Below are 504,199 nucleotides of genomic sequence, written 5' to 3' on the forward strand. Positions count from 1 at the left end.
GCCCAAAGCTTTGGGACCCTGCATCCACGTGGGAGACCCAGAAGAGCTTCCTGGATCCTGGCTTTGGATCGGCGTAGCATCGGCCATTGCGCTCACTTGGGGAGTGAATCATCGGATGGAAGATCTTCCTCTCTGTATATCTGACTTTCCAATAAATAAATAAATCTTTAAAAAAATCTGCCTTTCGAATAAACTTTAAAAAAAAAGTATTTTCAGTTGGAGAATATACATTATAGAGCTGCAGATAAATGCACTTTAAAATATTCTTAACGACTTCTTAGGAAGTGCCTACCAGCTTAACTATGGATGGGAGTTCAATTGGAGTGTTTCATTAAGTGGAAGTGTTAGTTCATTGCTAACCTGGCCAGGATCCTAATTGGTATTTACCACAAAGGAGCCTTTTCAGTAGACCTACTCTGAGCTGTTGCCTTGAGAGCATTTTCCTGGAGGTCTGCAGTAGGCAGAACTTGTCTCAGTTCAGCAGTGACGTTCATGTCTCTATGTATGTGTTTAGATGCAAGCTGTACAGTGTCTGCTGTCAGCACTTATCATTACTACGAAGAGGCAGGTACTCTAAGTGCATTGAAAGAATGTTCCCATCCTTATTGATGTTATAACTCATGAGAGTCGGAGTGCAGAGTTGGAAACACATGCCTTGGACACACCTGGATCTGGTCTCAGGGTCACGCCTGAACTCTCAGCCCCCACCCTCACCTCTGGGTCCCCAGGAGTCCAAAAACCACTTCAGCATCGTGTCTCAAAAACAAAATTATTACAGAAGCCGCCAATTCTGATTTTTATTTTGGGGTAAGATCTATTCATTGATTTTAGTGCTGGTTTATATACAATGTGTTATGATAGACAATGTATTATTTAATAGTTATTCTGTTTCCCCAGACTAAATGCAATCAAATGTTTTCATGCTACACATTTCCATGCTAGCATGCATGCAACATGTTAATTCTGAGCTGCTCTGGGAAGCTGCAGTAGGCCCCAACCATCTGAATTCTTACCAATGACATGTACTTGGTTACGATAGAAACTGAAGTTTGGGAGACGCTGGAAACTTAGGTGCCATAATCATGAGCTAACTACACTTTTAGAGCCGCCTGAGGCTCTGGGCCACCATGTTGGACAGTGGAGATAGAACATTGCAGAAAGTTCTTCTGCATGGTGCAGAACCAGGGCAGCTGAGAAGAATCAAGCTGACGTCTGAGGCTGGTCATTCGGTGCATGGAAAAATCGACGGAGTTACCCTCCGCAAATTTGCTACTGGTTGTTGTGCACAGTTGGCTAGTCCACGCAGCTCCTTCTCTCATCATAGATGCTGACGTTCTAGTTCCCTTCTGGTGTTTGCAGTCATTCACGAAAGTCAGTGGGAAAGCCAGCCTCCCGGTGCCCACATACCCCTGGGTTTCTGTTGCCTCGTGCTTTTCCCTGGTTGAGGAATCTCGATGACTTTCTGCCCCACAGACATCCTGGCTGAAGAAATGGTCAGGGAACCTCTGAGTTTTGTTCACTTTCTACACGTTTGTCTTTTAAATGGTGCATTCCCAATCATTTTTAAAGAAATCAGTTAAGTAAGGCTTTGTTGTTGGGTGGAACACCAGCCCTTGGGAGGTGCGGTGGTGCTGGGGGAGGGAGGGAGGAAGGGGGGTCACACTCCCTGGTCAAGCCGTCCTTTCCCTAGCGTGCGGCCTTCTGATTCCACTACCCTGCCTAGCCTCCCATGCCCCAAGTTCTCTGTCAAGTGTCTGTATATTATGGATCCTTTTACGCGAGTCTTGGTTTAGCTCTGCTTACCCTTCTAGTCTCATACTAAATCAGCTTTTGGGAAAACGGGGACAGTGATGGGAAGACAGAATTGGAATTTTTTTGTACTCCTGGTTTCTCTTTCTCATAAAGAGGAAGGAGTGTTATGTGTGTGTGTGGTGATGTTACTTTTTTTTTTATATAAACCAAGCTAGGAGGAAGTGGAGAAGATTTCCCCATTTCTCTGTACTCTGGGAAAGGGCTTACCATAGCAGAGTGGGGAATAACTAGGGCATTGTGGTGCAGCTGGTTAAGATGCTGCTTGAAACACCTCCCCTCACCCGCCCTACCTCCCAACCCTGTCTCAGAGCTCTGATTTGATTTTTGGTTGCTTCACTTCCCATCCAGCTCCCTGCTAATGTGGTTGGAAGTCAGTCAATGATGACCCAAATGCAGGGACCCCTGCCATCCATGTGGGAGACGCAGATGGAGTTCTAGGCTCCTGCCTGGCTTGGTTCTGTGCTTGTGGTCACCTGAGGAGTGAAGCAGCCAGTGGAAGATTTCTGTATCTGGCTCTGTCTCTCAGCCTTTCAAACAAATACATGAAATTAACAAAGGGTGGATTCAGTGAGCCCGGGGTGAGGTAGGCTGGAAGTAGCAAGGTGGTGCTTCCTCACGAAGCCATTTCTGTAAGTGGAACGTTGCTGACTGATTTCACCTGCTGTAAATGAGACGTGGCAATTCTGATTGCTTACCCAGAATTTTGATATTACTGCTCTGTTTTAATGATCAAATATGAATATGCATGGCTTTCAATTTTTTTTTTTTTTTGCTCCCAAATCAACTTACCTTTTATTTCCATCTTTCCACACACTTTTCTAGGTCTGCTCACATGTATGCAGCCTCCACAGTTTGCAAAAATGTGTGCTGAGACATTGTTTCATTTGATACTTGGGGGATGGGCCCAGAGCATTTGCCAGAAAGGAAGCCGGTTCAGAGAAGTGTCACACAGCTCGTTGATGGTTGGGCTGTCATGAATCCCAGGCTAATGGATTTCTAGAACATTGCTCTAATCTTCTCGCTGGCATTTTAGGCTTGTAAAATAAAACTCATGTAGGTTAGCTAATCGGTGACAGATGCAGCTGTTGGCTTAAAAGCCAACACCTGCTGAGTGCCTAATGTAGAGGGTCCAGCAGTATGTGGGCCACTCTCTCGGGGCTTTCTTTGACACAGCTGAAGCATATTGATCAGCAACAGATGTTCATGATTGTAAGAAAGTGAGGCCTCGGTGCTCCTTTATAAGAGTCTTGCTGATAGAAAGGGGTTTTGAATCAGATTCTGAAGGATACAATAACAAACTAAGGGAGGGGCATTCGGGCCAGGTGCAGGGGCCTGGTGGGGAGAAGGGAGAGAGTGGTAGAGCATTTGCATCACTTTGGAATATTAAGAAATAGAGTGCTTATTTGTTGAAAGGCACTGTATGAAACTGGGGTTACACTGATGTGCATGCAGGACACCCTCACTGCTTTTGTGTTTCTTAAACTTTGGGAGGGACTAAATGTTGGTAATAAAATAATTGCTCAGACATATATAGGAACAAGGACAGGTTTCTAGCAGAGTGCCCCGGAACATGATAAATCAGTGACGTCTAAGCTGGTATGTGACGGAGCAAGTGTTAACTAGGCAGATAATTTTAGTGTTGGAAGTAGGGAAAGGAATGCTCCGGACAGCGGGTGGGGCAGAAGCAGAGGTTGTGGAAGAGCTCAAGAAAGGCCTGAGTGACGGAGCTGGGAGAATGGAATTGCATGAGTTGATGCTGGCAGGAGGCACACCCCTGGTCAGACTTTGGACTTTATTCTGGAAGTCCTCTGAGATCTCAGGAGTATGACAAGCCTGGATGACACAATCAAGCTTTCTTTCTGGAAAGATCCTCTTGGTGGTGCATGTTCTGGAGGCGGGACGTTAGAGGCTTAGGAACAATCAGGAGGCTTGGTGGCGGCAGTGAAGGTGGGGCCAGGGAAAGCCTCTAGGGCTTCAGGACAGCTACAGCATGTGGTGACGTGTTAGGTAGAGGAGAGGCACATGCCAAGAGTGCTTCTTGGATTCTGGATGCTCCGATGGAAGGGATGGTGGACCCAGGCTTTGACCTAGAGATCCCGGCACAGGGACACAGCGTGGGAAGAAGGTTATGACATCAGCTTTGGATACCAGGGAGGGAATTGGGTTTGGGATTTGAAAGCTCCAGTTGGACCCCAAGCAGGAATTGAGTGTAGGTCAGCGATGTATACTTGACAAGGGAAATTCAAGCAGTGAGAATGCTTACTGGCCCAGAGCAACCAGAGAGGGTACTTGAGTGGTCAGTCATGTGGGAGCATGCAGGAGTACTTTACAAGTGCATGGAGGTGTCTTTCTTTGCCTGTTTTGTTGTCATAGGCTTCAAAACTGTCAGGTGGCAACCCGTGTGTCTTTGGGGCCCAGGTACTTGGGTTGTGCACTGCCACAAAAGTACAGTGAGTCCACTGGATCTGTGAGGTCCATTCCTGGGGACTTGATCAACCACAGATTGAAGAAAGACACAGTGCTCAGAAGAAAATAATTGTTCTGAGTATGTCCAGTCTTAGTTCCTTGTCCTTATTCCCTAGACAGTGTGGTAGGACTGTGTGCAAACATTCGCGTGGGATTAAGTGTTGTGAGTAAGCAAAAGGTGAGTAAACCTGTGTATGGGAGGAGGGGCGGATGTTGTATTCTGATACTTCCTGTTCCATGTAAGGAGCTCGAGCATTTGCAGAATTTGCCTCCCTGCCCAGCTGATGGAGAACCGTAGGCACCTGCTGAGCCCCATTGCATTGTGTGTGCTCCCTTCTGACCACAGGACCCTCTCATTTCTCCTCAAACTGCACTGATGGCCGCCAGGGTTTGTTAAAAATCTTAGGCTCATTTAATCCCATGGAGTCCTAACCAATATCTGGTCTCCAAGGCTCTAATGCCTTCTCAGGTACCAGCTGGGAGCTCTTACGCGGTGGCACCTGGTTTGGTGGTACAGCTGATGTAGCTGGCGACATGGGTGTGCAGGGCTCGAGGTGCTGCATTCCACAGCAGGCCCCTCACTGGCATTCTCTTTTCAGAATGGCTGGAGCACCTCCAAGTTACTGTTTCGTGGCCTTCCCACCGCGCACCAAGGATGGGCTGGTGGTCTTTGGGAAGAACTCGGCAAGACCCAGAGACGAAGTGCAGGAGGTGGTGTATTTCTCAGCTGCTGAACATGAACCTGGGAGCAAGGTTGAGGTAGGTGGTACATGGTGACTGCTTCTCTGGCTTTGCCACTAGCTGCTGTGGCCTCCTCCTCTTCTCTTCCCTCTCCTGCTTTTAAAGATTTGTTTATTTGGTTGTCAGACTGACAGTGCTCTTCCATATGCTGGAACATTCCTTGAATGGCTGCAATAGCTGTTGTTGAGCCAGGCTGGGACCTGAACCCTGTGCTGTGGTATGAGATGCTGATATTCCAGACAGTAGCTGAGCCTGCTGCACCACAGTGCCAACCCCGTACTGTGGCTTCTTTCCTGGGGTCTGCCCACTGGTTACAATCATCCTGTCATTTCTGTTGGTTCTTGTTTCCATTTGGATTTGATGGCAGTTTTTGTTTTAAAATATTTATTTGAAAGTCAGTTACAGAGAGAGGAAAGCGAAGGATCTTCCATCTGCTCACCAAATGGCTACAGGGAGCGGGGCTGGGAGGCCAGGAGTCTCCCACACTGGGCTGTCCTCTGCTGCTGTCTCAGGTGTGTTAGCAAGGAGCAGGCTCAGAGGCACAGCAGCCTGGATATGAATCGGCACTCTTTGGGGATGCTGGCATCACAGGCAGTGGCTTTACCCGCTGTGCCGTGGCTCTGGTCCCCTGTTCGTAAGTTTAAGAACAAGGTCACTTGGAGAATTCCATGGTCACTGTTACGGTCCTTATTTATAATTAAATAAAATATTGACATGGTTCTAAAAGTCAAGTCTACAAAATGGTACATCTTTGTAGACGTCTAGCTTCTACACCTGTCTCCTTTATCTCTTTCTTCTCTCTTATAGGTCACCATGTTTCGGAAGTTTTTGGATTATCCTTCCTTTAGTACATATATACTCAGTGTTTTCCTCTTAGATTCACACTAACTTGCTGTGTACTCTTTTCTCCGTTTTGCTTTATTTTCCGATGTTTTTATTTAGTTTATTTCCACATTACTTGGAAGACACACACACACAGCGCAGGTGAGCTGTCTGCTGGCTCACTTCTCAGCAGCAGTGGCTTGGGCAGGCCAAAGCCAGGAGCCCAGAACCCAGTGCGGGTCTCCCATGTTGGGTTGTGGCAGAAATTCGAGCACCTGAGCCATCTGCTGCCACCTCGCAGGGTACACATGAGCAGAGAGCTGAATCAGAAGCAGAGAAAGGACTCCTGGGCACTCTGCCCTGGGATGTGAACACCGTAAGTGGTGTCTTACCTGCTGAGCCAAGTGCTCATCCCCATGATGTATTTTTCAACTAAATGCACACTTTACAGATCACTGCATATAGTGCATATAGGTACTCTTCATTCCTGTTGAGGGTTGCACAGTATTTCCAGTCTCTGGATGTTCCTGCTGCTGGGCTTGTTGGGTGTTTTCCAGTCTTTTGCTATTACAAATGGTGCTGAAAGGGGAAATGTCCTTGTGTACCAATCACAGTATCTGGTCTTGGCTTATATATGTTACAATTTAAAAATATATTCATTGATTTAAATTTTAAGTGCTTTGAAATATTTCTGTCAGTATTTCTGTGGGATTGAAGCTTTGAAATGGGATTGCTGAGTCGCAAGGTTGAGCCACACATAATTTTGTCAGTGTCAGCTTCCCTTCATTGGTGGTATGTTACTATAATCTCATTCAGCAATGCATGATGGCACCTGTCGCTCCATGCCACCATGTGTGTTGACCCACTCTCACGGTAGCTATTTTACATATCCAACTTAACATTCTACTAAATTCTGCTAAATTGTTTCCTTGATGGTGTTTGCTTTTTGTTGTGGATTCTCATGAGATTTCCCTGTGCAGCATCATGTTGCCTGCGAGTACAGATGGCTGGAGTGTTTGTCCACTGCTCATTATCTCCTTGCTCTGGTTCATGTCTTGGATTCAGCATTAAATGACAGCAGAGAGAGAGAGGGGAATCTTGGCCTTTGTCCTGAGCACGGCGGCCTCTGATACTTCACCATGGAGCGAGAATGCTGTAGAAAGACTGCTTAGTCTCCGTGGGGCTAAGCTTGCCATGGTTTTATCTGGCTGGAAATTATCCTTAATTATGCACAGTGCACAAAGCCACCACCAGCATCCCATATGGGTACTGGTTTGAGTCCCAGCTGCGCCGCTTCTGATCAGCTCTCTGCTGATGCCCTGGGGGAAGCAGGAGAGGCCAGTCCAATGCTGTGGGACCTCCTGCTTCAGGCCAACAAGCTTTGACCATTGCAGCCAGCTGGGGAGTGAACCAGCAGGTGGAAGATCTCTCTCTGCCTCTGTAACCCTGCCTTTCAAATAAAAGTAAATAAATTCTTAATTAAAAAATAGAATCATATCCCCAAATTCCCATTTTGAGTATTTTAAGAAAACATCAACTCGGGAATAGATAGTAATTTTTGTTGAAGGTCTTTTGAATGACTGTGGAGAGAACTAATTTTGGCCCAGTGAACCCTCTTAGCATTCATGGCATAACTCTCTTGGCTGGTGTATTTGTCTTTACAGGGTACATGTGTGTTTAAACGGTAGTTGTTTGCTCAAGGAGGAAGAATTTGGAGGTACAGAAGTTGGGACTAGTAAATAGATCAGTTCTTCCCACTGGCATGAGTAACCTCTGCTCTTTGGTGCAGTGGGGTTTATAAAATAAACGGACTTTTCTGGTAATTATGCCTTGGGTTTGTGTGGGAATTTATCGATGTGTGTTTTATTTCCTGGTCTAATCTCAAACCACTGGTTCTCTTTGTGTCCTTTAAATGAGGAGCGTGGGACTCTGAGGACCTGCTTGTTAGAGGCGCACTTGGCCCAGGCTTTGAGCTGAACCACCCAGCTGAGCATGCCCCGGCCCTCTGTGGCTGCCAACCTGGCCCACGCCCCCGGACCACCTTCTGTGTCGCTGAGGGTGAGGGCTGCATTGGCCGATGAGCTTTGAGTGTTCAGCAGTCAGTTGGTTGGTCTGTCTCTCTCTCTCACTCTCTCACTCTCTCATTCCCCAGAACAGAGCAGACTTTGTGTGGATGAAATCGGCGGGTCTGGGTTCCTTCTTTGATTCTCACATGGGTAGAATCAAGTTCCCTGAGGTGGCCACGCTAAATGCCAACCTACACGCAGTTTTTGTAAAGTAACAAGGATAGCTGGTCCCCCGGGAGAGGGTGAAATGGGGTCTGGGCCCTTCACCCTGGCCCTGGCCGGAGCCCCATGGTTTCTCTGACCCAGTAGAGCGTGGCAGAAGTGACAGTGTGATTTGCTGGGCTGGACATAGAACAGAGCCTCCACCTGTCTGTCTGTTTCCACTCTAGCCCCAAGAGCCCAGGTGCCCATCCTTTGGGGTGAATGACACGGGAGTGTGGCCATACTCCCTGCTCCTCGCTGTCCCTGTTCCTGACCCGTGAAGTTCATGAGCATCACTTTGGGGCTTTCACCCCACTGAGAATCTGAGTAATTTGTCAAGTAGTGTATCTACAACATTTTGCTGAATTCGCGTGTACGAAGGCCTGAAATAATTATTTATAAATGTGTTCCTTTTGGGGGTAAGCTAAAGAACCCTCAATACCTTATTCTCATGGTTACAGTCATGTTGGGAAATATGCCTTAGCTTATTTTGAGTAACACTTGGGGGAATCACTGCTTAGATATACACTGTAGGTTCACCCATGTCCCCTTGTGTAAAGAAGTGCTGTTTGATATGTACCGTAATTAGCCTCGGTTAGGCCCTGGCCTCTTTCTCGAGTTAGGTACCTATGTTTTGAATTGCTTCTCTACGTGTCCCACCTGTGTGTTCTGCAGGCACAGTAAGCACAGAGGTCCGAGACAGAATTCATCTCCTCCATCTCCTTTGCCACTGTTGTGTTACTGGCAGCTGTGTAGCTGTTGGGCCAGCCCTGGGGGAAATCTGACCCCTGATTTCCCATCATTCCTGCAAATGCAGGCACAGAGGCCACCTTTGCCCTTGTCTCGTCCAGACCATTGCCATCTGCCTTCTGGGAGAGTCCTCTTTCTGGTCCCCCAGGACCCTGTCCTTACAGTGTTGCTAGGATTTTATTCCCAGAATGAAGTGCTGTCACTCCCTGGTGGGAATATGTTGGGCTTTGTTTAGAGGGTGAGTCAAGGCTGATGGAGGCACCATGCACATGACTGTCAACGGTGGGGCCGGGTTCACAGTAGAGAAGAACTCCATTTCATGTTTATTTTTCTGCAAATATAAAAGTGTTATTTTTAAGTCTGAATTTGAAAAAAAAAAAAGTAGGCATCAAGGTGCCAGCTGGGGAGAGCTCTGAGACTGGTGCCATTTCATGTTTCAGCTGCTCCACTTTCCATCCAGCTCCCTGCTTGTGGCTTCTGGGTTCGATACAGTGGTGTTTGTTTAGTTTTGCTTCTGTTGTCTGGTGTTTGGAGTTGGGGGATGGTTTTATCAAAGAACTCCCCTGAACCAATATTCTCCCTGCATTCTCTTCCAGCAACATTAGAGTCTCAGTTCTGAAATGTAGGTCTTTGATCCATCTTGTGTTGATACTAATCTTCATATATACATCCAGTGTTGCCAGCACAATCTGTTGAAGGGATTATCTTTACTCCACTGTATGGTGTGAGCTCTTTTGTCAAAAACCCAGTGGCTGTACGTAGATTATTTCCTGGCTCTCCATTCCTTTCTGTTGACCTATGCATTGGTTCTTATGCCAGTACCATGCTGTTTTAATTACTGTAGCTTAATAGTATACTTTGAAATCTAATATTGTACTGCTCATAGTTTACCTTTCTTGTTCATGATTGCTTTGGCTGTTTGAGGGCTGTTGCGATTCCATATAGATTTTAGGATTGTTTTAATTCTGTAAGAAATGTTACATTTTGATGAGGATTGCATTGAATCTGTAGATTGCTTAGATAGTACAGAAATTTTAATGATACTGATTTTTATAAATCCATGAATAAGAAATATATCTTTCATTTTTTTGGGAGGGTCTCTGGTGATTTTTTTCTTTTTAAGATTTATTTTGTTCTATTGCAAAGTCAGTTATACAGCAAGAAGGACAGTCAGAGAGGAAGATCTTCTGTCCAATGATTCACTTCCCAAGTGACCACAATGGCCAGTGCTGTGCTTATCCAAAGCCAGGAGTCAGGAACTTCCTCCAGGTCTCCCACACGGGTGCAGGGTCCCAAGGCTTTGGACCGTCCTCAACTGCTTTCCCAGGCCACAAGTGGGGAGCTGGATGGGAAGTGGAGCTGCCGGGATTAGAACCGGCACCCATATGGGATCTTGATGCGTTTAAGGTGAAGACTTCCGCTGCTAGGCTACCACACCAGGCCCTCTGGTGATTTTTTTAAATCAGTGTTTGGTCATTTTCATTATTGAGATCTCTCACTTCTTTGGTTAAATTTATTACTAAATATTTGATTTTTTTTTTTTTTTGCTATTTTTATTGTAAAGGGAGTTACTGAGAGAAGGAGAGACAGAGATCTTCAATCCACAGGTTCTCTCCCCAAATGGCTGTAACAACTGGTCTAGAGCCAGGAGCCAAGATGTTTCTCCTGAGTCTGCCATGTGGGTGCAGGGTCCCAGGGCTTTAGGTCATCCTCCACTGCCTTCCCAGGCCATTTGTGGGGAACTGTGGTTCCTTATGAAGTGGAGCTGCTGGGACCTGGATCAGTATCCATCTGGATTGCTGGCAGTGTTTTTAGAGGTTTTGCTCACTAGCCCATGGTGGCAAGCTCCCTCTCTCTCCCCCACCCCTGGTATTTCTTTTTTGATTTCTCTTTCTGTGAGTTGCTTTGTGTGTTTATATTGTAACCTGCAGCTCTACTGAACTGGGTTATTCTAACAGCTTTTGGGTAAAAGTATTTAGCTTTTTTCATGTACAGCATCTGTCATCTGCAAACATGGATGATTTTACTTTCTCTTTTCCAATTTTGATGTCCTTTGGCCTTTTCTTCTCCATAATTGTTCTTACTAAAACTTCCAGAATGATAATGAATAACAGTGGTGAAGATGGACATCTTGTCCTGTTCCAAATCTGAGAGGAGGTGGCTTTCGGCTTTCCCCCATGCAGTATGGTATTGGGCTGTTGTCTTGTTGGGTATAGCCTATATAATTTTGAGGACTGTTCCTTTTATATCCAATTTATGAAGTGTTTTTATGCTGAAGGGATCCTGCGTCTTACAGAATGCTTTCTCTGTATCTGCTGAAGTAACCAATATAGCTTTTGCTCTTTATTGATATGATTTATGATGTTTATTGATTTGCTCATGTTGCATTGCTGGGGTCAGTCCAGCTTGAGTGATTTTTCTGGTGTGGGTTTGGATTCGATCTGCTACTATCTTGCTGAGAAGCTTCACATCTGTGTTCCTATGGATATAGATATATTTTTTCATGTTATGCTATGGTTTAGTTTTGGTATCAAAACCAAATGCTGGGCTCCTGAAGAGTTTGGCAGAGTTCCATCTGGCTCAAAATTTTCGAATAAAAAGTGTTGGAGATACTTTCATTTTGAATGTTTTGTGGAATTCTCTGGTGGAGCTGTGAAGTCTGGAACTTCTCGATGAAAGATGCTTTGTTACTGCTTCGACTTCATTGCTTGCAATGGGTTTGCATTGCATTGTTGATTTAATCTTGGTAGATTATATGAATGCAGGAATTTATTCGTTGCTTGAGGCTTTCCAGCTTATTAGGATATAGTTCTTCATAGTTTCTTATGATCTTTTGTATTTCAGTATGTTATTTATAACATCTTTCTCATCTCTAATTTTATTTGTTTTTTTTTCATTGCTAATCCAGCTAGAGGTTTATGTATTTTATCTTCTAAAACCCCAACTTTTTGCTTTGTTGAGCTTTTTTTTTTAAGTTCAGTTTTATTCTTCTCTGATCCTTACTTCTTGAATCCTTCTGACATTGGATTTGCTCTTGTTTTTCTAAATCTTCAAGATGCATCCTTACAGCTTTAACTTGGGACATTTCTCTTCTTAAAATGTAAGCATTTAATGCTACAAACTCCCCTCTTAATACTGCTTTTGCTATATTCCACAGGTTTTGATATGTTGCGTCTTCATTTATTTCAAGAAAGTTTTTTTTTTTTTCTGCAGTGACCCGTCAGTCATTCAGTAGCATGTTTAGTTTCCAAGCATTTGAGTGTTCTCTTGTTGCTGCGTTATAGTTGTGTTCCTTATGGTCTGAGCAGACAGTCCTTTCACATTGGCTGGGACTTGATTTGTGCCCTGGTGTGTAGTCTGCCCTTGACATGTGAAGAACGTGTGTCCTGTAGCTGTTAAGTGAGCTGCTCTCTACATGTCTGTTGGGACCCTTTGCTCGATAGAATGATTCAGCTCCACTCTATATTGATTTTCTGTCTGGATGATATGTCTCTTAATGAGAGTTGGATATTGAAGTCATCCACTAAGATTGTGTTGGAGTCTGTCTGTCCCTTTAGGTTTTTAATTATTACTTTATTTTGATAATCTTTACATAGTCGATTAGGGCACAAAGGGTCAAGGGCTACAGGAAAGTGGGTAAGACCATTGTTTCCACATTCCCTTTTTCTGTACCTGAGGTTGGGGGGAGGTAAAGGGAGAAGCCCCACCCAGCCTCGCACCCATCCCAGGGTCTCCGACATGGGGCATGCTCCGAGGGTCCTGCTCAAGTGGTTTTGAAAGTTCAACAGTTCTCGGGCCCGGCGCGGTGGCGCAAGTGGTTAAGTCCTCGCCTTGCACGCCCAGGATCCCATATGGGCGCCGGTTCTAATCCCGGCAGCCCCGCTTCCCTTCCAGCTCCCTGCCTGTGGCCTGGGAAAGCAGTCGAGGACGGCCCAAGGCTTTGGGACCCTGCACCCATGTGGGAGACCCGGAAGAGGCTCCTGGCTTCGGATCGGCATAGCATCGACCCGTTGCGCTCACTTGGGGAGTGAATCATCGGACGGAAGATCTTCCTCTCTGTATCTCCTCTCTGTATATCCGCCTTTCCAATAAAAAAATAATAAAATAAATCTTTAAAAAAAAAAAAAATATAAAAAAAAAAAAAAAAGAAAGTTCAACAGTTCTGAGCTGCTGCCAGTCTCACCATTCCAAGCACGATGAAGTCAGTATTTGCTGTATATATCTTGTATTGGTTATGCATAATTATATGCTTAATGAATTGAACCATTATCAACATATAATGTCCTCATTTATCTTGTCACAGTTTTTGATATAAAGTCTGTTTTATCTGATATCAGGATAGCTAGGCCTGTTTGCTTTGCCTTTCCTCTTGCCTGGTGTATCTTTTTCAACCCTTCAGTTTAGTCTGTAATCTTTTTTTTTTTTTTTGCGTTTTTAAAAAGATTTATTTGAATCCTTATAATGTGAATATTGGGTCATTTCATGGTATCTCCTAGGAAAACTTCATTTTTAAATAAAATTTTGTGTTGCATGTTTGGATTATTTCAAAATCCTTGTCCTCAATGTCCTAAATTCTTTCTTCCACTTGGTGTATTCTGCTGTTAAAGTTCTCAATCCTATTTTTAAAAAATTTTTCTGATTGAAGATTTCATTTCCAAAATGTTCTGGTAGGTTCGTCTTGATGAGTTCTGTCTCCTTAGGAGTATTCTCATTGATGCTACTCATTGATCACCTCATTTCTTTAATTTCTAGCTGTATTTCCTTGCATCTTGTTGAGTTACCTTACAGTTTTTACTTTAAATTCCATTATTGCCTTCCCAGAAACATTAGTGGAACTGGATTAGAAGTGGAACAGTTGGGACTAGAGCCGCATCCCACAGTGGATGCCGGCATTTTTAGGCAGTGGTTTAACTAGCTGTGCCACAATGTTGTACTCATGTCATGACATGTTCAATATCATATCTGTGGGTTTCTCTAGAAACTTTGTTCTTGGCTGTTGAGGTTTCAGAAGCTTCTCATTTCATTTTTAAAAAATTTTTTTCCTTTTAGAATCTGGAATATGTTGCTCCATTCTCTTCTTGCTTGTAGAGTTTCCTCTGAGTTAAGCTGTGACTCTGACTGCTATTCCTCTGTAGGTGAATTGATTTTTTTTTTCACGTGTACATTTAAGGATCTTTACCTTATGTTCGGTTGAAGAGAGCTTGATTATCATGTGTCGTGGTGAAGATCGCTTTTGATCAACTGTTGGAAGTTCTGTGTCCCTCCTGGATGTTGTTTCCCAATTCTTTCTCCAGATTAGGGAAGTTTTCCTTTATTTTATTGAACATATTTTTAAACCCAGTTTCTCTATCTCATCTCTGAAACTTCCATTACTCTTATATTTAGCCTTTTAATAGTGTCTCTTAGTTCTTGAATACTTTCTTTTAGCTTGACCCAGCTCTGCTTCCAATTTTTAGATTGCTTCTTTATTGTGGCAAGAAATACTTCCAATTCTGAGATTCTTTCTTCCACCTCATTCATTCTGTTATGGAGACTTTTCACAAATCTTTAATTTGCTCTTTTGTGTCCTTCATTTTTAATAATTTGGCTTGATTTTGTTTCGGTGGTGTTGTTTCCTGTGTGACATGCTGCTTAAATTCCTTAAACTCCTGTATGTGCTTCTCGTTGTTGACAGGAAGCCTTACAATGAGTTTTCTGAATTCTGTGTCCCCCATTTCCTTGATGTATTCCTCAGTTAACTCTGAGGTTGGCGAAGACTTTTGTTCCTTTGCAGGGAAGTCTTCAGTAATATCCATTGTGCCTCCGTCTCTTCTCATTGTGCTTCTGGTTAGCAGATTCTTCTCCTTAGGGTGGATTTCTAAGCTGTGTCATCCATAGGTCTACAGTTCAATTTTACTTATCGTGGTTGTTACCGGTTCTTTGTTTGCGGTCACTTGTACCACTCCCTCCAGCGAGTTCCAGGTCTGATCTCTGTTGTTAGACTCCCTCCATAATCTTTGTAGCCCCGGCTCCTGGCTCACCAGTCTACCTCCTGTGATCCTGTGCTGTGGCTGCACTGTTGTCAGTACAGCCTTTCTCTCACTTCCAGTTTGAGCAGTTCGCAGGATTAGGGAGACATCAGGTGTCTTAAATGACTAGGTTGTTGGTGGTGCTGATCTTGCTGGAACCTTTTGGCTGTTAGATCTGAGCGCCACAAGGACCTATTTTGACCCATAGGATGCCAGTCAATATTTTTCCCTGTGGGACCGCTGCAGTGCACTGAGCTGGAAGTGAGTTTGCCCCCAGCTTAGCACAGGAGTAACTCACTGTTGTCTGTCCAATCTCAACCTTTCCCACACTGTACAAAATGGCACTTGATGTACCACTGGTGGAGTTTTGGATTTACTGGCCATTAGGTCTGGGGGCTACCCAGACCTCTTTTGTTTGGAAGCTGTTAAGATGCCACTTTGGTGCAATTCACTGGACCAGAAATGCATTCCCTTCCAGCTTAGTGGATGCAGTTGCATCCCAAAGCCTTTGCTCCCTTTGGCAACTGATCCAGCTCTGGTGGGGGTCTGGACTATGAGATCCACCCTGTTCCTGTACAGTCTGTTTTGGATCTGATGTCTGTCTCTACCACTGGTTGAATCACACAAATCAGGATGGGTAGTTCTTTGCTTTGGTTCTCCTGGTGAACTCTCCCTCCCACCTGGCTGCTGGTGGAGCTCAGATCACCGTTCACTGACTGCCTGCTGGGATGTCTGGGTCACTGCAAACCACATTGTTGTCTCCGCTGCTGTCCCATGTCTGTCAGTCTCCAGGTGCCCCTTTGCTGTTGGCCTGTTCTATTTCACCCTTGCTATTTCTCCATCTGTTTATGTGTCCTTACCCTATTCCGCCATCTTGATTCTCCTCAGAAGCTTCTTAGAATAAGGATATGCTTTGCTGACCACTCTTGCGTTCATGTAGCAGTGTTGCCAGCTAGTCTGGCTTCTGGGAAGGCTTTCCTTTCAGCTTCTCTGCTTGTCCATGCCTCACTCATCAGCTCCATCCGTCCTTCCATTGTCCACCATAGGTCAGGAATACTTCAGCTGAGCTTGGAAGAGGAGGCTGTCAGCTCCTTCCCACCCATCGTTCCCAATTCCTGAAATTGCACTGCATGTTTCGTTCGGCTGCATGGTTGGCAGACAGGAGCACCTCGGTGTTATATTCTTTGGTTTCTCATGTGCACCCTGGATTTATGTCAGGGTTGCCCATCAGCAAGCAGCATCTGTGAGGATTTTTGAAAGTCCCGATGCCCTCTGAGGATGCCTTGCCCTGTGCCTTGCAGAACTGGCACCACGATGCCTCGGGCACTGCTTCTCCCCTCGGGAGGGATATTGGAGGCAGATGAGGTACTTCGTGGAGTGCGATGTGCTGTGATTGTATGCGTGTGTCTCCCTGGCTACGTGTGCACAAATGCGCATGGATGCACTGTAGGTATGCGGGTGTCTCCGTGGCTATGTGTGCCCAAATGCGCATGGATGCACTGTAGGCTTGTTCTCACATAATTGAACCTTCCGCTTAGGAAAAAGTTGTAATATTATTTCAGAAAAACTGAATTTCATCTAAAGTTTGCACTATTTATCCTTGATGCCCAAGAAGCTAATTATATCACAGTTTACAGACACTGAATCCTTGAAACCCGGCTTAGATTTCAGAGGTGGATGTGTAACCTAATAGTGTTTTTTTTTAAAATAGAAAAATTTACATTTATTTTTCCCATCTTACTACAACTTTACACCCAAAATCCTTTTGCACCTTCTTTTATTTCCTCCTCTATTTTATTTTTACTTTTATGGTACAATTCCATAGGCTCTGGAATTTCCTCTACCCACCTCTCCACATACCCTTCCCCCAACTTATTTTCCCCGTGTTATTACAATAGTATAGTCCTTCATAAGCAGTCATAAGTCCATCACTTGGTTGTTGAAGCGTGTCCTGACATTGCTGGTGCAGACAATAGCAGATATTCCAGTGTTAACTGGATAAGAAGCCCATGCCTACAGTGGAGTAGTTGGGTTCCAGTTCCTGACTCCAGCTTCCTGCTAATGTGGACCCTGGTCAAGTACTTGACTGCCTGCCACCCATGTCGGAGACCTGCCCAGAGTGTCAGGCTTGGCTTCTGCCCTGTTCAGCTTGGGCTCTTTTGGGCATTTAGGGAGTAAACATGCAGATAGGAATTTTTTTTCCCTATCTTGTTTTCTGCCTCTCAAGAAAATAAATAGCAATTACATTTTACAAAAATTAGAAAGCTCTTCCAGCCGCTGGTTCAGTCCTCAAATGGCTGCCACAGCCAGGGCTGAGCTGATCAGAAACAGGATCCACTTCTGGGTCTTTGATGTGGGCTAAGGGTCCCAAGGCTTTGAACCATCCTCCCTTGCCCTCCCAGGCTACAAGCAAGGAGCTCTGGGAAATGAACTGGCTCCCACGTGGGATGCTGGCACATGGAGGTGGAGGACTAACTGGTTGAGCCACGGTGCCAGCACTGAAAGTGAATTTTAATTGACGGCTGTGACTGCCATGTGGGTGCTGTGTGAGTCCTCTTCATCAGTGAGGTTATGGACATTTTCCATCCAAAGGCAGGCTTTACATTTGCCCTCTCCCCACCAGTAGAAATACTTTTACTTACCTATTTTTTAAAGATTTATAGAGAGAAGAAGAGAATGAAGGATTGTCCATCCATTGATTCACTCCCAAAGTGGTCACAATAGCTGGAGCTGAGCTGATCCAAAGCCAGGAGCCAGGAGCTTCTTCTGGGTCTCCCATGTGGGTGCAGGGTCCCAAGGCTTTATGCCATCCTTGACTGCTTTCCCAGGCCACAAACAGGGAGCTGGAAGGGAAGCGAAGCAGTCGGGATATGAAACTGGTGCCCATCTGGGATCCTAGTGCATGCATCCTGCATGCAAGGTGAGGACTTTAGCCACTAGGATACTGCCCCGGGTCCTGTGGAAATACTTTTAAGTATAGAATGGCATTGGTCAGTGAGAGCTGCTGGCCTTGTGAATGACACTATGCCCAGGGAGGCTGGCTGGGTAGAGTATGACTGGGGATAGGAGGATCTCAATTGTCATTCTGACAATGACTTCTTAGAGCTAAAAAGCACAGCTGATTCTAGAATCACCGTTGCCCAGAGCTCCCTGGCTCCTGGGTAGGTTGGATATTGTTCATTCTGCTTGCTCTGCTTCTCAGCCCTGAGGCTAGGAGCTGGCATGGGAGACAAGTTCCCCAGCTTCCAGGAGCCAGTGCCTTCACACACGGCCAGTTCCTCCTCCCTAAGCCCTGGCCTTGGCAGTGCCCATCCCCACCGATCCAACAGTATCGGGGAGACCTACACTGCTCTCCTGGATGCTGGGGACAGGTGTTACCCATTGATCCACCTCTCCTGTCTGCATGAAGACACATGTGAATGTGAAGGGCATGTTTTAAAAACCGATCACATACAGGGCCAGCGTTGTGGGACACCAGGTTAAGCCACCTCCTGTGATGTGCGCACCCCATACGGGATTGACTGTCAGTGCAGCTCTCTCTCTGCTCCTGGGATAATGTCAAGTGTTCAGGACCCTGTCACCCAGTTGAAAGATATGGATAGAATTTGACGACTGAACCAGCAGATGGACGATCTCTTCCCTCCCTGCTTTTCAAATAAGTTTTAACAAAAGCTGGCAAGCAAGGCACTGATCACACAAAACACACATGCAACCTATCCCTTAGCACAAACCCAGCGCTGCAGATTTTCTGGAATCACTATTTTTGAAGCTTCTCCTTCCCCCAGCCTTCCCCTGCACCTCCCTACCAAGAGTGTGGCTGACTCATCCATGCACCCTGCAGAGGTTTTCACTGGCAGTGCCAGGGTTGTGTTCCCTATGCGAGTACAGTAGGAAGGCTCAATGGTTTTGTTTCATCCACTGAAATGTCTATTGTGTGTGCCTACCCCTCCCCCCTTTACCGGGAGCAGTCCAGACACAGCATGTGTGGAGGTGGGTGGAATAAGCAGTGGCAGGAAGCTGAGTTTGCTTTTAATTCTTGACACAGTTGCCATGAATAACACAAGCTGCCTCTGCAGAAACCCTCTTTGCTGCTCCTCTTGTCCACCTCCCAACCAGATGGGTGCACCCTGGAGCCTCGAGAGAGAGTGGCCAGGCCAGACACTGCCTTCAATAAGCTCTGGGATTGGCATTAGGCAGGACTGGTGTTGGGAAGGCAGACTCACCCTGCTCCCTACTCTGGCCTTGGTTCTGTGGCTCTGACACTGCAAATCAGGGTTATTGGCAGATTTGTCATGTGTAGGGGTGAGTGGGAGTGGCTGAGGGGCAGCCATAGTCCATTCTAATGGCTTGTAACCAAAGCTGGAGACCAGAACTGTCCCCCAGAAGAGCCACCTTTAAAACTGTAGGAATGAATTAGAATGAGTTGCCATCCACTGACTACTTCTCCAAGAGCCCATGACAGCTAGGAGCCAGGAAGGCCATCTGGGTTTCCTGTGTGAGTGGCAGGAGCCTCACTGCGGTCACCACTGCTGCATGTGCAAGAAGTTGGCTTTTGGGTTTGGAGCCAGGAATTGAAGCCAGACTCCGGACATGGAATGTCACTGCCTGAGTCCTGGGTCTCAGCACTAGGCCAGACACCCAACCCAAGTTCCAGCACTTTCTTTGTTGCTTTTGCAGGAGAAATTTGGCTTGGAGAACTAAGTTGAATTTGCCATACGATGTCAGGTGCTTTTTGGATATTTTTCGTTGGTGAAATCTCCTCCCAAATCACCAATCGCATTTCTTCTCTGCCTCATCAGTAATGTGGCCATCACCACATTCAATGAATTATTAAAAAAAAAAAGCCTGCCTGTGGAGTTTATGTTCTAGCTGGCTGATTTTATGAAGTTTAGCTAATTATGCCAGGTGTGAATGTTCCTCGTTTGAAATTTGCTCTCAAATTGGGATTTTTAAATAACTTATCTCTATAGGATAAGTGTGTTCCTTCGTCCTCATCCGCCTCACCCCTGGCAGGCTGTGATTGGCCTGATCGAAGGCACCAGTGCCAGGATGTACATGGCTGTCTCAGAAGGTACCTTGCTGCCCAGGGTTCTAGGGGCCAGGCCAAAGAGGTCCCTGGCAATGTGTCCCAGGCCCCCGAGGGCTCAGTACTGTGGGCTGTCTGGTCACCTGGGCCTTCAGTGTGGTGGTGGGAGGGACTGATCTGGATCTTCTGGCCTGTGGGGGCTCCCCTTCCACCTTCACTATTCTGGGTTTGGCTTGAAAAGTGTCAGGTTGGTTGCGAGTGTGTTGAACTCCCACACAGACCATCTGGTCTTGATGCCATGTTTAGCATCTCTGTCAGTCAGGTCCTTATGGGACCTTGCAGTTTGGAATCAGCACAGTGGCTCCCCTGAGTCCTTGGAACAGGAACATACCTTTGGCACGCTCAAAGGCTCGAAGCCCTGCCTGGATACCTTGAGCTCAAGAAGAGCCACTCCATGACTGGTCACTTGGTAAAGCTGGGCACTCGGACGTGGTCCCTTTCTCCCTTGCATCATCTGTATGCTGCCTCAGGTCTTGAGAACTCGCCCATCCAGCCATCTGTCCATATGTCTTAACCACATGAAGATTTATTGGTGCCTGCAGATAGCACACACACACAGTCTGCGCTGGGGCCAGCAGGTAGCGCAGTGGGTTCAGTGACCACCTGAGATGCCAGCTCCCTTAGGATTTCTTGTTCCAGTCCCTGCTGTTCCACTTTCATTGTAGCTCCCTGCTAATGTGCCTGAGAAAAGCAGGGGAAGATGAGTCGAGTGCTTAGGTTCCTGGCACTCATAAGGGAGACCTGGACAGAGTCCCAGGTCAGTCCCTGGCTCAGCCAGGGTCATTACAGTCGTTTGGGGAAGGAGCCAGCAGATGGCAGATCTCCTTCTCTGTCACTCTCACTCTATCTGTAACTGTTTCAAAAAATAGTTAAACCGGTGTGCAAAATAAGTCATTTCTGTCATATCCTTGAAGGGGATGAGTGGCTGGAATGGAGGAAGGAGAAACCTACCAGGACAGGATGTGTAGAAGGGAAGGCGCCTATGCAATGGGCAGACCCGGGGGCACTGAAGTCAGCATGGCTGTCACGGTCATGTGTGCTGTGCCTTTTCTCTTTTGAACAGGAGAAGCAGGGAGTGGGCAGTGTCTTTGATTTGCTGCTCGTAGCACTCAGTACAGCCTGCTGTGAGAGTGGTTGGTAGTGTCTGAATAAGCTATGTGTAAATGTATAACATAATGTAAAAATGAATTTGAGGACAAGTCAGTGGAACCATTTCCTAGTTTTATCTTTTTCTCTGCCATTAAAAAAACCCTTTTGTGTGAATTACACTTATAGAGCTGAAATTCCTTCCCTGTTTTCTCACTGTTTTTAAGGCAGAAGTCTGCCTTGGTGCTCAGTGGGGATAGGGCTTTAGAAACAGTGGGCCAATGCCTGCACTTCTGTATCCTGTGGATGTGTGCAAGACTAAGACATTTAGCAAAGCCCAAAGCAGCATCATTCATTATGGCTTTGACCAGCTTTGTGTTGTACACGAAGCATTTCTACAAATAGTCTGGCCTTTGGTTAGCAAAAAAACCTGTCAAAGACTGTTTTACTGTTTGCTTACCTTTAGCATCTCAAGGGGCTCTTGACCACCCCTGGACATCATTCTTCATCAACTGAAAGCTAATAATGAAGAGGAGTGACGTCATCCAAGGGTAGAGCCGCACCTGACAGGCTGAGTGCAGGTGCACAGGTCACCTGGCCAACAAGGGTGTATGCTGTGTGCATTCCCACACTCACCCGAGCCTTAGGGACAAGGACCAGTCAGTGCACAGGAGTGCAGCATGCTGGTCCTCGTTCAGTCCATATAACAAAGTCAACCAACCAATCCAAATCTAAGCCTGCAGTGCCTCCAGTGATTTCAGCAATTGAAAATGAAGACAGTGGTTGCAGCTGATGACAGAAATCTCCCTTGAGAGCAGGAGAGCTGTGTCATCTCAAGCCCACGGTCCCTCCTGCATCCCTGCGGTGTGCAGGGCTGCTGCAGCATCCAAGGCAGAAGGCCTCTAGGAGGCCCACTCGTGTGGGTTTCCAACCGGCCCACCCAGGATCTCACCCTGGGCCTCTAGGTGGGGAGGGTAAGGGAAGGCAAGAAAGGAGAGAAAGATGTTATGCCTCTACCTCCTCTTCCTCTGTTTGCCTGGACATACTTTGATGGGTTTTCTTGTGTGTGTCTTTGTAAGAGTTTGTATGGAGGAAGGGTTCTGAGCTTACCAATACTTTGGAAGAAATAGTCTGATTGACATTAGCTCCCTAGTTTTCCAGGTGAAGACATAAAAGCCTTTCCTTTCCCTCTCTCCCTCTCTCCCTCTCTCCCTCTCCCTCTCTCCCTCTCTCCCTCTCTCCCTCCCTCCCTTGCTTCCTTGCTTCCTGCAGAGCAGCTTCCCTTCATCTGCTTTTTATGTTCAGCTTATAGGTGAAATTTCTTCCGAATATGGGCTGGGGTATCTGTAATGACATTTACAGACCAATGTCACGGTTTGGGTATGGACACAGAATATTTAGGGTGAAGACTGGCTGGGTATCTGGTTCAAGATAAGTCTCAGAAGCCTAAGTGCTATGGAGAGATTGGTGTGGCCAGAGAGACTGACACATGGAGACCAGCAAGCCATCTTCTAAACCTGGGTGTACCCAAAGCCTCTTGCTGTTTCAACTCTGTAATTGAGGTGGTGGTTCAATGTGTGCTCCAAGGTGGACATGAAGTGCTGCCTCATAGGTGACATCTTTCCTGCCTTTGTTTTCCAGTGCACCTACATTTCAATCGACCAAGTCCCAAGGACCCATGCCATAATGATAAGCAAACCTGCTTGGCTTTGGGGGGCCGAGATGGGGGCCAATGAACATGGAGTGTGCATCGCCAATGAAGCCATCAGCACCAAAGAGGCAGCTGCTGAGACGGAAGCCTTGCTGGGGATGGACCTGGTCAGGTACTGCATGGCCATTCAGCGTGGCTACCTGGTATAGGGTGGTTAACAGGTGTGCGTCTTAAACCTAGTGCATTGTAGCATAGCCCCTCGAAAGATGCTATGTGCTTTTTGATACAAATTTTTTTGAGATAGAAAACAATAGAAGGCTTTAGAATACTATTCACAAGAAAAAAAATCAGGTGCTAACACCTGTTTCAATATGGTGACTTGAAAGTATTATACTGAGTGAAGCAGATGCGAAAGATCATACTGTTTGAAGCTACTCCTTGGAAATGTCGGAACCAGCCAAGCTCTGGAGGCAAAACATAAATTATGGTTGCCTGGGGAGGGGCTGGGGAAATGGACAATGACTCCTAACAGGTTGAGGGTTTTTGAGGGGATATTTAAAAGGTTCTATACTTAAATCGTGGGGATGGTTTCAGAACCTTGGGAATATACTAACACCACTGCTTTGGTGACGCTATGATATTTGAAGCACCCAAGAGAAAAACAAATAAAATACAACTGTTAAAGGGCAGGCCTCACTTCCCTTCTAGATCTCTCCATTGTCCCTTCCTTCTGCACTTCCCAGCCACTGCATAACAGAAGGAGTAGGGTCTGGAAGCTGCACAGGGCAAGAGTTCTATCCCCTCCTGTGTCACAGGTGCTGGGGACTGTGTCTCACACGTAAGGTGCCATCAGTAACTGAACTTGGAGCAGATGACTAAAGCAGAGGATTGAGTGGAGCAAAGCATTCCAAAATGGGTTTCTTGAAAGAATGAAATGAACCAGAACCATAGAGTAGTTGGAAGATTTGGCTGGGAGCCAGGAGTGTCTTGGCTTTTGTGTGGATACTCCAGCTCGTGGCACAAATACCTACACTGGGTGACATCTAAAGGACCGCCCAAAGTTAACTTCCCATCACAGGAATGGAAGTTCTGAACTGGCTTTGCAGAGGGATTGCCTGTGTATGCAGAGCCTTTGGGACCCGCTGCACCTGTCAGCTGATGATGGGTGCTCTGAAGGTGCCACCTTGTCAGCTGGTGTGCTGGCTGATTGCTGGCCGCCTTCCCAATTCTTATAAACTTAGAAGGAGCCACTTCCCTAAGCTGAAGAGAAGAGCCTATATTTACAGCCAGTTTGCTCTTAATTCATACAACAAAATGTGCAGAACAAGTTGTGAGCTTATTTCTTAAACAACGTTCTCTGTTTCCATTTTTTTTTTTACCTCTGTACTTGAAATTTTACACATGAGGAGTTACTGAGAAAGATGCGTTTTTAACTTCTCATATATTGCCTTGTGTTTTGGGTACTTATGTTTGCAGCATGGAGCTTACAGAGCTGCAAAAATCACCATTCAAAAGATTGATTTCTAAGAGATAATGGAAGGGATTTTCCCCCCATCAGAGTCTCTGATGTAGCTTTCCAGGAACACCTACCAATAAAATAGCAGGCTTCTTGCTCAGTACCTACCTTGTACTGGACTTTGTGGGCACGTGAAGATGCTCAAAGCTTCAAATGTTAGTGTGGTTGCAGGGAGAGAGAAGACAGAAAATGGAGCAGTTCACAGTGAAGGAACAAGTTTAGACAACAGTAGGAGAAAACCCAAAGAGATCTGGAACTTTCAGTCACGTGAAGGGCAAAGAATGCCAGAGTGAGGCCCCCCACAGACACTGATGGGTGGCAGATTGTCCCAGACTGGGTACATCTGTGAATACCTGAGGGAGCAGGTGCATTTGATGTGGAACCAGCAGGGGAGGGCTGAAGATAGAGCAGACGGGGCACAGAAGTAGTGTGGCTTGTTGGGCAAGGTCTGGGATAACGCCACTTGTCAGCAGTAGAGGGCAAGGTCAGTGTTGAGCCTTAGCCATCATGTCCACCAATGTGGATCCTCAAGCCACAGTGTGAGTGGCCATGTTCCAGAGCAGTGATTCTTAAAGTGTGATGGAGAACTTGTGTGGCCTAGGCATGTGCTGGAAGTTCATGCCCTCCCTCTCATTCTCTCCCACCCCCCCGCCCCCACCATGCCTGCTGTATCAGTAATGCTGGGGATTGAGGTGAGCAGGTGGTTTTCACAGCGCCTCCTGGGGTTGTTGATGCACGTTCCCCAGAGGGTGTTTCCGTTGCTTGGTTGTCATCTTTCAGGTTGGGACTCGGACGGAGTCTCCCTGTGTGTGTGGAGGAGCTTGATGTGCTTGGCTGAGAGCCCTTCTGGCCAGCTCTTGTGAGAGGAGGCTGTCCTGCATTTACATTCTGTTCCCTGTGCCTGCTAGAATGGGTTCATTATTTGAAAAATATGGCATTTGCTTCTATATGTACATTCTGTTCCTTCATGTTTTCCATTTGTCAAATCCACCTTCAGTTTGCAGAGACGGAATGAGTGACAGTGGCAGGGGCTGGTGTTATGGTACAGTGGGTTAAGCCACCTTTTGGAATGCCCACACCCCACCTGAGAGTGTTGGCTCCAGTTCCAGTTCTACTTTTCATCCAACTCCCCACTAATGCACCTGGGCATGCGGCTAATGATGTCCCATGGTCTCTGCTACCTGCTTGGGAGACCCCAATGGGGTTTTAGATTCCTGGCTTTGTCCCAGCACAGCCAGGACTGTTACAGGCATTTGGGAAATGAACCAGCACATGGGTGAATCTTTGGCTCTCCTTTTGTGTCATTCTGCCTTTCAAAGGAATAAATATTTTAAAAATGACCGTGTCAATTTACACTACCTTCAGGATAGATTATTTATAATTTGCATGTATTTTTAGAGGCTTGAGGGGATGCAAGAATTAGACAAAACAATTTAAAAAAATTGGGAGGTAGAGCTCTCTGTCCAGAAAGAAAGTGACAGAGTAAGAGAGAGAGAGAGAGAGAGAGAGAGAGAGGGAGAGAGAGAGAGAGAGAGAGAGAGAATGGGAATGAATTAGTTCAGAAACTGAGTTTTGGGTGTGGCAGTCTGAGCTGAATCTAGGTACTCCAATGTGGGATGGAGGTGTCCTGATCGCTATGCTACGTCCTTGTCCCCAGATGATAGTGCTTTTAAGACTTCATTTTCAGTAGTGCTTGTGCTAAATAACAAGCTTTGTTCTTTTGGATCCGTGAAGTGCTGTAAGACTGGCTAGCACCTTTCTCCCAGGGGAACAACAGACAAACACTCAGACATATTTTTGCAGGCTTTGTGAGGCTGGTTCCAAGTAGCAAGCGCCTGGCAGGAGCTAACGTAGGAATGGGAATTTGTTTTCTGAATATTGGGTGTGTCTCACTGTCCAAGTTCCCATGTGTCCTTCTGAGACATCCAGGCCCAAGGTGGAGGAGAAGGCAGAAGCTCTCAGAACTGGTTGGTCAGCAGCACGCCAACAGGTGCATAAAGACCGGCCTGGTGGGTGGAGAGATCCCTGCTGTGTGGCCTTTGCCAATCTCCACAGTGTAAATGCTCCCACTGCCACAGGTGTTGAAATACCAGTGTTCAAACACTCAGCTGGCTTGGAGTCCCTGAAATGTGGCCATCTGCTCTCCCGGCTGGCTGCTGCGGGCTGCAGCCCATCCAAGTGTTGCCTCAGGCTGTTCCCTCCATTCCTTTTGTGGTGGAGTGACTCACTGAGTTTGTTTCTGTGTCCGATGCATTCAGTCCATCCCGACATCTTGGCAATGGGGAGAGGGGCTATGCTTTGCTGTTTCTTCTAGGATCCTCCTAACAACCTGGTGCAGCAGGTTCATTTACTTCCACATGGTAGAAGAGGAACCTGGAGCTAGAAGTGAGGGCGTTAAAGGACTTGCCCAGAACCCTGGAGCTGGAATGTGGCAGAGCCTGGGCCACCAGGAATTGCTCACTGGGCTAGAGTGTCCCTTTTCTGTGGATTAGGTCACAGCTTTTTTCTCCTGCTCAGGAGATGGAGATGAGCCCACACACCTCACACACCTGCCTCCTTGTCGGGGCAGCACGAAGCATCTGCTCAGCACCTCTCTGAGTCCTGCTCTGACCACTGCCTGGCATGTGGGAGTCCACGGGGTGGAAACAAGTGCTTAGTGGCAGGTTTTTGGAGTCTGGCAAGTCCAAGATCAAGGTACTTACAGACCTGCAGCCTGGGAAGAGGTGCTTCCTCATATGTGGCAGGGGGAGGGAGGGTCTTCTCCTTGTCCCTTTGTTCCTCCACTATTGGAGTGGAGAGAACAAACAGGTTGTTGTTGTTGTTGTGTGTGTGTGTGTGTTTAATGATATACTTTTTTTTAAAGGAGGAGTGGAGAAAGAGATCAATAGCTTCCATTTGTTGGTTCAACTTCACTCCACAAATGGCTACAAAGGGTGGGGTTCGGCCAGGCCCCGGCCAGTAGCCTGAAACTCATCTGAGTCTCACATGTGAGTGTCAGGGGTTCCAGCACTTGAGCTGTCTTCCACCGGCTTCCCTGGGGGTATTCACAGGGAGCTTGTGGGGCAGTGGAGCAGCTGGGACTCCCAAACAGTGCCCGTATAGGACACCAGCCTGGCAGACATCAGCTTAACAGCTTAGCCCACAGTTCCTGCTCCCTCGAGTCTCTTCTTACAGGGCAGGGGTCGGGACAGTCTGGCCATAAGAGGCCGACAAAATCATTTGCTCTGGCCCTGACAAGGCAACCATAGATAGGACTTGAAATCCAGTGGATCTGTAGCAGGTTGATTTTTAAGTCGATGACTTTGGCCTGTGAGTGATGCAGGGGCCCGAGTCCTGGGGCCATCCTTGGCTGCCTTCCCAGGTGCATTAGCGGGGAGCTGGGTCCAAAGTAGAGCAGCAAGGACTCAAACCCATGCTCATACAGTGTGCTGGCACCACTGGAAAGGTTCCTCAGGATTCCACCTTAATTGCCTCGTCCCCAGCGAGGGTCCTGTTTCCTGATATCATTGCGCTGGGGATGAACTTGTGGCCCTTGAATTTTAGTTGGGTATAAGCATTCAGGAGCTGTGGCATGCCTGGTAGAATGAGAGACACAAGTGTTACACTGGGCAGAGATGTCTTTCTACCCAGGCTTGAGGTAGGTGAGGCACAAGCCATAGGAAGGGGGTGCTGGCTAGGGGTCAGAGCCATGCTGGTCGGCTCCAGGAGATAGTTAAAGGAGAAAGGGGGAACACATGGTTTCCCAGGCAGAGGAAGAAGCCGCAGGATTCTAGAGGCACCTGCTCGTGCAAGGAGAAGTGCAAAGACAGCAATTCTAATCTCTTCAGGGCTGAGAGGAGGGTTTGAGTGTTGGCTGTGCAGCCTGTGCATGGAACAGGTTTGTGGTCCCATGCTCCTGGCTCAGCCTTGTCCCAGTGGTCTCTGATGGCTATAGCCATCACCACGCAGCGTGAATTGCCTGACATTTGCTTCTCAACTTCAGGCTTGGTCTGGAGAGAGCCACGACAGCTAAGGGAGCCTTGGAGGTCATTGTCACCTTGTTGCAAGAGCATGGCCAAGGTGGAAATTACTACGAAGATGCCAGCTCCTGCCACAGCTTCCAGAGCGCATACCTGCTGGTGGATCGGAGCGAGGCCTGGGTGCTCGAGACCGTTGGGAAGTACTGGGCTGCTGAGAAAGTGACAGGTGAGTGTGGGTGGGGGCAGTTCTCTAGCTCAAACGGGAGCTTTGCGTTGGCTGAGAGAAGGATGCATTTCCATCCTGAGTAGGTAGCAGATCCCTTCTGTGGCCCTGACCCCATGGCGCTTTGTGCTGCAGCATTCTTCTCTCATCGATGTGGAGTTCTATATGGGGACTGCTGTGTGATGGGCTGGGATGGCTGGGCACTTCTGTGAGACTGTGTCCCTGGAGGATGGAGGATGTGGTGACTGCACAGGAAGACTGAGTTCCCATAACATGTCTGCTGCATGGCCCATGGAGGGAACTTCTGGGTCAGCCATGGTTGGGAGTGACAGTTGTGTTGTCATCTTACCACCCTCCTAGACCCGTGTGTGTGTGTGTGTGTGTGTGTGTGTAGGAAGGGTCAAAGGGTTCCTGAGAGGACTTTGTGGTTCTAAGAGAAGTGGCTCATGGGACTGTCCTGCCATTCTCATTGCCTGTGCCCATGGCAGACATGACTAGTAGATTGTGGCATCCTCTGGTTGAACCTGTGCTGGCCTGAGTATGTTTCTCAAATGACTTTACCATTATTTGACGGTAAAAGAGATGGCTGGTCTCTTCCATTTAATCACAGATGATGTTGGGGATGAAACCTGTTTGCCGTTCTTGGAGTAGGGGTGATTGGAACCAAATCTGACTGAGTTAGAAGTGGATCGCCTGCAGCCGCTGTGCATCAAATCTTTCTGTGCAGTCAGGTGATCAGGGCTCCTGTGGATGGTAGTGCCTGGCACTGCATGCAAAGTGACAAGTGGCATGGTAGTATAGCAAGTTGAGCTGCCACCATCCCATGCAAGTTGAGTGTCTCAGCTGCTCCATTTCTGACCCATCTTCCTACTTACAGCCTTGGAACACAGCGGAAGATGGCTCAAGTGCCTGGGACCTTGCCACCACATGGGAGACCTGGAAGAAGCTCCTGGCTTCAGCTCAACTCAGCTCTGGTTGTTGTGGCTATCTGGGGAGTGAACCAGCAGATGAATGAGCTGTCTGTTTTTCCCTCTTGCTGTAACTCTACCTTTCAAGTAAAAATCTTTTAAAAGAGTGTATCAGGAAACCCCACAAGATGATGGACTGTCTGACATTGTCTGTACCAGCAATGTCAGGGCACACTTAAATAGCAGAGTGGTGGAATTGTCACTCCTTATGAAGAGTTGTGACATTATGGGAAAAAATCAACTGGGAGGTGAAAAAGGCAGGTAGGGAATCTCAGACTATACAAAATTGTATGATAAGTTTCAAAAGTTAAAAATAAACTCCACAAGACGACCCTGCTAAGGCAGAAAACCCAGACTGTGGTTTTTCTAAACAAGCTGTGTGAAGGCACAGTTGTGACTGCCTGAGTGAGGCAGTAGCTGCTTCTCATCCTTAGACACTGGGCTTGCAATGCCCCTAAGCCGTCACAGAGCAAGCTGCAGTCTCTGCTCCTATGGGACGGCGTGCACCACCAGGCATGTGTGTCTGCCGACCCAGCTCTGAATAGCATCAATAGAGGGAAGGTAGCCAGTGTGCAGGTCTGGCTCCTACCCCTCTAACAAAACCCCTCTAACAAAAAAAATCTTGCTGTGGAATGTCCATCGGGAAGGCTTGGGGTCCGTGCTCAGTGGCATCATTGCATAGAAGCTAACACTATTGATCGGGGACTGCACTTCAGTAGCTGAGTTTCAGAAATAGTGTAGAAAATTGATCCCCATGAAATGATGCTCTCAATAAATATTTAAACAATCTGCCTTCTCCCAGCTCTTTGAATGCACATCCTGCGATCCCACCGCCCTCCTGCAGGAGGACTGAATGCCGTTGGTCCTCCCTGTCTGGCACACTTGAAGGCAAATGTGGGTGATAAACCAGCCTCAGCCCGGCAAACAGCATCTGTGGTGGTGTTCATAGGAGGCTATGGTTTTCTTAACTGCTGAGTACAAATGACATCAGAATCACTTGTTTAGGCAAAACTCTCTTATTTGGTAGATGTTGGTAGTTTTGTCTATGATTTATTTTTATTGGAAAGGTAGATACACAGAGAGAGGCAAAACAATCTTTTATCTGCTGATTCACTCCCCAAATGACTGGAGCAGCTGGAGCTGAACCTGTCCAAAGTCAGGAGCTTCCTCCAGGTCTTCCATGTGGATGAAAGGTCCCAGGGACTTGAGCCATGCTCTGCAACTTTCCCAGGCCATAAGTAGGGAGCTGGATGGGAAGTGGAGCAGCCCAGACACAAACCAGCACTTATAAGTGAAGGATTAACCAGTTGAGACATCATGCTGGTCCTGGTAGTTTTGCTTGTGAGGTGACGCTCTGAAAAGATGATCCCAAAGGACCGATGCCAGTTACCCAGGAATGCATGTCCTGAAAGACAGACTCCAAGAAGCAGCTCCTGGTGGGGTCCCGGGTCCAGCACCGACCCTGCCTCTAGGAGTCACTTTCCAAGCAGCAGCGCCTCAGTGCCCACTTGCGGTTTAGGTTTCCTCTTTCTCTCCATCTTTCAAGAATCTGGAAATCCCAGGTGGCAACTGAAAGGAGTGAACCTGAATGGCCTTTTTGAGCCCTGGTAACTTCCTAGTGTTTGCATCCCAGGAAAGCACCTGTCAGCCAGGTCCCTCCGTGTTATTTGCAGCACTGACTTTGCAGAAGACCCGGTGAGGCTGCCAGCTGTTAGCAAATTCCTGGATCCTTCAGCATCGAAGTGGGGCAGGCTCTGGAGGCAACATGCCTGATGCCTGGTTTATGTAGAGGAACTTGTTTGTAGGAGAAAGAAGAATCCTGGGGGTTGATCACCTCTCTTATATACACACACACCTGCACCAGATACCTCTGTATTCCCCAGAACATTGCCGTGTGTTCGATAGCTCACTGTCATTGATACCATGTTTTCCTAAGAGTTGGAAAAAGAAAAGAATGAAGTGTAGTATCCAGGTGTTGTAGTATTGTGTGAACTTGGGCAGGGAATGTTGGTGTGAAGTGATTTTCCAGCTAGTCAAGAGGTTGGGCTGCAGTGGGAGTAATCTCTACAGACCATTGGAGCCCTGCTGTAGGGGAGCTCCTGCTAACACAGGACTCCTTTCGCATTTCTTGTAATGACTGCTTGGGGCTTATTTAACCAGCAGGATGGGTATCATTATATTTTCCTGGCAGATTTAAGATTAGTAAAGTGAATACTGTTCATTTAAGATGTGATGGTTTGGTGTGGTGCTTAGGATACTTCTTGGAGTCTGTGTCCCATATATCCAGAGTGCCTGGGTTCAAGTCCCCAGCTCTAGCTCCAGCTTTTTGCTAATGAACCCTGGATGCATTAACACAGCAGGGGGATGGCTCAAGTCCTTGTCCTGATTGAGTTGGGGGCTCCTGACTTCCCTGGACCAGCCCCGGCATTTATGCAATATGCCAGCACAGCACATTCTCTCTGTCTCTCTCTCTTTCTCTGTCTCTCACTCAAATACTAATACATAAAAATTTCAAATGTGATAATTTCTAGTTGAGATAGATCATTTTTTTAGAATTACAGATTTGAAAAGTGGAGAGGTGGAGTGATAGAATCTAATCCACTGGTTGGTTCGCTGCCTAATTGTCCATGATGGCTGGAGTTGAGACAGGCTGGAGGAACCCAGAATGCTCTCTGAGTCTGTGGGGAGCAGGAACCCACATGCTTGGGACATCCTCTGCTGCCCCCAGATACACCAGCAGGAGCTGGACTGGAAGTGGAGGTAGGACTGGATCCCACATACTCACATAAGGATGCAGGCTCCCACACAGTGACTTAACCCACTGCACCACAGTGCCCACCCCAGGCCAGATACCTTAGGATATCTCCTGGCAAAAAGAACCAAAGATCATGTTGCTTCAAAAATCAAATCAATTATTCCATGTAGTTTAAGTTTGAGTTCTAGGGATGGACTCCCTGCACATTGTTGTTTTTTGGTGAAGAACAGTATATTTTCTGCTAACAGAGCTTTGTGTTGTCTACAGAGGGAGTGAAGTGCATTTCCAATCAGCTTTCGCTCACCACCAAGGTGGATGAGGAGCACCCAGAGCTCCGGAGTTATGCCCAGAGTCAAGGCTGGTGGACAGGAGAGGACGAGTTCAATTTCTCCCAAGTTTTCTCCCCAGCTGATGACCACCTGGACTGCTGTGCAGGCAGAGATAGCCTTGAGAAGCAAGAAGGTGAGTCCTGTAGGTGTCTTGGGGAACTGGTCTGCATGGAGGTGGCTTAGCAACAGAGGAGAGAGGAGGCCTGGTGTGTCGGTACCACTTTCTACCAGAGGCCTTAATGTGCAGGCAGACACTTAGGCTGATTCTTACTACCTGTGTTTGCTTATCCATGGCAATTTCCTGCCCCAGTAGATGTGACTTTTCCTTCGAACAGGGACATCGTCCTGTCATCTTGTGTTATACTTTCTACAGCCTCTGTATTCCCAAGTGTTGATGAATGGCGTGCCCGTTCTTTCCCCGTGGCCTGTGAGGCCTGGGAACAGTCCCCTTGTCTTGGGCTTATCCTTGGATTTCCTTGTGATGGCTGTGCTGAACTTTGTTCCATGGATGTTGGTTGATTTGAATAGCTGAACTCTCTTTACAAGCTCTCCACCTGTCATCCAGTTACTAGCTCAGTCAGAATGCGTATTTAGGTCAGTGTGGTGACCAGATGACTAGACACAAGGAAGGAGTGCAAACCCTTCCCAGAAGCATGCAGGGTCCCGTTTTCTAGTTTTTCAGTGTGTTATGTGAAGACAGGTTTGGGCCATTTAAAACAGAGATCAGCAAACTGTGATCCATGAACAGCTGTGTAAAACTTTGCTGCAACACAGCCACCTTCACTTCTTTATGCAGCGTATGGCTGCTCTTGTGCTGTGATGGCAGAGGTGGGCAGTTGGCACAGCAGGACTCACGATGGATGGAGAGTAGGGTCCACAAGCCTAAAGTATTGACTCTTTAGTTTAAGAAGCAATTTCCTGACCCTTTGTGTAGAATGCCTTAGGCCTTTTGCTGCAGAATTTCAGTCGTAGATTTGCCAAACTTGATGAAATTGTCAGATTCGGTTACTAGTTCATAGGAAATAGAGGATGGAGGCATGTGTTAAAAATACTGGGAGAATGCCTTATGTTAAGCCCAGGCTGTGGGAAACTACAGATGAAGATGACCTAGTCTCTGATAGCGAAGAGACAAGAAGAAGAGAGATTCAGAGACATTTAGGAGACATTTCCAGTCTGTTGGATTCTGATTTGTTAGTAACCGCTCTATGAGACGATGGGGACATAGGATAGCTGAAGAATCAAGGACTGATGGTTCACATTTGTGGGTATGATATGTTGTCCTCAGCCTCATGTGATGCTGGGATTCCGTCTTTGAACATGGGTTGACACAGTGACTTGAGGAATTATAACCAGGGCTGTGTGTGTGTGTGTAGAATGGGATCCTGGTGGAGCCAGGGCTTTGCTTTTTGTTTCTGTGGATCTAGAGCCAGTCATCCTACCAGCCCTGGGTAGTCTAACTGTCCTTCTGCAAAGAGGCTGTTCTTCAAATGTAGTGTTGAGCCTAACCAGTGACAACCTGTGAGCGAGGGAGTGACAGCCAGCCTGGGGCCCGTGCACAGACTGCATGAGCTTTCTTATTGATATCTGATGAGTTAGGACACTTGCTGAGATGGAGCTACAATACAGGTTGTATTACACGTGTATTGTATATGACTGATCTAGGTGCTTCAGCATGGAAATTTCATCTCTGGAGGACTGCCCCCAGCTAGCAAGCAGGAAGGGAGAAGGGCAGCGCAAAAGGCCAGCATTCCTCTGTAGGGCATCACCAGGACATTGCATTGCCCATGTCTGGTCACCTCCCATTGGCCAGCATTTGTCACATGACCAACTTACAACAGGAGAAGCTGGGAGGTACATTCTGTAACCTGGTAGTTAGGTTCCCCACTGTCATGCCATACACTTTGTTAGGAGTGTGTATGGATTTGCTGAGCAGCTTGCTACCATTGTATCTCACTATCTTTGTCTCTTGTCTTTCACAGAAAGCATCACTGTCCAGACAATGATCAACGTCTTACGGGACAAAGCCAGTGGGGTCTGCGTAGACTCGGAGTCCTTCCTCACCACAGCCAGCATGGTGTCTGTCCTGCCTCAAGATAGAAGCCTGCCATGCATTCACTACTTCACGGGGACCCCAGACCCCTCCAGGTTTGCCTGGCACACAGCCATGTGGGCAGAGGGCGTGCATACCCCCTGACAGCTGCTGTAGGCAGAATGTTTTCAGGGCTTGGCCAGTCCTTGCTTTGGAGAGCGAGGTCATGTTTTTCTATTGGCCTCAACTCAGGAGGTGTAGCACAGAACACTTGACAGATACCAAGCGCAGGGAACCTTCGTTCCTGCCTGGGGCCCTTGGGATAGTTAAAATATAGTTTTCAGACCACATGTAGTTGTCAGCTTAAAATGAGCCTACTAAAGATTTGTTGGAGTCCCACCTGCTGGTGCCTCGACACAGCCAGACCTGGTGGTTACACAGGCCTTGCCTGCAGCCTGAATGCTCCCCACTTCTGGATCAAGGCAAACTCTGGCTTTTGTCACAATCACTGAGTCCAGTTGTTGCTTCAGATGCATTGGATGTTTATTATGTATCATGAGTTAACTCTTGTGCTCTTAGGTGAGGGTCACAAAGAGGAAGAAAATACAGTGAAGCAGAGAGATCCAGGAGTACCAGCATTGGTCATATTTCCCCCGGATTTGAGCAGAGATGGTCCAGAGGTAGTGCAGGTTGAAGTCGCTGCAAGTGGCACTGTCTACTTGAGACTTTGTGTGTAGGGCTGTTCTCTGAGCACAGCCTTTGACAGAGGCACAGTGTAGAGTCTGGGTAAGAGCAGAGCTGCTGGAGTGAACTGCAAGGATGTGAATCCTGCCTTGGTCAGCCAGCTGCCCAGATGAGTCATTTAAGCTCTCTCCACTTGGTGTCTGTTGCTGCAGTGGGGTGATACCATCTCCTACCTTTAGATGCCTGGGAGAGGGGGAAGGATTGATTAAACGAGATAGCCCAAGGAAAGCACGTCGCAGGTGCACCTGACCTTAGGGTGCCCATCTCTGGGGTACTAGGCAGAATCACATCACGTGTTCCACACGTTACACATCAGTGGCTTAGAGTGAGCCACCCACCCGTGGTTTCCTGATTTACTGAGAACTAGGGATGCTTGGCTGCATGAGTCATGTCATACTCTTTGCAGTGGACCTTGGCATCTGTCAGCGGATTCTGATTCTCAGCCTCGAAAACTCTAGAAGATTGCCCATGCCAAGAGGTTCCCTGGTGCTGCTCCAGTGTCCCAGCAACTGAAAGCTACCATCACTGTGTGGTGATGCCTTTGGCTCGGCTGCCAGGCAGTCCATGCTGTCTCGTTCCATTTCTTCTGTGGCTAAAAACGCTCTGTCCACAGACCGCAGCCAAGAGGTGGCTCCTCTTGTTCGGGAGTGTGAGCCAGTGATCACATCTGGCTGGGCACTGTTTCTTAGATGACTCAAGAAAAGCCTGGAACTTGACCTGACCCCTGGGCTGCTCTAACAACATTTGACTGTTGAACTCAGTAGTAGTGTTTCACTCAGTCATCTAGTCACTGAACAAACATTTATTAAACACACACTGTGTACTTAAAAAAATGTATTTATTTGAAAGAGTTTTAAAGAGGGAGAAGATGATGTTGTTGGGGGACTTCCATCTGCTTGTTCACTTCCCAAATGGCTGAGTATCTGAATACAGGAGCTTGTGGGTCTCCCACACAGGTGCAGGGGCCCACGTGTTTGTACCATCCTCTATTGTTCCCAGGCACATTAGCAGAGAGCTGGGTTAGCAGTGGAGCAGCCGGGACTGGAGCTGACACCCATGTGCGACTGTGACACCCTGTGCCCACTATGCCACAGGGTGTGTGTGCCCCATGTACTGTGTGCTCACTGCATACCAGAGATGATGTATATATAAAAAAAGAGGTGGGCCAAGCATGCCGACTCAATTGGCTAATCCCACCTTTGCAAGCACCAGGATCCCATATGGGTACCAGTTTGTGTCCTGGCTGCTGCGCTTCCCATCCGGAATCGTGCTTGTGGCCTGGGAAAGCAGCAGAGGATGATCCAAAGCTTTGGAATCCTGCACCTGTGAGGGAGATCCAGAGGAACCTCCTGGCTTCGGATTGCCTCAGCTCCAGCCATTGCAGCTGTTTGGGGGTGGGGGGGGTGGGGAGGTAAACCAACAGGTAGATCTTTCTCTCTGACTCTCCTCTCTATAAATCTGACTTTCCAATAAAAAAAATTTTTTTTAAAAGAAAAGAGGCCAGCAGTGCACATGAGAAGGAAGGGGACCACTCCACAGTGGTGGGAACTGTGGAAGGACCTTGGGCATCTTGGGAATAGTTTGGTATTTACCAGATACAAAAAGCAGGCATCGTGCAAGGGCCCAGGGGCACACAACAGCCCGGCACACAGTGGTGCATTGGGAAGGTTAGTTTCTCAGATTCCAGTTCTCCTCCACCCCAAACCCTTTTACTTCCCAGCCCAGCTACCCTCACAGGGTGCATGTACTGCCTGTGTGCCTCTGCTGCTCCTGGATGCCTCTCTCCCATGTTCCAGCTGCTTCCTCTTACCGCTGGGCAGTGCCAGCCACCTCCTAGGTGCTTCCTCTTGCCGCTGGGCAGTGCCAGTCACCTCCTGGATGCTCCACTCTCAAGTCCTAGCTGTTTCCTCTTGATACTGTCTCCCAGTTCAGAGCCCTGGGTTCCACGGCCCCGCCATCCACTCACTTTTTGGGTCCAGTAGATTTTTGGGGGCTCCATCCCCTCCACAGTGTCTGGAACCTTAGTTATAGCCTCCTGTGAGAGCTCTGCTGGCCAGCAGGGGTCACTGTTGGCACCTGGAGTTCCTCTTTGAAGTGGCAGGAAGGTTTGGTCCAAGCAATTGGACAGGTTTGTTTTCTCCCCAAGAGAGGGTTCAAGGGACCCAGTCCCTCTAGTCTTTGCCATGTGTGGGAGACAGGGCTTCCAATGGATGCTGTGGGGGTAATGGAAAGGAATTCTGTGTTCTAGGCTGAAGGCTATGGCCTCATGTAGATAGAAAGAAGCTAGGAAGGAGCCTGCTGATATGCAAGAAGGGACATGTCAAGTCATTTTGAATGAAAGCCATTCCTTGTTCAACTGATTGAAAAGCCCTCGCTGAAGGCTGAGGTCCTCGCAGTGGACATCCATCTTTATCTTCCCTGGTTGAGGGAGGTTTGCCTCCTCTCCTGACAGTTCCAGTTACGGGTTACTTTTTCTTCCCTCTTCAACATTTCCTTGTGGCCCTGTAATTGGGCATGTTCAGCATTTTGTATTTTGCCAGCAGGAAACAAAGTTAGCTATTCCGAAGCTTGTTTGTAGTAGAGTTACGGAGATTTGAGCTGGCTGTTGCCAGGGTTTAAATGATTAGAAAGACATTTCCCGAATATGGTGTCAGAGCAGCAGACTTGGAAACGATGAGCAAAAGGCAGGTACGTAGGACTCGCTAACGCCTCTCTGTGACCTTAGAATTGAGGGATGCCATCTTACTGCTGTGCTGTCTGCTCGGACCCTGCTCTGGCCTTTGCCGACTGCATTCAGGGTTAGATCTTTACTGTGAACTAACCTGCTCTCCCTCCCTCCCTCCCTCCTGTGTGCCAGTTACCGTGTAAGGCTGGGAGTTGGAATGATAGTGGGGAATGCAGAATGCCTCAGTTCATCTTGCTGGGGGAATGAGTGCTAGCAGGTGACACAGACGGGCGTCCTGGCTTTAAGCTTGGGAACCACACCTGTAGGAAGCCAGGACTGGCTACAGGTTCCCGGCTGTGAAGAACAAAGAGGTCCCTTAGTAGCTGAAGGTGCTGCAGCATTCCGTGCTGGCGTGCTGCAGCCAGGCAGTGTGCTCGCCTGCGCCTCTGCCCAGCCCTGTTGTCTGGGGTTAGAAATACGCCCTGTGTAGAGCAGAGATGGGCACGCACAGCCTAAGTCTGGGTGTACTCTCAGAGGTGTGGCTGTCAGACTGGCACACCCCTGGCAGCCCCCCCACATCCAGGAATGTACGCAGACTTGTAAGACACTGCAAAGTCACAACAAAAGGGGGAGAGGGAATGAATCCAGGGAGTTGGTGGCAGGGAGCTGGGAGATGCAAGGGACATGGGCAGGGTGAGTGTGTCCATGTTTGTCTCACGCCCAGTGGGCATTGCCCTTGAGAGCCCCTCTTGGATTGGCCAGGATTTTGTCATTTCTGTATAATTCTCAAGTGAGCAGCAGGTAATATCTTATTTTTGTTTTCATTGAAGAAAACGTGATGCGTCTTGAGCATCCTTCTTTGTAGGGTGTGGGCCAGCAGACGGAGGGCAGGGCCTGGGAAGAACAGCACCCTGCTGTAGTTTCCTTCCTGGTCCTCCCAGCCACAGTGCCCTGCTCTGTCCAGCCCACACGTTTGACTCCCCCTTCCCCTCCCCACCAGAACAACTGGATCCAGCTCACCATTCCATCTCTCTGAAGTCAAAGTTGCCTTTGCAGATTGCTGCTGCTGCTGCTGCTGTTGGCCACGTGTGTCCTTGGCCTTGTGATTAAAACCAGTCGTGGGCAACTGGGAGGAACCACTCAGAGGGACACCTGCGTTTCCAGAAACACTGGTTTCCCAGACTCTCGGATCAGGCACTGTTGGATGTCGTTGGCTGAGCAAGGGTTTTCACTCCAGGGCTGGGCCAAGCCAAAGCTGGGGACTTAATCATGCCAGCCATCTTTTGCTGCTTCCCTAGGTCATTATCAGGGAGCTGAATTGGAAGTGCAGCAGCCAGCACTCAGGCTGGTGCCCCTCTGCATGCATCTCAGGCAGTGGCTTCACTTGCTACACCGCACTGCTGACCCCAGGGACAGATTTATTTTTTTACGCTGGCTTGGCACATCAGTCACAAGCAGTGCTGGAGAGGGGCATGTTTCTTGGCTGTGGCTCTGCTGTCGCCCGAGGCTGAAGCTCTGCAGAGAGCTCCAGGTCAGAGCTCGGGAGCTGGTGCTGTGCTTCCTGTCATTGGAGTGCGGCCTGGGTCCCCATGCGAATGTCAACTCCCACTTGGGTTTCAGCGAGGAGTGTGTGTGTGTGTTGGGGGGGATTGTGTGGAGGGGCAGTGTGGCCTGGGGGAAGCTCTTCTCCCAGGGAGGGTATCTCCTCTAGGGCCTGGAGGACCAAGGGGCCAGCTGTGCTGGGGAGCTGAGCTCAGAAGAGCCAAGAACGCCTCGTTGGGAGGCAGGCAGGAGGCTAGCTGACACATGAACTGAGGCTACAGGCCGCTGGTGCACATGCCACTGTCCCTCAGATCTCATTTATAAAACAAATGTGAAAATAAAATCCTCAGGAATTTTCAAGATAACCACATAGAACACAAAAACCCTACAGAGCCTTTTGAGGGTAGGACGTCACAACTCTTATGCTCATGAAATTGGTTCCACTCACATCATATGAAATGTTCACGTTTTGCAGTCTACAAAATAAGGACCAGATGGAAACATCGATCTAAACAAAAGAATTGAGAGAATCAAAAGCGGCACATGAGGATAAATACAAATGACACATTTTTCTCCTTATAAACTGTTTAAAAGATGGTTGACTCTTCCAAATAAAACATAATAATGCATTGTGGAATTTACAGTAATGAAGTAAATGTAAAACAAGAGGATAAAAGTGGAAAAGAAAAAATGAGATATGGTGTTGGAAGGAATAGCTGTTATAACAAGCCAATAAACAGAATTCTAAAAAAAAAAAAAAAAAAAAAAAAAATGGCCCTCCTCTAGGGCCTGGAGGCTGCAGCCTCCCCTTCTCTGCAGTGGAGCAGTCGTGGCTCTAAGACCTGGAGTAGAAGAGGTGTGGCCTGTGCAGGTGCGATCCTCTGTGCAGCCAAGGAGAGGGCTAAGCTCTTGGGATGCATGTGGGTGGCCCATGCACCATGTTCTGGGACCCTGCCTGTTTGCCTTCCTGCCTCAGCTCAGGGGACCCTCTCACTATAAGCAGAGTCAGTTTTGATGTCTTTGTGCTACTAGTGGAAGAATATTGCAGCTTATAAATGGCTGCTGCTTTTGCTAAAACAGCTGCTAAAACTCTCCTGGCGCGCATCCACCTGCCACCCACTGCTATTTAGTTTAGAAAATGTTTTTACAAGATTTGTTCATTATTTAAAAATCATGTATACATATATACACACATATATACATACATATATACATATATACACACACATACATATATATGAGAGAGAGAGAAAGAGAGAGAGAGAGAGATGGGTTTTCCTTCCCCAGGTTGACTCCCCTAAAGGCCCCAATGATTGCAGAAGAGCCACTTTGAAACGAGGAGCCGGAGTTTCTTGCAGGACTCCTGTCTAGTTGCAGGATCCAAGGAGCCGGAGTTTCTTGCAGGACTCCTGTGTAGTTGCAGGATCCAAGGCTTTGGGTCATCCTTTCCCCGGCCACAAGCAGGTTGCTGGATGGGAAGTGGAGCAGCCAGGACAAAACCAGCATCCATATGGGACATCAGCACTGCAGTCAGCGGATTAGCTTGCTATGCCACTGTGCTAGCCCCATAGCTTTTGGTTTTCAAAGTTAACTTCAAAAGTGAAGTGACAGAGAGGCTAGATGGCTCTTGCATACCCTGATTCATTTCAAATGACCACAACGGCCAGGGCTGTGCCAGGCCAAAGGCAGGAGCCTGTACATTCTTCCAGGCCTCCCACATGGGCACAAGGGCCCAGGCACTTGGGCTGTGTTGTGCCTTCTCGGGTGCATTGGTGCAGAGCCAGACTAGAAGCAGAGCAACTGGGACTCAAACCAGCACCGACATGGGACTCAGCGCCACAGGCAGCGGGCTCACATGCTGTGCCCAGGCAGTGTTTGCTCTCCAGGCCTGACGTGCCTCTGCTCGCCCTCCCTGCAGGTCCATATTCAAGCCTTTCATCTTCGTGGATGATGTGAAGCCTGTCCCCAAAGCGCAGTCTCCCTGTGTCGGGGATGAAGACCCTGCCCAAAAGGAGCCACGAGACCACCGGCATGAGCTGTACAAGGCCCACGAGTGGGCACGCGCTGTCCTCGAGAGTGGCCAGGTGAGCTCGGGGCCAGGCCGGGCTACACAGGTGGGCAAGGCCACATCCAGGCCCAGCTGGCTGCAGCCTGTGCGCCTTCTCCCCGGTGTGACAGGCTCCATCGAGCATGCTGCCGCTGATTTCCAGACCCACATGAGAAGGGGCCAGTGCCTGAGCTGAGCCAGGAGCTGTGGGCAGGAGACAGCCTCGCCTTCCTGGACGGTTACGCAGGAATGAGAGAGCCTGCAGTGGTAGTAGGGGTGGCTGCTGCCATGCTCAGATGCCCTGTAAACTTCAGGAGGGGCTAACTGGCACTTGATAACGCTGTGTTTTTAAAAAGATGTATTTTCTTCATTGGAAAGGCTGAGAGAGAAGGAGAGCCACAGGGAGGTAGGGAATAGATATCTTTCATCCCTGGTTCACTCTCCATGTGCCGGTAGTGGTTGGGGATGGGCCAGGTTGCAGGCTGGAGCCTGGAGCTCCATCCGGGTCTTCCACAGTGACGGGCCCAGGCTCTCGGGCCATCTTCTGCTGCTTTCCCCCAGTACATGTCTAAGGAGCTGAATTGGAAGAAGAGCAGCTGGGACTCGAATCAGACTCTGAGGCAGGATGCTGGTGTCACACGTGGTGGTTTTACCCTCTGTGCCCTGATGCCAGCTCCCACATTTAAAAATGGTATCGAGTGTTGTTCCCAAAGAGTGATTCTTCAGGAAAGTTCTGGAGATAGGAGGTGGTGAGAGCTGCCTGGCAGTAGTGAAGGTATTTAGTATCAGTGAGCCATACCCTCAAACGGCCAAAGGTACATTTTTCAAAATGCCATAATGGCCACAGTGGCTAGCAGCCCTGAGCTGCTAGGGGTGGTCCCAGTTGATATGTTGCTGCAGGAAGAAGGAAAGAATGAGTCTGTAAGCCATTTGTCACCGCTCCAAGCCTGTATGTCATGGCTTCTAACAGACCCAGTCTGTCCTGGAGAAAAGGCACATTGATTGGGGAAATTGTCTCCTACCGTTTGCAGGAATTAGGGCAAGCATATGATTTCCTGCTTGGCATGGGGCAGGGGAGTCAGAAGGCTCGGCAGGAAAAGGTTAGCAGTGCATTCAGCTAGAGCCACAAGGCATCACTGTGTAGAATGCCAGCCTTTCCCCGGGGGCGGCGGTTAGCTCCTGCCAGGGCTGATGGTCGGGGATGGGTGGGAGAAGGCAGCTGTCCCTGTGTGGACCAAACACGGGACTTGCTGCTGGTGGACATTGTGGGTGTTTGCTAGCAAGCATGCAGAGGAAGGGCTGTGTGTCCCAAAGGGGCTGAGGCACGTGGGCTTTGGAGTTCAGACATGATTGTTGGAGTAAAGGCAGCATTGGGAAGGGGCAGATGGGTACGGAGCTGCCTCTCTGGTCTGGGACCCACTGGGCAAAGGAGGGTTTTCCTGGTGGGCTCCTGTAATTGCATGATTCCTGATGGAAAGATGTGCCAGTGCTGCCTTGGAGAAAGACAGCTGTTTACTTACCCAGCAAGCATCTGTGGAGGGAGCTGCCTGTGTTCCAGTCACTCATTGGAAGACAGAGGCCCAATTCTAGCTCCCCTGGAGATGGTGGTCATTGTAGGGTACAGGCAGGTAGGAAAAAACAGCACGAGAAGGAGAGACAGACACCCAGCAGGAGGAAAAGGCAGGGTCCTGGAGGTCCAGGGAGGCCTGCAGGTATGCAATGAGGTGACCATGCATGGAGCGAGGAAGGGCAGGGCCACGCTGCAGTGGAGAACAGGTGCTGTGGCATGGAGGAAGGGAGGCCAGGCTGAAGAGGTGGCCTGGTGAGTGAGAGGGACTCCTGTGTGGATGTGACGCAAGGGTTTGGATGTACCAGGATCCGTGGGGGAGGGGTGGGCAAGAGGCAAGGCAAGATCCCCTAACCCCCTACTGCCGTGGCTTGCCACACGCCAGGCCCAGGCAGCCTTGCTTCCGTGTCAAGTGGCCATGTCCCTCTCCCGTCTCCTGCAGGAGCAGGGGCAGCAGCTGCAGAAGACCATGCTGGAGCTGGAGAAGCAAGGCCTGGAAGCCATGGAGGAGCTCCTGAACAGCTCCAGCCCCCTGGACCCTGCCGAGGTGGGAGACCTGTTCTACGACTGTGTCGACACGGAGATCAAGTTCTTCAAGTGAAGGTAGCGGGCCCCTCCCCTCCTCTCTCAACACTTCCCACCGTACTAAGTGACCAGCGCCACACGCCCCCTCTGCTGCTGGAGGAGACGGAGGAGGTCGAGCTGTGGTCTCCCATGCCGAAGCCAGATGGAACTGTTCCCTCGTGTTCGGCCACGGCCCTTCCGTTGTCCCCCTTCCTCTGCCAGGTCCCACGCGTCCTGTCTGCCTGTCGTTCGGTTGTGTGAGTCATTGGCTGCTAGCATTGTTATTTTGGTGACAGTGGACCCATTTGCTTTTCCTAAGAGCAGCGGAGTTCCGTCATGCCCGGGCAGGGCTAGGGCTGGCAGGTGCAGCAGCCATGCTGAGCCTCCCTCATGGTCATGGTTCTTGCAGGTTCCCAAGAGGTAGCTTTCTGTGCACCCAGGGTGCAGTCAAAGGAGAAGGGAGAGGCCCGATGGCTCCGCTTGCCTGGAGTATATGGCTATAACACTTGTGTCCCCAAGGCTACAGAGGGCTCCTCTCTGTCCTAGCTCTCCCTTCGTCCCCATGATCTTGAAGAGCTGGGCTTCCATTCTTTGTGCGTGGGAGCTGGTCAGCCAGCAGTTAGGTTTAAAGATGACCATGCCAGGGGCTTCCCTCAGCTGCTCCATGGCTGTCTCTGCCCAGCAGTGCACCTGGCATGTGGGTGCAGCCCGGCAGACCCAGTTCCAGGTCGGGCTCCCAGCATCTCCACTTGGACTCTTAACAGCCCCACAGTGCTGTGAGCCATTCAGAAGGGCAGGGTGAGGAGAAAGTGATGATTGCTTTGACGGGAGGTAGATTAGCTGGAATGCGAGCAGTCCCTACCTTCTCTCTGTGCTGTGGCTTGAAGAAAATGGTTTTGGTTCAATGTCATGTTCATAGTAAGGATTTGACTTATCCTGGAACACAGGATGTATACAGAGAAGACCAGATGGCTTGGCCCTGAGGGGACAGAGGGCGAGGGGGTGATAGATGGACGAAGAGGAGCTTCCCTGCAGGACAACAGGCCATCCTACTGGAAATCCTACTGACGTGTGTATGAAGTAACTGTTCCTGACTCAGTCCCCTTAGTCCTCATGTTCTGGTAGCTTCCTCCAGATGAGCAGGTGAAGTGGGTGGATGGCGGTGCTGGGGCTTGCCTCCCCCCACCGCGATGCTCCTGCACTCCAGAAGTGGCCCGGGCAGGGGTGGCTGGTAAGAGAGTGCCATGGGAGCCCAACATGCTTCATCATGCTCGGAAGATGGAAACATTGTTGAGTGCCCAGTCTCAGAAGTGACCCAGAGTGAACAAACCCCTCCCAGCAGGAGGGACATAGGCCCCTTGTCCTGAGGCTGTCACCCTGAGTGTCAGACTTTGCCGCCTCCACCCACTCACTTTTTGGGTCCAGTAGATTTTTGGGGGCTCCATATGCTCCACAGTGTCTGGAGTCTTGCTTATAGCCTCCTGTGGGAGCTCTGCTGGCCAGCAGGGGTCACTGTTGGCACCTGGAGTTCCTCCTTGAAGTGGCAGGAAGGTTTGGTCCAAGCAATTGGACAGGTTTGTTTTGATTTTTTTTCTCCCCAAGAGAGGGTTCAAGGGACCCAGTCCCTCTAGTCTTTGCCATGTGTGGGAGACAGGGCTTCCAATGGATGCTGTGGGGGTAAGGGAGTTACAGTGCTGCCAGTTCTACACATAAGGTCACCGCCGAGGGGTGGGCATTTCATCTCTCGGGTCATGGCTGTCCATCACGGCAGTATCAAGTTGCTCAGAGCTTCATGCAGATTGGATCCGGGCTTTCACTGTAGGAGCCATGAACATGTGCTGGTAGCTGTCCCCAAGTGCGCGGGGAGGCAAGGCGAGATGAGATGCGGGTCCTGTCCTCCCCGGAGTCCAGCTGACCAAGGTCATGCAGAAAGGCATGTGGTGTAGTCTCACCTGTCCTCAGGATGAAAACGTGTCCCGAGGCCTGATGTGCCTGGGTCATCACTGTCATTCAGTGTCTAGCCTGAGATTCAGTTACGGAGGCCCAAGGTGACCCTGTGGGCCATTACCTGGTCATGTGGCAGTAAATCGGTAAATGCAGTTGTTGCCTCCCTGAGGGGTGCAGGGTCTGCAGACTGGGGTTGAACATGTCTGGGTAGAACCAACCCTAAGCGATTGTTGGCTTAGGCATGTGGCGGTGATGTCCCTGTCTCACCACTGGAGGGCGCAGCAGAGCCGGGCAGACATGAATCAGGCCTGGTTGCCCCTACCAGGCCACAAGGTGGTCCACTGATGGTCAAAACCAGAGTAGTGTTGGCAGACAGATGGCTTCTTCATGCTTTGAGGTGGGCGATGGAGAGAGGCCAGCAAAGAATCTGCTGTGATGATTGTACTCTGTCAGTGTCTGCTAAGTGAACAGTTGGCAAGTTGTTGGATTTTCAGTAGTGGTATAGTGAGGTGTTTGCTTGGAAATGGAGAAAAGTGCTTAGTGCGTGGATAATTCCTGGGCCAGAGATTGTGTGTCTGAAGGCAAAGCCAGCAACAAGCATATTTGAGAAGGGGTAGGGAAATGATGGTGGAAGGGCAGGGTGTGAGTAACTTGCCACGTTGCCGTGTCTGTATCTGGTCAGGCTGTTTCATGCAGGAAGAACATGCAGCCCATGTCATGGGGGATGCTGGAGGCGTTAGGTCATTGCCCACCCTTTGTGCCCAGGGGATGAGGCCCACTCTTACCCTCACCCGTCAGGGAAGAGTCACTCAGGAGAGTAGAGCTCGGGCTCTCAGTCTGAGAGGGCCTGAAAGTCCAGTTAGAATAAAAATGCCATCAAAGTGATGGAGCACTTCCTATCCTGTCATCATGCTGAACCCCTGTGTTGTTAACATCAGGAGTCCATCCTATACGCCATCAGGGCAGGGTGTGCCCAGGGCATCTCAGCCAGGAGCCTCTCTGCCCAGGTGAATCATTGGGTATAGAAAACGAGTTACCAGGTCAGTTAGTTTGCTTCCTTCTTGGCATCATTCCACGTGGGTCCTTATGTTACAGCCTCGGGCTGGCCTGCAGAGAAGCCAGGTGGGACAGGTGTGAGTGCTGGGGAAGTGCTGCTATGCTCTGACCCTTGAGGAATGATATGGGAAGTGCAGGGGGGAGGCAGGGAGGGCATGTGACAGGCAGCCAGTGGAGTGGCCCCATTCTGGCACTTCCCAGTGCATCCCCGTGGCCATGGCTGTGCCGATTCATCCCAGACTGTGCAGAGTCCCAGCTCCCCTCTTGCAGTTGTGTCCCAGTGTCCTTCATCTGATCGAATCTGGCCATCCCAAAGTGTCACCTGCAGATCGCTGGTGGGAACCAGTATGTCCATGTTTGCAATCATGTTGTGAGAATATAAACATGTTACTTGAAAAACGCTATTAGCAGGGGATAATGATAGAAAATCTTTCTGTCTCCTACAGGGGGAGCTGACCTTGTAGTCTTAACAGTCGTTTTGTACAAATATCTACAAACCAGATAATGTCTTTAGCCAGTGCTTGCCCTGGAATTGTCTCTAAATGCCTACAATAAAAAGTACTGAAACGAAGGTCCAGTCTTCTGTCTTGTGCCTCATGGACAGGTGAGCTCACCAGTCACAGAGAAAATGCAGGGAAAGGAATGTGGTTTTCCATCAGGTATCTGCAGGAAACTCAGCTCAGGAATATCTGGTGTTGTGTTCTATCCTTTGAAAAATGTACTAAGGGAGAGAGAAATCAGGATGCTCCCTCTCTTGGTTTGCTCCTCAGGTGCCTGCAAAATCAAGGGCTGGGCTCAGCTGGAGCCAAGAGTCTGAAACTCCATCCAGGTCTCCCCTGTGTGCCAGAATGCTCCTTGTACCACCACCTCCTGCTGCCTCCCAGCGTGCGCATTAGCAGGAAATGGGATTGGAAGCAGAGCCACAATGCAGATGTGTCACTCTGATACGGGATGTGGTATCCCATGCAGTTAAGTCAACCACTGTGCTCAGTGCCTGTCCTCATTGTGTACAATTGTGCGGGTGAATCTACTCATTAGAAATAAAATATCACCCATACAATAGAGCACAACTGTGAAAACAGAAAATGGGGGCTAGCACCATGGCATGCCAGTGCCGGCATCCCATATGGGTGTTGGCTTGAGTCCTGACTGCTCCACCTCCAATCCAGCTCCCTGCTCATGGCCTGGGAAAGCAGTGCAGGATGGAACAGGTCCTTGGACCCCCTACCGTCACGGGGGTTCCTGACTACAGATTGGTTCAGCCCTGGCTGTTGGCAGCCATTTTGTAGTGAACCAGCAGGCAGAAGATCTATCTTCTCTCTCTCTCTATGACTCTGTCTTTCAAATAACAAATGTATGAAAAGAGAAAAAACTGAAATTGGGTGTTGGTAAGGATGCAGAGAAAAATGGAACATTCGTGCACTGTGGGTGGGAATGTGACACAGCGCAGCACATTCAAAGAATGAAACAAAGAATTAATGTCAGAGCCAGCAAGCGCACTTCTGGGTGTGTCCACAAGGTGTCTGCAGCACGCCCACATTCACAGCAGCGTTGTTCATGACGACAGAAACAGGGACGGCTGAGATAGTGGCCAGACAGGGATAGATAAGCGGCATGTAGTGTGTCCATGTGAAGCCAGCTTCCTCCGCCTTAAAGAGGGCCAGGGCAGCAGGTGTGAACTCCAGGACCCTGAGCCAAGGGAAACCAGTCACAGGGAGGTGGATGATGTCATTGTGTGCATCTAAGGGATTCCGACACTAGTGAGGTCCGTGGAGGAGTGCTTGCCAGGGTGCAGGGGAGGGGAAGGGGGCAATTCCTGCTTCATGGGCCAGCGTTTGCATTTCTGCAAAGTGAGGTGCGTTCCAGAGGTGGACTGTGGCACCAGTGGACCGTGCTTACCGCCACCGGACACTGGTGAGACAGCAAACTGCACATCAGGCGCATCTTACACAAGTGTAAAGAACACGCTAGAACCAGATGGCCAGAGCTTGAGAATGGCTGGGGCAGCCACAGGCTGCTTTGAAGCATCCTCAGCCCCACGGCTGGAGAGAGAATGCCTGTGTAGAAGGAGCCAGGAATTCCGGATCCTGCACTCGGACAGGCCTAGTGTGTGCAAAGCAGATCTTTCCACCTGCTGCAGGTGACCTGCAGGTCAGGACGGGACCACGAGCTGCTAATTCTCCACATCCGATTGCCGGCTCTGCAGGCGTGAGTGGCACACTGCTGCGGAGCTCCAGGATGCTGCCTAACACAACAGCACCCCACGTGGGGCAGTGTCGCCAGGAGGCATTTTCCACCTCACCATCCTTGTAAGTCCAAGACAAAGTGTTGGCCAGGAGGGTGCCTTGGGAGGGCTGTGGGAATCTGGTCCATTTCTCTCAGTTCCTGTTGCAGTCTTTAGCCCCTGGCCTATAGATACATCACCCTTGTCTCTTCTTGCCTTTGCTTTCTCCCTGTGTGCATGGCTGTGATTCTTGGTAAGGATGTCTGGCATCTTGGATGAAGGCCCCACCCTGTGCCTGCTATGACTTCATCACCCCCACAGTGACCCTGTTTCTATGCAGGGTCCCATGTGGAAGTGCTGGGAGCTGGAATTTCTACTTAGGAGTTCTGGGTTGTGGGGGTGGATAGGACAGGTCCGTGAGGGGTGTTCAAACCTCCCAGGGTGATGGTTAGAGAACCTGCACCTGCTTTCGGAGTCCACAGGCCTTGCACTGGGTTGCTCTCCTGGCTCTGCTGGAGCTCACTTCTTCACAGGGGGGAGCCTGAAGTGCCTTCCCCACCCTCCACAGTCGGTGGCTTTCACCCTCTGCTTGGCAGGTGGGCTTGGACCATGACTGAGCTAACTCTGATGTGGAACCTCTAGGAGCCGGCTGGCCTTGGCATCTCTTGATGAGATTGATTTTGGGACCGTCTGTGAATGTGAATCACTGCTTCTTTGTTCTCAAGCCGGGGAGTCCAGGAAGTTCGTGCACTGAGCAGCTCAGCCGGCACCTCTGTGGGGAGCCTGGGATGCAGCCAGCAGAGCTGGTCTGTGCCTGCGCGTGTGCCATGCAAACAGGTGGGCAGGGGGCACAGGGTAACTGTCACCTTGCTGTGCTGTGACTAAGTTAGGGGCTCGTCCATGTCAAGTCCCGGGCCCTTGACCAGCACAGGTTCTGGGACGTAGAGCTGTCTACACCTGACACAGGAAGAAACAGAGGCCAAATGGAGATAGTCCCCGGTTTGCCAGGTAAATCCTTCCAATCCTGTCCTCCCTCTCGCCTCCTGGGATTCCCCTCTTCTGTCCTTAGCCACCTGTGGGGCTAAGGTGGCACAGCAAGCTCAGCCACTGCAAGTTGGAAATTGCTCCATTTTAACACAAGTTTTTAGAACTAAACACATTCCTAAAACTGGTTAAATACAGTGATATTTACCATTTAAAACAAATCCCCCTGAGACGTTCCCCTCCCTATGTGTCCATCAGCTGCAACCCAGAGGCCAACTATGCCACAACAGCTGGGCATGTGTCCAGCTTGGTCTGTGCCTCTCAGGAACTCCTAGATCCTCATTGGGTGGCCCTCGATCGGCCTTAACAAGGAAACAACCCAAAGCATTTCCATTTACTAGAGTTTATTACGTATATAAAGAAACAGATCTGCAGAGGGAGACACCAATAAATAGAAAACACAAGCGAAACCCCTGTGGGGATGGCAGGGACGCTGCGGCTCGGAGGTCTGCTGAGCTCACAGTCAAGGGTAAACCCTGGCCACACCGGATGGCACTCCAGGGCCCTGGCCTCGGGGACGGGTCTGAGGATGGCGGATTCCTGAGATTTCTCCCTCATTGTCCTTTTTGGTTTCTGCTTATGCCTCTCCTTGGTCCTTGGACCCCAAATGTGAAAAATGCCTCATTGGGGCGAGCAGTCCAGCTTGAGGCTGCACCTGCCTGGGGATGGCTTCGTGGTGATCTTGAGCGCTCTGATTGGTTGACAAAGCTGGACGGCAGCTGGAGAGGATACGGTTAGTCTGACCTGAATCAGTGTGTCTCCTCGTGTGGCTTTCTCTGACAGCCTCTGCCTCTCCTCCAGGCCCCACAGCAAAAGCCACATTCTATTCCCTTGCTGACTCAAGGTAAGTGGGAGAGAGGGCGGGCCCAGCCCACCTGACTTGGTCACATCTGGGTAAGTTGAACTTGGACCATCCCCTCCCAGGTGCGTCTCCCGCAGGGAGATGGAGACCTTGAGGTGCGAGGGACCTAGGGTGCATGTGACCGTGTGGGCCCAGTACCAGATACATTCGCCAGCTGAGTCTGGAGACGCCTCACTCACTCCCCTCTCGGTCTGTGTTCTCGTGGTTCTGCACTTAGGCTGGGGCAGTGGAGAGTTTGTGGTTTACTAGAATAACGAGCTGCATCTGTTTGTAACTGGCAGACAGGGATGGGACCACCAAACCCTCCTCAAGCGGACCCTACCCTGGCTACCAGGATGGGGCTGGGAACTTGGACGTGACAGAGACGTGAGCTGCAGGGATTCTGTAAACAGTAAGAGCATTGGCTACTGTAGAGTTTTTCAGTGACAAAAGGGGCTCTGGGGGTCCACATGGGAGGGGCCCAGGCCCCTCTCGCCTTGACGTTGGGATATATTTACAACTAGGCAGCAAAATACTTCCCTGTTTTGTGAAACAGAAGCGAGATGCAGGGGGTGTCCCACTGCTTCCTCTGGGTGCGTCGTTTCTAAGGCATTGTTTGGTTTGGTGTTGGGGTGCAATGAGGCCATGAAAGCATGCTGACCGCAGGCTGTGGCAGACGCTGTGACTCTGGGACCACCCGCCAGTGGAGGTGGGTCAGTTCCGAAGCTAGTTGGGGCCAGTCTCAAGCACTGTAGTCACGCGTACACGCTGTCGGTGGTGGGGAGCGAACAGGGCTCCGATGGATGCCAAGATGCATTTGTTTAAAAAAAAATGGGGATATAGGTATTCTTAAAAATACGAACTAAAAGTTGACGAAAATGCTGCTTTAAAGCTCGTGCAAATCACGTATTTACAATAACTAGGGACTCCACCTGGAGCCTGGGTGGCAAGCCGGTGGGAGCTCACACACAGTGGGCCTCTTCTCCATGTGCCACCTGGAAGCCAGGGCCACGGCAGTGTCTGTCTCCTCACCGCAGTGTCTTTATCGCGAGCTGCAGAGACAACAGACTGTTACTAGGTGGGGGTGGGAGCAGCAGCACCTTGCCCTTGAAGGACGTGTCTGAGCCGGCATGCAGCTTCTGCCCTCATGCACACAGTGTCAAGGTCAGGAGCTGCTGCCATGCCAGGAAAAGGAGAATTCTGTTTGTTCATTTATTTGTTCATCTGAAGGGCAGAGTGTCTGGGAGAGAGGGCTCTTCTACAGAGGGTGATCCAAATACTTGGGTCTCTGCCACCCATGTGGGAGACCAAGATGGAGTGCCTGACCCAGCCATTGCAGCCACTTAGAGACTGGGGAGGAGGAACTCCTCCATCTGCTGGGCCACTCCCTAACTCAGCCTTTCAAATAAACAAAGTCTTTAGAGGAACAAAATAGAAAGGGGCTGGGGAATCTTGGTTTGAGACGTGGTAGTGGCCTAAGCGACATGCAGCTTTCTTCCGCCAGAGTGCGAAGTGGTCATGTTTCATTCTGGCTTAAAACGGAATGATGGGCTCCGTGTTGCAGGACCACAGCCCTCCTCCCACAGTGTTCCCCTAAGACAGCTGAGCGGGAAGTTACCTGCGAGTTCCTGCCTTTGATGTCATCAGAGCTCTGTGCAGCTGCCTCAGCCGGGAGCCAGGAACCGGGTGTGCGGCCTGCAAGAGACCAGAGCCATCCTCTCCCTGTCCGCCAGCCCAGCCTCAGGCTATGTGGCATCCCCAGGGAAATGTGTGCTACCCCAGCACCAGGGAGCCAGGTTAACATGAGCCCCTCAATAGGAGATGCCCAGCCCCCAGGGGTGGGAACCCCTGTTTCCTAGTCATATGGCATGGATGCAGGGGAGTTGCAGGTAGCATGTGGCAAGGAGGACATGTTAAGAGCACATGGGACTTGGAACATGCTGCCGGGCATGGCCAGCTGCCCAGCACTGCAAGGTTGGTTAATAAGAATGAGGAACCCAACTTGGAAGTATTACACAGACTGCACACAGATCTGCTTGCCTGCTTAACAAGTCATGGTCCCTCTCTACCTATTCCTCCCTGTTATCCCAATTTTCCTATTCCAGAGTCAGCGTGGCTAATCTCTCTTCCCCCTGACTTTCTCTAGTCTACTCCCTGAATGCTCACAATAGCCAGGGATGGGTCAGGCTGGAGCTGGGAATTGGAGCCAGACGCTCAGACAAGGGACATGGGGCTCCTAGTGGTTGGTTAGCTGCCCATGCCTCAGTTTTTCCTTTTGATTTCCATTTCCACATATCTAAGTATGTAGATTTCAAAGTGTTTATGGAAAATGGAATTTAAACTTACTTTGGTGCAAGGATTTTTATCATCTAATGCATTTGAGAGGCCTTTAAAAAATATGTGGAAAATGCCTGTTATGTTAAATAAAGCACAGAGGGATTTCGAAAAGGTTTGTACCAAAACAAACCTGAAGGCCTGTGAAAGCATTTGGTCTGGTCCTGAAAAGGCAACCACAGTTGGCACTTGAAATGTATTAGTTCTGTAGCAGGCTAACTTTTAAATCAATCCTTTTGTGTGGCTCACAAATGGTGTTTGGTTCTCGTAGTGGAAGCCTGGCACTGACCTGCATTAAACGCAGTTCCTAGGCATGCTAGGGGTCGGTACCCTGGGCTGGAATATCAGGAGTTTCCAGAGACTCTTGGAAAAAATGAAACTGTGAAAATGAATGAGCTCCACTAGTTAAAGTCACAGAAAAAAATAAATTATACACTAAAGACGCCTCCTGGGAGGAAGACTGCCCACGCCTCAGGTTTTGATATTTTGATATATTTGATATATTATATATATTTGAAATATATATAATATATATGTACATATGCATATTATATATTATATATTAAATATGTTAAATATTATATATGCATATGTACAAAATATATATGTACATATGCATATATAATACACATGTATATATCTGAATGCACACATACGAAGAATTCTCCCAGAAATACTTAAGTTTGCTACAGTGTGTTTCCTAGTTTTCTACCTGTGGACGTCATTGTAAGACATTTAGAGTGAGCTGCTGTGTAGAAGGGCCTCTGGGAGGTGTAAAACATCTAGCAAGTGGACATTAAAGAAAGCAGATATGCCCTAGAAGCAAAGAGATTTGGGAGCAAAACACAGCAGGCGTGCTGGACCCTCGGGCAGTTTAGTAGCTCAGTAAAAAACATTGTAGCTCAAGTGGTTTCTTCCTGAAGCAGAACTGCAAACTGTGGGTCTTGTTGGGGGACAGGAGGTACTACTGCCGTGAGTGCATGGTGGGGTCAGGGTCATCCAGATGGTTCCCCAAAGGGACTGTCCCTCTCAGGAGCTGCCACTAACCCTTTCTCTGGTTGTATTTCCACACAAGGGCATTTGATTCACCTACACGATGGCTTTTAAGGCCAATGGTGTGGCACAGCAAGTTAAGCTGCTACCTGTGATGCGACATCCCATATCTTGAGTTCAGTCCAGCTCCTTGAGCCTGGGACAGCAGAAAAAGATGGCCAAAGTGCTCGGACCCCTGCCACCCACATGGGAGACCTGGATGCAGGGTGAGCCTCCTGGTGTTTGCCTGGCCCAGCTCTGGCTGTTATGGCCACTTGGGGAAGTATACCTGTGGACGGAAGTTCACTCACTCACGCTCTCCCTCCATCTTTCATATCAAATAAAAACGTTTTTAAGGTTAGTGAAGGGAATGTAAAGATACACTTAGGAGCAGGTTAACTCATGGCTTGAGGGGGTCACATTCTATTGTCGGAGCACTGTGTCAAGTCCTGGATGCTCGGCTTCAGATCCAGCTCCCTGCTGACCCAAGTGCTGCCGCCCAACGAGGGAGGCCCGGCCGGAGTCCTGGGATCCTGGCATTGGCCAGCTCCAGCTATCGTGGTCATGTGGGAAGTGAAGCCACAAATGGAAGCTCTCTGCTTCCCCACTTTCTCTTTCCTCACTCTCTTTCAACTAAATCTTTGAAAAATCTGTGGCTTTCAAGCTTGTGGTGCCGTAACCCACAGGAGGAGTATTTCTGTGTATTGCAGGCACTTGGAAGCAGATGGTGTGAAGGTGGCTGCTGTCACTCCTCCCCTGCCACTAGGACAGCCCCAAGGTGTGGGCTGTGTCTATGTCATGGAGCCTAAAGAACAAAGTGGCTCCAGGAGTCTCTGATTAACTTACAAATTCACTGTGGGACTCTTGACTGGAGGGTGGCTTCCTAAAGGCCACAGCCAGCCTGGATCAGACTTAAGCTAGGAGCTAGAAATGACATCCAGGTCTCCCCGACAGGTGGCAGGGACCCAAGTACCTGGGCCATCACCTGCTGCCTTCCAGGTGTGCATTCATCAGGAAGCTGGCTCTGACATGGAGGAGCCAGGACTTAAACCGGGTTCTCTGACATGGGAACTTAGCTGCTGTACCAAGGGCCTACCTTGACGTGGAGTTGGTATATCCACCAGCAGCCTCCCACTGACTCCACACTCTGTGCTCTCTCAGCCCGGAGGTGCTCATCCTACACAGAGTGGTCTCTAGCCGTGAGCTTCCTTCTCCAGTCCCAGCTCCCTGTGAAGAGTGGCTGTGTCACAGCCACATTGTCTTACATGTCGACAGCCTGTGCTTTTTATACTCTGCACCCCTGGGCATTTCAGGGTACCTGCTGAAAGGTGAGTAGGAATGTGAGCTGATCCAGCCCTACTCACCACCACTGCCAGATCTCCTCTGCCGCTATCCCTTTCCTCATCAGTTCTGAGAAGTGGCATCTCCGTGTCATTCAGAGCTGACACAGAGGTGAGCACAGTGCTGCAGGGGGCTAAGCCGCTGCCCGAGCAGCGTGCATTCCCTGTTGCTACACCCAGGAAGGCAGCAGAGGGCTCGAGTCCTTGCACTTCCAGGGGGAACAGGGACTGGAATTTTTTGCTTGGCTGATTTGGGAAGTGCATTAGCAGACAGAAAATCTCTCCTCTTTGCCCCTCTTTCAAATGAATCTTAAAAGGCACACAGTCATTTCTCAATGTGCATTCCCATGGGTCAGCAGGGAAAGCTGTGTGTCTGAGAGGACCTCAGGCTTGGGCAGGCCCAGCCCGCTCTGCTCTGCTGAAGGGACTTGGACCTGTCCCTGCAGGGGGACCTTGCCAAAGAACGTGGTTGTGAGCTAAGCCAGGTACTATTCTTCCTGTTGAAGTGCACATCGAGCACCTGGTGTTGGAGCCTCCTGGCTGGAGGCGCCTCTGGCCAGTACTCACTTCTGGGGATCTTGCTGGGGTAGATCTTCTGGCAGGCTTTATATTCATCTGGAGGGGGAAAGTCCTCCACAGAATGGAAGGTAAACTTGGACTCAAAGTCGTCTGCACACAGGAGAAACAAGAGGCATTACTGCAGTCATCGTGTGAACCTGGCCTTGGCTGTTCCCCAGGGTGCACAAGGTCCTGATACTGCCCCCCACCCCATCCAACACAAACATTGGGATCCACAGTCACATGGCCTTGTCTCCCCTCACCACCCATCTGCATGTAAAGGCAGAATAGGGTCGGGGCCAAAGTCTCAGTAGCCCCAGCAGCTGCTGGGCTCTGGAGCAGAGAGCCAAGGCAGGAAGTAGTCTGGTTTGGCTGGTATGAAGGGACCTGGCCTGTCCAATTTGGGACTCGGGCTTCCCGGAGCAAATGGGCTGTGGTCCAGGCTCCTAATGGCAGGAGGTTAGAGCTTGTGGGGCCTATCCTGGGGCTGAACCCCTGCTTTGCATCTGAGAGGAGCCCAGTCCATAGCAGGGATGCCAGGTCCTGTGGTCGGTTATCTGACTTTCATCCTGCCAACCACCTAACTGCCTACCACCCATCCCTTCCTGTCGCACAAATCACTGTGCTCTTACAGGCTCATGGACACACAGGCAGGGGTTATAGGCAAGCCCCTCTTCCTCTCATCTGAACCAGGGGTGGGGATCGGCCGTGGAATCGGCTGTGGAATGGCCACCTGGAGAGAAAACCCTTTCTCCCTGACCACAGAAGTGGCTATGTGTGCAGGAGGGTCCCCTGTTCACGGAGGTGCATGCTCCCAAGATGGCAGCAGACATCCTCTGGGGCCTGGAGAAATCCCGCCCTCCTGGAAGTATGCTATACTCACCGATGACGGGCAGGCTTCCATTCCGCACCTGTCCTCCGGGCTGCGTGGTCGGGGACCAGGCTGGGGCCTGCTGCTGGCTCTTGCTGGAGAGCTCCGTGGTGGGAGATCTTGCAGGTGGTGCTGGAGGTGGGTTCAGCTTCGCCCCACCGGCCCCTGACATGGAAGACAGTGATGGTACATTGAGACCCGAGAGGGAAGGGGGTGCCTTTGTACTGGGGTTTAGCTGTTTACATCTGTAGCCATGACTAGATAGGGTGAGGAAGAAAACCTCCAGGGTCTTATGAGATGGGATGCATCATAGTAGTGACTCCCCTAGAGGACTGAACAGGTGCTCTGATCCGCTGGGCTGCAAAGGGTCACAGGTGCTCAGACAGTGTTAATGTTGGCGAAGGCACTGGGAGCAGCTGATATAGCCCAAAGCAGCAGCCCCTCAGCCACGGGCAGAGCTCTGTGCAGCCAGGGGCAAGTAGGCAGCCTGCAGGAGTGGTTGCCAGGGCCTCTTTTCTGCTCACAGGGGCGCTCCTGCAATTGCAAAACCTGATCTTCCCTCCACCAATCTAGACCCTTCCCAGACACCAACTCTGGGCTCAGACTTCTGGACCAGAATGGGGCTTCTGGCTGCTGGGCACTGTTCTCCATGGCAGGACTTGTACCTACTGTGAGGTGAGGTGTGTTCAAGTGCTGGGGTTTAGGGCCTAGCTGGTTCCCAGGCAGGCAGAAGGCAGCTGCTTTCTGCCCACACCTCTGTCCCACCAGGAGTGAGGAACCACTGTTCTCCTGTCTGTGTGCGTGGGACTGGCCTCCAGGCCTCCCTACTCCCTTGGGGAAACCTCCAGCTGTGATTCCCATGGAGCCCAGGCTTTGTCCCAAGGCCCAGGAGCCTCACAGCTGCTGGAGTGTTGTTCAGGCACTCATTCTGACGGGGATGTCCCAGAGCGCTGCCATCCCAACCCCCACTGCGTGGCTCACCTGGGCCCCGGCCAGGCCTCTTCTTCTGCAGGAAGGGCTGTGGGCCCTGTGGAGTGCCTGCCTTGGACAGCTGGCCCTGGCCACCTGGGGACTTGGGTGGCAGCGGGGGTGGGGCCTCACTGCTAGGATTCGGGCCCAGCAGAGGTGGGGGTGGTGGGGGTGGTGGCACAGGTACCCTAGGTGAGGATGCTGAGGATAGGTGTGGTGGGGGTGGAGGTGGTGGCACCGGAGGTTCCCGCCCATCCTGGGCAGGGCTGGGTGGCTCCGAGTGGAGCCCGGGGTACCCGCAAGGTGGAAGGAGAGGAAGTGGGGGTGGGAGGGGCGGCAGGTGTAGAGGGGCGAGCTGAGGCTTCACTGCCTTATCACCAGAGGCTGGGGGCAGTGGGGGTGGGGGCGGAGGTGTGCTGGGGGCAGCAGTCTCCACCACTGTGACACTCCCTTTGGGGGGTGGGCCAGGTGGGGACACTAGTGGGTTCTTGAAGGGAGATGGAGGGGGCAGTGGCGGGGGAGGAGGGGGCGGGGTGGGGGGTGGGGGGGCAGGGACGGAAGGACGAGGAAGAGCGGGCCTGGCAGTGGTGCCATGGGCTTCTGGTGCACTGCCAAGCCTGGGGGAGGCTGGAGGGTTGAGGGGGCCACCTATGCCTTTGACTGGGAGCCTTGGAGAAGGTGCTCGGGAGCCAGGGGCCTGCCCTGCCTTGCCACCTGCAAGGGAAACACAGGTTAGTTCAGCCATGAAGCCAGAAGGACTTTTGTATACTCCAGGCCTAGGGCTGGAGCAGCAAGGGTCTGCAGTTGTCAGGAGGGCCAACCAGCCCTAACACGTGGCAACAGCTGCCCCATGCCAAGCCCAGGGTGGCCAGCAGCCTTTCTGGCTGTGCATTCTGGGCCCTCACCTGTCACGGTCTCCTTCCTCTTCCTTACCCCCAGGGACACCCACACTCCTTGGCATGTGCCACTGGGCTACTGAGCCCTCAAATTCTGGTGGGTTCTTACATGCATCAACCGGAAGTGCTGGCGGGGGCAGGCTCCTCACCTGCGGCATTTGGTGAGCAAGGATTTGACTGTTTCTGCATTGAGTGTGGGAAATGCCTGACTCCTTGAATAGATAAATCATTCATAGGGAGACAGATCAGCAGTGAGTCAGCAGGGATGGTGGCCCTGCATTGTGGAGAAGCAGTAGAGCCACTGCCTCTGATGCCAGCATCCCCTAGAGGCATGGGATGTTCCTTTTTTAAAAAAGATTTTTATCGGAAAGTCAGATATATACAGAGAGGAGGAGAGAGGGGAAGATCTTCCATTCACTGATTTACTCCCCAAGTGGCCACAACAGCCAGAGCTGAGCTGATCCAAAGCAAGGAGCCAGAAGCTGCTTCTGGGTCTCCCACGTGGGTGCAGGGTCCTAAGGCTTTGGGTCATCTTCAGCTGATTTCCCAGGTCATAAGCAGGGAGCTGGATGGGAAGCAGGACTGCCAGGACACAAACCGGCACCCATATGGGATCCTGGCACATGCAAGGCAAGGACTTTAGCCACTAGGCTACTGCTTTTGTGCCGTGCGCAGATGCACCATTTCTGTCCAGATCCCTGCTAATGTGCCTAGGAAAACTAGAGATGGTCTAAGTGCTTGGCCCCCTGCACCCATGTGGGAGGTCCAGAAGCTCCTTGTTCTTGGTTTCAGCCTAACCCCCTACTGGCTGCTGTGGTCATCTAGGGAGTGACTCCAGGAGTGAAAGACTTCTGTCTCTCCCTCTAACTTAACAATATCAAAAGTGAGTTGGTTCAGTTGCTCCAGCCAAGTTCCCAGAGATAGCAGAAACAGGAGAAAACTGAGCAGAGCTGCCTCCCTAATCTACCGTTGTTTGCATGTACTAGAGGGAGTCTAGCCAAACAAAACCGAGTTGCTCATCCATAGGATCACAGGCAAAAAAGTGGTTGTTTAAAGCTCTTAAGTTTTAGGGTGCTTTGTTGTAGAGCAGTGGCTGGCAGATAACCGTCACAGCTCTTACCATGTTTGTCTTCAGTGACCCTACTGCCTGTTTGCCACCCGAGTCCCCCTCGCATCAGTGCTGGGCAGGTCATTTCTCAATGATTGCAGTGGGATGATGCCTTTGAAGACTCCATGAGAGCAACTCTGCGCCTGGGAGACTTCCGGTGGTTAAGTTCCCTAATGCTTGATGCCCTACTTGGTGACGGTTCACTCCTGGGCAAGTGTATGTTGCCTAGAGGGCTCTGCACACAAGTCAAGGGGAGACACATCCGGGATCCTTCCTTACCTGCTGCATCCCTCTGGCCTGCCGGTCGCAGCACAGGAAAGCCACCAGCAAACAGATCTCCCAGGGCCAGAGGTGTGCTCCCACCTCGGGAGCCGGCAGAGCCGCCTCCTTCCTTGCTAGTTCCTTTAGAGCCTGGGGGTAAGACAAAGGATGTACTGAGACTGGCACAGAGCAGGCCACTAGGCCCACTCCAGGCTAACCTGCAGCACCGCCTCTGTCCAGGGTCCCGCATCCACACAGCACCTTTCCAAGGTACCTTCTGCCCCATTGAGGGAGCTGGGGAGAGACTGTTAATGGGTATAGGGTTTCCTTTGGGGTGATAGAAATATTCTAGAACTAGACAGGGGTGATGACTGCAGTGTCAAGGCACTAAAATGTCATTGGATGCTATGTTCTAAATGATAAGTGGATTCGATGTTACATGGGTTTTACCACAATAAACAAAAGTTATAGTGGAATTCTGTTTCTTTCTACTGGCAAAGTGGGGGAGGAGGGCTGTAAACCTCTATCGCCCTCGAGGGGGCGGGGGGAGCTCCGTTCTCTTGCCCACTTGGCCTGTCCATTGAGCAGGCCAGAGGTGGCCAGAAGCATGGCCTGGGTCACATGTGCGGCCCAGGCAGGCAGATCTCGTCATGGCCCACACCCCCCTGGCCCGCCCGTGGCTCAGGGCAGGCCTGGCCGAGCTGCTCACTCACTTTCGATCTGTGGAGCGCTGCGGTCGTTGATCTGTGTGACTTTGCGCAGGCGGGTTCCTTGTTGGATGTCTGCCAGCAGCGCGCTCCGGCCTTTCAGATCTGCCTTTCTCAAACTAGGAGCGTCTGAGCCGACCTGTAAGGCAACGAGAAGATTGGAGCACAATGGCACGTGACACCGCAGCTGAGCTCAGTGTTCTATCTGCTGAGGTGGCGCTCTGCCTTCCCTGCCCCATCACTCCACAGGTCTCAGTGCAGACAGCCTTCACCTCTGCTCCTCCGCTCCTCCCCGGGCATCTAGAATGGCCTCTTTTTTCAGTGCCTAATGTGTTCCAGCTTCTGCAGGTCTCGAGGAGCCCCAAGTCACAGCCTCTGTTTCCTCCCAGCTAAGCCCTGTCATGAGCCTCGGCTTCCTTATGGGTCTGCCTGGCTGCCACTCCTCCTCTGGACCAAATCCTTGGCTGATCATCCATACCTTGGTGACGGGAGTGGCTCTGCCTGGCCTTGGCCTGTTCTCTTGACCAGTTCACATCTCGTTTGGGCTCAGGGATCTCCTGTCTTCCCCACTTTGGGGCCCAGGTGGCCTGCCAAGGGCCCATTAGGTCCCAGCTGCAGCAGATTCAGGCTCTAGCAGCGGTCATGAGGGAGGGCATTTATGTGACCAAGGATAGAGCAGAGACTTGGGGAGAAGAAAGAAGTTATAGCAAATTCTCAGTGCTTAGGTGCCCCCATTAATCATGACAAAACTTCATAAATTCAAAGTGAGCTCACCGGACTCTGAGATCACCTGTCTGGGAGTGTTTTTGCCCTAGAAGTCGAGATGTCCACAGTCCACATCAGAGCACCTGTGTTTTTTATCCAGCTCTCCTCCTGACTCTAGCTAGTCAGCTTCCCGCTAATGCAGACCCTGCAAGGCAGCAGTGGTGGCTCAAGCAATTGAATCCCACTCACAAGGCCTAGACTGAGTTCCCAGCTCCCAGCTTCCGCCCTGTCCCATCCTGGATGTTATGGGCATTTGGGATGAACCAGTGGATGGTTACTATTATCTCAGGTAATAAAGTAAAAATAGGGCCCGGCGTGGTGGCACAAGTGGTTAAGGTCCTCGCCTTGCACGCCCGGGATCCCATATGGGCACCGGTTCTATCCTGGCAACCCCGCTTCCCTTCCAGCTCCCTGCCTGTGGCCTGGGAAAGCAGTCGAGGACGGCCCAAGGCTTTGGGAACCTGCACCCACGTGGGAGACCCAGAAGAGGCTCCTGGCTTCAGATCGGCATAGTATCGGCCGTTGCGCTCACTTGGGGAGTGAATCATCGGACAGAAGATCTTCCTCTCTCTCCTCTCTGTATATCCACCTTTCCAATAAATGAATAATAAAAATAAATCTTTAAAAAAATAAAGTAAAAATAAATAAATAACCTTAAAAGAATTTGTTTGAGGTCACAGGACTGGGGTTCAAACCCAGATGGGATGAGCTCCAAAGACCATATGCATGTCACTTGGCAACCCTGTGGCTGGGACAGGCAGGTGCCATTGTCAGGACCAATGGCCTGTGAATGGCTAAAATGCCTCAAAATACATTAGCAAGACCCATTCTGTTCTAACCTGCCAAGTCACCCTGAGGCTTGGCTGCCGAGCTTCCCCACAGGGCTTCTCTGGGCTACTGAGAGCCAAGGATCATGAAGAAACCCATGGCTGGGGAAGGATCACACCACGAGACACGGCCAAGAGGACCATCTGCCATTGAGAGGCTTATACCATGCTAGCTTAGAGATGGAGAAACCAACAATTCTCAAAACACTCCCGCTCCCTTCCACTGCAAACAGGCTATCATGTGCTTTGGGTCTCATGGTAGACATTACCACCTCAGCAGCTTTTTCCAACCCCAGTTCTAAATAAGGCCACCCATTGTTCTCAGCACCTACTCTCCTCTCAATGTCATCTTTCTGTTGCGGGTCATTTTCACTTGGGATCCTATGATTAATGACTCCTCATGCACACATGATTGCGAGTCAGGGATAATTTCCCTGTTGACTGCCTTCACCATCCCATCCTCAAACTGCAGGCCAGCACCTGGTCTCAGACTCAGAACTTCTTCCTGGATGAACACACACATGAATGAGCAGTGAGGGAATGGCCAAGCGTGATCCAGCAGGTGTGAGACCCTGCTCTGCTGGCAGCAACCAGAAAGGACATGGCAGAGGGCTCCAAAGCAGTCACCTGTTTCAGGCTGAGCAGCTGCATGGGAGATGGAGACCTTGGATGATCCTGGAGGACCCTGGATGGTGAGCAAGGGACACACACACACCAGTTTTCCTGATAAGTTCTGGGCACTTCAGCATCATGGCACAAACAGAGGTGACTCATTATGACTGTGGCTAAAACGTGCCAAGCCCATACTTCCACTGGCTGACTCCACTGAACAGGTCCTGAGCATCAGACAGGCTTTGAAGGACACATGCTTTTGTTGCCTGGAAACAGGCTTGTGGATGGTCAACAAGGGGGGCTGTGACAACAAGCCTCTCCCCTACTGCATTGGAAAAATACACACACTTTTCAAAAGTTCATGGAAAAGGAACTTGAAACACAAGTTCATTTTGATGCAGAAATTCTTTAAATTCCATGCAGTTTTTTTCATAATGTGCATTTTGAGGAGTTTCCTGAAATGCTCTTGTACCACAGGAGAGATCTTTTAATTATATATTCCATGAACTTTTAAAACTCTCCTGGTGTGTGTTGTATGTGTGTTAAAACTTTACCTGAAAAGCAGAATTACAGAGAGGGAGATACACACACACACTCCACACTTCCTTCCTCCATTTGCTGCTGCTGCACTCCCCAAATGGTCACAGTGGCCGGGCTGAAGCTAGCAGCCTGGATCGCCATCCTGGGCTCCCTTATGGGAGACTACCTGAGCCATCTTCTGCTTTCCTTCATGCAAGTCAGGGGAAATTATACTGGAAGTAGAGCAGCCAGGACTTGAACCAGTGCCAGTATGGGATGCCAGTGTCCCAGGCAACAGCTCATTCCTTGGCACAGCACTACAGAGCTAGTTCGGTCTTGTTACTTTCTAAGAATATTCATCTTTGTACAGATACATCCTGTAGTATTTCTAACACAACAAGCTTTATAAAAACTCATATAAGCCATATCATAAATTTTCAATGACAACGGTTTAAGGTTTTGAAGATTCCTCTTATAAATGATTAATGAAAAGCAATAAGGGACCAACAGAACTCTGGATCTTAAGCCAAGAGTGTACGAGCACCTTCCTATAAATTACGATCTCAGGTATGGTCAGGAATTAAGAGAAGAACTGAGATGTTCTTTTAGGGTGGAAAATAAACAGCAGCAAATTGTAAGAAACCCCTGGCCTAGCTGACATGAAAGCTTGGCAGTCAGGCCATTTCATCTGATCTGGACTTACCTGTTGGTTACCAAAAGAGCTCCCTGAACTTGGCCAATCCAGTCCCAGGCTTCTCATGGAGGGCTGTAAAGACCCTCACATATCCTTGCAATGATGGCCTTCATTTTAGTATCTGCTTAGCGAGCCCTACGTATGTTCTTGGCTATCCCAACGACAGGTTTGCTGATGAACAGCCTCTGTAGCAGCAGGAGGAAGCTGCAAGCCACTTTGTGCTCACGCTGTGTAGTCAGACACAATGATGCTTACTTAAAGGATGCTTCTCCGCTGTCCACTAGAGGGCTCTCCTGCACCTGCTCCGACAGTGGCCTTTCCAGTGGTTCTGCCGGGTTAGGCAAGGAGCAACTTGGAGACCAGCATGATCATGGGTATTTCACACTGATTTTTTTATGAAAGCATATATTCATTCACAAGTTAAAGATCACATGATACAGCCCTTCAGTCCTCTCTGTTCACCTGCCATGTTCTTAATCATTCAGTCATCATTTCTTCTTTAAAAAAACTCCCACAACCCTGAGAATCCTTGTTGCTGTGGTTACAAGGTGAAGCACCAGGAGGAATGAGATTTCCAAGTTGGGGAGGAGGGGTCTTTCTCTGCTCTAACTGCGACTGCTGGTAATTTCACACACACACACACAAAATACAACCAAGGGAGCCAGAGCACCCCTGAACAATTCTCCCATGACCACCAGCATGTGGACCCCAAAATAAAGGACATAACAAAGCCAGACAACACACCTGCAAAGTGTAGCTCCAAAGTTCACTCCTGCTCTTCCCTGTTAACATTGTTATTTCAGTGAGAATATTTTGGGTTCCACAGAAAGCTTTTTATTTATTTTTTTGCCTACAGTAAGCTTTAAAATAAAGAGCCCAGGCTCCTAAAAGGATGCCAAATGGGAGAATAGTAATGCACATTTGCTTACCCTCTGGGCTGTTAAGACTGAGAAGCTGAAATGAGCCAATAAGGAGATTAAAAAAACAAAAATTGCACACATCTCAGGAGAGCTAAGTAGCATGAAAAACCTGTGAGGCGCCTCTCTTCTCATCTTGATATCTTCTAAAAGCTTTTCCTGCTGTCTTTGCAACAAATACATCAACCGTGTGACACTGCAGTGTGGGGGAAGGAAATGCCAGCCCCCATCCAGACCATGGCGTGTATAGCCTGCTGCAAGTTGACATACCCTGCCACCATGTGCCCGTCCTGCATCTGTATCACACGGGGAGTGTGAAAAATGCTCATAAAAATCTCAGTTTGAAGTCTAGCAGGGCTGTGTGTGGGCCCACGGATGGCCTCAACTCAAGTTTTGTAATGCACTTTTGATCTTGCACCTTGCTAGGGGTGGCTTTTCCCACACAATCTTCAACCTCAGAGGAGTACCCATGTCTCCGGGCAGTGTGCTCAGCACCCCAGCCCTCAGCTTCACTGAGCCTCCAAACTCAGAAGAGACAAGAGCAGCCAGGGCACCTGCAGTTCATCCCCACAGCTGAGTCCCAGAGTGAGCCCGGCTTCCTCTCACCCCTTCTGTTGCTGCCGTCTTTCTCCACAACACAGAAAGACTGGGGGAAATCATGGAATAATCTCAGAGAGAATTAACTTGGCCTTGCCGGGCCCGACACAGTGTTCCCTGTACTCCAAATGTGCAGAAATCACTGTTCCAGAAGGAAGCATGCTGGGAGCTAACGATTTTGGATCTCGTTTTTAGAAATTCACATATGCACACCAAATCCATGAGCCAACAGAACGGGTCCTCTAACCTTCTTCTGAAAGCCAGAGTCTGCAGCAAAACTGTATGCAGAGCCATGGCTGCTGCAGATTGGCCAGAAATGCTTCCAAATCTGCAATTTTCTGAGCCCTGAATGGAAAATTCCACATCCAACCTCCTGCAACAGGTGACAATCAAATAACAGGCATGTTGAAACTACCATATTAACTCTGGACCACATGCCTACGATGTATAGGGAACCTAGATGAATCTCACATCTAAACTTGGGACTTGTCCCCAAGACATCTCATTATGTATACACAGATATATCAGAACCTGAAATCTTAAACACTTCGGTTGGATAAGGGAGATTCAAGCTATAGCTAACGGACAGAGCTGAGATATGCTGAAGTGCTTCTCAGTCTGCAGGTCAGGTAGAACTAGGGGCCTAATTCGAATTAGGGAGAAAAGGTCATGGATCAACCTGATCCAGTTCTTTACACCCCTCAAGGTTACCGCACACACTGGCATGACTGGCTGCTCAGTGTGGCAGCTGTCTCCTTGCCCCAAGATTCTTATGTTCATTCCTGACAACCAGCTCACTACTCAACCACCAGCTGCTCTTTCCTGAGTGATTCCTCTCCATCCTTGTGTGGGCTACCATCACCTCTGTATTCACTCACTCCTTCCCTGCCCCATACCTCACCCTGATCCACACAGCAGCCACACTGTAGAACATGTCACCTCCTCCCTAAACAACTCCAGGCTGGCTTCCTGCTGCACTGGGGTATAGCTGGGATCCCTGTAGGATTTAGCCCAGATTCCTCATTCCTGGGACCCTGTGCACTGTAGCTCACCTCCAGACTCCTGACTGGAACCAATCTTTGTGTTTTTCTGCTAGTCTTTTGGCCATCTCCTAGGATGCTTCTGGCCCTTGAAGGCCAGATGAAGAGCCCTGTTGGTGTTCTCCAAGCAACAGCATGCTTCTCTGAGTGGTACACCTGCTGCCCAGATCATGTCACTCCACCCAAAACTGGTGATGGCTTCCCATCTCACTCAAAATTAAAAATGCATATTGCCTGCTGGGCCTGAGCACAGCCAATCTGCTACTCTGAATCTCTTCGGAAATGCCAGCATCTTCCTATCCAGATTGTGCTATAAGCATCTGCACTGGGTGACAGCCCTTCCCAGACTATCCAGTGCATGTCTGGTGACACACGTCATTACTGATTTTCAGCCATGATGAGATTTTTTGTTCAAACGTGACTTCCAAGTACCATTAGTAGGGAATCATGAGAAAACTAGGAGGATGAAAATCGGGGGTGGAAATTGTGGAAAGATAGATGAGGAAAAGAAGGGTCTGGTCTGGAAGGCCACAGGGCTTCCCGGGGCAGAGGCAGGGTGGAAGACTCGCACGTTCCAGTGCCAGAAATCCAAAACGGGATGAGCACGTGGGTGGTGGATGGGACATGGGACAGAAGCACGGCTGCAAGTGCATGCGACAGTTGTTTAAATGAACAAAATGCACTGTGGCCATTTGGGGAGTGAACCAACAGATGGAAGAGCTCCTCTCCTGTCTGTAACTCTGACTTTTCAAATAAAAATATTTTTAAAAACCACATTTATCTCTCTTCACCTTATTTAAAAGAGAAAGAGAAGAGAGAGGAGGGAGAGAAGCTGGTCTTCCATCCACTCTTCTTTCTCTGAATGCCCACAAAAGGCAAAGTTGGGGCCGACTGACTGAGGAGCCCTTTGGAATCTCATGGGGGCTGCCGGGAGCCAAGTCCCATCGCCGGCTGCCTCCCAGGATGGATGTTAGCAGGAAGCTGAAAAGCATGCAGCAGCTGGGACTTGATCCCAGGAGACACAGCACAGGTGACAACCCGCCAAGACCCAGCTTCAGCCCAGCCACCTCTAGGGAGCAATTGTTAAAGCACTAACCATCTACACCTCCCCACGCATGAGGCCTTGCCCTCAGCCTGCCGGGGACCAGCCACGCTGCCCAGGCCGTCCGACCCTCGCCTTATGTCCTTGGTGAGCCCTGGGCCTCATTTCCCTTTGTTCTGACTTCTCCCCACTCCTAGTCTACTTCTGAGTCCCTGCTGAGACTCCAGACTCCTCGGATGAGGCCACCCTTCCCCCTTCCTGCCCCAGCCCTGCCATACCTGCCAAACCTCTTACCTCCCAGCTAAGCTGTACAGCAGATACAATTCACTTTACAAAACTCCTCTATCCTGAACTTCTTCAAATCAACCTTTCCTCCTCTGGTCCTCTCCCTATCACACCCCTGGTCCTCTCTCTCCAGCAGCCACTTTATCTTACTCAACATTAATGCTTTTAGAACATGGATTTTCCCCTTGAGTGGGAAACCCAAGCTTGCCCTTCGTAACTAGTGCATTCGGGGTTTAAAAACTGTGCTTGCCATCAATCCCTGATTTGTTGAGGCACACCCCAGAAAACACCCTGGGCTCCTCATGCTCAGCTTTTCCACCCCGACCCCTCTCTGCACAGTAACACTCAGGCCGGAAGAGAGGCTTCTGCGCCCCCTTTGGCCATGTCCCACCATGACGCCTCCACGCTGGCCTCCAGCCTTTTGTCCTCTGGCGTCTCTCTCCCTAGAAATGCGAGCTGCTTGTAACATCCCTCTTTTTCAACAATGCCAATATCCCCAGATCTTCAAGGTTAGGTTTTAAATTTGGACAAAATATACTTTAAAGACATACACTGCATATGAATAAAACAAAACAGTTATGAACTCAACAAAAGAAACAATAAAAGGAGGCCAGAAACCAGGAGTTAAGGGCGATAGAGAGCTAGCATTGGAACAGGGTTTGAACAGCGCCTTTGAAACTGGTGAGGTCTCCTAGCTTCTCTTGCTCGGAGACAAAAAACTGCTACTGAAGTCAAACATGCATGCCTCCTACCAGATAAGATGCAGGCCCGCCCTATGAGAGGCCACCACGGACCTCAATCCCAGCACGCTGCTCCAGCACTGTTGTTACAATGTCTGCCCCATCCTACCCCAGTTCATCCAAGCTGGATATCTCAGACTCCTGTGTCCTTCCTGCTTCTTTGGAAATAACCAATTCTTCATGGATGCCTGGTACAAAAGGGCTGTCACAAGCAAGCAGCAGCAGCACCACCCCTATAGGAAGCTGTTGGCGGGGTGGGGGAGGGTGCTGCACAGGTGCCCACCCAGCACCATCCCAAGTCATACACTGCAGGTGTTAACCCCCCTTCCTGGGCCTCTGTTACAGTTTACAGATGAGGCACAGCAATGAAGCCGGCTCTCCAACAGGGCAGGGATGCAGCTGGACAATGGAGTGGTCAGTTGCCCTATGGCCAGGGACCAGGGAAACGTTGCTTCCCAAGGGCTTTGAGAACTGGGACAAGAAGGAGGGGCCAAGCAGGGGATGACAGAAGGAAAAGGCAGGACAGGGAGAAGAGGAGTGGGGTTGCTTCAGAAGATGGTGCCAGAGGGCCCAAGGGAGAGGTCTTGAAAGGCCAGTCGAGGCTGAGGGGACAGGCCCCAAGGATGAGTGGGTGTGCCATGAGCCAGCAGCTGCCTTGGCTCAGGGAGTGTGGGGCACACCTAAAATGGAAACGGTGCAGAGTAACCCTATGCCGTGTAGCTGATAGGCTTGACTGTAAATAATCCACACCTGAAACTCCCGCAAGCGACACAGAGCCATCTGTGGGGCAACCTTGCTGGCCCGCCTCCTTCTTGCCAGCCTTCTCCACTGTTCCCGATTCTTCCTGTTGGCTACCAGGCCAAGAATAGGGTCTTCCCTTTCGACTTTGAAATAATGGAGCTTATGAACATTAGTTATGTGAGTGTGGGTATGAAGGCCACACAAACAGCCAAGAGTGGGGCAAAATTTCAAGACTTGTAGACCTTCAAGATGTTTGCAAAGCCTTGCACCTGCTCCAGGTGAAGCTGTAAGTGGATCGAGACCTTCCCTCACAGCCACTCCCCCAGTTCCTGTGCATAGTGAGTCTGCAAGAAGTCTGTGGGTCAAAACTTGAACCTCACGAGATGTGCAGCTGAGCCCATCCCACGGCCTTCCCATCCATGCCAGGTCAGCTTCCAAACCTCACAGGACTGGGCTGTTCGGCATTGCTGCTCCCTGACTCTATCTGCAGCCTGCCTCTCCCTCCAGCGGGAGAGCATCCTCCTAACCAGAACTCACACTCTGTCTTGGTTCAAGGACCCCTGAAATGAGTGCATGTACATATGATACTTGGGGAAGTGCCTGGTACACATCCCAAGAGTGCAGGAAGCTTCCCCTTCCCATCCAGCACCTGGAATCCTTTGTTTGGTCTCAGGTGACCAGCCAGCCACATGCCACCTGGAACTGTCGTCCATGCCCTAGCGTCCTTGCCCTTCCTGGAACCAGTTTCTGTGGCACTGGGCGAGTGGACAAAGGCTATTAAGAAGGCTGCGATGGCTGAGTTGCAGGGCTGGGGTGCAGCTCTTTCACCTGCTCTCCTATTTTCATTTTGTTTGCATTTAAGGCATGTGTTCAGTCAGCCAGGGACCAAATGTTCTTGGTACACTAAGAGCCCATCAGCCTTGCACTTGTATGCAGTCCTTCCTTACATTGCAAACGAGGGCTTCGGAGTACTGCTCTCCCCATGGGGATTCCTGGTCCATTTGTGAGTGTCACAACTTAGGCCATTACCTGACATCTTCAACGTCTTCATGTCCTCACCTGAAAACCTGGTGAAGAAGATGGCAAGAGCCACCTGAGCTGTGAGGGTTAAATGAGGCGATTCACCTAAGAAGCTAAAAATGGGATTGAGCCCCGGCCATTACTCAGCCAGTGTTCATTATAATATCAGCTCCTTCTAATACTTTTCAACAGTTTCCCACCTTCTCCTGTCCTTACAGTCGCTGGAATAAAACCAGGAGCAGACCATTAAAAAAAAAATCCCTGGATGACCAGCCGAGGAGTGGCCTAGAAAACAGCCAGATCAAGGTTGAAGAGAACAGGATGGAGTTAAAGCAAGAGAATGGAGAAAAAGCCGGGAGGAGGTGATGATGGGTCCCCACTGCCCCATCCCAATGAAGATGAAGCATCTGAAACTCTAGGAGAACAGAATACCATCCAAGACCCTGTGCCTAACGAAGGCGGTGCCTATCCTTTACACAATCATACAGTCCCACTGGTTCTGCATAAACAGGATCTGTGCTCTTCTTCAAAGATTTTCAACTTGAAAGACATTTTTAGAGACACAGCGAAAAATACTTCACTACAGATAAGACAAATCATGTCATCTTTTATATAACAAATTTGATAGAATCCAGCATTATGCAAGTATAAAAAGAATAATAAACCATAACTAGGCAGAATTTATCCTGGGAAAACGATATAGGAAAATATGGTTCCATGTAGAAAAATTAAGCAGTAAAATTCACACTTTTAAAGTCATATCAATTGGTGTAGACAAAGCTGATGAAATCTGACATCCATTCATGATAAAAATGCTGAACAAACTAGGAATTTCATCAGTCGGATAAAGGGAAGAGGAGATAAAATTAAACATTATACATCATGGCAGAATATTTTCCCCGTAAAATTTGGAATAAAGCAAGGATAGTTCCTCTCACCACTCTACTTCAACATCAAAATGGAAATCCCAGCAAATGTAATTAGAAACAACGGATAGATTGGAAAGGAATAAAAAATTATTTTTATTGTTGGCAGCAATTTTTTTTTTAATGTTGAAAACTCCCAGAACAAGTGAGTTTAGCAACGCATAGGTTTTAAGGTTATGGGGATGTGTTGTGGTCCATGGGCAAAGCCATTTCCTGTAATGCCAACATCTCATGAGTGTCAATTGTTACACCAGCAGCTCCACTTCATCTCCTTGTTAATATCCTGAGGAAAGCAACAAAATACAGCCCAAGTGTTTGAGCCCTGATACCCACATGGGAGCCCCAGAGGGGGTTCCTGGCTTCTGACTTTAGCCTGCTCAGCTCTGACCATTGTGGCTGTCTGGGGAGTGAGTCCACAGATGGAAGCTCGCTCTCTCTGCCTTTCTGTCTCTCCCCATTTCTCTATAATTCTTTCAAATAATATTTTTTTAAAAAAAAATTTATTTTAAATTTTTATTGAAAAGTCAGATATACAGAAAGGAGGAGAGACAGAGGAAGATCTTCCGTCCGTTGATTCACTCTCCTAGCAGCCGCAACAGGCAGAGCTGAGTTGATCCAGAACCAGGAGCCTCCTCTGGGTCTCCCACATGGGTGCAGGGTCCCAAGGCTTTTGGCCATCCTCGACTGCTTTCCCAGGCCACAAGCAGGGAGCTGGATTGGAAGTGGGGCTGCTGGGATTAGAACTGGTGCCCATATGGGATCCCGGCATGTGCAAAGCAAGGACCCTAGCTGCTAGGCTACTGTGCTAGGCCCCAAATAAACAATATCTTTATACACATCAAAAGGATTCAAGGTCAACACACAAAAAAATATTTCTATACACTAACAACTAGTGGACATTGAAATAAACAAAGAACAATACCTTCAAGTAGCTCCAATTACAAAAGAAAAACTTAGCATGTAACTCTAATGAAACACGTCCAGGATCTAGATTTTGAAAACCACAAAGTGCTGACGCCAGGGAAGAGCCAGCTAACTGAGGAGACATACCATGCTCATGAACTGGAGGACCAAGTGCACCGAGTGTCAGTTCTCCCCAGTTGGTCTATAAACTCAAGGCAGTTCTAATCAACAGTTTCATAAACTTTGAAACATCTATCAACAATCTGATTCAAAAATTTATAAGGGAAGAGGAAGGAATGAGAATAGTCAAAACATTTGGCCAAAGAGGGAAGCTGCAGGACTCGCACAGTTGGGTCTAAGGACTTCCTGAAACGCAGTAATGCTAACGCTGCAGACCTGTCAGAAGGGCGGGCATGTTGATCAACGGAACAGGAGAAAGTTCAGAAACAGATCCACACCAACATGCCCAGTGACTTTTGGCAAAGGTGCAACAGTAATTTAATGGCTAAAATAAATTTTTTTTTCCAACAAATGCCATTCAAACATTTGGACATCCATAGACAAAAAAATGAATTAACCTTCAGTCTTATACTTTATATATAGATGGGCTCAAAATGGCCCATGTCATAAACTAAAATGTAAAACTTGAGGATTCTTAGAAGAAAACAGGAGAAATTGTTACAATCCAAAGATACACTCAAGGCACAACTCATAAAGGAAAATAATTACTGCCACCTTTTGTGCCAGGACACAAGGGGCAGTGGGCTCATGGGAGCCTGGGACTGCGGGCTTGTGGGGGGCCTGGTGCATGGCACTGGTGGGAGTGTGCAGGCACCAGGGGCTCATGTCCAGGCAGGTGAAGCAAACTGGGGATTTTCCATGAGCTAGGTTCTGGGCGGGGTTGGGGAGGAGGGTATGGGGGAGAGCCCTAGGTTAGCATGCTGGTCTAATGTGTTGCTGGACTGGGCTTGGGGAACTCTGGAAGGGCCTGGATCTTTGGTGTGTGGAGGGGTAAGGTCCCAGGCCTGCACACATGCCAGAAGCTTGGGACCCTAGTAGGCAGGCAGAGCTCTGGTCAGCACACCTCCCGGCCAGAAGACTGGGCTTAGGAAGGCTGGGTTGGGGAACCCACGGCTGGGAGAGAGCCTGGTAGGGGTCACTGGGGGTCACTGCAACTAGGCTGAAATTCCTCCTGATGTGAGGGCTGAGTGTGTGGTGGGCAGGGTTGGGCTGTGTGTGAATGAGGTTTGGGCTGGACCGCAGAATCCACTGGTTTACATAAGTGATGGGGCTAGAGATAGAACTGAACCAGCAATTCCAGCCACCAGTGTGTGTGTAGGCTGATGTAGGTGACAGACTGAGCTGGGCCTGGTACTGGCAAGCACACACAAGAGTCAGCTCTGGGATCACCTCTGAGAAGGATCTTTTGGGGATCCCCCCAAACTGAACTGCTGGACTCAGAACTCCAACCATGGGGAGAGTTGCAGAATCTGTGATCTGACGGTGGAGTGCATGTGTCAGAACTGGACCTCCTCTGTGGAAAGACAGAGCAGTGGACAGCACACCCAGATGCACATGGAGGATACGACAGTCTACTAGGCCCTGCAGAGGACATCGGGTTCCATAGCAGGGGAAGCAGGGCAGAACAAATTGGACAATTATCCCAGCCAAGTGTTGACAGCCAACATCTGGGCAAATGGAGACTCTAAGTGGACTATGTCAGCCAATGAACCTTGGAAGGATTTCCTTATCCTTGGGGTGGCCAGATTGACAGCATTTCAGAACTATCAAAACCGCTTGAGCAGAACCCTGAGTATGCTCCACATCAGGGACCCAGGGATGACACTGGGAGGCCATTGCCCATTCCTGGGTGCTGAGGCATTGGGAGGCTGGGAGTGGCTTCTCCCCTTATTTCCCCATTCCCCTAAATATAGGAGGAAGAAAAAGAAAATGTGGAAACAAGGATTTCATCCACTGTCCCCTGAAACTTGACCCTTCCCACTCGTTAAAAATAAAACATTGTCAAAAATAAAAGTTAAAAATGTAAAAAAAGAAAACAATGACTAAATCAGACTTATTAAAAATTAACATTTTCCTTTTGGGGAAAAATACTGTGAAGAGTATGAAAAGATAAGTACAGATTTGGAGTAAGTATTTTCAGATGGCATATGCAACAAAGGACTTGTATCTAGAAGATTTAAAAAAAAAAACTTAAAATTTGGGCCCAGTGGCGTGGCCTAGCGGCTAAAGTCCTCACTTTAAACGTGCCCTGATCCCATATGGGCTCTGGTTCTAATCCTGGCAGCTCCACTTCCCATCCAGCTCCCTACTTGTGGCCTGGAAAAGCAGTTGAGGACAGCCCAATGCTTTCGGATTCTGCACCCATGTGGGAATCCTGGAGGAAGTTCCTGGCTCCTGGCTCCAGATCAGCACAGCACCGGCCTTTGCGCTCACTTGGGGAGTGAATCATCGGATGGAACATCTTCCTCTCTATTTTTCCTCCTCTTTGTATATCTGACTTTGTAATAAAAATAAATAAATCTTAAAAAACCTTAAAATTCAACAAGGAGAAAAAGCCCAGTTCAAAAAGAGACTTAAACAGATGCTGCACTAAAAAAGACATGCTGTGTGAGAACACAAAGCGATGTTCAATACCATCAGTTGCCAAAGAAATGCTGATTAAAATCATGATGGGATATTATACACCTATTAGAATGGCCAGACACAAACTGCACAATACTATGTGTAGACATGCTGCTTACTGGAGGGATCAAGCGCTCGCTGATGGGACTGTAAAACCGCCCTGCCCCTCTGGCAAACAATTTGTCAGTTTCTTATCAAGACACACTTAACACGTGGCCCAGCCATCTCACTCTTAGACTTTTATTCTAGAGAAATAAAAATTCAGGTTCACAGAAAAATCTATGCACAGAAGTTCATAATCACATCAAACTGAAACTTGTCAAGTGTTGCTTTCGTGGCGAATAGATGAATAAACTATAGAACAAAGCCCAGCAACAAGGTAGCAAGACTGAGCAAATAAACAGGAAGATCAGATAAACAGGAAGATCGGAGGCTCCGGGGATGGAAGAAGAATGTGACCTCCTGGGGGGAGCACGCAGGAGTTTTGGGGGTGATGGACTCATACTGTGCGCTGATACTGGTGCTGCGTACATAAATCTCAGCATGTATTATAGTTGATACAACTGCCACCCTCCCCTGCAATAGTTGATCTTAATGTTCACTTGAAAAAAAATAAAACACATTTTCAAGCATGGCTGGGAGAACTTGGGAAGTGTGTCAGCCAGCAAAGAAAAGGAACAAGACGCGGGGGCACCGCCGATCCCATTTCACAAAAAGAGAGGAAATCAGCACATTGCCCTTAAAAACAGAAAAACACATTGCCCAACACTGATTAAATCCCTGAGGTAGAAACCCATCACTAGAGGAATAAAGATAACCACATCAGGAAGGGAAAAACAGGGCAGAAGAAGTGAAAGTAAGGAGAAGGGAGAGGAGGCAGTGGGGAGGAGTGGTGTCAGGTGGTCAACTGGTGGGGTGTCAGTGTGATCAAGACACAATAGTGTTGGCATATGATTTGGTAACAGCTTATTCTCAGTACATACTGCAAGATTATCTTGCTTGCTGTAAATAAAAGCAAAAACAAAGAAACAGGATGGACATGACCAACACCTGCACATGCGCTGCTGGTCTTTTCATAGTCATCTCTGAGCTAGTTTGTTTTTTCATGAGGGACACTGTTAGGGTTTGAAAATGGTTTGCGCCTCCAAATCCCATGTTGGAGTTTCAGCCTTTTTTTAAATTTTGCATTATTAAGGAGGTAGATGCTTCATCTAACTATGATACATAGAAGTGGGGTCCTTGGAAGGTAAGTAGCCCCCAGGGCAGACTCTCTGGTTAAGTACCAATGGTTGGCTTTGTGAAACAATGACCAGAGGAGACCTGCATCCAGGCTTATGCTTCTTGTTCCTTGCCAAGTGCTACCCATCTGTCTCTTTGAGACTCTGCCAGCATAAAGGCCATCCCCACACAGCCCCTTGACCTTGGTCCAGTCTGTGGGATGCTGGGGTCCGTGCAGTGGATTGCGTGAAGGTGTGAAGAGAACAGCTCCCCTGCTTGGCAGGGTCCGGGGGAGCTTCCAGCTGTTTGGCAGGGCCCAGCGGATTTCTCTCTGACCACCTTGACACGGTCTCACCCCCATTTGCATGGACACTCAAGCACCCCACTAAGAATTCTGTAATCTATCGAGGCATTGTTTGTCCCTGTGAGATAGTTTTTGCAACCAATGAGAGCTTGAGAGTTAATGTCACTGATAATGTGTTGGTGAGTGGGCCATTGACAATTTACATGCAGGAGCACAATTAAGCCCGTGCTGTTTCTGGACACCTTATTGGGTACTTAACAAATTGCCTCAGAATCTGGCCCAGACATGTAGCACTCCTTCTGGGAAAGGGCTTGATAAATATCCTAAATATTAATGCAAGTGATGGGAGTAAGAGCTGAAACTGCTATGGCAAAACTATAGTTACTGTGACCTTAAAGGTTAGCCTGTCCTTGCAACTCTTTAGAACATAGAAAATGTAGCTGTTTTAGCCGCTTTCATGATTTTTTAACTAGAGGAAATATAGGACGATTCTTTTAACATAGAGATATACTTTTGATTATTGTTTGATTGCTTATGAGGCTGTAGAGCCTGCAGTTGCAGGGAAATTTAATATTTGAAACTTTTTGTCTTAGATCTTTATGTTTTTTTCTCTTTTGATGTATTTCTCCCATTAAGTGATAGATAAGTTGTGAAAATAAAATGTAGTAGGAATGTTTTACTGATTAGCAGGTAACCATCTGTGCCTTGGCCTTGGAGTTCTGGCTGTCACCTAATGGCTACTTCTGAAGAATGAATAACGGCTTGCTTTAAAGGAACTGATTATAGTAACTTACAGAATTATCTTTAAGAGCACCTGGTTCACCATGAAGTAAAAATTAATTGAACATCTGTGCATGCTCTCTTAGTTCTAAAGTTAAAGATAAAAAAATCAAATGTTTGTGCAGAGGCTTGTGATGTGTCTAAGTAAATAAAAAGAACAGCTTCTGCCTGAGCAAAAAAAAAAAAAAATGCAGCAAGAAAGCACCAAGTGACAGTGTCTGTGTCTTTCTTTATTGCCAACTCCACGCACCCTTCTCGAGCTCCGAACTCAGCTAGAGCCGGACTCCGGCAGTGGGATTGTGTTATCAGCAGGTGATAGCAGACTGAGATAGGCACATGATGATTTGCTACACTCACTGGGCCACTTGCTAAATTCTCATTTTTGTTCATTTGTAGAACTCAGTAAAGACCAAGTATCCCTTAACTTAAATGTTTGGGACCAGAAATGGTCTCAGAATTGTTCACATTTTGAGATGATTGCAGAGACATTACCAGTGGAGTATCCCCCTCAGAAGATCTGACATCTAAAGTACTCCACAGTCTGAGACTTTCTGAGTATTACGCTGTCATGTCTTGGGGCATTTGGGATCTCAAATTGGGGTACCCAACCTGGCTGTCCCTATGACAAGGTCCTTTCCAGCCTAAGTGGCTACTTTGGGCTGTTCTCTTGGGTCTCTCTGACCCGTCGTTATTTCTTGATCCTGGAGTATCTTCTACATTATGAAGAGACCTAAACATCTGGAAACAACCACGTGTGACAGCTTCCATAAGCAAAGCAGGAGCACCTGCTGGGGCAGCTTCCGAACTCTAACAGTTGAGTCTACGTGTGTGAGACTTTCAAGAAACAAGGCCAGTGGGCCTGGGAGTACTGCTGGCCACGATGCTAACATGAACATGTTCTGGAAAAGGTACACCAACACCCACCCAGGGAACCCATGGGACCCATCTCCATGACTGCAGAACATCTGCATCTCAACCTTTCTTAATGCCATCAGTACAGTGACTCCTCCTGGCTCAGACCCACCTTCTCCAGCAAGTACTTTCTGAAAACTGGTGGGTTTCTGCTCACTGACCTCATCCTTCCTTAACAGCAACAGGCAACACAGTCCTGTAAGTGCAAACATTTACAGCACTGGGGTCCTTGCATGTAATCACAGCACGTGTGTCTCACAGCACCCAAGAGGAATAAATGTCAATTCCTTCATTTGTAACACACAAACCTACTGGGTGCTGTGCACCGGGAGTCTAGTGTGTATTCATTTGACTTTCTCGATCTATTGAAGCATACCTTTTTGGTCTAACGCTCTCTGCAAAGACAGTGTCAAGTTGCTGCTCTTTGCAGGAAGCAAAATGTCAACATCAGTGAGCAACTGACAGACAACAGCACAAACCATTGTGTTATTGGTTAAAATGAAGGGACAGCAAGAAGAGAGGAAGGTATGAATGACAGCACTGGGTACAACACTCCTCATTCCTTTCCCCCAGCATTTCTTTAGACCTATTTTTTTCCCCTTACAGTTATATTTATTTTCCCAGGAAAATATCCATGCATATGGACAAAAGGTCAGATATAAGCTGACAGTAAACTGGAATATTTGCAAGAAAACTGTACATCCTCCACTTGCTCCTTGTACCACCACACTGAGGCAACTGCTCTCACTCATTCTCATGACAAGCATTCCTTGGGCATTACTAGAGTTAGGGTCAAAGCAGAGGGAAGCTGCCAGCAAGTCCAAATACCTGGGGTCTATTCAGGCAACCTTTAGGATGTGTCACACACACACAAATCCTTCCAGAACGAACAGCATATATGGCCTTGGTTTTAATTTTCAACCAGCAGCTCAGCATATAAAGGTTCTTTAGCACTTTTATAATCCACACATTCCAAGCACATCCTTACCGTCTGCACATCATGCCCCGCTCAAACACGCAGACACATACCTGCACACCAGTCAGTTGCTCTTGCAGAAAAGATCTCATCAACACCCTTCCACAGACGAGCAGACACAAGACAACTCTCCACATCAGTCACTGTCAGCTTCACCTCTCATCCACTCTCCCTCTAACCTCTAATGCCACCAGCCTTTCACGCCCCCACCATCCCGTGTGTGTGTGCACACTCGCTCCACTTCCCACCCATGCTGCATTAGCCAGTCCTAGCAAGAAGAGCAGATCTTCCCTTGGACATGGAAGATGGAGGTGGGAAGTCACTTGAGTCACAATCTAAATGGTCTCTTGCTTACAAAATGCTTTCTTTTCCAGTTAGAACCTTCCTGTAGTTTCTGCAATGTTTTTGACCTACAGACCAGACATCTGTGGAACTGGGATGGGGTTTACCGTCTTCCAGAATCTGACAGTAGCCCAAGGCGCCACCTCCTACCCACTCTGTGTTACCACCCTTGCCTCATTCTCAGCCACCTGCAGAATTAATGCACAGACATGGTGTCTCACACCAATCGTGCCCCACCTCCGCCCAGGTGATGGGACCTTCTCGTCCTGCTCTGCCTGTTGAAACTACAATTAGTTTCCAAAGCTTTCTTGGCAAGCCTTACTTAATCCAAGAGGCAGAGCTTAATATCCTCTTCTTGGCGCTCCCGCTCTTACCCACTGGTGGTATAATACTGCATATGTTTTATGAATTAAGCCCAAACAAGCAGAACTCTGCTGGGAGCCTTGAACCTTGCAGACTAAGAGGGAGATGGACTCACATGTGCTTCTAGAGGGATCTGAGGGAACCCAAAGCTGCCTAGAGATTTCAACAGTTTCCAGGGAGTCGATGTTTCACAGGCACATTTGTTTCTAGAATTTTACTTTCACATGCCCTGTGTCTGTTCTACTTCTCATGATCTTGAACATGCAGCTCAAAGCCTTCAAACCGGCCCAGACATGACACAAAGCTTTCATGGCTGCATCAGACTTTGGAATGTGGGTAGAGGACAGAAGGGCTTCTATCTCAAGCATCATTCACTGTCACAGTGAGCACTGGGCATACATGATCCCAAGATCCCAAGACAGTTTCTGACCATCCTGACTTAGGAGTCCACCTGGCCCAGCATCCCTTAGGGACCTGCCTCAAGCCCCATGTCTTGCTTCCTTTCTGCAATCTCTTTACTGCCCACTCTCTGTGCCCAGCATCTCACACACCTCCTGAGATTTAGCTCTTCTTATTGCTGCCTCTTTTGCATCTTCAACTCCCAGTCCACCCCACCCCATTCTAATTTATCAAGATGTTTTCCTAGAGACAAGTTCTTCATCAGAGGAAATCTGCCATCGGCTGTAGGCATCATATGCTTACCCCATCTTGACATGCACCTGTCTAAAGTTCCTTGGGGCAGAATCTCTGTCTCAATCAAGCTTGCCAGTATTCAGTGCTACATCTTCTACATAATAAACATTCCCTCACTGAATTAAGATGGGATGTTCAGTGTAAAGAATACTGAAAAGAAAAGCAAGCATTTTTGTCATGAGGATTGCAGGGGTCGGGGGTGGGGCCCACTGGGATTCCCAAAGAACGATCCATACGATGTATCCTTATTAATGGTGCACCTTGCATATTGATAATAAAATGAGCCCCCTCAACCTCCCCCCCCCCCAGAAACTATGCTAGCATCTGTCTCACTGAATGCCAGCACTTCTGGAAGGGAAGAGAAAAAAACTTGAAGGTCATGACAGCTGCAGCGAATTAAGCTACAATGTAAGCTTTCCTTGTTCTTAAAAGCCATCACAATGTCTTCATGACAGGGAGATGATGTGGCTTAAATGGAACTGAACAATATCTTAGGAAGTGATAATGGGATAAAAGGGTGGACTAATTTTAGCTCACTGTATTTTTGTCTTGCACCTCCTCAACTTAGGCTGGCTGGAGGAGGTTTTTTGTAACCAGACAGGTGCAGCCATCACACCTGGAAATCAAGATGCAGCTGCAGCCCCAGCCTGTCCTTGTGCTGACAGGCCTGTGCCTTCTGGAAACCCTTGGGAAGCTCACCCAGACCTGAAGAAAAGGGCTTAAGTCTTACTGTGGAGTGGTTAGGAGGGAGACCCCAAGGTGTCTGGACATTCTAAGACTCTAAAATGACTAGGACATCAATAGTGAGATATCAGTGGCCTCTGCTGTGCCAATCTCTGGTATGTTTAATTCTATTGTGCACACCCAAGACATTGGTACTGGCAGGAAACTGGTCTAGCAATCTAAGGCAGTAACTATAGAATGTTAAACATTTAAGGGAAACTATATTTCAGAAATCCCAACCATCTTTGCAAGTTATTATGGAGCTTATACCATCAGAACTGTGGTTTGATTTATTTGTTTATTTGAAAGGCAGTGTCAGAGAGAATGGTTAACTGAGAGACTGTGATCTTCCATTCACTGGTTCTCTCTGCAAATGCCTGCACCAGCTAGAGCCAGAGCAGGATGGAGCCAGGAGCCATGAACTCCATCCTGTCCTCCCAAGTATTCAAGTCACCAACTGCAGCCTCCCACTATGTGAACTGACTGGCAGGACTCCAACCCCAGCACGGTGATATGACAGGTGGGTGTCCCAAGCAATGTCTTAACTCCTGTGCCAATGCCTGCCTGGAAGGGATGAATTCAGAGATGACTAATAAAACACACAATTGTTTTGATGAAAACCTAGTGCCATGTGAATTAGGCTGCAACGGGGTCATTTCTAGGAACTCTGTACTTTCTGCTCAGTTGTTCTGTGAGACTAAAACTGCTGTAAAAGTCTACGAAACTTAAGTCAAGGGTTGGTGTTGTGGCACCTGAGATGCCAGCAACCCTTGTTGGAGTGCCAGTTCAAGTCCTGGCTGTGCCACCTCTGCTCCAGCTCCTTGCTCAGGTTCCTAGGAGGTAGCTCTTGGGTTCTGCCATCCTCCTGAGAGACCTGGATACTGGACCTGGCTCTTGACTTTGGCCCCTGGCGCAGGCATTTGGGGAGTGAACCAGTGGATGGAAGATTTCTCTGTTACTATATCTTCCAAATGAATTAGAGATTAAATCATAGATAGTCCCGTATTTACATGGGGAAATTTTAATCAAAGTCATGGTATTAAAGCATGCCTACCCCTAAGTTACCACCGATGGCCAAGAGTTGTCCATAAGAACCAGAGAAACAGTGTTCCATCATACTGAGTTGGTGGACACCGCTGGGCTTTTATTTTGTTAAAAACTTAACCTAGGGCCTGGTCCATTAGCCTAGTGGCTAAAGTTCTCGCCTTGATCCCAAATGGGTGCCAGTTCGTATGCCTGCTGCTCCACCTCCCTTTCCACTCCCAGCTTGCAGCCTGGGAAAGCAGAGGATGGCCCAAGGCCTTGAGACGTTGCATCCCTGGCTGTTGTGCATAAACTTCAGAGGCTGACGGTTCCCTGCGTGTCACTGATTTGGGTCTCCCGTAGCCTGGGAGAGTCATTTGCAAAAACAAATTGTGGAGTGGCCTGTACTGACTGATGGACGGACTTGGAGATTTACGAATGAAATGTGATCAGAGTGGTTAAAACTCACTTTTTGATTTTCTGATGCTGCACCTGAGGTTCCTATCTGACATATTCTACCCCTCCTTGGCCCAAGGATAGAATCCAACTGTATAAGGAAAGTTGGTGAGGCAAAATAAACATGAAGAAATAGATTAACGCTGCCACCAAACACTGGAGGAACTCCCCCTCTTGCTGTTTATACACACACACACAGACACAAATGACATGCAGTGAGACAGGCTGGCCTGATGAATTTAGGATGATTCTCCTAGTTAAGTGTGAATTTCAAGTATGCAAGAAGTTTTGGGGGCCGGAATGGTGGCACAGTGGTTAAGGTCCTCGCCTTGCACGCGCCCTGATCCCATATGTCTGCCAGTTCTAATCCCAGCGGCCCTGCTTCCCATCCAGCTCCCTGCTTGTGGCCTGGGAAAGCAGTCAAGGACGGCCCAAGATCTTGGGACCCTGCACCTGCATGGGAGACCCGCAAGAGCTCCGAGCTCCTGTCTTCGGATTGGCTCAGCTCCAGCTGTTGGGGCCGCTTGGAGAGTGAACCACCAGACGGAAGATCTTCCTCTCTGTCTCTCCTCCTCTGTATATTTCCCTTTCCAATAAAAATAAATACATCTTAAAAAAATTTTCAGAATAATTGTGCCCATATTTACCACATACTCATGCAAAAACACGGTCACTGAAATTCAAGTTTAACCAGGCATCCTGTATTCTTATTTGTTATCTGGCTGTGGAGAAAGAGGAAGGAGAAGATGAAAAAGGGAGGAAAACTGAAGGACACAAAAACTGGAAGGAATGGGGTGAATTGTTAAGAGTGAATCAGCTTTCACTTCTTGGGGTTTCCCAGGTACATCCTGTATAAAAGTTACAAAAGCAACTCCAGTCTCGGCTAAGATCTTCTGGGCTTACACTGGGTCTTCCTGTCCATGGCAGCCAGGAGTGAGCCCCACCATCCTGGCAAGAATCAATCAGGAGCAAGAGACTCTCAGGGAGGGAATGCCAGTAGCTCAGAGCAGTGGAAATTGCCCTGCAATTAGTGAAAGATTGCCCCATCACAGATGCTCCAACTATCCCAGGCTGCTGCAACGGCGAATCAACAAAACTCTCCTTAGAAGCTTTTAGAAAGAGCAGTTCTCTGAGCATTGATTCTGAAATGCATTCCTCCTGCACACACTCAGCAATTTATGTCATTAGAAGTGAAAGCCTAAAGGAGGTCCTAGAGTCAAAAGCTCCTTCCAGCCAGAGAGTCTGAGCTTTCTGAACAGTAGGCAAAATCAGACAAAACAAGGAAGAACAGAGCAACACAGAGTCTCAGAGCTAAGGATATGCACACACAGCAGCACTGGAGTGAGGATGCAAGATGCAGATTCTGTCTGTGGCAGGCTGAGGCCAGCCCCTAGGAGTACATCTGCCCCCAGGGCCCCTGTCCTGGCTCCTGTCCTGGCTACAGGTAGCTAAGAGCACAGGAGTGGGGACTCCACTGATCTGAATCAGCCAGCCCACAGCGCTCACACTGCCTGCTAGTAAGTTTGTTGTTTCTTGGGTAGCTGTAACAGAGCACTACTTCCTGGGGGAGGTGCAACAGCAGGAATGAATTTTTAGTCTGAAGGCAGCAGGATCAAGGGTTCAGGGAGCCGATTTCTGGGGAGAGGTCCCTCAGCTTTCACAGGCCTATTCCTAAGTCATGACAGGGTCTCCCCAGGTCTCATTTCCAACTAAAGCAGAAGGCTCCGTGTGGAGGGCCTTAGGTCACCTTCATCACCTCTTCATTACCCTGTTTCCAAAGACAGCTGTGTTTCAGGGGTTGGAATTCCAACACACACATTTGGGGGAGGGAGGCACACTTTCCTAACAAGCAAGTGGTGGGCAGCCTGCAGCATGTTTGGTCTTGGGATTGGTATTGAGGCTGCACAAATCACCTGCAGCTCCTGGCTGCACGAGATCTGGCAAACAAAACTTGAGTACAAACGAGCAACATGCCCCAACCAGCTCTGAGGTGGGGTTCTCTGCCTACCTCTGGGGGTCTGGGGTCCTCAGGTACAAAATGAGACTCCTCCACTTGGCCTTGACCCATGTGTAGGATGTAGGATGTCAAGGTCAAGCAGCTATGGGGGGGACCACCTGTTACCCTTCCGTGCTATAATTTATGGTAGATGTTCATGGAGCACAGGGCAAAGCCACACGCCACAGTGCAGAGTCTAGCTTTGTCTCACTTGGGACTAAAGAATTGAACCGCAGCTGAAAATTCTTTGGAAGGCCTTAGAATAGTGTTCTATAAATACAGAGAAAATTCTGCAAAGAGTGCATCTTTGGTGTACTTTTTATGCTGATGCCGCTAGCAGCAGGTGGCTTGGGCAACTGCAAGGGACAGCGTGTCATCATTCATCAAACATGCAAGTCCCTCACAGTACCCACAGCTGGGCACCACACTGATTGATGGCTGTGGATGTCCTGAAGGGCCAGGCAAGCCCAGGAGCCTGACTGTGTGCACTGAAGGCAGGCAGAAACCGATCACCCAGGGGTCCTGGCATGTAGTCTTGGTGAGGGGCCTACTGGACACGCAAGCTGCAATGAGACATGCACTTTTGTCTTACAACATGTTTTGGTGAATTCTAAAGTTGGGAAAAATGTTAATAAAAGGGAAAGGATCCTTCACTTTCCACCGCAACATCCCCGTTTCCTCACAAGCTTTGATGGCCCTTATTCTCTGATAATCACTTGGGATGGACCAGCTTCAGGGTAACCACAAAGAGTATTTTAACCAAGCACGAAACCAAGGCACAGATGACTTAGTCATTTGCCCAACCAAGGCTGCACAACACCCAGGACAAGACACAAGAGGTCTGGCTCAGGAGTCTTAACGGCCAGGCTCAGATACAGGGCTGTGCTAGCCACATACAGGTCCCTGCAGAAGTGGCGCCAGAGAAGGCCACTCACTGGCCATGCAGGTTTTAGGAGACGCTTCAGCCAGCTCTACCCCAACCACAGCTTGGGAGGCAAGTGAGTAAGGGGGACAGAATGCAGAGGGAAGGAATCCAAGACTCCACCAGCCACAGCTCCGCCATGCCACAGTTCTCTTCCCCTGTGGATCAACTCAGTGGTCAGGAGGACCACGGCAGGGCGGCAGGTGCCCACTTGTGCCTGTTAGGCCTGTGTAGGATGACTGGAGTTGGGGGAAGTGGGTGTGTCTCAAGACACAACCTCTTGAGATAAGCTCATAGGGGTTATCACTGCCCCTGCAACCCTACTTCCATTCCCCTAGGACAGGCCTGGTTGCACCTTCTCCAACTGGGAAAAGGTTCTGCTCCTTAACTCTCTCCCATTCTCCCTCCCACTTCCATCCCCACTGATGGTCAGCAGCCACTGCACTCAGTCATCCCTTCCTTCAGGAATCTTCTATGAATAAAACCAGGACTCTAGACTTAAACATTGAATGCACTATATAAGCTAATAAAATTAGCATGACCTTCCATGAAAACAACACAGGACACACACACTCACAGCAGTGTGGAAGCTCGCTCCACCCGAGTGTGACTGTGGAACTCTCCAGTAGCCAGAGAGGCTGCTGACCACGAGAAGCACATGCCCACACTTCCTGAGAAATTGCTAATTGCCCAGTGTCGTCCTAACCTTCAGGCACACCCTCCCCCCCCGCCCCAGGGAAAGCAAAAAACACTCTCCAAAGCAAATGACTCAGAAGAAAAGATAAAATATTTCTTGGATTTCAAATAATGGTGAAACCATAGTCTCTCACTGACTTGGCTGAACAGTCACCAGACATGTCTGTTTCAGAACCCTTAGCCACCAGAGCATCCTCCACCAACGGGCACGCCTTTCGCTTTGGGGATTCTAACAGTTCCAGTGCTGCTCATTTGCAAGGCTTCCATGTTATGCACAACTGCACAGCTAGCTCCTGCAGTTAAATGCTAGCAAACCCATATAATTGCACATAGAATTACTCTATATAACTCTATATCTATGATAGTTACAAATAGTTTAATTACAGAGATCTATAACTACATATTGAGAACTTTAAAAACTTTAACACAAATGTCTGTATAATACTTAATATCAACATACATTAATATATCATATCAACATATATTGTACATAATTTAAGATGTAATATAATAACATTATACACACATGGGATTATTTCAAAGAGCATGCTGGGGGACACGTTCAGCATGTAAGATGCTGAATCAGGTCATTTGTGCCCCATATCAGACCACCTGGACTCCGTCCCTGTCCCCAGCTCCTAGCTCCAGTGTGCTGCCAATGCAGGACCCTGGCAGGCAGCACTGTCGTCTCCAGTACGCGGGTTCCTGTCACAGTCTAGGCGTGCACTGTGTTTCTGCTCCCAGCTTAGGCATCAGCCAGTGGCCACCGGGGAATTACACGGTAGACAGGAATGCCCTTTTTCTGCCTCTCAATATTTTTTATCTCACCGAGGATGGAATTAAAAGGTTTATATTTTGGTATAAAGATTTTTGAAGTCTATGCTTATGAGGAGTCTTCAAAGAGTTAATGAAAAATACATATATATTGAAAATACTGTGCATGAATTTTTCTAACATAAAACAAAGATATCTGTATGAAAGTCCAGATGACTGAGGCAAGTTGAGCTTGGGCCAGACTGAAGCCAGGAGCCTGGATGTCTCCCGCATGGGTGGTAGGGACCCAAAGATTTGGGGCATTTTCTGCTCTTTTCCCAGGCACCATAGCAGGGAGCTGCATTGGAAGAAAACAGCAAGGTCTCCCATCTATGCTCCTATATGAGATAGTGGTGCTGCAGGTGGTGGCTTAGCTCCCTGCACCACAACACCTGCTCCTATACAAAGTTTCAGTGAAGTACTCTGAAAGAGAGAGAGAGAGAGAGAGAGAAACTGACTGACCGAGACCATAGAGACAGATAGAAAAAACTAGGAAGTCTGTGAAGCTCTTCCCAGCCACCAAGCTCTGAATCCCAACGCTTGAGCCTCAGGATGCTGAAGGTGAAATTCCCCATCTGAGTGACCCTTGGCTTTGAGGAGGGTTGCGGACTGGGAGAATTTTGCTTTCATAATTGCCAAAATATCCTCTATGTTTTGTCTAAGGAAAAAAACACCAACTTGTTCGCATGACCTTGTCCCGGCGCAGAGAACAGTCAGTGCAACCGTTATGCAAAAACAAGTGCTCCTTATCTTTGCTCTTGCACTTGCTCTCCAGGTTTATTTGAATAAAAAGTAACATGACCGAGGGCCACCTGGAGCCCAGAGCCCGCAGCAAATGCCCCTTCTGTTCACTGCCACTGCTATCATTACTCAGTCTTTCAAGAAGTAACCAGAAAAGCCCCTGTATCAATTTAATTATGAGAGAGAATACTGGGGCTGCAGGGCAGAGAACTGGCCAAAAAAAAAACAAGTCTGTCCCTGGAAAGCAGGAGCCAGGGTGCACCGTGTGTGTGGGACAAATCATGGCCCAGACTGACTCTCAACCCATTAACCTGTGCCTATGTGGGCTTTATTTTGGAAAATTAAAAAAACATAGAACACTCAATCTGAAACACTCCCCTAAGTGAATAAAAGCACACTACAGAACTACCTCCCTAGTTTTATCCAATCATCTGTATTTTCCACTAAGTGCGAGTCTATTGATTCCATTAAAGTTGTTTTATTATTGTTATGGAAAATTGCTGATATCCACAAACTGAGTAGCACAATGAGTCCCCAGAAGGCAAAATCTTCAACAGTTGGAATTGGTGGCAATTTTGTCACATCTCCAGTGCAGTTCACTTTTCCCATGCGCCTCTGCTTATTAACATATGCAACACCACATAATATCATCCACAAGGATTTCAACGTGTATCTAGGCAAAGACCCTTAAAATGCAAGAATACTACTGGGTGAAATGAACCAGGGCTAGCATTGTGCTAGCCTGCTATGTGAACGGTAGGTTAAGCAGCTGCATGCGGCATTGGCATCCCACATTGGAGCATCTGTTCAAGTTCTGGCTGCTCTGCCTCCAACCCAGCACCCTACTAATGCACCTGGATTGGCAGCAGGTGACAACAGGCACTTTGACTCCTGCCAGCCCTATGGGAGACCTGGATGGAGCTGTCAGTCCCCAGCTTTAACCACGTGGGGAATGGACCAGTGGATGGAAGACCTTTCTCTCACTCTGCCTTTCAAATACTGTTGAAGGATTGCCCCCTAAAAACTAGACCACCAAATAGCCAAGGACCCCGGACCTCATACGTTCTTGGCAGACTGGGCATTTTGCAGAAAGCAGATTTTCTGTTGCAATTGCAGGCCACCTTGTTGACCAAGTGTGCCTGGAGAGATGCGAGGCGTCTTATCACCTTCCCCTTCCTTTAGTGAGTGTGGCCTGAACGTATCTGAGTATGAGCAAAGGTCTGTTAGATTCCTTTTCTAGTTAGATCTGTTTACCGGTATTGATTTCTATAACTCATGTTTTACTTATCCCGTTGTCTGAGACCTAGTGATTGTTTTCCAAATCCCTTGTGATCTATTGTCAAGAGTAGCTTGCATGTTATTGTTTAGTTAGCTAATCCCTTTTATCTGCCTGCTTGCTCTGCCAATATTATGATATAAGTTGCCCAGTGTAACTCAATGAAGTATGCATTGCTCTGTCTTGCCTTTGCATTCCCTGCGTTCAATTCAGACATCACACCTCAAGTCCTGGTCCCCATTAGAGGGACCCCCCCAAAAAAAACACATCTTCAGAAGTAAATACACAGGGCCCTGCACAATAGCCTAAATCTAGTGACTAAATCATTGCCTTGCACATGCTGGTTCATATCCCAGCTGCTCCCTGCTTTTGGCCTGGGAAAGCAGTAAAGGATGTCCCAAAGCCTTGGTGCCCTGCACCTGCATGGGTAACCTGGAAGAACGTCCTGGCTCCTGGCTTCAGATCAGCTCAGCTCCGGCCATTGTGGCCTCTTGGGGAGTGCATCAATGGCTAGATGCACTCTCTGGATCTCGTCTCTGTAAATATGCCTTTCCAATAAAAAAAGTAAATACTTAAAATTAACTAGAATTAGAGTTAATTTCTTTATATCAACCAATATAAATAACATTTCCTATCAGTGTTCCAATTTTCCTGGTCAGCAGAGTGGCAAAGGGGCAAGGTACAGTATTTGAATCCCAGCACCCCGTTAGAAGCTCCAAAGAACTGATTTCTCTCTGTTAGCCAGGAGAGCGCAAGATTCCTACATGAACATCCCCATCAATCCAACCAGAGAAACGAGTGTGTGGCCCGTCAGCAGCCTCTGAATTTGCGGGTGAAGAAGCTGTTGGTGAGAAACAAAACAGCAGCTGAGCAAACACAGTCTCCTCCAGATGCCTGAAATATCGGAACCAGCTGCATCCCACCAGAGCTGACGCATGCCAGAGGCCACCCCAGGTCTCCTCCACACATGCCATCTGTCACTCCAGGGGTGACAGCTCAGGCAGCTCCTAACCAAGACCACGTGACTCAAATCTGTCTCTGACAGCAGATCCTTTCACCAGGGACCCAGACACACTCAGTAACAGGCACCGAAGTGCCACAAAAGACTTGGAACCCCAGGAATCCCTGGAAGGGAGCTTCCTGCATATCTGTGTCTGACCCGATTCCCCACTTCAGATGAGCCAGGCAACCAAACTTGACTTTCGGTGCCTGACCTCTTGCCCTGCCCTAACTGTGAGGACCTTAGACCCGAGTTCGTCAGGCCAAAGCTTTCCTGGTTGTTTTCTGGTCTCCTAGGAGATGTCACTTTATCCCGCTTGCATTTGAGAGTCATCAGCTGCTGCTGTTATCTTCTAGTAGTCTTGAGGTAACCTCAGCATGAGTTCACTTGACACCAAGCACCCATCATGCACCAGCACTACTGGAGTGTCCAAGATGCACCCTGAGCAAAAGCAACACAAACTATTTCCCTTCTTGAAGCTTCCATTCTTGGGGCACTCTACCCCGAGAGAGTGGCTACTATCACCCCCCACTAGCAGGTGAGCAAAAAAGGCTCAAAGTTATTGAGAACTTTGCTCGATTCTAACAAATGCTGGTACAGCTGGGGCACAGTTTGCCATCTGCAGGACCCCAAAGCCCATGTTGTGCTTTTAGTATTGCAGGTTCTGTGACAGGATCCCTGCTGAACTCCACAGCCGAACAGAAGACTGGGGATGCAAACATGTTTTTATACTTTTGTGTTTTAAACATTGTGTGTTGCAGGTGGAATTCTGCTTTTACCAGCTTGAAAACACACTCGAACTCGTCTATTGTGAATAACCTTGATTAGAATGGAAATCTATTGCTGCTGTGAATAACATGAGCACACCATGTCACTTTTTGCCAATTTTGAAATGTCTTTGTGTAAAGTAAAGGTACAGGGCCCTATTCTCTTCAAAAACAGTAACAAAGCTAGCATGGGGATGATTTATGACTTTTAAAATAATATTCATGGTGGAGACATGGTATAGTGGCTAAGATGTTGCTTGGATGCCCACATCCCATATTAGAGTGGCTAGGTTCAAGTCCCAACTTCCTACTACTGTGTATCCGAGGAAGTAGCAGGTGACGGCCCGAGCACCTGGATCCCTGGCAACCCTGTGGGAGGCCCGGATGGGGTTTCAGGAGCTTAGCTTCACAGTTGCCCAGACCTGGCTGTTGTGGGCATTTGGGGAGTGAACCAACAAATGGAAGATCTCTGTGTCTCTCTCTCTACCTTTCAGATACACCACAAAAATAAACAAAAGCCCCTAAAGGAGAGACGAGCGTCTAGTGGCTAAGATGTCTGTGTCTCACATCACACTGCTAGGTTCAGCTTCTGACTCTTGACTCCAGCTCCCGGCTCGTGTAGACCACGGGAGGCAGAAGGTGCTAAGTGACTGGGTTCCTGCACCCATGTAGGATTGCATTGACTTCTGGTTCCTGGTTTCAGCTTTGGCTCAGATCCAGGTGTTGTAGTCATTTCGGGAGCTGAGTTAGTAGATGGATATTAAAATAAACAATAAATAAAAATAATACCCGAATATGACATTTTGACATCCCTACATTTGTTATGTTTGATAGAACCATGCTTGCTTTATTAAAACAGTTTTACTGGGCCTGGCGCGATAATGTAGTGGTTAAGGTCCTCGCCTTGCACGCACTGGGATCCCATATGGTCGTCGGTTCTAATCCAAGTGGCCCTGCTTCCCTATCTAGCTCCCTGCTTGTGGTCTGGGAAAGCAGTCGAGGACGGCCCAAAGTCTTGGGACCCTGCACCCACATGGGAGACCCAGAAAAGCTCTCAGCTCCTGGCTCCTGGCTTCGGATTGGCTCAGTTCCAACCATTGCGGTCACTTGGGGAGTGAACCATTAAACAAAAGATCTTCCTCTCTGTCTCTACTATCTGCATATCTGCCTTTCCAATAAAAATAAATAAATCTTTAAAAAAAAACCAGTTTTACTAACACATGAATGTGTCACCGTCTTCTGGCTTTCAAGGCATGGGTATAGGGGCAAGTGGAATATGTGGCTGGTATGCTCCCAGCAGGTCTCCAGGAGAATTCCATTATTGTTACCAAACCCCTGAGCTCAGGAAGTAAGGCCACATTCTGCATATCCTCTATGCCCCTGGTATTAGCCTAGCCATAGACCCTTAACCTCAGATTCTCCCTAGCTGCCCTGTGACCCCTTGTCTTAAGCCCTCTCCGTTTCTTTTTTTCCTTCAGGTCTCCCACACTGGTGCAGGGTCCCAAGGCTTTGGGCCATCCTCGACTGCTTTCCCAGGCCACAATCAGGGAGCTGGATGGGAAGTGGAGCTGCTGAGATTAGAACTGGCACACATATGGGATCAGGGCGTGTTCAAGGCGAGGACTTTAGCCGCTAGGCCACGCCGCTGGGTCCAAGAAAGATATTCTATTCACTGGTTCATTCCCTTAGTGGCCACAACAACCAGAGCTGAGTTGAGCTGATCTGAAGCCAGGAGCCAGGAGCTTCTTCTGGGTCTCCCATGCTGCTGTAGGGTCCCAAGGCTTTGGGCCATTCTCTGTTCCTTTCCCAGCTCACAATCAGGGTGCTGAATGGGAATCGCAGCAGCTTGGACACAAACTGGTACCCATATGGGATCCTGGTGGATATAAGGAAAGGATTTAGCCATTAGGCTATTGTACCAGGCCTCCCCTCCCGTTTGTTAGGGAAGAGCCAGGCATAGGTGGTGCCTTATGACCAGAGAAGCAGGCTTAGAAAGACAGGGTCATTCATTCAGAAGACCAGAGGACTCGCTGGGGCTTCATGAATACCCTAAGCAGGAAATACTTAACCAAGAGGCAATTGGTTAAGTATTGATAAGCAATACTTGAGAACCAGAGCCCATTCCACTCTGAACACTCCCTTGCCTAGCCACAGGTCAACTGCAAGTCCAGGCTTCCCTGGATGTTTCCGGGACAGCTTAGGTGAAGGGCATAATTGGCTGCTATTGAGTTCAAGAAGCATTCGCTGTCCTTATGCGCTGGAGCTGTCACCTATTACCTCCCACAGTGTACATGAGTTGGAATGAAGCTAGAAGTTGGATCCATGGACTTTGGTCTGGGATACGGCATCCCAAGCGGCACCTTAGCTATTGGCCAACACAGCCTTGCAGTATTCATCGAGCTTGGACACACACAGCTTTATGTAAACCAGGAACACATGACCTGCTGCCCGTATCCTGGTATCCTCACTTCTCACAACCTGTCCTGCTATCAAACATCCAAGGAGACACTGACACTCCCCCAGCCCATCACCACCTGCAGGGAGGCCCTGGTGGGTCCCAGCATCCTCCCTCCTTTACTGCAACCTACTCACACACCTAGGGCTGGGTGAGTGCCTGCAACAACCTGACAGGAGTAGGGGTTTTCTCCAAGGAAAGAGCAGTTGGGAGAAGTGGTCCATGGCCTCAGAGACCCCAGGCTTCAAACCATGGTTGCCCACCAAAGTGCAGCAGGGTGGGGACAAGGATCCATGGGCTCTGCTAGGAGGGGGTTGATGAGTGCCACTGGGATTTCCAAGGCACAGAGCCACAGCCTGGCGTCACACAAAGCCACAGTTAGGGATCCCAGCTCCAGAGACAGACCGGGGTGTCCGAGGGATGCTCTTAGCATTAGCATCACATCACCCTTTCCCTCTGTAGCCTTGGCTGCGTGGGAGCTACTCCACTGCTGGGCTCCTGGGCCCTTTGATAGAGTTTTTCCAAGTGCTGGAGGCTTTTCCTGCCTCCCACAGGCCCCTGCAGAGCGTGTCCTCTTTGTTCCTGCCACCCCTCCCTTCTCCCAGCTGCGCAAAAAAAGAACCTTGAAAAGCAGTTCCAAATGCCCTTTGGAAGTCTGAGTGGCAAGTCCTGCCACACCGCTTTGTCTCCTTTTCCATGGAGGCGGTCTTCCTGCTCCCCATTCCCCTGGCAAACCCAGAAAAAGAGAGAGAGTCTTAATTTTTCAAATTGAAGACAAAGGTGCAGTTTTCCAAACTGCTCAGCAGAGATAACCAAAGGTCAAGTGTACACCATCCCAGGGCTGAAGGCAGAAACTTCTAGACTCCAACAGGCAGCGTCATTGTCGGGGAGAAACGCCCCAATCCTTCATTAGGAACACCGATGAAATCAGATAGTGTTAGCAGAACCCGTGAGTGACAGCATTTACGAATTCTTAAGCCACTCTCCTAAATGCACTGCTAAATATGCAAATGACCTCTCCAGACTTACTGTAAAATGCAATTCTTCCAGCGCCTTCCACCTGGCACTCCAACCCCTGGCTTTTTCTTCCCCACAACAGAGCACACAAAGCACCCGGAGAGCTCTCTTGGGACTGCACTGAACACTCCATTCCCCCCCACTTCGGCTCACACATCGGCATGCGAGCCCCTGCCAGCTGGAGAAAGGGGGAAACCTCCTCCCCATCCTGGCTTTCCTTCAGCAGCATCATTAAACTTGACCCCAAGGTCAGGCAGCAAACAGGGTACCACCCTGGGGCGTCTTCCAGCCTGGAGTGCTACTTTTCTGGGTAAATAAGTGATTGACAAAACCTGGCATTTAGATGATTACATATGCCTGCCCTTGGGGAAATGTTGCCTTCTTAGGACATATTTTAGCTTGAATGGCAACATTAAAAAAAATGCAGAAACTTATTGTCCCATAAGCAAACACGTGTGCAATGGCGGTGAACCTGTTTGCCAAACTCTGCCTGGGGAATTCAGCTCTAAAATTAGTCAGCGTCCCTGGGACACCTATGACAAAGGGACAGCGGCACTCAACCCCTTCAGGCACTGGTGGGCACTGACAAGCAGAAACTGCAAAATGCTGGCTACATTTCTATCAAATTCACTGCACTTTCTTTCAGATACTTTTCAAAGAAATAGTCTCTAAGCAAAGCGATAATAAGCGCTCAGCATACCCCGTGGGCAACCTTGATACTGCTCCTGATTTTTTATTTAAGAGACAAAGGAGCAAAGTTCAAAAGGCAGGGGAAGATTGGAAATGGGGTGACCTTAGCCTAAGTCTGCCCCCTAACCTTGGCTGCCCCTTCAGCCCTGTGCCATGCCACAGCACTAGGTGAAGCAGCTGGCATAACGGGGAGGAGGACAGGATGGAGAAACCATACGTACCTGACCCAAGCTCCTCCATGCCTAAGGTGTAGACCCCATAGCCCTGAAGCCAAGCCCTTCAGGCTGCACGGCACAACAGGGGACCAGGGTAATCGCTGCAGATGCTGCCCTCCTGGTAAAGACGACATTGAACAAATCCTGACACGCTATCCAGTGCACACAGAGGTAGATTCTCTGCTCGACTAAACACGAGCTCGGCTCCCAAAACTCCTCCTAGGTCCACTTGTGCTATTCTTGTCAGGTTTTGGCAAAGACCAAGCTACACCCCCTGCCAGGGACACCTGACCGGGCTACCGCACCTCCACCACCCCCACGGGATGACTGATCACCCAGGCCTGTCTGCAGTAAGGATCCTGGTGGGTTGGTTCAGCCAGAATCCCTCTCTTTTCCTTGCCTTTTCCTCTTGGTGATTTTCCATCCAATGACTCTGCCATTCACCCCAACCCTTGGTTCTAAACTGTTTACTCAGGCATATACAGCGAGGAGCCCCTTCTCCCTACACCCATGCAGAAAGCCAGGCAGTGTCCTCCTGTACCCTCATCACTCACTGGTCCTAAAAAAGTCTTCCTTCCTATGCTTTAACAAGGGCCGTTGCTAATGACTCTGGTCCAGCACAGATGTTCAGAATTCTGCACACTGACTATGGGAGTCTTAACTCCCTCTCTTTATCTTATCATAGCTGAGTATCTAATCTGAGCCAGGCAGGACACAAAAATCACAAAATAGCAAACACAGAGCCCAGTAAGTACCTGCAATGATGGATTCTCACATGAGCACAGGTTCAAATCCCGGCTGCTTCACTTCTCTTCCAGCTCCCCTGCTCATAAACCTGGAAAAGCTGCAGACTCCACGCCCTGAGACCCACATATAGGGCAGACCTGAATGGATGGAGTCGCCAGCTCCTCATTTCAGCCTGACCCAAGTCCCTGGCTGTTACAGCCATTTTGGGGAATGATCCAGTAGATAGATCTATTTCTCTATGTTACTTTGCCTTTCAAAGAGTAAATGGAAATTAAAAAAAAAATACAAAATACAAAACCTGTATACAAGCCAGCATGAGATAGCAGGAAGTTACTGTCAATTGTGACCACAGACAAAACCTTCTGGGTAGAAAGGAGAACTATGCAAAGACACCAGGGGAGGGGCCTGCTGCAGGAGCTGAGAGGTCAGCGGGGCCAGACCATGCAGGGTGGGGTGGGCCATGGGTAAGACGGGGTTGGAAAGTCCCTGGGAGGAGAAGCAGAAGAGGGAAAAGATGCCGTGCCAGGAACCAACGTCCCAGGCTGCTGGTAATGAAAGCCGGGCAGAGCAAGGCCAGCTGGCTGGAGGACAGGTGCTGGCAGCCATCCGGCAAGGGTCCAGATGGTAAATATTTAAGGCAGTGTGGGCCAAGTGTATTTTTACAACAAAAGGGAAAAGAACGCCACAAGATATTGATCGGGTAACTTTCAAAAGACAATCATAGGAGTGTATCTTGAAAAAAAACACAGTTCTACTACTGAGAAGAATGAAGCCCTTGCTTAGAGGAAGACCATCTTGCTCAAGCAGTGTTCTGCCACTGTATGCCAAAAGCAGCCAGACGCAGGTTGGAAACGAAAGAAGATGACTGCGCTCCACTCAACTTTATTTGTGGGCCGAAACCTGCCCTCCGCGTCATCCTTGTGTGCCCTGACATGCTGTTTTCTCTTGACGATTTTTCTAGCACTTTTCAAATTAAAGGAGCACTCGGAGCACAGGGGCTGTTACCCACAAGTGGGAGGCCAGGTTGCCTGTTGCAGGTGTGTGGGTGCTTGGCCAGTTATCACTGGCTGAAGCCCTGTAGCCCTCCATGCCACGACAAGAGCCTGGCGGCATAAAGCCATTGCCATGCAAGCCGGGTTCTGCTAACAGGGCATTTCCCTCTTTATCATGACAAGGAGCCTGTCCATGTTCCTTGGGCTCCTGAGAGCAACCTGCCATTCACAACCCAGAGATTCCAGCTTTTACAGATGGAAGCTCCTTGCTTAGCTCCACCATTGTGAGGGAAGTTACAAAACAATTTCAATATGATGATTTTTAATGGTTATTGCCCTTTTGGATTATCTTATCATGTGTTTACAGAATCTATTGGCAGTAAGCGTGCTGGGGATTTCTTCCTTGTCTGGGGCATTGCTATTAAAGTAGTGTTTTCGTTAATATCCTATAGCTATGTATTCTTGTACCCATCCATAATTACGTGAGTTAAAGAAAAATAGCTTCAGAGAAAGTAGGCCATTACGGGTATCCATTTTTCTGAAGAGTTTAATCTGTTCTGACACATTGTGTCTTAGAGAATTAGACCCAGGCTTGTTCCCACTAAGAGGTACGAGGGCCTCTTTCTGTTAACACTTTTTAGAAAAGCATCATTGCCAAGTTGATAGATGAAAATGGTTTCCCACTCCTGTGCTTACTAAACTGTAATGAGCTTGAAGCAGTTGCATTTTTACCTGAGCATATCCTTTGTCTATTTCTGTACTCTTCTCACGCTGACCTGTCAGAATATACACTCTGTATATAATAAGAACATTGACTGCCTTAAAATATGTAAACATCTTTTTCTACTGTGTGGAAAAGTGTTTTTAAAAATAGTAAACTTTTGCACCCGGCACACTAGCCTATTGGCTAAAGTCCTTGCCTTGCATGTGCTAGTATCCCATATGGGTGCGGATTCCTATCTTGGCTGCTCCAGTTCCAACTGGGAGGGCAGTGGAGGGCAGCTCAAAACCTTGGACCCTGCATCCACGTGGGAGACCTGGAAGAAGCTCCTGGGTCCTTGGCTTCGAATTGGAGCTCAGCTCTGGCTGTTGAAGCCGCTTGGGGAATGAGCCAGTGGATGGAAGATCTTTGTCTCTCCTTCTCTCTGTAAATCTGACTTTCCAAGGAAAATAAACCTTTTTTTCTTTTAAGATTTTTCTTTAAGATTTTTATTGAAAGGCGGATATACAGAGAGGAGAGACAGAGAGGAAGATCTTCCATCCGATCATTCATTCCCCAAGTGACCACAACAGCCGTGGGTGCAGGGTCCCAAAGTTTTGGGCCGTTCTTGACTGCTTTCCTAGGCCACAAGCAGGGAGCTGGATGGGAAGCAGGGCTGCTGGGATTAGAACTGGTGCCCTATGGGATTCTGGCGCATTCAAGGCAAGGACTTTAGCCACTAGGCCATCGTGCTGTGCCCTAAACACCATGATCAGTCCATAGATGATTCTATCATACACAGAATACGCTGCTTTAAGCCTATGGTTTCATATCTGCTTTTCCATCATCAGCATAGATGTAACTTCTAATTAACACTATAGCATAATGGAATTTTTCATTAACACTAGGACCTCTGTATAGACTTCATTCAGTTTTCACAAATCACTTCATATCCATTTCATTAAAATAAATAGCACTGCTATGCAAAACCTTGGACAAATTCTTTTTGGCTTCTTTAAAATCTTAAATCAGTCTAAAAACAAAATTACCCAACTATTGTGAAGAAAACCTGGTTTATACAGGCTGTTTTATGACAGAGAACATTCCAGAAACACATATTCAACATTTACTGAGCCCTGGATACTTATACAGTCCCAACAATTTTTAAAAGGGGCCACTTTGTAAATTCCCAATAACACAGGTTTTGCCATGTGACTGGCTGAGTCCCTGGGTACACCCCAGTATATGAAGTTCTCAGTCATACTTCTTAAGCTCCACCTGAGACTTCTGTGTACATGACTCATAAATGGCTGTCACCTCACAGCCATGACTTTGAAGCCGACCTTGTGAGGTCAAGTTCAGCAGTGGAACTTCCACTTGTATTCTTATTCTGTCTGCGGGTTAGACACGGATGAGCATTGTGCTGTGTGTGTGTGTGTGTGTGTGTGTGTGTGTGTGTGTGTGTGTGTGTTTTCTTTCATTCTCCCGGAGGGTAGGTTTCAGGTTTCAGGTTTCAGGCAGGTCTGTGCCCTTGGCACAAAGCTAAAGTCACAGCGGTGTGGCCTCTGGCATCCTCTCACTGCCCCTTCCCCCAAGTCATCCACTGCCTTCTCTTCCCAGCCCACACTCCCTGGGGACAGGTCCTTGGGGAGGTGCTATTGCTGACAGGTGCTGACTCAGTTCCTCTGCAGGCAGCCCTGTGTCTCTGAGCCATGTCACCACATTATCCACCTTCCACAGGACCCATAAGCTGTGAGCTTGGTGCTACGTGGTTCTTCTGGAAGCCATGAACACAAGGGAGGAGGCAGAGGACAAGGTGTGCCCCAGCTTCCCTTAGAGGAAGGGCTCACTGCCAGCACAGAGCACAAGCTGACTTCTAAACCTAGGTGCTGAGGAGTGGTGACTTTGCCCCCACTCGGGACACTAGGTACTGAGTGGACACAGTTTTACTAGTTGCAACTGGACCAGTAATGATGGACTAGATGCTAACGGGGCCAGGGACATCGCCAACGGTTCCACAATGCACAGGATGGCCTGCCACCCCCAAAATGAGGTATCTCAAGTGACAGAGGTGGAGAAGTTGAAAATCCTTGTTATTAAGAGATATGAGCACCTGCAGTGGCTCCCGCATAAACTTAAACCAAACCATTAAACCAAGAGACTGCGTCCAGCAACACACCTGAAAAGACTGGATCCACCCTTGAACAAACTTCACGTAACGGTCAGCTCATGGCTGAAGGGCTGAAGCTAACCAACCACCATCACTGACAACATTACACAGCAGAGCCTGACTCCGGCATGCACACTGGACTTCACTGCCTGCCTCTGACCATCACAGAACTTCTGCTCCAGGAGAGGCAAGCAGCTCTCTCCACGATGAAGCCGACACAACCATGTAGGTCTTACCTGGGCTGCAGGCAGAGGGGGTGGGGGAGGAGCCCCCAGGGGCGGAGGAGGTGGAGGCAGAGGGGGCGGAGGTGGTGGTGGCACCGGCATATGTCACAGTGTGGGTGTCTCTTGCTTAGTGAACAGGCCCGAGGGAGTGAGTTCAGCTCTGGAAGAGAGAAAAGGAGTAGCCGTTACTCACTCACAGGTACTACGTGTCTCACAGGCATGGGACAGCTTCATTCTTGGCATATTTGTTCGTTTTTTTAGTCATTTTTTTCCACAAGTGCCCACTATGCCTAACACTGGAAACTGACAAAGTAGTCAGATTCAAGAGTGAATCCGATGACATCACTGACGAACTTTAGTGATTGCCAACTCAACATGAATTTAAAATCACAGCATCTCATTTCATAGTGATTTTTCGAAGCGATCAAATTCCACCTATTCAGCATTTGATAATTTTTGGTACATTCTGCACTGCCTTTCATTTTCCCAAACACACAGAACAAAATTTAACCTTTTCTGAATGTCACAGGATCACTGTGACACCCGCCCCGGGGCAAAGCCTGTGAGTGACGTCAGTCTCCTGTCTTCTCTCCCCTTGGTTGGCTCATACCCTCCTCACTGTTCTGGAACTGTCATCTGAGCCGGGCCCTGCCATCTCTCTTCTGTACTGATGCTGCCTGGTACTTGCAACACAAAGAGCTTTCTGCCTGAACGCGTTTCTGCTGCTTGCTATTGTAGATTGCCTGCATCCTATACCAGGCATGTCTCTGGGAGGCACGTGTGTGTTCACGCATGTATGTGTGTTTCTTAGGATCCGTAACAAGATGCTGCAGGGACTTAAAACCTGCATGAAAGGGGTGAGTGTTTGGTGCAGCAATTACCATTCAGCTTGGGATGCTCACACCCACATCCAAGTGCCTGCGTTAAGTCCCTCCTCCACTTCCAACCCCAGCTTCCTGCTAAGGTGCACCCTAGAGGCAGCAGGGAGATAGCTGAAGTTCCTGAGTTCCTGCCACCATCCTACAAAATCTGGATTGAGTGCTATTCTTCTGGCTTCAGCCTGGCCCAGTCCTGGCTGCTTTGGAGAACTTAAGGGGACAACTAGCAGATGGGGTGTTTCTGTGTTTCTGCTTTTCAAATATAAATTTAAAAACCATATTGAAGAAAATGTCTCCATTGCCCTCCCTCTCCCCTCCAGTTTTTAAGAATGTTGAGAAAAATTTAAGAAGTTGAATTAAATCTCAGGCTGGGGCATGGGTGATTTCTGTGTTCTTGCTGAACCTTCAGTCACTACAGGAAGGGACAGACCTTCCTCGGCTGCTTCATCCTTAAAATTCCGTGGCATCTAAGCATCTCCCTGACAAAGCCTCGGGCCACCACAGGGCACTATTCTTGATACAGTGTGCCCGCGTTGACTTCCAGGCTCTGTTAGCCGTGTTAAGCTGCTAATGTAATGGCTGTCACAGGGCTGATGCATCCCATTAATTTCTTCCACAGTCCTGCAAGGGCAGTAGCAGTCACCCCAGTTTGGTAGGTAACAGAAAGGACATCCAGGGACATGAAATCTCTTGCCCAAAGTCACACACATCTAGAACCAGGAGACCTGGCATCAGGCTCCAGGCTCCGCAGGATCCCAGTACAGTCTCTTTCTAGTATGATTTTTTACTTATTGTGACAAAGTTTAAACATTTACCATTTTCATGGATATCATGGTGCTTCAAAGAGTTTATGGGATTAAAAGGCAAGTTTTTTTGGTGACACACACACACACACACACACACAATCAGGGGATTCATAGTAATGCCCTATGCTTTGTATGACTGAGGGGCATCTTTTCAAAACTCATGGGAAATGTATGTTATGAAAAAAAAAACTATGGATTTTTTTCTGCACAAAAATCTACATTTTAATTTCATTTTTTCCATGAACTTTTTTGAAGGGCCTCATCTAATTCAGTGAAATCAAGTGTTTTCAGTGTTGGACAACTATTATCACTTCCACTTGCAGAGTTTTCTCATCATCTCAAGCAGAAACCCGGCACTCCTGAAACAAGAGGAGTCCCTATTGTCTTTCTCTAGGAATGTCTCCCTTCGAGGACTCATATGCAGAATGATACGTTCTCTTCCCAGTGGAGTCTGGCTTGTGTCACTGAGCACGCCTTTTCAACTTGCGCATGTGATGCAGCGTGTGTCAAAAACGCACTCTTGATGTCCCATGGTGGCTGCACAACACAGTGCTTCTATGGTACCAGTTCCTTTTCAGTAGGTTCAAGAATCACCCTAAAATCACATAAAAGTGTAAATGATATAAAATATACATGCAAGCACAATTTTGGGGGGCGGAAAGAGACCATGATGGTTTTCTACGCGATCTAACCAGGCACACTGGCTGGTTATTGAACATGACCACACTTTCTTACGAAGTATTCCCAGGAAGAACCATCCAGTCACCACTGCAGCACAAAGACAAAAGCAAACATAATGACCAGTAGAATTCATAGAAAATAAATGCATTAAAGCTGACAGGAGAACTCAGATGGTAGTTGATGCTGCTTCCAAACAGCATCAGGGTTATTTGATTACATCCTGGGATATACGTCTGCACATGAGCTCAGGCACAGGTCACATTTACAGGTCGAATGCTAAAGCAACCTGGATGGAATTTCATGGGAACAAGCAGAAGTTCTTGCAATTTGTATTTTAATGTTTTCTTTTCTAGAAGGCCCTGGGTACAGTTATCATAGAATCTTCTGTGTCAAAAAATACTCTGATCTGAAGTCTGCAGCAGGGATTAAAGGGCTGGCTGGCTTATTAATAGAAGAGGAGAATACAGACGTAAGCATCTCATCTCTCAACTAAGATGTGAAGTGACAGACCTGCTTTTCCTGAGGAAGAACTGACAAGGCTTTGGAAAAAGGGGATCTGAACAAGGGTAGATGTCAGCTAACAATCTTACCATTTGCCTGAGGAAATCTGACCTGAGGAAGTAACTTTAGAGAACTGTGGCACCTGGACTACATTTCCCAGCCTCCCTTGCTGTCAGGTGCAACAGTAAGATTGTGCTCCAGCTAATAGAATGAAAGCAGAAGTGATGTGCTCTACTCCACAACAGGCTCAGAAAGACCTTCTGCCCACAGTTTTCCTCTTTCTCCTTTTTTTTTTTTTTTTTTGGCTAGAAACAAGCATTCCGTGTTCTAGAGCCACAAGACAGAAGAGGGGTGTGGGTCCTTGGCTTACCCTTCATATGATCACCTGCCAAATTTCTGATTTGTTTTTACATATATGAAACAATTTCTACTGGATGAAGTCATGGAGATCTGGGTGTTGGTGCAGCTACTTTTTAAACTTATATAATGTAGAAATTACATAGAACGTAGTTCTTATTATTCACTGTGGCTATGTTGTATGCAGTCTTTGTGGACACTGAGTGTGGGGGTTGGTTTTAAGTGTCTACTGAGGAACACAGTACTTGCTTCTAAGCATATGTTCTCCATTGAGTCTTATCCTCAGACATCTGAGACTGACTGGGAGGCACTGGAATTCTGCCTTGCTACAATCACAGGCAAGGAGCTCTCAAATCTGGGGATGAAAGGGTATTTTTATATGTACTTCTTGCGTGCTGTGGAGGCTCCTTCTTGACAGCTCTAACAATTAAGCAATTATCTAAGAAGCATTTGTTAAAATCTGACAGTTTAGAATCCAAAGCTCCCGGAAGTCACAGGCTACACACCCAGAAAGAGCTCTTTGATGCTTTGTGTTCTCCGACCCATTTAAAACTGGATTCAAAATGCTTGGGATATTAAAAAAAAAATCAGATTCTCAAAGGCTTTTATTGCTCTCTCCTAACTCACGGAGTAGCTAAAAAAACTGCCTGGAAATGCATCTTAGCCTCCCAGGTAGCACTGCAGGTGGGCAAGGGGAGCAGAGCCAGCCTGGGTTTCCCCGGAAGGCCCCCAATCCAAGGGATTGTGTTGCATTTAGAGTCAGACAGAGCTGGCTTCTGGGACCCACTTTGTCTTTTCCCAGTTGCATGACCTTGCTCAAGTTACTTAACCCCTATGGGCTTCATCTTTATTTGCAAAGTAGAAACCATAATGTTTAACTCTTTGCTGCTAAGGTGCTTTTTAAAAATATTGTACATATTGTATATAATTCAAGCCTTTAAACACACTCAGTTGGAAGCTACCCTATCACCCTCCTGAAGAACCACCACAATAAAAGCAGGCATAGGAGGCAAAGCTGTGTGCACTGAGCAGCAAGATGCCACTCCATCTCACATCAGTTGGTGTGACCAGTTCAAGTCCCAGCCCTCCACTTCCAATGCAGCTTGCTGCTCATGCACACCCTTGCAGGCAGTACGTGATGGCTCAAGTAATTGGGCCCCTGCCACCTGTGTAGGATGCCCAGCCTGAGTTCTAGGCTCCTGGCTTTGTTTTGGTCCAGCCCTGGCTATGATATTCATTTGAGGAGTATACCACCAGATGCAAGGTCTTTAATGTTTTGTCCTTATTTTATTTCTCTCTGATTTTAAAATAAGTTTTAAAAATGTTTAAGAGAAGAAGGATCAATGCTCCAAGAGAGGTACAGACTACAAAAGAACACCACCATTAACTCAAACTCAAATTGGGGGGGAGGTGGACCACAATAAATGAGTGTCTGACAGTGTGGCCATCAGAACCTGTTCATGCCTATCCTGCTAACCAGCACAGAAACACCAACACTGGAGGACACAGTAGCCCATGAGGCTCAGCAGGAGAGGCGGACAGAGGGCCAGGATCCCAGCGGACACTGGTCCACTTGCAAACATCTGCTGCCCTGGGCAGCGGTGGATACTCGCCTTGTGGCTACTCACCATCTCCTGAACATTCTCTCTACGACTCAGGACTGGCTCCCATCATGAGGCAGCCTCCCCCAGAGAGAGGCCAGGAACACCTGTCCCCCAGCATCCATGGCAGGCAGACAGAAACCCCTGTGGCTCACTCAGTGGGGAGGAGGTGACAGGAGAACTGGTGTGGAGGAGAGAGACCTGGGTCTGAAGCGAGACCATCGTTGGCTTAGGTTAACTGGAATACCAATGGAATGTGAGTCAGTACTGACTCAAGCCTTCTCCCTCCCCCCACACACCAAGGAAAACCTCAGATCTGAATTTTCACATGAAATCCAATTCTGAAACGTGACCAAGTAGAGCCATTCCTCAGTATTTGCAAGGTAACGTCTGTAGGACCCCCCTGACAACCCCAATGTCTGCATGGATGCATAATCTCTCACTCTCACACACCCACACACACAGGTATAACGTTTGCCTGTAATCCACTTGATTCTCCTGTAACCTTTAAGTCACTCTAGATCACTTATAACACCCAACATAATGTAAATGTTACAGAAATAGCTGTATGCTCTAGGCAATGACAAGGAACATCCACAATTATATTTTCTAAGTATTTTCCATCTGTGACTGGTTGAATCCAGAGATACAGAACCCAAAGGTAGTAGAGGGCTGGCACGACTCAAAAGCATCGTCTATAAACCACCTGGGCAAATGTGAACACTTACTACCCAAGGTCAATCCCTGGCCCACCTCCAGGTCCTGATCCCAACTCCCCACCATCCCGCCTGCCTTTTTTAAAGTTGTTTTTTTTTTTTTTTTAACTGGAAAGTCACAGAGAAAGAAAGAGAGAGAAATCATTCTGTCATCCAGTTTCACTCCTGTAATGGCAACAATGGCCAGGGCTTGGAACCAAAAGCTTCTTCCAGGTGTTTCATGTGGGTGCCGGGTCCCAAGGCCTTAAGCCATCCTCCACTGCTTTCATAGGCCATAGCATGAAGCTGGAACTTATGTGGAATAACCAGGACTAGAACCGGCCACCCAAATAGATACTGGCACTTCAGGCAGAAGATTAGCTGGCTATGCCATCGAACCAGCCCCGTAACTTCCATTTGATATAGCCCCAGGAGGCAGCAAAGATGGCTCAAGTAGCAGAGTTCTGGTTACCCGCGGTGGGAGACCTGGATCGAGCCCTGGCTCAGGACTTTGGTCACTGTGGTCATTTGTGAATGATGAGTGGAAGTTCTCTTTGCCTCTTCAATGTGTTGAATGAATTAATGTGCTTTTATTAAATAAAATAACCAGGCGGTCAACAGATCAGGCCTGATGACTGCCACAGGGCAGCCTCTTTATCAGAGCTATTCTTGAGCAGGGTAATAGATGTCAAAAGAAGATGGCCTAAGTGCTTGGGTCCTGGTCACCCATGTGGAAGACCCAGATGGAGTTTCTAGCTCCTGCCTCTGGTCTGGCCAAAACTTGACCACTGGTGGCATTTAGGGAGTGAACAAGCAAATCTCTCTCTGTTTCTTCCACTTTGCCTTTCAAAATCAGTCAGTCAACCAACCAATCACAAAAGAACAAAGGAAGAAAGCTCCCTCCCCGTATCCCAGACCAACCAAACCAGGATCTTCGAGAGTCACTGAGCATCATAGGATCTTTGTTCTGGAATAGCCAAGATGACAGGCCTCCCCTATCCCCTACAGCAGGAAGGTGGGTCCACCACTAAAATGACTGCTAAGCTTATTTAACTTCAATGGGCTGGGCCCACGGCAGTGGTAGACCATGTGAAAATGGGAGGTGCCACACACAGCACAGTGCCCGGGCACTTCTCACACAGTTAACATGGCATACCAGATACCAAGCCAGACATCAGCTTCTGACTCCCCATCAGCTCAGCCATTACCAGATACTACAGCTAATTCCCACTGACATGTTTGCAGGATTAACGGGGCTTTGTCTACGGGACTTGTAAAGCAATGGCACGCTTTCACCACAATCTAAGATGAAGACTAGCATGTCACGCCTACACTGAGCGTGTAAGCTGCCTTTCTTTCGTAAGACTCTGATTGAAATGCAAATTTATCCCTCGATCATTCATCAAATTCATTATAGTACATCAACAGTATTTGGTGAAGGGGAAAATGAATATATTGACAATATTTATCATTGGCTCAGGTGTTTAAATTGTGGCCGAATAAAATAAAATGTGGCTGCCCCCGGGGGTAAAAAGGGAAAATACTAGTTTCCCGTCTTTCCCTGTCCTTGAATTCACTAAAATGAGAAATAATGTATTAAAAATACTTAACAGTAGCAGATAATGCATTGGTTAAGACACCTGCACTTGGTGAGTGAACCAGGGAATGGGAGACCTCTGTATCTACCTCTTCATCTCTCATGAAAAACTTTATGAAAACATACTATGAACCACATTTTAAAAGCTTCATTTTACTTAACAGATACACTTGTAAAAATTGACATCTTTGGTTTTGAAAAATTGAGGCATGACTTAAGTATATATTAAAAAAAAACATTATTATTCAATGGAAATTTACCATGGGTCTTACAGAAAAAGGAGAGATTTTACAAAATGAAGAAATATCACTGTATGTAAACTTGTGTTAGATTCAATACAATGGAACCTCCTTCAGTGTGAGTGCTTCTGAAAATCATCAGGAAAATAAAAGTGGAAGCTGAAAGAGGCCTTTCCATCCCAGTTCGACTGGGAGCCTTAAGATTAGCTTAAATGTGCTCCCATCATTCCTACCACTCCAACCCCAGAGGCCAGAGAAGCAGCAAATTGTTGCACCCCAGTTCCTTGCCCAGCTTGAAGTCACATTAGGATCTCAAGCAGCCAGTTGCAAGGAACCCTCTCTACCCTCACTCCCTGGGCATTTCCTTTCCTATGGCAGCCGAGCACAGCTCAAGCACACCATGCTTGGTGCACCGACTGACCCACATCACCTCTCAGACTCCAAGGTGTTACTCCTATGGCCAGCACGTGCTTGTAAGCCAATGCTGCATCTCAGTCTTCACTCTGTGCCTCCTCTACCAGATCCATTGCATCACTTGGCACTTGCTTACATGCTGCTGTGGCTTGCATACAGCTTGTCTCCCGAAGGTTCACCTGCTGGAAGCCTGGTCCACAGTGTAATTGCACTGAGAGGTGATGGGACCTTGAAGAGATCGGGCCCAAAGGGACAGCTTTCTAATGGGCTGGGAAAAGCAGTAAAACATGGCCCAACTCTTTGGGCCCCTGCATCCACATGGGAGACCCAGATGTAGCTCTCGGCTTCAGCCTGACCCAGCTGTGGCCATTACAGCCATTTGGTGGGCGAGGGGAATGAACTCGTGCATGGAGGATCTCTCTCTCTCTCTCCTCTTCTCTCTGTTAACTCTTGCTTTGTAAATATCTATTTGAAAGACAAACAAAAACAAAAAGCAAAGAAGTTCATGGCAACTTTGCATCATCTTTTAATGCAAATTTTCCATGAGCTTTTGGAAGACCCTATGTTGGTCCTAAAAACAGAGGATTCACAACCTTTAAAGTGTTCCCAGATGAAAATATCCACTTCTCTGCCTCTTAGGAGGGGATGATCCTAAAGTTAATATGAAAAACTAAAACCAGTGGAGAAGAAATAAGTTACGAAGCTGCACTCATTACAACAAGCTCGTGTTAGTACATGGAGTCAAGTCACAGAACCCAGGGCCCAGAAACGGACCTATGCAATTTTGTAAATTTTCCCATGATTAAAAAAAAAAGACACACTGAATATTGGTATGGAAAAGAAATGAAAATTACTGAAAATCTGGGTACAAACTGGAAAAAAAAAAGTTTGAGATCAATGTAAAGCTCTTGTGACTAACATTAAATTCCAAAGGATTAGTTTCCATTTTTTAATAGAAAATTTCAGCCACAGTAAGACAAAACAAATGAAAGAATTCTTGAAAAATCCAAGCTTTCTCCAGAAAAAAAATCTAAAGGCTTTCCAAAAGACAAGTAGAAAGACAAACCCAAAGACAAACCCAAAGACAAAACTACAAATGGGAGAAAAAAAATCCTACTTAGAGAGACCATGCTACAAAATGGGGTAAGGTTACAGTAAAGTAATAGTAAAATGACTATTTTATTGTTTACATCTTCTAAACATGTACACGGTGTTCCCGCAAACTCAAAGATCAGTAATGCAAGAGGAAAAATGCACCAGTAGCCTAACTGGAGGCGCCCTGAAACACAGGCCGAGGGACTCAACCTTACTCATAAAAAGCTAGTTCAGGCCAGGCCAAGGCCACACGAAGATGCCATCTTTCAACCCATCAGATTGGCAAACATAAAAAAAAGGCTGGGGAGAGTACACAGAGCCAATCACTATCGACATTAACGGCAAAAGAGAAGTCAGTACAACACTATAGATGGAAATGGGCAAGCACAGTACAATTCTAAAATGCTGTTCTCTGCATGGATTTTGAATCTGAGCACTGAAAATTTAAGCTTAAAAATGAGTCTTCTAGGACATGTTAATTTTATTTCAATAAAGCCATTTTGTTAAAAATTGCTGCAATATTGCTAATATCAAGCAAAATGGATATTAATAGCTATCCAAAGCATGTTGGAAATGCACATAAGGGGGGGGAGTATAGAAATGAAGCTTAAGGAAACAGCCCCTGAAATGGACTTCCGGACTGAAGGACCTTAGGGTTGGAGCAGCGTTCTGGCAAGGCCAAGTATCCCGGGTGAGTGTGAGCCAGGGTGTCAGGGAGCCAGGCTGGGAGCTGTACTGTGTAGGCTCTAAGGAAAGACGCTGGGTGCCTGTGTTACAACACCAGCAGCCTGGGGGCCTTTGTATGGGGACCCTTAGGACAAAGAAATAGCACACAGACCCAGCTGAGGATCCAGCAATGACAACGGAAAGCAGCCATGGAGGAGACTGGCTGTTTGGGATAGGGAAGAAGAGAGAGCCTAGGATAATCTTGGGGCTTCTAGCCCAGAGAGTTAAGAGTGAAATACCGAAAAGCAGGAGAAAGTGGGGTGGCAGTGGGGGTGGTGCATGGACAGGAAGAATTGAGTTTCATTTGCAACACAGCAAACTTGAGTTGCTTTTGGCAACTCAGTTTAGACAAAGATGCAGGGCTGGCCACAGGGCTTAAGAACTCTTTACATAGACAAGCAGCTGTGCTCCATTCTGAAAGGCTGATGCTACAAAGATCCAGGAACCCTAGCATTTAACCGAGTCACCCTCTGTGCTAATTCAGTCAGGGACAAGGCTAATAATGGAAGGCAACGAGGTGGCTCACCACTGGAGTCGCCTACTCAGCAGCCATTCCTTCTTGTTCCCCAGCAGGAAGTTGGGGGTGAGGGTGGGGATGCAATTTATCCAGCTAAAAATATCTGCCTTCTCAGACTCTTGTAGAGTGACCCTATGACCCCATTCTGTGTCGAGATGAAAGTGGACGTTCTGGGGAGATCATCCACTCCTAAAGACAAGGCAAAAAACCTTCCCCCAGGATGGGGGTCTTCCCCACTGGCTGCAGTTGCTGGCACCTGGCTTTGCTTCGATGAGACCAGAGACACAGCAGCCACCGAGTGACCAGGAGGTCACCAGAGGTGGGATGAAGACGCAGGAAGATGCACCGAGGCAGGTGAGGGCAGCACTGCCTCGGTTCCTGCACCAGCTCTAGGATGCCTGTGTTGGGAGTCATGTTCCCACAGGCACAAAAACCTTTCTCTTAGTTGATACAAGTCATATCTGGACCTATCAAAGAAGCACAGACATAGAGGGCATGGGCAGGCTAAAAGAAACAGCCATTATTATTTCAACAGCTTTTTTAAAGTTTAAAATTGGGAGCTGGCATGGTGGCACAGCAAGCTGCCTGTGCACCAGCATTCTATAGGGGTGCCATTTTGTGTACCAGCTGTTCCACTTCTGATCCAGCTCCCTACTTATAACCTGGGAAAGCAGTGAAGGGTGGTTGAAGTCCCTGGGCTGCTGCGTCTACAGAGAACAGCAAGAAGCTCCGGGCTTCCGATTGGCTCAGCCCCAGCCATTGTGGCCACCTGGGGAGTGAACAAGCAAATTAAAGACCTCTGTCTCCTGTTACTCCGTCTTCCAAACAAATATATTATGAACTTGAACTGTTGAGAAAATTCATGAGTACACAATCCTCTATTAGTGAGCAATACGCTATGAGACCCTTAGGACAATTCACAGCTGCAGTCAACAGACTGGGCCCACGTGAATGGCTTCAGGCAGAACTGGAGCTCTTAGAGATGGGGTGGTTCACCCGACTCCCATTACAGGTTCAGCAGTGGGATGAAGACTCTTCCCACCTCCCAGGCACTCAACAAGGCCAAGGCAACAGCTGGCCTTGAACCCTGGTGTCCTGGTCCTTCAGGACAAGCTTTCCAGGGCTGTGCTAGGAGATCCTATCTCCAGAACTGCAATTTTATAAGGGTCTAGGTGACACTAATGTCGTCTCCCACAGTCCTGCCGTTGTCTTCCTGGCAGCAGCAATGGGAAAGACTTTGGCAGGGATGGCCGCCGTGGCTACTCTGCAGGCCTGCCAGGAGTGAGCTATCCTGGGCTTTGGGACCAGGAAGCACTGTGTTACTGATCCGTTTTTATCTCATGGTTGCTGTGGATCGGGTAACTACCGGTGTTTTCCTTTTTGTTTTGGCTACTGGGAGGCTCTGACAAAATCATATCCCACCTCTGGGAGCTGCCTACACCTTAGGGCAAATTCTTGTTTTCTAAGTCACTTATGATTTTATCTTCTGTTTCCTGATTAAATTGTCAATTTTTGAAAGCTCCCTTTCTGCAACAGGAGGCATGTAAGGCAAACCATTTCTAGAAAGCAATAGCTCATGATATTGAAAAAGCAAGTTTTTAAGCATTGCTATGAATAAGACATTGTTCTAAGCACTAATTTATCCTAATGAGATAAATACTGTTATTTCTCCTATTGTATAGATGAGAAAATTTGGGCAAGAGAGTGATCACATAGCTAATCAATGATTGCATGGCTCAAACTCAGATGTTCTGAACTACGTAAATTATACAAAAGAAAAAAATCCTTATAATTCCTTGTCAGGTGATCTGCGTGAACAGAGGCAGGGCACAAACAACAGACTCGGAAAAAGTCATCGGCTTTTTGTCTTGGAACATGTTAAGGATATTTATTTTTTCATTCACTGGCAGGGAGTATCCATCGTGTGCCGGGCAAGCGCAGGTGCCAGCGACAGAGATGGCTGGGCACAATTTCTGTTCTTAGGTGCAGAGGGAGTCAGGCAGGTCGGGGACACCACAGGGCTACAAGAAGACTGAGAGCAAGGTGAGACAGGATCGTGTTCACAGCAGTGTAGCTCTTGGTCCCTGCATCCCACCTGATAAGAGGCAGCTCCCTGGGGCTGGTAGGATGAATTTCTGCACAGAAAGCTCCTTGCCTGACCCTGGCACAGGCTAGCCATCAGCTCTTAAGGACCAGCAAGGGACAGTCTGCATGCCTTGCTCTGACACACGTATGTGCTCACAGATGCAGGAAACCCAAGGTCTGAACTGGCTTCTTCTATCTCATAGCCAGCTCAGGAGCGAACTCTTTCAGTCCCCAGGCAGACCTGGCACCCTCACCTGAATGTCACCATTCTGGAGTCAGCACCTTGCTGAAATGCATTATCCATACAGGACAAATATTCCTTCAAGGTACATCTGAACATCTAACTCCACAGTGCCTGCCCCTCATAAGGCCCAGCCAGAAGTTTCTCTGTTTCCCTTTATGGCCCTGGTGCCCAGGTACTATGTCTCTCCACAGACCCCTGCTGTCCAAGGGGCTTCCACTGGAGGCAGGTCTAAGGCAATACCCACTTGGGTTTACAAAAAGGGATGGGGTGGGCCTTAAGCTGCATTGCCAGCTGAGGCCAGCGGTTAGTGAGGGGACGCGAAGCACCTGCTCGGCATCCACCAGGGAGCTGCATCTCCCTCCAGGTTTGGGCCTCCACTGCCTGAGAAGCAGTGAATTGTTTCCACTTATTGAATAGTTCCCTCTTGAAGTTTGTTTTGTCATGCAATTAGCAAAGTCAGTCAAATATTACGATTCTTTTCTAAATATGCCAGCAGCCGGATGGCAGGAGCACAACCACTGTGAAATTCGCCTGCAGAGAACTTCAGAGGCAAAGCCCGCTTGATGGCGCCCAGAGGGACCCCTAGAGTTACCCCAGGTTCATTACATCAAAAACACCTCATTCCAGGAACAAGACACTTGACTCCGAAGCGTGAAACCTGCTTAGAAAAGAATCACATTTCTAGCTAAGCACTGGGTTTTAGAACAACAGATACAGTGCCCTAACGTGTCACATATTCCTGCACCACAGTCAGTATTTCTGACATGCTCGCTAGTCGACAAATTGCCTTGCTTCAGCTCAGTGGTCCCTGCAGGTCTTGCTTAAACCGTAGCCCTAGTAGACAGCCATCTGTCAATGCTAGGGTTGGGGGGAAAGCCGACTGCTCTTCCCGGGTGAACATTCTACATGTTCTCTCCATTGTGAATCAAGTTTGGGTTTTTCACACCTCGTGTAGGATGCATAGCTAATTCTGTGCGTGTGTGCACGGTAGAGTGCCTGAAAAAAATATACATCACACTTTGTACTCAATGGCTGTGAACAATCACTCTCCTGCACACACAGTTCCCAGGCTGGGCCAGCTGGTTTTCGGCTGTCCCCAAAACTGTGTGTTCTTAGACACACACACCCACTCTCCATCCCTTCTGCTGCTGGCTAACTTCAGGCTGTGACACAGCGTCACAGTCCCAATTACGTGACAACAGCACTCCTGGAAGGAACAAAAAATGGGGCGGGGGGAAGCCATGGTAGAAAAACAGCCTGTCTCCCCTCCCCCCCCCCCCCCCCCCCCCCCCCGTCTGCTCCGTCCCGCACCAGGTGGCCCCAGACAGCCTGGGTCTGGTCGCACACACTGAATTTGAAGTGCATGTCCCCACATGCTATCCTCAGCTCTCCTGAGTCCCTTAACCTCAGCACCCCTTTTATTCTCTCACCTGCCAAAAAGGCACAATGACAGTGCCCCTGAAAGAACTGCATGGAGGCACCACATTTTACAAAGCACTCCCACAGTGAATGCGTCCTCTCCGGTTATTTCCTAACTTTGGCCAATGCCCTGTTCCTGCCCTCTCTCGATTTGGTTTTGTGGTTTTGAAACAAACCCCTGAAATGCATTAGCTGGGAACTGCAGCTTCCTGGGTGCTACCACAGACCGGGGATTTCACAATGCCTATTTGTTTTGTATCGAGGTACAACTTGGATAAGTCAAGGGTGCACAAGTCAAGGTCATAGCTTCCCACATGTTTATGTGCAGGCACCTGTGTGACCGCTACCAAGGTCAAGGTGGGGGGCACTCCCAGCAACGCAGGGCCCTCCACCACGCGCACCCAGGCTAACACAAGGTCCAAGGCTGACCCTGCTGCCAGCCTCTCTGGCCACAAAGTGACTTTGTCCAAAGTTTAAAAAGTTCAGGGAAGGCTGTATAATAGAAACACATTTCCCTTCCTCCCACACTAGCTGTATGGCAGCTGAAGGGAGGGTAGCAAACTCACTCAGGCTGTGCTCCCACAAGGCACTCTTTCACCGGAGGACACGAGCATACACGGGGAGAGGCGTAGTCCTGCGTCCTGCTTATCGGGTCAAGTTGATCGCCAAGGCACCAGTCACAAACAGGGGCCAGTGGTCTCTGCCAGCCTGGGACAGTTTTCCTGGGCTTTCTCCCCCACACAACTTCTCCTCAGTAAGGACACAAACAGTTCCCATGCTGCCCGTGCCACTCTCCCTGGGCGCTCTGCCCAGCACCTGCCCATCCCAGTACCACTCCAGGTGTGTGTGTGTGTGTGTGTGTCTGTGACAGGGGCTGTTGGCACCCAGCAGGCTCTGCCACCTTTTCCTGACCAATCCAGGGGACTTCAAAATCCCATCTGCAGCCAGGTGTGGACCTCGGAGCAGGAAAGTGGGCCTAGAAGCTATGCTCTGCCAGCTGGCACTATGCGACTGCTGAGCGCTGGAGCTGTATTCCTCCAGGGATAGAGCCTCCAGCTACCCCGGGCTCCACAATACCTAGTTCTACTTTACACCACCCCAGCCAGCCCTTGCCTCCCCAGCAAAACCCCAGCCTTTTGTTCCGGGGGTGAAGCCAGTTAGATAAAGAGCGTCGCAAAAGACCAAGCCCCGGTGGTCCTGGCTGCTAGCCCGAGCAAAGCCAGTCGTCGAATCCCGGGGCAACACCAGGCCATCAGGCTGTGACCTCGTTCCCTCCTGCGATTACCGCTTGGCCCAGGCGGGCCCGGACAGCACGGTGGACCGGAGTGGCGGGCGCTAGGGCAGCGCCCGAACCCGGGCTAGGACCGAGGGCCGCCACGCCCGGACCCCTAGGCTAGGACCCGGGGATGCAGGCAGAGTCCCCGGGACACAGGCACGCGCCTGCTGCCCCTTTCTGTCCGAGCCCGGGGTTATTCCGGGATTGGCCCGAGTGGCTGCAGCCACACCGCCCGTATCCCTCTCGGACACGACCCGGACGCGCGCGCGCGCGGAGCCGCTACCTGCCGTGCGGGGCCGCTGTCCGCGCCGCTGTGGCCGCCGCCGCCTCCGGGCTCCGTCCCTCGGCGCCCGTGCCGCCGCCGGCCCGCTGTGGCTGCACGGGGCTCGCTGCCGCGCTCGGTGCGCCCCGCTCGCTCCGTGGCCGCCAGCCCTGGTGCTGCCGGGACGCGGAGGCGGGGCCGCCGCCCCCACCTGCTCGCCGCCTCTCTGCGCGCGGGGACGCGGCCTGGGCGGGCCGGGTGGCCCCGGGGAGCAGGGAGGCGGGTCCCAGAGCCGGTGCAGAGTCCCAAGTCCCCAGCTTCGGGGCGAGCGGGACCCAGGGCTGAAGTACCTCCAGACAGCGGGCAACAGACACACATCCCAGCCCCTGCCAGCCACTCCTGCCATTTATTCCCCTCAAATAATCCCTGAGCCTTTTTTGAGCTCAAAGCCCCGTTTACTATGGGACAAGAGGAAACGAGAAAACCTTTTGGCCTAGGAAAGTTAGCGACTGAGAAGGGAAATTAGACTAAGAGGCATTATACAACACAGGAGTGTGGGGGTGGAGGGGGGCCGGTAGGTACTTGGAGCTGGCTCCTGACCTGGACTGGGGCGGGGGGGAGGGGAGAGGAACAGGTCGGGGAGGCTACTCACCGGGGAGCCCGAAGGACGTGGAGGCCAACTATGCATGAACAGCTACACAAGCTGGGGAGGCTGAAGATGCTGGTGTGGCCCCCCAGATCCAGGACGCCTTCCTTCGTGTGCTGCCCTGGAGGAGGCGGAGCGTGTTTGCAGCCGCGTGCACTGCACGGCTGCTGCTGGCACGCCTAGGCTTGGGCGAGGGTTCCACGCTTCCTCCAAGATCTCTTCAACCAGCCCTAAGTCCTCCTGGGCTTCAGTATCCACCGGCGCCGGCCCTTAGGGCGTGCAGGTGAGGGTCCTTAACTCAGAAAGTCTGGGCAGGAGAAGACAGCTGGTGTGCATGAAGCGCGCAGGACACAGGTGGCGGACATGAGTGCGCTGGGAGGAGTCTGCAGCAGGTGCTGTCCGCGAGTGTTCCCCGGGCAGCCCTTAGCTACTTTATTCATTACTCAGGCTTAAGACCTGACAAGCTGCAGGCCTATGTTTATAATAAGAAATAATATTCACGTTTTTTCACTTCAGCACTCTGTGTTGTCAGCAACCATGTCCCCCCACCTCTCTCTTTAAGATTTATTAATTTGTGGGTCGGCATGGCAACCTATGAGGCTAAAATCCTTACATTGCTTGTGTCAGGATCCCCTCTGGGCGCTGGGATGTACCCTAGGCTGCTCCACTTCCTTTCCAGCTCCCTGCTTTTGGCCGGAGAAAGCAGTCGAGGATGGCCCAAAGCTTTGGGACCCTGCATCCACGTGGGAGACTGGGAAGAAGCTCTGGGCTGCTGGCTTCGCATTGGCTCAGCTCCGGCCATTGTGTCCACTTGGGGAGTGAACCAGCAGAAGGAAGATCTTACTCGCTCTGTCTCTTCTGTAGAGCAGACTTTCCAATAAAAATAATAAATCTTAGAGAGAGATTAACTTGTGTAAAAGGTAGAATTACAGAGAAAGGACAAGAGACAGAGATGTTCCATCTGCTGGTTCACCCACCAAAGGACTTTACCAAAGCTGGAGTCATAAAGTTAATCTGGGTCTTGCCCATGGATGGCACTTGGCCAGCTTCCACCGCTTTCCCAGGCACATTAACAGGGTGCTGGGTTGAAAAAGAGCAACCTGAACTGGTCCCTGCCCTCATATGGATGTTTAACCCACACCCACCTGTGGTTTCTCTTGATTTAGATGAAGAGTGGTCTGTGTGTGCAGCCAGTGGAAGCCATTGAGGTCCTCACTTCCTCTCTCTTCATCCGATGGCCCTGTAGAATACAGGTTATGCCTTTAGAATGACAGTGAGCGACCATGGATGTGAAATCTCATGACCTTTACTCTGATCTCAGATTTGTAAGGCATTTTGCAAGTGTGATCAATACTAATAAATAAAACAAAATCAAACAAACAAACAAACAAAAATCTGAGACATTACCTGGAAAGGGTGAAGTCCTTCTCTGGGCTCCTTCCTAATGCTCCTTGCTGGAAATGTTCTTGTTGGAAAAGGAAGGAAAGGGCCAGGTGTGCTAGTTTAGCAGCTAAAGTCCTCACTTTGCTTACACTGGGTATTGGCACTTGTTCTACTCCCTGCAGCCCTGCCTCCCATCCAGCTCCTTGCCTGTGGCCTGGGAGAGCAGTTTGAGGACGGCCCAAAGCCTTGGGACCCTGCACCTACATGGGAGACCTGGAGGAGGCTCCTGGCTGCTGGCTTCAGTTCAGTGCAGCTCCAGCCGTTGCGGTCACTTGGGGAGTGAATCAACAAATGGAAGATCTTCCTCTCTGACTTTCCAATTAAAAAAAAAAAAGAAAGAAAGAAAGAAAGGAAAGAGTGACATGTAGAGAAGACATGCCCACAGGTTTGGAGAACTCCCTTCTGGCCTTCTCATCCATGCATGTGTTGGTTGGACGGAGGGGCCTGCAAGTGCTGATGTGGTGGAAATACTTTGCTCCGAATGCCTGGTTTGAAGGAGTGGGGCAGTGTTGAGCGAGGAACTGACTTGGAAAGTAGGAATGTTTGGGGTTGAGAGCTGTAAGAAGCTTTGTCTTCGGAACCATGTCTCCTGTCTGTGTGTAGCATTCCCACGGATGTTAGAGAAGACTTTATTCCCATCCGACCCCTTCCTCACGCTCCCCGCCTCCCATTTGTGTCACTTCTTGGGGGAATAGGCTACTCCTGGTGGGTGATGCTTGTCCAGTCACAGATCTTGTGAGAGATATCTTACCAGTAGCCAAGCCACTCCCGCCTTCTTTATGAATAGATCCAGGATCATGACTAGCCCAAGACTACCACGACAATCCCATTCCTGGTTACCAGCCCTTTTTATTTTTTTCCAGCTAAGGAAGTTATTGGCCCTGTTCTGGTCAATGAGTACAAATGAGACAGGTGGCTGGAGAGCTTTAAAAAACAACAGCAACAACAAAAAAACCCAACCTTTGCTGGCTCTGCCTTTCCATTTCCAGCCTCTTAATTTATTTGCCTTGAATGCAAATAAAATGCTTAGCACAGCTGCAGGCAGATTGCAACTGAGAGACAATGAATCTGAGACCAAAAAACTAGTATAACCCAAACAACAGAGTGAAAAATAGTCAATGTGGTGTTGCTGGGTGTGCGAACCAAAGGCAACAACTGTCCACTTTGGGGTGACTTTAAAATATATCTATCTATATATATATAAATATATATATAGACAGATATATTTGGCAGCATGAAAGAGAGAGGTCTTCTACCCACTTCCCAAATGGCTGTAATAGTTGAGGCTGGATTAGGTTCAAGCCAGGAGCAAGTACTCTGGTGATGGGCACCCAGGCACTTGGGCCGTCTTGCACAGACTTCCAGGCATGTTAGTTAGCAGGGAGCTAGACCAGAAGCAATGTCATCGGGACTCATCCTAGCATTGCAGATGACAGCTAACATGCTGTACCACACTGCCACTTCCTCTGGGTGAATAATTATGTGAGAAAAATATCTTCTGCTTATTTAAACTGCTGAGATTGGATTTGCTAATCTTACGGTTCAACGTATGCCTAACTGATACAGGGGCTGGTAAAAGGCAAACATCTCTTTTCACACTGCCCACCACTGCCTGCAAGAGCTTTCTCACCTTTCACACCTTCTCCTTGCAAACATATATTTACATCAGCTTTAACTGTCTGAGCCCTGCTAGAACTCTTAAATGTGTTGTGCACACATTGACTTCCATTCCTCAAATATTTATAGATCAGCTATTAGAGGGTGACATCACACTTGTGCCAAGGGTGCAAAGATGAATTTGCAGCCTTGTCCCCCAGAGGACAGGAGGTTAGAAAGGGAGTCTTACACTTGCATGGAATAGAGGCATTTATCCCGGTGAGAGTGTGAATGTGGGAGGAGAAAGGATGATCTGTGTCTGGTATGGGGAAGGAGGGTCTGCGATGCCTGACCAGGGCTTCTAGGGTGAGTGGGAGGTCTTGCTGTCGGAAGGAAAGCACTGCGGTAAGAGTGTCTGCCAGTGCTTGGTGGTCCAGGAGCAGCACCTGCCGTGTCTACATTGCAGCTCCCAAGCCTGACCCATTCTGTGTGTTGGATAGCTCCTCACCTGTCCAGGCATTATGAACTTGCAGCCACTTGCACCATCACTGCCCAAGATCAGAGCTATCACCTGTCTCCAGGATTTCCAAGGTCACTTCTTACCTGATCCCTCTGTAGCAGGTTGCATCTGTGTTCCAAAGCATCTCCACAATATGGCCAAAAAGGTGATCTCAACACCCACCACTCATCGTATCAAGCCTGTAGTTCAGGGTCCTTTTCCTCCGACAAGAACCAAGATTCTGAGCTTGCAGGGTTTAGCTTTGACCCTTTCCACAGCACATCTTCCTCAGGCTTTCCTGCCCATCTCTGTGCTTCAGTCACTTGGACTTGCTCTCAGATTCCTGAGTAGGTAGCCTCCCTTCTCCTAGGACTTTTGACCAGGATTTTCCGTTTGTGTAGAGAATGCTTCGAGAAAAAACTCCTCCCCACTTTTCAGATCTCAACTAAGCTCAATCATCTCTTCCTGGATCGCAGCTAAGTCATATTTTAAGCTCTTGCTATCGAATGTACTCCTCTTTGGTACCACATTGTCTTGCAGACTGGACCATGGTATCATGGCGTCAGGAACTCTGTCACTGTTATAGTCTCAGCTCTGAGTGGAAACTCAATATGTATGTGATGAGTTGTTAAAGACTTGAATAACATAGGCTTGGAAACATGATCTATGTATGTCAGAGGCCATGGCATTTTCTTGTCACATAAATTTTTTTTAACATGGCTTCACTGAGAATTTGCTTTCAAGTCATTTTAAATGCAGAATTTAACAGATACTGACAAAGGTACACTCTGATGTAACCAGCACTTGTGTCAAGGACTAGGCCCTGTCCCCATGCACACACAGCTCTTGGCACTCACCAGAAGCCAAGCAGTCGCCAACACCATACTTCTTGGCTCTCTAGAATCAGGAGTCCTCATAAGCCTCATTTCTTTACAAATTGCTCTCAGATATTTTCAGTAACAGAAAAAGGAAACAAACAAACAAACAAAAGCCACACAAAGCTTTGATCAGGGGTAGACATTTGGCATAATGGTCAAGCTCTGGTTTCACTTCCAATTCCAGCTTCCTGCTAATGCCCATCCTGGGAGGTAACAGGTGATGGATCAAGGAGTTGAGGTCCTGCTACCCACATGGGAGACCCGATCTGAGATTCTAGATCCTGGTTCTGACCTGGCACAGCACCAGTTACCATCGACAGATGGGGAGTGAGTCAAAAGTGGGAAATTCCCATCTCTCTCCCTTCTCTGTTTTAGAGAGGGAAAGAAAGTATTTGTCTATGAGGGAAAAAAATAATAAACATTGGCCAGAGTTAGGATCACATACAGAAGGAGAAGAGAGTGCCCAGAATGGAGAGAGCGGGACATACTGCAGGCTAAGAGGAAAGGATTTCAAGACTTAGGAAAGCAAGACTTGTAATTGGAGCAAAGGATTCTCCAAACTCCCTTCTTAGATCTGTTCTTCGAGAAACCAAGGAGGAATTTGCTGAGGGATATCTTATCAAACTTCCGTGCACTTTGATCATTCCAAGTAAATATCATAAAATCAATACAAGGCTTGCGTCTTAGAGGCAGGAAGGGTAGATTTAAGTCACTGTCCATCAGCAGCATGATTCTCAATGATCTCAGCAGCTTCTTAGACCCTCATCTGAAACCCAGGTGCACTGATGTCTCATGTGTCTCAAGGGCCACAGTTCTGTAAAGAACTTGACCTTTCTTACTGAACCCTATTTTAAATTAAATGAAGACTGTTACTGATAAACATTCTTCATTCACCTTGTGAGTGGAAGGGACAGTCAGAGTGGTGGGAAGCTTGGGCCCAGGGAGTTTTCTGTTTTATTTCTCTCAAGGTCTGCCCTTTCCCTAGCATGCTTGCCATGTTGAGAAGGCAAACTCTACTCCTGACTTCTCTGTTGAAGCTCTCACTTGGGTTACGGCCATGTGCAGGTTAGTGAGGGCTCTCTCTGTATGATCCCAGGCATCACCCTTGCACAGTGAGGTGTGATCACCAAATGTGAAACAGAAAGCAGAAGGTCAGAAGTTGATGGGCTTCCTGGAGTCCCAGCGCAGCTGGAGAGCAGAGCCATTGTGGGTGAATGTAAACCCCTCCCTCTGACTCCATGACACCTGTCATTTCACTGTCCAGTCAGGGGCCTGTGCCAGGGCACGTTCCTTGGATGCATGGATCATGTCACACAGCTGAGGTATGCTCACTACTCGCCCCCTCTGGTGCTAGCTCTTGAATGGTAGTGGAAGTCATTGAGGATGAGTCCGTCCTCTTTTGGGATGACTTGTTAATGGTGTCCACACCCTGACTCAATGCCCCAGGCTGCATCTTTCTAGTCTTTCCCCTAACTTCTGCCATCCCCACCTGATCATCCCCTTCCTCTCCCTGACTCCTGCATGTTGTCCCTGCAGCTGCTGTGGTAGTTCAGCCCCAGTGTATTACCAGCATCTGCAAACTGCTATTCTAATCTCTCCTTGCCCAACTGTTCTCTAAGCTGTAGCCAAAATAGTTGTCCCACAGGTAAGTTAGTCATCTGACTTGCTTGCTTAGAATCGTTAATCACTCTTAAGGCCCAAATAACTTCGTATTGTCCCATCTGGGCCTGTGTTCTCAGTGTTGCCCTGCTCCAGCTCTTCCACAGACTTGCAATGCCCTGCTTTCACTGTGTGCCCCCCGACTCTCCCTTCACTCACCCCATTTCTTTGTTCGCAGATACCTTTTCCTCGAGTGACACGGTGGATGGCATGCTGTTTAGGCCCCCTGCATATCATACTCCATGACCTCTCTGAGTTTAAGTTCAAGCTCTACTTACAGTTTCCAGCTTCTTGCTAATGTGGACCCTTGGTGGGAGGGGATGGCTCACTTGGTTGAGTCCCTGACACCCGCGTGAGGGACCTGCATTGAGTTCCCAGCTCCTACCTTCAGCCTGGCCCAATTCTGGCTGTTGGCATTTGGGAAATGAGGCAGCAGATCAAAGGTCTCTGTCAAATGTCATTTTCCCACTCATTTTCTGGATAACATTTTGTCACCCAACATCAGCCCTTGCCTACTCTGAGAAAGCTTTTTGAGCCCCCGTGACAAGGAAGGGTCCCTTCCTATACTTGGCATCTCAGCATCTGGGCTGAGGTATAATAGCTATCTGCTTCATCCTGTCTTAGGGGCAGGTGTCCTGTCATTGTCACAGGACTGTGAGCACCAAGCACATGAGGTATCACCCATCAAGTCCCCCACCAGATCAATCTAGAACTTACTAAAGGCTTGAGAAGAAAATCACTCAGGTCTCTTTCTCATCTGCCCAGGGAAACTCTATATTATGTCACAAAGACACAGCTTAGAGGTGACAAGCCAGCTAGAGTGGATGTTCTGTTCTTCTCTTGTTGAGCTAGGACCCCAGCTATAACCACTGGTCGTGAAACTATGGAAATCTTGGAAGAGGATGCGAGAATAGGAAAGCAAGCAGTGGCTCAGAAATCTGGGGTCAAATCTCAACTTGCTAGCTTTCGTTTTTCTATGGGCAAGGTTCTAAACAATAGCTGCACACATTTTTTGAGGCAAAAACTGGAAAGTAGTCCAAGGTTAAACAGGCGTGCTTTGAATTTTTCTGCCACGTGGGGCTATCTGTGCCCCTACTCCCTAGAGTAGATATGTGCTCTGTGCCAAGATGGTCCAGAATGCACTATTCTTCAAGTCTGGAATTCCGATAACAAAAGGTGACAAGTGGCCATGATATTAAATGGCCACTTATGGGCAATAAGAGAGAACGATAACGCTGGCCTGACACAGCCAGGATTTGGTCAATCAATTTTCAGAAAGAGAAACCTTGACTTCCTTTTCCTGCATCTGTTAGGCAGCAAGCTCCACTATTTGGATAGCTGTGTTTCTCTGGTCCCTTTCAAGGCTGGCATTCCTTATCAACGTGAGGTTAAAGGAAGACACCGTATCACATAGAAAAAGAATAGCATGCTTGTCTAATGGCACGGCTCTCTAGTTGTCTGTGGCTGCACAAAAAGACTGTATTGTGAAAACATTGTGACCATAAATCAAAGGACACCTTGACCAGCTTGAAATATTTATCTTTCTTCTTGGCTGTTCATACGAAATAGCCAAGAAGCCCTTTGTGGAGCTGGCTGGAGTGACCCTGGAAAATGTGTTAAAGAATGTAACAGCAGGAAAAAAAAAAGCCAGGCTTTGATACCAAAGGCCACGTGATCCAGTCCAGGAGAAAGCACATAGGATTTTCAGAATGCAACCCACAACGCACTTGCACAGACCCAAGCTCTACATTATAACATCAGGGCTATGAGTGGGTGCAAAACATACTTGGAAGTCTCCTTGGGACAATCAACAATTGCTCCTTGTCTTAGAGGGAAAAGGAACTGGAAGGTTGTGGCAGTCAAGAGCACAGCCACAACAATAGTAGCCAAAACCCACTAAGCCATCTCCACCTGCGTGCCACACCCTGCTCCGGGCATGTCTGTTGAGCCATTTCATGCTAATGATCATGTTAACTCTCACTTTTTGGCCTCTGCTCTTTCATTTTTTTATGCTTTATTTTTTTTAAAATCTATTTGAAAGGCAGTATGACAGAGAAGGAGAGGAGAGAAAGAAATCTTCCCTCTTCTAGTTCATGCCCCAAAGGACCTCAACAGCCAGGTGTGGGTCAGGTTGAATTCAGGAACCAGGAACTCTGTTGAGGCCTTCTGCATGGGTGGCAGGAACCAAGGAGTTAAGGCATCTTCTGTTAACTTGCCTAGGCACATTATCACAGAGCTGGACTTAAAGTGGAGCAGCTGAGACTCAACTTGGTATACACATGGCCTGTCAACACCAAAGGCTTTGGTCTAACACACTGTGCCGCAACTGTCCGCTGATCAGCCATCAACACCCTACACTTGCTTGAAGATGAGAATTCACTGAGCAAATGAAGACTGTTGTCATGTTTTGGATATAACTTGTCCCTTACAAGTTTATGGACCCCGATGTAATGGTCTTGAAAGATGGTGGGATCTTGGATAGGTGAAGTCTGGAGGGAGGTCATATGACCTTCCCAAGAAATTTGTGCTGGCCTTGAAGAGTGGGTTAGCTCTGGTAAAGGTGGCTCACTACCCCAGGATGGGCTGTCATGAAAGATGGGCCTGGTCGCTCCCTGCCCTCTCTGCTTGTCACCTGATCTGTCTTGCATATGTTCCTGCCAGGGAATCGATATGCAGTGTGACGCAGCCAGCGGCTCTCACAGGAGCCGGGACCGTGCTGCTGGCGCTGTGCAACTGCCAGAACCGTTGCCTAAGTAAGCCTCTTTTCTGAGCACATCAATGGGTGCTGAACTTTTTGGCTATTCTTTTTTGAGATTTATTATTGTTTTATTTTATTGGAAAGGCAGATTTACAGAGAGGAGAGACAGAGAGAATGAGCTTCCATTCGCTGGTTTACTCCCCAAGTGGCCACAATGGCTGGAGCTGAGCCGATCCAAAGCCAGGAGCCAGGAGCCAGGAGCCAGGAGCCAGGAGCCAGGAGCCAGGAGCCAGGAACCAGGAGGTTCTTCCAGGTCTCCCATGTGGGTGCAGGGTCCCATTGGGCCATTCTTCACTACCCTCCCAGGCCACAAGCAGGGAACTGGATGAGAAGTGGGACATGAACTGGCGTCCATATGGATCACAGTGTTTGCAAGGTGAGGATTTAACCACAGAGCCATCATGCTGGGCCCTGCACTTTCTCTTAAAGCAGTACAAAAGAGAGTAACACTCCATGAAACAGCCACTGCATGAACAGGCCCCTTTTCTGTTTCTTCTCTCCTGAGGCAAGAGACACACTTTCTTTTGCTTTAACTAGGAAAAAAAAAAGCTTAATGCAAGCGTTGTTTTATTTTGTCTTTGCTGGAGAATTAATATTTTTTCCCTAGCTCCCTACAAAGAAGACTTGGAAGATACAGAATATTACAAAGAAAATCAAATCACCAGTAATTATCCTTAAATTCTGATCACCATTATATTCTAATGCATTTTCATGAAAACACAGACCCATTTATGCAACACACATGTCCTGCCTTTTGCACCTAACAGCATGAGCACATCCGCTGTCATTACATAGTCCGGAATGGAGGAACTTGGGCAGCTGATGATGTGGTGCTGTGACTGGTACCTCAGTTAACGGTTCAAACGGAGAGCAGCTTTGCTTTGGAAGGCAACTGGACGTCAACCCGCAGTGGTTACTCAGAGGGAGATGGAGGGTTAGCACCCATGAGTGAAAGTCCGCACTTGTAAAACAAAGTGCTATTTCACCAGGGTCAACTCACAAAGGCGGTGGGGAGGAAATGAGCTGGCAGCTCAGTTAGGGCAATACTGACCCTCTCCAGCACATTGTCTCCACTGGGGCCTGCCTGGAACTCAAGCTTAGCTCTAGGCAGTCTAAAGAAAGGCTTGATTTAGTTTTGTTTGGCTCACCTGTGTCTTACATGCTTGTAAGCCCATTAACCCTGCTGGTTGCTGTCTAAAAGGAGCTGAGAGCTGGCCAGGCTCTTTAATCAACTCCTCTTTCATGGAGACAATGACGGCAAGTGGGCTTTGACCTGGGCACTTCTGCCCTGGCAGAACTGACGCGGTCAGTGTGTAGGCAGGCCTGTCTTTGTCAGCCTGGGAGATGCTTCTACCAGCAGTGGGATTTTTTAGTAACAAACCTGATGGCAAGTTTTCAGGTTGTACCCATCTTGGGAGAGATCTGTTACCTGTCGCCTTTCATGATTCACTTTGGCAGATTTTTTTCTCTCTACAATTTATTTCACGAATGCTTTTTCTGCTCACCAAATAACAGTTATATTGGAATTCTGGGTTGGGCTGTATCAGAGAAACTGTGTTTGAGTCCTCATTCAACCTTCCTGTTAATGTACACCTTGGGAGACAACAGATAATAATTCAAATTGTTAGCGCCCTGCCTACCCACGTGGGAAACCTGCATTGTGTTCCTGGCTCTGGCTCCAACCTAGCCCAGCCTGGGCCACTGCAAGCACTTAAGAAGTAAACCAGGCGATGGGAATCTTTCTCTGTAAATGAAATAAAAGTTGTTATACACACAAAAATAAGGCGTTTCAAATACTGCCTAATTCAGTGTTAGCCAGTCCTCATGGGACATCCACCTGTGTCCTGTGTCCCTTCATTTGTTTTGGACCCTCTGAAGACCACAGGAGCTTGTTTCCACCATCTTCTAGAAGAACACGAATCATCCGACCGCCTCCCCTCCTTCCTGGATGTTGCTCCTTCTCCTCCCACATGAGACGTTAGTTCTGATACGCATCTTTATTTTGCCACTATTTCTGCTTGGCTGCCCTCCAATGAAGGACTCGTGCTCATTTTCAGTTTGAGAAGGAAAGGGTTTCCAGGTTCCCAGGAGCTTTCCTTGAAAAAATTGTTACAGGTTCAATAACCGTGAATACAGGTTCCTGGGCAGCCAAGAAGCTGGCAGGCCCATTTTGCCCTGCTTGCTAAGAGCATTGGAGGGCATTGTCTCTCCAGTCAGGTAAAGTCAAATTTTGAAAATTCCCTAGGAAATGGAAAAGAATCAATCTGTGCTCTAAAACCAAAGGGCTTTCAGACTTAATAAACAAACAGTGAAAATCTCATTAGTGCTTGCAAAATCTCTTCCCTGTCTTCTTAAGAAGGGATTGGGTCTGTCTAGGGGAATGAGCCCAAAAGCAGCTTAGTGGACTGGCCTAAGGCATCCCCACCCTGCCAAGCCGGCCCCATGTCTGCCCTGGATTTGTACAATGACCTCACACAAAATTAAAAAGCTGTCCTCAGGGAATAGTTTGCTAGGGATAAGAACCAGGGGCCAGGGTAGGGTAGGGGAACCCAAGGATCTTGGAATCTTAAGGTTGAGCTTACATCCTGGATGCCACCCATCCACCCACTGTGGGCTCTTGGGCAAGCAGTTTGACCTTGGGGGACTTCTCCTTTTCCTTAGATTTCAGGGGCTGATGGCAGCCACAGCACCTATCTGTTTGGTTAGGTCCAAAAGATCTCCGAACCACAGACAGACAGGTTCCACATGCAACAATGCAAAAGCAGAGAAACTTTATTGCTAGCTCAAGCTAGGGTCCATGTCTCATCCATTGCAATGGAGTCTTGACAAGGACCCTGCTTGTCTCTTGCAGACTGTTTTTATTCCCTCCTAGTCACGTATAACACTTCTCCAGCAAGCAGTTCTTATCTTAGTCACATCACTCACTGACGTGCAGACGCCCATGATTGGCCCAATTCCCAAGGCTGTTCCCCAACTTACTCCGTCACTCTGAGAAAAATGAAACTTTGGAGTGAAGTGAAACTTAGGCCTACTCTCTAACCTTGGGCCTATCATGGCGTCAGCCCTGTTCTTTATGCAGCAAAGCCAAGCAATGTTTATGGAAGCCAAGTGTAGCGGTTATGTACTATTTATCCCTACTAACCTTTTGACACTACTGTTGTTGAGAGTAAATCCCCACCACCCAGCCTTGTACCCCTAACTCCACAGTTTCACTGAGTGCCAAGCATAGCAGCCTGCTTGGGGACGTAAGTGTGTAGCAGGTCAGTCCTGTGGTTTCTCTGTGCACTGACGTCTCCCTTGGAAGCTTGTTTCCGGAGTTTTTCAGTTAATATTTTCAAAACATGATCAACTGAGAGTAACTGATATTGTAGAAAGAGACACAGTTGGACTACTGTAGACCTTACAGCAAATATGTGGTACTTTGTTCAGAGAAGGAATGAGGGTTGTGGGTGGGCAGTGAGCTAACAGTAACACTAACATTAATACAGATATTAGCACAGGTATTAAGTAGTGACTGCCACAAGGGAGAGCCCATCGTGTACTTCTGGTTGGAACAAACACACAATAAACTTCTACTTCGCACTGTTGGTTCCAATTGTTGATGGAGACCAGCAGGTTTTATGACACAAAAAGCAGCTGATAAATTTTCTAGAAATGGCCTTGAATTCAAATCTATCCTTCAACAGCTTCTGGGAAACATGGAGAAATACCAAGTAGCCCCAATATCAGGCTTCCCTCAGGAAAATAATGTGCATGAATTTGAGGGGGCTATGCACTAAGGAAAACTGAGGGTTGTCTGGATTGAAAGCTTTACTTTCTGTTTTTTTAAGATTTATTCTATTTTATTGGAAAGGCGGATATACAGAGAGGAGAGACAGAGAGGAAGATCCTCCATCCGATGATTCATTCCCCAAGTGAGCACATCAGCCAATGCTATGCTGGTCCGAAGCCAGGAGCCTCTTCCGGGTCTCCCACACAGGTGCAGAGTCCCAAAGCTTTGGGCCGTCCTTAACTGCTTTCCTGGGCCACAGGCAGGGAGCTGGATGGGAAGTGGGGCCGCCGGGATTAGAACCAGCGCCCATATGGGATCCCGGGCATGCAAGGCAAGGACCTTAACCACTGCACCATCGCACCGGGCCCTAAAGCTTTACTTTCTAAAACCGAATCTCTAACTCAAAAGCATAGAACATGGTCATGGGCTGTGAAGGGAGGCTGGGGTGCAGCATCCCCAATATGCTCCTGACAAAGGATGCCGGTAGTAAAGTGAAGAATTCACAGAACGGAGAGCTCTGGGAGGCTGTGAAGGCCCTAGGGAGAGAGGGGTGGTTTCAGGAGATGGAGGAGGAATCTGGCACCGGGAGCTTAGTAGAAGAACTAAACAATGAGTATGAGAGGGGTCAAGAGTAATTTACTAAATAAGATGACAATCAGCAGCATTCATGCTTAAGGAAGAATAATTACAGTACGAGACTGCATTTGAGGCTACAGTAACACTGAGTTTCCTCTGACACTAAGAGCTGCATCAACACGAAAAGGTGAATATTCTGCAGCCAGTGGGAGTAAAGCCATTTGCCTGCTTGTCTATTTCTTTGCTGATTCTCTTTGCAATTAAAAAATAAAGTTATTAGAATCTGGAAAGGGAAGTTGAACCGGATCAATGCCCCGGAGCCAGAGATCCAAACTCAGTGGAAGAGAGACGCATGCATCAAATAGAAACAGCGTGTGCAAAGCCAGCTGGAGCCCCGACAGGTGCCATCCCATAGGTAAGAGTGGCCACCTTAGGCTCAGGTGTGAGAGAGATCAGAACACCACTTCTCCAGTTGTGACTCACTGCTGACCTCTTTAAAGTCCTCATTCTCTTAGCCAGTTTGAGTTGCTATAACACAACACCTCAGACAGGGGCCTCCTCACACAATACACATTCATTGCTTACCATCCTATAGTCTGCAAACCCCAAGCTCAATAAAAGGCCTAAAAGAGGGAGTTGATCTCTCTTTTCTTCCTCCCCAGTGAGGGCAGTGTTTCTGCTTATCACGGGGTGCAGTCCTGGGCTCCATCTTGGTAAGTGGGGTCCAGACCTCACCTGATCATGAACCTGTAGCAGTCATGGCTTCCAGAATGGTGAGCCATGCATGTCACCCAGCAGGTGGCATCTTGTTACAGCAGCACAGACAGCCCGAGACAGTCACACAGATGTTCCCTTGCACTTTTTTGAAAAGAAACCTGCATGGTTTTGCTTGTGCTTTATGTTCTATCTCATTGTGCCGTCAGGATTTCTCTTTCTAGTAAAACCTGTCAGCCGGTTTGCAACAGTCTAAAATCTTTGAATTCAACGCTTTCCTGTGTTGTTTTCCCATTGAGCTGCAAGGGCGGCTCTATGCTATTTCTTTCCTGTTGGCAGGAGCTCTAGAGCTCTCTAGGCTGGTTTCCAGGCTCACGCTAATGCACACAAGGCATCCTTCCTGCTTTTCCACCCACAGCTTGAGGTCAGATTGTGTTCAGAGAGGCAGAGGGTAATGCAGATAAACAACCCGTCATTATGCTCTTCCAAGCCTTGGCCTTCCAATTTGAGCAACATGAAAAGTCCTCTGATGCAGAAACACAAGTGTCCCTCCCCCCACCGGGGCTCATCCACAGTCCTCCTTCGCTCCCCTGGGGCTACTCTGGCGTCTTGAGGCTCCAGGGGACAGTCACGCCACACATGTTTGTCTGGGGTGTTGCTGCCCAGACCCAGGTCAGTCAGGATCTCCTGAGCAAGGTAGTGGGTCCCTCTTTCTAGCAGGCACTGTTGAATCCTTGCCAAAGAGTTACTACTACTCAGAAAGGCTAGGGAAGCTGCCCAAACCCACATCCACATCGCCCGACTTGGGATGGATAGCTAGACCTTCCAACTCAGGAGTGAGAGACATCCACTCCCATGAAATCATCTGGGCTGCTCCTGCCAAAAAACTGCAATTGGGGCTTGAAATACATCAACAGCAGGCTCATGCTGTAAGTCGATCATTTCTCGTGGCCCACAGACAATGTTATAACTACCCAAATGGCCTTTGGCAGAAAGAGGCTTGCCCACCCTTGCATTAACTCCACAGTAAGCACGTTGTGTTTGCAATCCTGTAGCTTCTCATTGCTGGACAGTTTCTGGCACCCTGCTTTCTCATGCATCTCTGAGGTGTGTTGTCTTTAACCTGGGCTCCTCAGGCCTTTTGAGAAGCTCATGGATCCTACTGATTTGAAGGAAAGGGTGCTTGCTTCTGTGGTTGGGCACTCCTCTTTCCTGCAATTCACTCGATCAAAAGGTACCACACACTAAACAAGCTTTGGAGTCTCAGTGTTGGACTGTGGGCTCAGCGACTCAGTGTTCACGGGTGGCTCAGCGTGCGAGCCCTCTGGGGCCCTCTGCAGGGCTTTCCCTCCCACCCTGCAACTACAATGATGTGTGTTCTTTCCTCTGGCAATTCCAGGAGGAAGAATGGCACTCATCATACATAAGCAGGGCCCCTTGTAAACAATACAGAAAGCACAGAATGTTCTTCTGTGCTCCTTTTTTCTGATCCTCTTCCCACGAGTTTCTCTCTTTGTGTTGCCTGCGTCCCACAGTTGTGATCAGCAGCCTTCATTGTTCTTAAAGTTCCAGAATCTCAGAATAGCAAGAAGCACAGGTTGTGTGTGTTTAGTAGGGAGCCCAAGTGTAAAGGGATGTAGTGGGGGATCACTCACCAGGAGCTGCTGGGGGGCAGAGGAAGAGGAGGGGAGACACACAGAGAGAAGACTTAGCAGTTCCCTCTTATCCACAGGGGACATGTTCCAAGATCCTCACTGGCTGCCTGAAGCCACGGGAGAACGCTGAACCTAGGCATTCTGCTCATTGCTACACACACACACCCAATATCATTTCACCTTTTCCAGTTACTGTCTGGAATATCCCAAATGGCATAAACCTTGGGCCTTGGGCCATCACTAAGAACCTGATGGGTTGAACCGAAACACTGCAGTATAATAACTGATCAGCCGACCCAGATGGCTACTCAGTGGGTGGCACGAACAGTAGGAGGTGCTGGACAAAGGCATGGTTCACACCCTGAGTGGGAAGGCGCAGATCTCCTTATGCAAGTCAGAAGGGCATGGCATCTATCACTTATGAATTGTTTGTTTCTGAAGTATTCCATTTAATATTTTTAGACTGAGGTTGACTGTGGGTAACTTAAACTGTGGAAAGTGAAACCACAGCCAAGGGAGGATTGAGATGTGAGCCAAGTGAGGGATAGAAGCTGAGATGGCAGAGTTTTTGCAATTGAGAGTTCCAGTATTTATGACAGGGTGAGGCAGGAGAGAGGGCTTGTCTAGCAGGCAGACAGGAGTGTACATTGCCTTTCTGGCACAGCAAGAAGAGGAGCTGGGGTCTGTTGTATCGATTCACATGTTTATTGAGTTTGCCCAAAGTGTGGTCCATGGGCTCACAGCACTGACATCATCTGTGAGCTGGTTAAGAACTGCAGATACCCAGATCTCCTAAATCAGTGTCCTTAAGTGACCTACGTGAGTATCTTAGGTGGAGAATCACTGGGTTAGGAGACCCCAAGCGGGTGCTAGAGGGGCTGGCAATATGACTTTAGGTTAGACATGAGTGGAAGAAGTCAAAAACCAAACTGACTGGGCCATCTCCAGCTGCCTCCCAGGGTGCACAGCAGCAGGAGGCTGGAGTTAGAAACAGAGCTGTGACTGGGACCTGGGCATTGTGATACAGGCTGCAGGTATCCTGAGCAGGGTCTTAAGTGCTCCACCCAATGCCTACCTTGCTTTTTCCAAGAAACAAGAGCAAGGCCAGGGAAGACAAGTGTGTCAGTGAGCTGGAGAGGAGGAAGAGATGGAGACACCAGGATATGAGTGTGTGTGCAAATTCAGAGGTTATTGAAAAGCTCCTGGCCAAGGTCGGCAGGTAATGTCCTGCATCATAGAAGACACCAGGTGGACGCAGTTGTGCAGGCTGAGGTCAGTGTGTGGAGGTCCTCTCCTTCCTGATTGTGAAGTGTGGGCCTTTGTGGGTGACGGGGATGGCACACGTGAGAGCAAAGTGCCATGGAGGTGGTGCACTAGCACGGACAGGAACAGCATAGCTCAGCCCCACTGCTTGGCAGCCCTGCACTTTAGGGTTCTCTTTGTGAACCAGGGGCTACTTGTATGGGGGCTGCTGCCGTCAGAGTTTTTGGGCCACTTCCATCAAAGGCTGTTTGTAAGGAAAGCTGCATTTACTGAATTTGAAGCCTTCAACCTGCTCCTTCCTGGAATGGTTTGTTTTAACACAACGATGAGGAGGAGAGGAAGGAGGGGGAGGAAGATCAGATATCAGGCTGCAGCAGATACTTGTGTGTGTGTGTGAGGACGCAGTTCCCAGACTTCAGAGGAGTCCAGTGAAGCGGGCAGAGTGGAGGCTGTCATCCTTGGGACTTGCCCCGGAGCAGAAACAGCTGACTTCATGCTTGTGCAAGCAGCGCTCGTGTTTACCAAGGGCACTAATAATAGCCAGCCCTGTGCCTGTGCTCCGTGTCAGCCTGCCCAGAGTGCTATCCATGCCAGTCTCCTCTTCCTCTGGGGCAGATCAAGCATATCCTGGACAGGTGGGCAGTGCGGGCAGCACGGAAGCATGAGACCCAACTCCAGGGCTCAGAAGGAAGTCCTGGGTCTTCCCCCAGAAGCCCCTAATATGTAATTTTGTTTGTTTGTTTGTTTTTTGTCAAATAAACCACTCACCTGCCTCTACCAGCTATACAATCAGAGGAGAGGATCATGGGTCAGCTTTGGCCTTCCCTGGCATTGACCTCGACTACAGAGTCATACATTCTACATCCTACAGTCCTCAACTTTTTAAAAAGAATAGTGGTTTTAAGAATTTTATTTCCATTTTATTTCAAAGACAGAAATAGGGATAGTTAGAGAAATCTTGCATCTTCTGGTTCACTCCCTAAATACCTGCAATATTGGGAGCAAGGCCAGACCAAAACCAGAGCAGAAATTCTTGGTCTCTCATGTGGGTAGCAGGTGTCCAGGTACAGGTGTTGTCACCTGAGACCTCTCACGATGCACACTGTCAGGAAGCTGTACTTGGGATCAGAGCTGGGACTTGAACCCAGGCACCTGCAACACACAATGCAGATGTCTCAAATGGTACCTTAAGTCCTGCACCTGTGACTGGCCCCAGCACACAGTCTTGAATTTACAAGGATGCCAAAGGATTAACAACCTCCTGGAGTTGCTGGCTCTGGGAAGCTGACCTGGGGAGTCTATTAATTTGAGGATGAATCAAGCACCCCTTTCTACTGTGGACATCTTTTAAAAATAAATGCTAAACTTGTAAATAATTTCTTCTGTTTCATGAACTCCTAGGAAATTTCCTATCTGCTATCACCAACATTAAGGAAAAAACAAGTATTCTTGAGTAGCTATGGGTGGGAGAAAGAAAGTGGGGTGGTCTTATGTGGGAAAGGGAATGCAATAGCAGGGACCCCTGAACCACAGGTCAAGGGCTTTGGTCAGAAAGGAGGAGCACTAGAGACAGAACAACAGGGCTGGAGGTGGGGCACACGTCACAGGAAGTAAAAGGGACATACCAGTGGAATCTTTGGAGCTGTGTCCATGACTGACACAGATGCCCAGCTAGGCGAAAGTGGAAATCACCTCCTAGGCTGCTTTGTCATCCAGACTAGACCAGAGCTGCTTTACAGGGCACCCGTGGCCTGCCCTAGGCTCCTGGAGCACAGATGGCTCCATGTTCCCCCCTCTGGTTGATGATCTGCATGCCCTGTGATAGGTCACTTCCCTGGCCCGGGATGCTGTGCCCCTCTCACACCCCTGCATGCTTCAAGCTCAGCAAGCGGTTTACCATGAGCCTACTCCTAACACGTGGTCCACAGGGAACATTCCTCTAGGAGTTGCGCTCACTGTGAAAAAACAGTTGTTTTGGCATTTACTGCCTTATAGCAATCCTATACTATTTACTTAAGAAAATGGTATGTTTTTTTTTTTTTTCACATTAGAAAGTAATGGGGGGGTGGGTATTTGGCCAAGCAGTTAAGACATTCTTATCCCCTATCAGATTGGCTGGGAGTGAGTTCCAGCTTCTTGCTAACAAGCATCCTAGGAGGCAACTGGTGGCACAAAACTTTGGGTCCTTCTTACCAATGTGGGAGGCCTGGATTGAGTTTCTGGTTCCCAGCCCTGGCCTGCCCCAACAGCTTCTGTGGCAAGCATCTGGAGAATGGACCAGTAGATAGAAGATCTTTCTGTCATTTTGTGCCAGATTCACAAATGAACAACAAAAAACTAACATCTACTTTGCTATTCAGAAAGGTTTGGAAAGTACAAAAAGTCAGAAAGCAGAAATTAAATCTTTACATGACCATTCGATTCTGTAATTCTTCCTTCCAATCATTTTTAAATTTATACATTTTCCTTAACTTAGTTAGTATTGTAGATATATAAAAATGGTATTTTCTGATTTCATTCAAATGATAGCTACTTTTAATAATTACAGAAAATGCTCATTTAGAAGTACAGGAAGTTGGGAAAAAAGAACCCTTAAATTTCCCAGATTTATAATTTGTAGAACTAGTCACCCCACACATGCATCTTGACAAATTTCTTCATAATATTTTCCCCATGTGATTTAAAAATTTTCATTTATCTGGAAGGCAGAAAGTGGAAAGAGGGAGTGAGTTCCCATCTGTTGGTTTACTCCCCAAGTCTGCAATAGCTGAGATTGGGCTAAGACCACGCCAGGAGCCTGGAACTCCATCTGGGCTTTTCCATGGGGCTGGCTGTGAGCACATTATCAGGAAGCTGGATGGGTGGCAGGGGTGAGACTTCAACCCCAGCACTTCAATATGGGATGTGGGTGTCCCAAACAGGGCTCACAGCCATTGGGATTCTATTGTCAAGGTCACGTTGCCTCTATTTTCAAATCCAGTTAAGGCAGGTGTATTAACGATCCTGATGCTATAAACGAAGATCTGGTGACAGGAAATATCTGTCGCTGGATAATTTATTAAATTTCCTCAATTCAACAGACTCCTCAGAACCATTTAAGACAAGTTTTGAAAGAGTAAAATACCATTATTCAAATGGCTCAGCTATGAAAATGCCCCTTACATTGTTCAATGTAGTTCTTTTAGACAAGGAAAAAGAAGACTTCTGCTGAACAATCTCTTCCGGCACTGTGCTTCGGTGGAGTAAAAACTTAGCTATTGTTGCCAAGCTCTTGAAGAACAATGGTGACTATTCTTTTAAAGAAGTCCTCAAGCACGTCAGAAGATGTCCGATCTGCTGCATGAAGATTGTGGGTTGGGAAATCTGTGTCCTTGCACTGGGAAGCAGGGGAGGAGTAAGGTGGCTTCTCTGAGACCGGAGCAGCCCTCCAGTGCACACAGTGGAGCTGGATTCCTGAAGATGGGGGGCCGAGTGAAAATGGGCGTGCTTAACCTTTTGATCTGTATTTCTCCCCTATTCTGTGCTCATTTATGTCAGTTGGTGATTTGGCTGAACTATCTTTCAATAATTTTTTTCTTTCTAAAAATTATACAAGAGAGGTATCTCTTATGAGATACCTGCCTGCTTTCATAATATTTGCTGAGATCACCCTGTCGTGGTTCCATCTTTCTTTACTTCTTTGACCTGGAACACTTAAAGAATGTGGTGTTGTTTTGTTTGTTTGCTTGTTTGGGTTTTTTTTGGACACCAAATGTCCCCATCTTAGAATGGAATGTGGAAATAGAAGATCTCAAAATGGCAGCCCAGTGTTTTATTGATTGACTGATTCCTTGAAAGGCAGAGCAACAGGGAGAGGAAGAGTGAGAAGGAGAAGAGAAGGGGAAAAAGAGAGAGAGAGAGCTTTGATCTGCGGCTTCACTCCCTAAATGACTGACAGCCAAGTCTGGGCCACAGGAGTCAAGAAGTCCATCCTGGTCATTACATGGGTAGCAGAGGCCCAAGCATCTGGGATCTTCTGCTGTCTTCCTTGTCACATTAGTAGGATGTTGGATTGAAAGAGGAGCAGCTGACCTTGAATTGGCACTCCCATATGGGGTGCTGGCAGTGCACAAGGTGACTTAGCTGCTTGTGGCACACTGGTCCCCTTTATTTTAGTGTCATTATTGCTATTATTGTCTAAAACTATGACAATGAAAACAAAGAAGGAGCTGATGTCAATCTAGGATTTCCAGACCAGCAGAACCTTTGGGACAGAGCTGGACACTGGCTTATTATGGAGGTTGGTTCCCTAGCTTGGAGGCAGAAAAATCCTGCCACCTGCTGTCTGAAAACTGGAAGCCCAGGAAGCTAGCAGTGCAGTTTTGAGTTAAAAACTGAAGGTCTGAGAGCTGAGCAGGGGGTGGGGGTGGAGTGGGGGTGGCGGTGGTGGAAGGGTTGGTTACAGTTTGCACCAGGAGCACAGATGTCCCAGCTCCAGCAGGGAACCAAAGGCACCCTTGCTTTGCCTTTTTGTTCTATTCATGCCCTTGATAGCTTGGCCAATGCCCACCATATTGGGGAGAGAGACCTTCCTATCGTTTTTACTCATTGTGAAGACTCAGATATTCTCCAGAAACTTCCTCATAGACACACCGACAGATGGTCTGCCAACTCTGTGGGCATCCCTAGCTCAAGCAAGTTGGGCATCAATGCATCAATTTAACCATCCTAGAAAGCTGTAACCCCAGCCTCCATTACTGCCTTCTAAAGCCAAGATCAAGGACCAAAGAGTCCCTTTGTATTGATTTTTGTTCTGTTCACACTTAAAGAAGGGTAGGATCAGATTTCAAGCCTTAAATCGTGACGCATGAAACCCCTTGTGGGGACTTGGGGCTGGGATGACCTGTAGTTGACAGCCCTGGGTCCTCAGGTGTTGACCTGCTTGGGCTACACTTGTGACTTCTCTGTCATAAGTGACTTCTCTGACCATAGCCCCGAAATGGGCATTCCTAAGTATCAGCACCCTGTTGGGAGGCGAGCACCCACACCCTAACCTATGCCAGAACCACTACAGTCGCTGGTCCTCCTGATATTTGCTTCAACTTCCCAGTCTAGCAGTGGTGGTGCAGGTGAAACAGATAAATATGAAGAGCACATGAAAGTGTCATTATCATCCTACAAGTGCCACTGAGGTTGAACCTGCAGTGCTCACTAGCTACCAGTTCATCATTTGGGTTGGGTTAGTCCGAAAAGCTGGAGGTGGAGCTTGGTCTTGATGCCTTGACTGAATGACACACACTCGAGAGGGGGCTCGGAATAACAATTGACTGCTGGGAGCGATTATCAGCTAGGTACAGCTACTGCTTCTTCCCATTTCTCTAGGAAGTCAACCTAGAAGGGCACGTTAGTCTCACCAACCGGGGTCGGAGGGCGTGCATCTCCAATTCTGTTGCAAGTACATTTGAGCTCTTTACCAATAAGACTCGGGGGCCAGTTGTGGTGCCCCAAGTTCACTTCCCAGCCTTCTGAAGCCTTGCTATACCCAAACAATAAAAACATTTCTTAGAGGAATCTTTTTTTTTTTCTTGGTTTCCTAGGTGAATCTTGCATTATTCTAAGTCCCATAGCAACGTCCTATTCTCCTAGGTCCTGGAAATATTCATGAAATTAATTTCCCTAACTGTGCAGCACTACAATTTAGAAAACTCTTGTTTGTATGTGTGCTCCAAAGTGAGAGAAGTTGATGACATGTCCCTGTTAGTTCACCAGGACTCCACTGATAACTGTAGAGCACTATGCTTTACTTAGGCAGCTCACTCAAAGTTTCCCAACTTTCGCCCCTCAATTAGGGGAATGAGCTCTCTGAACTTCTGTGCCCATATCAGTTGTTTCGGGGCTGTCAGAAAAATAGACGTTCTACAGTATAAAAATAAGTATAACAAGTTCCTGTGTTCAAAAAACAGCAGAACAGATTTTACGCAACCGTTCCACCCAATTTACTGCCTGACAGTGGGCCTGGAAAGTTTTAGCGCTCAGAATAAAACCATGGCAACCTGGGGATGGGGGAAACAAGGGCGGGACTGGAGGCACTTCCTGTCCGTCCATGTGTGAAGCGAGATAACGTTGGCGCCGCGTGCTAGCCAGGAGGGGAACATGTGTACACAGGGGGGTCCACACGGGACCAACAGGGAAAAACAAGACGGAACAAGACGTCCCCTATTCCCCGCTCCCCTCCACTACTCCGCCCACCTCCCCCTCCCCCACTCGAGAGCGCAGAGTCAATTAGCTGGCAGAACTTTCCTCACAGTTTCCCTAGTGCATCCCAAAGAACCTGTGTATGTCCAAAGCCAGAGTCTACTAAGTCATAAACTAGATTTCCTAAGGAACATTCCAGGAATCACTAACATTCAGGGAGAGGTATTATTTCAACAAAAGGCTCCAAGGTGAAAATAAATGTTCAAGAAACAGTGACCAAAACCAGGTTTTATCACTTGATGAAGTTCAGGGCCTCCCGAGGCCCGGTCGGGCAGTGTGACTCTCCAGGAGTGAGATCCAGCTGTGACTGGGTATTCCAGTGCCACCGTGGTCTAGACGTTGGATGCACCTGCTCTCGAAGAGCCCATACGGAGTCCGGATAAATACTAAGCTTCTATGCACAGTTGTGTTCCGTTATGGGTATACATTCTGGGGGTGGGAGACAAGAAAACTCAAAAGGAGTTGGGAAAACCTAGATCAGCTTGTTCATGATAAAATGACATTCAGGCCAAGGGCATTTCTCAGTCCTCTGAGTCTGAGTGGCTGCACCAGGGTCAGGGTTAGAACCAGGGTCTACCTCTGAATTAAGCCTGGATTCCCCAATGGCGCCAGCAAGAAACCAAAAGGCAAGACATACACTCAGTGTACTGTGATGAATCAGGGTATCTGGAACCGGCAAAAAATTCTTCCTAGGGGAATTCGTTCTCCACTAAAACCTTTCGGTACACACACATGATGCCCATGAAATAACAAGTTAACATGCAGAATTACAAGCCATTTGAGGAAATGAACTAGTGAGAATTCCCAGAAGCAATTAACATCAGACTTTTATACCCAAACACTCTTGGTATTGAAATTACTGGACATAAAATGTTTAAGTTATTTGAAGAAAGAATAAATGAAAACGTGAATAAGAAATAAGTCCTTTAAAAAACAAAAAAGAGCATGCAGGCCCGATGCGATGGCTCAGTGGCTAGAATAAAAGAACAAGTGCACTTTAGAAAGTAATGCATAGAAATTTTAGAAAGATGATCATTTAGACACAAAATCAATAACAAAAGAGTGATGAGACATCTCTAAAAAGCAAAAATTTATAGATTATAAAACAGAGCGGGAGAAATGATCCCGATGGCCGCTGGGAGAGATGGAAATATGCAGAATTTATGAGAAAAAGAACGTGCAGGAGTCATTATTACAGTGTAGGAGTTGTACGAGCAAAGATCGGACAGAAACAGATGAAAACAGGAAGGGACTTTAACAGCTCAGGAGACTGAACTTTTATTGGTAGAAAAAATTTAATTTATGCATAGTTTTTTTCCATTTATGCATTTCCATGAACTTTTTGATGTTCCATCTCAAAGGCATGGGCTTCAATTTTTTTTTTTTTCTGCACCAATGTAGACTTGAATTTCACTCTCCACAAACATCTGGAAATATCCTGCTATATAAATAGACAATAGTAGAAAATAGTCTTGAATTACGGGGAAACTCAGATTTCGGGGGAGGCACAATTTCCACACATAGCTGGCAAAAAAAAAAAAAAAAATTAACTCACGCCTAAACCTATAGTGAGAGAATTAAAAAGAATGTCATCTCGTCGGTGACCAAAGGTTGCGTACCAGGACACGTCGCTGGGCCAGACAGCGTGACTGCGGAGTTCCTAAGCACAGCACTGAACCTGGGAGAAGTGAATGCTGGGCGGGAGGGAGGCCGAGGGCAGCTGGCGATGTAGAAACATCTACTCACACTGTTTGCCAAGAGGGAGGTGCAATCAAGACATTTCAAAGTAAGCAAAAACAGAGTCAGCCGAGACACTTTCACTAAAGGGAACTTCGCTGCCTTTTCACGGAAAGGACGACATTTTGCAAGAGAAACACTGACTCCAAAAACAACGTCTTAGATGCAAGAAGGAATATGAGCAAAGAAACTGGTTTAAAAAGATGGCAAAGCCAAATAATTTTACTGCAAAAAATAACAATGTGAAATACATACACATATATATTTGTCACGTAGATATATTCTATATGTTATTGTTATACGTAAGAGGGTATTTCAAAATAAAAATAATTTTGATGCAACAATTGAAATTCATGCATAGTTTTTTTCAATCTGCAGTTTCCATGGACTCTAAAGACCCTTTGCAATGTATAAATTACTTCTATTACTTTTGATGTCATCATATAGATAATAAACCAAGACTAACTCGTACTGCTGCCCAAGAATGATCCGCACACAAGGTTGGATGTGATCAGAGGTGCAGAGCAGGTGCAGTGTTCCAAGCCGGCCTGAGTACAGACCTGTCATCTGCCATCATCCTGTAGGAGTCTGCTGCTGTGCAGTGTGTATTGCACTTGGCTGGGCAGATGGGACTCTGGCAGAGGTTGTCCTGGAGCCCCGCTGGCGCAGGAGGGAGTTACTGAGCATCCTGGATCTGAGAGGGGTCGGGAGAAAGAGAGATCTCGCATCTGCTGCCTCATTCCCCAAATGACTTCAACAGCCAAGGCTGAACCAGTCAAGAGCTTCTCCCAGGTCTCCCATGTGCGTACAGGGGTCCAGACGCTTGGGTCACCTTCCACTGCCTTTTCCCAGGCTATTGGCAGACAGTTAGATTGGAAGTGGACAGCTGGGACTCACGTTGGTGCCCATATGGGATGCCAGCTTCGCAGGTGGCAGTTTTTCCCATTATATCACAATGCTGGCTATATCACTTTACTTGCTATGCCCCAATGCCGCAGTGCTGTCTCATTCTGTATTATCCCACTTTGTAGGGATGCTGCATTGCAGCCACCTAGAGGGTAAACATCTGCCCAAGTCCCACAGCTCACAGGTAGCACAGCCAGGGCTGGGACCCAGGTGATGTGGCTCTATCTACCAACTGCACAGCTTCCTAGGCCGGGGATGCCCGACATGATGTAGATGATGGGGAGATGAACAGTCCGGCATGGGAGATGGCGCCTGCCTCCGCTTCCTCACATCTACAGACAGACGAGTGAAACAGGAGCAATCTCTCTGGCGTGAATGTCCATGTTCCTTAGGAAGAGGATTCTAGTTACGTATTCTGCATGTGCAGTGACTTCTACAATGTTCACGAATGCCAAGGGAGTGACAGTTAGGACTGCTGATGCTCGGAACACATAAACCTGGTGCATGGTGCAGTAGCAGAGTGACAACCCTTGGATTCTGCCAGCCCAGCGTCTGTCTCTGCTCCTTCCAGGGCAGCACCGTGTTTTGCTTTGGGAAGCTGTCCTCCTGGATCTATTGTGGTTGGCACTGTCAGCCATGGTGCCAGTGATTGTTGCCAGTGTATTATTAGCTGTTATTTTCTTACTGTGCCTACTTTATCAGAGGTATATACATAAAGGAGAAAGCATGCTTTATCCAAGTTTGCTGCTGACTGTAGTTTCAGGCATCTATTAGGATCTTGCAGCATATTCCCCGTGAGTAGAGGGAGGCTGGTGTAGTTACAATGCCTGTGGGGTGAGAGAGGTGTACCAGGTGACTGGGAACCTGCAGCAGGTGCATGTGGCCATCATAGCTGTGTGTGTTTGGGTGGGGGGAGTGTTGGGAGGAGGTTAGCATAGGCTCCCTCCGGGCTAACGTCTTGCAGGACAGGAAGTTAGCAGGGAGAGCTGCAGAGTTGTCACTGGAGCATGAACAAGAGCTAAGAGAAAGCAGCTCACATCTGGAGGGTGCTAGATTTAGCAGTTGAAAGTACAGGGTGCCCTGGTAGATTCAAATTTAACAGCAAGAACTTTTTAGACTCGGTCTGTGCCATGCAGTATTTTTAGCCCAAGTGTGTCCCTAATATTGCATAACCACACACATTGTTCACAGTTTATAAGGAATTCTAATTCAACCAGGCATCCTGTGCTTCATCAGACGGTTTTCTCCATCCTTGTCTAGAGCGGTGCAATGGTTTTAGAGCTGGAAAGATGGGAGGAGGAAGGGCGGGATGGGCTGAGGGGATGGGGAAATGGCTTGGAACCGAGCACAAAAGACCCATGTTATGTGTGGGGATTTGAACTTTTTAAAAAGAAGGTTTAAATTTTATTAATTTGACATCACTTTGCCATCTGCTGCCTTACTTCCCAGATGTCTGCTGTAGCTGGGGATGGGCCAGGTTGAAGCCAGGACCCCAGAACTCTACCCAGATCTCCTGGGGGGCTGCCAGGGATTCAAACCCTCGGGCTGCTTCACAGGTTGGCATTGGCAGGAAACTGGAATTGGAAATAGATCTTGGACTTGAACCCAGATAACTCAATATGGGACTCAAGGGGGCTGAAGTGACACCTTGACCACCATGCCAAGTGTCTCTCCCTATGACAGAAGTGAATTTTATCCTGAAACATGTGATGGGCCATTGATGAGCTTCAGCTACAGAAATGTGACAGCAGAGGAAGCAGTGTTAAACAGGTCATCAGGCTGGATGAAGGGAGTATTATTACCTCTATTGCCATGGTTCAAATTACTCCAAATGGAGCATTTGAAACGAGGGTCCATTGCGGCTCAGTTTCTATGGGAAGCCAGAAGCCACGTGGCTGAGTGGGGCTCAATGAGTACCTCAAGAGGTTGTAGCCAGGGTGTTGACCCAGGTCGCAGTCATCTAAGGGATTTATTGGGGCTGGAGAATTTATTTCCTTGGTGGCTCATTCACGTGATTAGGAAGGCTCAGCTGCCTGAGGGCAAGATTTGGTTCCTGGCCACTTGAATCACAGCCTACTTGAATTCTACTTGCAACATGCTACCTAACCCAGGAATTTGAAACAGAGCGTGTTGAGGTGCATGTATTTTGTGACCTGCACTCAGAAGTCACACATTCCTACAGTATTGTAGTGGTTAAAAAGGGCAGCTGTACTGAAGGCAGGTGCATATTCGATGAGATGGGGGCTAGTACCAACAGTAGGTGACTCACACGGCGCAGCCTATGGTCCTGGAGGTATCAAAGATGAGTGGAAGCCTGGAATAGGGAATAAAGACTCGGAGGAGTAAAGATGCAGGGAACAAGAGGAGAGACAATGGATGAAGAAAAGCATGGGAGTGACACTGATTGCAGCCCAGGGACAGAGAGAGCGATGCCCCAAGTGATCCCAGGCCAATTGGATGAACGCCCTTCTCTGCTAGGCATGTTCCCCAAGTGGCCGTGGCCTGCAGGGAGGACCCCAAGAGAAAGTGCATGAGCTAGAAGGGTAGTACCCCAAGGCCTGGATGCTTTGAGCTCAAGATAGAAGTTTCTATGGTGAAACAGGAAGCTGAGCTGCTTTGGGAGAAAAAAGTGGAAATTACCCAAAGAAATAGATTGGAAGGGAGAGGGACCATAAAGGTAGTTATTGTCTGTCTGTCGGTCTATTGATGTATCTATTCATCCATGCATTTATCTATCTATCTGTCATCTATCATGTATTTTTGACAAGGCACAACGTTGTTAAAACATGCCTAGGCCTTTTAACAAGCACTCTCCTTAAGTTCTGATAGACTAACCTGTGAGATGAGCGCCCTCTGCTGTCACTTAGGCAAAATAGATCTTTTGTCTGACAATATCGAGGTAAAGATCCTCAACAGGCTCTTGGACTACCTGGTTGCTACATCCAATGAAAAATAAAAGTACGCTACTATAGATAGCACCGTTTCCTTTTCAAACGTCCTTAAGATTTTTTTCAGGCTTGGGGGTGGTGTGGTGGAATATCACAGTAATTCTCTGCCTGAGATGTTGACACTCCATAGAACACCAGTTTGTGTCCTGGCTGTTCCACTTCCAATCCAGCTCCCTGCTAATGGCCTGGGAAGGCAGCAAAGGATGGCTGAAACATTTGGAGCCCCGCACCCATGTGGAAGAGCTGCAAGAAGCTCCTGGCTCCCAGCTTTGAACAGGTATAGCTCTGGTCATCACAGCCATTTGGGGAGTGAGCCATTGGATCAAAGATCGCCCTCTATTCCCTCCCCTCCCCTCTCTGTATAATTCTCACTTTGCAGTAAAATAAAAATGAATAAGGGAAAATATATTTTCAGGGCTGGTACGCTGGCTCAACAGGTTAATCCTCCGCTTGCTAGTGGTGGCATTCCAGATGTGCTCCGGTTCATGTCCTGGCTGCTCCACTTCCAATCCAGCTCTCTGCTAGTGGCCTGGCAAAGTAGCAGAGGAGGGCCCAAATCCTTGCGCCCCTGCCACATGTGGGAAACCTGGAAGAAGCTCCTTGCTGCTGGCTTCAGATCTGATTGGCTCAGCTCTGGCTGTTGTGGCCATTTGGAGAGCAAAGCAGCAGATCAAGGATTTTCTTACTGTCTAGCCTTCTCTCTGTGGATATGCTTTTCCAATAAAAATAAATAAATCTTATTTTAAAAGCAAAAGGTATTTTTGGGTTCATTGTCTCCTCTTTCAATCTGGACTTACTTTCTCAGGGGTCACAGTAATGCTGAGAAGCAAAGAGATCAGAAGGTGATGCAGTGTGCAATTAGAAGCATTTCTTCTCAACTTTGAACTAAATAATAAAAGTGCACAGATCCAAAGGTCAGAGGTCTCCCCTGGGATGAGCTCACCACGGTGGGCTCAGTGTTTACTGTGGGGGCACCCAGGAAGAGTGGCTGACCTCTGGGGCTACTCCTGGGAAGGGCAGGAGTGAGGGCTGGAGGGACAGACCAGGGGGCATCCTGGGAGAATTCCACAGTTACGGTGATTTAAGGGCTAAACCGGATGCATTTAGGTGGCATTCAGTACCGAACAATACATTGAAAGGCACAAGCCCCAGCTCCTGACTGCCCCTTGTCAGCCCAGATTGTCTGGGCGTGTTAAATCCTAACGGGAAGGGCACCACTGCGCCAGGGGTTAGCCTGGAGCCCTCCATCCGGGCCAGGCATTCGGCAGTGCTTTTCGTTCCCTGGCTTTGTTTCAAGTGCTGCCTTCTGCTCTTCCCTGGCGTATTCCCTGTTTAACTCCAGGCTCGGCAGGGCTCTCTGCTCAACTGCTTGCAGCATGAGCCAGGAGACACTGCCACCAGCAGCTTCACCCCAGCCAACAGCTAGGAAACAGGGACCGGGCGTTGCTACGTCCTAGGAAAAAGGATTTCTCTTCTCCAAGCCCCAGGCTGCTCATCTACAAAATGGTGACACAAGACTCATCCTTGAATTTTTATGAGAATCATGGCTGAGAAGGCTGTGTTTTAAAAGAGTGCTGAAATAATTATTTCTAGGTATTGTTGACTTCTTGCGAGTGGGGGAACAATATTAGCATACAAGCACCCGATTAATATAACCGACTCAAGAGGAGGAAGGTGAAGCAAAACCAAACAGACATGTTTTGCCCAGGATTGATCAAAAGATAAGTCTGGAAACAATCCTGTCGAGTGTTACTGGCCACCTCCAGCCGGGAAATAAGACAAAAGTGGGGAGCAACAATTCGCCTTTCCTGCCATCAATGGTCCTCAGCCCCCCGCCCCGCTAGCACACAGCCACCTCATCCCTGGGACTGGACACAAGACATGCCACAGGCTTGCCCTGCCTCTGCAAAAGACTGCGGGTCTTGGCCTCCATTTCCCCTTTAATCAGATCTCTCTCAAGTTTTCTTTGATCCTTCTTGGGTTGAAAATCCCTCGTTCCTCAGGAGCCAGCTTGGCCTGCTTCTTGCCATCCAGGCATGCTGGGATTTGTGCTGTGTTGGTCTTGTGTGAGCACCGTGTTTTCTGCCCAGTTTCCTATCAGCTGATTAGTGTAGGCGTCGTAGACTATGATGATGAGGCTCCTTGATATGCTGGTGCCGTACTTGGAACCCCAGGAGGGGCTCCCCTCATCTAGCTGAAGGTCACTGCACTTCCTGGGACTGCATGTGTGCAGCTCGGGGGACCAACCTCAGTCCTGGGACCATGACCCCCGTCTGCACCTCCACATTTTTTGGGTGGACTCTCACTTGTCCCTGGTCTTGTCGGTTGTCACCCGAGTTGCTTATTGCTTGGGGCTGGCCAGAAAGAGGAAGGAAGTGGACATGTTTAAGACTATACTTCTACACTTGCCTGCAGGTAATGTTCGGGATACAAATTAGGTTCTGCCCATGAAACGCATGCACTGGAGACCGGGAGGTGGGAATCAGATTGAGGCATTTTCCAGTCGTCTTTGGGGTAACATCACATGGTAACAGAATGAGTTCTTTGCCCTCCTCCCTCAAAGTGGTCACAATCCCATCTTCAGATCGTGCCATGCCAGTGACTCCCACTTGATCTCACGGTTTTCAAGGTCTGTTTTAGCTTTAAAAGTCTCTGAGCAGAGGCAAGTATTTGGCCCAGCAGCTAAGACACCTGCATCCCTATCAGAAATCCTGGATTTGCTTCCTTGTTCTCCTCGGACTCTAGCGTCCTGCCAGTGTCACCCTGGTGGCAGCAGGAGACAATTCCAGTACCTGGGACCTGCCACTCCTATGCAAGACCTGGAGTGAGCTTCCACCTCCTGGCTTTGGCCTAGCCCAGCCTTCACCATGGCAGGCATTTAGAGTGAACTAGAGGCTAAGAGTTCATTCTCTCCCTCTCATTCACTCGCTCAAAAACAAACAAACAAAAACCCCAGTAAAAACTCTTTGATCCAGTAAAATCATGTGGACCTGGTACAAACCGGTAAAATGCTAAGTAACCTTGTACACACCCGCTCCCACCTCCCCCCCCCCCATTAAGCACTAAAGTTCTTGCAAATAACTCATTTGCTGCCTTTCCTCCTTGTTCTGCCAGTCAGTCTTAGGGACCAAGATCTGCCTGTTCTGTCTGCTGCTTTTGTTTCATTTTCCATTAATAGTAAATTGACATAAAATTGCAGTTCCGGAGACATAGTGGTGTTGCTATGGAAACAGACTTGAGTCACAGACGCAAGCATGAAGCTGTTGACACACAGCCCTGAGATGAGGGCGACAAGTACAGGTGGCTGGGAAGAGGCCTCTCGGCTCCCAGGGAAAGTGCATCACACCGGAAGGCTGCTCGGAAGGCAGACATAGTCTGGCGTTAGTCCAGTGCTCCAGCTCGAAGGGTGCTTTCTGACTCAGCATGCATCAGGAGGAGCCAGGACTGACTGGTGCTAGTCTGACCACTTAGAGAATCCCAGAACTCATCGTGATTCACACAAAATGGAAGTATGTCCGCCTCAGGCTTGTTGGCAACGGCTCTAGATGGTCTCCTGTGACCCAGGGAGATATTCTTTCATTCCTTCAATTGCATTTACTTGCATGGAAATTTCTACCCTTGGCCTTTTCTTCTTCCCTCTCTCCTTTCCCTCCTCCTCATTTCCTTCTCTTACCTTAGTGTCTGTATAGTAAAATGCACAGACTCTGGGTGTCCTGTCTGATGACTGTGTGCAGTCACCTGACCTGTACCGACCCCAGTTGATGGACTGGTCCCACCCTCTTCAAAAGTGCCCTCCTCCTGCCCCTTTGCAGCAGGTCCCTTCATCCTGATTTATAGATCCATGTGAATGCTGGTTCATATCACAGCTGCTCCACTTCCAGTCCAGCTTTCTGCTGATGGTTTGGGAAGAGCAGTGGGAGATGAGGTCAAGTCCTTGGGTCCCTGCTACCCTGAATGAAATTCCAGTCTCCTGGCTTTGGTCTGATCCAGCCCTGACCGTGGAGACTATCTGAGGAATGAACTGGATGTTGGAAACTCTGTAATTCAAAACAAATATTTGAAAAAATTTTAATTTGCACATACAAGTAGATAACTCAGGTCAATTTTACTGGTGAAAGCATTACAATATTAGCTCTACTTTCGCACCAGATCTTCTGCAATAAAGACCAAAAGTAAATGGAGGAACTGTTATCTTTTAGGAAATTTATTTCGTACAATTTCCCAATGGCCTAAGATTAGCCAGAGCACTCGTGGTTATTCCTTGTAACTTGTACTTAATGGATATATATGGGCAGCTTATTACTGTTCAGTTCTTGTTCTGTGGAACCATCCTGTCTGGGAGGAGAGGCACAGTGTTGCCAAGATCAGCAGCAAGCACAAGCCCTGAGTTTAAGCAAGAAAAGTTCACCAATGTAAGTTACAAGCAGCCTCACTAAAATTGACTCATTTACAAGATTTTATGTACAGCTTATATACAATTTAAAACAAGTACAACTTAAAACGCTCCTATGTAGAAGCCACCGGAATGCTAAATTTCCAGCTTAGCCTTGCCAATTGGTCTCTTAGATGTTCAAGAGAATTACTGCATCAAGCCATTCTAAGAAATGTCCCTTTCTTGACCAATCATTTCTGTTTAGCTGAAAAGACTTTTGCCAGCATATGTTTTAGAATTTCTGACTTTCAAGAAGTAATAGACATTTTCTACTCCAACTAGACTGGATTTCAAGAAACAGAAGTTCTTAGAACTGCATGCCATATAGTATGGCTCATGAAGGAACCACCATGTAAGTATTGGCTCACTTTGGGGTTAGTGTGGTGGCACAGAATGCTAAGCGACTGATTGTAATGCTGGCATTCCATACTGGGTCACCGATTTGAATCCTAGCAGCTGTTTCTGATCCACCTCCCTGTTAATACGCTCAGCGTGGCTCAGTGTTGTCACTCCTGTCGCTCCCAACAGAGTTGGAGGCTTTGAGTTTCAGCCTGGCCCAGGCCCAGTTGTCATGGCTACTTGGAGAATGAATCAGCAGATGGGAGAATTTTTTTCTTCTGCTTCTTCCTCTATCACTCTATCCTTCAAATTACTAGAATATATTATTAAAAACAAAATTGGCTTACTTCAGAAGGGGTGCCATGTGTCCACACTGTACACACGTACAGCGAGTCTCAGTTCAATCAGCCACACCCAGAGAGAGGGTCCTTAGCCAGCGTGCCTTCCAGTCTCCAAGGAACAAACTGCTCTGCTTGTGGCCTGGCCAAGGGAGTCTTGCTTTCTTTCCCATTGTCTCCTGCGATACAGACCAGCTACGTCTCAATTGCCTCCTTCCCGATCAATGATCGGATCATGACAAAGTGCTGGAAGCAGTCAGCCTCCACCGACACCTGCGGTCCTCCGGGGACGCCTGGTGGACTTGGGGCAGGTCTGCTTCTGATCGTGGTGGACTACCTGTGGTTTTTTGTGTCTCACACCATTCAATTGCATTTCTCAGTCACTCTATTCCTCCAAATCACGAGCGCTAGGATGTTCTAGGGATTGTCCCGAGTGACCTTTGCCAGCGTCTCCTGTGTCATGTCAGAAGAAGTGAAGGTCAACATCAAGGGCGAGGATGCATTACCAGCCTTCCCTTCTCTTCTTGGAAATGTGTGAAATTGTGCTTCCTTTCCCTGCCCCCTCCCAGTCCTTTGTGGCTGGCATCTTCACAGCCTAGCATGAGCCCAGCACGAGCCCTGGAGAAGTGCTTACCGAGCCTGGGGAACATTTTTCAATGTCCTCGTCTAGGAATCTGCAGGCCAGTTAAACCAGATCCTCTTCAGGTTGGCCTGGTGTTTTTCTTTTAAATCTCCCTGGGTCATTTTATGTTCAACCAGGGCTGAGGACGGCTGGCTCAGAGCGGTTTTCCCCTGTTCGTCCCTCTGGCCAGGATCTCGCGGGTGACCCACCGGCCTCTCAGCACCCCTCCTGTCTCCTTCCTCCCCGGCGCCCACAGGGCTGGCTCGGTTCCTGCGTGCGGTTTGGCTCTGACCACAATGTACCATTCCTGTCACTTTAGATGCTGGGCTTATTCAACAGCCAATGAGGCCCTCAGGGGTGGCTGATGGGATCTGTGTCAGACCCCCTTTCATAGTTCTCAGAGGACAAATAAGGTGCCGCCGTAGTGACAGACAGCCCCATCCCAACCCTACCCCAGACACAGCGGAGACCTGGCTGAGCTGGGGGAGAAGGGTCGGAATGTCTGGGGTTTCTGTTGGGGAAATCAGGCATAACGATTGCTGTTAGTTTACAAGGAAGCCCTGCCCTCTCTATTGTCTGCTCAGCCTGGCGTGCCCTAGGAAGCTCATGTTACAGAAATACAAAGTGTGCACATTTCTAAAGATCACAAAGAAGTGCCAAGGGATGTTAGCTGACAAAGAGCTAAACACAGCCTCCCGGGGGCGGCGAGGCTTGCAAAGGACTTCAGATGAGAATTAGTATTGAGATTCTGACCTCTACCCTCCATGTAATGGCAGTTATGGCATGACTCTGTGGAAAGGCCGTCCGGGCCAGCCTGTGTCACCTTCAGGAGTCAAGAAAGGAGGAACTAGTGAGCAAGGAAAAAAAAGGCATTGATTTTAAAATGTGTGATTAACATGTTAAACCAATAACCAATAACATTAACATGTTATTGGTTTCAATGGGATCAGTTAGTAAGGGCTGCCCAATTAAATAAAAAATGTAAAGATCATAAGACAGCACTGAGGGTACCTTGAAAAACAAATTGGAATTAAACCCATGCATTTAAACTTTTTAGCAATACGTAGAAAATGTATTTTGTAAAAAAGCTGTGCATAAGTTTCAAAAAGTTTTACTCCAAATAAACTCTCTTTTAATTGCATTTTCCATGTACTTTTAAAAAAAAAGAGATTTACTTATTGTTATTGCAAATTCAGATAACACAGAGAGGAGGAGACACAGAGAGGAAGATCTCCTGTCCATTGACTCAACCCCCAAGTAACCACAATGGCCGGAGCTACGCTAATCTGAAGCCAGGAACCAGGAGCCTTTTCTGACCTCCCACGCAGGTGCAGGGTCCCAAGGCTTTGGGCCATCCTCGACTGCTCTCCCAGGCCACAAGCAGGGAGCTGGATGGGAAGCGGGGCTGCTGGGAGTAGAATAGGCACCCATATGGGATCCCAGTGAATGCAAGGTGAGGACTTTAGCTGGTAGGCTACTGTGCCAGGCCCCTCCATGTATTTTTAATTGGCTGGTTCTACGAACTTCTTGAAATACCCTTGGATGAGTATTAGTCAAGATCAGAGAGTTTGCAATGGATTCTTTTGGAAATCCGCAGTGATTACAGCAAAACTTCAAAAGTAATTAGGGGAAGAAATGCAAACACGGCTCATTTATTAAAATAAAAACACATTTGAGGTGGATGTCACAGATGACATCAGGTAGGTTGTCACGAGGAGACATCTGTTGATTTCATGGAGATTGTCACAGGTGTCTCTGACAGGAGCAACGGGATAATCAGACCCACCAGTGAGGCAGTCATCTCAAGAGCAGGACAAGACTGTCATGGGTGTAGGGTCGGGTAGGTGAGGAATTGTCTCAAAGATTCTTGTCCTGACTTTGCTCCTGGTCCCACTACCCATTGCCCCTGTATGAGAGCAGCAGGTGAAGGAAGTATTTGAACCTCTAAGAAGATCCTTACAGGCAAACAGACGACAATAACAGCTGGCAGACCAAGCCTGAACAGGAGGCTGCTGGTGGGGCTGCTTTGGGGGACAGTTCTCTGCTTTCATGATGTCATCTTATATGCCTACCACCACCATCCTGGATGTAGCCAAAGAAGGAAGTGAGAAAAACAATTTACAGGTGGCACGCATGGTGGCATCTGCTCCTTCTCCCACTTACACACTGGGAAAATAGACAACAGCATTGCTGTGGAAACAGCTGATGGGCAGCCAGCATCGCAAGGAATCTGGGCATTTAGAGGCAATGGTTGGGAGAGCTTGTGTGGCTTGCTGATAGAAAAATTTGCCATTAGAATAAGTATGGCCCCACCAGAACTTTTATTTGTAATAACAACCCAGGGGGCTCCAAGCAGAATACTTGAATTTGAAGGAACAATGAAAACAAGACAAAGGAAACACAGGTGCTTTTGCAAGCTGTCCTGTTTCGTGCACTTTTAATGATAGAGTGCTCAACAGCAAGCGGCATTTGTCTTGGGTTTTCCCAGGCATCACACAGTGCCGGGTGCAGAGCAGATATTCATTGAACGAATGTGTGATAGCCGTGGCGCTTAGAATAGGCTCCAAGTTAATGTGGGAGCTGTATTCATTCTTCATACACCAAGGACTGGGAAGTGACCTGGTTTGGGCGACACTGCAGTCAATGACAGCCCGAGGAGCTGAACGCACAGTGCCCACTCCTGTTTGGTCCCCTCAGAAGGAGCGCTTGGTCCCATGGTCCTTTGGGTGGGATGGGTGGCTCTCGGTGCTGACTTCTCCACTGGGTGCAGTGTTGAGGGGCATCACACATCAGAGGCCTGCGGAATATTTTATTTTCACACAGTCAAAATATAATCATTAACATTTTTTAAGTGGAGGTAGGGGCCCAGCAAGGAAGATGCTGCACAGCCATGAGCCCACCCTGTGATATTCATGACACATGGGACAGCCTGTGGTCCCTGCGCCAGGACATCAGACACCACCTTTGAAGGAGGACAAGGGCAAGTATTTAAAAATAAAAACCTTTCATTGCCAACTTCCTCCCTTCCCAAGCTGCCCTTCCTTTACAAGTCAGATTGAAGAATTTTATTGACAGTAAAATTCCTCCCTTTACTGAGTTTTTCAAGATTTTCAATGTATTGTCTACATAGGAAGATAGACAGACACACCCAGAGAGAAAATCCCCACACATTGGTTTACTCCCCAAGTGTCTACCATGACTGGGGCTGAGCCAGGCCAGGGGTCAGTGGTCACAGGTCAGAGACTCAATCCCCGCCTCCCATCTGGCTGGTGGGGACTCTGCTGCCCTCCAGGGTGCATTCTGATAGGAAGTTGGACTTGGGCATTGAGCCAAGCTTGAACTGTCGCATCCCCAGAGGGGGGTCTTGATTGTGGCACATGAGGGAAGAACCCAAGCATTTTGAGCATCCTCTATTGCTCCCTAAACATGTTAGAAAGAGGCCTATGCAGAGGCGTGACTCTGCCCCAGGAACCCCAGTAGGGGAAGTGGGCAGCCCAAGTGGTGGTTTAACCTACACACTGAATTCCCTGCCCTTCCCTGCCTGTTTTATAATCATTTTGTCATACATGTCAATTTCCCTGTGAATCAAACACTAAAAGAATACTGGTTACATTGGAGATTGCTCAAAATAAACAGGGTAATTTAGAGTGACCCACTCTCAAGAGTGATTTTAAACTTGAGTCATTCCCTTATTCAACAAGGATTTATTGATCACGGAAAGAAAAACAGGCCTTACAACATTGTCAGTAGCAGCAGTTGGCACTGCTGTGATAAAAATTCATTAGCTTTTAGACTAAAAAAAAAAATGTAATGTAACCATTATAATATCACATGTTGGATTAGCATCACTTTGAGAAAATACTTCCCAGGCAGGAATTCCAGAGATCTCCATTTACAGGCAGGAAAACTGAGGACTGAAATGTGCAGCAGCGTGTCCAAGGTGAGCAGCGAGAAGAGCCTGCCCCGTGTCCCCTGCCACCGAGGGATGCACAGGCCACAGAGCGGCTTTTCTTTGCTGTGGGTGCCTCCATTAGCACGTGAGTCAGGGGTGGGTAAAATAATATGGTTGAACTCGGAGAGCACAGGCCGATTCCCACGCCATCCTGCTGGCAAGTGAGAAAGCTCTTGTGAGTTGACCACGCCCCCGCTTCCACCTGCCTGCCTCGCAGGGCACAAAGTGGTTTCTGCGGGAATTCAATCCCACTTACACCACCACGTGAGCCCCTTTGTCTGCCCAGGTCTGTGCACTTCAAGGAGGGTCTGTAGGTCATGGCCAGTGCTTGGAGGAAGGAGAATTCACAAACCTTTATTATTATTATAATTAATGTAACTGCAAAATGAAAAGCTGCAAATGAGTGAGAGGATCTCAGAGATCCATTCCTTCTTGAAAATTTTAGGATTCAGATGGAGAGTAGCTGCTTGGGACTTAATGCACAAATGAATCACAACCATCTCCCCTCCCCCGCTCTATTCCTGCTTTCTTTTTGAACTTCACATATGTATATATTTTATGTGGCTAAAGCCAGGACCTGAAAGATAAACATGTTATTTTTCTGATCCTTTAAAAATAAAAAATCCATCCGTGTTTCTTCCCTAACGTCTCCCCTTTCAAATGTCTTTTCTTTGGTTCAGTCTACTTAAGCCAAATAAAGTTTTAAAAGGCTTGAGTCCTAACCTTTCTTGCAAATTGTTGGGGGGGGGGGCATGCGATGAAAGGAAGATGTGCTTATGTCCACACAATTCACCTTCTGCCCTCAATTTCAACAAAGCCAATGCAAGGGGAAAGAGTTCGTACTGATTGGGATAAAGCAGAGGTAGCGAAGCCGATCACTTCTCCCGGCTCAGCCTTCCCCTTGCCCCCTCTCCTTTACCCCAATACCCCAACTGAGCCTCTCATGGCCTTGATAGTGGGGCAGGAAATGCCAGTCAAGCTCCTGGAGGGATTTCTCGTTGCTTTCCCAGGCTGTGCCTTGTGGAGCCCAGAATGGGAATCTGACACAATGAGAACAGGGGCGGTCAGCAAGGCAGGTGTTTGCCGAGGGCTTGGTCCTCCTGGCTATGAAACTAGGGCCCAGCCCAGCAACCCTGGCTTTATTGTCGTGGGGCCACTGGGCTGGGCCTGGCTCCTGGCTGCTGCCAGCGTGCTCGCTCAGGCTGACTGCTGGAGAGATGGATGCCCTGGACTGTGTGGCGACTCTGCCTTTCAGCCTTCTCAGCAGTCTGTAATCTGCCCTCTCTCTCTTCCTCCCTTTCTTCTGTCCTTCCTCCCTCTGCTTTCCTTCCTCCCACTAACCAATGCCTCTGTCCTAACCTTGGCACACTTTTTCTTTCCACTAGGTGGTTACATGGAGGGTTTATCCTAGGGTCACTCAAGGGCTTCCCCTCCAGAGGCTGATGAGCCGGGCATTCAGGGAGAAGGCCCCATCCCAACAAACTTCCCAAATCAAGTCTTCATGGTCATCCATCCAGCAGATCAGAGGAGATACAGGACACTTTCCTTATGCTTGCTCATGCAAAAGACTTTAGGGTGTGTGTGTCATGAAACAGCCATAAACCAGGACTAAATTGCACCTGCATTACTTTCCATACTGAAGGTCTCTTGACTTCAGAGGACAAGCGGCCCTTGCCTTCTGCCTGGAGAGGACGGAGCCCTGGGGACGCCCACCTGCAAGGACAGGGCCACAGGACCAGCACCGGCTCTCCTCTCCACATCAAGCCAGAGCGCTGGGCCCTGAGATGGAAGTCACTGCAGGGTGGAGAGGGCCTGGTTGTAAACACACACTCAGGGACCCGGTGGGGCAGCTAAGCTGGCTGATGAGAGCGCGAACCATCACTGCTGGCACTCGAGACTGGCCCCCAGGGTTGTACTGCCAGCACCTGGCAGCCAAGATCCTCAAGAGATCATGAGGGCACGGTGTCCATGACTCCCCTTTCATATTCTCAGACTAGCCCCCTGGATCAATGGATCTCACAGGTGGCTCAAAGGCCCCCTGGCACATCCGTGTGAGGGTCTGCTAGCTTTGTTTGTGTGATTCTAATAGACTGTTTAAATTTAATCAACTTCAGTGATATTTTATCAAACAGCCTTTCTGATTCAGGTTGGCTATTTTATGGTAAATGTTGATATCTTTAATAGTCTAAAAAAACCCGTCATGGTTGAGATGATATATTTTTTCCCAAAATAAAAACATATCAACATTCAAAACACAATAATACTCCTCCATCTTGAAAACAGGTAAAGGGAGCAGGTATGACAGCTCAATTGGCTAATCCTCCACCTGCAAGCACCAGGATCCCATACGCACTCCTGACTCCCTGGGGCACCTCGCTCAGATAAAAGGCACTAGGCGAGGATGAATCCAAACCAGGACATAACGCGTTGCTCAGCAACGTTCCTGCTGCACCTGTTTCCTGCTGTTGTTGATGCTGGAAAGCAAGGGGGCTGCCGCTGCTACTCAGGTAAGCCACTAGGTGGCAGTAGTTTGGGGCCAAGTTCCCTAGCTGTCTAAAAGCAGCTTGGAATTTGCCACTGACCTCCTCCACTCTGATGGAGGCATTGGGAATCCAGGGTGTGGACTCCACTCCTCCCAGCTTCAGCCTAGTGGCAACGGGATGAATTGTTGGACTGCTGTTGGTCTATCACCAACACACATATCCATCCACACTTCAGGGTGTGTAACTGAAAATCTAAGAGGTACAAGAACAGAAAGGAGAGACATGAAGAGCCAATAAAAAAAGCAGGGAAAAAAAGGAGGTAGGAGTTCCTGAGAGTAGAGAGGGCTGCGTGGGGAAGGCACAAGGAGTATGCCTGGGAGGGCACTGGGCATGCGATCACATCTAATTCCAACAGCTCACTTAGGTTTCACATGCTGAGAAGCCACAAGAGCCGTCTTTTCCTTTGCAAGCCAAGCAGCCTCGAGGCACCAGACTGTGGCTATCAGAGAGAGCTGGTTCCAGACAGGCCCCGCACCCAGGGGCCTTGCCACCGGCTGAGATGCCGTCTCCTTGGGCCGTGAGAGTGCCTGGAGTGTATGGGAAGGAGCCGTCCTTGTCAGCGTGCACAGCACTCATTCTGAGAAAGCAAAGCAGGACCTGCCCAGGTCATGGTTAATTCAAGACACTGGACTGTCAGTGGGAGGGTGTGGCCCAAGGTCATGGTTACCTGCTAGGTTGATGGGGGAGAGGCTGTCTTATGATGAGCTAGGAGGTCTGCTAGATGGTCCCTGGGGTCCTTTGTAATAGTACGGCATTTCCCAAAATCATGATGCACAGGCCAGCTGTGCCAAGGTTCCTGGCTTTGCTGACCTATCCCCCTCCATTCATTCTGTGGTCTGAACTTGGGGCTGCAGGCAGGTCTAAGCAGGGGAAGGCCAGGCCACCCAGCATAAGGGATAAAGCCTGCTCATCTCTTCTGCCACCATATTCATGGATATCACCTCTCAGGGCCAGCTTGGGAGAGGAGAGGGGCTTGGCTCAGAGGATGTGGGCTTCAGAGGGCAAACGCCCAGAAGCCCCCGCCTTTGGGAACTAGCCACTCTGAGCACGTGATACCTTGGTGCCACAGGCAGTCAACTCGGCCTCTGAGCAGGACGCACCGATTTCCAGGGGTTGGCGGAAGGACAGCACCAGCGTCCTCACCAGCACATAGGCGCCATTGAAGCTTCTGTGCCTACTTGGGGACGTCTACTAGGTATCTATAACGCAGTTTTCTAGAATGTTCGGAACAAGCAGGCAGGCAGTCTGGGTTTGAACTGTGGCCTAATAGCCTTGGATCACTGAGTTTAAATATTTCCACATCTCAGCTCTTTCATCTGTCAGGCGGAGTGAAGCACAAACCCCAGAGCGCAGCCTTCAGAAGTAGGCGAGATAACCAAGGTGAAGGGCTTGGCTCAGCACCTGAAGCAGGGTTATCAGTGCTGTGGTCATGGTGACACAGTGTGTCATAGGAGCTTGAAGGATTATGGGCCATGAACGCAGGAAGCAACTGTGGATTCCCTGTACCAGTCATTTCACTATTGATTCGCAAATGAAATTTGCAAAGTAGAAATGAGGAATTGTACCATGGGATCAAAATGAACCCTCACCCCCTGCCCTCCAGGCCAGTGATGACACTCTGTGTGCTAGAATGTTCTAGAAAGGCTTCTTGCAGGGTGCTGAGCTGGGATTGAAGGTTTGGGAAGGACAAAGATGGACAAAGACAAAGAAAAGATAGGAATTTCTAGGGGTGGGGAAGCTTTGTTACTGTCAAGAGCTGTCTGGATATCTATAACATCACTTAGGCCACACAAATGATCAATTAAAAACAAAAATCACCTTCTATAGATTTATTGGATTTCAAGTCCCACCGGTAGTTGCCTACGCAGGACCAGACCAGATTATTTCTCAAACCTTATACAGTGGGCCTGATGTCCCCCATTCCTAGAAAGGGTAATGGCAGGAATGGACACTACTGCCTTGGGACACATTGAGAAGGTCAACCAATGGAATAATGGTAGACCAGCTGGCCAGTCTCAAGCCAGAGTTATTGTGATCTTAGGGGTCATTGAAGCCCTTGGACTTTGTCTGCAAGATGCAGAGAAGTACAGCTGCCTGGCAAGGCCGTGACAGTTCAGCCCTCACTTAGCAGGGAGTCCATTCCACTGCAGTGGAAACAAGCCAGGCAAGGCAAGAACTAACTCAGAATGGGGCCAGTGCAAGGGAAGGGGAGGGCAGTGCAGTGGCAAGCACAACATTCCCAGCGCTGTTCCTTTAGAGCTACTGCTCACGGCCTGTGTGTTGCAGAGAACGCCAGCCCTGCAGCAGCCGCTCCCTCTGCAGCCTTTGAGCCTGGCCATGCAGGGCGCGCTCTGCAGCGGCATTTGCTCTGTGTGGCTTGTCCGGAGATTATCAGCTGCTGCGTGTGCCACACCCTCTGACTCACCCTGTGCTGTAGGCGTGTGTTCCTCGGGATTTCATAATAAGTTTCTTCTGTAAATATCTCAGTTTAAGCAGCATATTCACTGTGCGATTGTACCTATGTTTTGTGAGACTGGGAAGTAGCTCAAGTACAAGCTTCCTCAGAGAGGAACTAAGAAATTAGTCATGAATTCGGTATGCAGCCTTTATGGAAATGTCAAAGATAGAACAGAGCGAAAGAAGATTTTTCGTAACTATTAATATGATGTTGTGGGATGAACTGTGGTGAGGGCCAGGAGACCTGAATTCTAGTCTTTATTTTTCCACTAATAATCTAGCACTAATGAACATGCCTTGCACTTGCTCCTCAGTGCTTCTGTTCTCGAGTGTTCTTACCCATCAAAGGAAATGGCTCTCTCCAAACCGCTCTGAATTTGCTCCCAGGCTCTGTCATTTTAAACTTTGGGCACAGTTCCATGCTGGAGTGAAGGTAATGGGCTAGACTCTGTGTGCAATCCTGACTCTCCTGTGTACAGTTCTCAGACCACTGATGGGCCCCTGTGTTTCCTCTGCGAGCCCTCGCAGAACTGAGTTGTGGGACAGTCTTTGGCTTTGGAAAGCATGATATTTTCTTCAGCTCCTGTTGAATGCAGCGATATAAAGGAGCCCGTGCTACAGATTTTTCCCTATGTCAGTGGGACAGTAAGGAGGTTCCCAGTGCAGAGGAGGCAGGCCAGGAGAGGCCCACGTTCCCACCCTGGCACATACCGGCTGGGTAACCTCAGAAAGATGCTTAACCGATTGGAGATGATACTAACAGGATGAATTTCTTTTGAGGATTAAGTGATATGCTTACAATGGGCCTAACACTTACATGGCAGTGTAAGAGCTCAATGAATGGGCAACTGCAAGGAGGAGTGACAATTGCTAAGTCCACAGATGAGTTTCCTCTTGCCTTATTTCCATGGGATGGACTCTAAATGCTTCTATAATCTCCATCCAGATGAACTAACCAAGAACTGAACTGCTCTGAGCGACAGAGGGAGGTGGGTTTGAGATATGTAGCTGAACATGAAGATTTTCTTCAAGGCTTACATTTACACCTGCAGAGATGTTTATGCAGGATCCAGTTTGTCTCCTGGCTCATGATTCCTTCACATTGTTTCTGCATACCTCCTATCAAAGGCCATTCTGACTATCATTGACATGTTCCCTCTCAGTTAAGGCATGCCTTTTTCATGCCTACTAGGCTACTGTGCTGGGCCTTGGCCACTCCCTCCACACTCAGCCAAGGAGACCCAGCTAAGCCTCCAATCACAACCTCTGGGCTAATGGACAAGCTCTGTGGCCTTCCTGCCTTACCCAGCAAAAGCTCCCGAGTTGATCATTATATAATACATGGAATTTGGACCCCATGGCTTCCTTCCCTCTTATTTGAACTCAGACAGAAAGTTTAACCCTCTTCAGAGCAGCAGAAGGGTTTACAGATGAGAGTAAAACCTGATTCAAAGAAATCAAAGAATGGAAGCATGGGGCCGTTCAAGTGAACGTGCGGGTGCTCAAGGCACTCCACCGGGCGTGAAGGCTGCCTAGGCGGCGTGTGCTGGTGGAGATGCTTTGCTGATGGAGAACATCAACGATGCCTTAGCCTGCCAACAACAGTCACACTTTCTTCTGTTGAGGCCTGCATGGTGCTATTGTTTTATGGAGTGTAAGGGGGCAGGGAAAGGAAATTGCCAGAGCAGACTAGGAAAAATGTAGCCACCTGTAGACAGGACGGTCACAGCCGGCAAAACCAGCCACCTCAGCTAGAGTTCACCCTTCTAGGGACTCATCAGCGCCTACGTCAAATTGTGTACATGAGATCAAAGTATCCACATTATCTTTTTAATCTTTAACTTCAACAGTCTTATCTTTTCATGTCAGCGTATAATCTATCTCATTCTTTTCGATATCCTTTCCTTAGTACTCATTTACCATAATTTGTCCAATCTCCTATTAATGGACCTCTGGGTTATTTCCAATTTTTGATGTTGCTAACACTGCACTTGAATTGCTGCTGTTTAAGGCACTTTGTTAATTTACACTACTATCTGGTGTTTAAACATTTATTGAATGATTTGATTTGTTTGACAGGCAAAGACAAACGAGATCTCCCACTCATTGCTTCACTCCCCAAGCACCTGAAACAGTCATGGCTGGGTCTGGCCAGAACCAGGAACCAGGAATTCCATCCAGGTCCTTCACAGGCGTGGGGCTTAACCACTTGCGTTATCACCTCTGCTTCCCAGAGCTTGCATTTCCAGGAAGCCCGGACTGAATTCAGAGCTGGGAGACCCAGGACGCCGCAGCCCAGGCAGCCTCTGCCCGGCCACACCAAACACCCTTACCCTGTTAAGTGTCTGAAGTGGCTTACTTTTCCATGTCCTCAGCCACATGCAGGGTCATTGAGCGTCTTAAAAATGTTACGGTTTTTCAGTAAAAACTTGATTTTCACTGTTTAATATGCAGTTCTTTAACATTAATTTATATCTGTATATCGGAAGGACATTTAAACTTCAAAATTAGGGGTCAGCCTTGTCAGATCACGCCACCGCCTGTAACGCCTGCATCTCCTGTCACTCCTGCTGCACACGGCCACTCCCTGGCCACGTCTGAGCTTCGCCAGCGACAGGAAGCTCCTCACCACACAAGCCCATTGTGTGTGATGATCCCTCCTGCTTTGTATAGCAAAGCACAATTTTGTGTAACTACAGTTTTTGGTTTTCTAACAGATGCTTTTAGACAATGCCTGTCTTGATCCTCCTTATTTACGATGCACATGTGAGCATGTAATTTGATAGATGTCTGTTGGATATCTTTCTCTTCTGACTTTGCCTTTGTTCAGGCAGCCTTCTCTGTCTATTGCAACTCTTACACCTCAAAGTTTTCTATGTTTAGCATTAGCAGAGGAGCAATCCATGGGAGGTGATGATGTGGAAACAAAAGTGGAGCAAACCCAGGAAGCGTGCATGTGAAAGACAGAGAAGGGTCTAGAAGGAGCGACACCAATGCTAAGCACTCCTTCGTGGATCAATTCTTCTGTAGAGCCCTTGACTTGACCTTGAGAGCCAGAACTCGCACTGGGTGGGTGACAGGGAGTGATTTTGGGACAGCAATGGCTCTGAGAGTCCAGCATGAACACTGTGTGCAGGTGCGGGGAGAGCCTGGGCTGCCCAGGTTCTAGGACTCAGGAAGGCTCTTCAGGCACAACAGCCATGCTGTATTTTCAGATAAACAGACTCCAATGCAGTGTGGGCACCGGAAATGTTTGCTTTGCTTTATCGCCCTTGAATCTCTTTGCAGGCCAAGTTTGAGATCTTGTTCACATGTGGCACGAGTATGACTAGCATCACTGCTATCAGGGCAAAGGAGAGTAAGATATGAAATACTACACCTGATTTTCACTTTTCACAATAGCCCTGGGAGGGAAGACACAACCAATCGCCTCATATCGGCCACAATCGCTCAGCCACACACAAAGCCGGCAGCCAGTGGATGGAAAGTCTCCGTGCCCGGCCCTCTTCCCACGAGTTCGTGCCAAGTCACACACAAAGTCACAGCGAGGTCCTGGCCAGGACAGAGTGAGCTCTTCCTAGCTTCGGGAAGATGAAGGAGGCTTGTGAGTCAGATTTCCTTCTGTTTTTGAAAACAGAAGACCCAGCAGACTAAAGAGAAGCAGGGCAATCTTTAGGGGGCTCAGAAAAGTCGCAGTTCTGAGAATCTGCAGGTGAAAGGGAGGCGGACTTCACCCCCTGGAAATGCAAGGGTACCAAACACGGTGAGCCCTCCAGCTGAAATAGCACTGTGGCTGCAAGTGGCCACACCTCCCAACACCGCTGGTCCACATGTACCTGGACGTACAAGAAAGGCCAACCGCAGCACACTTGTGCATGGAGACCCCCAGATCCCACTCAGCCTTGCTGTGCAGGCATCCCATGGTTATGAATTGGTTCATGTATTCAGACTTGTTTGTCACCCCCAAATGCATTCCACACTACCTTAGCAGTCAAAGACACACACAGAGGGGTGAGAAATTTGTGTCACCTCACCATTCATGCTTGTCCCCAAGCAGCGCTTCTTGCTTGAGCTCTCCTATTGGAAACAAATGTCCATTTCTCAGTTCTATGACGTGCATTTTTGTTGATGATTCCACTGTTTAAAATTATCCAACCCCTCCCCCCCCCCGGATAATTCTGTGAACTACTGAATTACTAACTGACTAGAGAGGATTTTATAAAACCTTATAGAACATAATAACATTATAGTATAGAATTTTATAGCTACTATGAACAATAAGAATCAACTGTATGTTTACATGCATTATGGATATATGTTTATATCTTTTATATGTATTACAAATATTATTCTCAGTAGTAGGGACTTTAAAAACTTTTTGGAAAATTCATATCATGAAAAAACTATGCAGAGTTTTCAAATTCTTTTTTCAAGAAAATAAACTGATTTTAAAGTCGACATCTCCTGGAACTTTCTGAAGTACTATAATGTGTTCATGTATACAGTTGTGTATACTAATTCACTGAGGTCTAAAAATTTAACTCTATATTATTTGGTACTAAATGACACAGAAAATAATGAACATTCAACAGATTACTTTTTCTTAAGGTTGAAAGGCCCTATACCTGATCTATGTTTTTGATCGGGAACAACCTGATTGTACCAACACAGGAGTGTTACTTAACTGCCTGTTGGAAGAGTGGGAGTGTGGGGCTCATAGCTTGTGAATGTTACAGCAAAACATTTACTTGGAATTTGACTGCATTCCAAGCATAATTTTCACTCTGGAGACCTGTCCGAGAGTTTCTTATCTAGTTAATAAATGGACTTTTGAACATTATAGTCTGCCCAAGTCTTTTAAACACCAGCTCAGACTGACTGAATCAGACCTAACACTGCCCTTCTGGGTAAGCTGGGCCAGCAGCCTCCCAGGCCCACTCCCCTCCCTGCTGCCTCGGGCAGGGCAGAACATGGCGCTTCTCAATTTTATTTATCTGGCCGCAGCATTGCCAGCCAGCAGTCTCCGCCCCATCTTCCTGTTTTCCATGTGTGCTCAGATCTGTGGTCCAATCTATCTCAAATCTAGGGAGTAAACCAGCTAAAACAAGCAAGAAAACTCTCCAACCAATTTGTCTTTTCTTGTGCTCATCCTTTTAATTAAGTATGACAAAAAGGAGTGTGTCTGATGCAAAGAGCCTTAGCGTAAAATAAAGGTTATTATTTTTGTTCATTTTACTTAACTGTGCCAAATGACTCAAGTAGGCCTGAGCTTTCTTACATACAAATTGAGGCTGGGGATGCTGGTGTTGTGCTGTGCCTGAGCTGCCACCTGTGATGCCAGCTTCCCCCTGGGTACAGATTCAAACGCAGCTGTTCCACTTTGGCTCCAGCTTCCTGCTAATGGAAAAGCGGCAAAAACGGGCTCAAGTGCTTGGGCCCCAGAACCCTTGGGGGAGACCTGTGCAGAGTTCCAGGCTCTTGGCTTTGGCCTGGCACCGCCCTTAGGTGAGTGAATCAACAGATGGATGATACCCGCCCTGCTCCCAGACCCTGTAACTCTGCCTTTCGAATCAATACATCTTTTCAACAATTGAGATTGGACAAAGTATTATTTAGAGTCTCTTTTATGTGAAAAACATCTAGACTGTGATTGGAGAAGTCAGAGGCATCCTGTGATTTCCCAGAAATCAGGAAAAAATCTAATGTGCTGTGGACCCTGAAAAATGTGTGGGGATGTGTAAGCACCTCCCACCGGATTGGATGGCGCTCCCATGTGGTCCAGTTTGGTCGAAGAACACATTAGATCCTCAGAGAGCGCCTGTCTTAGCAATTGGTGAATTCCTTCATTCTGTGACAGTCTGTAAGTTTGTTGTAGGCACCTGATACATAAGACAATGTTCCCAGTCCTCAACCAAACCATGATCTGTGGGTACCCTGAGTGTGATAATGCAGTGCTCAGAGTAATAAGCAGACAGCCTATCAAATTATATTCCTTGAAAACATGTTCAACCCCTTTTTAAAACGAGAGAAGGATCAGCACTAAAGAGAAATAATTTTCTACATGACGTAGAGGCCAAGAACTATTTTCTATTTTACCGACCATCTGAGGAAGTGTGTGTGGCGGCCTGAGTTAACTGGTGTCAAATTTCTCAGTTTAGAATTGTTTCTAGAGACTGAACCCAGCAAGCAGCGGCCCCTGGCCCACCATGGGATGTCCGTCACCATTAATTATTGAAAGCAGGAGAAATTATGAAATGAAATTGGAAAACAGTTACCAAGTAGGTTACTATGAGGTGCTGGCTTCTTTGGCTCTGCCAGATTAAGTATGTTTTGTTTTCATAATTTTATCAGCTCTGCGACATTCTTTGTGAAATAAGCTAGAAATCATGTTTAACACTGTGATATTTCTATATTTCAACTCAACTAATATCATGTATTTGTGTATACTTGGTTTTGATTAAATTTCATTTAAGGGGACAAAATTTTCCAGATATTTAATTTGCTATAAAGAATCACTTTTTTTTACATATTAGATATCGCCTCATACGTAAATCAAGGATTGAAAAGGCAAGTCCTTCTTCCCTAGATTCAGTTGTAAAATCATTTTTGTTGGCTTATTATTTAAAGCACTGTGGAGGGCCTCACTGCTCGTTTTTGTGCCTTTTCCTCTCCATCCCCCTGTACCTGCAGACACCATGCAGCCCCAAACTTAAAGACATCTGTGGTGGGACATTTGCAAACAGAGCTTTTTCTGTAATAAAAGTTTCTCTTCCTGAACCATCTTTCCTGCACATTGAGAATTATTTAAGTCTTGGTTTATTAAATTGGGTCATTCCCGTAGGTTTATGGCTTTGATAAGCAAGTCCTGGGAGTCTTGAAATACCCAAGTTGTGATTTCATAATAGAATTATTTCCACTACTAAGAATACCAGGTATAGGAGGGAAAGATCACATATTTGTGTAATCTGGCTTCCGGCAATCAAATTGCTAAGAATAGTTTCTTTAATATTCAACATTTTTTCTTCTAAAATAATGAATGTTTTCCATTTAATTCTGTTTTTTATAGCTTATTTTAATCATTTAGTTCTGTTAATTGGGAATAAAGCATTCTAGAATTCCTTGTGAATCCCAAGGGGGGAAAGTTAACATTTTTTTCAAATTTTCCCCTTCCTCAGATAGGAAAGTGATTGCATGTTGAGAATTAGTCTAGAGAATAAAAGGTTTTCTAAATAAGCTTTCTGATTCTTTCTGACTCAGGAAATCAAGATTTTTAAATCAAGAGTCATTCAATGTGATCTCATGTTATTTGACACCCAAGCATAATTATCTTTGTTTTTCCAAACTTAGAGGGAGAGGGAGCCATGCCTATACCAAGACCTTGGGCCATTTTACACTGTATTCAAACATAAGAGAATTAGATAAGATGAGGATTCCTTTTATGAGCTGGGGATCAACTTAGAACGCATCTGGTGAGGCGTGGTTGGAGTGCAAATGATTTGTTCACAAAATTTTCAAAATACATATCATAATCTTTGACCTTTACCCTACTGAGTCAACTGATTAACACGAGTAATTTCCAGCAGCTTGTTTGCTCCTGCTGAAGAGGACTGGAGGATTTCATGGGGAGAGGGGAATGTCACCAAGAAGTACATGCATACATTTAGATACTCTTATGTCTTCAGCCTGTTCCTTGTCACGTTATGATCTCGATGTGTTTAGAATGCTAAATTTTAAATGAAGTGGGAAAGACTGAATAATAAAAATGACTATCTCCTGTGTCAGTCAGACAGCACGCCTAACGCCTCTATGAGTGGTAGGGAACGAATCAGTCCTCACAGTGATGGATAAGATTTCAGTCATTTGGCAAGAAACGCTGAGAGGGGAGCCAGGGTGGAAACGAGTGGATGTGATCTGATTCCATTAACACTAAATGGAGACCTGGTAGACTTCAACTTTAACCAAACATGGGGCTGAGGGAGAGGGTTAGGTGCCTGGCTTGGGTTCCTGGGGCAATAGAGTTAACATGTAATGAAATTGGGAACAGAGGAAGAGCAGAAGTGTTTCGGGCAAGGGAGAGCAGCGCTTCTAGCTGATGTGTTGAATTCTAGGTGGTCCCTGAATGTTCAGGTTAATCCAGAATTTACACAGTGGAGGCTGAAACTTAAGGAGGCTAAACACTGGTCCACAGGCATGCAGTCAGGATTTGATGCTGTTTGGCCCTGGGTTTCCGGCTCACTAATCACAACCCTACTTTCTCCACTCTTTGACAGATTCCTCCCAAGACAAGGACAGGATGCAGATAATGGGCTTGAATCCACTAGTTACTTGACTGGGAAAATCACTAACTTCTGAGGTCTGTAGAAGGAAGGACTTGGGCAGGGCTGTGTTTCTCAAAGGGGTTTTCCAAGTAGGAGAGGAAGGCACCAGGCAAGAGAATATGAGCAGATAAGGACTTTCCTGAGAACAAGATTTGTAATCAATGTGCAGTTCATTAATAAACACATGATCATAACAGGCAGAAAAATCATTGGAAAAATACAGTAACTATTGATGATGAAAACTCCATAGAATACAACGAAACGGGTACTTTGCCAACATGAAAAACGTGTTTACTGAAACTTATAGTTAACTCCTGATAAAGACTGAATGTTGTCTTAAGTCTGGGACAAACTGCATGATGGAGACAAGATTCTCAACCCTGGGAGCTGGTGTTTAGTGGCACGGTTAAGATGCCTGTGTCCTGTATCCCAGTATCTTATTCCATTCCTCCCTCCTGCTCCTGACTGTAGCATCCTGCTGGGCATGCTGACTCCAGCAGGTGCAGTGATTGGCCAAGTAATTGTGCTCCTGTTACCCACAGGGGAGACTTGGTCCAAGTTCCTGGCTACTAGCTGTTGTAGGCATTAGAGAATGGACCAGCAGATTGAAGTTCTATCTCTTTGCCTCACAAATAAAACAGTTAAAGATGCTCATCACTTGAAGAGCATACTAGTAGCTCTAGTCAGTGTGATAGGTGAGGAAAATAAAAGATATATAGAAAAGAAAAGCATTACTACATGCAGAAAATATTTTTTCCACATATAAACTCAAGGAATGGAAAAAGAACAATCAAATCTTAGAATTGAGTTCAATGATGCCATAGGCTATAGGGTCAAACATTATAAAGAACAATCATAGTCCCATGTGCTGGTCATGAACAGTTTGATCCACTTATGAAATAACTCCAGAGATGAAACACTGAGGTATAAATAACAATATTTGTAGACTATACATACTGGGACTTGACCCATATACTGTCATACTATAGTGGTATAACATTATTTCTCCCCAAGTTGGTCCTAAACTATTTTATTACAATTATAATAAGCAGCCAAGCAAAATTATTTTAGTTATTGATAATAACGTCACAATTTGTATCAAAGTCCAAGGAACTAGAATAGACAAATTAATTTTGAAAAAGAGAAAGTTGGAAGATGTGCTATTTGATTTTAAGGGAGAAGCCCCACCCAGTCTCCCACCCACCCCAGGTCCCGGATGTGGGGCATGCTCCGAGGGTCTTGCTCAAGGGGTTTTGATAGTTCAGCACTTCTGAATTGCTGACACTCACCACTCCAAGCACGATGAGGTCTTTGAAGAATCCACTGATTGACATAGTCCATCATAATACAACTCTTCCTTTCAAGTAATTGTTTAAAATTAAACGAAGCCAGAGAAATAAAGTGTATAAAGGTAAACAAAATTGTAAAACTTTTAGAAGAAGACATTAAGAATGTCTTTGATTTTGTGATAAAAAAAACTCATTGGTGAGTTTTTGTAACTTGACAGAACTGTACACGAAAAGGAATTTTACGTTCTTCCAGTGACCACTAGAGGCAGCGCAGAGCTGCCCAACGTCAAAGCCAGCGGACAGACCACAAACATTCAAGTCTTCCTCCACTGCCTTCGGAATTTGTTTTGGAGTGCAGCATTTGCAGTTCTAGGTCACTTCCTTTGTCTGGCTCGCTCATGCTGTGGGCGGTGGAGTGGGGTGATGTGACCGCAGAAGCATTCCAAGTGGGTGCTTGAGGCAGTCTGAGTTTGGGGTGCCTTCGTGGGGGAAGGGCTTGGACTCCCGTCTCTCTAGGGTGCCCGGTGGAATGTCTCGGGGGTGGCAGGGAGTTTTCCGAGGAAGCTTTGGCACCTGCTCAGGCTCCCAAGGCCTCTCCCTGTGCCAGTTAGAAACCAGAAACAACACACATTTCATCTCACAGTGCTGAAGCCTGTGTTTGTCATTGAGGTGTCCTCTGGCTTATGCGTCTCCACCCCTTACCCCCATGCCTTCTCTAGCTCCTGGTAGCGCCGGTGCTCCTTAATGCTCTGCCTCCTGCTCCCCTCAGTCTTCTCTTTAGTGTTGATTGGTATAATGAATCCTCTAGGACCCACCTGGATAGCCCAGCACACGCTCACCTTGGGATCCTAGACTACGATGGCAAACCCGCCTTTTTCCAAATCAGGCAATATTTCTAGTTTCTGGAGAGGTTTTTTTTTTAGGGGTCACCATCCAATTCACTGTAGACAGGATTCCAACCAGCAGATGAGATCCAATTTTACTGTCTCACACATTCTGTACACCAGGTAGTTTTTGGCAATGAACCATTGGCCTTGAACAAGAATACAGCATGGAAGTCGATGCAATTCATGGGTCTTGGGGAATAGCTGTCAGGAGATTCCAATAGACCTTCAAAATCCCTCAATCCTCTCCTCCAACCACTGGTAGCTGTTCTGTGAGAAATTTAAAGCTAATCATAGCTTAATAACGTCATCATGTAACTGACAATGAGCGATCTAGTTGCAGACACCCATGATCCCCAACCAAGAAGAGTTAGTCAAGGGTTCATATTAAAACAAGGAAATTAAATGTGCCAACAGATGTCAAAACTTGTAATAAAACGCAAACCCAAAGTGCCAGGGTACTTCAAGATGTTCATGAAAAATGGAATTAAAAAGATGAGGTTACTTGGGTGTAAAGATTTTTTTTTTTAAATCCATGCTAGTATTTTTCATAAGATGCATTTCATGAAACTATTAGAAGACCCTAATATGCAAAGATTTCAAAAAGTTTATATGTCAAAATAAATCCATCCTCTCCTTCATTCTTTTTTCCAATATTGTAAAGCAGAGCAACATCAAGAGAGGGTGAACTCTGCCAAATGCTGGTTTCCTCTCCCAGATGGCTGTAATAGCCGGGGCTGGGCCAGGCCAGAGCCAAGCTAAGACATTGCCTGCGTCTTCTGCTGGAGCGCCAGGGATCCAAGTCCTTGGGCCCTTTTCTGCTGCCTTCCCAGACATATCAGCAGGGCGATGGGTTAGAGGCAGAGTGGCTGGAACTTAAAGCAGCACTCTCATGGGGCGGGGGGTACAGGATCACAAATGGCAGTGTTACCCTGTGTATCACAGCACTGCTCCCCACCCCCCCAAATCAAACACTTTTATACACTGCTCTTGGAGCATAAGTTTGCACAACTCTTGCCTGGGCCATTTGACAATCTGGAAATATATCTGTAAAAAATAGGTGTGAAGTCTAGATTTGACCCAGCTTGCCTACTTCTAGGATTTTATAGAGGAATTTACTGGGTGAAAGCTCAAAGTTTAAAAATTATTCTGCACAGCCTTGCCTTACGAGCAGGCTATCATGGATACGTGGACGATTTTGCAAGAGGAAACTGCTGGGGGTGTGACCGTTCCTGGTGGGAGACGGCTCAGGGGGTGGGAGCAGCAGTGTCCGTGACAGCCCCAGGATCCGGGTTTGCTCTAACAGTCATGCTGTCCCAACACCGGCAGCACTTCTCGGCAGCCTGGTTCTGTTCTTGACCTTGGCCTCTACAACGCTCTGCAGTGTGTGAAGGAAGGGCTGGGGCGTACTCTGCGCTCTGCAGCTGAACAGCCTGTTGAAGTACATGCTCACCCCTCACTATAGGCCATGCCCAGGCTGAACCTAAGTATAAGGCCTGTGTCCACCACCACCCAACACCAAAGCAACTCACTGCTCCTAGCAGAACGGACACACCTACTTAGCAGGATTCTGTGGTGGGCACTGACTGCTCTTGGCATCAACAGCCTGGGTCCATATCCTTCAGAGAATTACAGACACCTGCACACGCATTCACTCTGAAGTGCAGCCCATTAAGAATCAGATGCGGAAGATCTCACCCTAGGTTGCCCCCTTTCAATGTATATTTTCAGTCTTAGCTGAAAATTCTCTCATTAGCAAGACGCTGGGACCGGGAGCTGAAGCCGGGACATGAACTTGGGCACTCTGATGTGGAACATCAGCTTCTTAATTGTTAGGCTAAATGCCCAAGACTCAGTATCCTGATGGGAAGAGCTGAGAATTACCTATCAAAGAGGTGTGGGTATAGGAATAATTATTTAATATGTGTGCCACGCATACTTTTTATATGGCTCACGTAAAATCACATACCTGAGAGTGCTTCCCAACCTGTAGAGCCGTATATAAAACACCGATCATACCCAGGAGTATGCCCTTCCTTGAGGCAGCTGTGACAACTTCCTGGCCAGGGGGCAGAGGGAGGTCTGCGTAGCTACTCTGGTGTGGCACATTTTACCCAGGGACTTGGTGAAAGTTGCTGTCTGTTGAATACGGCCCTGTAATTAACCAGAAAGGTAGCCAGGTTTAGGAGAGCAACACTGCATTTTCACAGCTTGAAATTCCCACAAACTGACCTTTGAATGACTGTCTCCCACGAGGAATTTGGGAACAAGGCGGCTGGTGTTAAGGAGAATAGAAGGATGGAAGGATGCAAATCTGCTTGGTTTTCCTGTTTGCCACTTCCATGAGGGACAGAGAAAAAGTGGCCTGCCAATGTAGAGAGGATGATGGACCTGAGGCTATGACACTGGATTTCCCTCCCCCCCATCGGAAGAGCTGCCATTGGAGCTTCAGAAAGCACCTGCACCATGAGCTTTTCTCCACGAAGAGCCTGACTACCCACGAAGAATAAAGCTGTCATTTCTCTGGCTGGTGCCTGTCTTCACAGAACTTAGCAGCAGAAATGCCAGGAACAATCCTGGTAAAGAGATTGAACCAGAGAGCCTGGCCATTCAGGGCTTCTGCCCCAACGGAGACCAAGTGGCAGCACACACACCCCGTGTCTGCCTCTGGGGAGGCCAGGCACAGCACTGCGCCTTTGGGGTGGAGGGGTAATGGTCTCCAGGGAGTGGACCTGCGTGCCTCCAGGAGTCAGGGCATGGAGTCTGCTGCACAGCAAAGTCCCAGTTTGGCCGCAGTTCTGGGAGATTCTCCCTCCTGTGCAGGATTGCTTTAAACTCCAGAACTCTGACTGTGCACCCGGATTTGCAAATTTGAAGAGTTAAAAGGCCACACGGCTGGTGGGCTCTGCCACCTGTCAGCTCCAGGTCAGTCTTGTTACAGCAGCAGAAAGAGAGGACTTGCTCGGCACTTGGTTTAGTGCCCTCAGGAATGATGTAATTGCAATGGATCATTTTCTCAATGAGCCAAGACCACATCTTGTTTTTCTTGCATGGTATTTCAGAGCAAAGCTAGGGTCCCCAGGTTAGAGAGATGGCAGAGAGACAAAGTGAACCTGGCCATGTGGGGTCCTCAAAGTGCTTTTAAGTGATGCCAGACTTCCTGTTGGGGTGCTATTTTTAGTAGGAGAAAGGAGGCAGCATTGTAGTGCAGTGGGTTAAGCTACCACTTGCCTTACTGGAATCAGAATACAGGTTCCAATACTGTCTGCTTCATTTTCAATCCAGCCCCCTGTTAAAACACTGGGTTAGTAGCTAATGGCTCAGGTATTTGGGCCCTGCCGTGCATACGGGAGACCTGCCTGAAATTCTTTAGCCTGGTTCAGCCTTGACTGTAACAGCCATCATTGAAGCGCTCTCTCTCCCCTTCTCGGTCATAAAGGGGGAAGAGAAGAGAAACATAGGAAGGAGATGCTACAAAACTGATGCAGCCTTGCCTGCAGAAGGACCAGGTTCCTCCCCACGTGGCAGGAATCCAGTGAGGTTCCCTCTGGAGCAGCTGTGGCTTAGTGTCCTTTGGTACAGAGGAATCAGCTCCAGGGAGTGGATCTCCAGTGAGCGACACTTGGGACCCTGTAGTGACTTCCACCTCTTCAGTGGGTCATGGCCATGCCTTTCACCATCAGGCTAGGAGGTGAAGGAGGGAGGAACGGGTCTTCTTGATGGGCGGACTCGGCTCTAGCACTAGTGACTGGCCATTCCCATCTGCTTCTATGTTCTTTCAGGTTCCCTTTATTTACTCACCAATCCCTGCGAGGCTCAGCGCCCCAATCCCTTAGGATGAGTAACAGTCCCTCCTAGAAAACATCCCTGCTTGTAGCAACATGTGGTTTCTCTCTCCTGGTTGGACTGGCTGAGAAATGCTAGTCATTGCCTGTCTTTCCAGAGAAGAAAGGGCGCGGCTCTGCTAAGAGCTCCATGCTAGCTGCTTGTTCTGTGTTACCCATTTCTTTGTTGACCAGCCAGCAGTTTGTGGAAGTACAGAAACTCTGATCATTGCGCTTGGATTTTCCAGAATTCACGAATGAGTACAGAGGTGAGGTCACAGCCATGTGGAATGACTGGCTTCAACAAGGTACACAAAGGCGTGCTTCACGGAGCGATAGGCTCCTGGGGGAAAGGTGGTCCAGGATAGTTAAGTGGGAGATTTTAGCGGTCAGGTGGTAGGGGAACTGTATGTCAAGCTGAGCCAACAGGAATGAAGAAGTCTGCAGGCAGAGCCGAGGAACTGACAGTTCCACGCGCAGCCAGGCACCAGGGGTGGCTCTGGAAGTTTGGTCTTATCCTGCAGCATTAAACACAACAGCACGGAGAAGAAAGAGATGGTTGTCACCAGGCCCGTGCCTGCAGTGGATGATGCCCTCATCCCGCACACTAGTGGGAGTGAAACAATTCAGCTTAAATAAGACTAGACCATCAGATAGATGCACAGGATTTTGGCCCTTAGTTATGAATAAATATGAACCACAAATATGAAAACCATAAATATGAAAGCATACTGAAGATATTTTTAGCAGATATAGAAAAATCATACGTATTTGTAGAGTACCACGTGATATTTTTTTTTTAAGATTTATTTATTTTTATTACAAAGTTGGATATACAGAGAAGAGGAGAGACAGAGAGGAAGATCTTCCGTCCGATGATTCACTCCCCAACAGCCGGTGCTGCGCCGATCCAAAACCAGGAACCAGGAACCTCTTCCAGGTCTCCCATGAGGGTGCAGGGTCCCAAGGCTTTGGGCCATCCTCGACTGCTTTCCCAGGCCACAAGCAGGGAGCTGGAAGGGAAGTGGAGCTGCCGGGATTAGAACTGGTGCCCATATGGGATCCCGGGCGTGTTCAAGGCGAGGACTTTGGCTGCTAGGCTACGCTGTTGGGCCCCATGTGATGTTTATATCGACACATACTTTGGACAACTCATGACAAATACTAGCTCTTCAGTTATTTGTGGTGAAAATATTAAACTTTAAAGATTTATTTATTTCTATTGGAAAGGCAGATATACAGAGAGGAGGAGGAGAGAGAGAGGAAGATCTTCCATCAGCTGATTCACTCCCCAAGTGTCCGCAATGGCCGGTGCTGTGCTGATCCAAGGTCAGGAGCCAGGTGCTTCTTCCAGGTCTCCTACGTGGTGGCAAGGTCCCTAGGTTTGGGGCCATCCTCAACTGCTTTCCCAGGCTACAAGGAGGGAGCTGGGTGGGAAGCAGGGCAATGAGGATTACAACTGGTGCCCATATGGGATCCTGGTGCATGCAAGGGGAGGACTTTAGCCACTAGGCTACTGCTCTGGGCCCAATTAACATTTTTTCTAGCTTTTTCAAAGATAAAAATGCACTATCTGTGGTCACTTTTCCATGCGACAGAACACCACAACTTCTCCTTTCTAATTTAGCACCTGTTTAATCAACCACCCTTCCTTTGCCCGAACGCCTTAGTTTCTGGGAAAACCTATTCTACTCAACTTCCATGAACTTTACATTTCTAGACTCCCCATATAAATGAGACCAGGTGGTATTTGTCTTTCTGGGTCTGGTTTATTTCACTTCACATAATGACCTCCAGTTCTATCTGTGTTATTGCACAAGACGAGATTTTATCCCTTTTGTGGTTGAATAGTATTCCATTGTGCACATTTAGCCACATTTTAAAATCTGTTCATTGGTCGTTGGACACTTAGGTTGTTTCCATTCCTGAGTAAATAGACTGCAATGCACACAGAGCGAGTTCATCCCCCGTGTGTATACTCAGCCATGGGACTGCATCGTATGGTCCTTCCAGCGGCAGGCCTTGGGGGAACCTCCGCTGTTCTCCACAGCGCTAATTGATATTCTCACCAATAGAGAGCAACTTTTGTTCTAGATCCTTGCAACTCTTATCTTTTCGTCTTTTTGATGGCAGGCAATCTAAATGGAATGGCTAGATCACTATGGTTTTGATTTGCATTTCTGTTAACTAATGTCCACTTTTTCTCGTAGCCAGTGGCCATTTGTATGTCTGTCTTTGAAAAAGGAGCAATTTTTGGAATGCTCATATACTGTAAGAAATCTCTCCTGCATTTTGCTTCGGAATAGGAATGAAGCTTTATATGCTCTCCCAGCTGCGGGCCAGAGCGCTCTGGCAGAAACGACACCTCCTTCAGTTCGTATTTCGCAGCCCTCCGGCGCTCTTGTCTCCCCAACTTGACGGCCAGCATTGGAAAAGTGGCACCTTCTGTTTGACACGAGAACAGCACCTTTGCTTTTACATCCAGTTGTTCAAAAGAGCAGGTTACTACAAGAGGATGTTAAAGCTGGAATCTAAACTCATAGCATTTTCATTGCACTGAGCGATAAGCTTAACCTAGGTCATCGGAGACTGTCTCAGAGCAAGCAAGCGCGAGGGGATCAGGTGGTATTTTGGACAACTACAGAAGCTTTCTGCTCTCCCCTTAGGAGTAACAAACAGGGATTCTGCTTACTGACCAGCTACTAGAGAGAAACCAGTGAGCAGCTCCACCAGGGCCTGGGCGTCCCCGGCTTCATTCACCCCTAAGCTTTCTGGTGGTGGGAGCAGGCATTCCCATGTCCTGGGTAAGCAAACAGCCCTGTTGTTCATCCCAAAATGAAAATCCTGGAGCTTGTGATGGCCCAAGGTCATGCCAGCGACTCTGCTGTCACATAGTGGAGTCTCTCCCGTTTCCTCTGCAGCAGAACCTGGATGTGAAGCTGAATTCCAGGAAGGACTGTGTGCCAGGGATCATCACAATTATGGAAAACGGATAATTCAAGGGGAAGAAAAGGCTACGCATGGATTTCAAAAGATTTGTGTATTGAAATGAACTTATCTTTTATTTTGCCATAAACTTTTTGACATACTCTTGCATATTCTAACATCAGCCAGCTCTACCACCTGTTCAAGTCTTCTGCCAAGGCTGGGGGTTGGACTCAGGGGGAGTACCACTCAGTCCACATTTCACCCCTGCAGCATCACTGTTGGACAAAGTGACTGGTAACCCCCATGCCTGGAGGAGCCCAGGGCAAAGCCCTGCACATCCTGATGCCTACCCCTCTTCCGTGTGTGAGCCTGTGGTGTGTGTGGTCAGAGCAACCAAGTGAGACCAGGGCCCGGGAGCATGACGAGCAGGTGGGAACAAAGCTGTTATGGTACAGTCCCCCCATCACTCACAAGGTTTGCCTTGGGGCCTGTGCAGCCAATTGTGTTCATGTGTTACCATCTAAATACGTAGAATATCTCTGGCCCCTCTTTCTACTTGCTATCAAGAGCAACCGAAGCTTATTCCTAGAAAGAACTCATTTTTTTTTTGTTTAGTTGCAGTAAAGCAACCATAAATTTATCATGCTAGTTGTCTGCATACTTGCTTCTAGAATGGTAGACGGCCTTTTTGATTACTATTTGTGTCCACTGACATTCATTTTTGGCTTATTTTTATTTGCAATTCTTCCTGCTCATTTTAGTTTATAAAGACTCATTTTTATTTATTTGAATGGCAGACTAACAGAGGGGTTGGGAGCCAGCAAGGGACAGAGAGATCCTCCATCCAGTGGTTTATTCTTCAAATGGCCACAAGGCCAGGCTGGTCCAGGTCAAAGCCAGAAGTCACGCACTCCACCGGGGTCTCCCATGTGTGTGCTCCCCGGCACATCAGCAGGGAGCAGGACTGAACGTGCAGCTGCCAGGAAGCAGGGCTCCACCCAGGCCCAAGTACAGGGTGCCAGGACCACAGGCCTGGCAGTGGTGTGGCTTAACCTGCTGCACCATGTCAGCCCCTTGTTCACTTTTTAAAGTTTTTTTTTTAAATTTTTACACAAAGGTATTGTTAAGAAGAGAGAAGGAAAAACAGAGAGGGATCTTCCATGAGCTGGGTTTATTCCCTAAACAGCTGCAATGGCCAAAGCTGGACTGATCTGAAGCCAGGAGCTTCTTCCAGGTCTCCCACATGAGTATAGGCACCCAAGGCTTTGAACTATCCTGGCCTGCTTTCCCAGGACACAAGCGGGGAGCTGGATGGGAAGTGGCGTAGCCAGAAACAGCACCTGCACCCATATGGGATGCCAGCACCATAGGAAGAAGATTAGCTGGTTACACTACCATGCCAGCCTCAGGTCCCTCAATTTTTAAACTTAGTTTGAAGACATCTTTTTTTTTCTGGACATCTCAGAAAAAGAACTCTAGCAAAATATCAAGTAGTACTTCTCACGAGGTTTACAGCTTCCTTTTAACAGCCTGCAGGGCCAAAGTCCTTGAGTTCACATAGTGCTTCTGAGCAGACACATCTCCATGTGACACCTGGAGAAGGTGCTACCCAGATGCAAATTTCGGTGTGTTCTCCCAAAACACAGAATGGGATGGGTAACGAGGGCCAGCACAAAGCCACATTCAGGTGATGTAGTGTGAGTCCCTATTCAGCCACAGAATTTGCAAGCAGTCGGAGGCAAAACCACCCCATGTCGGTCATTATTTTGGCTATGAACGTATTTATGAAACCTGCCACTAGGTTTTTATTCCTCTTTTCATAGCATTTAGTAGCTCAGAATTAATTTTAAAAACAGTTTCCGAATAGTGAGAAATTCAACTTCAAAGGGGGGGGGGGGTCTCTAAAGAAAACAAAGGCTTCTCATCTGGTTAACTCCCAATTTAATTCAACATTTTCCATATATTTGCCATAATTTATCTCAAGGTTTAAAGCTGGTTTAGTGTGTACACATCATGAGGATTAATCACCTGTAGAACATGCAAATTGCAGCGAGACCTTTTGTCCCATTACCCACCCATTCCACTGGGTTTCCGATTTCAGAGGGTTGGGATTAAATCAGTGTATTCTTCCCACTGCATAATTTAGACCAGCTTTGAAGGGCTGTAATTACAAACCTCAGTAGCAGATTGGGAATCGCATTCACCTAAGGCCTATGGCACGGCTTCTTCCAGAAGAGCAGTCGAGATGTCATGCTCATCGGTTCCACGGCTGTAGGTCTGCTCCCAATTACCCCCAACCCCAGTAGACTGGGAGATCCCAACCCAGACACGGAAGCTGGGAACCTGCCAGCGTCTTGTGCATCTGAAGGAACTTCCGAGAGAAGGCGGCCATTAACAAAAAAATCATGAAACTGTCATTTTAATCATGTTGGACTCTACAAGTCCGGTCCTGATGTGCTGGCCTTCAGAGCACGTCCCCACTCCCATCCTGGTGACATTCTGCAGAGAGGAACGAATGAACCCCGTGAAGGGTGTCTGATGCCTTCCTGAGCACCTGGCAAACTTCCTTCCTACTCTAAGTTCCCCTTTGTTGGAATTTAGAAGGCAAGCCCATCCCAAGTTCATGGAACCCCTTCGTCCTCCTGCAGGAAAGCCCATTCTGGTGAGCCTTCACTCACATACCGAGTCTTTCCATGCTCAAGCAAGCACTCTTCCCGTAAGGGTCTGCAATACGTGAAACAATGGTTTGCTCTACCATCCTGCTGGCACCCAAGCAGAGGCACTAACTTCAGCCATCTCTATCAATTGCCTTTAAATTTGTATAAACAATCAGCATATTTTGCTATTTTCTAAACTTCTAATTCGAGAGAGACAAAGCCCATTTTCTCTTTCTCCCAGGGGTGAGGAACCTTTTTATCTGTTAGGGATTCATTTGGAGTTTTAGAACACCACTCACAGGCCACATAAAATCGTCAAGCGAGAAACTTGCCTGCCTGCGCGGTTGTCTTAGAGCCAGACGGAATGATCCCACGGGCCTTCGATGGGCTATGGATGGCCCGCTGCTCACCCGTTACAGATGGGGAGGCTCCAAACTCCAGACAACATTCACCTTGGGGCGCGTGCTTCCCTGCCCTGCGCAGCTCTATGTTTAGAAACGCATGGAGTGGTGGGGAGCAGCCCCCCTTCCTCGGACCACCATGGCTCTCTGGTCACCTGCTGAAGGCAGAGGCTGCTCCCCTCCTTGTTCTGCTTCCTCGGGCGGATGAGGCTCTAATGATTCTGAAACCAGATAACAGCATCCTCCTTAGCCTCAAGATGTGAGTGAAAATGGTGAGTTTTGCCCCAGTCACTGAGTTCACTCTGTATTTTTCAGGTTGTTAAAGGATCTCCCACAGGCATGATGGTTTACCCTCCTCTATCTAGGAAAACTGCTTAAATACAAGGAGAACTTAGGGATAACGAATTGAGACATGTGGGTGGGTTATGTGGCTGGCGAGGCTCCCTAGTGGAAGCTGTTTCCCCTTGTGGCAAATGATGGACTGTCACCCAGACCTGACATGTATGCATTAGGCTGAGTGTCCGTCTTGGAATGGAAGAAACCACACAAGTCACCTCAAGTCTTCCAGTGCACTCGTTTTTAATCGTCCCCACTCAGGTAGGTGGTATAGTTGTGCAGTTTCAGGTTCAAAGCCATCAGGCCTGTTGCCAGCCGCCCTGTGCGGGAACGAGGCTGCTCCCAGAGCCTAGGAGCTCACCTTCTTCATTTGCCAAGTTCAAGTTCCGCTGTCGTCACCTTCTCCCTCCAACCGATGGCACACTTGGGGCAAGACCCCTCCAAGTAGCTTTGAGGAAAAATGCCAACTTCTTCAACTGCAGGGGTCTCCTCTTACCGCCAATAAATACTTGATGCACCCTTGGGTCATGAAATACTGAGAACTCAATCAGCTGGTTGTGGGTAAGGGGAGGGGAAGATGCTGGCGGTCTTATGAGAATGTTCTGGACTGAATGGGGTAGGTGTGACATCCAGGACCTGGATGGGTCCGGACCTTGGTGAGGGTGAGCGTCACAGAAGGACCGCCTCACCCCCCCCAGAGCTCGGGCGGCGATTACGCGTTCTCCTGGGGGTCCCTGGCCAGGTTCACCTCCTCGGGAGACCCCATCCCGTCTGGGAGCAGCGTGGCGCGCACTTTTCTCTTCTCCTTGAAGCGGCCCGAGCGCGACACCTTCAAGTTTCGCCGGCTGCCGCCACCCGACTTTTCCCCGTCCTTGTCGGACTTGGGGGGCTCACCGGAACCCCCAAGCACGTTGGGGTGCTGGTTCTCTCGCGCGCTGTTAGTCCAGTCCGGGCTTGGCTGGGTGGGCTCACCCGGTGTGGGCTGGGTGGGTGGCTGAGCCCCCACTGCTGCCGCCTTGTTTTTCTTTTTACTGCTGTTGGTCAGCGACTTCCACCAGGAGCTCGAACTGCCCGTACCGCCACCGGTGCCATCGGCCATGGCCGGCGGGCAGAGGGGCCCGGGACGCCCCGACGGGGGAAGGGCCTCGGCAGGGGCGGCCCTGCTCTCTCCGTGGTCTCTAGCGGTTCACGCCACCCCTTCTCGCGTCTGTCCCACGCGGGATGCCGAGTAGAGGTTAGGGCAGCGCTCCAGCTAGGGCAGAAAACAGAGCTGGGTTACCGGGTTGATGGAAGTCACCTGCGCCCCATCCTGCGCTGTCCTGGGAGATTCAAGCAACCCCCCTAATCCCAAACCAAGCAGCTGGCTGCGGAGGAGTGGACTCCAGGGCGCCCTCGCCTGGCCACCAGGCAAAGCCTTGACCTCGCAGCCTCCACGGGGGAGAGTCCCAGCCCTTGGGTTCACTAACTCCTCCGGAGAAGCACTATCTATTCTCCACCGCCTGAACGCGCCCAAGACGGCCTCCCTCCGCTGGAGCCCACGAGGGGCGTGTGTCCCATCAGCGAGGCAAACCACGTGGAGGAGTGCGCACTCGAGATTGCCCACCCCAGGGTCCCCCATCCACCCAAAGAAATGGCGATCCTGGGGGAGAATTTCTATCCCAGTGTGCACATGGCCGCACTCAACGCTTCTTTGAAATTCCGCAGTTACTCACTTCTGCCTTGTGACTTTCAGAGAAGCCCGTCTAGACCCACTTCCCGTGAAAACCGCCACCCTACGCTTCCTTCTCCTCCCGACACCCGGCTGGCGTTTTTGGGAAGCCCGCCCGGCCGACAGTTGAGAAGCGGCCAAAGGACGAATGTCCTCTTTCCTTAATTCAGTCCTAAAATAGGCACCGACTCTGTGCCACCGGCGCTTCCTTTCCTTTCCTTGCGCAGTTCCCTGCAGCAAGGGAAAGCGCGCGACCAAGAACTCAGCAACAGTTTGCTTCTCCCTCAGGTTTCCAATTCTCTCTCTTGGGTGAAAAGGCTAAGGTGAAAAGGCTGCGGGGGTCCTGGGAGCTGGACCCTAAACTGGGCGCCTCCGGGCCGGGACCGCTGGCGCTGCGGCTTCTTTGGCACTCCAGCGACTTGTGAGTGGGCGGGGAAGGGACACCGAGCGGTGTTCGTTGTTGAAGTTCTCCTCCCGGAACTGCAGGCCGGCCGAGGAGCCCAGATCGCTCACCAGCTTCAGGGGCGCCAAGAAACCAGCTCCCCAGCTCCTCCTCAGGATGCCCCGAGGGCGCTGTCGGACTGGGGTTTGAAAAACAAAAAACAAAACAAAAAGCCGCAAGTTTTTCTGGTTCAAAGTCTCTGCCGCCTTCAGGCAGCAGGAGTGGCTGCAACTGCGAACATCTTATTCCCCGCTGCGTCGTTGCTGAAGGGAAAAGCAACCCCACCTCCCAAAGGTGTTTGCTGGCGGATATGCGCAGGCCAAGATCAACTGTGTATGCACCTAAGGGCTTTGGAGAATTGCACCCAGGAAAAGCTCGCCAGTTACGCATAGGGAGGCGCCTAACGAGCTCGCAGGTTCTCTTCAGGCGCCAGGAAGCATCCTAGGAGGGCACCCGGTGCCAGGCTCTCTCACCCCGGGTAGCTCACCTGCTCAAGGCTTCTCAGGATCTCGCCGCCCAGAGCACTAGGAAGGGGGTAGGCTAGGGGACAACCGGGATGCTAGAGGACAGTGTCCCCTTGGCGCTGTCCGGTTAGTTGGAGTGTCTTCAGCCCAGCTAAACTGGCGGCGGCAACTGCAGACCTCACCCGGCGCCTCCAAGTTCCAAGAGCCACAGGACGGACGACTCCGAGGACTGGGGGTCGCAGGCTGGTCAGACCGTAGCCGCAGCAGCTGAAGGGCTCGTCGCGACTCCACGCCTAGGAGCCCTTCTTCCTCAAGTGCACGCCTTTCTCCCTGCTGGCGCCTAGGGCAGCCGTGGAAAGACGGGACCTCAGTGGTTTGGTGTGTGGCGCATTTGGAACTTCCTCCGCTTCTGCAGGAATGGGGAGAGACATCTGTCCACCTGCTGGTTGGTTGTTCGCCAAGTGATTCGCGAAATGCTGGGGCGGTGCGGGAGGGTGGGGGTGGGGAGCCCTGGAGGCGGCCCGCAGCCACAGGTGCAAGGTAGAACTTGGCGTTCCCGCCCTCTGGGGCACGAGATTGGATCAGGTCGCAGACGTGGCGCCAGCCCGGAGGGGTCTGATTGGAGAGAGCTGTGACGCGCACGTAGCTCCCTCCGGGTGAGGAAATTCAGGAGACCCAAACCCAGGACCCACGCCGCCCCGCTGTCTCGCACCCTCTACCCCGCCTTTTTCTCCCCTTGCGCCCACGGGGATCCCAAGTTTTCTGACTTGTGGGCGCCGATTCCGTAGGAGGCGAGAGAAGTTTCTGAGGCTCTGGGCAGGAAGGCTGTAACTTTAACCACCTCGCTGCGTGCCAGCCCAGCGCTGCTGCAAGCCCTTTCTGTGGATTAACTCGTCCATTCCACACAGCAATGTCAGGGAGCAGGTACTTTTTGGACTTCGCAGGCCGGGCAAGAAAGCCCTGGCGCAGCAGAGCCAGGATGAACTAGGAGGTCTCGCCTCAGCTCCCGCTCCCGCCACAGCATCCCACAGTCTGTTACTCCTGGGCTCTTATTGTAACTCAGTGTGAATGTTCATCTTTCAGGAGTTGAGGTCCCTGGATCGCCGCCTCTCTCCAGCCTGAGCCACGGCAGAGAGGGACCCAGCGGGGTGCTCTGCCTTTGAGTACTTTGCAAAGTGTCACCTCTGGCACTTGGGCTAAGGAAGACAGAGGTGCAGCTTGCTTCAGCTTCCGAAATACTTTGCCTTTTAGAAAATCGGCTGTTCGGGTGCTCTTTAACTTTATAGGTATAGCTCCCACTTTCCCTTACCCCGTCCTCCACCAAGGTCAGTGGATGGAGACCTAATGTCCCACTCCTTTTGCCCTCTGGGAAAGCCAAGACATAATCCCCAACGCCACTGCAGGCTAATGTGGGTAGGACATTTTTGCAGTCTTTTCGCCCTTGGAAGATAGCAACGTGAGCATGAGTACTTGATGCCAATGGCCTAGTTCGGGGTTCTTTGAATTTGTGTCAGGTATACAGCCCTGGAGCTGTGGCAGTGGGTTGGAACCCAGGTCACGTGCTGGGAGGGGAGGGTGTGACAGTGCATCCTAAAGCCAGGGCTCTAGCAGGTGGAGGAGCTGAAGCAGGTCGGAGTTGTCCCAGAGCCCGGTTGCAGGGTTTGTGGGTCTGAGAATGAAGACACAGAAGGAAAGTGAGCTGCCCAACTTGCTCTATACCTGGGCCAGCATTTTCCTAGAGGAGAGATCATTACTAACTGCTGAGATAGAAATGTGGTTCTCTCTCACCTTCTGCCATTTATACTCAACCAAAGGAGTGATACAATGAGACTGTGGCTGTGCACAGAGTGGATGGTGGAGGGGAAGGTGTGCAACTACAAGGAAACCGATTGCCAACTGTTGGGATAGTTAAGGCAGGGTGTCCTGATGATCAGGGGACATTGGTAATAATGGGAGACAGTAGGGAGAATTGCATGATGTAAGAGAAATGGAGGCTAGCACACCATGGCATAGTGGGCTAAGCCTCTGCCTGCAGAGACAGCATCTTCTATGGACGTCTATTCATGTCCCTGCTTGCGGCCTTAGAAAGCAGTGGAGGATGACTCAAGTCTTTGGGTCGCTGCATCCATGTGGGAGACCTAGAAGAAATTCTTGGATTTGGACCTTACCATTGCAGTCATTTAGAGAGTAAACCAGCAGATGGTTCACTCTCTTACTCTGCAACTCTGCCTTTCAAATAAAAATAAGTTTTCAAAAGAGATGTAGGAGGCAGAATCAGTAGGTACTGTTTAATTCACACAAAACAGGAGATGAAGTTAGACCAAAGCTTAGAAGGGAGACACTTTTCACAGCCTTCCTTGCCCTGGGAGTGACCATGTGATCCAGTTTGGGCCTAGGGAACTGTAAGACGTCAGGAAACACTTTTTCCCCAGATAAAAGGTGATGCCTGTGAAAGAGTGTCTTCTGCTCTATGCCCTCGTGCCACGCATGTTAGCTTGGTGTGGCGTCTGCTGTCACCTTGTGTTGCTGGAGGGTTGCCTAAGAGGCATAGAACTAAAAATCAACAAGCTGAAGATGGCATGGGTGTGTGCGAAATGGGTCCTTGATACCACCAAGTCTCTGAAAGCACTTGCAATCACTTGCCTACTCCAGGCTTGGAGTTTTGCGAGATAAAACATGTGCTTAGGATAGCACTGTGAAACACGATTTTCTCTTATTCGCGCCTAAACGCAGTCTTACTTCGTACAGACTTTTGTAAAGGATAATGTTTAGCGGAAAGAAGGTAGCACTGCTACGGTTTTTGGACCAAAATGGAAAGCTCATTAAAGAAGGAAGATTAGTGCAATGTTTAAATGATGAAAAAATATTTAAACACATAAAATCCTGGTGTAAATAAGGCACTTTCACGGAAAAGACTTCTTGTTCCACAATGAGTGAAAAGGTATGTATGTTGTGTATAAATGAACAAACTGATGGGGGGACAGAAAGATTGTCAGATTATTTAAGATAATAATTTGATTTTTAAAGATAGAATTTTAAAAAACAATTAAGCCTTATTTTTCTCCATTTTTGCATCAGCTTTGTATAACCTATGAAACTTGTATAATCGTCTCATGCCATGATACACACGTACAGGTTTAGCACTACCAAGAACCTTCTGTATTGTAGCTGCTGCTCCAGGAATTCTGTGTGGTTCTACAGGGAGGAGACAACCTGATCCTGCAGTTCTGGGTTGCTAACTTGGATGTCTTATACTGTAAATGTATTTAAAATAAATTCTGTCCAGTAAATAGGTGATTCTTAATGTAATATTAGACTGAACATTTTTTCTCTTTTTTCAAAGAGAAAGAGAGCTATATTCCATCTGCTGGTTCACTCCCCAGATATCCACAACAGTTAGGACGGAACCAGTACAAAGGCCCCAGAATTCAATCTGGGGCTCCCAAGTGCACGGCAGGGACACAAGTACTCGAGCCCTCACTTGCCACCTCCCTGGATGTGCAGTGGCAGAAAGCTGGAATTGAAGGTGGAGCTGAACCTGAGTGCAAGCATTCCAGTGTGGGACGTGGTTGATCTTAGTAGCATCTTAACCACCATGCCAAATGCCCAACCATGCTTGTGTCATGATTTTTCTCTTGCCATGTCATGTTTCACAATGTGTTGACAATTTGGGTAAAGAATTTTTTGTCTTTTTGAAAATGAAGTTATTTTCGTAGGTGTACTCTTCAGGGCAGTAGGATTGTCCACAAAGATAATCATGAGTGAATTCGTAGAGGGTAAAAGTATTGCATGCTAACCTTCAAATCAGAATTTTGGAGGCCAAGCCTGGCAGTTATCCTAGAAAAACTGGCGTCACCCACGAGGCCGAGAAACCTATGACTTTCCTTTTAATCCATAATGAGGCCTCAGAAAAGGAGAGCTACGACGGAACATTAGAAGACTTTGTACAAGTCAAAATTAAGAAAATGAAAATCACCAGTGTTTTACTGTGATAACCAGGATTCAGATTTTGCTTCTTGTTCCCTAGTTTTCTAAGTTTGCTTTTTCCTTCTTCCCTTCCCTCTCACCTAACCCCCAACCCTTTCCTTGGGCGTTTCCATCCTCTGGGGACCAGGTATCACATCTTCCCTCGCGCAGTCATCCTTGTCCTTGAAGCTTGCCGTTTCCTCCCTCTTTTTTGTGAATTCACGTCAGTGTTTAGAGTAGAGGTATTCACTTTTCAAGAACTGACAGAAACTGGAAATCTGTCTTTGGTCGTGTCACACCTTGCATCTGCTCACAGGACAAGCACTTTTGAGTCATTTCTGTTTTCTAGGTTTCTGCTGAGTCCTTGACCTAATTGGGGCTGATTCGTCAAGTACAAACTTCTCTCTGCAATTCAGGCAACACCTGCTGGTTCTCCCCAGTTATAGTCCCCACATTTCAGGAATACCTGTCCCTGTAACAGAGCTTTGGAAGTCATTTGTCACCTTTGCCAACAAAGGGGCATCCAATTTGTGTGACAAGGAGCTTGCCACCTCCCAACTGAGCCATAGTCACAGCATCTCAGTGCGACTTGGTGTCCTCCTTTTCTCACTGGAAACGGTCCTTCTCCCATTGTTGGCCCAGCTTGGCAACATGCTGGTTTCACATTCTCAGAGGACATGGGATGTGTTCCAAGTTCATCTGCCCATCTCTTGCTAACGTGCTAAGGCTCTTGGATTTAGGGGACAGTCATCAGCCTACCCCATCTTTAGGTGACATCCACACCGTTGACTCTTCCTTTGACAGTCACTTTTCTGGGGGCAGCACTGTCACACATTAAGATAAGCTGCTGCTCTGGGAAGCCTGCATCGCCTGTCAGAGGGCCTGGCTCCAGTGCTGGCTGATCTGCCTCTGATTCAGCTCCCTGCTAATGTTTTTGGGAAGCAGCAGATGATGGCTCAAGCATTTGAATCCCTGCCATCGTATGTGGGGGACCCAGTCCTGGCTGTTGCTACTGTTTGGAGAGTGAACCAACACATGAAAGATGTCTTTTTCTCATGGATATTCTGCCTTTAATTTTTTTTAAGATTTTTTAAATTGAAAAGTCAGATATACAGAGAGGAGGACAGGAAGATTTTTCATCTGATAATTCTCCTCCCAAGTGACCACAATGGCCATTGCTGAGCCGATCCAAAGGCAGGAACCAGGAGCTTCTTCCAGGTCTCCCATGTAGGCACAGGGTCCCTAGGCCTTGAGCCATTCTCAACTGCTTTCCTAGGTCACAAGCAGGGAGCTGTATGGGAAGGGGGGGCGGGGCTGCTGGGATTAGAACCAGCACCCATGAGATCCCAGAGTGTGCAAGGCAAGGACTTTATCTGCTAGACTTCTGCACTGGGCCCACTTTTAAATTTTTAATCCACTATCCTTCCAATTTTCTTGTTTCTTCTGATTCCATTGCGAACATATCTGCTTAAAAAATATTCTCAATGTAAGTGGACATAAAATCATGCATATTGATGTGACACTATGTTGATGCTTCAATGCATGTACACCTTGTATGGTGTTCCAAACAGGATACTTGTATCGATCTCCTCAAACATTATATTCTCTTTTTGGGAAAAAAAATATTTTGAGCTATTGCCATGAGATTATCAGGATAAAAACTCCATGGGTTTGTCAAGTAACAGAATTCAAATGTACTTAGGGCATGCTAACAGAGTAGAGCCAAGACTCAAATCAGAATGAGCTTTGAAATGTTCAGGATATTGGATTTCTAAGGCTCAGTCCCAAGTCTGCTGCTTTAGGAAGCACTCGTGGAATCAAGTAGCACTTACACAAAGGTGACCCTTGAATTTCTAGCTTTCGCTCTGGGTATTGAACCAGTTCCTTGACATTTCTTCTCGGTCATCCTGGCCATCTTCAAAGTACACCCAGGTTGAGTTAGTATGGAATATGCTTTCCCAACACCGTCTTCTGCTCTCATCACTTGTAGTTAACTCCAGAATCCTCTAAGTAGTTGGTGCTGTATCCAGACAGTGGTGAGAGCCAGTGCACCTGCCCTCATTTGTTTAGGCTGCTAGAATAAAATACAACCAGGGAGGGGTGTCTAGAGACAACAGAAAGTTGTTTGTCACAGTTTGGGGGGCTGGGAAGCCCCAGGCCGACTCACTGATGTTTCAGTGTGTGCTGAGGGCTCATTTCCTGGACCACAGGTGGCTGCCTTCTTGGTGTGCCCTCACCTAGTGGAAGAGGCAAAGGCATCTCTGAGGAGGACACTCACCCAGTTTATGAGGCCTCAATCCACATGGCCTTTGTGTCTTGGTATTCTTGGATATTACTGCATAGTCCTCATTTTCCCTTTTTTCTTTGGTAGAAAAATTTAAGGCCTAAGACAAGGGTGACTTACTCTAGAAACAATTTTTAAGAGCTTAGGGGAGTTACCGGACAAGAGCACTTTCAGTTCATGGCTTGAGATTTTTTTTTTTCTCTTTTGGCAACAAAAGCAAAAGATCATGTGAACACCAGCCCATAATGGCACCATCCCAGGGAACAGGCCATTAATTATTTCCTTCCCTACCCCTTAGTTCTGTTCTGAGCCAGATGTCACTGCAGACCGGTGGTCAGACGTGGCCAGAGTTTACTTCTGGCTTGCCCATTCCCTCACTTGGAAGTCATTACCTGCATGAGGGCGTAGACTGAATAAGGGGAGCGTCTGCTATTCTTACCATTGACCTCTGTCCCTGTTGCTCCAGGATGCACTCAGAACTGGAGTTCCTATGCTCAGTTGCTTTTAGCACAATTCACACAAACCACCTGCTCTTCCCCTGGCAGAAATGGGTGTGCTTTAATTATATCATAAATGGCTTGCTTGGTGTATTCTCCCCTGCACTAGGCTATAATTTTGTTTATTATTTTAATCGTTTACTAGAACATAAAGTCTCATTTAATGATCATTTGATACTTCCTATGTATCAGATATACTTCCATAAACTGTATAAATACAATATAAATGTGAACACACTGAAGCCTTCCCTAAGCCCTGTGTTATTATTCCAATGAGGCAACTGAGCCCATGAAGAACTTCAATTGCTTTCCTAGGTCCTGTGGCTGGTCAGCATCAGAGCCAGCACTTTGCCCAAGGAGACTGGTTAGTCAGGAGACCAACCCCAATGCTGTGTGCCTCCTTGGGATGTAGGAAGATCTCTAATGAATTGCTGCCACCTGGTGCAGTGCCAGCTGTCACTTCTCAGTGCTGTTGAGTGCATGAACACAAATGTGTCACTGATTAGGACAAGGCTTGTAAAAAAGCAATGTGATAAGAGTAGCAATGAAATACAATTCAGAATTGTCATCACATATAAATCCAGCTAGATTTCCTCTAACTGTGCTACGTGAGTAGTGTGGGTACACCAAGGAATCTGATCAATTTTTGCTTTTGTTGTCAGCAGACTGGAATAACACTCATTTTGTAATACTGTTTGAGGAGGTAGTGTGAAGGCAGGATGCCACTGGGGCATAATGTGACCCTGGAGGGTGGCTGGTGAGATCTGATGAAATACTGTACTTGAATCAGTGAGTGATCCAGGGAACTGGAAAGCAAGTCTCCACATGATGCCTGCACTCCAGCAGGAACCAAAAAGAATTCGATTTTCTCATTAGCTAAAAAGCCACTGGTGGAAGTAAAGGCCACATGTCCCCATCCCCAGTAATGTTCTCTTGCTGGTCACCTGATTCCAGGTCAGGACTGGGGTGACCTCGTTCCTTTAAACTCAGGTGCCCTGCTCTCTGCTGCAGCTACTTTCCCTTCTCAGAGTGCTGGCTTGGTTACGCTCCATTTGTTAGCTTACAGTTTCTCTTTTGTGGTTTGCGGATGTGTCAGCACCTTACATCATATGTGCACAGGTAGGGGGTGGATAGCTGACAGAAAGGTAACATGAAGCAGGAAGTAAATCTATTGGTTTCCTCACCTGTATCAAGGCCAATGTCAAGATGTACACAGCCTGGTGACGCTTAGTGTACAGCAGCTTCCCTAAATCATTGGCTGTCGGGGTTGGCCAAGACCCAGGCTCAGTCTGCACCGGTCCCTCCGAGTGCATTCTCGCTTAGTGCACTCAGGCTTGCACGTGTTAGATACATGATGTAATCACACGTGCATGGTGAGAACTGCTTCAGTTGCATCAGTAACCACAAAGCTTGGATTCTTACTATAAGGGCTTGCCACTTTTCATGGCCAAAGCACCATCCTAAAGGATGCAGGTCCTACAGGTTTAGCTCAGAAAGTTGAAGAATTTGGGGCTGGTGTGATGTCACAGCAAACTACTCCCCCTCCCTGCAGTGCTGGCATCCCATATAGACACTAGTTTCTGTCATGGCTGCTCCACTTCCAATCCAGCTCTCTGCTCCTGGCCTAGGAAAGTAGCAGAGGATGGCTTAGGGCCTTGGGATCCTGCACCAGTGTGGCAGAACCAGAAAGAAGCTCCTCGCTCCCAGCTTGAATCATCTCAGCTCTAGCCATTTGGGGAGTGAAAAAGCAAATGGAATACCTCTGCTTCTTTATGTAAAATTTGCCATTCAAAGAAAAAATTTTTTAAAAGTTTATTAATTTCAATGCCCAATGATATGTATGAAAGCTGAAAGGGATGTGGGACAGACTGGGCTAGTCCACTGCACATACTGGCAGACAGAGGAACCAGAGCTAAGGGCCGGCCCAGTGGGAGTTATTGAGGACCAAGTGTGTTGTGGATGAGATTGGGCTGGGCTGTAACACCCATTGGTTTGTGTAAGAGACTGGGCTGGGGATAGAGCGGACCTAGCAATTGCAACTATCACTGAATGTGTAGTCTGATGTGGGTGACAGAATGAGCCCGTACAGGGGACCCCGTACTGGCAGGCGCACATGAGTCAGGTCTGGGATCACCTCAGATGAGATTTCTTCAAGGGTCCCCCCAAACTGAATCCCTGGACTCAGACCTGCAATCATGGGGAGAATGGCAGGACCTGGGATTTGACAGTGGAGTGCATGTGTCTGAATAGGGCCCCATTGGTTACTGAAGATGGAGCAGTGGACAGCATACCCAGATGCACATGGAGGATTTGGCAGTCCATTGGAGCCTGCAGAGGACATCTGGTACCATAGCAGAGGAAGGAGGCCAGAACAAACTAGTCAACTAATCCAGAGAAGCTGGGCAAATGGAGACTCTGGAAAGTGCCTTTGGATCTGCGACATCAGCAGCATCTCAGATCTATCTAAACCACTTGAACCCTCAGACCATGCTCCTCATCGGGGACCCTGGCATGACATCAGGTGGCTGTTCTCCAACCCTGGTTACTAGGGCGGTTGGAAGGCTGGGTGTGGCTTGTTCTCTTGCCTCTCCCTTTCTCCCAGATACAAGAAAAAGGTGTGGAAATAGTGGTCTCAACAGCTTTGTCCTAGTCCTCGATTCTTCCCACCCTTCTCAAATATGTAACATCAAAAATAAGAAAAAAAGTTTAAGAATTTGCCTGGGGCCTGGTGCTATAGCCTAGTGGCAAAATCTTAACCTGGCAACGGCTGGGGTCTCATATGGGTGCTGGTTCATTTCCCAGCTGCTGCACTTCCCTTCAAGCTCCCTGCTTGTAAAAAGCAGGCCAGACCCGTGGGACCCTGCACCCGTGTGGGAGACCCAGAAGACGCTCCTGGTTACTGGCTTTGGATGGGCTTGGCTCCACCATAGTAGTGACTTGGGGAACGAACCAGCAGATGGAAGATTTTTCTGTCATTTTCTTTGTAAATCTACCTTTCCAATAAAAATCAAATACATCTTAAATTTTTTGCCGGGCCCGGCGCGGTGGCGCAAGTGGTTAAGTCCTCGCCTAGCACGCCCGGGATCCCATATGGGCGCCAGTTCTAATCCTGGCAGTCCCGCTTCCCTTCCAGCTCCCTGCCTGTGGCCCGGGAAAGCAGTCGAGGACGGCCCAAGGCTTTGGGACCCTGCACCCGCGTGGGAGACCCGGAAGAGGCTCCTGGCTTCGGATTGGCATAGTATCGGCCCGTTGCGCTCACTTGGGGAGTGAATCATCGGACGAAGATCTTCCTCTCTGTCTCTCCTCTCTGTATATCCGCCTTTCCAATAAAAAAATAATAAAACTAAATCTTTAAAAAGAAAAATTTTTTTTGCCAAAGGCCACAGGACTGTAAGAGGTGGAGTTATTGTTCCCTTGATACTGTATCCTTGTAATACGACTATTTACATCTCATATTACAAGAAGTTAATCATTAGATCAGTAAACATTTGTTGATAGATTCTTTCATCAACAAAGATCATAGTCCTGTGCTTTGAATACCCTAATTAAACCATGGCTAAGTTTCCTGCTGAAAACAATGCTGAATCGTCTGTGGTTGCTTATGTATTAAACACTATGAAATCACAGAGCAGTCAAAATAAAGCTCAACTTTACTCCAGGCACTGTAATTATATAGACATTTCTCGTGAAAAGACTTGATGGCAAGGTTGAATTACTAACTGTATGGCTTCAGGAAAGTCACCCAGTAGCTGGGGCTCTGGTTTCCTGGGATGAAGTGGGGGTGGGGGGTAATTCTACTCCTCTGGTGGTTGCCAGAGTTAAAGCAGACAATCCAGTCACTCGAATCTCTAGCAGGCACCCAGGAAATGTTTGCTCCTTGTTGACTAATTCTTCTCACCAACTTTATAAGAAATCACGCGAGAACATAAATCAAGTCCCAATGTTTCAGGAAAGCAGTGGTAGATCTTGCAGGACACTGTTCACACTGCTGGTTAGGGGCAGGGATCGTGACAGAGTGAGCTAAGCTATCGTCTGCAGTGCCAGTGCATGCTGTGGGAATGCCGATTTGAGTCCTGGTTGCTCTGCTTCCAATCCAACTGCCTGCAAATTCACCTGAGAGAGTAGACCATGGTCCTAGGACTTGTGCACCTGCTAAGCATGTGAGAGACATGGTTGGAGCTCTGGACTCCTGGCTTCATCCTGGATCAGCCCTTGCCACTGTGGCTATTTGGGGAGTAAACCGATAGATGAAAGATCTCTATCACTCTATCATGCAAATAATATATGATTAAATCTTTAAGTAATGTTGACTGAGTCCAGCTCTTGACTCCCTCTCCCAAGAACATCCTGGTAACATTCACTGTAGAATACTTACTATGAAACCATTTGTTATGAATCTGTTTTGCAGGAACATGCTTAATGATTAAATCTAATCAAGCAGAAGTCCTCTGTGATTGAAGAATGATCTTTTATCCTCTCAGCACCAAGATTGCATTACCTGTAGTTTAAGAAGGAAGGGCACTCAGTTAAACTTGACAGCAATGTTACAAGAAATGGATTCATGGATTGCAAGACAGATCCTGAGGTCACTGTCAGGCTGTGGCCACGGCACAAGCCAGAACATGTTCTTAGGATGTACCACCTCATTAATTCCTGGAATCTTTTCCTTAATTTTGTTCTTGCCTGTGAGTTTTTCTCTTTGATTTTGTTGATAATCTTTGCATAGCGATTAGAGTGCAATGGGCCAAGGGCTAGAAGAAAGTGGGTGAGACCATTGCTATTACATTCTCTGTTTTCCTTCTTGTATCTGGGGAAAGGGGAGAGATAAGGGGAAAAGCCTCATCCAGCCTCCTAATCATCCCAGGGTCCCCGATGTGGGGGCTGCTCTGAGGGCCCTGCTCAAGTTTTTAGTTCAATAGTTCTGAATTGCTGCCGGTCTCACCACTCCAAGCACAATGAAATCTCTCCAGAATCCACTGATGGACATAGTCCACTTTAGAGTCTCCATTTGCCTAGATTTTTACTGCCAACCCTTGGCTGGGGTAGTTGATGGATTTGTTCTGTCTTCCATCCTCTGTTCTGGTACCAGATGTCCTCTGTAGGCTCTGATGTACTGTCATATCCTCCATGTGCAACTGGCCATGCTGTTCACGGTTTTGTCTAAGTCCTTAGTGGCTTAGTTCCTGGAATCTTAACGCATAACCTTCATGGCTGAAGTGGACCAGAGAAGAAAGGAAGGAAAGCGCTTTGTTCCAGTGTGACACCCATTGCCTTTTCCAGACATTTGTATTTGTTAAACTCCTGTACACCTACAGCATTAAGTGCGAATGTTACACAAAAGGACTTAGAGAAAACTGCAGGGCCTTCTCCACCCCTTGCCTCAGCTTCCTTGCCCCAAACAACCGGCAATCTTGACTTTGTATTTAAGGCATTGATTTAGCTCCCTACTTATGAATCTAATCTATGCATCTTGCTTTCTCCCAATTTATTAATACCTGCCATTCTGTAGACTTTCTCTTGAGGCGTTTAAGGACTTAACTGTCTTAAAGCCCTATGGCTTGGCCTCCCTCCACCATATTCCCACTGAGAATAAAATATGTATATTTGTATAGATAGCATCACAGCCTTTCTTTAGTTACCTAGTGCATGTTCATATTACTGTGCCTATGCAAATACTATTCAGGCTAAGCAATGCTCTGTACACATATTTGTCTTTTTCCAAAGTTAATGATTTTGGGGGGCTTTCCTTTGGATTTTATTTATGTTCCTCTTTCTAATTCTTTAAAAAAAACTTTTGTTTATTTTCCTTTTTAGTTGAAAGGCAGGGAGGAAGGAAGGGAGAGAGAGAGATTCCATCTGCTGGTTCACTCTCCAAATGTCTGCATCAGGCAGGGGCCAAAACCAAGAACCAGGAATTCCATCTAAACCTCCCTCGCAGGTAACAGGGAGCCAAGCACTGAAGCCATCAACTTCCTTGCTCCCAGAGTTTGCATCATGGGGAAGCTGGATCAGAGCAGTACAGTCCGGCCTTCAATCAGGTGCTCCGCGATGGGGTGTGGACATCCAAAGCAGCCACTGACATTCTGTACCAAGTACCCTCCCCTCCAATTCTTCCGATAGAAAATTAAGCAGAAATCTCAGTCACTGGAAAATAGATCAACTATAACTCAATGATAAGAAGAGAATCAGGGATTATTATCAGGAATAAAATAGGGAGTAAGAGTCTGAGGCTCTTGGATGACAATGAGAGCACACCATGTATTACTGAACCTACATGAATTCAGTTAACTTACAATGCAGCAATACCTTGAGAAGTGCAAACCTCAAATTCAGCCTATCTGAAAGATTTCTGAGTGTACCCAAAAATTCCTAGAAAAATGGATTTAACAGTGAGCTTATTCTGGTGCAAGAACATTTTGAAACCCAGGCACGGTTCTTTCATTCTCTGTACATCCATGAACTTTCTGAAGACCCATACTATAGCTATTCAACTGAGTCCATAATTAACTTACCCCTCAAATCTAACAATCAAAGAATTAGTACAGGTTCCTTGCAATTTCTTTCAGAAAAAGATGAAATGATTCTCATTTATGAGGGCGGTGCTGCACCAAAGCTAAAAATAGACACTACAAAAATAAGATGAATATTTCTTTTGGACAACAACAAAAAAACCTCAGCAAAATGCTAACAAAGCAAGCCAGCAATAAATAAAAGAATTACAAGTCATCACACCGAGGTTTCTTCCAGGAGTGCAACCATGCGGTATTTGAGCCAATTAGTACAGTTGAAACGGGCTATTCAAGAAAAATTAAACATTATTTCAACTGATACAGAAAAAAACTAAACTTCCATGCCAATTCATGGTTTAAGGAAAACCTTAAACCAATGACTAGAGGAGAACTTCAAATTGAGGAAGAACATGTATGAAAACATTCAGGAAACCTACTTAACACAGTCTAAGGAAGCAAGGAGGTCTGATCTTACTGTACTTCACAAAACACTAGAACTCCACGCCTGTGTGATAAGGCAAGAAAATGAAAGACATACTTGCTGGAGGAGAATAAAGCACTATTCTTAGATAACATCACAGTCTACATTAATGCAGGAATTCACAAAAATGCTCATAGAAATTTGAGTTCAATAAGGTTGTAAGACATAACATCACACAAAATTAAATCCCTACGTACTAGGTGTGGTGATGTGGAAACACTCTTTATAATCATCCCCTCACCACTCTCTCCCAACCCTCATCAGAAACAGCCATCTGGATGTAAACGTAACATAGAAGACCACGCTGCTGGAAATTACAAAACACCGATGAAAGGGATCTAGAAGATCTAAGTGGAGAGACATATCGCCTTCACAGATTGGTTAATTCACTATGGGAAAGAAGTCAGTGTTAAGCAGTGAAACAAGTTAATTGGAGTCCCACCACGTAAAACAAACAAACAGACATGGATAAACAAAAAGAGCTGGAGTAGCCATGATGACTTTTGAGAACAAAGAATAAAACAGGAGGAATTAATTGCCTTGGTTGATGGTAACACTTCCTAGGTAAGATACCTAGGACAGTCGAGAACAGACACAGCATTCAGTGGAACAAGTCAGAAACAGACCAAACATAGCAACAGTGACGTAAGGGCTGAGGATGTGCAGAAGCTCGGTCACTGACGTATTGCTGGCAGGAATATAAAGGGTGTCAGATAGTGGTAGAAAGCAGCCTAGTTTCATGGGAAGTAAACATGCAAATATGATCCAGCGATTGCACTGGTGGGCAGAATTCTCCTAAAAAACAGTCTTGACATCCAGACTTGGGCATGACTGCCTATAGCTGCTTTATTCCTAATAGCCCCAAGGTGGAAAAACCCCAAAGTCCTCTAGTGAGTGAGTGGTAATACAAATTGTGCTACTGTCATGCTGTGGAATATTTTGCATGAATAAAAAAAACCTCTCAACCTAACTGTTGGCTTGAATGAATCTCCAGAAAATTGTGCTGAATAAAAGAGCCAATCCAAAGAGGTTCTGTGCTGTTTGAGGAGGTTTTCTAAATCGTAAGCAAAGTGACAACATTGTGGATCTGGGGAACAGATATTAGTAGTTGCTAGGGAACCGAGATGGGGAGCGTGGTAGGAAGTGGGTGAGAATACAAAGATGTAGCAGCAAGAAGTGCTTTTGTGGTGACAGGCAATGTCTTCACTGTGCTGGAGGATGCATACACCTACCCACTTCATGAGCTTGCAAAGAGCTACATACACGTGCAGACACACAGGAGTAGGTTTAAAAGGTGTGAAAAATCAAGCAGGATATGTCTTCTAAACTGGTGCATTTCCTGGTTTTCATTACAAACTATGTGGCGTGTCACTACTGGGCAAGCAAGTGAAGTCTAGACTCAGTATTTTTGAAACTTAAAATTATTTCAAGATAAAAAGCTGAAATGTTATCTGATGATGACTTCAAGGGTATTGTCTATCCTATACCAAAGACCTTTGCCTGAACTCAACTTTCCACTGGACTAGAAATCTTCAAGAATTCCAAGCACTGGGGAAGCTGATATTTTTCTAGAACTTTCCCTCAATATCTAGTTACCAAGCTTCAAATACTTAAAGTCTGAGTCTAAAAGCTCTCTGATGCTAGGCCACTCTCTCCTTTGCCCCTTAAAAGGAGCATGTTCTGGAGTACTTCCGTGTCCTGCAGCCCATTCCAACGGGACGATTATCTGGGTCTCTGCCAGGATGCCTCTACATCAGATTTGACTAATTCTTCTCATTTAAAGTTCCAGCCTGCTGCAGGTGGTCACATTGCCAAGCCCATTGCTTAACAAAGGGGGAAATGCAGAGTCATTTGGAGAAATGGGCGCAGAGCACTCCCGGCAGAAGAGCCCACAATAGACAATCCACCTGAGGCATGAGAGGGCCCAAGTGAGTCTGCGATGCAGTAAATGAGGGCAGGGTAGAAGGAGAGAGCGGAGGATTTATAAATACCTGGGAAAGCCACATGAGTAGGCTTGTAAAGACTTTGGATTCCATGTCAACAGGGGAGAGGAAGTAAAAGTTAAATATCCTCTTCAGAGCTTCCAGAGAAGGGCGTTCAGTACAGTAGCACCCAAGGATCATTTCTGAGAAAGATGAACTCATGGAGATGGCACGGGGCTTTGTGACTATAAGTGGTCTTCATTCGGAAGAGTGGTTCCCATCTCTTGGGGGAGAGAATGGTCAGAAACAAACACGCAGAGGTTAGGGCACTTTCCTTTTTCAGTAAAGCAATGGTGTTCTTTTTAGCTCAAGTGATTCAGAGACCTACCAAATCTGAGAATCGCTCATGTAGAGGTAAGAACTATCTCAGGTAATGGTGAAATCCTACTTTCATGGACATCAGAAGTGATGTGAGCATGGTGGAACATTGAGAGCTCCAGGTCACTGAAGTAATGGGAAGATAAGGACTATGAGGGTTGGAAAGCAAAAGGCTGTCCATATTCTCATGCTCTATGTAGTACAGAAAATTCCAGGTTCTATTTAGATGAACTATCACAAAAATAAGCATGTTTAGCAAAGTTTTAGGTGGGCACTTCAAAAATCCAAGGAATAGGACTTAAAAAGTTTTATTTTGGTGCAAGTTTTAAAATCTGTATAGTTTGCAAAATACACATCTCCATGAATTTTTTGTAGATCCTTCATATTTCAACTGTTTGCATATGACTTCGAGTTTGGAATTCATAAAGAACACCGAGAAATCAACTGATATAAAGGATGAACTCAGCAGAAAAGTAGTAAAGGTTATGAATGGCAAGTCAGACACATCCATGACTTAATGCTAAATGTCCATGGAAACCAAAGAGATGCATACTAAAAAGATTTACCAGTTATGTCTCAAAGCAAATGAACAAATAGGCTGCAGAATTATGTACAGTAGGAAGACGTTTCTATGTTAATATGCTAAGCACATGCAGCAAGAATGAAGAGTGCAAAGGAATAAGGAAAGAGAAAGGGGGATGTGATCAAGATTTTTAATTTATTCTGATTTAAAAAACTATTTTAATATAGCATGCCAATTAGGCAGATGTGAAGACTTTCAAGAGCCAAATAGTGTAGTCACAGGTGTGCTCATCAGGGACCTTGCTTGTGAGCACAGACTAGCTTGTTTAAGCACACAGGATTTGTTCCAGGGCTTTAAGTAGCTTACTGAGTCTGAGGCATAATTGCAAGCTGTTGACAGCCAATTGAAGGTAGGCTGGGTGTGACTGTCTAGGGAAGCAGTACAACAAGCAGCAGCCTCGGATGGGGGCACCAATACCCTCACTCACTGTAAGGGAGTATGGGCAGAGGAGCCGGAGCAGATGGGGAAGAGGGTGGCACTGGGGACGTGAGGATGTGTGCGAGCACTGTGCACCTGCTCCTGGGCTCCACGGCCTCAGCAAGAATCTGGGAGGTGGATGGGTCACGCACGCAGGCCGGCATGCATTTTCATGTTTCAGAGCAGAGAAACCTGAAGCCCAGAAATGTTAATAGCCTTGATCTGCGACTGGGTCATGTCTCCAGGCTCTATAGCCAATGTTCTTTGAAGATATTATGCCATCGTAGCCGCTATATCCCATGGGTGTGCCCTGGCTTCTGAAGCTCAGAGTGGTAAACTGCTAAAATTGCTGTTAACTTATTTGTTAGGCAGCGATAGGTGGTGGCACCTTAGTTCTGTGAAGAAAGGATTCCACAAGTGGTTTCCCTGACCTGTTGCTTCTTTGAGAGGAGCCTTTGTTTGCTCAGACTGTACCTTAAATTCTATGCTGAGTGTGATCCACAGGTTCTCTAATGTTCACCAAAACTTCAGACTAGGAGCTGGAGTTAATTTCATGACAGGGAAGCCCAAGTGAAGAATTTGTCCCACTAGACCCTGATGGAACCAGGATGTGAACAGGGGCAAGTCTGGATCTAGCCTCTGACTGGCCCAGGTCTATACGGCACAACACCTCAGCCCGACAAAGTGACCACTGCCTCTGCCTGCAACTAAACAGTCAAGAAGATCTCCCCCAAACTGAGTCATTCTGATGCATAACCATTTCCACCAGATAAAAGGTGAACGGTTATGCTGAATAGGTAAGTAAAGAAAGTTCAGTTCCAAGGTAGAAGTCCCTGTGTACAAAAGGCACCTTCAGTAACAAGATTCAAAAACCAGACAGAGGTGCAAATGACCAAAAGTCATTAGGCATTTTTAGACTCTTGCTTCCAGAATGTTCTTTGCTGTTTGCAAGGGGGGGGGGGGCATTTCCATGCTTGTGGATGGGTTATACCATAAGAGAATCCTGGGGAACCTATGTGCAGTAGCTATGCCCCCAGAGAGCTGTGGAGTAGAATGGTGAGCAAAGCAGAGCACAGATTTCTGGCACCATGAAGCCTCTGACCTAGGTAGTATTGTATTTGAGACAGTTGCTGCAATGGAGGCGAGCCCTGGGGAAACCCTGCTCATGGAAAAAGGGGCATATCAGGATGGTTCTAGGTACATGGCCTCTGGTCATTTGAATCACCACAAGCCTACAAAATCACTGTCCCCATCTTCATTAATGAACACTTCCCTCCCCCCGCCCCCAGGTATCCAAATACCTTAGATAAGGTAGATTAACTCAGGTGTCAGTCACCATTTATCAAACTTTTGAATTATTTGGTCTTCTAAGTGAAAAACATTAGCACATGTCTGGATTCAGGCAGTCAGGTCTGAAAAGCTGCCTTGTTTCTCCCTGCAAATGCCAGTAATGCTGTTGCTGACCAAGGGACCACTGATCTGCACCCCTGCTGGCGACTGGCTTAGCCAGCAGCATGCCAGCCAAGTGTGGCCAATGCAAGGCTCTAAAGGATGGGGGACTCCCAGCAAGGTTTCCTTGCTGCTAGAGGTGACATAGAAGAGAAGGGTCTCATTTTGTTCATCTCAGCAGCCACCTTTGTGTAACTGGGAATGAAAGCTTGAGAGGGATGCCAACTAGCTGAGTTTGGTGGAGGACAGCCTTGGGGATGACTACAATCAGGATTTCTTGTTGTGGTAAGTACTTTTATTCTTTAGAAATTTTACAACTGAGGAAGAGCAGGCCTTGTAGGTAAATGACTCACATTACAAGTCATTAATTCATGCTCAAAAGTCTATATGGAGTATTGGCTGCATAGCATCCTTGCAGCAGTGGGGTTTTGAAATGAATAATCACCTTGGCCCAATCCAAAAGTTACAAACTTCTCTACCTATAAAAACTTCACAGGTTTTAGGAAAAAAAACTTCCAAGAGATTCATGAATTTCTCCCTCTCAGGATTATTACATGCATTTGTTGATGTGGTAATATTTGTGCCTGTGTGTGGCCACAATGTCCGATTTTTATTTGAAGGGGAAAGGAGAGGAAGAGATTGGAGAGCGAGCCAGTAGATAAGGAAATCTCAAACGGCCACAGACAGTAGGGCAGGGCTGGAGTCAGGAACTCAATTACTGGAGACTTCATTGCTGTCTCCTTGGTTTTACATTATCAGGAAACTGGAGTCAGATGCTGGGAATCAAAGCGAGGTGTTCACGTGGCCCCCAGGTGCCTTAACGGCTAGGCTACCTGCCCCCTTCCACACGTGCTTCTTACTGACTTGGTCCATGGCACTGCATTCCTGCCCTAATAAGATCTATTTCAGTCTTGCCACTGGCCCTGTGTCTGCTTGGCTTCGGGGACCTGGTGTGCTCCAGTTTGACCTGTACCTCTGAACTTTGCAGCCTTAAGTGGCCCCAACAGGATCCCTTGTTCTAGCCCCAAGCTTACAGGTTCACATTTTCTAAACCTGCCAATTAATGGATTAACCCTGTCTGCTCCCCTGCGGGCAGGTGGTTGGTTCTGGAAGAATGAGCCTGTAGTAATTGACATTTGTACGTTAGAGTTTGCACCGAGTTCCGTTTTTAACATTCAGGATCCCAGTTGATTCTTGGAAAAACTTGTCAGGGGAGGACAGGCATTCTATTTTCAGATTAAAGAATTAAAACTAAGATCATAATCACCAAAATCAAATTGGACCTAAGAAAAGCTAGCATGATGCTGTAACTCTGTGGCCAAAAATATGTGCCAGGAATGCTGGCTTGCTTACCCCTTTAGAATTTAAAAAATTTTATTTGAAAGGCAGAGTGGCTGTTTCATATGTTGCTTCACTCCCCAGCAGGTCACACTGCCATGAATTCCATCCTGGTCACCCAGGTGGGTGGCAGGGTCCCTAGTACTTGGGTCATCTTCTACCATCGCCTTCTAAATTGCATTAGGAGGGAGCTGGCACTCTGACACGGGATGTTGGGGTTACAAGCAGCAGCCCAATCTGCAGTGCCACAAGGCTGACCTGCAAGGTGTTGGAGTAATTTTTTGAGAGTATGCTAAAGTTACTCATCTCTGACAGTGAATCATTTTCTCCTTATTTAGGAAGACTAACTCACACCTGAGGTTAATAGGCTTTATTTGTTCTTGGTCTAACTTGACAAGTCTCTTTTTACCCCCCTCATGTCCTAAGGTCCGAGAGTCAGCTTCGTACCCACTGTGATGCTCCCGCTGTCTCCAATGACTTCCTGGCTGTGACATCCCAAGGGGGCGTTGGTGGCTCCTGCATCCTTGCAGGTCTGTCTTTCCCAGCTTTTGTCTTGGGTGTCTCATTCTCTCCACCACCAGCCACTCTGATCCTCCTGCAAAGTCCTCTAACTGCCTGATCCTTAGGTTTTGTTCTGACCCAGGGTTTTGCAAGTCAGGCTTTTTTCCCTCACTCGGATGAAATACCCAAGAAAATGAACTTAACGAAGAGCAAAGGTTAGTGATTCTGGAGGTTCGAGGCTAGTCTCTACTCCGGGGGCGGGGGTTCAGGTAAGGGAGGATGGCCTGTCCAGTAGGAAGGCAGTGTGGCCAGGCCCCTCTTGCATGAATAACTGGTTAGGCTAAGCAGAAGCAACTTCGAAAGAAGCCGAGTGCATCAAAGGACAAGGAAACTTATCACAAGCCGGGAACACCTGGTGACCTTGGTACACCAAGCAGCAGACTGAACCTGGGTGCCAGCTCACCTTCCTGCCCCTCTCTGGCCACCAACAACAGAGGAAAGCTTCACTTGCCGCAATGCTATCTTTGCTGAGGTCAGCTAGATACTCCCAACCAGAAACGCTTCCAATGCAGAGTCTGCACAAATCAACACTCGCCATGATGACACGTCACGGCCGCAAGCATGCATAAACTGAGGAGCTGCCATCTCTCCCCCACACCTAAAGTGTATAAAAGCTCAGCACTGCGTACCCTGGGCGGCCATTTCCCTCACGGGTCTCCCGCCATGTGGACGTGGTCCTGGACCGTGTCCCACGAGGGAACAGTCCGTCAGCCTCCTTCTGCTCTGTTCATCTCTGCTCTGCTCTGTTCATCTCTGCTCCGGCTTTTTCCCTGCCCCACGGCTACCTCCCCCTGCTGAAACGTCTCGTGTGGCTGGATTACGGGGTCTGGTGTCTTGGATTTGTGGTGGAAAAAGCTACCACCATCTTCCAAGGACCATCTACCAGATCCACCTACTAAACACTGTAGCTTGATTTACACTTTCTTAGTACTGTCAGCATGACTTAGGGGTTTGTCTATCTGTTGGTGTTTGGGAATCCTGTCTTGTGTGAAGTGCAGCAGGCTGTTCTTGGAGCTCCTGACTTGGGGGGCCCAGTCACCAGAGCCTGGGCAGCCCACCAGCTCAGCGCTGCTTTTAGAGCTTGAGAACCGCATTTTTAACTGCCACTGGATACTCCCTTTCAAAGGAGCAACAAGAGCCAGAACTCAACAAGCAGTCGCTGCCTCCTTGCTTGATGGAGAAGATTCAAAGTACCCCATCTTTGTTCAGGTTGCCTGCGAGGTTGAGAACACAGCCCAATCCTGGCTCCACAGCGAGTAAGCCGGCCAAGAAGTGAGCCAAGAGCTCCTGCCGTCTTCCTCAACCCTACCTCGCCGGCCCTGCTCACCTCGCCGGCCACTCTCGCCCCTCAGCTGTTTCCACTCTAAACAAGCCATGCCTGCTCTCCCCGCTGTGCTTGCTGGCAGTGAGTCCCCCCTCCCATTTGTCTCCTAACAAACCTCTTCTGACTGGAGTCGAGTCTAGCAACTGCCTTGGTTTTGTTCTCACACTGCCTAGTCTTTTCTTCCTAAACATTCGTTTTACTGCAAAAGCCAAGAATAGGCGGGTTACCTGTGGTTCTGAATTCTAGCGCCAAGTCACTCAGGCTCGACCATTCCCTAAGTACCAAATTCAAACGTTTTCTCCACCACCCCCACCACCTGTGACAACTTCCCCATTAGCTTTGCGTCCCTACATTTATGTGCCCCAGGCTCCCCCTTTCTATGCCGCTCCCCACACCCTCCTAGAAGTCAGACTCTTCTAAGCGTTGTCCTTCATGCTGGACACATGAGGTTCGTACTCCTTCTCTCACACAAATTTGCTTGCTAAATCTCATCCCCTCCTCTCAGGCTTCTCGTTCTGGTTCCAGCAACTTTTTAAAGGTCTTCTGAACCGTCCTTGTTTTGCACGCTAACAGCGGGGAACCTCCAACGAGCTCTCCTGGTGAGAGCAGCTACATAAAGCCTGCACCACGTGTTCCCAGGATGGCGTGCGCCAGGTGCTCGCCTCCACGGGCGGGGCCCTCGCCTGTGCTGGACTCCCAGGATGGGGTGGGGGCCAGGTGCTCGCCTCCCACGGGCGGGGGCTGCGCCGCGTGCTCACCTCCCGGGCTGGGGCGCACCACGTGCTCGCCACCACGGGCTGGGCCCTCGCCTGTGCTCGACTCCCTGGATGGGTGGGGGCATGGGGTGGGGGCCAGGTGCTCACCTTGGAGGGCGGGGGCTGCGCCGCGTGCTCACCTCCCAGGCAGGGGCGCACCACGTGCTCGCCACCACGGGCGGGGCGGGGCCATGTGTGACGCACGCCACAAAGCTCTGCACCTGGGACGCCGGCTCCTCTTGGAGTGTTTTCTCCGTTAGCGAGAGTCAGCTGTGTACACAAGGGCAGTCCCTTCTGACTCATGAATTAGATGTTTGTACAAACTGCTGCAGGAAGACAATGCAGAAAAGACCCTAAAGTGGAATAAAATGTTTTCAGCTCAAGTAAGAATTCAAAAAAGACACTGGCTGTCTTGGTCCAAGGACGGGCTGATGTAATGCATTTCCACAGCCTGGGTGGCTCATAAAGATATTTCCTGCTCCCAGATCTAGTAAAAGATCAAGGTGCTGGAAGATTCCGTGTCTGGTATGGTCCTCCCGTGTCATAGATGGAACCTTCTTGATGAGTCCGCACGGCAGAAGGGGTGTGCATCCTTAAGTACCAAGGCCTTTTCTTTCTTCCTTTTAAGTTTTGATAAATGTCCTGTGACTATGTAGGATGTTAAGCATTAGGGGAACTTGGGTAAGGAAACAGAAAGGCATTCAACAATGACGAATTTATTTAAAAAAAAATAGCTGCATTCCTGTTCATGCTGGAGACTAAAGTCCTTTCCACGGTCAGTGTCCTCTCTCCAGGCTGACTCAAAGTGTTCATTCTTCCTGGGGATGGGCCTTTCCCTCACCTCCAGAGTAGCCCATTTCTGGCCTCTTCATAAATCCCTGACAAACACGGATGAAAACGTACCAAATGTTACAAATTGTTTTTAGATTTATTTGAGAGATTTACAGACAAGGAGAGAGAAGCAGAGTCCAAGAGAAATCTTCCAATCGTTTATTCACCTTCATGCTGAGCAGCCAGGGCGAGGCCAGGATCTCCCAGGGGCAGCAGGGGCCCACGGACTTGGGCCTTCCTCTGCTGTTTGTCCCAGGCCACCAGCAGAGAGCTGGATTGGAAGGGGAGCAGCCAGGACACAAACCATTGCCTATATGGGAATGCCAGTGTCATACGTGGAGGCTTTACTGCCTATGTCACAATGGCCCTTAAACGTTGAACATTAAAAAAATCAGAAAGCAAATGTAAATTGAGACTGAGAATGTGGGCATTTGTAAGCTGAGCCGGGTTCCCAGCCAGGGTCAGGGCGGCCCAGCAGTCCGTCAAGTACAGTAAGTGTCCATTTCTCCTCAGCTTCATCTTCCTCATCCCTGGCTCTCCCAGGCTGCTAGCTTCAACTGCTGTATCAGCTACCCACCCCAAGCTGTCCAGATTAGGTCACTTGAAACACCCAGTGACACGGACAAGAGAAAGAAAATGGATCATCCTTCTCCCCTTGACCTGGCCCTGGCTCACCTGCTACAGCTCAAGGTGGACCCTTGTGTAACAATGTGACACGGTGCAGCCTTCTGCACTGTCCAGCGGCCAGGCTGATTCCAATGGCAGGAGTTTCAAGCCAGGTAAGGGGAGCCAGGTCAGCCTGCCAGATGGTAGCGGGTAAGCAGGCACAGTGGATCAGGTGTTAGAATCACAGCTGAGAAAGGAGTCAGGTGAACTGCATCATGCATGACCAAGTCCTGTTCTAACAGCCCTTAGTAGCAGTCTTTGGATGTGGACTTAGCAGGAATTCTCCTTGAGTTGCCATTCCCCACCCGCTAAATTCCACCCTTCCCCTGCTAAGCCGTCGCTCTTACAGCAGTCACGATCAGGAGGAGAACTAATGGTTTCTGAGGAGACTTCCACCTAAGATATCAGAGGCAGGGGAGGGGGCATGGAGAGAGGGTGCAGTGTGGAAGCAGGAACTTCTCAGCAGAGTAGCTGATTGGAAACTACTCATAGGAGATCATGAAAAAGCCAAGGAGAGGATTCTGAGTGTTCCCAACACTGCAGTGACCGACCTGAATAGTACATGCCATCCACGTACACTGAAATACTAGCAGTACCACACATTTACAAATATGTCCAATAACCAGGTGTCTGTTACAAGACAGATGTAAAAAGATACTGCAATCAGAATGATATCCTCAGGTCCACCCATGAGCGAAAGCATTCACCAGGTCATCTGCAGCCAGTAACAGACAGATGAAAGATTCAAACTCAAGGTTTTCCCAGCTCCAAAATTTCTGTTCCACTTTCTTACAAGTGACCCTGGCTTGCAGGCTTTAGACTCTCATGGCATCAGGTTGTATAGAGAGGGGAAGGTGGAGTGTCAGGATCTTAGTGGCACCCCCAACCCACACCGCCACTGCCACTCTAAAAGGAAGCTGGAGAAGGGAAGGGCAGGTGACGGGGTATCTATGGGATGGTCCTGCCTCAGCAAGGATAGAAAACAGCATTGTCCCTTCTATCAGGGAATAATGTTCCGAAGGCTTATGCTCAGCCACTGCACCCAGCCACTGGGACTCAATCCCCCCCTGTACACACGCCACAACGAGAGGCAGAACCATTTAATATATATAATGCCTTTTCCCTCCATAGACATCAGCATAAGTTACAAATATCATTCACTTCACAAAATAAAACCATTTCCAGATCATGTCTGACAGTACCAAAAGTACCTAAGCTACAACACATCAGTACAGCTGGGAGGAACGGTCACGGGGGGACGGGGACCAGGCTGGACGGCTTGAACCCTCATTGCGGGACCCTTCTGCAGGGCACCCAGAGGTTCTCTTCTGATCACTCCAGACAAGACAGGGGCGTGACTCTGCTAATCCTCGCAGACAATCAGGGGGATTGACATTGTAAGTGGATTAAGAAAAAAAATGCCAGGTGTGCTCTTCTTGACGCTTTTAAATAATTCACCTATGTTACAAAACATAGACATCTTGATGGGAACGGCTCATGCGACCAATCAGATAGCATGACAGAAATCAATGCAATCATGACCCAGACAGATCTACTTTTCACAAGGAGGAGTAGAATGTCTTCTTCAGTCCTTTAAAAATAGGCTTGTTTATAAAACGACCAGTGATGCTGCAGATTCATTTGTCAGCGGTACAGAAACATGACAAGCATACAACCTACCATTAACAGATACAACTCAGGGGGTGTGGCCGGACACAAAAGAAGAAAAGGGACATCTTATTACACAGCCCAGATGCATCCAATGTCCTGCAACCATTATGTGAAATGACCACACTAGGCACATTCCAGACACACACTACATGGAAAGGCTAGGGCTGATTCCAAACGTACTTTGGGACATCACAAGATTTTTTTTTTTTTATGGAAAACAAGATCTGTGGCTATTTCAAACCATCCCACAATGGCTATAAACATATACTATACGAGAGCAGGATGTCCGTGCTTATGAGCAAAAACTATCACAAGCAGGGATGCACGTGGCAGGTGGAATTTCACTGCAAAGCACTAATAATCAAGACAGAGGTATGTCAAGATAATACTGCATTGGTGACCAACTTTTTCAGGGCATCACAGCAAGAACGTGGGACCAGGAACACAGGGCAATAATCAATGCACTGCATTGAGTTCTATTTGCTAAAATAAAATAACATTCTTGCAGCTCAAATAAAAAATACATTTTACAATATAGGCTTCATTTAACATTTAACATATAGCATTGTCTTTTTTTTTTTGAAAGTGAAAAATGTAGAACTGTATCAAGTACCTTTATGGATTAAATTCCCTTTTATTACTAAAACTGAAGTTTAAAGGTCTATTTTTTTTAATAAGTTAAAGAAAGATTTATTAATCGCTCTTCCAGCAGAATAGATATACATACGAGGCACGGCGAAAGACCCAGGGTGACAGCCTGTTCTTGCTCTCACCCATGTTCTCACGTGGAGGACGGCGTGTCTATGAGACACAGCATCTGACTCCGTGATCCACAGCGGTCCAGGGGATTCTCTCACTTGCTTGAAAAACAAACCAAGCGCAAGCAATGTTTTTATTCCTTTAGCTGAATCAACTTAGATGGGACCGGGGGGCCCTGGAGCTCATGTCTCCGATGGCTTAGAACAAAACATCTTCATTTTCTATCAAAATCTGCACAATCAGCTTTTGGTACCGCATGTCATGCAGGGTGGTGAGGGTGCTGTCCTCCGGGGGCCTCATCAGGGTGGGCCCAAACACGATCCCCAGATTTTCGGCATTCATGAAATTGTCCTTCTCATTCATGGTAACCCTGCAAAGCACACACAGGCAAATCATGTCAACCTGTGGACGAACAAAGAAGCTGAAGATGTGCCTGAGTCCTAACAACATGTTTAGGAAACTGCAGAAGTGAATGGAGAATCAGAATGGCAGAGGGTATTTATTTTTTACAAAGGTAAATTTTCTAATTTATTGTTCCACGTTTTTGATATCAGAGGTTGTGGGTATGTAGTACGGACATAATTTTTAACTTCTTACTAATTAAAGATGAGGCTATCAACTCAGCATTATCAATTTGAAGGGACAACAGGTATTTGTTGGTCTGTGGTGCCAGCCATTCTTCCTTCTGTCACTTCCTACAGGTCTATGTGCAGGAGGGTGGGTGTTGAGAGCAGTCATCCTGTTTGCTGGCACAACTAGTGCCAGGAGAGAAAGGTTTCTGGTAGCCTGGGCTGCCAAGAATTTAGGAAGGGCCAGGCCATTATCCTGGAACAGAGCAAAGGCTGGAAGGTGGCCAAACTGGAAGGTAGTTGGACATTACTTCTAGTTCCTGCAGGATGAGGTCTGGAGCAGTAATTATGGCTGAAATGGAAGAGTCAGCATTGCAACATCCAGATAAAATCAGCAGCACTTTCAGGAATGACACTCCAAATGGTTTAATACTTTCCTACTGGAACAGTCTCCCAGATTCTTGGCTTCAGGAATTCAAGCTCTAGAATGTCCATAAAAGACCTAGAAGAGGGTAGGATCCTCAAAGAGCCCCCCCCCCCCAAAAAAAAAGGGAGGTGGTGAAAGTTCTGCACAGAACATCCTCCCTTTCTGTTTATTTAGAGTTTGTTAGGATTAGATATGCAGCACATGCAATGCTACTTTGGGAAGGTCAACCAGTTTTCATCATTTTCATGCTGCAGAGCTAAGCAGCAGCAAACTAAGCATCATTCACCACCAGTGTGTTCACTGTTCCCTGTGAACTCAAGCACTACGGGATCTGTTGAAGCAAGGCAAGCCAACCCACTACAGTAAATAAGAAATCATCAGCACTTAAGATTCAGCTGGCAAAGGTCAGCATTTTGAGAGTGGTACTTTGCCCTGCAAACTGTAACCATTCGACATTGATCTCAGTAAAGGAAATAAAAGCTAGGCCTGACACTGATAACCATTTACTTATCTCAAAAATCATTTATTCTTTTACATTCAATACAGCTTCCTGTTTCCAGACATGGCCACCTGGAATGTGAGCAGCAATATTTGTATGTCATAGAAGGCAGAAAAAAAAAAAAAAAAGACAACCCAACCTTCTCCAGCTAGTTTCTACAGTGTTCCCAATGTACTTCCTTTTACTTGACTGAGTGGATTTGTGAATTGGCTAAGGTAGACACTTTTGCATTCACTTTAATAACGGGCTCTCATCAGGGATCTTCCAAAAACACAGTGAGGCACACAGATGTGAATCCTCCAGCCTCCCACAGACCCACCTGTCAGCCTTATCATCCATGAGCAGTACAGGAAATAGGCATAATGTTTACAGAAAGGAATCTGGATCTGCAGACACAGTGTCCTGAGAACATCCAACGAGACATCTCACACCCGTCTCAACAGACGGTCCCGTGCGTGGTGGCCACCCTCTGAGATGGCGCCCAATGACCCATGCCTCCTGAATTCCACTTTCCCTTCCCCTACAGAAGGGGCTAGACCTAACCAATAAAAACGGTAAGGGCAATGGGATGTCCCTGCACGAGTAAGCTACAGAAAGGCCCCGTTTTGAAGTCCACTGCTCTTTTGTGAGCTGCCCACATGAACAAGGAGCTGAGGAAGTCAAATTTTTAGTATTCAGCCTCCAAGGCATGATAGCCTGTCAACAATCACAGGAGTGAACTTGGAAGTAGAGGCTTCCCATCAAGTCTTGAGACAACCTTGCAGGCTGGCTGATGGTTTTAACACAATCGCATTAACGGCCCTGAACCAGCAGCATCTAGTTAAGCTACATCCATATTCTGGCTCATACGGAGTATGAGATAGTGTTTTTTTAAGTCATTCAGTTATGGACAATGTTTTCCCCTGGCACGCATGCAGGGCTGCGGTGCAGAGCAGGAAGGTAAAGAGAATAGAGTGCAGGGCTCATGTTGGGGGAGAATGTAGGTAGAGAAGTAGTGTAGACAAATGGTTTAGCGCAGAGGGTGAGCCCTGTGTGAGTCTGAATTTCCAGTCTGAATTTCACCTCTTCAGATCAGCAAGGTCATCTCCCTAAGCCTCAGCAATTTCCCATGTAGTGTAAGGCCTCTCACAGAGACAATATGTGGAAAATGTCGGGGGCCACTCCTGGCATAGGGAGAGCTCTTGCAATTCAGATGGGGGCCTGGCCCAAGGAAGGCAGCAGAGCTCACTGTTGAGGAGCACCTGCCCATCCAGTGTGTTGGGGACAAGGGCTGAATAAGTTCTGGACATGGTAACTGCCCCCTAGGGCAGTGCAGAACAGGTAGATGGGGCCTGAACTTACTTTTTGAGATGGATCATCAGGTATCGCAGGGTCTCATAGTGGGCGGGAGGCAGCAGCATCAGCACTTCATGGACAGCCTCCAGCCTCTCGTCTGCATTGGAGATTTCTGCAGAGAACACACGTAAGGGATATCAGTGCAGGCTGGTAATATTCAATGTGTCAGAGAAGTAGCAAGAAGTTGGCTTTTAGCAACAAAGGAGGGGTCTGTGATGGTTAGACATAGTTTGGTTATTTCCCAAGGGTCCATTGTCAATGATTTGGGACCCAAAGTGGTGCTCCTGGATGGTGGTAGAAGCTTTAGGGAGTCCTGGGGTCATTGGGGTCATTCCCTTGGAGGACTTGCCCACCACAAGATTGTTGTAAAAGCCTGGTTGTGGCCTTAGTCTTTGTTTCTTCCTGTATTCTGGCTCACCAAGGTATCCTTCCAACATTGACATTCAACCATGACCATCCCTCACCCTCACCAGAGGTTGGATCAATGGGGCCACCCAAATCTTCAGATCTGAACTTACAACACTCTGGGCCAGATAAGACTTATCTCTATAAACTGAGTTGCCTTAGATATCTTAGATATTGAGGTAATACCAAGTTAACTAATCGAATTTTCTAATAAATCCAGTACATTCAGGTACTGTTTCACTTGATGAGTTTGTTCTTGTACTGTCTCATTCCAGAGTTTGAGACCGTGCACCACATGCGTAGTGGACGTGGGGAGCTGGAGGCTCTTTTGTTGCCTGGGGAGTTGCAGTCCAGTGAAGTGCTCAGAGGCTGGGGTACAGGTACACGCTGTGCTTTACCCTTCTTCTGAACTGGGTTTTCCAGACATCTCACTATCACAAGCTTTACTCCAAACCTGACCGCTTTGGATGGTTGGTCCCTGAAGTCGCCTAACAAGTCTGTCCCTGGCAGGCTTCCATAACCCAATTGGTTCTGCAACACCAGGGCATTGGCAGATGAGTCAACCACCGCAGCCTGCATCAACAGCACTTTTCACCCAACTGCTGGCAGGGCTGGCCGTGGTGTAATCCCTGGTTAGGAAGCAGATACTGGGCAAATTAACAATGGGAGGAAGAATGCATGCTTCTGTGTTTTCAGTCCCTGATTAATATTGGCACCCATCCAAAGAAGGTCTTCCTATCATTTTGTTAGGGTGGAGGGTCTCCAGCTTCCAGAACCTTCTCTGCTTAGGACCACCAGGTTCTTACCAGGGAATAGGGCCTCAGGTCCCCCAGAAAGAGTACCTGGTACAAATGCCAGGCTGCCTTGATATCTACCCTTTAGGCAACTCATTACTATAGTTGAACAGTACAACATTAAAGACAAAAACCTCTCCAAAACAAACAAAAAACTCATTCCAAATGGGCTTGACTTCTTTGTCATGTGCCCCAGCATCTGAATCTTTCATTTCTCCTTGTCGGTCCCTAAGCAATGTGTCAGCCCCCATCCCCTTCAACCCTGAGGTTCTCTTCCTGTCAGCTCTGGGCCTGGGTGCCACATACCAAATGAGCCAGCACAAGCTGGAGAAGGCCAAGGCTCACCTCCTTGGACCTGTGGGCTCAGCTCTCCATGCCTGGTTTTTCTTCTCCATGAAATGGGGTTATAATATTTGCTTTTGTGTGTAGATAAGAAGAATAAACCAGAAGATACTGAGAAGAAATCCCTGTGGAGTACCTGACCCAGTACATTCTTGGTCTTTATGCATTTTGAACAGCATGAATGGGTCTGTTTTCACCACTGATTAGCAATGAGATTTTGCTCAAGAGATGAAAGACATTAATCAGCATAGGCCTCACTGATGAACATCTGATTTCTTTTCTTTTCTTTTCTTTTGGCTACAGAAATACTCACACATTCAAGACAGAATAGAATAGGGTTGACTGAGCTGGTTCCCGGCACACAAGGAACAATGATAGGAGACATCAGTGCCTGACACCCCACTTCAGCCCTGCAGGGTTGGCTCAGCACGGGTGCAGCTCAGCTGGGGAGCCACGCCTGGCTCGTTGCTAATGAGGCTGTTGTGTCTTCACTTGGTAGCACAAGCATTCATGCAGTACTTGCAAAAGAACTGAGTTTAAATGTTCTCGAAACTAAAAGCAATGCACCAAGAAGCTGGGTGCCTACAGTGGGTTTCCCGCACTTACTGGCTGCCTCTATGAATTTGGAATAGGTGTCGTATGTGATGACAGGGATGGGCAGGTCTCTGAAGTACAGTTTAAGAGCTCCAGTGATGATGTTGATGTCTGGGTATATGTTGGCAGAAATATCTGCTTTTTCTCCATCTGCAAAACAATCAATGATCCAAGCTTTAATTAGGACGTTATTTCACCAAGTTAAAGCATGCCCAGGATGGGGGAGAGGGGAAGAAAGCTCTAGCAATGACTGCTTCCGGACAAGCTTCAGCTCACCTTTTTGACTTCTAATTACACTGAGGTATTATGAAAAGGGGTTTGGTAAGAGTAAGGCTAGGGTGTGAAGGGAAGCCAGGCGAAGGAGAACTGAAGCAGGCCTGAAATAGTCGTTTGGGGTCCAAGTCCCTAATAAACTTTTGAATAGGAAACGGCACAACGATTTACAGATGGACACAAAGATTTCTAACAGAACCATGTAATTTAGATAAAGCTTTTAGAAGCTCTAATGTATTCTCACCAGGATTCTTCAGACTTGAACTTAAAGGCCACAGACATAATATGATTGCTGAACTACCCTAGCCCTTAGGACTTAAATCTGTGGAACTTTGACCTTGCTTTAGATACATGGGACATTAGATTTCTTAACATTTTAAATGATCAAAATATTGTTTTACTGTTTTATCATTCGCAAATACCTGTTCTAATGAACTATCACAGACCATAAAACTCTTTCGGTAAAGCATATTTCAACCATTTAGGGAGCTATATGCATCTGTTCCACAGAGCATTAAAATCAGCAAATGTGGTTCTGGAAATCAAAAAAGAAAGCTGCTGATGTACAGGAAACAGTATTGCAAAGTGGATGACCACACTGATCCCTTGCTTTACATATTTTGCGAACATGTTTGGAAAAGCCACCAGGTGCCAAGCACTGTCAAGTCCCAGTGAATCAAGGAAGAGGTTCTGTCTTCCAGCAGTCTGGTTAGGTAGCAGTTCTTGCCAGTCAGCATGCAATTTGGCAGTTTTATAAGGAAATGGCAAGAGTGCTATGATAGAGGCACGCGGAAAACCCAGAAGATATAGGGTAAGCCAACAGAAGTTCTTGGGTCAGCAGAGAGCAGCCAGGAAGGCTTCATGAAAGAGGAAACCCAACGAAACCACCCCCGATTAAAAGGCACTAGCCAGGAAGAGACACGAACGCATTCCAGACAGACAGAACTCTACAAGGCAAGGCGTTTCTTCATGTTAATAGACAAGCTACAGTTCAGGATGGCTGCAGGGTCAAGTGTAACAGGGAGGAGGAGCTGAAGACACATCTGACAGACTGGGCATGCTGGTGGTCACAGGTGGAGGCTTCCCCCAGGAGGCCAGGGGCTCCCTCGCTTGGCTGGCTGAACCAGAATGGTTTGGAATGTTCAAGAGAAATCCAGCTCCTTGGGATCAATGGGCTCTCTGGATACACCCCGTGGTAGACACTGAGACCTTTGGGGATGTCTGTCACGCTCATAAGAAACACAAGGTTTGCCCTGCTGCAACACCATGGCTGCTCTCCCATCTCTGCACTCTCTACTTCACAGCTTTGGAGATGAGGCCTCAGTGGGTCCTAAGATGGAGGGTGTGTGCAGAAGGGTGTATGGGTGCCATGTGTTTAGAGTCTAAGCATCCTCTAGGGAGGAAGAACTTTGGGGTTCTAAAAAAATTAATTTACTAGGACTGGCATGTGGCATAGTGATTGAACTGGTGTCTGTGATGCTGGCATCTGAAATGGGTGCTGCTTTGGGTCCTAGACGCTCCCCTTCCCATCCAGCAACCTGCTGTTGAGCCTGGGGAAATAACAGAAGATGACTTAAGAGCTTAAATCCTTGAACACATGTGGAAGAGCTGGATGAAGCTCTGGGCTCCTGACTTCCCCCTGGCCCAGCCCTGGTCATTGCAGCCATTGTGGAGTTAACCAACAGCTGACAGATCTCTTTTTAAAAAGAATGTTGCTCTGTAACTGTATTTCAAATAAACAAAATGATTCTTTGAAAAAGAGATTTTTCACAAGATTGATCTAAAAATTAATTAGCTAATTAAAAATACACACACACACACACACAGAGCCAGAATAGTTTAAACCCTCACTTCTCAGCTTCCTGGAGCTCTCAGCTGTTCTGAAACCCCATTCCCACTGTGGAGGGAACCTGGTCCCACCAGAGCGGCAGCCGAGGGTGGGGTGGACAGGTACACTTAGAGCACAGCTTACCTCTGTCAAATGCCATTTTGACATCTTCGATGTGCTCAGTGAACCCGGAGACTCTGTACAGTCCTTCTGACTTTAATCCTGAGAGAGGAAAGAGAGAGATGGGTGTGGGAGTCATTCACTTTAGCTTCCCAAAGCATTTTTTAAAAGACTCTAATTTCATATCTACATTGTGCTGTTACAAGACAGGAAAATCCCATCACACATTGTTGCATCAGAACTTGGACTTGTTGGTCCCAGTTTCCATGCATGTCTGCCTTTGTTAGCCTGTGCGGCAGTGGTGACTTCAGTAGTGATCGGATCATCCTGTCTGGCTGCGCCCGCCACCCCAAGCACCCAAATATATATATATATATATAAGATTCTTACCAACTGGTCCTTTCCTTTGCCCATTATACAACTGGATGCTTCTTTCATTGATGCCAGAATTAGCCTGGCTTTCTTCCTTGTGTCTTCATATGTGCTATAAACTATGTAGCACCAGGCTAGGCGCATCTATACCAAAGTGTATGCAACACATATTATCCTGATTTTATTGAAGATACCCAAATTTTATGATGTTTATGTTTAATTATTAATATGATATTTTGACTTGTTATATTATCATGGAGCTGATCATACAAACAATTATGAGAAAATAAACTTTATTCATTGATTCTGGATATTTAGTTATGACATAGTCTACAAAGAAGTTTTGGTTTTTGTGTTAAGACATGTCCTACACCTCTGTAGTTACCAAGACTATTAGAAGGGAGAGAAGACAAGATTTTAGACCTTGTCCATCAAAAGCAGCCACTATCAAAAATCATGGCTACAGCACAACCAAGAAGACAAATAGTTTGTTGCTGTTCCAGTATACTATGTCAAACTCATGTTAAGTAACGTATGCCCTGATTCTTCATTTGGAATGCACTGATTATCTTCTTATGAGATCCTCATACAAGGGTCTGCATCAGACACAAATACATGGCATAAATAGGGCCCTTCCTCTCTCCTAATGACCATGACAGAGGTTCCTAGTGGACCTCAACTCCTTTGTTTCAGTGCCACTTGTCCAGTTTGCCACTACTGATCAACTGGCCTTGGCCCAACGGTGATACCTGCCTGTCACCCTCCTTTGGAAGGCGATGAGTATAAGCATGTCTTAGTGCAGCTGGAACACGTCCTGCCACAGAGGTAGGGACATGGTAGAGGAGGGCACCTGGGGAAGCTCATCTTGAGGAGCTGACCTTTGGAGGAGGCCATGAGCAATGGGCTAGCCTTTGTCACATGAGCTGAGGTTGTGAGCTCTCCTAATATTTTGGCTTCCATTTCCCTGTTGAGCAGATCCTTTGATTTTTTGAGCCAGGTCTAAAATCTGGGTAACGTGAACAGACACAGCTTCTGGGTTGTAGCTTTGATAGGCAGGAGTCCTCTGTTTCCCCTTCCCAGGGGTTTAAGGGCAGATGAGATGGGGCAGTAATTGGGATCAGCTAAGGGGCAGAGCTCAAATACGGCAAGGTCACAGGGGGTAGGGCCAAGGTTCTGTCATGGGAATCCACTGGACTAACCAAGGTCCTAGGTGGCTACTGTCAAGGGAAGCAGATTTCTAGCTTGTTGAAGGCATCACCATTCAGGGTCTCTGTGACAGCACTGACACGTGAAGCCTAAGTGACAGAGTCATATATGGAAGTGGAGTTAGAGAAGCTGGTCATTTCCAGAAAAGATGAAATGACGTGAGTTGACTTCTATGTGTTGGGCACTACCCTAGGCCATTTATGTGTCTCAACCTATTTTATTTCTTAAAACCACCCAAAGAGGAATAATTGATTCTGTTCATTTTATGGTCAAGGAAATAGATATTCAAAGGGAGTAAGTAGGGACCAGTGTTGTGGTGTGGCAAGTTAATCTATTGCCTGCGATGCCAGCATTTCATATGGGTGTTGGTCTGAATCCCAGCTACTCCACTTCTGATCTAGCTCCCTGCTCATGGGCCTGGGGAAGCAGTGGAAGATGGCTCAGGAGATTGGGCTCCTGCATCCAGATGGAAGAACTTGGATAAAGCTCCTGGCTCCTACCTTTGCTCTGGCCCAGTCCTGAACTTTGTCAAGACTATACAGAAGAACTCTGTCTCCCTCTGTCTCTGCAACTCTGCTTTTCACGTAAACAAATAACTCTTAAAAATAGAGTAACCAGCACCCACTGGTGCTTGTAAGAGCCAGAGTGGGTATAGGATGGATTGGGCTAGGTTTTGCCTCCCACTAGGCCATGGGAGAGCTGAGTCAGGGAATGGACTAGGTGTGGCTAGGCTGTAATACCCAACAGAATGGGCCAGTTGGGCAAGACTATCGCTCCTGCCAGGACAAGAGGTGGACTAAGTCAGTCTGAGGCCAACGACCCACCAGTGTGTGTGAGATCTGCCACTGAGAGGAGACACAATAGAGGAGCTTGGGGAACTCCTTTGTCAGGGCTCAGTTCCTGTAGGTGAATACAAGAACCAAGGCTGGGAGCAGCCCAGACCACACCAGATTACAGAATCTGCCAGCATACGTGTGGCTTATATCGGAGGCAGGCCAGGCTAAGCCAGTTCATAACACCCACTAGCAGATCTGAGAAGCAGGATGGGGTGCAGGACACACTGGTTCTGGTCGCAGAAGCAGCCAATTCACATTAGGGCTGGGATGGGACTGGGAGCTGATGATACCGGGTTGGGTGGCAGTTCCCGCCAGCAAGAGTTAGAACAGGGGCAGGCCAGCCTGGACCAGGCCAGGGTACAGCACCCAGTGGCAAATGCCAAGGTGAGATGGACCATGTCAGACTGGGCTGAAGCACCCACCAACACATGTGAAACCAGGTATGAAGGGGGTGAGCACAATAGGGGAGTAGTAGGGATTGCCCTGCTGGGCCCTTGCTCCTGCTGGTGAAAGTGAGAGCTAGGACTGGTGGCAGACCAGGCCTGGCAGAATTATAACACCTGTTGGCCTATATGTGAACTGGATTAGGGGGAGAGCCAGGCTGGGCTAACCAATTATGTCCACTGGTACAGGCATGAGCCAGAGTAAGGGCAGGCTGGTTGGGCTTTGCTGCAGCATCAGCTGGCAAGTGCTGGGACTGGGGCAATTCCTACTGAGCTAGACTGTAGAACCACCTGGAGAGTGCAAAATTCAGGACAGGGAATGGGTCCAGGAGGGGAGACTGTGGGCACTTCTCTGACAGGCTGCAACTCACACTGGTGAGCATGAGAACCAGGACTGGGTACAGGCCTGGCTGGACAAGCACTGGCACCCACTGGCATGAGTGTGGCTGGAGGGTAGAGTCAGTTGGGTTGAGTTAGGCTTCAATGCACAATTATGTATACATGAGCTGAATGGGATGTGGGAAAGACCAGACCAGACCAGTCTACTGCACAAGCTAGCATGCACATGAACCAGAGCTGGGGTCCAGTCCAATAGGGGGTTATTGGAAGGGAGGGTCACTCTGATTGGGCTGCAGCTCCCTCTGGTGTATGTGAGGGCTGAGCATGTGGTGGGCATGGTTGGGCTGGGCCATAGCATCCATTGGTTTGCAGATGAAGGAGGGTAGAACAAATTGATCAACTATCCCAGTAAAGCTTGACAACAAACTTCTGGTCCAATGGAGACTCAGAGGTGGATGATGACAGCCAATTGACCTGGGATGGATTTCTTCATCCTTGGAGAGTCAATATCAACAGTATTTCAGAACTAGCAAAACAACTTAAGCAGAACCCTCGGAACATGCTCCACAACGAGGACCCTGGGATAACATTGGGTACTAGGGTGGTTGGGAGGCTGGGCATTGTCTCTCCCATTGTATAACTCCCACCACATATAGGAAGAAGAAAAAGAAATTGTCTAAAAAAATTAGTGTCTGCAAAAAACTGATGAAGAGAGGGGATGGAGGTAATGGGATTGCAGCGGAGGAATCCAGGAAGTGATGGAAGCATGGTTGTCTCCTTGGAATTGTATGGAACGCATGAAATCTGTTCTCTGTATACTAACAAAATTTTAAAAGACTCAAAAAAAAAAAAATGGAGCAAGCAACTTGCCCAAGATCTTACAAGAGCCTGTAATAGATGGAGTTTGGACTCTAACCTCAAGTTCATGATGTTTGTATTCTATCACATTGCACAGATACAATGAGCCCATGGAGAACAGCAGGAATTTTCTATGGATGAAGCATTTGCTGAACACTCATAGCGCAGCTTATCTAGGAAGCAGACATTGATGGACTTGGTTGGAATTAGTTTGTGTGTGACCATTTTCCCAACATAAGCAGCAGAACAAGTCATTTTCCCTGCCCACAGTAAAAATGAAGTGACTATCCTACAGTAACAGGGAGCACTTTCCAAACCTCTCGCTTCAATCTCCCGGATGCACATGTCCACCACCATGGGCCTCTGGGCATTGTGAGCCTTCACGAGGGTGGTGAGGTCACAGCAGTACACCTTCTTGATCCTCTTGAGGTCAGGTTGGCAGTCGTTGGGCACATGCTTGGAGCACTGCTTGTGCACATTCAGCCCGCAGTCTGCAAACAAAGGAGCCAGTTAGTCATGTCTGCATGTCTGTTAGAGCCCAGCACCAACCGAACGCTGCCAAACGCAAGAACAACAACATGAGCGTGCACGACATGTACCCCATGCTCGGCAAGGCAAGCAGGCGAATCTTCCTGCATCTTCCTCACAGAGCCCTCCCTGGGCTGGGCCGTGTACAGAATGCCTGTTCCAGAGCTCGCTCAGGTTTTTAGCCAGCATGTCTGGATCTGTTCTTTCTTTCTGGACTGGAATGTTTTGGGGACACAGGTGTGATTTGGGAGTTTGGACTCAGTCTAGATCCAGTGTCTAGGACTTCCACCAGGTTGTTTCCTGCAAAGTCTTGATGCCCCTGTTGTGGAAGAGAGATTGTTTCTCTCTGTAGGAGTCTCTACTCCTGGGTTTGGGGAGTCCAACTCCATCCTGTGCTTTCCTAGAGAAGCAGTCCCTACTTCCCAGGCCCTTCCTCTTAGGGCCTCCCCTGTGGTAGGACATTTTTCCCCTACCTGCCTCATTCTGACACCTGGGAGTGGAAGTCATGTCTAACTGTAGCCTAGTGGGAGTAATTGAGAGTTTATAATTCATAACAAAGCCATGTAATATGATGATTGGAGTAATTATTTATAAAGCACATATCAAGATGCAAAGCTGGAAAGGTGCTTTGAAGTTCAGTGAACACATTAAAAGCCTTGTTAGCAGTTGGTATCCACTGATGCAATCTCTCAGACAATAAAAAGGCACAATCTACATTCTGGAAAATAAAACTTTAATGCTTATAGTTGTTCAAATTTGGTCTATCATTCTCTACTCAAACTATCTTCTAATATTGTCTTCTACACACAAGGAATATCATTCTCTGTGTGTATACATACACACACACACATATATATATGATTTAGGATGAGTAAGATTCCAATGTACATTTATAATACATTTTCTTTATCCATTCATCCATCAATGGACATTTGGGTCTGTTTCTGCGTTTGGCTATTGTGAATAACACTGTTGTGAACACTAGTGTTCAGACATCTGTTTGAGATCCTACGTTCAGTCCTTTTGGGTATTTTTCCAGAGGTAGAATTGCTGGATCCAACAGCAATTCTATTTTTAAGGTTCTTAGAAATTGCATTTTAAGTTCTGAAGCGCCAACATGCTTATGTAGCATAATTCTGAGATATTATGAAGATGCTTTAGACTTTGCATAAAATGTTCAGTTTTTGTGAATTACTAAATGCCATATGCTATAAGGAAAATCTAGCTTAACAGTTTAAAGATACAGAAAGCTGAGAGGCTATGATGAATCTTTCACCATATAATGCCCAGTTTTCCTGCTATGTAGAAAAAGAGTGGCCATTGCAGGATACTAACAAAATAGTCTCAGACTGTGTCTTATTTTGGTTAAGAAAGCAGAAATAGAAAAAAATTCCCAGATCTTTTCAACCCAGAGAAAGCTGCTGATCACAGCTAATGTGAATCCCAGAGCTTTGTTCTCATAATATTGACTTTGGACCAATTTCCTGCTGAAATTGGATAATACCAACAATTAGGGATATTTTCAGTAGGTATAACCCAGAGAGGTCAAATTAATGAGTAATTCAGATATTCTACCACTTTGCTCAGTGGTTGAACCTTCAGAAGCTTCCTGACTCCTGGCAAGTCAGTCTTGTGTCACTCATGGAACCAGAACATGACCAGAGAGGCTGCCTCTGAGCCCATGTTTAACCACTCATGTCTTGGCCCTGGACTGGAGAAGGTAAAGTTTTCTAGTCCAAGTAAGAACTACTTGAACCACCCAGATTTTGATACCTGTGATGACTGTGCCTGTACAGTACTTGCTAAGAAAGCCCATTCAAGGTCCCGTTGTGGTTTAAGGTTGTACAATCTTGTGGCCTCCCAGACTGCTAATACGGGAAAGAAGATCTGTCACCTTCTTATAGCGCCAATGGCTCCTTTTAAATGAATCACAAAATTATTTTTGAAGATCCTACTCCAGAAAAGAGGAAATCAGTCATGGAGCAGCAGGTGGACCCTGATCAACACACTCTCCATTCAGAACAGATGCTTGGAGACGGGTCACAAAACCACTTGCCCATGGATGTGTGTGTGTGTGTGTGCATCTAATTCTTTTTTTAAAAGATATATTTATTTTTATTGGAAATGCAGACATCTAGAGAGGAAGAGAGACAGACAGGAAGATCAGCTGTCTGATGGTTCACTCCCCAAGCAGCCGCAACAGCTGGAGCTGAGCCAATCTGAAGCCAGGGGACCAGAGCTTCTTCCGGGTCTCCCATGTGGGTCCCAAGGCTTTGGGTTATCTTTGATTACTTTCCCAGGCCACAGGCAGGGAGCTGGATGGGAAGTGGGGCTGCCAGGATTAGAACCGGTGCCCATACGGGATCCTGGTGCGTGAAAGGTGAGGACTTTAGCTACTAGGCTATCGTGCCGGGCCCGTATGTATCTAATTCTAAGTGGAAAGATGTCTGGGGTTCTGACTACTTTGAAAACATGAGATCTGAGGTGTGTGCTCTCAGTGCCCATCTGATGGTAGAGCAGGCTGAATTTGGGGCCTGGAGTCCATCTCCCCTTGTATCAGTGTCCACAAATTACTCTGTGGCCAAGGGCAATTAACAATGACCTTTCATTCTTGCTTATTCCCCTTTTTAAGAGGAGATAATCACCCTCAAAGTTCTTGATAAGGCTAAGTGTAAGCAGAAAACATGGCCTGGATCCAGCATCATGATATGGCGATTTGGGACACTGCAGGTGATGCTAGCATTCCATATAGGTGCTGGTTTGAGTCCTGGCTGTTCTACTTGTGATTCAGCTCCTTTGCTGGTGGCCTGGGAGGGTTAGTGAAGGATGGCTCAGGTGCTTGGGCCCCTGTTGCCCATGCAGGAGACACTGAGGTAGCTCCTGGCTTCCCAGTCTTGTTTGTTGTGCCTACCTGGAAGTGAACCAATAGGTGGTAGCTCTCACTCCCCCCAACCATCATATAAATCAAATAAGTAAGTAAGTATATCTATCTTAAAAAAAATCTAAACATGTTGGCCTAGTGTCTGGCAGGTGGCAAATACTCATCATCACCATTACTACTTTTGTTCTAAGCCAGGTTTGGAGAAAAGAATGGTTTTTCTTTCTACGTCATTCCAATGGAATTGACTTTTTTGGGGGAAGCAGGTTGATGCTTATGGAAAGAGTTTTGCTTGCTCCCTTTTTCTTTCCTTTTATACATATGAGATATCCCTTTTTATTCTTGGCAACATGTAGAATAGTCTCCCCATTGAGTACCAAGAGGCCCGCACATCTCCATAAAGCTTGTCTTGGAACCAGTCTACAACTATTTTCCACTCTAGATAGAGACGCCCTCCAGCTCCACACATTGGTACTTAACCCAACTGAAAAAGGAGAAAGAAAGTCACAGACTTACCTGAGCATCGGACCCCCTGGGCAATGAGTCCCCACATGAAGTTGGCACAGTATTCACACCAGTGTGGGCCTCGGAATGTGTGCACCTGCAACCCACACAGGACAAAGTTGTCAGCAACTTTAGTTACCTGGAGGCCAGTGGCCTTGGACATGAAACACACAGAGGAAGTTAAGGAGCAAAGAAAGCCCTCAGCAGAAATGACCCTCACCAGGTCTCTGCACTCCAGGGCAGCAGTAGCCAGGGGATACAGAGAAAAGAGCTGTCTGTGCTTTGATCATTGAAGTCCTGCACTGGCCAACCATGGCCCAGGCTGAAAGGAATGTGCAGAAACAATAAGGGCACAGAAGCACACTGTCAGCTACAGAAGGGGACTCTCACTAACCCCAACATAGCAATGTGCACATAAACCCAAGATAGCCTGTGTCGGTCGCCACAACCTGCATTTAGCTCAGCAAGTTCTGGAAAACAGAGCTCAATTATTGTGTCCTTTTGACTGTCGTGGCCCCATCTGAGGAATATCCAGACAGGTATAAATAAGGCATGATTACAGGATAATTAAAAGGTTCCAAAGCTTTGAGCCACTTCCAAAGAAGGCGTTTAAAAAAAGCAAGGGAGTTGGAGGAAAATGCAGGTTACCAGGAGGGCCTATGAAAGTACTTTTTGCACAAGGATAGGGTCTACATTCAGTAGGCCCTTTTGCGTGTGTGTTGTGTGTGTCTATGTGCTGGCCAGTGTGCCAGACTCACTGGGGTTCATCCCATCAGTTATATAATACTCCAAATATCACATCATAGGAACGGTTTTGCTCTGGTTGCTCTAGGCACAGGCCCTCCTGTGACAGGCCCATGTATTAAGTCATGATTTAAGACAGAAACAAGATAAAACACAAGTACTTGTTTCCTTTGCACCAAAGAACACCATTTGTAAAAAAGAATGGGGGAATCCTTGCAAGCCACTGTGGCTGTGAGCTGCCAGACCCGCCAGGAGACCTATCCAGGCACATGAACTTATGAAAGGGCTCTGAAGTTTTACAACACTGAAATAGTATAAAAGGTCTTTCAAGATCTTCAACTTCTCTTAGTAGATAAAAACGCAGATATTGCTATTTTCTTAAACAAACTGGGATACCTGTATATGAATTGTACTTCACAAGAAAATCAGGGTGATAAGCATGGTCATAATTTGAAAAGCTGCTTATCACAGCACTCCTTCAGAAGGAGAGAATCAGACTCAAGAAGGCGGAATAGGGTAAGGTCACATTTAAACAGACAGAGAAACATTAGCCAGTGTTAGGAAGAGAGGGCAAATTCCAGGAAATAGGAGAGGACAGAATGAAGCAGAGGGGCACCTGGAGACCACTGACACGGGAAAACAGCAGACAGAATGGTGTGGTGTTGCAGCAGTCAGCAAGCAGTGGTCTGAACTGCAGTAGCCAGAACTCCACCAGCAATAAGGGAAAGTAATCCGACTTTGGCATCATAAGGGGCAAAATAGGTCTGTTTGGCCCCCAAACCTAAGAGTCAACAGGTTCCAGCAAGATCAGCACCACCAACAACCTAGCTATATAGGACTATTGGTGTCTCTCTAATCCTGGGACCTGCTCCAACCGGAAGTGGGAGAAAGGTAGTACAGACAACAGTGTAGCTTCAGCATAGTATCACAGAAGGTGGAGAGTGGTGAGCCAGGAACTGGGGCTATGGAAAGCATGCTGGAAGTCTAACATAGAACCCAGACCTGGAACTCACCGGAGGGAGTGGCACAAGTGACTGCAAACAAAGAACTGTGTACCAACCACAGTAAAATCGAATTGTACATCTGTGGGTGACAGCTTAGAAACCTGCCCCAAGGAGAAGAACCTGCTAGCCAGAAGTACAATGACCAAGAGCAAAACAAGAGACAAAATCACAATGAATATTGCTGAAAACTTCCCCTGCAAAGGAGCAAAAGCCTTTGCTAACCTCAGAATTAACTGAGGAAGACACCAAGAAAATGGAGGATACAGAATTCAAAACACTTGTTATAAAACTTTTTGTCAACAACAAGAAGCATGTAAATCAGACATTCAAGGAATCCAAAGGACATGTCACACTGGAAATGAATCAAATGAAAGTTGATACATCAGAAATTAAGAGTACAGTGGAGCAAATTAAAACTACAATGGAGAGTCTCAAAAATAGAATGAAGGAGGCAGAAGAAAGAATCTCAAAATAAGAAGATATTTCCTGTCATCAGAGGAAAACAAACAAAAATCTGGAAGCAGAGCTGGATTAGGCCAAAAAAAAAGTATTCAAGAATTGAAAGACATTATTAAAAGGCCAAATATAAGAGTTATGGGAGTCCCAGAAGATGCAGAAAGAGAAGCTGGATTTACAAATGTACTTAATGAAATAATACAAGAAAATTTCCCTAACTAGAGAAAGAATTGGAAAACAACATCCAGGAGGGGCACAGAACTCCCAACAGGCTTGATCAAAGGCAATCTTCACCACGACACATGATAATCAAGCTCTTTAATCGAACATAAGGAAAAGGTTCTTAAATGTGCACATGAAAAAAAAAATCAACTGACATATAAAGGAATGCCAATTAAATTCACATGAGACCTTTTACAGGCAATTCTATAGGCCAGAAGAGAATGGAGTGACATATTCCAGATTCTAAAAGCGAAAAATTGTCAGCTTAGGATAACATACCCAGCAAAGTCTTCCTTTGTCTTTGGAAATGAAATAAAATTCTTCTACAATAAAGAAAAGTTAAAAGAATATGCCTTTTTCAAATCTGCCCGACAAACCATACTTAAAGATGTTCTCTTGACAGAGAAGAGGAATAGCACTCACCAAAATCAAAGGCAAATGTGAAGAACATCCCAGTAAAATAACAACAGAAGACTAAATTAATAAACAACTCATTACTAAAATGACAGGACCAAATTACCACCCATTGATAGTATCCCTGAATGTAAATGGATTAAACTCGTCAATCAAATATCATAAATTAGTAGGCTGGATTAAAAACAAAACCTATCTATTTGTTGCCTACAAGCGACATTTCTCACCAACAAAGATCAGCAGATACTATATCTCATAGATTTTGATTTTTTTTAGTTTCATCTCTTCAAAATATGTTCTTAAGTTCTTCACTGAGTCATAGGTCATACAGTAACATGATTTTCTTTAACAAGGTTCTTGATTTTCTTTTTCATTTCTTCAGTGACACATTAGTCATTCAGTATCATATTATTTAACTTCATGGTGTTTTTAATTTCTATTTTTCTTCCTGTTGTTGATTTTGCTTTGTGGCTTTTCATTTGACGGGATTTACAGTAACTGTGTAATGGAGACTATCATATCCAGCAGCATATTATTTAACTTCACGGTGTTGTAAATATCTATTTTTCTTCCTGTTGTTGATTTTGTATTGTGTCTTTTCATTTAAGGGGATGTATAGTAACTGTAATGGAGACTATCATATCCAGATGTGAGGATACAATGCAGTATGTATCTCTACTTCCAGATCAAATATGGACTCCTAATGAAACTGTTAACTACATCTTGACAAAAGGATGCTGGGCTCTCTGCCATTGTCCATGCCCACAATGATGGACACATGACTGTTCATGAAGAACTATATTACAGTGATAATATAGGGGAATTCAGTGAGGGTTAGGGAAGGAACTTGGGGAGGGGTTAAGGGAAATCCCAGGGCCCATGAACCTGTACCATAAAATAATAATAATAAAAATTACAAAAGAAAAAATAAGGAAAAAAGAAAAAAAACATCATTTGAGTCATGCATTCACACAGGTTGTCCATGTATGCACATAAAACGGTAAAGTAAACACACCTGGTTTCCCATAACGAAACTGACAGAGTGAAAATAGCGAGAGAAAGTAAGCAAGTCCATAAATCAAAAAGAGCAACTTAAGGCCACGATTTCTTGCAATAAAACTGAATTATAACATCTCCCAGTATTTTTGCTTATCCCACACAAAGCATCCATTGCTTTGACATGAGGGGAACAATCTTTCATAATTCTGAGATGGAGAAGTATTCTGTCAGGGCAGGACTCTAACAAGTGACTAAACACTCAACGCCTTGTAGGAATGCAGACAATCTGTCTTGGGGAGCCCTGACATCTCACGGTGCCAAGTGCCATGATTCATTAGGTCCACCAAAACCAGCCTTGGCATGGAAAGATTTTCTCAGCAGAGTGCCCTTTGAAACAACAAAACAATGGGAGCAGATGTTGCACTAACTGGTTAAGATGTCACCTCCCATATCACAAACCTGGGTTAGGTTGTTGAGGGCATTCGGGGAGTGAGCTAGCTAACAGATGGGAGTACTCTTTTCTCTGTCCCACACTTCTCAAGCTAACAACAATTATTATTATTTTAACAAAAATTAAACCTTTTCCAAATTATCAGCCATAGTTTCCTTAATGTTTTGTCTACAAATGCTGTAAAGCTGCTGGTTAAGGGCAGAAGCAAAGGTGACTTAATTTAATGTTGCAATGGCAAGATCAATGAAAAATCAGTGACACGAAATCTCTGCCCCCTAAAACAGTGTGACAAAGGCTACACAAGAAAAAGGATGGGCTGCTATCAGAGAGAATAGGAGGGTCCAAAGCCGTCTGGGTTTCAAGCTGGCCTCTCTCGGAATAAGACCACAAGAAAGAGCTGGCTTTGTGGTGGGAGGGAAAGCACAGAGACCTTACATGTAGGAGCCGAGGAGCTTGGTGCGACTAAAGAACTGGACAGCTAGGGTGACAGGGGACAGATGGACTTGTAGATATGGAGGATCCAAAAGGTGAACGAGATGGGAAAGGAAGAAGAGATGGAAGTGAAGTGAAGGAGGAAAGTTGAGACATGACAGGCTTAGGGTGTCTGGAAGCCAAAGTCAAAATCAAAACTCAAGATATTTCCACGGTTAATAAAAAACATGAAAACTTCACATTAAGAAATGCTAACTGAATCTCAGGCAAGGTAAATAAAAATGATCTATTTTTATGCAGATTAGAGTGAACCACAGAATGCCAAAAGATAAGCACAGCTTTCAAAACACAGGCCACCTGCGAAAGGATAGAAGTCAGGGTTAAAAACATGCTATTCTTCAGCAAAAAGAAAAGATTGTTAAAGAATTTTATCAGAGTTCTCAGAGGAAAAAAAATCATGTTCATCTAACTTTTATGTTCAGCTAATTATCAATCATGAATGAGGGGAAAAGATAGATATTTTCAGACAAATGCCAAGAATTTCCAGCCACAAGTCTTCACCCAAAAATACTGGAACATGTACTCCAGTGAGAAGAAAATTGGACCTGGGAGGAAGTAATAGGATTTTAAGAAGCAATAATGAGCAAGAAAATTGAAAAAAAAAATTTGGTCTAATCAAATCTTATCTGCATAAAACAGCAAAAAAAGACTTCTGAGGTCTTTAAATAGGGTGCAAATGATATGGGAAACTGAAGGGAATTAAGTAGGTTGGAGCACTGTAAGGTCCTTATAGTTTGGGGGGATATAAGAAGAGCTGTTAATTGAGGGATGCTTTAAGTCAATTATGTATGCATTAAATTTTGGAGTATACGCAAAAAGATTAGAATGGGATCCGTAAGTTAAAAAAAATGCATAAGGGAAATACATATGATCGGGCCAGTAAGAAGCAGGAAGGGAATAAAAGGAAGAAATAAGAAACAGTGAATATAGAAAGAGAAACCTGATAGGTCACTCATCACAGCAAATATACTGATCAGATTAAAGGTTTTCAGCCCATACATTAAAGAAAAAAAAAAAAAGAACTTTAAGAAAAACCTCAGAGCATGACATAAATACAAATACTGAAATTAAAAGCTATAAACCAAACATTAGTCAAGAGAAAACAAGGGTAAATCAAATGTATGTATATATACTATGGAAGATGCTATTACATAATAGTTGAAAATGATTTTTGTCAGATATAATTTTGAACTTTTATGTCTCTGATAACATAGTCCCAAAAATACATAGCAAAAATGGACAGAATCACAAGGAGAAATTGATAAATCTGTTATAATGACTTTAACATTTATGCACAGAAACTAATTCACCAAAACTCCAATCTCAATTTAGTGAATAGAAAAAGGACTTCATATCCAACAATGCAGGAAAAACAACTTCTTCCAAAAACACAAACATTTACATAAACTGACCAAAAATCAAGCCTCAACATATAAAAAAGAACTGATACTTCCCCATAGCCCATCAATAAATTGAAAATAGGTATTGTTAGATCTCAGTGTGCTTGCTGCAACATATTTGCTACCAGTGATTTATAGTGGTAAAACATGAAATAGCACACATACAGGGATCTGGCATATTTCAGTAGTGGCATTACAAATAATTGGGGGAAGAAACTCAGAGAGATAATTATTTCCCATATCGCCCACTACCTTGTCACTGACACATTATTTACTCGTTCGATACTTACACGCTGTTTGCTGTTGAAATTGGCCCTGCACTAGTTCTTGGATATACAAAGTTCAGGTAGATCAGAGGAGCCAGAACTCCCTGTACTCAAGGAGCTCATTATCTACAGGAATAAACAGGCAACATACCTAATATATGTCAGATGCCACGGAGCAGCCTGGAGGGGACCCTTTGGTAACAGAATGGAAGAAATAGTAAATTCTTCCTGGAAGGTTAGACAAACTGACCCTTGAACTGGGCTTTTGAAGTATGACTAGCAGCTTACCACACTGCTGGGAACATGAGGATACTGCTTGGGGAGCAGGTAACTTGGGGAGAGCATTGCAAGAAATGGAAACTGCATAATTAGACCAGCAAAGGTGGACATGGCTAGTAAGACAGTGTGTATTCACATGTGCTGTAAACAAACAAACAAAAAACAAATGATGTGCTTTCCGAAACATTCTTGGCGGACAAATGGGTAGTAACCAAAATACAATGTTTAGAAATTAGGCGGGGGAGGGGTCATGGCAACATGGACTAACATAGAAACTGGCCTATTGATTGCTTCAGGAAACACAGATTAGGCTAATGGCACATCTCGCATTTTGTACTAATACCTCAAAAATAACTGGGAGCATCAAAATCACACTAAAAGTTTATTAATCCTCTCCATCTCTCCCAATCACCTTTGCCAAAAAGCACTCCTATTATTCCAGCCACACAAATGCACATTTTTGAACAGCAAATAACTCTTCCCTATCCCCACACAGATCCAGGGAAACAACACAAAATGGGAACAGAGGGGAAACATAAAGTTAAACATTGTCTTAGGCCCACTGCCTAATTCCTTTCTGGGATGGGCACTGTTTATTTTCATGGCTGACCCAGAGTTCACGTTTCTCTGGGATGGACAAGGTCAGTCTCCCGACAGCAGGCTACCTGTCCCTTGGATTTGTGGGGGGAGGTCCATTTACCGTGTCTCCTCTCTCCACTAAACACCTTGTATCCTAAAAGTCCCTTCTCAGTTTTTTTCCATTCTTTGAAACTTAATAACTTTCAAGAATATCTTTTTAGAAAAAAAAAAACATTTTGAAAACTTGAGGGCAGTCACCAAAATACTGTAGACAGGAAGAAAATATCCCAGACAGGAAGAAGATTGATCCAAGACTATTATCCTAGGCATGGACTGCCTGGAACTCCAAAACCACACCAAACAAAAAGAGATGATATTATAGGAGATAAGGGATGTTTGACAAATAGCCCAAGAATGACCACAGCAAAAACAAGGGCAAGAGGAGTTGTCAAGAAAAGCCTCGGCAGCAGCCCCCGACTTGGCTCTGTCCGAACACACAGGATGTTATTTGTCTCGCACCTGCTGGCTCTGGAAGACAGTATTCCCCAGGGGTTTTGTAACAACTATGTTTTGATGGGGTCAGGGTAGATATCGTCCAAATGTATAATCAGCTCAGCCTGGGATCTGTAAGCATGAAACAGTGTTATTTAGGATGTGCAGCAGTGGAGAATTCTTGGGTTTCTCAACCTTGGCCCTATTAATATTTAAGACTGGAAAATTCTTGGTGGTGGGGGTGGGGCTGTCTTGTGCATGACGGGATGTTTAGCAGCATCCTGGCTTGTACTCATGAGATGCCAGGAACGCTCCCAGGGGGCCAAACCACAAAGATACCCAGACACTGCCCAGTGTCACCTTGAATCAGTCCTCTGTGAAGATTAAAACCAGATTGCCCCTACTTTATCATGTGTGCTTTTTACATTAAAAATGGCAATTTTTTTCTTTTGCTTTCTAAAGGACTCTGGGGGGTCAAAGGCACTCTCCCTTGGCTGCTTGGCATGCACTCAGAGAGACCTAAAGATGGCTAATGTCACTCCCAATTACCATTCTCTGGAAGGCAGGAGACTTCCTCTTGGTCTTCCAGAAAGCAGTACAGTGAAGGTTTTGCATCTCTGAAGCCTACTGAGGGCTTTTCTTATCACTTGATGTATTTCCCCATGATTGCATGACCTTGAACTCCTACGAGAAGTATGGACTCCTGGATCAGATAAAATAACTCTGAAGTGTAAGTTAGAGCAGGGGACTCCCTGGATCTGTGACAGAGACTCCTGGTCTCTGTGGGCCTTGATGATCAGGAGAGTCAGTGTTCTTAACCATGGAGCCCCGATTTGTTTGATGAACTCAGTACCTTTCAAACAGACTTTAATTTCTAAAACACTGATTGGCATAACACCTTTTGGGCATCTGTAAGTTGCATAAGCTCATGTTGTGCTATCTTAGTGTAAGTGCATAAGCAGCACCCACGTTCTCTGAACACTTCCCTGATCAAAGCCTGCCATTGGCTCCCTTTGTGAAGCTGCATAACCCTTGGCTGTGGACGCCTGCCCTGGCATTGTGGGACATATGGCAGCATCCCTGGCCTCTAGGGGACACCACTAGCATACCCCAAATGTGAGAACCAAAAAGCATCTCAGCTAATTCCAGATGTTTCCAAGGGGTTAAAACCACCCTGTTTGAGAACCACTCAGCAGAGAAAGAGTTCATATTCTAGCACAACCTCTGATGTACAATCATCCCTCAACTCTTATTCACTGAGTAAAGGGATAAACAACTAAAGAGTTTCCTTTTCTAAGAACTTGGACAAATGTCCAACTAATACATACAGTGATCACCAGAACACTAGTCCTCCAGACAAGAGCCCCAAAAGCCAATTTCACTGGGCACACAGTGAATCAGGCAAGAATCCAGCAAGTGGTCATTTACAACAGGCCCTTTGAATGATGTGTTCTTTGGACTCATACGAACTCAGTACAGGTTACTCACAGCTGAGCACTTGCTATGGGTCAGCCCGGGGAGTAGACGATTTACACTTGTGAAGGAGCTCAGCCAAGCCACTTTTCTGGTGTGTGGCCCAAGTCAGGAATCCCTGTAATGGTCTGTGTCAAAGCACATTTTCTTCCATGGAGCTCTGATGTTCTGAAAAGATCTACAATGACAAGTTCAATGCATTCAGATACATCAGGGAGGTCTGAGCAAGCCTTAAGTCAGGTGTTGTTAGGAAGAGAAGATGGCCACCCATGTGAGGACTTTCTCCAAAATTTGGCTTTCCACTCGCCTGAGACCTGTGCCATGAGTGTAACAGCACCATGCTACTATGTCTTTTTTTTTTAAGGACGTTTTATTTCCTAGTATGGATTTTCAGCAGGTGGCTAATGGCTTTTTCTTTCTTTCTTACTTTTTTTTTAAAATTAACTACATTGCATTATGTGACACAGTTTCATAGGCTCTGGGATTCCCCAACCACTTTCCATACTCTCCCCTCATGGTGGATTCCTCCACCTTGTTGCAGTATTACAGTTCAAATTCAGTCAAGATTCTTTCATTACAAGCATATAACAAGCATAGAGTCCAGCATCTTATTGTCCAGATAAATTCAATGGTTTCTTGGGGAGACCATCTCTGGTCTGAATGTAGAGCTGGTAGAATATCATCCAGATCAATTAAAAACCCCAACATAACATCAATAACAATTTGCAACATTATGGAACTAATTGACATGGTATTGAGTAACAAATATGTTAAAAAATGCAAGTTCTTCACTTCATTGACATTTCAATTTTAGATTATATACAACCAGCTTCTATACACTTTAAAATGGCTATGGGGTACTATTTTCATTTTAGTATTTAGCAGTTTATAGTGTTGAAGCATAATTTTGCTGAACTTGGAAGTTTTTACAATAGTCTAAACTGGCTTATAACTCTAACAAGGCATATGTCAACAGTTTAGGTGCAGAACAGTTTTAGGAGGGGTGTGCAGAGAAACCTTCAATACCCTAGTGAGGAGTAACTAATCTTTGTGTCCTCCTAGTAAGGTATATGTGAACCCATGCTGACCGTTTCCTGTCTGTTCTAAGCTTTCCTTGTTGTTCTCTGTCTATCTATTCTAGTTTTTGTTTGTTTATTTGTTTGTTTGTTTTGGGGGGTTCTGGAGCAACCCTGATGAGAGGGTGGGGATCCAAAGTTGGAACTAAGCAAGGACCAGAGAAAGCTCCTCTCCCTAGTCCCGAAGGAAGTTTACTATTCTTCTGTTTCTGTGGACCACTCAGGGCTGCTGGCTGTTGTTCCGATGATCTTGGATCCTGCGAGGAAGGATTTGGGCTTCTTCCATCCCATGTGGTACATCCAAACAGGGGTGGATGACCTCAGAGTTCTCGGCCTCCGAAGGCACTCCAATTCCCCGTGGTCTCCTTGGGAGTTGGGATGTAGTCCTTGGTGAGGATCTGGGAGTCTTCAGGGTTGGGATACAAGCCTCCTCCTGTCCACCTGTTCCACTCTGGGGTTCCCCCCTGCTCTGTGCATATAACCTCCTGTTAAGAGGTTGTCAGGATCGCTCCTGATTTCCCCCATATGTCTTTATAGTTTTATTATTGTCTAATGCTGCTTCGAGTCTGTTGTTTATGAGTTATCTGTTATGTTCCTGATAGGTTATACTTCACATCTTCCTCTCACATTCTAAGGAGATGGAAGACTTCTCTGCTCTCCTGCCCCATGTCTGAGTAGCATAGTGTCTTAAAAGTATATTAGGTTTTACAATTCTTTGATGTAGATCATAAGCAGATGACTCACACTGATTGTTGGTTCATTGGTCACATCACAATATTTTATGTGATATAGGCTGTTTGAGGTTGAGGTAATATTACAATTTACAGGTACTACTTTTCAGATTGACATCATTTCATCTTAAATTAAGGCAAACATGTGGTATCTAACCTTTTGGGATTGGCTCATTTCCCTTCATGCTGCTATGTCTTAAAAGGACTCACTAAATGCAGAATTATCGGGCACTGCCATTTGGCACTGTGGTTCCCAGACACTTGGGATGCCAGCATCCAACACTAGAGTGCTTGGTTCAAATCCTAGCTTTTCCACTTTTAACCCCACTTACTGCTAATGTGCACCCTGGGAGGCAGCAGGTGGCAGCTCAACTATTTGGGTCCCTGCCACCCACTTGGGAGACTAAGAATGACTTCCAGGCTCCCAACTATTGCAGACATTTGGAAAGTGAGCCAGCAGATGCAAGCTCTCTCTCTGACTTTGTCTCTTTGCCTTTCAAATAAATGAAGAGATCATAAAAAAGAAATGGAAACAGGACCATTCGATCTGTTCAGTAGTCCCTTTCATAAGGAAGCTCTTCTGACATGCAGCATATTGTCTCTGTGGAGCGACAGTGAAGCTGTGTGTATTGCAGAGTCCCAAGCACCTCCCAGGTTGGTTCACTAGGAATCGAAGCCATTTAAATGAGCCCTAACACGTAGGGTTATCAGCAGAAGGCACCACCTCCAGGAACATGGGAGAGAAGAAGCTGAGACTTTGGAGGATGGCAGGCAGAACTCATGGGGCAGGGAAATGGAAAAAGAGGACAGGACAGGAGGCAGGGGTTGACGTTTGCCAGAGATGAACCTTACTTGCTTCCCAGTTCTGCTGAGGGCTAACCCAGGCTCCCAAGTGGCACACAGCCTTGCTCTGAGTGCTGCTCCATTTTCCAGTTTTTAATTGACATGATCTAGTTACACTAGTTATGGGTGCCAGGCAAAGATTCAATACATACATACAATGTGTAACCATTGTATCAGCAGATTTGCATTTCCACTTGCGGATCACTTCTTTTCTTCTGTTTGTGACCTTTGAACTGCTTGTAGGTTATCACAACATAAAAAGCCTGCTGTACAGCTGGCCTGCTGCGCTACAGGACAGTAGAATGTATTTCTCCTCTCTGTGTTCATGGTCCCACTATCCAAACTCTCTCTCACCCCACCCCTCCTTTCCAGTCTCTACTGAACACCATTCCAGTCTCCTCTTGAGGCCAGTCTTTTTTTTATTTCTACACAGGAATGAGAACATGCAACATTTGGTATATTTTGCCTAACATAATCTCCTCTGGTCCCACCCATTTTGCTACAAGTGATAGGATCTCATTCATTTTTTTAAATGACTAATGATATTCCACAGTGTATATACATCACTTACCTACCCAACCATCAATGGACACCTAGGTTGTTTCCATATCCTTGCCCTGTGAACAGTGCTGAACTCAACAGTGAACACTGAGTACAGATATCTCTTTGATATGCTGATTCACGCCTCTGGATACAAACCCACAGGTAGGATAGTGGGAGTCCTATGGTAGATTTATTCTTGGTTTTTGGAGGACTCTCCATGATGTTTACCAATCTGTATTCTCATCAATACTGTATGAGATTCCCCTTTTGGAGTCTTTCAATTCATATTCGAGGTGATGCATCTTGCCTTTCCTCTGAGTTGTTTCTCTCAGACACATTTCTGCCCAAGTAGCCTTTTGTGATGATTAAAGAACACAAAGTCCATAAGCCAACGACCATTTCTGAGTCCCATCTCTGGGCCAAAGTGCAGGTGCAACATCCTCCATCTGCACTTCAGAGGAGCACCCAGGGGAATCAGAATGGACAAGACAGGGGAACAGGCAATGGCAAGGCTGGCAAAAATGTGAGAGGGAACCATGGGCACACATGGCATTTCTATGATGTCAGGGAGAATGAGGAAAACAGGCTTCACACAGGAAGCAGACAATCACCAGAGTGGTGAGAATGCAAAAACACCACACTCCCCCAGCCTTGCCACCCACACACAAAAACGCAACAATGACAAAAACAGACATCATAAACGAAGACAGAGAGCAGACAGGGCACAGGCATATTCTAGATGAGCTCGTTAGAAGCAGCAGTAACAGGAGGACCTTCCACAGCCTTGGGAACTTGTCCCTGGCCCTCAGGCAAGATGCATAGGCCTGTTCAAAGGAGCATGCCACAGAATGCATGTGATGGGACACGCAAGGGAAAGCAGGGCACAAAGTCACTCATGTCCAACAGGGGCACTTGTCACACATGACCCTGGAACTGTCCACACAGACACACACAGGTAAACACAAACACAGATTCCTCTCTTAGGAGGGCCTTGTTCCATTGTTTCATGTTCCACTGTGTCTATCCAGCAATCCTTAATAATTCTTTAACAAGGGAGCCCTTATTTTCATTTTTTTTCACTATCCTCCCCCCGCCAATGATGCATCCAATCTTGCCTTGCCCTATACACTAGTGTAAAGCCTATGTCATCAATCTGATGATGAAGTGTCTGCTCTATGTACAAAGCTGCCAAGCGCAGACACAACGGACTTGCTCTGAAGAGTGGAAGATTACCAGCTATCTTCAAAGAACTTTGGGGGCCTTCACTATACTCTGTTCATGTGTCAAAAACGAAGATAAGAATGACTGCATTCTATCACTTCCTATCAGAGCAATGAAACACTGACAAGGAAAAAAATCAATAAAATCTTTCTTTCCCGAGATTAAATCAGGAGCCATGGAGATTAGCAGTGGTGCCTGGATCAAGGCATTGATGCTTAGACTCAGATTCCAGCAGATTTTGTAGACATAAAAACTATGGAAATGGAAAGCTTAAACTCATGGACACGGTGATACGCTATTTGGGGATGCGGCTGGGGACTCTTCCCTTAAAAGGTTCCTGAAAACATTAAAGTCCTCTTTATGGGGTGCATGATGTCCCTCAAAGGTGTGATCAAGTTCTAACTCTTGGTATTGCGCAAGGGATCTTATTTGGAAACAAGATCCTTGAACAAGCAATTAAGATGTGATCATTTTAGATAAGGATGGGCCATAAATCCAGTGGCCAATGACTCTAGGAAAAGACAGGGACTCAGAGAAGATAGTGCCAGGGGGGAGAGTGATGAGTCCATGAGCCATAGACCCTAAGGATGGCCAGCGGCCATCAGGACCCAGAAGGACACGTGCTCCAATGCCTCTCTCACAGTGTCCAGAGGGAACCTAGACTCCTGACACCTTGAATATGGATTTCAGGCTCCCCAAAGCTAGTGTTGAGTCTGCACCTTTGTGACCATTTGTCCTGACTGTGCTAGGAAACTCACCAACTCCTCATAGAAATCCTTTCTAAAAACTTAAGGAAAAGTGTATGAAGTCTTTCTATCACATCTAGTGAATAAGAAAGGAAAAAAGAGCTAGCAGGGGGGGAAAAAGGCATGAAGAAATCAAGACACAAAATAAAAACAGCAAGAAGGTTTAATATGAAATTTAAGAAACGTGGCAAGTATAAGCAAGATGAGGAATAAAATCAATCACAGAAGTGAATACCAAATGGATGTTTCCTAGATGCTAGAGATGTGGGGAGCGACTTGTATGCACAAGACTCCTGTTATAAATACGAAGAAGCTGAGGCCAAGAGACCTAAGCTACGGCTGTGGTCAAGTATAGTGTTAAGCTGTCTCATCCCTGTGTTGTGTGAAGGAAGGAAGGAAGGAAGGAAGGAAGGAAGGAAGGAAGGAAGGAAGGAAGGAAGGAAGGAAGGAAGGAAGGAAGGAAGGAAGGAAGGAAGGAAGGAAGGAAGGGAGGAAGGAAGGAAGGAAAAAGGTTGTCCAATATCTAGAATTAAAGATACTATCAGGGCAGATCATTTCAAAGATAGCCATTCCATTCACAGGAGGCAGTTCTTCCAGGCAAGTAAATAGTCACAGGTGTCAGAGATATAATTAACAAACTGTTTTCTGTCTAGGAAAATGGTTCCCATTTTAGATAGGAGTCAGTGTCACCATTCCTTGAACACGTATCTATGAGAACCTACTAGGTAGAGGTAACCCCAAAAAACACACACAGGCTTTAAACAAGAAGATCTTGTGTCAGCCTACGATGCTGAAAAGCATATAGACACTGCATGAAATGCACTGTGATGGGTGATGTGCTTCCCAAAGCTTCAATTCCCAGAGCTGCATGCTGGCTTTCCCTGAATGGGCTCCGCTTGGGAAACAAGCAGCACAAACACACTCAGGAGCTGTGACTGGGGATTGGCAGAAGGGGGCACACATCCCTGGTGCTGCAGTGCTGGAAGCTTCCATTCCTCTGGACCAAGTTCTTGGGTAGCACAAATGTGGGTCTTTTTGTTTTTCCCCTCCAACCTGGTCAAACAGCCCTGCCTAAGGCAGAAAATCATGCTAAGAGATGAAGTATCCAGTTCCACTGTTTGATTCAAATCTCAGATTGGAGGTCCCCAGGCCACAGCACAGACAGGGCCTAGCAAAGCCTATTTTCTGATAGGCATGAAAATGTGTACATGCAAGGCATTGTGGCATACCAGGTTAAGCTGCTGTGCTTTTGAGCCAACTCCCTGTTAATGTACTTGGGAAAGCAGTGGGACATGATCCAAGTGCTAGGGTCTCCACCACCCACATGGACGACTTGGCTGGAGTTCTTTGTCTTGGTTTTAACCTGGTTGTTGCAGCCAAGTGGGAGAGGGAATCAGTGATCTGGCGCGCGCTCTCTCTCTCTCTCTCTCTCTGCCTCCTCCTTTCTTTTTCCCTATGACTCTGCCTTGCAAATAAGCCAATCTTAAAAAAGAAAATGTGATCACACGTTCTTTTTATGGGAGCATTTACTCAATGCCATGCACATAATACCCTCGAATAACAACCCTGATTACAAATCAAGAAGGATTCAGAATAAGGCCCATCATAAGAAGGCCACATGAACTTTACAAAGCCCACATCGAAATAAGGTATGAAACCAAATGCCAAGCAGCTGGCAGGGGCCCTGGGTTAGAGCTGGCTTTCCTCAGTACAGTGGCTTGTTACTAAAAACTCACTGCTCTAATTACAGTACAGACTGCTGCCTTCACGAATGTACCTCCACAGACGTGTAGTGCTCCCACTGGCAGTGAGGAGAGGATGCAAGGGGCAAGGAATGGCAGACAGAACATCTGCCCCAGCCCAGCCACTCATTCCTAGGGTCAGTGGCACCAACCGTACCATTGAAAGCCACAAGCCACTGTCACAGCCACTCCAGGGTTTGCTCTGTGTCAAAGGCATCTATTTAAAACAGGAGAGAGGAAGGGTCATGCCAGGTCTAAGCATTCTTCACAAATAGCTTATCTATTTTCAGCTTTTCCTCCTCCAAATAGCCATTAAGATTGAAGCGATCACATCAGATATTCAGTTTTCACAGAAATATTTAAAAGCTGGATAAATATTTAGAATGTCATGTTAGCAACACTTTCACAGAAGAAAAAAGGTTTTTGGAAGAAAAAAGATTTAACTAGCTTTTTGTATGTTTCTTTGAAAATGTCTGAGGTTTCATTTCCCACCCAAAGATCTATGATGAAGGAGACTGAAATTAGTTATGGAAGTGTTACTGCATAAAACCTGCTCAAGTGCTTTTAATACAAGCCCAGGAATCGTCTATACAAGCAGTCGGTAAAAAGTTTGTGGGACACGGACATCATGGAAAAGAAGTAGATGTGGGTTTCAAAACATTTTGCACCAAAATCGCCCATCTTGGAAGCTCAGTTTCCGTGATTTTTCTGATACAGGGAAAAGCTGCTTCCTGTTAACCCACGGTGGCAGAGCCTCATGCCAACTGGAACTCTCAAGGAGAAGCACAATAATTTCAAGCCCGAGAAGATGTGCTCTTTCCTGCAAGGCAGTGCCTCCACAGGACACAACAGAGAGGAAGAGACAGGGAGGGAGAGAGGGGAGAGAGAGAGAGAGATGGAGCCCTGCCACATTTTCTTAAGACTAAAACATTTCTTGATATTACAACAGATGACAGAAAAGAGAGAGGAAACATAAAGGACATTTGTGCTTCAAATTAGAACTCTCACTACCCTGTCATGGGTAAAACAGAGCGAGGCTTGCACAGAAGTGAACCTGCCATGCAACTGTTCACCCTTGTGCTGGTGCTGTAAGCTTCCACTCCCTAGGGCAATTATAGCATGCAAATGGCAGGTCTAAATGGCTTTCTAAAAACAGAAGCAAGGAGCCAGACCACAGCAGCGAGTGTGTTTAGGAGACACAAGTTTGTCCTTTGGAAGGGACCAGAAAGTAACATAAGAAAAGCACCTTGCTGGTCACCTCTAATTGCAACACTATCTTGCGCACTGGATCCAAAGGAAACCAGAGTTGGTTCCGTGTGTGTGTTTGTGTTTTAAAAGAAGACAATCTGCATTATGCTGCTCCTGTTTATTCTTTTTCTTCTGGATCCTTCAGCTCCACCCTCTCCGACTTGCAAAGAGTTAGCCCATGTTGCTAAACTTGTAACTTCCGTATCCCCACCCTACAAGAGCATTTCCAGCCCAAACACCCTTTTTCCAGTCTTTCTTGGAAAAGCCAGGAGGGTAATGGAAACAAGCCATGATTTTCTGACAGCAGACTGTCTCCACAAGCACAGGTCTGAAATGAAGATAGCAGCCTTGCCAGCATTTAAATAAGCATGGGAAACTCCTCTTCAGCTCCTAGCAGCCCCCGTATCTTTTTGTTTGGTCTGGGGAGCAGCGGGTCAAGCTTGGCAAGGCTACCCAGGGGTGCCCCCGCACCACAGCACAAGCAAAAGCTGCTGGGTGGGATCTCCTGTCATTTGCTTTCACAGCTGTCCACAAAGAAACACAAGGAGCGGGCATCCTTGACAACAAAAGACAAGATGTGACACGGGCATCTGTTGTCACTTGTGGGGGATTTTACAGTTGAGCTCTGCACAGCTCCTGTGAGTGGGACAGTACTGGTCCACTCCAAACACCACACACTGGCTATGCTCTGTTTTCTTCCACTGAAGTGGGAAGGTGAGGCGATTTCAGCAGAGAGGTGTTGGCAGGCAGAAATGTCCAGCACAAGGCTGTCCAGGCTGTCTGGTTTGCTTAGGGGCAAAGCATGCAGCCTAAGGTGGGAACTAAAGCATTCTGCTTCCTTTCGACTTACTCATCAGAGACCATCACAAACCACCCCTTACTGGCAGAAACCAAGCCCATATGTGCTTACCTTAAAGTTGTGCGTCTTCTCATAGTTGAAGTGGTTGTCACTGTGTGTGAGGGCGGCCCTTCGGACCAGGGAGGAGATCTGCGGACAGGCAAAGAGTTTCAGAGGGGGCCAGAGGAAGCTGCCCTTGACGCCCACCTTCACCCCCAAGGCCACGGCCAGCAGCTCTTGGCGCTTCCGGCCCTGCTTGGACTTCCGGACCACAGCACACTTTTTCTCGCTCTCCAGCCACACTTCCTGGGAGAGCATTGTGGATGCCTGTGGATCCCAGACTGCTCTGGTTTCCCTTGCAGGAGCCCGGGAGCTCTCAGTGCTGTCAGGTTGGGTTTTTTTGTTTTTGTTTTTTTGAACTGCAGCTAATGTCAGGCAGCAGATCTGAGGCAGCTGTGTCCTGTCTGCACAGGCCTCCGGCATGTGACCTGGAAGGCCGGCTGCAGCGATGAAGGGGGCTCTGCTTTGAATAAGGCTGGGCCTGATTTGTGCTGGCGCTGAGGGCCGGCGTGTGCTGGGAACAATAGCACACATTCATGTGCACAGCAACCCCCAGGAGCGGACCCAGTTGGCTACTGAGCACTCCAGGGAGCAGGAGTGGCAGCTTTATTTGTCCTGTTCCAGCATGAGGCATAGGAGAGCTTACTGTCTCTACTTAATCTCTCTCTCTCTCTCTCTCTCTCACACACACACACACACACACACACACACACACACACACATACAGTGACGGGCTCTCGTGTTCAAAGTCTGAGGCTGCATCCAATTATTCTGGGATTTTGAACCCCATTCCTGGGCTGAACTCCAGTAGGTTAAGCCTTTAAACCCAGATAATTGTTTCATCTTAAAGGATAAAGCCTGCATTTCTTTTTCAAAAATCTGCCCAGCACTTGAAAGCTTAATTTTTATTCTTACACATGCGTTAAATTGGAACCGTCTGAGGACTGAACGGGGTAGCAACGAAGAGCTGAGCATTTCAGCTCTGAGTTCTACAGACCATGCTGCAAAAGAAGAGGCAGGATACCTTGCTCCCCAGTGTCTCTTCCTTTTCCCTTCCACACCCCTAACCCACGTGGACAGATTTTTGCTTGGTTAAACCCCCCAAAACTCATGGTTACTTTTCCTTTAAATAACACATTTTCAGCGGACCATCTGTTAGTGCCCAAGGCTATCCATATGCCTTTTGTCCTCTGGACAGCTTAGTGGATGGCTGGTTTCTTGGGGATTATAGTTTTCTGTTCCAGGTCTCTCCATTAACGGAAATGGGGAACTCCATGTCCTGGGAGTGCAATTTCACGTGGCCAAGCCAGGAGCTACTATCAATGCTTTGGGAACAAGAAAGCAAGAACATTAATGGCTGGGCTATTATGGAGAGGAAAGGTACCCCACCTTGTCCTCTACTGGAATACAACCCACATTTCAGTAGAGCCCTTCCAAGCAGCCTTGTGGGATGTAAAAAAGAGCTACTCTTGGGATTTCCCTAGTCCTCCATGTTAGTATTATTTCAACTTGGTTCACTTCTTGGTTCATAATAATCACTTCTTACATTGAGCTGTTGGGCATATTGACTCATGTTGTTTCTGAATGTGCTCAAGGCAATTACTCATTCGATCTTCAGCACATGGGACTGAGCTGTGAGATTCTCACCCCCATCTTACAGAAGAAGAGACTGAGATGCCCCAGGACATGCAGCCAGTTTAAGCAGCAGAACCAGGACAAGACCACAAGCACCGGCATCCAGCACCATGCTCCCCATTAGCCTCATGTGCTCCCATATTCTGCCACTGTGATCGACAGATAGTTCATCAAAAATAGAAGGACACCTCACAAACCTCATGGAAATAGAATTAAAAGGAAAATCTACCTGGGTGTAAAAAACAATTTGAGATCTATATATACAAGGGATCTTCAAATCATTCATAAGAGTACAGACTGAAAAAAAAAACTGTTTTTAAATTGGTTCTGTACCATATAAGCTTATTTCATCCCATTTTTTCACGAACTTTGTGAAGTGTCCTCATATGAATTGAATTCTTTATCCCCTTATTATTCTTCCCTCATAATAATCCAGGTCCCTCAGTGTCCCTTACACAAAACAACCCACTTCCTAATCCAGCCACCAAGTTCGCTCCAAGCTTCCCTGCCACAAGCACGTTCCCAGACCTCTAGCTCATTTTCCCCAGTCCCCCTCACCATCCTGCCGTCCTCTCCTCCAATATCCTCCACATTCTACCTCAGTGGTTCGCTCTGTCTGCCCATTCCAACATCATCTCCATGTATCTACCTGTTAACTTACACTTACATCTCTAACTCAACTGTCATGTTCCAGGAAGACGTTTCCCTAACTCCCGGCTGCCAGCAAACACACCCTCTGAAGCCCCAGAGCTCAGAGCCCACACTTTCTGCCTTGTAGGGAAGTGATTTCTCATAGGTCATTCCGAGAATTCCTTGTGACACGCTCTGTGCCTGATTCACCTTTGTTTCTTCCTAGGAGGCTCTGGTAAGATTTCTTGCCACAACTAGCATGGAATAAACAGAAATTTCTAGAGAGCATCTGTACGTAGAGGGATCCAGAGTGATGGAGGAAGCTGTGCAAGATGGCTGCAGGTGTGGGGTCCCCTGCTCCACTCTAGGGTCACCCATTCCCAGGCTGTAGTTCCCAAAGATGTGGAGCTCTGGCAACCTGCTCCCACTTTGGGCTCCCCAGATGCTGCCATCTTCCTGCCTGCTGTCCAATCCTCAGGAACAATGTCACCCACAGGCGATGTTGGAGGCGTGGCAGTCCTCTGCAAGCTTCCCAGCTGGAGCCTGAAGGTGAACTGATAGAAAGGAGGCTTAGCTAAGTCTTCACTGCTAGCAAATCAAGAGAGACCTTTTTGACAACCAGTCAGTCATTTCCTGGTGGAATGTTTGGATCTGGACAAGGCAAAATACATGAACACATCATTTTAGAATCTGATATACAATTACTCCTTAAATGGAGAGTGGGTCAAAGGTTCTCCCCTGCTTTTGGGGGCACAGGTGGTTGAATACAAGGCCATTTCAGATTTTGTCTTGTGTCTGTGCCTTTACTCGTAACATGTACTTGTTATCTCCATTTGTGACACTGAGTTCTTTTTCCCATATTCACTCAGTAGAATTGACCCAGACACAAGACACATTCAGACATGGGCAGGGACCACACACTGTTGCCTAAGATGAGACTTCACACAGCACTGTCATTGCCAGTCCTGGAGTGAGCATTATTGTGAGCGATGTGGTGACCTCAGATCACCCTCTTAGTAAAAGAAAGCCCAGTCTCTTGCAGGAACTTCCCTTCTGCATCATCCAGCCCCATAGAGCCCCTCTTCATCTGGGCTCCAAGGATGAGCTCTGGTTTCCTTTGCATCCATAATATCCACTACAGTGCTCTCCATGCACAGTGGGAATTCAATACTGCGACTGGCATTCTCGTTCTAACTCGAAATCCTTCCCAACCCATACTTCTTCACTTACAAATTCATGAAATAGCGTCTATTTGCCTACTGGCTTTATTTAAACCAAGGACTCTCTACAATCTGTAGCTGCAGGATCTACCATGTGCATTTCTGGATCTTTTCTGGCCACTTTCCCCCTCTGCCCACTGGATGCCACGAGACACATTATAACAGTGATAAAAATATTTCCAGATGTTGTCAAACATCCACTGCCTCTGGTTGAGAAAACTTTGGTTAAGCTGATAACAAATTTTAACCGCATGCTTACTCCAAGGCCAGAAATTGTGGTGAGCACTTAGCATATTTTGACTCCTCTGAGATTTTTAACTCTAGGAAGTAGGTACTATTATAATTATTCTCAATTTATAGATGGCAAAATAAGAACTGGGAGTCAATACAGGCCAAGGTCAATTAGCCAGTAAGTGGTAGAACAAAGGCACAACCAACTAGATCTATACACTTTCCAGTCCCCTAGAACAAGTCCTATTTTTTTTTTTATTGTACCAAAACATAGATAACATAAAATGTAGCATATTATTTTGCATAGTTCACTGGCATTCCAAAACTACCATTATTCTCTGGTCCCAGAACATTTCCTTATCCCAAGATGAAACTCTGTACCCTTCAGCAGTAACTCCCTAATTCTATTCTTCCCCTAGCTCATGGCAACCCCCAGCCTGGTTTCTGCCTTCATGAATTTGCAAGTTCTGAATATTCATATTCAGAGGGAGTGACTATATAGCCCGTGGTGTCAAGCTTCCTTTGTTTAGCATCATGTTTTCAGGGTTCATGACTATTGTAGCTTGTGTCAATACTTTCTTTTTTTATGGGTGTATAATAATCTGTTTATAGGGACACAGCACATTCTGTTGACATTCCCATCATCTGGTGGACTTTTGGGTTGTTGCCACCTTTTGGTCACTGTACGAGATGCTTACGTAGATAACAGAACAATGTGAGTAAAAGCTGGAATCACCAAAAAAAAAAAAAACCCCACCAAAAATGAGAAAAGCACTCAACATTCAAGACCAGGAGGCAATGAAGTGAATAACTGTATAAATCAAATAGAATTTTAAGGAGATATTAAATCGGGTTAACATGTCATTGAATAATGAGAGAATTTCTGTCTGATGCACTATTAGGAGGAAGTAGGCTCCTCACTGCATACAGGATTATTTTGTAGGAAGACACACACAGGAACTATCCAAAGAAAACTCATCAATATATGTCCAACATTCTAAATAGTTGGAGACAAGCAACGGCTAACTCTGGGTGGAGAAATTCATTCTTTTCTATAGTTTTTGAGTGTCGTAAAGTGATTATATTCTAGTTCCATGGAATAAAAGTGGTTTTAAAAGTGCATTACAAAAACTTACTGGATCTGTGCTCAGGTCATAAATTCTTATCATATGATGAAAACCTTGAGCTTATCTAATTCCATATTTTAATTTTATAGGTGAAAAGAGTCCAAGAAGTACAATGATTGCCCCTCATGGCGGGCCTCTTCCTTAACAAAACCTAGGAGCAGATCTAAGGCGTCCGACATCCTGCCTTGCTGTGTGATCACCAATGGGCTCCTGCTCTTCTGATGCCACCCCCAGAACCAGCATGATGTTGTCAAGACTTCCAGCCTCCAAAACTGCAGGCTAATTACACCCCTGCCCTTGTTTTTCCTTCATATGGATTCAGCCTTTTGGTATTTGGGGTAGTAACAGAAAATGGACAGACAAACCAAGAAAACCATTTCTGGATAGAGGGTCCAACCTTTCTGGGTAGAGGATCCAGCCTTTAAAAACATCTCTAGGGAATTTTGTAACAAGCTCTTGGAATAGTACCACAAGACACTCATCTCACGTGCTTCAGCTGAAAAGATGCAAGTATGAAGGTGGCCAAGGCTACTGAACAAAAACATCCCTCCTCAAAGGAATCCATCTCTTTTCAAGCACAAAACATGATCCAGCCCACTTCCAGTTCGTGTTCACCATACACCTGCCCACCATGAAGCCACCTGAAGCCTCCTCTTAGGTAAAGACAAAAATCTACACCATGGTACGTACAGGGAGGGGTCTATGTGTCTGAGCCCTGCCACTTTTCTGGCCTCACCTTCCACTACTTTGCAGCTGTCACCTTGAGATTGTGTAAATATACACCTATTAGTATGGCGTTAAAAGTATGATCTAGGGCCCTGATAGCCAGCTAGCTTCATGTCCTTTGCGTGTGCTGTTTGTCATAATAAAAACCCCCATGTCACAGACACAAATGGACACCAAGAGGGGGCTGGCTATCCTTTGCTAAAGAAATGAATGAGTGAATGCCCACAGTTTATCCTGAGGTCAGAGGCTTCTCATTGTCACTACCTGGTCTTAGCAGACCCAGGGGCAGTGACCTTGGGAGAGTTTTTTGTGTGTGTGGGTTTTTTTGTTTTTTTTTTGTTTGTTTGTTTGTTTGTTTTTATCAAGCTCAGAGGTTTTTGAGATTATGTCTCACCACACTGCAAGCTGGGGTACCTTGCATCAGGTCACCATCAGACTCATGGGCCCTAAAAGCAATGGCCAGGTTAGGATTTAGAATAAAGTAACATCATGTATTATACAGAAAGCATTTTATGAGTGTACTGTAAAAAGCTGGTGGAAAATGGAATTAAACGTAAGTTTATTTTGGGGTAAAAATTAAAAGTCATGGGCCCGGTGTGATGGCCTAGTGGCTAAATCCTGATCTTGCATGTGCTGGGATCCCATACAGGTACCCATTCATGTCCTGGATGTTATACTTCTCATCCAGCTCCCTGCTTGTGGCCTGTGAAAGCAGTAGAGGATGGCCCAAAGCCTTGGGACCCTGAACCCATGTGGGAGACCTAGAGGAAGCTCCTGGTGCCTGGCTTCAGATCAGATCAACTCTAGCTGTTGCAGCCACTTGTGGAGTAAACTAGCGGATAGAAGATCTCTCTCTTTCCAGGTCTCCTATGAGTGTGGCAGGGGCCCAAACACCTGGGCCATCTTCTGTTGCCCTGCCAGGCACCTTAGCAGGGAGCAGGATCAGAAGCGGAACTCCCGGACTTGAGTCAGTGCCCACAACCTGCTGCCCCACAGCGCTGCCCCTTCCAGCAGAGTGTATTATCACTCTGACGGGTCAGCACACTCTCCTGGCTTCCTTAGACCACTGCATCGCTTCCCTACACACAGCTCGAGATTTCTGGGGCTGGGCAACAATGACTGCAGACTATGTGGTATTTCCCAAAGCTAAAAACCATAAAATCCCGCCCAGTCGAGGCACATGTAGCAAAATGCTACAGTTTTTTGTGTGGCCCTAGATGGAGGTGGGAAATCTGCTTTTTTTTTCTCTTTTGTTCTTTAATCTGTGAGTCATGCTGGAATACATGTAAAAGCCATAAAGTGGTACACTTAGTAGATGGTTACTGCCTGGACCTGTCATTCATATGTGTACATGTGTACACACAGGCACACACACACACACATGCATACATGGAACATTTCAAAGAAAATTCATGACAAATGGATTGAAAAGGTTAAGTTGCCTTAGTGAAAAAGTTTTGAAATTCATACATAGTTCTTCCATAATACATATTTTTTAAAAAGATTTATTTATTTTTACTGGAAAGTCAGCTATATAGAGAGGAGGAGAGGCAGAGAGGAAGATGTACCATCTACTGTTTCATTCCCTAAGTGGCTGCAAGAGCTGGAGCTGAGCCGATCCAAAGCCAGAAACCAGGAGGCTCCTCCAGGTCTCCCACGTGGGTGCAAGGTTCCAAGGCTTTGGGCCATCTTCAACTGCTTTCCCAGGCCACAAGCAGGGATCTGTTTGGGAAGCGGGGCAGGAACATGAACCAGTGCCCACGTGGGATTCCAGTGTGTGCAAAGCGAAGACATTAGCCACTAGGCTACTACGCCAGGCCCCATAATATATATTTTCTATGAACTTTTTACAGGCTCGTGTGTGTATGTGTGTACACAGACATACATGAGGGTATTTGAAAATGTTCTTGGAAAAATAGAGTTAGAAGATAAGCTTATTTCAGTAGAAAAAAAGCTTATTAAATTCAGGCAGAGTTATTTTCACTCTGTACTTCTGAAAAACATTTTGACCACCCTTCAAAGGTATGGATTTCAAAACTTCCACACAGATTTTGAGGGACCTGGTCATCAAAGGCGATGACCGGTTTTTATCTGAAGCCATTCCGACTCTGCTCCCCTCTTTCTGTCAGGGAGTGAGTCAGACATGCTATGTGCTGTCTGCCTGTGTAGCTGAATGCTAAACACAGGGCTGCTTTCCGTGTCTCCACTGCTGTGAGTGCAGCCTGTTGGACCCCACACACTCTCATGCTGCCCACTGCGCCTGCCCTGCCAAAGAGGGAAGGAGGAGGGAGACGACATGGACAGTTGAGTAAACTGCACTCATTCCTACATCTGCTACAGGAAGGAGCAAGGCCAGTGTGGGCTGCCGAGCTGGTCCCTGCTGTACAGGCCTTGTGTTCTGGGAGTTCATCTCTGTACCAGGTGTCAGTGGCTGACCTGGCTCACTCCTACAATTGCTACTCATCTCCCAACCGTCTGCTCTGATCCAAGAGGCCTTGGTTGTTCATGACGATACTTCCAGGGACAGACGGGCACTCTCAGTGTGGGACCCATGCACACTGCAAGCACTGCAAGCCTGGTCTGATCATCCTTCCCCAAAGGCATTTCCATTTCTGTATCGTGGTTAGCATCTGGTCCCCGCCCCCCGCAGGACCTGTGGGGTCTCTAAGCTGGACTGCTCCACCTTGGCGGCAGTGGAGAAAAGCCTGACGCTTGCCACCCTGGTGGACAGTACCGCATGACCACTGCTGGCTTCCCCCTGTAATTTCTCCAGCTGTTTTACTGGCTTCTACCAACAACTGTGATTAATGACTGACGCGTCTCCCAGTCGGCTCACACAGAGACGCAGGAGACAACCCACTGATGTTAGTCTGTGTTAAGTGTCTCACACACTTCAACTTGCAGCTGCCGTTTGCTTTCTGTTGCTTTGCTTTTGCATGCAGCTTTTTGGAGAGTAAACAATATTTCATCAGCCAGTCACCCATTTCCTTAGGCAAGAACTCTAAAAAATCTCTCAAATTTCTTTCAATGCTGAGCTTAAGAAACAATGGCAGAGCGATTTTTGACACAATGGACTCCCAGAAATGGCTTACAGTACCTTAGGAAAACTTAAGAAAACTACTTAGCAAGAGGTACGCTCCAAGGCAGGCATATAAAATGCAAGGGAAGCAGCTGTCGCTCGGCTCCCAGCTGCCACTGTCCTTCTTGCACTCTGTGACTCTCTTCTCATATTCCATATTCATCTATGTTTCTTTTTAGTTTCTGTGCTGTCACATGACTCCTTACCTCTAGCCACACCAGTAGCTGCTTGAGATGATTGATTTTTGAGTATTATTACAATAATGAAGGCTCTCAATTTCTTTCTGGCACCCACTAGTAAAGCAGAACCCAAAAAGTGTATGTCCCCATGTCTTAGAGGCCACACGTTCCCCAAATCACACCTGCCTGTTCCAACAGTGTTAAGCACCCTGCAGCACACCGCTACCACATGCCCCCAACGGAGGCTCCAGCCAGGCTCTGCCAGGTTCTCCCTCAGCCGCAGGAGTAGAAACGTGAACCAGTTGTCTTCTGTGTGTGGAGGGTGCTCTGCTGCCACGAATTAGGCAGATTTCCAACTCTTCACAACTAAAAATGACTCAGAGCTATCCCCCCGTGCTACTGGCCGTGAACAGTCACCCACACCAGGCAGTTGGCAATGCCTGATATAGTTCCTGGGCTATTTCAGAATGCACTGATTCTCATACATGGGTGTTGGCACATTCCAAATAGAAGCTAAGCTGATGTCTGGTCTTCTGTGTGGGTGTGGACTGGGATTTCCAAACTCTACAACTGAGCCCCAGGTTTGCATGCTGGGAGAGCAGCTGAAACTCACACACAGGACCCCACAGTCACCCATCAAGATCTAGTCTGTAGGATTAGCTGACAGGCTGAATGTGAAGTACCCAAGTAAGGGAGAAGCAGTGGCACCGTCTGGGGCCTGAGCAACTCTAACAAGCTTCCATTAAATGAGATAAAGAAGAATCTTGATGGGGCAAGAAGGAGGGAGGGAGGTCAAGGCCTCCATGAGGGATTCATATACATTGAGCAGATGGCAGCACACACAAGCTTGGCAGCCAGGGTGGAGGGGTGCAGGCGGTTGACATTTGAGAGCCATCACTGGAATTTTGAAGGATCCAGGGTACAGGAAGGCAATGCTGTGGTACAGCAGGCCAATTCCCCACCTGTGGAACCGGCATCCATTATGGACACTAGTTTGAGTCCCGGCTGCTCCACTTCCCGACCCTTGCCTGAGAGCAGCAGAGGATGGCTCACATGCTTGGGCCCCTACACCTATATGGGAAACTTGGGAAGAGCTCCTGGGTCCTGGCTTTGGACTGGTTCAGCTCTGGCAACTGTAAACATTTGGAGAATAAAGCAGCTGACAGAAGAGCTCTCTTTCCTCTATCTCTGTAACTATGTGTCACCCCTCCACCCCCTTTTTTTAAGATAAATTTATGCAGAGAAAGATCTTCCACATGCTGGTTCATTTCCTAAATGCCTGTAATGGCCAGAGTTGAGCTGATCCTAAACCAGGAGCCAGAAGCTTCTTCCAGGTCTTCCACATAGGTACAGAGTACCAGGACTTTGGGCCATCCTCTACTGCTTTCCCAGGCCACAAGCAGGGAGCTGGATGATAAGTGGAGCATCTGGGAAATGAACCAGTGACCACATGAGATCTCAGTACTTGGAGGTGGGGGATTAGCAAATGAGCCATCACACTGGCCCCCATAGCTCTGCCTTTCAAATAATTTTTTTTTTAGGAAGGATTCAGAAAAAGGGGCAAAGTTTGAATAGAGAAACATACAGACAGAAAACCACAGAAGTCTAGAACTGGAGAAGGAACTACTGAGAGTGAAGGAGAAGGTGAGCTCAACCTCCTGAAAATCATGTGCAGAGGTGGCCAGCTGTGCTTCCTCCCGGGGAACGGCCAATATGACAGACAGAAGAAGGGACCAGGGCCTCAGCGACATACAAGTGCCTGATGGTCTCACCAAGGGCTGGTTCTGAGGAGGGGTGGGTGGAGCCCAGCTACAGTGATCACAGAGAGAATGGGAGGAGAGGCATTGCAGCAGGGAGATGAGCAGAGCAGGAGCAGGGGTGTGACGGGTGGGACCCAGGGGTTGTCTGTCTTCCTCAAGATAGAAAGCTGTGGATGTCCTCTGCCCCCCGTTAGACCGCAGCTTGTGGCCTGCAGACTGGAGTTCCACTCTTTTTTTTTTTTTTAAGATTTACTTTAACTTTTATTGTAAAGTCAGATATACAGAGAGGAGGAGACACAGAGAGAAAGATCTTCTGTCTGCTGATTAGCTCCCCAGGCGGCCTCAACGGCTGGAGCTGAGTTAATCCAAAGCCAGGAGCCGCTTCTGGGTCTCCCATGCAGGTGCAGGGTCCCAAGGCTTTGGGCCATCCTCGACTGCTTTCTCAGGCCACAAGCAGAGAGCTGGATGGGAAGCGGGGCTGCCTGAACAAGAACCGGTGTCCATATGGGATCCCAGGGCATGCTAGGCGAGGACTTTAGCCGCTAGGCTACTGCGCTGGGCTCAGAGTTCCACTCTTGAGGTTTGACTGTAGACAGCTCTCAAGCCAATGAAGGCTGGGCAGGCTCCCTCCCTGAATAATCACAGCAGCTAGGGCTGCTGGGAAAACTCTCACCCCACTGCCCTCCCTGACCACCGGAGAACCCCAAACCACACGCCCCTCCAGGCTCTCCTGAGCCTTCTTTGCTCCTCCCTGGGAGACAGTCCCACTCCTTCCAGGAGGCCTCGTCTTGTGAACCATACACATCTGTTCCTTTCAGCAGGTACATGGCTTCATCAGTCTAACACCAAACCACATCTGGGTGGGACACCCAGTGTGCCTTTGTGAAGTGGCTGCAACAGCGCAGTGGAGCTCACTCCAGGCCGGTCTGTGACTGCCCGGAAAGTGCCTCCTTTGTGCCCCTCCGTCATTTTATCAGTGGGTAGAAACTCCAGGGCTATTCTTTGAGGACACGATGTTCTTTGAGGAAGCTTTGCCTTAGCACACATGGTCCTTAGTACTGACAAAATCAAACCTACTAAAATCAGATCAGCAACAACCGGACCATGACTGAGAACACACTATACCAGGCAGTCTAATCATGTTCTCTTCTCGCCTGCACAGGAGTGCCCGGCGCCGCCACTCTCACTCCCACTTGCCAAGGAGGAAACTGAGCTCAAACAGCTAACAACTAGGATTGGAACCCAGGAGCAGCTGCTTGCCAAGTGTCTCCCACCTCATGTGCTTCGGCCTCCACGGAGTCATCTCCCAGCTGAGTTCATATCCTGGAAAAATGCCCTGTGCTCCCACATCTCCTAACCTCTTGGGTACCACAAACAAGGAAGAGCATTTGACCAAGTTTTATCAACAGATGCTTGGGTCTGTTTTGGCAGGGCACTGGAGAGCTGAGCTCTTTCCACTGATGAATCAATTCACATACTGCCTAAACTGCACAAGTGAAACCACCCTCCCGACACACTCAGACACACGCGCACACACACACACACCCCCTCAGATCTTGCTTTCCAGACTGCCATAAACACAAGCAGCAAATCACCACACAATCCACACTGCTCAAATCATTTTGGAAAAGAATTTAACCATATGTGCCAGAGTTTCCATTCATGAATAACCTTTAAAAGTCAGTAATTCGGGGCCTGGTGCTGTGGCCTAGTGGCTAAAGTCCTCGCCTTGAACGCGCCTGGATCCCATACGAGCACTGGTTCTAATCCTGGCAGCCCCGCTTCCCATCCAACCCCCTGCTTGTGGCCTGGGAAAGCAGCTGAGGATGGCCCAATGCTTTGGGACCCTACACCCACATGGGAGACCTGGAAGAGGTTCCTGGTTCCCGGCTTTGGATCGGCTCAGCACCAGCCGTTGCGGCAGTCTGGGGAGCTAATCAGCAGACAGAAGATCTTCCTCTCTGTCTCTCCTCCTCTTTGTATATTTGACTTTGTAATAAAGATAAATAAATCTTAAAAAAAAAAAAGAGTCAGTAATTCAACTTTTAGGAATCTATGCTAAGGAAATGATCCTACGCATGGCAAGGCATTCATATCAGCCTTCTTTCTCATAATAAAAAAGGAAAATCTTAGCCAGGCCCTAACCTGAGGAAGCAGTGAGGGAAACGAGCCTGATGTCGGTGAAGTGTGACCCATTACACAGCTACGGATGCTTCGCGACAACGGCAGCCTATAAAGTGACGACTACAGAGGCCTACAGATACCTAATCCCACAGGACATCAAATAGACCAAAATCTTCATTTTATTCTTTCTTCAAAATTCCTTTAATTACATTACCTTCATCGTCCGGTGAGGGAAAAGTGAAATCTTGCCACAGAGAAACAAGACCTCTTTTCTTCCTCCGTTTGCATTCATTTCTCTTTGCTTTGCTAGTAGCACATCTTTGCCTGAGGAGACACTAGCCAAGGTGTAAGCAAAACCAGGAGGTGCTTTTGTAGTCTGGCCTTACATTGGAGTATAATTACAGAAGCTCTCCGGCAGGCAAAACGACGGACTGCAAGTAAAACCTCTCCACCTTCTGGGGGTGTGGGGAGTGTGGGGGGTGTCTAGGGTGGGGTTCACTCTCTCTGGTATCTAGCTCTGGTCATGAGCAGAAACGAAAATCTTGGGCCAGCGTGGTGACTCAACAGACTAATCCTCCACTTGCAAGCACCAGCCTGCTATATGGCTGACGGTTTATGTCCCAGCTGCTCCACTTCCCTGATAATGTTCTGGAAGAGCAGTGAAGGATGGCCCAAAGCCTTGGAACCCTGCAACCACGTGGGAGACCTGGAAGAAGATTGGCTAAGCATTGGCCTTTGCGGCCATTTGGGAAGTGAGCCAGCAAACAGATGGAAGATCCTCTCTATTTCTCCTTCTCTCTGTAAATCTGCCTTTCTAATAACATAAATCAATCTTGTTTTAAAAAAGTGAAAAATTTCCCCAAATGCCAGAGAGATCGTGTGAAAACATGGTTGTGGTTGTTTCTGAAGAGACACTGGCCTGGAGCTAGAAGAACCAAATATTTTTAAATGAAGAAACTTGCTGTATTGTCATGTATATGAATTAACTTTTATGCGCCCATAGGGGATATTTTCAGAGTACACCTAATCCTATAAAGATGTTTAATCACATATAATTGTCATACAACTGGCAATTAAGCACTAACAACAGTTTTTACTCCCCAGAATGCCTTGTAAAGATCATAAAACAATGAAGAATAAGTATTATGATATTCATATAAATATAACACAGATGTGTCAAAATATAAGGACCAAGACCCAGAAAATTACATCTTATGTGTGAGGATATTGTAAGCAGTTTGTGGAAAATGGAATCAACATATGTTCATTTTGGTGTAAAAAATTTGGGTCCATGCCTATTAACTCCATTTTCCATGAACATTTCGAAGTAGCTTTTATAATAGAGCTTCAAGAGTTTTAGCTTCTGAAATATTTCAGTAATGATTTGGGATTGGAGGTACTTCCATTTTAAATAACCCAAACATATATATTTAAACTTCAGTCTTACATAGTACAGCTCCATCTCCAAATTTTTATCCTTAACAGAATATTACTATCTCCTAAAGTGTGTCCAAGAAGTAACGTCATAACCAGTGATGTGTTGTTTCAGTTGAAAGTGTCACATGCTTATTAAATCCATGGCTGTGGAGATGGCAATTAAACTTCAAAAATGGTGCAAGAGTTTTGCCAAGAAATCCATGCTGGGGTAGGCATTTGGTCTAGCGGTAAAGATGCCCATATTCCACACCGGAGTATCTGAGCTCAATATCAGGCTCCAGTGCCTCTCTCCAGCTTCCTGCTAATGCAAACCCTGGGAAGCAGTGGGTCCAGTGGCTGGGTCTCTACCACGGACCTGGGAGACCACAACGGAGGCATCTGGCCCCACCTAGCACTACTGCAGGCATACAGAGACTGAGCCAGCAACTGGGAGTGCCCCATACACTGCCTCACCACCTCTCAAATCAACAGAAAATGCACCAGTGTGAAGCAGGCATTGTGCTACAGTGGTTACGATGGCTCCTGGGTTTGGGTCCCAGCTCCTGGGAGACCTCTGGGGTGTGAACCAGCTGGTTACCTATTCTCTCTTTCTCTCTCTCTTCCTCCTTTCAAATTAAATTAAAAACTTCTGCAAAATAAAAGGATTCCTTGTTAACAATGAGTGAAGCTCTGGTCATCTGGGTTCTAACAGCCTGGAGCTCAGCAGTCTGTTTTACAATTTCTGCTTCAAGCTGCTCTCCAGCTGGAAGATCTGTGCCTGGCTCTTGACCCTGTCTGTGTCTCATCTTCTCCAATGTGAAATGTGGAGATCATGAGCAGCTCCCTCACAGAGGATCCAGATGCTGTCAAGCTGCCCCTTGGACACTGTTCACATCATGTCTGGCACTGTATATACCAGTATATATATCAAATACTAAGATATATCAAATACTTAGATACTGTACATTTCCCATTTACCTTCCAAAGCCCCTGATACAAGTATGAGTGTTTAATTTAATGAGTAACTAACTTTGATGCCTCTGCAGGCTGAGGTTGTCCCTCAATGGTCTGTGCCTGTTCCAAGCCATTCCCTCTCTCCTAGCCCCTCTCAAGAACCCTTTGAGAAGCATCTTGGAAGCAGAATGCCATAGGATATAAGGCATTTCTGCTGTCATGTCCAGGAACAGCACTGACCAATAATCCCCCATCTGGTTTAAGCTGAAGAAGCCAGAGGAAGGCCCTGGCACAGGGCATGGCCCATAGCAGGTGCTCATTAAACATGTGTGGATCTGAATGTGCTCTCAGACTTCCACTATCTCAGAAGGGTTATAGACTCCCCCTGCCTCTCAATCCCTCTCCCACAAAGTGCAGCCTGTGACCAAAATCTGTTCTGAGAGGCAGGGCGTGTCCTAGGAATTACCTGGTCAACAAGGCAGTGGATCCCAAACTGTGCTGCACAAGGGAGCTTTAAAAATCCAAACATCCACTTGGCATTCTGGACCAATGGAATCAGTCTGAGTGCAGAAGCCAGGCACCAGCAATGTTTGGAGACATCCAGGAGATCCAAATGTACGTATTCTAAGGGAAATTTGCTTCCCCAAATACTGAGGGTCACAGACTATGGCTGCTGGCTTTGGAAAAGGGGGGTAGCTTTGCCTGAGTTGTCTTATTGACAAGGGGGAGGCCATAGGAGGACAGTGGTGACATGTGACAGACCGCTTGCCTTGTGTTGTACTGTTGGCTCCCACCCATCTGCACTGCACCTCTCAACATCTGCATCTTCTTGCTCCTCATGTAAAGGATCTACAAGTCTCGAGAAGTTTCTCCTGTCAGTTGTGGGTTTGCTTTTCTGTGCCTAACAGAGCGACAAGGTGTATAACATGGAGCCCTGGAGGGCTGTAGGCTGGGGTCCAACTTGACCTGCAGGGCACACACAGCTGTACCAGCAGAAGCCAGCACTACTACCATGATGAGGCTAGGCCAGCTCCTGTGGTTGCTGACCAACTCCAGAAAAAAATGGCATTCTTGAGTCCTCTCTCCCTACCTGGTTAACCAGACACTATACAGGGTCTGCAGGCAACTGGGGCCTATCCATGTGACACACAAAGGCTTTACCTCAAGAACCTGCTGGGACAGCACACTGCGGAGTCTCACCTGCACAGAGTGGGCAGCCAGCACAGCTGTGCCCTGACTCCTTCCAACAGGAAAAGAGAAAGAAAGCTGCAGTGACACAAGACACCAGAGAAGGGGGAAGGACAAGGAGAGCAAAAGAAGTAGTGGAAATGAGGAGGAAGGAGCAGTAAAAACCCAGGATGGAAGTTTTAGAAACCCCCAGGGTGAGTTTTTCAAAATTATTTGGTGGTAATAATAATAATAATAATGAATTACACTGTGTGGACCTAAGCCTTTCATAGTCTTCAGAGGCAGAGTGTGACCCCTGACCCCCTGCATTCCTGGCAGGGCCCATTGCTCCCAGACAGAGCCCCACAGGATTCCTGAGAAAACCTGAACCGACATAAAAGGGTACCAGGAACTGGTCTCTCTTAGTTCAGTGTAACTTAATTCAAGAACGGGGGGGGGGGACCTCTTTGTGAAGGAATCACTGTCAAACTCAAGGCCACAGAGCTCTGAGATGGTTGGGTTTCACCTCCTGGGCCTTGCATCTGTCGGGGTCTGAATCCTGATATTGGTCACACCCCTGCATCACTGCAAAAAACACTCTGTTAGATGAAACGGGCAAAGGAGACAGCCACAGCCAAAAACCTTATCTTCGTGTATTTGCTGGAATGAAAGTGTGCTCTTCCACACGCCACGTGACGAGGGAAGCTCAGAAGTTGCATGGGAGACGTTTGATCAATGTTTTGATTGAAAAACTTCCTGCTCATGGCACAGGCACTTGCTGTCCTCATTGCTGTGACGCCAGCCAAGTCATCGGGGGGTGTCTGGATCAGGGGCTAGCAGCTAGCACCATAGCCCATCAGCAAGCATACAGCAAGAACCAACTCCAGGCATGAGATACAGGTCCTCTTAACATGTACACAGTTGGGGTGGAAGGTGATACAGAGGGTCAGATGAGTACGTGATTGTGGAGCTGTGGGGGCAGCAAGGAAGGGCAGTTAACATTACAATACACCCCTACTTGTGATGTGTGTGGAGTGCGAGTGTGCATTACACAAAGAGCTATCAAAGGCACTCCTTTGAAAACCAGCTATCTGGTTGTGTAGTTTGCCTTACAGTTTAGAGATCAAATAGATCCCACTAATTCTAGAAACGTCTGAAAACATACAGAGATCCATACTTCAAGTTACAAGCTGCATCTCGCTGACACAGCAATGGGGTCATCGATTCTAAAAAGTTAACAAGGAGCTAGGACTAGAACACACCAAAGTTCTTTCTAAGAAAAGCATGGAAGGGGGCCGGCGCTGTGGCATATCAAGTTCAGCCTCAGCCTGTGGTGCCAGCATCCCATACGGTTGCCAATTCAGGTCCCAGCTGGCTCCACTTTTCATGCAGCTCCCCACTAATGCACCTGGGAAAAGCAGTGGAATATGGCCAAAGCACGTGGGCAACCTGCACATCCATGGGAAATCCACAAGAACTTCCTGGTTCTTAACTTCAGCATGATCCAGTCTTGGCTGTTGTGACATTTTGGGAGTGAATTGGTGGATAAAATATTTCTCCCTCCATCTCTGTAACTCTGTCTTTCAAATAAACACATAAGTCTCCAAACAAGAAAAAGAAAAGTAGGCAGTTGAAATTGTAGTACTGCCATTTACGTGTAAATTTTAGGTAGAAATATTGGGAATGAATTTCAAAGCACCTGCTACTAATTTGCAAACAGAAGCAGCAGGGTTTGTGTTGAAGTGACTTTAGCAGAGTTAGGCTTGTCCCCAGGACAGGGACAGGATCCCCCAAGGCCAGTGTGAGTGTCTCTCTGGACCCAGCCTGCCGATACTCACATAGCAGAGAGCACTCCATGGCAAGGCACCCCAGCTCCTATTGCCACTCCGAGTGAAATGACAACTAGTTTAACAGCACGTGGGGAAAATGACAGCAACTTCATGAACCGGGGACTTCCAGGCAGCAAGCCCTCTCTGCTCCGTGATTGCGCGCAGCAAGGACTGTACCACAGCAGGGCGGTTCTGCAGGGGAGTGCTGCATGTCACGGGATGGGCTTGCCCAGGCATAGAGGTACTTCCTGGGCATGAAGAGCTGCCTGGGATGGCAGCAAGGAGGCAGTGACCCTGTGATGACTCAGCGGGGGCTCCCATAGCAGGATGACAGGGCAATGACTCAGGAGGTCTGCTCCCAGTCCCATGCGGACACAATGCAGCAGCCCAGTGCCTTCTACAGCCCACACAGGGAGCATCACCAGGTTCCCTCTTGGGCCCTAACTGCACCCTCCCCAAACAGGGTGAACACGCTTCTGCAAATGGTCCTATGGCCTCTCTGAAACAGGAAGTCACTCCTGTGTACATCGAACTCTGGGCTCTATCTGAGAGATAGAAATTAAAATGACAAGAGTGGGAGAGGAAGCAGGAACTGCAACGCAAATAGATATGTCCTGGAGACGTTTACACACAGGCAACTCGGAGCTTTTACCCTTGGGTTTACACACTCATTTAGGAACACGGGGCAGGGGCCTCCACTACCCCACTACCTCCACTACTCCACTACACTTAGTGTTTTCATCCAGAATCAGGGTTCTTCCTCCATCCTTCTCTTTCTGTGAGTGAGTGAGTGAGTGAGTGTGTGTGTGTGTGTGTGTGTGTGTGTGTGTGTGTATGTGTGTGTGTGCCCACACGCAAAAGCCTGTGTGTATGCCCTATGCACCAGGCCATGCATGCACTGTACCGGGTCAAGGAAACAAGAGATGACTCAGACACGGAGCAGATGTTTGGTCTAGTGAGGAGATAGGCATCTGAACAAATAACCATAAAACATTCTGTGATATGGACTGCTATAAAGGTAGGTTCAAAGTGTTCCTGGACTTACGTAGAAGAAGCAATAAATTCAGAGAACCGACAGCAGGTATTGCAAGGTCAAGGTCCAAGAAATCTTCAAAGAAGAAGCGATATTGATGGGCCTTGATGGAAGGGCGAGGATTTGTCAGATTGAGAAAGGAGAAAGAGGCATAGAAGTTGGACACTTACTTGAGGATGAGTCTGGTTTGGCCCCCAAACGCTTATTATAATGAGAGCTGTTGTTATTATTACTAACTTTTGACTTTAGCCTCAGACCTGGAAAATGTGTTCATTCACCTTCAAACTCTTCCCATCAGTTTCCCTGGGACTGGGCAGAGTTAGGAAAGGCTGAGTGTTCATGCTCATGAGCTGCTACGAGCTGGGTCACCGCAGGGCCAGACCAGCCCATAAACATTGCCTCCCACACAGGCTGGGGGGTGAACCGCAGTCCCCAAACAGGTGTCAGGTTATCCTTAGCTCTCTCCAGGGTGAAATGCATTGTTTGACCCCAACAGCTATCAAGTAACACCTGATACCCTTCCCCAGCCCTGACTCACCACAGGTGTGGCCCCAGCACAAGGTTTTGATCTTCCACAAATACGGGGTGTGGGATGGATATCTGAAAGGGGGTTAGCAGCCATGGACCTCATTCAGAAACAGAACGCAGGGTCTCTGCAAAGTGGAAAAAAGCAGCACAGACCTTAAATAGGAACAGTGGAAGCCTGAGCTCTGGCTGAAGTTCTGCCACCTGCAGCACCAGCTGGGTGACTCCAAGTTTTGACCTTTCTGAATGTCCTCAGCTATCAAATGGCGGCAAGGTCCTGAAGACCCCCTTCTCATGGTAAGTGGGTGGTCTTCTATTTTTCAGAGCTCAGCTGACACAATTCTAATAACAGTTGTTACTATTGCTCTTACTCCTGCTGCTACTGCTACTAAGCCTGCCCTACCAGGAAATGGGAATTTGCACAAGACAATCTTGGGACATCATGAAAATGCCCCTTGTCCTGCTGCTCAAATTACAGCACGTTTTTAATAGTGTGCTGGGATGAGCTCCAACTGTGCTGCTGTCTTTCCAACTCGGCTGAGTGACATCATAGTGATAGAGTGGGAGAATCTGCTCCTTGCAATGACCAATGCTACGTCAGGATCTCCTTGAGGAAACGCATTCCTGGTAGCTAAACATTTAGTAGATCCCCACAGGTTATGTCACTAGGGGGATCCATATTTGAAAACCGGCTCTTTATAAAATGCACTGAAGTGTTGTTGAAAGTGAGGATTGTTGATGTAGAACCCAGGTACAATCACAGGAAGCACGCACTTCTATGAGTTTTGATGGACATACGTGGTCATGTGACTATTAGCATGGTGAGACTCAGCTTCTGTGTTCCATTTGGAGTGCAGTGTGGCCATGTAACTAGTCTTGGCTAATGCGATGAAGCAGTGGTGGGTGTCACGTGGGGGTCAGGTCATAGCAAGAGGCCAATGCCAGGCAAGGATACAGTCACCTTCTTATAGACCATGGGTAAGAAGTAACCAAGGATTTAAGCCCCTAACATGTGCAGGTTATTATCACTGCCTTACCTAGCTCATGCCCACGATACCAATACCTATACATGAATGCCTAAAAGGCAACGTAAACTCCAAAATCTAACTTCCTGAGCACAAGGCCTTCATGAAAGACAAGATCTTCAACCACTTCTTCACTTCCATTTCCAGACCTTTCCTCCCTGACAGACTGGGTGTTTGGAATTTCTTGAATTTTCATAACAACTACTGGCATCCGACGTTTTCTGAACTACTGTGTGCCACAGACTGCTCTGAACACTTCCAACACATGAGGTATCCTGCAGTCCTACAGCTCCGCTTCCTGTGTTTCAACACACTCGTCTCCCCCACCCTGCTTTTTTGGGGGAAGGAGGACTTGAGGGACAGGAGTACCCCCAGGCAATTTTATTCATTAATTCCTGAATCTTGATCGTCCCATCTGAAAGATGGGGCTAGCAAAGCAGCACTCATTTCATAATTGTGATCATCAACACAAAACACTTTGGTACGTGCTTGGCCTATGCTCACCCCCTCAGAAAGTCCATGAGGGAGAGGGACCCCTTAACATGGCAGGAGGAAGATCAAGCCACTCACTGTGTGGCTCCGGAGACCTGTGCCACCCCATCCTGCTCAGTGCACACCTGTTCATGTGGTCAGCCTTAACCCTCGCAGGAAGGCGTGTGGCAGGTGCCAATTGCTAAGTGGTTTTCCTTTACCAGACATACCAAGCTAATAAAGGCAACATGGGCTGGGCTGGAGAACTAGAGACCAGAGTTCAATCATCCAACTTGGCTGACTTGGATGTGTTCCTATCGATGTAAAAGATTTTGTCCTGGGCAGCGGGAAGCTGAGACCAGCTGGTTGTGCTTCTAGCTCATGGCCCAGTTGTAATCCTGCTGTAGGCCCTGGTCTCCCCTCAACCCATTTTTACCCTACATATCTTACTTGTGCTTAATAAGGCTCAAATGCCATTGCCACTTTGATATGTCCCCATCTCTCATCCCTACAAAGCTAATGGGGTAATTTTGAGCAAACTTTATATTATGAAGACATGTCGACTTCACAGTGTGGGTGTGGTTTCCTACCTCATCCCCACAACTGGACGTTTCATCCACCGAGGTCCCTATCTAAGGCAGAGGTTTCAGGTTAGGAAGGAGGTAGACTCTGCATCAACATGAAAAGGATGAGTGAAGACAGCATTTGGGGTTACATAAGGTTTCAACAGCAGACACAGCAAGGCTGATGAAAAGAATCTATTGTGATTGCATTTCAGCCCAGAGGATACAAGAGAAATCTTTTCACTTAGGCTCTGTCTGTTGCAGGTCATTAACGGATGCATTTGGATTTAACCTGGGTAGACCTTGATCCCTCTATCAAACCCAACGCAACCATCAATAAACCCTGGCATGACCTGGTTAGTCTTTAACACTGGAGTTAGCACAGCCAGTCTACATGCCCCAAATGTAATGGTGCTCCTGTGGTCTGAGGAGGAGCAAACGTCTGAAAATACCTTACCTGCTCATTCCCAGCTAGAAGGTTAGAGACACAGACAGAGGTGCCTGCTGCCACTCTCACAGCTGGAAAGGCAGTGCCCGGTTCATTGTCCCAAGGGATAAGTGGTGTCCCCTCCCAGGGTCACATTTGTTGACTTCAAGGTACTCAAGTGCTGAGACCTCACATTGCCAGATAATTCCTACAATTGGCTGGCACCCAAATCCAGGCTGTCTAGTGCCCCAAACCATGCTCTTATATGCCCACCAACAAGAATGCATTCATAGTTGTTATATAAGATGGGGAGACCAGAAGGAGGTGGATGAACCCAGGAAGGGTTCCTTACTTGGAACAAATCCATCCAGCAGGGCCCCTTCATCCTCAGCCTGCCCATCCTCACTTACCCAGTGGACCCTCACTCTGTGCCTCCTTCTCCTTAGTAAAGCTTATCTAAGCTTAAACCATTTGGGGCGACATTGTGGAATTTATTCCTAACCTTGACAGGTGACAAGTGGCAAAATGGAATCAGCAATATAGGTAACCAGGTAGCAATTTGTAATTTGCAAAGCACGTCTCTATCCATTGGTCCTTGGACCCTTCAGCAGACATATGACATAGAAATAGCTTTTTAAATCCCACTTTAGAGGTGAGAACACTGAGACTGAGCAGGCACCAAGCACTGCCTGAAGTCCCCCAGACAGTAAGCAGGGAGTGAGGATGAGAGCCAAGCTCTTGCATTCCTTGCTTTTTGCTCCTTCTTTGTCTTTGCTCTGCAGGCCACTGACTCCACTGCTCTTCCTGTAAAAGGCCTCCTGCTATTGACAGTTGGGCTTTATATCAAATTACGTTTACACAGTAGAGCAAGCACCAGCCAACCATGGCGAGTTATGCAGAGAAAGGGGATACTAATTCTCCTCAACAAAGACTGAACAAAGAGAGAACACTTTCAGAAAAAGTGAAAAAAAACTCAATAGGGGAGGCTCCTGTGTGCCACCTGGGCTGGCTAAGGAAATTCAGTGACCACAGAGGCACAGAGAAAGGAGAGCAGGAAAGGATGTGTGCACAGGTGCCTGCACAATACTGTTGGCGGGGATACAGTGAAGGAAAGTGCAATATCTAAAGGGTACTCACTCAGTCTCAGGTGTCCACCCTACACTGGCACATCATGGGAGTCAGGGCTACTATGATCTTTGCACCCGAGCTCCCTTCCTTCCTGCACCCAGAGCCCAGCCTTGGAGTGTATGCATGTTCATCCAAAAGCTGGTGACCTGTCAGATCTTGACAACCAATAATCTGCAAAATACAGAATAAAGCAAACTAGAAAGTCAATAAATTAGCAGGGCCAGTCTTATGCCACAGCGGGTAAAGCTGATAATTGCAACACCTGCATGCCACATCCGAGAGCCAGTTGGAGTCCCAGGTGCTCTGCTTCCAATCCAGCTCCTTGCTAATGTGCCTGGGAAGGCAGTGGAAGACAGTCCAAGTACTCAGGTCCCTGAGCCCAGAGGGGGACCTGGATAGACCTCCTGTATCTGTAGCCATTTAAGGAATGAACTAACAGATGGAATTCTTGCTTTCTTTCTCTGCGTGTCTGTCTTTCAAATAAAATAAGTGTAACACAACTTTTAGAAAGAAATGCAACATGTTTGTATGAGAAGACTCTCCTTCTGTCATAGCTTTTCAAAAATAAATAAGTAAATCTCAACAAAAAAATTTCCACTTAGTTGTAGATTACACTACTCACATAAGAAGAGGTATATGCTTTGCAGAACCCCAGTAAACATGGAAATACAAGCACCTTTTTCTAGAATCATTAGCAATGTCAGGGGGATGCCACAGAGCTTGAAATCAAGCATGGTCTTTCCAAGACTAGGATGCTGTGAAGCACACAGGTCACACAGCCAGGGCCCAGAGGTGTCCCCATCACCCTGTGGTTCTCCAGCAGAGGCATGGCAGTCATGGCTAAGCTTCCTTCTTTCACCAGATTCTGGTCAAACAGTGCCACTGGGTTGACTGGGAGATGACTTCTAGGAAGCACATGGCACTGTCTCCCTGGTGGCCATGGAACCACATAGGAACAGATTCCAAAAGACAGGTGTCTCGGATGCTAACAAACTGAGCAGACCTCAGGCTAATCAGATACCTTTGTACCTCGCTCCGCTGGCTGGACTCATTTATCACTCTGAACCTTTGAATGCCCAGGGTTCATGATTATACTTTGTGGTTGGAAAGTTATTTGTATTTGGAATAAATACATCTTCCTCAATTATTTGTCTCTTCTCCACAGATATGACAGTACAAGGGGTAAGGAGGCTATGATGAATACAAGCCCATGATAAAAATATGGCTGTAAAAGAAATGTCAACAGCTTTTTATCTGCAACACTAGACATCCCGTGGATAAATCAAAAGAAGCATTTTGAAAGCTTCCATGATCTCCCATCATAGGCTGGCAACAAATGGCTCTCAGACAGAACACACTTGAAGTACATGTTAATCTGGCATCCCAGTATTGCTCTACATGCCTCTGCCTAACCCAGAATAGAACCCACCATGATTGCTTTTAAAACTCAAGCAACTCTTATCCTGAGCATGTATTCTATTCCAAGGACTTTTTCTCACCCTAGGGGAAAAGGTGAATAAGACAGACAGAAGTGGCTACCTTTGTGTTTTGCCTGTCCCCACAGGGAGCACCACGTAATGCAAACGGACATGGAGGATAGATGCCATGTGCTGTGAACAAAAGCAAAGCACGCATCTCTAGGTAGGACCAGTGGGTCAGTGAGTGCCTTTTCTTTCACATCCCCAACCACCCCTTGGCCCTCCACAAGACTCACTTTTAGCTGAGTAACTTGATCTTGTACCACCTGTCCTTCCTTGTATGGCTAGAGAGAGGAAAGTTACAGGGGACCACTGCTTGTCTCTATCTCATTTATTACGGTACAAAATGCAATGAGGTATTGCATACCTGATTCATTTGATGGATATATCCATTAGCTTTCTGTGCCTGCTGTAGAAAATTGTCCATTAATACAATGCACGTGTGTTCTCTGAGAGCTCCTATAGCCAGGAGTCTGACTTCAGCCTCTCTAGGCTGGAGCTGCAGGCAGTGCTCCCTCCACAGGGAGTCATGCCTGTCACAGGTCCCCTCCAGCAGCTCCCGCCCACTGGCACAGTAGGGCTGTGGTGGCCCCACTCCACCATCTCCATGTCCCCTCCTCTCTCTGGACTACACAGGGCCTTCTCTGTGTCTATCAAATCTCTCCTTCTCAGCCATTGCCTGGTGGTATTCTGGATCCATCCAGATAACCCAGGGCAGTCTGTTCTTCCCAAGATCCTTGGTGTGATCACATCTGAAAAGCTGCTTTTCCAATTTACAGTCACATTTGCAGGCTCCTGAGATGAGGTGTCTGGGGTCCGTTTGTCTACTTACCGCAGCATCCTTACACAGCCAGCCTTCTCACCCGCTTCCTTCACTGCTAACTCCATCTCCTGCCTGCTCAAATTACTTCAAGCTTTGCAAGGAGCCTCATGAGTCAGGCTCACATGCCAACACACAGGTGCACTACAAACCCATCAGCCGAATCTCTTATTTGCCTTTGAGATAGTCTTCAACTGAAAGCAAAATACACACCCTGAATTTTTTCTGCCACATCCCCTGGGGAAAATCCTGGAGGCCATTCCACAGACCGCACAGAGAAGTACAGCCTGACCACAAATTGGGCTCTGCCCTCCCTCCTCCAAAAGTGGCTTTTTTTCACAGTGCAGTCAATGCCAAGTTGCCACCTGCCTGAGCCGTCCCTTTTGCTAAACTTGACTTTGCCTATTGCACAGGCCATGAGCACCCATGTCCCTGCCCCCAGGAGTGGGGCTGTAGCTGTACCTGCTGAACGCGTGAGCAGCATGCTGAGCCCACAACACCAGTCACAGCCAACATGTGCAGCTATTTGGGTTGGCGCTGTGCCAGGTACTGGCTTTACACACTGCAGAACTCCCGAGTGGTTCTGAATGAGAGCAAATTGTCTCATCCATGCACTAGCCCAAGAGCCAGTCACTGTCAGCACTTCAGGATTTGCAGGCCATGTAGTCTCTGTCCTGTAGGAATGTTCAATTCTATCATGGTAGCCTGAAGACATTCCTCATCCACAGTGTGTTGCTTATATGACTTGCTGGCAGCTTCTGAAGCTTGGCTGTGAAGGCCAGAGTTTGCCCCACGTCCAGCGTGGGGATGTCCTGGCACCCTACCCGATGCCTCACAATAGAGACTTCCAGCTATTCCTGACCCAGCATGGGCATCAGCACTATTTCATTTTTGGCCTGACCTGTCCCCTGCTCTTGTTAGCTTCTTCCTGTGTGGGTGCTGATACTGCAAAGCCAGCTGCTCTGTTGGCTAAGAACTCCGGGGAGGAGAGGATGGATTAGTATCTGAGAGTAGTTCTATGGATTTCTCTTTGGTGCGCCCTCTGCTCTCCCCGACTTAATCCTAGGAATTCTAGCTGCTCTGATCTCCCCAGATTTTCAGTTCCAACTTCTCAAATCAGATTCCTGTATGCTGTATGCTCAGTTTTCTTCTCTGCACCTGCTGGACACTCAAGAAGGGGCAGCTGCAGGGCTCATCCTTAAAATTCAGTCCTCTGGGGCCCGGCAGCATGGCCTAGCGGCTAAAGTCCTCACCTTGAACATGCCGGGATCCCATGTGGTCACCGGTTATAATCCCAGCGACCCCCACTTCCCATCCAGCTCCCTGCCTGTGACCTGGGAAAGCAGTCGAGGATGGTCCAAAGTCTTGGGACCCTGTACCTGCATGGGAAACCCAGAAGAGCTCCTGGCTCCTGGCTTCAGATCGGCGCAGCATCAGCCGGCCGTTGCAGTCACTTGGGGAGTGAATCATCAAACAGAAGATCTTCCTCTCTGTCTCTCCTTCTCTCTGTATATCTGACTTTGCAATAGAAATAAATAAATCTTAAAAAAAATTCAGTTCGCTGTAGGTGGGGACTGTTTGGGGGAGCGCTTTAAGTGGGAGGCTACTTCTGGCCCCTCGACGCACACTTAGCCTGAAGACGCCAAAGAATAATGATGTTTATTGAAATCACCTGGACAGAGTTTAGGCCCTTGCTTCTGTTTTCTACCCAGAGATGTTGATGGCAACTGATCTAGGGTATGGGCTTGGCACCAGTGTTTCGTTAAGAAACTCCTAGTCCACACTAATGGGCTTCCAAGATTGCAAACTATTGGGCTCCCTGGTGACCCTTCAAGGGAAGTGAAGGTGTTCCCATGGCAAGGCAAGGTTCTTGAACTCTGCAGTTGGAGGCCTAGGTTTCTTTTTCTTAGGGACCTCAATAATGACCGAACTCAAGCAATCCTGCACAGATGGTGATCAGTTGATGGACTCTGCTAGCAAAAACTGTTGCACTTCATCAAATTCTCTCTAGTTCCTTGGAGCTCAATACATATTTGCAGCTTGGATCAAAAACAAGCAAACAAAACACCAAAATCCCCCCAAATCCCCAAACAAAAAATAAGTCTGGTTGATTGTAGCAATGATTACAACACAGCATGTAATCAGTTAAATAGCTAAGCTTAAAAAATCCTTCCTAGATTGATTTTAACAAATGTTCTCCACAGAGTGCAGGATTTATTATGCTAATAATCGTTTATGGCTTAATTGCTTAACAGCTAATTAAAAGTACTGTGATGTTTGGAGGGTATCTGATGGAGCATGATTTTGCATAATTTATTTCATGATGTTAATAAGTGAACTACATACAGCAATACCTTCCTGATGGCCAGATGAGTTTAGCTCATGATCTCCAGAGCCTGGCACCAAAGACACATTAACCGAGTTCAGAACTTCCCTTCGTTAACAAGAGACTTGGGTTTGCGTTGAGATGGGCTTGGCTGAGGTCTTTGTTCCCTTAACTCTAGCCAGAAGGCACGGCTCTTGATGTTCTAACAAGAATCTAGCTGGGCCTCTTCCATAGACTGCAGTTGTTGATGCCACACAAACTACCTGTGCATGTCCTGAAGGTTTTCTGGGGAAGAAACCATGGGACCAACAGACTAGGACAGGAGAGAGAGCACGGCCTCTGATCAAATCTCTGTGTCATATCCCTTGTCTCTTCTAGGAATGCATCTTCCCTTATCTCATAACCTTTCCCAAGAATCCTCAAAGGCACCCGTACCCACACACCCCAGAAAGGAATCATGCCGGAAGGACAGGAACGGCTGTTGCTCCACAAATCTTCTCTGTCCCTGATGGAGAGTGCAAGAACAGCTCAAGAGTGGGGTGGCAGGTTGCGTGCACACACGGCTGCTAACCCCTCCTCTGCCTGTCCGTGCAAGCTCCTCCTTTCATCGAGAGGGTGGGTCTGCACCTCTCACCTTTAGATCTGGGCCACGCCTGAGACAGCCTTTGGCTCACAGACTAAGGTAGAATGGGGGCTGTCAAACTTTGGAACTTGGGCTTGCAGAACTTGAAGCAATTCCTGGAGAGTTCAATGATGCAGACATGTGGAAAGAGAGAGAGAGAGAAGGCGGCCCCAGTGGGCAAGAGACACAAAGAGACCCAGCCAACTTCAGGCATTCCAGGTCCAACAGTTCAGAGTCAAGGATATATGTATGCACATGGCTGATCTCTCACATTCAGGTGATTGCCCCAGGAAAAACCATGTGAAACAGGCAGGAGTCACTTTCTGACAAACCCTGCCCAGCAAGAAAATGCTTCTTGGAGTTTTCAGCCACTACATTCTGGATTTGTCATCTGGCAGGCTATAGCAGAGACAAGTAGAACAGCATGACATGCCAGTGTTAGCCACAGAGGCCTGCAAAAGAATTTCCACCCAAAATCATAATGCAAAAATCCATAAATGCATCAACTTCAAATATTTATGCTGTTGACCAATTTATTTGTCATAGGTATTCCAGTTGCCAGGAATATATGACTTTTCCCATCAGGATAAATAAAATGTAGAATAGTGTTGGTTTTCGGCTTGAGAAGTTGCACAGTAAGCAAAAAGCACAGGCAGGTGTGTCTTCTACGAAGCTCAACTCAGAGTAACCTGATGGATACAGGTGGAAACAGAGTGTTTGGCCGAAGGAATGGGAGTGATATCGCCTACTACTGAGTAGAGCAGTAAGAGCATCCGTGCGGTACCATTTTCCCCTTTCCTCTTTCCACAAGACAGCACAGCTCAGATAAGGACAGTACTGCTCCTTCTAGAGTAATTAAAATAATAGGTATGACGGGGTTGGCGTGGTGGTAATAAGCTAATCATCTGCCTGTGGCACCGGCATTCCATACTGGTGCTGGTTCATTCCTGGCTGTTCCACTTCCAATCCTGCTCCCTGCTTGTGGCCTGGGAAAGTAGTGGAGGATAGCCCAAAGCCCTGAAGCTCCTGTAACCATGTGGGAGACCCAGAAGAAGATACTGGCTCCTAGCTTCAAGTTGTCTCAGCTCTGGCTGTGGCAGCCATACGGAGAATGCAACAGTGGATGAAGATCTGTTTTTCCAATAAAAATAAATTGTTAAAACTACTAGGTATAGATACATACCTAACAATATAATTGCATATGACCACAGATACAATATATGCATATGGTGATCTTAACTGGAAGAAATGTGACAGTCTAACAGCAGAATCCAACACAGCCAGTGCATTTAAGCTTGGCTGCCATGTAAGGACACAGCAGGGCTTGGTTTAGTTATCAACAAATGAGTTTGTTCTCAGTTGTAGGGTCTGGACATGAAAAAGCTCTTCCCACATCCCTAAATGGAGAGCTGGGCCAGTCCGAAGCTGGGAGCCAGGAGCTTCTTCTGGGTCTCCTCTGTGAGTGCGCAGACCCAAGGACCTGGGCCATTCTCTGCTGCTTTCCCAGGTGCATCTACAGGGAACTGGTTCAAAAGAGGAACAACCAGGTATCCATAGAGGACGCAGGTGCTGCAAACTGACGGTCAGACTGCTACAACACCATGCTGGTCCCTCACGGACTTCTTGAAGATACTCCATAAACATGGGTTTAGCATGTCTTTGCACCAAAATAAACTCTTCTTTTTTAATGTATTTGATGGGGGCTGGTGCTGTGGTATAGCGGGTAAAGCCACCATCTGCAATGTAAGCATCCCGTTTGGACACTGGTTTAAGTCCCAGCTGCTCCACTTCTGAGATTCATATCACTGATAATACACCTGACAAAGCAGCAGAAAATGGTCTGTGTCCTTGGGTCCCCGCCTGTATGAGAAACCCAGATGAAGCTCCTGGCTCCTGACTTCAGACTGGCCCAGCCCTTAGTGCTGCAGCCACCTGAGGGGTGACCTAGCAGGTAGAAGATCCCTCTCTGCCTCTTCCTCTCATTCTTCCTCTCTCCTCCACCCTCTCTGGATGTGCATGTAGAGGATGATTTCAGGCACAAACAAACCTGCTGCCTCCTCCTCCGTGACTTTTCTTCCTGCCTGCTCCCGTCAGCCCAGTCTTTCCTGATCCACACATCTTTTAGATCTCATTGCAAACAACAGGAACGGGTCCCAAGGCCCCGCTCAGGTGTCCAGCCCTTCTGAAGACACAGCACAAGGCCGTGGTAAGGCTGCAGCACACAAGCAGTGAGTGCTTTGCGTTCACACCACATTCTGCCTAACACACTTTGCAAGCCATTCACTCCCCACTGCATGCTGCACAGTGCAGCTGGCTTCCCAGATGCCCAACGAACAGGTGATGACTTCAACACTGCACAAAAGAAAGTGTCCTGAAGAAAACACTCCTGCTGGCTACACTCTGTTCCTCTGGTGGGAAAACTTGATGTATACAGGAGCTGCGGGGCAGAGCAGTCAGATGTCAGAGCTACAGTCTCCCACATGTCAGCCCTTGACTGCACACAACCCTATTCCTTCTGGCTGCAACCGCCAAATTACAACTCGGGAGAAAAATGTAATTATATTCCTGCAGGCCAAGGACAGCAACAGAAAATACTCCAACTACAAATAAAGCGATAAGAGATAAACCAGGATTACCCATGATGCAGAGCTCATCCAAAATATGCCAGAACTGTTATCAAAATGATTTCACATTTGTTGTTTTCTGTTCTGCAGTTTAAAAATAGTCGGCCTCAGCCTAGTTGAGGCATACAACTTTGGGTACAGTTGTTTGTGCTTCCGTGTGCACTCACTAACAAGGTTGGCTGTTCTGGCACATGCACACGCCTGGATCCCCACCTTCACACTGACAGTTTCCACTATGTCTTCCAGGAAGGGTTTTTAGTGAAGTGACCCAAGGAAATTGCCAAAGGCTTGTTTGTGGGCTCAGGATCTTGAAAGATTCTAACTGACCCATTTGCACTTTGGGTAAGATAATGATTATGGTGGCTTCTTTGTGTCTCAGTTCTCTGGGGATTAGAGCTCAAACAAGCACACCCAACCAGAGCACACAGGGGAAGCACGAGGTGAGGGGCTCAATGAAATAGCCCTCCTTGAGACCCAGTGGGTGAGTAGATGCAGATGTCCACGTTAGGACCTCGTCAATGGCTTTGCACACTTTCATTTTGTCCTGAGGAATTTGGGGGGAGAAAGCAGTGGACCTTAGTGTTCCCAGCCAAGAATCAACAATATCAGACTGGACAATGTAATTAGCCCGTGGCCCTCCCTGGAGGAAGCCCAGGGCTCTACAGAACTCTAGCGGCCTTTAAGGACATCACTGCACTCAACAGAAGACGTCAATCATGCTTTCGTGTCAGGATGTTCTCAATGGATGCTTCTGTTTAGGGGGAGGAGAAAGACAGCACCTCCGGGCAGAGAATGACAGGAACCAGGGAACAGCAGCTCTCAGATCCCAGCCTCACACCAGCACGAGAAGGAGAGGTTGAATGCCAGGGCAAGGACTCTGGAGTGATTCCCTTGACTACTGCAGCTGTGAGTTGCAACAACCCCCCGAATCCTGTAGAAATGAAGGGGTGCTGGTGAGGCACCCAGAGCTAGCCCAGATCCATCAGCATACAGGGGGAGGGGAGAAGCTGCACCTGACAAGCAACTTGACCTAACTCAAGATGGAAGTTGGTCCCAAGAAGGGACCTGCAGGCCATCAAGGCCATTTGGAAGGTAAGAGAATTTGCAAAGAGGGCTCTTGGTGAAGGGGGCAGTTGGAAGTGCACTGGCTGTGGGTACAGTCACAGGAGGAAATGAAGGGACCCTTAGGATCCTTCCCCAAATGCCACAGAGAGTTGTCAGTTCCAGGTCATGATTGTCGGTCTGGTGAAATCATGAACACCTCTGAACCCACAGGTTCTCATGCTCATTGGCTGGTCTAGAAGGCAAGTCGTGTCCAGGTATTGCTCATGTTCCAGGAACCGCAGCCAGAAGGGGGTAGTGGATCCACCTCCTAAGGATCAACAAATGCAGAGCCCAAAGAGTAGGAAGCCTACTCAGAAGGTTATTAATCTTGTGAGATCTCTCTCTCTCTCCTGCATCCTACCTTGTGCATAATGAGCTTAGGAAACAGCGTGAAGGGAGAGGACAGAAGCTGACCACAGCCCACACAAGGTAGCCAGACCCCTTGCTAAATCAGCCATGGCTAGGAAAAGAGAGACTGAACACTCAAGTTTTGATTCTCTAGTATTCTTCAGGCCCAGCAATTCTATTTTTTTAAAAAAAGATTCATTTATTTTTATTGGAAAGGCAGATATACAGAGAGGAGGAGAGACCTCAACAGCTGCAACGGCCGGTGCTGCACCGATCTGAAGCCAGAAGCTTTTCTGGGTCTCCCATGCGGGTGTAGGGTCCCAAGGCTTTGGGCCATCCTCGACTGCTTTCCCAGGTCACAAGCAGGGAGCTGGATGGGAAGCGGGGCCACCAGGATTAGAACCAGCGACCATATGGGATCCCGGCGGTGAGTGCAGGGCAAGGACTTTAACCACTACACTATCACGTCGGGTCCAGGAATTCTATTTATTAAAACAAGATGATGGGGGCAAGTCTTTGGGGTAGAGGTTAAGACACCATTTGGCTTTCCTGCATCCCATATCAGTGTGCCTGAGTTTGAGGTCCTGCTCCAAATCAGATCTAGCTTCCTGCTGACGCACACCCTAGGAGGCAACAGGTCATGACTCAAGTGTTTGAGTCTCTGTTATCTTCGTGTAGGACCTGGATTCAATTCCAGCTCTTGGCTAGGGCCTCAGACTAGGTCCCCACTGTTGTGACTGCTTACTGGGTGAGCTAGTAGATAGAATATCTCATTCCTCTATCTCTGCTTTTCAAGTCTGTGAAAATAAATAAAAATAATTTTTAAAAAACAGGACAGTGTTTTGAGACTGAAAGTAGAACTTCTGATTAGTTCTGAGTTACTGCAAAAGTCAAAGGGTATGACAAAGTTTATACTTCAGAGGAGGGCATGGACCCAAATTGTTCCTATGTGCAGGACTCCTGGACACAGCTTGGCAAGGCAGTAGACTAGGGCAAAAGATGTGCACATCTGCACACAGTGTTGGGACAAGGTTCTAAGAAACCTTGGAGGCCGCTCCAAGTGATACCTCTCAAGTAGCCCGGATTAGGACAAGCATGGGACTGCGTTCAAATACACCCGCCAGCTGGGTGACCTCAGTTTCTTCAGCACCTTAGCTTCTGCCCCCCAGTCCCAAAGCTATTGTGAGCAGAGTGGGAAATAAACAACCCAAAGCCACCCAGTGTAACAGCAGGCATGATGTGACTGCTCCACGAGGCTCTTATGTCTTTCCTTGCCCCTTTCCTATCCAGTGGGTCTCTACACTGACCTGGCTGAAGGGAGAAAGTCCCATGGATTCACAACTCCACCTGGAGCCGCGTGCTTCCCAGTTCCAATAGGGGGGAACCGCCTAAGGCCTTGCTTCCTAATGCTCAGGAGAACACAGTCTAAACTCCTCTCCCTGCGCCCCTTCACCACTGGACGGAGTGAGATGAACGCTGGTGGATGAAGACACGTGTCTCCTACCCAGTGTCGTGGACCAAAGGCAGACAGAGCTGTACAATACACCAAACCCTTCCAAAACTCCGCAGAGCCAGGGCCCAAAGGCACAATGGGGATTTCATTCTAGAAATCACGAAGTAGACCCCTTTGTGGTAATGAAGCCTTTCCTAAATAAATGTCCTTAGCCAGATGTATTTCTTCAGTACAAATGAGTCAAGAGGGGAACACGATTAGTCAAGCCGGCCATGCTCTAGTTCCCAGGTAGCAGGCACCCAGTCACACAACCTGCAAGGATCAGTTACACACCCCTGCAAGGCTCAGCCTCCCCCATCCTCAGGTGTCCTGTTTTTAAGATTTACTTTGTTGGGGCCTGGCGCGGTGGCACAGTGGTTAAGGTCCTCGCCTTGCACGCCCGGGATTCCATATGGGCGCCGGTTCTATCCCGGCAGCCCCGCTTCCCTTCCAGCTCCCTGCCTGTGGCCCGGGAAAGCAGTCGAGGACGGCCCAAAGCTTTGGGACCCTGCACCCGCGTGGGAGACCCGGAAGAGGCTCCTGGCTTTGGGTCGGCATAGCATCGGCCGTTGCACTCACTTGGGGAGTGAATCATCGGACGGAAGATCTTCCTCTCTGTCTCTCCTCTCTGTATATCCGCCTTTCCAATAAAAATAATAAAAATAAATCTTTAAAAAAAAAGAATTATTTTGTTGGTCTGAAAGGCAGAGTCAAAGTGAAAGAGAGGGACACAGAGAGAGGTCTTTCTTGTACTAGTTCATTCGCCTCATCACCAGGGTGGGTGACAAAATAAGGATCCAGGAACTGCAGCTGCATCTCCCATGCAGGTGACAGGGGCCCAAGCACTCGGGCCATCCTCCACTGCTTCCCCAGGGCGTCAGCACAGCACAAAGGACTCTTTCCAGAACTCCTATGAGACAGTAGTGTCACAGTCAGTGGGCTAACATGAGGTGCCACAATGCTGGTCCCTGACTCCTTGTTGCTCTTTATTGCTTTTTCTAAACTGGTAAACATCTAAACTTGAAGCTTGTGAGGCCAAAGGAAATGTTGCAATTTATAATGCCTGAAAATAGCAACATGTTGGGCAAACGTAACGTCCCTTTTGGGAACTCCATTCCAAACTCTAAAATCCTTCAATCATTCAAAACAAACATGCCAGAAGTTTCTTCGATCAGGCATTGTCTCAGACGGAGTCCTTGTGCACCGTGGTTAAACACAGCTACCTCGATTCTACGGAACATGAGAAGCAACGTGCGTGGCCCGCAACGCTGCATCTGATTTCTGATTCTCAACTTGAATGCTAAAGACCTGACTGTGGCCGAGGCCATGATTTGACTTCTAAGGGATATTTTTTTCTCAACACTGAATCACATGAGGTCAATAAAAGCTGCACGTCTAATTTTAACATCCTTCCAGTGGGCGGACTTCATTAGTTTCATAAACAGAGACCAGGAACAAAGTGAAATATTAACTTTCTAGAGACTTCAAAGTGATTATGTGTAGGGAGAGACAAAACCAAAGGGAATATTTATAAATGACGATTATAAAGTTGAGCCAGACATTTCGTTGTGGAGCCGTGACTGATGCTAGCGCTACAACCTGTCCCGCAGGCAATGAAAACAGCTAACCTACCGCGCAGCCTGGACAGACTCATTTCCATGCGTGTCGAAGGAAATTATGCAGGAAACAAAATCCTCCGGTTTCCAAACCGTTGCTGTTAAGAAACCCATCGATTCTCATAGGCTGAGCTTTGAATCCACAGACTACACACAGACTAGCAACCTTCCCTTCTTCGGGGTCTGCAGGCTTCCAGCTTGGGTCATCTGTTTTACCGATGGCCTTGGCGGGGCGGAGGTTGCAGTGGTAAAGTCTCACTGCTCAGACGGCTGTGTCTGGCCACCGACAAAGCTAAGGGTGCCATGCTTCTCTCCATCTTAAAGTTTCTACTTATTTATTTGAAAAGCAAAGAGACAAAGAGACAGAAAGATCGCTCACCTGCTGGTTTACTCCCCAAAGGTCTACAATAGCCAGGACTGGAACAGTACAAGCCTGGAACTCAATCTATTCTGGCATGTGAGTGGCAGGAACCCAACTACCTGATCCAGCACTTGTTGCCTCACAGGGTCTCCACAGGTAGAAGCTGGGATGGGGAGTGGAGCCAACACTCAAACAGGAGCACTCTGAGAAGAGATGTGTGAACCCTCAGCAGTGGCTTGCCTGCCTTTCCATGTGCTTTTGGAAAGATTTCCAGGAAATGTTGCACAATGATAAGAATCTACTTCACTAGAGTTTATTAACATTCTTTCACATACTGCCTTAATTTTACTTAAGTACACTTAATTCTTAAGAAGTCTACAAACACCTAAGAAACTTAAAAAAGTTCATGGGAAGTAGAATTAAGAGATGTTTGCTTTGGTGTAAAACCCTGACAGCCATGCATGGTTTGTTTTTCATGGGCTGTCTGGGGACACTCCTGTTTCTGCAGTGCCTGGAGGCGCAGGACAAAGCAGTGCATCCCGAAGTGGTGTGGGCGTTACTTCCGCTAGGCTGCCTAGAAAGCTAGACACCACATTCCTGCTCACCGCAGTATACCCCGAGTGCCCCCACTTCTGATTCAACAGCACCACCTTGAAGAAGGATGCCTCTGCTGTCTTAATAACAGCAACAAGCAGGGGGCAGGGAATGAAGGACGGATGGTGGGGATGGTGACCAGCTGGCGGGTGAGTGCCCGGGCTCCTGGATGTCAGCAGAATTGCACCCTCGCCCAGCTCAGAGCAAAGTACAAGCTGCTGTAGGAACATGCAGGAAATGCTAGGCTGTAGACAGCTCCATCAGAGGCTCAGGCGAGGTGCCAGGCACTCAGACCCACTTCCCAGCCCAAACTCTAATTTCTGTCATATTCAGCCACGCAGAATCAGGGCAAAAAACTCCCCTCCTAACCATCACCTTGAGAGTCTATTGTGTTTCACAAGCCCTAACCGGATCCTGAGCCCCACCCCGAACCTGATGGCATGGCCAAGGAAATGAGAGCCCTCAGACCAGCCTTGGCTCACCAAACTTTCTCTGGGATCAGGGGTAGATGTGACTCCACCAGAAGCTGAGAATTTTGAAACAGGGAGGGGAGGAGCTCTGGGTGGCAAAAATGACAGTCCTGGGCCCGGCATGGTGGCCCAGTGGCTAAATCCTCACTTTGCATGTGACGGGATCCTATCTGGGTGCCGGTTCTTGTCCCAGCTGCTCCACTTCCCATCCGGCTCTCTGCTTGTGGCCTGAGAAGGCAGCGGAAAACAGTCCAGAGCTTTGGGAGGCTACATCCACGAGGCAGACCAGGAGGAAGATCCTGGCTCCTGCCTTCAGGTCAGCTCAGCACCAGCCATTGTGGCTACTTGGGGAGTGAATCAGTGGATAGAAGATCTTCCTCTCTGTTTCTCCTCCCTTCTGTATATTTGACATTCCAATAAAAGTAAATTAAAAAAACAGTTGCTGACACAGCATCTGCTGCATGTGCTAGAAGTTACCTGCAGGTGTCTTACAGAAGTATGTGCAGAGGTCCCGTGTAGATCCTGTGCCAGCCGCTTCCTACAAGGGCCTTGAGTACTAGAGAAGGGTGCGGCGGGAGAGGGCTCTGGAACTCACGCCCCAGTGGTCTTGAGGCGTACCTATATATCTCAGAATCACTGGACACCTGCTTTCAAGGTGAGTTCTGCTGTCCACCCCTGCTGACAGCCACTGGAAAGAGCTGTGAGTCTAGGATGGGGACACACTGTGTGAGCTGGATCTCACATAATATTACAGATTTCTTCCTCTCTGAGAGGTCTCCCACTTACTGGTTCATTCCTCAAATGGCCGCAACAGCCAGGGCTGGGCCAGGAGCATCCAGGAACTCTGGTCTTCCCAATGGCCACTGGGAGTCCCAGCTATCTGCTGCAGCTTCCCCAGGCACATTATCAGGGAGCTGGGTCAGAAGCAGAGCTGCCAGGATGCCAGCCAGGTGCTCTGACAATGGGATGCCAACACTGTAAGCAGAGCTCTAACCCACTGCACAGTAATTCTGGCCCTCAGAACCATCTTGGCTCCTCAACTCCCTGCCTGGGCTCTGTGGTGTGGACACAGGTCCTAGGGGACAGCGTGCAGCCCTGCCCTGCCAAAGGTGATCAGAGCAGCACAAAGATGCTTCTTGAACATCTCCCTGCCCATAGCCAGCTGTGTCCATCCCAGCAGGCTCCCTTTCCATCCTCCGATGCCTGCAGCAGCCATGGTCCCTGGAAAATGATTCACTGCTGGGAGGGTGGCGGTGTGGAGAGCTTGTCAGAGTTGATGGTACCAAAGCTAAACTCACTAACAGCCTCTTCCACAACTGACATCACAGTTAATCTGAGAGAAACGGGCATGGGCTAAGTCAGAGTCCAGTGTGTTTGGGACACCCTGCGTTCATCTGAAGAGGCTGCACAAGCACCCTCTCTCATGCCATGTACCTCTGTGCAGCTGGCACACCCCCTGCATCTCAGACCAAGCAATCCGGTGGCACAGGTTGAACACATCTGTGGAAGCCCATTAAGCCAGATGGTAAGAGACTTGCAAACATGTAGAAACAACACCAACAGTCTCAATGCCTTGTCTCAATTTGGAAAATTGGATTATTTCCACCCAAATAGATTACTGACACTGACCCATAACCGGGCTCATTATTATTATGTTTAAGGGATTTGACAAATAGATTTTTCTCATGTTTACTAATATAGTAACTATTGCTAGGGAAAATCTACACACATGAAAGCTCTTGGAGAGGAGGAGGATCCTGAGACTCAGATGTCTGAGTTTCCATGGACAAGAATCCTGGCGAGTCCGATTCCAGGGGTTCCTCTTTCACTTAAAGGTCCCAGGATGTCTCAGCAGGCCACACGCTAAGCAAAAGAGCTTAAACTGCACAAAAGACTCGCCCCGGCCACTGCATGCCAAACCATGGCATAGCCTGGTCTGTGCTATAAAGCCCACGGCCACTGGGACTACGCAACGGGTTCAATGACCAGAATTGGTTCTTGCTTCTTACTCGGACAACTGTTGGGTTGGATCCTCTGACATCACCTTCCTGCAACTCTCCTGGCAGCCACAAGATGGCACCGCTGCATAGAAAACAGCACAGGCTGCACTTGTTTGCCAGATTGCAGAGGAGGATGGTTCAGGAAGCTTTGCCCCAGTTTAACATCTGCACACACGTTACTGTTAGTCCCTGTAAAGCCACTCCTTTGGGAGACCCTTCCCACGGGAGCCTCCCATGCTACATGAGCCACCAGCTAAAATATGATCCTCCCTTATCCCCTCCCTCCTCTGGGGACCTCTCTCTCCACTGTGGGAGACCATACTCTGTAATCACCAATGAGAGACTCCACTCTAGCTCTGAGCAGACCCCAGGAGCCCTCCTGCCTCCCTGGCTGCTCTTCCTGCCAATGAACCCCGGCTGCATGCATCTTCCATTTCCTGGCTGCTGGGACACCCTCTAGACAGAGTGTGGCCCCAATTCATTTCTACCTCACCAGCCTACACAGTCACACAAGCCTGGGCCATCTGAGCTCCCAGGTAACTCCTGAGCAGTAGACCATGGTATTCTACCCAGGCCTTTAAGCTGACTCTCCAGGCTCCAGCTTCCCAGGAGGCCGCAGGAAGTCCAGCCCTGCAGAGCAAGACCCTTCCTTGGGGTTGAATTTGGAGCCATTTCTTGCAGCTTTTAAAGCCACCCAACCATGGCACAGTCCATCAGCGCTGGGACACCCTGCAGCATCAGCATCTGCCCCTAACTGGTGGGCTCCAGGGGAAGAAGGTGACAGGTTTATCCAGTTCTACAACCCCAGTGTGCCTGTGTCAGAGCCACCTGAGCTAGGGCACCGGGTGAGAGGCCCCCACTCTGCACTCTGCCCCCCCAGTTTCTGATCTCAGGGTCGAGGCCCAAGACTGCATTTCCATCCAGTCTCCCAGGTGCTTCTCCAAGGACACACAACTTGAGACGCCCAGGTTTAGACAGTGGCTTGGTGCCTATCACCAAGCTGACATGCTAAGATGCTGACATGCTAAGGGGAAAAAATGGGGGGAGGTATCAGCAAGGTTGAGGGTCCCTGAACAAGGCTGGGGAGAGACAGGCCCTGTCTGTGCAGAGGGCTGCAACTGCTGTGTGCCCTGCCAAGGCTGTGGCACATCTTACTCAGGATGTGTGTTCACACGTATCCACTCCCACGGGTGCAGTCATGACATGACTGTTCTCTCCTCACTGGGTTTCTGAATGGGATCCTACATTTAGCCCAGATCCCAACTCAAAGCCTAGAGAACAGGATGGGGAGCAACTGGCCCCCCGACACTCACCTCTCACACACCTGCTATGCCCTCCCCGCGACGCCCACAGGGTCAGCTCTTGCACCCTCCCACTGATAGTCTATAATTTCACAAGAAAAAAAAAGATGCAAAATTTACCCCCTCCTAATTTATGCAAATGATAAGTGCAAGGGAGCTTTCTGAAACATCATAGACGTGCATATAATGAAAAAGTTCTTTAAAAATGAAACTCATCTGCTAACTGCATTTTCCCACAAGACATGTGATGTACCTCGTGCTGTGTATTCTATGTCAAGTCGCTTCTCCTTGCGACTGAATGACTTGGGGACAGCTCCCCATATCAGCCCATGGGGGGATGGGGATTCTCATTCCATTCCTAGGGACGCGTGCTGCTCCTTCACATGGACGGGCCTCACCCACTAAAGCAGCTCTGAACGGACATTTTCCAACTTGTGCTGTGGTACAGATCCAGCAAGATACACAATCTGTTAAAATACACCATGGGTTCAGGTCCCCAACCGGGAAAGCCAAGAGCTGAACTGCTCCAAGTCTGACAATCCTGCAGCAGTTCAGGTGTTAGGGATGCTCCACCTGTGAGGTCTCCGATCAGATTCCAGAATATAAAAAGCATCCGACGCAGAAACACAATGGGACCCAGGCTTTTGGTCAAGGGCTACCAACCTACACCTTCATTCGCGTGCTTTTATTCTATCAGAGATACAAATGTTTTCCCCAGAAAAAAATATTTGTATACGTGCACTTTGACACAGCAACCCGTGTTGATTTGATTCAAGGGCATTTTCGGGAACTGTGTTGACCCTACATTTGACTTGCTGGGTATACTATATAAGGGAAGTTGAATCAGCCAAGCCACACATTTTCCAAAGTGGATCGTGTTCGAGTTACAAGACTTGTTAGTGCCAACTGACCTGACCTGGACCAAACCAAGGACATTTTTTGAAAATAATAAGGACAGCCAGGACATCATGAGGACCGGCATCTCAGGAGATGGATGAGGCCCTGAACTGGGCACGAGGAAGCTTGGGTAGCATTCCTTGCCCTGCCATTGTGACTTCCTCCATAAAATGGAGTGGTGATTCGTGCCCTGCAGACAGCAGAACATTGTTGTGGGAATAAAATGGAAGTGATTTCACGTGTGGGCAATCTGTAACCCATAAAAGTCTGAAACGATGTTTAAATCCTGCTGTCACCTCACACAGCACCGCTCCTGAAGGTTGGTGGAATAAATTCTAAAATATACCCCCATGAAAGAAACTGGCATGGGCCATGACCATTTTAATGAAGTGCACCAAATGGTGACTGTTATACACCATAAAGTAAAACCAATTACATAAACAATCAGGGAATAACTCGCTATTGGCTTAAACCATGATGGCTGGTGTTTTTCTTTTTACTGTTTGCATCCTACCCAGCTTCCCGCCTCATCTACAATTATTAAAAGCAAGTTCACTGCCAACTACCTTGACAGGAGATCCCGTCTGGGAACCACTTACATCTGATGGGGGCAGGGACTATCTTTTGCTAATTAACACCTCGAATATTCTTGGATCCATGGCTAACCCAGTCTCCGTGGATTTACTTGGAAATAATCAATAACATAAATGGGCCCACGATGTTTAAGTATTCTGGGGCCACCGAGGCAGGAATGTCTGGATTTGAGGAATATTAAAAAACTCACCCACTGAGCTCATTACCCCTTCAGCCCACGCTGCTTCCGAAGCAGACAGCTACGGCGGGTTCCTTCCCATCCACCCCTTCTACCCTTTCCAGTCTCTGCCACCTCTTTCTCAGTTCCTGCCGCCATGGCAACAGCCCACTGACCTGGCCTTAGGGGAAACAGCCTCTCTGGCAAGACTTAGACTTTTAATAATTCCCCGTGTCAATACTGGTCAGAGGAAAATGGATGGATTTGCACCAAGTTACTTAACAAACCTAGGAACACAACAGCAGCCGCCAGCAAGTGTCCAGACCCCATGCCCAGAGCCTCCCCTGGGAGCCCCAAACATCACACCATTAGCATGTGAGACATCCATGCCACGGGTACCTGCTCATCATGCTGCCCGCCCCCTGCAGTGTTTCCTTTATTCATTGCCCTACAAGGGTAAAAGTTTGTGCGGTTCTTCATCCCAAGGGATCAATAATCTGTTCATTTCCTCCAAAATACATTTTTCTCCCCCCTGAAAACATTGTCCATTTATTAGGAGGGAGCAGAGAGAGCTGCCAGCTACAGGGGGGTCACCCCTCAAACGCCTGCAACACATCTGACACAGGGAGGTAACATCTTTCACCAAAGAACGCTGTTCATATCCGCGGCCTCCCGGCTCATGTGGCCTTTGGATTCATTTTGGAAATGATCACTAAACAAAAGGATGAAACACCCTTGAACATTTCAAACTGCAAGGCTGTGTTTGGGTTTGAGAAATACAAATCAATGGATTGGGCTGGGAGACTGGAGCTGGGAACTCTGGCCAGCTTCCCCACGTGGGCGGCAGGCCCCCCAGGGTCAGAATGAGGAGGCTGAGGGGCGGGTCCAGGCTGTGCACAGGTGCTCTGCGTGGCATGTGGGGTCTTACCCACTAGACTTATTTTGAATGTGTGCATATGAACACATGCATACTGTTGCACAAGTTTCCTGTTGGGAGGACGTCCAGGCATCCCTGTTTCTTCTGACCGCATTTCCAGGCCCCCAGGAGCATCAGTTCCCATCCCACCACACACGGGCACTCACTCTGCCCGCCTCCTCCCCGTGCGATGTCCTGCTAGGCGGCCCTGCCCCTAGTACCAGATTCCCTTCTGGGTGGCACCACTCTTTGACTCAGAAATATAAACACTGCTGGAGAGATTTATTTTGCAATTCATCTCATGTGGTGTCAGAGCCGGGAAGGTCAGCTTCCAGATTTTTCTATTTTAAATGACTTTGGAACCAATTCTGCAAACAGACTCTTGTCTGGCCTGGCACACACTCTGTGAGCTGGGACTCAGGTCCTTGGCTCTCTTTTGTTAAAATGTCAACCATCAGAAACTCCACTATCTCCCAAATCACTTGTTTGTAAAAGAATTAAACAGGTGCCATGGAGACACTGGGGATAGGAAGAGAAAACAGCAAATTATTTTTTCATGGACCAGCTGCTCGACGCATGTGGTTCCTGAGAAGGCTCTTCTCCACAAGGCCATGAAGCTCAATGAGCCCATCAATCAGGACCCTCTCCCTTCAAGCCAACAGGACCCAGCTGCCACACTCGCCAGGTCTTTTTGGGAACCCTCCAGGTCAAGGCCAAGGCCAGATCGGCCATCCTGAGCTGCCCTGCCTTTGCTGTTCCAACAGGACAGCAGGTCAGCCCACTCCAATTCCGGTAAGAACCAACTACCGCCAGAAGGTGTCGCACTTGCCGCTCATGTCCGCTGTCCCAGTGCAACCTTAGCACCGGGCCGGGGCTGATGGAGCAGCCGGGTCCTGATTCATACAGTGGGAAGCAGACACCACAGTACCAAAGTAAATGGGACCAAACGGGGGCACATCCAAAAAGAAACCTGCTCATGGTGTCTGGGAAAGAAACAGCGACACGCTGGAGAGGGGTTTCAGAAATCCCTAGCCATTTCCAGCTTTCACTCATCTTGCTCACACATAACACGCTCGGGGAGGGGGTGTTCCAAACCCAGCAGGGCCAGTTTTCTTAAGCTTCCAGAGATGGGTACAATTACCGCTTATACCTGCCACCCAAACCTGTAAGCTAGGAGAGACAGCCAGACAGACAGGCTGGCCTGGGTTGCACTGACAAGCCGCCGGGATGCCTGGCCTGGGTAGAACCCTCCAGAGACAATCACAAACACGTTTCCCCAAAACGGTTCACCCCAAAATGCAACTCCCAATCCACTCATTCATGAGTCCTTATGGTGCTGCCCGCACACACGTGAGTAACTCAGGACACACAGGCCATGGCCAGCACACACACGGCCTCACCTTCTCCACTCCCGAGTGCCCTTCGTTGCTGACGCTCGTCTTCCTGGATTCGTTTTTAGACCTGCTCAGCCGCCTGGAGACTTTTTCTCGGAGCAGAGTGGCGTAGCCAATGTGCTCGTAGATGGGGTTCGTGGTCATCTTGGAGATGTACTCGGCAGCTTTCGTTTCTATGTACAGCGTTATCAAGCCATCCGTCACCAGGTCGTGAATGGACTCAAACCTCTTCTCCCCCACGAAGTGCTTGCCATCGTGGAAGAGCCGGTAGTTCAAGGTCTGGTTTCCAAACCTGCCACGGTGGGAGGGATGTGGGATGACGACAGTGTTAGAAACAAGCAGACCGGGGACACACATTGCAGCGGCTGACGGCCGCTGAGAACCTGGTCCAACAGCGACGTGATCTCTCTCGTTCAGTCACTGCCGACACCTTCTGAGGAAGGCACAATGAATGTACCCATTCTGCAGTGTAGGCAACTGAGGCTGGAAGACATGGAGTGCCTGCCGGGGATTGCATGTCTGGAGTGAGGCACAGGTGGGGTTTAGCCAACTCTCATCTGGGGGTCATTGGATTCTAGAAATGCCTGAGGCCACCAGGTCGTCGGCATTCTCACTTGCAAAGACCAGCAGGAACTGCCTGATTGACAAAGTTCTTCTGTGTACTCGAAGGAGCCACCCCTTTCAGATGCTGCCTCTGTGTCTGCCATTACCTCATTTAAGGTATGTTCTAGATGTTTTTCCATTGCAACCCAGACAGGTTTTTTTTTTTTTTTTTGAGGTCGCATGGGGTAGGCACACCCTTGTTGGCTGACCTGGGGAGGGGTCCTATTCCAAACACACTTCACATAGGGACCATTGGAAGACAATGGGATTCCAGCATGGGACTCCTTCCCCAATACTTGCAGAACCACAGTGAGGATCAGCCAAAACAATGAAATCTCTGACCAAGGCATGGAAAATGCACTAAATGCAATGCCTCTCCATGGCTGTGATTTTGGGATCACAGTTTCAGGACAGCCCTGCTCTACTGGCTCCGTGGTGTGTAGCGCCAGGGCCAGCTACTGGAGTTCCTGGGTGAGCTCTGGCTGTTGTGGCTATTTCAGGAGTAAAATTGGATGGAAAAACTTTCTGTCTCTTCTCTCTGCAAAGCTTCCTTTCAAATAAAAATAAGTAAATCTTAAAAATATATATATATTTTTGAAGTTAATGCCAGGAAGGTGGCTTACATCACAGTTCTTTAAAATGGGACAAACGTAAGCAACACCACAATGGCACAGCAACTCACCGTAGTGCCAGAGTGTAGCATCCTGGCTGCCGCTGGCTCTCACGCAGGATGTAGGCGCCTTCCACGCCCCCCAGGAGCTCATCAGCCTGCTCCCGGGATATAATCCCGTGAAACCTGTAGGCAAGACCAGTGATGCTCTGAGCAGACCACGTACAAAGTAGGGAGCAGCAAGAGCAGGCAAAGTGTGGTGGGGCTCCCAGAATCTATGGCCCACTCCCTCAGCTAAACATGGAGCAGGGCCGACTACTTACGTTTAAGGGTAATTTGGAAGCACCGCCTGGTACGCCCCAAGTAGGTAATAAGTACTCAAGTAGACAATAAGGATCCAAATAAATAACAAGTACTCAGGTAACAAAATACCCAAATAGGTAAAAGTACTCAATAAGCATTAAATACCAAAATATGCGATAAGAACTCAAATAGATAATAAATACCCCAGTAATCAATCTATACACAGTAACTACACAAATAGGTAATAAATACCCAGACATCAAGTACTTCAATAGATAATGTCTGAATGGATAACAAATGCTCAATTAGAAAATGAGTATCCAAATGGGTAATAAATACTCAAACACAAAACAAGTCCCTACGTAGATGATAAGTACTCAAGTAGACAATGAGTATTCACCCAGGTAATCAGTACTCAAGCAGATGAAAAGTACGAAAATAGGTAATAAGGACTCAAACAGACAGTACCCAAATAGGTAATGAGCACTAAATAGACAGTAAGTACACAAACGGTAATAAGGACTCAAATGAGCAAATACAGGGAAGAAAGTCCGGACCATCTGCTTTTCTTGCAGTGTTTTTGCTCAGTCTAAAAATGAATCAAAATGCTCCTTTTTGAATCATGGGAATGACACAAAGTACAACTGTCAACTGAGCCTTCAGCCCAGACAGAGAGAACTGTGGAATTCCTGACTGCTAACGCGTGCCACTCATTGCCACCAGCTTGGTTCAGGAGTGCTGGCTGTTCGTCCCAGTGGCTGGGTCTCTGCGAAAAGCAGCAGCTAACTGGATATTTGGAGGGCAGGAGTTTCAGGGTATGTCTGGAAAGTGTTCCTGTTGCTCTTCCTGAAGGCAGCATCTATCTCACTTTTCTACCCCTGAAGGGCAGACTGGGGAGGGCTGTGGGCACAGTGGAGCTCCTGTGGGCAGGTGTTCCAGGCCTGCACACTGGGGCTGGGTGCAGAAGGACAGGCCGGCCACCTCCAGGCTAAACAAAGACAGCTGCTCACCCCCCACGTGGGCCTGGAGATCTTGAGGCTTCAGAAGCAGGCGGCTGAAGGCTGGGTGGGGGTTAGGCCAGTGCCGGAACTCTACACACCCGCCGGAGGGCACACCTCTTTCTACGACTACCCAATCTTGGAAGACACTGGGGACTCAATCAGGGAAGAAATTTTCTCAACTGAGTTAAAACAGCTTTTCATTCTTGAAAGAAAAAAGGGGTAGGGAAAACAACCCCTCCCCTCCTCACCCTGGAATGTAAAGACCAAAGGAGAGGACGAAGGCAGCGGGCAAGGATTTGAGAATACATTCTTTCTTGCACCTGCCAACAGAGGTCAGAGAAGCCAGCAGCAGCTCGGACTTGCCCTGAAGCCCAAGGCTTAGCAGGGAGCTTTCTGCTTCCCAGGTTTGCTTTTCAAATCTCAAGAGCTGACTCCTGCATGGGGACAGGTGTGCTGTGATCAGAGTCCATCCTGCTACTCCCCCACACTGCCCAGGAGAGCAGTGTCCCCACCTCCTGAGCGAGGAGAGTCGGAGTCCAACAACACGGGGCATGGATGGGATTGGGAGTGGTCATCCAGTTTACGGGGATCCTGGAGGAACAGTGTTTGGGGCTATGGATGGTGAGTGAGGCCACTGGAGCGGGGAGAGAAGCCTCTAGTACTGTGTGAATCAGGCTGGAGGGGGCTGGACAGACACTCTGGGTAAAAAGGTCTGGGGTGGGGGCAGGCCTGGCAGGGACCCTGTAGGAAGGTGTGTATGTGTGTGTGTCTCAGGGTCACATCAGAAAGCTGCCTTGGCCCTCGCCAGACAGGGCAAGAGTTGAAATCAGAAGTTGTCAGCCTGGGACATCCATGACACAGCAGGATAACCACTGCGGGGGAGGGGGGGCGCCAAATCAGAGCACAGGAATCTGGTGCTGGCCCCAAGGCACTGCCAGGGGCAAGGGTGGGAAAAGAGGGGACTGGGATCCCAGGCAGACAGCTAACTGAAAGCAGCGTAGTCTGAACTTAATGGCTTGGCAAGTTCAAGCAATGGCCGGCCGTAGACAGAGTGCCCAGAAACCAAGTCAATTGTGTAAAAGAAGAACACAACCATTTTGTGCACTTGACGATCCGGGATGTGGTTCATTATATTTTCTGCATGATTTGAAAATGTCCAGAAATCTATGCATAAATTTCAAGCACATGATTGCAACTTGGTTTAAAAACAAAAAACAAAAACAAAAAAAAGAACAGAAAGAAAGGAAAGGAAAGAAGTTAATAAAGTTAATGAAGATTTTCTTTTTGGTGGACCTGTGAACATTTTCCCATCTTTTTTCCAAGTCAGCAGGTACTAGTTTATTCAGTATTTATAAAACAAAGCTAAAGCCTTGCCCAATGAGAAAATTCAGACAGTGGAGAGAGAGAAAAGGAAGCAAAAATTTCAACAGTACGACAATAAAAGCGATTGTTGGCAGTTTCTTATGAGTTCTTAGGGGAAAAAAACGTGCAGGAGCATCTCCTGAAAAAAGGTGTATTGTATTTTTGCATGAAAGGAATATAACCCTCTATTTTAAGAAATGGATGAGGGGCAGGAGTTTATAACCACACTCTGATGCCCCCTTCCCACACTGAAACCTAGGTTCATGACCCATCTCCAACTCCAGCTCTGGCCAATGCAGACCCTAAACGCATTGGCTCAATGGACTGGGTTGCTGCCACACGCATGAGAGGCCTGGATTAAGCTCTGAGCTCCCGACTTCTACCCTGGACTAGCCCTGGCTGTTTCATGCCCTTGGTGAGTGAACCAGTGGACTCTCTTTGTCTCTCAAATAATAAATAAAATTTTTTAAAAGAGGGGGAAATATAGAAACTGAAGTTTATAAGCTAACTTTCTTGTGATACCTGCAAAAAATATCTGCTAGGTCTCTTCTCACTATAAATTTTAATCAAATTGGGGTTGAGAGGATAGAAACACACAAAAAAAATTAAATTAAAAATTTAAGCAAAAATATATGGAAAGCAGAATTTCTTTTAGAATTCATGCATAAAAGTTTATGAAAGAACTTTATTTTGTTGGTAAAAAAATAGATTGAAAGATAAGTTTATTTTACTGCAAAAATTTGAAAACTACACTTTTTTAATAATATGCATTTTCCATTAGCTTTTTGAAAATGGCTCATATATGGAATTTTCATTTTTTTTCTTTTATAAAATCATATTATCTGTGACATACATTGAGGAAAAAAGTCATACTACAGCTCAGATTGGCTACTACAGCTGTGGGGGTGGAGGAGAGAGGAGGCAGGCTCCCCGAGTTGGCATTCTAGCGGTGCTGGTTCAATCCCCACAGCCTGGCAAGGGAGGTCCTCAAATGCAGCCATGGTAATTGGGCGTTGCTCTGGCATGGGGCACTACGAGAGTCACTGGTTGTGAAGATGAGGCCCCAGTGGATAAGAGGGAGAGGAAGGTGGTTTGGGGTTGGTTTCAAGAGCTGGGGAGGTAGAGTTAAAAGAGATTTTACCTCCAGATTGGATGTGGGAAGAAAAGGGATGCGTGTACCTGCTCTGTCTGTGCTGTTTGACTCGACCCCTGGCAGGAGTCTTAGAAAGCACGTTACTTTATGGTCATCTACTGTCTTTGCAGTAGGTTTCTGAGAAAGTGGAACAATATAGGAGTCAGAATTAAGAGGGAAATGGGGAAGGGCAACAATGATAGCAGGCAAGGCAATTGGCTAGGATCTCCAAGTCAAGTGGAATCATCCCCTTGGTTCTATGCAGGGAAGCGGGCTGCCTTGCCTGAATACTGTGCTTCCTGAGAGACACACAGCCAGCCAGGAGGATCACTGGCACCCTCAATGTCGATAATGCATTGCACTAGAGAGCGAGAAAACACTCACAGAGAGGCCTCACAGTCAAGGCCTTGCGGGCATGCAGTGGCTGCTACTGTGGAGCAAACAGTACTGTGAGACAGTCTTCCTCCCACACTCTGGGAAACTAAGCACCTGAGTGGCACCAAGCAGATGCAATACAGAGAGCTCTGATTGCATTTGTTCTTATCGTGAAACTCCTGCACAATGGATGTGGGGTGAGGACTTGATATTAGAGAATTTTTAATATTTAATATTTAAATGACACACAGAGTGACTACTTATTAAATTATTAAAACAAAGAATAGCAGAATACATACTCTCTTCCATAATATTTTGGTCTGTTTTCCACCTATATTAAAAAGAAGAAAAATATTAGTAATGCATTTTCATTCAAAGCAGCTCAACACAAATACGACTCAAACAAACAGGGCTAGGGTCCCCATTGGTAGCTTCCTTCTACAATCTATCTCCAAATCAGAGATTTGTGAACTTGCAGCACCAACCCATCCCACTATCCTGCGCAGGAATGATCTAGCCTCATCCCATTTTTCTAATCATTAAGCTCATGCCCCACCCCAACCTAGCCACTTTATAAAAGAATTCCCAAAAGAAAAAAAAAAAGATGCTGCTTAGTCATATTAAGGAATTTATGAACTTTCTCTTGATGGAGTTAAAAAAAAAACCCACATGATTTCTGGCATGAATAAAACATAAGCATGTATTTCAATCTTCACCTTGTTGTTTGTTATTTATCTATAGTAAAACTGAGACAGAACCTAGATTAGGAAAAAACAAATTAGACCTAATTAATTCTCTTGCCTGTAAAATCAACATTCTTTTTCCGCTCCCCACAAACAGCTAATAGGCAGAATGCTATTTGTCACTCGCCATACGAGACATAAAATAATGTGGGAACTGACTAAAATCACAACTTCCTGCAAAGATTTTATCATCTCAGTTTTCATCTTGAGTTCATCTCACAGGTCTGGGATCGCATGTATGGTAACACACTTACACAAGAACATAGGTTTCCTATGTTTATGCTGTTGGAGTTAGAAATTAACATGACTGCTCATGTTCAGCTCTGCTTCTTCTGGTCTAAGAACAAAAGATTAGTGAGCTCTACTCAGAATACAATAAAGCGTGACTGGGTTATGGAACGCTTTGAGTGACAGCAAGGTGAAGTTCATGCGCTGAAGTGGAGCATGAGTCTGGCAACTACGCTGTTTCCAGTCCTTTCTGTCAGCAGTCACATGGGCACAAGGGTGGAATGTCCACACATTGGCCATCTCCTGGACTAGCTGGCTCCCGCCCTGCCCAGATGAGGCAGGAATGCTTGGCAGGCAGAAGGATGCTAAGGCAAGAGGCTGCAAAAGTGGGGAGCCATATCTCTGTGGACACACTGACAACTCAGCCCAGGACAAGCTGGGATAAAACTCATCATCTAGACAACTCTAAAGATGTGCTCAGTCTTGCATGCATTTTACATCTGAGAAGCACTCAACCAAGAGGTGCACTCATAACTCTTAATCTTCCAGACTGGGAGTCTGTGCAGTGTCATTTGTGAAGATTTAAATAATATCATTAATGGGAGCATGAAGTATATAAAACGGTGCTTCATTATCAGATGTCCTTTCTATAAATGATGTGTACCATTAACTGTTCAGGCTGGTAAGATTTTTAACATGAATTGAGTATTTCATCATTTGTACTGGCTTTCCAAGTTCTTTCTTACTTTAATGATACTGTAGACACAGATTGCAATACCAAACACACCATAACAGAAAGACGAACAGAAGTATCATAAAATGGCATAATACAAAGATATTTCAAGACATTCATGGAAAAATAAATTAAGATGATCGTGACACAAAATTTCTGAAATTCATGAATAGATTTTTCATAATATGCATTTTTTTATATCCTTCCATTCTTTGAGAGGCAATATTCCAAAAAAATTGAACTGGTTCCCTAGACAAGGATGGTTTATTTCTACCTTTTTGGCTGAACCATATACATAACACAAGTTTGCAAATCTTGGTGTAGTTCCCAACCCGTTCTCCTTTATCTCACTTCCCCAAAAGAAGAATAATTAATCAAACTTTCAGGTGGGCAGCATGGCAGATAGAGCCCGCTCTTTACTCCCAGCACGAAGGAAAGCACTTAATAAATGTGGAATGTAACGGACTCTTAACAAGATGCTAATTGTTTTCAGTTTATCCATGAGTCATACAAATACACAACACACTTATTAGTTTCAGGGCTCAGTCCTGTCATTGCTCAGAAAGTAATGGTCTTGCGGGTGCTAGGAGCAGGGTTCTGTGCTCACTACAGGAGAGACATACTTCAAGGGACATACAGCAAAAGGAAAACAGGGATGTCAATATTGATGGTGCCTTGAGGGATACAGACTAGACTCCCCAGAGCAGAGTCTGGTTCAACGGACAAACCTTTTCTATACGAAAACCACCAAGAAATGAAACAAGATCATTAGCTCATGTGGGACAGAGTAGGGTCATAAAAAAGGTCCCAAATTTCACATGAGACATACATGAAAATAGTTTCTGTTCATTTGAAGTTCCAATTTAGGCATTCTGGTTGTATTTTATCTTTCTTACTTTTAACCTAACAGCTAGAGAACAGATAACCGTCTTGGTGTGTGTGTGTGAAAGAAACAGAGACAGAGAAAGAGAGAGAGAGAAATATGGTTGAGATGAAGTCAAGAACTTCTCTCTTTTAAATCTTTTGCTCACAGGAATCTAAACACAGTCTCTAAATCTACCCTTCACTAGGTTTCGAACCACGTGAGAGGCAAATTTCTAAGTAAAACAGTCCTAGAAGAACGTCCACATTTCTAGTGTGGCACGCTTGTGGTTTCTCAGATCCAGACAAGCACAGTGCCAGAATTCCTTGGGACCAGGGACTTGCCTGCAGAGACCAGCAAGCTCCTCACTGCCACCAAGCACTTAAGGGAGTCCGATTCATTCACCACGCTGGTGTGCATGGGATCAGGACCCTCCTGTGAAATGTAAATTTGATTTTCTCAAGAAGTACTGCGTTTCAGATGCTAGTCGCATAAGATTTTCATCCATGAATATGAATGAAACAGAGGACAGCTGATAAATAAGAAAGCAAAGCAACACAGAAGTTCTTGCCTTCTCATACAGAAGGCAACTTGATAAAATAAAAAATATATGGGGGACTAATTTAGGTGGTCCCAGAGACACAGGCAAAGAGGGAAATTCTAAGAATCTCAACATGCAGGGAGGTGGTTTTTGGAGCTCCCTGCCACTGTCAGCAGGAATGTTACAGGGTGGGCTCTGCCATGCCTGCCCTTGGTTTTTAGTACTTCAACTCCAAGAAAAGAATGCAGCCAAGCTATGAGAAAAGGAAAACAACGTAAGACACCACTAGATCCTACAGTGCTGGATCACTTAGCTCACAAAGGAAGACCTCTCCCCAGTGCAATATCACAATGAGCACACACACGAGTTGTCCCTGAGGTCCAGGCAGCTCCAGTGTACATGGGGTGGGCCATGTAGGGTTGTGACAGACACTATAAGCACAAGTGAGGCGCCAGCAGTGAGTTAAGACTGTTTGCTATGCTGGCATCACTTCTGGGGGCATTGGTTCAAATCCCAGCTGCTCTGCTTCTAATTCAGCTTCCTTCTATGTGTCTGGGAAAGCAGCAGGCGGTCTGCCAGCCACATCTAGATGAAATTCCAGGCTCTTGGCTTCAGTCTGTCCCAGCCATGGCTGTCGCAGCCATGTGGGAAATGAATCAGTGGACACATTTTTCTCTGTCTCTCCCTCTCTTTCCATCACTCTCTCTTTCTAATAACTAAGTAGATACATCTTTTAAAAGCCACTGAATATTTTATATTCAAGTAAGTTTCATCAGTCAGAGAGTAAGTTCCCCCCACCAAGAGGGACATGCCATGCCATGGATGGCCCTGTTGATCAGATCATTGGAATTCCTCTTTCGTCACTGCCATATGACACACACTGTCCTTTCTTTAGAAGACCCTTTCAGCTCCATTTCTCTAAGAGTAAGCTGGACATTTAAAGCAGAAACTTCTGGATGCTTGTTAAAGATGGAGGATTCTGGATTCCCCACTTCAGACCAACCAAGCCAGGATGTATAAGTGTGGAAATATGCTGAGTTTTGTGATCAAGCCCCATCAATGATTTTTTTTTTAGCACATCACAAAAGTCAGAGTTACTTCTATGTAGAACACATGGGCTTGACTGCGGATGTAATTTCAGCAAGCAGGTGTAAGTGATTCATAGTGAAGTCAGCACAAGGGATTAGTAATCAGACTAAGCGTGATAATAAAATAGCAAGATTTTTATACTGCGACTTACTCTGAGAAAATCTGAGAACAGACTTTGACACACTCTAAGTCAATGTGGACTTAGTGAAGATATAAGCACAGCTTCTCAGGATAACTGACGGGAAGGACCATGCTCATGCAAACTGGCCCTCTGTGTCCTCTGGTTCTGAATTTGCACTGGAAAAATTCAGAACATAATTCCAAGAAGTTCCAAGAAGCAAAATCTGAATGTAGCATACATAGAGTACTACCCCGAGTCTGCAAATGAAGTGATGGGCTGTAGCATGTGTGGATTTTTGTGTCTGTGGGGGTTCCTGGAACTAATTCTCTACAGAGACTAATAGATGACTGTTTGCTGAAATACAATCCATTTTGTGACTTTATATTCATTTCCTAAATACAATTAAATCATCAGTGCCATGACTACTGCCGCTGGTTTGGTCCTGACACGTCGGTCCATATTGTGCACATGGTGTAGAGAAAGCCAAAGAGGCTTCCAGACCTATGACCTCATCACCACCTCGTGACATCCCACACGCCAAACAGAATTCTCTTGCTCTCCATAAGTGCACTTCTTCCAATATGTTCATCATGCTTATGAGGTCTGTTCTTAAGATTCTGAATTCTCCTGCAGAAGGGGCAGATGGTAAGGTAAGGGGCCCAGCATGATAGCCTAGTGGCTAAAGTGCTTGCCTTGAATGCACGCCGGGATCCCATATGGGCGTTGGTTCTAATCTCGGTGGCCCAGCTTCCCATCCAGCTCTCTGCTGTGGCCTGGGAAAGCAGTCGAGGACGGCCCAAAGCCTTGGGACCCTGCACCTGCGTGGGAGACCTGGAAGAGGCTCCTGGCTTCAGATTGGCACAGCTCTGGTTGCTGTGGCCACTTGGGGAGTGATCTTGTCCCTTTGTCTCTCCTCCTCTCTGTACATCGGACTTTCCAATAAAAATAAAATAAAAAGAAGAAGGTAGGAAGGCAAGCTGCAGGGCCAAGCCCAGAGCTGTCCAGTGAACAGCAGCTCCTGCCAGCATCCCAAGAGAACCTTCTCTGTACAGGAGGAAGGGATGACTCCCCACATCGCTGCATTAGAAACATTATCATCTCACCATATCCTAAATATGTCACTTGCCAATTTCTTCTCAGACTTCTCTGTGGGTGTCTTGTAGCAATTTTGTCTGTATCATCGCTATATTCCTATGATGTCTCTCCAGATATCAAACAGAATAAACGTGGGCAATCCCTTGTTACCTGACTTTAATCTGTTCCTAACAAATGTGTCAGGCAGCAAAGTTTCAAATAGTAAGAGTCCCTATTCCATGACTCAACACAGAGGAAAGTAACAATTCATTTTTTAGAGCATCCCAGCATAGCAATTACCCAAATATTCCTAAAATATTTCTAAGTAATCATCTAACCACCTAAGGGAACTTCCTCACACAACGTAAAATATTGAAAAAGCAGCTACCTCATTCTTTGACACTAAGTGGTGTAACAAGTAGCCATGTCTGTAAGCATTCTAAAACTGAGTGGAACAGGTAATTCATTATCCTTCTGTGTTGAGTATGTATTACAGTAATATAAAAAGAAGCAATAAAATCACACTGCAATTAGTAATTATACCTAACTTCATATGATCCCCATGTTCGTGACTTAACCAAATACTGAAGGACAAAACCCTCAGGGAAACTGTACTATATGTTTAGACAGAAGCCATTCTGAGAGACAACCTCCCTCCATATCCCAGTATCTGGCAGTTCATGAGGTTTCGCTGGAGGCCAGCAGCACTGGCATCTCCTTGGACTTTGCAAGGATCTCCCAGGATTTGCTTTTCAAAGCATATTCACAAGACCTAAACATTTGAGAAGCTACTGTACACATGAGCATTCATTAGAACAGGTTTTTTATTTTTTAAAGATTTTTTTTTTAATTTGGAAGGCACAGTTACAGATCTACAGAGAGAGAAAGAGAAAGATTTTCCACCTGCTGGTCCACTGCCCAAACTGGACAGAAGCAAGCAGTTAGCAGCCTCTTTCAGGTCTCCAGCATGGATGCAGGGCTACAAACTATTGGGCCATCTTCCACTACTTTCACAGGCACATTAGCAGGGGGCTGGATTGGAAATGGAACAGCTAGGACTTCCAACCAGCACCCATAGAGGATGCCGATGTCACAGACAGAGGCTTGACATGCTACACTTTAATGCTTGCTCCTCTAGCAAGAGTGTTCCGAGAGCAAAAAGTACCTGTGCTCATCAGACATCCATAGAATGAGGTCAAGCGTACAGAGGCAGATTCTGGCTTGACAGTGTAACTCTCTCTGATCCAAGGTGGGTTATCATTTCCCTCCATTGTCATCGGAACTAGAGTCATAAGCGTGTACTGTTTTATAGTAAGGCCATTCCAAAGATGAGATGACAGACTGCATGCAAAGATCTCTACAATTGGAACACAGTGTTAACAGTTCAACATTTATTGTGTCTGTACTTTGTCAGGAACTATCCTGAGTATTATCTCACTTAGGTCTCTAAATAACACTACAAGATAGATGAGTGCTATGAACAGGAAGCCACTGAACAAGCAGCTAGAGGAACAGTTTGAACCCCTGGCTGGGGGGATGAGAGGCCTAGAGTGAGCCTGGAGTTGTACCCAGATGGGGGCCAGTGTTCACTACAAGACTTTACTGCTACTCCAGCAAATACAAATCAATGTTGGTGCCTTCACTGGTTCTCTTTCCAGGTAGGCTCAATACTGGGTTATCTGAATGGTCCACCAATCTTCTTGGCCAGGGCTGAGCATCTGAAAATCTCTTTCAAACGAACTGACTCCCATCAATGAAAAATTGAGATTCATTCTGGCATCTCAGATGTACTGATAATTTGGATCTCTTCAATATTTTCCAGTGATTTACAATGAAACGTATTTCCAGACCACCTGGTTTCTTTCTCAATTTATTCTTCTAATTTTAAGGAAGAATCCTCCGTATTTTACATCATGGGAAGCAACAGCAGGGTGACAGCTGCAGAGAGACAGGAGGCATAATCCTTAAATAAGTCTGCTTTCTAGTTCGATCATCACCGCCTAGATAAGCACACATTCTTTTTATATTCAGACCAAAGACATTAAAAGAAGATTGTGAGTCCTTTGTAAACAAGGTTTCCAATTATTGAAAAAAAAAAGCTTGGATAATCCCTCAGCAGCTGGCATTTGTTGAGTTTGTAATTAATAGAAATAATTCAACTACCTAATTTAGAACCCCTAACATGGGACACTGAGACTGCTGGGTTTTCTGAGATACAGATCACGGGGGTTGGGGGGGGGGTCAGGAAAGGCTTAGGAGGGGAATCTGCATCAGGGAAACAGGGGTCATCTCATCCACACAAAATAACACACCTGCCCTTGCTTCCTAAGTAGATGTCAAACAGCTCTAGTAAAGGAAGAAGCTAGAAAGCAGAAGCACAAACATTTCCCCTCCTGGAGACCAAGGGCCTAGTCTACAACAGTCTTCATCTGGAATCCAAAGCTTTCTGTTTGTTCACAGCATGGCAAGGGGATGCAGTCTACCCCATCTTTTTTTTAAAGATTTATTTATTTTTATTATAAAGTCAGATATACAGAGAGGAGGGGAGACAAAAAGTAAGATCTTCTGTCCAATGATTCACTCCCCAAGAGACTGCAACAGCCAGTGCTGCGCTGATCCAAAGCCAGGTGCCAGGAGCCTCTTCTGGGTCTCCCATGCAGGTGCAGGGTTCCAAGGCTTTGGGCCGTCCTCGACTGCTTTCCCAGGCCACAAGCAGGGAGCTGGGTGGGAAGTGGGGATCCTGGCATGTTCAAGGCGAGGACTTTAGCCATTAGGCCACGGCGTCAGATCCGAGTCTAGCCCATCTTAATCAGAATGACAAAACCTACTGGTCAGCCTCTCTGTAATAAGCATCCTTAAAACCTCACCCACGGTTTGGCTATGTTCTTCAGGTGCACACAGGTCAGACACTCGGATGGTTCATTCTGGCTGTTCTCTGAGTTCAGAGTTGTGCTCAGACAGGTGGTAAGAAGGACTCAGGGAGGACTTAGAACCAATCTCTGTCTTCTTTTTCACCCCCTGCCAAGATTTTCCTAGGAATTTGATACAATTAGAATGTTTTAGGTCAATACTTCTCATTGGGAGAGGAAGTAATTTTTAAACTCCAGGGGATATGTGGCAAAATATGAGATAGTTTTGATGGCCACATATAGGAAGAGGAGGCTCCGTTGGCATTCAGGGTGTTGAGGCCAGGGTTGCTGCTAACCTTCCTATGAAACACAGGATAGCTCTCTACAGCCAAGAGCTTTCTTCTCTAAAATGTGGAAAGTCCTGCTTTACACTAACAGAAATTTGAACTCTTGAGCAATTCCATTATCAGGGCTGGCACAATGCCTCAGTGGCTAAATTCTCACCTTGCATGCACCAGGATCCCATATGGGTGCTGGTTTGTGTCCTGGCTGCACCATTTCCCATCTAGTTTTTTGTTTGTAGCCTGAGAAGGCAGTCGATGATGGCCCAAAACCTTGGGACCCTGCACGCATGTGGGACACCCGGAAGAAGCTCCTGGCTCCTGGCTTAGGATAGGCTCAGCTCCGGCCGTTGTAATCACTTGGGGAGTAAACTAGCAGGTGGAAGGTCTTTCTTTCTATATCCCCTTCTCTTTGTAAATCTACCTTTCCAATAAAAATAAAACAAATCTTTTTTAAAAGTTTTAAACCAAAATATAACAAGAGTAAAAGGGAGGTATTAGCAAAGAATTTGTTTTGGATAATGCTGATGATCTCTAAAAAAATTTTAAAGAGAAGACAGCAGTGATGAAATGCCTCCAAATACCTGGGGAGTAGCCCAGATGAATACAAAACGGAACAGATGAAAATGTCAGGAAGATGAATAAGGTAATCCCTTCCCTGCTTGGGAAAAATTTCAACAATGTAAACTAAAGAAAAACACAAAAGAAAGAAATTTAACTTGCTTCTTGAGAATAACCAGCCATGCTGTGCAAACATTGGTCAAATCCCTCCCTACTCTGGGACCCAAGGCTCGCAGCAGGCTGTCTGCAGACTGTGCCCTAATCACTGGGCTGGAAACAGGATTAGGCATCACTCACAGAGCCCTGGACACTGAGCACGTGCCAGGAGCGGCTGAGGCGCAGACTGAATGGTTATCCAGTACAGACCTCAGTGGAGTCCTCAATTCCTAAATAAAGCAAATGTTCACCTTGGCAGTTAAGATGTTTGTTAGGACATCTGTGCCCCATTTCCTAATCCAGCTTCCTGCTAATACATGTCCCAGAAGGCAGCAGCTGATGGCTCAAGCAGGAGAGGCCTGGATGGAGTTTCAGGCTTCTGGCTTCAGCCTGGCTCAGCCATAGCTGCTGCAAGCATTTGGGGAGTGAACCAGTGGATGGAAAACTCTCCTTGTGTCTGTCTCTTTGTCTTTCACATAAATAAAAATGTCATTTTTTGGCCTCATTATTGCTGTTGCCATTGGACACAGATGGTAGGGAATTCACCTGTGATGACACCAAGTGAGATTAGCCATGCTTTCCATTCAGGGGCTGTTCTCATTTCCTTCTAATCTACCTTCCATCTTTCCTGACTCCACCTGTTTTGGGTACTCTGGAATTGTACATTCCCGTGCAATGCAAACTTCCACATTTGGAGCCTGGGTATTTGTAAGGGTTGCCAAGCTCTCTTGGTGATTCTGACATACACCCCGGTTAGGTCCTGTCTCTGAGTGACATTCCAAAATCTGGAGACCGTGAACACCTGTCAAGAAGCTCCAGGCATGGGTTTGAACTGACTCTCATAGTAGGCCTCCAGGAACAGCAGCACCCTGGGCTGAAGAATGCTCACCTTCCAGCAGCTCACTGGAACCCACTGTTCCCTGCCGAACTTCCCTGCACTGTGAATCTTGGGATCCCTGTGTTGGCTCCCAGAGTACATCATCAGCTCATCTTGTTTGAACAACTCAATCTTGCTCTGGCCCTGAGCTGGCAAACTCTTGGCTGGAGCTTGGGAGTCATGCTCTATTCTCCTGAAGCCCACAGTTGGATAAAATGGCAGTTGCCTTCTATCAAGCCAAATGCCACAGAGCCTGGCCTTCCATCACGCCAGGAAGACCAAAACAGGAAGACCTGACCTCTCTGCTCCTCTGAGATTTCTGCAAACAGACATCTGCTTTAAAAATAAGAGATCATGGTCAGAGATGGTATTTTTACATCTAACATCATATCCTTGCTTCACGATGCTTTTTCCCTCCTGTGGTCCCTCTGGTAGTGGAGACTCTGGGAATGATCTCTTCCCCCAGAGAATAAGGTTCCATCAGTACAAGTCACTTCTGCCTATGCTTTCTCAAACTAAATAGTCCTCGTTCTTTTAACCTTTTCTAGTAGGTTCCACTTTCCGATCCTTCATTCATCTTTATTATTCTCTCCAGAACTCTCTTTAAATTCTTCACATATCTCTCAAGCTCAAAGAGATTGAAGTACCCAATAGAATCGAATTAAATCAGGGAAAAATGGATGCTGCTGTTAAACTTGTAAAGACTGGATGAGTGCACTCATTTAATTCCTCACTCTTGTTAGTAAACTCCTTCTTTGAGAGTGGTGGTGAGGTCAAGTGGTAGGTTACATATTTTGGGCAAGGCAGAGATTTTTCTTACTCTCATTCTTCTCCCAGAAGGTTTTCTTTCTACCCCTCTTGGAAATCTGATAATATCTGATGTCCACATCAATTTATAAAATTAATATGCCTCAAGGAAAAGAAAGATAGGAGGGACTTGGAAAACAGCATGGACTAAAGACCTGTCTCGTGAATTTGGCATTACAGACCCTATGGAGTCTTTTTAGACTGCTTTCCCCCCATCACCACCTCTCCACAATACTATAGATTAACTATATACCTGTTTATGCATGAAAAGAGTAGAATTGTTTTTTTCTGTGTGTCCTCCAAGAACCAATTCCTTCCTGCTGGGGTAATATCGCTGTCCACTAAGAACACACAGTCCAATGAGATCTACATAGTCTGATGCCTCGTCTTCTACCATCTTTGCCTTCTTTTTATGGATGGAAAAGCAGCAGCTTGAAATGATTAACTCCCATGCTCCACAGCCCACCGAGGCCAGCCACAGACTCAGGGTGCGGGAGACCTACTATTCATTTTTCTACATTATGCCAATGCCATAAAAATCCAGAAGCCTGTTCTCTATTATTATTTTTTCTTAAATTAGCATTTCTGAGACAGCTACTTCCCTGACCAAGTAATTCCCAACCTGGTAATAAATAAAAGAGTAAAGCATGCATTAATGCTTGTCCTTGCTTGCAGCCATTCTTTTCCTAATGAGTTCTCTAGTTCGTGTTAAAGAGTCTTGAATACAGCTCACACTGGGATGCTCTCTGCCTGCCAGGGTTGTGTACCCAAGGGGATGTTTTCATTCCCGGGGCCAAGTCACTGCTCTTTTGACATAGCCTCGATTTCTTCTTGACATTTGACTCCTAGAATTGCCATCTATTTGGTAGAATCTCCGAAAGGTTAAAAGAGTTACCCAGCAAACACTCATTGACACACCACATACATTCCATATTCTCTTAGCACATAACTCTTTGTCCGTGCCTTCATCCATCCTTCAATCAAAACGTGTTTCAGAGAACTTTGCAAACATCAAATGTTTCAGCTTGCCAAATCATTGGTCAAAATTCTGCACCAGACTGGTTTTTAACAGGAGGGAGACCACCAGCTTTGCGATTGAAATTAAAGTGAGTGCAGTCTCTGTATGCTCAGATGTCGTTACCAAATAGAGACTCCAAATACTTCTTTCACTTCTGTTTAAGGAACACTAGGAACCCTTTCCAACAGACTACCATTTCTGACAAGTGATGGGGGAAGGACTGAGAAAGTAAAAACTTTGTTTCCTGCAACTGTCTTAGCCACTTTCATCCATTTTCATGTATTACATGTAAAGACCACGTTAAGTTGTATCTTAGAATGGCTTCAAATAAAAATCTTCCTAAAGTAAACAACTACAATTCTCTCTCTTCACTAACATTACACAAGAATACTTTATAAGGTTCATGGAAAATGGAATTAACAGACAAGTTTATTTTGACACAACACACACACACACACTATTCATAGTTTTTAACATCATGAATTTTTGAAGATTCCTTTCATGAGTGAGTTTCAGATGTTTTGCATGCAGATTTACCTTCTGGTTTTACATCTGTAACTTTTTTTGAAGTATCTCTTTATGTGGAATTTTGGAGAAGGTAGAAACTAAAGAGCAGTGTTGCCAATGCGTAAATGCCAGACCCAGTTCTGCATAAGTGACATGCAGTCACTCACTCCTCACAGTTACGCCTTTGGCAGAACCATGGGTCAGTGACCTTTGTGAAAATGGCTCAAGAGGAACTATTTTAAGCTTTGAAGACCACTTCATCTCTGCCTCAGATACCCAGCTCCAGCACAGGACACAGAAGCAGCCATGAGCAATGCATGCTGCTGTGCGCTAATAAAACTTTATCACACAAACAATCAGGGACCTGCAGTTTGCCAAGAACCACTAGACGAACAAATGCGAGTCCATTCTCAGACATCAATTTGAGAACATCTTACAGTTGGCTCAAAACTTGCATTTGCCAATGCCTCAAAGCCCTTTTGATTTAATGGTAGATCAAACCATCTCTTTATACTCAATGCCCTTTCATCTCTTACTGCCCTGAGAGTGGAGAATCATTAATTTTTAAGCTACGGTATACTGATGCCAACTTAAAAAACCACAAACAAACAGCAGAGCAGAAATGGCTGGGTTGAGCTATATTTTTAAATAACTAAGAGTCCTGAAATCCAAAGGTATTTGTATCCTTGAACTCAAGAGTGTTGGTGCCACGTCATTCAGTACAGTCTCAGGGAAGTCATGGAAACCTGAGACCCACAAGAGAGCCGAGGGAGATGCAGAGAGGTGTAATTACAGATTTGGTGGAGACCCAGGGAGTAACAGGAGCAATTCATCAAACAATCACTGCGTAATTACCTAGAAGGACAACAAGGTGCTGGATCGCAACCCATAGGCTTTGGTCAGACTGTGCCAAAGTCACTTAATTTCCTTCCGTAGTAGACAGGGAGATGACACCGCTATGTAAATAAGGAGGCGGAAGGAGATACCATCAGCTGGGTTACACTTCCCAGCAAGACTGCGAGACAGAGTGCAGGCAGAGCTAATGGGAAGCAAGATTGCCATTTGCTGAAGGACACAGCCAGAGGTGACTGATACTGAGCCTCATGGGGACGCAACACAGGGCTGAACCTGCTAGTCCGATAACACTGGGCAGTGGTAGACTGAGGCAATGAGGAGGGTGGGGAGATCTCTGGACAGGCTTCTTTTTTTCCGATATTTATTTTATTTACTATTTTTTGGAAAGTCAGATATACAGAGAAGAGGAGAGACAGAGAGGAAGATCTTCTGTCCAATGATTCACTCCCCTCAAGTGGCTGCTATGGCCAGACCTGCGCTGATCCAAAGCCAGGTGCTAGGAGCCTCTTCTGGGTCTCCCACACGGGTGCAGGGTTCCAAGGCTTTGGGCCATCCTCGACTGCTTTCCCAGGTCACAAGGGAGCTGGATGAGAAGTGGGACTGCCAGGATTAGAACCAGTGCCCATGTGGGATCCTAGCGCGTTCAAGGCGAGGATTTTAGCCACTAGGCTACCATGCTGGGCCCCTGGACATGCTTTTATTATCAAACCAACCACCTAACATCCCAAATACAGAGATATTCATCCAGCATGCATGACGGATTGATGGAGGAACCAGCATCTTGGAAAATGGAAGCATAATTGGAAATGTTCCTGACATAATGATCAACAATTTGGTTGTTTTATTATTAGTATTAATGCAAAAGCACATTAAAAGCAGAAACAAATACAGCAAGGATTTTTGTATAGTCCCAGACAAGGAAAAAAATCTCAGGCACCTCAAAACAAGTGGAGATCGCCATAGTGTATACTGAATATGAACACAGAGGGAACAATGCATAAGAACTCACTTCAAGCAGATTTTTCAATTGATCATACACACACGACTTTGACATACAATATCAGAAAGTAGAGGGTGGAAGGCAGAGGTCTGAGATGAGCCAAGTGATGAGTGCACCCAGAGCTGTGCACCTGCTCCTCCCCCCAGCTATCCCAGGCCCCACACAGGGTGTTAGTGAATCTGACCTCTGAGCCACACAGCAGATATACATGGGCTGCTGTAGGTAGCAACCCCTACAGATGTGTGCCGTTTGCTTTCTGCCTGGGTCTTGTCTTCATCTGTCTCCTGCTGCTATGCCAGAATACCTCATACTGGGCAATTTGTAAATAACAGAAGCTTATGAGGTTCCTGGTCCTAGAGGTTGGGAAGTCCAGGGACTCAATACTGGCATCTGGCAGGGGCCTCTGTGCTGCGTCACCACATGGAGGAAGGGCAAGAGAGGACACCCAGAACCAAAAGAGAAAGCGGCCCAAGTCACCTTTCTGATCGGAAGCCCATTCCCGAAGGAACTAACCCACTGCCTTGATAACAGCCTTCATCCATTCTTCCGGGTGGCATCCTCATGACCATGACTCAGTCACTTTTTAAAAGGCCCTGTCTCTCAACAAGGGTACAATCGCAAGCCAGTCTCTCTCTCTCTCTCTCTTTCTCTCTGTTTTAAGATTTATTTATTTTTATTGGAAAGGCAGGTTTACAGAAAGAAGGAGATACAGACAGAAAGATCTTCCATCCACTGGTTCACTCCCTAAATGAACACAATGATCAGAGCTGAGCTTATCCGAAGCCAGAAGCCAAGAGCTTCTTCCAGATCTCCCACATGGATGCAGGATCCCAAGGCTTTGGGCCATTCCTTACTACTTTCCCAGGTCACAAAAAGCAGGAAGCTGGATGGGAAGCTGAGCAGCCAGGACCTGAATGAACCAGCACCCACATGGGATCATGGCATGTGCAAGGCAAAGATTTGGCCACGAAGCCACTAGCAGAGCCCAGAAATAAGTTTCAAGTTATATTCTGGAGGGGACCTTCAGGCCACCAAAGATATGCAAGGTTGACCTTACAGAGCCCATATTTCCCCATCAACACCGTGGCCTTGCTTGTACCCCTGCCATCAGCGCCAAAGCAGCATCTTGGTTTATAGTTGTCACAGGCTAGGAAAGGCTAAGCAAGCACATGCGCTAATGCAGTATCCTGCTGATTATCCATATTTTTCCAAAAACAATGAGTTATACAACAGAGAACTCCATCTCAAGTAACCCCAAGTAAGAGAAGACACATTCAAGTCCGATTTTAAGCACTAAAAGGCATTCGGAGAAATCCAGGAATATTCTAAGTGGGGTGGCATTCTGGGATAGTGATGCCAGCATCCCTTCTTAGAGCATGGTTTAGAGTTCGGGCTGCTTTACTTCTTAGCTCCCTGCTAATAAGCCTGGAAAGCTGCGGAGGATGGCCCAAGCATTGCTGCCCCTGCCACCCATGCAGGAGACTCAGAGTTCTTGTTTCCTCACTTTGGTTGAAAGTAGTTGATGGAAAATCAATCTCTTTCCTTTCTCTCTCTCAAGTTTGCCTTTCAAATATATATATTTGGTGGCATTGGTGCTGCTCCCCCACGCTTCCATTTGTCCACCTTTGCCTTAGTCCACACTCTGGTGCAGGTGTTTGTTGCTTCAGAGTGGTTTCCTCCCACGGCTTCCTTGGTTCCGAGCTGATGGATCTGCAGCAGCTTCGCCTGCAGAACCTTTACGCAGATCTCTAATACTTGGGAAATGTACGTTGGTTGGGCCCGGCACGGTGGCGCAAGTGGTTAAGGTCCTCGCCTTGCACGCCCGGGATCCCATATGGGCGCGGTTCTAATCCCAGCAGCCCCGCCTTCCTTCCAGTTCCCTGCCTGTGGCCCAGGAAAGCAGTCGAGGACGGCCCAAAGCTTTGGGACCCTGCACCCGCGTGGGAGACCGGGAAGAGGCTCCTGGCTTCGGATCGGCATAGCATCGGCCGTTGCGCTCACTTGGGGAGTGAATCATCGGATGGAAGATCTTCCTCTCTGCCTCTCCTCTCTGTATATCTGCCTTTCCAATAAAAACATGATAAAAATAAATCTATAAAAAAAAAAAAAAAGAAATGTACGTTGGTCCTGGTGCACTTGCAGGCTCTGTATTGCCTTGGAAGAAATTCAAGCTTTTTAAGGGAATTCCTTCTTGGGAGCAGGGGAGTTTTGCATTTTGGTGCACTGCTGTACTCCACCAATAAGAAAACTTTATTTTTATAAAATGCACAAACTGCCCAGTTCCTTCTTTGGAGAAATATACTCATTTGTCAATTTTTTTTTAAGCATTGGTTGTTCTAAAAGATTCTCTTTTTACACTACCACCAGTCTAAAAGTAAAGCAAGTCCACCTCAGGGCAAAAATTGCTTGAAGAAAAAAAGCTGATGCATTAGTGAGTGAGATGAAAGCCTGCAGGAATAATGATGAGAAAGGCCACTTATTCTCGGTTGTGTCAATATTAAGAGGGGAAAAAAAGAGAGCAGTGGACATTTAGGATGAAAAGAATAGAAATATTTTTTCCTCTGGAAGAAATAACCTTCTGATTACTAGCCATAAAGCCAATTAAAAGGTAATGACATTGATTTTTGTTTGTGGCTCGTACAATCCATCTCATTATTTGAGAGTCAGATCTTGTCTGAATGTCTTTAATCAGTCAAGTTTTCACATTCCACCAAATGCATTTTGTTAAGACATGGCTTTCAGTGAATGAAGGCTTGAAGGAAGCAGGGAGAGAACTCTGGAACAGTGAAAAATTCCTGAGTTCACTTAAAATCTGTAATTTGAAATACACCCTAAGTTGAGAATGATACAAGCAATCAATAAGGCTTGCTAACATCATCCAGACATGCCTAAGATAACAACTTAGGCAAGGAGATTGCAAAGTCTGAACTGGATGAATAACATTTTCAAAAGCCTAGTGCAGGGCCTGGCGCGGTGGCGCAAGTGGTTAAAGGTCCTCGCCTTGCACGCCCGGGATCCCATATGGACGCCGGTTCTAATCCCGGCAGCCCCGCTTCCCTTCCAGCTCCCTGCCTGTGGCCTGGGAAAGCAGTCGAGGACGGCCCAAAAGCTTTGGTAACCTGCACCCGCGTGGGAGACCCGGAAGAGGCTCCTGGCTTCGGATCGGCATAGTATCGGCCCGTTGCGCTCACTTGGGGAGTGAATCATCGGACGGAAGATCTTCCTCTCTGTCTCTCCTCTCTGTATATCCGCCTTTCCAATGAAAAAATAATAAAAATAAATCTTTAAAAAAAAAAGCCTAGTGCAGAAGTGGTATGCTTTTGTAGAGTTCAAAGAATATGTTTTATAAATCCACATAGGTAAGAGTCAAATGGATAGCAACTCAGCAACTGTCACAATGCTAAAGATGACAAGACACACATAATGAGGGGGGAAACAAATGCCAAGATTCACTGGTAACAGGGGTGCTCCCTGCAAAGCCAGTTTAGCCACCATTATCTGCGTTTCCTCCAACCTCTGATAGTCCACCAAAAAACTGCTTCTGATTAGGAACTCAAGAAATCGCAGTTCTCAAATTCACTTCTGAATTAAAAAAAAAAAAAAGTTTCCCCCAATAGATCATTCTATGGCAAGGGAGAAGAGAACAATTTGAAATAATAGTGCGTAATTTTATTTCCCTTTTATGAAATCGTTTTTTATAATCCCGCATTCACTGCAGCAATTCCCAAAAAGATAAACAACACCACATCATTTACTGTCACAAAGGAACTTCTGCTTCTTGGGTGTGTCTTTCAGCTTTTTCTGGGGAAACTTGACCGTAAACTGGTCATGCAAGTAGATTTTGAAATTTTGGCCTCAGGAAAAAAAAAAAAAACTAAAAAGAAACATGGTCCATTCCACAAAAAAAAAAAGTTCCAGTCTGTGTTTAAGTACCTTGACCACTGCAAAAGTCCAGCCCACCACCCTGACAGCAACACTGAGAAAGTCAGATATGCGACCAGTAAGTGCCTCGTGTTCACAATCTCTGTTTATTTCCCCCCTCATTTCACCAGACAGTTACACTGATTATGCACTGTTGCTTGGTCTGGCTGAATACAAGGGAGATACTTACAGTTAAGACTGATGAAGTTTCCATAGAAACACAAACAGCAAGAATAAACAGATATATTTGGAAAGCGTATTTGTGATGCTGAAGATACTAGGAGAGGATTGGAGATGCACTCACTTTATGGGGTTGGAAAGGGCCTTCTTTATCAGGTAAGAGATGATAAGAGACCTGGAGATGCAGAGAACCTGGAAGCCACAATCCCAGGTAAAGGGCAACTGCAAGGGCCCTGTGGCAGCAACATGGTGGCTTGTTTGATGAATGGAAGTAGAGGCTCATGGAGCTGAACAGCAGACAGCTAGAGGAGAATGCTATGGACAGCATGGTAACAACCTCAGCCATGCGCACAAGATTTGCTTTTATTTTCAGAACAATGGAAAGAACATTGAAGGTTTCAATTTACACACAACAATGATGATTTGCACTTCTGCCTGATGAACGGAGTGTGTGTGTGTGAACGCAGGCCGCACGCAGGGAACCAAGCGTGGGTTCACAGAGATCAAACAGGACAGGTGGCTGCTGACCTGCATTGATCCGGGCAAGAGGCGGCGATGGCCCAAATCCCACGACAGTTAAGGAGATGTAGCAATGTGGGAAACGGGATCAATTTGGAGGGAAACCTGCTGCTTGCTAAGACCGAAAGAGGAAAGCATGAGAGTGTGAAGAGAACCCAGGGTTTCTGAGGTCGGGTGCCACTTCATACAGTGGGGCTGAGCCCTACTTCGAACAGGAGGCTTCCACAGCATGCGAGAGATCTACCCAAACAGCGCAAGCACACACCTGGACAGAGTGGTTTGAAGCCCATGCAGAGGTCTTAGCAGAAAACACACGTTGGAGTCGGTATTCCGCTAAGCTGCGGGAGGACCATTCGGGCACATATTTGGTGATAGATCAGACTGATCAGTAACTGTCAGGACAAGGCAGAAAGCTGCCTTCTGGAAGGTGCAAGAAGCATTTAGGAATGCCTGAGGAGTGCCAGGTGCCATGGCAGCTCAATAAATATTAATTTACAGAGATGAATCTCAAGAAAGCAACGAACTATTATTTCAGCGGCTGACCCCGTCCGGCTCAACTGGCGCCAGAGCCATTGCTCAGCTGCTTGTACCTTCTGTTTTTCAGCCTCAGAATCTTTTTTCTTTCCTGAGAGCTAATTCCTGACCTGAGCATCTTGCTTTGTCCTTGGTCACTGCAGTGTGGCCCTCACATATGGACTCTCACTGTGTCCCCAGCAACTGTCTCCCAGCAGGCTTCCTCTCGCGTTTCTACACCATGAACTGTGAAGGCTTCTCAAACACCCATCACATGCCACAGTTGACAACTGATGTCTTCGTTCCATTGTAGTCACCCTGCAAACACAGATGCCTCACCTCAGGTTCCGAACCAAGAAGCTGCAAAGTGGCACAGCCAGAAGTCACAAGACCTGCCCGTCTCCACAGCTGAGCTTCCGGTCTCCTCTGCCTTACTAAGCTTGTAGTATTAGGCATGCAGCATGGGTCTGCACACCTGACTCACTGAACTTTCTAGCAAGGTCCTTGCCATGGCTAGGATCTGCTGACAGCAGCAATGTAGCATGCCAGGTGAGCCTGGAGCAACAGTGGCCCCTGTGTCCACAACCACAGGCTTCATTCGGGGCTCCAATGTGAGGATTTATCCCACAGGTGCAACGTGACAGATGCTCACATCCTGAGAAGGTTATTAACCATCAGAGAAATATGAGAGAACAAGGGTAGCAGAGCAATCCAGCCTGGCACGTGGGAAGGAGTGGCTGGGAGAAGGGAGCAAGCCCAAGAAAACGTGTTGGAAAGGAAGATACGTACTGTTTAGATGTAACTCAGGTGTGAGACACAACAGAAAAAGTCCATAATTGTAGGCTTTATGTAAATGCATTAATAAAGCTTCGGTTTCTTGGGCAACACACTCTAATGGAAGGGTTATCTGTCTTCATTAGGCAGGTACTCGGAGCAGGCAGGTGTGTGACAACACAAAGAGACACTGGATGAAACTCTATGGGCAGCAGGAGCAGGGGTTTCTGCCAGCATCCAAGAGCAGGCAGCACCTTCCCTTGCAGGGAAACCAAGTCCTGGCAGATGCCACAATGTGGGCAGGAATCATTTACAATTAGCTTCGCCTTGGAGGACAAAGCAAACTGGAGCCAGCCCTGCTGGCACTCGCTGAGCGACACCTGTGCTTCCAGTGAACTTGACCCCACAGAACCTGACAACTGCTGCCTCCTGGGGAAGTCTCATCTTGTGGCAGGTTTCAAGGCAGAAAGGGAACGTGGAATTCCTAGAGGCATTGATCAGCAGGATTTACCCACAGATGAAACTGGCTTAAGGTTAAAAGTGGGAAGCTGCACTTAGAAGACAGACAAAAGGGGAAGAAAAGCCACATGCAATTGGTGCATCCTTTAGCTACGACTGACGATGAGAGCTGTGGCATATGAAACAGATAGGCAGGAGACCCCAGCCCGTTGCGTGTGGCGGACACATTTCAGTCCAGCCCCAGGAAGGCCTGTCTTCACTGCAGGCATCCGCTCAGTCTCTGTCTCTCGCACACAGAGGTAAGGTTTTATATATATTTAATCACACCCTAATTTTGTTCTCTCTTTTTTTTTATGAAATTCAAAATGCCAATAGCTGAAACAGGCTTTCCATACATATTGTTCAATAAATGGACAAATATCTGAGTATTGTACCCTTAAGTTTCAAGGGCTGGTGCCTGACCACAGCCAGTGACTCTTCAGTAGAGTCCATAGTTATTTTCTAACTTTGAACATTCTTTTCATCAAAATACTGAAGCACCTCAATTTCTCTGCATCCATACATTTTCTGGGAGGAATGCTAAATGAAACAAAACTGTGAAGCAATGATGAGCCACCTGCTTCTTAATTCTCTCTGAAAGCACTCTTACTTAGAGTTGCTCATGGAAGCAGTTGTATTTGTCCGACTTTTCGCTAGAAATCCGAAGGACCACAGAAGGCAGAAACAGTGACGGTGCAAGATCAGACGTTGGAATTCAGCCTGGAGTTTTTCACATGCATCAGAAGGTGGAAATGTCTTCTCTATTAAAACCAAGATGACTTGCTGAAATTCAATCCTCTCTCACGAGTGGCATTTTGAGTAGAAAAACTTAACAAGCCATTAAGTGGACTCCCAATAGACATGCACATACCCAAGCTTTTGAAACAGGTTCAAATGCAGAGACAGAAGGCTCTGGCATCAAGGCTGATCCTCTGGGGTATTGTCATTGGAGCCCCACTTGCTCCCCATCCCACCTCATCAAGTGCACACTTTAAAAACTTTAAAAGCTGCCTGCTACTTCACATTGCGTTGAAGTAATAATGACAAAAATAAGTAAGAACCCATGGGTCTTCGGCTGCAAAGCTATTATTTTGATTATTAAAAAACTGGCTGGTGCTCGCACAGTGGTACATCAGGCTAATCCTCCACCCTGTGGCACCTACATCCCATATAGGCCTTGGCTTTTGTCCCAGCTGCTCCACTTCCAATTCAGCTTTCTGCTTATGGCCTGGGAAAGCAACAAAGGATGGCACAAGGCCTTGGGATCCTGCACACCTGTGGGAGACCCAGAAGAAGCCGCTGGCTCCTGGCTTCAGATCAGCTCAGCTCTGACCATTGCAGCATCTGGGGAGTGAACCAGCAGATGGAAGACCTTCTTTCTATCTCTATTTCTCTCTGCTCTGTAAAAATTGCCTTTCAAAAAAAATTGGCTGAGGGGTTGTGTAGTAGCAGATAAAGCCACTACCTGTGATGTCAACATTCCAGTACAGGAGCTGGTTCAAGTCCCAGCTGCACCACTTCTGATTCAGTTCCCTGTTAATGCCCTGGGAAAGTAGTGGAGGATGGTCCAAGTACTTGGGCCCTTGCCATGTGGGAGACCTGGATGAAGTTCCTGGCTCCTGACCCAATGCTAACCGTGGCAGCTATCTAGGGGGCAAATCAGCAGATGAAAGATTCTCTTTCTTCTACTTTCTCTGTAACTCTGGCTTTCAAAATAAATATATTTTAAAAAGAAAGAAAGTGCTGAGTGAAAATAGAATGACTGAGATAAGGGCTAACCTTCCAACTCTTGCTGGTATCTTGGGAACTAGAGACGGGAGGGAAGGCAGTAACACGTCCATGTGCCTTTTAAGCTTTTTCCAAGAATAAAAGCACAGTTACTTTTCTGGTAAGGTGTGGCCATTTACAAAAAAAAATGTCAAGCCAGTGTGACAAAGCACAAATCTTGGCAAGATAGAAGTGTTGAAAGCACTGAGTTCTTTGTCATTCTTAGCTTTGTCTTTCTTAGCTAGAAACATTTCAAAATTAAACAGTGTTAAAAGAATGAACATCACACTGACCCAAAACGACAGAATGCAAATTTGTGCATGTGTGTGTTTCTGCACGTGTGTGTCTGTGTGTGTGCTGGAGGAAGAGTTTAATGCCAAGGATGTTTAATTTATCTCTGCAAGGGTTCACGGCAAGAGATTTCAGATTCCCAGTTAGTTTGTGGGTATTTTTCAACTGGTGCCTGACTTCAAAACACAGAACATGAAGATGTGAAATCTGCTGACACTCTAGCAAACATGACTAGGAATCAGCTCCCACGAAAGCTGCAATGCTTCCAATATCAACACGGTGCTGACAATTCATCATCTTTAACGAGAGGGATGGGGAAGGGCTGAGTACTGACCTCCCGAGGACAAATGATCCTCTTGGGACGCGGTGCCTCTTGCTGTAGCTGATACACTGCCAATAAAGAAAGAAAAAGATACTTCTCATTAGAAAACGCCAACCCATCCCGACACCCAGCATGCCTTCAACTCTTTCCACCTTAGCGCATCTTAAGAACTGGAAAAAAAAAAAAACCCACACATTTTTTTTTTCAGACTGGATAAAGTCAGATCATTTATATGGAAATTAGCTGCCATGAATGTAAACTGGCAAAATTGATTTCTCTTTTATTCTTATCAGGCCATTGGAGCTTTATAATTGTTACTGGCATTGTTCATTTGATGCCTTTCTTGGAAGACCAGGTGCTGCTCAAATTCTTTTGACTTTTTTTCAGGATGAAATTCTAAGTGTGAGAGTATCTGAATAGTAAGACAGGGTAAACAAAATTCCTGAATTTAGATGCTAGCATCGTCTGACAAACCAGGGAGAGGACAGGCGTTCACAGAGGAGTGTGCCTCTGAAATGTTATGTCCCAAAACACAACTGGTCTGTGAGTGAATGACACGCAAGTCGCTTCTCTCTTTTCTCCTCTCCTTTCACGGCCCTCACAGCAGGTTCTCTGTGGCCTTCATCTGACTGCCTTCCTGCACTGTCGCTTCTCTTTCCTGGACGCTCTCAGACTTAACTCTGTCTTAACTCCCTTCCACGATACACCTGCAGCCAGCAAGCCACTGTCGGCATTGAATGCAACAAACTATTGCTAGTGATTTTTTTTTAGATTGTAAAAACTGATTTTTTTTTTCTGCTGCTAATCAAGTTATTTCTCTCGAAGGGACAAGCTATCCTAAGCCGACACCTCAGAATTCTTCCTCCAGAAAACAGAGACAGTCAACAAGCAAGTTGTTTTTTTTTTTTCAGAATCATGAGAATTAATTTTAGATGAAATGAATATACAAGATCACAAAAAGTTTATGCTAGATAATCTAATCTTTCCAAGAAATGTGATAGGCAAACATGTATGACTTATTCTCAGGTCTAAAAATTGAAAAGAAAAACGAAGGGCAGTCACATGTAAAGAAGAGGAAACCAGTGTATATTGTTGCAGTTACAATTGCCCATGTGCTTGGCTCAACATGGTTGCTCTCTGTGGAAGGACAGATGACCCAGATTTAGCACACAGAAGAAAGGAACCTGCTTCTAGAGGTTTGAACGGGCCACATTTCTAAGCACAGAGGCCCATGTCGCTCAAGGACAGCAGGAACCCATGTAAGAATACAGGGCTGGGGCCCGGCGCGGTGGCGCAAGTGGTTAAAGGTCCTCGCCTTGCACGCCCGGGATCCCATATGGGCGCCGGTTCTAATCCCAGCAGCCCCGCTTCCCTTCCAGCTCCCTGCCTGTGGCCTGGGAAAGCAGTCGAGGACGGCCCAAGGCTTTGGGAACCTGCACCCGCGTGGGAGACCCGGAAGAGGCTCCTGGCTTCGGATTGGCGTAGTATCGACCCATTGCGCTCACTTGGGGAGTGAATCATCGGATGGAAGATCTTCCTCTCTGTCTCTCCTCTCTGTATATCTGCCTTTCCAATGAAAAAATAATAAAAATAAATCTTAAAAAAAAAAAAAATACAGGGCTGAATATAGCCCTTTGGGCCCAGAAGGAGCCCAGAAATGACGGACCATTTAAAAAAGAAAGGCCTTGAAGTACCTCCCCCTCTTTGAGAAACAGCCTTCAAATGCTACTGAACCAACTAACGCAAAGTGGGACTGGCAGAGGAAAGAGAAGTAGGTGGCCTTGCGCCTGAGGCCTCCAACCAAGCAGTGTTATCACTGACCTTGCGCTATTTCCCTGCCTTTCGGAGTACCACATCCCCTCATTCTCGTCCTTCTAACTCAGCTTCTGTTTGTGTGTGCCTGCGGCAGACTCTTCCTCTCCGATTTGTCCATGGCTCACAGAACATACCAAGGCTCACCCTAGACCCTCTCCAGGGCTCTTCCCTCTCCTAACACTTTTTTTTAAAAAGATATATTTATTTTTATCAGAAAGGCAGATTTGCAGACAGGAGAGACAGAAAGAGCTCCGCGGGCACACGGTCCCAAGGTTTTAAGCCGTCCTCCACTGCTTTCCCACAGGCAGGGAGCTGCATGGGAAGTGAAGCAGCCAAGATTAGAACCGGTGCCCTATGGGATCCCAGCATGTGCAAGACAAGGACTTTAGCCACTAGGCTGCCAGGCCGGGCTCTCTCCTTACAATTTTGTCAACCGCCTGCAAAAGGCTCCCTTCTGCCCAGCCTCCTGTCATCCCGTTCCCGGCTGGGCTGCAAAGCGAAAATTCACAGATTCCTCCTGAGTTTGGCCAAAGGACCATGACTCCAACATCCCAAAGTCAGGCCTCTTTTGTGAATCCTGTGAAGGATGTGCTGCATACCCCACTTATCCAACAAGTTTTCTCTCAAGCCTCCTGTGACACCTCAGATGACCAGCTCACCATCAGGCCTGTCGACCGTGCTTTGTAGAAGTCCCTCCAATTTGTCCACTCTTGTCCATCATATCACCAACAACCCACTCACAGTTCTTGACTCTGACCACTCCCCTAACCTTTTTCCCATCTAGGGTCCAGTGTGATGGCTTTAAAATGTCCATCAGCAGGCCCAGCGCGGTATTCTAGTGACTAAAGTCCTTGCCTTGCATGCACCAGGATCCCATGTGGGTGTCGGTTCGTGTCCCAGGTGCTCCACTTCCCATCCAGTTCCTTGCTTATGGCCTGGGAAAGCAGTAGAGGACAACCAAGGCCTTGGGACCCTGTGCCCACGTGGGAGATCCAGAGGAGCCACCCGGCTCCTGGCTTCAGATCAGCTTAGCTCTGGTCATTGAGGATGGAGGATCTTTGTCTTTCCTTTTTATAAATCTGAGTTTCCAATAAAAAAAAGAAAACATCTTAAAAAAAAAAAGTCCATTGACTCACATGACTTTCTTACAGCCAGCTTCCCACTGCTGGTGGATGAAGACTAAAGTCTCTAACACATGAGGCTGTTTGGGGTCGTCCTATCCCTGCTTCTACAATCTCACCATGAAGCAGGCTCTCTGCTCAGCCTACCGGCCATCACCTCCTTCCTTCGCACATTCTGTCCCTGCCATCTATGCCGTCCTCCTCTCCTTCGTCTCCACTCCCAGAAATCTGCCCCTCAATTTGTGACCTCGGTCCAAACATCAGCTTGCACAGGAGTCTTTCTTGACATCAGCCCCAGAGCCATCACCGTCCCACCCTGTACTGTTAGAAGTCCCTGTACTTCCCTCCACATAGTGTATCACAATTCCAGCTCTGTGTTTCTTGGAGGGGGAGTTCTAAAAAACAATTATTTCTCTTTTCCATGTTATAAACCCTGCCATGAAAACAGACATGGTGTTTAAGTGTGTTTAGTTTTACATTCCTAGCACTGGTTGAAGTGGTATGGAGATTATATATGTATGTGTGTGTGTGTGCGTGCGTGTGTGTGTGTGTGTGTGTGTGTGTGTGTGTATGAAGAAAGACTAAAAAACAACCTCTTGCTTTTTAGAATGATCTTTGGGGGGAGACATGAGATTAATGAGGCAAGTACAGAGGAGGGTGAAGTGTAATCTCCACAGAGCTGTGGGTCACCAAGCCCCAACGGAAGGAGCACGTCAATGATGTTCCTGTAACAAAACTTAAGAAAATTCTCTTAACATGGACATGCAACACTATTTAAGATATTCTGGGGGCCAGCACCAATAGTAAGTTAAACCTCCACCTGTGCTTCTGGCATCCCACATATAGGCACCAATTCAAGCCCTGGCTGTTCTTCTTCCAATTCAACTCCCTAGTTATGCATCTGGGAAAGAAACGAAGGATGGTCCAAGATCTTGGACCCCTGCATACATGTGGGAAATCTGGAAGAAGCTCCTGACTTCAGCCCAGCTTTGGCCATTGTGGCCACTGGGGAGTGAACCAGCAGAGAGATCTCTGTCTCTCTGTAACCCTGACTTTCAAGTAAAATACATAAATCCTTAAAAGACACAGAGAGAAAGAAGCACTCCCAGCCAAGTGCTCCTTTGTCTCAGTACACATTACACTGGAGGCTTTGAGGATGAACGGGGTCAGGGCGCACAGAAAGGGACCACATGCTAAGTCTTGCCATGTAGGAAGAACCATGCTTTTGTGAACCTTTCTAAGAACCCAAGAAAATTAACTTTGCATTGCCATCCTCTTTTCTAAGGAGGAAACGGGAAGTTGTGCCAGAAGTTGAGCCAGCTAGGCTATATTCCCACCTTCAGTATTCCATTTTGATTCAAAATTTGGAACTATATTTTCAATGTATTTCACCTAATATAGGAAATATAAGGTTTTCTCATATTTATTTTTAATTATATACATTTAAAATGTTCTTTACAAATGTTCTTTATAAAATGTTCTTTAATTTTTTTTTCCAATAAGCTTTTTCTTCAAGAATACATCAATGTGTTCACCAGCCCATTCATTTATGTACATACAGTCCTTATGAATCAGTGGTGACCGACATGGGAGACCCGGACTGCGTGTTCACCTTTGAGCCTCAGCCCCCAGTCCAGGGCCTCTGTGGGTTTTTGGAAAGTAAACCTAGTGGTTGGAAGATTCATACTTGTCTCTCTCTCTTTCTGATGCTCAAATGGAAACATAAATAAATACAACGGGATTTCTCCTAACAAATTCCTTTTGCGTCTCCACAGGGAAGTGTGATCAGTCACGGCATGGCCTTTTAAAGCGTCTCTCTTTTATATCTCATAGCCGGATAACCCCAAACCTGTGTTCTTTGACGTTTTTATGAACGTTATCAAGTACAGGATTGCCCCATCATAAACAACAGCTAAATGGATAAGCTAAAGTCATCCCTTTTCTTGTTAGCAATCCATGCCTTGAATAATCGTTCCTGATAGACATTGATTAAGCTTTTCGAGTGGAGGTGTTTAACGATCCTATCCCCTGTTAGTATTTAAACACAATGCTGGGGTCTGGTGCAGTGGCCTTGAATGCGCCAGGATCCCATATGGACGCCGGTTCTAATCCTGTGTGAGACCCAGATGAAGCTTCAGGTTCCTGGCTATGGATCGGTGCAGGTCTGGCCCATCAGACAGAAGATCTTCCTCTCTGTCTCTCCTCCTCTCTGTATATCTGACTTTACAATAAAAAAGAAATCTTTGAAAAAAATAAAATGCAATGCTTTTTTTCTAGAATAAAAGATAAATGTGTCATGACAAGATATGGTACAAAATTCATAAAAAATGTAAATTTTGTGTAGTAATAATGATTTTCCACTAGAGTTATGACTGTATTTGGGATTCCTGCTATAAATGGTAAACTCTTCAAGTGCTATGGCCATCTAATGAATGATGGTATTGCAGTCATTTGTTGATTACCTATTATCCTATGTATCATAATATTCCATTTGCATTCTTCAAGTGTATATTGAAATATATGTTGGCATTGTTTTCTTGTAAATACAAATCTATAAGTTCTCCCCTATGACAAACTTCAGGGAAAAAAAATTATTATTATATGTTTCACTAAATTGATGGAACTCATAAATAAAGCTTACATAAATACACCCCACCCCACCAAAAAAAACGAGGAAATGAATTCAGAGAGGTGGAATATTTGCTCCCGAGTTTCCGAAAAATGTATTCTTTGATTCCAAATCTCTGGTTGATTTTTCCTGTGCCTCAGGCTTTTACACTGACTTCCCCCTCTACCTGGCTGTGATCTTTCCCAAGATCTATGGCGTTCACTCTCACCCTTCAGCTAGCTCTCTGCTTAAACCTGCCGCAGACCTTCCCACCATCGCTAGGGGGCGGTATTGCAGCACAGCAAGTTAACCATGGCTTGTTAGGCCAGCATCCACTCTGCTTGGGATTCAACTCCCTGCTAACGCACCTGCAACTCTGTTCCCTGCCACCCATGTGGGAGACCCAGATGGAGTTCCAGGCTCCTGGCTTCAGACTGGCCCAGACCTACTTGTGGCAGCCATCTGGGGAAGGAACCAGCAGATGGAATATCTACCTCTCTGTGTGTCTCTCACCTCCTTTTCCCTTACCAATGCAACACAGACAAAAGAACAACTTTGAGATGCTCAGCATGGAACCCTGAGCTGGAACTGCATTCTCAGCCTCAGCAGATGAGGGTGGGGATGGAGGTGCCATCTCAGGATCTCTGAGATGCTGTTATGAAATTCAGATTCCTACACTCCATTTCCAGTGATGCTCTCTCTGCCCATCTGGCATGAGTTCATCTTCCAGAAATTTTCACACACTTCCAGGAGTGGTGGTTCAAGGGGTATTAAAAGGGATTTGAGGGAGAGAGACAAGTGGTTTGCTTGCACTACTGTGGAAATCTGAGCTGCAGCATCACTAGTGCAAGAGCAGATGGGATGGGAAGGTGAGCTGCCTCAACAGCAAGATTGGCAGGACATGGCAACAAACCCAGTGGAGGCCAGGAGGTGAGACTGAAACGTCATTCCCAGGAGAGAAGGTGGACAATGAGAACTTTCTGGTAAGTGTCTGTCTATAAAGACAAGATGGCAACCTGGCAATGGCAGCCACGTGAAAAACAGACCCTGGTGTCTTCTCCTAGCTTCAACAACAGCCTGCCCAGCACTTTCCCAGCTAGCAATAACTGAACAAACAGCCGAGGAGAAAAATCTCCAAGGCACGTGAGGGTAACGGGAACATGCCACAGGATCTGAGAATGCCACTCCTTACATGTAAAGCACAGCCAACGCAGTCCAAGACTGAATGTCATGGTTTGGGCAGTCATGTGAGCAGAGAAGTGACACGATGGAATTTGCTCCTTCAGCAATGATGCAAATATGTTCCAGACATTCCCAGCCCTGAGCTCTCTCCTGTTATCTAAGAAGAGCTCCCAGCAAGGAAATAAGCTGCTGGCTGGGTAGGTGTGGCATCCACCAGGGGTTGGGGAGGGGTTGGGTGGCAGAGTAGGGGGTCCTTGCCTCCCCAAGAATCTAAAAGCACACTGAGACCCAGAGCTCACAGAGACAGCATTAAGCTGCTACCTCAGTAAGAAAGCTTGACTTGTCCTCTCAGAATCGACTTGCTCCTGTCAATGTCACAGGCAACTCACGGACTGCAAATGCTCAAGTTCAGATTGGACCATCATTTTCTAAGACATTGCAGTGGTAGCCTCTTCTTACCAAAGCGGGCACTGGAATCCATGAGCAGAGTGAAGCCACATGGCCTTGATGCTGAGCGAGAATAGCACTGTTCACACCCATGCATTCTCAGCTTTCCTAGGCAGGGGAAATCTTCAAAAGCAGAGTTGTAGGTGCTTCCCAGCACCCCAGGCCGCCACGGCAAATCCTTGCTTGCTAACACATGGTGAGATCTTACCGGAGGTGAGATGGCACTGTGAGGCAGCCAAGGAAGTGGACTACTTACCTTCCAACTAGTGGTGCCTCGACTTAAGTGTGTGGAAAAAAATTTTGGTGGGACTTGATAAATTGCTATTCCCAACCTTGCTTTTCTGATTCAGAGACCTAAAGAGAGCTGCGAGGTCACCATTATAAATACTCCCACCAGATGGTCCTGATGTCTGGGGGTCTCGCCAATCAGACAGTCAAGGTTCTAGAGTCCTATTCAGAAAACCAGGCACAAGCTAGGACTCTGACCTATTTCCCTAGGATACTCTCCCGGGAGTGCTGTCAGCTCCAGCACCTGCTGTATAATTGTCAGTTGGCCTCTTAGAAAATAAAATCTCTCAGAGAATACCCTGATGGTTGGCTTTTGAACTTGTCTGCTAGTTCACAGAATTCTAGCATAAAGTTTAGAGTGTTTTTTTTTTTCCAGTGAACTTGATAGTATTGTTTTGGTCTTGAGAGTTACAGATTATCACTGCATAAGACTTCTAGGACAAGATTATTCTGTGAAAATAGCCAAGGGTGTGATCACGTTAGCCTCAAAGGAAAGAAGGGGAGGAGTGAACAGGAATTGATAAACCATCATGTGAAATCAGGGACTTGGAAGACCTACTCGAACCCATCCTTATGATCAGAACTTCAATCTTGTGAACCAACTTAAGCCAGAGATCTAACTAAGTAGAGATGTGATGTGCATTTGCTGAGTGAGTGAGTGCATTGATGAACAGTATACATGGTATAAAATATTGAGATGGCTGACTTCTAAAGTTTCTTCTTTTCTACATTCCTAAAGTCTTCTACATTTCTAAGTGGTTTGCTTCCCGGGAATCGATTTCCATTTTTCTTCCTTCAGACACTACTCCAACTTTTTAATCCATGTGATATAGAATGGATCCTCCCCTGAGAACAGTAATGAGTCTGGATTGGTTTACAGCAGTTAGCATATTCCAGTTCTCTGAACAGGTAAGTCAGGCCAAACAATGGTAATCCGATGGTGACGCTGCTTGGAGTGTCAAGAAAATGCATTGTCTCTGCTGACTGCTTTTGATAGAGAAAACACTAATCCTAATGGTTATCTGGGGTTCACAAGAGAAGACTATACAAACTGCAAAGACAAATATAGGAGGTAGAATCAAGAAGAGATACAAACAGGGTTATGCCATTGTCATTTAAGTGGCTGGAACAAGTACCTCTGGACTTTCTTGCTTAAGTCAATCAACTGGACTGAGCGGATGATTCTGTTGCTTGCAACCAAGAGCTCTGCAGTTAGCATTAAACCCTACACAGGGGATGGATGTTTGACCTGGTGCTCAAGATGCTCATGTCCCCAACTGGTGTGCCTGAGTCTCCTGACTAACTCTGGGAGGCAGTGGTGATGTCTCAGGTAACTGAGTTCCTGTCATTTACCTGGTGACCTGGATAGAGTTCCCAACTTGTATGTGGGCAGTAAATGAACACACTGGAGTTCTCTCCTCCCCTGTCTCTCTACATCACAAATATATAAATAAATAAATGAAGCAATGGGATACTGGTGTCAGGCAGATTAGACTGATACATGGTTGCACCAGCTCCATGAGATTATATCTAGAAGAAAGTTATCCCACCTCCAGTCCAGATCTATGTAAATGGCACGGGAAAGCAACAGAGAATGGGCCAAAGACTGCACCCACATGGGAAACTGCAAAGAAGCTCCTGGGTGCCAGCTTCAGACTGGCTTAGCTCTGACTGTTGTGGCCACCTGGGGAGTGAAACGGCAGATGGAAGATTTCTCTCTCTCTCTCTCTCTCTGTTCTTCCACTACCCCACAAATCTTTCAAGTAAGCTAAACAAATTTTAAATAGAAATAATCTCATAATTGGAATTAATATTTCATAATAAAATCTGATATCAAATAGCCAACAATAGTCAATGAAAGTAAAAGTAAATACAGGGTTACTCTGGTATGTGTCTACAATCATTGCAAACCAGGAATTTTTAAACTTATGGTGCAAAAAAAAATGTGCTCCAATTAGTAAAGCTATAAGAGACTTGATAGTGCCAAAAACCTGCTAAAGTTAGTATAAGTGTGTGAAGGACAAATATGGATACCATAAGTGTTCTGCTAACGAGTTTGACATGAATATAGAAAACCGTTCTCCCCCAAGGATGATTTGTGAGCATTTCAAAGACAAGAGCTAGGTAATTCCCACAGTTAGTTCATAATGGGTTTACCAACAGGCTATTTAAAATAAATGCTATATTCTGATAACTTTGCTGGATTTTCAGATTGGCAGGATGCTATCATTTTAGCATATTTAAAAATTATTTTTATTTTACTTGACACAGCGAGAGTGAAGTATTCCCACCTGCGAGTTTGCTCCCCGATTGCTCACTACAGCTGGGCTGGACCAGGCTGAAGGCATTCGATGTGTGTCTCCTATGTGGGTGTCAGGGACATAACTATTTGAGCTGTCACCTGCTGTCTCCCAGTGTAAGTCATAGCCAGAAGCTGCAACCAGAAATGGATCCAGGACTCAAGCCCAGGCACCCCAACATAGGACATGGCACCCCATGCAACATCTCACTGCAGCGTCAATGCCTACCTCATATATCTGACTTTCTGAAAACATCTCAGGATATTCTGCAAGGTTCTTGGATGTCTTCTCCTGGTCATCTTTCAACACCCACAAGCAAGTTTAACCTCTTCCCCAGTTCCAGCAGCTAGAGAGGTATTATTTTGTTACTAAAGTCTATTTGCAATTTATCCATTTACAACTCCCTTCCTTACTAGCATGTAAACTGGAGAACCATGTGGACCACATTTGATCCATCGCTGACTCTTCTCAAGTCATCTCTGGTATTCAGAAAGTACTTGCTGAAAGACTAAAAGGATGCAAGACACAAGTCTGAGAACGTGCAGACCCAGTGCACCATCCAGACTTAAAGACTTTGCAGGTCTAGGACAACCAAAGCAGACTCCTTCCCTAGCGTGGTACTGCAGGGTGTGGGCAACATGTTTTTGTTGCCTGGGGTAGCAAGGTCCCCACACTTCTGGGAGCTCCACACCACTGAAGGCCCTCAGAAAGAACCTGCACAGCTTTAGGTTGTCTGTGTGACAGAAGAGTGTCACTAACCCTTAGTTTACAGCCTCAAACATTTCCTTTCACAGATAAAGTTTTGTGATTCTACAGCAAAATAGAAACCCACAACTTGGTTTAATTAGAAAAAAAAAGCTAAGGTAAAAATCAATACTGTGAACAGGTAATTAGCAATTGTTCTCAAGTTTCCTTAAGACATAGATGTGCTTTAAAAAGATATATTGGGTGGCTCCAGGTCTTTTAGAAAAAGATGAAATTCATTGGAGCTAATGCCATCTTCTTGCTTCAGTAAAGCTCTCACATATAAAGAAATATTTATTGGTAGTTCATGTGTGCAAGGCTGTGTGCAAGGCCGTGTGTAAGGCATCGTAAGTCACAGAACGCCCAGTACCTCTCACTGCAGATATCTGGTTGATTTACTGTCAGAGTACTTCACAGTCCATTAGGAAACAAACAAACAAAAACATCCAATTACTAAGTCATTAGCACTGCCTTCTAAAATCGAAGATCAGAGTGCAGAGCCCTGGATGGAAAGGCCCTTGGGGACCCAGCACAACCCCTCTATTTCACAGATGGAAGAACAGACTCGGGAAATAAAGAAGCAGGTGCCTGGCACAGGCAGGGTGGGCTGGCACAGGGAGGCAGAAGCAAAATATTTGGGAAGGGGCAAGTTGAAGGACAGCAGGTCCAGCACAGAGGTATCTGGCAAAAATGAAAGCAGAGACCACAGCAAAAGTGTCTCAGTACGAAATTCGTTTTTCTTTTAAGTAACTGGGGGCTGTACTTTCCCCAAAGGAAATCAGTTACTGGGGAAGGGGAAAGGAGATTTGAATTGGGGACGGCTGACTTGTGCATGATGGGACATTTGATTCTTGACTTTCTATTTTTCTCTAATGTTTCTCTTTCATGTAGAAAAGAAATTGTCTTGTAAAAAAACACTGCAACATTACATGCTATTTTGTAACAAATATACATGTGTGGGTGTACACTACATATGTATTTATTATGTGTGTATGCAATTTCAGAGGTGGGTTTACAGCATGGTAATTAGGACGCTGCTTAGAATGCACACATCCCACCTCAGCATGCATGGGTTCAAGTTCAGCTCCCCTCAAATTCTAGCTTTGGGCTGATGCAGATCCTGGGGTTCACAGTGATGGCTCAAGTGTCTGGGTCCCTGTGACTTACGTAGGGGGCTTGGGTTAAGTTGCAGGCTCTCAGCCTGGGCATGGCTCAGTCACAGGTGATGCAGGCACTATGGGAATGAGAATGAACCCACGGATGGGAGATTTCTCCATTCTCTCTCTCTCTCTCTCTCTCTCTCTCTCTCTCTCTCTCTCTCTCTCTCTCTCTCTCTCTCTCTGTGCTGCTTTTCAAATGAATACAAAAATTAAAAAAAATTTTAATAAGAAGAATGAGAACTTGGAGATTTTCAGGTGATGAGTCAGGCTTGCCTCTGGGTCCAACTTTGCTGTTCTGTTTTAAAAGGTTTATTTCATTCATTTGAAAAGCAGGATGTGTGCAAGAGAGAGAGAATTTTTCATTCTTTTACTCCCTCAAATAGCTGCAGTGGCCAAAGTTGGGCCAGGCTGAAACCAGTTTTCATCTGGGTCTCCCATGTGCAGGTGCAGGGCCCCAAGTACTTGGGCAGCATCTACTGCTTTCCCAGGTGCCTTAGCAGCGAGTTGAATTGGAAGAAAAGCAGCTGGGGTGTGAACCAGCACCCACATGGGATGCTGATGCCACAGGTGGTATCCTTAGCCATTGCATCACAATGCTGACCTGTAGGTCCTGCTCTGAATGCCACTGCCCATGTCTCCAGAAACCTTGCTTAGCACCCCTGAGCCACAGTTTCTTTGTGTGTGATGGAGATGATATCAACACCTGTCTCTAAGGGCTTTGGTGAGAATCTGGGCTGCAGCCTCTTTCTGCAGCCGCTGGCCAGCAGTAGCAGCCACAGCAGCATCAGTAACCACATAGATAATTGTTCTCACGTTCCCGCCTAGAAGCGAGCCCGAATGAGCAGCTGCAGCTCTGCTTGTCAGCACAGTGGGTTTTGCAGCTTCCCACCATCCTGCCCTGTCTCAAGGGACAGCTTCTGAGCTGGACGGTGATAGCCAGGAGGAAGACGAACAGACTGGAGTGAAGTCACATGCCAGCCTTCACAAGAGTAGCTGAAGTGTGTGGCAGTGAGGTCGCCCATCATTCCTTGTGATTTGCTAACTTTTCATGGGTTAACACTGTCTGAGATCACAGCCTTTACCTGATCTGTCAGCCAAGCACACAACTTAGGGAAGTCAACACATTTCTCCTGGATCCACTGGACACAATTGGCAAAACAAAAGCAAACCATCACCCCAAACAGGAAGTCAGAGAACCATCATGGACTTGGCATTGGGTTCTTACAGGTCCTGGTTAGAGAAGGGTAAGCAGTAAGTGCTCCCTGACTGTGGGCTCAGTTTAGTGCAGGTACAACATGAATTATTCCAAGGGGCAACCCCTCAGGACTGTGGAGGGGCACTTTGCATTTTGGGTACTCACAGTAAGATTTCCATATTGGCGGCTGGTATTCCTCAGCATCTGAAATGAAAAGAAAGAAATCAATCCGTCAGCAGGCACGTCAAACTGTCAACGTGTGTCTGCGGTGGAGGAGCAAACAGACTGTCAGCAGTGCTTGCATTTTGTCTCTGGGGACTTCCCAAATGCATTTCTGGACAGTTCCATGGACTAGAGGGAGGCGGCATGCATGGAAACCCTGTGGGCTCAATACCACTTTCACCCCCTACTTTCCATAGCTAAATCAATTGCTCTACCATTTTCATAGAGCCTAACAGATCAAAAAAGATTTTTAAAGTAAATTAACTTGATTGTACCCTCTAGTAATCCTTTCAAACATATTTATTTGACATCATAAACATGTAATTTATCACACGGTTTCCAATCAGATCTCTAGCCACTATACAGACTTGTTAAGATGCAAAGCGGTAAGGATGCCTGTCACATGAACTCTGGAAATGTGCATAGCCCATCCCAGGACACTCCTAAAAAGCCAAGTCTGATGGCAGAGACACAGAGGGTCCCCTGAAATTGCACCGGGTCAGTGAATGCTCTGCAGCCTGTGCCTGAGAACATTTCCAGAAATCTCTTAGCAATCAGAAGTGCTCGAGTGAAAGGCTTGTGAGAGAATAGAGAGCAAGGGGTTGTTCTTCATCAAAAAAGCAGACAATGGAGGAAATCTGCTTGTTCAGTCACCTCAACAATCCCGGGGCTGACAGCAGGATTTAGAACTCTGACCTGATGATTACACGTCCCCCTGAGCTCCCTATCACAAGACTGTGCTCAAACATATTATAGCTTAAGTAGTCAGGGGAGGGGGCAGTTCTCCCCACATCACAAATTGTCATTCTGTAGGGAAGCTTCACGGCTCTCTCGCTCAGCATCTTTTGGTAAGGAGATAGTTTTGACACCCTGCACTTTCTAGGCAATCTGTCCTCTTAGAGCTTTTGTTTTTTGTTTCATTCTTTTTCTTTTTTTTTTTAAGACTTATTTATTTATTTGGAAAGAGTTACAGAGCGAGGGAGGGACACACACAGAGGCAGAGAGAAACCACTCACTCTTTCAGTCACTGGTTTACTTCCCCACATGTCTGCAAGGGCTAGTGCTGAGCCAAGCTGAGCCAAGAGCCAGTAGCTTCACAGGCCCAGCTCCTGTTAGAAATTTTCTAACCTCACCCAGTAAAATGGTGTGGGCATGCTTTCTTCCCAAGAAACAATACTATCTACAAATAAAAATTAAGTCAAGAGTTGCAAACTTCCTGCGCCCTATTCCATTGCATGGTGTAACTTAAGTCAAGTTTTTACATAACTAGTGTGTTGCTCTTGGGTGCCCCATATCCCAGAGATCAACTAAACCTCTCCAAGGCATGTGTCATACAAATCAATCCATGTTGTTGGATCTGTATTGTCAGGAACCTACATATACAAAATCAGCCAACAGGCACAAATTCACTCCTAAATGTTAACTCTGGCTTCTGCTAGCTTTGCATCAAGTGCCCTCCCCATCACTATTCTAATACACAGGCTGGGTATGTTGACTTACAATGGGCATTGGCTCTTAATAGTTTTTGCCAACATAAGTTTTTGTCCACTAACTTGGAATAGTGGACTTTTAACCGATCTCATCCTTTATGTGGCAAAGACCAATAGCAACATCAGTGCTTCTGCTCCCCAAACCACAAATAAAATAAATGAAGTCACTGAGTTTACAACAAAATTCCAGATATACTGTCACCTCATCAGAAAAGTTACAATCTATAGATTAAAAAATTAATGGGTTATTGAAAAATAATTTCTCAGGGGCAGGCATTTAAGTCCAGTGATTAAGACACCTGCATTCCATACTGGAGTTCAATGCCTGTCTCTGGCTCTTGACATAAGCTTTCTGCTAACATCGACCTTGGAAGGCTATGGCAATGGCTCAGTGAATTAGGCTCCTGCCATTCATGGGGAAGACCTGGATTGAGTCCCTGGCTCCTGGCTTTGGCCTTGGGGTGTAGCCCCAGCCTTCACTGAGGAAGTGAATCAGTGGACGGAAGTGTCCTCTCTTTTGTCTCTTTGTTTTTCTCTGCACCTCAAATTTTTCAAAAATAGCAATTTTTCACAAATAGATAAAAATCATCACACACACACACAAGGACATATTGCACAGATGTGTAAATTCCCAAGAAACCAAGGCCCTGGAGCTGGCATGTCTTATTTCAGAGCAGATTAGTTTATGGAAGCAAGAACAACCTCCCCTAGAGTTCGCTCAGCCCCCAGAGGACCACTTCCTGTGCATTGCGAGGTAACCCCAAGACACAGGAAGTGATTCCCTTCATGTAGGTCTTTAAATAGAGCCCAGATAGTTGGTTCGGACCTGCTAGGTTTTTCTATACCTAAAGTCAGAGGCTTAGACTAGACATCCTCTCCTTTCAGTCTTGTTCTTTGATGAATCTAGAATTCTGTCCCTTAACAGAACTTGCAGGAAGCTCTTCGCACGGTTGTCCCTTGCTCCTTCACAGAGGTGAGGGAAGTTGGTGTTGGAGACAGGAGATGTTAACACTCAGGCACAAGTCCTACAATGTCTTACCCCTGCCCCTCCCTGGAGAATCAAATACCAACATCATACTGTGGCTGGTCAGGCCCTGTGTCAACCTGCACCTGCCCATTTCTCTGGCTCCACTACAGACACGGGTCTTCTTTTTGCCGGTCACTGTTTGCAGAGCAAGCCAAGCTCTTTCAAGCCCCCCAGGGTTTGCTGTGCAGACTCTCTACATAAATGCCCTCCCCCGAGACCCTGCCATGGCTCCTCCCACTCTGCCACACAGGGTTCCACCCAAGTATCACCTGACAGGGGCTCCCCACTCCCAACCCTGTGCAAAGTAGCCCACTCTCTTGCCCACAGCACTTACAACCATCTGGATAACACCTTCTTCATTGCCCTTGTTACCATGCAGAATTATTGATTGACATGTCAGTTTGCTGTGACTGACGTCATCACACTAATAATCCTGAGAAGGAGGCCCAACCTCAAACACACACTCAAAACACAAAGTCAAAACAGGTACTAAATTAATGAAAGAGCCCACGAGGTTCAATTTCCCATCTCTGACAACTATTGGCTGAATAATCTGAAACAGGTTATCTAGAATACGTCTTGCAGGGGCCTCTCAATACTCATCCTTTATAAAAACAGAAAATATCACAGCCATCACCTGCATCTTACAAGATATGCTGTGAGAATTCAGTGAGAGAGTGTATATGAAGTACAGCATCCAGCAAGCAGTCAGCTCTCCTGACTTCCACCGAGCTGGGATGACGGCCACACTGCTCAGGGCTGACTCTGCCCAGGTAGGCCTGCACACTTGCCTCTCGTCTCTTCAATACATCCTGACTGTCTTCACTCTTAGCCCAGATCGGGAGCCTGTAATTAAGTTCCAGGGCTGTTGTCATGGAAGACGTTCCCCTCCCACAAAGGAATTCAAAGTGAGAGGCCATTTGTCATGCTTCAGTGGAACGACTATAATTACCTTGGCCCCCAAGACATGCTTCACAAACGTCTAAAACACCGGCAGGAGGCCCTGGTCAACAGACAGAGCACGGAACATCTTTAATATGCAGCAGCAAATCTTGAATTGTCCCCAGTATCACCTCACTGACACACACACACAATTTGGCCCAATTTGACACAATACTTTTCATTTATTTTTATTGATTTATTCCACTAAAAAGGAAGGATAGAAGGGCGAGGGAGTGATCTGCCATCTGCCAGTTCACCCCGCAAATGCCTGGAACAGCCAGGGCTGGGATGGGTCAAAGCAAGGTCTCAGAACTGGATCCAGGTTTCCACTGGGTGGCAGAGATCCAATCACTGAGCCATCACCTGCTGTCTTTCAGGTCGTGCATTCGAAGCAAACTGGAATTAGATGCAGAGGTAGGGTTTGAATCCAGACAGTCCGACATAAGATACAGGCATCCTATCTGGCATCTCAGGGCAGGTCGAACCCACCGCTACCACCAGCCACCCCAGCCACCTTCTCTGCCAATGCCTTCCCAGTCTCCCAAAGCAAGTCACAACGCACTACCAAGGTGCAAAGGGAGCAGCACCAGCACTGGGGACAATCCCTCCTCACCAGCCCACTTCTGCCCCCTGTCGTCGCAGCAATGGGCGCTTATGTAACATCTTAAATACTGCAACAAACACCCACTCCTCACACAAAACGTTTTTAAAAATTACTTCACTGGGGATCGCATTGTGGCACAGCAGATTAAGCTGCTGCCAACATCTCATATAAGGTTGGTGTTTTGGCTGTTCCACTTCCAATCCAACTCCAGGCTAATTATGGCTTGGGAAAACAGTGAAAGATGATCCAAGTAGCTGAGTCCCTATTACGCATGTGGGAGAAGCAGAAGAATTTCCTGGCTTTTGGCTTCAGCCTGGTGCAGCTCTGCTTGTTGTGGCTATCTGTGGAATGAATCAATGCATAGATAATATCTCTCTTCTCACCCCAACCCCCATAATTCTGCCTTTCAGATAAAATAAGCAACTCTTTCTTTTCTCTCTGTGTGTGTATGTGTGTATGTATACTTTACTCGATTATTTTGATGCTTTTTTGAAGTTATAGAATAGGTTTTCAAGGTCATTTAATTCCCTCCTTTGGCAAATGAAGACAAAGAAATGCAGAACAATCAAGAGGCTTCTTCAGTGTTTTAAAATCGAGTTAACTGCTTTGTCTCTGAAACGTCACTTCTCCTGGCCAGGTAATCTTTCCAATTTGTATGTGTGGGAATCACGGAAAACAGAAAACTTATTATGTAACACCTTTGTAATTTCCATACTTGTAAAGCTTGAAAGAAAACTAACACCTAGTTATAAGACAAATGGTAGCATGAAAATTGCCTCTGGACCAAATGATGAAATAACATACCATGCATGCATATTGCATGTTACAGTCACGCATTGCAGATATTAAAAAAAAATAGACTTTGAGAATTTATGTACTCCATTTACAGGATACTGCAGAAAAATAAATGGAGGATGGGCATAAAGTAAATTGTGAGAAATTAAAATAAGACAAAATTTAAAAAGTGTCTGACATTTAGTAAATTCTAGGCTTACCATTATTATCATGTATCTTTAAAGATAAGGAAATATTCGTGCTGCATTTTTTAAGTATTAAATAAATCAGATTACAAGATGACTAGTAAAAGATAATTCTAAGAAAAGGTAAATACTTATACACAGACATTATCTAGAGGACTTTAAACTTGATTGATAAGGGATGTTACACTTGGAGCAGTCTTTTGGCGTGGTGGCTAAGATATTCCTTGAGATGCTTGCATTGCAAATCAGAGATCTGAGTTCAAGTTCTGGCTACTCCAGTTTTGATACCACTTCCTTGTAAAGGGCACTCTGGGAAGCAGCGGATGATGGAGTTCCATTATCCACAGGGCAGAACCAGGTGGCTTTCTGGACTCCTGGCCTCAACCTGGCCAAAACCATGGCTATTGTGGGCACTTGAGGAATGAGCCAGCAGATCTCTCTGTTTTTCAAATACAGTGAAAATAAACACCTTTGGAAAATAGTTACTATACCTGATATAAAAACTAAAGATTGTTTCTCTTTTTCCCTTCTTTTGTTTACTTGTATTTTATAATTTTCCTTACAGACCAATTATACAAAAATTAAATACAATTGTAGGAGTGCCAGTCAATTGTTTTCAAATCCATTGTCTGGATACATCACCACCTTGAAGACATAGGGCATTGGAATTCTCCTAATGACACACGCAGCATGTACAGTGCGCAGCAAGAGTGCAGGCTGAAGACAAAGAGTTAGTAGCTTCTGCGGCAAAAGGCCATGCCCAATTCCCCTGGCCCTCTTTGAAAAATTCTGTGAAGTAAACACTAATGAGCAAACAGAAGCAACCAAGGAACAGGGCTCTGCTTGCATTAAAGAAGAGGGAAAAGAGAAAAGGATTTAGATGCCCAGAACACGTTCAAAACCTTGCAGAGGTAGGTAACAAGGTCATGTAAATGAAATAATGGAGAAAGAGCCCAAAGCAAATCAACACAGAGAATACACGAACTGGCCAAAGATGCCCAGAAGCACCACAGAAGACTTGGATACTAGTTTGAGAAAACTTTAGGTGCTAAAACCTCCAAATTCTGCATAGTTGGTGCCACTGGCCTGCTCTTCGAGGAAAACAGAATTGCGGGCTTGGCCCCTAGAAAGCTCTTCAGTGTCTGAGACAGAGGGGGCCCTGGGGATTTTAGGGCTGCTCATGCCATAAACGCCTCTCGATCCTGAGTGTGGCAAAGATGGTGTCAGAGAGCTGGCATTATGGCACAGAGCATAAAGCCGCTGCCTCTGATGCTGGCACCACTTACACTGCTGGTTTCTGCCCAGCTGGTCCATTTCTGATCCAGCTCCCTGCTAATGGCCAGGAAAAGCAATAGATGATGGCCCAATTGCTTGGGTCCCTGACACCAACGTAGGAGACTTGGAAGTTCTTGGCTTTCAATCAGTCCAGTTTTGGCCACTGAAGCCATGTGGGGAGTGAACCAGTAGATGGGAGATCTCTCTAGCTCTGACTTCCAAATTAAACAAAAAACTTTTAAAATTGGTGTCATATATCTATTATTTTTATTAAACTTAAAGTATGCTTACTATTGAAAAATAGTGTAATAATGTTAACAATATTTTTATGTATCAGAATGAAGAGTGAGTGAGTCAAATTGCATCCCCTGGTTCACTCCCCACATGGCCACGGCAGCCAAATCTGAAGTAGACTAAAACAAAGACCGAAGATTTCATCCAGGTTTCTCACATGAGTGGCAGGGCCATCTTCTGCTGCTCCCTTCCCAGGTACATTAGCAAGAATGCTGGATCCAAACAGAAACAGCTGAAACTTGAACCAGTGCTCTGATAGGGTCCTAGACAGCAGATAGCAACCTAAAAACTATGCCACAACTTTTAAGAGCCAGTCCCTCAAAAAAGTCCAATAATTTTTAAATGTTATTTTAGAAGATTCCCTGCCTCAGAAAAAAAAAATAACCAGGATAGATTTATATGAATTCTTCCAAACTTTGATCCATAACTAGAATATATTGTTTTTAAAAGATCTCATATCACATACAGGCATATGTTAAATTGTTCATAGGAAGATGGAATTAAAATTTAAGTTCGTTTTGCTGAAAACATTTTTTCAAAGAAGGCTGTGTCAATTGGAATTGTCAACATTGTAAACAGGAACTGTGATTCCCCTACATATGTATCTTACCAGCACTTGATGTTATCAGCATATATCTCAATTTTGCTACTTTTAAAACCCAATTAGCAGATTCACAGAGAAGATTGCCTATGTCATCAGAATCAATGTGGAGTTGCAAGTGTCAACTGTAATCACAACAATAACCACAGTGAAGCCAGAAGGCTATAAAGGAAGGGGAATCATTGTGCACAACTGCATGATACAAACTATCACCTAAGACTGCCACAGCCATAAGCTGTCCCAGCGGCCACTGCCATCTCCAACAAAACCATTTTAAACAAAATGTGTCCCTCTGCAACAACATCTGTTCAGCAGACAACTATCTCTTCCACCTCTAGCTATTGTCACCCTTGCTGTCGATCGCTGTGACCAAAGATGACTGTTGGAAAATACCTGGCACAATCCTCATTTCTGACTCTAGCAAAGTCTTCCGTCTCCAGCCCCCTTGAATACACCTGCAGTGTACAACGATACCTGTGTTCCCCTCGCCCAGCTCTGCCCTGCACATCGCCATATTTCCACATTACTGCTTTATGTTTCTCTCAGTTGACAACACTAAGTGTGTATTTGCAGCGAAGCACGTGGAAGCATGACAAGGCTCCTGGGAAAGAACCTGCAGAAACATGTGGCCGTGGAGTGAGCTGAAACTACATGTTACTGCACGTCTGGGTACTGCAGCTGAAGACTGGATTCTTCTAGGCATTTTCAGCTCCAGAAATAGGTGGATTTGATGGACTCAACTGAGGAGCAAGCATAAAGGAATTTAGCAACTGATTAATGAAGAAAAATTAAAGAATGCATGTGCTTACCACTTGGGTAAGTGAGAACTGAATAGGAAATACTTGTAAACTGGAAGAGAGCCAGATTCCTTTGCCTGGCTCAGTGGAGGGTGACTAGACTAACAGAAACACACCTGCATGGGCTTTGGAAAAGGAGAAGGAGGCAAATCTGCTGACGTACAGAATGAGCCACCAAGAAAGCTAGAGGTGACCTGTCCCTCAGCGTATTTCTAATAAAGTCACACAAATTGCATCGGGGATCATCTGGGAAATCAAGGGTGGAAGAGTCGACTCCCTTCCCTTCTCCCAGAGAAGCCACGTGTGTCTGTTGTCACTTCTGATTTATTGATGCACACATTTGCAAATGGACTGCAGTAGGCTTTTCCCAGGGAAGTTGGATGAGAGCAGGATTTTCAGTCAGGCAGAGCCTCACAATGAAATGACAGTTCAAGATTTGTTGAGTGAATAGCTTAATAGGCCAAGAATGGGTTGGAATTCAAATGCAAGCCACCAACAGCAGCAGGAGTAGTGTGTAGCATGTGTGCATGTGCTGTAAGATATATCACACACACACACACACACACACACACTCTCACAATATGCATAACCTTAACCTGCAGACGCAAGGGAGGATCAGGGCTGGGCAGCCAAATGTGACTCTGGCCTTGTCAGGCCATCACGTCTAAATGGTTTCAGACTTGAGTTGCCAGCTTAGCTGGAGATCACCCCAAGCACTACCTGGGAAGGCTGTTGCAAATTTTCTTGCGAACACTGATCACATGTACAGTTTCCTTGCATTCCCCTGAGAAATTAGACATCCATGCGTTCTCTTTGGAAACTCTGCTTGCGTAATGGAGGCAGGCCTAATGTGCCCCAGCTGTGGATCTCCTATCAGTAACTTTTGTAGCTGATGGAGTCCTATCTACAGAGAATAGCTAATAAGACAGTTTCTAGGAACTCTTGCTGGGTCCCCAAGGACAAAACTAGGAAGCGATTTATTGAGGATGATGAAGGCATCAGGGGTCTTGCCTTGGAATCTGTGGCCATTTAAAGGGCACTGGGGCCACCAGGAGCTCCTGTGGTAGGCTGGTGGTAATATATACTGAGGGAGGATGGGATTCTCTCCTCCAACAGGCATTTACATGAATAAAAACAAAGAGCCACTCCTCAGGTTGGTTAGGGTGGTCAGGGCAGGTAAAGCTCACAGTTTCTGGCCTCCTTTCTTGCCCTCTATAGTTCATCACCCACTCTGCTCTTTCTTTTGATCCTGAATACATCATAGTCTCTTCCATCTGGTCTCCTTATCAGCTGAGATATTCTGGCTTGCCAAAAGTTCTTCCTGGACCAGCCCTCTGCAGTAGTTCCCCCACATACTTCCTTTAATTCTTTGAAAAGCCCTTTTACTGATGTGAGAAACAATCCAATGATTTTTAAAATGTTTAAAGATTTTAAAATTTATTTTAAAGGTAGAATGTCACACAGAGAGAAAGAATGAGAAGAGAGAGAAGGTGGAAGGGAAAAGTGGAAAGAGAGAGGAAGGAGGGAGAAGGAGGAGAGAAATTGATCCCTTCCACACACGTATCTGCTTCTGTGTTCTCTCCCCATGCCAGACACACAGCACCGGGAGAACAGGAACTTCAGCCAAATTACCAGGAATCTACCAGACATAACCTCTGTGAGAACATTGTGTTCCTTTCAAGTAGTTGTCCTGGAATTAAGACAGCACCTGGATTTAAAAAGATGGTTCCCCAAGGTTGGGTGGAAGCCCCCATTCATCCCTGTGTGGGGGCACAATAGGCATTGCTGGAATGGCCCTGACCGCTGTATTCTAAGATGTATCAGGTACTCAATAAGGAATTGGATGAGTACAAGACAGAAACTTAAAATCTGCCTTCGGCTGAGGGATACAAGGAGGAGTATGCTGTGTGTCAGGAGATGTAAGAAGGATGTTGGGTGGAACTAGCCAACCATGGGAAGTCACATGAAGGCTTGGACAGTTAGGCCCACTCCCATGCCAAGGCCCATCACCTCTGGCCTTGAACAGCCCTGTCCAGGATTCCTTTAAAAACACGCTCAGAGGAGTAGAATCCAACAACAAGGTCTAAGGTTCCCCCAAAACAAAGAGAATGAGTCACTTCTGGTATCACAATATACTAACACCAATGACAGCAGCCAATGGTAAGGATTGGGGAGACACAGACCAAAATGTGGCTAGCCAGGACCAGAGTCAAGACAGGACCTGGCATTGAGAATCCAGGATTCTGTGGCTTGATGGCTGACACGGACCTATGAGCATGCGGTTGGGGTGTTTTGGGATGGCTAGAGACTGGAGATATAAGCAGGGCCCAGATAATTAAGCATTTTACGATCATACTAGAGGTACCCTTTTCCCCAACTAGAGGAAAAGGGAATTAAAAAGAGAAGAAACAGGGTCAAGTTTGAATTTTAGTAAGGTTACTCCAATTGCAGCTTGATACTAGAGTTTAAGTAGAGAGGATGGGACAGGGGAGATGAGAGGCAGTGAGGCCTGTTAAGGGACTAGTTAGTGAGTAACCCAGGCAGGTGACACAAATGATCTGAATTCAAATGGTGGCAGCAGAAATGAAGGAAATGGGATGGATGTGTAAGATGCTGACAAGCGAGATTCCACAGGATGCAGGCAGAGAACTAGAGCAGGGGAAAACGACTTCTGGTTTTTTACTTCAGCAACTAGAGGGGTGGGGAACAGCATTCACAGGAACAGGACAGAGCAGGGAAGAAGCAGGTTTGGTAGATGGTGGCGCTGGCAGCAATTTCCTGCTGAGAAGAGGCAACTACGCAAAGCCAATGAGCACTGCTAGGCAGCCTGGAGTTAAGAGGAGAGCTGCATTGGAGACGCAGCAGCTGCTGATGGCTGCAGCTGCTAACGTAGATGGCACACCAGCGGGAGAGCTCAGAGAAAGGAAACACAGACTTGGAGAGACACCCCAGAGACATGGATGAGAAGAGAACATGCAGAGTCCAGAGGGACAAGACAGAAACCAGGAAGAGTGATTAGAAAGGCCAAGGTAGAGACAGCAAACAGTGAGATGTGGTCTGGGGCCAGGGTTGTGGCTCAGTGCATTAATGGGTAACTTGTGATATTTACATCTTACATACCATGTCAGAGTGCCACTTAGAGTCCTGACTACTCTGTTTCCAACTCAACTTCCTGCTAATGTGCCTCAGGAGTCAGTGAAAGGTGGTCCAAGATCTAGGCTCCCTGCCTTCTACACGGCAGACCCAAATGGGAGTTCTGGGATCTTTGCTTTGGGCAATGTTTCTCTCTCTCCTCATTCCCTTTCAAACCAACAATGTTTTTAAAATAAGGGACAGTGGAGACATGGTCAAGACCACAAGTAGCTCCTCCAGGAGCCTGGGGAGGACTCAGGCCCCAGCGCTGTGGGGGCTTTGAGGGGGTGAGTGGAAGCCACCATGGGCTGAAAAGGGGGTGGACGGAAACTCAGGAGCCAAAACTTGTGAATGGGAGGTTTGCAGTGACAAGGACACAGACAACAGAAGTCAAGGCAGCACTGAGGGATGAGGGCTGTGAAAGACACAGGAGCTCCAATTTGGCTGTCATCATTTCCTTTGCACAACCCCTCATCACAGCCCAGGTCTCCTCCCCACGCTCTCTCTCCCAGAGCCTTCTTTCCACTTAGTTCCCACAAGGGTCACATTTCTTCCAGCAGAAGCTAGCTGCCTTCCCTGCAGGCGACTTCCTCCTTGGTTATTTGCCCACTTCCTCCTCTGCTATTTGCGCCTCACTAAAGTCTCTTCATCCCAACCTCCTCCTCCCTTCTGGCATTTGCTGACTTCCTTGCAAATTCTTCACCTCAGAGCAAGGTCTTCTTGCCATCCTCCCAGAGGCTCTTTGGACACTCATTTATTCACCCAGCAAATATTCACCTCCAGCGTACAGCCTACGTGACACAGAATATTGTACCAGACACGGATTATGGATGTGGCTGTAAAAAGAAAGTGTAGCATTTTCACCACAAGGACTCTAACCACAACTCATTCATTCACTCATACCCCAACCGCTAACAGATCACCTGCTGGCTTTCAGGTCTCTAGTCCCATGTGCATGTTCCCTTAACACAAGGTAGAAATGGCCTGGACCTAAAGTGCTAGGAGAACAAATATGAATTCATTATTCACTATTACTTGATAATGATTCTTCCTCTAGGTCTTGCTGAAGCCTTAGAAACTGAGGCAATCCAACGGGCCTCCATCCAGTGATTAGATTACAGTAACATTCTCTATGGGTCTTGAGTTCATTGCTGGCATTTGTGTCTCTTTGAATATTTAATAACCGCAACTAAATTCTCATGAAAGTAACCCATACATTATGCTCCTGACAATGTTTCCATAGACAAGCCAGGAAAGTGTTTTGCTTTGTTTTGTTTTGTTTTTTGCCTGCATCAGAGGCCAACTGTCCTCAAATACAGAAACGGAAGAAAAGAGATCTTTAACTAGAAGTGAAAAGATGATTCTGTGTTCAACAAGCAGTTAAGACACTTGCTGGATGCCTGCCTCTCCTGTAGGAGAGCCTGGGTTCAAATTCCAGCTCCACTCCTAATTCCAGCTTCCTGCTCATGCGCACCCTGAAAGGTGGTAGGTGATGGTTCAAGTAGTTCAATCCCTACAATCCACATGGGATACCTAGACTGACTTCGAGGCTACCACTTTGGGCCAGGCCCAGCCTCAGCAATTACAGGCAAATAGGGAATGAGCCAATGGGTGGGAAATTGATACATTCATGTGCATGTCTTTGTCTCTCAAATAATTTTTTAAAGAAATTTAAAATTTTTTTCTGGGCTAGCATGGTAGCCTAGCAGCTAAAATCCTTGCCTTGCATGAACCGGGATCCTATATGGGTGCTGGTTCATGAACCAGCTGCCCCATTTCCCATCCAGCTCCCTGCTTGCAGCCTGGGAAAGCAGTAAAGGATGACCCAAAGCCTTGGGACCCTGTACCCATATAGGAGACCTGAAGGAAGCTCCTGGTTCCTGGCTTTGGATTGGCTCAACTTTGGTTGTTGCAACCACTTGGAAAGTGAATCATCAGACAGAAGATCTTCCTCTGTCTTTCCTCCTTTCTGTATATCTGACTTTCTAATAAAAATAAATAAAACTCTTAAGAAAATTTCTAAGTGGAGTGCTTCTATTTTTAAGTGCCTGGCATATTGCAGAATCTAGGTCAGCCCTTCACATACATGTTCTCAAATCTTTTCATTTCCCTAAACTCTCTCTCCACCCATCCAACTATATATATGTATATTGGTTCTCTCACCCATTCTTTCAGCAAGTGCCAGCATAGAGCTGAATGGGCATGACACAGCCCTGAGACAGATGATAGACATGGGTCTGAGCTGCAGGATAAAGACACGGCGCTGAGATGCATGATAACGACTGTTGGCTACACAATACAGACAGGGCTGTGAGATACAGGACAAAGATACAGTTGTGAGCAAAGTGACTTCGTCTTTGCTTTCAAGCTGACTTCAATCCAGCAGTGGAGTCAGCAAATGTCAATAAACCGAGAGACGTTATGACAGACATACGTCAGAGGGTTCTGGTCATGGTGTGGTGGAGATTCTGAAAGCTCAGTCCTTTTACCTCCTAGAAAAGAAGAAATTGAAACTCAAAGAGTCAGGCAATTGCTCCCAGACACAAGGCTTGAGAAAAAGTGGAGCTCAAACCCAAGTCTGTCTGGCTTAAGAGTTTCTCAAGCCTTCAGTTCCGTAGAGGAATATACAGTAGAGAGGCTAACGTGACACCATCATTTCTAAATTATTTTCAGTCTCCTCATATAACATAATATGTTCCAGACTGTGTAGAAAATAGCACTAGGCAAATATATATATATATAAATAATTATATACATAATATATATTATATATAAGTATACTCACGTATGCTTTAATTTTCGTATCTCAAATAAATATTTAAAAGTGAAATGGCACTAAATAAAATATCCTTCCTCCTTCTTTTGTTTCCCATCTCTTCCTTGTCTTTTTGTCCCCCCCCCCCTTAGTCTCTCACCTTCCCCTTCCTTGACCCAGCCAATTGGCCATTCACCGTGTTTTCTCTCAAAGTCCTTCCATGTAGGAAACAGACAGAGGGTGTGAGTCTTTTCAGATTTATTTGCCAACAGAGATTTCAGCCCCAGCCAAGGCCTGGCTCGTCAGCTCCACACCAAATGGTCCTTGACTTAGCACAGCCATCCTCACAACTGACACTATTTCTAACAACCAGTGCAATTTATATAAGTATAACAATTCATATCAAGAACGGGCATGTCAGCAGTCACTCGTTCCAGCCTGACGCCAGATCGTTGTCCTACAAGCTGAAAACAGAACGAGCCACAGTGGAACCTGTCCAGTAGATGTGCAGTCACTGGCAAGGGCTGGCAACTGTGCTCTTGGTGTCAATGCAGCAAGCACACATGGGAGACACCAAGGAGCCTCTTGTCCCAGCTCTACTGCCAGGTTGCTGTGTGATTTCCGGTGACCCCCTGGCCTCAGTTTTCTCATCTGGAAAGAGAGAGGTTGGACCGCAAGCCCTGGAAGTGATCTGTTGGTGGAAACCAGTAAATTCTCTAAATTCTCAGCCCTGGATCAGCTGCAAACTCCCTGCCAGGGCGTCTGATTAGAGCCTCTCAGTGCAAACTGAGGTTTAAAGGCACAAGCGATTCCCTGTGTCTTCAAGGTACAGGTAGTCCCATCACACACCATGGAATGTCTACTTGCCTCACCTCTGTAGTAAGATCTAGTCTGCAGTGTCTGTGGCACGCGTCAAAATGGTGTCAGTGGGGAAGCTTTCTGCTTAACTCTCAGAGTATAAGAGGAGCTTGGGAAGTGAACTCCTGGCTTCCATCTGGGGCCTGTGCTGTGTCCCCAGGAAGATGTCCCCTGGCTGTGTGCGAGTCCTTGATGCACTGTCCTGATGTTAGGTACAAAGGGTATCTTCCTGGAGATCTAGCTCTGTGGCACCTAGGGGACAGGCACACCTGCTTGATGTAGGGCTCAGTGGCTAGCACGCCCACCTGGCCCACAGCCTTCCTGTCTGTTTATAACTTAATCAAAAAAGCCATTCATTTTTAACCTATGCCTGCTTTATTATGTTTAAGGTCTGGGCACCACTGAGACCCTCCTAAATAATCCTAGGAGAGACAACCTGCATTTTCTTAATGAGAAAACACCGCAAAATGTTTCTGATATATATATATATTCTTAGTGATATAAAAGATAGATATCTACTTGTAACATTCAACTCATGGATTCAGTTGTACTAACTTAAAATCACATGTAGAACACTACACAAATTTACAAACAGTACTTTGATAAATTCACACCTCACAGAAGATCTTCAGTTACATTCTGCATGAAAACAGCAGGGAAGAGACTGGGACATTCTCAACCCACAATGAGGTCTGGGTTTGAGCTCCACCTCCACTTCTGAGTGTAGTTTTCTGCTTTTGCATATCCTAGGAGAAAGCAGGTATGAGCTTAAGTACTCAGGTATCTGCCATCCAAATGAAAGAGTTGGGTTGAGTTCCTGGCTCCTGGCTCCAGCCCGGCCTAGCCCTAGCTGTTGTGGCTATCTGGAGAGTGAATTCAGATGAAGACTTCTGTCTTGTGTCTTTCTCTTCTTACAAATAAATGAACAAAATCAGAAAAATGTAAAGGTTAATATATATATATATCTTTTATATAGGTATATAGCTACATAGATATGCAACATGTTTTTTCTATAGCTATCCATATGTACATTGTTTAAAGCATATGATGCTTATTGTTCCTTAACTTTTTGCTAAGTAAAACACTTTGGGTTCATGGGCAGTGCTGACCCTGGATGCTGTATCCAGCCACAGTCACAAGCAGCCTGAAGCTGCATTTCTCCCACCTGTAAGTATTCTCCATGGGACAATTATAAACCGTATCACTTTTCAAAAAGATCTTTTAAAAATCTGTCATGTAACATTTTGAAGGTGCTAAAAGGCATGAGGTGGCTGATATGGACGATAACTCATACGCAGCATCTTATTGACTACTCAGAACAAGCCTAGGGAACAGGCGTTAGCGGCGGTCACTGTGGTATGGTGGGTTAAATTGTTGCTTGCGTGCTGGTATCTCTTATCACAGTGGCGGTTTGACCACCAGCTAATCTGACTTCAATCCATTTTCCTAATGTGCATGGGAGGCTGACGACGGTGGGACGAGTTCCTGGATCCCAGCTACCCGTGTTGGTGACCAAGATGGAGATTCTGAGTTTGAACTGGTGCACTGAAGATGGCTTCCTCTCTCTTTCTCTGTTGCCCTGTATTTCAAGTAGAGGCAAATTAATAACGTTTTTTAAATTCAGGTATTCAAGTCCTATTGCAAGGAATTAAACTGAAGGATAGTGATACTGTCTAACAGTACGAGGAAAATTCAAAACAAGTTGGTGGGAAAAAGAAATTAAAAGGTAAGTTTGCTTTGATACAAACTCTATCTGTGGATTGTTTTGTTTTGCTTTTTTCTGAAATCCATGTATCCTTTCTCCTGATGTACATTTCAGTGACAAAAATTTTTTTTGGAAAGAAAAGGAACAAAAGGAATACTTGGTATCATAAACAATGCCTTGTATAGCACCTAGCCCCTTTTTAAGCTCTCCCCTATCTTGTTCATAATCTTGACGTCCCTAATTCAAAAGAGTTATACCTTAATTACTTTGTAGAATTTGTTCTTTTCCAATCAATATGAGGATTTATATAAGGATTAATATATTTCCATGAACTTTCTGAAGATCTCACCTAGATTTGAGTCTTCAAATCTAGCTTCATCTGACTTTTCATGATAAAAATCCTGCCAGTGGACCTGGTGCAGTAGCCTAGTAGCTGGGATTCTCCCCATGTATGCATCAGGATCCCTTGTGGGCAATAGTTCATGTCCTGGCTACTCCACTTCCCTTCCAGTTCCATGCCAGTGGCCTGGGAAAGCAGTAGAGGACGGCCCAAAGCCTTGGGACCCTGTGCCCACATGGGAGCGCCAAAGGAAGTTTCTAGCTCCAATCACCATTGTGGCCACTTGGGGTGTGAACCAGTGCATGGAAGATCTTCTTCTGTGTCTCTATTCTCTCTATAAATCTGACTATCCAATAAAAACAAATAAACCTTAATTTTTTTAAAAATCCTGCCTGTTGTGGGATCACAAGCACACACACTAGCAATACTTCAGGTCTCTCACCCACTACACAGCAAGACCACAGCAGGAGTGCAGGAAGCGTGTCTTCCACGGATAGGAAGAGCAGCCGGAGCTAGGGCACCACAGAGCACACCCCCACACAGCCACCTGCAAGTTACTAATGTCAAGCCTCCCATTAAATCCCGCATCCACACGTATTTGTCACGTGGATGCTTAAGGCTTGAATAAATGCACTCAAGGAAATAAAATCTTCCTGTGACCCCATCGCAGAGAGGGTGGGTGACAGCATGGGTGGGTCTAGAGTGAAAGGGTTAAGAATGAGTCAAACACCAGGCAGTCCCAACGATTTCTGCAGGAGAAAGTATTTGCATTGCATAACAGAGCCAGAAGAATAGATCCCCTCCCTGTGGCCTGCTGTTATCTCTGTGTTGAATGTCTTCATAGGGTTTGGGACAGCTGCACCGCGCGCTGGCGGCAGTCATATCCTTTTGCTGTTTGCACAGTGGGACATTTGTCTTCTTAATCACAGCCTGTGGAAGTTCCTGCTTCCACCACCAGAACCTGAAACCGAATATTAAAACAAACCTTTCCTTAATAGGGGGAGCTCCTGTCTGAGGCTGTTTGCACTGCTAACCTCTGTTTATCTATTTTCTGCAGCGCTGTCGTGAGGAGACATCGTGTATTTACACACCTGTGCCTTTATGAAAGACCGTTTGTTCATTTCCTAATTGGTCCACTCAACAAACATTTGCCCGTCACTCTGCTTCCGATCCCAAATCAGCCACTGGGTACAAAGCAATGACAAAGTCCTCTCTGAGTCCACTGTGAATGGAGTGTGTGCAAGGGCTGGGGGCACCCAAAGGCGGGCAGGAGTGAGCAGGAAGGGGCTGCAGAAGATGGCATGGAGCAGCTGAGCATGAGGACAAGGACAATGAGCTGTGCATTTAGTGCAGGCAGTGCTAAGAGGGTAGGGATGCTGTTCTCCTGTGCAGCATTGCAGCAAGGAAGGAGCCATGTGGTCTGCACGTTACACATGTTGGAATGGAGGAGTTATGTGTGTTTGCTTGTTTGTTCGTTTGTTTTCTCATCCTGGCTCATTCATTGCTTCCTTTGGAAGCCTAAACAAAAGCCTCCTCTCTCTTCAGTACGGCATAGGCAATCATCAGAGGATCAGACAGTTGAATAAATAAATCAACCTAAGGACTGTTTGCAAGAGGGAGGAGTCCTAGGAAAGTTCTTCAGGAGGAAGCTGCCTTCTCTCATCTCATCGGCAAGGAAACCGTTCACTCTGGATGCTCAGGCAGGACCCTTGTTTCCCCTACCTCCCTAATTTCCTGTGACTAGTGCCCTTTGGTTTTTGGTGGGATGAAAGCAAGTTGTGAATCCTCATAGAAATCCACCAGAGTGGCTGTCACCTTATTTCCCCAGATTTCAGTCTTCCCTTGTAGTGTAACTCCTTCTGTTGGCCCTCCCCAGGCAGTGTCGAGTGCTAAGTACATCCCAGGTGTTCAATACATGCTTGTTTGATAGACCTGTTGAATGATACCAGCAAAGAAGAGGGGAAAATCTAGTTAGCTTCCCCTTAGGGGCACTGTGTTTTCCATGCAGGGCTCAGCTGTAGCAGGTGGTCTCCACCGTCTGTAATACCAGCCAGCTGGGCAGTCACAAGCCACTGGCTTAGACTATACAAGAACACAGAGCTTACTGGAAGTCTCTTCGTAGCCAAGGCTTACAGGGTAGCGTAACTAACAAACACGGGCTCCCGTACAGAGTACTCATCCGTAAGGTTACGAACTGGCCAGCAAAGCTCAGAAAGTACAACAGCAAAAAGCTAAGGAAGCAGCCAGGAATTCCTGGATTCGGGCTCCCAAATAACACAGCCAAGAGTCCTTTATGCCCAGAATCTGAGCCTACTGAAGAAGCCTGTATTGGAAACTTGCTGTGTCCACAGCTTCACACCCACGAGCAGGAAGAATGAGTTCCTTTGTGGGCACTAACAGGCCACGTGTACCCAACCATTAATCAAGAGCAAGGTCAAGAGACTCAACCTTCTGCAATGGCTGTCTGTAGTTTTTTACAGGCAACCTTTGACTTTTTAGAGGTGGGTTTTATTTTCAGAATTCACTCATCCTAGGGTATTAGGCTTTTATCTGCAGCCCACCATGGCGACACAGAATATAGGAATGACTCCACATCATTCCACTCCAGTGAGTACCACTGCACTAAATAGATGGTTCCAGAAAGAAGCCATCTTCTGTCCTTGACCACCACTGAATACTTCCTATAATCTGTAGATACCTTTCTAAATAGGCTTTATACTACCAATGCTTTAAAAAACAGAGCTGATTTCAAGATACCTGCTCATGAAGATGGCTTGTTTCTCATACTTAATGTTACCCCTCGCCCATCTATGTGTCGATAATGTCTTAGAAACATAGATGACCTCATGCGTGGGCTTGCTGTCCACACACCGATGGAAATTTCTGCCTTTGACTTTTTCATTCCACTCTATTCCTTCAACTCTATTCCTTATACACAGGGGACAGATCTGAAACAAACATGAAACTTGATGGACATTTTCTCCAACTATTTCCTTTCAAACACAATTACAAGAAAAATGTGTTTAATTTCTCACTGTTGTGGCTTTGAGATGTTCAATGGTCACAATCCCGTCTGCCCAAAATTTCTTGTGCAGTCAATTTGTCACTGTGAAATTGCATTTATTTATCATGTGGCTACTCAGGTGTTTTTTTTTTTTTAATCTTTTCTTACAGTACAGTGGTCAAATCTACCAAATGTCAAAGGCCAGGTAATCTTCAAAATGTCATGGACTGCCAAACTCGACCACACAGTGTATTTCTTATTATTTTATTTTTTCAAAATTGTATATTTACTTGGAAGAGTTCCAGAGAGAGAGGAAGAAGGAGAGAAGGAGATCTTCCATTCATTGATTCATTCCTTAGATGGCTGTAACAGCCAGTGCTGTGCCAGGCTAAAGCCAGGAGCCAAGAGTCTCATTTGGGTCCCCCACATGGGTAGGAGGGACCCAAACATTGGCCCATCTTCTGCTCTTTTTCCTCAGGAGTTTTGCAGAGAGCTAGATTGGGGGTAGGGCAGTTAGAACAAAAACCAACACCCATATAGGTAGTGGCTTTTTCTGCTATTCTACAAAGCCAACCCCTATATATATATATATACATATATATGTATAATTGAAATATATGTATTTTAAAATTATTATCTGCCATCTTTTTAGCACCTCACCTAAGTTATCTTGTCTCTGGATTCATCCATTACTTACTGCTGAAAATCCAGAGAGTCCCATGACAAAAGATACTGCCTTTGGCGATCACTAGCTTGTGGGCGGGTGGGTGTGTAGGGATAGGGCAGAGATTGAAAAAACAGAAAGAAATCTTGGATTGAAAAAAGACACCAGCCAGGAAAATGCTGAGCAGGAATTGAGCATGTTCAATATGAACCTGTGCCATGCATTCATGAATGTAGAGCAGAATTCTGCCTCTAATTCCCCAGCCTGCTGGTGTCATTATGCTCATCCAACCTGCTTCCAGCTTTTATTTTAAAAACTATACAAATAGGACAGACGAACTTAAAGGATTCAACTCCATCTGCAGTTGCTTTATTGGATTCCCCTACCCGTCCTTTTTTTTCCTCCAGAGACCTCCATCCCTTCTTGGTCTGCTTTGAGCCGTGTGCTTCTCACTGGCTCACAATGCTGTCTCCTCCCTGAAAATGATTCTTTCCTCTAAGCAGCATGGCCCTTAGGTTGCCTGTTAGCAGCACCTCCAGCATAAAGCTAGGAAGGTGGTGGGCTCTCGAGCAGGTGGGCCAGGGCTAGTGTCTGGAAGCACAGTCCTCCAGGATGCCCATTGCATGCAGAGCAGCAACACAGTATGGAATGGGGGTGCAGCCCTGGAGTGGGATTCCCTCTTCCACGATTGCTACATATGCACTGAGCCTTCCTTCTGTTCTATTAAGAACCTAGCACTCCAACCTTCCTTGGTTTTTCTGCTTCTCAGCCCCAACAAAAGAAAAAGAGGCAGCCTCACTCGCACTCACCAGTAAGGAGGAAGGCAGAGTGGAGACTCGCAGTGGTTTGAATACAATTTGTCTCTGCTAAAGCCACTTGAAGGCCTGGTACTCAATGCAAGGGTGTTGGGAGGAAGGTCTCAGGAGGAGGATTTGAGTCATGAGTGGGGAGGCCTGGTGAATGAATTCCTTCCTTCTATTAATGAGTAATCTCTTGCCCTCAAGAGACTGGGGTAGCCACCAAGAGTGGACAGAAAGACTGTGCCTCACACGTTGCCTCTTGGCTTTCTACTTTCCACCAGGAAGTGAAGTAGTACATAGCTCGCATCAGAAGCTGAGCAGGTGCCAGTGCCATGCTCTCAAACTTTGCAGCCACTGGCACCCAGAGCATAAATGGACCTCTTGTCTTCAGTCTCAGGTATTCTGTGACAACAACAGGAAGATGCAGGCAGAGCTGCTCAGCACATGTCAGTCCGGGCTCCCTTATCCTCACCCACCCTCATCCTGACTCCCTGAGCTAAGAGAGACAGGCCCACAGGCAGGTCTGAATCTTCCTCTCTGGACTGTGTCACAGCAGGCAACAGCTATGTTTACTGAGTAAAGTCAATGTCCCAAGCCAACCACTTCCCAATTATCTTTTCATTCCAGCCTCCCCAGAGCCTCAGGGTGGGGGCAGGCATGGTCATGATCCCTGCTTTAAAGATGAGTGAGAAGAGTTCCAGAGAGAGGGCTGTCCCAGTTGGCCCAACTCAGGTGTATCCCACACTCTCCCTCCACAGCCAGTGTTCTTAACCACGATTCCACGTGGCTCTGTATTTGCTCCTTCTCAGGGATATAAATCATATCATAATATAGTGTTTTCTTAGGTCATACAAGCTCAATCTTTTATTCCCTTTTAACCTGCTCCTGCACTCCCCATTTCCCAATCCTAGGAAAACTCTCTTTGTTCATAAGTCCCAGAAGTACAAAGAAACTACTCCAACCGGGTGCTCGCTCCAGGGGAAGAGAGAGTCTCTTCCCTGCTGGGGTGCTGACCCCTGAGAACTGTGTGACTGCTATTCCTTTCCTCTGGTTACCAACTGGATGGAGCCCAAAGGAGGTACAGCAAGAAACGGGAGGCTGGGGGGACAGAGAAGCCTGGGTGCCTGTACCTCAGCTGTCCTGCTCCAATGCTGCAGTTCAAGTAGCAGACACACCCTGCAGAAATCCCACTGCCTCAGCAACTCTCCAGGGGTTCCAGCTGTCCTTGAGTGACACACTCCTCTCCTAGTGCCCACTGAGGCCCAGGGTAGGAAGGGCTTCCCATTGTTGAAAACCAGGGTTGCATGGCCCTTGGGACCTGCCTGCACTTCTTCCCACAGACTTTCTTTACAATCTTCTCTTCAACTACGTCTTGAATCCTCCCAGTGGAGTGTGCCTTCTATCAACCACAGGATCTGAAAGGTATCCTCTATATTTCCTAAATCACAGGGAAGGTTCAAACAGAACCTGAATCTGACCAAGGTCATTGACTTTTGCAGTGATTCTGACTGTTTTGGCTCAACTCTACAACATGCTGCCCCAAAGAAGGACAAGCAGAGTGTGTAGTCCCCACTACCCCGCCTCTGGTCCACACGGCAGTGTAGGGAGACTTGGGGCCCACAGGCCAAAACAGCACATGTGCTGCCAAGCAAGGTTTAAATGTGGGAGGGTTAAATTTAGAATATGAATAAACATTTCTTCTTGTTACATGCTGCATAATTTCACATCTGCAATAAACTCTCACATTGACTGGATGTACAAAGACCTTCATCTCCCCTCTTGCTTTTTCTAAAAATAGAAATAATCACACCACTCTCAACAGTCTCCTTTCAACTGCTCAGCGATAGGTTCTGATCACACACAAGACCCCAAGGTTTGGTGGGCTATTTTCCCTTTCTTCAGATAATACACACACCACAAACCTCCAGTTATGGGATTTCTAAGAATTTAAATGATATGGTCTAGATACCAAGTGCTTTCTTGCTTTGTTTTTCCAAAACGTGTGTGTGTGTGTGTATCACAACATCCAAGAACATGAGTTATTTCTCCCTTGAAGGGCAATCACAGCCAAAGTTAACTTCCAAAAACAAGTTCCAGAATGGCCACCTTCATTACTTATTGGTTAATTACAATCAGTAGATAAATACTTAACCAAGACGGGCACTCTCTCATTCTCATGTTCTATAGGGATGGAAGAATCTCATGAAGTAATAATTCTCATTTATACTCATGTAGCAATGAGCCAATCTGACCAACTGTCCTCGGATGAACTTGGTCAATCCAGAAACACTGGTTGAAATGAGTTTATTAGGTCAGACACTCAGACTATCATACAGACCCAAGCCCAGGACTGAAACTTTCTCATGAACCAGTGTGCTGAACCGGGAGCCATGGTCATTTTAGAAAAGAAATTGACAAACAATCCATCTCTCTGACTTAAAGATTTTAGAATAGGCTGAATGTGAGGCTCATTGTTACAAGAAGAAATGAGCAAGCTCTCTAAATATGATTAAATACATGAGATTTGTGACAACCACCTGGCAAACTGCTGCTTTAGGCTCTTTGAGAAATAAAGAAATACGGAAGATAGTTTTTACTTTCAAGAAGTTTATAGTCTGTCAGATTAAGACATAAAAGGAGAATTAACAGCGCATGAAAACAAGCAGTGAAGGATGAGACATGTAGCATGTAGAGAGTAGGCGCCCCAAGCAGACACAGAAATCACAAAAATCAGACTCCTCAAGGAAATCACTCCCTGGGTAAAAAGAAACAACTCCTATTTTTAAAAACTGTAAGAGATAACTTTCAATTCAATCAAGTAATACTGATTTTATTGTAGAGGTTTGCTAGCCACACGGTCTAATATTAAGATGCGCATCATCATTCAAGCAAGAGTTAAATGCACTTATTTCTGATAAGTTTCTGCAAATCATGTACATACTATCCATGAATTATTATCAAGCTGGCAGGAAGTGCACACAATGAAGGAATAGTTAGCTTTCAGAGAAGTAAAGGTGGTGAAATTGTATTCTCTTTCCTCCACCAGTTTTCTATTGATTTTCTTCACCCGATAAGAAAAGACAGGTTCAGAAAACATAGGTGGCCAAAAAAAAAAGAGAGAGAGAGAAAATAACGCTGGCTGGGCTACATCCTGTTACAAAGGGCAGGCTGATCCAACGGCTGGCCATTTTTCTTGCCTTCTTGGCAAGCTCAATGCTGGTGTGGAAGATGAGGAGGAATTAAACTCTTGCTTTCTGTTTGCTGTGCTGTCTCATAACCTGCCAGACCACGGCAGTGCATAGCACACTGCCATGAACAGCTTGGCGGAGAGGAAGCCATTGGTGAGTTCAGCTGGATGCTCTTCGAAAAGTGGGGAGTAGGTTCCTGTGCCTCCTGTCCTACTGTCTGTTGTCTAGCTCATCCCAGCTGATTCTGACTTGCAAAGGAACCATTCTTCCGTCTGCGAAGAACAATCCCAGACAGTAGTAAAGTGGAACCTTTCACTAAGGAGTTCCACACGATCCTTTCCAGAACAGGCATCATGGCTCTCGGGTCATTCCTAATGAGTTAATGATTTCCGGAAGCGTTCTGGCTGGCCCTGAGCTCTCTTACTGTTTGCTGAACGATTTGGAGATGTCTCTTCAGAAATGACAGCAGCTGTCAGATTTATTTCAAAACTTTTTATTAGCAGATGGCAGAATTTCTTTTTTATTTCCAATGATGAAAACATGCTTCAACGTGTTCTTTTGGGCTATTGTAACCATCTGACCTCTAGCATAAGGCACAAGGAGAAACAAGACTGTTTACTTGGGACTGAGTTTACAAACTGATGTGTTGGTTCAAGGTCTGGATGATTCTTCTGTTGTTCTTTTAATTTCTAATTCAGCAACTGTGTGTAATTTCAAATGTCAGGAAATGGCAATAAAAGAGTTGAGGCTTTTTCCTGCCCAGTAATTTTGCTGATATTAAGGTTATAGTATACAAAATAAAACCAACAGTTACTTAGCATTTTAAAACTTTTTCTTCATACCACATTGTTATTTTAAAAGTGCATTTATGCACCTATCTTTGATTATCTACACACATTTATATTTACCATACAGTTTTAGTTCTAATCAAGCTATCAAAAGAAATTCTTTTATCATGCTTCACCTGGTTTTTAAAAATATGTACTTTTTAAAAATTTACTTGAAAGAGACAGAAAGACAGATAGATATAGATGTTCGTGTGCTGGCTGACTCACTCCCCAATCACCTGCACCAGTGAGAGGGCTGGGCCAGGCTGAAGCCAGGAGACTAGAACCCTATCCAAGTCGCCCATATGGGTGGCAGGAATCCAAGTATTGGGGGCATCATTTGCTGCCCCCTGGAGTGTACCTCAACAGGAAGCTAGAATCAGAGGAGAGGCCAGGACTTGACCCCAACACTCATACGGCATGCCAAAAGGCATCTCTTTTAACCATTCATCTGATGAATGTTAAAGATTTAAAGTTAAAAAAAAAAAAAGCTTTGCTTGAGAGTAAAATGAACCAAGCTGCCCCCTTATAAATCTAACCTAAAATGAGTGTATACATAGGACAAGCGGTCTTGCCTAAAAAAGGAAGTGTTTGACTTAGGCAAATAAAGAATGATCATGTAGAAACTACCATTCCGCCTTCTTGGATTCCAAGTAGGAGGAGGGAGAGCCTCTGCTGCAGGCTGAGCGGGAAGAAAGATGTTGCACAAGGTGAACTCTCTTACAAGATCCTCCCAAAGAACAGGCATCAGCTTAAAAACAACAAAATCCCCCTTTGGCCACCTTCTCTGGGAGGCTGAAGGAAGCACAAAAGGCAAAAAACAGAATCACTCTACAGGATGAACAACCAAATAAGTGCAAATACCAGACTCTTAAATTAACTTTAAACTTTACAATTCAGGGAAGAAATTTTAAATGTGTCAAATTGAAGGCGGCATTTAAGGCCATAAACTGGTTATTATCCTACAGTATTTATACGGCACTCTGGGCTCCAGCTGCTTCCCAACCACTAATTACACATTTCTCTGACTGTGCCAATAAGGGAGGGAGGCATCATTAACCACATTTTACAGGCAGAGGGTCAGGAATGAAGTGATGGGCCTCAGGTTACAGACTACACAGAAGGTAAAAGGGATGAATCGGATCTTTAGCGTCTCTAGGGTTAAGCCCACATCGTGGCCAGCCTTATCTTTCACGTATAAAAGGGTTAAACCTGGCTGTAGATATAAAACATGGGGATAGACATAAAATCTGATTCCAGTCACAAGGAAGTCAGAACAGCAGCGGTTCCCAGATGCTGGCACACACCAGACTGTTCTAGAGTTCCAAACTCATTCAAACACCAACTCCTGGGTCTCACTGCCAACTTTCCTGACTCAGAAAGTGTGGGATGGGGCCTGGGAACCTGCATTTCCATCAAGCTTCCAGGTGCTCCTCCTGCTGGCTTAGGCAACTCACTCCTACATTACTAATGTTCCACTTTTCACACACAGAGGAACCACCCTTTTCTCTCTCCGGGTTTGGGCTTCAGGATGACGCTCCCTCTCCCTTGGGCCTGGTCCTACAGACATCAGGGCACATCACAAAGAGATTGGGAGCCTTGGTTCTCATGTCTGCAATGTTGCCTCCAGTCAAGTCTTAGTGCTTCTATTGCTGTATCTGTAAAGTGGAGATAACATATTAGCTACCCTACAGGTTTAATTTGAGGATTAATGGACTAATCCATGAATGCACTAAATGCCTGGCACAGAGTTCAAGCTCTTTAATAATTATTACATATTTATCCAAGGCCTACTACATGTGAGGCTCATGAAGGGTAATGCAAAGTCTTGATTGCTACTCTCAAGCAGCTTAATATCTCACTTTATGAGCTCCATGGAGGCTTCACACTCCTCCCTGGTATTATACCAGGTGGCCTGTACTAAGATACTCTCCATCAGTAGGCCAGACCAACACAAGGGAGCAACCATAACAAAAACTCCCCTAGGGTGAAAGTGAATGCAGAAGACAAAGAGGTAAATATCAACTTGCTCTGGGGGAACAGGGAGAGAGAGGACAGATATCCCTCCCGCACACACCCTCACCACTTCAGTGCAGGCTCCACATGGTCCCCAGCTCATTGAGGAAACTGCAGACTGGTCATCTCCCTAAAATCAAGGAAATGAAGATGCAGACAGTCGACTCACTTTGCAAACAGGACTCAAAGCCAACTACAATGACAAAGATAGGACCAGATTAGAATGCCGTATCAGAGAACGTCTCTTCCAGAAGGGCCTTTTAGATGGCAGAGTAAAATTGAGCCAACTGTCTCCATTCATAGAAAACAACAACACTTATTTAGAAGCAAATCCTGGGAGTGTGGCCCATGCTTCTATCTTCTAATTCCAGTTTCTTGGTGTTTCAGTCCTTTTCATGTTTTTAGTTCCTGCTCACAAGACCCCAGACTGGGGCATCCTTAACTGCCCCAAAATGAAGAAGGCATTGGCTTTTGTTCACCTAGTGACATCAAGTACAGAGACATGGGAAGGTAAAATGTTTTCTCCCGGGCATAAGGGAGCAATTCAGCATGATTTCCTTTAAAACCCACTCCCTCCCTGCCCCCTGTAACTTTATAGGTTGACATAAAAGGTATACTTTTCAAAGATGTTAGCCCCTGATGGGCTTTTTGTTTCAAAGCAATACTCTCCAAGAAGGCATTTGCATCAGAGTAACAACAGCAGTTAACAGAAAGGGGTAAGGCTCAGAACCAGAAAAGCTTAGACAGAGGCCCAAATCAAGAGTGTAACATCCTTGATATGATGGGGGTGGATGTCAACAAAGGGGCACAATTCCTTTTCTAGTCGCCACTGGCCTCTTTGCCAAGGAGAAAAGTCCTTGGATTGCAAAGAACAATGCGCAAAGACTGCAAAAAGGAAACAGAGCAGGAGGTGTGAAGAGCTAGACAGGAAGACGATATCTAAGAACTCCAATGTGGACAGGTGCACCACAGGTCCAGGGGAAGCTTCAAACAAGACAGTCAAGCAGCTGAATGAGGCCTTTCAGAAGACATGATTCAGGAAGGTGGGACCAGAAGCAAGAAATTAGGCAAATGTCTCTATTTTTCCCCCAAGATACAGCAATTGTACTAGCAACTTATCCCTGAAAATACCGATGGAACTGAATGGAAAGGGAATTGGGAAGGATAGTGCACTAGGAATATATCCAGCCTCACAAAACACAATACAAGTCATGCTCATGCCAGTCATTTTTTTCCAGAGTGAAGTTCAAAAATTAGTAGATCAGAGAAAACTAGGCAAGAAGGATTTCACCAAAGAATTCTGGACAGTTACAAAACACACATAGAAGCCAGCACGATTGGGTGAATGAATAATTCCATGATTGACAATTTTAAAAACTGTGGATTCAATGGTAGAAAAACATTTCTGGGGCCCGGTGGCGTGGTCTCGTAGCTAAAGTCCTCACCTTGAACACGCCGGGATCCCATATGGGCACCGGTTCTAATCCCAGAAGCTCCACTTCCCATCCAGTTCCCTGCTTGTGGCCTGGGAAAGCAGTCGAGGATGGCCCAAAGCTTCGGGACCCTGCAACCATCTGGGAGACCTGGAAGAAGTTCCTGGATCCTGGCTTCGGATCGGCATAGCATTGGCTGTTGTGCTCACTTGGGGAGTGAATCATCGGACGGAAGATCTTCCTCTGTGTCTCTCCTCCTCTCTGTATATCTGACTTTCCAATAAATAAATAAATCTTAAAAAAAAAAAACATTTCTGGGCCTTGTCCCCAAAGCAGGGAGCATTCCAATCAATGCTGGCAGCCCTGGATAACAGGTCGGTTTTCTATATTTGCAGGAAGTGAGTCCTTTACCCTTGATGGAATAAAAAAGGCAAAATGTGCAGTTAAAAGATCTGAATAGCCTGCCACAAAATTCAATACTGACTGCAGAGTAATAAACTCAACTTTTTCCCCAAGAACATAAAACAGAGTTGGCCAATGTTGGGAAAATACAACTTAGCAGCAGTAGCTAGAATATGGATGCCGAGATTGTAATTGGTGTCATTTCAATAGTAATAAAAAGTGTGACACAGCTACGAGAAGATTCCAGAATCCTCAATCACATTCACAGAATAACAAGAAGCCCCTCTGGCTTTGGTCAGACTCCCTGGAGTACTCTGCATGGTCCTGGGCACCACGTGCTAATGTACTCAGGGAGCAAAGCAGTATATCTGGAGGAGAAAAAACAGAATGAGGAGATTGCAAACTACACCATCTGAGACATGGCTCAAGGAAGTTCAGCTAGCAGTGCCTCTGCTGTATGTATTCTAACAGCTAATTGGCCAGTGCTACCCAAGGCTACAGAGAAGCAAAACTGGTGCTGATCCAGGGGAACATACTACAAGTCCCTAGTAGCTACTTCGGGACAAAGTTCCTCCCCACCAGGAGGCATTTAGGCAATGGCCAGACAGTGCTTCCCAAAAGGGGATAGGACCATCACTGCCTGTCCCTGACTGGGATGGTTATATGCACTACATTCAAAGTAATTAAACCTTTTCCTGGAATAAAGACCTTGGACTCGACTTTCAAGTTAAAGAGCTACTTCTATGAGCCACCAAATCATGTGGAAATCCCAATAAAGACAGTCTAATGGGCTGCTGGCATCATGGAGTGCTTTCATCTAGGAGCTCAGGGCTTGCTCACATTAATTATTGCTTTTTATCTTACAACAGTGTCCCTAGGGGCAGACCAGAAGGAGGTGAAGGTGGAGGTGGAGGAGGAGGTATCAAGTTCTGTTTTGCCCATTTCATAAGCAGAGAAGCCGCGGGAGAAATGACAAAACCTCTCTCCTACAGTAGTCTGGGTTTTGCCATGTGGAACCTGGTTCTTGACTCAAGTCTAGTGTAATGGGTCAAGGCCATACTCCACCTCTCTGTAGGTCACTCTTCCATCAGACAGCATTGGATCGCAGCAGGAATCAAGCACAGAGAGGGGAGATTTCAGTTCCAGGAAGGCAGAAATACACTGGCAGAGGCAAGGAAAGCTCTTCAGAGACAATGGAAGAAAAGTCATTTGACCCTTATTAGTGGTGACTGACAAGGAAAAGACAGCTTAGAGAGGCCCTTCACCTCACTTTATCTCATTTTCCTCAATTATCTGCAGGGATGGTAATTCTCCGGGATGGAAAGTAGATCCAAAATGGCTTTTAGCATCCCACGAAAACACCCAGGGCTTAGGAGCACTCAATTTTATATTTCTACTGTAGTGTTTAACACAGCATGCCTTAAATTAGATTGGCAAGTTTTTCTCTCTATCTCTCTTTCTCTCTGCCTCCTTATTCTCTTTTTTCTCTTTTTCTCTCTCTAATCCATACAATCTGTAAAGGAAGTGGGAAACCTTCCTGCATCTGTCTATCAGGAGGGAACAAGGAGCAGGTATCAACATAATGTCCTTCCTAGAAGGCCTGATTCAAATCCAAGCTTTATCAGGTATGAGCTGGGTGACCTTAGGCAGGGGCGTCAGCTGCTCTGTATCTTCTTTCTCCATCCATAGAATTGGGATCATAGGAGCACATCCTCCCTCAGAGGATTACTGGGTGAGTGCCCCTTATATGTGCATACCATGTTAGTCTCCACCACTGCCTTACTATCTCTAGACAAGTGAGCACAGCAAGCCATTAGCATGGTGGTTGAAATCAATTTACGAGCTTTCTATTGGCCCGATGAAATCTTGGGCTGACCAAGCCCAACAACACTGCGGGAAATATTGAGAAAGCATGCAGAAATGAAATGTACAGATCTCCCAAAAATATAATTCTGAAGAAGAAAAAAAAAGCTCAGTGATTTTCTCCATGGAAACTGCACCCGAACAGCTCAACACGTGTGCAGAGTTTTCCCAAGACTAACAAAAGAGATCGTGACAGTTTAGAGCTCTTATTCTTCAGGAAATTTTAAAAGAAACCAGTGTCCCATGAGGGAGATATTTACCTAACTGCTTTCAGCATTGGATGTAATTGTAAGTAGTTTAGACTTTAATGTTTGAGACTAAGACTGGACCATTGTGATGTGTCCACTAGCCACAGTCACCTCTGTGCACAGGACGTGCAGGGAAAGAAAGCAAAGATGCCTGGAAGAAGAAAATCCACACTGGGAAAAACAAAGACAAAAGGGACAGAACCCAAGAGAACGAGGGTCTAGACGTGGCTACAGTTGAACGACAAGATTTGACAATGGCCATCCACCTCACTTCTTCCAGCTGGAGCCTGGGATGCAGCTGCTGTTCAATGGTAGTGATGCTGCCCCCCAGAAGCCACTCTGTTGCTTTTGATGCTCTTTTACTATCTACTTGGATTGTTCTCTTACATAATGAAATTTTTTTTTAAAGATGAAATTTGGAGAAAATGCCTATTTATCAATCTGTGGGGATACCAGCCAAAGATCTCCTTGGCAATCCCTGACAAGAATATCCTTGTTCAGGTTCATAGCTTGCTGTCACCTGTTGCTACGCTTTGCATCTAAACTCTGAAGAGAGAGGTGACAAAGACAGGCAGAGATGGAAAAAAAAAAAAAAAGAAAAGAAACCATAATCTAGTGGCCCTGGAATTCCAAACTCCAGTATCTGTACTTGGTGGTGTCTATTGGAATGGTGGTTAAGACCTCCACTTGATTGCTTTTAATCAACTACCATCCCTTCTCAGCTGTAACACTTCGGGAAAATTATTGAACTTCCCCAGAGTTCCAATGCTTGTTTCCTTTTTAATAGAGAAATCTACTGGGCCCACCCCTTGGGCACACTGGGGTAGATCTAATGAGCTGATGTGTGTGTAATGTACTGGGCCTACTTCCTCACTAAATATTGATAATCATCATCTCACTCATCAATCCTCCATATCGCCCATGAGTCAGAAGCACAAAAACACAGAAATAACTAAAAGAAGGAAGGAGGCGAGGCTGGGGGAGGGGAGGTGGCACAAAGGAACTGAACATTCCAACAGTGGCTCATTCACCATGAAAGAGCAAGATGTCACAGGGGGTTTGGTGCCACTCGGTTCCAGAGTAAACAAATGTCCACATGAGCCACAGGCCTGTAAGAAAGTTCCCATCTGCATGATGCAGAGCAGAGAGCTTCAGGCACTCACAGCAGGTGGAGAGAAGGGCAAGAGAGACAGTGAATTTGTGGAAATGGAGACAAATGGGGTACTTCCAATCATGGATAAAGCTGAAATTCACCCACCATGAAGGTGCTGAGCTGATTTCTGTCTGCTTCAACCCGTTCCCTTCCACATACAGCAAGCAACTTAGCCTGGCAGCGTAACAGTTAACACTCTTGGTGGCATTTTTCTAAAACGGACGGCAGATACCTGAATCCTTTTCTTGATGATTTAATTAAATTCTTTACATACAAAGACATCTATATCATTCCAAGGGAGGACCTACAAGTTTAGAGCAGCTAATGGCTTTAAATGGGCAGATTTTCTACATTCATTTCTAGCTGAAATTTTCTGAGAGGCAAAGAGAGAGAGAGAACTCCTAGGCACTGGTTCACTTCTCATCTCAAACGATTACAGTGGCTGAGGAGTTAAGGTAGGTGCTGGGAATTCAACCCAGGTCCCCAGATGGAGGCAGGAACTTAACGACTTAAGCCATCAAAATAATGAAGTTGGACATCCTGGAAACTGAGGTACAAAAGTAAATAAGCACTGTCTCTTGCAGAGCTCTAAACTGGCCCTTGTGTCTTCTCACTGAACATCCTCCCAGGATGACTCATCCATGTCTGCGGATGTCCACATGGTTGCCTAGGGCAGTTTATGGCAGACCTGCTATGAAGGGCTGCGAGAAAAAACACCTTGGATATTGTGGGCCACAAGCTTTCCTGGCATCCCTCAATACTGCCCTTAGATAGCCCATTGTGGCCACATACAAACCAGTGTGTGTAAGGGTGCTCCAATAAAACAGGCAGAGGGCAAGATGCGGTCCATGCAGCCACAGTTTTCTGACTCTTGCCTTGGCTCCAACTGCCCAGCAGACATTTTTCACCTGAAGATTCCACAGCGACCCCAAAACTCAACGTTTCAAACCTAGAATGTTCTCTTTGACCCTGAGTCTGCTGCAACATGGCACCCACCAGCACTTACAGCATCTCACCACAGTTAAGCACAAATCCTGTCAGCCCTAACCTTGAGCACACCTCAAACATCCCAGTCCATTTATGTGTTGCTGACGCTCATGTCCTCCCTGTGTTTGTAACTGTCTCCCCCTCATCTTATCCAACTTAATGTCCAGCCTAGGGGAGCAACTCCAAATGAACGTGTTGGTTATACGTGTGAATAAATGTTACAGCAACTCTACAGCAGCATTCCTTAAACTTCAATGTGCCTGTATGTGTATACAGCCTGCAGACTTTGCTACAAGTGCTGCTTCAGATTCAGTCAGCCTACAGGGTCCTGGAAAGCTTGATGTTGCAGATGCACGGTCTGCACTTTGAGCAGGAAAGGATTCAGGAACTACACTTACGGCTTACAGAACCCATACACAAAGGGCTTTCAATTTGTGACATAGATGCTGATTTTTTTCCCCCATGGTCATCTCATTTAAATTGTTACTTGCACCTACTCCAAACTCCAGACACATCAATTAAATAGTTTATGGCACCAGTTGACTTTTATATGTGCAGCCTTTACATGCATTTCCAATTCGATGCCTCAGACTATTTGCTGTTTCAATTACCTCCTCCTGGCCTATCTCCTTCTATCCCTTGGTGCCCACTTAATTTAATTTAAACATAACTGTGCTCATTATCTGCGAGGTGCTCCTTCTGCAGTTGCTCTGCCCACACAAGGCCTTCTTATCAAGATGTGTTACTTATCACAATTGTGCAAATGTCTTAAGCAAATTATGATTGCTAAGAAATTCAAAAGAACAGTCTGTTTTCCCAGAACTCTAGTACAATGACCAAATCGAAACCTATTCTGAGGTTACTGATGCCCCTTTTTATAGCAACAAAACCTCCCTTATCAGCAGAGCAAATAAATGCTTACAGAGTTCCAAGAACCTGCTCCCCTCCCCCCTGGGGAGTACTGTACCCATGCTATCTGAAACAATTCCATACTCCATGCAATGCGAGCTATTTGCTCGGGCAAGTTAAAAGTATGACTACTAAAGTGTTGTGGGGGGTGGAGGCGGGGAACATCACACAAAGATAGAAACCACATCCGGAGCAGCAGCTGTGGCTACATTCAGCTTTGCCTGAAAATGCATTTAGTATAAAAACACCATGAATCCATAACATATAGGCCAGTTTTCACAGCGTAATCTCAGCATCTTGGATAATTACATCTCCTCTGACAATTTGGAAGGAACCTGCCTGCTGCTGAATTGTGCCAGAAAATGGGTGTCATGGCAAATGTGCGATTCTAACCAGGTTTTTTCACTACTAAATTGTAGTAAAATGCACCATAATCAACTCATATAAATTGCTCTCTGCCTATACTTATCTCCAATGAAGAGAATCAAATTGCCTTACCTGAAATTACAGAAGAAAATGATTGCAAAGGTATGGCAGTTTTATAACTGATACACAATGTGTAAGACAGGATTTTACTATGCAATATTTTTATGGCAAAAAAATCTCTATTCATTCAGAATCTAAATAACCAGAAAGCTTAATCAATGTATTTATATCAGTCGTTTTCACAGAGCATCTTCAACCAGGCCTAAACGACCATCCTTATGTAAATAATAGTCGTAATGAAACTCAGATTTAATCCCCAATTTCTACTATACAGTAATGCTAGAAATAGTTTCTATTGTTGAAGCAAGCAAAAGCCATTACAATTTTTTGACCTTTTTGGCGGTAATGAGAGATCCCTGGTTGGTAAGAAAAAAAATCGGGTTGGTGAAGATTGTACGTCCGCACAGACAAGAATTTGTACAATTAAAGCAACAAATTGCCATTTGCTTGACTACATTTGGTTCTTCTAAATTCCTAAATACAAACCAGCACACCTTTCGCTTCTTGTCTCGTTCATGTTAATATGTCCCTAGAGAATCACTCAGTATTTTCCCTAATTTATTGCTGCAAACAAGGTCAAAAGGAACTCAGTTCAGACATAAGCATTTGCAACCTTAATAGTCTTGTGTAAATGCTAACATGAATTTAAAAATCAAAAATGTTTTACTTTTTTTTTTTTAAAAGATCATTTTTTATGAAGCAAATACGAGAGAGAGACAGAGGAATCTCATATTCCGTGCACAGCACCGTCAAGCACGAGCGTTTCATGGTCGGAGGCCTTCGAGTTTACCGCCACGAGTGGTTGGTAGAGCTCAGACCAGTGCGGGTCCGCTGTCCGCGGCCTTCTATACTTTTAGTACCTTATTTGTACTTAAAAAAATCAATGCTTCAAAACATGTTTATCAATCTTATTTTATACTATTTGATTTTTTTATGTGCATAAACGAGACAGTTTTATCATCAGTTTAGGTCTTATGAGCCCATCTTTATCATATTGGATGCATACCTAGCCTTGAGCGTTTCGTTATGCTGCAGCGACAACAGGTTGCATTTATTCTCACTTTACAGCAATTATCAGGCATCTCATTAATTTTTTTTTAAAGATGTATTGTGTTTTTTTTAAATTGGAAAGACAGATATACAGAGAGAAGGATCATCTGTCCACTGGTTCACTCCCTAAGAAGCTGCAATGGCCAGAGCTAAACCAATCAGAAGACAGGAGCCATGAGCTTCTTCTGGGTTTCCCACGCAGGTGCAGTGTCCCAAGGCCTTGAGCCATCCTCCACTGCTTTCCCAGGCCACAAGCAGGGAATTGGATGGAAAATGAAGCATCCGGGATATGAACCAGCACCTACATGGGATCCTGGCACATACAAAGCAAAGATTTAGCCACAAGGTTATTGTTTCAGGTCCTCATCTCATTTTTAAAGTAACCAAAAAATGTAGATTATAGATACAAGGCTTCTTTTCCAGGAATATGATAAAAATTGTAACGTCTTAAGTACTCAGGAAATTGTACAACATTTCCATTACTGAAAACTAAATCATGGTCAAGTTATCTCTACTGTGTTTCAGATATTGCTATTTGCCACTGAAATTAGACCCAAGGGGTTTCATAGCACTTAGAACTCTTGCCCACCTAAGCCAAACTGTTGATCTAATCTAATGACATTTTATGGTGGAGAAACCTAGAATTTATTCCCACAAAAAATGAAGGGCAGTGAATTTTTAATTATTCCTACTTCAATAGAAGTGCAGGTAATTTCAAACATTGTTTCTGTTTTGCTTTACGGTCTTTACCCATCCTTCTTAGTTTACTCTAAATGGTCCTTTTCCACGTCTACCTCCTTCCTGAGTGAACCACCTAGCCATTTACAAGTGTAAAGTTCTGTAGTGTTACACAGATTCACACTGTCATGCAACCAACCACTAGAACTGCTTTCATTTTTACAAGACTGAAAAGCATATTCATTCAATAACATTTCTCCATCTCCTATTCCCTCCTGTCCCTGAAAATAACTTAACCTTTTCTATCTGTGAACTTGACTACCCCAGTATTACACAGGAACATATTGTCTTTTTGTGTGTGTGTCTAGCTTATTTTACTAAGATAGAGTTGAGAGAGAGAGAGAGAGAGAGAGAGAGACTGACACTTTCATCCACTGTCTAAATGGCCACAATGACCAGGGATGGGCCAGCCCAAAGATAGAAGCCTGAAATTCCATCTGACTTTCCCTTGCACATGGGTGAAGGGTTCCACACACTTGGGCCATCCTGTACTGCCTTCCCAGGCACATTAGCAGGGAATTGGACAGGGAACTGTGAGGGCTTGATCCAGTGCCCAGAAGGGCTTCTGGCATTGCCAGCAGCAACTTAAGCTGCTGTGTCACAATGCTGTTCCCACAACAGAGTATTTGTCAGAATCAATTTCAGTTTTAAAGCTGAATAAAATTCCACTGCATGTGTATATCACATTTTGTTTACCCCTTCATCTGTCAATGGATGCTTGAATTACTTCTACCTCTGGGCCATTGGTGAATGATGCTGTTATGAACCTGAGTGTACAAATCTCTCTCTCTCTCTCTCTCTCTCTCTCTCTCTCTCTTCTAGTCTTTGTCTTTAACTCTTTTGGATAAATACTGAGAAGTAGAATTGCTGAGTCCAACTGCCAAGAGTTCAAGAACAGAGTGGACAAGCAGGTAGAGGGTCGATGGGCATGCTTTTGGAACAATTTGATAAAGGCATATCTTCAAAAGGCAAGTTCTGTAAACCTGGGTTGTACCATTGCTCACAATTGAGGGGGACCATGGACAGATGCAGAGAGGCTTCCTAGGGCCACACCATGGCCAGCAGAATTGAATACAGATTAAGGGAATGAGTGATTTCCACCCAAGAGACTGCAGTGTGGGAAGGCAAAAATGAAGGAAGAGCATTTGCACACAGTACATTTTTAAGCTAGTATTTTGCAAGTATAATAGGTTATTTCTATTCCTGCAAGTCTCCATTTGTTTTAAAAATAATGCCATTATTTGAGACTAGCCTGACTTTCTTAATGCCTCAATTTCATTTTAATAAATGAGAGGGCAGGAAAATTATTTTTCAAGCAAGAGAAGTGAGGTTTTTTTTTTTTTCTTTCAGTGTTCCACCCTATGGGAGACAGTTAGCAACATGCTGTAAAAGAACATGTCCTCCCTGTGTTAGCCTTCTGAATCCCTGCCTTGCTATTAACAAAGCAGAATTAATATCTACGTTATCAGACTGCTCTGACTTCAAAAACGTGCTAGCTTCTCTTCCTTCCTTCTGCCCCTAAGAGCAATCTATTTTTGCACAAAATTCCATCAGATGAATTTCTCTGCATTTTTACCTAGATGTTGAAATAGAAAATCACACAGTGCTTGAGGAATTAAGGCCAACAGTTCAAAAATCCACATTAGGTAGGACGGAGAAAAGAGACTAAAAAGAAACGGGGGCAGAGAATGAAGGGAGAAGCAGCGGGACGCACTAAGATGGTTCCACGAGAGAACAGGAGACATGCACAAGGAGGTGTAAAGTCCCAGAAAGAAGAGCACAAAGAAACAAGGCAAAGGCTCTTCTTCTTTTTTTTTTTTTTTTCAGATTGGCATGGCAGTTTTCAAGAACACATTTCAAGGCATTAGGAAGCCCTTTCAGCCATGACTTGACTGTGGTCAGATCACTTACATTTAGCCAGTTGCAGAGCTGTGATGGGACAAACACTGGGTCTTTACTGATATTCAGCACCATAATTGGTGCACATTAGGATCAACGTTTAAAATCGGAAATTTTCATGTGATCCTGCATACATGTAGAAGTAAAAATGTCACCTCAGGAATCCTTGAGTCATCTATCCAAATTACCCTTGACATTTTCATTAGGATTTCCACCAGCCCCTCCACCACAGAGGGCAGGAACCTTGATATCCCTTGGAGCTAGTGCATTCTGGGTGCTTAAAACAATGCTCGGCCTATAGCATATGCTCCATAAAGACCTGCTGCCTAAACAGACATGCAGTGAATGTCCCTTGTGCACTCTCTATGCAACTCTTGGGATTGCTTCAAAAACTACAGGTCAGTTTAAGACTTGATCCCTCCTGGACAACGTGTCCCTGGAGCAGGGACATGCAAAGGACTTTAGAAATACAAGAAGCAGCACAAATGAGTAAAATTTACAAGTGTTACAGCCACACTGCCTGGATTTGACCCAGACCCTGTCATTCCTTGCCCAGGATGTGTCAACAAGTCGCATGGCCTACCAATGCTTCAGTGTTCTAGTTTATAAACTGGGGATTTAATCCCGACAGGGATGTTGTTGCAAGGATTGCAAGACTTAAGAAGGATGACATATCTGGCACAAAGGAAGTGCCAAGAAGTGCGTTGGAGAAGGAAAGTTTTCATGCAAGTACTCAGCACAAAGAATAATTCACAAAGATGATACATGAGTGATTTGGCTCACAGTTTTTGTGGCAAGGAAGTTCAAGACTTGGTTGTCTTTGCCAAGAGCCTTGTGCTGCCTGACAATGCAGTGATGCCATCAAGTCTCAGGAGTGTGAGCAAGAGGAGCAAGAACCATGTGTCAGAGGGGAGAGGGGCCGACCCCCGTGATAGCCGACCCATCCCTGAAATACAAGGTGAACCCATTCACAAGAGCTCTATCCAGATGTCCCAAACACAGTTTCCGCCAGGCCTCATGTCCCAATAGCATCTAATCTGATCTCAGCACAACTTTGAGGAGTGCTATCCTTGTTCAAACAACAGCAGTCCCCTTGTGCCAGGTTAGGGTAGAAAAGGAACAGCACAATTACATCATGCCCGGAGGAAAGCAGATCCCACCCAGCAAAGGATGACTGGGAGTGGAAATAAAAAATGCTCATGAGGCTGGATTCACAGGACTCAGTGGCTTATGTAGGGTATTGGGAGAAAGAGCAAGAAAAAGGGTCTGTGATGAGGACCAGGGAAGACAGAAAAGGGGGTCAGTGGACTTTTTTTATTGCACTTTAATAACTTGTTTTGACCTTTATATATCCTTTCAATAGGCTTTTTTTTTTGTTAAATAAGTAATTATTTGGGGATTTAATCAATGGTAAGACCCAAATGCACTCCCTTCCCTCCTCCAACTCTCATGTTGAAACTTTAACCAATATGATGGAGTTATGAAGTGGAGTCACTAGGAGAAGAGTAACTCATGAGGGTGGAGCCCTCACACACGGAATGTGTGCCCTTATGCCATCAAGAGGTTTCCCACACACCTCCCACAACTAGGCACAGTGAGAAGGCATCGCCTATAAGCCAGCAATCAGATTTTCGCCAAACACCAAATCTGCTGGCATGTTAACCTTGGATACTGCAGCCCCCAGAGCTGTGAGACATAAATTAGTGTTGTTGTTAAGTCACTCAGACTATGGTATTATAGTCATAGAAGCCAAAGAGTAGCATCTACTTTGAGAAATGACATTTCAGATTTCTGTGTCCCTTTGCAAAAGAAATATGTGTTCATGACAGAAAATCTGGGAAATATTACTAGGCATGAAGAATAAAAGAAAAATAACTCATAATCTCATTACTTCAGTTAACTATTCTATTTGATCTTTATCTTTTCCACTGGGTTACAGTAAATTTATGATACATTTTAATGGAAAAAAATGGGATCATATGGTATCCACTGTTTTATAGCCGAGTTTCAAAAATTAAACATGAACATGATTACATGTCATTTAATATTCTTCCACATGATCAATGGTAATGGCTTTCAAGTATTTCACTTCATGGATGCATCATAATTTATTTTTATCTACTCCCTTATGTGAACATTTAGATTGTTTCCATTTTTTCTATTACTGAGCATTCCTACTGATGCATCTTTACACACATCCTTGGTTTCAGTGTTTATTTGTCTGCACCCCACTCAGAAGCACAGAATCCATCAACCCCAAGAAGAGCCCATCCGCTTCTCAGGAGCCCTGAGTTTACTTTTTAAAATCCAAGACGAGGAATGCTCCATGCAGGCTGGAACTCTAGCCACACGACCATTGTGTCTCACAAAGTGTTGGGTGGCTTCTTCAAGCCTATCTTTGTACAAGATCATGACCTATTTGTTCTTTCTTTGCCGTTAACAGTTGATATATCTTGACAGTTCAGGTTCCTAATCTGGTTCCTTTGTCGGATAACTTGTTCCTCTACTCACCACACATGACTGAACTACTACTGAAGGGTAACCTAATATAGGAGGTACATGACACTATTGGGTTTGTGCACATGGGTGTGAACAAATAGGTCTCTATGCTCAGTCAGTTCAGGTCTTTAGGGGAAGCATACTTAACAAAGGGCAAGGAAATGATTAAATATAAACTGCTACGGAAGAAATAACTGAGGTATCCTCGTGGGCACATATTCCTAGGGTGGTTATGACAGTCTTGGTGAGGAGAGCAGAACTTTTGGAATTTCCTGCTCCATGCACAGGACACGCATCTCCTTGCACCTTGGGGGCAGGGAATCATATGGGATGTGGACAGAGTGTTGTTCCCATTCCTGGGCCTCAACACTTCTACATCTCATGGGGATGGCAGAAGGAGGTTCCTGGAAAAATCATGATTTGATGACCATATGTGACACCGTAACCCCATCCCTAACATAGACACATAACACACCCTGCCAGATGAGACTGTGAGTTAAGGAATACATAAATCTCACAGTGTTTAAACAACTAAGATTTTGACATTACAATTACGCCTAAAACCCAGAGGACTGGGACAGGCATCTGGAGCAATGGTTAAGACACCTGTACCCCATACCAGAGGGCCAGGTTGCAGCTCCACTTCCACTTCTGATGTAGCCTCCACTGAGGTGCACCCTTCCAGGCAATAGGTGGCAATTCAAGTACTTGGGTCCCTGACACCCACATGGAGAAGCTGTGTGGAGTTCTTAGGCCAATCATAGCTGTTGTGGATATTTGGGGAACAAGCTAGCAGGTGGAAGGTCCATTGCCATCTGTTCCTGTCTGAGTCAGTACATCTTTATCATAAATAAAAATTTAGAGAATTTAAAATTGAAAACTTAATTAAAACACAAAGGACTGCTTATTAGACACACTTCACTTTTCAGGAGGGAAATGTTCATGGCTGTGATAGAAGACATGAATTGGGCCGCTCTGCAGAACACAGATCAAAGCAATTCTCCTTGAGCTACCCTGATGATACCTGCATGCCACCCCTTATGCCCACTAACAAAGTTACTGGGATAGGAGAAGTTTGGAACAGTTCTTCACACTGACAATACTGGGCTAAATGGTCCATGATAATGTTTAAATAATAAAACACTTAAAAAGTCATGTGGGACTGAAGGTCTCCTGGAGATCTGCTCTTGGAGGGTGATCTTGTCCAAGACTAAGCAATGGGACAGTTCACTTCGCATATGCCCCTCCCACGGCTTCCTTTCTCTGCCACATCCCCTGCACTCCCTGGGCAGTCATCTTCTTGCCAACCCACACTCTTCAGGGACACATCTCACAGTGCTCCTGCCTTCCCATCACCACTTCTACATGGATTGCTCTGTGGGTCCTCTTTATTATTTATTAAGTAAGCTATTTAATCAGAACCTTGCTCCTTGCTTTTCATGATGCCAATACTTCCATCTTCAGTACATAGTAATAATTAACATCCCAAGAAATGCTGACCTTGACTAGTTTTTCCTCTCAGGAAATTGACAAAGCAATAGGATGCCTTCAAGCCTGCTTGTTACAGCACTAGGGACCCATGACTGATGGGCTCACATGGGCTGCTATTGACTAAATCAAGGCATACAGAAGGGCTTCCATAACAAATTCTAAGAGGGCGCCCTAACTTACAATGGGACAGGAAGCAGATCATAGCACTGGTGGCAGTCTGAGATGTGTCCGTGCAAATGAATCTATCTTTACACCTAGAAATGGGCATCCTGCAGATGGAAAACAGAAATCTAAAATATAAACAAACATTAAAATAAGACATGTTTAAAAAGGTTTGGACCTGGGCAGAAGAACTGAGAAAGATGGAGGGGAGGATGGAGAGAAAGAAGGAGCAGGAGCAAAGGAAGAGCAAAGGAGGAGGAGGAGAAAGCAGGAGGGTATGAAACAAAAGCAAAGTCAGGGTGATAGGAAAGCAGGAACGAAGGCAGGGGGGGTGAGGAGGAGAGCAGCTAGTTTCTGGCCAGTCAATGTGGGTTTCCTTATTAGACTTCATTAGAAAGAAGCAAACTTTATTAGACTTTTCATTCATTGAAAGGTAAACCAAATAACTAACTCAACACTTGCTTTGATTACTCCAAGAACTATGCTGCTATTGACTCAGATTTCTGTTGTATTACACCTGCAAGACTTGATCATCTGAATTTCTCTTACAAAGTGCAAGTGTTGTCATAATCCATAAGCATAAAACTGAAAAAAAAAATGTTAAACTCTACGCTTCTCCTGGTCATGATGGCAATTCTTCCTGTTAGGACGCCAGGTGCTGACTACTGTGTCTGCCCTTCAGCAGGTGGAGTCTAAGAGCAGGCTTCCAAGTCATTGCTGCTCCTCACACTGAACAGTCTTGCCTGAGCTCAAGAATACATGCTGACATGAGCAGTTTATATTTCGGAATCCTTATGTAATAGCTACCTAGAACAAGCAAAATTCAGGGGCTCTCAGCAAGGTGGTTCTTCTCATTTTTAAAATTTATTTTGTTAATTCTTCCTTGTGTTACACTAAATAAAAGGCCAATTCCATGCCTTTCAAATTAAGTTTAAAGACTAAGAAACTTGAGACCCAGAGCAGTAGCCTAGTGGCTAAAGTCCTCGCCTTGCACGTGCCAGGAACCCATGTGGACACCGGTTCATACCCCGATTTCCAACCAGCTCCCTGCTTGTGGCCCAAAAAAGCAGTCAAGGACTGTTTAGGGCCTTGGAACCCTGCTCCTTCGTGGGAAACTCAGAAGAAGCTCTTGCCTCCTAGCTTCGGATCAGCTCAGCTCCAGTCATTGTGGCCACTTGGAGATTGAATGAGCAGATGGAAGATCTTCCTTTCTATTTCTCCTCCTCTCTCTGTATCTGGCTTTCCAATAAAAAAAATAAATCAATCAATCTTTAAAAAAAAAAAAAGAAACTTGTCAAAACCCAACTCACAACACTCAGGCATCTCACTGGAATAACCACATTTTCAGCTTTTTTCAAAGTTATAGCTTCTCTCACTGCTCAGGCTCAGCTGCCTGTGGTTTGTGGCCTGGGGTGGAAGAACTGTCTTCCGTCTCTCACCCTTTTATCCTTCCTCCTCTATCTGACCCACTAAAGTTTCACATTGTCTTAGACAGGCAGAGGACACTAAGAGCCAGAAAGGACTGCCTCACTGGGTCAGCGCTGTGTTGAGATGCACACATGCTCTCAAGACAGCCATTTCAGATATATACTTGGGAAAGGCATTTGGATAAGATGTTACTTAGGGGCTGGTGCTGTAGTGATATAGGTTAAGCCTCTGTTTTGGTCCCACCATCCCATTTGAGTGACACTTTGAGCCCCAGTTTCTCCAGTTTTCTGCTAAGGTACCTGGGTCAGTAAAAGATAGCCCGAGAGCTCAGGCCCCTGCACCCATCCGGGAGGTCTGAAGGAGGCTCTTGGCTTCACATTGGCCTGGCTCTGGCCATTGTGGCCATGTGGGGATTGAACCATTGGACGGAAATTCTTTTACTGTCTCTCCTTTTAATTGCACTCTGGCCTTTAAATAACAACAGAAGTGTTTTGTTTCATTTTAAAGCAAAAAAAAAAAAAAAAAAAAAAAAGCTGCTTGGGCTACACCATCCTATGTGTGATTCACTTCACTTGATTCTGTTACACTTCTAATTCTGGCTTCCTGCTAATGTGTACCCTAAATGTGGTGCTAGGGAACAGCAGATGATGGCTCAAGTAGTTGGTCCCTATCACACACATGGAAGACCTCAATCGCGTTCCTGGTTCTTGGCTTTTAGCGCAGCCTTGGCTGCTGCAGGTACTGGGGAGTGCTTCAGTGCATATGACATCTCTCTCTCTTCTCCTCCCTTCCACAATCTCTATCTTTTCAATAACTGAAAATAATAAAATAGGCTCTTGCACTCCTGGGGTGATTTTATGGGCTCCTCAGACAAATCCCCATCTGATCATTGTTGGGGATCTTCTGGCTGTGGTGTTCTAGGGGCAGCCAAACACTGGTTATTTGGGGCTCATTCCTTGACCACTGGAAATGTGAGGCTCATCCTTATTTTGGTGCCACCTTGCCTTCCAGGGCATCACTGAAGCTGACGCCAGGCCACCCTGACAGTCCTCAAATAGCGATTTCAGAGCAACTTGCTCTTTAGACTTCCCAGGACTGAAATGAACCCCAGCCCACTGTGTGCCCGAAAATACAAAGGAGACTAACTGAAACCCTACAGGTGGTCAGATCGAAGTCCTCCTCCTTGGGCTTACGGACAGGAGCAGGCCCCCAGAATGCTTTCCTTCTGAGAAGAGTGACACACAGCAGAAAGCATATGTTGGCCCCCAACATCTTAACTCGATCCCTGGCCACACCCGCCAGGTCAGAGTCACAACTCCAGCCTGTGGGCATGTCTTTGCACTCTTGCAGAGTGGTCTTACAGCAAACTGTAAAATGGCACATATGTTGTGCTGGATACTCAGCCAAAGCCAGGATGAAAACAGTTCCATTTTAACATCGTGCCGTAGGAGAATATTCCATTTTCCCTACAGCATGAAATGCTAGATTGCAAAGCTGATGAATAAGACAATTATTGTTCACAGGATCACATTCTGTATTGTTTCACACCACTCATTTATGAGCTGTCATCTCTCTCTGTAATTACAGCTTGCCTAAGCTTCATGGAATATGTTTTTTTAATTTGTTCTCTCAGTCATTTTTGGTTTCTTAACTCTCAGCTATCCCTCACATCATAAAATCTTCCCAGATATACCAAAGGAACAGGTTTTGTTCATTTGAAAATCTCGTTGCCATGTTATTTCTCCACTCTGTTTGCCTCTGAACATTTGCTAAACTGTGAGGTTGAAACAATTGAGTTGCAGGCATCTTCCTCAAGTCCCTGTGCCAACCATCCTGATCTGTGCACCAGCTAGGACGGCTGCTTTCATTATCTTAGAGATGCAGAATCATGCACTCCAGCAGAAAACACAAAGAATTTCTGTCTTAAAACCGCAGGCCCTTGTATAGGCCAAAGATTGAGAAGGATGGTACTAAACAGCAAAGACTACAGACTAGGAGAACTGGCAGAACCAGTGAAGAGTGCTGGAAAGTGCTGGGGTCCATGAGAAGGGCCACCCCCAAATCCCACCCTTCTGACAGACAGAGCCAAGATAAAAGTGGACAACGGAAGCCCCAGGCAGAGGAAGGGGACATGAGGCATATAGGGCATGGGGCCCACCTATCACAGAGGAGCCAAAGAAGGACAGGGAAGTGTAGGGTGGAGATGCCAACAGGGTGTGGCTTGACAAAGCACCAAGCACATCAAAGAATAGTGATGGATTCCAGCATACCCCATAGTGGGCACAGAGTTAGATGAGTCAGTGCATTCTGAAGAGTTTCTTTCTGGAAAGAAGAGTGACCCATAGGCATGAAGTTATGCAATGGAAGTAATTCAAAGAGAGTGAGACCTTCACCTTTCGCACTAGGAGGGGGACGGATGGAACCATGGGTTAACACAGCAGTGACTCAGTGGGGCACAGATGCCATCACCCACACATGAAGGCTAGGAGAAGAAGCTTGTGTTCCCAATGTGAGGGTCAAGGGAGCTCCTGGAACCCAGAGACCTACAAGGTAGTGGATCTGACACCTAAGTAATCTAACTTGAATAACACTCATGTCATGTGCATGTCTGTGTATACATGTGTGCGATAGAAAAAAAAACATGGGTATTCTGGAATAATACTCTTACATGCATCACTTATATTATGTATAAATGTGTATACTACTCAGCCTGAATGAGGAATGAACTTGTAATACATGCTACAACGTGGATGAACACTATAATAAGCAAAAGACAAAAAGACAAGTAATAGATGAATTCACTTCCACAGGCTCCAGAGTTGTTAAATTCACAGAGACAGATGTAGGATGCTGGTTGCCAGGGGCAGAACAGAGAGCTCCTATTGCCTGGTGAGTAAAGAGTTCTGGCTGGGATGGGGGACGGTGGCTGCCCAACCACGTGAATTACATTGAGCTGTGTGTTTGGAAAGGATTAAAGGGGTAAATGCGGTGAAATGCACATTTTACCATTTTAAAAGTAATTACTCTCTGCTGAATCACAGCTCTCTAGCTCACTCTCTTAGGAAGGCACAAGCCACAGCAGCCAGTTCCGAATAGTCTGGATATGCTGACCTGTGACCTCTGCTCCTTTCCTGGCTTCCTCTGGCTTTGCCCAGGACAAAAGGTACCCACACACTTCCAGTGCCACGTGTCTGGTCGTCACGATGCTGTTTCACTGCGTGTCCCTGCAAGTGCTCAGCCACAGCATCACTGGGGTTCCCACACACATCCAATACAGATAATGGAGAGATATGATCAAGTCAGGATTGTTATCATTTGTTTCCTGGAGAGATAATCAACTATGGACTTATTGGTAGAGGGAGGGGGAAGGAAATGGGAAAAAATCTACTGCCTTGAGGATGATATGCACTTCCTCTGATAAATGCACTAAAACCCAAGAGCATTATCATTCTACTACAGTTGCTCCAGATCAAAGTAAGTAGCTCAATTTACACAAGTACTAAAAACAGGACAAGATGAGGCACAGACAAGGTCACCTAAAACAAGGACTTCAGTGCAACTAATCTGTGTAAAGGGCTGATTCTGCTCTGAGAGAGAGCAAGGCCTGGATCAGCAGAGGTTGAGCATAGCACAGAAAGGCCAGGGACATCCGCCCCCCGCCCCTCTGTCAAGGGTAAGAATTCCCTGTGATGCTGCTCTTGGATCTCAACTGAATTAGATGAAAAGATAGATAACAGATAAACAGGCAGACATGCATAGATAGTTACACAAGTGATAGCTGGATAATGTGTAGACAGACGATGAAGACACAGACATGCGAACACACATACACACATACTACGTTGTGTTAATTCATTCACGTATCAGTGACAGGCTGCCCCCACTGTAATCTATTGTGAATGCTATGAACATGTGTGTACAAACATCTGTTCAAATTCCTGCTTTCCTTTCTTCTGAATATCAGAGTCATTATTAAAAAGCATTCTAAAGGAGAAAACTAACAGCTTCTAGAGAAACAGACAGTAATTAAATTTGCCTCCTATAAGGATTCATGAGGGGATCCGTTGTTAGGGTTTTCCCTACTCATATTATAAAAGCATTTCTTTCCATAGGCCTTTGAAGAAAAACATGACAAAGGACTTTCCAGACCTAGTATGAGAGATCTATAAAAACGACAGTAATCAAAGCAATTTGAAACTTTTAAACTTAATAGATTCAATAAATACACTATGGCTTTAGCTCTCAAAATATACTGCCAGAAATTTTAAATTTACTTACTTGATCTCTTAGAATTTTGATGTTATAATGACTTCATGCATATATCTCTTCTAAGTATTTTTAAAAAGTGATTGCACATAGCTACATAGAGTGCTAAAGGATATCACGTTGGTCCTGGGCCTTATCAAATTCTAAGAATAATTCACATTTTAAATAAGAGAGGACCAGGCTGACCTGCTGTTAACAGAATACCTGAAGAAAAGCTTTCGGAAAACACTGTTCTTGTTCTTCAAATAATCACCTGCTGATTTCCTTGCTTCATTCATGCAGAGTTTAATGTTCTGATTATTTTTAAATGAGGAAAACTCTTCAAAAATGACTTCCTCTGCTTTAATGTTGCCAATATGATCCATCATCTGATCTTGCTGGCTCTAAGCATCAGGCCGTATCTTTGGCTATCATGAACACAGTTAAAAGTAGAAAACACATCGCTGCTCGGCCTTTTGGCTAAGATCAAGTGTAAAAGTAGGAAACAGCATCATTCGAAACTGGGGAAGAATACCACAGAGCAATGCTTTTCCAAGACTGTCCAAGCAGGATCTGGCAGGGCCCAGGTCAACAGCCCCTACTGCAAGGAGTCAGCCAGCCCCTCTCCTTACCTCCCAGCACCAGCTCACCTTTGCTTCTTGCATTAAAAGGCTAATTTTTGCCTCTTCTCTTTCCCGGGTCTTTCTGGGCACCTTTCATTCAGTCCATCGCTGCCAGTCTCCTTATCCCATCCCCTGCTTACCCCTGTCTGTAAAGCCCACCCTCCTTGGTTTCCACAGTCTGACCCAAGGATTTTTCCCAGTCTTGTGTCAATCAGGACACTAGGTTCTGAAAACACTGATTCCTTCACTTTCCCCCTACGTTTCTGCCTCCACATCTTTCCTTCATGTTTTTCACCCTGTTTGGAATTCCTTGTCCCATTCCTAATCTTCTCATCTCCATGGCTCAGCTATGCATTGCCTCATCTACCAGCTTTTCCTAATTCTCTTTTACTCTGCCTTTCAAATAAATAAATCTTTTTGGAAATGTTTCTTCTAATGGCATCTATGTATACCATTCAGAAAGTGAAAGATGGGGGCCAATATGGTAGCACACTGCGTTAAGCCACTGCCTGAGATCCTGAATGTATCAGAGTGCTGGTTCCAGTCCTAGCTACTCCACTTCCAATCTTCTTCTCTGCTAATACACCTTGAAGGGCATTGCAATACCACCCAAGCACTTAGGTCTTGACCACCCATGTGAGACCTACAGGGAGTTTCTGACTCCTGCCTTCTTTCTCTGTCCCATTCAATGGCTCTCCTTCTCCACGTAAGTCTGCCTTTCAAATATACTAAATAAATCTTTTTTAAAAGCAAAATATGAAGTATACATAAATCATATTAAATCTGTTTAATAGTCCTAGAGGTCTAATGAACTTACTATGAAACCTTTTGCAGGGGTGCAGCTGAATGACCTTACACAGGCAAATGACACCCCCTCAGAAACTTTATTCCCGGCTGAGCCCATGCACAAAGTTCCGTCTATGTCAGGATCCTGGCTGGGAGTGACACTGCATCTGGTCACAGGCAGATCCAGGGGCTGGCCTGTTAATGACGCTTCTAGATTAAGAAAGGGAATATCCCCCTCCGCACATCCCGCCTATGGATTCAAGATGGTTTCCGTGGATTGTCTGAAGGAATTCACCCGTAGCCACATGAATCAAGACCTTCCTGATCCCATCAATGGAGACCGCGGCCCAAGGTGTGCCATCAGGGCGAGCTTCTCTTCTGTGAGTGCTTGATATTCTTCCAGCACTTTCTGGCAACAGTGACATGGTTTCATTGTGCACATGTGACAGAGGGGATGGAATGCCACTTCTCCCAGGGGTCTTGTGAGAAGAGGTGACATACGAGAAAGGCACAACATGTAAATAACCGCATTAATCATTGCATATAACTCAGAACTCTGACATCTTGTGTCATGAGGTCACTGATAACGTATAAGTACTGCCATGAAGACGCCTATATTTTCTGTCAGACAGGAGGCATGGGAGACTGAGACCTAAACACACAGACATTAAAGTGACATTCATTCTCAGAGGTTGAACAGATATCTGCCATGAGAACACAGACGAAAGGGTAGGTTTCAGCAAGAGAGAGAATCTTTCATCTGCTGGGTTACTCCCCAAAACGCTACAACATCCAGGATGGGACATCTTCTGTTGTCTTCCCAGCACCATCAGCAGAAAATTGGATCAGACACGGGTAACTGGGACTTGAACAAGTACTACAACACGGGATGCTGGCACTGCGAGTGACAGCTTAGTCTACTGTGCCCTCTGTAGAAGCACGTTTTAAGATACACAATAGAAAGAATCTGAGTCCTTCAGCATGCAAGCACCTATAAGCTGAAGCTGGTGGAGCCTGCTGGGTAATCACTCTTCCAGAGATGTCTTACATCTCCTCAGAAGTCTGTGACATCTCTGCGGTTCTACTCAACAGCACTCAGAAAATGCAACTTATTGATTCACTATCACGGGGAACCCTTACAAGTGCAAGTGTCACCTAATGAAGGGCAATTATTTTGAGAAATTGTGTGAACGTCACCTTGCTGGGATAGCCTATAGCACACTAGCTAAATGGTAGCATCTACTCTTCCTGTGCTGTAGCAGGTCACCATAGAGTAAGCCATTGTAATGCTATGGTAGGCACTGTGCATCTAAAAGCATCTCGACCTAGATAAAGCACAGTAAAATGCTACGCTAGAGGACTTATTCTCCTCTGTCATAAACATATGGGATCATTGTCCTATGTGTGGCCTGTGACTGACTGAATCACTGGGCAGCAGGTGACCAGCTACACTTAACCAAACACATTTACGATGGAACTTGTTATAAAGGTCATTATACCTGGGTAGACTTGCCCTTTCTGTAATGACTGTGACCAAGGCCCTCTCAGCTTCAGCTGGAACTGTTTCTCCCACAGGGACTATTCTAGCCTGTGTGCCCACACTCATGTTGGCTGCCAAGATCTTGCCAACTCCACCTCCTCTGGGACCCACTACCCAACATCTCAGATATCAGTGAGGCCTCCCACAAGAGTTTGCGGGTTGGAGGGCTCTTACCAAGTTGCCTGATCCCTGCTACTGGCAAAGACGGTCATATCACCAAGGCCAGGGCTGCACAACACAATCACTCACTCGTTAGAGGCTTACAGAGAATCACCAGAAGTATTCACCTGGTCTTGCTAATAAAGATCATGGAAAGATGTGACTCAGAAGGCTCAATAGCCAAATCTTCCTCAACTTACATATGCGAGCAACTGAATACATAGTTTTTTTTTTTTTTTAAAGCCTTCATTGCCACACATGGATGGTCTCACCCTTTTACAGTCCTATTTCGACCCCTGAAATTGACACTGGGGCAGTTCTGATGCCAAAGTTGCATGCTCTGGAAGCCATATGCCCTGGACACTGCTAGGTCTAGGATTTCAGAACACTGGAGATGCACATTCAGTTCTGCAAGGGAGGACACATCTATGTACATTCTTCAGCCTCTTCCTCCTCTGCCAAGCCATAAAGGATGACATGGCTGGCCCCAGAAGCACACGCATGGAAGGGAACCTGGACAGGCAGGTGGCACCCAGCAGGGGAGCTCACTGCCACAGACTTGATGGAGCAGGGACTTTGGGGTTTGCACATGTGGCTTCTCTTCAGAATGGTCAAGGTGAATGAAGCAGCTACAAATCCTCACAGAACAGGAGGAAAAGAAAAACCAGCAAAGGGGTGTTCCTAAGGATGGTCTTTTATCTGGTAGCAACATCTGTGTCCCTTTATAATGATGCTGATTATATTAGGTATACTTTCTAGGTGTTGAGAACACAAGAAAAAGAAGTTATCTTTCCCTTCAAAGATAACTCTCATGTGTGTGCGTGAGTGTGCATGTTCTCAGCTACACTGAGCTACCATGGCTTGCTGTTGTCAGCACAGTCCACTGCAGAGATGGAGAGGGAGGTTCTTGCTGACTGGCAGGTTCTAGAAAAACTTCATGGACAAGCTTGCCCTGTGCTAGACTTCCAAAGGCATAGGGCTTCAATGAACAGTCACAGAAGAGATTGAAAGGAAAAGCCAGCAAATGCTTGGGGTAAGGCAGGGAGCAGGTGGTATGCACACACAATGTGCTGTTGTGCTTGGGGAACTGGAACTGGAAGTCTGTGAGCGATCTGCCTGGGTAGCAGGCATCAGAGACATCAGGAGAGATTTGCTGGTCCTCAGGCGAGTCCATCAGGCCTTGGAATGCCTCTGAATCAAACGTACCACATTACAGCAGTTCAGCTGCTCTTCTTGCCTTTGTCATTCATTCAGTTTGGCATTAAAAAAAAGTGGCCCCTTCTTGTGTTTACTAGAGACATGGCCCACTCTAGAGCTGAGTATTTCTGTATGCACAGAAAGGCTGGAGAGCTAAGAAAGGCATCTACCTTCTAAAATACTTTCTGCTTTTGTGCTTAAACACTCTTAATTTTCCACTTTCATATAAGGAAACAAAAAATAATCTTTTAAACTCCTATGAAGTGGAAGACTCATGTGGATTCACTGAAAGACTTCTCTGAATAAATTCCTAGCAATAGTGAGACTATCACTCATTCTAGAGAACTGAATATCATTCATTCTTCCAAGAAATAATAACTGAGAACCAATCATGCACCAACACTCTTCTCCCTCTCTCATCGTGGTTGCTGTCCAGTGAGTAGAAATTGGCAATCAACACATAGTGAGCCGGGTTGATGAGAAATGCTATGGGGAAAGTATCCAGGAAAAGGACTTGGGCCACGCATGTGGGTCTGTGCAAATACTCAAAATAAAAGAGGGACAGGGAACAACAAGGATATGGAGGAGAAGTGCACTGGATTGCAGAAGGAGCAGCTGGGGCAAGGGCCCTGAAACACACCAGAGGTGCTACTAGGAAGCTGGTGTGCCTGGAGCTGAGCGAGACAAAGGATGATGCACCCAGAACAGGAGGACCAGGATAAGAGTGTGGTGTCTAGAACCAAAAAGACAAACATGTTTCCTTTGTGGAGAAAATGATCAATGTAGGAATGCAAACAACAAGCCAAGGCAGGTAAGGACAGAATGGAATTCAAGTCAATAGCACAGAGGTCACTAACTGCCCCTGGGGAGATGGGGCCAGACACAACCATGATGACTTCAAGGAGGAAGGAGAGGGAAAGACTTCATGTCCAAGTCTTGCTGCAAAGGCAGCAGAGAAAGAAGTAGGTGGTCACTGGAGAGAGGGGTGCTGCCAAGAAAAGCGATGGTTATTGTGTCTGCTGCTTTTTTCCCAATGAATGCTTGATATTAGGGACAGATCCAGTACAGGGAAAAACTGATGATGAAAGAGCTAAGAGAAGTTGTCAGAAGGAGGGAGTGACAGGTCAGTGGGAGGGAAGGATGCAGTGGACAAGGGTATGGGAATAGTAGAACAGCAGTAGGCACGATCATCTTAAGAAGCAGAGCATGCAAATATAGCGTATAGACACTGAGACTGGGAGCCGCAGATGCAGGCTGGACCTCAGGCCGACCTGGGACCTCTCATCTTGCCAATGGCATAGCATGAGCATGGCCTGGGGCAGGACAGAAAAGCAGGGCGCGGGGTGGCTTTCATACAGAAAGTTGCTGAGTGTGGAGGCAATGTGACATGGGCTGATTCTTCTCTTGGAAGCTCCCTCTGATTTCTGGGTTCAGAAGACTCTACGAGAAGGCACAGTGAAAATGGTTGCCACGTCGGAGACTACTGCAGAGATTTGTAAGTACTTCTTCTTTGCAAAATTTTGTTTTATTTGGGGACAGGTGCAATAGCAGCATCCCATATGGGTGCTGGTCTATTTCAGCTGCTCCACTTTCCAGCCAGCTCCCTGCTTGTGGTCTGGGCAAAGCACTCCAGGATGGTCCAAAACCTTTACCCAAGTGGGAAACCTGGAAGAAGCTCCTGGCTCCTGATCGGCTCAGCTCCAGCCATTATGGCCACATGGGGAGTGAACCAGCAGGTGGAAGCTCTTTCTTGCTGTCTCTCCTCTCTGTATACCTGCCTCTCCAATAAAAATAAACATATCTTTTTTTAAAAAAAATGTTTTATTTGAAGGGTAGAAAAGAGTGAGTAAGTGAGTAGGAAGGCGAGAGGCAGGGAGGAAGGAAAGGAATGAGATCTTCTAACCTCTGATTTATCCCCAAATATCTGCAATAGTAGGGCTATATCAGGCCAAAGTTGGAGCCTGGAACTCCACCTGAGTGGGAGGGAACAAGCATTTGAGCCATCACCTACTGCTTCCCAGAGTGTGCCCTAGCAGAAAGTTGGAATTGGAAATATAATTGGAACTTGAATTCAGACACTTCAGGTAACCCCACCAATGTCTTAACCATAGTACAAAACAGCTATCTACAAATGTTTATTTTCCGCAAATGTTTATTTTTTCAAGACCAAGGAGGTACTCATGTAAGCAAGAAAATAATCAGATTTTGAATAAATCTTGAATGCAGGTAAGAACAGGAGTCAGTGAAATATAACATATATTGTCTTGTCCCCTAAAACCAGTACAACAAGACCAAGATGTGTTATTGCAGCATTGGGATCCAAATGAATAACATTTCAGTTGCTTTTATTGACAACAGTCCAGTTTTTAACTAGCAAAGATTATTCCAGAACAGTGGCAATACCAATGAGCAATGCCAATGAATACATAAAAATCTTCTGGCATTGTAAAGCATCGTAGAAGTCAAAACTGTAGTTAAAAGCAAGGCATCTGTGTCGGCTCCAATAAGCCAACTGGCAAGAAGGAATCAATAAATCACAAAATCAGTGTGGAAAAATATTTCAAGCTTTCCAAGATCAAACCAGGCATAGTAAAATATTCACTTGATGTCCTTTTAACTTTCTTTTCTCAATATTTATTAGTGTTTGACCTTCCCTTGAAATGAGAGTTCCATTATAAGCTCTTCTGATAAATGGATTGAAAGGTTGTCTCAAAGCACTCCGGCTTCCTAAGTATTTCCTATTCTCCGGTGAAATACTATTAGTCTGCATTTTACAGTAACTCTTCCCAGTGTATCAAAAGCATGCATCTCTATTCAACTCCCAGGCAAACTAATGAAGCGGCCCTGTCTATCTTTCCCTCCTCTGTCACTCACCCATAACCACATACAAACAGTATTGCTGCAGAGCCGGTAGGGATATGCACTTGTGCTTGTCATGGTACAAGTGTTGCCACAAAAAACATCCACTGCAGGTGGCTCACAGGACATCCTTTGGCCTTTCACCTTCATGTTTAGGGTTTGGGACAAGCCAGCATGAGAGACCCAGTACTCTTCCACCTCATCATGGGGAGTAACACCTGCAGAACCTCCCCAAGAGCAGACAACACAACTAGCTCCTCCTCTTTCCTTATTTCAGATGCTGCTTGCAAAGCATTAAGTACTAATGGTTGCACCAACCACTTTGTGCCAATCTAAAGGACGTGTAAGATGAAGAGTAACGAGATTCCTACCCAACAATTAATCTATAACCAAAGAAACAATGAAGAATGCAAGAAAGCTGAGCTTCAAGAATGTTCATCACAGCACGGCTTATTAGAAAGAAAAACTGGAATCAATTTACCTGTTTAACCATAGATGATGGCTACAAACACAGTGTTTTGTTTAAATCTTTGTCAACAAATTGGTAGGGTTTCTAGCCTACTATAATTTTAATGATTTTTGTGACCATTTTAAAATTTGTTTTCTGTAAGTGCAGAGGAACGTCTTTGCACCTGATCATTATCTATAGCCCTTGTTTATTTGTCCTGCTGGACAATGGTCTTTTTGTTTTAGGTGTCAAAGTCTTCCTTCAGTCGAACCATTAGGCGTTTGATTACAATGTAAGCTAAAAATACATTATCTCAAAAATAATAAATAAAACACTAGCTAAAAAAAAGTCTATCCTCATACTTAAAGAATGCATAGTCCTTAAAAATCATGTCAAGGAGCTGACACAGTGCCTTGGCAGGCTAATTCTCCACCTGCAATTTCCAGAACCCCACATGGGCACCAGTTGTGTCTCAGCTGTTTTACTTCCTATCTAGCTGCCTGCTTAACAGCCTGGGAAGGCAGTGGAGGATGGCCCAAAGCCTTGGACCCCCTGCACCCACTTGGGAGGTAGGGAGGAAGCTCTTGACTCCCAGCTTCAGATCAGCTCAATTCAGGCCATGGCAGCCAGGTGGGGAGTGAATCAGCAAATGGAAGACTTCTCCATCTCTCTTTCTCTCTGTAAATCTGCCTTTCAAATAAAAGCAAATAAATCCTTTAAAAAATAATATCAAATATTTAAAGAAAGGGAAGAATACTTATGGTAGATTTCAAAATAAATTTATAGAAACAACCCGACCATGTTTTGTGAAAAAGATATATATATATTGATGTGAGTGTATGCTCTTAAAGGAATTACAACCACAAACATCTAAAGATGCCCACAATTATTTTGAGCTGTAGGATTTAGAAAAGGTTGTCCATTTCACTCACCAGCACTTTGTTCTCATCTTTCCCTACATCTCACCTTGCTCCTTGTGGAACTGGAAAATGGTGGATGAGAAATGCTAGACGTGGTCTATGGTGGCACACTCATCTCACAGGAACACTGATCAAAAGCACCTCCACTGCTCCAGATCCCTCTGACTTTCTAGACTATGTTGAACTTACAGCTGGAAAGTGGTCCAGAGAGCACCTTCTTCCATGGATCTGTGACCACCTGCTCAGGAATGGACTCCTATATTCTTGGGACACCGAGGGAAAAGAAATGGGGCCAGCTGCAGAGATTCAAGAACCCAAAGGCAGGGTGTTTCGAAGACAAGCTTTCGGGATGGGGTGTCAACATAGGGTGTTCACAAACAGGGGCTGTTCAGAGAGCAAATGGAGCCAGAATGCCTATCGGGGGAGTGGATGGGGGCACATTGGGAGAAGTAAAATCCCCAGAGAAAACAATGTTAACCAGGTACGTCCTGGGTCAGAGGGGTCATGTGCTGTACAACAACACAGTTAGGGACATTCTGGTAATCTCAGAAACAAGGTTCAACATAAGGTCACAGCCATGTCCCAAGATCCCTTCAATTAAGAGTGAAGACCTTGGACCTGGTATGGTAGTCTAACAGCTGAAGTCCTCGCCTTGCATGCACCGGGATCCCATATGGGCACCGGTTCTAATCCTGGCCATCCCGCTTTCCATCCTGCTCCCTGCTTGTGGCCTGGAAAAGCAGTTGAGGACAGCCCAAAACCTTGGGACCGTGCATCCACCTGAGAGACCCAGAAGGAGCTCCAGGCTTTAGATCAACACAGGTCTGGCTATTGCGGCCACTTGGGGGGAGTGAATCAGCAGACAGAAAGAAGTTCTTGCTCACTGTCCCCTTTCCTCTTTGTATATCTGACTTTCCAAGAAAATAAAATAAATAAAAAAAAAAAAAAGGAAAAGAGTGAAGACCCCAAAGAAATTCATTCCAATATCTTGAACTTCAAATAAACTGCTTTCAAGCCAACACTAAACATATCAAATGGGAAGTAGATTACATAGGCGCATGCACCATCTGCTAGGACTTGCTTCCCACAAACTCAATTACACGTCTCAGAAAGATACACAGGTTGAGTGGGATTTACTGATAGGCTTGTCCCTCTAACTGAGGATGACAGATGTAAGGGGAGAAAGCCACGGGGCTCTTGGTGGTTCTCAGGACCTACGCTCCAGGCAAATGCATAAACAGACAGCCCTGCTTTGCCAGGCAAATCAGTGCCCTATCTGTAGGTAAAATCAACTCTGTGCTGGCTTTTTATCTTTTGTGCCATCTATTTGATTATAGAAACCACCAGGGTGTCTTTGTCTTTGAATAGAATTGTTTCCCTCCCACACACACCCCAGAATAGTGCTTGCGGCAAATAAGCCCTTTTCTCTTTGCTTTTACACTCTCTCTGTTCGGTTCTAGAATCTCCTCTTTGGGCAAATTTTCCAGCTCTGAGCGGAGGGCAAAAGCAGGTGTGGCTTGCTCTCCAGTTAGCTCACTCAAGCCGAACCTGCAGTCCCGCTGGCCACTGCGAGGCTGCCAGCATCCCCCTGTTGAAGACATCTGTTGTCTTGCTAAAAACCAAGAAGCCTCCAGAACACGTGACCAAGGCCGTGCAGAATTGGAGTGCACCACCTCCAACAAGAGGCGTGTGTCCACTTCGCTGTTCCCCTGTCATCTCCTCCTCCAGCCTCAGCCTCAACAAGTAGCTGAGCTTCACACAAGCTGTCAGGGACAGATGCTATGTGAAAAGAGGAAATTGGACTCAGAGATGCTACAGCTTTTTTAATTAAGTCCAACCCAAAAGCCAAATAGCAAGGCATGAAATGAATACTCACTTGCAAACAAGCGCCACGATGCTCAAAAACAAATGCATCGGTTCGGGTTAGTAGGCGACTTATTAGCTTTCTCAAATGTCACATTGTTCTTCATTCAATGGCTCCAATATTTGTTTCTTGGCACTTGAACATGTGTTTTGTGCTGGGACGTGGGTACCCTGAGTCTTCTTTTGTGACTTTCTCCCCACAGCGTCCCTGGGCTAGTTGAGCTGGCAAGCAGAAGGGTGTCCTCACACAACCACAGACTCCCTCTCATCTCTTCATCACCTGCCTCTTCTCCCCCCCATTCTGAGCCACTGAGGGCCCACCACACAACAGGCCTGCCTTTGCCTGCCAAGAAATAGGAAGAAAAACACCCCTACCGCTCCCCTCTTCCCAGCTCTCTCGAGCCAATTTCACTCACTTTCTTTGTCTCCAGTTCTTTGTCTCCATTTTTCTCCAGTTTACTATTTGTTTTCCATTCTGATGCCTAATTGTTCCTCTCTGCATGCCGTCTGCTCATTAGAGCCACCGAGAGCCTCTGTTGCTATTCTCAGCTTAAATGGCCAAACTCCTTGTTGAGTCCTGAGGATGGTGAGGACTCATGTTAAAGACCACAAGCTTTTTGAAGACTGAAGAAAAATAGAAAGAGGGAAACAAACAACAATAGCAAAGTCAAACCTTTCAGTTACAGGAAGAAAACAGAAGGAGAGGCATCTTTAAATATACTCTACACATTCTCAGGGAATCACAAAATGCACACGGCTCTCATCAAGAGCCACAGCTTTTCTAAGTTGCTTTCCAAGATTTCAAATACAGAATATATTAAAGATCTCACAGAAGGTGCTTCAGAAGGCTTTCCTGGGCTCCTCATCGGTTCCCTTTCTATAAAACTGAAAGCCAAGGAGCGTCAGCTCATTCAAGACCACACGGCCAAGGAGCTGCTGGGCCAGTTCATTCTCAGGTTTGTGCATTTGTTCCCCATCCCTAACCACAACCATAGCCATTCACACTTGGTCCCACGTCATGTTTAGAACATTTTACTTACTATTTTCTCATTTCTAAAAGAGTTTTTAATATTTGTGCGTTTAAACCTGTTACTTCATCATACAATACCATCTAATTACAGTGTTCAGAGGTTTCTTGGATAATTGAGAATTAAAGAAACACTAATGTAGGGACTGGTATGATGGTTCAATGGCTAATCCTCAGCCTGCAAGTGATGACATTCCATACAGGTGCCAGTTTGTAGCCCTGATGCTCCACTTACCATCCGGCTCCCTGTTCAATGGTTTGGGAAAGCAGCAGAGGATGGTCCAAAGTTTTGGGTCCCTGCACTCACACGGCAGATCCAGAAAAGGCTCCTGGCTTCAAACCAGCTCAGCTCTGCCCACTGCAGCCATCTGAGGAGTGAACCCAGAGATGGAAGATCTTTTTCTCTGTCTCTCCTCTCTGTAAATCTGCCTTCCCAATAAAATAAATAACTCTTAAAGAATAAAAGAAACACTAAAGTATACATTGCAAACAAATGCAACCAAGAAGTTAAGGAGAAAGTAATTCATCTGTTGCAGGAGCATGCTCAACAGGAGAAGTAACCAAGAAAGGAACATGATTTAGGATCGGTTGTATCTTCATGTCACAAAAGGAGGTAAACTTGAAAACTGAGAAAGAGTTTGACTTCACTAAATCTTCTAGTTAGGACTTTCTGGGGGAAGTGGGAAAAATCAGAATCCAGGTTGGATAATACAGAAGAAAAACATTATCCTCAGCACTGAAACACACAAGGAGCAGTTCTCATTCTAGGCACGGCCTGGCACAACCTCAGATAATGACTAACCCCGTGTAGTAGATCCCCCATGCAGGGAGAACCTTCTGGGCATCTCACACAGCTCTCCTGATCCTCACTATGACTCTAGCAGGTATTCTAACAACTTCCCACTTACAGAGGAACACACCAGGGTACGGGGGTACACCTGCATGGGGGGACCACATTAGGAAACAGCAGAGCCCTTGCAACCCCAGCAGCTTGGCTCACCACCTTCTTGTGAGCTGAGAATCCATTTCTGCTGTCTCTCCTCTCTGAGCCTTCTGTGTTGCTGCCATCTGCACCACCTATGCTCCCCTCCTGGCTGCAAGGTCGCTCAGAGAACTGAGACTCCAGACCTGAGGGTTCTACAATGAATGAGAAAGACTAAGGGTCCATTTGCCAGAAACCCCATCAACTGTCTCTCCACATTTCACTGGCTTCAACCAAACATGGAAGAACCTAACATTCCAACTGATCAGACCACCTGCTCTTACCGAGCAGAGTGTACTAGCACTCCACCAAAAGAAACAGACGAGAACTCCATCCCCTGGGATAGCCACCAGAAGTAGTGAATGAGCACTAGATAGTAAGAATAACAGTGAGACAAAATTGTAAAAATGCCAACATAGTAGTTTAAATGCTTCTTTTTCTTCTTTTGTTAAATTTCACTTTCATTTTATTGGCAAGGCAGGGAAACAGAGAATGAAACACTTCTCATCTACTAGTTCATTCCACAAATCTCCTCAAAAGCCAGAGCCGGGTCAGGCTGAAGTCAGAAACCCAGCATTCCACCTGTCTCTCCCATATGTGTGCCAGAGACCCAAGTACTTGAGCCATCATGTGTTATCTCCCAGGCTGTGCATTAGCAGGAGGTGGAATAACAAGCACAGCTGGGACTCAACTCAGAAACTCCAACATGGCTGCAGGCATTCCAATCATCATTATTATGCCAAATACCCGCCGCCCAAGAAGTTCTTCATCTTCTCCCAGTGAAGTCTCAGGACAAAGACGAAGAATGAGGTTTTGATGAGAAAACGTGTATCTTAATGGAAGCAAATTACGGATGGGTGGGTAACGCATATTCTCTAAAAGATTGTGTGAAGTGCTTTGGGAGCACTCAGCAGCTGTGACTCCTTACTTGGGAGGCCAGAGAATTGGACTCAGCCCCTCATGCCTAGACTTCAGGAATTAGTTCATGTTGCTGCTGATGGTACCTTTATAAGTTGGGTGTCTGCCATTAGATGATACAATGAGTTGGATTTGTTGCTGCTTGAAGAACCCAACCTCTGCGAGTAAGTCATCAATATGGGGCTAGAGGGGTCTGACCTCATCACTGTCAGTTCCAAAATTCTGTCAATAACTGCAGTGAGGATGTGTGTGGCATAGTTATCAAACCGAGTATCAAAACTGAGAGTTGAGGTGATGCTGGGCAGACAAGCTGTATTGTTGGATGACATCATTAGGACCAGATCCCTGATGAGACATAATGGTGATGAATCGAAGGCTGCATTCAGGTTAAAATAAACACACACAAGCACATGGCTGTGGAGACCTACCTTAGCAGCCCCATGTGTGAGAAGGGCATCGGGGTTGACTCTACAAGCGGTGTGAGTCAGTGCTGAGCAGTGGTTGCCAAAAAGTGAATGTGGTCTAACGCCGCATGAAGGGAAACAGAATACTGACACTGCGGCTTCTGCAAGGCTTGCTCTATTTTATGTGAGACAGACCACACCAAGAGTATGCACTCAGACCCTAACCTCACCATCTACCAGAAACAAAGGCAACCTCGAGTTCAGCAGGAGAACAGGAACCAGAAACTCCTCTGAGGGACTGGAGATGTTTTGTCTGGAAAATAGAAGGCTTCCATGAAACAGGAGAACTGTCTTTCACTTCTGTAATAAGTTGGCCCATGGGAGGAGGGTTCCATTTGTTCTATGTATTATCTAGGGCTGGCCTAAGACCAACAGTGGGGGGAATCAGTAGGAGGCCAGATGTCAAAGCAACAGACAGCAGCCTTTCCAAAGAAACAGCCTGACTGCAAATGGCAGGAAAAGTTCAGGGAGGCGTTCCAACAGAGGTCACAAGGATGCAGAAGGAGCTGTAAAGATGGGATGGACTGTTGGACAGGAGCAATGGTTCCCAAAGTGTATTCCTCAGGGGTGCCTTGGACAAGCAGTACAGGGGACCAAAAGCCTAGACAGACAGAAGGCTCCACCAAGACTCAAGTTTCCTGCTCCTACACTCCACAGCTCCCTCAATCCATTCACATCAGGGCTCCTTCTTGGAAGGTTTTTCAGTAAAACACCATACTGGATGGCTTCAAAGGCATCATGCAACTCCAAAGTTACAGGAAGAGTGCATTTGAGATGCTTTCTCCTAAGAGGCACACTGGACCGGCCGGGGGGGGCGGGGGTACAGTGTGTGAATTCTAAAGCCAAACTCCTGAGGTATAAATCCAAGTGTCTCTGGGATGCACTGCTGTGGAACAAATTAACACAAACTCAGGGGCATAAAGTTCAGCCATTCCTAGGTCAGCCTTTGTAAGTGGGTGGGCACAACAGGATGGTCACCTGGGGCTGATGACTGAGGTCCATTTCCTTGCCAGCTACCAGCCAAGGACCCCTTTCAGCTCCTTAAGTCCATTCTCAGGTCCTGCCCCTCCATAGGGTGTTCACAATGTGACTGTTAGATTCCCCCAGGGTTAGCAGAAGAGTCTCTAGATTTCATTCTCCTTCTCCAAGACAAGCCTGGAGGTCACTGCTTAAGGTAAGGCCCACCCAGCAAGTCTCCCTTTGATTAACTCCAATCAATTCAATAGGGACTTTGGTATCAGCAAAGTCTCTTCCATTCTGTTAACCTAATCAGGAACATGGAACTTCAGCATCTTTACAAGTCCTGTCCACACCCAAGGGAGTGCACAGCAAGACATGGGACCCTTAGAGGATGTCTTAAAACTCTGCCAATCACAGCAAACTTTGCTACTCAAAGGTGTACCATGGACATGCTACACCCTAGGTACCCTTGGGTGGGTTTCTCTGAGACTTGCTTACTTTATCCATAAATTGGGGCCCAGGAGTTGTCAGAGGGGTGAAATGAGTTAGGATCCCAGGCTCTTAGATTGGTAGCCTTATACCAGGTTCCCATGAAAGCTATAAGGTATTATAGCACAGGGATCTAATTGAACACAGGGAAAATCAGACATCTGCCGGCCACCAGCTCACAGGCAAGAGCAGGGAAAATGGGTCAGAAAATGCCACTTCCTGGGGAGGCAGCTTCTGTGTTCTCTCCTACTGGCCAGCTTGGCTCTTTGGCTTTCATCTCCTCTGCCACTCAGGTGGCCAACGCCTGCTGCTATCCTTCCCTTTCTCTGTGGTTGTTTTTCTTCAGCTTCTTTCTCTGTGGCTTCACTTGAAATTTTGATTCCCTACTCTGGATCGTTTGCCATTATTAGCCATTGCCAGCAAACGCAAGGCTGTCTTTCCTTCAGGCCAGTAGATACCCCCGTCACATGCTCCTTACCACATTGCTTCTTTGTGCTATGATTCCCTGTTCACAGGCTCTTAAAATCTTTTTTAAAGTAGGTGCTTGCTATTGCTACACTTCCTAAAATTATGACATGTTGACTTATTCTCCCTTTAGGTAAGAAAAAATCTCTTCCTTATCAAACAGATAAATCAGAAAAATAATGTTTTGCTTTTCCAAACAATTCAACACCAGAGTTTTCTTTTCTGGGGAAAAAAAATCCCCCCAGCACCGTTACAACATTATTCATTTGATAACAATTCATTTTCAAAACCAATTTTCAGGACTTCTGTGGTATAGGGTAAAACATCCACTGATTTGCAGTCTGCTTGCCAGTGAAAAAATATAATGAGTGGCTAGAGAAGGGAAAAAGCAAAGCCAGTCTGCCAAAGTCAGTGTAAACAGCCAACCCAGACGTGGCCAGCAGCAGCATTTAAAAATAGGATCCAGTTTAGCACTGTGCCCTGCACATGATAGACACTCAGCAAAAAATTCTTGACTGAGCTAAGGTGGTTCTGTAGCAGTGTGAAGAGCTGTGGATCTTTCTAATTAGCGTTTGCTTTCCTCCCCAGTACCAAACACAAGGGTGAAATAGACTTTTCAAAACAAACAGAACCGGTAGCAATGAACACAGCTCACGGCACACAGCTTGTATGGACAAATGAACTGCCACCACTATCAGTTCCATCTTCAGCGCTTGTTGAAAGCCATGTGAGGTCATAGAAACCATGCTGACCTGTTCTTTCTTGCCACTGCTGAGTCAGCACAGCCAGCTCTGTACTGTTTACAGAGAAGGTTGGGAGGGAGGTCCTAGTGTTCCCAGCACACTCCTCATGCAGGGTATCAAGGCAGAAGCTGTAAGGTGAGCCCGGAGGCTCACAATGCTCAGACACAACACGGTGTGCGTCCTCTCTGACCCCAATGCCACTGGCACTTTGGGGTAATCAGAACACAGAAGGACAACCCACTCAAACCAACACCTGTAAGTATCTCCTAGAGGCAAAAGACTGGACAGAGCCATGCAGGTCTATTCTAGCTTGGAACTGTCACTTCTCACAAAGCAGTCAGCAGAAGAACTACTGTGCAGGGGAGGGGAGGATGGGAGCCTTCTAGACAGACAGACCCTGTTCAGCTCATCAACGCACTCAGAACACACAGCTCCACAGGAGGTGCATAGCCACGGGAGAACCCGCCAACAGGCCTGCAACCTGGTAGAGCCACAACAGGGAGAAACCTGGCAAAAAACTATCCAATTACAAATGCACATTCACCCTCTCTGACGCAAACACTCCATTCCTGGGGATTCATCCTGTATTCTACCCTGACATGTGAAATAACACAGCACCATTCATAACAATGGAACACTGGAAACAACACACATGTCCATCCATAGGGAGCTGTTTAAGTAGAAACTGTGCTGCAACCTTCCACTGGAAATACTGTTTTGTGAACAAATATAGTACCAAATAGTGAGTCATAAGTTACTGTTTCTGCAAAGAGAAAAGGAAGAAGCCGAAGGTACATATGTGTGCACGTACACACACACACACACACACACACACACACACACAGAGTGCAGGCTTAAGCCTGTGAAAAATCCAGGGGCACAGGATAAAACAATGTCTCTAAAACTGGGACTTGGTGAAAAGGAAAATTCTTACTGACCTTTTCATGAATTTTGAACTTCCTACCATCAGAATGCACTGCTTACTCCAAATGAATAACCTTGAAAAACATGAAACTGTCCTCATAGATCAGAGCCCTTGTACAGTTTTTTTTTATAATGCCAAAAAACATCGCTGCTGGATGTTATGGTCCTTTTTTTTTTTTTGAGTTTAAGTCATAGCTGAGGAAGGTTAAGTGACTTACCCACAATCACAACCATGGGCTGATTTCAAGAAAATCTCTGCCTTCACATTTATTGCTGAGTGTCTGTCTTTGCCGAATGGTGAGCAGCAAAGCATAGAATGAGCTAAGTGATGAGCTAAGTGCCTAGTCAAGGTCTTGTACATGATAGAGTACATGTTGAATTCATTCATGAAGGGGCCAATGAGCAAGTCTAACACCCTGATTGTGAGGGGTAATGACAAGGTTTCCCAGCCCAACCAGGAACCACGGGAGCCCATGTCAAGGTACCTGAAGTCCAGGCAGTTCCATCCTATCACAACAGCTGATCCCCCAGGAAAAGCTATCTGCTCTGCTGCATTTCCTTTCACCCTCTGATCCTTAATCGGCTCATTTCCCTTCCCTCGTCACGTCTCCCCTCCTTAGGTTAAACCATTCACTTCCATCATCTTAGTCATCACCCTATCTCACTTCTATCCCGAGTCCTCACTCCAGATTTCCGGCCACACATCACCCTCACCCATCCTGATGACTCATTCCAACTGGATGTTCCTCAGGTTCCTCTAACTCAGCTCACTTCCCTTCCCACTCTTATCCACACATTTTGGTTAAAAACACTCCTTCCTGGGGCAAGTGTTTGGTGCAGTGGGGAACACCCGGATCCCGTATCACAGCGCCTGATTCGAGTCCTGTCTCCTCCAGTGTTGACCCAGCCTCCTGCTCATGCAGACTCTTGGAGACAGCAGATGATACCTCAAATATTAGGGCCTCTGCTACACACATGGGAGACCTAACAGAGTTCTGGATTCCTGGCTCCAGTCTCATTCAGCCTTAGGTGTTGCAATCATTTAGGGTGTGGACCAGAGAAGAAAGATCGGGCCCAGCACAGTGGCCTAGTGGCTAAAGTCTTTGCCATGCATGCCCCAAGTTTCCATATGGGCACTGGTTCATATCCTGACTGCTCTACTTCCTATCCAGCTGCCTGTCTGTGGCCTGGGAGAGCAGCTGAAGATTGCTCAAAGCCTTGGGACACTGTAGCCATGTGGGAGACCCAGAAGAAGCTTCTGACTCAGCTTCAGCCATTGCAACCACTTGGGGAGTGAACCAGCAAAGAGAAGATCTTTCTCTCTCCTTCTTTCTGTAAATCTGACTTTCCAATAAAAATAAATATGTTTTAAAAATCAGATGAAAGATCTCTCTCCTCTCCTCTCCTCTCCTCTCCTCTCCTCTCCTCTCCTCTCCTCTCCTCTCCTCTCCTCTCCTCTCCTTTCCTCTCCTCTCCTTCTCTCCTCTCCTCTCCTCTCTCCTCTCCTCTCCTCTCTCCTCTCCTCTCCTCTCCCTCCCCATTCCTCAATAACCTTCATTACCCGATCATACCTGCCCGATCCCCTCCATCCTAGCTCCTACTTACCTAGTTGGGGGCTCTTCACTTTAACAAAAGCCTCCCAGTGGGACCCCTACCCTAATCCAGGGTCACCATTGCTGCCAGATCAGCTTTCTGCAACATATTGATGGCACTGCTCTTCTGTATAGAGTCTTCTGTTGGCCCGATGCCCCATGACCTTGGAAATACACCCAGACTGGTTTATGCTCAACATAGTCCAGATTCAACTTATACACTCCCCAACCATGGGCTGTACAATCCACTCATACAACCATGCTCTCTGTTCCTGCCTTTGACATATTGTTCCCTCCTCCCAGAAACGCCTTCCTCCTTGAATCAAGCTAGAGAATCCCATTTAACCACATTTCCCTGGAACACCAGGCTTCCCCTCTAGCCCATCACTCAGAGCTGCCTCCAGGTTTCCACCCTAGTGCTGCTGACACAACTGCTGAACTACAAGATGACTGGATGATCTGTCCCTGGTGGGGGCAAGAGCCCAAATCCATGAATCCATGACTGACAAAACAAAGTAGGATCTTTGTAAATGTGCATTGAACAAAGGCATCTCAATGTCTAAACAACTAATTTATAAAGATACTTTGCATACATGAACTGTGAATGCCTTCTACACCACTTCTGGCCATAGTTCCCTTCAGTCCAGCACTTCTGTCAGGTGTCCCCATGCCCTGTTACCAAGGACAGCTGACATGGGAGTGCAGAGAGGGGAGAATGCTTTGAGTTTTGGGTTGCTGGAGGGTCAAGGCCAGAATGAGTCCAATCACCATGAACAAGGTGGCAGCTTTGTTTTCTTGTCGTTCTTTTGATTTGGCAAATCATCACAACCCTTGATGTCAGGAACACTGCATTAATATTCTGTAAGAAAGGACAGACACCTTCAATCCCTGGGATGACAATAAGGGTGCCGCTTGAGTCACAACCACAAAGCAGGCCTGGAAGGTCAGCTGGCAAAAAAATGAAACACAGCTCTGGATGAGGCTGGACAGGGGCTACATCTCCCTGTGGACTGGATCTGGAGGGTGGCCAGCCTGGACGGTGGCCAGCAGGAAGGGATACCATTCTCCTGGTGAAACAGGTGGCAGCCCTGTGGGTTGGCTAATCCTTCTAATTACAGATGACCTGGCTGTCAGCCAAGGCCAACAGGGCCGGTTTTAACTCCTCACTCATAGGACAGGGCTAGCAAGCTAGAAAGGACCCCTTCCAAACAGGTGGTAATTCATGGCAGGGTTTCTGACTTAGCAGAAAAATGGGGTCTTCTCCCAACAAAGAGCCCATGGTCAGAGAGACTGGGCCTGTGGAAGGTAGAGGTTTGCAGGGTTTGGGGTGAAGGGGGTCTCCACAGACAACATAGATACCACAGACAACAGAGATACCACATACACATGCATATACACATACCTAGAGTAAAATGAATGTTTATCTCACAGCTGATGAGTAGATCCACTACTGAGCTACATGACGGAACACACCATTGGCAAACTGGGTCACAGGCCAATTTTGGCCAGGCACCTGTTTCTATAAAGAAAGTTTTGCTGGAACTTGGCCATGTTCATACACTTTCACATCATCTATGGCTGCTTTCACTCTACCAAGGTGGAACGAAGTGGTTGTGACAGACACCATATGGCCTACAAAGCTTAAACAAGTACTCTCTGTCCTTCACACTGCAAAGGGAGCCCATCTTGGCCTGGCAAATGTCCCTGGCTATACTTCTGACCACCAGAATCTCAGAGGCGTGACCCAAGCATGAGCTCTGTTTTAATTTCAGTATGCAACCTGGGGTTGCAAACCAGCGAGCAACTGCTGAGCAGGTGGTAGAGTAAGTTGGCAGCTCAGCTGTTGACTGCACAACAGAGTTTGAGCCATGAAAAAGAGCAGAGGGCAGTGCTGGCACTGTGGCTCAGTGATTACGATGGTGCTCTTGGAACACCCACATACCCTATCCTAGTGTTGGGATTCATCTCTGCTCCCTACTCCTGCAGCCTGCGAGGCAGCCAATCACGGCTCAAATAGTTGGGTCCTTGCCACCTGTGTGGGAGACCCAGCCTGACTTCCAGGCTTCTGGCTTTTACCTGACCGAGATCCAACAGTCGTGGGCATCCAGGGAGTGAATCAGAAGACGGATGAGCTCAGTCTGTCTCTGCCTGTCTCACTCTCTGCATTTCAAAACTAAATGGATAGAATCATCTTCGCAAGATTATCCTACTCTGCATAATTCACGGATAATTCACTTGACCACTTGCTAGCCAGATGACCATAATAAGTCAGCCCTCCAACCTCAGCTTTTCCATCTGTGAAATGGGAATACTGATGACACATTCTTTCCAAAGTCATTGTAAGATTCAAGAAGACAATACAGGGGACTTCAAAAAGTTCACGGAAAATAGGATTAAACATACAAGATTATTTCAATACAAAAAAGTTTGAAAATCAATGTTCTCCACATATTATAAAAGAAATTAATGCCAAGATATTTTTTGATACAACCAAAATCTCGTAATTTGTTCCACAAGTGCTCTGAAGTACCCTCATACAAGTAGAGCTCTCAGCGCTGTGGCTGGTGCCTGATCATACTGGACTAACGGCAGCTGAAGCAGGGATAGGGGACAGGTAAGCTGCGAGGCTGATGCCAACAGGACTTAGGGCACTGGCAGAGCTGGAGGCACTTGGTAGCTGGCACACAGCAAGCCTATATGTGCAGGTGCAGGGTTCAGGACAGTATGAAATACACCCTGTGGCTAAACTTTGCCCACCTGCCCCCATTCTTGCCAGGGCCGCCAGCTTCAGACTCTGGCTTCTAGATAACAACTGTTTACCTCCTTGCTAGTTTCCAGTGTGTTCCATGCTCATGTTAGCGAACTTGCTCCTGAGCCCCTAGTCCTGCCTCTTAGTTCACACACTGGGGCTGCAGCACACTTGTGGGTCCCTGCTTCTGTACCAGTCTGGATTTGACTCTAATAAACTCATTCTAGTGAGTCATTTTAGCAAACTCATACCCAGGGCACTGGCACCATGGTTCACAGGCTAATCCTCCACCTTCAAGTACCGACATTGCATATGAGAATTGATTCATGTCCCAGGTGCAACACTTCTAATTCAGCTCCCTGCCTACGGCCTTGGGAAAAAAAAGAAAGAAAGAAAGAAAAGCTCAAGTCTTTTGGACCCTGTGCAAACATGGGAGACTCAGAAGAAGCTCTTCTGCAGATCAGCTCAACTCTGGCCATTGTGGCCATTTGGGGAATGAATAAGTGGATGGAAGATCTTTCTCTCTCTGATTCTCCTCTCTGTAAATCTTTCCAATAAAAACAAATAATTAATAAAACAACTAATAACCAGACAAGTCCAAGTCTGCAATGCATAGAGGACTTCTCTTTTGGGCAGAGAACTGCCCCTGGTGATACTCCACAAATATCTGTGCCAACAAACAAATGAAAGGCATGCTGCAAAGTTCTTGGGGCTCTTGGCTCAGCTAATGAGCTGTGTTGGGTAGGGAGTGGTGGAGTCCCTACATTTCCTGGATACCAGCCTGGTCTTGCATACAAAGAGTAAGCAAATAGTACAAACAGGGGTGATCCCTTAAATGCACAATCACTATTGAGATGAACCTGGCAGAAATTTGGTGTCCCATCAACTTTAGGATATGGTTAACTATGCCAGTATCTGCTAAGCTGGTAGCATGACTTGGCAGTTGACCATCCTCCTATCCCCTAAAACTGGCTTAAGGCATGGGGTCTAAAGAGTACCAAGCAAAAGAATGTGGCCTATACCCTCTTAACCTTAGACAATGCATCTATAGGAAAGGGAGACCTGGCATCTACCATGCCCCTACCAAGGGCCCTGCCCCTATAACTGGCATCACGTAGAGTGGTCTACAATGGCTGTGACCCAGGCACTAGTAAGGCTCAACTCCTTAGCACACCTGTAAAATCTAAGAGCCTGCCACTGGGAAGATCTAATTAAAACAGAAATGATTTGTTGGAGCTTATACAATGCCTAGTGGGTAATTTACATCTATTTCTCTTTTTTTCTACTTAATATTTTTTGAGATAATGTATTTTAAATGTACATTGTAGTTAAAGGCTTAATGGCTCTACTAAATGGAGTTCAACCAATAAAAAGTTAAAAGGCCACAGTCCAGCAAGAAAATAGGCAAAGAATATTAACAGCAATAAAATGAGAAGATGCTCAGCTTCACTCATAAAGTAAATTTATAATGGCCACAAAAGCCATTAAAACTATAGTAGCATATAATTCCTATCAATTTGTCTGACACAGGTTTAAAAAAAGTTTGACACAGAACTGCATTTACATGCTAATTCTCACTTATTCTTTTGCATTCATTCTACTTGAATCAAGTACTTGTCCAAACACACAGATTTTAGGTGGCAAACCTGAGAGGTGAATTCAGGTCTCTCTGATCCTGAAGCTGTACCAATTCTTAGTTTAAATTACTAATTAGCCTCCCAAGCAGCAACTAGTTATGCCTGTAAGGCCTTTTTCTGTACTTCAAATTGTCTTGGACAGAGATATGGAAATACTATTCAGGCCCCCTGGGAGAGCCTCCAGTCACCTAGACACCCCTCCACTCCTAAAAATCCTACTTCTCCTCCAGGCTGTCCCCTGGATTCTACCCTGGGTAATTCCTTTCTGGGTTCTCATGCCTTTCTGAAACTTCATACGGATTTCCATTCCAGCCCTCTCCTTATGCTGTCCCACTCTGCTGCTCCTTGGAAAGTTTCTAGAATCTTACAGTTCATCTCCCCATCACAAGAATCTATTGTGTGCACTATACCTGACTTGTGTGGGGTCAACATTTTGCTTACCACATTCTGTCCCCAGACACTGTTGGTAAAGCATCCTCTTTCATGTCTTAAGAAATAAACAAGAAAACTTATGTTATCACCTTACATCACATGCTATGTCTATTGAGCTCACATTAGGATGGGATCACTTTTTACTTCCCTCAGGACCACTGTCCCTGCTACTACATAGAGGATGCTGGCTCCAGAACCAACCTACTTGAGTTCAATACTGGCCCAACCAAGTGCTGCCTGTATGACTTCACTTCCCTCTTCCACAAACTGGGCATGCCAATTACTAATAAGCAGAGGGTCTTTCCTCTTTCAGAGGAAAGTGAGACAGTGCTCAGAAATCAAGTATTTGACATAGGGCTGGCCCAAGAAAGACACTCTACAAATATAAACTATTGATATTGCTATCTACGATTATATTGCTGTTTATCTAGTTACTATATGTTCATCTATTTTTTAAAAAATAATTGATCTGTTTTCAAAATCATATGCAGATTTGTGGGAAAACACTCAGGCGCAAAATCATATTTTTCTCTTTACCCATCCCCAAAGCACAGTGTCTTAACTTGTTATGAAACTTGATATTTTTCTCCAAATTTTGCCCATATATTCTCTAACTGAAGCTATCAATCTACAAAACTGGACTTTGCCAATGAGGAAACGAGTTTAATGTCAGGCCAGGTACTGTAGCCCAGTGGCTAAAATCCTTGCTTTGTAAGCGCATGGATCCCATATGGGTGCCAATACGTGTCTCAGCTACCCTACTTCCCATCCAGCTTCCAGCTTGTGGCATGGGAAAGCAGTCAAGGATGGCCCAACGTCTTAGGGCTCTGCACACACATGGGAGACCCAAAAGAAGCTCCGGCTCCTAGTTTTGAGTCAGTTCAACGTCTGCCATTTCAGCCACCTGGGGGGGTGAACCACTGGATGGGAAGATTTTTCTCTCTGTCTCTCCTTCTCTCTTTAAATCTGACTCTCCAATAAAAATAAATAAATATTTAAAAGATTAGAATAATGTTTAACATTTATTGTGGGCCTCTTATGTACTATAAGAAAGTTATCTGAAAAACAAGTGTCTACCACCTTTCCATTACAAAATACCCTTTAAGACAGATACTGTTGCATTGCCCTGTTTGTAGATGAAGAAACTGAAATACAGAGTATGGGTGGCTACCAAGGTCACAGGCATCACACACTGACCTTCTGATGCCAAGTACGCTGCTTCAGCACTACAGGTGGGTTTAGCAGGGGACAAATGGAGACACTGGCAACAACAGTGCAGTCTCTGCCTTATCCCTTTTCTGGATCTGTTATCCCTCCTGCATAAGATGTGTTGCCTTCCATTTTTTAAGTAATCCTTCTTTGATCTGCTTGTTGGCCGCAGACTGACTAGCTCTATCCATGCACAGTAGTCCTCTCTCCAGTAGGGAAAGTTCATTGCAGAGAGAAACCTGTCCACAATCCTCATAAACCTCTCCCTTTCCATCCATGTGTATCTTGCACGCATCACAGCTGAGCCCCTGGCATGAATGGAACAGAAGCAAAGTGATTGTGATTACGTGAGATGATGGGAGGCCCAGGAAACAGCAGATGAGATGGGTAAACAACCCGGTTACTGGCAAGTTTATGAGCAGATTTAAGGAGCCATTGGGCCCTGGAAACAGGAAGTTCAGAGAGCTCTTGGACCAGCTGCAAATCTCTAACAAACCTCTAAGGAATCAGGAAGAACTTGGTGTTGCCCAAACTACGTGGAGCACATATCTAATTTGAGGTTCACATGTTGAAGAGCAACAGGCTTACGTTCTAGCCTATCATGTGGATCAGGCTGCCCAACAGGACCCCCCACATCAATCTTCTCTGCACCATCCAATGCCAAAAGCCATAAGGAGACTTCCTGGTTTGTCTCATCACATCCACTTTCTGTCAATGCGGCAATGCCTTCATGCAACACAGGCACATCCACACACACACACACACACACAGAGGCAAGGTTTTGGGAAAGCCACATCTAGGGAAGCAGTTCTCAGAACATGGTCTAGGAGACCCTGGGAGTCCCCAAGACAGTCACAGGGGGTCTAGGAAGTCAAAACTCTACCTGCAATCACCTCAGTACATTATTCGACTTATTCTTTCTCATTCTCTTGCAGCTGCAGAGTGGAGCATTCCAGAAAGTACATGACATGATATGACAACAAATTGGATGTGGAAGCAGATACAAAATCCAACTACCTCCCTTAAGCCAGGCACATAAGATATGCAGTAAAGGAAAAACGCAGACACTAATCTCAATAACTAATTTAGCATAATCATCTTCTTTGAAATAAAAACAAGTAGATGTTAACATATAATAGGCATAAAAATAACTTGGACAATTATTTGTCATATTTCTCTGTTGTAATTCCTAATATGGTAAATAGTAACGGATTTAATATACTTCAAATATTTGGGACCCTCTATCATTTTTAAGAGAATAAGGAATTTCTGAGCACAAAATCACTTGAGAACCAGTGAACGGGAGAATATGACCATTTTCTCTTGCACAGAGAGAAAGTACCCTTCCTGCTCTAGCCCTGACGCCAAGCACTTACTCACCCACTGCACTGGCCCTAATCCTTACTATTGAATTTTTTTTTTTCATTTTGCCCGTGACTTTGACCCATGAGGTTTGGAGTTGTTTATTCTCCTGGGCCAGGCAGAGGGAAGAGCCCCTCAGGTGTCAATCAGGCATTGTGCTGGCGGGACTGTCATGTAGGCCTGGTTCATCAGTCATCAGGGGCAGGTGCACATCTGTAGGCTCACAGCGGGAAAGCAGTGCATCTAGACCTGGGGAGCCAGAAAGGACTCTGGGCTCCAGAGACTGTATGAAAGCCTCCAAGCCAGCAGTGTGCAGCCGGAGATGCCAACTTGTCAATCAGCAAGCAACACAATACAGAGTGTATGTCCCCCTTTATGCCTGAGGTGGCAGACGCCATACAGAGTCACACTCCCAGCAAGTCCCAAGGACCTGGGATTCCCTTCTGACATGCAAAGTGGAGCCCTGGCTCCACCCCTCCTGAAATTATTATGACATAGTCACAGTTATCGAGTCCCTCTATCAAGACACACAAGCTCGTCACTGTAATCTTGCTCACATCCCCAACTTTGCTATGTTTTTAGAAGCAATGAGAATACCTGACAAGAAAAGGGAACGCCACCCAAGAAAGCAGAGAAACAGCAGGCCTAAGCAATTCACACAGCACCAGACAATCCGCATCTGAAATGAAAGGGCTGATTCTGCGGAATATCCACTGCTTCTGTTTCTTTCTTACATCTGTTATTTTTTTACCCCAAATCCAGTCAATGGCCTGGGCAGAAAGAGCCTGATTTCTCACCAAACTGCAAATCCTCATGCCTGTCCTGGTTGGGTTCAGGTTCCCTTGGCAGGACTCAAGAATGAGGCTCTGAGGAGGACTCTAGGCAAAGGGACACCCAACCCCAGGGTTTCTGAGGAGTCGAGGGGAACAGGGGGACTCAGAAGGCTTGTGAACTGCTAAATGCCTCAACTTCAGTACACACTCCAGAATTATAAACTTCAGTGTCTAAAGGGCTGTGGCATAAATATATTTAACCTTTGTCTGTTAATGTGATGTGACCAGGCACAAACAAGCAGGGGGCTTTTGCCACAGTCAGATAACAACCAGTGCCTTGAACTTGTCCACTTGCAGTCAGGGTCAGGCAGGTATCTGCCACAGCCAAAAGTAAAATACACTTGACACTTGAAAATGGGAAACTGTTAGTGAAGGTATCTGCCCACATCCACTCCCTCTGGCCTGTTCACCTCCAGTTCCAGCTTTATCATTTCTGTCCACAAAGTCTCTTCTTCTAATCTTTGAAAAAGATTATCAAGATCATGTTGCCCCAAATCTGTTGTGCTGGGAGCATAAAAAACCCATTAACTAATTAATGGTATGCTTTTAAAGGTTATGTGTGTGTAAAATATAGATGAGATTTACAAACAACACATATCACATAATCACCATCCCTATCAGCAAACACACACACACACTCACCACAAACACACACCACACATATCACACACACTACACACACTCACCACACACTACAAACACACATCACACACACACACACCACACACACACACTCACCACCACCACACACACCACACACACACACACACACACACACACACACACACACACACACACACACACACACACACACATCACACACACTTTTTCTCTTAGTCGTGCCTTCTTCCTCCCGCCTCTACTCCTATTCTTTCAAAATGTTCAATCTCCCGCCCGGCTCAGTAAACACAATCACATCCCATGACTTCTAACCTTGTACAACAAACACACGAAAATGACACAACAATTGACTCACAATATTCTAAATTCTTTTTAAAGGCTCAAAATTGAAACGGTGAATGCAGATCCTTTACTGAGAAAAGAAGTTAAAGTGCATTAGATTTTCTAAAAAGCACACCCTGGACTCAGAAGCCAAAAGGAAAACCAACCAGCAAGATAGCATGAGAATCATACAAATAATGCCTGCAAAGCATTTAGCTCAACAAATGATGGCTATTGTTATGTTCAGGAAACATTCATGATTTAGGTCATAATTCAGAAAAGGAATGAAATTAGGAAGACAGAAACCATTCACCAGGGACTTTCTCATTCCATCTGTGCATTTTATTTAAATTGGTTTTACAGTGGACAAAGCACTTACATTAATTTCTCTGATCCCTAGGACAAGGCTGTGAGGCAGGTAGGACATTGGGATAACCCCCACTTAACAAGCCAGGAAATGACGAAGGTCAGAAAGCCACTCAGATATTTAGGGGTAAAGTTTAGCACTCATTAAGGGTGAACACTGGGACGTGCGCAGCCCTTTCAGGGGAACTGAGCCTTCTCTCTTTCTGGCTGACAGCCTCAGGCCTTCGACTTCGTAGTCTTGTTTCATCCTAAGAACTGGTCTCCGAAGAGCTGAAGATTACAGCTCCAAAGTCAATGCAATAAAAAGCAAATCCCTGATTATCCAACAGTAGCCTGTTTGAATGGATCAAGGTGTCTCCCCTACACAACAGGGGAGTTGCAGGCATTCTTCCAGGCTTTAGTGAGCAAAGTCCCTGCAGACAGAGGCAGGGAAGGGAGCAGCATCATGGGCAAAGACACGCCTCTCACCAGCCCAGCTGCCCTCTCAGGCCTCAGCCCCAGTTTAGCACGGATGACTACAGACTGGCGGCTGCCAGTTATCCCAGCCAGATCCTCTCCCCATGGCATTCCCTATCTGCTAAAGCCTTCTCTGGGAGCTGGTATGCAGGCAGCCAAGCGTTCGCACCTCTGTTGTTATCTTCAGCACTGCCTGGAGAGCACTATCTTCCATGTGCAAGGATTAAGAGCAGTTGGAAACGCAGAATAGCTTGTCAGGCTTACTTCTTGTCTAAATTCTCTTTAGCTGCTACTGGTTCTTTTCAACCATTACCCAGGGAGACCCTGTTTGGTATTTTTTTAAATGGTATGAGAATATGAAAGACACTGGAAAAATTGAAAATGGCAGATACACTATCTATGAATCTCTACTTTTTCCCATGTTACCTAAAATGGATGACTTTTGAGCCAATCACATCCACTAAATACAGATGGTTTGCTCCCCTATCCCTTACTTCCAGGGCCTTAACTAAGCCAAAAAAAATAAAAAGTTTTTCTTTGCTACAAAATGTTTAAGAAGGATAGGCTGGGCACTGGGAGGAGAAGGTTTCAGTGCAAAATACTCATGTTTCTCCATAGCAAAGCCCCTTTCCTAACACGAATCAGTTTCTCAGCTGCCTCCCCATTTACCCTGTCCACCAGGGACTTGGCTGTAAAATCTGACTACCGTTATCAGCAAGAAGTCCATTTGGCCATCCTGCTTCTAAGAGTCATCCAAATCAGAGATTGGCCAAAACACAGCATGTGTGGTCCTTGCACCTGTTTGTGGATAACTCTGGAGCCCATCCAGTCTGATGATAACCGGAGAACCCTGTGGCCATGAAGAATGACCTCATTCCACTTCAACTCCTCATGGAGGGACAAATACCAGAGTCCCCAGACAGGGCCATGTAAGATCCCACAACATGAAAGATGACAGACATTCACAAAAATGCCCCAGCCTTGTGCTCAGCTCCAGGATCCACAGTCCTCAAGTTCCTACACATGGAAAAAAAAATAATTTGCTTTTTGGATTCTTGAGTAAACCACATAGACGCCTGGGCTTAGTGCTAATGTGCAGAAGGGCCTGAACCGCCCTGCAGACAGGGGTGAGGTGAGAGTGGGGTGGGGTGAGGATGAGGAGAGATTTATCAAGACTTCCCTTCTGCTGACTGGGGATCTGGGGCATGCTCAAGTAAGGCCTAACGGTGTTCCAATTTCCTAGGAAACTCTTCCTGGCACCTACTCACTGTAAGTCTATTTGTTTTGTGAAAGACACACACCTCTTAGAAAGTGGTGAGAGAACATATCATACAGCCAAATGGCATAACTCACATCTGGATTGGGTTTCTTTCAGGTAAATCTTCACTCCCCCAGGAGTCAAATTTGTACCACAAAAAGCAGACTTTATGAGTTGACTCAACTCAAGCCTTCCCCTTCTTGTTGTACTCACTCTTTGAGACAAAGGATGCACTCTGTCTCCAGCCTCATATACTTGAAATTTCTTTATTCTTTAACTATAATTTACTGCATGGCAGCTGCAGCTTCCTTTCCCAGCTGCTTTCCCAAACCCAGATAACTCCTCTCGTCCTCTCCCTCTCTCTAAGCCTCCTCTTATCTCCAGGAAGTGACAAGACTGGGGCCTCCATCCTAACCTCAGAGGACTTCTATTTACTTGTGGCCTCTACCCTTGAGGAGTTTATACTGCCTGCTCACATCTCCTAAGCTCCTGCTAGTTCACTCATGGACTGCTCAGCTTCAGAGCAGTCTGAAGACAGCCAGCAGTCTTCAGGAGGCACAAGTAAAACTCAGAAGAAAGCAAGTCTTCCACAGGACTCATGACAGTGGATTGAGCCAGTCTGAGTCAAGAAGAGCATGTGAGCATCATGTCCGCTTTGGCATCAGATAGCAAATCCAGGAAAGAATCAAGGATAATACCTCTGCAGACAGAAAGCCAAGATGGTCCACAGGAAGTGGGGAAGGCAACTTGGAGCCTTGAGAATCGTTGAAGCTACCAAAAAAGGTGCTTTGCAAGTGAGGAAAAGATGAAGAAGTAGGGGGCAGTGGCTAGCACTGTGCTGGCAAATGTTTTGGACCCCCATGAAGAAAAGTACCCATAACAAGAGGCTCCCCAATTCCTTCAACTTCCCTGACTCTGTAAGTACATTCACCCACTTATTATTAATGTCAAATTCTCTGAAGCTTTCACCCAAGATACTGCCATGATTTCAGAGAACTGTCTGGTTCTGTTATCATTTCCCAGAGGAAATGCTGAGAAAATTCAGGTCTCCTTTACAAAGGCCAATTACTTATTCCACCTAACCCCAGGGGCTCTTTGGTTGTTTCTAACAGTCCACTGTCTTATTGTCTATCATTCTTTTACACTGTGGTAAAAAAACTTATACCACACATTTTATTGTCTTAATCATTTAAATTTTAAAATTTATTTTATTTGAAAGGCAGAGAAAGATATTCCATCCTCTGGTTCACTCCCCAGATGCCTACAACAGCCCAGGGCTGAGCCACGCTGAAGCCAAGAGCCAGGACTTTAATCTGGATCTCCCTGTTTGCATGGTAAGACCCAGACATTTAAGTCACCACTTGCTAACTCTCGGGGTACACATTAGAGGAAGCTGGAATGTTAAGTAAAGAGGAGAGCACAAGAAAGGCACCCCCAAGCAGTGCCTTTACCAGGCCCACACCACCCCCAAAACCACGTTTAAGTGTGCAGTTCAGCAGTAGCAATCTCAATCTTGTGCCACCAGTTCCACCACTGACCTCCGGGAAAAATTATACCCAATAAAACTCAGGTTATTTTTCAGTAAGAAAGGTTCACTTTCATAGACTGAAAGAAAAAAAAAAAAACAGACAAAAAATGACTAGGTTGAAGAGCTAAACAATTACATTTAAGCTATTCTTGCTACTGACTTCCAAAAAAACCTTAGATTTTTGTCATCTAAATTGACAGTCTAATCCTACTATAATTTCTTTCCTTCAAGGTTTGGTAAAGAGAAAATAGTCAAAAGTCTTAACTATTCTTTGCGACTGACTCAAAGCAGAGTTAACACCTTCTTTGAAATGTATTTTTAAAAACAGTCAAATGCATTTATCATATGAAATACTCTATATAGTACTAAATCCAAACAGCTAATGTTTTCTCCTAAGAATGCTATCAAATTAAACCTGTGATATAGAGATCTCTTTTGAGAGTAGAGAGATAGAAATCTAATGGATTTCAAATCCCAGCCTCATATGAGCACTGTCCAGTCAGTTTTCATTAACAAGTACTTGGACCCCAAGTTCAGGAATCTGAGTCAATTGATTTTGGCCTACTATGTAATCAGGGGATAGATCCTACAGATTGAGCTGAATGTGTTAATTATCATTTGAAGGCATGGAGTAATCATAAAAACAGCAGTACATCTTAATGTTTTGGGTTGTCTTCATTCCAACACCACTTTGAGAAGTTGGTGAAGCTGTAGCTCATCTCCCAGTACGTGCCTGTGCCCTCAGCAGGTCATAGGGACCCATGGTCCACTAGGAGCTCATTGTATGATGCTGAGTGTAGAATAATCAGGGACAATAAGCAAAGAGAAAACTCAGGAACCAGGTACATATTTGAACTAGCCAAGGAGAGGAACCAGCATAGGGGAAGTTGGGAGGTGAAGGAGAAACACGAAATAGGACTGCTTCCAAGAGTGGGAGAGTGGGAGAGTGGGGAACACACAGGCTAATGGTGTCCACGGGGCAAAGAATGCAGTAAGGGAGCTCCCAAAGTAGGGTGGCACACAGACAAGATGGCTGAGCACCCTTCTGGAAGACAGGATATGGGGACAGAAGCAGGGAGCAGGAAGGACAAAAAGTAGACATCATTAAAATGAACCACAAAAGGACTCCGGCATCACAGAAACTTGAGACACACCGAGGTGACAGACACCACTAAGGCAAGCTAGGACAGAAGCAGCAGCAGCTGGACCTTCCCCCTTGGGCCTCACCCTCCTCATTCCTACGTATATCTCTGAGCCTCCATTCCTATTTCTGCCCTAAGCACATCCTCCTCCTTGACCTCCAGAGCGACAGAAAGAAAGTCATCTCTCCCTGGCCCCACATCTTCATGCAGGGGCCTAGTTTTCATGAGCTCTCCATCTGCATTCCATCACCATTTAGACTTTTCCAAATGTCTACACGCTATTTCTCCTCCCATTTCAACATTTCTGCAAGTTCAACTTTCTTTAAGTGGACCTAGTGAGGAATTTTGGAGCCGGTTGTTTCTCCAAAAATGGCCTTAACACTTCCCTCACTTCTCTCACTTCTCTCACAACAGCCTTATCAACGACCCTCCCTTGGAGTCTAGATGACCTTCCAACTTGCTTGTACCCAAAAGAAAGTGGCAAAAGTAACATTGGGTAATCATTCTTTAAAAAAAGACCAGATTAGGGAAAAAAAAAAAAAACCAAGGCAGCTTCTATTTTGTTTAATAAGACTTATGTGCTTGGAGTCCTGAGCTACAGGTCAGAAATCTGACTTCTGTTCCTATAAGCCTACCATGTTATGAGGAAGTTCAGTGCCAATGGAGAAACACTAGATGATTCCAAATGAGCACTCAAGTCTTCCCTGCTGAGGTCCTGGGCAAACACCTCCTACTCTGGGCCTTCCCAGAAGTTCCAGCCCATAGAATGCATGAACCTAGTACATTGCTGTTTTATGCAGCATGAATTTGAGGAAGTTACCCATGGCACTTGCACTTCTCGACTGCACTGCTAGAGCTGCAAGGGCAGCGTCTACACCTGATTTCCCACAAGTAGAACAGCAAGTCACTCTGAAAACAAAGCTTTTGTCCATTTTCCACTGACAAGAAGGGAGATGAGAAAGAAAGCTTGCAATTCAATTTTAACAAACTTTTAAAGCTTAAGATGAAACAGCCCATAGTTCATTATCTACTTACATTTAACTGGCATTTTTGTATTCACAGTCTCATATTACATAATTAACACTGAGAAATTATTGTTGCTCTTTTTTACTCCTACATTCTAAAGAATAATTTTACTAATCACTTGACACACATCCTCAATCATATCTTAACACACCACTAGGGTCAGTCTTGAATTATGTAACAGAATTTTGGCCACTTACGATGTTTGAGATAAAACACTGTGCAGCTTGTATATGATCTTATCACTGGAAATTTTATCATAGCCACAACAAGGTATTTCATATAACACAAGACTAGTTTTTATTTGATTGCCTATAAACATTCGTTCAGAAGCACCACAAAACGAGCCATCCAGATTTACGTTATTGCATTTCTAAAATGATCTGATATGAAAGGGCTTGCGTATCTCACACACAGAGGGCAGAGCCTGTGAATAATCACTAAATCCAAGCAAACTGGTTTGCTTTTGAAGTCCTCCCCTTAGGCCACCTCTCTGAGCTAACACTGGTATGTATCTGAGCTCATTTCAGAGATGTGTCCCAATCAGGCACTTCTGCAGCTCAAAGCTGATGAGTAAACTATGGCTCTAGTTAAGACAAAAGACTTAGTAAAGACTCACCTGCAAGACAGAGTCTTACATTCTGAAGAATGACTCTTTCAAGGAAGCAATAATCACTGCCCATTGGATAGTTACTCTGGGAGATGGTGTGAAGTGGAGAGGTGATGCCTGTGACTTTTTGAGTTTGAGTAGGATCCTGAAGTTCTAAGAGGGGACATAGCTGAGGGAGGGAGTCACAGAGCTTGTATTCAGAACTCACAATGACTCGCAATTCCTCTTGATGTATTTGAAAAGCATGTGAAAGATACAATCAAGGTGGAAGCAACAGCTTGACTAAGTTAGGGAGGCAGTGTAAATTGTGAAAACCAAATCCCAGGCCTGTCATTAAAGAGGCTGTATAAGCTTGAAAAAGGTTCTGAACCTCTCTGAGCCTCAAATCCCCCTTTCAATTCTTTTTTTTTTTTTGAAGATTTATTTATTTTTATGTATTGGAAAGGCAGATATACAAAGAGGAGGAGAGACAGAGGAAGATCTTTTGTCTGATGGTTCACTCCCCAAGCAGCCGCAATGCGCTGAAACTGAGCCAATCCAAAGCCAGGAGCCAGGAGCTTTTTCCAGGTGTCCCATGCAACTGCAGGGGCCCAAGGCCTCAAACAAGGAACTGGATGGGAAGTGGAGTTGCCAGGACACGAATTAACACCCAAATGGGATCCTGGCACATTCAAGGCAAGGATTTTAGCTGCTACACTATCGTGCTGGGCCCACCCCTTTCCATTCTATAAAAGAGTGTTTATAGAATAACAGGAGATGGTAAATGAAACACAAGGAATATGGCCTAAATACAGTTCCTCAAAACGTCTATTGTGACTGGTAGATACATGCATGGATGGATGACGGACTGATAGAGGGATATATACAAACATGTATGGCTGGCTGGATGGAAGGAATGATGGGTTGATGGAGAGACAAACAAAATGATGTGGGGGTATAAAGATCATCCAGGGCCTGGTACAAAGGCGCAATGGCTAAATCCTCACCTTGCAAATGCCAGGACCTCCTATGGCCCCACTAGTTCACGTCCCGCTGCTCCACTTCCCCCATCCAGCTCCCTGCTTGCAGCCTGGGAAAGCAGCAGAGAATGGCCCAGAGCCTTGGGACCCTGCATAGGAGACTCCCCGCTAAAGAGACATGAAGGAAGCTCCTGGCTCCTGGCTCAGCTCTGGCCATTGGCAACTATTCAGCAAGTGAACCAGCTGATGAAAGATCTGTCTCTCTTCCTCTCCATAAATTTGATCTGCCTTTCCAATAAAAATGTAAAAACAAATATTTAAAGGAAACATCCATTTTAGAGTTTCTCTTGCTATTTCTCTTAGAATGGATCATGTACAGAAGTCTGTACTAAAAATAATGTTCTAAGCCCCCCTCCACCACAGTTAAAGGACATTAACAGGAAAGTAGAGTACAATTGCAAAGTGATTTGCTAACCAGGGCATTCTCTAAGTGACATTCCCCAAGAGCTGTAAACGATATTTGTCACAGAGAAACAAAACATGGTGAGTGGGACAGAGGACCCGTTTCCTGTACTATCAGGAAAAATCATCAAAGAAAACAGGTCTTGTGTCCAGAAGTAACAGGCTGGAAAATCATGCTGATGAAGGAAATGTTTTTCTGTAAAACAAACTCCAAAGTCTTGAAGACCAAAGGCATTAGGAAGCAAACCCTAAGATCCAGAGGCAGTTTCTCTTCAAATGGGTGAGCATCTGAGAGGGAATCCTGGGCGGGCTGGAGCATGGGACCAGGGTACTGCTCCCACCTGCTGATTACTCCTCCTTCAGGCTCCCCCACACTCGTGTGCACTCACTCAGTGCCCCCTCCAAACTTCTATAGCAAGTTTCAATGTCCCTCTCCTCACAGTTAACTCAGTTCTGCAAGGGTAAGCATGAAAATACCAACCAGGAAAGACTCAAGAATCACTTTGTAACCAAAGAAGGTGGTATGGATCGCTCTGCTTTCCTCAAGACGGATTTTTACACACGGAGGCACTTCAATATTTTTCACTTTTTAAATAAGCAATGTATCTACATAACTCAAATAAAAAAATCAGAAACACAAACACGTGGAAAATCTCACTTTCAGTCCTGCCCCCTTGCATAAGCATACCTTCTTCGTTTCTATTATACTTCTATTGTACTGTTTTTCCCTGTTAGACTTACTGAGGCTTATATGACCAAAACTGCATATTTCATGGCACATAACAAGATGATATGATTTGGTATGATCATAATCAAATTAGTGAACACAACTACCATCACACTTAGTCACTCTGTGTGTGTGTGTGTGTGTGTGTGTGTGTGTGTGTGTGTGTGTGTGTGTGTGTGTTGGGGTGTTGGGGTAGGAAAGTGAGGACACTTAATTTTTACTCTGCAAATCTCAAGTACGAAATGCAGTCTGAGTCAATCTTAGCACCATTATGCATTTTGCATTCCTAGAATGCATCTTAAGACTCACGTTAATACCTTTGGCTCAAGATAGTGCCATCTTTTTGTAAACAGTAAAAATATAGAACACGTATAAAAGTATGACACATTGACATTTGACAGCTGTGAATACACATAGATACATATGTAGTGAATATCACACAAGTGCTTCACCCACACTTTGTTACACAAACCTTAGCACTCAATATCTACCTTCAGCACCTTGCTTTTCCATTTCTTCTGTACCTTAACAGATGTCCCCACATTTATTCACAAAAAGCTTCCCTAATCTTTTGTTTGTTTTTGTACCATGGCACAGTACTCCACTAGGCACTATTTCACTATCTAGCTGTCTAATTCCCTATTGCGGGACACAATATTCCCAACATTTTGAAGTTACAATCATGCTGCAAGCAATAGCCTCTAAGATACATTGCTTCATACCTGTTGAAGTAGACAGAAATGCACTCGTATCTGCATTTGTGTTAACCAATGCAGAGTACCCACTGGTGGAGTATACTGAGACTGTACAGCTTTCAGACACTCGTCAGTAGCATAAAGCTGGTTTCCATTTTGCAAGTTTTGCTCATTACACTGTTTTCTTGCCTTGCTGTTTTGTGTATCTCCAGCTTTTGTGGCATATATCTGTAGAAATGGGCTCATCAGAGACCGTATCCTCACCACTGCAAGAAGGGATCAGCACACCTGGTCTTATCACTTGTGTCAAATCAGTAGTACAGACACAACCATAAGAGATGAAGCTGACTTAGATTTTAAGAAAAGAGATTGAGCCAAGTCTTTGAGAAAAATAAGCGAGAAAGACTTACAGGTTTCTGAGCAAAAAAAAAAAATGTATAAAATACACAAAGAAGGATGAGAAAATTGGTTGTAGAGAAACAGTGTGCAGATTCTTGGACATGGTGCTAAGCAATGTAGCACAAGGGGGCTGACCATAGAAAAGCTTCCATTCCAGGGAGGAAAGCCTGGCCTTCATGCTGTGGGCCAGGTGAAGTGCAATATCCAAGTCACATATGACCAGTACAGTTCTGGCTTATTCCTACAATCCCAGCATCTCCTTGACTCTCAAGAGACATGGCTTAGATGACAATGATTGGACAGTCAGCTATCCTGCCAACCAGAACCAGCGAAATTCTGTAGGCAAGAGAGAAGCGAACGGGAACAGCATTTCAGCACAATTCATCCAAACACCAAATGTACAGAATGGTTAAAGAAAGATGCTCCATGGATGCAACCAACCACAGATCCAAAACATTGCAAAGGATCACATTTGTTTAGAACATGTATAGACATTATTCCCTAAATGATACTGCATGGCAACCACATACATTTATTTACATTCTGTTAGGTATTAGAAGTAATATGAAGGTGATTTAAAATACACAGGAGACTGCATGTAAGTTACATGCAAATACACAGCATCTCCAATAAGGGACTTAGGCATTCTCAGATTTGTGCCCACAGTGAGTCCCGGGTGCCCACAAATGGGAGGGGCCTTCATGACAAAGGGAATGATGACAGGGTTGACTCTGCCTCCAACTAACTCAGATCAGGGTAACTGCTCTGATTGCCCTGAAGTGGCCATTTTCTTGTTTGTAAAAAAAGATACTAGACTGGGTGCCAAGGGCCCTTTTCAGTTCAGCACCTCATGGTCTATCAGTTGGTCACTACATTTAGGTACAGGGATATGTAGATGAGTGGAGGAGGGTGAGGGAAGCAGCGGAGCAGCTGAGTATAGGAGCAAAGAGAACACAGTGGTGACAAGTCAAAGTGAAAAGTGAGCCACTAAAGTGACGATTTTTAAAGACACAGTCAAGAGGACACAGAGATGCGACACAGTTCAATGGCAAACAGCGCTAGACTGTGCAGCACCTGGAGACTTCTGGCAAGCGACTTCAGGGAGGGGTGGTGCCCACTGCCATGTGCCCAGCAAAGACGGCTGCAAAGGTCACAGGTGAGCTGACTAAGACCAGCAGTGACAGGTCTCTGAGTTTCAGGCCAGGCAGCCCAGGAGAGCAGGACAGGTTTTTTAAGGGCAAGGTCACTGGACAGCTCCCAATTTTGTCATGCAAGGTCCTGATCTGCAGAGTTTAATTGCTCTTACTCAGCAGGTACTTAAAGAAAACTCTTGCCTGACCTGGGCTTCAAGAAGCAGTCATGTCCATTGTTTCCAGTTTCTTTCCCCAGAGGGAAAAAAGAATTTGCTGCTAGAACTCCTTCCAATGAGAAAATCTTTGGTTCTTGGAAGCTCTGATATGTAGATGTAAGTCTAGGTAAATCTCAACTTCTCATACACTCTAGGATTGGTCCTGGACATCCCAGAGCACCTGAGTTGCCTGTCAAATTCACACTACCTGCCAGACTTCAAAAGAGCATTGAAGAGCTTCCATGAAAACCAGCCCAGTGAAGCTCTCATGAATGCTGAGTGGAACATAAACTAGAAAATCATTCCTTGAACAAACGATTCACAAATCCCTGCTACAAGTGAGACAGTGAGGGAATGAAAGCTTCTATTCCCACCCTCAGCTTCTACCATGTTTGTGTGTGGTGTGTGTGTGTGTGATGTAATCAGAGGCAAGTAACGAAGTCACCTAGAGGTATTATGCACTACACAGTTTCAAAGCCAAAAAAAAGAAGCCTGAAATACTACAGCTGTCTTCAAGTTCAAAGAGTGGAAAATGTTTTTTTCCTCTCCTTTTAAATGTTCATGTGCATGTTTTTTAATTCCGAGGAAAGAACATTTTCAATTAAAAAGGAAGCATTAAAATCATGTGCAAATGAATCATTAAACTCCAGCTTTATTACAGATAAAGTGGCCCCATGTGGCCACATAATCCTGTGATTCTGATGACTGAGGAATCTTCTAGGACTTGAGGGCAGGGCTATGCCTCCTTCTCTCACCCTGAAAATACCTGACACATTCATGAATTTAAATATATTTTATGAAATGATAGTACTTTGCTGTGTCTAGAGTTGGCCATAGGCCAAGAGTTAAAACTCAGGGAAACATCACACCGAGTTGTAGTCACAAAGCGGATGGAGAGGCAAAAAGAGAAAGTGTTGACAACTGCCCACCCTGGCTGTCAGGAAGGTAAATACCAAAGGAAAGGTAAATTGGATTAGGTTACATTTGGAAGAGAACTCCAGGAAGAGGCTTGATCGCTTTTTATTGCATTTAATGGTATTAAACCCAATCCATTTCTAGAGAGTGGTTTTTGCATAGCATCCCTCAAGTTGCATTTATAGATTCTGTCCTTACAGAAAGTATCCCTGTGTAAAGGACTAAGCTGAAGGCACCCTGCAAAGAAGAAAAAAATGATGTCAGCACATCAGTTAAATTCTCCACAACTGCCTACAGAAGAGACTGGATGAAAGGTAGGGGTGGTGGTAGGGATAAATCACGGCTGTTTGTTCTTTATAAAAGATCCTTTTGGAACTTGAATTACCCAGCTTGCCATCTTGGTTGTCTGCAAGATCAATTCCAGCTAATCACTCCGTGGCCCACTGCCTTTAACACAGTCTATAAAATGCAAACTTAAATAGAAATACAAAAAGAAGGAAAGCAGAGCAGAGAGGAAAATAGCAGCCCCAACCAAGCATTGTTTTGTTTATTTGTTTGTTCATTGTTGTTGTTTTGCTTTTAACCTAACCCAGCTTCTTCCTTCCAAATTCATGCCTGGGAGGATCTAACGAAGGGTCCTCCATGAGGACCACAGTGGCCCACGCACATGAGCCACACTGCACAGTTGCTATAGGAGCTCCTGCTTTGCCGTCCTGGCTCTGTGGAAGTTGGGTCAGCTGGGCCGCAGGGTGAGCTTGTTGGCACAGCCCGGAACCATGTACCTGTGTCGGAAGCTGAGCACTTGAGATGGTGTCCAGGCACAGGGAAATGTAGAAGCAAATACCGCCCCCTGCACATCCTGAGACCACTACTCCTACCCCACACCTCCCTCTGCCCCTCTGCATCCCTCACCTGCAATCCACCATCCATTCTTGCATCATGGGCTCCTGGGGAAGGCTGACCTGAACTACACCTGACCTTCCAACGTCTCCTCCAATGACCTTACCCCACTGCAAGTTGCTAGCTCTTTTGATGGGAGAAGGGTACACAATTTCTGAGAGTGACTTCCGGGCTCCTCATTGTGTGTATTAGTTGTGATAAGGCAGTATCAAGCAGTGGTTATCCAGAGGGACTGGTTCATCGTGTGGAACTGGCAAGTATAATTTGTCTTGGACAGCCACAAAAAGAGAAAGAACAAGAAAAAGAGTGATTAGCTGACTGATTCTTACATTCAGTCCTCAGTAAAACCAAAGCAGAGCATGAGTGGGTTGGCAAGTGAGTAGTTGTTAGAACAGCTCTCTTTCTGTTTACGTGCTGTTAGAATAGCTTCTACTGTCTGCCGCTGATGACACTCTCAAAGCAACATTGTGTCTTTTTTTCTTTTAGTTTATTTTTATTGGAAAGTCAGAATTACAGAGAGAACAAGAGATAGAAAGATCTTCCATCTGCTGGTTCACTCCCCAAATGGCCACAATGGCCAAAGCTGAGCTGATCTGAAGCCAAGAGCCTGGAGCTTCTTCCCATGTGAGTGAAAGTCCTGAGGCTTTGCGTCATGACAGGCAGGAAGATGGAAGAGAAGCAGCAGCCGGAATATGAACCAGTGCCCATGTAAGATCCCAGCACATGTGAAGTAAGGATTTTAGCCACTAGGCTACTGCTCACAATGTCGTGTCTCATTACCTGTATCCCTCTCTCTAACGTAAAGCATCCACACCTCATTCTTACAGTAGGGGCTGCTCACTCTGGAAACAATAAAGCTCAGTGATTTGTAATGTTTCATATTAGCATCAGCACCAATTGCCTCACCCATTCATTCCCTAACAAGGCTCTGTTAAAAGATCACTAAGGCTCCTATGGTGAACACATCAGACCCAGCGCCTGCCTTCATGCAGCTTACTTTCTAGTAGAGAAAACAGCTACATTTACTTAGCATCTCCTAATACCAACACTAGGCACTAGTTGGCTCACTGTATCCGTGGGTTCCATGTGTCTCGATTTAACCAACTATAGATCAAATAGAGCCCAGAAAAATAACAGCAACATTAGCATGTACAGACTTTGCTGTCCTTACTGTTTAAACAATAGAGAATTTGCACTCAGGTAAGTGTTATAAGTAATCTAAAAGTCAATGGTGTAACAAGTATTTCCATAACACTTGCACTGTTTCAATATTATAAAATCAACTAGAAGTGATTTAACGTGTGTAGGGATAGGTGTAGGTTACATGTAAATATTTTGCCATTTTATATAAAATATTTGAGTGTCTCAGATTTGGGTATTCATGGAGAGAAAACTACAATTGGCACTTTAGTTAACTCATATAGTTATCAAGGTAACAGATACGAGCAACCCTACCTTACAGATGAAGGAGCTAAGAGAAAGTAAGTACCCACCCATCACGATTCTAGTAGGGGCAGGAGCTGGTAGGAAAACCCACCGAGTAGAGACCAGGATATGCCTTCAAGAAAAAGATTAACTGCTTTGTGAGTAGGGGATCCATTAATCATGTCTGCGAATTTCATAAGAGGAAGAGAGCTTCTCTTTCATCCTCACCTGTTCCAGAATCTTCTTTATGGCAGACACTGGCAATGACCCACCCTCATCCTATGACGCTGTCTCTGCATTTCAACAGCGAGACTGCCATTCTTATCAGTAAGGCACAAAGTCCAGCTCAAAACTAAACTTCCAGAAACGTTCACATGTCTGAGGGCCCAGTTCTGGCCAAGGAGAGTGAACACAGTGTGCTGGGCTTTCTAGGGAAGTTCTTACAGAACACTACTTACCCCCAGAATAGCCCATGTCCCCCATCCCCAGCCAGTGCACCTGACCCTAACTAACTGCAGCTGCTAGGGACATATTTCCAACTAAGATCTCAGTCTGAGATTCCCAGCAGACATGAATTTTGGATGTTATTTGATTCACCACGATGGCAGAACATGCACTTAAACCCGGGTCTTGCTCCTAACCCAGAGCTTCTGTAGCTATTGGGGGGTTAAAGATAATGAGTTTAGTTGATCTGTATATTTTCACAGAAGGTAAGAGGACTGAAACGGCTATAAAATCAAAATCTATCTTCAAAACCTCATAGAACACACCAGCACTGCCCTGACTCTACTCACTCGAATCCTTCAAATAACTGTCATCCATCAAGTCTTACACTGTCTTCAACTGTATATAATTAATATAATTAGCCTCTATTTCTATGACGAATATCTTTCTAGCTCCAAACTTGGCTTTATTTTTACAGTTGAGAATAAACATTCTCAGTTTACATGCACCGACACATTTGTCTTCTGTTGAGTCTTAGAACATGATGTTGGGGAAAGAGTAAAATCTCTGTTTATCTAAACATTCCTAATAGGTCTGGATTGTTTTAACTCATTCTCTTTGAAATTTGCTTGTATGCTACTCATACAAAGTCACCTTAAAAATACTATCTCTTCAGTATTAACCCTGCGGTTGTATGTTTCTCATTCAGGTATTTCCTTTGTCATCACAGTCGCTTGCAGAGCAGCCTGCCCAGTATACACACAACAGATGTTCAGTGCTTAAGTTTTACTACTTTTCTCAGTTGTGCCATCCTTTACCATGGCTAATACAGAATAGAAACATGACTCAATCACGAAGACGTTGAGGTAAAAAAATGAAAGAGCCTTCCGATTAGGTGTGGGCCTTCTCCACAAGCAGGAAGCTGTTAAGGCTTAACAGGGAAACTGCAACTCTCAGTCTAACAGAGTTCATTATTGGTACAGTCCTTTTCTCCTCTTTAATGAGTCATGCTGCAATTTGTTTCACATCTTCTGGACACCCCGTTGCTGGCATTGCCCGATTCCCTGAGACAGGCCCTCTTTAGAATGGTGTATCACCACCAGGTTAATCTCCCCTCCACAATACTTTGGGATAAAAGGGAACTTGAACTCCATTTCAGAATTATCCGAGAAGAGCCTTTTTGGTCATTTAAAGGATTAGAAAGCAAGCACTTCTGATTCAACAAATTGCCTATCTAATTTTGGTAATGGCTATGTAATTTCATTTTTGCAATGCAGATAAAAGGATTTTTTAATGAGAATGTATTAATAAAGCTGTTGCTATGAAAGTTATAAATGGCTGACTCTTCTTATCTTTCCTTTGTCTCAAGAATTCTATGACCTGACACTATGCCTGTTAACAGCTCACTAGTGTCTCTGAACAAAAGCAAATATAAATGACAAAGTAGTTGCAGGCAAGCAGTAGAATCATAAACCCTACGTTAAATAACCTTAAGTGGAAGAGTCTTTGGCAGTACTGTTATGATCAAGAACCTTGAACTCTCTCAAGCAAGAGAGTAGAAAAGATGATTCTTTTTAAAAATCATTTATTTATTTGTTCTTTGCAAAACAGAGCTACACAGAGAGAAGCAGATCTGCTGGCTCACTCCCCAAAATGGCCACAATAATGTGAAATAGGTGGTCCAAGGCCAGCAGCTAGGAGCTTCTTCCAGGTCTTCCACTTAGGTGCAGGGGCCTAAGCACTTGGGCCACATTTCTCTGCTTTCCCAGGCATATAAGGAACTGGATCAGAAGTGGAACAGCTGGGACTCAAGCTGGCAGCTGGAGGAGATGCAGGCGCTGCAGAGGGCAGCTTTACCAGCTACACTATGGTTCAGGCCCTAGGAGAGATGATTCTTGGGACAGACATTTAGCATAGTGCTGAAGACAATACTTGGACCATCCGCCCATAAGCATCCCATATCAGTGCCTGGGCTCGTGTTCTGGTTCCACTTTCCAATCCAACTTCCTGCCAGAATTCATCCTGAGAGGCACTGGTCACAACTTCAGAGCTGAGTACTTGTTGCCCATGTGAAAGAATCCATGGAGTTCCTGACTTCAGAAGGATCCAGCCATGGCTGTGCAAACATTTAAGGAACTAACTATTGTGTGGAAGAGTTTTCTCCCTGATTTTCAAATAAACACATGGTTTCACAAAGAAAAAAGCTACTTACGGAACTAGCAAGGTAGCTTCACAGGCTAATCCTCTGCCTACAGTACCGGCATTCCATTTGATCGCTGGTTCGAGTCCCAGCTTCTTCACTTTCATTCCATTTCCCTACTTGTAGCCTAGGAAAGCAGTGGAGGTCGGCCCAAGTGCCTGGGCCTCTGCACTCACATGGAGACCCAGAAGAAGCTCCTACCTCCCGGTTTCGGATGAGCTCAGTTCTAGATGTTGCACTCATTTGGGGAATGAATCAGTGGGCAGATTATCTCTCTCTCTCTCTGTAATTTCAAGTAAAATAAATAAACCTTAAAAACAAAAAAGGTGCTATTGGGCCAGCGTGGAGATATAGCAGGCTAATCCTTCACTTACAAGCTTCAGCATCCCATGTGGGGACCAGTTCGAGTCATGCCTCCTCCAAATCCAATCAGCTCCATGCTTATGGCCACAGAAAGGACTCGAGAATGACTCAAGACCCTGGGCCCCCGAGTGGGAAACTCAAAAGACACTCCTGGCTTTAGATTGGCTCAGCTCTGGCCACTGTGACCATTTGGGGAGTGAACCAGCAGACGGAAGACCTCTCTGTCTTTCCTTCTCTCACTTAAAAATCTGCCTTTCAAATAAAAATAAATAAAACTTTTTAAAAAGGTGCTGCTTATTTAAATTCACATTTTTATATTTAAGTTTACATTTTTAAATTTGAAAATGGAATAGATCATTGATATTCATGCCAATACTATTCCAGAGGTATTTTCCTTATTTTTTGTACATGCAAGACATCTCAAAATGTGTTAAATGTGCATGCATTTTACTCAGTTATTGATCATATAATATTTTTTCCTTTTCAGTGGTTATTAAGCTTTTGCATTACAGTTGGTTTCATGGAAGCTGCAAAACATAAGTGCCTAGGAGGATGTCAGAACTCATCTGGAACCTGAAGAACAGAGAGAGTTCCTGTGAGTGGAGAGGAAACCCCAGCACAGAGGAATGCGAACAGAAAGGTGCACCTGCAGAACCACCTGCAGAGACCAGAGGTCAAGCTTGAAACATCCAAATTCCCAGCCCCAGTGTACTATTGTGTGTCTCACAGAGTAGAGTTTAAGAAGCTCCCACCAGCCCATATTCAGGTTTTGATGAGCACTGGGTAGAAAGACAAGAGTGAAAATCTATAAGAAATATTCAAAGCATAGGAGACAAACCCAATAGTTGAGGCTTAGTGAGGCAAACGGTGAAGATGTGCAGGGAGGAAGAGCACGTGAGGGACACTATGCCACCCAGCTATACTTCAAAAGGCTGACCTGATGGAAGAGGCCAGGAATTTACACTCAGTTAAGAATAACCATCTAGTGTGAACTACAGTTACGGCAGCACCAGCATGAAGGAAAAAATGAAATTTGGACAAAGTAGGGGACACATGATAAAGGACTAAGACGCAGACAAGGAGCAGACTGGTAGGGCAGCTCAAAGCAGGGATACCTGCGAGGCCCAAAGTCCCAAGTGGCCAGTCTAGAGTTCAGATCTCCGGTAGGACATCAGAGGCCAGCTCTTTCTGATATCACCACTGGCCTTTGAGGCCACTGTCTGCACCAGGACTTCCTCCCCAGACTGTGGACCATGCCCTTCAGCCTGTGGCTCACAGCAATGGGCAATGTCCCTAGGCCTGAACTTCAGCAGAATCCTGACCAGTCTCTGAGCTCAACTCTCTCAGACACAGGAGATGTCCTTTCTCAGGCAACAGCACCTGAGCACCACATACAAAGGCTTTTTCTAGGAAAATCGTGTCTCTTCTCAAGACAGAAACAATACAATGTCACACAGGCCACCCAAAGATAAGGAGTGGGGAGCCCTTGCGATTTGCTTTGCTTTTATTTGGCTTTGTTTTGCTTTTAATCAGAGAACAAAGCCACTGAAAGGGAAAGCACAGAGGAAACAATAGCAGGGAGTCAACACTCCTGTCCCCAGGGATCAGGCTGTGAGCCATGAAGGTCAAGCCTGCCTCGGGAAAAGTCAAGTCTTGTGATACAGCATCAGGTGCTGCTGTGTAAGCCTTGTTGTTTGTTTGCTTGCTTTTCTAGAACCCAGAGACTGACAGTCTTAATAAAGGGAAAGAACAAACAAGTTCCGGCCCTTTGCAGTCCACAGCACAGGTATGGAGTCATACAGGGGCACTTGGGCAGCAGATAAGGAGCTTGTCTGTGAGCAGAAGGCTCAAAATGCCTTTGGTCACTGAACAAACAGGCCCTTGCATCTGCAGAGGATGCCAGCCAGTAACTTCCCCAGATGATAAAGAGTAGGAGAAGGAGGTCACAGGGGAGCAGGCACAGATGCCCAAAGATGTCAATGCAATGCTAGGATTAGGAGGCAGATACCTTGGGGCAATTAGATAACAGCAGGTTCTTCCTGCATGGCAGAGGTGCCCTTATAACAGAGGTTCCAGGGAATGCCTTTATCCCTGAAGATCCCTGAGAAAATGGCTATCCATCATGCTCTCACTGCTCTGAGAATCTCCAGCTTTCAGGACCATGGGACACACATTCCTAATTCTACCGTTTGTAGGACCCCAGGCTATGGTAGTCCGTTCTGTTAGTGGGAATGCACTGACCCACACTTACATTATGGGAGCTGTCAGCCAGGGTGGTGCCCCATTGATCTCTGTCACCATGGCACCTGCAGGCAGGTGATCACTGTCTATTGTGAAAAATGAACACACCATGCATTAAAGTCAAGCCTTACCAGTCAATGCGCAGACATGATGCTTATCATGGTCTGGGTTTGACCCCTTACTCCTGCAAATACAGAAGAAAGAAGTTCTGGGTTCTTTCAGACACCTGTGCTATTTTAGCACCTCCAGCCAATCAACTGACTCTGAGACTTGGCCCTTCTCAGGCCAGGGCCCATCTGCTCCATCCCTATGAGTTGTGTGGACCAGTACCAGCAAAGGGACAAAGAACTGTGGGAACCCCTCTGCTTCTGCACTAGGCAGAAAGTGACTCTCTCAGTGAAACATAAATCCCAGACAATGACCTCATTGAGGTGTCACCAAAGCCTGGAGAGTCATCCTGTGCATGGTACCAAGGCCTTGCCAAGTGCTCCACAGATGTATCTGTAATGGAACAAAATTCTCCAGCCACTTCCCATTAGATGCCTGACCTCATCCTTAGAAATTTCCTAATGGAAAAAGAGATGTAGTTGGCATGAATGAAATCTTCTTGGATGGGTGTAGTGTTATCAGGAACCTTAATGGAAAAGGAAGGCAGCCAAGGTTTGAAGAAAGAGATATCTGAGATGTTCACAGTGGAAGACTGCAAAACTTCTCATGAGCTAAGAGGAGTGGAAAAGGAGAACATCCCAAGGAGCCTGCAGTGCAGAAGCAAAGGCTTAGGAATGTGACAATAGCAAGAATGCTCAACTGCCAGTCCCCACTAGAAGCCACTGCCGGACCTGCCTGTTAGCTCAGGTTCTGAGCAACTACTTACCAGCTGTGTGGTCTTAGACACCCATGTGACCTTCCTCTCCCAGGACCTTAGCTTTACCACCAGTGAAAGGAAGGTAATAACACTTTGCAGAGTTGTTCTAAGGAGGCAAAATGTGAATAAAGGAGCTCTGCATTGAATACATGCTATTGTTTAGATGTAGTTTGAACCCCAAAGCTTCATACATCAGAAGCAAAGCCCCCATGGTGGTGATACAAGCCAGAAACTTTAAGGGTAGGGCCAGGTAGAAAGTGGTTAGTTCATGGGGGAACAGTCCTTGCAAGGATGACTTGGACCCCCATTATTTTCCAAGAGCATGAATCGGCTTCTAGCATCACCAAATGATCTCTGCCTTCTGCCCTGCTGCTGTTATGATACCACCTGCTATGAGTTCCCATTGCTTGATCCTGGACTTCCAACTCCACAACTGTGAGTTCCATCAGCCATTTTTCTTTATAAATTACTCAAGTTTGCATGTTTTGTCACAATAATGGAAAATGGACCTATGCAATAAGGAGAAGATAGTGTGGTGGTGGTGATGATGATGATGATGCTATAAGCTCCTTGAAGACAAAGGGGCATCTCCTCCACTTCCTAGGCCTCCAATGAAGTCATCCTGTTTTTCCAAATCCAATGGATGCTAAGTATCTACTGGCTTAAGTGAATCTCTTTGTCTCTTTATCTCATTGTTCCTGTGCTTATTTTTTGCTCTTCTAAGAAAGGTTTACAACATTTCATTAGCCTGACTGGACACTGAAGACAGCCCATGGGCAACAGAGACATGGAACACAGATCCTGCAAACCATGAATTGACAAACACATTAGGGACAGCTTAATACAAGCTGACTCCATTTAAAGTATAAAGGGCTCATAGGAGAAGATCTATGAGGCTTATGGACTTTTAACAGGGACAAGAGGGGTGAGGCAGGATTCTAATAAGCAGGGAAGACAGGAGGCCAGAGAGACTGCATGTAAAGCATTTACCTATCAAACAAAAACGATCAAACAGGGAAATGTGGAGCCAGTTCAAGGAACCAAGAGTAATCTGCCCTGTATAGAAAATCGAAGACATTGCCTGAAAAGTAGTATCAGTTCAACTAAGAGAGACCTAGAGGTCAGGAGAAAGATGCAGCAACTGTCTCATGAAAAATGACAAAGTGCCATGACATGAGAATACAGGATCTGAGACCTGAAAGACTCCTATGGACCACAGAGGGAAAATGTGCTTCCTTCTAAAAGACCGGAACACCAAAGCTCAAGAACCTTTTCATTCCCAAGATTGCACCGCTATTACATTCAAAACTGTAGGTTCCTGATCCCCAGGCAGGATCTGTGAGCTTCATACCAGAAATGTACCAGAAACGACAATGTTGGGTATGTACACCATCTGCTGTACATACCCAACCCAAGGTAAGCATGGCCAACAGATCTATACTCAAGCCTCAACACAGCGAGTCCGCTAATGGGGGCGCTGCTCCCAGGAGTGAAACCCATCAGCTTTCAGCCTTTCAGCCTGGATACAGAAATTACTTTGGGAGACTGGTGGCATTTGGCACAGCAAAACAGGGTGTCCACATCCGGTTCCGGCTCCAACTTCAATCTCTGTTTCCTGTTCATGTGCACCCTGGGAGGCAGCAGGTGATGGCTCAAACAGTCGGGCCTTTGCCGTCCACATGGGAGATCCGAATGGAATGCCTAATTTCTGGCTTCTTGGCTTGACCCAGCCGTGGCTGTAGCAAGCACGTAGGGAATGAAGCATTGAGTAGATGGTTCATTCTCTCTCTCTCAACTCCCTTTCTGTCTCTCTTTCACCCTATTTTTTTTTCTTTTTAAATATGCTTGCTTTGAAATTTTTAGCAAGAATGGTACAAATGACCAAGGGAGGTCTCAGTCACTTACAAGAACCACCACATTCGTGTGTTCCTCTTGTGGGAGGCAACCTGTGTCCTTCGTGATTTCGGACAAGGCCTCCAGCTGATAAGCATGGAAAGCCACATCCACTTCTCTATAACACATACTTTCCAAGCAGCTTCCCTTCTCCATGGAAATACGATATAGAAGAGAGGAAATCAGTCTCAGAAAACTAGAGTCCCAAAGCCAGTGGTCACTGGACGCTGGAGGAGGGCAGGGAGAGGGGAAAGTGGGTATGGGGGGACAAAATAATATATTAACACACAGACTTAAAGTTAAGTGCCATTCAACGTTTCCTCTTGAGTTGAGAAACCACTAAACAAAAATTGAAAAAAAAAAAAAAACAGGAAGCTCCTTCCTTAGCACTAACAATAGAACAATCCAGTGAGCTGTTACACAGGGCTACTTCTTTTTTAAAAAAGAGGCACTGAATGTTCAGAGCTGCTGGGTCCTGACGGCTAGCCCCACTTGGGTGCACTTTGGCACCTATAAATAGATATGCAATCGAGGTGAGCTGCAATTAACTCCAGACTTATTTAAATGATATAATTGGAGATTAAGGGGGATATACTGGCAAGAACATGAGCAGCAAGTGTGGGAATTTTGGATTTTCTCCTCTACATAGCCTTGAGGCTTGGGAAGGTCTTCTTCTCTTCTTGAATTCATTCCACACCAACAAGTGATAACAGCTACTGGCACGTATTTTATGAGCAAATTTTTGGAGTACTTTATGATTCTTCCAATTCGGAATCTGTGTAACATTCACAAAGTAAAATTATATCCTTTACATATGCCCCCAAAATGCCTATGTCATGGTAACTTGGCATACCAAAATCTGAATTTCAAAAACAGGAAGAGATAACCTCATATAAAATGTTTTGTTCACTGTTCCCAAAAATTCTCTTCAATGGAATTCCTTTCAAAAGAAAAAAAATATTTTTATATGCATGCATTTTTAAGTGACTGAATTATGAGACTCTGATTGGTATCCAAGTTATCAGGATTGCACCTGTGACCCAAAGGGACCTGCACCTGCGTGAGGTAGGCTTTGACGATCCAGAGTAGAAAATGCGGAAATGAGATTTGCCCTTTGAAAATACAAGATATGATAACAGAAGAGTATTTAAAAGTATGTTTGTTCTTGGTAGTTCTCCATGGTATTTTTAAAGTCACATTTCCTGAAAAATAATTTTGTCCCTCTTCCACATTTCTAAAATTGACTGATTAAGTGGCATTCTAGCCATGCGCAAACCACCCCACTGAAAACACACACAAAACATGTTTATTTTACACGCTCACAGTCTGTCCCTCAGTGTTACTTGTTTCCTTGCTTGTTAGCTGGATAAACAATGGAGGAATTAATACAAATGCATTTGCTCCTCTCCCTGCAGGAATGCTTTAGAAAGTATGTGGAAGGGGCTAGGTTTATTTCCCACCCTCTCTGTAAACAAACAAGTCGTGAAAGAAGCAGGTCCATCTTCACCTGGAAAACTGTAATGACTGCTTTCCCTGCAGAGACACCTGGAGCTTTCACCGTCCTTCTCCTCCTCCTCCTCCTCTTTCTCCTTCTTCTTCTTTTAAATTAGAAAGCCAGATATACAAAGAGGAGGAGAGACAGAGAGGAAGCTCTTCCATCAGCTGGTTCCCTCCCCAAGTGGTCGCAACGGCCAGAGGTAAGCCGATCTGAAGCCAGGAGCCAGGATCTTCTTCTGGGTCTCTCACGCGGGTACAGGGTCCCAAGGTGTTGGGCTGGCTTCAACTGCTTTCCCAGGCCACAAGTAGGGAGCTGAATAGGAAGCGGGGCCACCGGCACACAAATCAGCATCCTTATGGGATCCCGGAGTGTACAAGGTGAGGACTTTAGCCACTAGGCTACCACACCAGGCCTAGTCCTTTCTTCTTATTGAAAGCAAATCAGAGCTATAGATGTTTCCACACTCAGAGACCCTTGCTTCAGAAGTTAACTGGTTTAAGTCTTCTCTAAGTGAATTCAAATAACCTCCCAAGAGAAATTGCAAAGTTCCCTCTGCACTGGGATATGTATTTCATGGACACATACGTATCTCATGTGAATCCAGCTCTCCAGAGTTCCAGAAATAAGTTATCTACAGTACCGAAAATGCCAGCAGTTAGCCTAACAATTAAGATGCCACTTAAGACATTCACATCCCATTTCAGAGCCACCGAGGTTGACTTTACAGTTCCAGCATCCAGTGTGAGCTTCCTGCTAATGTACACCCCGGGAGGCAGCAGGCGATGGCTAGTGAGGTTGGGTGCTTGCCACTCACACGGAAGACCGGGATTGAGTTTGTGGCTCATGGTTTAAATATAGGCTTAGTACCCAGCTATTGTAGACAACTCTGGAGCAAAGAAGGAAACAGAAGTTCATTCACTCTCTTTTGCTCTCTCTCACTCTAATAAATGATTTTTTAAAATATTCTTTACAATGAAATGCTGATAAGCCAGTTCTGCTCCCACCAAGACAGATTTCCAGCTGCCCTGAAAAAGGATATATGGCTGCTGTATTTAATACTAGAAACAAATAAAAGGGACTTCCAAGCCCACAGATGCAGAGCACAGCTGCGGTTCAATGGCAGCTCCCACTGCTCTCCAAATCAAGATGAGCTCTCTGATGATTTCCACTTCAGTCACTTCTTCCAACAAGGCCAGAGAAATGGTTTCCCACAAACTCAACAACCAATGTGTCTCCAAAAGCCTTTCCTGAGAACTGTGTCATGATGGACAGAAGCCCCGCAGGACAGCCAAGGGCAGGACCACAGAGGCTACATAGCTAGGGACCACATCTGCTTTTGTCACTGACTGTGAGACACCTAGAGGGGTGGTCGTGACACTTCAATGCACTGAATACAGCTCTGGAGATAATGCTTGGCGCATAGTAAATACCATGGTAAGTGCCACAAATGTCCCACATGTTGTAATGCAGGCCATGGGGTTTTCAAGTCAATAAGGAAGGTTTCAGCAGACACTATTTTGAAGTTGGTTGCTGGTTTGCTGCTTAGCATAGATTTTGGGAGAAGAATGAGGATCGTTCGGCTCCTTCTCAAACCACACTGATGCCGGCTGCAGAGCCTTCTGGCACAGATGGAAAAATGGGCATTGTTTACTCCTCCTGAGAAGGTCCCTTCAGCACCAGGTTCCGGGTATGGCCTCCTCTCCTGCCATCCCACCCTCCCATCCTTGCCCCCCACACAGGACACTCTCAGAGTGAGCCACGCAGAGCTCCAAATCCAAGCCACACTTCCAGAATGTGCTCCCCATCACATATGCCAGTCCTCTGCACTTTTGTGGCTCAGCTGGCACAGGCCCCCAACAGTCTTTCTTGACATCTCCCGCCAGCCTTTGCTCTGCAGCCTCCCGGTCCCACTGTTCTTCTCACACTACTATAATTTGTTTCTTTATGTGTTTGTCTCCTCTACGATGCTATGAATCTCTTAGGAGTATACTGCATTTTATCTTTTCTTTCTGTACACACAGCACACTGTAAAATAACTGGCACATAGCAGGTATTCAATATATAATTGTTGGAAAAATACAGTTTCTTCCACCTGCCCTAGGGTGAACTGTCTTGCTCAGATTGTCATTCAGCCACTATTTTGCAATCTTTTTCACCATCCAGCATTTAAGACACAGGGGCTGACTCAATCACTGGTTCAACAGCCCCTACTTGTCTCACCTAAAGATGAGATCGATATTCATTCTGTTTTTGAAGTAGGAGACAATAGTGGGGAAGGAAGGAGAGGAAAGGAGAACGGGACACCAGACACTCTCCAGAGTCCTGGGGAAGGTGCCTCATTATCCTTCATAGAGAAGCAGGGCCTGCGGCAGCCGGGCTCAACACATACCATCTCCCAGGAGGCTCCTTGTGGATAATGTGGTTCCTGCTCTCAGCACGCACTTGAGGATCCAAGGAGGGTAGTCTAAGAGGTGTTGTCCAGGTGCCAAACTCCAACCAGTTAGAACACCCAACAAGATCATAGGTGATCAATGGTTGGCTGTAGATTGGATTTGGCCCATAGATACATTTTGTTTGGCCCCCGTAGCATCCTGGAAACTGTTTGAGTTAGCTATCAATGTTTAGAAATTAGGAGAATATGCACTTAAACAAACAAACAAACACCTAAATTCTAGCTTTGAGGATTGCTAAGAGCGGGGATACCCCTTTGCTGGCAGATGCTGCCCTCTTCAGGTGGGGCATTTCTCTGCAGTTCACCACACAACACCTGAGTCCTTAAGCCATATTTAACCAAGAGAATTCAAGACTGACGCTGTGCTACAGAAATCAGAGGAATGGGACTGCAACATGGAGAGTGCTCCTGGACCAAAGCATCAAGTGCTTTTCATGAGACCTTTGCCTCTTAGGTCACAGAAGGGATGCCTTGGAGGGTGGATGCAGCGAAGGGTGGAATTAGTGGTTTATAGGAAGCACCACAGGAGACTCCAAAGGTGGAGGTTTTTTCAGATGTGTATAAGTACAACTATGAATTCATAACTCCAACCAGGACCTCTCTTCTAAAATCACACCCACACAGCAAACTGCCTGCCTGATATGTATGACTAGTGCATCAAGCTGAACATGCTCAAACCGACAGCTCCCCCATACCTGCCCTTCCTGCCATCTGCTCCATCTCAGTTAATGGCATGTTCATTCCTTCTTTTGGATGTACAGACCAACAACTCCCATGTCACCCTGACTTCACATTCTCTCATGCCCACATCCTGACCATCCCAGCTCTTGCTTTAGTAAAGCCTCAGAGTTGAAGCACATCTGACCTGACCCTCTGGCACCACTCAAGCACAAACTGCCAGCTCTTTCCTGGGTTAGGCTAGCTTCCTAAATACTGCCCCCAATTTGGTCCATGCCCAGTGCAGTTCAGTCTCAACACAGAAGCTAGAATACTTTTGTAAAAATAAAAATAGAGTCACATCGTTGTCCACATCTCCTTTAAAAAAAAAAAGATTTACTTACGTGTGTATATTTATTTATTTATGTGAAAGGCAGAAAGGGAGAAAGATCTAGAGATCTTTGATCAGCTCTTTCAGAAAGACACAGTTCTGGGCAAGGCCAAAACCAAGACCTAGGGACTCCATCCACATCTCTCACATGGTGGTAGGAAACCAAAAACTTGGGCCATCATCTACTGCCTTGCTAGGCAGCACATTAGCAGGGAGTCAGACTGGAAAAAGAGCAACTGAGCCTGGAATCAATACTCCCAAGAGGGATGCCAGCATCACAAGTGGCTCAACCAGCTGCATCAACAATAGGTGCCTCGATTAAGCATCTTCCAAAATTTCCCCTTCACTGAGAGTGACAGAGACCCTGTTGTGGCCTTCAGTACCTCCCATGATCACAAACTACCCTCCCCTCACACAACCCCATCTCTGCTCTTTCTACCCTCACTGGTCTTAGAACTGTGTTCTGGGCATTCTTCTGCCACAGGGTCATTGAGCTGGCTGCTCCCCCAAACGATCTATTCTCACCCAGATAACTATGAACTAGACTCCTCCTGCCCTTTAGACTTTACAAAACCCAGTCTGCACCTCACGCAGCCCTCCCTGACCATCCAGTCTTGCATTCAACCCTTCTTATGACATTACAGCCCAGCCTGGGCCTAGCTTTTCCTCTCGAAATATGATCTATTTTTGTTGGTTTTCCATCAACTAGAACATAAGTTCTCCCAAGACAAGATTTTCATGGATTTTATTAACTACTATATCTCTATGCCTAGACAAGCTTTGAAAAATGGTTAATTAATGAGTATGTGACATAAATGAATATGTATTCCCTATAATTTTATACTATTAAGCTCATATTTAAATATGATCATTCCTCAATAAAAAGAAATGCAATGGACTCTCTGCCTAGCTACAAAATGCCCAAGGTTTTAATTTTATTTATTTTTAAAATATCCATTTATTTATTTGAAAGGCAGAATGGACAAAGAAATATTTGACCTGCTGGTTACTCTGCAAATGGTCACAATGACCAGGGCTGGGCCAAAAGCCAGAAACACCATTCTGATATCCCACATGGTGTCTGGGACCCATGAATCTGGACATCTAGAAGGGAGCTGGAATGAAAGCAGAGCAGCTACCAACTGCACGGGCACTCTGACTTGGAATTTCAGCTTTCAAGCACAGCTTAACCCATAATGTCTCAATGCTGGCCTCTAAATCTTTAACTGTAAGAAAGGAGGTAGGTGGTGAAGTGTGAGTGAGCAGCACAGGTTCAAATGATGGATACACAGAAACTTAACTGACCACATAACAGAGCACTGTGCAACAGGAAAGATGAGAACTGCTCCTTTGAAATCTTGTCCTGGTTCCTAGGACTTGTGTCCAAATGACACTGTGGCTGGAAAGGTGTACTGTGCAGGAGCTGTCCACTTTGCCTGACTTGAGATTCAACCCCTCCTTCTTCCCATTGTACTCTACTGTTCATGTCTCCCACTTCTCTGGCTCAGGATTCTGTTTTCCTGGCCCCAAGGCCTCTAACCCCCATTGCCTAATCTTCTGGCTTCAGGCTCAGCCTGGCAATCTGCTCTTCCCTCAGCTTTATCCTGGAGGGTGAATGTTGGACAGAAAAGAACCTAGAGAAGTTTCTGGCAAAGGCTCTTGCTCTATGAGATACTGCGTCTTCCCCTTTCTCTTTTCCACCAGACTTTTGAAGTTTTCCGGGAGGGAGCCAGAATCAGTTTCATAACTTCTCCCTAGGTAGACACGAAGCTGAAATTGATAGAACAGTTTTAGACAAACACACGTAGGAAAGGTATGCCATGTTTGTGCAAAAGTGCAGTGCAAAGCACACTTTAAAAGGGAAGGAGATGAGGGATTATTGAAACGGTCAGGAATCCAATGAGGAATTTACAGACCTGCAGAGGCAAGGCACAGAGCCCGGAAATCTGCCGCTTCCCACCAACTTTCCCTGCTGAGCCAAGTGTGAGATAAGATGCTGCTAATTCTAATCAGGCTGAACTTTTTCCCTCACACACATTATCACAGAAAATGGAAAATGGGCCTTCTTGGGCTTATAAAGGTTTTGCTGCCTCCAAAACTGGGCAGGGCTCTCTGCCTTAGACATCTCAGCCTCGAACAAAGAAATCACTTGACTTGCTTTGCTGTTGTCATCTTTTCCATATTTTGAGATGGGCAGAATAAGAATCCTCCAGGAGAGCTTTGTGCAGTTCAACTTCTTAGGACACCTGCATCCCATCTCAGAACCCCCGTGATTAAATTCCATCTTCATTTCCAATTCAGCTTCCTGATAACATGCACGTTCAAAGCCAGTAAGTACTGACTCAACTGTCCTTGCCGCAAGAGTGGGAGTTCTGTGGAGTTCCTGGATTCTACCTGGCCCAGCCCTGGTTGTTGCAGGCATTTGGGCACTGACGCACAAGACAGATGACATCTTAGTCTCTCTCTCTCTCTCTCTGCTTTCAAAGAAATGAACTTGATATTAAAACAGAATGACCTCAAAGATGGCCACATCTTCATGAAACTTCCAAACAGATGACCTTACATAGCACAGAGTGCTTTGCAAATTTGCAGCTGTTCTGAATGTTTACAACAAAGACTCCTGAATGAACTGGGTGGGCCTAATGTGTTCATCAAGGGTCCTTATGCACATAAGAGGGAGGCAGGAGTGCAAGAGAAAGAAGTAACAAACAAAGCAGAGGTCAGAATGACACCCAAAAACCTGGGCAACTTCCAGATGCTGGTAAAGGCAAGGAAATGGGCTCCCCTGGAGCCCACAGCAGAACACCATCTCACCCTCCCACTGTAGCACTCAGACCCTACAGCACTGGAGCACAGTGCACTAAGCCATGGCTTTGTGGCGGTGTTATAACAGCACATTACCCTACACCTCATGCTGACAGCCAATCCATCTACAAAGCCACCAGAGAATGTGCCAGTGTTCTAGGGCCGTGCAAAAATCACAACTCAAGCATCAAAAACTCCTATTCAGGTGCAAAGGAGCAACCCTGCCAATAGTCCATGGCAGCTTCAATGACCACGACACAGCCAATGCAGGCACCAAGTCACAAAAGGGCTTTTAGCAAGGGCTGGACTGGTGGTCTGAAACCTCCCATTGCTCTGTCACTTGCATATTCTTCAGGGGAACTTATCCAGGACAGTGTTGGTCCTCTCAAGAGAACCCCAAGCTGAGTCAAGGTACTGCTCATCAGCCCTAGGATGCACTCAGCATCCCTCTCTGTTTTCCCCTCCAGCCCTCATTGTATTTCTGACCTCCTATCCTCTTCCAGGCAAAAGGTATTTTTAAGTCAAGATCTGGAAAAAAAAAAAACCCATTCACTAGAAAAAGCTAGCTGACCATGTTTAAAACCACACCTGCCAGGTGTACTTTCATTTTTAACAAAGGTCAGAATAAGATTCAAGGGCAGAACTGCACTCTGGGTCTTCATTGTAGGTACTGCTCATCTGAGCACCATGCCTGGAATGTGATACTGAGTGTATGAAACTAAACCATGGCTACCACACCTCCTCCTGTGCTACCTCTAACCCCGGTAGCATTCCCTGTAATAAGGACATCAAACCCTATTTCCACGACTGCTCCAAGACAAACAAAACCTTAACAACAATGCACAGTAATGGCTGCCATTTTGTGATCATCACCTTGGCTTTTTAAAACTCTGCTTTAATTACTTCAGCCAGGAGAAGTTTTTCTTACATTGGAGAAGAGAAGAACAGAAGAGACACATCTCTGGATCTTACACTGCTATAACAGATATTGAATCCAAGATGCTAAAGTTTTAGTTTGCCTGAAAGGGTGAAGGGGAGGAGTCCAAATCTCAAAATCACCTTGCAGCAGCCCTAATGAGCACTGTGTGCAAAATTTTATAATCATGCATAGTGAGCTAGTTTAAAGGAGTGAGTTTGATAAAGAGAGGCACAGAGCTTATTGCCATGTGAAAATGATCCCAGGGGCCATCATTGCAAGTAAAGTTGCTGTCCACATGTAGATGCTGGATCCGGTCCTGGCTGCTCCACTTCTGATTCAGCTCCCCGCTAATGTATGTGGGAAAGCAGAAGAGGTCAGTCCAGGTGCTTGGACTTCTGCACCCACAGAGGAGACCTGGATGAAGCTCCTGGCTCCCAGCTTTAGGCCATTTGAGCAGTGAACCAACAGACGGAAGAACTCTCTGTCTCTCCCTCTCTTTCTGTGTAACTCTTCCTTTCAAATAGATAATAGATCTTTTTTTAATGGTCCCAGTCATTATGTCTTCTTAGAGTGATATCTGTCTGTCGTTGTCATGATCTTGTCAAACAGCTGCTCACTGTTAGGGCTTCTGCAACAAGCTACCACACACACACGGTTGTTTCAGATAAGATAAACATACTCCACAACAGTTGTAGAGGTCAGAAGTCTGAAATGGGTCTCCAGTGGCTGAACTCAAAGTGTTGGCAGAACTGCCTTCCTTCTGGAGGCTTCCCACGGTCCTTGGTTGGTGCCCACCTTCCCTTCGTAAGGCCACCAACATCCTGTAGTTTCTCATGTTCACTCTCTTCAGCACACTCCCCTTCTTCCTTCTGCCACACCTAAAGAACAGAACTCTAAGCACAGAGGGTCCACCAGGAAGATCTGGGATGAGCTCCTCTGCATCTCAGCTGATAGAATCCAAAATGCCACCTACACGCATCACGCTGCCCTGCCGTGTCACCTAACAGTCACGGGTGCCTGGGATTTGACATAAACAGGATGAGGGAGGAGAGTGGACAGTACCATTCTGCCCATCAAATTTATGTGACACATCCCAGGAACCCTCACGCCTATGGTGTGATTGTGTAAGGGATTTTATAAGAGATTGTTTCTGACACGGTTCTTGCTCTTCAGGGGAGAATGAGGAGAACACGGGTGGCTGCTGTTGCGTGTCCTCTGTGCTGAGCCTTAACTCGTGGGAATGAATGTTCACCCTGGGAGTCGGCACCAGTATTTCTGAGAAGAGGGAGCCAACAACCTCAAGGACAATGCTGCTTGCCCAGGTCATACACCTAGTGCCATGGTAGGGTGGAGTTTCAAAACATAACCTTTATAACTCTAGGATTTGTGTTCTGAAACTTTATTAGTTTGTTCTTTGGTTAAACATTGAGCAACATGAAAGAGGAATTAGTTGAGCAAAATAATACAGATTATACAAATCTCATAAACTTTCAAGCTGAAGATGGACAATGAAAATAAAAGTAAATCAGAGCCAGGAGTGTTAAAAAGATGAGATCATATTGTAGGCACCACATGAGAATCCAATGAAAATAATCAATGAATAGTCATTGTCGCTGCTGTTCCTTTAAAGAATATGCATCATAAAAACAAGTGAAGTTTTCATGGTGAGCGTAAATAACAGCCTAGAAAGATGCCTGCAAAATATAACGGCATCCTGCATTCAACAACTCTAAAATATGTGCATGCACACCAAGGGAACGTGCGGTCCACTCCGATGGCCAGGGATGGCCTCACCTCCTCCCCAGCACTGCGTAAAAGACACACCTGTATTCGTCAGTGGAAACAAATATCACACAATGTATCTCATTTTCAGGCTTGAAGCTACCAGAATGTAATTAAGTCTGCAAAAATTTAAGGGTGACTGCCTCTTAGGCATGAAAATTGTATCTAGTGAAAGTAAAAGGTGGGGTGGGGGGTGGAGATCTGGAGTTTATTGTTTCTCAAAGGCAAAATGCAGCTAGCACTCTGGGAGAGTTGATTTAGTAAGGTTCCCTGGCCACAGACATAAAAGGATGAGAAGAAATCTGACAAGGAGGAGATGAAGCGCTGGCCGCCAACCTTGAGAGAGAAAGGTCAGGGAAAAACAAAGAAAGTTTCAAGGCGAGTCTGGAAGAAAAGAATGAGAAGAGAAAAACTCAGCTCCACTTTACTTCTGACGGGCAGAAAGACAGCAAGGTCCTGAAGCTGCTGGCCTCACACATGTTCTGGGTTTACAGATCTGCAATGAGTCTAAGGATGAATTTCCTCCCCACTCTATCTCTGCCACAGGCTGGGGGTTTCAGTAGTCCCAGGTGCCCTTTCCACCCATTACACAACAACTAGGAATTCTGGGATTCAGAATCAAGGACACTGTGGAGAAAGAAAGAGAGGATTGTGCTTCAAATGACTGATGGGTTCGAATTTCTAATAGCGTTAATAACAAGATAAACACACCAAAAGAGCCTAAAGATGAGCTGTCCACGCAGGAATCATGGGCGTATGAGATGCCAAAGAGGAACAAGGCTCATACAACCAAAAAAGGAAAGGCTCCACTGAATTAACTGAAAATGCAGAATGTTCAAGAGATGGCCCCAGCCCTGTCTCCTCCACTGCAGTCAGTAATCTAAAGCGCTAACTACGGTAGCAGAGCTGTAATTTGATCCCGAAGGAAACATTCAAAAGACTAAATAAACTAGAAAATACCCCCAAAAGTGCAGTATCAATTTTTCCCATTCCGAAAGCCTTGTATCCCTATGCTATCTTCGCACTTTTCTGAGAAAAAATATATTATTGTTAAAGAGACAGCTCTTGGTTTCTATTGCTTACTATTTGCATGAGTGAGTGAGAGAAGGATTTCATATTAATAACATGTGCTGATGAAGAAAGACAGCCGAGAATACCTTCAAAAGTAGACTCAACAATCCAAGAGATTTTGGAAAATTAGCCTAGATCGGTGCCAAGGAAAAGGAAAACCAAATGGCACAGCACAGAAGGTGGGAATGGGCTGGCTGTGAGGAACGCAGAAAATATCTTTAGCTAATTCTCCTGTTGTATACAAGCGTGATGCATGAGAACCCAGCTTTGAAATGCTCATGAAACCCAGCCATGAAATACTGTTCCCACCCATACCCCACCAAATCACACAGCTTTGCTCCCAGTGACATGAAAGGTTTGCTAATCTAACCACACTCTCTCCCAGTCCTGCTAACACAGCCCGTGTGAACACAGTGACCACATATGTTGATACAGTGTACCGAGGACGAAGAGCACACTGCCTTAGGAACAATCAGCTTTGGCTCGAAATGCAGTCAGTAGACAATGAAGAAAAGACGATTCTCCCCTAAAGACAGCAGAGTCCTGGGCCAGGCACATGCAGAATAGTTCTTTGGAGCTGTTCCAGATCATCCTGGAAGGTTCAGGGCCATGAACTCAGCAATATAGCAGGATGGAAAAAAAAAAAAAGTTTGCCAATTCCTAGCCCTATGATCTTCTGGGTCTCCCATGTGGGTGCAGGGTCCCAAGGCTTTGGGCCGTCCTCAACTGCATTCCCACTCCACAAGCAGGGAACTGGATGGGAAGTGGGGCTGCCAGAATTAGAATCGGTGCCCATATGGGATCCTGGCACGTTCAAGTCCACACTGGAACCTCTAGCCCTGTGATCTTAAACTGGATACTTAACCCTGCTATTTCTCATCAGCAAAATGGGCTGAATAAAAACAATTGCCCTTCAACTACAAAATAGACCTAATACAAACACAGGCTGTCCAACACCATCGACAGTAACACTGATTCTACAACTGGATGTACTTTATAACAGGTAAACACGATCAGAGGACAATGTCCAATTGCAGGAATAAATAGAGAACTACATTACAGGAAATAGAAAGGGTTCTGTAAATGAGCCACATAAATAGTTCCAGATTTGAGTGTGCTAACAGGGGATGGGGCATTATGCTACAGAGGGGGGAAAGGACAAAATTGGGCCATTTGACAATCTTTAAATATAGAAACAGCTTTCACACAGCTGCTAAAACAAGCTGATTAAATATGAAAGAAGAAGAATTTGGGTAACATTGTTTTATAAAGTTCTTAGAGTAAGTAATGCTTCCAAATTTCTGATGATTGAGAATTGGGATATACTGACAATACAATGTTCATCTCTCGAAATCTTAACTAACTAGGCAAACACTTTTCTGAAGCAACAAAATAGCTTTCCAGATAACAGATAAGTGATCTTAGACAGCCTGCTAGAGCAAAGTTGGCCAAGTTTGTCTTTTTCTGTACAGGAACTGATAGTAAATATTTTAGTCTTTTCAGACCAGCTAATGACAGACACATAGACTCTGCTCCACTGGGTAGTGAGAAAGCAGCCACAGACCATTCTTACCCCAACGGGCCGGTCATAGTTACTTAGAGTAGATGGCAGAAGGATACTGGCCAATCTGTCGTAGTTGTCCACTTTTCTCTGAAGGGTCCTTCTCACCCTCCCGTCCCAGGAGTCTCATGCCAACCACTGCTGTAGTAAATTGTGACAATCCCACGCCATGACAAATGCCCCCTTGCTCCACCGCAGTTGAGCAATACATCACTGGATCCAGTATCATCCTCTCTCTCTAGATATCAGGAATACAATTAATTGATCTTTGTCACCAGCTCATTAGGATAATTCATTATCAGTGATTTCTTTTCCTTTTCAGTAAAACATAAAAATGTTTACATATGTTTATGGTTGTAATACCCAGACTCTGTAATCCAAGTGTATAATATTACAATCTGGTGCACTTGCGAGCATATGCCATATGCTCCGCTGCTTCGTTCCCTCTGCCAAAGGGAAGTATTTTTAGAGCAGGTACAGGCATGGGAGGGCAGAGACTACCTTTCTCCTTTTCCCACTCGACTTTTTCAGCTTAGTCTCCCTCCTCTGGCACACAACACACAGACAGTCCCTCTAGTCCAGGGAGGAGAGGCTGAAAATAGACAGCAGCTGACCAGACCAGGTGAAGAGGCCAGAGGTGGGCATATCACATGCCGGGGAGTTCCAAGGGTTAATGTCAGAATTCCAGGGCCACCTCTCCCCCACCCAATCAGCGTGCTGGGAAATCAGGCCAAACTGGAAGAGAGTGGGGGCAGCAGGAAGAGTGGGCGTTAAATGACAGTTCAGGAAGGAGAATGAATGGCCGCCGTGCCAGAGGCCCGCTTCTTGGGCACCCTGCCCCGAGGGATGTGGGCGGACTGGCCTCTTAGAGGCCCTGGGTTCAGAGGAGACAAACAGCCTCCTCTACCTCCGTGCCTGCAGCCAAATCACCTTGGACTTTGATCACATCCGATTCTCTGCCTTGCTGTGTTCATTTCCTGATATTGCTCAATGGGAACATGAGAAGGCTGGGTTTGCTTTTTTTTTTTTTTTTCCAGTCCAAGAAGTGAAATGTGTCCAATCCTGTTAGCTTGGTATTTCTGAAGACACACACATACCCCAGTTTGTATTCCCATAATACACATCTATACAAATGCATACAAGGGTACTTGAAAAGTTCACAGAAGGTAGAATTTAAAAAGAAGTTGATTTTGGGCCTGGCGCGATAGTGTGATGGTTAGAAGTCCTCACCTTGAATATGCCAGGATCCCTTCCTTATGGATACCAGTTCTAATCCTGGCAGCCCCACTTCCCATCCAGCTTCCTGCCTGTGGCCTGGGAAAGCAGTAGAGGACAGCCCAAAGCTTTGGGATCCTGCACCCATGTGGGAGACCCAGAAGAAGCTCCTGGGTCCTGACTTCAGATTAGCTCAGCTCCAGCCATTGCAGCCACTTGGGAAGTGAACCATCAGACAAATGATCTTCCTCTCTGTCTCTCCTCCTCTTTGTATATCTGACTTTCCAATAAAAATAAATAAATCTTTAAAAAATTAAAAGTTGATTTTGATGCCAAAAGCTTTTGAAACACAAGAGTTTTATATAACATGCAGTTTCCACGAATACTTTGAAGAATTCTCTTATTTGCACATTGCTATGTAAGTATGCATATGTGTATATGTTTGCACACACACACATGCATGTGATCCATTCAGTGATGCGTCTATGCAGGATTGGCTCAGTGAATCCCTATGAATGCCAAAATCCAAGGCCACTATAAACTAATGTAGCATTTGCATATAACCCACGTGTATCTTTCCAGATAATTCAAATCATCTCTTTGATTACTCATAATAGCTAGTAAATGCTATGTAAATACTTATTATACAGCATTGTTTAGGAAATAATGACAAAGTAATAGCTGACATCATTAGTAAAAACACTGGGATTTTTAAAAAACACATCTTTTGATCTATGGTTAGTTGAATTCAGGGATGAGGAACCCACAAATATGGAGGGGCTGCCTACTGTACACATGTATTTGTGTGTGTGTGTGTGTGTGTGTGTGTGTGTGCAGGTTCTTTCATGGTAGCCTCTGCGTGAATCACACGGTGTGGTTCACTCCCCAAATGTTCCAAATAGTCAGGCCTGGGCTGGGACAAGGCTAGGTGGCTAAGGTTTTCCAGGTGGTGGCAGGGGTCCCATCACTGGCCATCTTTGCTGTCCACCAGGGTCCGCATGAACAGGAAGCAGGAACCAAGAGCCGAGCTGGGGACTTAACTCCAGAGCTCAATGTACACTCATGAACAAATTTTTCCATTCTTCAGTTTGTATGTGGGGAAAAGACAGTTTAAAGAAACCCGCTTTAAGGGGAAACAAACAAACAAAAATGATTATCAAAACCTATTGGGTGGCAATAAGCTTACAATAAATTATCAGTTTTATTTTTTCTTGGCATACATTGAGAACATTAAAAGCAAAATTAAGATCCCCAGGATAAATTCCCCCCAAAACATGGGGGAAATCATCACAAAGTTAAATTAATATGATTTTGATTCTGATTTGTATACATCGATGTTTGTATTTTAAGATACAAAGCAGGTGATTGTTCAGCTCTCCGCACTGCTGTGCTTAGAAACATTTGAGCTGAAGTCTTAAAATATACAGACTCAAATGGATGCTAGGTTATTGTGCACCATAAATAAACAGGATAACGCTCCATGACATTTCCAAGGAGGAATTAAGACTAACTGTCTTCACATCAGGAAATACAAGCATTGTCTAATTTTCTTTTTAAGAAAAAAATCTCATTAGATGTGCAGCTTTGGGGCTGACTATAAAAAAATCAGTGACTCATGTTTGTTTTTCAAGTCACTGCACTCGGTGGGCGGGTCTATCCCTAGACCTACCTCGTTTACATCATGGAAGTTTCCAAAAAGTCTAATACTCCAAGACTTGTGTTCATTTCCCTTCCCTCAGAATAACAGATTCTTGAAAGATCGTTTTAAAATGTTAAATTTCCCTTCATTTTTCAAAGCGTTTGGATTGCTACAGGCAATCAACTGAGAAAAGACAGCCCATTGTTCTATGTTTTTTCCCCACAGAGAATTTATGTCTCCAAAGATATTTTTTAATGGAATATTATTTAATATGTCTCCCTGGCCAGCCTAGAAACTGCTATAAGAATTCATCCTCATACAGAACTAATTCTAGTACAATGTTCTTAATTACAAGATAAGTCATCTTTCTGTGTTCATTTAACTCCACCCTATTTATCTTCTCAAGTGGAATGACACATTGCAAACACTATTTGGGGAGCTTTATTAATAAAGGGCTAATCCTACGGCTTGTAGAACATGTCTCAGAATCATGTTTTAGCTATAATAAGACACAGAGCCTCTGACACCCTCTCAATAATTAGAACCGTCCCCCGACATGAGTGAAGGTGTTTTCTTCAGTGTGAGTGGTGGCGAGTCCTCAGATTAGATCTCACAGAGTGAACAGCCAGTCATCTGCCACAGTCCTCTTATGCCTTTGAAATGTAAGCAAAGATTACCAGCTTTGTTCCACATCTGGACCAGATTTTCCATATCATGTAAACCTGGGAGAGCAAAGAGGAAAGATGCTAAACTGGTAAACTAATGTCCTATGGAATCAAACTCAGTTTTGCTCAGAGTCTAAAATTTTGCTCGCGAGATACAAAATCATGCATAACAAACACACATGCACTTGCACGCACACACACACACAAACATACACACGCAATTTCTTATATGCTAGGTTTGGTGGACTGGTCTGGGAACCTAACTCCAGAACATGGCTTCTCTTAGTGCCCATAAGCATGCATCAAGCTAAGCAAGGCTTTCATAATAAAGTTTGGATACTTGATAGCTTACATTTCATTCCGAGCTAATTCAGCATGTCCAGCTATAACAGAACCACATTGTCACTGAGCTTCATTTCCCCCATTCTTGATTTAGACAGATTATGGATTAATTTAAATAATTTGTGAAGCATGTGATGATAATCAGGAAGGAAGATCACATTCTTACCCCATCTGCTTTAAATCTTGATGGAGTTTACAAAGGGCTCAGTTTCAGGGTTCCTGAGCCCTGGCGCTCGTAATTCCCTACAACCTAAAGCAATCTTGCTGTGATTGAAAATGGAGGTGTCAACTCAGGCAGGCTTCAAATTGCCAGCACAGGGGATAGCCATTTTAAATTACTTCCAAAGCCCAAATAAATTCTCCCAAATGGAAATCTGCCTTAACCCTTATTTTCTGTCTCCAGGAGATGATATGTGTTTTACTCATTATGAATCACCCTCTCCATTCCTTTCTCCCAAGGCAAAGGGGAACGAGCGAATTGTACTAACAGACAGCATTCCACTGGATCCTCCCGACAGTACACGGCACACAACAAGCAAGATTTGCCAGGAATATATAGGAAAAGAAACCTAAGTGATGTGTGAGCAGGACTTTACCAACCACAAGATGTTTTTAAATTTTTATTTTCTCTTGCTTTGAAAGGCAGAGTTCTCCCATTTGTTGATTCACTCCTCCACATGCCTGTAACAGCAACTGGGGCTGGACCAGGATGAAACCAAAGGAATTCAATCCAGGTCTCCCACATAGGTGGCAGGGACCCAATACTTTCAGCTATCACCCATTACTTCCCAGAATGCATATTAACAAGAAGCTAGAATCAGGAAAAGAGCCAGGTCTAAACCCAGGCACTCCAGTAGAACTTGTGGGTGTCTCAAGTGGGATTTTAACCACTGCGCCCCACACCTGCCACTATAAGATTTGTTCAAATACGGAAGTGAAAACATATGGAAAATGCTTTGTTAACTATTAAGTCCTCACAGGAGAGTGGTCATTACAGGCCATTTCAGTTATTCATCACCATAATCTTTTTTGACAGAGAAGACAAAATGTTCCACAGTTTCTGCAGACACAAGGATTCCGATAGTGATACAATTAGTAATGGCAGAAATGGCCTCTGACCCCGAGCTTCCAACATTCTTTCCTGTAATTTGTCCTTAAACGATGCAGAGACTTAGAGATAAGCCTTGTCTATTCATTCACTACATATTTAAATTATTCACATTGTGAGGTACAACAAACGTATCATAACTTATGTCAGCTATGTAACAGTTCAAAATCAGTAGTATTGACACCTGGCCTTTAATAAATCTATGCTTTTGATTATACTAATCCAGTTTATATGTACTATCACTTAATTACAAATTAATTCAGAGTTGTTCATCATTTCTGGAGAAAAATTACCTAGTGATGGAGCTGGTGTCATGGGACAGAGAGTGAAGCTGCCATCTGAGATGGCTATCGTTCATACAAACCACAGTTCCAGTCCCAGTTGCTCCACTTCTGATTCAGCTCCTTGCCAATGTCCTTGAGAACGCAACAGAAGATGGCCCAAACACTCATGTTCCTGCCATCTATTTGGTAGACCTGGATGGGGCTCCAGGCTCCTGGCTTCCGCAAGGCCCAGCCCTAGCTGTTTTGACCAAATGGGGAGTGAGCCAGAAAATGGAAGCTTTCTCTGTCTCTCCTTCTCCCTCTGTAACCCTGCCTTACAAATAAATAAATAAATAATCTCTTGAAAAAGTTACTCCATAATAAAGAAAAGGATTTCTTCTGGCACAGCAGTTGCACCTAAATGTTCCTCCTTCAGTAAAAGGTCCAGAACAGGGTCTGTCTTTAGAACAACCTGTGAGGCTCTTTTCCCCTGCACTGTTGGTGTGTTGCTTCTCTGGATCATGTTTTGAGCACTTGGGTCAAATGCAACAATTTTCACTTGATGGGAAACTTCCTGTTATTGAAACAGAAAATAATTGAATTCTACTGGCCATGGGGCTTTAGGGAGCCCAGTCAAAAGAATTGTGAGAGACTACAGTCAACAAAAAATGAAACATGTGCAGAGCATGGCTACATTACAAATAAACTCTTCATACATCACTAGATGGAATGGCAAGTGAGCAAAGCCAATATGCAAAGCTGAATATTTCATAAAGCTGAATATTCGTGTATCTAGCCATGCCACATGTAACACAACAGAAATGCAAACAGATGCAGGCATAAGAACATTCACAGCATCTGCTTTTCTAATAACCCCAAGTTGGAAACAATCTAACAGGCTACTGATAATAAATAACTACATGGAAATTGGAGCAGTCTTGAAAAATGAAAAAAAAAGAGCCATGAGTCAAACAGGGTTGAAGACAAGAATCCAAAAATTCCAGAGCATGTATTATATGATTCCACACATGTCAAAATCAGACAGGAACAAATTCATCTATAATTATACAAGCTCGACTGTATTAGCAATTGATTGAGAGCTTTTATAAACAAATATTGAACTGAAACAAATGTAGTTTTTTGTAATATTAAAATAATTACATGATTTTCTCTCTTATTTTCTCAACGAAGCACTGAATAACTTTCAGCTTCTGGAACTGACTTATTTGAAAAGAAAAGAGACTTATATACAGACAGACATCTCCCCTCAGCTGGTTCACTTTCCCAAACGATTAGAACAGCTAAGGCTGCACCAGGCTGAAACCTGGCTGTCCAACATAAGCACAGACCCATGTACTTGAGCCATTACCAGCTGCCTCCCTGGGTACACATAAAGAGGAGGTGAGACACCAGAGCACAGCTGAGACCCAAACCCAGGCACTGTGATACGAAATGCATGCACCCCAAATGGTGTCATAACTGCTACACTGAACACTCAACTCTTGCTTGGTTTGTATACATGAAGCCCACCATGAATTCTTAGAATAAATTCCATTTGACCATGGATTTTAACCTTTTCACATATTAATGAGCCTGAGTTGCTTAAAAACAAATGAGGGGCCCAGCCGCAGTAGCCTGGTAGCTAAAGTTTTCACTGCACGCGTACCTGGATCCCATATAGGCAGCGGTTCATTCCAGCTGCTTCACTTCCTATCCAACTCCCTGTTGGCAGCTCTGTAAAAATCTGCTTTTCTAATCAAATAAACAAATCTTTAAAAAATTGGTTAGGATTCATGAGACATACTGGGAGCTAAGTTTCTTTATTAATGGCTGTTTGTCAAATTTTGAACAGGCTGACCTCAAATGACAAGTTAAGAAACAGTCCATGTTTGCTGCTCTCTGGAAGAGTGTGTCTAAGATTATCATCACGTGTTTCCAGAATGACTAGAACAATTTATTATTACAGCAGTATGGGTCTGAAACTTAACTCGCTCAAAGTCATTTAAGTATGGTTTCATTGTAAGTGTTAGACATAGAATTACCCAGTGGTTTTGTTTCTCCTTGTATTCATTTTGGTAAAATATGTTTTTGAGGAAATCTGTCAATTTTCTCTAAATGGGCAACTTTATTTTAGGTGACCAAATTATCCTCACATTATCTTTTTAGCATCCTTCTAACAGTGTTGACTTTCTTATTTTCTCCAGGAGATTCCCAACTTAAGTTTTCTATTTTCCTGGATTAATTCGGTAGGGATTGATCAATGAATGACCTTTTCAAAGAACCACATTTCCTTTCATCAAGTCTCAAAATAGTGTACATCTTACTTTTCTCCTTCAGTAGCATTTTCTTTGTAACTTCACTTAATACAATTTTGAAGAAACTCTAAAAATTACAAAAGAATTCACTGATTTATTTTCAACCTTTTTAGAACTAATATTTATTTCTAAATAATGGCCGTAGATAGTTTCCTAAACAATGTTAGGGAAACGCTGATTGTGCTGCTAACCTAAACTGCACATGGTGCCTCTCAGCCTTACCTCAAAATAATTCTGAATTTTCACATCTAGAAAACCAGGGCACTATGTTCCCCAAACCATCCCTGGTGATTCGGGATTCAGAAGCATTAGATCAAAAGAACTGAAAATATGCCATTGTAAAAATTAAAAAGAACAAGAAATAGGGAAGTGGGAGGATGGGTGTGGGGTATGGGCAGAAGACAGGGTGGGGTGAGAAGCATCTATTGTGAAATAAACGAAATTGATTTACTTTATATATGTGTATATGTGTGTGTGTGTCTATATAATAATTTAAAATTAAAAACAAGCACTGTATCAGTCTCTAACAGGGTCTAAATCTCCATTTTTTTTAACCTAACTTTGAAAGGCTTATCTTAACATAGCATAACCTTTGAGTGTAGTTACAGTCTGATTCCAACTACCCCACCTGACTATCTTCACCAAGCAGGACCTCTGTGGTTTAGCATTTATGGACAGGTCGTCAACTCTCCAGCCAAGAAAAGAAAGAGTTGCTATGCTGGTAGTTGGTGAGAAGGTGAAGTGTAGGGTTGGGGACTTGAGTGAGAAGGGATGTCACAATTCCCAGGGAGACCCAAGTCACCCAGGACACCTTCCAGCTTCATCATTATTCTTTGTAACTGTTTCCCTTTGAACTTATTCTTTCTCTTACTTTCCTTTTAAATGAGGAAAACTATAGGCTAAATCTAGTTCTTTAAATATCTGAATTTTACCAGTCAGGTTCATGTTTAAAACAAAAGTGAATGTCTTCTGAGTGCAAGGTGGGCTCCCTGGGACAAAAAGCCTTTCCAAGAGCTTCCCCATCCCTTCCCTCTCCTACAGGAACAAATGTGCACCTGCTTACAGAAAGCATTTACACTCTGGTTAAACCCTGCCTCCCAGCCAGCTGCCCAAGGGAGAATGCAGAGATGGAAAAATATCACAAACGTGTGTCTTTTATTTGAATAGCTTTGGGAACATGGGTATACTCTAAAGGAAACCACTTCTATTTGTTCCAACCTGCAACAGGAGGAATTAAAAAATAATAAACCCAAAGGACCTGGGCACCTAAACTACATCCTATAACCTATATCCCAACTAAACATTTATATTCAAAGAAAAAGCCTTCTTAGAATTTCTTTCATGTGGAAGATTACTTTTCTCCTTTAAATAACAGTATATGTCACATCACGACCTTCAAGACATTTTCGGCTAACAAAAGTGCCAGAAGTTCATGAAAATATATACCACGGAAAAGCCAGGCATGAGTTTCAAAAAGGTTTGCAGCAAACACAAATTTATCTTCTCGCTGCATGTCCTATAAACTTTTGGAAGTCCCCTGGTAATTCTACGGTGGTCTTCCAGTATCTAAAGATTAACCCTGGTCACAGTTGTAAGGTTTCCATTCCCAGTGAAGGAGAGCAGAGAGCATCTGAGTAGTTTCAGATCAAAGGGCTACCTGAGTTGAGGAATGTTCCATTACCACAGTCCGTTAAAAAACATGCTGAGTCGTACAGAATTACTGAGCTGAGCAATAGGTCAGATAACTACTGTGGTTTACTCTTTGCGAGGCACAGCCTGAGATAATATAAAAATAATTATACACACAAACCAGATTTTCCAAACTGCTCATTTAGTTTCTAGGTCAGTTTGGCTGGTCATATTCCCTCTGAAAGTTAAGTTTTCCAGCCAACCGTGAGTGGTTAGTTCACTTACAATATTCCTGTAAAATGCAACATACATTTAGGCATTCAAGAGATTATGATATTTATTTCTTGTATCCTAGGGGATTTTTTTCCCTACTAATAAGTAGAATTGGAGAGAAAGAATAGATCATAAAGTAGGATAATCTTTATTCCATGTCACTAAAACGTCAGGTATTCCAAGTGACTGAACGTAGGCCAATATACAAGGTTAGCATTTGCATGTTAAAAGCAGTATTATTTTCATAAGGAGAGCCAGTTCTATGAGAACATGCTGATTTCCCCTTCTGCTAATTCATCTGATCCTCCATAATTTGCACAACACAAATGGCAGCGGTCGTATTTTCCCCTTACAGAGCAAAAACCGGTACTTCGAGTCAGTCCTGTGATTTGGAGGCTATAGCAGCGGTCTCAGAAATTGAGAGAATCTGCTTTACAGGAACACAGACCGGCAGCAGCTCCCAGGGATGCAAGGAGAAAGGGAGTCCCATGCCTGCTGGAAGCACGGAGAAGGGCAGGGACCCAGGGTCTGCCACCGGACACACTCAAAAGCAACGTAGGCACAAAGGGAATAGGACTCCAACAGACACTAGAGCCTGTCTCAGGCCACGTGGCCAGTGGATTTCCAAACGAGCACATGTCTCCCATTAAGAGAACAGTGTTTGCGATGGCTGCTGGCACTCCTCCAACCTTGTCAGTTATATCAAGCCCAGTACAGCTCAGTCCTGGAGGGATTTCCACCAACCCCAGTGTCCTCTACCAATTTCTCCAACCCTAATTGTCTTTTCCTTCCTCTCAGATACTGCAGAGTCCCTGTGTCTCTGGAAATTAATCACTATTTGAGAGATTAATTGGAATTTTAAGACTATTAATTGTAATTTCCGTTTCCTCTTGCTTTTGTAATTTTGAAGGAAATCTACAAGGACTCTTGGAGCAACTAAACCAAACATACACTTAAAAAAAAAAAAAGAAAAAAGTTTTAGCCCCCTCTAAAATAGTTGCTTCTCTGACATTTCAACTCAATGATTTAACAGTCACATTCTATCCTGGGATTAAAACAAATTGGTTTACATAACCAGATTAATTATATGTAGCTTTTCAAACGTTAAATGATTTTATTCAAGCAGTCTTTAAAGGAGCTCCTTCATATTCAGAATCAGTCCCTTCAGCAAGAGGAGTAAAGCACTTAAAACCAGAAGAAATAATAGCTAAAATTTTGCTTATAACCATGTTATGTTCCTCTGAAGATTGGTTCCCCTGGGAACTGAATCTGCCTCATTACACTAAAACATACACACATATCCCATAAACACACACAGTGTAAGTTTCCACCAGAGCAAATCCTCGCCCTGAAATGACACAGAAACAAGTATCTCTAATTCTTATTTAACCAGAAGTCAGTGTCTTTTGGCACTCGGATAGAAGTAAAAATCTTGGGATACAAGCCTCGGATTTGTGTGTGGCTTTTAAAAATGCTTTCTTCATGGTAAGGAGTTAACAACTGCAGGATTGACTCCAGGCTAAACAAGATTCTTAATCAGGACATCCGGGAGGTTTCCCCAGACTGACGTGTAGCAAGCAAGAGAGCTGAGAAGTGACGAGTGCCTCTCGCAGCCAGCGCTGCCTGAGCCGGGAACAGAGTGGGCAGAGTAGGCACGGAGGGCAGAGAGGGAGGTGTCCAGCCTCCCAGGTCAGCCTCTTGTTCTCAATCTAGAGGTCATGCTGGGGGGAGGGGGGATCCCGCCTGTCACAATCCCGTGTGAAGCTTCTGTTCACATCTAGGAGAGGGTACAGAAAACTGCAATAACAATCAGGGTGAAGAGATCCAACGGCCAATACTGCAGAGTGAGAATACCTCCACGAGGTCTGTGGGATCTTACAGAGTTCCCATTCCCACTGAACACCCCGTAAGCGAGGTTCGTGTCTCTGCTCAGTCATCCCTCCAAGAACTTTCTTCCCCAAGTGCTGAAGCCTTGGTGTCTCTGCTAATAGCTGGTGATCAGAGAGTCCCAGCCTTCACAGAGCGGCGGCCCTCAGGGACAGACCCTGAATAAAGAGCTTGCACATGAGCTGTTTCTAATCACCTGTGCCCTCAGAGCCAAGCATGGTGGGAGTGTCAACTAGGTACCAACTTCACAGATAAATGAAGACTAGGAAAAGTAAGAAGTGACTGCCACTCCCCTGTCAATATAAGTAAATACTACCAAGCAGTTTAATAAACACTGTACACTCTTATACAAAAATATTTACCCACCTCCATTAGAAATTACAATTATTAAACATTCAGAAATGACAACGCAGACTTGACATGATAGCCCAGTACTAGCAACCTCCCAGATTTCATATGGGCTCTGGTTCCTGTCCCAGCTGTTCCACTTTCCATCCAACTCCCTACTTGTGGCCTGGGAAAGCAGTAGAGGACAGCCCATTGCACCCACATGGGTGACCCAGAAGAAGCTCCTGGCTCCTGGTTCCTGGCTTTGGATCGGTTCAGCTCCAGCCATTGCAGCCGCCTGGAGAGTGAACCAGTGGATGGAAGATCTTTCTCTCTGTATCTTCTCTCTGTAAATCTGCTTTTTCCAATAAAAATAAATAATTCTTTAAAAAAAAAAAAAAGGAAATGACAATGCTTCCACAAATGCAGCCTAAATCCAATTAGGATGTGATCCCTGGCTACAAAGCACCACATGACCAACTGGAAGTGATGAACTTGAGGAACTGAAGATACGAATAATTCTGTAACAATGCAATCAGTCTGAAGGCTCCTGGCCAGGAGTGGCACTGATCTGGAAAGGCTTTCATCCTGGTACTGAGAATCCTCAGAGGTCAAGGCTGCATTGCCACACGCGGCCAAAGGGGGCGATGGCCAGCGGACGGGGGAGAGCAACAAGAGGTGCTCACAGTGGGCCAGCATCCATGCTCAGTCTCTGCAATAGCCTAAGGTGAGGAGCAGCCAAGGCCTCGCCGTATAGCTGAGAAGAGGGGCATGTTTGGGTCCACAGGGAGGCACACAACAGGAACAGGTCAAATGAAGTTACTACGCAGGTGCCTCTGCGTTGGGAACAGCGTCCAGAAACACCATCAGCAGCACCAGAAGAGAGAGAGAGGAGGCAAGCACACAGCCTCACGCCATGGAAGCCACTGGTGTTTCTCTTCTCAGGAATTATGACACTGTTCATCCAACTAAAGCGGAGGGCAGGAATCAGTGTGTGTGTACACGCAAGATTATAGTAATGCAACCAACAAACATATTAAGGCATAAGTATATTTAAACTTACACAAAAAAAGAGTCCCTATCTTTGAGAGATTCCAGCTGAAATATTTACAGATATGACGATGCTAGGTCTGGGCTTTAATTCAAAACAACCCAGGGGAAATGGGTAATGTGCAGGTGAGGACGGCAGTGAATTAAAAAAAAGATCTTGAAGATTATTATTGTGTGTGAAAATGACACCTCCACACTGATTTATCATAACCATGCCTTAACAGGAAACTGGAGTCTACCTCAACTCTGAGATTCTAGGCCAATGGCTCTCTTCTGATGAATGCAAACAAATAAAACAGAAGACACCCTAAGAGTACATCATACGTGGCAGAATAAAGACTGCTGGTAGAACCTGTAGTTCTACATACGTGTGTGAATATGTATATGTATGTGCATGCATGCATGCCGTGTTTGTGTGTAATCTGCTCTTAATACAAATGTCCAAGTAGTACTGGTCAAAAGGAAGTCAAACCTGAGAACTCTGTTCTAGAACCCCCCAGGGGCCTCCCTCATTGTAAAAGCAAAAGTCCCTACACACCAGCCCACCAAGACTGCCCTTCCACCCACCCCCCCCTCGCCCACTGCATCACCATTGCCGTTGTTCTTGCTTCAGGAGTCAGCCAGGCGCATGCCCATATCAGGACTCTACCACCGCTGTTCCCTTCGCCAGACACCTGTACCTCCAGCACCATCACTGTGCTCTTTCAAGGAAAGCCTTCCCCGACCACACAGTGTGAAATGCCGGCTCCTTAATCCCCAGCATTTCCCAGCTCCTTTCTGGCTTATCTTTCCCCATAGAACTATCACCTTCTCATATACTATATGAATTGTGAACAATATATAATTAAATTGCAAAATCCATATACGTATACATAAATTACAGATAACTACTTTTGTTACTTCTCTGTGTTTAGAAACTTCATAAGCTCCAGACTGTTTGCCTGTTTGTTAATTGCAATAGTACCTCTCAAACCTGGGGCAGAATACTCGATATACACCAAACCAATCATGTGGTTCAAGTCCCAGCCACTCCCCCATCTGATACAGCTGCCTGCTAGTGCATACCATGGGAGGCAGCAGACAACAGCTCAAGTCCTTGGGTCCTTAGCACCCATACGGGGGACCTGGGAAGAGTTCCTGGCTCCTGGCTTCATCTGGCCTGACCCAGCTCTGGTCATTGTGAAAACTGAGGCGATGAGACAATGGGTAAACCTCTATGCATGTATGTTTCTCTGTGCCTATCTCTCCTCAGTATAATTTGTGTAAAACAGTAACATTGGCTTATTAGAGCAGGCCACAATCCAAAAGGCTTGGAGCACCCACGGAACATTGCTGAGTTACTTCACAAGACCAGGGAAAGGTGAGGCCAGCAGTCAGTCCTTCTGGCCTTACAGACTCAGTACCCGGCACAAACAATGCTACTGGTACTTGCTATTGGAAGAATGCAATGCACTAGAAGGACTGCTGCCTTGGGAAATCACTACACATCATCAAGAGGAAATAGGCAGAGTCAAAAATCATCAAATTTTCAAGATCCTTAAGAAGATCTGATCTCATACAATAATTCAAAAGATGAGCATCAAAGGTATAAAATGGTAGCATAATTTGCCCCAGGTCATGGAGAAAGCAAATGTTGAGATAGAGCTGGCATAGATTTGAATCCTATGATTCTTTCTCCAGTGAGCTTGAAACACTCTGTCCTGCCCTAAGAACAAACACAAGAAGGGCCCTGCTCACCGCTCATCTTCTGCCTGTCCTCTTCTCTTTGGAAATAACCCAAGATTCTTCCCCTATTAGGTGCCAATCACCTATTCCACTTGAGCCTTGATAATTTGCAGGAATCTCTGTTTTAAAACAAGGAGCTGCTAATGATCTCTATTTCTCATAAATCAAAGCTTAAAAAATGCCTTGCCATGGCAACCAGGAGTGGTTGAGTCATCTGCTATTACACCCTGATTTTCTCATAATACAATTCCAACTAAGATCAGGCCCTGGGGTGTTCAAGTCTGTCAAGAATCAAAATCTTCACCAACCTACTGTTCATTAGAGCTGAAGAATTTCTCCAGCCTTGAATGAACCGTAACCATGGGACACAGTGCTTCAACCCATCAAGCACCAACAGATGAGAACAACACATCGGGGAAAGGCTGTCGACCACCTTCAGTGGGGTGGAAAGCAGAAATACTCTGCAAGAAGTAATACTATTACAAAGCAATCAGTTGCACTAATTGTCTCATCCACAAAAGGGACAGAAACTCAAGGATCTAGAGACACCTCTCAGTATCTCTGTGGTGGACTTGGAGATTTCAAAGACAGAAGATATTCATGTTCTAACACGGCACATACCTCCTTCCTCTCTCTTGATGGAGCCCTCTTCCACTGTGGTTTGCCACTATCCTGTCAGGAGGCTGCCCCATTCCCATTCCAGGAAGATTCCAAGACTAGACTAAGTGCACCATGGGAATCTAGCTCCCCTTGTCAATGACTGGCTCCTGTCTAAGTGATTGGCTCCTATCTAAGCATGTGGCAAAACTGGAGCCAATCAGTTTGCTCCAGGAAGAGGCACGTCCGAGACAGGTTTCCTCAAATGCCACAAGGCAGGAGGAAGAGATTTTTCCTTGTCTGTTTCTAGATCCCATGCCAGAGACTACTGTTGTTACCCTGGCCTCATAGAAGAACGACGGTGGGGCCCAGCGCGGTGGCCTAGCGGCTAAAGTCCTCATCTTGAATGCACCACGATCCCATATGGGCACTGGTTCTAATCCCAGAAGCTACCTGCTTGTGGCCTGGGAAAGCAGTCGAGGACAGCCCAAAGCCTTGGGACCCTGCACCCACACTGGAGACCTGAAGGAGGTTCCTGGCTCCTGGCTCCTGGCTCCTGGCTCCTGGCTCCTGGCTCCTGGCTTCTGGCTCCGGGCTCCTGGCTCCTGGCTCCAGATCGGCACAGCACTGGCCATTGCAGTCACTTGGGGAGTGAATCATTGGACGGAAGATCTTCCTCTCTGTCTCTCCTCCTCTCTGTATATCTGACTTTGCAATAAAAAATAAATAAATCTTTAATTAAAAAGAGAAGAAGAAGAAGAAAAGAACAGTGAGCACAAAGCTCACCCTCCAAGAGCGCAGAGCTGAGAGACCTGGCAGCCAACTGAGCCGGATGCAACAGTGGATGGAACACCACCATCCCAGCATTTCATTCTACGGTTTTTTGTGTTTGCAGCTTGAGGCACACTAACTCATACAGCAGGTGCACCCTAGAACATTCTAGCAAGAAGTGGGGAGGTGTGAACGTGTTATACATATTGGCATTTGTGTGAGACAAGTGTGCTGAGCAGCCAGACCCAGGAACAGTGAGTCTTCTGTTAAAGTAGGAGGCCTAAGGCGTTGCGGCAGCACCTGCAGTGAGGTGCAGAGGCCGGTACAAAGCACAGTTCCCATGCCCCGCGTGCTGTGGCCACAGGGGACCAAAGACAGCCTGGAGTCACCCAACGACAGACAGCAGCACCAGGCCCCCCTGTGACATGCGCTCTTCTTCCAAGTGCCAGGAAAAGACGAGAAGCTTCAGCACCTGCTCTGCCATTAGGCTCCCATAAGCTGCTGTTTCTGGGTATGGTGGTGGGAGAAGGGATATTTTCTGGGTGTGCTTATCTCAGCGGTCTTATACAGGTTACAAGAAAGAAAGACAACACAAAAGGCTGTCCCCAAACTCAATCCAGTCACTGAAAGTTAAAGCTTGCCTAAGAGATCAGCCATTCAGGGACTCAGTCCCCAGAAACACCAGCCTTTTCCCCCATTAGCTCTGCACCCCAGCCAGCAATTTCTCTGATAACAGTACCATTTTCACCAGAGGATTCTTTAAACTTGGAAGGGGGACAGGATACCTGTTAGCAACCTGTTAGCATTTGTGTGTGTGTATATATTTTTTAAAAAGTGATTACTAACTGCATTCATTAGAAAAGACAAGGCAGTTCTAGAATGTCCCTGTTGGTAATAATTCACATTTTAGATCTGATCTGATCAAATGCATTTTTTTCTTGACTTGTTTAGGGTAAAAGTAAACAATGGGAGGACATCTGAGACAGCTACACCTGTGTAGTGTTTTAGTCCTTCTAACAAAGTAGTTATCGCACCGTTCTGTGATCCATGCGATCAAAGGGTGTCGGCTCTTTGATTGGAAACAACAAAAGAGCCAGCAGATGATATTTTTGGAAGCCTCTGCACAAAGCATTCATCTAGCAGGGGCAGAGGAAGGCAGCAGCAGATGCACCCTGGTGCTGGCAACCGGCAGAAGTGCCAGGCACACAGCAGGAAACTCAGCTCCACGGCCTCCCATGAGAGCCCCAGCGCTGTGCCCAAGGCTTGCAGAGCTGGATACGACTCTAACAAACAAGTCATGAGAAACGCCCTGTTAGCTTCATCCAGCATCAGCACAGGAGACCTGCCGCCAGCCTTCTGGAGGCAAGAGAAGGTGGCTTCAGCAGATGGAGGCAGAGTTGACCTTGCCAACCATTCAGGCACAGGGCACAAGTCTCTATGGAATCATTTGAGAGGTCAAGGCGGCAGCTGGAAAAGATAAATGAGAACATAAAAATGGGAAGCAAAAAGCACTGCCACATGTTGACCAGGCGTCACCAGCCACACACCGAAACATCTCTTCTCCAGTGACAAGCACTCCGTCCAGTGAATATTTAACCTACTATCATCTTATCAGCTCACCTTACAGCCCTCTCATCTCCCTTCTCCTTTTTAAGCCCTCTTCTGTGTCTGTTAACATATTCACAAATGTGTGCAACCATAACGCACATTGAGAAAATTGTATTACCCTAAAAAAAGAAACCCATTGCCATGAGGAGTCATTCTCTAATTTTCCTCCAACCTGCCCTGTCCCAGGGATCAGTAAGTCTATGTTCCACCTCTAGGATCTGCCTGCCTGGACTTGTGAGGGAAGAAGAGTCACAACATACAAGGAGTCTTCTTATTGGTTGCTTTCACCTTGCCCAATCTTTTCTAGGTCCACCCCACAGTCATTAAAGAAGTCTTCTAACTCTAGTATTGCTCACTGTTCAAACTTCTTAAGCACTCGCTAGGGCCCAGCGCTGTGGCCCTGTGGCTAAAGTCCTCACCTTGCATGTGCCGGGATCCTATATGGGCGCTGGTTCTAATCCCAGCAGCCCTGCTTCCCAACCAGCTCCTTGCTTGTGGCCTGGGAAGGCAGTAAAGGACGGCCCAATGCCTCAGGACCCTGCACTCATGTGGAAGACCCAGAAAAGGCTCCAGCCTCCTGGCTTCAAATCAGCTCAGCTCCAGCCACTGTGGTCACTTGAAGAGTGAATCATTGGACAGAAGATCTTCCTCTCTATCCTCTTCTCTGTATATCTGATTTTCCAATAAAAACAAATAAATCTTAAGCACTCACTACTCCTTCCTAAAATGTGTCCATGAACTTCAAATCAAGTTCAGAAGCCCTAATTTAGAGAAGTCCAACATGATTTTGTTGAGAGTCTTCCATTACAACCAAGTGCAGAGGATTCATATCAGGGTTTCTTTTTAAGATTTATTTGACTTTATTGGAATGGCAGATCAGATTGACAGAGAGAACAAGAGACAAAGATTTTCCATCTACTAGTTCACTCCCCAAATAGCCACAATAGTCAAAACCGAGCTGATCTGAAGCTAGGTGCTTCTTTCAGATCTCTCACATGGGTGTAGGGTCCCAAGGCATTGGGGCACCCCCTACTGCTTTCCTACGCCACAAGCAAGGAACTAGATGGGAAGGGGAGCAGCAGGGATGTGAACTGGCATGCACATGGGACTCAGGCTCTTGCAAGGTAAGGACTTATCCTGAATACCATCGTGCCAGGCTTGCACTATCAATTTTTTACAAATTCATTTTTTAACAGCTTCTGAAGGCAATGGCTCCTATGATCCAGTGATGGGTCTTCATGGAGCCCATTTACACTTGAGATAAAGAGGCTAAGTGACTCCCTCTAAGCCAGTGCTTGGCATGCAGGCATATCCATTCATTCATTGAGGATCTAATCACTGAATGCCTACTGCATGACAGGCACTGCAGTAAGTACAGGGGATTCAGCAGGGAACAACAATGACAACAAAAATGTGCCTTACAGGTGGTATTTAGCCTAGAAGCTAAGATGCCTGTGCCAAACATTGGAAGTGCCTGGGTTCAAGACCCAGCTCAGTCTCTGATGCTCAGCTCTGCATCCTGACTTCAGGTCCCTGCATTCAGCAGTCCCTGGAGGGAAGCAGAGATGGCTCCAGTTGCTGGGCTCCTGTCATGCCCATGGGAGACATGGATTGAATTTCTGGCTCTGAACATCAGCCCTAGACTAGCTTTAGCTGTTTCACATTCACTCTCTCTCAAATAAATAACAAAAATGAAATACCCTGTGGTGCCATGTATTTTGGTCATCCATGATAAAATAATTTTAAAACATAAGCAAGGGTGTAAGCAGAAACTTAGGGTAGTGATTCCCTTTGGAAGAACAGAAATGGGGAAGGGAAGGAAGAAGAGGATAGATGCCAACACAAGGACACCATCACTCCTAAATTGGGTTGTGGTTTCCTCATGGTTATGCTGGTGCACTTCAAAACTTGCATGTCTACTGTAGATATTGTTTCACACACACCCACAGTCCCTGACTGATAACAGGAGGCTCAGAATGTTTTGACTTTACAATGGTGCAAAAAAGTCATAAGCATCCAGCAGAAACCCTATTTGGAGTCTGGTTATACTTTCCTGGCTCTGCACTAGAAGACCTGATTCTCTGTGGCTACTAGCCAGTGGCTGTGAGGGTAGCTTTCAGTTAGCTGGGCTGCCATGAGAGGAACCCCCTGAAATCCTACAGCAGGCTGTGTGCAGAGCTAGGACATTTGCTGGACTAGGAACCTTACATGAATTTTCAGCTTATCGGTATCTTTCATTGACAACAAATGATCAGCATTCAACCCCTTCATATGTCAAGAAGCAAGCACCTATATGGAATAATATATAAAGTTTAATTTTAAACAGGAGTCACTTCTCTGGAAGGGAAAGTATAAATAGTGAGGTCCCCTTAGGATTCCCTCCCCACAAGTGAATTTAGAAAGTCATCGGTAATGTGAGAGGAAGACAGAATAGACACATTCTAAACTGGTTTGGTTTTGCTCCAGGGGGCTGGAAACCCCCCTCAAGGAAGAGCAGAGGGCAATGCTTCCAGTTCTAGAAAATCGTGAGTACTGAGTCACCAGCCACCCTGGAACTAAGCCTAGGAAACATCTTATTAGACTGAGAATGTCAAGAGACCGGGGATTTTTATGTTTCAAAATGTGAAGTTTATTTCGCAGACGTTCGTACATGTGATTCACCCTAGTATTGTTAGCCCATTTTTATAAATGGGAAACTGGACCCTCAGTGAGGTCCAGCTCAGTACAGGCAGTCAGTGCTGGAATTTGGATCAGACCCTTGAAATTCTTGTGCTTGTCACACAACAACCCTGCCATCCACGATCCAACTGAACCCCACATCTGCTCATAAACTCAAGAATGGAAACTAGAAACAAGCTTCAAAAACCAAAACTGAAAGCAAAACTAGGAAAACCAATGCTCTCTGCAAGTAGCTGATGGATGGGCCTTGTGAATGCAAAAAGGCACAGGAGCCAGAACTGCAACGGATCCAGACAGATTTACCTGCGCTACCGGGTTAGCAACTGTGGAAATGTCAGACAGTGGCGGGCCACCTCTTCCAAAAGCCTGCTTGTATCTTTACAAAAGGCCACTAGGGTTACGATTGGTGTTAGAAAACAGAACCAAACGAATGCTGTGGAAATGACCATGCTCTGGCCAATGGCACTAACTCAACAGCATGTCTTCCATCTGGAATTGCCTAGGAGCTGCTGCAGTTCCATCCCTGATCTTACTCTGATAGTAATGATTTCAGCAAAGTACCAAAGCACATTCAGTTGCTTCTTTCCTTGAGGTAGAAAAATTGTATTTAAAAAAGAAGGCACTGGGGTCTTTGCGGCAGTACAGCACGTGAAGCCACCACCAGGCATCTCATGCAAGCAATAGTTGTAATTCCCGACTGCTCCAGTTCCAATCCAGCTTCCTATTAACGCACCTGTGAAGGCAGTGGGATGTGGCCAAAGTGCTGGGGTCCTGCCTGTCACCTACATGCGAAACCTAAATGGAGCTCCAGGCACTGGTCATTGCAGTCATCTGGGGAGACGGAAAACCTCTCTCTCTCTTTCTCTCTCTCTCATTTATTTCTATATCTCTTTCTCTCTTGCTCTTTCTCTTGGTAACTCTACCTTTGAAATAAATGAATAAGTCTCAAAAAAAAAAAAAAAGAAAAGAAAGAAAGAAGCAATGTAGGTTAGTTTGGCTGCACAAAACCAGTATAAAGCTCTCAAAGGAGCAAAGCTCAGCCCAAGGGCGTATTATCCTACACACAAGGAAAACCTGTACCCTGGTCCCTGAGAGTACGTTCAACTCCACGCATGGATCAAACGCAGAAGGGGAAAAGACACCAGACTTGAACAAACTGTGCCGCCAACCAGAAACTAACCAGTCAACGGGCAAATCTTTTTTCTTTTTAAAGAGTTACTTAATTTTATTGGAAAGGCAGATATACAGAGAGGAGAGACAGAGAGGAAGATCTTCTGTCTGATGGCTCACTTCCCAAGTGGCCACAACAGCTGGAGCTGTGCCGATCTGAAGCCAGGAGCTTCTTCTGAGTCTCCCACGCGGGTGCAGGGTCCCAAAGCTTTGGGCTGTCCTCGACCTCTTTCCCAGGCCACAGGCAGGGAGATGAAAGGAAAGTGGAGCTGCTGGGATTAGAACCAGTGCCCATATGGGATCGTGGCACATTCAAGGTGAGGACTTTAACCATTACACTATCGCGCCAGCAGAACAGGACCCAGTTCAATGGCCCAGTGGCTAATTATAGGCACCCTTTGTGTCTCGGCTGCTCCACTTCCCATCCAGCTCCCTGCTTGTGGAGTCGGAATGCAGTCGAGGACAGCCCAAAGCCTTAGGATATTGCACCCATGTGGGAGACCCAAAGAAGCTCCTGGCTTTGGGTCAGCTCAACTCTGGGCGTTGTGGCCACTTGGAGAGTGAGCCAGTGGATGGAAGATCTTTCTGTCTCTCCTCTCTCTGTAAATCTGCCTTTCCAATAAAAATAAATCAAATCATAAAAAAGAAAGTCAGCAAAATAGTATTATAAACCTAATGAACATGGTTTAACAATCTGTCTGTGGGCACAAGCACAGTAAAATAAAAAGGCTAATTTTTCTCTTATAAAGTGAATTTGAATGAGCAACTTAAATCAGTATTAGGCAGCCAAATTATGTGTATTAATATCAACATATGATTAGCATAATCCCAAGTGCATTCTTTCATTACTAAAAGTAATGCTAGGCTTGACTTTGCATTTCCCTTGATATCAGTTTATATATGACATCAATTTGGTTGGCAATAACTTTTCTTGGAAACTAATTCACTTCCATGCTCTCTGGTGCCTTTATATTTTCATTCAAACATACAGGGACATGTATATACATACATGCATGTCACTGATCCATTGCATGCCTATGTGTACACACATGCATATTTTGGGGAGGCTTCTTTACTATAAAGGCCGCCACTGATAAAGGAAAAATAAACAACAATTTTCCCAACTTCCTAACCTTTTCGGCTTTTTATGACAGGAGGCATGGACACACATGTAACCAATAAACATGGGAAGTCTAGAATTACAGTGAATTAAAATCAGAACTAGACAAAAACTTGTGCAAACAGACACCTGACCATAGTTCCAACCTGTCCCTCTGTACGACTTTTCATCTTCAGGAAACTGAACAGATTCAGAAGAATGAAGGGCTTCTCTCTCCATGCTAGGGGTCCAGCATAAAACAGGAGCCAGAGCTCAATGGCATGGCTGGATGAGAGCAGGCTTCCAGCTTGGAAAGAAGACAGGGCAACACCCTGGGAGCCACCAGGCTGCGAATCAGCAGATTATGTCCAGCAACTTCCGCAATACAGACCCCCACCATTCTCACTGTTCAGATCAGTGCTGTCCAGTACAGATACAATGTGAGCTGTACACTCACTTGCAAATCTTCTACCGGATACATGAATATTTTAAAATAAACATGCAGGGTCCAGGTGCAATGGCTCAGTAGGGCTAACTCTCCCTTGCAACTACCCGGTTCCTTTATGGGTTCCAATTTCTGTCCCAGCTGCTCCACTTCTCATCCAGCTCCCTGCTTGTGGCCTGGGAAGGCAGCAGAAAATAGTCCAAAGCTTTGGGAGGCTACACTCACAAGAGAGACCAGGAGGAAGCTCCTGGCTCCTAGCTTATAGCTTCAGATTGGCTCAGCTCCAGCCATTGAAACCATCTGGAGGAGTGAATACAGCAGACTAAAGATCTTTCTGTCTCTCCTTTCTGTAAATCTGCCTTATCAATTAAGAAAAAAAATTTAAGTAAATAAAAATAAATTTTAACATATTTTATTTAACCTAATAAAGCCAAAATGTTATCACTGCCACATAATTTATATTGTTTGTTATGCATAAGCAATTATTTTAAAAGATTTATTTTTATTAGAATGGCAGAGTTACAAAGACAGAATGAGTGACAGAGTGAGGGATCTTACATCTGATGGTTTACTCCACAAATAGCTAGAATTTGGCTGGTCCAAAGCCAGGAGCCTGGACTTCCTCCGGGTCTCCCACACAGATACAGGAGCCTAAGGACTTGAGTTATCCTCTGCTGCTTTTCCAGGGCCACAGCAGGCAGCTGGATGGGAAGTGGAGCGGCCAGGACACAAGCCAGTGCCCTTATACCAGCACTACAAGCAGAGACTTAACCTACTGCACCATGGAGCCAGCCCCTGTATGAGTGATTTCACATGCTCTTTTGCTTTGTGCTAAGTCTCCAAAGTGTGGTGTCACTTTTTCAGAGAGCAGCACATCCCCATTCAGAGAGCAGTGGTGGCTCAGGGCTCAGTAGCTACTTGTGACTGTTTTATTGGGCAATGCTGACTGCAGAATCAAGCCCACATAGATACACCTTGCAACTCTTTGACTATTTCTGATAGATGCAGCAGGTCAACCCTCAAAGCCATATGTTTGCCTCCTCTATTGCTGCTGTCCCTCAGGTGGATTCCTTGGAATCAGAAGCATCTGTGAAAAGAACTTGGCAGTGTCAGTGTGGTATTTTATCTGAACAAATAAGGGAATATAAGCTTCACTTCCTTAAAAAAGAAAAGGCAATACCTAGCCAATACTGAGGGTACAAAGGGCAATGACGGGCATGATGAAATCCAGGAACCAGGTCTCTGGTGGAGAGGAGTTGCCTAAGGTGATTATCCAGCGACTGTGATTCCTCCCACCTCTGTTCCAGGAGCTCGGGGTGCAGTAAAGGACAAGCTATGGGCGCCAGGCTTGTGGTGATGCCATTTTCACACTCCTTAACATCCACCTCTCCCCTGACAGCAGCGTCATACTCAACACGTCCTCACCTCCCCACTGCTGCTGTGCCTGGAGACGGCAGAAGTTCAAGGAGGCCTGCTTCCTTTTCTTAGGAACCGGCATGTTCCCGCATCTCATTTGCATGCATTTCTCCCCAATTAAATGTGCTGAAAATTCCAAAAGCTAATTTTATTTTCTGAGAACCAATGTATTTGCTCCTCTCTGAATTTGGGCCTTTTGTGGAAATGAAATACTTCCAGTTTGAACTGTTGGTCGATGCCTCAGTTGACAGAAACTCTCTTTTACAATAACACAGCTTGGATATGGCGCCAGCAACCTCTGTCTACACACTCCAAGTTCCCTATTTTCTTGATGATGTTTCTTCAGAAACAAGACCATGGAGAGATACAAACTTTTTCGGGCCATAGATATTCTTTTTTTCCCTCATGGAGAGTAAAATTACAATTCCTTGTTCAGTCGTTTCAAAAAAGAAACTGAGTTACCATTAGGGAAAAAGCAGAGCATATTTTAGAAAGTTTCAATCCAACCTCTGGACTGGAGTTTAATAAACATTTCAATCACTCTCTGTAATGCCATCCTCCAGCTGTCATTCCAGTTTTCCTCCAAGTTACAAAGAAATCCTTTGAAAAAAAAAAAGTCAATTTGCAGAATCAGTGCAACAGAGTATAAAGAGTACCAGTGGAGAGAAGAGAGAATATTCCACCAAATGATCTATCCTTTCTTTGCTTCTTAATTTTTAAAGATTTATTTTGTTTTTATTGCTTCTTCCGAGTGTCCCATGTGGCTACAGGGCCCCAAGGCTTTGGGTTGTCCTCTACTGCTTTCCCAAGCCACAAGCAGGGAGCTGGATGGGAAGTGGGAACCAGCGCCCATATGGGATCCTGGCAGGTTGAAGGATAGGACTTTAGCCACTACCACACTGGGCCCTTTACTTGTTAATTTACATAACAAAGAGCCCTGTCTCAGAACTACCAATCAGGTACACTGGTGGGGAAACCTTCCAATAGAATAACAAAATTTTCAGCACAACAAATACAGATGCTCTGTATCTGGGTACTCCAACCTGGTAGCAGTAAGGCCTTACAGCTACTGAGCACTCAGAATGTGCCTAGTTCAATTGCAGAACTGAAGATTTTGTCCTAAGTTTTAATAGCCATATATGGCTAGCAGCCATCTAGTGCAAAACAGCTACTACTTTACATAGCGGACCTACAAACAGTTACAGCAGGCCTGGCTTACTCAAGTCTTTTGGTCCCTACAGCACAACAATCTGGAGATCTGAGCCCCATTTAAAATACAAAGAAAGCACTTTACGATTTCTTTTTTTAAAGGTATTCAATAATTAAATAGAACAGCCACTCCGAAAGCCAGGCAGCAAAGTGTCTACAAGAAACTCCCTAAGGATGATGCTACTCTTCAAGCTGAGCCAGCAAGGAGGGTGGAGAGCTGAGATTATGGGACCCCAGGCCCAAGAAGGCAACTCTCAGCCCAAGCTCCATCCCCACTGGACAGCTCCCAAGCTCCCAGGCTCGGCTTCTACTCACATAAGATTGAAACTAGCTAAAGGACACTCAAAGTCCTTCTCTCATTCTAAACCTACTCAGTCCAACTCACTGTTATTAGGGGATGTTTATGGAAGCTTGAGAGATTGATTTCAAATAATACTTCATGCTGATGATATATTACAACTAGTCTGAGACTGGGTGCTAGAGCCAGCAATTTCTTGCAACCAAACAAGGCCATAGTATGAGCACTACATTCAAAAGGAGGTCCCACAAGATGGACAACTGATTATCCACAGGAGAAAATTCATTTGCACAAGCAGCCGGTGGACATCTCCAACTGCCTGCAAAGCATGTTTCCTTGACACTGGGCAATACACTCATCCCAAGCCTTGGACCTTAGCATCCCAGTGGACACCACATAGGTCCCATGGAAGAGCCAACTCCCAATGTGACCAGCATCTTCCTAACTGGGAGTGCCTTGAGCTGCCTAGACTGTGAATACACCTCTGTGTTTGTTAATAACTTTGAGAGACATCAGTGTGGTCTGTGACGCAAAGCAATTCACATTCAAGTCAAGCTGTCCACCTTGACCCTCTGAGCAGAGGTCATGCAGATAGAAGGGGAGCTTCCCCTGTCCTAAGGACCAAGTGGAAGCATGAAGATGCCCAGAGAATGCAAACCCAATGTGTGAGTTCCAGCAGCAACTCTAAACAGAACTCTGGATATAATAGATGAGAAGAAAAAAAGAGAGGGAAGACAGGAAGGAAGGAAGGGAGAGAGGATGGAAGAAGGAAAAACCACCTGTTTCAAAAATTAAATGAGATATTTCAGAAATAGGAAATGTACACAGAAGTGAAGTTCAAAAACTATACAGAAAATGAAAATAAAAGTATTGCGGTTCAAAAATTCTGAAATTCCATGCATTTCCTGTAATTTTTTTGAAAACCTATCATAGGTATGTTTTTTTTCCCCCTGAAATTTCTCTTATTCTTGAATTTCACATTCCATGAGCATTTAAAGACCCCTTCATGCATTCCTAAGAGACAAACGTTTGGTGAGCAATCAGTAGACACTGTTAATCACACGTCTGTTTATCACTAGGTCCATTTCTCTTTCCCTGCATCCTTTTAGGCAGGAATCTTGTTCTTCTGGCAGAAAATACTTTTTCCAAAACATACCCCAAAGTGATGCTGGTAACCTGCAGGTCTTCCAAGCCAAGGGTTATTGGGTTATTTCCACCACTGTGCACAAACAGGGTGCCCTGCGGGGCAGCAGACGGCACTCAGCAGGACAACGCGCAGCCCCACGCGGCAGCCAGGGAACAAATCATCCCCACACAGGCTGGCCTTGGACACCACCTGATGTTCTCACCCCTCAAGCCCTGGGTAGGGTCAGGGATCTGGCCTGGCAGTTCAGATGCAGGTCAAGATGCACATTTCCCACCTCAGAGTGGCTGCATTCCACTCCCAGTTCCAGTCCCTGGCCCCAACTCCCCGCTAAGGCACACCCTGGGAGGTACAGGTGATGGCTCCAGTGACTGGGCTTCTGCCTCATTCAGGGGACACCTAGAACCAGCTCCTGGCTCCTGGCTTCAGGCTGGTACAGTCCCAACCTTTGTGGGCATTTGAGCCAGCAGGTAGGAGTTACAGGAGTTTCTCTCTCTTTCTCTCTCTCTCTCTCTCTCTTTTTCACACACACACACACACACACACACACAAACACACTAAGAATTTTCAAGTTAAATAAACAAGAGAGACATCCAGTACAGTTCATGGGATGAGTGGGGGAAACTGGCATTTCAGCAAAAACACACAAACCAGTGGGCCCACGTGTACACACCCACCCCAACTAATGCTTATCCAGAGCCTCCTCACCACTGGCACTTTCACTTGGGTTTTCTAAGTTACTACCCCAGGACAGGGAACTCTAACAGGCAGGAAGACCATCAGAAGAGCAGCAAGCACCAACATTCCTCATCTGAGTAAATGGTTTCTCTTAAGAGTTACTTTCAGCTTAGTGGCTTTATCTCATAGTTTTATATCGCAACTTTTTATCACAATTTTTTTGTGTATGATTTGAAATTAAAAAAAAAAAAAGCTACTGCCTGGCACAGTAGCTAGTGGCTAAAGTCCTCACCTTGCTCGCGCCAGGATCCCATATGGGTGCTGGTTCTATTTCCAGCAGTCCTGCTTCCCATCTCCCTGCTTGAGGCCTGGGAAAGCAGTCGAAGATGGCCCAAGGCCCTGGGACCCTACACTCTTGTGGTAGACCTGAAGGAGGTCCCTGGCTCCTGGCTTCGGACAGGTACAGCTCCAGCCTTTGCAGCCACTTGGGCAGTGACTCATCAGGCAAATGATCTTCCTCTCTGTCTCTCCTCCTCTCTGTATATCTGCCTTTCCATTAAAAATAAAATAAATCTTTAAAAAAAAAAAAGTAATCCAATCTTTCTGCAATCCAGGTGATTATGAAATGTTATTATCAAGCTATCATTCAGACAAGGCAAAGAAATGTCTTCTATACATAATGGTGTATTCCAGAAGAAGTTTTCTGAAGAATTCAAAGGTCCAAAAGAAGGGTGTCTGTTGCAGTCTCAACACTCCACTTTGCAGAATGAGGTTCATGGAACTTCTGAACACATATACTCAAGGCTTGCTGGAATTGCCGTTGTTCAGGCTGCCTTCTGCATGCAGGGCAACAGAGGACCTGCCCAAGCACAGGTCATGACCCCTCATTAATCAGTAAGGATAATCCTACGTACCTCTTCTAGTGTGAACACCAGAGTGACAACAGAAAATATCATCATTTACCTGGTCCCATTACTGCTGTATAATAAACACCTCTATTAAGCTTTTGATGACTCCACACATAATACTGATTTTTACTTTTTTCCATTTGCATTTTAATTTAAAGACTATGTTGACTTCATTTTTATAATGCTGTGTGCTTATGTCTTTAAAGTCTTAACAACTTGCTATCCCAGAGTGTGAAAGGTATGTGTGTGTGTGTGTGTGTGTGTGTGTGTGTGTGGAGGGGTGTCTCTTTTAATATTTAATTTTCTATCGTGTTCAGTGACTGGAAAATATCTCACAGCTTTTTCATTTATTACTTTGCTTGGGTTTATTTTTTTTCCAGACTCTGTGAAATTATCCATTTGAAATCACATTACTAACATACCCAAAAATTCTTATTTTAATTATAAAAGCAAATGTAACCCATGATTATAAGAAAACTGTTTTTGCAAATCAACCATTGTTTATTTCAGAATATAATCAAGTACCACAGACTAGATTAAAAGCTCAAGGGTAAAGATTTTTTTTTTTTTGCGATCGAAAATAATAAAGGTAATCAAACCTTCCTGCCAATCTAGGTGATTATGAAATTTAATTACCAGCAGTTATCATTAAAACGAAGGCAAAGCAATTTCTTTTGCACATAATTGAATATTCCAGAAGAAAATTTCTAAAGAGTTCTCAGAAAATATATTTTTAAATTAATTTTGACCTGATTATTTCATTTGTTATGTCTCAGTTGGTAGCACAGAATAAATGACACACTTGGGTGATGTAGTTAAACAACAGCAAGTGAGAACCTATTTTCAGGAAAATCAGATAACTTTGAGCATAACACTGAGTCAATTATTAGATCCTGACTCTGCGAACACAGCCAAAGCTCAGCCTCCCATGGCTATTCCTCAAAGGAAGCCCATGCGGGGTCCGCCTCTGCACACACTGGATGCTGCACAATCCACTGTCCCTGTAGGCGTGTGCCACGGCCCCAGTGCATCCCATGGATTCCACAGGTGTGCCAGCCACAGAGCAGTTGTGCCTGACGCTGTCCTTGAGGCGGCAAGCACAGCTATCCACAAGCGGTCCCCACACTCCTTCAGCTTTCTGGAAAATTCCTATTCAATCCTCAAGGCCCAACGCATAGGTCACCTCCATTGAACCCTGTTTCTGCTTGACTTTCATCCCTCGTATGCTCCTCCACAGAGTTCCTCTGATCAGACCAGAAGACAGACTGCCACCTGCTTGTCTGTCTCAGCTGCTACCAGATAAGGGAAAGGCTCTCTTGGGTCACATTTCTAACTCCAAAAACACAGATCTCTGACTGAATTGGAAGATGCTCAGTAGATGCGTAATGAGCCTGGAACTCAACGTCTGCACTCACCTGGAGGGAAGCAGCACGTGTTACCTGTGCTGGGCTTGCTCCAGTACCTGAAGCCTCAACCCCTTTGTGCCTTTCCCAAAGAGGTTCAGTGGATTTGCAACAAGCCCTTAGGATCTGTGCTCAATGTTCTGCACACATTATCTCCTTCATCCCCAGCAATGCTTTTGTGAAGTAGGTCCTATGTTACTGTTAGCTTCATTTACGCATGAGTAGAGTCAGGCTGCAAAAAGTTAGCAACTCATCCCAAGGCATTCCCCTGGTCAGCGGTGTAGTCATAATTCAAAGACAATAACTCCAGAGGTCTAAGGAAACCCCCAAGATCCTCCTCAATTCCCCTCCTTAAAGCTACAGTGCACAGGTTGCTACCTGGCACACAGTAGGTCTTCGACAGCAGTAACTGATGCACACAGTGTCCTAATTTCTCAGACTCTGGCCTGGGAGAGTCCAGCTGCCACCACAAAGAGCCTTTCTTCTTCCCTGCCCAACACCTTTCACAGGTGTGAATTGCTTCTATCTTCTGAATTATTCATGATCCACACAATGGTAACAATGGTTGCTTAAGCAGAGAACCGCAATTCCATGGTTTTAGCAGACAGAGTGCCTGACAGAATAGGTGAATTAGGGAGTGGGAGTCGGTGCACCCCCACATCACACATCCACTTTCTGAATTTCAGCTTTCATGTCATCTCCCAGTTGCCTGGGACCAAAACAGGTACAGCAAAAACAGGTGAGCATGTCTCTCCTACCTGCAAAGCAATGACCATCCTCTAAGTCATAGCCGTTCTGCCCCTTCCAACCAGCCTATCCCTCCCAAAGCTAAGTTAGGGTTTCAATCAGGTTGATTCAAGATGAGAACAATAATGTGCCCAATAAAATCAGACCGCGCCTGTCCCTTTTCCCTTCATCTGTGCTTTTGCCACCCCGCCACCAGTTCATTCTCTCGCGGGCAGTTTCTGGGGGAGGGAAGGCCACGTGCCAACAGCCACTAGCATCACTGTATTTTACATTCGATGTTAGTCAACCAAAATGAATTGAAAAACAGCAACCGTGGTTTGGGGGAGTACTAAAAATAAGCCGTAGCATTTGCTGAGTTCTCAGAATTAAAACCACAGGCGGCCAACTTGTTGCTGCACTTAATAAGATAGGCCTGCTCGGCCCCATGGGCTGCTACTTCCAGAACCGAGCTAGGCTGCAAACCTAACAGCCCCCTGTTTCTGATGAGCTGGCGGTCCCCCTGGAGAAAGGAAGTGACATTTCCCTAAAAGGACACCTGCCAAAGAGATAACAGATGGCTTTCAAGCCATCACCTGGAGCCACATCACAATTGCACCTTAGCCAAATTCACCCTGCATTTATGGTTTAATTAGGTATGTATCTATAGACAGAGTTCCTTTTATACCAGGCTGGCTGTCCCATGCCTCCCAAAATGTGTTGGAGTTTAATGGGGGGGGGGGGACAATAATACAAAAATGCTTCCTACTATATTAATACATCAAACATATCCTGGAGTACTGCGGACCTCCCACACCCTGCAGTAGTGGATCCTACACCACTAGCCTCAAGGCTGGCTATCCAAGTTCTCAATGACCAAGACAAGGGAGTAGGCTGAGCGCATCATTCTGACCCGAAACCTGTCATACTCTGAAATCCACCCCAGCAGCTGCATCTGCCGGTTCCTATTCCCTCAGCGCCATCAGCAAATGTTTTTTTTTTTTTTCCTCCAGTGAGACCCACTGATCAACCATGGAAAAGCTGATAGAAGCTTTCCCTTTGCTTAGCCACACTGAAGATGGGGGGAAATGTAAGCCTTCAAAGTAAAATTAGAAGAGTATTACAAGAAAATGTCCATGGAAAGGAGAGTCAGTCTCTCTCTCTCTCTCTCTCTCTCTCTCTCTCTCTCTCTCACACACACACACACACACACACACACACACACACACACACGCCTCCTAAGGCAGCCAAGAATCGGAAGCTGGGCTCGACCTCACTACCCCTAACCCACTTCCACCAGGACCAGGATACAATCCTTTCCCGCTGCCGCGATCTCAGTCAGACCTTTGCCCCAAGCGAGGGGTCCCCACAGAGCTAATTTCTGAAACAAACAAAGAAAAGCCAGTCTGTGAGGAGCCAGGGGTTTCCGTCGCTCGGCTTGGGATTTGGGTACCCAGGGTGGTAAGCGCCGCGCCGCCAACAGGTCGGGGAGACCCGCTTCACCCCGTCCTGGCCCGTGCCTCCTGCCCCCAGCTCCAAGTGCGAGGCTGCCCGGCTCCCTCCCCGGCCAGCCTGCTGCGCCCGAACCCGGCTCGCTCAGCACCCGCACACGGAGGGCGCCACTGCCTCCCACCCCCCAGCGCTGTCAGCTGTGGGCGCCAAGATGCGGTGGGCACCCAGGGGCTCGAGGGCAACCGAGCCAGTGTTTCCCGTAAGCCAGTCAGCCCCGCTGTGGAGAGTGGCCAACCTCTCAGCCGGCAGGCCACAGGTAGCGAGGTGTGCGCCAGGGGCGCAGGGGATGAGGGCAAGGGGGCGCGCCCCGCCGCGGCCGCCGCGCCCGCTGGGACTACAACTCACCGGAGGACACCGAAGAACCGGACAGGCTGGAGTTGCTGGACGCTGCCATCTCGGGCGCCCCGCGCGACGCTGCTCCCTCAGCCGCGCTGCAGGCGCTGCCGCCGCTGCCCTGGGCCGGCCGCTCGCAGCCTCCGCGGCCCCCAGCCCATGGCAAAGTGCTGGGGACGCGCAGAAAGCACGAGCCTCCGGACTCTGCCTGCACTTCCTGCTCCACCAGATGACGCGCTGCTGCCGCCGCTATTTATTTGTGGTTTCCGTCCCTCTCCGCGCCTTTGCGCGCTTTTCTCAGGGGGTCGGACGGAGAGAGGGGGGAAGTCGCGAGTCCGAGGCACCCGTGGCGGGGGTGGCCGGCTGGCCAGCCGGACGGACGGACGGGCGGACCGGAGGAACGAGGCTCGGGCCGATTCCCCGTAGCCGTCGCCGCCGCCCGGCGCGCGGCTAGGACTCGGCGCGCCGGCGACCCCGAGCCGCCCCGCCAAGACCCCGAGCCCCCTCAACCGGACTCCCGCCTTCGCGACCGCACTTGGAACGGCGCGGGCACCGGCGGCGGGAGACCAGACAACACGACCTCCCTCTTCTCCCTCCGCCTCAACTCGGCTCGGGCGCACACAAAGGAAGGAGCCGAGCCGCGGGCGCTCGGGGGCTGCTTCAGCTGCCGCGGGCTTGACAGCTCCGGCGACCCGGGCTGGCAAGGCGGGGGCGGGGGAGGCTGGAGGCAGGAGCGGCTCCTGAGGTGCCGGGAAGGCCGCCGGGGGCGCTGCTCCCGGGGTCTGGAAGGCGAACGGGGCGGGGGAAATGATGGGGTGAGCCCGAGAGGTAGTGGGGTTCGGCGACCCGCAGGGCGAGGGCGGGATCACCCTGGACACCGCGCTGGGCAAGGGGACTCAGAGGTGGCTGTAGTAGTGCGTGCCTTCCACAGCCCTCTAACTTGTCCTTTGTTGCCCTGGAGCTAGTGACCTCTGCCCTGCTCCCCCAAAACACCTAGGAAATCCCTCCAGCTGAAGTGTCCAAATCACGGATTACGCTCGGCGGGGCCGCGAGGCTTCTGAGACCGCCTTCACAGGCACGGGCTTTCCAAATGGGCCAGCAGAGGCCCGCACAAAAGCCAAGATCAAAGAGAAAGAGGTTCTCTGTCCGCGCCCAGCACGAGTGTCTCACAAAAGCCCCAAGACTGGCAGCAGGTCTGACTGTACCCTTTCAGTGTAAGGAACTTGCTTAGGTAGGGGTGTGTGTGAGCGCGCGCACGCTCCAGTGTGGTAGGTGCGTAAGAGAGAGAAAAACAGCACAAGGTGGGCAGTTTCCCCCTGTATTTAAACCTAAATTAATTTCACTGGGAGGAAATATCGTACAGCCTTTTTTTTTAAGTCTATTTCACGCTCCCAGCAGGATAATCGGTCCTTTCAATCCTGAAGCAACAGAAAAACTGTGAAATTTGAACAGAAATGGTTAGATCAAAGGAAAAATGCAAACATTAAAGAAATGAAAGTACCCTCATTATATAGCAAAATGAAAGTGTTCACGTTGGGGTAGCTCAATTTTTAAAAACATGGGTAAAAGGACACAGTCCATTTACAAATGAGCAGGAGTGACTGGGGAACCACAGCAAGGTCCCAGGGGGTCCACGTTGAGCAGGCACCTAACACAGGGTGAATAATAAATGTGAAGTAATCGCCACGCACACTCCCACTCCGTGTCATGTTCTCTGAGCTGTTGTCAAGGGGGGTAATTCCCTCCTGGTTGCCAACGTGTCCTCCAGGTCAGGCCTGCTCCTTAAATCGTAGCTGGCTGCAAGGCTCAGTGCTGGACCGCACCTGGCTTCCTGACAGCCACCTGCTTGGTTCTTGAACAGAACTGCTGGTCACTCCCTCCACCAACTTCTGGGCAAGATCAACTTAAAAGATGTAGTCTCTAGTTTGTGGATTTGTGTTGTATGCCTTGCATCTGAATAGAATTATGCAGCTGTGACTTGTTCTAACCAGGAGAAATACCTCATCTTTGCCCTAACGTATTTATCTTTCCTGTCCCGAACGGGGAGGCTAGGTTACAAGTTTCGTTATTCAACTCTGAAGTCAGCTTCCACTTCTGTGGTTCAGATGAACTTGGACTACTTCAAGAAAGCTAGGCCTGGCCCTGTCAAGTAGGTTATTTGGTTAGTCCAAATTGACAAACAGGAGGCAGGTGTCTGACTTAGTAGGTAAGATCCTGGTTAAGACACTAACCTCCCATAATCAGAGAACTGGAGTTTATACTTGGTGCCTATTCTTGGAGTTCATACTTGGTGCCAGCCTCCTCCAGCTTCCTGCCAACGCCTACCTTGGAGGGCAGCAGTTAATGGCTCAAATAGTTCTGTTCTTGCTACCCATGTGGGACACTTGGACTTGGTTCCCAGCTCCTGGCTGTAGCCTGGCCCAGCCCTAGTTGTTACAAGCATTTGGGCAGACTAAACCAGTAGATGGTTTCCTCTTCCTCCCTCTCATATAATTAAAAAAGGCATTTGCTGTGAAGGTGCCACTGTGAGCTGCACAACTACAGGAAAGAGATGGGAACTCGTCTTTTTTTTTTTTTTTTCAGAAGGCAGCTACAAGGTCTGCAAACATGCTTGTTGGCCAGGGAGGGGGTGACACAGCAGGCCCAGTCTGTCAAGCCCCTATTTTGAAGAAAACAGGGAAAACTCGAAGCCTGAAAGTTGGTTGATCATTTGCATGGTTCAAGCAGGCTGGGTTGTTCATTGGCATTTTCCCAAGATTGAAAAGCCTCGCTAGGCTGGCAGCTCCTTCCACAAGTGTCTCCCTCCCATGGATCAACAGGCAGAGACTGCACAGAACGCTCACCCCCCTACCCACCTGCCGGTTCCTATTTATGGACCGGCCTGAAGTGTTTCTCCAAATGAAACGGTGGGAAAATCATTCTTACTCACTCACATACAGTATTAATTCTAGGTGATGCCCCTTGACCAGTGGAAAACAGAATACTGGTGCTACAAAGATCTCAGATCTGCTTGAAATCTAACCTAGTCCAAGGCTAGACAAGTTTTGTTCACTATTTCTACCTTCTTTCTTCAAACAGTAAAAAATAATATGGGATTAAAGGACACTCTCTAAGGCTTTTGTCTAGCTGTGATTACAAATCACCATTTTGTTTTAGACTGCTCTCCTTTCCTTTCCATTCTCCTCTTTGCAAAAGCGACCCTCTCTCATCCGGGGGGCCCCATGGAGCTGACAGCACTGGCTCCTGCCAAGAGCCTCCGTACTGCCCATCCTACCTGTTACACAGATTCAACCAGAAGGCATCTGCTTCAGTGATTCTGCTCCGATTCCCATCTTCTGTTGCCTTTCTTAGCTGCCAGATCTCAGGGGCTAGCTGATCTTCATATTCATCTGGATACACATTACATTTTATCTCCCAGATCCATTAAAAGGTTCCTAGGGCAGCAGCCTTGTCTGGCCAGCCCTAGTATTCTCTGCTATGCATTGCACACAGTTAAGTGCTCAGGAGCTATTTGCTGAAGAAATGGACAAGCTAAGGCACTAAGTGGTTCCTATGCATGCCAGTGACTTGTCATCCAAGCAGCAGTGACCCCTGAGCGGTTAGCTGGTGAGTGACGCATCTGGGAGGTGATGGACAAGTGAGGACATTGCTGTGAGCAGGAAAACAGTGGGGATTTGAAGGAGCGGGTGTTTGCTGTTCCTGCCCCAGCCTCTCCCATGGTCAGCTGTGGCAACTCTCCTAATTTGCCTGGGTAGCTCTTACTTTACTGCCATTGACTTGTTCTATTCTGTGTCCTCAACGTTGAAAAGTAAACCAGGAAAGAACACGAGTTGGAGCTGCACTTCCTCATTTCAGGTACTCTGGGTTGTTTCCTGCTGAAGGTCATTCTTGCCTCCCTGTGCGAAACTCAAGATGAAATATTCCTCACTTTCAAGATTAATCCACTGGCCGACATTCACCGGAGAAGGGCAAGGGCTATTCGTCAACTACCTTTAAATATTTTATGGCCAAGACTACTGTACTCTGAAAAGCAGCGCTTTGCTGTCCATTTCTCAACATCAGTATATTCTGTCTTAGTGAGATACAGCTCCCTTGTAGCCCCAACCCAATTTCAGATACAAAGATTCCTGGTCCTGTGAGCGAGCCCGCTCTGGATCTTCAGAAGTCACATGAGATGAACTCGCAACGGACACTGAGACCCACGCGGGGTCCCCTTCCGTGCGCAGGCACCCCAGGGTGACCTTGATCAGGAGTGGCTTGGACTCCCGCAGGTAGAGCATCCCTGACTGGGAACAAAGAGTCCATACCTGGGGTGTAGACAAAGGGAGGCAGCTTCAGCTACCCAATTCCCAGTTCCCATCGCCGGCTGCTGGGGACCCCTAGTGGTGACACACGCTGCCGGCACAGGCGCACCTGCCTCTGCCATAGCAGCAGAGTGTTCCGGGATGTGGCCTTGAAAGTGCTGTTTAGAGTCTTCACTTGGGAGAATCAGACACACACACACACACACACACACACACACACACACACACGCTTAGGTCAAGCTGTGAGCTACAATTCTTCAATAATAGAGTAAGTGAGGGGAGGAGAGAGAAGGGTTGATTCTTGAGAAAAAGCATCAAGTGGAGAATGCCATTGAATTTGCTTTCCTCTGCCCATTGTATCTTATGGTGGTGTTGCCCAGCACCGCAGATCACAAGCCCCTTTCCTACCCCATGTCCTGAGAGAATTCCAGGCTGAACTGAAGAAAGCCCAAAGCCTGCTCTGGTCAAAAAGCATGGAGACTCTGCTTTCACGTCTTCTAGGGGCTGTGTGTGGCTTCACACACTGCGTAGTTGCGTTCATAGAGGCGTGTGATGGGCTTCTTGTCTGCTGTGAGTTTCTTCGTGTGCTTTCTAACTCATGCAGGAGTGTCTAGTCCATATTCATCATCCATAAGAGAGTATGGTAGGACCTGAGGCTAACCTCAAGGAGTACAGGTCCCCGAGGACCCTGGGTGAGGGACGCGAGGGTGGGGCTCTCTTACGTGTGTTGCCCTCTGCTCCTCTCTGGAACATTTGTCTCTCATCTTGGACAGAGTTTCCATGATAGAGTTTGAATTACTGATGGGCAAGTACAGGATTATCCACCCAAGGGATGACTTTCTTTTCAGCAGCTGGATTTTGTTTGTCTGTTTAAGTCTCCAAAACTAAGCCTCAAAGATGACTCTTGCATAATTGGGGCTTTCTCATCCTTGCTTTTGGCTTTTCCAGCCCAGGAACCGAGCAGGTACTGTGCTAAGGGGCCTTGTGTATGGTGGTGTTCCCATTATGGTTATTACGTTGCCTGGTGATGTCAGAGCCACCATAACACTGTGACACAACATGTGACTCCTGGGTGATGCTGGGACAACAGATCTATTGCACTGCAGTCTCGTGCAAGTATGGCACATGCTGCCTCATCAGTGGCAGGTGTTTATAGTGGCCTGTGTGGTGTGTTTGTTTATTCTTCTGTCCTTTTTTTTTTTTTTATCACACTCTGAGAAGGAACTCCTTCCACTTATTATTCTCAAAGGTGAATTTATACAATCTGTCAGGCTAGGCCAAGGACAGATGCCTACATCTGGTCCTCACCTCATCTCTTGAGTCCATCAAGAGGCCATCTCAAGGGAATCGCCCCTGTCACCCAGGTATAGCAAACACACTCTATGGACAAGACCACCTGATGACAGGTTCCCTGGGACAAAGTGACAATGTTCTCTGCCCTCCCTGCCCTGAAAATCTGAATCTTATTCCAGTTCTTTCCATGGGGGCAACTATAAGTTCAACCACAAGCACAACAATCTTTAATTTCTGTTAGGGATGGAGAGTAAATGGGTATAGAAGGAAAGTGAGGATGCGCAACAGGTTCTATCTTGTACTTTACTAGCCTTGTACAAGTGTTCCAGATTGTAAAAGAAGCATAGAGTGGGCCCAGTGCAGTAGCCTAGCAGCAAGTCCTTGCCTTGCACACACTGGTATCCCACATGGGCGCCAGCTTGTGTCCTGGCTTCAGATTGACTCAGCGCCAGCTGTTGTGGCCACTTGGGAAGTGAATCAGCGGATGGAAGATCTTTCTCTTTGTCTCTCCTTCCCTCTGTGTATCTGACTTTCCATAATAAATAAATAAGTCCTTATAAAAGAAAAAAGAAAGCAATACGTGTCCAAGAAAAGTTTAGCATGCATCTGTGGAATCAGAGAGACTTGAACTTCATGCCTGGGTTGTTGTTGACGGCTGTGTGATCTTGAACATGTTTCTTGGTGTTTCAAGTGAGATTAATAATCTCTACTTACAGTTTGTGGGGCCCAAATGAAATAATAGTCATGACTAGCATCTAATGTGGAGAAACCCAGTCAGGACTTGTAGAAATCATCACTCTCTTGGTCGAAAGTGTATGTACTTACACTTGCTTTTCCAGGCTAGGCTGAGGAAGTCAGGGTCCGATGCAAAGATGATTTTCTTCTCTACCTACCACACCACATAGCAACACCCGTATTAAAGTATGTTAAGACATGCAATCCTGGCCTGGGCTTTGGAAAAACAGTCTCAGTTCAAAACATGATGCCAGGCCCAGCATGATGGCTCAATGGTTAAATCCCTGCCTTGGGCCTTGTTCATGTCCTGGCTGCTCCACTTCCCACCCAGCTCCCTGCTTTTACCTGGAAAAGCAATAGAGGATGGCCCAAAACCTCTGGACCCTGCACCCATGTGGGAGACCCAGAAGAAGCTCCTGCTTCCTGGCTTCAGATCAGCTCAATTCTAGCTGTTATGGCCATTTTGGGAAGCAAACCAGCAGACAGAAGATCTTTCTCTCTCTTTCCTTAAATCTGATCTGTCTTTCCAATCATAATTGATTAATTCATTAATTTTAAAAAAAGCATGATTCAGGCATTGTCCCATCTGCCTGGTGACCTTTTAATCCTTAGTCTCTTTACTTCATAAAGTGGAGATGATAATACATCTCCTGTTTATGAAGAATATGTCTATCAGTAAGAGCATTAGCACTCAACATTTTAAAATTGTTTTTTTATTTGAAAGAGAGAGAGAGAGAGGAGAGGGAGACATATTCTCCATCCACTAGGCCACACCATTGCAAGCCCAGGAGAAAGCCAGGTGCCTGAATCTTCATCCAGTTCTCTACGTGGGTGGCAGGGGATCAAGGACTTGGGCCGTCTTGTGGTGCTTTCCCAGGCATGTTGGCAACAAGCTAGATTAAAAGTGGAACAGCCAGGACTTAAACCTGTGCTCATGTGGAAGGCACACATCACAGGCAGTGCTTCATGTGCTGTGTTCCACTACGGTACAGCAGGTGTTTCTGAGCTGTCATGGTTCCTAGGGGAGACAGTGGATGTTGTTGGGGATTAGGGGGAAGATAATGTCAGAAATAAAATGGATGAAAAAAAAAAAGCGATGAAGCCCTCTCTGTCTCTCTCTGCCCTCCACCCTCACACATGCACACACCCCACAAGTTCATGATGCCTCCCACTGGGACATGTCTCGAAGCTCCTTGGGGAGACTGCTGGCTGAATTTCAAAGGAAATTTCAGTGAGTGAGGATAGAAGATTATATAAACTCTCTGCCACATGTAGTCCCCATAAGACAGAAACTAACCCGTGCTGACACTCTGGCTGCTGGGACTGCCCTGACGCCTCATGCCAACGTCCCTGGATAGGAATCCTGTCATCCTTGCTGCCCTTAGTCATGAAACCCAAAAGCAAGAGATTATAAATAACTGAGATTTTTGCCACTCAGGTGAGTCCACCTCTCATTAATTCCCTTCAGAACATATTCAAAGAAAACTTATCTCTCAGTTTCTGTTTGAAGTTTCTTTCTGCCTTTTCAGAATATTTGCCCTTTGAGAATTTGCTCAGGTGAGAAATAAAATTATTAAAATACTTTTGGGGTGGGGAGGGCTCAAAAGGAGTTTTGGGACCTTGGCCCAGCTCTAGCTATAGGAAATATCTGAAGAGTGCACCAGAGAACAAAAAAAGAAAACTTGAAGATGAACAATAATAGTTTCAACAGCTTTAAGCAGAAAACTATGTCATACAACATACACAAAGAGGATGAGCAGAGAACACCACCGCATACAGAGAAACGGGGTCTCTCTCAGCCCCTCCTGAATTGCATCTAACATAGGGGGGCCTTGGCTTGGTTTCATTCTAAAAAGCTTACCCCGAGTCAGGGCTTGTAGCAAGTAATCTATTTTGAAAGTAATTCCAGGAAGCAGGGGTTGAAGGCAAGGAGAACATATCAGGGAACTACAGGGACAAGAAGCAAGTGGTAAGATACCTGGGCATTGGTCCCAGCCGCTCCACTTTTGGTCCAGCTCCCTGCTAATGGCCTTGGAAAAGCAGTGGAAGGTCGCCCATGTGCTCAGGCCCCTGCTACCCACATGGAAAACTTTGTGAAGAAGTTCTGGCTACTAGCCTCTGCCTGACTCAGCCCTGGCTGATCTGGGCATGTGGGAAGTGAACCATCAGATGAAATCTCTCTCTCTCTCTTTGAATCTTTCCCCCTCTCATTTTCTCTTTCACTCTCTTTGTATCTCTGACCTTCAAATAAACAAATACATTTTTTAAACAATAAAAGAAACATGGAATGCCCCTTAATCACAAACTGTACCTCATCCAGCTCCAAACTGGCTCTGACAGTGCTCTCAAACATACCTGTCATAATTCAATTGCCCTTGGGGTTTGCAAGGCCTTACATTAAGATAATTGTTTCTACCTGCATTTCCTTGTTTCAAAAAAGCTAAGTTTGATTCTAAAGGGAGGATAAACAAAGGACAGGACTGTGTAACCTCTCCTCACACCTACATATAACCCTGGGGGTCTTGCTGAACTGCTGATTCTGGTTTCAGCAGCCCTGGGGCCACCCCCAATTTCTGCATTCAGGCAAGCTCAAAGTCAACAAAGATTATGTGCTAACATATTTAGAGTTGGAAGGGCCTGGTGGGATGGCTTGCCACTCCGGATGGACAGCAGCATTACTCAGATGGCTTTTGGAACTCTCAGTGCCCAGAACAATCAAGTTTGAATCTGCTGGGGATGGGAACCAACCCTTAGTATTTCTGGTAAATCTTGCAGGTATTCCAACATGCTACTGATGCTTGAGACCACTACTGAGAAAGATGGGATTTAGCAAACAGGTTACTCTCTGCTGAAGAGTTTGGCTTGGCTGAAAATGACAAAGGCCGATTGCTAAGATTGTATCTGTCCTTAAGGGAAGGAGATGAAAGCAAATAAATTCATGTCATGACTCTTAGAAGGCTATGTCACTACCGACATCACAATGAGAGAAAGTAGGAAATAGTCCAACATTAGGAGAGAAATTTATCAATCAACAGGGAAGCCATTCTTTTTCCAACTTGGGCCCACGTCATGAGTTTTAAAATAGACTTCTCAATGAGGAAATATAAACAATACGCCTTTACTTCAGGGCCACTCTCATGAGAGCAGCCAGCTGGCAGTGAGGCAGATGTTTGCCGGCAAATCCACTCTATCATTTCTCAATCAGAAAGAAGATTAGAAATGGGATTTTCAGCTCAGATGGGGTTGAAGGGTGATGTTTATGCCAGAAAAATACTTCACGCCACAGCCTGAAAAAATTGCTTTGGGGAAAAAAGCACTCAACTTCTTATGTGTTCTGAATCTATGAAAATGAAACCTTCAACTTGGATAGAAAGGTGCTATCACAGGTGACTGTAGTTAGCATCCATATTCAGTAACAACACAACAGTGAAGTACAAAGTGCACACACACATTCCCAACCCACTGGTTCACACCTGAGAGGCCCGCAACAGCCAGGACTGAGTCAGCTCAAAACAGGAGCCTGAAATGCAATAATCCGGTTCTCCCACTTTGGCCATCACCTGTTGCCTCCCAAGGTGTACTGTAGCAAGAAGCTGGAACTGGAAGCAGAACTGAAACTCGAACCAGGGTAAATAAGGGATGCAGGCATCCTGCATAGTATGTCAACCACTGCACCAAGAGAAGTTCTGTAGTTCTTTATACCCCAAAATATTATTTTCTTCCATGTAAACTCCCATTCTTCATGGTTAAAGTGGCAAGGATGACAATTGTAGTGGGGTTGTAATGCAGTGGGAAGTTACTGCCTGCAATGCCAATGTCCCATATGACTGCTGATTGGTGTCCCTGCCGCTCCACTTCTAACCCCACTCTCTGCTAATTGCCTGGGAGAGCAGCTGAAGATGACCCAAGTATCTGGGTCCCTGTCACTCATGTAGGAATATATGTATAGACAAGGGTACTTCAAAATCTTATGGAAAATTGAACTAAAATACTGGTTTATTTTGACATGAAATTTTAACTCTGTACCTATGAGGAGTCTTTGAAAAGTCTTTGTAAGAATCTATATGTGGATTTCAAATTTCCTTTTGTACCAAAATAAGCTTACCTTCTAAAAATTCTATTTTTATGAACTTTTTAAACTTCTCTCATTTACCTATTTTATGTCTCTCTCATATATATAGACAGACACACACGTACTATACATAGCTTCGTGTTCTTATGCATGTGTATATAAACACACAAAGGTATACCCTCATTACCTTTCTGGCACATGCCTCAGATGAATATCTCACACGTATATTGTACACCTATATCATCAGTCTCATATATATCTCGTTACATAATATCACACACACACACGCAGGTGTGTGTGTCTCATTCATCCGTATCTGTATCTTTTTACATCTTCCATTGGTTGTTTTTCCAGAGAACCCTAACAAACACATTCATACTTAAGCATGTTTTTCACTTTTTTAATTCTACATTTTAAAATTTTTTTCTAGAATGATTACATGTAATCACTGATTTCAAAATGACGTGTTGTTAGCGGCTAGTACCATGACCTAATAGGCCAAGCCTCTGTTTGTAGCATCCCAAATGGGTGCCAGTTCAAGTCCCAGCTGTTCCACTTCCAAACCAGCTCCATGTTAATGGCCTGAGAAAGTGGTGGAGGATGACCCAAGTCTTTGGGCCCCTGTTTCCACATGCAAGACCCAAAAGAAATTCCCAGCTTTGGACCAGCCCAATTCTGGCTACTGTGATCATTTGGAGAATGAATCAGTGGATGGAACATCTCTCTCTCTCTCACTTTCCTCTCTCTGTAATTACCTTTAAAATAAGAAAAAAATATATTTTTTAAAAAATAAATTGCATATTATTAGACATTTAACATAAATAATAGAGAAGACCATGCCCTCTTAAGTCATAAAGGCTTGCACTCCAGAGCAATGCTGTGCCCCAGACATCACAGCCAGAACGAATCCTGCTGAGAGCCAGGGCTGCCTACAACTGTACTCCACCTGAGGAGCTGCAGATCTGCTCTCAGCGTGCGCATCTGCCAAGCTCGTGGGTGACACTAACATTGTCGTGGGCCTCCTTCTGAGTGGCATGGTCTATCATCACCATAATAGGGAACTGCCACTTACTCTTCTAAATTGATGCAGATGCCACCCATTCAGCAAGTTCAAAATCTTCCTACCATGTTTATCAGGGGCTGTCTCACACAGTGGAAAGATTCTGGAGAGCGGTGGTGGTGGGTTACCCTCTGAGCATCTTCTGTCTTCTACAGTAGGTTGAAAAGAATCTGTAGAATGCAGCCAGGGGTTTTGGCTGATTTCCAAACATTTAAAGACTGCAGGCTGTCCTGATTTTCCACAGGAAAGGACAGAAAGGGGAAGATCACAATGAGATGCTGTTGGACGCTCTCTTTCCCTGTCCCAGAGATTTAATTTTCCGTAAGTCTCACTTTAGCTTTCCCCAGGGCTAGTTATACTAAAGGCCCTTAATGCTTCGTGCTCCTGTGCCATTCATCTTGTTCTATTGAACACTAGCAATCTTGAGTGGCATCGAGTTCACTCCATTTGAACTTCAGACATGTGACTGTGTTTAATTGTGCACACAATGTGAGTGGATGTTAGACTGACTTTGGAAAAGATGTTCATCCAAGTAGCTGATGTTGCATCAAACGTGTCCTAAGATGATCCAGGGTAAAATGGACTAAACACAACAAGTAATTGAAGAGGGTGATCTTGCAAGACTGAAAGAGACTTCTGAAGGATACTGGAATTTTCTCTAATTGTTAACTGCATCTCCATTTCCCCTTGCTGTTAACACTCCTTGTGTCCAGCCACAATGAGCAGCCTTCGTTTTTCTAGTTCTGTTTGTGATGTTATTTTATTGTTATTAGAACGAACTCTATCACATTAATGCAACTGTTTTTGAGACATTCAGAACTGAAATCCTTCACCACTGCTAACCTTCCTCTACCCTCCAATTTTTCAAGCTCTATCGTTACCTTCTCTTCTGTGTCACCATCTCATAATAGAAGTTCAGTTCATTTGCATACACATTTGCATGTCTTCATTAAGAAGAAGACTGCTAAGTGATTAATGAGTGTTATTTTTCATTCTGCAAAAGGAATATTCTCTATTTCTTACATTCTGTATTGAAAGCACTGAAGGAAATAGTCATAAGTAAGAAAAAGTCATTTACGGCACTTATGCTATTTGAAATGCTTTTTAATAAAAGAATTCATGCATACTACAGACATTCTGGAGGTAAAAATGTGGCAAATTAAACAAACAAAAGCATCCACACTCCCACAGCCTTCAACAAGTTCTTTAATCTTTTTGTTGTCTTTTTCCTCTCTGTGGGTGTTAGAAGTTTAGCAGCCTGCTTTTCTGTGTTTTAAGATCTATCCATTTATTTGAAAGATAGAGTTACAGAAAGAAAGAGAGAAAGACAGAACAAGACAGAGAAATATTCCATCTGCTGGTTCACTCACCCAAATGTTTCCAACAACCAAGTCTGGGCCAGGCTAAAAGCAGAAGGCCAGGACTGCATCCAGGTCTCCCACAGGGCTGGCAGAGTCCCATGTCCTTGAGCTGTCATCTACTTCCAAGATGCATTGGCAGGAAGCTGGGTCAGCAGCAGAGCAGCTGGGATTGTAGATGGTACTGATACAGAATGTGGACTTACCACGTGGCAGCTTAACCCCTTTGCACAGCACCTAACTGCTCAGTGTAAATTTTAATGACTATATAGAATGCCACTGTATAAATCCACAACAGTGTATTTCATTTTTTTCTCTTCTGGCTGAAATTTAAGGTGTTTGATTTTTGCTTTCTGTGAGTTACATGGGATGAAACTCTCTCAATGCTATTTGGGTTTACTTTCTCAGAGTTGAGTGCTATGCACTCAACATATCAGGGCAGGGGCACCAGCTGCATGACCCTAAAGGGCTGTCCATATGTGACAAATTACAAAAAATGATGCTCCCTGGAGCTCAAACTGAAACTACAATGTGTGCCTGCTGGAATAGACCGACAGCCCTACTAGGTGCCAGGAATACAGACTCCAAGGACAGATTAGGAAAAAACATCCTGTCCTGGAGCAGCTAAGTGCTCTGTGTGGTAGAAGACTCAATTAAACACAGTAAAGGATAAATTCCAACAGTGAACTAAAGTTAGTGTTCAGATGAACCAAAAGCAAAGTGGCCAAGCAACATTTCCATGACAATGTCACCTTTTGGGGGAGACCTGACCTTGCAGGTGCGCTGAGGGGAGACACTGAGAGGGGCATCCACTGGGCTGTTGGGGCAGGCAGCGGGCAGGAAGACCGGGGTGGCTAGAGCACAAGGAGCAATGGCAACCGAGGAGGACCTGGGCACAAGGCTGAGGTGAGGCTGATGCCAGCCACTGCACACGCTATGGTAGAGATGTCGCTTTTACATCTAGATGCAGCGGCAGGCCACAGAAGCTCAGAAGAGAAGGTGTGTTCTGGTTTACCCACAGAAGGTCCCCTGGCTGCTGCAGGGGAGGTACACTAAGAGGGGCGGCAAGAGAGGTCAGCAGGTGGCTACCCCAGGAGTCTGGAAGAGAAAGGGTTGCTGTGTGGGCACAGATGGGCACATCAGAGATGGCGAGACCTTGTCAGGCTAGAGACAGAGCATGAAGGTGGAGCTGCCATCCTTGGGACCTGTGAGGGGAGAGTGCAGGATGATGCTCGGGTTCGGATCTGAGCCGCAGAGTGGCAATGTCACTGGCCGAGGTGGTGGAGGCTCTGGGAGGTGGGTGGATTCACTGAACACTGATTCTGTTCATTTAGAAATGACTACGAGACATTTAAACACACATAAATATGCTAACAAAACCTCATTACTCATTATTCTTTTATTTAAAAAAGATTTATTTATTTATTTTTATTGGAAAGGCAGATATACAGAGAGGAGGAGAGACAGAGAGGAAGATATTCTGTCCATTAATTCACTCCTCAGGTGACCGCAACGGCTGGAGCTGAGCTGATCTAAAGCCAGGAGCCCGGAGCCTCCCCCAGGTCTCCCAACACAGGTGCAGGGTCCTAAGGCTTTGGGTCGTCCTTGACTGCTTTCTCAGGCCATAAGCAGGGAGCTTATGGGAAGTGTGACTGCCAGGACTAGAACCAGCGCTCAGGTGGGCTCCTGGCACGTGGAGGCAAGGACTTTATCCTCTAGGCTACTGTGCTGGGCCCTTGATCCCTACCTCACCGCCAGATCAGAATATCAGAGGACTGGAGGTTGTTTTACCTTTGCATGCTTGGCTTTGTTTGCATATGCTTCCTCCTCTGAAATTTTAGCTCAGTCTTGCTTTTCAACTGTCACAAATTGCCTGCTGATTGCTGCTATTACACAATCAGTATTGGTTAGGTTTAAACAGAAGTCTCTCGTTTCACTTGCTCAAAATTCCTTCTTGTACTTTGTTTTTGAACTGCTAGACAAAAGCCGGTAACTCGTCGAATCGCACCTGTTATCTCCGTTTGAGAGAACCGTTTACGTGTGTGTTAGACCTTCTCCTTTAAGGCTTCCTAAGCTCCCTCCCTCATCTCCCCTTTGCAGGAGTCTGCATGTGTTCTGCTGTGTCTAATCCATCATCCACTGCACTTCCTCCCATTGGCTATCTATCAGTTTCTCTCACCTGCTGCTCATCAACTGAACAAAGTAATACTGAGATTTTCATACCTAGAGCTGTGTTTGTTTTCTGTGAGGTCATTTCCCACATCCCCCTGTGGTACTTCTGATTCCTTGTCAGAGTTTTCTCTGCACACCTTCCAAAGCTACTCCCCATCCTTCTTCCTCAATTGGATCCTGCTCCATCCTGACCAGGAGCAGATCTTTACCTGCCACAGGTGCAACACCCTGGCCCAGAAAAGCCACCTGGTCTCTCTCCAGGGTACATGGCTTTGCTTCTCTCCTTCCCCAGCAGATGGAGGTGAGAAACTTGATTGTTTCTTCTCACAGACCTTAAGACCTTCAGTTCCCATAAGAGGCACATCAGGACACAATGTTCCCCCCACCCCACCCGGCTTTCCTTGCTTCCATATCCTGTGCCTCCAAAGAGGTCTTCTCCAGCCTGTGACTGCCCCCAGTGGAGACCATGGAGAGAAGCGTGAGCTGGTGTCCACACCTCTCGGTCACTGCAGATTGTTATGAGCTGTGAGTACACGCTCAGCCTTTAGAAATCCATTATTTGGGTCTGGCACAATAGCTCAGTGGCTAAATCCTCAACTTGAAAACACCAGCATCCCATATGGGCACCAGTTCATGTCCCAGATGCTCCACTTCCATCCAGTGGAGGATGGCCCAAAGCCTGGGACCCTGCATTCACATAGAAGACCTGGAGGGAACTCCTGGCTTTTGGCTCAGCTCTGGCTGTTGGTGGGGGGGGGGGGCACTTGGGAAGTGAATCAGTAGACAGAAGACCTTTCTGTCTCTACTTCTGTAAATCTGCCTTTCCAAGAAAAATAAATGAATCTTTTTGAAAAACCCATTATTTAAGAAACATATATTTCTTAACCATTCAGTGGTATCCCCCACTTCATCCAACACTCCACCAGTTCATCAGAGCTGCTTCTCTAAAATTCACTTTTCTGGCACCATAGGATCTCAGATCTCAGAAGAGCTTAAGGAAAATTGTGTTTTCTGTTCACTGTTTATCATCTCCTTGCTGGGAGGCTGGGAGTAGCAGTGTCTGTGGCTTTTCATATCCCAAGAAGAGTTCCCAGTGTACAGTGGTGAGTTGTTTTAACAAGGAGGGTGTGTTCTGAGAAGTGCATGGTTAGATAATTTCATCCTTGTGCAAATATCTCAGAGCATGTCCCCCTAGCCTGGCTGGGGGGAAGCCACTGCTTAGTAACCTCTCTAGATGCAGTTGAAGTAGTAGGAGTGAGTAGTGTGAGGCTGCTGCCCATGTCACAGCACACAATTTGACAGTGAACTTTTATTTTGAAAATGGAAGAACTATAACATAATGACAAAAGTATAGCCTTGTAGATACATATCTCAGTAACATAGTGGTTTATCATCATTACCATCTACTATGTATTTTCCACAATTATATGTGTTCTACTTTTATATGGCTGGCTGGACAGTGGGTTTGTTGCCACCGGCATCAGCATACACATTGTGCTGTGGCATTACAATGGCTTCCACGTCACCAATAGGGACTTCTCAGCTCCCTCTAATCTTATGTGACCTTGGTCGTAGACACCATTCATTACATACCAAAATGCTGTTGTGTACATTTGTCATTCAGTAGCATGTCATTTAACTTCATGGTGTTGTAAATTTTTTTAACTTTCTTCCTGTTGATGATTTTGTTTTACAGCTTTTCATTTATGGAAATATATAGTAATTGTGTCACAGAGACTATCGTATACAGATGTGAAGATACAATACAGTATGCATCTCTACTTCCACACCAAAGATGGACCTCCAATGAAACCGTTAAATAGATCTCAACAATAGGATGCTGGACTCTATACTACTCATGCCTGCAAAGTCAGGATACACTTAAATAGCAAAATGATGAACTTATGACCGCTTATGAAGGACTATACTATTATAATAAAATACAGGAAAATCAGTGTGGGGTAGGGAATTTGGGAAGGGAGGGAGGGAAATCCCAGAGCCTATGGAATTGCATCATAAAATTAAAATTAAATAAATAAATTAAAATGCTGTTGTGTGGCACATGACTGAACTGTCAATACCACCTCCGTTCACTTCATAATCAGTGTGGCCTGGAAGATAAATTAAATAGACCACCGAGGCCAAGGCCACCATCATTAGGCAGGTGCCTCAAGGCAATGTCAGTTGCAAGCCTCACTTTTCTCCAGCTCCCCGCTATCTTAGCTTCCTGGCCTTTGAGGTTTCCCTTACTTTCCAATAAGCTCAGGTATAGATTTAAATGTATTTTTTTAAAGATATGTATTTATTTATTTATTTGAAAGTTTAAGTGAGAGAGATATCGTCCACCCACTGGCTCACTTGCCAAATGAGTGAAACACCATGGTTGGGCGAGGCAAAAGCCAAGAGCCAGGAACTTCTGGGTCTCCCCTGTGAGTACCAAGCATTTAGGCCATTTTCTGCTGCTTTCCCAAACTTATTAGCAGGGAGCAGGGATATGGGATGATAACCATGCCAGTGGTGGCTTTACCCACTCTGCCACAGCACCAGCCTCACAGATTTTTTTTTAAAAGGACTATCTGGGTCCTGTGACCTGTCTGTGTGGTAGCAGCAGCTGAACCGATTAGCCCCAGGAGCAGGGAATCTGGTGGGACCTGGGTTGCTTGGCCTGGGTCCTTCGACCTGCCTTTGTGGTGGGGGCGGCCAGCTGGTTAGCCGCTGGGTGAGGGGTGAAGGATAGGACCAGGGGGGTGCCAGGAGGGCCCAGGTCAAGTTGCCCAGGCACCAGTGGGGTGAACCAAGTCCTTGGTTTACCTGGGGGTGTACTCTAGGTGCTTGGGAGTGTGGGCTTGTAGAGATTCTGGGGGATGGTGCAGGAGGGGCGTGCAGGGACCTGAGGGCTCATGTCCAGGTGAGGAATGACCTCTGAGGGACTTGCATTGACAAGGCTACTCTTCGTTCAGATCTGAGCCTCCTGGGTGGTTTAAAGGGAGCAGTGACTGGCATACCCAGATGCACACAGAAGATACAACAGTCCCTTGGGACCTGCAGAGAGCATCTGCTACCATAGCAGACAAGGGAGGGCAGATTGCCCAGGGAAGGGGATGAAGAGATGTGTGTGGGAGGGAGGACTTGTGAGGGAATATGTTTCAGGTGATGAATGCCAAGTGAGGGACTTCCATCAGCAAGGCCACTGTAATTGCGGATAAGCAAGCAGGCTGGGACTGAGAGGTTTTGGTCTCAGAAGTTTGGTCGGACCAAACCTTAGCCCTCTGGCATGTGCAGGAGTCAGGCTGGAGTGCAGGTCATGTTTGGCTAGGCTATCACACCTATCGATTTACATGAGCCAGGGGTGGGAACAGACGTGGCAGGGTTAAGCTGTAGCACCTGCCCACAAGAACTGGTACTGCAGCCAGGACAAGCCAGGCTGCAACATTAGATGGCAAAGGCCAACATGGGGGATGGGCTATGCTGAGCTGGATCAGAGCAACCACTGGCATGTGCAAGATCTATGGCTGGGAACAGGCCTGGTTTCCCTGGACAGCTCAGAGGACACCTGGCTGGACTGTGGTTTTCACTGGTGAGTGCAATAGCCATAATGGGGGCAGCGATCTGGTCTGGATATGCCTGCAGTGTCCCTCGGTATGAGTGTGGACTAGCTCTGGAGTGTGCCAGATTTGGCTAGACTCTAGCATCTGCTGGTGCTCATGAGAGCCAAGGTGGATGTAGAACCGCCTGGGCTAGGTCCCACAACCCACTGAACCAAGTGAGAATTGTGTCTGGCTGTGGACCAGATGTGGCTGGGCTGTAGCACCCAACAGTGAGAACCAGAATAGGTGTGGGCTGATCAGAACATGCTCCACATCGGGGTTCCAGTGTTAATGTCAGGTGGCCGTTCCTCATCCTCATCCTGGGGCAGTTGGGAGTCTGAGTGCGGTTTCTCCACTGCTTCCCTCAGATGCAAGAGAAGAAAAAGAAAATTTTGAAAGAATTGTCTCACCCACTTTTCCCTAACCCTCACTCTTTCCCACCCTGATCAACTATGTAAACATCATCAAAAGTAAAAAATAGAAAATATAAAGGGCTGTCTTATCCACATAAGGCTTCTCCAGATATGTAATGAGTTATTTAGCCAGAAACAAAAGTTGAAAAACATTTTACACTCATGTTAAAAATTTAATGACTTACTTCTTTTCTTATTAATGTTAATGACTCTTGAAATTGTTGATTAGATGGCTATATAAGTCAGAAACCAGTGGCTAATGTGGAATTAATATTTTTAAAATGGAATCTGTTAATGTAAAAGATTGACTTTACTAAGCTTTTCTTAAATACTCTAAAAGTTCAATTTATCTGGAGGGTGTTAACATGAATAATTTAAAATTCATTTCCCAACTGCAAGAAAATTCAAATTGATTCTGATGGTTTCAATAAATCTAAGTGCTTGATTATTTTTAGCAAAAGTTTTCTTGGATAAATGATAAATGACTGAATGGACAGCTACCTGATGAGAGTCACAGGCAGCAGAAGGGGAGGGAGGGGAAGAAAACAGGGGTATGGAAAGAGAGACATGTTGTTACAACATGCCATGGTAAGCCTCGCACACACACTATACCAAACAGAATACCATGAAACCTGTTAACTGGATGCAAGGCATCAGTTCATGGGCCCACAGCAACAGAGCTGCTAAGGCCCTTGTCAGTGTTGAGTACTGGAGAGAAGGCAGCGCTGTGTGCCAGTGCTCCACTGAGAGGTGCTCACTGGAGGAGTGGGCCATGGCAGGAATCCTCCCAGATATGGAAACACAGGTTCTTCTTGGGTTCCTTCTGGGTATCAGCATCATCCATGTCAACACCAGCCAAGTACCTAACATCTCATCCGGACTCTATGGCTGCATGTATCTCCTTCCTTGGCTGAACAAGTCAGTGACAATTTCCTGTGGGCCCTAAATGGCAGGTCTGTGGAAGGGGACAATCTTCTTCAGAGACAGCCACACTGTTCCTTATGGTCAAGGATACAGAAACTGAAGGCTTCTCTCCAGATCAGCTTTTAAATTCCATTTGTAGAAGCCATACATGAGGGCAAGTTTAAATGGTTTCTTAACAACGACTTGACTCCTTAAAAAGTGATGAATTAGGCAATGTGTTTAATATGGGTACAAAAATACATTATTTGGAGTAACGGAAGCCCTCCCCAGTGGTGCCAACCAGCATACGGAGAGTACCCAAGCCAGGTTGGACCCAACGCCCGGGACTTGACCCATGGGCACTGTCGCCACACGGTGACCAAGTCCTGGCTGCTGGCCGCCTGGCAGCAAGCTCTAGGGTTTTGGGGGTATGGAATTGCTGCCTAGGGACATCCAAGGATAAGGCCAATGTGAGTATAGGTGAGGGATGAACCCTGTGTGATGTCCAGCAATGGCATCAAGGAACTTGCTGGCAAGCATGGGGACTGAGACCTGGTGGCTTGGAGGGGAGAGTCCATAAGATCTATTTGAGCCATACTGATTTACCAGTCCACATGGGAGGCCTGAGATGGGCTGTTAGCATAGAGCATCACTGACTGCCACACACCAGTCCACATGAAAGCTATGACTGGGGGCCTGTCTGGCAGGGTTAGGTACCAGTACCTAACTGAGTGGTGGAACAGGGGGCAGGTCACACTTCGCAGGATCAAGACACTACCCAGCACGTGACAGAACCAGGTCCAGGGGTAGATTCTGTGGGAGATGTGTGGGCCCAACCCTGTGGAAATACAAGTACCGCTGGTTAGCTGAAGAGTTGGGGTGGTGACGGGCTGAGCTAGGTGTAACCATGGAACCTGCCATCACTTATGGGTAAAGGAACTGACAACAGTCTGGGCAGGTCAAGGCAACAGCACCCAAATGTCCATCCTAAAACAGGATGTGGGGTGGGCCAAGCTGCAACTGGAAGGAGGCAGACTGGGCAGGGCCAAGCAAACCTCAGCTCACCGCAAGAATAGAAATCAGACTGGAGCACAGGTCATGCCGAGCTAGGCTCTTACACCGACTGGTCTGCAAAAGCCAGGGATACTATACCACAGCATCAAAGGCAAAGACTGAGACAGGTGAGGGGCTAAGCCAACTGGGTCAGTGCAACCACTGGCACATGCATAATCTAAGGCTGGGAATAGGCTTGGTTGGGGAGCTACGAGTACACCCTTGCTGGGTTGGGGTTCCCACTGGTGAGTATGGGCACCGGAGTGGGGGCTGCATTCTGGTCTGGATATGGCTGCAGTCTTCCTTGGACAAGTATGAACTGGGGCTGGGTGCACCTAGCTGGGCCAGACTTCAGCACCATCTGGGGCTCTGGAGAGCCAGGGTAGCTGTAGGACGGACTAAGCTAGGTCTCTGCACCTACTGAGCCATGTGTGAGCAGTGTCTGGGTATGGACAAGCCTTGACTAGGCTGAAACATCCAACAGTAAGAACTGGAATGGGTTGAAGGCCAGTCAAGAAAGGCCACTGTTCTGCTGGGAAAGGAGGTGGACTAAGTAGGGCTGGCCCATGAATCCACCAGTATACACAAGATCTGCTATAGGGTGAGATTCTGATGGAGGAGCTTGGGAAACTCCTCTGTCGGGACACAGTCCCTGCAGGTGACCACAAGAATCATGATAAGGATTAACCCAGACCAGGTCAGAGGAAGATACCTGCTGGCATACATTTGGCATAGGTTGGGGGCAAACCAGGATGAACCAGTTCACATCACATGCTGGTAAATCCAAGCACCAGAACAGAGTGTGGGTTAGGCCATGTTCAGTTGCAACACATACCAGTGCCCATTATGGTTTTGATTGGATGCCTGCTGGGCTGGGCTAGGCTGTAACCCTCACCAGCATCAGTTGGAATTGGTGATGGGCCGGGTCGGGTCAGGATACAACACCCACTGGCCAAGGTGAGGTGGGCTATACCAGACTGGGTCACAAACCAATCAGTACACATAAGAACCAGGGAGGGAGGGGGCAAAGCTAGTTGGGGGAATGTGGAGGGCTCCTCTGCTGGACAACTACTCCCACTGGAGAACATGAGGTAGGATGGCGGCAAACCAGACCAGGCAGGGCTACAGCACCTGTGGGCCTCATGTGAGCCAGATCAGGGAAAAATCAAGCTGGGCTGACTGTTCTTACTGGTGTAAGCATAAATTTAGGTAGGTGAGGGTTAGTTGGGATTTGCCGCAGTATCAGATAGCAGAGGCTGGCGCTGAGGGCTAATTCTGTCAAGTTAAACTCCAGAACCACCTGGAGAGTGCATAATCTGGGAGTGGGAGTGACCTAGTAGGGCGCCTGTCTCTTGGGTTACCACTCCCACTGGAGAGCATGAAAACCAGGACTGGGACAGGGGTGGCTAGACAGAACAGCATCCACCAGTATGTGTGTGAGCTGGATGGTAGGGCAGGTTGGGTTGAACTAGGCTTCAATGCCTAATGACATGTACGAGAGCTAAGCGGGATATGGGACAGATTGAACAAGTCGGCGGTACACAGTGGCAAGTATGGGAACCAAGGTAGCTGGCAAGCCTGGTGGAGGCTATGGGAAGTCACCCCAACTATGCTGCAGCTCCCTCTGGTTTGCGTGAGAGCCGAGTATGAAGTGGGCAGGATTGAGCTGGACTGCAACATCCATTGGTTCGCATGGAACACAGGGCTGGAAACAGAACTGACCCAGCAATTGCAACAAACAGCATGTGCATAAGCTGGTTGGGGTGATAGACTGTGCCGGCCCATATACCGGCAAGCAGACACAAGAATCAGGTCTGGGATCACCTCAGATGAAGCTTCTTTGGCGATCCCTCCAACTGAACTGCCGATCTCAGAACCCCGACCATTAAGAGACTATGTCAGCCAGGGGATTCTGAAGAGATTTCATCGTGCTTGGAATGGCGAGATTGGCAGCAATTCAGAACTGTTGAACTATTAAAACTGCATGAACAGGACCCTCGGAGCATGCCTCACATGGGGGACCTGGGATGGGTGGGGCTTCTCCCTTTGTTTCTCCACTCGCCCCAGATGCAGGGGGAAAAAGGATGATATTAGTGTGGAAACAATGATCTTACCCACTTTCCTGTAGCCCTTGACCCTTTGTGCCCTAATCAACTATGTAAAGATTATCAAAATAGAAGAATTTTTAAAAATACATTATTTGGAGATACCTGGTAGGCTTCACATTTTAAATTTTGTTAGGAAAGGTTGGATTCAGCCTACAACAAATGTGATGCTCTGGCTTGTAGGTACGCAGCTCTAAGGTTTTGATTAAATATAGTCCTTTTGGGTTTTCAAGTTTCTCTTCTCTATCACAGGTAAAAGAGACATTAACAATCTCTGACCTTAAGCTCGGTACACAGAAAGCCCTTGATTAAAAAGCAGCTGAATGGAGAACGGTTCTGCTGCAGACTTTCCCACCGGAATTCCCACAATATTAACTTATTCCAAGCATGGTGCTCTTCCTTTTGACAATCTCAGCCCGAGGGCTCTGAACCAGCATTCCTCGCGGCCTCGGTATTTTGTCAGTTCACAGCCCCCTGGCATAAACAAAGCTCAGTTAATGGGCTGTTCTTCGTCATAGCCCTGCACAATCCCCTGGGTGCTCCAAGGAGCTTCTGGGTGTCAGAGACTGTTACGGAAGGAATGCTGTAGGAAGCTAAGCAGGGGGTGTCAGAGCTGCTATTTCCTGTAAGGACCATCTGTGCACGCTGGAAGCAGGAAACCAACGGCTGTGTGATCAAGAGTCAGAAACCAGGAGCAAAACCAGCATTGGCTGACACTGCACACCTTTCATCTGGATTGACACATCCCATAAACAGTCATTTTCAATAAGAGCAATGTGGATGTGTATCCATTAGTGAACCAGATCAATTGAATCATAGAGCAGAAGCTGGGTTTTTTTTTGCCTGAGGTTAGATGCAAAAAGTCAGTCTGGGGTATTCCATGGGGTTCAAGGACAGAAAGCATGTCACACGATGGTTGGGTTTACTTCAAAATATTTAGTAAATGTACAGGAACTATTTTAAAGTGAAGACAGATACACAGTATTTAAATGAGTTCTCAAATGAGCAGCTGAGAAAATGTGAATGAGATATCAATATGTCCAATATCTAAAATTAATTAAAGGAATTGCAAATCTTCATCATCAAATGGAGCAAATGTTTTACTGTAAGTACAGATGAATAGAACATGGATGTGAAGGAAAGCATAGTAACATCCTATGTTTGAAAATTTTCTGTTCCCCAGAGTTGCTCTGGTAATGAAATTAGAAAGAAATGTGTCAGATATTAAAATAAAGCAAGACACAGACATTTTGATCAGACAGGTTGGGCCACTGCTTGGACCACCCTCATCCCATGTCAGAGTGCCGGATTCAAATCCTAACTCCTCTGTTTCTGATTCGACTTCCGGCTAACGTGCCTAAAAGGTGGCAGGTGGTGATGGTCCAGGTGCTGGGGCCCCTGCTACCCAAATGGGCAATCCAGATTGGGTGCTGGGCTCCTGGCTTTGTCCTGGCTTGATCCAGTGGATTCTCTCTCTCTCTCTCTCTCTCTCTCTCTCTCTCTCTGCCTTTCAGTAAAAAATACATAAGTGAGCGTTAGAACAGAACAACAAATTTCATTAGTATCACCAGCACTCCACTGTTACAGAAGCAGTCAAGGACCTGCATCCAAAGCAGGTTTTAAATCTCAGAAGCTTCTGGGCACCATAACATTGTTTGCAGTGCAACTCTAGAGAGTAATCCGCTCCCCTGTCCCCCCTCCACCAGCTAGTGAGGACAATCCCATATACATCCCCAAAGGACACATGCAGACCGCCACCCACGAGGGCAAGGCAGCAGCCACACCCCCTGCACAAGCTTCGGTCAGAGAGAAGGAAGGAAGCTTTGCAGGGCCCAAGGAGTGAAGCAGACCCTGAAGATGGGGCTGCTCTCCACCACAGCCTAGGATGGATAGGGTGAGGCAAAAGCCAAGGGACTAGAGGTAGCAAAAGGCCATGGTCATTTCCATGACCCTTCCAGCACTGCTTAGTCCCTCCTTCCCCTTCTTAAAGTGAGAGCAACAGTACAGCCATTTGATTTGGTTTTTAATGAGCAGAGCAGTCTTGAGCTTGGACATTTATATAAAAGCAACACAGAAAGCAAAGCACTAATGCTGTGCTATTTAAAATGGCGACATCATGTGTTTGGAGAAGTGGGATTGTTAAACTGTGAGAGACAAAAGTATGTCACACATTATCTTAGAAGAAGTAACTCACCAGGTTGACCCATCTTAAGTCTCTGCTGGATAGGCGGTTCTTTCCAGACGCTTCTACAATGGCAATATCTTGATCAAGGCAGTGCCTTGATCCGTGCAAAGAAGGCAGTGACTATCTGAATTATATGTCTTTCAAAAACCTCATCTGAGCTCATGTGACAGGTTCCAGTCAAGACACAGAGATATTAAAAATACTATAGAAAATCACTTTTAGACCCTGTGTGTGAAGTATGTATGAAACAGAAGTGGATTTAGTGGTTAGATTTGGGTCCTATCCCCAAGAAATAGCATTACATACATAAAGATATTCCCAAATCCAAAACATTCAAAATCTGAAACACCTCTGGCACCAAATATTCTAGATAACAGATGTTCTCAAACAAAATTTATGGGTACCTATTGCACAAGGTGGGCTTAGGGGTAAGGATGGGAAAACTTTCTTCTTCCAAGGACCATTTGGACATTTACAACATCATTTACAGGCTATACCAGATTATCCATTTAAAAACCATCCTGCTGGTATTGAATGTTGAGTCCCATCTGCGGCTGTCTGGGCAGGACCAGACCAAATGATTTTGTGGGCTTAAGTAGCCCAGGGGTTGGGCTTTCCCTGCTCTTGTATCAGTGGAGTCTGGAAGTGTATTGCTCTAGGTGAGGGACTAGTATAAACAGGATTGGGAGAACAAATAGCTAAGAAAAGTTCAAGGAAACTATACACACCCAGTGGGTTTCAGGATGAGTAGAAGGGCTGGGGGAGTCTAGACTGTAGAAGATAGTGATGCTAAGAAAGGATTGACCCCTGACTGCCAGGCCAGGGACCTCCGTGGGGTTTTTCACACAGGAGAAAGTCATGTCGCTGACGATGGCTTAGGGAGACTCACCTGGTGGTGACATATAACACAGGCTGGAAGCAAGCCATGGTGACTGCCCTCCTTTCCCTGTTTCCTCTTCTTGCTGTCTGTGCTGTTCAAACCCAAGAGCTCAGCTCTGAGAGCCTAGCCAAGGTCAGTGTCAAAAACAGTTTATTTTCCTTTCTAACCTTGAGCAGCTTTTCCTACCTAGTTAATCGTAGATAAGGCAGAAAGAAGGGGTTTAAGATAGTTAGATAGCTTCTAGGCATTATGGTACCAAAAGTAAGAAATAAATGGAGAAGAGTGAGAAAATAAATTTCTTAAAAGTAAGAGAAGCCTGAGAGGAGACTCACAAAACTTTTTCTTCATGTTATTTCAAGGCTGACAGATATTTATAAGCAAGCTATAGTTTTTCACATTGATCACAAAATCTAAAAGACTTCTGATCTGTTATTTGTGATTGAGTGGCATTTTCAGGGCAGGCAGTTGGCATCACATTTTCATATTATCCAACTGAGGGAGCAAAGTGCTGGATTTGGAAATGGGATTGCTGTATTCCTCCCTGCTTTGCCACAGGGAGAAAAATTCTGCCCAAGTCGTTCCCTGGAACTGTCTGAATCCCCGCTGTAGCACTGGGCTTCCTGCCCATTGCTGGATCAATTGCAAAGGAAAAACAGTGCTGTGGTCGACCTAAGCCCACCATGACTCAACTCATGAACCTCCTGTTGACCAAATTCAAGTGAGATAATCAATAAGAAGGTGAATGATGGATGCTTAATAGCCTGGCCTGCCACTAGAGGAACCAAGGAACGGATAAGCAGAGTATCAAGTAGTTAGGGCAACTTTGTGGGCTGCTAGTTTGGGTAGGTTCTGGAATGTTCTGCTGTGAACATGGCATGACTGGCAACAGTCATGCACACTCTACCGAAGGTGGCCAATTGCTTAGATTTAAATGTGCAGAAATTTGTAGTCAGGCATGAGAAATCTTTCTGTTATTTTAAAAAGTGAACTTTCTTTCAATATGACCCACATGAACACAATGCTTATCCTTCAGAAAGAACTTGACTCTTGTGCATGATGGGGGCTGATGGACAGCCAATCATCAGGTAGAAGGTGATCAGCAATGAGGGGTTCAGTCATGATAGCCCCAGAAATTCCATCAAGAAGTCATTAATGCCCTCCATAAATGTTACTGAGAATCTGTTATATGTCAACTGCTGTTGTAGTAGTGAAAAACACACACACACACACAATGAAATGCGCTGTTTTCATGAACTTGCCACTCCAGCATTAGACTGGGAGAATCCTGCAGTAAGCCAGCAGGTAACAGGTGCTGTGGAAATTTGGAGCAAGTTATAAGGAATCAATAGTCCCCTGGAGTAGGTAATGTGGCATAGGTTCAATAGGTGGTCGAGAGGACACATAAGTGAAAAGACAACATTTCAGCAAAATGAAGGTAGAGGAGGCAATGGCTGTGAGGACATTTGTGGGAAGAATATCTAGAATTAGTCCCTCTGGATGTTGTTACGGCGCAGTGGGTTGGGCCGCCGTTAGCAACGCTTGCATCCTAAATCAGTGATGGTCTGAGTCCTTGCTACTCCACTGTGACCCAGCTTCCTCTTTATGTAGCCTGAGGAGCAGCAGATGATGACTCAAATGTCTGGGCCTCTGTCAAATACAGCAGAGATGTGGACAGAGTGTCTGGCTTCGGCTTATGGCCTGACCCAGCCCTGACTGCTGTGGACATCTGGGAACTGAAGCAGAGAGCGGAAGGCTACCCTCCCCTCCCCTCCCCTCCCCTCCCCTCCCCTCCTCCCCTCTCCTCTCCCCTCCTCCCCTCTCCTCTCCTTTCCTGTTCTCTTCTATCACTCTCTATATTATGTGGATGAAATAAATACTTTTAGAAAACAAGCTCCCCCATTCCCAAAGGGCCACCTGATCAGGACTGCCAGGACTGTCATTGGAACAGCAAGGTTTTCATTTTCTCCAAGGGCAGATCCCCCGGCAGTGGTGGCTGGGGGCACAGGGGATGGGGAGGGGAGGAGGGGCTGTGTACTGCTACAGTGTGGGCAATAACCACCTTAGATACTTCTGTGGCTTCGGAATACCTTATGTGGAAATGGGTTTAAGTTGCATTCCTCTGCTAGTTTTTATTACCAGAATCAAATAAAAGCTCCCAAAGGAATGTTTATAGAAGAGTGTAAATCTGTCAAAAGTATCTCTCCAGGCATTTTTTAAGGATTGGTAAATATTTGAAATGGGGCGAATTCGCGAATACTGCCACTAAGCATGTCTTTTAAACTTGAATAGAGGCCAGAAACAAAAAATAAAATTTTAACATTTCTGGAAACACATTGTTATTAGCTCTGAGATTCGGTCTAAGCAAGATGGGAAATGTTTAAGTCCCCTATCAGCTCCATCTTTGGGCAAGCCCAGCACAGGTTGTGGAAGACTTTCCTGTCTCTGGTAACCTTTAGCAGCGATGCTATGCTCTGAAGACCAGGCTGTGTAAGAGTCAATAAGCTGCCTGCTTAAACTTGCAGATGCACCTACCCTGCTCTAGGCAGCTGCATTTTAACTTTACCCTAGTTTCTTTTGATATTGAACCAGATGCTCTATTCACATCATCTTACTGAACTTTCTCAATAGTTCTCAAAAGAGGCACGTGTTTGCTTGACTATACGATGACCGGAACCAACGTCCTGTGAGGCTGTGTGAGTGTCCGGTACTTCTTCTCCTTCAGAAACCAAAGGACATTTAAAAAGACATTTTTTTGATTACAGGGTTCATTCATTCATTCATTCATTCAGGATTTCATTCTCTCTCTCTCTCTCTCTTTTTTTTTTTTTGTAGTTATTTGTTTATTTTAATAACTGGAAAGGCACAGAGAGAAACACACACACACACACACAAAGCCACTGTTCACTTTCCAAATGCACACAAAACCCAGGACAGGGCCAGGCAGAGACTGGAAGCTATAAAATCCAGGTCTGCCATGTGGCAGCAGGGACCCACGTGTTTGTTCCCTCGCTGGAACCAGGAGCAGAGCTGCCACCTGAACTCAGGCACTCCCACTGTCCCAAGTGGCAACCCACTTGTGCTATTTTTATCACATGCAATCCCAAGGAAGGCTTTCTACAAAACCAACCCATCTCCCTTTTCTTATCCAGTTTTCAGAGCAGATGGGAACTTGGAGGAATACAAAGCCCCCTCGGTATTTGCTTCCCCTAGCTGATGACTACTGCAGCTTGCCTTTCCTGGGCCAGATGTTAAATTTTGCTTCCTAGTTGTCTTTGCAACCATTCTCAAAAGAAATCTTTTGGAGAGTGGAATCACAAACAAGAAACAGTATTTTAATATGAAAAAGTGAAACAGAAAGCTCCTCAGAGCATTTTTATATTAGTATGTGGCAGTTCAAATAATCTACATTGAAGGTTATTATTATTTTTTTGTCACCCTCTTAAGTGCCTCTTGACAATCTCTGTGGCATCCGAGCTAGCCATTGACTAATTTGTTCTGGCAGAAAAATGAGTTCAGTATTACTGAAAATACATTTTCTATCACTAGATCTTGTTCAGGTCACTGAGTGACTTTTCACTGGTAGAAGGAAGTAGAAGTTACTTCCAATGAAACATTACAGAGATGGGAGCACTCACATCATGACGTACCAGCATTAGCAAAATGCAAATCACAGGCCATTTTCTGCACAAGGAGGATTCAATCGTTTGCATTTCTGGAGCTGTGCATCCATCCGATTATTTTTAAGCAATGTGAATGAAACAGACTGTGAATAAACAGCCGTGAAAAGCTAACTTTAAGCTCCTTTCATTTTTGTGACAGAGATAATGCCATTTCTCTAGAGAAGATCTAAATATAGAAGGATAATGGATAGCAGTTTGCCACAAGCTATGCAACTCTGGACACCAGCAGGGGTGGGCATCGAGTAAGCTGGATTGCAATTTCAGGGAGTGATTAAGGATGCAACACCACAGGCTCCAAGGGCTGTGGCAGAGTGCAGAGAGCGGGGTGCATGGGTGTCTGTTGGTTGGTTTTTTTGTTTTGTTTTTTTCCCCATGCAGAGGTGTGGGTAGCTGCAGAGTGAACTGTGGACACAGCTGATTAGGATGTTAAGTGAGAGAATAGAAAGCTCTTCATGATTCCTCTGGAAATAAAGAGATAAAGGACTGAGCCATCATCAAACCTTTCGCTTTCTCTACAATTTATCAGCACAGTTAAAATACTGATTTTCTATCCATCGGTGAGATTATTTCCTGATGACATCCAGAGGGGGTAAGACGAACAAATGTGTGAAAATGAAAATTAAGCACCAAGGGTAGCTGTTGTTTTGATGTTTGCTGGTCCTCTTCCTTTGTGTTAGAATTAGATGTATTGGGGACTGGCAGCCACAGGATTGCAACACTGAGAGCTCCAGGCAGTCTTACGCAGGCTAGTCCCCAGGTGCGCAGAACCATCGTCAGCGTGGATGAAGAAGGAAGGTTTCTCGGACTTGGTGTTGAGCTCTGTGGAACAGAAGTCTGAACCATTCGCATGATGCCCGTGAGAGCTGTGCACAACAGGAACAGCCCCTTCCATCCAAATGAGAACCTCCCTGGGTCCAAAATCACACCAATAAAGGCATATTTAATTAGAGTTTATAGACATCTAAAGAGAAAAGACTCAGGGAGGCTGTCATAGATATCCTTTCACAGTGATGTGTTGGTTTTTTGTCCAATGCCTCAGGGTGAAATTTCACCCCAAATGAAATGAAATAAGTTGAGGCTGCTTATTTAGCAAGATCACCATCTTTAGATCAAAATTAATTTTTTTTTCCTGCCTTACAGTTAAAGCTTTCTGATAAAGGTTCTGGATGATGGAGGTGGCTTGGTGGTATAGTAGCTTAGATTGACATTTTCTAATTAAGCTGTCTCCTTCATATCAGTTGTAGAGAAATAACAAGCTTAATCCATGGCATTGAATCTTTAAAATTTGTTTTGACACTTCCAGAATGTGGAAGCTGAACTTGAGATGCATCCGCTTTGTAAGAGAGGTGGGACGCCACATAGGAACTCACCAAGAGAGGGTGAAAGGAATGTCTTAGAACAGAACTTGATACTAAGAAACTCAAGGATATATGAAGGTATTTCAAAATCTCATATAAAATGGAATTACAGTATAAGTTCAGA

General features: G+C 46.3%; 4 protein-coding genes across 9 annotated transcripts; 1 reads left to right on the forward strand and 3 right to left on the reverse strand.

Annotated features, from left to right (window-relative positions):
• Window positions 1-4,878: 4,878 nt before the first annotated feature.
• On the forward strand, window positions 4,879-44,081 carry SCRN1 (secernin 1). The gene is made up of 7 exons (XM_040964851.1): window positions 4,879-5,037; window positions 22,680-22,861; window positions 28,188-28,390; window positions 32,378-32,572; window positions 34,419-34,584; window positions 41,338-41,503; window positions 43,476-44,081. Exons 1-7 carry the CDS (start codon window positions 4,879-4,881, stop codon window positions 43,632-43,634), a joined length of 1,230 nt encoding a protein of 409 aa, XP_040820785.1. The 3' UTR covers window positions 43,635-44,081.
• Window positions 44,082-51,667: 7,586 nt separating this feature from the next.
• Window positions 51,668-78,752, reverse strand: WIPF3 (WAS/WASL interacting protein family member 3). The gene is made up of 10 exons (XM_040964519.1): window positions 78,647-78,752; window positions 70,594-70,662; window positions 69,574-69,707; window positions 60,792-60,924; window positions 60,097-60,228; window positions 57,826-58,527; window positions 56,857-57,009; window positions 55,983-56,084; window positions 52,328-52,404; window positions 51,668-51,761 (listed from the first exon to the last, which is right to left on the reverse strand). Exons 1-10 carry the CDS (start codon window positions 78,750-78,752, stop codon window positions 51,738-51,740), a joined length of 1,632 nt encoding a protein of 543 aa, XP_040820453.1. The 3' UTR covers window positions 51,668-51,737.
• A 102,224-nt stretch (window positions 78,753-180,976) lies between these two features.
• Window positions 180,977-181,363, reverse strand: PRR15 (proline rich 15). The gene has a single exon (XM_040964520.1). The coding sequence runs from the start codon at window positions 181,361-181,363 to the stop codon at window positions 180,977-180,979; it is 387 nt and encodes a 128-aa protein (XP_040820454.1).
• A 27,811-nt stretch (window positions 181,364-209,174) lies between these two features.
• Window positions 209,175-473,156, reverse strand: CHN2 (chimerin 2). 6 transcript variants are annotated; one of them, XM_040964549.1, is made up of 13 exons: window positions 472,930-473,156; window positions 328,660-328,698; window positions 315,647-315,702; window positions 292,787-292,818; window positions 288,387-288,500; window positions 287,108-287,393; window positions 242,751-242,828; window positions 224,432-224,516; window positions 220,827-221,000; window positions 216,480-216,557; window positions 214,247-214,384; window positions 212,106-212,211; window positions 209,175-209,639 (listed from the first exon to the last, which is right to left on the reverse strand). In XM_040964549.1, exons 1-13 carry the CDS (start codon window positions 472,976-472,978, stop codon window positions 209,468-209,470), a joined length of 1,407 nt encoding a protein of 468 aa, XP_040820483.1. In that variant the 5' UTR covers window positions 472,979-473,156; the 3' UTR covers window positions 209,175-209,467. The 6 variants fall into 6 exon arrangements, with proteins under 6 accessions (XP_040820483.1, XP_040820484.1, XP_040820487.1 ...); XM_040964550.1 differs by lacking the exons at window positions 242,751-242,828; window positions 287,108-287,393; window positions 288,387-288,500; ... (2 more) ...; window positions 328,660-328,698; window positions 472,930-473,156 and adding an exon at window positions 242,886-243,012; XM_040964553.1 differs by lacking the exons at window positions 214,247-214,384; window positions 242,751-242,828; window positions 287,108-287,393; ... (3 more) ...; window positions 328,660-328,698; window positions 472,930-473,156 and adding an exon at window positions 242,886-242,996.
• Window positions 473,157-504,199: the final 31,043 nt, after the last annotated feature.

Source organism: Ochotona curzoniae, unplaced genomic scaffold (assembly GCF_017591425.1).
Source record: "Ochotona curzoniae isolate NIBS_2020 unplaced genomic scaffold, NIBS_Ocur_1.0 scaffold_3835, whole genome shotgun sequence".
In the NCBI taxonomy this organism is placed as follows: Eukaryota; Metazoa; Chordata; class Mammalia; order Lagomorpha; family Ochotonidae; genus Ochotona; species Ochotona curzoniae.

Excerpts from the sequence above, each read along its gene's own strand:
- SCRN1 (XM_040964851.1), top strand. The coding sequence starts at position 4,879 with ATGGCTGGAGCACCTCCAAGTTACTGTTTCGTGGCCTTCCCACCGCGC. Across the intron at positions 32,573-34,418 it reads TAGCCTTGAGAAGCAAGAAG|AAAGCATCACTGTCCAGACA; the intron begins GTGAGTCCTGTA and ends TGTCTTTCACAG. Across the intron at positions 41,504-43,475 it reads CTGTCCTCGAGAGTGGCCAG|GAGCAGGGGCAGCAGCTGCA; the intron begins GTGAGCTCGGGG and ends CGTCTCCTGCAG.
- PRR15 (XM_040964520.1), bottom strand. The coding sequence starts at position 181,363 with ATGGCCGATGGCACCGGTGGCGGTACGGGCAGTTCGAGCTCCTGGTGG.
- CHN2 (XM_040964549.1), bottom strand. The coding sequence starts at position 472,978 with ATGGCAGCGTCCAGCAACTCCAGCCTGTCCGGTTCTTCGGTGTCCTCC. Across the intron at positions 288,501-292,786 it reads CCAAAATATTATGGAAGAGA|GTTTCACGGGATTATATCCC; the intron begins GTATGTATTCTG and ends TCTTGCCTACAG. Across the intron at positions 216,558-220,826 it reads CCGGGAGATTGAAGCGAGAG|GATTAAAGTCAGAAGGACTG; the intron begins GTTTGGAAAGTG and ends TTCCTCTCTCAG.
- WIPF3 (XM_040964519.1), bottom strand. The coding sequence starts at position 78,752 with ATGGTTTGTGCTGTTGTCTGTCAGTTGCTCACTGATGTTGACATTTTG. Across the intron at positions 60,925-69,573 it reads GTCGCTTGCGGGAGTTTCAG|GTCGGCTCAGACGCTCCTAG; the intron begins GTGTGGATTATT and ends GTTGCCTTACAG. Across the intron at positions 52,405-55,982 it reads CCCCAGCAAGATCCCCAGAA|GCCGCACACCCGGTTCCTGG; the intron begins GTGAGTACTGGC and ends GGTCTCTTGCAG.